We start from the raw sequence: 575,725 nt of genomic DNA, 5'->3' as shown, positions 1-575,725 counted from the left end.
GAGCAGGCCAAATTTGGCTGTTAAGTAGAGAACTCATTTAATGGGATTATTCTCTAATAGGTTTTGTATAACCTTATTTTGTATAACCTTATAACTTATTCTCTAAATAGATTTGTATAACCTGTCTCAATCCTGTTGTAGTTTACATTAAGTCATATTAATTATTTTAACTAAAGGGTAATGCCAATTGGATCCCACTCTTTCAAGCCAATTTGTAAGCACCAACGGCTCAATTTTAATTCATTACTCATTGGGTTATAATGTGCATGCCCACGATGGTGTATTTTATATATATATATATATATATATATATATATATATATATATATTTATTTATTTATTTATTTTTAAGATTTTATTTATTTATTTGACAGGCAGAAATCACAAGTAGGCAGAGAGGCAGGCAGAGAGAGAGGAGGAAGCAGGCTCCTGGCTAAGCAGAGAGCCAGATGCGGGGCTCGATCCCAGGACCCTGGGATCATGACCTGAGCCTAAGGCAGAGGCTTTAACCCTCTGAGCCACCCAGGCGCCCCACAATGGTGTATTTTAATGCAATGGGTGCTATGACCATGGTATTTTATGCAAGGCAATAAATGATTAAGGTGAGAAATAAGTGTCCTCTATTTTATGTTCAGTAACTCAGCTCTAAGTTTATAGAGGAAACTTTTTTTAAATTTAGTGTGATCCCCAGGTATAACTCTAATTCGAGCCCCAGTATTGAGTAAGTCCATGAAGACTGGTCAAATCATTCATTTCAACAGATGCTAAAGTTAGTTCAGCACTTAGGTAGAAGAGCAAAAGCCAGTTTTCACCTTTTGTCTTTCCAAAATATAAGCTGTTTTAGTAAAGTCTGTATTTCCAATTGGTTCAGATTCTAAACGTCTGTTTCAGTTTTTTTGTTTCCTCTCTTGTATCCAAGTTTGTCTTCCTTCCTCCCTCCCTTCCTCTTTCCTTCTATCTGTGCTTCCTTCCTTCCTTCCTTCTTTCTTTCCTTTATTATTATTATTTTTTACTGAGTGGGTTGGAATAGTGGACATATTCACTCATGTTCAGGGAAGCCCTCTCTAGCCTGCTCATATTTATAAGTTTCTTCTTGAGTACCTCAAATCAATATCATCAGGGTTCAGGACCTGCCCCAGAGTAATTGTTGAATTGACCCCTTGACTGTGCCACAGAGTTAAGATGGGTGTTTTTCACTATAACCCTGAAGATCAAAATACATTTGGCAACAGAGGCATAGGCAGCACCAGAGACATTTTGTAGGGTTCTTGTGAGCATTTTTTTTTATGAGTGTGATCTCAGCATGCCACATAATAATTGTTCTTGTCTGCATGAGTGACCACCCACTGTGTAGGGTATCAGTTTTCCCTCGGAGCACTCTACAGAATGGAAATAAATGCCTGGTTGAAGTTAAAATGGCAAAGATTAACAAGGCAGGAAACAATAAATGTTGGAGAGGATATGGAAAAAGGGGAACCCTCTTTACACTGTTGGTGGGAATGCAAGTTGATGTGGCCACTTTGGAAAATAATGTGGAGATTCCTCAAGAAATTAGAAATAGGGCTACCCTATGACCTGGCATTTGCACTACAGGGTCTTTACCCCACAGATACAGATGTAGTGAAAAGAAGGGCCACAAGTACCCCAATGTTCATAGCAGCAATGTCCACAATCGCCAAACTGTGGAAAGAGCTGAGATGCCCTTCAACAGACAAATGGATAAAGAAAATGTGGTCCATATATACAATGGAATATTACACAGCCATTAGAAAGGATGAAACCCAACTTTTGCATCAACATTGGTGGGACTGGAGGAGATTATGCTGAGTGAAATAATTCAAGCAGAGAAAGTCAATTATCACATAGTTCCACTTACTTGTGGAGCATAAGGAATAACATGGAGGATGTTAGGAGAAAGAAAGGAAAAGTGAAGGTGGGGAATCAGAGGGAGAGAAGAACCATGAAATACTGTGGACTCTGGGAAACAAACTGAGGGTTTTAGAGGGGAGGGGGTAGAGGGATGGGTGACCCTGGTGCTGGGTATTAAGGAGGGCATGTATTACCTGGAGCACTGGCTGTTGTACATAAATAATGAACCGTGGAACACTGCATCAAAAGCTAATGATATATTTTATGGTAACTCACATAACAATAAAATTTTTTTAAATGCCTGGTTGAGACAAAGAATAATCACAGGCTGAGAGTCATTTCCCCAAGGCCATTTATCCACATTTATCCTTTGTGTGTCTCTAAGTCCCCCAAGGCCAGTATCAGTCACAACTTATGCTAGAATGCAGACACGTGATTCACAGAGGCACACAGATAGGTCTGTCTGAGACACACTACCCAGGGTCACTTTGAAGATGCCCTGAATCCCATACTCTTATTCCTAAATACCAGTAATCCAAACTTCAAACTTAGGTCAGTTATATCTATAAGACAGGTTTGGTATAACTTAGCAAACGTAGTGCAAAGCAGCATAGATCAAGTAGCATATGAGCCAGCAGCAGCAGTCCAAAGTATGTGCTTGCCAGCAGGCAGCAACACCAGATAGGAAGCCAAAGCAACAGAAGGAAGACCTTTGATGATGGTGGTCATTAGCTAGGAAATTTGATCATCCTGAAGAGATGATATGGACACCCACATAATATTTATTTTGGATATAGAGACTGATGACAATAGACACCCAATGACAGGGTTTAAAAAAGCCATTTGCGACAACATGGATGGAACTAGAGCGTATCATGCTTAGCGAAATAAGTCAAGCAGAGAAAGACAACTATCATATGATCTCCCTGATATGAGGAAGTGGTGATGCAACATGGGGGCTTAAGTGGGTAGGAGAAGAATAAATGAAACAAGATGGGATTGGGAGGGAGACAAACCATAAGTGACTCTTAATCTCACAAAACAAACTGAGGGTTGCTGGGGGGAGGGGGTTTGGGAGAAGGGGGTGGGATTATGGACACTGGGGAGGGTATGTGCTTTGGTGAGTGCTGTGAAGTGTGTAAACCTGGTGATTCACAGACCTGTACCCCTGGGGATAGAGTATTATGCCTCCATCAGAAAGGATGAATACCCAACTTTTGTAGCAACATGGACGGGACTGGAAGAGATTATGCTGAGTGAAATAAGTCAAGCAGAGAGAGTCAATTATCATATGGTTTCACTTATTTGTGGAGCATAACAAATAGCATGGAGGACATGGGGACTTAGAGTGGAGAAGGGAGTTGGGGGAAATTGGAAGGGGAGGTGAACCATGAGAGACTATGGACTCTGAAAAACAATCTGAGGGTTTTGAAGGGACGGGGGGTGGGAGGTTGGGGTACCAGGTGGTGGGTATTATAGAGGGCACGGATTGCATGGAGCATGGGGTGTGGTGCAAAAATAATGAATACTGTTATGCTGGAAAAAAAAAAAAAAAGCTTGTTAATCACATAATGAGGCTTACTATTGGATCTCAAGCAAGTGCTAAAATGCTTGTGGGCAGCAAGGAAAGGAGACTGGCTTGGAGTTTTCATGGCTGGAGGTGAGGTTGAGCTAGGGATCCTGGGCATAGTTTGTACTTCTCACTGGTGTCAAAGGAAGAAGCATCCAGGCTTTCTTGTCAGCAGGCCTAAATGCTGGGCAATAGGGGAAGATGGATTGGTGAAACCTAAAAGCTGTCCTCAGATAGACACACATATATACTGATGAAATAGAACTTAGAGTCTGGAAATATATCCTTGTATTTATAGCTAATTTATTTTCAACAAAGTTGCCAGCACAGTTCATTGGGGGAAAGGTAGTCTTTTCAACAAATGGTGCTGGGACAACTGTTTATCTACAAGCAGAAAGATGGATTTAGACCCATATCTCACACATACACAAAACAAAACATACATTAACTAAAAAAGGATCACAGACTAAAATGAAAAACCTAAAATTTTTATTCTTTTAGAAGAAAATATAAGATATTATCATCAAGATCTTGAGTTAGGCAGTATTTCTTAGATGCTATACCAAAAGCACAGTCCCAGATGAAAAATTGGGCTTCAACAAAATTAGAAACTCTCATGTGTCCAAAGACCCCACCCAACAATGAAAAGCAACTGACAGGAAGAAAATATTTTCAAAACGCATATCTGATAAAGGACTATATCCAGAATTTATTAAAAATTCTTTCAACTCAGTGAGAAACCAACATCTCATGTTTATGTAAAATGTAAAAAATGGGCAATGGATATGAACAGACATTTTCCCAAAGAATATGTACCAATGGGTCTTAAATACATGAGGAGATACTCAACATCATTAGTCATTATGAAAATGCAAATTAAAACCATTTTATACCCACTAAATGGATATAAAAAATGAGAGAAAATAATAAATGTTGGCAAGGATATGGATAAATGGGAACCCTCATATACGGAAAAGTAAAATCATGAAGCCCCCTTGAAAAACAGTTAAACATAAATAATTAAACATAAAATTACCATGTAATCCATTAATTCCATTCCCAAGAAAATGAAAACATGACCAAAGTCTTATACATACATGTTGCCTGGAGATAGGGGTGGAATGGGCACTAACTGTAAGTAGGCATGAAGGATTTTGTTAGGGTCATGAAAATGTTCTAAAATTGACTTATGGTAACGGTTACATTATTTGTAAAGTAAAAAGCATTGAATTGTATACTTAAATAAGATGAATTTTATGATATATGATATACACACAAAATCTCTTTGTGTGTCTCTAAGTCCCCATACGTGTGTGTTTCTCTGTTCCATTGTCCTTCTCTTTGTCCCCTCATTGCTCTCACCCATTCCTCGGTCCTTCACTCTGTTTCCTCTCTCAGTGGCCCCTATGACTGCTTCTTTACTTTTTCCATTTTCTTCCCTCTGTCCCACCCTCCCTGATCCACATCTCTATCTTCCTCTCTCTGTGTTTCCCCCATTTATACCTCTGTCTACTCTACTTCTCTCTGGATTCCTGTTTCTCTTTTTCCCTTTGTGAATCGCCTGGTCATTCTCTGTCCCTTGTTCATCCTCTATCCTTTTCTCTAGGTGTTCTTTGTGTCTTTCATTACATGTCAGTCATTCATACAGTCTCTTGTCTTGCCTTCCTTATATCTCAGTTTCCCCTCCCTGCTGTGCTGCCTCATTCCCCAGTATTACCTGAGACCTGTTAAGTCCTCCAGATGTCATCTAAAACTTATTTTAATATAATCTCTTCAATTCTGCCTAAAAAATGTTTCAGTCCTAATTTATACAAATGAAGGCCTTACATTTGATTTAGAGGAGCTATTCTCTCTCAAAACATTATATGCTTAATATTGCCTTACTATATACCGAGCTCTATGGTGGCTGAAGTTGCACTGATTAACAAATATCTATCCAAAGCACTCTACAAACATGACTTCCTGATACTTATTTATATTGTATATTTTACCTTATCTAAATCAAGGAAAATAAAATCTTATGCAGTAATCCAATGTGGTTATACATGATGAATGAAGTCTGTAGTAAAATCAAGACACAAAAAGTCTTAGAGAGCTCACTTGGAATGCTATACTATTTTTAAAATTTTATTTATTCATTAGAGAGAGGAAAAGAGAGCACAAGCAGGGGGAGAGGAATAGGGAGAGGGAGAAGCAGACTCCCTGCTAAGCTGGGAGACTCTTAACCATCTGAGCCACCCATGTGCCCCTCTGAGCCACCCAGGTGCCCCAGGATACTATACTATTTTTGTCTACTTAGCTACCTATCCCAGTAAGGTTGGAAAGTCAAGGAGAAGTAGGTGGGAAAATTTCACCCACTAACTGCAACAAAAGCATGCAATGGATAAAGGATAATATTTTAAAGACTTTGCTAGAAAAACTGGATAGTCCAAAGAGAAAAAAATAGTCAACCCTTATATCACATCTTTCACAAAAATTAACTTGAGATATCTAACATAGCTAGGTGAAAATATAGGAGAATATATTTATGACTTGGAGTTAGGCAAAGACAGAAAAAGCCATAACAATAAAAGAAAAATGTGATATATTAGATTTAATTAGATTAAAAACTTCCAATGATGTTATTAATGAAATGATTAGGCAAACCACAAGATGGGAGAAAGTATTCAAAATACACATTTTTACCAAGGACCTGTAACCAGAATATATAATAAATTCCTATAACTAAAGAATCATATAACCCTAATAAAAATGTACAAAGATGTGGTGCATGTGTGTGTATGCAATTAAATATTGCTTAGAAATCAAAAAATGAAATCTTATCATTTTCAATGATGTGGATATAACTAGAGGGTTTTATGCTGCTAAACAACATAAGTCAATCAGAGAAAGACAATTACCATATGGTTTCATGTGGAATTTAAGAAACAAAACAAAGGAGCATAGGGGTGGGAGGGACAAATAAAACAAGATGAAATCAGAGAGGGAGACAAACCATAAGAGACTCCTATTCATAGGAAACAAACTGAGAGTTGTGGGGAGAAGAGGGTGGGAGAATGGGTAACTGGGTGATAGGCATTAAGGAGCACACATGATATAATGAGCCCTGGGTGTTACATACAACTGATAAATCACTGAACTCTATCTCTGAAACTAATAATATGCTATATGTTAATTAACTGAATTTAAATTAAATATAATTTTAAAAAATAAAATTTTTTTTAAAAGACCCATCTATATATTGCCTCCAAAAAACTCGCTTCAGACTGAAAGTCACATGAAGATTGAAAGTGAGGAAATGGAGAAACATTTATTATGCAAACGGATTTCAAAAGAAAGCTGGGGTAGCATTACCTGTATTGGACAAAATAGACTTTAAAACTAAGACTGTAACAAGAAACAAAGAAGGACACCATACAATAATAAGGGGGACAATGAGATATAACAACTGTAAATGTTTATGCACCCAACATGGGAGCACCCAAATACATAGAACAATTAATAACAAACATGAGGGAAGTAATTGATAGTAATATAATAATGGTAGGGAACCTGCAGCGCTTGGGGGGCTCAGTCATTTAGCGTCTGCCTTCAGCTCAGATCATGATCCCAGGGTCCTGGGATCAATCCCCACACCAACTCCTGCTTCGGGCTCCCTACTCAGCAGGAAGATTACTTCTCCCTCTTCCACTCCCCTTGCTTGAGTTCCCTCTCTCACTGTGTCTCTCTCTCTCTGTCAAATATATAAATAAAATCTAAAAAGAAAGAAATGATACAGAAACAAACAAAAAAAAGAACAGATCAGATCAATGAACCAGGAGCTGGTTATTCGAGAAGATCAACAAAACTGGTAAACCTGTAGCCAGACTCAAATAAACAAAATCATGAATGAAAGAAGAGACATAACCAATACCACAGAAATATAAGAATTTGTAAGAAAATGTTATGAAAAACGATATGGCAACATGTTGGACAACTAGAAGAAACAAATAACCTACCAAAACTGAAGCAGGAAGAAATTAAAATTTTGAATAAACCAATTACCAGTAAAGAAATTGACTCAGTGGAACGCCTGGGTGGCTCAGTGGGGTAAGCCTCTGCATTCAGCTCACGTCATGATCTCAGGGTCCTGGGATCGAGCCCCGCATCAGGCTCTCTGCTCGGCAGGGAGCCTGCTTCTCCCCCTCTCTCTCTGCCTGCCTCTCTGCTAATTGTGATCTCTGTCAAATAAATAAAATCTTTAAAAAAAAAAAAAGAAATCGACTCAGTAATAAAAAATCTCCCAACAAACAAAAGTCCAGGATCAGACGGCTTCACAGGAGAATTCTACAAAACATTTAAAGAAGTTTTACTGTCTATTCTCAAAATATTCAAAATGAAAGAAGAGAAAGGAAAGCTCCCAAATACATTCTATGAGGCCAGCACTAATTACCCTGATACCAAAACCAGATAAAGACACCACAAAAAAAGAGAACTATAGGTCTATATCTCTGATGAACATAGATGCAAAAACCTTCAACAAAATATTAGCAGATCAAATTTAACAATACATTAAAAACTTCACTCAGCACAATTCAGTAGAATTTGTTCCCAGGATGCAGGGTGGTTCAATATTTGCAAATCAATCAATGTGATACAGCACATCAACAAGAGAAAGGGTAAAAACCTTATGATCATTTCAATAGATGCGGAAAAATAATTTGACAAAGTACAACATCCATTCATGATAACAACCCTCAGCAAAGTAGGTTTAGAGGGAACATACCTCGACATAATAAAGACCTTATAGGAAACACCCATATCATCCTCAATGGGGGAAAACTGAGAGTTTTTCCATTAGGGTGAGGAACAAGACAAGGATATTCACTCATATTTTTTAAAAAAATATTTATTTAAATTCCCGTTAGTTAACATACAGTGGAATCTTATTTTCAGGTATACCATATAATGATTCAACACTTACATACAATACCCAGTGCCCATCACAACAAATGCACTCTTTAAACCCTCTTGCCACTTTTACCCAACATAATACTGGAAGTCCTAGTTACAGCAAGGAGACAAGAAAGAAATAAAAGGCATCCAAATTGGTAAGGAGGAAGCAAAACTTTCACTATTTGTAGATGACATGGTACTATATGTAGAAAACTCTAAAGACTCCACCAGAAAACTACTAGAACTGATAAATGAATTCAGTAATGTCACAAGATACAAAATCAATGTACAGAAATCTGTTATGTTTCTATAAGTGAAGCAAAAGAAAGAGAAATTAAGAGAACAATCCCATGTACAGTTGCACCAAAAGTAATAGAATACCTAGCAACAAACTTAACCAAAGAAGTGAAGACCTGCATTCTGAGAACAATAAAACATCAATGAAAAAATTGAAGATGAGGGGCACCTGGGTGGCTCAGTCGGTTAAGCGACGGCCTTTGGCTCAGGTCATGATCATGAAGTCCTGGGACTGAGCCCCAAATCAGGCTCCTTGCTCAGTGGAGAGCCTGTGTCTCCCTCCACCCCCACCCTCCATTCATGTGCTCTCTTACTGTCTCTCTCTCAAATAAATAAGTAAAATCTTCTAAAAATTGAAGAGGACACAAAGAAATGGAAAGACATTCTATGCTCATGGATTGAAAGAACTGAAAGAATTAATACTGTTAAAATGTCTATACTATCCAAAGCAATATACAGATTTAATGAAATCCCTATCAAAATACTAACAGCATTTTTCATAGAACTTGAAAGAACAATCCTAAAATTTGTCCAAAATCAGAAAAAAACCCTGAACAGTAAAAGGAATCTTGAAAAAAAAAAAACCCCAAAACTATCACAAATTCCAGACTTCAAGTTACAATACAAAGCTACAGCAACAAAAGCAGTATGGTACTGGCACACACACACACACACACACACACACACACACACAAAAAATACATAAATCAATAAATCGGAATAGAAAACCCAGAAATAAACCCACAAGCTGTCAAGTAATTACTGACCAGTAATATTCAACAAAGCAGGCAAGAATACATAATCAGAAAAAGACAGTCTCTTCAATAAATGGTGCTGGGAAACCTGGACAGCCACATGCAAAAGAATGAAATTGGACCACCTTCTTTCTCCATAAAAAAAAATAAACTAAAAACGGATTAAAGACCTAAATGTGAGACCCGAAACACATAAAAATCCTTGAAGAGAGCATAGGCAGTAATCTCTCTGACATTAACCATAGCAACTTTTTTCTAGATATGTCTCCTGAGGCAAGGGGAATAAGTGATTTGCTAGATAGAAATGATTTGCTAGATAAGATGGTGACTCTATGTTTCATTTTATAGGAACTGCCAAATTATTTTCCATAGTAACTACACCATTTTACATTGCTACGAGCAATGTATGAAGATTCCCAACTTTCAACATCCTTGCCAACACTTCTTACTTTCCTTGTTTATTTATTTTAGGTATCCTAATGGGTGTGAAGTTGTATCTTATTGTGATTTTGATTTGCATTTCCTTAATAATTAATGATGTCTACTCAAGAACTTTGCATTTATTTATTTATTTGGTGATAGGAACAAAGTTTATTTGACACTTCATGGACAGTCTCAGGAAACTACAAATGAAGTGGAAGACAGAAAAGTTTTATAGGATAATGAATAAAGAACAGGGAAGAGACAAATAGAAAATATCTGATTGGCTGGGGCCACATAGTCAACCTTCTTGGGAATGGGAAGGCCCAGAGCTGGCTTGCCATTTGGGGATTAGCTGGCTGGATTGCATTTCTGGTCAGAGTATTCACAAGGACACAGAAATTATCCAAGTTTCGGTTTGCTGACATGGCACCCAGGCAGACACAGCTCCGTCTTGGCTTAGATTACTGCCTTATTATAAAAGGCTGTAACTCAGGTACAGTAAGAAGGAAGGGATGCATAGAGTAGGGTACAAGGAAAGGGCCTGGAACTTCCATGCTCTCTCTGAGCACCAGTCTTTCCAAATCTCCATGGATTCACCCAACCAGAAGCTCTCTGAACCCCATCTGTTTCAGTTTTTATGGAGACTTCATTAATAGGCCCAATTGATGAAATCATTGACCCTTGTTGACTGATTCAACCTCAACTTTTGCCCACTTTTTTTTTTCTGTTTTTGGTTTTGCTTTTTTAGTAGTCTCTATGCCCAACATCAGGCTTGAACTCATGTCCCAGAGATTAAAAGTCACATGTTCTTACTTACTGAGCCAGCCAGACACCCCTGCCCACTTTTAAATTGTATCCTTATTTTATTCTAAGTTGTAATAGTTCTTTATATATTCAGGATACTAAACCCTTATCAGATATATGATTTTCCAGTATTTTGTACCACTCTGTAGATTGTCATTTCACTTTCTTGATAATATCCTTTGGTGTATTTTAAGTTTTAAATTTTATGAAGTTCAATGTATCTGAATTTTTTATTGCTTATACTTTTGGTGTCAAAATCTAAGAATCTATTGACAAATAGGAGGTCATGAAGATACTCCTGTTTTTTTGCTAATAATATTAGTTTCTGGAGTAGAATTTAGTGATTCATCACTTCCTATAATATCCAGGGCTCATCACAAGTGCCCTAAGGTCCTCATAAACTTTGTAGTCTTAAAGGTTTTGTTTAATATTTTCTAGTTTTCAGTGTGCAAGTCTTTTACCTCCTTCATTAAATTTATTCTTAGGTATTTTATTCTCTTTGATATTAATGAAATGGTTTCCCCACTCTCCTTTTCAGATGGTTCATTGCTGGTGTATGAAAATACAAGTGATTTTTGTTTGTTGATCTTGTATTCTGTAACTTTGCTCTATTTGCTTATTAGTAGTTTCTTTGTGGCTTCACTTCAATTTTCTACATATAGAATAATGTCTGCAATTAGAGATGGTTTAACTTAGTCCTTTACATTATAGATATCTTTTATTTCTCTCTCTCTCTCTCTCTCTCTTTTTATTTTTTAGAGATAGAGAGACAGCAAGAGAGGGAATACAAGCAGGGGGAGTGGGAGAGGGAGAAGCAGGCTTCCCGCCAAGCTGGGAGCCCAATATGGGGCTCGATCCCAGAATGCTGGGATCACAACCTGAGCTGAAGGCAGAGGCTTAACCCACTGAGCCACCCAGGTGCCCCTATTTCTCTTTCTTACCTACTTGTTCTGACTGTGGCTCCCAGTACATGAATAGGACACTCTACTCACAAAACAAGAATATCAAGATGAGGGTCCCTGGGTGCTCAGATGGTTGAGCATCTGCCTTTGGCTCAGGTCATGATCCTGGGGTCCTGGGATGGAGTCCCACATCAGGCTTCCTGCTCAGTGGGGAGCCTGCTTCTCCCCCTTTCATTAATAAATAAACTCATAAAAAGATATCAAGATGAAAATGAAAAGGTGAGTAAAGCAAATACTACCAACCATGCCTGGGTGGCTCAGTCAGTTAATCATCTGCCTTTGGCTCAGGTCATGATCCCAGGGTCCTGGGATCAAGTCCCACACAGGGTTCCCTGCTCAGCAGGCAGTCTGTTTCTCCTTCTCCTTCTGCCCCTCCCCACCACTCATGTGCTCTCTCTCTCTCACATAAATAAATAAAATCTTTAAAAAAATATGATATTAAAAAAAAAAGCAAATACTACCAAAAAAGGTAAATGCAAACAGTACTGAGAACAGACTAATTAGAAACACTGAATGGGACTTGAGGTTGCTCCATTTTTTTTTTTAAAGATTTTATTTATTTGTTTGACAGAGACAGATCACAAGTAGACAGAGAGGTAGGCAGAGAGAGAGGAGGAAGCAGGCTCCCTGCTGAGCAGAGAGCCCGATGCAGGACTCGATCCCAGGACCATGAGATCACAACCCGAGCTGAAGGCAGAGGCTTAACCCACTGAGCCACCCAGGCGCCCACTCCATGGTTTTAAAAGAGAAAACCCATCAAGACATGTTAATTTCTATAGCTCTAAATAAAATAGCTCTGAAATGTATTAAGCAAAATTTAGTGGGAATACCTAGAGAAAAGTTTCTTAACATGATCATAAATTTATTTATTATAATCACTTATAGAAATGGAAGTTCTAAGTTTTTAAAAATAATTAAAGCTAATTTCTGTTGGGGTGAATACAATGGTGTTTGTTCTATTAATATTACTTATATCTACATTTACATACAAATCTAATTTTACATGTGTTAAGCATATGATATAAATTAATAAATAAAAGACATGATCAGTACAAAACAACAGATGATCAGTAACTATATAGAGAAACATTAAAGTTTGCAACTTTTTGTGTTAACTTTGGTATAATATTGTTAAAATATACATACACACATTAAATATTTGCTTTTTAAGTAACATGAAAATTCACATAACTTGATTATATTCAAAACTAAACCTTATGAATTAAGATGGAAGAAATCACAAAATATATTGACTATAATGATAGAAAATTTTTTAAAAAATGAAACACTAGGAGATTGTAAAAATGAATGCATCCATCAAGCCATTTGTACAAATAGTAATTTTTGGCTAAAGGAGAAAAATAAAAATAAAAATTATAACCTTGACTTTCAGAAGAAAAAAGGAAAAGGGTAGAAAAGTTTTAAGTATGACTAAATAAGCTTCAAAAAGCAATAAATAAAAGTTAGCTTCAAGAGGTTAGTAATTATTAAAGATTTTTATTTATTTATTTATTTGACAGAGAGAAATCACAAGTAGACGGAGAGGCAGGCAGAGAGAGAGGAGGAAGCAGGCTCCCTCCTGAGCAGAGAGCCCGATGCGGGACTCGATCCCAGGACACTGAGATCATGACCTGAGCCGAAGGCAGCGGCTTAACCCACTGAGCCACCCAGGTTCCCCAAGAGGTTAGTAATTATTAAACGCATTGAAAATGTGACTAAAAGAATAGAGCCTTTTTTAATAAAAAAAATAGAAAAATGATAGACAAGAATATTCAGAAAGAGACATAGCTACAGGCATGGAAGAGATTAAGTAATCATACAATTTAGTTTTTGCATAAAGATTACCCAAGATGTCTCTGTTCTGTTTAGGCTGCATACTTCAGATTGTAGGTGTTAACAAGCAATTTCTTCTGTGCCTAGTTTAAATTTAAGTTTGTTTGTTTGTTTGTTTTTCATAATCTCTTACAAACTCACAACCCTGAGATCAAGAGTCACATGCTCCACCAACTAAGCCAGCCAGGCACCCCATGCCTAGTTTAAATTATATAAGGCATAGATGTTAATAGTATGTTAGGTATTATAATGTGTAACTTTTTTCTGGTGTTAATGTGAAGTATTGTTTGATGTGAGATATAGACCATAAACATCTAAATATTTTTTATTTTTATTTTTTGTAAATAGGCTCTATATCCAATATAGGGCTGAAACTCATGACCCAGAGATCAAGAGTTGCTCTATGGACTGAGCCAGCCTGGCGACCTTTTTTTTTTTAAAGATTTTTATTTCTTTTAAAATAATTTATTTATGTATCTATTTGTTTATTTATTTAAGGTTGAGAACAGGGTCGGAGGGCAAGACAGAATCCCAAGCATGCGCCACACCCAGCACGGAGCCAGACAAGGGGCTTGATCTCACAAACCTAAGATCTTGACCTGAGCCTAAATCAAGAGTTGGACACAACCTACTGAGCCACCCAGGTGTCGCAATGTGTTCTTGCTTTTCATCTGTGAGATAAAGAAAGAAAATCTGGCCTTACACATCCAGATTTTTTAAATGAAGAAGTATTCTAACGGCCTTTTCAGGTATTTGTCAATATTATTGACACTCCACCAAAAATCAACAAGTGGTAATTTCTTAAATGTTATTGTAATGTGGAATCTGACCTTTATCTCTCTCTCTAAGATTGGTATTAATTTTAATTTTTTTGCAGGTTTTTTTAAAGTAAACTCTATCCCCAAGGTGGGGCTCAAACTCACGACTCTGAGATCAAGAGCTGCATGCTCCACCAACTGAGCCAGGTACCCCAAGCCTCCATCTCTTAAGTTAAAATCCTTTTGTCTATCTTATACTTTAATATCACCGCAGATGATTTTGTGGCATCACACAGTAATCATTCAGAAAATACTGGTCCAAGGAGTTAGGCGGGCCTTCCAAAGGTTGACATAGTATATTATATGGTATTACAAAATCACATTAATATCATCAGTAATCTCATCACAAAAGACTAAATATCAGAAAGCTGTCAAGTTCATGGTCATCACAGATACATTTTAATATGCTTTTTTGTCTGAAAGTCAAATTAACAAAAATTACTACCAGTTTTCTTTATTGTCAGGTTTTATAAATCACTTCATTTTTGAAGGTCTTCATCCATTTATTCAAAATTCATCAATTGTTTTTTCAAATAAAATGGGTGTCCATAAAAAGGTGGTTAGTTTGGCTCACAACTCAATCATAAGAGTGCATTTCCTGGAAACAACTTTGTATTTCAGAATGAAGGAAAACTTTATGTGTCTTTCCCTCATTACATAAAATATTTAGAAGATCAATTTTAATATCCTGGCTGTAACATTATAGTTTTGCAAGACATTACCATCAGGGTAAACTGGGCAAAGAGCTCAAGGGATTTCTCTGCGTAATTTCTTACAAATGGATGTGGATCTAAAATTATCTCAAAATAAAAAGTATTAAAAAATTTTGAGGTGCCTGGGGTAGCTCAGAGGGTTAAGCCTCTGCCTTCAGCTCAGGTCATGGTCTCAGGGTCCTGGGATGGAGCCCCGCATTGTGCTCTCTGCTCAGCAGGAAGCCTGCTTCCTCCCCTCTCTCTGCCTACCTCTATGCCTGCTTGTGATCTCTCTGTCAAAAAAATAAAAAAAATCTTTAAAATCTTTAAAATAAAAATAGAAATAAAAATTTTGTACTCAGCATCAAGTTCAACAAAACTAATTTTAACTGTTTTATCAATAACATTCTTAAGTGGAAGTAGCATGTTTTTACCACAAGTGTGTGTTGGTAAAGAACACAACAACTAGTAGTACAGTTTGGTGACACAATCCTGATTCAAGCTAAAGGACCAACAGTTTTACCCACCATTGCTTTTCCACAATCAGTGCAAATTTCAGCACAAAAGGAAAAATCAGGTCTTAGTGTTATAATGAAATTTGTTTTGACCATGGAGATCACCTGAAAGGGTCCCCAAACATCTTCTGACGACACTTTGAGAACCACCAATTCATAATAAGTTAAAATAGAAGAGTTATATTAAAACTTACTGCTACCCCTTTTCTTTTACTTTTTGTTTCCTTAAGTCATCTCTACATCCAATGTGGGGCTCAAACTCATGATCCCGAGATTAAGAGTCCCTGACTGAGCCTGCCAGGCACCCCTGCCTGACTGAGCCACCCAGGCACCCCTGCCACCCACTTCTGAAACAGATTTCAGTGACCATAACAGGCTTATGGATTTGAAGTGGTATTATTTCATACTGTTCATCATCTTTTTTTTCAAAATTTTCTTCATGCGGTATAGTCTATTACTTAACCATAGGAGTGGTAGGATGGGCAGTTGGGCTTGGGCACTTTTTCTATTGGTTTTAAGCATCTAGAGCTATTATTGTAGAATATGAAATATGGGGCACCGGTGGACAGCTCGTCCAGACAGCTTGGAAAAAAAATAATAAAACCACAAGATTTTGAAGATTCACATATATGAACACCATCTGCTTGCCTCCTGATTGGCTTCCCAACTTGCACACAGGTTTTAATGCTAGGCCCAAGTGGAGAACTCAGGTTACCTGTTCCAATTCTGTCTCTTCTGAGAAGTTCTAAGCAGAGGATCTAACGCAGGTTTAAGACTCAGTATATGTGGGGACTGGGTAGGGCCAAAGTATAGGGCCTCCTTCCACCATTTCCAGTGTCTGTTTGGTTGCTGTTCTATATACATGTCTCCCAAGGTTGGAGTCTCTTTGAATCTGTTTGAATCTTCATATATCAGCAGTGCTCTATTTCGTGATGAGAATTTTAAATAATTTAAGGCAAAATCTTTTGGATTTATGGACTGATTATATTGAAAACTGAAATATTTCTTCTTAAAGTTAAAAAATATAAAAGATACATGTTTACTGTGGGAATCCTTATTTTTGTGACATCATTTTATGAAAAAAAATAATTCAACTCTAGGATACAGAGAGATTAAAACTCTAAAAGTATTTTTCTATTGAGAAGAAGAAATGACAGCAGGCCAGGATTTATCCCAGGGAAGGAAAGAGGAGGGCAAGCTACACCAGCAGCTCCATCTAGGATAATGTTTCCTAATTCTTCACCAGGTTCTGATCACTCCACTTAAACTTAGATTTTGAACAAAAATTAAGACTCCTACAACTTGAGGTGCCTGGCTGGCTCAGTCAGTAGAGCATGTTGACTCTTAATCTCAGGGTGGTGAGTTCAAGCCCCATGTTGGGCATGGAGCCTACTTAAAAGAAAAAATTAAATTAAATTAAAAAGACCTCTGCACCTCATATTATCTGAGCTAGTGATTTCTTTCCTAACTCTAACTTTGGATATTGAGACTTTGAGACCTGTTTATCTTTTCCCTCGGTTGAGAGCCAATGACTCAAATACTGAATCTTGTACTTGCTATTTTCATAATAACTTGAAATCCTGCTTCCTCACTTTCTAAATACTCATATAAAAGTGAGTTTGTTTTTCTATTTTTTATGAAGTTCTATTCTAGATATCTGTCCACAGATGAAAAAGACATGTTACTATACAGTTCTTATATTATCCTGCCATTCCTCAAAATTTTGTTTTCCAAATAAAACTCAGAATCATTTAGTCAAGTTCCATGAAAAAAAAATTAGGCCCTGGCTCAGAATTATAAGTGAATCTATGCGACACCGCCCTTCTCAAAAAGAGAGTATTCCCAACCAGAAAAGTCGTGTATTTTACAATGGCTGGAAAGATTTAAACCAAAGAATTACCTGTGGGATGTAGTATGGTAATTCAAAGAAGAATGGAAAGTAATTTCATTTTCTATTTCTGTATATGTGAGTGTGTTTTCTTCATGAAAGCACAGAACACATTTCTAGTCTAAATACGCCTAATAAAACTATTTTTAGTATGAATTCAACCTGGAAACCAGAGAGGGCCTCAGGAAATAAGCAAAAATGGATACTTCTTCCTAAAATCTACAGCTAGGATAGTCACAATTTTTCTCACCAGTTAGCTTGTTGCATAATAAAACCTTCTACCCATGTACCATCTCTGTTCCCATGAATTCACCATTTCCCAAACTCTCCCTGAAGCGGACTCTGCTGGCTCATTTTCTGGGAAACCAAGATTAAATCAGCCATGATTTCTGTCAAGTCTCTTGTTCTCAGAAGGTTAAGACAGACATTAAGAAATGAGCTCTAGTGTTGCTGTTTCTCCAACATCAAGATTACTGTATAAAGAGTGTTCAAGTATTCTTGGGAAACGACATTAGAAAAGCCTCCATTCCCTAATTTCAACCTAATTGGAAGTACCCCCTCTATCACATTACCTGACAGATCTTCCATAACCCACCAACCCTACTAGAGAATGTCAGAGCTCTGAACATGTGCTGGCAGCTCTCCTTCACGGGTTAAGATGTTGACTCTTAACCATTAGGCTCATGAACATTCCCATCACACATAAGATGTCTCCACTTTGGTGTCTGGCAATGCCTGACTTATTACTAAAGCCACACTAATGCCCTCGGTGTGACTTCTGGTATCTCAAGAAGTATGAGTCTTGGCTAAAGATTTCACTACACTCCTACATACAAGGTTTCTATCCTGAATGTGTCCTCTGATGTCTGATGAGGTTTGATTTCCGACTAAAGCATCGCCCACACTTCCTACAAATATAAGGCTTCTCTCCCGAATGTATCCTCTGATGTCTTACAAGGTGTGACTGCCGGCTAAAGCCTTGCCCACACTCCCTGCACACATGAGACTTCCCCCCTGCATGTGCCTTCTGGTGGGTGATGAGAGTCAACTTATCACAAAAGCCTTGCCCACATTCCCCGCACACCAAAGGTATGCTACCTGAGTGTGCCCTCCTGTGCCTAAAGAGATTTGGCTTCTGGCTAAATCTTTTACCACACTCCCTGCATATGAAAGGCTTTTCCCCTGAATGTGTTCTCTGGTGTGAGAGGAGGGTTGACTTATCATTAAAGCCTCGCCCACACTCCTTGCATACAAATGGCTTTTCCCCTGAGTGTGTCCTCTGGTGTGTGATAAGGGTTGATTTCCGGGTAAAGCCTCGCCCACATTCCCTGCACACAAATGGCTTCTCCCCCGTGTGTGACGTCTGGTGTTTGCTGAGGTTTGACTTCAGGCTAAAGCACTGCCCACACTCGAGGCACATATAAGGTTTAATGCCTGAGTGTGTCCTCTGGTGGGTCTTGAGGTTTGATTTCCAGCTAAAATGGCGCCCACATTCTGTGCATATGTAAGGCTTCTCTCCTGTGTGTATCCGTAAGTGTCTAATGAGGTGTGACTTCTGACGAAAACCACGCTCACACTCCCTGCACACATAAGGCTTTTCTCCCGAATGTGTCCTCTTATGCCTGCTGAGATGTGAATGCTGGCGAAAGCCATGCCCACACTCCCTGCACACATAAGGCTTCTCCCCAGAGTGTGCCCTCTGGTGCGTGATAAGGTTTGACTTCAGACTAAAGCTCTGCCCACATTCCTTGCACATGTACGGCTTGACCCCTGAATGTGTCCTCTGGTGTGTGAAGAGGTTTGACTTCCAAGTAAAGCCTCGTCCACACTCTTTGCACACGTAAGGTTTCTCCCCTGAGTGTGTCCTCTGGTGTGTGATGAGGTTTGACTTCCAGGTAAAGCCTCGTCCACACTCCTTGCACACATGAGGCTTGTCCCTAGAGGGCGTCCTCTGGTTTTTGATGAGGACTGACATATTGCCAAAGCCCCGGCCCCACTCGGTGAACATGTATGGTGTCTCCCCTGTGTGTATCTTCTGGAGGCTGAGCAGGTTTGACTCCTTCATGAAGCCTAGCCCTAACTCCCCGTATTTGACTGCTCCCAATCCTGAGACTTTTATACCGTGCAACACTTTGTCTGTTTGCCCAAGGTCTGTCCTCTGGTCTCGGCTGGGCCCTGTGGCCGTCACTGCCCTGTCTTGCTCCACCCTTACTGGCTGTCGTTGCAGTGGGCAGGTCAACACCTTTGAAGTGCCACCCTTGCTCTGGGACAAGGGCTTGAAGTCTTCTGTCTCTTGAATTTCTGCTTTGTCACTCCAGCAGGTTTCACCAAAGAGTCGCTTCTGCTGCTGTTTTTGATCTTCTGGATAGTGTTTCCCCGGAGGGAGATGATTCCCTGCACGTAAACTTGAGAAGAGCTGAGGAAAGTGACTGAACCACACGTGCTGGCTGAGGCCTTGCTGACTAGCAAATGCCAGCGGGCAGTAGGGGCAAGGTGGAATGTTTAGCTTTGATTCTGCTGAAGAAAGAATAGTTTTAGTCAGAGTAGCCATGGGTAGGGTTGCCAGGGCCATTTTGCTTTGCCCGTTGGTCATTTGTAATATGTTTATATCACAACCTGTGTCCCCCTCAGACACCCTCGCATCATAACAAGAGCTATTTTTCATTTTACTTTATACACTATATTTTTAAAAAAAAGATTTATTTATTTGAGAGCAAAAGAGAGAGAGTGAGTGAGAGAAAGAGAACATAAGCAGGATGAGGGGCAGAGGGAGAGGGAAAAGCAGACTCCCCACTTAGCAAGGAGCCTGATGTGGGGCTCGATCCCAGGACGCTGGGATCATGACCTGAGCTGAAGGCAGAGGCTTAATCAACTGAGTCACCCAGGTGTCCCTATAAATTACATTTTTAATTATATGAGTTAGCAAACTTGTCAGGTAGGCCAAATTCAGCCTGCAACCTGTTTTTGTAAGACCCACCAGACAAAAATGGATTTTACCTTTCTAAGGATTTCTTTCTAAGGAAGAGAAATAAATAAATAAATAAATAAGCAAACAAACAAACCAGCCCACCGGGCAACAGACGGCATGTGACCTGGAAAGCTTAAAATCTTTCCTGGGTGGCCCCTTGTCCTACTGCAATGTAGAAAACTCATACCAAAAACTTATTTTCACAATATCTGACAGAGAAAAAAGTTTGCTTTCAGAAATCAAACACATACAATACAGGGAGAAGTATTTATTCATGAAAAACACTGAGCCCCGGATAAGAAAAGCAGGAATCCGGAGCATTATTGCCTAGACCAGCTCTCACCCTTCTGATCCCCGGCTTGGTTGGTATGGTAGTTAAATTAGGACAGGTCCTAAAATGATCAGTTCTGCTCCTGTTACAGGAGCAGTCACCTGATTTGGGGGGAAGGTGAGAAACCAGTGCTAGGTGGACCTGTCAATAAATGTGGCTTAGGGAAGGCCACCAGTGACTGCTATCTGAGGTAGCAGACTTGGCAGGGACCCCCCCACCCCAAACCCAAACAAAAAACAAAAGCCAAAAAAAACACGAAACCAAAGAAAAACAAAAACATAGACTGGTAGACGATCCAGAAAAGTAGCAGGGGAAAACCTGAAAGTGAGAGACCCAGGGAGGGGCTTGATAAACTCCACGCAACCCCAGGCTGTTTGCAAAAGCAGGGGAAATGGGTAGGGGCCCGAGCTACGCACATAACCCTGCCTGATACAGAGGCTATAATCAGGTACAGAGGGAACATTAGAGGGATCAGTGCAAAGTAAAAAGCCAGACAAGACCTGGAAACTATCTGAAATGTGAAGGAGCTCCCCAACCCACTCATTTCTCCACTGGCAGAGGTAGGAAGCCTTACTGGCTCAGTCTTTGAACACAACCTATTGCTAATTGTTGCAGATCATGAAGCTCTGCAGATACAAGGCTGAAATCAGGAAGCCAGGATTAAAATTAAACAGAATACAATAACAAATCAAGCAAGCGGAAACATCACCTTCACAGAGAAAACACATTCCATATATTTAGTCTAGAAAAGTTACTAAAAGTCACAACAACAACGTCTAGGCAGGAAACATCACCAGCTATCAGAGGGGCTACAACATCTAAAATATCCAGTTTCCAAGGAAGAGGAAAGAGGGACCCAGAGCAAGGAAAATATGCAGACAATAGAAACTGTTGCTGGGTGGCCCACATGTTGATTTATAGGGGGAAAGAGAGTTCAAAGCTGTTACTATAAATGCATTTAAAGAACTAAAGGAAACAATGTGTAAAAACTTAAAGGAAAGCATGGTAACTTAAGAAATAGAAAAAATCTCAATAAAGGATAAAAACTATTAAAAATATAAAAGGAAACTCTGGAATTAAAAAATAAAATAAATTACAAAATTACTAGGAAGGCACAACAGCATATTTGGGTTTGCAATAGAACAAATGAAGTTGAAGATAAATCAATAGAAATTACCTAAACTGAAAATCAGGTGAAAGAAAACTGAAGAAAAGTAAAGAGCCCAGAAACCTGTGGGACACAATCAGATAAGTCAGTCTATCTGTAATGGGAATGCACAAAGGAGAGAACAGAGAGAGAAAAGAGCAGAAAAAAATGTCTCAAGAAATAATAACTAAAAAGTCTGAAATTTGTTGAAAAACATTAGTCTATAAGTCTAAGAAGCTCAACAAACTGCAAGAAAAACATCAAGAGGGTCTGTGTGGCTCAATGGGTTAAGCCTCTGCCTTCAGCTCAGGTCATGATCCCAGGGTCCTGGGATCAACCCCTGCATTGGACTCCCTGCGAGCGGGGGAGCCTGCTTCCCCCTCTCTCTCTGCCTGCCTCTCTGCCTGCCTCTCTGCCTACTTGTGATCTCTCTCTCTCTCTCTCTCTCTCTCTCTGTCAAATAAATAAATAAATAAATAAATAATTTTTTTTAAAAGAAAAACATCAAGAGGGTGCCTGGGAGGCTAAGTCAGTTAAGCATCTGCCTCTGGCTCAAGTCATGATCCCAGGGTCTTGGGATCAAGTCCTCCATTGGGTTTCCTTCTCACTGGGGAGTGTGTGTCACCCTCTCCCTCTGACTCTCCCCAGACTTAAGCTTCTGCTCTCTCTCTCTGTCTCTCTCTCAAATAAATAAATAAATAAATAAAATCTTAAAATTTTTCTTTTTGCCATCCTACTGTTAGACAGTAGGATGACAATAAACACATATCTTCCAATAGTAACCTTCAACATGAACGGCCTACGTGCTCCCATGAAATAGCACAGGGTTGCACACTGGACACAAAGACAGGTCCCATCCATATGCTGTCTATAAGAGACTTATTTTGAACCTAAAGACACCTCCAGAACGAAAGTGAGGGGATGGAGAACCATTTTTCAAGCCAACACACCTCAAAAGAAAGATGGAGTAGCAATTCTTATACCAGACAAACTAGAATTTAAACCAAAGACTGTAATAACAGATCCAGAGGGACACTATATCATTCTTGAAGGGTCTATCCAACAAGAAAATCTAACAATTGTAAATATCTATGCCCCCAACATGGGAAGAGCCAACTACATAAGCCAGATATTAATCAAAATAAAGAATCAGATCAACACTAATATATTAATAGTAGGATATTTTAACACCCCACTCTCAGCACTGGATAGATCATCTAAATAGAAGATCAACAGAGAAACAAGAGCTTTGAACAACACATTGGACCAGATGGACTTCATAGATATATACAGAACATTCCACTCTAAAACAACAGAATACTCATTCTTCTCGAATGCACACAGAACTTTCTCCAAAATAGACCACACACTGGGTCACAAATCAGGTCTCGGCCAATACCAAAAGACTGAGATTATCCTTGCATGGTATCAGACCACAATGCCTTGAAGCTGGAACTCAATCATGAGAAAAAACTGGAAAGAATTCAAACACTTGGAAGTTAAAGAGCATCCTCCTAAAGAATGAATGGGTCAACCAGGAAATTAAAGAAGAACTTAAACAATTCATGGAAACCAGTGAGAATGAAAACACATCAGTCCAAAACCAATGGGATACTGCAAAGGCAGTTCCAAGCCTTTCTCAAAAAAGTAGAAAAATCCCAAATGCACAAGCTAACCCTACACCTAAAGAAGTTGGAGAAAGACCAGCAAATAAAACCTAAATCAAGCACGAGAAGAGAAATAATAAAGATTAATGCAGAGACCAATGAACTAGAAACCAGGAAAACAGTAGAATAGATCAATGAAACTAGAAGCTGGTTCTTTGAAAGAATTAGTAAGATTGATAAACCACTGGTCAAACTTACCCAAAAGAAAAAAGAAAGGTCTCCAATTAATAAAATCATGAATGAAAGGGGAGAGATTATGACTAACACCAAGGAAATAGAAACAATTATTAGAAATTACTAGCAACTGTATGCTAATAAATTAAACCACCTGAAAGAAATGGATGCCTTCCTAGAAACTTAAAATTGACCAAGACTGAAAGAGGAAGAAACAGAAATCTGAATAGACCATAACCAGTAACAAAATTGAAGCAGTGATCAAAAACTGCCCCAAAAACTGAAGTCAAGGGCCAAATGGCTTCCCAGGGGAATTCCACCAAACATTTTTAAAAAATAATTAATTAATTTTGTATTAACATATAATGTATTACTTTTTTTGGGGTACAGGTCTGTGAATCGTCAGTCTTACATAATTCACAGCGCTCACCATAGCAATACCCTCCCCAGTGTCCATCACCTAGTCACCCCATCCCTCCTACCCCTATCCCCTCCAGCAACCCTTAGTTTGTTTCCTGAGATTAAGACTCTCTTATGGTTTGTCTCCCTCCCCAGTCCCATCTTGTTTCATTTTCCCTCCCTTCCCCCCACCCCCGCCCTGCCTCTCAAATTCCTCATGTCAGAGAGATCAAAAATATGGAATGCTTCTCAAATTTGCATGTCATCATTGCACATGGGCCATGCTGATCTTCTCTGTATTGTTCCAATTTTAGTATATGTGCTGCTGAAGCGAGCACTCTACCAAACATTTAAAGAAGAAATAATACCTATTCTACTGAAGCTTTTCCAAAAAATAGAAACAGAAGGAAAACTTCCAAACTCCTTCTATGGGGCCAGCATTGCCCTGATCCCCAAACCAGGCAAAGACCCCATCAAAAGGGAGAATTACAGACCAATATCCCTGATGAACATAGATGCCAAAATATTCAACGAGATCCTAGCTAATAGGATCCAACAGTACACTAAAAGGATTATTCACCATGACCAAGTGGGTTTTATGCCTGGGATGCAAGGGTGGTTCAACATTCACAAATCAAACAACGTGATAGAGTACATCAATAAAAGAAAAGACAAGAACCATATGACCCTCTCAACCAATGCAGAAAAAGCACTGGACAAAATACAACATCTGTTCCTGATAAAAACTCTTCAGAGTACAGGGATAGAGTGAACATTCCTCAATATCTTAAAAACCATTTATGAAAAGCCCAGAGCAAAAGAGTACTAAAAGTTCTAGCCCCAGAAATGAGACAACAAAAAGAAATAAAAGGCATCCAAACTGGCAAAGAAGTCAAACTCTCCCTCTTCACAGATGATGTGGTACTTCATGTGGAAAACCCAAAAGACTCTACCTCTAAAAACTGGAACTCATACAGCAATTCAGCAATGTGGCAGGATACAAAACCAATGCACAGAAATCAGTAGCTTTTCTATATATTAACAATTTAACTGTAGAAAGAGAAATTAAGGAATCAATTCCATTCACAATAGCAACAAAAACCATAAGATACTTAGGAATAAAGAGGTAAAGGATTTATACTCTAGAAACTACAGAACACTTATGAAAGAAATTAAGGAATACACAAAAAGATGGAAAAATATTCCGTGCTCATGGATTGGAAGAATAAACATTGTTAAAATGTCTATCCTCCCCAGAGCTATTTACTCTTTCAATGCCATCCCTATTAAAATACCACTGGCATTTTTCAAAGATCTGGAACCAAAAAAATCTTAAAATTTGTATGGAATCAGAAAAGACCCAAATCACCAAGAGAAGGATGAAAAAGAAAAACAAAGCGGGCATCATGCAGCCTGACTTTAAGCTCTATTACAAAGCTGTGATCACCAAGACAGCATGGTATTGGCACAAAAACAGACACATAGACCACTGGAACAGAACAGAGACTCCAGAAATGGACCCTCAACTCTAATTTCTGACAAATCAGGGAAAATATCCAATGAAAAAAAGACAGTCTCTTCAATAAGTGTGCTGGGAAAATTGGACAGCTACATATAGAAGAATGAAACTAGACCACTCCTTTACACCACACACAAAGATAAACTCAAAATGAATGAAAGACCTCACTGTGAGACAGGAATCCATCAAAATCCTAGAGGAGAACATAGGCAGTAACCTCTTTGACATCAGCCACAGTAACTTCTTTTAAGGCACGTCTCCAAAGGCAAGTGAAACAAAAGCAAAAATGAACTTTCGGGACTTCATCAAGATCAAAAGCTTCGCAAGGCAAATGCAACAGTCAACAAAACTAAGAGGCAGCCCCCAGAATGGGAGAAGATATTTGCAAATGACTTACAGATAAAGGGCTGATATCCAAGATCTACAAAGAACTTCTCAAACTCAATACTCAAAAAACAAATAACCCAGTCAAAAAATGGGCAGAAGACATGAACAGTCACTTCTCTAAAAAACCCATACAAATGGCTAACAGACACATGAAAAAATGTTCAATATCACTAGCCATCAAGGAAATTCAAATCAAAACCACAATGAGATGCCACCTTATACCAGTTAGAATGGCAAAAATGAACAAAACAGGAAACAAAAAATGTTGGCGAGAATGTGGAGAAAGGGGAACCCTCTTACACTCTTGGTGGGAATGTAAGTTGCTACAGCCACTCTGGAGAACAGTATGGAGGTTCCTCAAGATTTTAAGAATAGAGCTACCCTAGGATACCTGCATGGCTCAGTTGTTTGTGTGTCTATCTTTGGCTCAGGTCATGATTCCAGGGTCCTGGGATTGAGCCCCCGCATCAGCCTCCCTGATCCGCAGGAAGCCTGCTTCTCCTTCTCCCACTCCCTCTGCTTGTACTCCCTTTCTCGCTGTCTGTCAAATAAATAAAAATCTAAAAAAAAAAAAAAAAAAGAATAGAGCTACCCTATAACCCAGCACTTACACTACTAAGTATTTACCCCAAAGATACAGATGTAATGAAAAGAAGGAGCACATGCACCCCAATTTCATAGCAGTAATGTCCACAATAGCCAAATTGTGGATGGAGCCAAGATGCCCTTCAACAGATGAATGGATAAAGAAGATGTAGTACAGATACACAATGGAATATTATTGAGCCATCAGAAATGATGAATACCCAACATTTGCATTGACATGGATGGAACTGAAGGGGATTATGTTAAGCGAAGTAAGTCAAACAGAGACAATTATCATATGGTTTCACTCATATGTGGAACATGAGGAATAGCATAGGGGACCATCGGGGAAGGAAGGGAAAACCAAAAGGGGAGAAATCAGAGAGAGAAATGAACCATGAGAAACTATGGACCCTGAGAAACAATCTGGGGGTTTCAAAGGGGAGGAAGTTGGGGGGAGGAGTTACAGCATGATGGGTATTGAGGAGGACACGTGCTGTGATGAGCATTGGGTGTTATACTTAACTAATGAATCACTGAACACTGAAAAAAAAAGTTATTTATACTAAAAAAAAAAAGACTCTTAACAAAAGAGAACAAATAGGGTTGAGGGAGGGAGGGGGGTGGAAGATGGTCTGGATGGGAGATGAGTATTAAGAAGGGCACTTGTTATGATAAGCACTGGATGTTGTATGTAAGTGATGAACCACTGAATTCTACTCCTGAAACCAATACAGCACTGTATGCTAATCAACTAGAACTTAAAAAATTAAAAAAAAAATTTTTTTTTAAATCTTAAAAAAAAATACTTCAGGGGTGCCTGGGTGGCTAAGTTAGTTGAGCATCTGCCTTCAGCTCAGATAATGATCCCGGCATCCTGGGATGGAGCCCCACATCGGGTTCCCTGCTCAGCAGGGAGTCTGCTTCTCCCTCTCCTTCTGCCCCTCCCCCCTGCTGTGCATGCTCTCTCTCTCTCTCTCTCTCAAATAAGTAAATAAAATCTTTTTAAAAAAAGAAAAGAAAGACATAAAGAGAGCCCCAGAGAGACATATCATAGACAAATTGTTGACTATCAGAAAAAAAGACGAAAGAGAAAATCTTGAGCGCAGCCAAAGGAAAATGATTCAACATGCACAGCAGAAAACAATATGATTAGAGCTAACTTCTCCTCAGAGACAATGGAGTATGGAATGATTTATTCAAGGTGCGGAAATAAAGGTGAAAAAGCTACTAAGGAAGAATTCTATTCTCCCAGAACTATCCCTCAATAATGAAATTGATACACATGTTCACAGATTAACAAGTACTCAGAGAGTATCTGTTGCTAGCAAACATGCCTTATAAGACATACTAAATAAGACTGTCAGGCTGAAAAGAAATGACACCAGACACCAACTCAAATCCACAGAAACAAATGAGGACCACCAAAACTGGTAAGTACGTGGGTAAATATAAAAGACTACATATGTCTATTTTTCTCCTTTCTTCTCTTAATTTCTCTGAAATGCATAAAATTATTATAAAAGGTAATAACTATAACACCATATTATGGGTTTTATAATATGTATATTTTACTGGAACAAAGTTAGTATTAATTAATTGTGCTAAATTAGATGCATTTTTAATTCCTAGAGCTGAATTAAGAAAATAGCTACAAAATTATATATATAACATATATAATAAATAATGATAAATATATATACATATGCCAAAAAGGTAGGGGAATAAAAAAAATGAGGCATATAAAAAGCAAGTAGCAAAATGCCAGACTTAAACCATATTAAATACGAACAAACCAAACATTCTAAACAAAAGACAAAAAGTTCTTAGTTACACCACCAAAATCACAATCCATCTAAAATTTTGTTAAATTGGACATCACCAAAGTTTAAAACTTTTTTTTTTTTTAAGATTTTATTTATTTATTTGTTAGGGAAAGAGAGAGAGCACAAGCAGGGGGAGTGGCAGGCAGAGCAGGCAGAGGGAGAAGCAGGCTCCCTGCTGAGCAAGGAGCCCGATGCAGGACTCCATCCCAGGACCCCAGGATCATGACCTGGCCTGAAAGTAGACGCTTAACAGATTGAGCCACCCAGATGTCCTGAAGTTTAAAACTTTTTTTTTTTTTTAAAGATTTTTTAATTTATTTATTTGACAGAGAGAAATCACAAGTAGATGGAGAGGCAGGCAGAGAGAGAGAGAGGGAAGCAGGCTCCCTGCCGAGCAGAGAGCCCGATGCGGGACCCGATCCCAGGACCCTGAGATCATGACCTGAGCCGAAGGCAGCGGCTTAAACCACTGAGCCACCCAGGCGCCCCAAGTTTAAAACTTTTATGCTTGAAAAGACACCATGAAGAGAATGAAGAGCTAAGACACAGATTTGTCTTTTTTTCTGAAACTTGATTTTAAAGTTGAAAGTATGTGAAAACCATCTATCTAATATAGGACTGTGTCCAGAATATATGAAAGACTCTTACAACTCAAAAAAGAAGATAAAACAATGCAATTTAAAAATGGGCAGAAGAACTAAGTAGCTATTTTGTTAAATGCAAAGGGGGCGGGGCACCTGGGTTGCTCAGTGGGTTAAGCCTCTGCCTTGAGCACAGGTCATGATCCCAAGGTCCTGGGATTGAGCCCAGAATCAGGCTCTCTGCTCAGCGGAAAGCCTGCTTCCTCTTCTCTCTGTGCCTGCCTCTCTGCCTACTTGTGATCTCTATCAAATGAATAAATAAATAATCTTTAAAAAAAAAGATATGCAAAGGGGGCGCCTGGGGGCTCAGTCGATTAAGTGTCTGGCTTCAGCTCAGGTCCTGATCTCAGGGTCCTAGGATAGAGCCCCGCATCAGGCTCCCTGCTCAGCAGGGAGTCTGCTTCTCCCTCCCGACTCCTCCTCCAGCTCGTGCTCTCTCTCTCTCAAATAAATTTTAAAAAAAACTTTAAAAAAAATGATGAACATCATCAGTCACTAGGGAAATGCAAATTAAAACCACAATGAAATATCACTACATACCCACTAGAATGTCTGTTATGAAAATTAGAGACAATTCCAAGTGCTGACAAGGATGTAGAGAAACATACTGCTAATAGAAAATGTAAAAATAGAAATCAGAAATGTAAAATAGAAATACTAACAGAAATGTACAGTTACTTTGGAAAATAATTTTCCAGATTCTTAAAAGGTTAAGTATAAATATACCTTACAGCCCAGAAATTTTACACCTCCTTATCTACCCCAAAATGAAAACATAGGCCTACACTGAGACTAGTACATGACTGTTCTTAGCCATGCTATTCACAATAGCCAAAAAGCAGACACAACCTATACATCTGTCAACCTGTGAACAGGCAAACAAAATGTGCTATGTCCTTACAATGGAATATTATATGGCAATAAAAAGGAACTAGGCCACCTGGGTGGCTCAGTGGATTAAGCCTCCCATTCTTGATTTCAGCTCAGGTCATGATCTCAGGGTCGTGGGATTGGCCCCTGCTCTGTGCTGACCATGGAGTCTGCTTGGGATTCTCTTTCTTCCTCTTCCTTTCCCCTCCCCCCCAACACAGGCACACTCTCTCTCTCAAAAAAAAAAGAAAGAAAGAAAGAAAGAAAAAAAGAAATGGATTACTGAACCTCAAAAATATTATGCCAAATACAAAAGACTATACATTTTATGATACCATTTATAGAATATGTCCGGAAATAGAAAATCTATGGAGACAGCATATCAGTGGTTCCCCAGAGCTTGGATGGGAGGAGAGATAGACGCAAATGGGCATAAGGGAGCTTTTTGGGATGACAGCGTACTCTAAAGTTACATGGAAGTAATGACCATACAACAGTAAACATTTACAAAAAATAATGCAACTGTACACTTAAAATAACAAGATTTTATGGTACACAAATTATATCTTAATGAAGTTGTTAAAAAAACTGTAAGACTTTATATTTCTAAAATGTCAGTGTCAAAAAAGACAAAGCAAGTTTACTGAAATGATCTATATTAAGGGAGATTAAATAGGCATGACATGTAAATGCACTACTGAAACCAGGACTGGATCATTTTCTGGAGAGTTAAAAAGATATTACTGCATCTACTAACAAAATTATAATATCAGAAATAGGTATTAGATAAAATTATTGTATCAAAGTTAAATTTACTGAGGTTGGTAACTACTATGGTTATGTGAATACAGCTCTTCTTAGAAAAAAATTTTTTTAATTATGTTGTTAGCCACTGTATAGTACCTTTTTAAAAAAGATTTTATTTATTTATTTGGTAGAGAGAGATCACAAGTAGACAGAGAGAGAAGGAAGCAGGCTCCCGGCTGAGCAGAGAGCCCGATATGGGGCTTGATCCCAGGACCCTGGCATCATGACCTGAGGTGAAGGCAGAGGCTTTAAGCCACTGAGCCACCCAGGCGCCCCTGTATAGTACCTTTTAACAAACATACACATGTGAACACACCCACCCATGCACCCACACACATACACCCATATATATACACATAAGTATATACACGTATATATTGAGAGAGGGAAGGAGAAGGGAGAACATGCATATAAGATAACACACAACCAAATATAAAATATTAATAGGTGATTTTATGATGCCATTTAACTTTTTTAAAAAGACTTTTCTTCTCTTTTAAAGATTTTATTTATTTATTTGACAGAGAGAGGGCACAAGTAGGCAGAGCAGCAGGCAGAGGCAGAGGGAGAAGCAGGCTCCCTACTGAGCAAAGATCCCAGTGTGGGACCCGATCCCAGGATACTGGGATCACAATCTGCGCTGAAGGCAGACACTTAATGAATGAGCCTCCAGGTGCCCCTAAAGATTAATCACTACATCCAACATTAACCACTATACCCAACATGGGGCTCGAACTCACATCCCCATCAAGAGTTTCATGCTTTACCAACTGAGCCGATCAGGTGCCCTAATGCCATTTTATAATAACATATATGCCATATATATTTCCATATATGTGTGTATGTAGAGGATAAAAGTGTTCTTTGTACTGTTTTTATTTTTGCAAATGTTCTGTAATTTTGAAGTAATTTCCAAATGTCAAGTCAAAATCATATCAGATGAAGACTACTTCTGAAAATGGCAGCAGACTGAATCAGTCACAAGAATCCCCTGCAGAAAACAATGATGAAACTGGATAAAATACAACAAATAATTACTTCAAGTCACTGGAAAACACCCAAAAGTGACCAGCAACTGGTTGGAGTAAAGAGTTTACATTTAAAAAGCTGCAGTAAAAAGGGAGGGACTGGAATTTTCTTGCTACTAAGCACTCCCAACACACACAACCATAGCAGAAATAGTGGTGCTTAAGGGCTTAAGGTGCCACAGGTGTTTATGGGCTTAAGGTGCCACAGGTCAGGATTCAGAGGTGGAACAGAAGCTGAAAATATGTGTTAAGAATAGAAAGAAATGGGGGTGCCTGGGTGGCTCAGTGGGTTAAAGCCTCTGCTTTCGGCTCAGGTTATGATCTCGGGGTCCTGGGATCGAGCCCCACATCGGGCTCTCTGCTCAGCGGGGAGCCTGCTTCCTCCTCTCTCTCTCTGCCTGCCTCTCTGACTACTTGTGATCTCTTCTGCCAAGTAAATAAATAAAATCTTTAAAAAAAAAAAAAGAATAGAAAGAAATGGGGGGCGCCTGGGTGGCTCGGCAGGTTAAAGCCTCTGCCTTTGGCTCAGGTCATGATCCCAGAGTCCTGGGACTGAGCCCCGCATTGGGCTCTCTGCTCAGCGGGGAGCCTGCTTCCTCCTCTCTCTCTGCCTGCCTCTCTGCCTGCTTGTGATCTCTGTCAAATAAAAAAATTTAATTAATTAATTAAAAAGAAAAGAATAGAAGGAAATGCCTGGCTCAGTTGGTGAAGCACATGATTCTTAGTTTTTGGGTTGTATGTTCGAGCCCCATGTTGGGTATGGAGATTACTTAAAAATAAAATCTTAAAAAAAATAAAAAGAATAGAAGGAAATGCACAGTCTCAAATCCTTGTATTAGGAAAGAAGGAAGCCTGAAAAGTAATCATGGTAAGCATCTATCTCAAAAACTTGGAAAAGAATAGCAAAATAAGTCCAAAGTAAGAATAGAAAGGAAATATTAAATACAAGTTCAGAAATAATACATACAATAGATGGGATCAAGAAAGCAAAAATAAAAGGCAAAATAAGCAGATGAAACCACTGTCTCTATATGAAACTCCAAAGAACATACACAGGACAAATTATGAGATTAATTAAATGTCTCAGCAAGGCTGCTGGGTGTATGATCAGTATGACGAAATGAATTTTAGTTCTACATTTTAACCAGAAATTATAAAAATTTAGTTTTTAAAAACATAACTCTCAAAACAAAAAAAAATAAGTCTATGTATAAATTTAAAGAAAAATGTACATTTACATTAAAAATTGTAAAACCCAGGGTGCCTGGGTGGGTCTACCTTTGGCTCAGTCATGATCTCAGGGTCATAGGATTGAGCCCCGCATCAGGCTCTCTGCTCAGCAGGGAGACTGCTTCCCCCTCTCCCTCTGCCTGCCTCTCTGCCTATTTGTGATTTCTCTCTCTGTGTGTCAATAAATAAGTAAAAATCTTTTTTTTTAACATTTTATTTATTTATTTGTCAGAAAGAGAGAGAGAGAAAGCACGCAAGCAGGCAGAGAGGCAGGCAGAAGTGGAGAGAGAGGCAGGCTCCCTGCTGAGCAAGGAGCCCCATGCGGGACTCGATCCCAGGATCCTGGGATCATGACCTGAGCCGAAGGCAGCGGTTTAACCCACTGAGCCACCCAGGCGTCCCAATAAGTAAAAATCTTAAAAAAAAAATTGTAAGACCTAGCAAAGGTAGTAATAAAGATATATTAATAAATAAGTAAAAGAAGACACCACACTAAGAGATTGTAAAAGATGCCAACTGTGAAAGATGTCAATTCTCTCTAAATTAATGAATATATTAATACATGTATTTTACTGAATATATATATTCTATGCAACTACAACAAAATCCTGACAGGAGACTTTCTGAAATCTGACAAGCTGATTGTAAAAGCCCAATGGGCTAAAGCTACAAACACAAGAATAAGACGGGAGGACTTGCCCTACCAGACACAAAGACTTACTATAAAGCTACAGGAAATTAAAACAGTGTGATATTTGTGCAGGCATAAACAGATACTGCATTGGAATAAAACAGAGTTCAGACACTGATCCAGGCATATACTGAAATTCAAAATACGAGAGGTGGCAAGGTAAATTGGGGAAAATGATGAATTATTCATGAAATGGGGTCAAGTCTGATGGTGATGCCTTTAGAAATCTATAAAAACAGATCCATATCTCTCAACACTCACAAAATCAATTCCAGACAGAACAAAGACCTAAGTTGTAGAAAGCAAAAATTTTTTTAATTTAAAGAAGAAAATCTAAATAATGTCTTTATGATCTTGACAGAGGGAAGGACTTCTTAAATCAGACAGACACATACACAGATAACATCAAAAAAGTTTGACAAATTCAAACACATTAAAAATTTATGAAATTATTATGAAAGGCCATTAAAACACTGGGTGAGTCTCATAACACTTTTGAAATGAAAGTAATGGGAAACAGATCAGAGATTGCCAGAGGTTAAGGGTGGAGGGAGAGTAACACAAAGGGGTTTCTTTGGAGTGGTGGAATATCCTGTATCCTTACTGCGGATGTATCCTACATCATTCTATGTAGGTGACAAAGTTTCACAGTACTATACAACAACCACAAAAGAGTACATGTAAGAATGATAAAATCTGAGTCTGATGAAAGTCTGTAGCTGATCTAATAGTATTGTTACCAATGTCAATTTCCTGGTTTTGAAATTGGAGAAAGCTGGGTAAAGAATAGATGGGGATTTGGGGCACCTGGGTGGCTCAGTGGCTGAAAGCCTCTGCCTCCAGCTCAGGTCATGATCTCAGGGTCCTGGGATTAAGCCCCACATCAGGCTCTCTGCTCATCAAGGAGCCTGCTTCCCCCCACCCCCCGCCTCTGCCTGCCTCTCTGCCTACTTGTGAATTCTGTCTGTAAATAAATAAATAAAATCTTAAAAAAAAAAAGAATAGATGGGAACTTGCTGTATTATCTTTACAAACTGAGACTTAAATTATTTCGAAATTAAACAACTTTTTATTTTTATAAGATTTTATTTATTTATTTACTTGAGAGATGGTGACAGATAGCGCGAGAGCAAGAGCAGGGAGGAGAGGGAGAAGCAGGCAGGAGCCCAACATGGGGCTCAATCCCAGAACCCTGGGATCATGACCTGAGCCAAAGCAGACACTTAACCAACTGAGCCAACCAGGAGCCCCTAAACAGCTTTTTATAAAGCAGATAGGCAGTCCACAGATTGGAGGAAGATGGACATAATCCATTCAGCAGACAAAACAGTCATTTCCAGGATTTAAATTCTTCTACAAATGAACAAGAAAAAGAAAAGCAGGCAAAAGATTTGAACAGAGAATTCACAGGAGAGGAAACACCAATGCTAATCAACCTAAGAACATATGAAAAGATGCTCAAACTCAATGCTAATCAAATTAAAACTAGTGTGAGAGGCCATTTCATACCCAAAGGAGAGTCAGAAACGTAAGTCTCTGTTATGGCAGCTTTGCAAACTAATGAAGCAACTGTTGAGAGCAATTTGGCATTACCTAGGCAGGAGGAATGAGTGCACAGTCTTTGACTCAGCTACTCTACTCCTAGGCATCTATCTTAGAGAAATGCGCTTATATGCCCAAGGACACATGTATTAGAACGTATATAGTTGCAATTTTTTTAAAGATTTTATTTGAGAGAAAGAATGTGCATAAGCAGGGGGAGGGGGAGAAGCAGACTCGAGGCTGAGCAGGGAACCCGAGGTAGGGTTCCATCCCAGGACCCTGGGATCATGACCTGAGTCGAAGGCAGACACTTAACCAACCAAGCCAACCAGGTACCCTGATAGCTGCATTCTTTAATAGCCAATATTGGTAAAAACATAGATGTCCAACAAAATAAAATGGATAAATGAATTGTGTTATAATTATGCATGTAATACAATAAATACTATATAGTAGTGAAAATGAATGAACCAGAACAACATATATCAATATGGGTTCATCTCACAAACTCAGAGTCAGCAGAGGGAGCAAACTATAGGAGGATATACATAATATGATGACATTAATGAAAGGTTTAAAAATATGTCAAACAGGGGCGCCTGGGTGGCTCAGTGGGCTAAGCCTCTGCCTTCAGCTCAGGTCATGATCTCAGGGTCCTGGGATCGAGCCCCACATCGGGCTTTCTGCTCCGCGGGGAGCCTGCTTCCCCTCTCTCTCTCTGCTCTGCCTCTCTGCCTACTTGTGATCTCTATGTCAAATAAATAAATAAAATCTTTAAATAAAAATAAAAATAAAAATATGTCAAACAACACTGTAGATGGTTGAGGGATTCACACATATGAAAGAAAGCAAAAGACCATGCATGAGATTTATAACTCCTAATTTTGAAAAAACAGCTCCCTTTGGGCAGGGGTATGGGGAGGTACGGAAGTAGAACTTCAACTATTTAGGTAATGCTTTATTTCTTAAGCTGGGATGTCGGCTCATGAGCACACTTTCTTAATTATTATTCATAGCTTACTGTAACCTTAACTACTAACACTTTTTTTAAATTATGGGAATTGGAAAGGTAGAAATAATCAATTACATTTCACCTATAGGAAACTAGAAAGTATCTGAAGGGTGGCAGACTTAATGTCCACAGGACAGATGTAGTTTTTAAGATCAAGAGAAAAGGGGCGCCTGAGTGGCTCAGTGGGTTTAAGCCTCTGCCTTCAGCTCGGGTCATTGCCTCAGGGTCCTGGGATGAAGCCCCACATCAGGCTCTCTGCTCAGCAGGGGCCTGCTTCCCGCCCCCCTACCTGCCTCTTGACGTACTTGTGATCTCTTTTGTCTGTCAAAAAAATAAATAAAATTTTTTAAAAAATCAAGAGAAGAGAAAGAAGCCCATGAATGAGGAAAGAACAAACATGATGAAGAAGGCAAGCCAGGTAAAGAAGGGAGGCTTCCTGGTGGAGGAAAGAGACAAGGAAACCAAGAAAGCCCCTTGCTCAACTGAAAAAGATATTCTAGAAAGTCATGCCAGGCAGACTTACCAATGATCTAGGAGGCCTGAGAAGAGCTTCTTCCCTGTACCATGTACCCTTCTTTCCTATCTTCCAAGCTGCGGACGGTCCCATCTACCCTGCATCACACTCACCTGGACAGAGGCCCAGTGGATGTTGTCTCTCCTCTATACAAGGCTCTTCCCCTTGCTCCAGCTGAGAAATGAGTTTTGGTTTGGAAAATGGAACATCTGCTCGTGGGAGAAAAAACAAAAACAAAACAAACAAACAAAAACCAAGGAGATTCTTGGTCATGGGCTCAAGGGGCCATTTCGTACGTCAGAGCCAAAATGTGTAGGGAAACCCAAAGGGTGGTACAAAGGGCCTGTAACTGTAATTGTGAACTCTCCTCAGAAGAGCTGAGTAAGTAAACATGCCTCTGGTCAGGAAAACAGCATATTAACACATATTAACACGTGGTGAAGGAAAATCACCTAGGTTTCAAACAAGAAAAGCAAAAAGAGAGCCCCAGCCTTGAGAAAGAGGCACGGAAATGCAGTGTTAGGGGCAACATGAGTAAATCTCCCTGTTTTCAATTCCACTAAATCCAGATTTCCCCTGAGGGAGGGGGATTACTGTTCCTAAGCCCAACACTAGGACAAAGCTGCTTCATGGGTAGCCTTTCCTTGTGAGTGCAGAAAATACTCTTTGGGACAGATTTTAAGTGGTGAGGGAAGCCATCCTTACCTAGTGAGACCAGGTGGCTGTAGGTCTCCAGCATTACTTCCCTGTGCAGGGTCCTCTGAGCTGGGCTCAGCAACCTCCACTCCTCCTGGGTGAAGTCCACAGCCACATCCCCGAATGCCACAAATGCCTTTAACACAAAACACACCACTGTTCATCCAGGAGTTCACCTTGTTCAGGATGAAGAATCAAAAGGCTTCCCTGTGGGAGGTAGGGATTTCTAAGACCTACTTTGGGTTATGAATGAAAGGTACCAGAATATGCCATTCCAAATTATGACATTTTGGCTTATGCCAAAATCAACATCATCATCATCATCATCGTCATCCATTTTGGATTATTTTGGGCTGAAGGCATTGAGAAGAAGCAGACACAAGAAAAGCTCTCTGCCCTCCCCCTACCCGACTAAAAGCAGAATATACATTTGTGAAAGTATCTTCCCGCTCTACCGGGAAGAGTAGAAGTTAATCTCTGGAAAAAACTCTACACCCTTATAAGCCAGGAGATGGCACTGAAGGAATCCAAACAACAAACCTTACTAACTACCCCTTATCTTCGACCACTATTTGCCATCCTCACTCAAAATCCTTTTCCTTTGTCTTCTCAACTCTCTAAAAAGTCCTTGTTCTTCTGTTAAGATGTTATATGAGCCCAAGTTCTTTTTTTTTTCAAGATCTTATTTATTTAGTTATTAATTTGTCAGAGAGAGAGCACAAGCAGGCAGTGGCAGGCAGAGGCAGAGAGAGAAGCAGCCTCCCAGAAGCATGCGGAGAGAGAAGCAAGGAGCCCATTGTGGGACTCAATCCCAGGACCCTGGGATCATGACCTGAGCTGAAGGCAGCGGCTTAACCAACTGAGCCACCCAGGCATCCCATGAGCCCAAGTTCTAACCACCACTTTGAGTTACTCATCACTGAGTGCTCCCATGTGTATCTATGATGTATGTTAATAACCTTCTGTTTGTTTTTCTCTTGTTGATCTGTCTTTTGTTGATCTAATTTATAGGGTGCCAGCCAATGAACCCAAAATAGGTCGAGGAAAACTTATTTTCTTTTCCTTCCCCTACATGACCTTAGGGCCAAGGGTTCAAACACCATTATTCTCCTTTCTCTATCCAGCCAGCATCATTTATGCACCTACTACTGTCAACATTCTAGGCTAGCTGCTACTGGGGATGAAAGCAAAACATAAGTCCCTTCACATTAGGAGCTTTAAATCTAGGCAGGGAGAAGAGGAAGACATCACACACAGTTAAACAGTAAAAAATAATTATCTTAACTGAGCTTGAAGAATATCAGAGACTATTTGGTCTAAGCATTTATGCTCTACTTACCTGAGGCAGCTGAGTCTCTTGGGGGTGAGGACCTACCAATATGTGTATTTCGTAGCAGGACCCATTCCTCCCCCTTGCTCATACTCCCACTGCCTTGATCCCACCTGAAGAGTGCAAGTGTATGGGTGGGAAGACTATGGACTCAAATCACACTGTCCCCAAGTAGAGTGCCCATCAGCAAATTTAGTCAACCTTTCAGCACTTCCCAAGAAAAAAACGTGCTTATGTCATAGAACTGTGCTGAGGATCAGAGAAGTTGATAAATGTAAGGACTCAAAACAAAGGACTGTTGCACACAGTTAAGCACTCAGGGAGGATTTCCCTAGCTGTTCCATGAAAATTTTTTCTTCAGGTTCTTATTCCCCTCTACTGCTTTAATGTACCCCCTTAACTCTAGATAACGTGTTACTCATTTTTATTTTCTGACTGCTTATCAGACTCTAAGTTCCATAGGCATTGTTCACTGTTATTGTCCTGGTGCCCAAAGCAGAGCCTGCAAACACCAAGCAGTCAAATATTTTTAGATGACTGAATGTGCATTTATTATTATTATTCCCCTAACGAAGTTTCAAATGCTCTTCTGCTACCTAGAAGACTTTACTTTGGAGTGTGGGAATATATAATGGCCCCTGGCATGAAGGTTTTGGTGAGGTGTCTTGGCATGGAGGTGTACAGAACCCAAGCCCCAAGGAGTCTAGGGATCTAGTTCTGGGATTTTTTCCTAGCTCATTGTGGGACAGTTTTTTTGTCTTTCAAAAGAGAGCATAATCTGGGGCTCCTGGGTGGCTCAATCAGTTGTGTCCATATCTTGGCTCTGGCTTAGGTCATGATCTCAGGGTTGTGAGATCAAGCCCCACATCAGGCTCCATGCTTGGTGGGGAGTCTACTTGGGATTCTCTCTCTCCCTGTGCCCCTCTCCCTGCTTGCATACACCCTCTCTCCCTCTCTCTAAAATAAATAAATATTTTTTAAAAAAAAAAGATTTTAAAAGAGGACACAATCTTCAGTCCAGATAGGGTTACTTTGAGCCATATAAAGCATTTTCCTTATATCACTTATATGTTGGATGATTTCCTATGAAATCATCAACTCATGAGCTCTGTTGAAAAAAGTCCATAGGGGTGGCTCAGTGGGTTAGGCCTCTGCCTTCAGCTCAGGTCATGATCTCAGGGTCTTGGGATCGAGCCCCGCATTGGGCTCTCTGCTCAGCAGTGAGCCTGCTTCCCCCTCTCTCTGCCCACCTCTCTGCCTACTTGTGATCTATCTCTCTCTCTGTCAAATAAATAAATAAAATCTTAAAAAAAAAAAAGTCCATAAATCTGACTACTCACTCTGGTCTTTGCGTTGCTGCAGGGCCACAGATGGCCGAAGGTGACTCACACTAGGCGTCCATTAGCCCACCCATGTTATTCGCAGATTGCTGCAACTCCAACCTTACCCGTTTCATTTAGCTACCTGCCTGGTCCCTTTGGTGATTTAATTTTTTAAAAAAAGATTTTATTTATTTATTTGACAGAGAGAGAGATATCACAAGGAGGCAGAGAGGCAGGCAGAGAGAGAGGAGGAAGCAGGCTCCTGGCTAAGCAGAGAGCCCGATGCAGGGCTCGATCCCAGGACCCTGGGATCATGACCTGACCCGAAGGCAGAGGCTTTAACCCACTGATTTAATTTTGCATCCCTCTCAGAACACTATCCCTCCTTGAGGGATGACACTGTCTCCCAAACACAAGTGTTCTGCCCTGGCTGTGGAATGGTCTTAAAACAGGACCCCACCTTGCGTCCTCCCCCTGCCTATAGTAAGAGCAATCCCAGAAGCCAGCCCTCCATCAAAGCAATTAATTATAAATAAAGACCAGTCAGGATGAGTGAGTGCTATGGTTCTCACCCCTCATGTCTAGCTGTACTTTAGAACTAACTGTGGTGTTTTAAACTATGGACTCCTGGGTCTCTCCACAAATGGATAAAATCAGACTCTCTGGGGATAGAGCTTTTATACTTTTAAAGGCTCCTAAGTAGAGTCATGGTTTAAAATCACCAGGCCACAGGAATCTCAAGAGGGAAAGGTCAATGGAGGATAGAGAGATCACAGCAGGTTTTATAAAAAGGTATGATCTTAGTTGTAAAGGGCAGGCAGGATTTTGAAGGATCAAGAAGAAAGAACAGGGATGGGCCCTCCAGACAAGACATATGGGATGGGAGGAAATAAGGAATGAAAAGTGGCTAGCTAGAAAAGAGAGCAGGCAGGTAATGGCAGACTACAGAGGATCTGAACGGCCAAAGGAATATAAAATTCTATCCTCTACTGTGCACTGAAGGTAATATTTGAGTGATATACTTGATGAGTACACACAAGTGTACGTGATGAGTAGATGAGTGTACAAGTGGATAGAACGTGTAGCAAAATATTAATTGTTGAATCTAGGTGATGGGTATGTGAGTCAATGTTAAAGTCTTTATATTTTTTCTGTAGGTTTGAAACTTTTCATAATTAAATATTGAAGAGAAAAGACCATTCATTCAGATATCTGCCTAGTCCCGGTGGTTATTTGATTTTACAGCCCTCTTGGAATGAACACACACATGTGTGTGCACGCAAAAGTAACTAGAAAATTTCTAACAAAGAAGCAGTACTGCAGACCAACTTACATTCTTTCAAGAAGTTTAATGCAACCGGTATTTGCACAGCCCTGGAAAAATTCATGGTTTCTTTGGCAGAGAACCACACATGCAGTGGGTATGGAAACACTAAATGGATGACTCTCCAGGACCTATTCCAAACCTCTTTCACTGAGGAGGAACTCAACTAGCAGCTGGGGGCACTACAGCCAACCCAAGGGGAGGCCCGACTGGCATAAACATGACCTATCCCTTTGTCAGCTGAAGAATGGATTGGTGGCCAACTGGAACCAATAAGACACAGTAAACCGCTGCTGGATCCTAGCAGAAGACGTCTACATTTTTAAGATGGGGTAATGCAGAGCCAGTACTTTTCCTAATGCTCATAAACGTGGGCACAAATGACCCAACAGAGGCAGCCAAGTTCAGTGCATTGGCCTTGAGTGCAGTCCCTAAACCTACAGCACCAGCATCTCTTAGGAACTTGTTAGAAATACAAATTCTCAGGCCCCATCTCAGAAACACTGAATCAGAATTCTAGCATGTGGGGCCCAGAAACCTGTTTTAACAAGGCTTCTCGGTGATTCTGATCCGAGAAAAGTCTGATCTTAGAAAAGTCTAAGAAATACTATGGCTAAAAGCACACTCTGGAGACAGACTGTGTTCAAATGACAGCCCTCCTTCTCCCACAACTTGGAACCAATAACTTGACATTTCTGTCTCAATTTTCTAAAAATGGGTATTAAAATATGACTTTCCTTTTAGGATTGTTATGCAACTTAAAGTTGCCAATAATAAACATCTTACAACTGTGAGGGGAATTAGTGTGATGAGGCTGACACCATGAACAGCGTAGAGTGGAGGAATGAAAGAATCCCAGTCCTTGATAAGCTTATGCAGGATGAGGACCAACCCCAAAGTGTGTCCTGGCTCAGGACTTTCTCTCAGGTGGGCTCAGTTATTGTTTAGAACAGCCCAAGTGGGGTTTCCTGTTGTTTGCAGCCAAAAGGTATAACATCCTATCTTGTAGCAATGGCCACCTTCACCCCCCCCACATCCCCCCCCACCGCCCAGTGAATCATGCCTCTCTTGTTCTACCCTTTAGGCATTCTCCTCCTATACTAACACTAGGCTTGGCCATGGGACATGCTTTAGCCAACTGGACATTGGCCACCATGATGCAAGCAGAGGTTTGGAAGGCATTTGGGTTTGGGGTTGGCCTTGTTTCTTTCTGTGCAGTCAACTTTGAGGCCAACATGTAAGTAAATGGAACTTGTCTGCTGATGAGGCCACAGAAAACCAAGGCCTGACGTACCTCAGCAGAAGACCAGCCTGTCAACCACGAGCTGTATAAGGCCATCCTGCTCCAGCTGAGCAGCCCACTGACAACAGTAAGAAGTAAGCCCAGGTAAACCGAAGGAAGAACCACTCTGCTGTGCCGAGCCTAACTGCTGACCCACAGAATTACCCACAGAAGAAAGAAATGAAATGTCAACACAATTACAAAAAACATGTGACATTAGTTATGGGAACAGGAACAGCATAGGTTATGTGCACAATTGGGAAAAGTAGTAAACAAATTGTTAGTGGAGGCTGGAAAAGTGGTTAAGGAAACCACTAGGGCAGCCTGAGAAAGGCCATGCCTTTTAGGTACTAGCAACACTGTTACCTGTGCTCACTTGGAAAATACCTAATGATTTCCAGATCTGGCTAATGAGATCTCCAGGAACCCCCTTAAAGGCTTCAGCTGGATGCCTCTAGCTACATATGAGAACTTATAGAAAGAGCAGAGTTGAAGAAGCAACTGAGTAGTTTGTAAGCATAATTCAGGGGGAATACAGACATGGAAAAAAACAAGAACCAAAGTACCTTAAGCAACTAGCTTGTTACTGTCACGTACAGACAGCCATCCCGCCCCAGCCAAACCGCCAGTGGACTGCAGCGACACGAGCAAGCCCCAGTGAAGCCTGCCAAACACCCTTCTGTGCCCAGCTCAAAACACTGACCATCAAATTGTGTGCTAATGAATTATTTTAAGTCAGTAAGGCTTGGGGTAGTTTGTTATGCAGCAAGGGCTAACTGATACACTGGTAAAGAAATGTCATGGTAGATGAAAAATACTTTATAACCAATATCATCCTTGACTTGCTGTGATGCTCGTGCTGTCAGATACTTCTTAGATTTAGGGGTGTCTGGGTGGCTCAGTTGGTTAAGCCTCTGCCTTCAGCTCAGGTCATGATCCCAGGGTCCTGGGACTGAGTCCCAAATCGAGACCTCTACTCAGTGGGGAGCCTCCTTCTTCCTCTGTCTGCTCTGCTTTCTGTTCCCCCTGCTTGGGCTCACACGCTCTCTCTCTCTCTCTCTCTGACAAATAAATAAAAATCTTAAAAAAAAAAAAAGAAACTCCTTAGATTTGGCAAGTATTAGATTCAGTCCTTCCATCTTTCTCTTACTCCTGGGCCTGAAATCATTACATGAAAAAGAGGATAGATTCCTCTGAACAACTCAGTTATTTGTCTTCCTTTCTCCAGCCAAGCTCCTAAAAAATGACTTAATCTAAGTTAAAGGTGTAATAAGCACATTTTCGAATTAATAACCAGAACATGATGTCAGAAACAGCACAACACATTTGAAATGAGGAGTGTCCTAGGGTGCCTGGGTGGCACAGTTGGTTAACCATCCAACTCTTGATTTCAGCTCAGGCCATGATCTCAGGGTCATGAGACTGAGCCCTTAGTACAGTTCCACACTCAGTGGGGAGTCTGCTTAAAGATTCTCTCCCTCTGCCCCTCCCCCTGCTCTCTTTCTCTCTCTCAAATAAATAAATGTGATATGAGGCGTGTTCTGAGTACCTAAGACACTGTTGTGAGCCACTGAAGAAGGGCTTCTGAACAGAAAAGTAATGTCCCTGTAATGTTTGGGGTAAAAGAGAAAGACAGAAACATGCAGTGGGAGCAAAGGACCATATCAACACGTAGAAACCAACCAGGACACTCTTGTAAACATTCACGTGAGAAAAGAAAAAGATCTGTGCTGGCAGGTCTACCCTGAGGATGCACAACTGCACAGCATAGCAATAAAAATGAAACGAAAACCCTGTAAAACATAAAGCAGACATCATGATGGGAAAAGGGGGCCTCAAAAACAGAAGAAATAATCAAAAGGATCAAATGTTTTAGAACAGGCAGAGTTCCAAAGCTCCAACTGGGTGAGTCCCAATTGCTTTGAAACTCACCTTATCATATTTTTGCTGTGAGAATAAATACAAATCTATAAAAGAATTTCACAAGCAAAATCGATCATAGAAGCAAAATTTACATTAATTAAAACATTGGGAATAAGTTAAATAAATAAATAAATTGGAAGGGACCCTCTTGTACCACTGGTGGGAATGCAAGCTGGTACAACCACCGTGGAAGATAGTATGAAGGTTCCTTGAAAAGTTAAAAATAAGGGCACCTGGGCGGCTCAGTCAGCTAAGAGTCTGCTTTCAACTCAGGTCATGATCCCAGAGTCCTGGGATCAAGCCCCACACTGGTCTCCCCACTCAGTGGGGAGTCTGCTTCTCCCACTGCCTCTCCCCCTACTCGTGTTCCCTCTCTATCATATTAAAAAAAAAAAGTTAAAAAAATAGAATTACCCTATGATCCAGTAATCACACTACTGGGTATTTAGCTGAAAATACAAAAAAAAAAAAAAAATTCAAAGGGATACATACACCCCTATGTTTATAGTAGCATTATTTACAATAGCCAAATTATGGAAGCAGCCCAAGTGTCCATCAATAGATGAATGGATAAAGAAGATGTGATATATATATATATATATATTAATATATATATAATATAAAATATCACTGAGCCATAAAAAAGAATGAAAAGTTGCCATATGCAACATGGATGGAGCTAGAGGGTATAATGCTAAGCAAAATAGTCAGAGAGAAACAAATACCATTTGATTTCACTCATATGTGGAATTTAAGAAACAAAATAAACAAGCAGAGGAAAAAAGAGAGAGAGAAACCAAGAAATAGAATCTTAATCATTGAGAACAAACTGATGGATACTAGAGGGGAGATAGAGGGGAGGCAGTGGGAGGAGTGAAATAGGTGATGGAAATTAAGGAGGGCATTTGTGATGAGCACTGGGTGATGTATGGAAGTGCTGAATCTCTATATTATACACCTGAGATTAATGTAACACTGTAGGTTAACTATAAGGCAATTAAAAAATAATGATAAAAACGATCCCCCAAACTGGAAAATAATGGATGGGTTCATCCACTTGATGCACTACATTATAAAAAATCACTTCCAGTGGTTTAAGTATTGGCTGTTCCTCCACCGATAAAATATGGGTCTGGGTAGAGAGCTGACACCAGCTTTATTTTTTTTTATTTTAAAAAATATTTAATTTATGTATTTATTTGAGAGAGACAGAGATAGCAACAGAGATTGTGAGAGAGAACATGTGCAGAGGGGAGAGGGAGAAGCAGGCTCCCCAGCTGAGGAGGGAGCCTGACTTGGGACCCGATCCCAGGACCCCAGGATCATGACCTGAGCTGAAAGCAGACATTTAACGGACTGAGCCACCCAGGTGCCGCTGGCACTAGCTTTAATATACTGATTTTATCATTAAGGTCTGTCAAAATGTGTTTGTGTGTGTGTGTGTGTGTGTGTGTGTGTAAAATGAAACCAAACCCCAATGGTAACAGAATCCCAAAATAAAATGGAAGGCCCACAAGTGTACAGGCTGTACCTTTACACATTACTGACTGTCGTCCATCAAGTATTCTGCACACAGTAGACAGCAAATTTGTTCAATGGAATCAGTGAAAAAATGCTAAGGATTAGTAACATCATGTGCCTGCCAGCCCATCTCATTTGTTGCAAACTCCAATTTATTCTCTCAGGCAAAGGTCCTTGCCAGTGACCTAATACCCTACTGTGTATCTGTCTAAATTGCTTTGTATAACTCAGATGTCATCCATATCAGAGTACCTAGACAGTCTACTCAAATCCTCTGAAATATGTAGTTAATTAATATGCCCTAAATAACATATCAATACAAACAACAGAAACTTCTTTGCTACTTAAGTCCTTCAAATTTATTTAAGGCTGTGGTTCCTCTATGCACTCAACATTTTGTATGTGTCAGGTACTCCTCTAGGCACAAGAAGTTTCATCTTAAACAACTTATCCATTCAAATGCTTGTACCCTTGATCAATTCTCCCAATTTTATTTTTTTTAAGTATTAGGGGCAGGAAAAAAATCAACTCACACAAATGCCTGACTTTTCCCAGGAAATCAGAATGCTTTCCCATTAACATTATGAGTAGTGAAGAAAATACACACAAAATATTCAATGTTACCTTAGGAAATTCCCTGAATTAGATTTATTATTAATTCTTGGCACTAACACTTTCAAATGAATGAAATACAAATGAGAAACACAGAACTCTCCAAGTTGTTTTGATAACATCCAGGCGATTGTAAATCTTTACCACAAAGGACCAGGATTAAGAATAAATCAAGATCACAGAGAAAAAAAAAAAAGAATAAATTGAGGTCTCATTTTCTGTTTAAACTTTTTTTTTTTCATAAGGATAGTCAAGGAAGATCTGAAATAACCAAGTTAATGCATATCAAAACTGAGAGTAAGCCACCTGGCAACTTTGCTGGTGCTCAATAAATGTTAATCACATTCAGTTAAGTCCAGGTCATCATAGCCACCATTCACAGGGGTTAGAAAGTTTCCCCTTAAGTTCCTATATATCCATGTCATTGATTTCCTTATGACAAATTCTTTCCCCAAATCCTTCAAAACCTAGCTTATTCAAAGACAAAATCTATATTCCTCAGTCTGGTACTCAACCTAGCCACCGAGACTAAGAGGTGGAAAATGAAAATCCTTCAGGGGCGAGGTAGGTAATATAAATGAGGGAGGCAGGCCAAATGTTAGCTGGTCAGTGGTTTCAATCTCAGTTTGGAAGATATTGTGGAAAGTGCACAAGTAAACTCTGCAGGACCTGTCCAAATGAAGACACTGTTCAGTGTGAATTCCCTGACACCACAGTGCAATTTGTTTTCAGAGAGGCAGGCAATCCAGAATTTTTGGTGAAATCTCCCATTGCCAGATGTGGAAAACGCTCTCAATAAAACATTCAGCTCAGACCATCAAGCTCTCCTCTGTTCCACGTGTCTGTATCTTCACCAGCACATAGTTAAAAATCAACCTTAAATAACCCCATTAGTTACTACAATCTTCCCACACTGTAGCAAGGGCAGTGTGGCCAGCCTCAGGCTAACCATACTTCCTTCTCTCCTTTCTGCTCTGCCAACTCTCCAACTTAACAAACCCTCAGGGGCCGTTCAGACAGCCCTACTTCTTGCAGAAGCCCTCCCTAACCACTTCAGGTCATAAGCATCTCTGCTGGCCCTGTCTTGCACCCCTACCACTGGACAGTCAAGCTTGGATGTTCCTGTATTTTTATTTAAACTGTTCCGTGTGTTGTTTACAACTGACCACATCGCCGATGACTGAGATATGGATGGAGCGGAAAGGAACGCTGATGGGAGGACTCCCATGTAAGATGAGCCACCCCTCCTCCAGGAACAGGCGGGAACTTTGCCCAATATCAACAAGACAGCCTGCAGTGCAAGAAAAAGTAACAGATGCATCCTGTTGGCAGCCAACATGGAATTTGATGAAAATTCTCACCTCTTTTTTTGCTTTCAGGAGCCCCGTGGCCATTTTCCTGGTCTCCTGAATGCTCTCCCTGGAGAAGGGCAAAGTCTCAGAAGATAGATCTGGGGATATGAAGAGAAACGAGAGCGTTCCTAGATGGAAAAGCCCCTCCCCTGGAGTGAAGGCGGGTATGTGCCGGAGTTCCACACCTAGGGGTTCAGTGTCACAGAAATCACCAGCACAATGCAATTCCCATCCAGAGCCCTGGGAAAGGGGTTCAGAGTGACAGAGCACCCTCAAGTACAGCCCAAGCTCTGGCCAGGGAATGAAGCCCATGTCCCCCAGCAGAGGAATAAGGGTCTGTCTCTAACTCTATGGGCTGGAATGAAAAGATACTGGTCTGGAGGTGCCTACGGAAGAGCGCCCGAGTTCAGGGGCAACCTGTGTCCTCACGAGTAAAACAGGGACAAGCAGAAGGACGTGCTGACTGACAAGGCAATGACTATAGGGCACTCACAGAACGCGAGGCGCACGTTGCCGATCTTGAGGCTGACGCTCGGTAACTAAGTAAGCGCAGAACTGGGAGAACTACCCGAAGACAGAGGCTTCCCAAGCCGCCAACTAAAGAGTGGGCGGGACCCACCAACCGGAAGCGCTCCTGCCACGTCAACGCCACAGCTAGGAGAGCGCGTCGGACAGCGGAAGTGGCCGCGCGGGCCCCTGGAAAGTGTAGTCTTTGGGATGGAGAGGTTGTGGTGGCAGGGTGACTCTGACATCTGCACGTCTCATACAACGAAGTTTAGGAGCTCACTGTTAAGATGCCCAAACCGCAAGGTGTGCATGTTTTTCCTCCGAGGGCCAGTGAGATCTCGCGGACCACGAGAGTCGCAGAAATCCCCGAGGATTCTAGAAAATGTGGTCCTGGCGCCCCACCGGTGTTACGGAGGCGGATGGGACAGACTGCGCGCTGACCTTCAGCAGCGTGGCTGAGCTAGGGGGTAACCCATGTCAAGGCTCCGCCCTGTGTGCCCTTCCAGGAGCAGAAACCAGGGTCCAGATTGGAGCGGGTGGGCGCGGCTCAGGGCAAAGCTTTGGGGGGACGAAGCCGTGGAGTGATGCTCTGCTGGGACTCCGGGATAGGAGCGACACCGGCCTTGGTGCGGCAATCCGCACAGGGAACGCCAAGGCTATTTTCTAGGAGAGCGGGATTGGCTTGGGCTAACTCCTTGCATAGCGGTGGATGGCTCTGGTCCTGTATCTCAGAGATATTTGTGGGTGGGGAAGGAGGACTGAGGCCAAGAGCAAACGGCCCCCTAGTGATAGAAGTAGTAGTGTGATGAGAAACTGTGACTTGATCCAGAAATCCCTGGGTGGTGGTGGTGGTGGTTGTTGTTGTTTTTATTAGAAGCCACGTGACAGGTGCCACTTAGAGGAAACTTACCAGGGTTGTGGTTGGGAGGTGGGGGCATCGGTATGAAGAGGAAACAGAACACGACAGTTTCGTTCACCATGAATTTTTTTTTTGCATTAATTTTTATTTTCAAAGACACTACCTCAAAATGCTTATCTTGATTACTGAGTTTTTCTGGTGCCCCCTCATATTTTGCCCTCAAAGTCCCAGCTGTAGGGAAATGCATGAATAGATCTGACATTATATGAACCTCATTGACACTTATTGGCCTGTAGTCTTGATAGGAAGTGAGGGCCTGGCTTCTGGCATTAAGTAGCCAGAAACAGGGCTTTGGGAGCTTATCCAGAATTGTTGCATTGTGAGTTATCCTTTCTTTCCTGACTTCCTTAATATCCACAATTCCCTGATATCTGAACCTCCCAAACCACACCCACAAAGCACCTCCCAGACCTATCATGATGTTGCAAATATTCAAAGACTACTCTTGAATCTTCACATCCCACTCCAGAATCTCTTCCAATATCCCTTTACTTGGAAAAGTTAAAAAAAAAAAAGTTTGCGTGTTAGTATCTGCCTACCCCAATAGGATGATGTTCAGGAAGGATCAGCCTTGTGCCCTATTCCAATCCTGGTGGCACAGCTCCCAGAGGGTTTTATATCCATGAATATGGAATGCTTGTTGACAGAACTCAATAAGAACCAAAATCAGGCACGGGGCTGTGAAGAGGAAACATGAAATGGAAGAACTGAGAGTGTTAGAGAAGGGATTGAGGTGCAGGGAGTGGGAGGTGGTGGGAGGTGGGATCCTGAGATAATCCAGATCCCTGCATGTAGACATGTGTGTACACAGTGAAGAGAGAGCCAGGCTGATAGGTTACCTTAAAAAGGCAAACATAATACAACAGCAGGTCAGGTGATGATGTGACTCTACGAACTTACTCCCCTTTCTTTCCTTCGGAGAAGGAAAGGGGACTGGAAGTTCAATCAGTCACTAGTGGCCAATGACTTAATCATGCCTGTGTAATGAAGCGTCCATAAAAACCCCAAACAATGGGAGTTTGGAGAGCTTCCAGGTTGATGGAGATTTGGGGAAGGGGTGCACTCAGTATGAAAGTTCTGTGACCCTTCCCTGTACCTTGCCCTATGCATCTTTCCCATGTGGTTGTTCTTATATTATCTCTCTATAATAAACTGTAATCTAGTAAGTAAAATATTTCTCTGAATTCTGTGAGAATTTAGCCTGAAAGTGATCTATGACCTAGAAATTAAGGCCGAAAACAAAGGAGTAGTAATCACCTTTCAGGTCAGAAAACTAACATTAAAGTAGGATATGAAAGAGGGAAGAAATAATCAGATGAGTGTGGAGGTGGAGCATTTATGGGGATGCAGGAGGCAGGGAGGAGGGCAGTTTGTGCACAGAATCATTACAGAGAGACGGTCTTTTGGGAGGTGTGCACACAAGGATCATGGCTAGATTGGAATATGACAGATACCCCTGAAAGGTATATTCAGGGGTTGGCATTGAATAAAAAGTGGAGTCAAGTGGAGAGCCTTTCCCATCCTGCACACAGATGGGGGGAGAGCATGGATATAATCAGCAGGTGATGGGCAAATGGGGAGCAGACAAATGGGGAGTGACAGCAAATAGTCCCTCAAGAGGGAGATGGGGGAATTAAGCACAATCCTGTCACACACACACACACACACACACACACACACACACGTGCACACAGAAAGAGAGAGAGAGAAGGAGGGAGGGAGAGAGAGAGAGGAAGGGGGCGATGCCTAGGTGGCTCAGTCATTAAGTGTCTGCCTTCAGCTCGGGTCATGATCCCAAGATTCTGGGGCTCTCTGCTCAGCTGGAAGCTTGCTTCTCCCTCTCCCACTCCCCCTACTTGTGCTCCCTCTCTCACTGTCTCTCTGTCAAATAAATAAATCTTTAAAAAATAAGCGAAGGTAATACAGAAAGAAAGGAGGGAGGAAGGGAGGAAGGGGAAAAAAAAAAAGAAAAAGAAAGACACGTAACCCTTAAATCTACTAAAGTGGAAACTCAGGTTCAAGGGTAAGAAATGGGGGCACACACCTCTGCTATGTCACCTGCAGCCACAGGGTGGCAGGCAACACCTTCTGTTCCTAAAGAGTTAGCCCGAGAAGGCAGTCCCGCTGCAGAGGTCAGGAAAAGCAAGGGCCTCCCAAAGGGACCTACTGGTCCCACAGTGAAACTCCAGCAGGCAGGAGGTTCCATAGTGAGAGAAAAAAACACAAAGTAAACATAATACTTATATACCTTTATAATAAACTATTTATATACATTCAAGTAGAGATGGATACAGTGACAGAAAATAAGGTAGAGAAATCATGGGAACAGCAAGTAATCACAGAGACAGAAAATAAAGTAGAGGAATCACGGAGAGTCGTAGTAATGGATAAGTAAATGATAATGTAAGGGGAGTGGACCCACACATGTAGACTGTATCGTGACTGCCAGATGTCGCTCTCGACCCGCAAGAACGACCCGCAGACGAGGTTGAGTGGCAAACTTCTTTATTGTCAGTCTTCTACATATCTTGATTCGGGAACCCCGCTCCTCAAATTAAGCCCCTTATTATAGTATCAGTAGTTACAAATGCCCAATCACCATATCACGCGATTCACCTAAACACCAATCAGGAGGACTACTAGTCACCTTATCCATGAGCATGTGAGATGCTCGTGAGCACCTACGTGACTCCATAGGTTTCTATTGTTCTACAGATCTTGTGCCCTTCCCAAAACTACAGGTTAATCATATACCCTCCTTGTGACTCCAGGCATTGAACGTGCGTCGTCCACGAGCGCACCCATTTTCCTTGGGTTAAACATTCACAGTCCCATTATCCTGGGCCTAGTCACCTACGTGACTGCCATCCACAAGTGCATGGCTCCCCACACCTCCCCCTTTTCTTTTATATATGGTAGGGATCGTGCCTGTCTTAGGTTGCCAATCCTCAACACACATGCTTACCCGTCATCGGGTACTCCCCCCGGATCGAGGAGCCCCTGTCTTAGGTTGCTATGGTGAGGGATCAGTCTTACCCGTCTTTGGCTACCGATCCAGCCTCGAGCCATATATTGGGGAGACACCGGCCACAAGGCCATGCCGTAGTGAGGTGTTCATATATACATATATCCAGTAAAGAAAAGACCAGAGTCACTCAGGATGCAGGGTGCTTAACATTACTAATGTCATGGGCGACAAGACTTATGCAAATTTAGGTAATGGACTTAATTTGTTTTTTCTTTTTACTTTTAGCTTGGAGTACATCTAACTGGGCACAAGTTTTCTTTTTAAACTGCGACCACATCACCAACGCTCCTCCTCCAAGGAGCATAAGGCAAAAAATAATTCCTAGAATACCTAGCAATATCCAAAATGTGTAATGTAAAATATTTCCCGGATTGAATCCTTGTAATGAATCTTTTAAGATGGCTAAGAAGCGACCTGCCATTTTTGCTGGATTTGAAATATCCAATCGTGCATGTCCAATAGTAGTAATTTCTCGCTGTAACTGTAAAAGATCCAGGCTAACATTAGTATCATGCCAAATTCCACGTAAATGGTTATACACACGATCCCATGAAACATTAGTGGCTGATAAAGGGGTTACACAAATATGTTGGTAGGCACCATGACACATAAAAGACATTTGTGCTTTTAGAGCAGAAAGTTGAGTACCTAAGTACTCCACCGCTTCCTCTAAACCATCAAGGCGTGCAAGCAGTTTTTGATTTACATCTTGTTGAATATGCAAAGCTAATGAAACATTTTGTGATAGGGCATTAACATGATCAGCAGCATGAATTGTCTGTGCCAAAGCAAAAGACGATACAGTAGCACTAGCTATTAAAGTAATTAAAGCACCTATTCCTGCAATTAACATTCCAATAAATCTACGTTTTCTAGACAGAGCATTTTCTAATTCTAAAGCAAACTGATATCCATAATTTGCATACCATGGTCCTTCCACTTCTACAGGCAACAGAAAAAACGTAGGCTGCATAACCAGAAATACATGGACAGGCATATGGGGAGTATATGAATCAACAGGTACACAATTAGAAAGTTTACAATTATTACAACTAAGCCGATATAAATTGTTTTCCTTAATCACTTGCCCTCTCCCTATCACTAATAAAAATGGTTTAGGCACACAAGCACGAAAAGTAAGAGTTCCTGGATCAGAAATAGTTTTATCGTTACTAATAGGTCCCATAGCGGCAACCAACTTCCATAAGTCCGGGTGAAACATCTCTTGTTGTGTAGTTAAAATGCTTCCTGGGATATATTGATAGTGATAAGATTTCTGTGTGTTATTTTTTGACCAGTCCGTAATAGGAAAATCGATACCCGTTGGAGCAATGACCAAAGGCTTTGGCAAATAACATTCAGTCCATAATGGGTTATCTGGATTCCGGACGATGATCTCCGAACAGGGCACCCGTCCTGGCGGTCGCATGCCGATAGCAGAATTATTAATTGATGACGCTGGTGAGGGGAAAACTTCCAACAGCTGCCAAGGAAGAGCATTAGTTGCTGGGGGCCGATATCCATCAGTGCCCGCATATGTTACAAGATAACGATAAAACCAACGAGTATAAACACAACCATATTGAGGAAAATCATAAGTAAAGAATTGAAAACAAACAGGAGGCATGGAAGATGTAGCTTCCCATGTAAATTCTCGAGAGAAAGTAGCCCCTATCCCTTTATCTGCTAATCCCCCTAATAAATCAACTAAATTAGTAAACACTCTAGGCGAAGGATCATTCCAGGTAACTGGCTGAACTACTGGGGGATCAGGCAGATAGGCCCAATAGGGAACCGCTTCCCCGGGGGTTAACATCAAAGACACAAATGAGAAAAGGCAAAACATTTTAAACGGAAGGTGATGAATCTCCAGCCTCCAAGATATCCGATCTTGGTCTAGCTGCAGCAGACTCTTCCCCCTCCTCCGCTGGGGGGACCTCAGCACGGTCAGCAGCATCTTCATCATCAATAGCAGCATCCTCCACAGGTTCCACCGCAACCAGCCTGGTAAGGCGCTCTGGCACCCAGATTGGGGCAGGGGCATCCTGCGGGAAAACACAAAGAGAACCTCGGTGCCACCTAAGCACCGGGTCAGGGCCTTTCCACAACCCTGTAAGAATGTCTTTCCATTTCACCATCATCTGCTGTCTCCTATGCGGGCCCCAATGGCGCTCCGCAGCCGAGACACCATGTTTATCAACCGTGAGAAAATTTAAAATAAAAGTAACTAAATTAGTAAGATCATTAGGGGTATGGTATCCTTCCCCAATTCCCCCTTTTTGTATTTTTTGCAATGTAATCTTGAAGGTCAAGTGTGCACGTTCCACAACACCTTGTCCTTGAGGATTATACGGGATGCCCGTCACATGATGGATATTATAACAGGCTAAAAAATTAGCAAAACTGGCAGATGTATACGCAGGAGCGTTGTCAGTTTTAAGTTGTTTAGGGACTCCCCAGCATGCAAAGCTCCGTAAGCAATGTGAAATAACATTTTTTGTGCTCTCTCCTCTTAAGGGGGTAGCGCTAATAATGCCAGAGCAGGTATCTACGCTAAGGTGGAGATATTTCTGCTGACCAAAAGAAGGGATATGTGTGACATCCATTTGCCACAAATGGTTAGGTAAAAGGCCTTTAGGATTCACACCATGTGACACAGAAGGCAAGAAGGTGACACAGTTATTACAGGATTTAACTATGTCACGAGCATCAGCTCGAGAAATATGAAAACGCATCCTAAGCGTTTGTGCATTAACATGCCATTTTTTATGATACTCCTTAGCATCTTCTAGAGCTGAATAAACATGGAAACGTGCTGCAGTATCAGCCAGATAATTTCCCAATGTTAGTGGTCCAGGAAGATCAGAATGGGCACGTATATGTCCAATATAAAAGGGAGCTCCGCGAGACAATATTATCTCTTGTAAGTCTAGGAGTAATGAGGAGATATCTGATTGACTAGTAGATATAATGGCAGTTTCAACAGTCCTAGTAGCTGCGACAGCATAAATGCTATCAGAAATAATATTGATAGGCTGATCTAAAAAGCGTTGCAACACGCACATAATAATTAAAAGTTCGGTACGCTGTGCAGACGTTGAAGGCACTACAACTGGCACTACATGATCATCTACCACATAGGCGCCAGTTCCTGTTTTACTGCCATCTGTAAAGATAAGTTTAGCATCAGGCAAAGGTTCTAGACGGCAAAATTTGGGCCAAATAAAGGCTGTTGTTTTAAAAAACCCAATTAAAGGATGAGAAGGATAATGATTATCAAAGGGTATGGGATAAGCAGTCAATACAACGACCCATAGGTCGTTTTCATTAGTCAACAATTGAATTTGATTTTTATCATAAGGAACTATACAAGTGTCTGGTGTTCTACCAAGAATCTGTATTCCAGCCTTAAGAACTTTAGCAGCTACCATAGCTACAGCTACAGGATAAGGAGTGATTACTCGCGGCAAATTATGTGGTAAATATGCCCAAAATAAAGGACCCCCCTGCCATAATACTCCAGTGGGAGACCCAGGAGATGGAATGACTATAGCTTGAACAGGCTTTTGCGGATCACACCGATCTGCTACAGTCAAAGTCAATCTCTTTTCAACCAATTGCAAAGCCTTAAGAGCAGTAGGAGTAAGACTCTGTGGTGAATTTAAATCCGTATCTCCTGGTAAAATATCAAATAAAGGTTTTAATTCAGCAGTTGTCACTTTAATGTAAGGACGAATCCAGTTGATATCTCCTAAAAGTTTCTGAAAATCATTTAAAGTATGCAAGCAATCTCGCCGAATCTGCGCTAACTGAGGTTTCACAGTAGTTTTAGAAAGCTGCATCCCTAAATAATTTTGTAAATCACCGGCCTGAATCTTTTCAGGGGACACACACAATCCCCAAGTTGCCAATTGTGCTTGTAAGGCTGATAAAGCCAATGGGAGAGCATCTTTATTTGGACCACATATTAAGATATCATCCATATAGTGGTAACAGAGAAGATCTGGAAATTTTTCTCGAAATGGTTCTAAGGCTTTGCTAACATACAATTGACATAAAGTGGGGCTATTTGCCATCCCTTGGGGCAATACTTTCCATTCAAATCTTTGATCAGGCTCACTATGATTTATAGCTGGCAGGGTAAATGCAAATCGTTTTGTATCTGCAGGATGTAATGGAATTGAGAAAAAACAATCTTGAATATCAATAACAATAGAAGACCAATGTTTGGGCAGAGCAGTAATTATTGGCAAACCAAGTTGGATAGGGCCCATTATCTGCATTTGCTCATTTATTTGACGTAGATCATGTAGCAAACGCCACTTTCCAGATTTCTTTTTAATGACAAAAATAGGAGTATTCCATGGTGACGTAGATTCTTGAATATGCCCTGCTTTTAATTGTTCCATAACTAATTCTTTTGCCGCTTGCAATTTTTCTTTTGTCAGCGGCCACTGAGGTACCCAACGCGGCTCTTGTTGTTTCCATGGTATACGAATTGCCTCAGTGGCCGCTAGAAAAAACCCTGGCCCCCCATGGAGGGTGGTTCAGGGCTTCCCTGCTCTTTGGCCCCTAAGCCTTGTCCCGGTTTGTAACTCATTTTCTTCATAATAGCCTGAGAAGTCTCACTGTATAATTTGGCAGTAGTTAGATGCATATTCATTTGTTCTAATACATCACGCCCCCACAGAGAGACTGGAATTGCACAAACATAAGGTTGAAAAACACCCCTATGTCCTTCTTCATCTTCCCAATCTAGTGATGCAGCACTTATATCCGGACTAGTAGCTATGCCTAGTCCTTGAAGCGTCTGATTAGCTTTTACAAGGGGCCAAGTTTTAGGCCAATCAAAAAGGTTAAGGATACTTTTATCTGCCCCCGTATCTAAAAGCCCCCCAAAATTTTTTCCTCTAATCTTTAATTTAAGCATGGGTCTCTCTTTCATGTCCATTGTTAGACAAGCCAAGGAAGAATCTGTGGAGCCAAAACCTCCTTTCCTCTCTCGATCTGAAGAGGCATACTGTTCATGACAGCTAGGGAGAATCAAAAGCTGGGCAATCCGATCTCCAGGATTTATAATGTTAATACCCTTAGGGGAAGATACTAGAATTTTTATTTCACCTTGAAAATCAGGATCAATTACACCAGGGTGTATCTGCAGCCCTCGTAAAGTAGAGGAACTCCTTCCTAACAGGAGCCCAACAGTCCCTTTTGGGGGCCCCCCACTCAAATCAGAGGGTACAGCCTGCACCCCCATTTCAGGAGTTAAGACCAATCGGGTGGTGGCACGGATGTCAAGTCCCGCGGCCCCTGCCGTGGCTCGTCTGGGTTCTGTGGGCTCTGACTCCCATGATCGGATGGTGGATAAGCCCATCGCGGCTTGACTGGAATCGACATTGCCACCCCGTACATTTGATTCGGGCCCCGGGAGGCTGAGCCCTGTTTCCCGTTTTTTGAGGCGCCCCACTTGTTGGATGTTAAAGGCTTACCATCAATATCAGTTACAGAACGGCATTCATGTGCCCAATGATTTCCTTTTTTGCAGCGTGGACAGAGGGAAGGTTTACCACCTTTCCCAAGCTGTGGGCAATCCCTTTTTATGTGACCATCTTGACCACAATGAAAACATTTTGTGCCTTGTTTCCCTCGATTTTTTCCCCGCATAGCTTGCGCAAAAGCTGCAGCCATAACCTGCCCTTGTATCACGGGGCCTGTAACACCCCTGCAAACTTTAATATAGGAAGAAAGCGGTTTGGACTGCCAAGGCCTAATGGCTTCGCGGCACCACTTATTAGCATTTTCATAAGCTAATTGCTTGACCAGGGGCATGGCTGACTCCACATCTCCAAACATCCTTCCTGCAACTTGCAAAAGTCTATCAACAAAATCAGCATAAGGTTCGTTCGGTCCTTGAACAACCTTAGAAAGCTGACCCTGTAGATCACCCACACCTCTCAATGTCTTCCATGCCCTTATGGCTGCAGTAGCGATCTGCTGTAACACAGCGAGAGGATAGTTAGCCTGTACCTGTGCTCCTAAATATGGTCCTGTACCTGTCAACATATCTATATCCCATTGAGGGTTTCCAGCGGCAGCATTTCTACGAGCAGTATCCTGGCAATTATCTTGATTCTGAACTTTCCATTCTAAATATTGCCCTCCGCTCAAAACCGCCTTAGCTAAATTAGCCCAATCTTCAGGAACCAAAAACAAGGCACCCAGCGCCTCCACAATAGCCACCGTAAAGGCGGCTTGAGGTCCATAGGCACTAACTGCCTCTTTCAGCTGCTTCACAAGCTTGAAATCTAAAGGCTGATGGTATCGCTGCCCTTGCTGATCCTCCAAAACCGGAAAAACTCCTTTATCAGGTCCCATAACTTCTCTCCAATTAGCGGCCACACAATCTGAACAATGGCACACCTTCGCACAATGAGGCTGATAAGGTGGCGGCCATTCACATGGCGGAGCTGTGGGGCACTTAGCTGCCCCTGGCACGGAAGCATCCTCAGACCGTTTCGCGCCAGGAGGCCGCGAAACCCTTTTCTTTCTTGACTTTTTAACTGATTTTACTGAAGTAGATGAACTATCAGAAGAATCCGTAGAACTGCTAGAGCTGGTTTCTGGCCCCGAAGCTTTTGTAGAACTAGCTTTCGAAGAGCCCTTCAAGGATTCCTCTTTTAATTTTTCTAGAATTTGTTCCCCTTGCTGCACCACTTGCTTCAGCCGCTCCCGAGACGATTGCAGGCAGACCTTAACAAGGGACCACACCGCCAGCGTCTCTGGAGTAACTGTTGTACTTCGCCGCAAATCCTCCCCCAGATGTTCCCATTGCGGCACATTCAAAAGCCCTTCCTCTATGAACCAAGGGGCAATTTCGCCGGCCTCTTTCAAGAAGGCACGAGCAGTCTTAGCCTTTAGTGGGGTGCCATGAGCCTTTAGCAGATCCTTTAACGGACCCTCCATTTTATAGTGGGCAAGTTCGTTTCCCATCTTTGGAAACCCTTACACCTCTGAGGAACCTTAAAAAATTGCCCACTAACAATAGTCCCCAGAGACTTCACTCCCGTCTAAAGACAGGAAATAGGCGCGCACTTTAACTCGCCACCCTAGGGCCCTTTAGGGTGAACTTCTTGCACTTACCCCAATCCTCAGCCCACGTCCAGAGTCGGGTTCCCGGGCTTCGGCACCAGATGTCGCTCTCGACCCGCAAGAACGACCCGCAGACGAGGTTGAGTGGCAAACTTCTTTATTGTCAGTCTTCTACATATCTTGATTCGGGAACCCCGCTCCTCAAATTAAGCCCCTTATTATAGTATCAGTAGTTACAAATGCCCAATCACCATATCACGCGATTCACCTAAACACCAATCAGGAGGACTACTAGTCACCTTATCCATGAGCATGTGAGATGCTCGTGAGCACCTACGTGACTCCATAGGTTTCTATTGTTCTACAGATCTTGTGCCCTTCCCAAAACTACAGGTTAATCATATACCCTCCTTGTGACTCCAGGCATTGAACGTGCGTCGTCCACGAGCGCACCCATTTTCCTTGGGTTAAACATTCACAGTCCCATTATCCTGGGCCTAGTCACCTACGTGACTGCCATCCACAAGTGCATGGCTCCCCACACTGTATATGTTCATGCAAATACTTGTATTTGTGCGCCACTCAGTAGAGATGTTTACACAAGCTGCAGTCAGGTTGTGAAGTCAACAGGAGATGAAGGAAAGACAAAGCAGTTAGAGAGTATTTAGTCAGACATAAACACAGCTCCTCACCCCCTTCTGAACACGTTACTACCCCCGCAGCAGTAGATGCCTACTCCGGCCTGGGCCACTTCTCCCACAGCCTCACAGACACGGATGTACATACCCCAGAACTCACGAGAAGCAAAAACCAGGAAGTGCAGAGGCTGTGGAAGACAGACTTCAAGGAGGAGGGATTAGAAACTCTAGGGGAGGGATTCCCAGGGGATCCAGATGGTGGCTCAAAGGCCAGGCAGTGAGCAGACATGGGCATCTGTGACTGAGTCAGCATGAACTCAAACATTGCCTGATACAAGGCTTCTCGAAAGCTGCTGCAAAAGACGCATGTGGGGGGCTTAGTAAACACAGACTGCTGGGCCTCCCCCCAAGTTTCTAATTCAGTGTCTGTATGGTACCTGAGAATCTGCATTGCTAACAAGTTTCCAGGCAACACTGATGCTGCAGGTCCAAGCCACACACTGGGCTCTACTCTAACACCAGGTCAGGGGGAGGAACGAAAGAGCAAATTGGCCGCAGAAGGGACTTGAACCTTGGGTGTAGGGGGTTTTCTGGAAACTTCTCAAACATAAAAACCTCCAAGATGCTGAAAGAACATTGACAGCATCATATCTACAAATAAAATGTACCACTGAGGCAGGTAGTGACACGCCCAACCACCAGACCCACATAGACCTTCCAAAAAACCCAGAACCCTGGCACTCTGAGAACCCCTACTTTCTACCATCCCTGGTAACTGACACCCTGTTTCCTGATAACATTCCATTATAGCACAGAAAGGAACATCACTAATATGCCCATTTTTATGGACTTTCCTAGGTAAAAATATCCACTCGAGTAGAAATTTTTCAAAATAAATGTTTATTTTTCATTTAAAAAAACACAATATTTTATATCAGTTTAATGGAAACCCTAAAACACATAGAAAAGATATTAAAAGATGTAAAAGATATAAAAATAATTATTAAAAATAGTCAACAAGCAAAGCAATAGTTAAAAGATCTTATATTCTAAAATATATATATAGTACATATGCTATTTTAAAAATCAAGGCAGAAACATAAGCATAAGGGGGCTACACACCTCTAAATTCAAGCATTCCAGTTTTCCAGTTTAACTCTAAAATTAATCTGGAGATCTGTCAAGAAAGATCTGTGAAAAAAACGGGGCAAGTGTTTAATGTAACCGATGGGACAAAGAAAATGATTATTAGTAAGTAATGCAAATAAATGCCCAACCAAGACAAAAAAGCATGGCACGTCTTATGGGGAAAGGCTAAGATGGGGGATAAAAGAAAAAAAAAAAAAACCTGTGATTCTCAAAGGAAAGTAAGACAGAAGAAATCAGGGCAGAATATTAAGACTGGAAATGAGTCTCTGTATCAGAAAAGGAATGCAACAAATGGCAAGAAAGGAAACAGAGGCAGGAGTCACAGGCTCCAGGGATGTGGAGGTCCATGAGAATAAAGGAAGCAAGAAGAGAGGTGGAGTGAGTTCATAAAATCATTCCCGAGAGCTGTGCTGTCCAATGATGCATCACATGTGGCTATTAAGCACTAGAAACACAGTCTGTCTGAATCGAGAAATGGTGTAGGGATAAAATACACTCCAGGGGCACCTGGAGAGCTCAGCCAGTTAAGTGTCTGCCTTCAGCTCAGGTCATCAGCAGGGAGCTTCTCCCTCTCCCTCTGCCTTCTGCTCCCCATGCTTGTGCTCTCTCGCTTGCTCCCTATCTGCTAAATAAATAAAATCTTAAAAAAAAAAAAATAAAAAACTATCTCCCAAGCACATACCCGCAAACTAAAGAATTTTAAAGTGTTAAGGGTCACTGTCTCAATTATCACCATGACATGAGATCAAAACCAAACCAGCAGGTGCCATATAGACCAGATGTGTCAACTGAAAATAAAGATATGCTGCGCACTGAGAAGCACTGAACTTACCCAGTGGGGCAGCGGGGCCAGGAGGTGCCACGCCTGTATCTGCGTGTGCATTTGAATGGACCAATCACACCCTCATCCCCACAGCTGTCCTTCACTGGCACTGCAGGGGTGGAGCTGGGAGGGGAATCCACATCCTGGTGATAACCACGGGGAAAGAGACACTTTGGGATTTTGCCCTGATCTCTGAGTGGTATTTTCTCTTCTCCCTCTGGGTTATATTTTCTTGGTGAAAATTGTCTACCATTTTGCCAGCCCAAACTGCAGCCCTCTCCTGTGCCTTTCTCAATGTGAATGTTGAAGACTTAGTCTTACCTCTTCAATCTCTACAAGATTTCCCCACAATTCAGACCTAAAAGAATAAAAACAAGATTTGCCTGAGGAGGTCCAGCCCCGCCCCCCTCCTTAGGGCAACTCTTAAAGAAACATCAGCCCAGTGTCTCCCCATCTCTGCTCAACAATTCTTTGTGATCCTTCCTTCAGCAACAGAAGGCAAATTCTTACCTAGGCCCACCTGCCTCCATGAACTGTAATACAGCACAGACACCCATAGGATATCAATATAATTTAACATAATACAAAGTCAGAAAGGGATGTCCATTATGAAATGTTTAAGCAATAAAGCTGCAGAGATGGGAAGGGAGGGGGAAGAGGACAGGAGTCTAGGATGGGCTGGGAAGGAGTCCAGAGAAACTCCACATCCTGGATTAGGGGGTGGGGGCAATCAGCTGAAGAGACAGGTAAGCCAAAATTCTATCTATGCAAACACACACAATTAAGATCATACCAGATCGAGTCAGGTGGGTTAGGAATGACAGACACCGGAGGAAGCAACTGCAAATGTGAAGGGGTTTCTCCATAAACCCTTAGGAGGGTAAAAGCCAGACACATCTCCAAGATGTGTTTATAGCAGTATTTCTTCAATTAACAAGACAAAGGCTGGAGTAGCAAGGAGGGATGGAGGCCAGGCCCTTCCCCTGGATCATCAATGTGAAGCTGGCAGAAAGTCACTTTGGAGGCTACCATTTTCCCCATGAGGAATCAAAGCCACAGAGAAGCTCATGGGTGGGTTCAAGGTCAGACAGGTAATAAAGATTAGATCTGAGATCTGAATGTTGGCCTCCCAGGCTTGTGCCTGATGCACAATGACTAAAAATCAATCTCAATGGTAAGTAAAAAGTATCTCTCCAAATCCCTCAGGTTATTCTTTTCTGTCAGTATTTGTTCTAAGCTGGACACCGCAGAAGAAAAGGGAGAAAAGGAAAACTCAGGAAACTAAACACACTTCTAAACCGATGCATGTCAAAGAAGAAAATGCAACATACCCAAGGATAAAATTTCATTTGGCATGGGTACCTAAGCCTGTATGAGGTCTCTCATCCAAAGCTATGAAATAAATCCTACAAAAATTAAAGATCCACTGAGTAATATTTTAAAGGATTTGGGAAGGTGGTGCTATTACCTATTACTAAAAGAATCAAACCAGGGTTATAGTTTTTAAACAAACCAAAAATCCCATAACCTCCTTAACTGGCTGTTCTTTCTACAAAAACTATGTACATCTGCCCCAAAAAGTAAGATGTTAAAGAAACTGGGGAATTATTACTAATACTGAGGTATCAAAGTCAGGAACTTAAAAGAATTCCAAAGTAACTTGTTGTGCCTTTCACAGCAATTTCTCAAAATAAATTTTATGAAGACTAAGCCAATCAAAACTAAATGGTTTCATTAATAGCATAAAATCCCCAAAGCCACTGTAACTGGCTGTCCTTATCACAGATGTTCCACTAAATAACACAGCTAATAAGAATTGGATTTTTTTTTTTTTTTGAAGGTTGGGGCGCTATGGTATCAATGCACTCTTTTTTTTTTTTTTTTTTAAGATTTTATTTATCTATTTGACAGAGATCGCAAGCAGGCAGAAAGGCAGGTGGGGGGTGGTGTGGAGCAGGCTCCCCGCTGAGCAGAGAGCCCCATGCGGGGCTCCATCGGAGGACCCTGAGATCATGACCTGAGCTGAAGGTAGAGGGTTAACCCACTGAGCCACCCAGGCGCCCCTCAATGCACTCTTAACCAGGAATTTATTCATTTGATAAACTTGAATCCATCTGCCAAGGCTTCACAAAGGGCGTCCTGCAAAAAATACACGCCAAGGGGTGCCTGGGAGGCTCAGTCGGTTAAGCATCCGCCTTCTGCTGAAGTCCTGATCTCAGGGTCCTGGGATCCAGCCCTGCCTGCAACGTGTTCCCTGCTCAGTGGGGAGTCTGCTTCTCCCTCTCTCTCTGTCCCTCTCTCTGCTTGTGCTCTCTGTCAAATAAATAAATAAAATATTAAACAGACAAACAAACAAACAAACAAAAAACCACCTGCCAGAAAATAAACGGGCATTTTACCTGGGTGGGCTGGAAAATGCCCTCTTTTCCTTTTAATATCAAGACCCTGCTAGTCGGAGGTGGGAAACCCTGCAGATCAGTCTCTGTGCAGGTTCCCACCAAGTCCAGTTGGAAAGCAGAAAGAGCTGTAGGTTTACTGCTTGAGTATAGAGCCCGAGTTGGGACCCTCGCCACCGCGACTGCCGAATTCCCAGGCACGCAGGACTGACCCAGAGGACTTCACGCCGCGCTGGCCCCCAGCATCCCACGTCCGGCGATCTCTTGCCAGCACAACGTAAAGCTCTGGAACCACGTTCAACGCCACCTGCCTGTCCAGCTTCTTCCGGCCTCGTGTTTGCCTGTGCCTTCATTTGGAGGCAGGCCTCCAGAAACAGTGGTCAATGGGAGACACAGTTAAATACACTGGACTCGGTTTGAAAGCAACACAGGGAAAGAAAGAAGAATGCAGGTATCTCAAATATAGACAGAGCTCTTAGCCAATGGATGTGCAAAGGAGGCGGGCTCACCTCTCATTGACCAATAAAAAGCGTTTGCAGCCAACACGCCTACAAAGAATAACGGGTTTCTTGAGGGATTCCTGGCAGGAACGCTTGCTCTGAGCGCCTCACCCGGACTTTCAATCTTCATCTTCTTCATCTTCATCTTCTTCTTCATCTTTTTCTTCTTCTTCTTCTGTTTTTTTTTCTTTTTCTTTTTTTTTAGAAAGAGATAGAGAGAGAGAGAGACTGGGAATTAGCAGGAGAGGGGCAGAGGTAGAGGGAGAAGCAGACTCCCCAGCTGAGCAGGGAGTTTGACGTAGGGCTCTATCCCAGGAACCCCAGGATCACAACCCGAGCCAATGCACCCAACAGACTGAGCCACTCAGGTTCGCCAGGCTGTGATGAGATGTGTCTTTTCCTCAAGGTTTTAAATTGAGAAACTTGCGGAGATGGCAGAATTGGAGCATGGTAGAAGCTTGGGGCAGGGTGGCAGGTGGAAAGGGTGGGAGATGCATCAACTAAGGCAGTATCTTTATTTTTACACCATACATTTGCCTAATCAGGTTTCCCTCTCTGTACCAGGAGCAGCTCCCTAGGGGGGTTTTGAGGAGACATTAGTTCCCAGTCTCTGCTCCCTTGGCCTGAATTGGAATTGGTTGCAGAGCTTTCAATTTCAACGTACACATTTTGGCTGGAAGGGATGGCATCATTGGACTTTTTTTTTTCTTTTTTTAAAGATTTTATTTATTTATGTGAGAGAGAGCATGAGAGGGGAGAAGGTCAGAGGAAGAAGCAGACTCCCTATGGAGCTTGGAGCCCGATGTGGGACTTGATCCTGGGACTCCAGGTTCATGACCTGAGCCAAAAGCAGTGGTCCACCAACTGAGCCACCCAGGCACCCCATCGTTGGACTTTTAAAATATTCAATTTTCACTAAATTACATTTATCGCTCTCTTTATGGATACTGAATTTTGTTTCTTACATGCAAAAGTATACTTATCCTTCAAATTTAAAAATATGCACTTCTTTATTTTCTTCTAATTCTGTAATAGTTTCTGATTTTTACATTTCCTTTGCAGTTGATTTTTGGGGTATGGTGTAAGGTACAGATGAATTTCCATGTCATCCTTATGCAATGGCCATGCTAACCTTCTCTATATCATCCCAATTTTAGTATATGTGCTGCAGAAGGGAGCATGGTGTGAGGTAGAGATGTAACCATTCCCCCCACCATGGATAAACAGCTGTCCACACACCATTTTTTTTTTTAACAGAACAACCATTCTTTCCATCTCTCTTTTATGTTTGTGTTACTGTCCCAAAACCATGCTGAAGCTTTATGGGATCTGATAAGTCAAATCCTTCCATTATATAATTATCTTCCAATTTTTTTCTGGCTCTTCAGGACCCTTTTGTCTTCCAACTGAGAATTAGAATGAGCTAGTCAATTATTTTTTTTATTTTTTATTTATTTTTTTTTTAGATTTTATTTATTTATTTGACAGAGATCACAGGTAGGCAGAGAGGCAGGCAGAGAGAGAGGAGGAAGCAGGCTCCCTGAGGAGCAGAGAGCCCGATATGGGGCTCAATCCCAGGACCCTGGGATCAGGACCTGAGCCGAAGGCAGAAGCTTTAACCCACTGAGCCACCCAGGTGCCCCGAGCTAGTCAATTCTATTATTAAAAACTGATGCTAGTATTCTGATTGAGATTGCCTAGAATTTATAGATTATCTTAGAAAGAAGTGACTTTTGGGGGCAACTGGCTGGCTCAGTGGGAAGAACGTGGGACACTTGATTCCAGGATTGTGTTATTTTTATTTGTATTGTTATGAGTTGTTTCTAGAAAAGGCCTGAAGATTCACCTCTGATTTACCTTCAGGCTCTGTCCAACCAGGAAATGAAAGTTAAGGCATAGTTGCAAAATGCTTAAGCACTGAAAGTGTGCCAAAACACACACACACACACACACACACACACACACACACACACACCATCTTCAAAAACTAGGGGATTGTTTTTGGTTACAGGTAAAGAAAATTTCTATTGATCACTAGTCCCCACAAACCAATAGAACAGAGACTTCCATGATAAAAGATTTAGACTTTGCATGTCCATAAACGGACATCAACAACTATAACAAGCAGCCAAAGTAAACCCAGGGTAAGGGGGCAAATATGATCTCCAGAGTTGCCACATTATAATGTCAGGAGTTCTGGTTTTCAACAAAAAATTATCAGAAGAGAGTCCTTCAGACAGAAATTAAAATGTCACTAGACAATAACTCAATCCCATGAAGAAATAAAGAACACCAGTTAAGATAATTATATAAATAAATATAAAAATCAGTGTTCAGGTGCCTGGGTATCTCAGTTGGTTAAGCAACTGTCTTCAGCTCAGGTCATGATTCTGGAGTCCCAGGATTGAGTCCCGAATCAAGCTCCCTGTTCATCAGGGAGTCTGCTTCTCCCTCTGACCCTCTCCCTTCTAATGCTTTCTCTCTATCAAATAAATACATAAAATATTTAAGAAAAAGTCAGTGTTCATATATTTTTGTTATATAATTGTATTAATTCTTATATGAATTAAAAGACAATTGTATGAAGCAATAATTATAAGTCTATGTTGATGGCACCCAGGTATAAAAACATAATTTGTGACAATAATAAGAGAGGGGCAGAGCTATAAAGGAAGAGAGTTTTTGTATGCTACTGAGGCAAAGTTAGTATTAATTCAAGCTAGACTATTATAAGTTTAAGATGTTAACTGTAACAGAAAATCAACAAGGAAACAATGGCTTTGAATGACACACTGAACCAGATGGATTTAACAGATATATTCAGAACACTTCATCCTAAAACAGCAGATGGTTTTCAAGAGCATACGAAACATCCTCAAGAATAGATCACATCTTAGGCCACAAAACAAGCCTCAACAAATTCAAGAAGCTCAAAGTCATACCATGCATCTTTTCTGACCATAGCACTATAAACTAGAAGTCAACCCCAAGAAAAAAATCTGGAAAGATTTTTTTTTAAAGATTTTATTTATTTATTTGACAGAGAGAGACACAGCGAGAGAAGGAACACAAGCAGGGGAAGTGGGAGAGGGAGAAGCAGGGAGCCTAAGCAGGGAGCCCAATGCATGACTTGATCCCAGGACCCTGGGATTATGACCCAAGCCAAAGGCAGAGGCTTAACGACTGAGCCACCCAGGCACTCCTAAAAAATAATTTCTAATACCAGAAAGTGCTTCATGGAAGAGAAAAACATGAACACCCACAAAGGATTCTTTAACTATTTCAGAAGACTGTTTTCCCATTATTTAATTAAAACAGGAAAAAGAGGGGCACCTGGGTGGCTCAGTGGGTTAAAGCCTCTGTTTTTGACTCGGGTCATGGTCCAGGGGTCCTGGGATTGAGCCCCGCATCAGGCTTTCTGCTCTTCAGGGAGCCTGCTTCCCCCTCTCTCTCTGCCAGCCTCTCTGCCTGCTTGTGATGATCTCTGTCTATAAAATAAATAAATAAATAAAATCTTAAAAAACAAAACAAAACAGGAAAAAGAAACCACATAGACTGCTTCTTCCACTAGCAGGTCTGATTCACTTCAGTGATTGAAAAAGAGCAGGAAATAAAAGAGCAGATGTTCTGACAACCCATCATTCCCACCATCTAACTTTTGAAACATCACCCACACACAAAGAACAAAAGACAAACCAGCATCTCAGCCTGGCAACAAGGAGAGGTCTGAACCGGAGTGACAGGGACAGACGATGAGGTTGTGCATGTTGGGTGAGGCTGGTGGCTCAGAAGAAGGTGCTCTGCCAGCTCTCCACCTGGGCCTCACCTGTCCTCAGCCAGGAACCTTCTCACCACCCTGACCTGTCACAACTGTCACCTGGAGGAAACACAGCCACCCCTGGAGTCAGCCCTGCCCACAGCCTCCTGAAGAATGCACTCTGCTCTCCTCCGGGACCCCTGGCAGCTCTCTCCAGACCTGGAACTCTCCTGTATGCCACAAAACTCCAGGATCTGCCCTTTCCAAAATTACACTGGCCCAAGGCTTTCATGAGAGGCAGAAGGCTCCCTCCTGAATGGTGAACGCCTCCTTTCCTCTTATGTCCTATTTCTCTGCATTCACCTTCCCCTCTGGGCAAACTGAGAGCCAGCGGTGCATCAATGGAGCGTGAACGTGCTCTGAGATCTGAACCTTTCACAGCAGCTCTCCGAAGACTCCTTGTGCCATCAGAAACTAGCGCAGCCCATCCCGGGGTGTTTGAAAACTATCATCTACAGAACAGGAGAATGGAAAACGCTCCATTTCTACCTAGCTCTTCATGAAGCACAACATGGTTTTTTTCCTTCATTGACTTCAATTCCAGTTCATTTCCACACAGTGTTCATTCCTTTGCTTCAGGGGGAGGATTTCGTGATTCCTCACCTGCAGACAACAGCCGGGGCTCATCGCAAGCGCCCTTCCTGCAGCCGCCACCCAGTTACCACTTCCCCTCGTGCCCCTGCCCTCCAGCAACCCCCCGTTTGTGCTCTAAAGTTGAGTCTGCCTCCTCATGTGCCTGTCCTCCCACTATGGTCATCTGTGTTCTTTCTGAAACTCCAGCGGAGGGAAGTCAGTGGGTTTTTGTCTTTCCTTACAGATTTTGCTTAGTTTAACCCACTCTCGGTCCACCTGCATCCTTGCGGACAGAGGTTTTGTTCTTTGGGAATCTGGGTCCTGTTCCATTGTGTATCTGTCTCCCACATCTTCTTTCTCCATTCACCAGTGAACAGACACTGGGACTCCCTCCATAGTTTCACTATTGTTGTTCATGCTGCTACAAACACCACGGTGCTTGGACCCCACTGAATGTGCATTTTTGTGTCCTTTGGGTAAATACCTAGAAGTGCGATTGCTGGATCCTAGGGTTGTTCGATTCTTAGCTTTTGGAGGAACCACCACACTCAGTTCCAGAGTGGCTGCAGCGGCCTGCACGCCCACCAACAGTGCAGGAGGGTTCTGCTTTATGCACAACATTTCCTGCCAGCAATTCCCTAAAGAGGGACTGAAAAACCTGTGGGATAACCTGACTCATGCAGGGACAGGCAAGCAGTTCCAGAAATCCACCCAGGGTTCCCAAGGCCAAGCCTCTTGAAGCCACCGGCATGTTTCTATCCAGGAAAATTCCCAAACACTCTCCTTCTGACTTCACCACCCCTGAAACTACAGAGAAAATACGGCATGTCCAGATATCTAGATGATCCACTGAGTGAAACTAGAAAGTCAAGATTAACTTTTAAATCATAGAAGGCCCCTTGAAATCATTTTGAATTCTTCCTCTGCCCTCATTGTAACTCTCTGGATGAAAAGACTAATCAGTTAGGAAACACTTGTCTCTGACAAATGACAAGACACCATCCAAGTCTCTATCTGACTGTAAACAGCCACCTAACTATAGATGCTGGCCACACCACCACAACCTAGGCCCGATGGAATAAACACTATTAGATGAAAGAACACATTATATATTTAAAACACACAAAGAGTAAATCTTGTCTTCCCTTTCTAATCAAAGTGATTGCCTAGGAAAGAGATGTTCCAAGTACCTTTGTAATCCAGAAATGAAGCAGAGAAAATAGGATCCTCTGCCATGTGCTCCCTGCAGGGAAACTAAGGAACTCGGGCACCCACTCTAGACTGATGACAGCTGCTTCATCTGACTTTGTGGCTCCACTAGAGACAAGAGAAATGCTCAGGAGGTTTGAGGATAAAGAGAAGTTTTACCTCCCGTCTTAACATGGATGTGACATTGCACCGAACATACCTGTTGATTTCTCTGAAGGCTGACGTCCTGGGACAAGCTGCATGACTGACTCAGAGGCTGATTTCAAAACCTTGGGTCTTGTGGAGCCAGAATGGGGAAGTGTTGTCAGGCAGGGATAAGAAGGCACCTTTGACCTAAGGCCTGCACATCTGCTCCAGTTCCTGGGAGAAGGGGAGACACATGCTGGTTTCTTAAGTAGTAATTAGTTTCATTCTAAAGTCGACTGATGCATTGTCCTTTTTGGGGAAGTGAAGTTACTCTTCCAAAAACAAAACAAAACCCCACTCAACTCATTGGTTCCAAATGCAATGTGAGTCAGGTCTGGTTTCCTCCAGGCTCCAGACCCCCACTGGGAGGTCCCTCCTGCACCGTTCTAACAGCCCATTACCACCAAACCTGGGGACACGAGGCACAATGCTGAGTTGGGGGACAACTCTAGGGATTGTTACCACCACTCTTGAGCCTGGGTAAACAGACTATACAGCTCACCACTGCGTCCTGTAGAAACAAGCTGCAGTGCGTCGCCTCTCAGGATCTTTCACCCAGCACCTCACCACGGCCCTCAGTGCTGACAGGCTGCACTGACTCATCTTCCAGCGTCTTTTGCACTGCAACTTGTCACTGCCTCCAGTGGTGGCAAGCAGCATTGCCATGCCTTCCAGTGACTCTTGCTCTGCAGCTCACCACTCAGCTCACCACTTCCAGTCTCGCAATGCAGCTCACAACTACCTCCAGTGGTCTCAAGCCACACTAGCAAGTCTTCCACCATCACTCAGACTGCAACTCAGCACTACCTCCAATGGAGGAAATCCACACTGCCTCTCCTTCCCACGCCTTGCACTGTATCTGTCCACTGCATCCATTGTCCAGACATGCCAGCAGCCCGTCTTCCAGTGTCCAGTGCACTGCAGCGCAGCACTGCCTCCCTTGGTGGCAAGCTGAACTGCCCCCTTTCAGCATCTTTTGCACTGGAGCTCAACACTGCCTCCAGTGGTGGAAAGCTGAATTATGAGACCTGCTTGATGGCATGGCAGCGCAGAATTGTGTCACTGGAAGCAGTGATAAGCTGCATTGTGAGACCCTGGGAGAAATGGAAATGTAGGCTCCCGCCACTGGAGGCAGTGGTCAGCTGCAGTGCGAAACGCTGGAAGGAGGTTTGAGATTTCAGTCCAAATCTTGTGAGAACTCAGGCAGTTCTCATAAGATTTTTACCCAAATACTGTGAAAACTCATTCCAAATATCCTAAGAATTTATTCCAAATCTCGAGAGCTCTCAGTCTAAATCTCCTAAGAACTCGGGCAATTCTCAGGAGATTTCTACACAAATCTTATGACAACTCATTTCAAATATTGTGAGAACTCAGGGAAATCACGCAATCTCAGTCCAAATCTTGTGAGAACTTATTTCAAATCTCAAGAGATCTCAGTGCAAATCTCCTGAGAATTCCAGCAATTCTCAAGAGATTTGGGTTGAAATCTCATGAGAACTCATTTCAGATATTCTAAGAACTCAAGGAAGTCAGGTGATCTCAGTCCAAATCTCCTGAGATCTTAGTCCATATCCTGTGAGACCTGATTCCAAATCTCCAGAGATCTCAGTCCAAATCTCCTGAGAAAAAAGCCTCAAAAGAGCTTTTTTTTCTTTTTTAAGATTTTATTTGTTTATTTGACAGAGACACAGGGAGAGAGGGAACACAAGCAGGGATGGTGGGTGGGAGAGGGAAAAGTAGGCTTCTTCAGAGCAGGGATCCTGATGCGAGATTCAATCCCAAGACCCTTATATCATGACCTGTGCTGAAGGCAGACAATTACCAACTAAGCCACCCAGGTGCCCCTGGAAAGTGTATAAGTGTGTGAGTGAGTTGTGTGTTTGTGTGTGTGTAGAAAGAGATATTAAATAACCTGCTACTATACAACAAATGAGTCAACCAGAAAATCAGAGAAGAAATTTAAAAGCACATGGAAACAAATGAAAATGAAACTACAACAGTCCAAAACCTTTGGGATATAGTAAAAGCAGTTCTAAAAGAAAAGTTTATACCAATACAGGTCTATCTCAAGAAGCAAGAAAAATCTCCAATAAAAAACCTAACCTTACGCCTGAAGAAGTTATAAAGAGAAAAACAAACAAAACCTAAACCAGCAGAAGGAAGGAAATAATAAAGATTAGAGCAGAAATAAATGATACAGAATTAAAAGGGTAGAACATATTAATGAAAAGAGGAGCTGATTTATTGAAAAAATCAGTAAAATTGATAAACCTCTATCCAGACTTATCAAGAAAAAAAAAAAGACAATGGATTAAAATAAAATCACAAATGGCAGAGGAGAAATAACCAACACCACAGAAATACACACAAGCATAAGAGAATATTATGAAAAATTATGTGTCAACAAATTGGACGACCTAGAGGAAATGGATAAATTCCTAGAAACATAAATTACCAAAACTGAAGCAGGGAGAAATAAAAAATTTGAACTGACCAAAAGCCAGTAAAAAAATTGAATCAGTAATCAAAAAAATCCCAACAAACAAAAGTCCAAGGCCAAATGGCTTTGCAGGTGAATTCTAACAAAGATTTAAAGAAGAGTTAATACCTATACTTCTCAAACTATTCCAAACAATAGATAAGGAAGGAAAACTTTCAAATAAATCTTATGAAGGGAGCATTACTCTGATATTAAAAACAGATAAGGACACCACACACACACATAGAATTACAGGCCAATATCTCTGATAAACATAGATGCAAAAATCTTCAACAAAATACTAGCAAACCAAATCAACAAAATACATTAAAAAATTATTTACCACAATCAAGTGGGATTTGTTCCTGGGAGAGTGTTTCAATATTCACAAATCAATCAACATGATACATCATATTAAAAAAAAGAAAGAGTGAGGGGGAGGAGTCAAGATGGCGGAGAAGTAGCAGGCTGAGACTGCTTTAGCTAGCCGGAGATCAGCTAGATAGCTTATCTAAAGATTGCAAACACCTGAAAATCCATCGGCAGATCGAAGAGAAGAAGAACAGCAATTCTGGAAACAGAAAAACAACCACTTTCTGAAAGGTAGGACCGGCGGAGAAGTGAATCCAAAGCGACGGGAAGATAGACCCCGGGGGGAGGGGCCGGCTCCCGGCAAGCGGCGGAGCAACCGCGCACAAAATCAGGACTTTTAAAAGTCTGTTCCGCTGAGGGACATCGCTCCAGAGGCTAAACCGGGTCGAAGCCCACGCGGGTTCAGCGTGGCCTCAGGTCCCGCAGGGTCACAGAAGGAGCAGGGGTGTCTGAGTGTCGCAGACCTTGCGGGTATTGGAACGGGAAAGCCGGCTACAGAGACAGAGCCGACAGTAAGCTCACAGCTCGGTGTTACCTTGAACTGGTCGCAGGCTCGGAGAGCTCGGAGCGCGGCCGGAGGTCAGGCAGACGGGAGTAACTGGGCGCTGTTCTCTGAGGGCGCACTGAGGAGTGCGGCCCTGGGCTCTCGGCTCCTCCGGGCCGGAGACCAGGAGGCCGCCATTTGTATTCCCGTCCTCTGGAACTCTACGGAAAGCGCTCAGGGAACAAAAGCTCCTGAAAGCAAACCCGAGCGGATTACTCACTCCGGCCCCGGGTAAGGGCGGTGTAATTCCGCCTGGGGCAAAGACACTTGAGAATCACTACAACAGGCCCCTCCCCCAGAAGATCAACAAGAAATCCAGCCGAGACCAAGTTCACCTACCAAGGAGTGCGGTTTCAATACCAAGGAGAGCAGCAGAATTCCAGAGGAGGAGAAAGCCAAGCACGGAACTCATGGCTTTTTCCCTGTGATTTTTTTTTAGTCTTGCAGTTAATTTAATTTTTTTCTTTTTCTTTTTTTTTTTTTTTTTTTCTCGCCTTCGGGTAAAATTTTTTTTTTTAACTGTTACCTTTTTCTTTTTTAACGATTTTTTACTAGTTTATCTAATATATATATTTTTTCTTTTTTACATTTTTCTTAGGTGTTTTCCTTTTTTTTTTTTTAATTCTTTTCTTTTCTTTTTTTTTTTTTTCTTTTTTCTTTTTTTTTCTTTCTTCCTTTTTGAACCTCTTTTTATCCCCTTTCTCCCCCCTCACGATTTTGGATCTCTTCTAATTTGGTTAAAGCATTTTTTCCTGGGGTTGTTGCCACCCTTTTAGTATTTTACTTGCCCCTTCATATACTCTTATCTGGACAAAATGACAAGACGGAAAAATTCAACACAAAAAAAAGAACAAGAGGCAGTACCGAAGGCTAGGGACCTAATCAATACAGACATTGGTAATATGTCAGATCTAGAGTTCAAAATGACAATTCTCAAGGTTCTAGCCGGGCTCGAAAAAGGCATGGAAGATATTAGAGAAACCCTCTTGAGAGATATAAAAGCCCTTTCTGGAGAAATAAAAGAACTAAAATCTAACCAAGTTGAAATAAAAAAAGCTATTAATGAAGTGCAATCAAAAATGGAGGCTCTCACTGCTAGGATAAATGAGGCAGAAGAAAGAATTAGTGATATAGAAGACCAAATGACAGAGAATAAAGAAGCTGAGCAAAAGAGGGACAAACAGCTACTGGACCACGAGGGGAGAATTCGAGAGATAAGTGACACCATAAGACGAAACAACATTAGAATAATTGGGATTCCAGAAGAAGAAGAAAGAGAGAGGGGAGCAGAAGGTATACTGGAGAGAATTATTGGGGAGAATTTCCCCAATATGGCAAAGGGAACGAGCATCAAAATTCAGGAGGTTCAGAGAACGCCCCTCAAAATCAATAGGAATAGGCCCACACCCCGTCACCTAATAGTAAAATTTACAAGTCTCAGTGACAAAGAGAAAATCCTGAAAGCAGCCCGGGAAAAGAAGTCTGTAACATACAATGGTAAAAATATTAGATTGGCAGCTGACTTATCCACAGAGACCTGGCAGGCCAGAAAGAGCTGGCATGATATTTTCAGAGCACTAAACAAGAAAAACATGCAGCCAAGAATACTATATCCAGCTAGGCTATCATTGAAAATAGAAGGAGAGATTAAAAGCTTCCAGGACAAACAAAAACTGAAAGAATTTGCAAATACCAAACCAGCTCTACAGAAATATTGAAAGGGGTCCTCTAAGCAAAGAGAGAGCCTACAAGTGGTAGATCAGAAAGGAACAGAGACCATATACAGTAACAGTCAACTTACAGGCAATACAATGGCACTAATTTCATATCTCTCAATAGTTACCCTGAATGTTAATGGGCTAAATGCCCCTGTCAAAAGACACAGGGTATCAGAATGGATAAAAAAACAAAACCCATCTATATGTTGCCTCCAAGAAACTCATTTTAAGCCCGAAGACACCTCCAGATTTAAAGTGAGGGGGTGGAAAAGAATTTACCATGCTAATGGACATCAGAAGAAAGCAGGAGTGGCAATCCTTATATCAGATCAATTAGATTTTAAGCCAAAGACTATAATAAGAGATGAGGAAGGACACTATATCATACTCAAAGGGTCTGTCCAACAAGAAGATTTAACAATTTTAAATATCTATGCCCCCAATGTGGGAGCAGCCAACTATATAAACCAATTAATAACAAAATCAAAGAAACACATCAACAATAATACAATAATAGTAGGGGACTTTAACACTCCCCTCACTGAAATGGACAGATCATCCAAGCAAAAGATCAGCAAGGAAATAAAGGCCTTAAACGACACACTGGACCAGATGGACATCACAGATATATTCAGAATATTTTATCCCAAAGCAACAGAATACACATTCTTCTCTAGTGCACATGGAACATTCTCCAGAATAGATCACATCCTCGGTCCTAAATCAGGACTCAACCGGTATCAAAAGATTGGGATCATTCCCTGCATATTTTCAGACCACAATGCTCTAAAGCTAGAACTCAATCACAAAAGGAAGTTTGGAAAGAACCCAAATACATGGAGACTAAACAGCATCCTTCTAAAGAATGAATGGGTCAACCGGGAAATTAAAGAAGAATTGAAAAAAATCATGGAAACAAATGATAATGAAAATACAACGGTTCAAAATCTGTGGGACACAACAAAGGCAGTCCTGAGAGGAAAATATATAGCAGTACAAGCCTTTCTCAAGAAACAAGAAAGGTCTCAGATACACAACCTAACCCTACACCTAAAGGAGCTGGAGAAAGAACAAGAAAGAAACCCTAAGCCCAGCAGGAGAAGAGAAATCATAAAGATCAGAGCAGAAATCAATGAAATAGAAACCAAAAAAACAATAGAACAAATCAACAAAACTAGGAGCTGGTTCTTTGAAAGAATTAATAAAATTGATAAACCCCTGGCCCGACTTATCAAAAAGAAAAGAGAAAGGACCCAAATAAATAAAATCATGAATGAAAGAGGAGAGATCACAACTAACACCAAAGAAATACAAACTATTATAAGAACATACTATGAGCAACTCTACGCCAATAAATTTGACAATCTGGAAGAAATGGATGCATTCCTAGAAACATATAAACTACCACAACTGAACCAGGAAGAAATAGAAAGCCTGAACAGACCCATAACCAGTAAGGAGATTGAAACAGTCATTAAAAATCTCCAAACAAACAAAAGCCCAGGGCCAGACGGCTTCCCGGGGGAATTCTACCAAACATTTAAAGAAGAACTAATTCCTATTCTCCTGAAACTGTTCCAAAAAATAGAAATGGAAGGAAAACTTCCAAACTCATTTTATGAGGCCAGCATCACCTTGATCCTAAAACCAGACAAGGATCCCACCAAAAAAGAGAGCTATAGACCGATATCCTTGATGAACACAGATGCGAAAATACTCAACAAAATACCAGCCAATAGGATTCAACAGTACATTAAAAAGATTATTCACCACGACCAAGTGGGATTTATTCCAGGGCTGCAAGGTTGGTTCAACATCCGCAAATCAGTCAATGTGATACAACACATCAATAAAAGAAAGAACAAGAACCATATGATACTCTCAATAGATGCTGAAAAAGCATTTGACAAAGTACAGCATCCCTTCCTGATCAAAACTCTTCAAAGTGTAGGGATAGAGGGCACATACCTCAATATCATCAAAGCCATCTATGAAAAACCCACCGCAAATATCATTCTCAATGGAGAAAAACTGAAAGCTTTTCCGCTAAGGTCAGGAACACGGCAGGGATGTCCATTATCACCACTGCTATTCAACATAGTACTAGAGGTCCTAGCCTCAGCAATCAGACAACAAAAGGAAATTAAAGGCATCCAAATCGGCAAAGAAGAAGTCAAACTATCACTCTTCGCAGATGATATGATACTATATGTGGAAAACCCAAAAGACTCCACTCCAAAACTGCTAGAACTTATACAGGAATTCAGTAAAGTGTCAGGATATAAAATCAATGCACAGAAATCAGTTGCATTTCTCTACACCAACAGCAAGACAGAAGAAAGAGAAATTAAGGAGTCAATCCCATTTACAATTGCACCCAAAACCATAAGATACCTAGGAATAAACCTAACCAAAGAGACACAGAATCTATACTCAGAAAACTATAAAGTACTCATGAAAGAAATTGAGGAAGACACAAAGAAATGGAAAAATGTTCCATGCTCCTGGATTGGAAGAATAAATATTGTGAAAATGTCTATGCTACCTAAAGCAATCTACACATTTAATGCAATTCCTATCAAAGTACCATCCATCTTTTTCAAAGAAATGGAACAAATAATGCTAAAATTTATATGGAACCAGAAAAGACCTCGAATAGCCAAAGGGATATTGAAAAAGAAAGCCAACGTTGGTGGCATCACAATTCCGGACTTCAAGCTCTATTACAAAGCTGTCGTCATCAAGACAGCATGGTACTGGCACAAAAACAGACACATAGATCAATGGAACAGAATAGAGAGCCCAGAAATAGACCCTCAACTCTATGGTCAACTAATCTTCGACAAAGCAGGAAAGAATGTCCAATGGCAAAAAGACAGCCTCTTCAATAAATGGTGCTGGGAAAATTGGACAGCCACATGCAGAAAAATGAAATTGGACCATTTCCTTACACCACACACAAAAATAGACTCAAAATGGATGAAGGACCTCAATGTGCGAAAGGAATCCATCAAAATCCTTGAGGAGAACACAGGCAGCAACCTCTTTGACCTCAACCGCAGCAACATCTTCCTAGGAACAACGCAAAAGGCAAGGGAAGCAAGGGAAAAAATGAACTATTGGGATTTCATCAAGATCAAAAGCTTTTGCACAGCAAAGGAAACAGTTAACAAAATCAAAAGACAACTGACAGAATGGGAGAAGATATTTGCAAATGACATATCAGATAAAGGACTAGTGTCCAGAATCTATAAAGAACTTAGCAAACTCAACACCCAAAGAACAAATAATCCAATCAAGAAATGGGCAGAGGACATGAAAAGACATTTCTGCAAAGAAGACATCCAGATGGCCAACAGACACATGAAAAAGTGCTCCATATCACTCGGCATCAGGGAAATACAAATCAAAACCACAATGAGATATCACCTCACACCAGTCAGAATGGCTAAAATAAACAAGTCAGGAAATGACAGATGCTGGCGAGGATGCGGAGAAAGGGGAACCCTCCTACACTGTTGGTGGGAATGCAAGCTGGTGCAGCCACTCTGGAAAACAGCATGGAGGTTCCTCAAAATGTTGAAAATAGAACTGCCCTATGACCCAGCAATTGCACTATTGGGTATTTACCCTAAGGATACAAACGTAGTGATCCAAAGGGGCACATGCACCCGAATGTTTATAGCAGCAATGTCCACAATAGCCAAACTATGGAAAGAACCTAGATGTCCATCAACAGATGAATGGATCAAGAAGATGTGGTATATATACACAATGGAATACTATGCAGCCATCAAAAGAAATGAAATCTTGCCATTTGCGACAACATGGATGGAACTAGAGCGTATCATGCTTAGCGAAATAAGTCAAGCAGAGAAAGACAACTATCATATGATCTCCTTGATATGAGGAAGTGGTGATGCAACATGGGGGCTTAAGTGGGTAGGAGAAGAATCAATGAAACAAGATAGGATTGGGAGGGAGACAAACCATAAGTGACTTTTAATCTCACAAAACAAACTGAGGGTTGCTGGGGGGAGGGGGTTTGGGAGAAGGGGGTGGGATTATGGACATTGGGGAGGGTATGTGCTTTGGTGAGTGCTGTGAAGTGTGTAAACCTGGTGATTCACAGACCTGTACCCCTGGGGATAGAGTATTATGCCTCCATCAGAAAGGATGAATACCCAACTTTTGTAGCAACATGGACGGGACTGGAAGAGATTATGCTGAGTGAAATAAGTCAAGCAGAGAGAGTCAATTATCATATGGTTTCACTTATTTGTGGAGCATAACAAATAGCATGGAGGACATGGGGACTTAGAGTGGAGAAGGGAGTTGGGGGAAATTGGAAGGGGAGGTGAACCATGTCTGAAAAACAATCTGAGGGTTTTGAAGGGACGGGGGGTGGGAGGTTGGGGTACCAGGTGGTGGGTATTATAGAGGGCACGGATTGCATGGAGCATGGGGTGTGGTGCAAAAATAATGAATACTGTTATGCTGGAAATAAAAAAAAAGAAAGAAAGAAAGAGTAAGAACAATATAATCATTTCAATAGATGCAGAAAAAAGCATTTGACAAAGTACAACATCCATTCATGATAAAAATTCTGAACAAGGTAAGTTTAGAGGGGAACATATTACAATTATATGGCCAATTAATCTTTAATAAAGCAGGAAAGACTATCAACTGGGAAAAAGACAGTCTCTTCAACAAATGGTGCTGGGAAAACTGTACAGCAACATGCACAAGAATGACACTGGACCACTTTCTTATACCATATACAGAAGTAAATCTGAAGTGGGTTAAAGACCTAAATGTGACATCTGAAACCATTAAAATCCTAGAAGAAAGCACAAGCATTAATTTCTCTGACATTGGCTATAGCAACTTTTTCTAGATAGGTCCTCTGAGGGAAGAGAAACAAAAAGCAAAAATAAACTACTGAGACACCACCAAAATAAAAAGCTTCTGTGTAGTGAAGAACACAATCAACAAAAGTAAAAGGGAACCTATGGAATGGGAGAAGATATTTGCAAATGATATATCCAATAAAAGGTTAATATCCAAAATATATGAAGAACTTCTACAACTCAACAGCCAAAACACGAATAACCAATTAAAAAATGGGCTGAAGGACAGTTATTTCTCCAAAGAAGACATACAATTCACCAAAAGACATGGGAAAAGATGTTCATCATCACTCATCATCAGGGAAATGCAATCAAAATTACAATGGGAGATCACCTCACACCTGTTGGAATGGCTAAAATCAACAACACAAGAAACAGCAAGAATGGAGAACTGTTGGTTGGAATGCAAACTATTACAGCCACTATGGAAAACAATATGGAGGTTCCTCAAAAAATTAAAAATGGAACTACCCTAGCACCTGGGTGGCTCAGTTGGTTGGTTAAGCAGCTGCCTTTGGCTCAGGTCATGATCCCAGGGTCCTGGGATTGAGCCCCTCATCAGGTCTCCCTGCTTGGAAGGAGTCTGCTTCTTCCTCTGCCCCTCCCCCCTACTCATGCTTTCTCTCTCTCAAATGAATAAATAAAATCCTAAAAAAAAAATATAGAACTACCCTATGACCCAGCAACCACACTATTGGGTATTTTCCCAAAGAATATAAAAACACTAATTCAAAGGGACACATGTATCCCTTTGTTTATAGCAGCATTATTTACAAGAGAAGCAGCCCAAGTGTCCATTGATTGATGAATGGATAAAGAAGTTGGGGTGCATATATACAATAGTTTATTATTCAGTCACGAAAGAGAATGAAATCCTGCCATATGCAACAACATGGATGGAGCTATGGAGTATAATGCTAAGTGAAATAAGTCAGTCAAAGAAAAACAAATACCATATGATTTCACTCATATGTGGAATTTAAGACTCAAATGAGCATAAGGACAAGAGAGAGGGAGGGAAAAAGAGAGAGAGAGAGAAATCAAGAAACAGACTCTTAATTATAGAGAACAAACTGTAGGTTCCCAGAGGGGAGAGGGGTAGGGGTAAGGGTCAAATAGGTGATGGGTATTAAGGAGTACAATTGTTGTGATGAGCACTAGGTAATGAATGGAAGTGTTGGATCACTACATATATATCTGAAACTAACATAACACTGTATGTTAACTAACTGTAATTAAAATAAAAACTTAAAAAAAAGATGTCAGCTGTAATCCTCCTTATAACCAATAAGAAAATAAGTTAAAAGTACATAGAGAAAGAAATAAAGAAGGAATCAGAATGGTACACTCAAAAAAAAAATCAAAGTAAAAGGCAGTAATAAACTTGAGAACAAAATATGTATAACATAAAAAACAAATAGCAAAATGGCAGAAATCCTTTATCAGTACTTATTTATTTTATTTATTTATTTTTAAAGATTTATTTGAGAGAGAGAGCGCACAAGCTGGAGGGGCAGAGGGAGAAGGAGAGAAAATCTCAAGTAGACTCCATGCTGAGCACAGACCCTGAACCAGGGCTTGACCCCATGACTCTGAGAGCATGACCTGAGCCAACACCAAGAGTCAGATGCTTAACACACTGCACCCAGGTGCCCCAGCAATTAATTAATTTTTGAAATATTTTTAATTTATTTGAGAGACAGAGAGCATGAGAGAGCAAGCATGAGCATGGGGGGAAGGCAGAAGGAGAAGCAGGCTCCCCGCTGAGCAGGAAGTCCAATGTTTGGCTCCATCACAGGACCCTGGGATCATGACCTGAGCTGAAGGTAAAAGCTTAACTGACTGAGTCACCCAGGTGCCCTTATTTATTTCTTAAGTAGGCTTCATGCCCAGTGCAGAGCCCAAAGCGGGGCTGAACTCAGGACTGAAATTTTGAACTGAGCCAAGATCAACAGTTGGTCACTCAACTGACTGAGCCACCCAGGCATTCCAGTATTTAATTGTAAGTGGATTAAACTTTCCAACGAAAAGGCAGATATTGGCAGGATGGATTTTTTAAATGATCTAACTATATGCTATCTAAAAGAGACTCACTTTATTTATTTATTTTTAAAGATTTTATTTATTTATTTGACAGACAGAGATCACAAGTAGGCAGAGCAGCAGGCAGAGTGAGAGGAGGGGAAGCAGGCTCCCTGCTGAGCAGAGAGCCTGATGCAGGGCTCGATCCCAGGACTGTAAGACCATGATCTGGGCTAAAGGCAGAGGCTTTAGTCTACTAAGCCATCCAGGCATCCCTATTAATTTATTTTTAAAAATGTTATTGGGGCGCCTGGGTGGCTCAGTGGGTTAAGCCGCTGCCTTCGGCTCAGGTCATGATCTCAGAGTCCTGGGATCGAGTCCCGCATCGGGCTCTCTGCTCAACGGAGAGCCTGCTTTCCTCTCTCTCTCTCTGCCTGCCTCTCCATCTACTTGTGATTTCTCTCTGTCAAATAAATAAATAAAATCTTTAAAAAAAATGTTATTTATTCACTTGAGAGAGAGAAAGAGCAAGCAAGGGCGAGTTGGGGGAAAGGCAGACGGAGAGGGAGAAGCAGACTCCCTGCTGAGCACGGAGCCTGATACGGGGCTCAACTATAGGACTCAGAGATCATGACCTAAGCCAAAGGCAGATGCTTAACCATCTGAGCCACCCAGGCACCCACACCAAGAGACTCACTTTAGACCCAAAGACACATATAGTTTCAAAGTGAAACAGTAGAAAATTACATTTAGGCAGTTGATAACTCAAAGAGATCTGAGATGGCTATAATAGCATAGAAAAGTAGACTTTAAATGAGAAAAGGTTAAAGAGACAATGAATTATATATTAATTAAAGTGTCAGTCTTCAGAAGACACAACAATCAAAAACATATATGCAGCTAACAATAGAGCCATATAATATACAAAGCAAAAACCAATAGGATTGAATGAAGAAACAGACAATTCAACAATAATAGTTGAAGACCTCAAGCCCCATATTTATTAAAAGACACACAACTAGACAGATCAACAAGGACACATAGGACTTGAACAAGACTGTAAACCAACTAGAACTAACAGACATATGTAAAACACTTCACCTAACATCAGAATAAACATTATTCTCAAGTGTCATGGAACATTCTTTAGGACAGACCACACGCTAAGACAGACAGACAGACAGACACACACACACACACACACACACACACACACACTCCTCAGTAAATTTATAAGCACTGAAACCATATAACGTATCTTCCCTGACCAGATGGAATGAAATTAGAGATCAGTAGAGAAGGAAATCTGACTACTCACAACTACATGAAAATTAAACACAGTTTGAAACAACCAGTGGATCAATGAAAAAAAATCACAACAGAATTCAGACAATACTTTGAGATGAATGAAAACATAAACACATCAAAACTTCAAGGCTTCTGCTAATTCAGTACTCAGAGGGAAATTCACAGCTATAAATGGCTACATTAAAGACAAGAAAGATCTCAAATCAATAACTTGACTTTCTACCTTAAGAAACTAGAAAAAGAAGAGCAAATAAACACAAAGTAAGCAGAAGGAAAGAAATGATAAATATTAGAAAGGATATACATAAAACAAGAAATAGAAAAACAAGAGAGAATCAATAAAATAAAAAATTGGTTCCTTGAAAAGATTGACAAAACTGATAAACCATTAGATAGACTAAGAAAAATAGGTGATTCAAGTTACTAGTATCTGGAATGAAAGTTGGGACATTACTATTAAACTTTCAGAAATGAAAAAATTATAAGAGAAGATTATGAACAATTTTATAAACAAATCAGATGACTCAGATGAAGCTGACAAGTTCCTAGAAACACACAAACTACCATAACCTATTCAAAAGGAGTATGTAACAGTCTTTTCATGGCAAATAAGGAAATTGAATCAGAAAGCCAGTACATTCTGCTATGGAATGAATGTTTTTGTCTCTCTCAAAATTCATATGTTCAAGTCCTAATCCCCCACATGAAGGAATTTCAAGGTGGAGCCTTTGAGAGATAACGAGGCTTAGATGAAGTCATGAGGGCAGAGTTCCAACAACAGGACTAGTACCCTTGATGGAAGAAACCAGAGAGTGTGCTCTCTATGTGCCTCTCCCTCTGCCATATGAAGATACAGCAAGGAGGCAGCTGTCTGCAAATCAGAAAGAAGGCCCTCAACAGATGCTGAATCTGGTGGCACTTTGACCTTGGACTCCCCAGCTTCAGAACTATGAAAAATAAATGTTTGTTGTTTAGGCCACATCTATGGTTATTTTACTATAGCACCCCAAATTGACTAAGAAAACTTCTAACAAATAAAAGAATCATATGGCTTCACTGGTGAATTCTACCAAAACATTTAAAGAATTATCACCAATACTTCTGAAACTCTTCCAAAAAAATTAAAAAGAAGGGAACACTTCCAAATTAATTCTATAAGGCCAGTATTACGACAATATCAAAACCAGATAAATACATCACAGAAAACTATAGACCAACATTCTTTATGAATAGAAATGCCAAGAATCCTCAATAAAATGCTAGCAAATTGAATTAAGCTGCATGCAAAAAACTTATGCACCATGACCAAGTGGGATGTATCCCAGGAACATAAGGCTGGTTCAACATGGGAAAATCCATGAATGAAATATATTAATAGAACAAAGAGAAAAGGGCATCTGTGAAAATTAATAGCAAAAGCTTTTTCCTCTAAGACAAGGAACAAGACAAGGATGTCTCCTCTTGCCACTTCTCTTAAACATTATACTGGAAGTTCTAGCCAAGGCAAGTGGGCAAGAAAAAGAAGTAAAAGTCATCCAAATTGGAAAGAAAAAAAGCAAAACTACCTCTATTCACAGATAATATGATCTTGTATATAGTAAACTCTAAACAATCCACGAAAAATTATTAGAAATTATAAACGAGCTCAGTAAAGTTCCAGGATACAAAATCAACGTTCAAAAGTCAGTTGTATTTCTACATATTAGTAATGAACAATCCCAAAATGAAATTTAAAACAAGAATAAGATTCTTGGGGCACCTGGGTGGCTCAGTGGGTTAAACCTTCTGCCTTCGGTTCAGGTCATGGTCCCAGGGTCCTGGGATCAAGCCCCACATTGGGCCTCTGCTCGGCAGGGAGCCTGCTTCCCCCTCTCTCTCTCTGCCTGCCTCTCTGCCTACTTGTGATCTCTGTCAAATAAATAAATAAAATATTTTTTAATAAGAATAATATTCTTGTATACTGAAAAATATAAAACACTGTTGAAAGAAATTAAAGAAGACTTAGATGAATTGAAAGACACCCTGTGTTCATGAATTCTAAGCCTTAATGTTGTTAAGATGGCAATATTTCCCAAAGCCACTGCAGATCCAATGCAATCCCTATCAAAATCCCAATGGCTTTTTTTTTTTCCAGAAACAGACAAGCTGATCCTAAAATTTATATGGTATTACAAATGACTCACAATGGCCAAAATTATCTTGAAAAAGAAGAAAATTGCAGGGACGCCTGGGTGGCTCGGTTGGTTAAGCAGCTGCCTTCGGCTCGGGTCATGATCCTGGCATTCTGGGATTGAGCTCCACATCGGGCTCCTTGCTCGGCAGGGAGCCTGCTTCTCCCTCTGCCTCTGCCTGCCATTCTGTCTGCCTGTGCTTGCTCTTTCTCCCTCTCTCTGACAAATAAATAAAATCTTAAAAAAAAAAAAGAAGAAGAAAATTGCAAGACTCACATTTCTTGTTCAAAACTTACTACAATACTGCAGAATCAAACCAGTATGGTACTGACAAAGGCTAAACACGTATCAGTGAAACTGAACTGGGAAGCTAGAGATAAACCCATACATCTAAGGTCAATCGATTTTCAAAAAGTATGCAAGACTTCAGTGGGAAAAGAATAACATTTTCAACAAATGGTACTGAGACAACTGGGTATCAACTTGTGAAGGGATGAATTTGGAACCCCACCTTACACCATATACAGAACTAATTAAAAATGGACCAAGGACTTAAATGTAAGAGCTAAAACTATGAAACTCTTAAAAGTAAATATAAGTATAAAATGTTGTGACTTTCTATTACGTAACCATTTCTTTTTTTTTAAGATTTTATTTATTTATTGACAGACAGAAATCACAAGTAGGCAGAGAGGAAGGCAGAGAGAGAGAGAGAGGAGAAAGCAGACTCCCTGCTGAGCAGAGAGCCCGATGCGGGGCTTGATCCCAGGACCCTGGGATCATGACCTGAGCTGAACGCAGAGGCTTTAACCCACTGAGCCACCCAGGTGCCCCTATTATGTAACCATTTCTTAAATAGAACATCAAAAGCACAAATATCAAGAAAAAAGCAAATAAATTAGACTTCATCAAAATTAAAAACTTGTAAATAAAATAAAATTTTAAAAAATTAAAAACTTGTGCATCAAAGGACATCACCAAGAGAGTGAAAATAAAACACACAGAATGGGAGACCATATTTGCAAATGACAGCAACATATAAATAATTTTTACAATTCAACAACAAAAAGATAATCCAGTTTTAACATGGACAAAGAGGGGCACCTGGGTGGCTCAGTGGGTTAAAGCCTCTGCCCTTGGCTCAGGTCATGATCCCAGGGTCCTGGGATCGAGCCCCACATCAGGTTCTCTGCTCAGCGGGGAGCCTGCTTCCCCCATCGCCCTCCCCCACCTGCCTCTCTGACTACTTGTGATCTGTCAAATAAATAAATAAAATCTTTAAAAAAAATAAAAATAAAATGGACAAAGGACTTGAAGAGACATTTCTCTAAAGAAAATATACAAATGGCCAATAAACACAGGAGAAGAAACTCAACATCATTAGTAGTTACAGAAACGTAAATCAAAGCCACAAGATACCACTTCACAGCTACCAATGGGACTAGGATTTTTTTTTTAAGGCAGGGGGAGGACAGGGAATGACAACTGCTGTTGAAAATGTGGAAAAACTGGAACCCCCATACATTGCTAGTGGCAAAGTAAGATGGTATAACCACTATGGGAAACAATTTGGCAGCTCCTCGAAAAGTGAAAGATGGAATGACTATATGATCCACCAATTCCACTCCTCCATATATATCCAAGAGAATTAAAAGCATATACTCAATGAAAACCTTGTACATGAATGTTCATGGTAACATTTTTCATAATAGCCCTGAACTGGAAACAACTCAAATGTCCATTAACTGAAGAATGGATAAAATCCGTGCTATATCCATACAATACAATATTGTTCAGCTGTAAGAAGCAATGTAGCAGTGACACCTGGTATAACATGGATAAACCGCGGAAATATTATGGGAAGTGAAAGAAGCCATAAAAGGCCATATGCTGCATGATTCCATTTATGTCAAATGTCCAGAAAAGTTCACAGGGACAGAAAGCAAGTTAGTGGTTGCCAGAGGTAGGCAAGAGGGAAGAATGGGGAGTGACTGCCTAATAGGAAGGGGCTTTCTTTTTGGCCTGGTGAAAAGGCCCTGGAAGGAGATAATGGTGGTGGTTAGACAACCTTGTAAATTTACTCAAAACTACTCAGCTGTGCTCTTGGAAAGGTTAAAATAGTAAAGTTTATGTTACCTGAACTTTACCTCAATTACAAAAAAAAAAGTTTAGGGGCACCTGGATGGTTCAGTGGGTGAAAGCCTCTTGCCTTCAGCTCAGGTCATGATCTCAGGGTTCTCAGGTCGAGCCCCACGTCGGGCTCTCTGCTCAGGGGGGAGCCTGCTTCCCCCTTTCTCTTTGCCTGCCTCTCTGCCTACTTGTGATCTCTGTCTGCCAAATAAATAAATAAATCTTAAAAAGAAAGTTTAAAGCAAAGGGTGATTCCTTGAAAAAAAGTTTTAAATGAATATTTATTTTTTGAAGATATATACTAGAGTATTTAGCGATGAAACAATATCATAGTCTAGGATTTGCTTTAAAATACTCCAGGATTGGGTGCCTGGGTGGCTCAGTTGGTTGGACGACTGCCTTCGGCTCAGGTCATGATCCTGGAGTCCCGGGATCGAGTCCCACATTGGGCTCCCAGCTCCATGGGGAGTCTGCTTCTCCCTCTGACCTTCTCCTCGCTCATGTTCTCTCTCACTGTCTCTCTCTCAAATAAATAAATAAAATCTTAAAAAATAATAAGTAAAATAAAATACTCCAGGATTGTGAATGTAAGGGAGGAGGGTAGAATAAAGGAGACAATTCATCATGAGTAGCTAGATGATGGGACAGGAATTTGCTTACACTGTTCTATTTCTATATTTGTTTGAAAATTTCCAGGTACATGTAAAAATCCAACGTATAATATTGTTAAATTGCATAATTATTTTCTGTATATTGACATATAGTAAAATTTCATCATGTGTTTTAGGACTTTAATAAACTCAGTTTTTAAAAAAGTCTTAGAATACCCATCAATTCTCCTCCTAGGTTTATGCCCAAAAGGAATTAAAGTATGTCGACACAAAATATGTGTGTACCCAGATGTTCACAGCAACAGCTGAAACCTGGAAACAATCCAAATGTAAATGTCCCTCAGCAAGCAAACGGACAAAAGGCAGTTGTGTTGAGTTGTGTTGTATGGAATGCTAAATGAGTGATCTCTGGTGTACATACAAGGACATGGGTGATTCCTGCAAACACTGAGTGAATGAGGTCCTGCATAAAAGACAACATGTGTACATGCTTACATGTAACATGTAACATGCAACATGCTTACATCCACTTACATGATATTCTAGAACTTACAAAACTAATATATTGTTTTGGAAATCAGGAGAGTGATTTCCTTTGTAGAGTGGCAAGCCGAAGGGAGCACGCAGACATTCTCCAAGAAAAGCTGGAAATGTTCTGTTTCTCTAGCCAGGAGCTCCAACATGGGTGTGTTCGCTTCATGAAAATCTACTTAGCTGCACACTTATGATGTCTTTCCCACACAAACAGAAATAAGTGCCCTATACTGTTAAGCCTGACCCAGGCCCTGCATCTCAGCAGACACAGCCTGATACTCCCCCCCAGCTCTGGAAGGCACCTGCTTGGCCCACGTCTAGTCCCGAAAGCTTCTCCCTACAGGGTACCTTCTGGTGCGTCTCAGGTGGACTCTCTGACTGAACACTTTCCCACACACGGCACAGGGATAGGGCCTCTCCCCTGTGTGCACCCCCTGGTGTCTCTTGAGGGATAAGCGGTGCCTGAAGCCCCTCCCACAAGCCCCACACCTATAGAGCCGCTCTCCGGTGTGGACCCTCTGGTGGATGCCCAGGTCCTTGCTCTGGCCAAACTGCTTCCCACAGGCCTCACACCGGAATGGTCTCTCCCCAGTATGGATGCGCTGGGTTGATCTGGCTGAAACCTTGGGCACATGTGTCACACACGTAGGCTTTGTCTCCTGCATGGTCCTGCCAGTGTCACGCCAGTGCAGAGCGTGAAGTCAAGCCCCAGTCACATACCTCGCAAGCATGGGGCTTCCTTCCTGTGCGGACGTTCTGGTGGATCTGTGGGGCTGCCCCGCAGATGGAGTCCTTGCCGCAGTCATGGCACCTGAAGGGCTTCTCGCCCATGTGGACACGCTGGTGGCTCGAGAGGTTGGAGCTACAGCTTAAGTCCTTCCTGCACACTTGACACATACCGGGCTTCTCACCCATGTGGACTCGTGGGTGGATGGACAGGTTAGAGTTGCAGCTGAAGTCCTTCCCACATTCCTCACATATGTGAGGTTTCTTTCCCACGTGGTCCTTCCTGTGCCTTCTCAGAGTGGATCATGAGTTGAAGACTCTGGAATGCTCCATGCACTGATAGGGCTTTTCTCTGGATAGGAACCTGGGAAGGTTAAGGTCGACTGTCCTTACACTGAAGGCTATTCCACACCCATTGTATGGCAAGGGCTTCTCTCCTGTATGGGTTTGCTGGTGAAGTAGGTGGTTTCTGAGCTGTCTGAAGTCTTGGCCACACTGAGAAACCCCCACACGGTAGGGTTTTTCTCTTGGAGATACTTGCCAAGGGGAGAATCCCATCATTCTCATCCTTGACACCTGGGACCAAAAAATGAGATGACAAAAGTGAGCAGGGGTTTTGTTGAAGGCTGCACGGTGCACCTGGACACACTCTCGGGCAGTGCTGGGAAGGCCAAAAAGCTCTGCAAAGTAGAGAAATGTTGGGCTGTTGGTTTTTGTCCTCTTGACCTTGGGTTTTTCATTTTTGTTTCAGTGGTAAAGGGAACATATGGAAGGCCCTCTCCTTAGTGAGGAAATTAAGTGTTAGTAAAACACTGGATTAAACTCCATGAACTACAAATGTGTTAGTGCTGTTAAAGCATAATTATCAAAAAGTTAAAAATATAACTTTTACAAGTATGAAATGAACAGGGGCACCTAGTTAGCTGAGTTGGGAGAATACACGACTCTTGATCTCAGGGTCATGAATTCAAGCCATGTGTTGGGTATAGAGCTTAACACACACACACACACACACACACACACACACACACACACACATCAAATATGGAGTGAACACCTGTCAAAAATTTTAATGAAGAACAAATAAGATGGTAAGGCTGATTCATAAGCATGTAGCATCTAATGCTCTTATAAAAAAGGTATTTGTCTCGGAGCACCTGGGTGGCTCAGAGGGTTAAGCCTCTGCCTTCAGCTCAGGTCATGATCTTAGGGTCCTGGGATCAAGCCCCGCATCTGGCTTTCTGCTCAGCAGGGAGGCTGCTTCCCCTCCTCTCTCTGCCTGCCTCTCTGCCTACTTGTTATCTCCATCTGTTGAATAAATAAAAAATAATCTTTTAAAAAAAGGTATTTGTCTCCAATCAAAAAATATTTACATATTTTCAATTGAAAGCATAAAAAGTCAAATAATATGTATTTTTAAAAAGATTTTATTTATTTATTAGACAGAGATCGCAAGTAGGCAGAGAGGCAGGCATAGAGAGAGAAGGGGAAGCAGGCTCTCTGCTGAGCAGAGAGCCCAATGCAGGGCTCAATCCCAGGATTCTGGATTCATGACCTGAGCCGAAGGCAGAGGCTTTAACCAACTGAGCCACACAGGCATCCCAAATAATATGTATTTTTAAAACTGCTACCCATCTCTTCATGGATTTGTGGGCTACTGATGGCATTTACTCCTGGCTGGCTTGTTCTCACCTGAATAGGAGCTTCTTGGCATTTCTTCCTCCACCCATACTTCATCTTCTTGTTCAAAATGGAAAATCATCTCTGGTTTGTACTGTATATGCCCTGCTTGAGGGTAAAGACTTGTGGATTAGGGCGTGCAGTGTGACTGATTGCCCTAACACAAGTCAGATCTAGGCCTTGGTATCTGTGAAGATCCTCTGACTGAGAAAGGTGAGTAAATCTATTGTACACCAATATCACATTTTGTATTTACTTATACACTCATAAAAAATGTGTATTTATTTCTCAAACAAGAGAAGTTCCAGGAATTTTTGGGAACTTCAGTAAAGAGACCCATTTGTGGGGTACCTGGGTGGCTCAGTGGGTTAGGAGCCTCTGCCTTCGGCTCAGGTCATGATCTCAGGGTCCTGGGGTCGAGCCTTGCATTGGGCTCTCTGCTCAGTGGGAGGCCTGCTTCCTCCTCTCTCTCTGCCTCCCTCTCTGCCTACTTGTAATCTCTCTCTCTGTCAAATGAATAAATAAAATCTTTTTTAAAAATTAAATAAAAAAGAGAGACCCATTTGCAATATAGAACAGTAATAATGCTCAGTGTGGTGAACAGGCAGTGATGAGGTCAGGAAGTGGAGCCCCAAGTATGGTTTGAAGAAACTTGTCAAAAATGCAGACCCCATCCCAGATCCATGCAATGTTGGTGATAGAACCCAGGGTTGTAGGTTTTTTGGATAACCTCGTATTTTATAGAAACGTAGCAAAAGTAACACCAAGAACGCCCATAGAACCTTGACTCATATTCACCAGTTGTTAATATTCGGCCCATTTACTTTATTATTCTCTCTCCCTCCACACACACAATTCTTTTCCAAACCATGTGAGGGAAAGTTACAGACCCCATGGCTAGCTATGACCCAATTCTTCAGTAGGTATTTCCTAAGAACGAGGACATTCTCTCCCGTAAAAACAGCAAGGTCATCAAAATCAGACTTAACATTCACACAATATTATTACTTAATCTAGCTAATTTGCAAACAATGCCAATCGTCTCAATTATGTCCCTTTGGACACTCTATTCCTGGACATTGTTTAGCATTGCATTTAGTTGTCTTTATTCTAGACAGGAACTCGCATTTCTAACAATCAGGTATTTTTCTGAACTCTCAAATCTGATACCCTCTGCCATAAGGGATCTGGAATATGACCCTAAATGCTAGTCCCCTCAGGATTTAATCCCTTGCATTGAACTGCTGAGAGAGCAGAAGGATTTGGGAAGATGCTGTTCTCACCCAAGGAGATGAGATTCCCGTAGTTTTCCAACATCACTTCTCTGTACAGGTGTCTCTGGAAAGGGTCCAGATGCTCCCACTACTCTTGGGTAAAGTCCACAGCCACATCCTTGAATGTCACCTGCTAAAACGACAGACATAGTCACCCACAGAGATACTCATTCCTACGGAGGAATGCAGCTGACACGTACGCATGAATCCTGACAACTATGAGAAGTCCTGGCAGTTTCTAGGGTCGTGATTTGGGCAAACATCCATGTACCTGCTTGCATTATATTATGTAGAAGATGGAAAAAATATATGAGATACATTTAAAGCTCTCCAGCCCTTAAAATTTCTTTGATGGGAAGACTCAAATTTAGTCAGAGTACATGCAAAGCTACACAATTCCAAAGGTGCTGTCCACACCACATTGTAAGAATTGGGAGAATAAGCTTGAGATTCACTCAGACTCCCGCTGAGCAGGGAGCCTGATACAGGGCTCAATCCCAGGACCCTGGGATCATGACCTGAGCCGAAGGCAGATGCTTAATGACTGAACCACCCAGGTGCCCCTATTTTTTTTTTTTTGAGAGGGGAGTTGTTCTTTTATTGTTTCTGTTTACAATTTTTTTTATGGTTTAGGTACAAATTTATACAAAATGAATTATGTGAATCTTCAGCATACCAGTTGATGACTCTTGACAAAAGAATAGCCCTGGGTAATTGAACCATGATATAAACCATTTCTATCACTCTAGAAAGCTCCCTTATGCTGCTCCCAGTTCATTCCTGCCCCTGCTTCTTGCTCTCACAACCAGTGGTCTGCTGTCTCTATAGATTTTTAACCTTTCTAGAAGTTCAGGTAAATGGTATCACATACCATGTACCCTTTTGTGTTTGGCTTATCCTTCTCAGCATAATGTCTTTGAGATTCATTCATGTCGTTATATGCATTCATAGTCTGTCCTTTTTTATTACTAAGTAGGTCTTAATTATATGGATTAACATATTTTGTTTATTCATTTAGCAGCTGATGGACATTTGGGTTTAGTTTGGCGCTATTATGAATAAAGCTTCTGTGAACAGTCACACTAGGGCACCAGGGTGGCTCAGTCAGTTAAGTGTCTGCCTTCAGATCATGTCATAATCCCAGTGTCCTGGAATCAAGCCCTGCATCTAGCTCCCTGCTCAGTGGACAGCCTGCTTCTCCCTTTCCCTCTGCCTGCCGTTCTGCCTACTTGTGCCCTCTATCTCGCTCTCAAATAAATGAATAAATAAATAAATAAATCTTTTGCCAAAAAACACTCACGTACAGATTTTTGTGTGGACCTCATTTCTTTTGGATAAAACAAACCTACAGTAGAATGTATGGTTCAATGGTAATTGTATGTTTAATTTTATAAGAAACTCTGAAACTGCTTTCCAAAGTATAATATACCATTTTACACCCTACAAGTGATGCTCAGACAATTATTCAAGAATGAAACAGAAAGTAGAGTGATACATGTCTGGCTGAGGGCCAGCACACTATATGTGTTATATTGCCCTCCTTTCCCGAGCCTAAAAATGAGGTGTGTGGGTGATATTTCACCAGGGAGAGAAGGCAGACTCCAACTCACCCTGTAATTTGGGCATTTCCTCCTCTTCTGGAGGAAAGGCAGAGCCCTCAGAAGGCAGTACTGGAGAAGAAGAAAGGAGTGTGAAATGGACCTGGCTGCCCGAAGCAGACCAGCATCTTAGTTATCAAGATGGTGGAAGGGAGCACATTACATTCAGCTGGTGACACTTGTCCTTGTTTATCTTTACCTGACATGCCCTCCCTTGGCATGTCTTTTCCTCTTTTTCTATTTTTACAGATGCCCCCCCCAATCAGATTCTTTCTTCTTCCAAAAATGCACCATATACCTACTATGTGTGCCTGATGTGTGCTTTATCTCTCACCTTTCTCCTCAGATTTGAGATCACTCCAGCATCTACCTGTTCCTACATCTTGCCTTCTCTGTTATGAGGGAAATCCCTTCAGCCCCAGTGTCTCTATTGGGGGATCTCTCTTCAGCCTCTCCAAAGTCCACCTGGAATATCTGGAAGAAGTTTCCAGAAGTGTCATCATCACCACCCAAGATGGAATTCCTGGGGTGGGGTGGGGGAGCTCATTTGTTCCTATAGGCAGGAGAGATGTCCCAGCAGCCAAGACTTCATGCTTGAACACTCTATCTAAGCAAGAGCACAGTTATCTAAAGCACATTTAAAGTGGTAAACATTTATTAAGCACCTACTGTGTACAAGGCATGGCCCCATTTACCAGGGGTACCAGTTCTAACCTCTCCAAGACTATAGCTTCACAGGCTGATCAAGTCACAGGGCAGCAAATACGGCCTCCTCTGTGAAGGTGTCCTGAACCTCTCACCTTGGGATTATAAATTGGCAATTCTCCAAAGGTAAATCTGGGAATTCTTGAATTTCTCTTTAAATGTTCTAAAATCCAAAAATTGTATCACTAGGGCCTATGAGAAAATGATCTCATATGCTGTTGGAACATACACAGGTACAGTCTTCTTGGGGGGAACAATTTCATTTTATCCATCAAATTGAGCAGCTCTACGTTCACGGCAAAATTGTGGAGGGACAGAAATTTTCCATACACCAACCTGAGGGTCAGAAAGTAGGGATTTCAAAAGTGAATGAGGAAACTTCTGGGGTGATAGAAACCTTATCTTGATTGAGATGATATTTTTCACAAGTGTATAAAAACACCACAAAATATATCAAATTAACACTTTAAATATGTGCAGCTTATCATGTGTGAACTAATCCTCAATACAAAAAGTTCCATTTACTACAAAAAAGTTTTAAATGTACAAGACACCTTCGGCCCCACAATTCCAACTCTATGTGTAAGACCTGCACAAAAGCATGAAGATATGAGTGCAGAGATAATTACTGTAGCAGACATTTGTAACAGTGAAGACTTTTCTTTTTTTTTTTTAAGATTTTATTTATTGGGGCACCTGGGTGGGTCAGTGGGTTAAAGCCTCTGTCTTGGGGCGCCTGGGTGGCTCAGTGGGTTAAGCCGCTGCCTTCGGCTCAGGTCGTGATCTCAGGGTCCTGGGATCGAGTCCCGCATCGGGCTCTCTGCTCTGCAGGGAGCCTGCTTCCTCCTCTCTCTCTCTGCCTGCCTCTCTGCCTACTTGTGATCTCTCTCTGCCAAATAAATAAATAAAATCTTTAAAAAAAAAAAAAAATAAAGCCTCTGTCTTCAGCTCAGGTCATGATCCCAACGTCATGGGATCAAACCCCACATCAGGCTCTCTGCTCAGCGGGGAGCCTGCTTCCCCTTCCCTCTCTGTCTGAGTCTCTGCTTCCTTGTGATCTCTGTCTGTCTAATGAATAAATAAAAAATCTTTTAAAAAATTATTTATTTATTTGACAGAGAGAGAGATCACAAGTAGGCAGAGAGAGAGGAGGGAGCAGACTCCCCACTGAGCAGAGAGCCTGACTCGGGGCTCCATCCCAGGACTCTGAGATCATGCGAGCCAAAGGCAGAGGCCCAACCCAATGAGCCACCCAGGTGCCATGAAGAGCTTTCAACCATCGGAAAGTACATTCACACCTGACCATACAATACTGTGCATCTGCTAAAGAATGAGGCACCTCTGTATATACTGACAAAGGTAAATTTAATAGAACTTCACAAAGAAAGTAGCCAGTCTGTAGAGATGCATTTTTGTTAAGTTTTTTTTTTTAAGTATGACTTTTATACATAGGGACGCCTGGGTGGCTCAGTTGGTTAAAATATGACTTTTATACATAGAAGTAAATGATCATCAGTTCATTGGATGGGAAACTAGACATTGGCTAATTAATTTCATGTTTAACTTTCTACTCAGTTGTATGTTTACAACTGTTTATCAAATGTTTAACTTTTCTACTCAGCAATATCTATTACTTTTAACAGGCACTATGTTTAATAAGCAAAATATTTTTAAACAAATACAGACTACACACTAAGAAATGAAATAACTGAATGTTAACATTCAGTTGGACAAGTCTCACGGATGTTATGCTAAGTGAAGAAATGAGTACAAACTTCTAGAACAGGCAAAGCTAATCAGAGATAGTGGTTCCCTATGGAAAAACTGACTGGGGCGGGGCACAAAGGGAACTTTGTAAGGTGACAGAAATATTCTATATTTATTTGGGTGGTGGTTTCTTCAATGTGCAATTATATAAAAATTCCACACTTTACCTTATGATTTGTATAATTTGTTGTATGCAATGCACATTCACTTAAAATCTTTGTACAAATTTATAAAATTACAGTGATTCTAAAAAACTCTAGTTAGCAAAGTTACACAATAACAGAGAGTCTTAAAAATTCTTTAAAGAGAAGATAATGTTATAGATTACATTAGAAAGAGGTTCATGTTACAATGTTCGGAGAAAAAAATGCAGACTGCAGATTAAAAAAAAACAACAACAGATACATACATACATGTGGGTTACAAGTAAATGCAAAAGGTCTGGAAAGAGATATCAAGTTGTTTATAATGGTTACCGTTGGGGAGAAATGGGAGGTCTTTCAGTTTCTATATCCTATTCTTTTATTAAAAATTTTTGGAATTAGGAGTTCTTTATTTTTTAAGATTTTATTTATTTGACACACAGAGAGGAAGCCAGAGAGCACAAGCAGGGGGAATAGCAGAGGGAGAGACTCCCCGCTGAGCAGGAAGTCTGATGTAGGGCTGGATCCCAGGACCCTCAGGTGGTGACTTGAGCCGAAGACAGACATTCAATGGACTGAGCTATCCAGGCACCCCAACTTCTTTATTTCTGTCTTTTGTAGTTTTCCAAAATTTCCTTAATTACCTTACCCTCATTAACATTTATAATAAAGGTTATAAAGCCTTTTAAAAAGTAAATGCTCTTAAAGGGCCAAAGATCCCTGACAGCCTACCATTTCTTGATTTACATACTAGATTGTATTACTATTACTATCTCAAAGGCTATCATAATTTTTCTACTGTTCCTTTGTACTTCTGGCCCACTAAAAAAAAAGAAATCCAGATCTAAAATCCAAAACACACAAAGAGTGATGAATCCAAGAGTTTATTAAATGTTTACATATATTATAGATGAGATATTCTTGACACTAATTAAAGTTTGTATGTGTGTGTGTGTTTTATATATACATTTTCCAGTGACTTCTGGAACATTTATTTTTCCATAATATTCTTTTTTAAAAAAACTTATCATTGTTCTAAATACAGCTGTAACTTTAAATCACCTCTTAAAATCTAAAAAACAAATGGGTAATTTTCTTGTCCTTCAGGGAGTTTATTGCATTCTTCTTAAAGATCTTGCATGTTTTTTCCCCCTTAGGTTCAAGGAAATGAGTTTGATATTTTTGCTGCTTTTGTGAATAGAATCTTTTCTCCTTCATTTATTAATTTCCTAATCAGTTATGGTTATTATAAAGATTTCACTATTGTAAATTTGCTGCCTGAAGTACCACTTTCCTAAACTCCTTTTTGTTCAAGTAGCTTTTCCTTTCCAAGAATTTTTCTTTTTCTTTTCTTTTCTTTTTTTTTTTTAAAGATTTTGCTTATTTATTTGACAGAGAGAAAGAGCACAAGCAGGGGAATGGCAGGCAGAGGAAAAAGCAGACTCCTCGCCAAGCAGGAAGTCCAATGTGGGACTCGATCCCAGGACTCTGAGATCATGATTTGAGCTGAAGGCATCCGCTTAACCAACTGAGCCACCCAGGCACCCCTAGTTCTTTCTATGCACATAAAAGCAGCCTTGCAAGAGAGTCAGCCAACCAGCTCTCTCAGTAGAAGCTGGAATTTAAATTAAAGAACTAGACTCCTCAGCATGAGGAAAAATTTACCACAACTCTATTTTATTTTCAAAAGATTTTATTTATTTATTTGACGGAGAGATAGAGAGCACAAGTAGGCAGAGCAGCAGGCAGAGGGAGAGGGAGAAGTAGGCTCTCTGCTGAGCAGGGAGCCCGATGTGGGACTCGATCCCATGACCCTGGGATCATGACCTGAGCTGAAGGCAGCCACTTAACTGACTGAGCCACCCAGATGCCCCTACCAGAACTCTTAATATGTCATTTTGTAAGTTAGAAAGTAGTTTTTTGTTGAGAAACAAAGTAAATCTATGACCTCATAGGTCTGAGCATGTTGCAGATGAGCAAGCAAATAATGAGGCTTAGCTGGGCTGAGGGACAACACCAGTACCCAGAGTTGCTACAATATATTATCTAGAATGTCCAGTTTCACCACAAACGATGAGGCATGCAGGTTCACAGGAAAGTATGACCCACACCCTGCAAAAGCAGGAAATAGAAACTGCCTGTGACAATGACCAGGTGTCAGTTCCATCAGAAAAAGACTTCAAAAGGGCCAATACAGCCATCCTCGCAGACTTAAGGGAAACCGTGATTAAAGAAGTGAAGGACTGAGTGGGGAGTGGGGGAGAATGGGGAGTTACTGTTCAATGGGTACAGAGTTTCAGTGTTGAAAGATTAAAAAGTTCTAGAGATTAGCTACACAACAATGTTCATATAGTTAACCCTACCATACTGTTCATTTAAAGATGGGTAAGATGGTAAATGTGATGTTATGTAGGTTTTTTAAGACTTTATTTTAAGCAGTTCAAGGTTCACAGCAAAATTGAGGGGAAACTACAAAGATTTTCCATACAAGCCCCGCCTCCACACATGCATGGCCTCTTTCATTCTCAACGTCCCCTGTAGGTACATGCAGTATAACTGAGGAACCTCCATGGGCACATCATAATCAGCCAAAGTCCACAATTTATATCATGTTCACTCCTGATTTTGTATATTCTCTGGGTCTGGACAAATGTATAATGATATGTACCCACTATTATGGTATCATGCAGAGTATTTTCACTGCCCTAAAAATCCTCTGCACTCTTCCTACCCACCACTTCCCGTCAACCCTGGTAGCCCTGGTAATCTTTTCACTGTCCTCATAGGCTTCCATATACCTTCCACATGACAGTGACAGCTGGCTTAAGAGGTCTGTCTCTTCTGTTCCTAACCCCAAATATTCCACAGTGGAGAAACCTGGCAGGCCCTACATTGATTTTTTTTAAGATTTTATTTTATTTTATTTTGAGAGAAAGAGAGTGCAAGTGGAAAGAGGGGCAGAGAGAGAGGGAGAGAAAGAGATTCCCAAGGAGAATCTGCACGGAACATGGAGCCCGATGCAGGCTCAATCCCAGGACACTGAGACCATGACCTGAGCCAAAATCAAAAGTCAAACACTTAACTGACTGCTGCCAACCCTACATTAATTTAGTTAAGTCATCAAAGTTAGTATCACTTCTGGGGCGCCTGGGTGGCTCAGTGGTTAAGCCGCTGCCTTCGGCTCAGGTCATGATCTCGGGGTCCTGGGATCGAGTCCCACATCGGGCTCTCTGCTCAGCAGGGAGCCTGCTTCCTCCTCTCTCTCTCTGCCTGCCTCTCTGCCTACTTGTGATTTCTCTGTCAAATAAATAAATAAAATCTTTAAAAAAAAAAAAAGTTAGTATCACTTGTAATGAAACAAATCAATATTATATGTTATCTGATAATGACACACTGAGGACACATCACTTCTGCATCATTCCTGCAAAAAGTGTAAAACCTAAATCTGATCAAGAAGAACGATCAGATAAATCTTAATTGAGGAACATTCTACAGAATAGCTGAGCCCGCACCCATCATAAACCAAGATCAAGAACAGCAGTAATGGCCACAGTCGCCAAACTGTGGAAAGAGCCAAGATGCCCTTTAACGGACGAATGGATAAAGAAGATGTGGTCCATATATACAATGGAATATTATGCCTCCCACCAAAAAGGATGAATACCCAACTTTTGTATCAACATGGGCGAGACTAGAGATTATGCTGCATGAAATAAGTCAAGCAGAGAAAGTCAGTTATCATATGGTTTCACTTTCTTGCGAAGCATAAGGAGTAACACAGAGGACATTAGGAGAAGGAAAGGAAGAGTGAATGGGGGAAATAGGAAGGGGAGATGAACCATGGGAGACTGTGGACTCTGAGAAACAAACAGGATTTTGGAAGGGAGGGAGATGGGGGGATGGGTGAGCCTGATCGTGGGTATTGAGGGCATGTATTGCGTGGAACACTGGGTGTGGTGCATAAAAAATTAATGTTGGGACACTGAAAAAATAAAATGAAATTAAAGAGTCAAAAAAAAAAAAAAGGCAGAGAAACATTAAAGAAAGTGTTCCAGATTAAAGAAGACTAAAGAGGGTGCCTGGGTGGCTCAGTGGGTGAAGCCACTGCCTTCGGCTCAGGTCATGGTCTCAGGGTCCTGGGATCAAACCCTGCATCAGGCTCTCTGCTCAGAGCCCCGCATCAGGCTCTCTGCTCAGAGCCCCGCATCAGGCTCTCTGCTCAGTGGGGAGCCTGCTTCCCTCTCTCTCTCTGCCTGTCTCTCTGCCTACTTGTGATCTCTGTCTGTCAAATTTAAAAAAAAAAAATCTTTAAAAAAAAAAAATAAATAAAAAATAAAGAAGACTAAAGGAAGGTAACTGGGGAAAAAAGCCGTAAAGAAAGTAATTAAGAGAACTGGCAAATTTTAATTATGGGTTGGAGATCAGACAATAGTACTGAATCAGTGTTAAATTTTCTAAATTATACTATGGTCATTTAAGGGGCTGTTCTTGCATATAGAAGATGTGTGCCAAAGTAATTAGAGGTGAAAGACATGATGTCTACAACTTACCCTCAAATGATTCAGAAAATGATAAATACATAGAGATGCAATGATAAAGTAACTGTGGCCAAAAAAACCCTGGCAATTGATGAATATGAGTAAAGGCAATACTGGTGTTCTTTGTACTATTATTGCAGTTCTTCTGTAAATTTGGTGCCATTTAAATTTTAAAATCCAGTGCAGTAAAAACCCAAAACCTTAACAAGGCCTACAAAGCCCTCAAGGAAGGACAGCACTTCTCAGTGTCCAAAGTAGACAATGGGGCTTGAAAAGATACTGGACCATTTGTGACCTAAATTGTGACCTAAATTAATGGAAGGTTAAGGTGTGCCACAGTTCTGATGTGGTCATGGGGTAGGGTGAGTGCACGGAGGAGGGAGAGTGGGCTTTCCTCTGGAGTATCTTAAAGTTGTGCTGTGTTTCATGTTTGTCTTAGAGTCCTGATGGGCTCTGCAAGGCAGTGAACAAACACACGTCACCTGACTAGGGACGGGGATTACTGCACGAAAGAGGTTACATCCCACTCGCTGGGTGTCTTGCTGCCAGGAACTTGAGGGCCATTTTCTCCTCTTTTTACAGATCACTTTGGGCCAGCAGAGTCCAAAGAAGGCAGAATAGGGAGCTGGGAGAAATGGGAATTGAGTCACATGCCATAAATCCTCATAGCCAGCCTGTGCAGATCCAACCTCACCTAAAAGGAAAATAAAAGCATCAATAGAAAATCCAGAAATAAACCCACAATTATATGGTCAATTAATCTTTGATGAAGCAGGAAAGACTATCCAATGGGAAAAGGATGATCTCTTCAACAAATGGTGTTGGGAAAACTGACAGCAACATGCAAAAGAATGACACTGGACCACTTTTTTACACTGTACACAAAAATAAATTCAAAATGTATTAAAGACCTAAATGGAGACCTGAAACCATAAAAATCCTAGAAAAGAGCACAGGAAGTAACTTCTTTGTCATTGGCCATAGCAATTTCTTTCTCCTCAGGCAAGGGAAACAAAGTAAAATTAAACGGTTGGGACTATATCAAAATGAGAAGCTTCTGCACAGCACAGGAAACAAAGAAAACTAAAAGGCACCTACAGAATGGGAGAAGACATTTGTAAATAACAAATCCAATAAAGGGCTAGTATCCGAGAAATCTATAAAGAACTAAATAAAACTCAACACCCCAAACACAAATAATCCAATTAACAAATGGGCAGAAGACATAAACAGCTATTTCTCTAAAGAAAACATACAGATGGTCAACAGACACATGAAAAGATGCTCAATATCACTCATCATCAGGGAAATACAAATGAACAGTACAATGAGAGAACACCTCACACCTGTCAGAATGGCTAAAACAACACAACAACAGGTGTGGTGAGAATATGGAGAAAAAAGAATCCTCTTGCTCTGTTGGTAGGAATGCAACCTGATGTCGCCACTATGGAAAACAGCAGGGAGGTTTCTCAAAAAGATAAAAATAGAACTACCTTATGATCCAGCATTCGCATTACTGGGTATTTATGCAAAGAACACAAGAATACTAATTCAAACAGATACATGCTCTCTGATGTTTATAGCAGCACTATTTACAATAGGCTAGATATGAACAGCCCAAGTGTCCATCATTTGAGGAATGGATAAAGAAGAGGCAGTATCACACACACACAATGGAATATTATTCAGCCATTAAAAAGAATGAAATCTTGCCACTAGCAATGACATGGATAGAACTACTGAGTATAATGCTAAGTAAAATAAAATAAAATCAGTCAGAGAAAAAGAAATACCATATGCTTTCACTCATATGTAGACATAAGAAACAAAACAAACAAGCAAAGGGAAAACAAAAAGAGAGCGAGAAATCAAGAAACCAACTCAATTATAGAGTAGAAACTGATGGTTACCAGAGGGAAGAAGGTTAGGGGGATGGTTTAAATCGATGATGCCCATTAATGACTGCATTTGTCCTAAAGAGTGCAGGATGATGTATGGAGATGTTGGGTCACTATATTGTACACGTGAAATTAATATAACACAGTATGTTATGTGGAATTAAAATAAAAACTTAAAAAAAAAAAGCGTCAAGAACCAACATCACCTGCAAGACCATGAAGAACATAGAACACAGGTATCCTGCAATCTCTGCACCCAGAGGGGCTTTGGGGAGATACAGACAGGCTGTGACTCAGGGGTCACCTGGGATACCAAATTCACAACTGGGGCACTCCGCCTTTAACATCTGGGCCTATAGCTTCCACTGAGACAACGAAGTGAAAACAACACCTCTATAGCCCTTCTGGCCAAGAGCATGGATAATTCTCTTTTGCAGATATCTATGCAGGTGATTACCAGATGGGACACTCCTGACTTTGCCATCCCCAGAGCCAAGGCTCCAGGGGAAGGTCATTTAACTCCATGGCACCTGGGAGTTCTAAGAAGCTACTGACCTCTTTGAGCTCTAGGACTTCTTAGATGCAAAGTGGGGGCAGTTCTCTGGCAATCCATGGAGGGTCTGGCTTAGCCTGGTGTCCAGAACAACCTGCCCATCCTTCTAATAACCCATCTCTTGACTCACTTTTGGAAAAGCCCTCTGAGTCAGAGGTGAAGGTGGTCTCATAGGAACATCTACAACAAAAGCGGGGAAACAAGACTCTGCCGCCTTTCCTCAATGTCCAAGCTGCATTTCCAAATCCAGGGATGCCAGAACACAGCCTCACTCAGAAGACTCAAGTTCCCCACCACATACCACATCCAGGAGCAACCACTTACTACTAATTCCTCCCTCATCTCTCAAACCCCAGAAGGCACAGATCTAGCCACTCCCACAAACACCCTAGAACAGGTAGACCTAGACAGTCTCCACCCCCGACCCTCCCCACGCCGCCGTACCCTACCTCACTGTCCTCTCCCCCACCAGCCTGGGGTTGCCATGTCCCAGCTTCCCCCAAAACCAAAATGCCTGGAGAGATTTATCCAAGGGCTCCCGGTTTCTGCCGCCCCCCCCCCCCCCACCGAACCCAAGGATGCATTACAGCTCACCAACTTGGGAACACACAGTCATCCGCCGCATCTCAGTGGAACCCAGAAGCCCCCTATGTCTCCCTCCAGACACCGCGAGCCCCGAACGTTCGGTTTTCCCTGGTTCCCCTTCACACGACCCGGGGACTCACCGCTATTCCCGCCGCCCTCAACCCGTAAAACGGGGGGACTCACCTCTCTGGGCGTCCGTCTGGAGGTCTTGGGCACCGAGGCCGCCACGAGACCTACATGTGCTGCGTTCCGGAACCAACCCAGCCTACCCGCGCTGCAGACCCAGAAGGCCCGCGCGCGGCTGGTGCCCCCGCGCTAAAGGACGCGGGGCCTACCGGCTGGACCACAACTCCCAGAAGCCCCCGCGGAGGCCGGGGGGCGCGCTCGCAGTCCCTCCCGGAGGCTGGAGACCCGGGCTGGTGAACCCGGGGTCTCAGCAGGTGACGTGCGGGTGGTGCAGGCTGGAGCCAAACGCACAAAACCAGATACGTGTCTCCGCCGTCTGCAATCAGGTGTAAAAAATGCCTGGAATCACTCTATTCAGACGTAGCTGTATTTAAGCTTATATCCTTTATGTGAATATTTTTCGTCATCTTAACCTGCTTTTTCAATCAAATATATATTGAACACGAAGTGTACTTCAGCAGTATTTTGTAAATTCTACAGGCCACTTATGTAATTGTCTTGTTATCCTTAGGTTGTTTCAAATTACTGGTATTACAGCCACCATCACTTGCGTTTCGCAGAGCTCAAAGGCAGGCAGGGGAGCAGGGGAGCAGGAAAACTTTAGAGAGAAAAAAGGAAGGCTTCAGAAATACACTGGAAATATCTTCTCCCAGTCTGTCAGTTGTCTTTTGATTTTGTTAACTGTTTCCTTTGCTGTGCAAAAGCTTTTGATCTTGATGAAATCCCAATAGTTCATTTTTGCCCTTGCTTCCCTTGCCTTTGGCGTTGTTCCTAGGAAGATATTGCTGCGGCTGAGGTCGAAGAGGTTGCTGCCTGTGTTCTCCTCAAGGATTTTGATGGATTCCTTTCGCACAGCCACTCTGGAGAACAGCATGGAGGTTCCTCAAAATGTTGAAAATAGAACTGCCCTATGACCCAGCAATTGCACTATTGGGTATTTACCCTAAGGATACAAACGTAGTGATCCAAAGGGGCACGTGCACCCGAATGTTTATAGCAGCAATGTCCACAATAGCCAAACTATGGAAAGAACCTAGATGTCCATCAACAGATGAATGGATCAAGAAGATGTGGTATATATACACAATGGAATACTATGCAGCCATCAAAAGAAATGAAATCTTGCCATTTGCGACAACATGGATGGAACTAGAGCGTATCATGCTTAGCGAAATAAGTCAAGCAGAGAAAGACAACTATCATATGATCTCCCTGATATGAGGAAGTGGTGATGCAACATGGGGGCTTAAGTGGGTAGGAGAAGAATAAATGAAACAAGATGGGATTGGGAGGGAGACAAACCATAAGTGACTCTTAATCTCACAAAACAAACTGAGGGTTGCTGGGGGGAGGGGGTTTGGGAGAAGGGGGTGGGATTATGGACATTGGGGAGGGTATGTGCTTTGGTGAGTGCCGTGAAGTGTGTAAACCTGGTGATTCACAGACCTGTACCCCTGGGGATAAAAATATATGTTTATAAAAAATAAAAAATTAATTAAAAAAAAAAGAAAGAAATACACTGGAGGTTATTGGCATAAAGAAGCATTGCATATTATATGGCTGGTTTGGGGATCGAATTTGGCTTTTCTCTGGTTGGTCCTGAACACAGAACAGAGGCGAGGGGTGGGGGCGTGGAGGAGCTAGCAGTCATTGTCCAAAGCCTAAATGTTGTAGGGTGATCACTGCCAAGGTTGTAGTTTGGTTTCCTGATTGGAAACTAGTTGGTTGCTACAAAGTTTGTAGATCAGAATTCTGTTGTTATATATGATCTATCATTGTCTGTTTGAATATCCAGTCTGTCCAGTTTAATGGTTTCAAACGACAGCAATAATTTATTATCTTTCATGATTACCCTGGGTCAGGAATCCTGGAACAATCTGGCTGGACAGTTTGGGCTCAAATTTTTCATGATAGCTGAACCTGAAAAATTGTGCAGAGTTCCAAAAGCCACTGGGATCTGGTGGGACATCTCTCTTATTTAATGTAATCCTTGGGTTCTCCATGTGTCTTTCTGTGTGGGCTAATTTGGACTTCTTAAGAGCGTGGTAGCCTTAGACATCTTACACTGCAGCTCAAGGTTCTAGGAAAAAGTCCCAAGAAAGATCCAGTTGGAAGCTATATCACTTTTCACACCTAGCCTCAGAAACACATAGCATCATTTCCACTGTACTCGCAATTTATAAGGCCCACCCAGCTTCAGTGGAAAGGGGAAACTGTCTCCACTTCCTGATGGGAAAAGTGGCAAGTGTCTGGAAGACCAAGTGGGACCAAAAATATAGTTGCACTCATTTTTGGAAAAAGCAATTTACCATAAACTGCAAACAGATTGAAGCAGAAGAAGGAGTCTTAATTTTCACTCAGCCATAAAGACTGGAAATTTTTATTACTGAGTTGAAACCATTTGTAGTAGGTAGAAGTGATCAAAAAAAAAAAAAAATCATGATCTTTAAATAAATTTTACTGCGGGATCAGGGAAGATCTAGCTCCACTGAGCATATTTAAAGTGACAATGAGAGACAAAAATGAAGCTATTTTCTGTTTACTCTCCTTGTCCAAGTAGATGTCACACAGGTAACGCCCACCCAGCCCAGTCAGAGCACTGCGCATGCGCACGGGTTGTCCCTGCGTCCACCGCGAAATCGTGGGGCCTGCAAGAACACCCTGACAAGGCCATCCAGAGGGGAGGCTGTGCACATGGCAACAGTCTTGACAGTCTTCAGCTCCCCGGTGATGGCTGTGCCTGGGAGCAGGAGCCCCAGCCCCCACACCCAAGACGCCTTTGTGGGGATGGAAAGGCTGAGGCCAGAGCGGCTCTGCAAGTCTGAAAATTGGGAGAAAAAGGTATTTGTACAAGAAAATGAAACATAGAACAAAAATAAGACTCTTAGGTTGGTCTGGGATTGGTATTGACTCTTATATCTTTACTTATATTTTTTAATTTTTAAATTATGATTAAGTTTTAATCTCTTATGATTATAAACTCACAGGAAGTTGCAAAAGTAGTACGTTCAGTCTTGAACCTTTCTCCCTGCTTCCCCCCAGTGACATATACTGTGATACAATATCAAAACTAGGAAACTGATTCTGTATAATACTGTTAACTAGGCTACACACCATACTCCATTTTCATCAGCTTGTACATATGCTCACATGTGTCTGTGTGTGCTGTGTGGGGCATGCTGACCTCACGTACAGATTCCTGGAACCACCACCACAGTCAGTTCCATAACCTCAGATGAGCCCCATCTGCTACCCCTTAATAGCCACACCTATTCAACCCATCCATGTCCCTGTCCCCTGGCAGCTACTCACCTGCTCCCTGTCACTATAGTTTGGTCATTTTGAAGATGTCGAGTAGAACCACACAAGGTGTGACTTTTGATATTGGCTTTTTTTTCATCAAGCACAATGCCCTTAAGTTCCAGCCAAGATGTTGCACCTATCGATAGCTAACTCCTTTTTATTGATGAGTATGATTCTATTGTATATATGAGTTCTGTGTTTTCTTAGATTCTGTCTGTGTCTCTTTGGCATCTATTTACCACAAGCCCAGTTGCATTAAGTATGTTTTCTTATTTTCTGTATTCCTGATGTTTGGGCATTTGGGAGCCTTACAGTCCTGGAGAGAGATTCCCTCCCAGGCCGATCAATTCTTAGAGCTAGCAAAGGGCTTACTTAGCAAGAAGCATGTCTCTTACATATAAACCAACCAAACCAGGATCTATATATCCCAACCATCTCCTTATCTGCCTTATCTGTGCTAAATCATCCCAGGGTGAGATACCAGGCATCTAGAGACCTCTGCTATATTAAAATTCAACTGGGCAAAACTTAAAGATCTCCCTGGCTTTATTCCACATTCCTTAATTGGGTAGCACTCAATCTAGTAGGTAAAAAGTAGTTCCAAAGAGCCATACAAAGCAAGAGATTTTATAGTCAGAAGAGAGCAGGAACAAGAAAACTGTACTAGGCAAAAAAAAAAAAAAAAAATCAGATTTGTTATTGCAAGGTTACTTTACTTCAGGGGCAGGATGGCTAAAATATTGTGACAACAGCAGAGGGGGGTGAGGATGTGGAGAACTAGATCACCTATGTATTGCAGTATATATAATATAATAATACAACACATCTACTCTTGAAAATAGTTCAGCAGTTTCTTACAAATCTCAAAATGCACTTACCATATGACTCAGCAATGGAACTATTTTGCATTTATCCCAGAGAACTGAAAACTGTGTTTACATAAAGTCTGTACACGAATGTTCATATTAGCTTTATTCGTTATAGCCAAAACTTGGAAATAATTCATATATCCTTGAATGGAGAAATAGTTTTTAAAATTGTGGCACATTAAAAAAAACACAAATAAGGGCGCCTGGGTGGCTCAGTGGGTTAAGCCGCTGCCTTCGGCTCAGGTTATGATCTCAGGGTCCTGGGATAGAGTCCCGCATCAGGCTTTCTGCTCGGCAGGGAGCCTGCTTCCCTCCCTCTCTCTCTCTCTGCCTGCCTCTCCGTCTACTTGTAATCTCTGTCAAATAAATAAATAAAATCTTAAAAAAAAAACACAAATAAAAAACAAAAAAAAAATTGTGGCATAGTCACATCATGGAATACTACTCAACCATTGGTATATGCAACAACTCAGATGGATTTCAAGGCAATTATGCTGAGGGAAAAAAAAAAAAAAAAGCCAGTCACAAGAGTCTATATATTGTATGACTCCATTTATATGGCATTCTTGAAATTTAAAAAATTATCGAAATGGTGAACAGATTAATAGTCACCAGGGCTTAAGGATGTGGGAAGTTGTGGGCAAGGTTATAAAGTGGTAGCATCAGGGTGCCTGGGTGGCTCAGTGGGTTAAAGCCTCCGCCTTTGGCTCAGGTCATGATCCCAGAGATCTGGGATCAAGCCCTGCATCAGGCTTTATGCTCAGCACGGAGCCTGCTTCTCTCTCTCTCTGACTTCCTCTCTGCCTACTTGTGATCTCTGTCAAATAAATAAATAAAATCTTTAAAAAAAATAAAGTGATAGCATCAAGGTAGCCTTGTGGTGATTAAACAGTTTTGTATATTGTGGTGGCTATAAGAAACTTATATACATGATAAAATTATATAAGCACTGGGGCGCCTGGGTGGCTCAGTAAGTTAAAGCCTCTCCCTTCAGCTCAGGTCTTGATCCCAGGGTCCTGGGATAGAGCCCCGCATCGGGCTCTCTGCTCAGGAGGGAGCCTGCTTCCTCTCTATCTGCCTACCTGTGATCTCTATCATATAAATAAATAAAATCTTTAAAAAATTAAAAAAAAAGATTTTACACCTCTGCCTTAGTCAATTTTTTAAAAGATAGATATATAGATTTATTGATTTGACAGACAGAGATCACAATTGGGCAGAGAGGCAGGGGTGGGGTGCGGTGGGGAAGCAGGCTCCCTGCTGAGCAGAGAGCCCCATGTGGGGCTCGATTCCAGGACCCTGAGATCATGACCTGAACCAAGGCAGAGGCACCCTGCTCTAGTCAATTCTGATGTCAGTTCAATTTCTTTATAAAAATCCCCATACTTTGTCCAGATTTTCACATATGGTATAAAAATATCTATAGTATTTTACCTTGAGATAAAATTCATATACTATTATATTCACCCTTTTAAAGTATACTGTTCAGTAGTTTTTGGTATCTTCACAAAGTTGTACAACCATACACCACAAATCTCAGAACATTGTCATAACCCAGAAAGATAAAGTCCTTTTAAATACGTAGTCATTTCAATTGCACAGTATTGCTCAACTATCATCCTTATTTCCCCACACAAGTGACTAAAATGTCTACTTTTTTGTCAAATAATCAAATTTTCTATTTCAGTTTGTCCACTTTTTTCATTTATTTCTGCATAACTAAGAATGCCTTTCTCTACTCAAATTTTAGACTTGTTTTTGCTTATTTAAGCTCCTTGAGTTCTATGTTTAGTAATGACCCCTCTAGCATTTGAATATATACATGCATAATGGTTTATAAAACTTCCAATACAACATGTCATTCACAGGTTTTTCAATTGTGTGCATTTTCACATTAAATAATATGTACATTAAGGACTTAGTTCCCTAACTCATGTTAATCAACAGGGAGCACTAAGTTAAAATTCAGATATTTGACGGCTATCCTGTTGTTATGGTTTCTTCCATTCTGGTCAAATATTGTGGCCTGTATGTTTTCTGTTTTGGGAGGAACTAATTATTAGGAATCATATTCTTATCTCTTCCTGTTTTTTGACAGCTATGCTTTCAACTATTTGTCATACTCACAGGGCTTCAGACTGGCATTAATCTTGTGCAGGCATAGAAGATGGAGTCTGAAGGAAGACTATCCACAAATTCTTTTTTTCTTTTAAAATTTCATGCTGAATAATGAGTAATGAGAAAACCTTTCCTATATCTCATTACATTCATCTCTTTTTTCCATTAGGAATTCTCTTAGACAAAGGTAAACAACATGGTTAAAGTCCTTTACACAAATAGGATTTGAGTAAAGGATTTTATATTCTAGTATTCCAATATTGTACACCTGGCTGGCTCAGTTGGAAGAGTGTGTGACTCTCAATCTCAGGGTCATGAATTCAAGTACCACATAGTGTATCGAGATTATTTAAATAAACTTTATTATTTTTTTAAGTTTTATTTATTTATTTGACAGAGAGAGATCACAAGTAGGCAGAGAGGCAGGCAGACAGAGAGAGAGGGGGAAGCAGGCTCCCTGCCAAGCAGAGAGCCCGACGAGGGGCTTGATCCCAGGACCCTGAGCCAAAGGCAGAGGCTTAACCCACTGAGCCACCTAGGCGCCCCTTAAATAAACTTTTAAAAAAGTAATCTCTACAAATAATAAAGATAACTTGAAAATGAGTGTATCAAGGAACACAGTGGACAACTTTACTAAGCATTTACTATGCAATAGGAATAGTTCTAAGCACTTTACATTTATTAATTCATTGAATCCTCACAACAAACCCACACATACAGCATGATTATCTTTAATAATACATAAGAAATAAAATGCCACTAACATATAAAAGTGAAAAGTAAAAACAAAAACTAGACGTAAACACATTGATAACTGGTTAATTACCTTTCTAGCATGAGATTGGGGTGGATAAAAAGGAACAAAATAGTTTACAGGGAGAAAATGTGCATAATTTCAGCGATTGAAATAGGTGTTTTAAAAGAAAGAAAGAAAGATTCAAAGGTCAAAAATCAGGGCATACTTCATAACTGCAAACATTTAGATGCAAATAGAACACGAGTAATAAAGTCACTTTGAAAAGTAATTAAGTATATATAACTCATTTAAAAAATCTGTATTTACTAAAATGGCAACCATATTTTTTGGCATGATATAAAAACAGGTGAAGGGATAACACGCATGCATACCATGATTTTAAAAACAGAATCTGGGAGGTTTGCTCTATCATCTTTACAGAGTAGCCATTGATAGTTGCTATGATTACTGTTAATCTTGGTTTTTAGTTGCTGGTTTTCTGATTTTCCGTTTTATGTAAGAAAATACAAATTTGTGAAATGAAAGATTCAGAATCTTTCATTTTTGAAATGAAATGAAAGATTAATACTGACTTCAAAAACAAGGTTGTAATTCTACGATTAAAAAATACAAGGTCACACAATTTTAAACAGCATGATATTGGTGTAAGCACAAACACATAGATCAGAGAAGAAAAAAAATTCAAGCAAATATAAACAAGAATGTCTCACCAAGAAGGTAAAATAAAATAAGGGGCAAGAAAATAATTACTGAACAACTGTCCTTAGTACAAGATTGGGGGACATGGGATGGGCAAATGTCAATTTAGAATCTTAATTCATAACTTAGACTGAAATACATTTGAATTAAAAAGAAATACGAAATAAAATTTAAAAACAAAAAATAGTGAAAGTGTAACTACCAAACATGATTTTTTTTTGTTTAAAATATCAGTTAGGTAACAAGAGCTTTAACTTTTATTATTCATCAGTATGAGTTCCCTGATGACGAATGAGATCTGAGCCACTACTAAATGCCTTTCCACATTCCTTACAGTTATAGGGCTTTTCACCAGTGTGAATTCTCAGATGTCGCGTAAGATTTGAGCATTTATTAAAGGCCTTTCCACATTCACTACATTCATATGGTTTTTCATCTGTATGAATTCTCTGATGTTGAAAAAGTTGTGAGTTCTGAGTAAAGGCCTTCCCACATTCAAGACATTCAAAGGGTTTCTCACCAGCGTGAATTCTCTGATGTTGACGAAGTTGTGAGCTCTGGGTAAAAGCTTTCCCACATTCCTTACAATCATAGGGTTTCTCCCCAGTGTGAATTCTCTGATGATTAGTAAGCGCCGAGCCACTACTAAAGGCCTTGCCACATTCTTTGCACTCATAGGGTTTTTCACCAGTATGAATTCTCTGATGCTGAACAAGCTTTGAGCTCTGAGTGAAAGCTTTGCCACATTCTTTACATTCATAGGGCTTCTCACCTGTATGAATTCTCACATGTTGAAAAAGTTGTGAGCTCTTAGTAAAGGCTTTCCCACATACTTTACATTCATAGGGTTTTTCACCAGTGTGAATTCTCTGATGGTCAATAAGATTTGAGCAATAGCTAAAGGCTTTCCCACATTCCTTACATTCATAGGGCTTCTTACCAGTATGAATTCTCTGATGTTGAGAAAGGTATGAGCTACAACTGAAAGCCTTGCCACATTCCTTACATTCAAAGGGTTTTTCACCAGTATGAATTTTCAGATGTCGAGTAACATGGGAGCCACAACTAAAGAATTTCCCACACTCCTTGCATTCATAAGATTTTTCACCAATATGAATTCTTTGATGTTGAATAAATTGTGAATTCTGACTAAAGACCTTTCCACATTTCTTACATTCATAGGGTTTCTCTTCATTATTAATTATCTGATGTAAAGTAAAGAATGTCTGTTGAATAAATGTGGGCATGTATTCATGAGTGAGTATTTCTTGGCTGAAATGCCCACTTTGATATCCCAGTTGTTTTTCGAAGTGGTTTCTATATTCCAAAATGTCTCTAAAACTGGAGTACTCAAAGCCATGCTTTGTAAGTCCCATTATCTCCCTCTGGCATGACTCTATTTCATAAACTTCCTTCTTCAGAGACAGTAACTTGGTTTCACACATTGATTCCAGATCTGAAAGAAAATGAAATGGTAAATATTCTTACCGCCCTACTCCCACCATCCATTTGGGAAAAGTTAAACTTTTATAATAGAAATAGGAAAATTAAAGTGAAAACAGTATTTCACAGTAAATGACATACAGTTCTCAAGTACATCTGTTTAATCTGAAAAGAGACCCCCAAAATGCACTGAAATTAATGAGATCTAATGCAGATTGTGAGGGAGGAGACTACAGAAAAAGGAACCCACAATGATTCTCAAATATTGATGTGCATCAGAATCAGAAGGGAAGGATAGTAAACATACAATACTTGGGCATATGAAAAGATTACAAGTCATACATACATGTATATAAGCATGCATGTATGTACACGTAAGAAACCATCATACTATATGTACCACAAAAAGTGGATAATTTCCTGACCTCTATTAAAGGCTTCCTGGGAGGAACAAATGCACATTGGGGAAGATTTCTGGGCTCTGCATTATGATAAAGAATAAATTTGGTCTTTGTCCCTGGATTCTAACACAGAGCTTCAAAAACCTTTGGAATTTCCTGAGTGATAGGACTGGGTTTTGCTATGCTAATGAGGTGACTCATGGCAATACCTAGATAGTTGTAGGACTGGTCACCAGAAAGATTCAGCATGTTATTAGGGGGTTGGGACTTACAGCTACTGGACTTCTGCGGAGGAGAGAAGAGCCAGAGATTGAGTGGCCAATGACACACTCAGTCATGCCAGTGTGATTAAATCCCAATAAAAACTCTGTACACCAAAGCTCAGACTTTCTGGTTGGTGAACACACTTGATGCGCCAGGAAGGTGATATAACTTGACTCCACAGGGAGAGGGCATGGAACCTCTGTAAAACTATCCTCTTCTGTGTCTACTGCCAATGGCCTCTCTTCCAAACCAGAATCATCTCTTACTCACACCACTGAAGTAGCCTCCCAACCCATCTCCCCACCAAGTTCTCACACTCTTTAATCCATTTGGCAACCCAAATTAACGTGGCCTGGTGTTCCACTGCTTGAAACCAAACTCCTCAAACTCACTGGTAAAGACCAACTGATCTCCAATCCTGACTCACACTCCACTCTTGCTTGCTCATTGGCCCAGTAACCCCACTTTCTTTCAGTTCTGCAAACACATCAAGCTTTCCCCTCCTAGAAGGGCCTTTACAGGGGGATCTTCCCTCCATCTGGAGTTTTCTTTTCTTTTCAAAGATTTTATTTATTAGAGAGAGAGAGAGCGTGAGTGGTGGGGCAGGGAGTGGGGGGCAAATGGAGAGGGAGAAACAGATGCCCCACTTAGCAGGGAGCCTGATGTGGGCCTCGATCCCAGAACCCTGGATTCATGACCTGAGCTGAAGGTAGACAAAACCAACTGAGCCACGCAGACACCCTGGAGTTTTCTTAATACATTAAATTGTAAGACCTAGCACTGAGCCTACTACTACAGTAATTCTGAAATACTGACAGCATGAATTATTTTTCAATATGTCTACATTAACAGTAAGATGATATGAAAATGTCTGTGATTTCCATTCATGTCAAAGTCACAGGAACTACTAATACTGCTATGGTTTGTTCCAAACACCACAGCAGGAAGATATGCAATTTTCAGTTTGAGTTTACTAAATATAAAGATGTATTTTTTCTTCTTATCCAAGTTCACAGATGCCCTAAATTCTATTCAAAAGAATCCAAAATTAGAAACCTCCTTAAAAACGTGATGTCACTCCTCTGCTCAAATCATCTCATTCAGAATAGAATTCAAAGCCCATAGCCAAGGCCCACAGGACCCCAAATCATCAGCAGGTACACCCCACCTCTCACATGCACCTAGCACACAAACACACAAACACACGTACATCCTGCTACTTTGCTGATCTCCTTTCCCACAAGTCCCTCTGCTTATTCCTTTCCAGTCACAATGGTAAGAGCTAAAAACCTCCTCATTCGGGGACTTTGTTCTTCCTTTTCCTTCTGCCTGAATCTCTTCTACCAGATACTTACAACATTTGTTCACTCGCTTCCTGCAGGTCTTGGTTAAATTATCACCTCATCAAAGAGGCCTTCTCTAACCTCCCTTCATACCACTTCCCACTATCTGACATTAAAAACATATCTGTTTTTTCTCCCTCACCCTCTAGAACACAGGCTCCACCAGAGCAAAACTCTGAATGTTTTATCCCAGCACCGGGACCAATACTTACTATATAGTAATGCTCTTCTGGAGCATTTAAGATAAGGTAACACTTTATCCTAAATCTCGCCTTCTCTGCCACCTCTTCATTTCCATTATAGGCCTTTTCATTTTCCCCAACATCGTCATCACAGGAGGTGACCGCAATCACTTGCAAGCCTCCCAACTATTCATTCAGTACAGATTTTCCACTTCTGCATATTGAGCCTCTGACTTCCCTCTGAGCTCCCTGATTCTCTTTACTAGACTCTACTTGGTGGAAATTATTCATTATATATATATATATTTTTTTTTTTTAAGATTTTATTTATTTGACAGAGAGAGAGAGCGAGAGAGAGAGAGAGCGAGCAAGTGAGCACAGGTAGGCAGAGGGAGAGAGAGAGAGAAGCAGGCTCTCCACTGAGCAGGGAGTCCGATGTGAGGTTTGATCCCAGGACCCTGGGATCATGACCTGACCCAAAGGCAGTCGCTTAACTGACTGAGCCACCCAGGTGCCCCCTATTCATGGATATATTTTAGCACTACTTTTCGACTCCCAAGTTCTTAATAGGTGACATGATTAGCAAACGACAGCACCTGGCAGGCTCCGTTGCACAAATCAGTAAATGAAAAACACTGGGTAAAGGAAAAATGCGCAACCAACTGATAAAACAAGTCATTGGCAAGTAATATTCACGAAGACCAGCACTTGGAGGCAGGGCAGTGCATACATGCATGTGCAGGCATGCATACACACAAACCATTCAGGTGAGAGGAAGGAAAGCAGCAAGGAACTGAATCTAAAATATGGGTGAAAGTGTTTGTTTTTGTTTTTAAGATTTTATTTATTTATTTGACAGACAGAGATTACAAGTAGGCAGAGAGGCAGGCAGAGAGAGAGAGGAGGAAGCAGGCTCCCTGCTGAGCGGAGAGCCCGATGCGGGGCTGGATCCCAGGATCCCGGGATCATGACCTGAGCGGAAGGCAGAGGCTTTGACCCACTGAGCCACCCAGGTGCCCTGGGTAAAAGCGTTTTATTGGAGGGGAAGTGAAGAGCCCCTCCTATTTGAAATTATGGCAGTTGTTGGAGAAGAGTAGTAGAAAGAGTAGTAAGTGAGAGAAGGAATGAAATGGGTCATTTGTAAACTCATTCTAAGAGGACTTGGTTTTTTCCCACAAGCCTAGACAACACCTCAAAAGTGCTGGGTTTACCTGTGGTGCCTTGCTCCTACCCAATCGCTTCTCACTCACCTGAACACAGGCCTCTTGTCAGCTCTCTGCCAACCATCCAGGGCTCTTTTCCTTGTTCCAATAAGGAGATAACTTGAGGCTTAGGAATGTAAAGTCCTGCTCACAAGAAAAGATATGGGACATGGTTACGCTGTGGGTAAACCAGATCCAGAAATCAGATCCAGTCCCTTGATGACCAAAGAGGAGATGCCACTACAGGAACAGCCAAAGAAAGAGGTCGAAGCTTCTGCCACAGTCACTGGAGTTGCCCATTTCCAACTCTTCCTTTGCATTGCAGCTCAAACCACTTATTTGGGAATAGGGAGCAGAAATTCAGCCGGTAACTTGAAAAGCAGCTGGGAAATTCACTGTGGAAGAAACATGCCAGAGGAGAACTCTAAATTACTGGTATAGAAGCCCTTACCCATTGACAGCAGATTGCTATAGTTCTCCAACATCACATCTCTGTACAAGTCCCTCTGACCAGGGTCCAGGCACTCCCACTCCTCCTGTGAGAAGTCTACAGACACATCACTGAACATCACTGATCCCTGAAACAATAAACATATGTATTACTTGTGTAATAAAAGAAATAATCAGAGACTACTGCACTTGTACTGTGGGGTAAAGCAAATGAATGACTGTATTGTATCACTCTTAATCAGTATCTTTGGATCTTAAAAATAGATGCAGGAGTAATTAATTTTATAATAACATTTCTAGAGGGTACCTGGCTGGCTCGGTTGGTAGAGCATGTGACTCCTGATCTTGGGGTTTTAAGTCTGAGCCCCATGTTGGCTGTAGAGAATACATCCAAAAATAAAATCTTAAAGAAAATCTATGAATAAATTTAACCAAAGTTGCAAAAGACCTATGCTCTGGAAACTATAAAACACTGATGAAAGAAATTGCAGATGACAAATAAATGGAGATATTCCATTCTCATGGACTGGGAGAACAAATACCATTAAAATGTCTGTAGGATCCAAAGCAATCTACAGATTTAATGCAATCCGTATCAAAATACCAACAGCATTTTTCACAGAACTAAAGCAAACACTCCTTAAGTTTGTATGGAACCACAAAAGACTGGAATAGCCAAAGCAATCTTGAAAAAATAACAAAACTGGAGTTATCACAATTTCAGGCTTCAAGTTAAATTATAAAGTTGTAATAATCAAAACAGTATGGAACAGGCACAAAAATAGACACATAGACAAATGGAACAGAACAGAAAGCCCAGAAACAAAACCACAATTGTGTGGCCAATTAATCTTTGACAAGAGAGGAAAGAATATACAATGGGGAAAAGACAGTCTCTTCAACAAACGGTGTTGGGAAAACTCAATAGCGACATGCAAAAGAATGAAACTGGACCACTTTCTTACACCATATACAAAAACAAACTGAATTAAAGACCTAAACATGAGACCTAAAATCATAAAAATCCTAGGAGAGACCACAGGCGGTAACTTCTCTGGTATCAGCTGTAACATCTTTCTAGATATGTCTCCTGAAACAAGGGAAATAAAAGAAAAAGTAAACTATTGGGACTACGTGAAAATAAGAAGTTTCTGCATAGCAAAGGAAACAATCAACAAAGTTTGCAAAGGCAACCTATAGAATGAGAGAAGATATTTGCAAGTGACATATCCAACAAAGGGTTAATATCCAAAATATATAAAAAACTGATACAAATCAACATCCTAAAAACAAATAATCCAATTTAAAAAAATGGGCAAAAGACATGAACAGACATTCCTCCAAGGAAGACATACAGATGGCCAACAGATACATGAGAAGATGCTCAACATCACTGTTCATCAGGAAATGTAAATCAAAACCACAATGAGATATCACCTCACACCTGTCAGAATGGCTAAAATCAACAACACAAGAAACAACAGGTGTTGGTGAGGACATGGAGAACATGAACCCTCTTGCGCTAGGGTGGGAATTCAAACTGGTATGGCCACTGTGGAAGACAGTATGGAAGTTCCTCAAAAAACTAAAAATATAACTACTCTATGATCCAGTAATTGCATTACTGAATACAAAATATTAACTCAAAGGGATACATGCACCCCTATGTTTATATGGCAGCATTACTTACAATACCCAAATTATAGAAGCAACCTCAATGTCCATTGATAGGTGAAGGGACAAGGTATGGTATTTATATAGACAATGGAATATTACTCAGCCATAAAAAGAATGAAATCTTGCCATTGCAACAACATGGATGGATCTAAGGAAAATAAGCAAGTCAGAGAAAAAGACAAATACCATATAATTTCATTCATATGTCAAATTTTAAAAATGAAACAAACCAACAAAGGAAAAAAAGAGAGAGACCAAAAAAAGAAGAAGAAGAAGAAGAAGAAGAAGAAGAAGAAGAAGAGAAAAGAAAAAAAAAAGACTCTAAACCATAGAGAAAAAACAAATGGTTACTAGAGCGGAGGTTGTTGGGGGATGGGTGGAATAAATGAAGGGGATTAAGAGTACACTTATCTTGATGAGCACTGAGTAATATATGGAATTGCTGAATCACTATATTGTACACCTGAAACAAATATAACATTATATGTTAACTGAACAAAAAGGGTAATCAGTTTATTTTATATTGAAAACAAACAAGTTCCTGACTCTATTTATTGAAAAGGCCTAGAAATAATAATTTATCCAGTACAAATAAACACCCCAGTGTCTACATTGTAGTCCTTAAGTATCATATTCAAATGAAAAGAACCAAGGTCCTTTGGGGAAAGAGATGATTTCAGGATTGAGTAAGAAATGCACAGGATGAGTCTGAACTATTCTATTGTATCAGAAAGCAAGAGAGCTATCAAAAACTATTAGAATCATGTTACAAGGACTCAGGCACCAACTTGAAGAGCCTCTCTATGGTCAAAAATGGTATAATATGAGGATCTAATATAATGGACCTATAGATTAAAAAATATTTAAATTATGAGCTAGTAACAACAATGAATTAAAAAATCTTCTGGTCACCTTTTTAGGATTCTAAGAAACTAACTCATTATTCAAATATTCTTTCCTAGACAGACTATCCTTTAGGGTAACCAGACAGTTGATGGGAAGTTTTAATTTATAAAGAGAATTTCACCTAATCTATGAAGGAGGAATGACAGAATTAAAATATCATTCTGCAACCTCTAGTCTAGACAGTAACCATCAATGGTGGGTAACATTACAAAAAGGAACAGAACTAGATATAATGTGCCTCCTGATAGACTCACATATCACCACCTATGACATACTCATGACAAAAAAAAAAAAAAATCCCAACTGAATCTGATCAAGCATCTAGACTTAACTACCAATTTTCAGGAAACAGTTAAATGATGCCACAGAGATGCAATCAGCAAAATCTGAAGAGTGGACAAACAAACCATTTTTTTTTCCTTTTCTAACAAAAACATACACAGAAAGAAAATAGATGGAAGGGGTACCTACAAAATAAGAGATTCAAAAGACCTCAGTGAACTGCAGTGCACAGTCCTTATTTGGATTCTTTTTTTTTTTTTAATATTTTTTTTAAAAGATTTTTTATTTATTTATTTGACAGAGAGAAATCACAAGTAGATGGAGAGGCAGGCAGAGAGAGAGAGAGAGAAGCAGGCTCCCTGCTGAGCAGAGAGCCCGATGCGGGACTCGATCCCAGGACCCTGAGATCATGACCTGAGCCGAAGGCAGCGCCTTAACCCACTGAGCCACCCAGGCGCTCCCTTATTTGGATTCTAATTCAAATAAGCAATTAAAGAATTCAACGATTATAAAAATTTGAACACTGGCTAGATACTGATGATACTAACAAATTACTTCTAACTTCTCTAGAGGCAATAATGGCATAATGGTTGTTCTTAAAAATAATCCTTATCTTTTTGAAATACAATTTGTATTTTCTTCAAAATAATCCTGCATATAGGAGTGAGGGCAGGGTAATGTGTAAGGAAGAAACAGGTATCAGTATAAATGAAACAAGATTGACTGGGAGGTGAAGCTGAATGGTAAGTATATGGTTGTTCTTAACTCCTCCACTTTCCTATGTCTGAAATTCATTATTATGAAAATTTTTAAAGGGGGTTGGTAGAGAATAGAATATCTGCAAGGCTCTAAGCACACAAATAGCATTGCTTTAAACAAAATTGTGATATAACTGTTGTGGGATAAGGAAGTAGAGTGTGATATAGCAAATCTAAATGCACACATACCTTGCAAAAAAATAACTACAAAATGTCGAAAAATTTGATTAATCAAGATAGCAATATAGGAATATTCATTAAAATATGGATGTATTCTATTGTAAATAGCTAAAAGAGATGCAAGTATCTCCATTTAGGGAGTATCTTTATTTCTGAGATTAAAAACAACAACAAACAAACTGGTGAGTCATATGGAAATTCCTCATGACCCACATTTCCTGTTCAACTTCAAATTGAAATTCGTTCATGGATGCCCTAAAAGTCACAGAGACCTATAGGCTACCGAGACCACAATCTTCCAAGCTCATAAACCAGGAGGTGTCGCATTTGGAACATTTGGAACTATCAACATCATTTCCTATTCTATCTGACTGGTAAATACCGATCCGTAGAACAAACCTGTGCTTGCTCCCACCTAAGCAACTTGTACTTCTCCATCTCTTCAAGTCACTGGAAAAACTAAGTTCATTCTACAAAACTACTCTCATTTCTTTTTATAAGAATTCATTTCCTGGGGCGCCTGGGTGGCTCAGCAGGTTAAAGCCTCTGCCTTCGGTCCAGGTCATGATCCCAGGGTCCTGGGATCGAGCCCCGCATCGGGCTCTCTGCTCAGTGCAGAGCCTGCTTCTCTCTCTCTCTCTCTGCCTGCCTCTCTGCCTACTTGTGTTCTCTGTCAAATAAATAAATAAAATCTTAAAAAAAAAAAAAGAATTCATTTCTTTTCCATCATAGCTCCTGGGAGAGGGCTGAGAAAAGAGATGCCAGAGGAAAATATTAATGCTGGGTCAAAAGAAGAGGGCACTTAAGAATGGTGATGTATTATCTGGTTAGAGTGAGGGGGAAAGGAGACCAAGGATCCTGAAGGGGAAAAGGGAACCTGATAGTCAAAAATGTTAGGAGTAGGAAAACAAATAGTCACATGACCATTATAAAATTTTTTTCCTTTTCTTTTCTTTCTTTCTTTTTGAAACTAAATGTCAGGAAGGTAAGAAAAAAAGCATCAACTCACCTGGGCCATGGCTTTCAGTATTCAGGAGAGGATGAATCCTTCTTGGGGCTGTTTTCCTGAGAAAGGATAGTATTCTGAGAAAGCAGACTGGGGAAGCAAAGAAATGTTCTAGAAAACCACACTGGCTTTCAGCTGATCACTCCAGGTCTTATAACGTAACTGTGGTCAGTGGGAGTATGGGATAAATCCTACTTCTTCAACCCCAGAAGTCCAAGGCTTTAGCTCTAGAGAAATGGATCTTAACTAGTGGATTCCAAGGAATACAGACTCCTATTCCCTCTCCTTCATCTGATTAAGCCAGGTTCTTGCGTCAGCCAAGTGATTCAGGCCAGACCTTGTCCCACTTCAGTGAACCCAAGACATAGCTGCTTTGACCGGCCTGAGGAGATCCCTCCTCTGTGGTCCTCACTCAGGTCCTCAAGCAAATTCACCCAAATGGTACCCTTTGTCCAGGAACCCAGTATGCTCTGATCAGAAGGACTAAGACTTCCCTAATGAAGTCTCTCTTCTCAAGCCCAAGACAGTCTGTCAACTCCCATCCCCCCAGAACTCCTCACCTCAGCTATACACAGAGGCACTCCTCATTCTTACCCTACAGTTCAGTTTTTCTAAAATAATAATTATAATAATAACAACAACAACAACAACAACAACTTTGCCTATATGTTTTTGCCACATAAAACAAGGTGTAACTTTTATAACTTTTTTTAAAAACTAAAGTTTATGGCATAAATTAGTACAGTGAAACAGATATTCTAATTACTAAAATTAGACCAATTTTGTGACTGAAAGGAACCAGAGGAATGTTTATTTTTCAACTGTGAGTGAAAGACTTATCCAGAGGCAGGAAATTAACTGGCCCAGAGAAGCTTAATAGAAGTTATGGGGAAAAAATAAAGCAGTTGTTTCCTATGGAGTACTGGTTTTCTAATGGATTTAGTGGGGGAAAAAAAAGATTAAATAATACTTTTGATTGTGCCTTCTCCCTGATTTTACTGTGCATGCTTCTAGTATTAGATATTAGCTTCATTGGGCATTAGGTTAGTTCTATTTTTCTTTAACCCTTTAATAACAGAAATCTGCAAACACACTCAAAAGTAGAGATTAAACAGTATGAAAATCCTCCATGTACTAGCTTCAATAATTATCAGGTCATGGCCAACGTGGTTTTATCTAGATTCTCCTCCACTAATTTTAGGTTAGCTTTGATTTTTGTTTAAATAGCTTTACTGAGGGCGCCTGGGTGGCTCAGTGGGTTAAGCCGCTGCCTTCGGCTCAGGTCATGATCTCAGGGTCCTGGGATCGAGTCCCGCATCGGGCTCTCTGCTCGGCAGGGAGCCTGCTTCCCTCTCTCTCTCTCTGCCTGCCTCTCCATCTACTTGTGATTTCTCTCTGTCAAATAAATAAATAAAATCTTTAAAAAAAAAAAAAATAAAAATAAATAAATAAATAGCTTTACTGAGATATACTTTGCATATTATCTAAGTCAATCACTTAAAATACATAAATTCTATTTTTTTTTTACTATATCCATATGATCTAATTTTAGAACATTTTCACTTCTACAAAAGAAACCCCATTAACAGGCAATCTCCTTTTTCCCCTCCTCCCTCGGCCCTAAGCAGACACAAATCTATTTTCTGCCTCTATTGACTTGTATAGCATTTCATATAAATGGAATCATATGATATGTGGCCTTTTGTGACTAGATTTTTTTCATTTATTATGTTTTCAAGGTATATCCATATTGTGGTATGTTACCAGAACTTCATTCCCTTTTATTGCTGAATAATATTCCATCGTATGGATAGGACACATCAGGGTGCTGGGATCCAGCCCTGCATCAGGTTCTCTGCTCAGTGAGGAGCCTACTTCCCCCCCCTCCCCTACTCTGACTGCCTCTCTGCCTACTTGTGGTCTCTGTCAAATAAATAAAATCTTTTAAAAAAATGTTTAGAGCAACTCTTTTAAGTGAACCCAAAACAAGAAAAAACAAATGTCCAAATATGTAACTGGGGTTTATAACAATAAGTCTAAGAAATGCAATATTGTGGTAAAAAAACAAGACTCAAAACAATATTACCCAGAACAATTTAATTTCTATAAAAGACAAAACTATATTACTTAGGGATGTGTAAATATATGATAAATTGTTTGATTTTTTTTTTGAAACACAACAAGAAAATACATTATTCACCAAAGTCAGAATAAGGGTTACCTAAAGAGGTGAAGAGAATAAGTTTATTCTGGGGACAGGAAGAACAGAGGCTTCTGGAGGGCTGACACAAGTTTTTATTATATAGTGTTTTCCTTTATAATTCTTAAACTGTATGTCTATATTTTAAACACTTTTGTGGAAATATGTAATATTCAGGAATTTTTAACCAAGGAAAAATTAATTATATAATAGCTATAAATTTTAGTGAAAACATAAAATATGAAATGATAAATGCTTTGAGATTCTGATCTTGAAAATAATGTATACTGTACACATGAAATGTGTTAGAAGGAAATCGATCAATATATTGGCAATGGTTGTATTTGGGTGGCAGGAGTTTATTTTGCTCTCTGTAACTTCCCATTTTCCAAATTCTTTAAAATAATCATATGTACATATGTATGTGTGTATGTGCATGTTTAAAAAGAAGCACAAGCTTAATACAGTGGAGAAATTGAGCTATTTTCTAAATTAGCAAGTGAACACTATGTAGAAAAAAATGAAGGGAACTGTTGGGATCTGTGTGTCCACCCCTTGAGGTTCCTATCATTTTCTTTAATGGAAATTTGTCCAGGTCACATAGTTGAGTCCACATTAAACAATGCCATCCAGAAGAAAAGCTTAAAAAGGAAACCCCCTAGCACCTTTTATTTGGCTTCCTCAACATTCATTCCTCCTTCTTCCTCTGGGGACCTAACTGAGAAGAGCAGAGCTGAGGAACGAGAAAGGAATCATGAGATGCCAGGCCTTTCTTGTGGCCCAGACTGACCAGAGCAGTAGTAGCTCTGGATTCACACCTACTCCCTCCACCACAGCCCCCCCTCCCATGGAGAGGAGGGTTGAAGAGAGGTCAGAGTCTAGGCTGTTCAGAGCATTCCTGTCTGAGCATGTCAGAAGGAAAGAAATTTCTGCTGTCCAGAACCAAAATCTTCTCTGGACCTCACACAACTACTGGGACAACACACACTGCCACCCTGGGAACAATAACAGGCACCCTCCAACTGTACACACGGTGTCACAAAAAGTTACATGTTCATACTCACACGTCCTCATAAAGTCAGACATCCAGTAGGCTCAGCGTGCTAACATTCATACAAATAAAACCACACACACACACACACTCTCAGATAACACTCATGACCGCATAATCACAGACTCTTTACACTCCCCATCTCGTACACACAATGTCACACAAAACGAACATACACTCACAGACGACCGGTGGGGACAGCCACACCTTACACACACGGAGCCTCACAGAACCACACACCTACAACAGGGATATCCAGCCACACCTGCAAACAGAGGTTCGCGCATGGTCAGTCGCAATGACACACCCACTACAGACACAATCACACCCCTACACAGAGCGCCGCACGGTCACATAAGGTCACGGTCGCACACATGGAATCCTGTTCCTCCCTTCCCCCAGTCTGACGAACTCTTACGCGCCGGAGACTTCAGACCCGCCCAGACCGGCCCTTCAGGGTGCTCCTCCCCAACCCACGGATGCACCTGCGCAGCCTGGTCGAGCCCCCAACGCTTAGGCCGCTCACCTTGTAATTCCCCTTGCCGGGAGGCCGAGGATCGGGCAAGCGAGCGAAGGAGCGGCCTTATTCCTCCGGAGGCCTCTGGGAAATGTAGTCCGGAAGCAGGTCGGCTCAGACAAGATGGCGCCTGGCGCTTGGATTTCCTGCGGGCGCAGAAGCCTGAGCCAAGCCGATACCCCCGCTCCCCTCTCCAGATCGCTGCAAGGGGTCTTCTAGATCCACGCGCAGTCTCCGAGCCAGGTTCCCAGGGGAGACAGCCCACACATCCTGGAGATAAGCTCCCTCTATGGGCCCTGCTAGTGCCTAGGAGCCACATGTTTCTAAAGAAATAGAAAAATGTTGCTGCGTTCCCACGGAAATTGATCAGAGCCGCAAGAACTTCTGGGAAATGTAGTCTAGAGGTGAAAAGGGTGAGGCTACTTCCATCGAGCTTGTCTTAGGTGACTGCACTAAGCTTGTCCACAGTGAAGAGTGGAGCCCCACCCAAGACTCTTCTGGAACTTGTATCTGTTAACCTTAAAAATAAAAGTAAGTTATTTTACCAGCAAAATGGGTTTGTTGGGAATAACAGAATTGCAATTCAGGAGGAGAACCCTCGGCTAAAATGGTAGACAAGTCCAGCTAACAAAGAAGAGAAACAACTCTTTCATGGAAAAGGAGGAAGTTGGAAAATTATTTTGAGGGAAAATCCATTGGAGAAAACCAGGGTGATGATGGTTTATCATTGGCGAAACTGCAGGGGTAGTCAGTTTGTTCTAGGTGAGGCAATTTAGGAACATTAGTTAATTTAGGAACATTTTTATCACCCCAAAAAGAAACCCTATACCTACCAACAATCACTCCCAATTTGTCCTAACCCTGACAACCCTAAAGAACTCTAATTTACCCTCTGTGTCTACATATCTGCCTATTCTGAACATTTCTTATAAATACAGTGTGGTCTTCTGTGACTGGCTTCTTCTCTCAGAATAATGTTTTCAAGGACCATCTGTGTTGTGGCATGTATTTTTTATTAATAAATTCTGTTGTATGGGTATACCACATTTTCTTTGTCCATTAATCTATTTAGAGGCATTTGGATTATTTCTACTTTTGGCTATTGTGTATAATGCTGCAATGACCAATTGTGTACAAATTTTTACATGAATATACATTTCTAGTGTTCTTGGGTGTATGTATAAGAGTGGAATTACTGGGTCTATGTTTAATATTGGCCTCAAAGAATGAGTTGGTAAGTGTTTAATGTAATAGCTTTTGAGGACTTATTTTGTGTAAGCTTTACATGTGTTTTCCTTGATCTTCCTGACATGGACGACCCTCCTATGGCACTCCTGAAAAAAATACTGTTATCAACATTTTTGATGATGTAGAATATGTTGTGGATAGAGCACAAGATCACAGATGGTGATTTTCAGGACTGGAATTTGAATCTTAGGCTTGTCATAATCTGAAGCATACGATCTTCATAACCAATCATTTTATTTCACATTTTACTCTCTTCCTCATAGTCCTTTTCTACTCTCATCTCTGTAATAGCTGCATCCATATTCTTCTTTCTTGTCCTAAATAATTCTCATGAAACTCTTCTTCCATCAAGCCCTATTTATTCTACTTTATTTCCTTCATCCTCTTCTACTCATACCAGGTTCAGCCAACACTTAAGTATCCTTTGGGGGTTTGATGGGTTGATGGAGGGAGGGGAGTAGGGGATAGACAAGATGGGGGAAGGGTATTAAAGAGAGCACTTGTGATGGGCACTGGGTGCTATAGGTAAGTGATGAATCATTGAATATTAATCCAGAAACCAATATTACACTGTATGTTAACTAGCAAAATATAAGTTTAAAAAAGTTTTAGCTCCTGAAGTTAGCAGTTCGACCCATTTTGAGTTAATTTTTGTAAATGATGAGAGACAAGGGCCCAACTTCATTCTTTGCAGGTGGCTGTGCTGTTGTTGCAGCACTTTTATTTAAAAGCCTGCTCAGTATTTCTCAACTGAATCGTCAATATTGATTGATTTATAGATGTATGGGTTTATTTCTGAATTCTTAATTATATTCCATTGATCTGCGTCCCCATCCTTGTACCAATATAATAGTGTGTGATTGTCCTTATAGTAACTTTAAAATAGAAAAGTAGGAGTCCTCCTACTTTGTTTTCCTTTTTCAAGATTGGTTTGGTTCTTCTAGGTTTCTTGCAATTGCATATGAATTTCAGAATCAGCTTGTCAGTTTTTACAAATAAGTCATGTGTGATTCTGGTGGAATTGTTTTGAATCTATAGATCAAGTTGGGGAGTACTACCATCCTAACAATATTAAGTCTTCCTATCTGTAAACTCGAGATGTTTTTCCATTTGCTTAAGACTTTTAAAATTTGGGGCACCTGGGTGGCACAGTAGGTTAAGTCTCTGCCTTCGGCTTGGGTCATGATCTCAGGGTCCTGGGATCGGGCCCCGCGTTGGGCTCTCTGCTTGGCGGGGAGCCTGCTTCCCCCTCTCTCTCTGCCCGCCTCTCCACATACTTGTGATCTCTGTCTGTCAAATAAATAAAAAAATTTTTAAAAGACTTTTATAATTTATTTAACCAAATGATTTGTGGTTTTCTAAGTGTTACATTTTTGTTAAGTTTATTCCTAAGTATATTACTTTGATGCTACTGTAAATGAAATTGTGTTTTCATTTCATTTTCAGGTTGTACATTACAAGTGTATATAAATACAACTGATTTGTTTCAACAACAGAACTCAATATTTGTATATATTGTAAAATAATCACAAGTCTCATTAGCATCTATCGCTACGCATAGTTACAAATTTTTTCTTGTGATAAGAATTTTTAAGATCTACCCTCTCAGCAACTTTCAAATACACAAAATATAATAGTTCTAACTATAGTTACCATATTGTATATCACATCTTTAGGACTTATTTATAACTGGACTTTTGACCACCTTTCCCCATTTTACCCATTCTACATCCCTCACCTCTGGCAACCACCAATCTGTTCTCTGTACCTATGAATTTGGGTTTTGTTTTGTTTTAGATTCTGTATATAAGTGAGATCATACAGTATTTGTCTTTCTCTGCCTGACTAATTTCACTTAGCATAGTGCCCTTAAGATCCAGCACTGCTGTCCCAAATGGCAAGATTTCCTTCTCTGTGGCTGAATAATATTCCACTTTCCAAATATACCACATTTTCTTTTTCCATTCATTCACTGATGAACACTTAGATTGCTTCCATGTCTTGGCTATTGTAAATAGTGCAGCAATGAACATGGGGTGCATAAATCTTTTTGAGTTAGTGTTTTCATTTCCTCCAGATAAATACCCAGAGGTAGAATTGCATCTGGTAGTTCTACTTTTAATTATTTAAGAAAACTCCATACTGTTTTCCATAGTGGTTAAACCAATTCACATTTCCATCAATGGTGCATAAAATTTCCCTTTTTTCCACTTCCTTGCCAATGCTTATTTCTTGTTTTTTTGATAATAGTCATTGTATCAGGTATGAGGGCATATCTCATTATGGGTTTTTTTTTTAAGATTTTTATTTTTTTGACAGATCACAAGTAGGCAGAGAGGCAGGCAGAGAGAGAGAGAGAGGAGGAGGCAGGCTTCCTGCCGAGCAGAGAGCCCGATGTGAGGCTCGATCCCAGGACCCTGGGATCATGACCTGAGCCGAAGGTAGAGGCTTTAACCACTGAGCAACCCAGGCACCCCCTTTTTTCTCTTTTTTTTTAAATTATGGTTTTGATTTACATTTCCTTGATATGGGCGAGCATATTTTCATATACTTATTGATCATATGTATGTCTTCATTGGGAAAATGTCTATTCTGTTCCTCTGCTCGTTTTTTAATTGAAATTTTTTTGTATTACTATTGAGTTATATGGCTTCTTTATATATTGGATATTAATCCCTTATCAGATGTGAAGTTTGCGAATATTCTCTTTCATTCAGTAGGTTGCCTTTTCATTTTGTTGATGGTTTCCTTTGCTGTATGGAAGCTTTTTCATTTGAGGTAGTCTATTTATTGTTTTTGCTTTCGGTGTCAAGTCCAAAAAATCATCACCAAGACCAATGTCAAGAGCTAACAGCTCTGTTTATTTCTAGGAGTTTTATAGTTTCAGGTTTTATATTCAAGCCTTTAATCCATTTTGAGTTAATTTTTAGGTATGGTGTAAAAGAGTGGTCAAGTACTGAACTGTACACTTACAGAAAGTTAGGATGGCAAATATTATGTATATTTCATAACACATTTAAAAACTCTGTGCATGCATAAAGCAGTTTTATTCATAATAACCAAAATTTGGAAATAATCCAGATATCCTCCAATGATAAATGGTTAAAATGTGGTATAGCCATACCGTGGAATACTACTCAGCAATAAAAAGAAATTATCTATTGATTCACACAACAGTCTGTATAAATATATAATTATATTGAGTGAAAAAAAGCATAAAAGATTACCTACTATGTGATTCCATTTTATGTATAAAGATCTTCAAATGACAAAATGTAGAAATGGAGAAGAGCAGTGGGTATCAGGGATTAAAGAGGGGGTGAAGTTGGGAGGGGAAAACGTATGACTAGGAAAACATGAAGGATCCTTAGGGGAATGGGCATGTTTTGTATCTTGACTATATCAAGGTCATATACTTAGACCTTGTGATATTATACAATAATTTTGTAAGATAGCACTATTGAGAGAAACTGCATTAAGTATATACAAAGTATCTGGGTTTTTTGTTTTTTTGTTTTTTGTTTTTTGTTTTTTTATAAGAGAGAGCACAAGTTGGGAGGGGAGGGTTGCCAATGGTGAAGAAGAGACTCTCAAGCAGACTCTGCACTGAGCGCGGAACCCTAGGAGGGAATATAGTCTTATCTGGTCAGTCTGTGGAGTTTTCCCTTCAGCACCAATGAGGTAATCTGCCACATAAACCAAAGGAAGATGAGGTAATCCTTTCTTTATCTTTCCCCCTTTCATCCTATAAATGTCTTCCATTTTGCCACAGTTCCTTTGAGTTCCTATTTACTTGTTGGGGGGGGATGCTGCCCAATTCATGAATGGTTTTGTGAAAATTAGCAATGGGAAACCTAACTAAAATGTATTCAGGAGGTTTAGGCAGGGACACTGCTGCCCTAGCATTAGTAGTCAGTTGCAGACCAAGGGTCAGAGACTGTCTTGACCTTGCACGTAGAAACAGCTATTCCAGGCAAGGAACAGACGTTCCTTATCCCCAGGGCAACAGCTCAGCCATTGAGAAGCCATCATACTTTTAATTCCCAGTTTCTCCAACGGACTTTTATAACAGCCTTCCCAACTCACTCTTTTCTCCTTAAAAAAAGCTCACCACCTCTCCTTTGTTCCTGGACTTGCATAACGGTTTCGCTTTGGTTTGTGATTGTCTTTCATTCCTAAATAAACTTATCTTTTGCTGATAAAATATTCAATAAAGCCAATCAAATTTTCAAATTGACTCAGTTGAATTTTGTGTTGCCATTTTTTAAAAACAGGGTCCGAAATGCCGAGTGTTTATCACCCACCTGGCTAAGCACACATCTCAGCCAACATAAAAATGCCTACCCAGGAAATCAACCTCTGAGTACCTCTAGTAAGGCCAAGTCCCATCCCCACACTCGGTGGACTACAAAGTCCCTTTCATCAGATTCCTGGTGTTCTCATCTCCAGACCACAGTTTTCAGATAGCTCTGCAACTTCCCATATCAAGTTCTTTCAGGGACTTGGGAGTTCTTTCCTGCTTCTTGATGCTGAAGCTCGCATACTCAGGCGAGTGGGCCACGCCTGGGAGCCTCGCTCGGATTCTAGACCGAGATTCCTGAAGCGTGGGGACAGGAATTCAAATCCCTCCCAGGTGGCGCCATTTTTTCCGCGTACTTTGGCTGCAGACTACATTTCCCAGAGGTCCTGCGGCCCTACACAACTTTCCGCGTCAGCTCTGAGTCTGTTCCCACGGGGGCGGAACCTTAACCTCCCTGCCGAGAGTCCTGGGAGACTGCAGTAGGCGTCGCTCAGCTGGGCTAGTTTGGAACTAACCCCGGGGTGGCTTGAGGTGAGGCAACTTGACCCCGCGTGGAAATAGAGCGGGTGCACAGCTTCAGGCCGCTAGCAGGCTGAGGGTTAGAGGTTGTGGATATGGGTGGGTGGGTGTGATGGTGCGCGGCTCCTGTGACGTTGCATTTGACAATCACCATGTCCCCGTGGTGGGTGTATGATTGTGACGTTGTGCGACTGCGTGTATGTGTGTGTAGGTGCGGGGAGCCCATGACTCTGCTGGTATGACTGTGTGCATCCCCGGTATGGTTTATCTCCGAGAAACCGTGTCTGCGAGTGTGCGGTGCCTATGACGGTACAGGTATCGTGTGTGTATGCGAGGTGAGTGTGCGATTGTTACCTTGACCGTGGCATTGCGTGTATGGTTATGGAGTGCCTCCGACTGCCACTGTGACTCCAGTACTCTGTCCCAAGAGATCCCTGTAACAGGACAGATTCTGGTCAGTTCTGATATCCCTCCTCTCCTGATGGGAGGAGTGGGACTGAGACAACGCTTGGGCATGGTTTTTAGCAGGAAATTTTTATCAGGCATTCTTAGCGGCAGCCAGTTCTGGCTTGAGGTTGAGCAGCCTAGTCTGTGTTGTCTTGGGCCACATCTACTTGATTCTTGCTTTAGATGGGGGGAAGTGAACATATGCAGTAGGTGTTAGGGTCCGTGAGATCAAAGGAGCGAGACTGACACAAAGCGAAAATCAAAGCTTTATTTCGCGCCAAGCATCAAAAATCAAACTGACTGGTAGGGACCATCTCTTACGAAGAGACGAAGAGACGATGACAAGGTCACTCCCAAGAAGGCCACTCCGGATGAGGCAGCTCTGGACGAGGCCACTCCCCGGTTGGAGCCGCACCCAAGAAGAGGCCACTCTGGACAAGGCCGCTCCCAGGACGAGGCCGCTGCTGACGAGGTCGCTCCCCGGACAGACCGCTCCCCAGAATGATGCCGCTCCGGCGAGGCCGCTTGCAGCGGCGCCTCGGCCTGGGGTGGCGAGGCTGCTCACGGCTGGGTTGGGGGGGTGGGGAGCCGCGAGGCCGCTCCTGGCCGGCGGGGGCTTGGTGGTGGCGAGGCCGCTCCTGTGGCGAGGCTGCTGGCCTAGAGGCTGCTGGTGGCGAGGCCATTCACCTGGTGCCGCAGCCTATCACTACGATGACCGGGAGGACCACGATCCTCTGACTCTCCCAAAGACTACCCTAACGGCTCTTCCAACAGCTATTCTAACGGCTATCCTAACAGCTATTCTGACTCCTCCTACTACTCCCCGCCCCCCCAGCCTCGCAGACTAACCTTTATAGAGGTGGTTGATCCCGGCCCACACACAGGTGGCCAATGGGATTTCAACTCACCTCAGTAAATATATGTCCGCCCCACTGATTGGATGTCTCCATCCGGCCTGGCCCGCCCCTATATCCGGGGTTTACAAGTAAGTTCCTCTGGGAAGGGCAGGCCCTTACAGTAGGTTGTGATGGTTCTTCCAAGTAAGATGATGATCAGTGTATTCATGTGATTGAGAGAATTAATTATTAAACTTAAGAGTAGTTTCCAGGGGATGAAAATCCCCTTCAAACTGTAAACTACAAATTTTTCAGCAACTTGATTTTGTGCATCACTATCCCACCCCAATACTTTCCTGAGAATCACAGAGTGGGGGGATGACGCTCATGCCAAAGTAATAAGAATAAAATCATTTTTTTAAAAGTAAAAGACCAGGCCTAAAATCAAAGTCTTGGAACGACCTTTAAGATGATAATATCCAAAAAAAACAACAGTGGGGATATGGTTAGATATGTAATAGAATTTTGTTTTACAACTAATACGTATTGTTTTCAGTGTTTGTGTAATTTTTTTTTAATGTTCTAAAACATGGTGGTGGTGTTTGCTTCAGTCACACTTATTTTCTTAATGGCCCATATTCCTGTCACAGGCATGTGTTTACAGCCTAGTCATAATTTTCTTACCCTGTAGGGTGCTCTTATGCTATCTCTGGTTAATTTTTTTTTCACAAAATAAAAATGACTTTATAGTCTGCTTTTGTTTAAAGATTTTATTTATTTATTTGACAGATACAAGCAGGCAGAGAGGCAAGCAGAGAGAGGGGGAAGCAGGCTCCCTGCTGAGCAGAGAGCCCGATGTGGGGCTCAATCCCAGGACCCTGAGATCATGACCTGAGCCAAAGGCAGAGGCTTAACCCACTGCCACCGAGGCACCCCTATAGTCTGTTTTTCTGATGACAGTGTTACAAACTTAATGAAAAGCAGTCAGAAACTTGAGATTATAAAGAATCAGATTCAAATTATCTATAAGTTCATCATCCAGAATTACTCATTATTTTCAAGAATGCATTTCCAAAGTTTTACTTGCATGGTTCCATAGTATAAAAGGTGAGATTACAATATATATACCTTCTGTTACTTGCCTGACCCTCTCAATAATGCAAAAAAAAAAAAAAAGACATTTTCCTCTTTGTGGATAAGCCCTATCATAATTAATAATTGTGTTGAATTGTGATCTTAATGTATTCTATATATTTTGGATACTAACTTTTTAAAAAATTGTATTTATTTATTTGACAGAGAGAGACACAGTGAGAGAGGGAACACAAGCAGAGGGAGTGGGAGAGGGAGAAGAAGGCTCCCCTGGGCAGGGAGCCTGATGCAGGGCTCAATCCCAGGACCCTGGGATCATGACCTGAGTGGAAGGCAGACGCTTAATGACTGATCCGCCCAGGCACCCCTGGATACTACGAGATACGTAATTTACAAAGATCTGCTCCTATTCCATAGGTTGCCTTTTAGTTTTGTTGATTGCTTCCTTCACTCAGCTTAACCCACTCAGCCACCCAGGCACCCCTCTTTTCTTTCCTCTTTCTTTGTTTCTTTCTTTTTATTTTGATGTAGTCCCAATTGTTTATTTTTGCTTTTATTTCCCTTGCCTCAGGAGAGCTATCCGGAAAGATGCTGTTGCAGCTGGTGTCAGAGTAATTACTGCCTGTGGTCTCCCTGAGAATTTTTATGGTTTTAGGTTTCATGTTTAGGTCTTTAATTCATTTTGAGTTTGTTTTGATTTAGTAAGAAAGTGGTCCAGTGTCATTCTTTTGCATGTAGTGTGGAGGTTTCCCAACACCATTTGTTGAAGAGAATATCTTTTCTCCATTGTATATTCTTTCCTCTTTTGTCAAAGATTAATTTGGCCACATAATTAGGGGTTCCTTTTTGGGCTTTCTTTTCTGTTCCACTGATCTAGGTGTATGTCTTTTTTTTTTTTTGCCAGGACCATACTGTTTTGATTACCATAGCTTAGAACTCTGGAGTCTGCAGCGCCTGGGAGGCTCAGTAGATTAAACATCCTACTCCTGACTACTCCTGATTTTGGCTCAGGTCATGATCTGAGCCAAAATCATGAACCCTTTTGATGTCAGTCTCCACGCTGGGCGTGGAACCTTAATAAGATTCTCTTCTTCTCCCTTTGCATCCCTTCCCTCCCTCTTTCTCTCTCATGAAAGAAAGAAAGAGAAAGAGAAAGAAAGAGGAAAGAAAAGAGGGGTGCCTGGGTGGCTCAGAGGGTTAAGCCTCTGCCTTCGGCTCAGGTCATGATCAGGCTCTATGCCTGAAATTGTGATACCTCCAGTTTTGTTATTTCCCAAGATTTCTTTGGCTATTCCAGTCTTTTATGGTTCCATACAAATTTTAGGAGTGTTTGTTCTAGTTCTGTGAAAAATACAGTTGGTATTTTGATAGGGATTGCATTAAGTCTATAGATTGCTTTGGGTAGTATAGACATTTTAACAATATTTGTTCTTCCAACCCATGATATACAGTTGTTCTTGAATGTCATAGACTTTGAGGTCTCCTCCCAAGAAGGGGAAAAAATGAAACACGTAGAGAGAGTAAAGGGATGCTGGTCTTTTAAATCTCTTGGAAGTCTCTTGAGCTAGAGAGGGAGGGGCTTGCAACAAAGAAGGAATTGTAGAAATAACCTGCTTCTTTGTCTGCATCTCTCCAATCAGAAGCAACAATCAGCAATCAGAGGAAAGATCCCCAATATTTGGAGGACAGGGTCCTTTTCTCTCATCCTGGTTCCTGGAAGCTATGTGCAAGCAGCTCCAGGAACATATGCACAGGTGCCTGCCACTTGGCTGGGGATGGTCATTGGATATCTACTACTTCGCTAAGAGCTGAAATTGACCAAAAGTGACTAGAATTTATTATGCAACCCTTTCCCTGCAAGCCTTCAATAGACTCCAGAGTTCATTTTTTTTTCTTTCTTTTTTTTTTTAAATTTTTTTATTTCTTTCCTTAACAGAGAGAGAGATCACAAGCATGCAGAGAGGCAGGCAGAGAGAGAAGGGAAGCAGGCTCTATGCTGAGCAGAGAGTCTGATGTGGGGCTCAATCCCAGGACCCTAAGATCATGACCTGAGCCGAAGGCAGAGGCTTAACCCTCTGAGCCACCCTGGCACCCCTCTTTTCTTTCCTCTTTCTTTCTCTTTTTCTTTCTTTCTTTCATGAGAGAGAAAGAGGGAGGGAAGGGATGCAAAGGGAGAAGAAGAGAATCTTATTAAGGTTCCACGCCCAGCGTGGAGACTGACATCAAAAGGGTTCATGATTTTGGCTCAGATCATGACCTGAGCCAAAATCAGGAGTAGTCAGGAGTAGGATGTTTAATCTACTGAGCCTCCCAGGCGCTGCAGACTCCAGAGTTCTAAAAGTTACATCAGATTCTCCCAACACAATTGTTGTCTAGATGGGGAGACCAATTACTGGTTCTTCCTAATCTGCCATTTCCCAGAATCTGAGATCTTCTACATTTCTTCATTTCAAGAGTATTCATCAGCAGAGTTATAAAAGCTTCTTTACAGTCACTGATAATTTCAACCATCTGTGTCATTTTGGCATTTGCATCTGTTGGTTGTCTTTGTCCTTATAAGTCAAAGTTTTTCTAGTTCTTTGTATGATTTTTTTTTTTTGCTATGTGTTTGGAAGGCCATTCATTCAAGAAGTATAACGCTGGTCCTTAGTGTAGGAGACAGCCATTATGTTCTACATTCCCTCATATGTCCCTTGTGTTTATGTGTATTGAGTAGATGGCATGAGCAAGGAAAGTAGGAATAAGAAAGAGACTGAAAGTGATAGTTCTTTTATTTTTTTTTAATTTTTATTGCAAAATGTAAAGATGCAAAAAACTGTACAATATAAACATATAGCTAAATGAATTATTGTAAGATAGATGCTCTTGTAGTGATGGGAGTCATATCTAACCTGATGATCCAAAGAGCTCTTAGTAAGTCTTACTTCTCATTGCCTTTTCTTTTCCTTCCTTAGTTTCGTCTTCTCTGAACTCAGCCTGTCTCTAAGGGAGGAGGGAATAAAGCTGAAGAGAGAAGAAAGAAAAGAGTAGAACGGAACAGTGCGTGTAATCCTGAGTCATGACTGAGGTTACTGGTGTTTTCTTCTTCCCAGCATTACAGTAATTTCTTTCCAAGAGCCTGGTTCTAAGCTTCTCCGTCCCAACAGTGGTGGGACTCACAGTCCAGAGCCTCACTCCAGACCGTTCTCTTCTTTTTAAGTCTTTATATACTCATTCAGTGAATTGATCAGCAAACCTTGTGCTCAGTCTTTTAATAGGAGCACTTCCCTCAAGGAACCAGGAAGTCATCCCTCATCAGATTTGGGGTTTAGTGAAGTAGAGATATATGATAAATTTCATAAGTAACACATAGCCTTGTTTTTTCAGCAAGCAGTGATGTTCAGGGATGTGGCTGTAGACTTCTCACAGAGGAGTGCAAATTTCTGGACTTGAAGCAGAGGAACTTGTACAGAGATGTGATGTTGGAGAACTACAGCCACTTTGTCTCATTGGCTAAGGAAGCTCTCCCCCACACCAGTAATTGAGATTCCTCTTTATATATATATATAGACTTGTGTATAGACAACTTTTGTATATGCATATAGGATAGTTTTTTTGAATTTACCCAATAGTACATAAAAATAGTTGGTACTGGGAAAAAAACCTACCTAGAATGCCTCCATCCTCTGCTGTAAATTTTCTGGATGCCATTATGACTTTCTGCTTCTGTACCGAGCAATTTGAACTTTATAGAATTGGAAATGGCAGCCTTTCATACTGTGGCTAAACTTCATCTTCCCCACCCTTTAGACAATCTTGACATATTTCTCTGAGTTTTTCCCTTCTTTACCAAAGAATTGGGTCTGAAGTTTGGATATCCGTGGTGTAACTAAGTCCTATTTCCTTTTTTGTTGTTGTCAACAGGACTCTCTCTTCCTAAACCAACTTCGGTTTCCTTTCTGGAACAAGATAATGATCTTTGGCTTGTTGAGAAGGAGTCATCAAAAGACCTATACTCAGGTAGGTGAGGGAAATTTAGAGAGGGGGAAGCTGCTGCAGGAATGGACTACCTGCTCAGTGAGATGATAGTCCTTAGGCAAGACTGTCCAGAATGTTCTTCAAAGAGGGAGGTGTCCTCTTTTTTTCTCCAGTGACAAGTGTTCTGGCTATAATTAAGATCCAGTTATTTCCCTGTTCTCCTTCAGTCTTGTATAATTTCTCCATCTCCTGATGTATGTATTCTTTTCTTTAAATACTACTCATATTATTTTAGCTACTTTCCAGTAATCTGCTCCCATTTCTTTACTAGTTTTCCCTTCTCTTTTTTAAAGATTTTATTTATTTGAGAGAGAGACAGAAAGAGCATGAGCAGGGAGAGGAACACAGAGAGAGAGATGGAGAGGGATAAGCAGACTCTCTACTGAACCAGGAGCCCAATGTGTGGGGTTCAATCCCAGGATTGAGATCATGACCTGAGCTGAAGTCAGATGCTTAACCAACTAAGCTACCTAGGTGCCCCTACTAGTTTCTCTTTGATTCAATGTTTTATTTATTCATTTTTAATTTCTCAGATTATAGAATACATTAATTTTTCTATTGTGGTAGAAAAAACAACATATATCACAATTTGCCATATTAACCATTTTTAAGCATTCAGTATACCACATAAAAAAGTGGAATTAGGTTGCTTCTACCTCTTGGCTGTTGTGAATAATGTTGCAGTGAACACGGGTGTGCAAATATCTCTTCAAGATCCTGTTTTCAATTCTTTTGGATGTATACCCAGAAGTGGAATTGTTGGATCATATGGTAACTCTTTTTTAATATTTTGAGGAACCTCTATATTGTTTTCCGTAGTGGCTGCACCATTTAACATTCCTACCCACATTGCATGAGGGTTTCAATTTCTCCACATCCTTTCAACACTCATTATTTTCTGTTCTTTTTTTGATAGTGGCCATCCTAATGCGTATGAGGTAATATCTTGTTATGGTTTTGTTTTGCATTTCCCTGATGATTAGTGATACCTTTTCATGCGCTTGTTAGCCATTTGTATTTCTTTTTTTGGAGAAGTGTCTATTCAAGTCCTTTACCCACTTTTAAATCAGGTTTTTTTTTTTTTTTTAACTGTTGTTGAGTTGTAGGGATTTTTTGTATATTCTGGATATTAACTCCTTACCAGGTATGTGGTTAGGAAATATTTTTCCCATTCTGTAGATTGTCTTTCACTCTGGACTGTTTCCTTTGTTGTGCAGATATTTTAAAGTTTGATGTAGTCCAGTTTTTGAGTTTTTGCTTTTGATGTCAAATCAGGAAATCACGACCAAATGCAGTGTCATGAAAGTTTTCCCCTGTGCTTTCTTCTAGGAGTTTTAAGTTTCAGGTTATATGTTTAGGACTTTAGTCCATTCTTTTTTTTTTTTTTCAAAGATTTTATTTATTTATTTGACAGACAGAGATTACAAGTAGGCAGAGAGGAGGAAGCAGGCTCCCTGCTGAGCAGAGAGCCCGATGCAGGGCTCGATCCCAGGACACTGGAATCATGACCTGAGCCGAAGGCAGAGGCTTTAACCCACTGAGCCACCCAGGTGCCCCAGACTTTAGTCCATTCTTAGTTCATTTTTGTAAATGGTATAGGGTAAGGATCCAACTTCATTCTTTTGCATATGTATATCCAGTTTTCCCAGAACTATTTAAATATTTGTTGAAGAGACTATCCTTTCCCTGTTGGGTAGTCTTGACATCCTTGTTCAAAATCATTTGATGATATATGTAACTCATTTATTTTTGCTAACCTACTTATTTTTTTAAGTTTTTATTTAAATTCCAGTTAGTTGGAAGGGAGGCAAGATGGTGGTCCCTCATTTCATCTGGTCCATTGAATTTAGCTAGATAACTATCAAAGCATTCTGAACACTCATGAATTCAGACTGAGATGTAAATTCCAGTTAGTTAACATACAGTGTAGTATTAGTTTGAGATATATAATTTAATGATTCAACACTTCCATACAATGCCCAGTGCTCACACAAGTGCACCCTTTAGTCCCCATCACCTGTTTAACCCACCCCCCTCCCTCCTCCCCTCTGGAAACCATCAGTTTGTTCTCTATAATTAGGAATCAGAATGGCTAAAATTAACAACACAAGAAACAAGAGGTATAGGTAAGTGTGTGGAGAAAGGGGAACACTTTTGCACTGTTAATGGGAATGCAAACTTGTACAACCACTCTGGAAAACAGTATGAAAGTTCCTTAAAAATTTCAAAATAGGGGACGCCTGGGTGGCTCAGTGGGTTAAAGCCTCTGCCTTCCAGAGGGGGAGACAAGATGGCGGGGAAGTGGGAGGAGGCGCCTGTTCAACCTGCACCCTAAAGTGAGCTGATTACCTTCCAAAGATCTCCAATCACCCACGAAATCAGCCTGAGATCAGAATTATACACGTCTGGATCTCTACTGGAGCAGAAGACGCCAGTGGGCAGGTAAAGCAGAGTGGGAAAGTCGGACTGATATGGGAAGATAAACAAAAGGGGGAGGGAGCAACCAGAGGCGACCCGTTGGAAAGTAATATCCCAATACGAGAGTGCCCTGTGCCTGGGGACCAGCATTAACTCGGGAGTCTGGTAGAAAGCACTCAAAAAGAGCAAAGGATCACGGGGGTGGGGGGTGGGGTGGGGGGGAGAAGGGGGGGAATTGCGGGAATCGGGGTGTTAGGGTTGGGGCTTAAGTCCTCATCCCTGGCGCAGAGCCAGAGAGAGTGTGGCAGAGAAACCAGGTCTCTGTCCCTGAACCACCAGCTCGCCTGAGAGTGCGTGGTGCCCTGCTCCCGTGAGGGGCTGGGAGCCTCGCCAGCCAACAGAAGCACAGCATTTTTGCAGTCCCCACGCAAGTGCCCTGCTGTGCCATCAGAGTCTGAGTCGTGCCCCGCGCCCTCCCCTGAGAGAGGTGCACAAAAACGCCAGCCGGGTGCTCTCAGACTGGAAAGGCCAGGCACTCCCAGCCCAGGCCAGCGGGAAAATCACAGTGTGTGATCGCTGCTTGGAACTTCTCTGGCAGTCTGGAGCTGCCCAGACAGCCTCTGCTGCCGTGGTTTTGGGTACAAGCAAAAAATCCTGAGTCCCCAGGGACTGCGACTGGGAAACTGCTCTGCCAGCGGCCAAGGGGGGATTTATATGGGCTCTGCAGCCAGACTGAGGCTTCTTTCTGAGAGGGAGGTCAGGTGCAGTTTGCTTTCCTCTAAACCTACAAAAACCATCAAAAGCGGTCAAGGCGAGAGAGAAAAACAAAAGTGAACAAATATAAAAACCTCCAGAGAACAAAAGCCTGAAAAAACCAGTTTCCTCAGAGCCCACCCCCTTGAGGAGGGCGGGAGCACTTAGCTGAGAGAACTTCAGGGACTGAAAACTCACGTGGCAGGCCCCTCCCCCAGAAAACCAACCGGGAAAGGAAAAAAAAAAAAGAAAAGATGACAAGAACAACCACCACTACTTCATAGGACAATTTTTATTATTAATTCGATCCCACTATTCTGGCTCATTTTTTTATATAGTTAATTTTTTATTATTATATAGATAATTTTTTAACCTATTTACCATCACAGTGAGATGTCCAGTACATCAAATTCCATAATAACCTTCTAACCTGAACTTTTGATACATACACCTGTGTTTTCCTTTTGCATTTCTATTTTTTTAATTTCTTTTTTTAAATTTTAGTTTAGTTTAGTTTATTCCTTTTTTTAATTTTTATTTTCTAATATTCACATAGAGTTAAACTTCAAGGTAATCCCCTTTCCCCAATCAGTGCCACCCCTTTTGGTAAACCAATTCCTAATCCCCCCTTATCTTAGGAAAGTTGAGTCCTTTAACAAAGATATCAAGATACATCCAGGAAGAATCAAAACAACCTTCCTCACCCACACTGAGAATTTACAACTACTCTCCCACCTTTTTCTTCCACCAGTATTTCTGTGTTTTTGTGTTTGTCCTGATAGTATATAAATCTTACACTCAGGGTTCTTTTTGACGAGGTTCTTCCTTTATTTGCATATACATATATGCAAATATATATATATTATTTTTTTTTCTCTTGTCATATACTTTTATCAATCTTTTTGTTTGTCTGTGTCTGTTTGTATACTTATAAATCTTACCTTGGGGCCCAACCTTCTAAACCTTCTCTTTTATCTCACCTTTCTTTCCTGTCTCTCCCCCTCTCTCTTTTCTTTTCTTTTCTTTTTCTTTTTCCTCTCATTTGGGTGGGGAACACTGATTGCTCAGAAGCATTCCAGGGTGCACCTTGACTGCACCACAGTCGACACACCCAGCTACACCCGTTCAGCCATCTCTCACCAAAATGACTAGGAGGAGGAATGCCCAACAGAATAAAAATACAGAGGATGGACCTTCTGCAACAGAGCTAATGGCTGTCAACATAGACAATATGTCGGAAAGAGAATTCAGGCTAACAATTATCCAAGCAATAGCTAGGTTGCAGAAAGCCATGGGTGACCAAACAGAATTGATTAAGGCTGATCTGAAAACGAGCAGAGATCATGTTTTCAGTATTAAGGAAGAGCTAAAAGCTACCAGGGATGAGCTTCACAATGCTCTCAATGAGTTCCAATCTAATCTAAATTCTCTCAACAGCTAGAGTAACTGAGACATAAGATAGAATTAGTGATCTGGAGGACAAACAGATAGAGAGAAAGGATCAGGAGGAAGCCTGGAACAAACAGCTTAGAAGCCACGAAAACAGAATCAGGGAAATAAATGATGCCATGAAACGTCCCAACGTCAGAATTATTGGAATCCCTGAAGGGGAGGAGAAAGAAAGAAGTCTAGAAGATATAGTGGAACAAGTTCTTCATGAAAATTTTTCCAAATCTTATGAATGGAACCAGCGTTCATGTACTAGAGGCCAAAAGTTTCCCCCCCAAGATTACAGATTCTCAAAAGTCCTCGAGACACCTAATAGTAAGAATGAAGAATTATAATTGTAGGCAGAACCTCTTGAAAACAGCTAGGACAGAGAAGATCCTTACATACAGAGGAAAGCCCATCAGAATAATGTCAGACCTGTCCACAGAGACCTGGCAAGCTAGAAAGGGCTGGCAAGATATATTCAGGGCACTGAGTGAGAAGAACATGCAGCCAAGAATACTTTATCCAGCAAGACTGACATTCAAAATGGATGGAGAGATAAAGAGTTTCCAGGACCGGCAAGGCTTAAAAGACTATGCAACCACCAAGCCGATACTGCAGGAAATATTAAGGGGGATTCTTTAAAGGAGGAAAAAGCCCAAGAATAGCATTGAACAGAAATATAGAGACAATCTACAGAAAGAAAGACTTCAAAGGTAACACGATGTCAATAAAAACGTAACTATCAATAATTACCCTCAATGTGAATGGCCTAAATGCACCCATAAAATGGCACAGGGTTGCAGACTGGATAAAACGACAGGACCCATCCATATGTTGTCTACAAGAGACCCATTTTGAACCTAAAGATACACCCAGACTGAAAGTGAAGGGATGGAGAAGCATCTTTCATGCCAATGGGCCTCAAAAAAAAAATGCTGGGGTAGCGATTCTCATATCAGACAAATTAGATTTTAAATTAGATTTTAAACTAAAGACTGTAGTCAGAGATCCAGAAGGACACTACATCATTCTTAAAGGGACTATCCACCAAGATGATCTAACAATTGTAAATATCTATGCCCCCAATATGGGAGCAGCCAATTACATAAGAAAACTGTTAATCAAGATAAAGAATCATATTGATATGAATACACTAATCGTTGGAGATCTTAACACGCCTCTCTCAGAATTAGATCATCGAAGCAGAAAATCAATAAAGAAATAAGAGCATTGAATGACACCTTGGACCAGATGGACCTCATAGATATATACAGAACATTCCACCCTAAAACAACAGAATACTCATTCTTCTCAAGTGCACATGAAACTTTCTCCAGAATAGACCACATACTGGGTCACAAATCAGGACTCAGTTGATACCAAAAGACTGAGATAATATGTTCCCTGCACATTCTCAGATCACAATGCTTTGAAACTGGAGCTCAATCACAAGGAAAAGTTCCGAAGGAACACAAACACCTGGAAGCTAAAGACCACCTTGCTTAAGAATGCTTGGATCAACCAGGAGATCAAGGAAGAACTGAAACAATTCGTGGAAACCAATGACAATGAAGACACTTCAATCCAAAACCTATGGGATACAGCAAAGGCAGTCCTAAAGGGAAATACATAGCCATCCAAGCCTCCCTCAAAAAAATTGAGAAATCCAGTACATAGCAGTTGTCTCTACACCTTAAAGAACTGGAGAATCAGCAACAAATCAAACCAACTCCACACATAAGAAGGGAAATAATCAAGATTAGAGCTGAGATCAATGAGGTAGAAACCAGAGATACAGTAGAACGTATCAATGAAACTAGAAGCTGGTTTTTTGAAAGAATCAATCAGATCGATAAACCATTGGTGACACTAATCCAAAAGAAAAGAGAGAAAGCTCAAATACATAAAATTATGAATGAAAAGGGAGAGATCACAATGAACACCAAGGAAGTAGAAACAATCATCAGAAGTTATTATCAACAGTTATATGCCAATAAGCTAAGCAACCTAGATGAAATGGATGCATTCCTGGAAAACTATAAACTCCCAAAATTGAATCAGGAAGAATTCAACAACCGGAATAGACCAGATGTCTAGTAACGAGATTGAAGCAGTGATCAAAAACCTCCCAAAAAACAAGAGCCCAGGACCTGATGGATTCCCCGGAGAATTCTACCAAACTTTCAAAGAAGAAATAACACCTATTCTCCTGAAGCTGTTTCAAAAAATTGAAGCAAAGGAAAACTTTCTGACTCTATGAAGCCAGCATTACCCTCATCCCCAAACCAGGCAAAGACCCTACCAAAAAGGAGAATTTCAGACCAATATCACTGATGAATATGGATGCTAAGATTCCCAACAAGATCCTAGCAAACAGGATCCAACAGCACATTAAAAAGATTAACCACCATGACCAGGTGGGATTCATCCCTGGGCTACAAGGATGGTTCAACATTCACAAATCAATCAATGTGATAGAACAAATTAATAAGAGAGAAGAACCACATAGTCCTCTCAATTGATGCAGAAAAAGCATTTGACAAAATCCAGCATCCATTCCTGATTAAAACGCTTCAAAGTATAGGGATAGAGGGAACATTCCTGAACTTCATCAAATCTATCTATGAAAGACCCACAGCAAGTATCATCCTCAATGGGAAAAAGCTTGCATACTTCCTGTTGAGATCAGGAACACGACAAGGATGCCCACTCTCACCACTCTTGTTCAACATCGTATTAGAAGTCCTAGCAACAGCAATCAGACAACAAAGGGAAATAAAAGGTATCCAAATTGGTAATGAAGAAGTCAAACTCTCTCTCTTTGCAGATGACATGATTCTTTATATGGAAAACCCAAAAGACTCCACTCCCAAAGTACTAGAACTCATACAACAATTCAGCAACGTGGCAGGATACAAAGTCAATGTACATAAATCAGTGGCTTTCTTATACACTAACAAAGAAAACACAGAAAGGGAAATTAGAGAATCGATTCCATTTACTATAGCACCAAGAACCATAAGATACCTGGGAATAAACCTAACCAAAGAGGTAAAGGATCTGTACTCGAGGAACTACAGAACACTCATGAAAGAAATTGAAGAAGACACAAAAAGATGGAAGACCATTCCATGCTCTTGGATCGGAAGAATAAACATTGTTAAAATGTCTATACTGCCTAGAGCAATCTATACTTTTAATGCTATTCCAATCAAAATTCCACCAGTATTCTTCAAAGAGCTGGAGCAAATAATCCTAAAATTTGTATGGAATCAGAAGAGACCCCGAATCACTAAGGAAATGTTGAAAAACAAAAATAAAGCTGGGGGCATCATGTTACCTGATTTCAAGCTTTACTACAAAGCTGTGATCACCAAGACAGCATGGTACTGGCATAAAAACAGACACATAGACCAGTGGAACAGAGTAGAGAGCCCAGATATGGACCTTCAACTCTATGGTCAATTAACCTTCAACAAAACAGGAAAAAATATACAGTGGAAAAAAGACAGTCTCTTCAATAAATGGTGCTGGGAAAACTGGACAGCTATATGTAGAAGAATGAAACTCGACCGTTCTCTTACACCGTACACAAAGATAAACTCAAAATGAATAAAAGACCTCAATGTGAGACAGGAATCCATCAGAATCCTAGAGAAGAACATAGGCAGTAATCTCTTCGATATCAGCCACAGCAACTTCTTTCAAGATATGTCTCCAAAGGCAAAGGAAACAAAAACGAAGATGAACTTTTGGGACTTCATCAAAATCAAAAGCTTCTGTACAGCAAAGGAAACAGTCAAAAAAATAAAGAGGCAACCCACAGAATGGGAGAAGATATTTGCAAATGACAGTACAGACAAAAGGTTGATATCCAGGATCTATAATGAACTCCTCAAACTCAACACACACAAAACAGACAATCATATCAAAAAATGGGCAGAAGATATGGACAGACACTTCTCCAATAAAGACATACAAGTGGCTATCAGACACATGAAAAAATGTTCACCATCACTAGCCATCAGGGAGATTCAAATTAAAACTACATTGAGATATCACTTTACACCAGTTAGAATGGCCCAAATTAGCAAGACAGGAAACAAAGTGTGGTGGAGAGGATGTGGAGAAAGGGGAACCCTCTTACACTGTTGGTGGGAATGCAAGTTGGCGCAGCCTCTTTGGAGAACAGTGTGGAGATTCCTCAAGAAATTAAAAATAGAGCTTCCCTATGACCCTGCAATTGCACTCCTGGGTATTTACCCCAAAGATACAGATGTAGTGAAAAGAAGGGCCATCTGTACCCCAATGTTTATAGCAGCAATGGCCACAGTCGCCAAACTGTGGAAAGAACCAAGATGCCCTTCAACGGATGAATGGATAAGGAAGATGTGGTCCATATACACTATGGAGTATTATGCCTCCATCAGAAAGGACGAATACCCAACTTTTGTAGCAACATGGACGGGACTGGAAGAGATTATGCTGAGTGAAGTAAGTCAAGCAGAGAGAGTCAATTATCATATGGTTTCACTTATTTGTGGAGCATAACAAAAAGCATGGAGGACATGAGGAGTTAGAGAGAAGGGAGTTGGGGTAAATTAGAAGGGGAGGTGAATCATGAGAGACTATAGACTCTGAAAAACAATCTGAGAGGTTTGAAGTGGCGGGGGGATGGGAGGTCGGGATACCAGGTGGTGGGTATTATAGAGGGCACGGATTGCATGGGAGCACTGGGTGTGGTGAAAAAAATAATGATACTGTTATGCTGAAAATAAATAAATGAAAAAAAAATGGTAAAAAAAAAAAAAAAGCCTCTGCCTTCCACTCAGGTCATGATCCCAGAGTCCTGGGATCGAGCCCCGCATCGGGCTCTCTGCTCAGCGGGGAACCTGCTTCCCCCTCTCTCTCTGCCTGCCTCTCTGCCTACTTGTGATCTCTGTCTGTCAAATAAATAAATAAATCTTTTAAAAAAATTTCTTTTTTCAAAATAGAACTACCACATGATCCAGCAATTGCATTACTGGATATTTACAAAAATACTAATTCTGAGGGATACATGTACCCTGATATTTATAGCAGCATCTTCCACAACAGCCAAATTATGGAAAGAGCCCAAATGTCCATTGACTGATGAATGGTTAAAGATGTGGTGTGTGTATATATATGTGCATATATACAATGTAATATCACTCAGCTATAAAATAGGATGAAGGGGTGCCTGGGTGGCTCAGTGCGTTAAACCTCTGCCTTCGGCTCAGGTCATGATCTCAGGGTCCTGAGATTGAGCCCCGCATAGGGCTCTCTGCTCATCAGGGAGCCTGCTTCCCTCTCTCTCTCTGCCTGCCTCTCTGCCTACTTGTGGTCTCTCTCACTCTGTCAAATATATAAATTAAAATCTTTTAAAAATAAAAATAAAATAGGATGAAATCTATCCTAATTATTTTTGAAGTTAAAGTGCCAAAAACTTGTCAAATTCAGAGAAAGCAATCCAAAGAATTAGATTAAGAAGTTGGAGGGTGTCTCTCTCATTTACACCTTAAGCACATCCCCTGCCCATGCCTCCCCTTCGTTAGTATTTGCTGGTTTGCTAATTTGTAGGTAATACTTTACTGGATAATATTTAGAAGTTGCTAAGTAATTTACTATATAATAGCGGAATCACAAATTACTTCCAAAATGTACAGACAGAGAAATCAAAAGAAAGTGAGGCTTAAAGATGGAGCCATGGGATTTATCAAAGTGGAGCCAGTAGGTGGCGTGTGGGAGTGAGGAGACCATCAGAGATAGCAAGTAAAGCCTCAAGGTCTGTTCTGAGGAAGGAGGTCAAGTATGACTTACATATGCAGGCTGAGGATTAGAAGAGTGCGGGGCCAGAAAACCAAGTCCTAATTATCAAAACGGTCAGCAGTAGCACATATCTATGAGAAACAGAAGGGGATAAAGAGCCACCAAAGATTGTGGCATTTGACATGTCATCTTCAAGGACCTTAAATGTTTATAGGTCAGAAGTGAGATTACAAAGCAAAGTCACCAAATACTTATTCTTCATTTGAAATGTGAGAGATATAGAAGAAATTACTTTTCTCTATTAAAAAATACATTTCTGAGATCTTAAGGGCATGTTTCAAATATTTTAATCATGAAGTTAAATGAGGCATATATTTGTTTAAATTTGAAATTGAAGGGCACCTAGGTGGCTCAGTTAGTTAAGTGTCTACCTTCGGTTCAGGACATGATCCCAGGGTCCTGGGGTTGAGTCCCGCATTGGGCTCCCCACTCAGCAGGGAATCTGCTTCTCCCTGCTTGTGATCTCTCTCTTTCAAATAAATAAATAAAACAGCAGGGAATCTACTTCTCCCCGCTTGTGATCTCTCTCTCTCAAATAAATAAATAAAACTTGTTTTAAAAAGTGAAAAAAATAGGGACTCCTGGGTGGCTCAGTTGGTTAATCATCTGCCTTTGGCTCAGGTCAGGATCCTGGGGTCCTGGGATCAAGTTCTGCATCAGGATCCTTGCTCAGCAAGGAATCTGCTTCTCCCTCTGCCTGCCACTTCTCCTGCTTGTACTCTCTCTCTGGCTCTCTTACTCCCTCCCCTGAAATAAATAAATAAAATCTTTAAAAAATAATAAAATAAAATAAAAATATTATATTGAGCAGCCATTTTATAACCTTTATGCATGTAGCAAAAGGGAATAGAAGTGACATTTTTCTTGCTTAAAGATAATTTGCAGGGGCACCTGGGTGGCTCAGTGGGTTAAGCTGCTGCCTTCGGCTCAGGTCATGATCTCAGGGTCCTGGGATCGAGTCCTGCAGGGACTCTGCTTCCCTCTGCTCAGCAGGGAGCCTGCTTCCCTCTCTCTCTCTCTGCCTGCCTGCCTCTCTGTCTACTGTGATCTCTCTCTGTCAAATAAATAAATAAAATCTTAAAAAAAAAAGATAATTTGCAGTTTGGTAGAAATAAATCCTCGTTGTTTTTGGAAATACTATATAGCATTATTCTTTCTTACTTTAAAAGTTTATATATATCGAGTTGTCTGGGTGGCTCAGTCAGTTGAGCGTTGGACTCCTTATTTTGGTTCAGGTCATGATCTCAGGGTTATGGGATCAAGCCCCACATTGGGCTCTCCGCTTAGCACAGGGTCTGCTTGAGATTCTCTCTTTCCCTGCCCCCCCCCAAATAAAAAAATAAATAAATAAATAAATAAATAAATCTTTTTTAAAAGTTACAAAACATAAGAAAATGCAAACTTGTAATTGTATCAAATAGAGAAAACCACAGGATGGTACTGTGCAAACTTCACTGTATCATGGATAACTTCCCTTATTTACTAACATGAATCTGGATCACAATTTTTAGTTTCTTAGCATTCTATCATATGGATTTTTTCATGTACTTAATCAAAATCCCAATGATAAATATGGCAATTACCTAAGAAAATTTACTATTAAAAATACAACTTTACCACTCACAGCTACTAAGATGGCTATAATAAAAAAGATAATAGCAAGTTTTAGAAAGGATGTGGAGAAATGAGAAGCCTCATACACTGCTGGTAGGAATGTAAGGTGGGGCAGCTATTTTAGTAAACTGACAGTTAAAACGGTTAAACTTAGAGTTACCATTTTACTCAGAAATTATACTCTAGGCATTTACACAAGGAAATCAACTGTCCACAGAAAAACGTGTACATGATTGTTCATTGCAGCATTATTCACAACAGCCAAAAAGCAGAAACAACTCGAATGTCCATTAGCTGATAAATAAAAAATATATAGCATATCCCTATTATTAAATATATAGATAAATATCTAGCATATCCATATTATGGATATTATTAATATCCATAATATTATTTGTCACTAGGAAGGAGTATAGTACTAATATATACCACAATATGTATGACCCTTGAAAACATATGTTAAGCGAAAGAAGCTAGACACAGAAGACTATATATTGTATTACTCCATTTATTTAAAATGTCCATAACAGGAAAATCTTTAGAGATAGAAAGAAGATTAGCTGTTGTTGGGGAAACTGGGGACAATGGGAAGTTACTGCTGAAGGATACAGCTTTCTTTTGGAGATGATGAAATGTTCTAAACTTGACCATGGTGGTGGTTATACAACTGGGTAAATATGCTAAAAATCACTGAGTTGTGTTCTCTATTTTTTTAATTTTATTTTTTCAGTGTTCCAAGATTCATTGTTTATGCACCATACCCAGTACTCCATGCAATATATGTCCTCCTTAATACCCACCACCAGGTTCACCCATCCCCCTACTCCCCTCCCTTCCAAAACCCTGTTTGTTTCTGAGAGTCCATAGCCTCTCATGCTTCATCCCCCCCTCCGATTTACCCCAATTCACTTTTCCTTTCCTTTCCTAATATCCTCCATGTTATTCCTTATGCTCCACAAGTAAATGAAACCATGTGATAATTGACTTTCTCTGCTTGACTTATTTCACTCAGCACAATCTCCTCAGTCCTGTCCATGTTGATACAAAAGTTGGGTATTCATCCTTTCTGAGGGAGGCATTATATGCCATTGTATATATGGACCGTATCTTCATTATCCATTCATCTGTTGAAGGGCATCTTGGCTCTTTCCACAGTTTGGCAATTGTGTCCATTGCTGCTATGAACACTGGGGTACATATGGCCCTTCTTTTCACTACATCTCTATCTTTGGGTTAAATACCAGTAGTGCAATTGCAGGATCATAGGGTAGCTCTATTTTTAATTTTTTAAAAGATTTTATTTATTTATTTGACAGCAGAGATCACAAGTAGGCAGAAAGGCAGACAGAGAGAGAGGAAGGGAAGCAGGTTCTCTGCTGAGCAGAGAGCCCGATGCGGGGCTCGATCCCAAAACCCTGGGATCATGACCTCAGGTGAAGGCAGAGACTTTAACGCACTGAGCCACCCAGGCGCCCCTATTTTTAATTTTTTGAGGAATCTCCACGCTATTTTCTAAAGTGGCTGCATTAACTTGCATTCCCACCAATAGTGTAAGAGGGTTCCCCTTTCTCCAGCACTTGTTGTTTACTGTCTTGTTAATTTTGGCCATTCTAACTGGTGTAAGGTGATATCTCAATGAGGTTTTGATTTGGATTTCCCTGATGGCTAATGATGATAAACATTTTTTCATGTGTCTGTTAGCCATTTGTATGTCTTCTTTGGAGAAGTGTCTGTTCATGTCTTCTGCCCATTTTTTGTCGTGATTATCTGGTTTTGGGTTGTTGGGTTTAAGGAGTTCTTTATAGATCTTGGAAATCAACCCTTTGTTGTAGTGTCATCTGCAAATATCTTCTCCCATTCCGTGGGTTGCCTCTTTGTTTTGTTGACTGTTTCCTTTGCTGTGCGGAAGCTTTTGATCTTGAGGAAGTCCCAAAAGTTCATTTTTGCTTTTGTTTCCTTTGCCTTTGGAGACACGTCTTGAAAGAAGTTGCTGTGTCCACTGTCAAAGAGGTTACTGCCTATGTTCTCCTCTAGGATTTTGATGGATTCCTGCCTCACCTTGATGTCTTTCATCCATTTCAAGTTTATCTTTGTGAACGATGTAAGAGAATGGTCGAGTTGAATTATGTTCTCTAAATGAGTGTATGCAGAGTGATTTGTATCTCAAAAAGCTGTTAGAAAAGGACATGATCTCCATTACTTTCTTCTTGGATAATTATTTCACCCTTCTCTGATTTTTTAAAAATTATTTTTAATTACAAAAGGAATACATACATATATTCCTCTTTGTAAAAAGAGGCATTACATTGATTAATTGGCCATCTGTATATCTTCTTTGGAAAATGTCTATTTAGGTCCTCTGCCCAGTTTTTAACTGATTTGTTTGTGGGGTTTCTTTGTGTGTGTGTTGAATTGTATGTTCTTTAAAGTTTTTTTTTTAATTATTTGAGGGAGTGAGAGCAGAATGAGCAAGAGAGAACACAAGTTGGAGGGTGAAGGGTGGAGGGAGAAGGAGCAGCAGCCTTCCTGCTGAACAGGGAGCCTGATGCAGGACTCGATCCCATGACCCTGGGATCATGACCTGAGCCAAAGGTGGATGCCTAAGTGACTGAGCCACCCAGATGCCCCATCCACCAATCTACTTTCTATTCCTATGAGTTCAGCCTTTTAGATTTCACATATAAATGAGATCATTTTCTCTGTATGACTTATTTCACTATGCATAATGCCCTCAAGGTTCATCCATGTCATCACAAATGACAGGATTTCCTTTTTCTTTATGGCTGAATTACATCCCATTTATAAACACCATCTTTTCTTTTTTTTAATTTATTTTTTATTTTTTATAAACATATATTTTTATCCCCAGGGGTACAGGTCTGTGAATCGCCAGGTTTACACACTTCGCAGCACTCACCATAGCACATACCCTCCCCAATGTCCATAACCCCACCCCCCTTCTCCCAACCCCCCTCCCCCCAGCAACCCTCAGTTTGTTTTGTGAGATTAAGAGTCACTTATGGGTCCGGGAGTCAAGATGGCGGAGAAGTAGCAGGCTGAGACTACTTCAGCTAGCAGGAGATCAGCTAGATAGCTTATCTAAAGACTTCAAAGACCTACAAATCCATCGGCAGATTGAAGAGAAGAAGAACAGCAATTCTAGAAACAGAAAAACAACCACTTTCTGAAAGGTAGGACTGGGGAAGATAGACCCCGGGGTGAGGGGCCAGCTCCCGGCAAGTGGCGGAGCAACGGAACACAAAATCAGGACTTTTAAAAGTCTGTTCCGCTGAGGGACATCGCTCCAGAGGCTAAACGGGGGTGAAGCCCATGCGGGGGCAGCGTGGCCTCAGGTCCCACAGGGTCACAGAAGGATCGGGGGTGTCTGAGTGTCGCAGAACTTGCGAAATTAGAACGGGAAAGCTGGCTACAGAGACAGAGCCGACAGTAAGATCACAGCTCGGGGTTACCTTGAACCGGTCGCAGGCTTGGTGAGCTCGGAGCGCGGCCAGAGGTCACGCAGATGGGAGTACCTGGGCCCTGTTCTTTGAGGGCGCACTGAGGAGTGGGACCCTGGGCTCCCGGCTCCTCTGGGCTGGAGACCAGGAGGCCGCCATTTGTATTCCCGTCCTCCGGAACTCTACGGAAAGCGCTCAGGAACAAAAGCTCCTGAAAGCAAACCCGAGTGGATTACTCAGCCCGGCCCCTGGTAAGGGCAGTGCAATTCCGCCTGGGGCAAAGACACTTGAGAATCACCATACCAGGCCCCTCCCCCAGAAGATCAACAAGAAATCCAGCCACGACCAAGTTCACCTACCAAGGAGTGCGGTTTCAATACCAAGGAGAGCAGCAGAATTCCAGAGGAGGAGAAAGAAAAGCGTGGAACTCATGGCTTTCTCCCTGTGATTTTTTAGTCTTGCAGTTAATTTAATTTTTTTTCTTCTTCATTTTTTTCTCTTCTGCTAAAATTTTTTTTAACTTTTACTCTTTTCTTTTTTAATGTTTTCTAACTAGTTTATCTAATATATATATTTTTTCTTTTTTATACTTTTCTTTATTCGTTTTCTTTTTTAAATTCTTTTCTTTTTTTTTCTTCTTTCTTTCTTTTTGAACCTCTTTTTATCTCCTTTCTCCCCCCTCACGATTTGGGATCCTTCTGATTTGGTAAAAGCATATTTTCCTGGGGTTGTTGCCACCCTTTTAGTATTTTACTTGCTCCTTCATATACTCTTAGCTGGACAAAATGACAAGGCGGAAAAATTCACCACAAAAAAAAAGAACAAGAGGCAGTACCGAAGGCTAGGGACCTAATCAATACAGACATTGGTAATATGTCAGATCTAGAGTTCAGAATGACAATTCTCAAGGTTCTAGCCGGGCTCGAAAAAGGCATGGAAGATATTAGAGAAACCCTCTCGGGAGATATAAAAGCCCTTTCTGGAGAAATAAAAGAACTAAAATCTAAGCAAGTTGAAATCAAAAAAGCTATTAATGAAGTGCAATCAAAAATGGAGGCTCTCACTGCTAGGATAAATGAGGCAGAAGAAAGAATTAGCGATATAGAAGAACAAATGACAGAGAATAAAGAAGCTGAGCAAAAGAGGGACAAACAGCTACTGGACCACGGGGGGAGAATTCGAGAGATAAGTGACACCATAAGAAGAAACAACATTAGAATAATTGGGATTCCAGAAGAAGAAGAAAGAGAGAGGGGAGCAGAAGGTATACTGGAGAGAATTATTGGGGAGAATTTCCCCAATATGGCAAAGGGAACAAGTATCAAAATTCAGGAGGTTCAGTGAACACCCCTCAAAATCAATAAGAATAGGCCCACACCCCGTCACCTAATAGTAAAATTTACAAGTCTTAGTGACAAAGAGAAAATCCTGAAAGCAGCCCGGGAAAAGAAGTCTGTAACATACAATGGTAAAAATATTAGATTGGCAGCTGACTTATCCACAGAGACCTGGCAGGCCAGAAAGAGCTGGCATGATATTTTCAGAGCACTAAATGAGAAAAACATGCAGCCAAGAATACTATATCGAGCTAGGCTATCATTGAAAATAGAGGGAGAGATTAAAAACTTCCAGGACAAACAAAAACTGAAAGAATTTGCAAACACCAAGCCAGCTCTACAGGAAATTTGAAAGGGGTCCTCTAAGCAAAGAGAGAGCCTGAAAGTAGTAGATCAGAAAGGAACAGAGACAATATACAGTAACAGTCACCTTACAAGCAATATAATGGCACTAAATTCATAACTCTCAATAGTTACCCTGAATGTTAATGGGCTAAATGCCCCAATCAAAAGACACAGGGTATCAGAATGGATGAAGAAACAAAACCCATCTATATGTTGCCTCCAAGAAACTCATTTTAAGCCCGAAGACACCTCCAGATTTAAAGTGAGGGGGTGGAAAAGAATTTACCATGCTAATGGACATCAGAAGGAAGCAGGAGTGGCAATCCTTATATCAGATCAATTAGATTTTAAGCCAAAGACTATAATAAGAGATGAGGAAGGACACTATATCATACTAAAAGGGTCTGTCCACAGAAGATCTAACAATTTTAAATATCTATGCCCCCAATGTGGGAGCAGACAACTATACAAACCAATTAATAAGAAAATCAAAGAAACACATCAACAATAATACAATAATAGTAGGGGACTTTAACACTCCCCTCACAGAAATGGACAGATCATCCAAGCAAAAGATCAACAAGGAAATAAAGGCCTTAAACAACACACTGGACCAGATGGAAATCACAGATATATTCAGAACATTTCATTCCAAAGCAACAGAATACACATTCTTTTCTAGTGCACATGGAACATTCTACAGAATAGATCCCATCCTTGGTCCTAAATCAGGACTCAGCCGGTATCAAAAGATTGGGATCATTCCCTGCATATTTTCAGACCACAAAGCTCTGAAGCTAGAACTCAACCACAAGAGGAAGTTTGGAAAGAACCCAAATACATGGAGACTAAACAGCATCCTTCTAAAGAATGAATGGGTCAACCGGGAAATTAAAGAAGAATTGAAAAAAATCATGGAAACAAATGATAATGAAAATACAACGGTTCAAAATCTGTGGGACACAACAAAGGCAGTCCTGAGAGGAAAATATATAGTGGTACAAGCCTTTCTCAAGAAACAAGAAAGGTCTCAGGTACACAACCTAACCCTACACCTAAAGGAGCTGGAGAAAGAACAAGAAAGAAACCCTAAGCCCAGCAGGAGAAGAGAAATCATAAAGATCAGAGCAGAAATCAATGAAATAGAAACCAAAAAAACAATAGAGCAAATCAACGAAACTAGGAGCTGGTTCTTTGAAAGAATTAATAAAATTGATCCTTGCCAGACTTATCAAAAAGAAAAGAAAAAGGACCCAAATAAATAAAATCATGAATGAAAGAGGAGAGATCACAACTAACACCAAAGAAATACAAACTATTATAAGAACATACTATGAGCAACTCTACGCCAATAAATTTGACAATCTGGAAGAAATGGATGCATTCCTAGAAACATATAAACTACCACAACTGAACCAGGAAGAAATAGAAAGCCTGAACAGACCCATAACCAGTAAGGAGATTGAAACAGTCATTAAAAATCTCCAAACAAACAAAAGCCCAGGGCCAGACGGCTTCCCGGGGGAATTCTACCAAACATTTAAAGAAGAACTAATTCCTATTCTCCTGAAACTGTTCCAAAAAATAGAAATGGAAGGAAAACTTCCAAACTCATTTTATGAGGCCAGCATCACCTTGATCCCAAAACCAGACAAGGATCCCACCAAAAAAGAGAGCTATAGACCAATATCCTTGATGAATACAGATGCGAAAATACTCAACAAAATACTAGCCAATAGGATTCAACAGTACATTAAAAAGATTATTCACCACGACCAAGTGGGATTTATTCCAGGGCTGCAAGGTTGGTTCAACATCCGCAAATCAGTCAATGTGATACAACACATCAATAAAAGAAAGAACAAGAACCATATGATACTCTCAATAGATGCTGAAAAAGCATTTGACAAAGTACAGCATCCCTTCCTGATCAAAACTCTTCAAAGTGTAGGGATAGAGGGCACATACCTCAATATCATCAAAGCCATCTATGAAAAACCCACCGCAAATATCATTCTCAATGGAGAAAAACTGAAAGCTTTTCCGCTAAGGTCAGGACCACGGCAGGGATGTCCATTATCACCACTGCTATTCAACATAGTACTAGAGGTCCTAGCCTCAGCAATCAGACAACAAAAGGAAATTAAAGGCATCCAAATCGGCAAAGAAGAAGTCAAATTATCACTCTTCGCAGATGATATGATACTATATGTGGAAAACCCAAAAGACTCCACTCCAAAACTGCTAGAACTTATACAGGAATTCAGTAAAGTGTCAGGATATAAAATCAATGCACAGAAATCAGTTGCATTTCTCTACACCAACAGCAAGACAGAAGAAAGAGAAATTAAGGAGTCAATCCCATTTACAATTGCACCCAAAACCATAAGATACCTAGGAATAAACCTAACCAAAGAGACACAGAATCTATACTCAGAAAACTATAAAGTACTCATGAAAGAAATCGAGGAAGACACAAAGAAATGGAAAAATGTTCCATGCTCCTGGATTGGAAGAATAAATATTGTGAAAATGTCTATGCTACCTAAAGCAATCTACACATTTAATGCAATTCCTATCAAAGTACCATCCATCTTTTTCAAAGAAATGGAACAAATAACCCTAAAATTTATATGGAACCAGAAAAGACCTCGAATAGCCAAAGGGATATTGAAAAAGAGAGCCAACGTTGGTGGCATCACAATTCCGGACTTCAAGCTCTATTACAAAGCTGTCATCATCAAGACAGCATGGTACTGGCACAAAAACAGACACATAGATCAATGGAACAGAATAGAGAGCCCAGAAATAGACCCTCAACTCTACAGTCAACTAATCTTCGACAAAGCAGGAAAGAATGTCCAATGGAAAAAAGACAGCCTCTTCAATAAATGGTGCTTGGAAAATTGGACAGCCACATGCAGAAAAATGAAATTGGACCATTTCCTTACACCACACACAAAAATAGACTCAAAATGGATGAAGGACCTCAATGTGCGAAAGGAATCCATCAAAATCCTTGAGGAGAACAGAGGCAGCAACCTCTTCGACCTCTGCCGCAGCAACATCTTCCTAGAAACAACGCCAAAGGCAAGGGAAGCAAGGGAAAAAATGAACTATTGGGATTTCATCAAGATCAAAAGCTTTTGCACAGCAAAGGAAACAGTTACCAAAATCAAAAGACAACTGACAGAATGGGAGAAGATATTTGCAAACGACATATCAGATAAAGGACTAGTGTCCAGAATCTATAAAGAACTTAGCAAACTCAACACCCAAAGAACAAATAATCCAATCAAGAAATGGGCAGAGGACATGAACAGACATTTCTGCAAAGAAGACATCCAGATGGCCAACAGACACATGAAAAAGTGCTCCATATCACTCAGCATCAGGGAAATACAAATCAAAACCACAATGAGATATCACCTCACACCAGTCAGAATGGCTAAAATAAACAAGTCAGGAAATGACAGATGCTGGCGAGGATGCAGAGAAAGGGGAACCCTCCTACACTGTTGGTGGGAATGCAAGCTGGTGCAGCCACTCTGGAAACAGCATGGAGGTTCCTCAAAATGTTGAAAATAGAACTGCCCTATGACCCAGCAATTGCACTATTGGGTATTTACCCTAAAGATACAAACGTAGTGATCCAAAGGGGCACATGCACCCGAATGTTTATAGCAGCAATGTCCACAATAGCCAAACTATGGAAAGAACCTAGATGTCCATCAACAGATGAATGGATCAAGAAGATGTGGTATATATACACAATGGAATACTATGCAGCCATCAAAAGAAATGAAATCTTGCCATTTGCGACAACATGGATGGAACTAGAGCGTATCATGCTTAGCGAAATAAGTCAAGCAGAGAAAGACAACTATCATATGATCTCCCCTGATATGAGGAAGTGGTGATGCAACATGGGGGCTTAAGTGGGTAGGAGAAGAATAAATGAAACAAGATGGGATTGGGAGGGAGACAAACCATAAGTGACTCTTAATCTCACAAAACAAACTGAGGGTTGCTGGGGGGAGGGGGTTTGGGAGAAGGGGGTGGGATTATGGACATTGGGGAGGGTATGTGCTTTGGTGAGTGCTGTGAAGTGTGTAAACCTGGTGATTCACAGACCTGTACCCCTGGGGATAAAAATATATGTTTATAAAAAATAAAAAAATAAAAAAATAAAAAGATAGGAAAAAAAAAAAAAAGAACCTAGATGTCCATCAACAGATGAATGGATAAAGAAGATGTGGTATATATACACAATGGCATAGTATGCAGCCATCAAAAGAAATGAAATCTTGCCATTTGCGACAACATGGATGGAACTAGAAGGTATCATGCTTAGCGAAATAAGTCAAGCGGAGAAAGACAACTATCATATGATCTCCCTGATATGAGGAAGTGGTGATGCAACATGGGGGCTTAAGTGGGTAGGAGAAGAATAAATGAAACAAGATGGGATTGGGAGGGAGACAAACCATAAGTGACTCTTTTTTTATTATTATTTTTTTTTATAAACATATATTTTTAGCCCCAGGGGTACAGGTCCATGAATCGCCAGGTCCACACACCCCACAGCACTCACCAAAGCACACCCCTCCCCCTAATGACCATAACCCCACCCCCCTTGTCCTAAGCGCCCCCCGCCAACAACCCTCAGTTTGTTTTGTGAGATTAAGAGTCACTTATGGTTTGTCACCCTCCCAATCCCATCTTGTTTCATCAGATTCATTCCATTGAATTAGAAATTGCGAGTACCACATAGCCATTTTGGTATTCCTCAAATCACTGAATAATGTGATATAAAGAGGGCTTTTTATTTAATGATAAATTCTGATTTGCACAAGGAAATAAGGTTCCTGCTACTCACAAGGCAGGTAACAGATTTTCCAGGTGAAGTTTATTTTTATTTTTTAGAAGATTTCACTAATTTATTTGAGGGGGTGGGCAGAGGCAGAGGGAGAGGGAGAAAAAAATCTCAATTAGACTCTCAGCTGAATGAGGAGCCCAAGCTGAGGGCTCGATCCCAGGACCCTGAGAACACAACCTGAGCTGAAACCAAGAATCAGTTGCCCAACAGACTGAGTCACCCAGGTGCCCCAGGGGGAGTTTTTAAAAGGCTGTTCGCTACCTATATTTTCTTTCTTACTTTGTCTTATTTATTCATCATCTATTAGAACATTTTTTTCCCTGTCACCCATCCCTCTGTTATTTTCTAAGGGGCATACTGTTCATAGATACCTCTACCAATTATTCCACAAGATACGGGACATCAAGATGGGATTGTGACAGAACCAGAAAATGAATGAACATCACCTAGAAATTCTAAATGTGAAGTTAGATGCATTCACTAATGTTATCTTGGATTCACTCTTATGGAGACTGCATATTTTGACCTGTACAGGTTACAGTTGCATTATATGAGGAAGCATTTTTGTTTATTTGCTTGTTTGTTTTATGTTGGGAAGGACAGAGAGTACATGCTGATGCTGGGCAACAAGAGATGGACTGTTGTGGGTATTTCCCATGCTTTCTGGCTTCCTGGTGTATTCTGCCCACCCTATATCCAGGGGTTTGCTATATTATGGAGCCCAAGGTTCCTAACTAGAAACTCCCCTCAAAGTAAGATACCCTTGACTCAGAGAAGAGTGATGTGGAGAATAAGACATACATGGAATTGATTCTGATGAGTGTCAAAGAGATGCACTAGAGGCCATGGTCCTGATTGCTACGTACCATAACTCTGTTAGGAGTACAAGCTGTGGTACCTGTGCACAGTGGAGGTAGAGGCCGCTGTAGGCAAAGTGGGCTATTGCAGAATCTTCCCAAATGATCTTCTTGCTTTTTCCTTTGCCTTCCTCCCACCAGTTCTCAAAAAGCAGCAAAAGGGGTCCTGTTAAAAAATAAATCAGGTGATGTCACTCCTCTTCTCAAAACCCTTCCATGACTCTTACTCACGGTAAAAGCTGATGTCTTTAGAATGGTCTCCAAGATCCTCAACCTGGCCCCCTGATCACCTCTTTGACCTCATCTCCTTATCACTTTTATCTTGGCTCACTCTACTCCCACTACACTGGATTCTCTGGTATCCCTAGAAGTCTTTGCATCTGCGGTTCCTTCTTTCTGGACCCTCTCTCCCTAAACATTCATGTTATTCATATAATATTCATATTTTAAAATATTCATGTTATTATCTCCATGAGTTTCCTCTTCTATGAAATGCCTCTTTGTATCTCTTGTCATATATGTGTTGGGTTTGTTATGCTTTACCTAATGATTTAGAGTTGTTCCTGCTACCAGTCTCCTGTAGGCTCATGTTTTGTTTATCTGTTCCAGTTTATAACTTATCTTTTCATTTTTTTACTGTCATTTGATGAACAAAAGTGCTAATTTTAATACAGTCAAACTTATCACTCTTTTATATTTTTTTTGTTCTGTTTAAGAAATCTTTTACCATGAAGTCTAAAGAATATTTGCTGATATATTTTTTACTAACAGTTTTATTTAAGTTATGTTTTGACATATGAATCATTAATCTTTCTAGGTTTGGTTTCTGCATGTGGTGCCAATTCCATTTCCTTTGTGGTTTTTGGCCTATCCAGCTGTCCTTCGTGTGGCAATTTCTTCCTTTAGGTCTTCTTAGAAAGGCTTTCAAACACATTATTAATTTCATTAAGGCTTTCAAACACATTACTCAAAATAACCATAGAAATCTCTTGAGTTTCAAATTTCATTTTGTCCCATTTTCTTTCTAATGCTGTTTATGTGTATCTTCTCTATTTTTTTCTATCTTCTTAAAAAGTGGCTACACTTTTGGGGCACCTGGGTAGCTCAGTTGTTAAGTGTCTGCCTTCAGCTCAGGTCATAATCCCGGAGTGCTGGAATCAAACCCTGCTTGGTGGGTAGCCTGCTTTTCCCTCTCTCACTCCCCCTGCTTATGTTCCCTCTCTCACTGTATCTCTCTCTGTCCCCTATTTGACAGAGAGAGATACAGTGAGAGAGGGAACACAAGCAGTGGGAAGAGGGAACACAAGCAGGGGGAGTGGGAGAAGGATTATTTACTTGACAGAGATACAGTGAGAGAGGGAACACAAGCAGGGAGAGTGGAAGAGGGAGAAGTAGGCCTCCTGCCTAGCAGGAGGTCCTGGGCTCAATCCCAGGACCTTGAGTTCATGACCTGAGTCGAAGGCAGATGCTTAATGACTGAGCCACCCAGGCGCCCCAAAAATAAAGTCTTAAAAAAAATGACTGCTGGGACGCCTGGGTGGCTCAGTTGGTTAAGCAGCTGCCTTTGGCTCAGGTCATGATCCCGGCGTCCTGGGATCGAGTCCCACATCGGGCTTCTTGCTCAGCAGGGAGCCTGCTTCTCCCTCTGCCTCTGCCTGCCATTCTGTCTGGCTGTGCTCACTCCCCCCCCCCCAACCGATAAATAAATAAAATCTTTAAAAAAAAAAATGACTGCACTCTTTTACAGAGAAACAGCTCATGGATTTATTAATTATCTCTACTAGGATTTTGTTCCTACTTAATTAACATTTGTTTATATCAATTCCTCTTTTCCAGTTTTATTGGGAGTATTTAATAGGACTTTGGTAGAATGTGATTAAATTAAAGCTTAATTAATTTGTTTTCACTCTTCCTAATATCTTAATTTTAGGTGAGATTTTCTTCTGGGTATCACACTGTGGCCCATCTCTTGGAGTTTTCATATGAAAGTACTATCTATCATTTTACTCTGCATTTAAATAGTTTGCAATAGCCAGTGTTATGTTGTCTTTAACCCCAGGATTATTCAGATGTGTGTAGTTTATTTTTTATTTTCATTGAAAAATTTTAAAACATTTTATTCATTTATTCATTCATTTGACACAGAGAGAGAGATCACAAGTAGGCAGAGAGGCAGGTGGGGTGGGGGGGTGCAGGCTCCCCGCTGAGCAGAGAGCCTGATGTGGGGCTTGATTCCAGAACCCTGAGATCATGACTTGGGCTAAAGGCAGAGGCTTAACCCACTGAGCCACCCAGGCACCACAGATGTGTGTATTTTAGTATACATGCATTTGGAACATTTTATATATTTTATTGTCTGTTGTTAGTTCCTATTTTCATTTTTTTTCTTTTTTTAAGAATTTATTTATTTGACAGAGAGTGATAGAAGGAGAGAGAGAGAGCACAAGCAGGGGGAGCAGCATTTGGAGGGGGGAGGAGCAGAGGATGAGGGGGAAGCAGGCTCCCTGCTCAGCAGAGAGCCCGATGTAGGACTCAATCCCAAGACCCTGAGATCATGACCTGAGCCAAAGGCAGAGGCGTAACCTAATGAGCCACCCAGGTGCCCCCCTATTTTCATTTTTATATTGTCTGAGAGTATGGCATATGTGATATCAGTTTGAGGGCTTTATAATGTCTTTTATGTCCTACTTTTTGGAGAATTTTTATGACTGTTCTATGTATATTTGAAAAAAAATGTTCTTTTTCTGGTTAAAAATAAAATGTAGACATATATCAAGCAAATTACTTATGTTATTCCAATATATACTTATACCTACCTTTCTTCTATTTGACCTGTTTCTGAAAGATACATTAATTTATTACTATGATTGTTAGTTCCTCCAAATTTCCCTATTTTACCACTTTTTGCTTTATATATTTCAGAGCTATGGTTAGATAAATGTTACTAGTGTTGTGTGCTGTTGGTAGTGCCATCTTATTAAAATATGGAACATCTCTGTTAATATTGTTTGCTTTGAAATCTGCAAAATCTAATACTATCAACACACCTGCTTTCTTCTTGATAATATCCCCTTGTAAATTATTTTTACATTCCTTTTATGTTAAATTTTTACTGTGAAATTTTCACACAAATACTGAAGAAAACATCATAATGAACATAATGTATCTATCACCTGCTTTCAACATTTACCAACGTTCTGTAATTTTTGTTTTATCCATCTACCCATCCTCAGTGATGTTAAGCTATCGTTTTGCTCGTTAGTATTTCTATATAAATCTCTAAAAGGTAATTCTTCTAACATAATCACATTACCAACAATATTAACAGTAATTTTTAGACCTCTGGTAATAATATGTGTTCACTAATAGACTTCCACAGATTCTATTCCTTCAACCAGGCTTTGGGAGAAGAAGGAAAACCTGGTGTAAGCATAGTCCAACCCTCTAACTGGCCCTATTTTTAAGCTAAATCCCAGAGAGGGACATAACTGGCCTGAAGGTACCCAGCGGGCCCACACCAGGGCCTAGGTCTAGTTCCCTCAAAACACTTTCCCGACTTCTGGGATGACATAGACTTTCAGAAGGTCATAGAACCTCCTACCACTGTCAGGCAGAACTTTCTGGCAGAGGCAATATTTGATGGGGTTTTGAAGAATGTTTAGGAGTTCATCAGATGAAAGGAATTGTGTCTTCACAGCACAACCCCCCTTTCCCCCCCAGCACCCTGCCCCTTGGACTTTAGGCTTCATTTATATCCCAAGGACATTATTATTACCTAGATTTTAATTTACAAATTGAATTTGTAAATTGAAACAAAAATAGCATTTTTTCTTAGGTGCTTTTTGCCACACGTTGACCATATTAAAAACCATTATTATTTTTATAATTGTTGTCTACTAACGGAGATTGATGGGAATTCAAGGCTCCATTTCCCTCCACCAGCCCTTCAGAAAGTGCCTTCTTGCCCTGGTGGCATCCCTCAGGAGAGGTCTAGACCACTTCAACTTGTACCCTACTTAGCCAGGTGGTTCCTCCCAAAAAAGCTAAACTACCCTTTCTGCAGCCGACTGCCCATTCTGACATCTGTCTTGCCGGGTGGTTTCGTCCAGGGTGGGGCTCCCATTCTGACGTCTCCACATTCTCCCTGAGCGGTTTCTCCAAAGAGTAGACTGTACTGTCTTGACTTCTCCCCTCATCCGCCGATGACTCCTCCCAGGATTCAACAGTAACATATAAGACGTCTGTCCTTCTCCCTTAGTGATTTTTCCTTCCTGGCTCCCCTCATCCCTGGTGGTTTATCCCAGTAGATAATGGCTCTCAGCAGAGCTCCATATCCTTAGAGGGAAATTAGCTTTTCTAAATATAACAGAGAGTACCAGACCCCGTCGCCAATACCTTCCCCCTTCCAGAAGCCTACCTCGGCCAGGGCCTCCCCCCTGCATTCTCTGTGGCAATCCTAGCCTCGCTCTATGAAAACCGGCGGGAGGCCTATTCCTCCGCTGTACGGAATGGACACGCCTCAAAGATGGCGGCTCGCGCACAGAAGCACCATCGGGCGAGACCATGTTCGTGGTCCGACAGCGTCTCTTACGGGACCTGCGCCATGTTAACTGTTGGCATGTGAGGCTTCCAAGGTAACTCAGAGCATGAGCACTAGCAACAGTTCCTGAGAGAGGATGCTAAATGCTAGGCCGGAAGCGGAAGTGGTCCTCGAAAGCTTTTTGGACGCTGGTGTCAGGAGTTTCTCCACATTTTAATTCCGAGAGGTCTCTGAGGTGATTTTCCTTGTCGTGATTAGGGATTTTGTGGGGTCGATGATGGGGGTGTTCTTCGTAGAGTGAGTGATGGTGGTTTCTGGGCTCAGTGGTGAAGAGTTTGTGGCGTCCGCTGCCGTTGAGAGCAGTGTTGGGAGTCTCGGGTCAGTGATGGGGGTTTTTGAGATGAATGTGGGATTCGTGGGCTCAGTGATGGGAGTCAGTGGTCAGTGAGCGGTGGAGTCAGTTATGGGGGTTGGTGGGGTCTATGATGAGCTTGCTTTCTAAACATTCGTTAAGTTACGATGTGTAGCATTTTATTGTTCAAATCTAAGTACTGGCTTTTAAAATTTTAGTTATTTGTTTTTCTTTCATCCATGAGTTATTTAGAAGTGCGGTGTCTATTTCATATAATGCCTCTGCGTAATGCTCGAGTTTAAAAATTGCTTTACTGTCTAGTTCTCGGTCGGTTTTCATAAATGTCACATCTATTACATCGAAACAATGTGTGTTCTCTATTGTATTGTTTCATATATATTCTGTTTATTTTGTCTGCTTAATTAGAGAGAAAGGTGAACTCACTACAGTGGTGATTTGTCCACTTGTCCTTCCTTCTGTCAGTATCTGCTTTGTGTATTTGAAACTATTAGAAAGAGTTGCTTATTTTTAATAATAGGTATGATTAAGTAATTCAAAAGATACCGTAACATTCAAGCTCCCACCAATAATTTATAAAATGGGTAATTTCCCCAAATGCTTTCCAGCATTGGATTTTTTAAAATAAGTTTTTACTGGGCACGTTGGGGGCTCATTCAGTTGGTTGACCAACCCTTGATTTTGGCTCAGATCTTGATCTTGGGGTGGTGAGCTGAAACCCCCCCCACCCCTGTTGGGCTCGACGCTAGACGTGGAGCCTACTTAAAAAATAAAATAAAAAAGTTTTTACTATTCTTAGGAAAAATTAATATCTAATTGCTCTAATGCACTTTCCTGTTATTAAAATTGGCATCTTTTTGGTTAATTACCATTTAAATTTAATTTCCTGTGAATTTTCATATCCTGTGTTCAGATTTTTTTTTTCTGGGATTTTTTTTTCCATATTGATTGCTAGATTTTTTTTTTTAATTTAGAAATAACTTATTGTTACATATTGAAATTTTGTGTATATATTTATTCATCTTTGCTTTTAAAGTGTATTCTAATATGTAACTGAGAAATGTCATCTAACCAGGAATATCTGTTTTTTTCTTTTATAACATCTGGGTTTTCTCATATATGTAATAAGGCTCTCTGCCACCCCACCACAATGTTCATACAAACAAATACTATTAAAATTTTTAAAGTATCTTTTCGGGTTTATAAAGTACATATACTTAAATGTTTAGTCCTGCTGGAATTCAACCTAATGTATAATGTATGATGGGGATATAGTTTGTTTTTTTCCAGGTGGATGGTCAGTTATGTCAGTGCTGCTTACACAATAAATGTCCTGTGCACACTCAGTTGAATGCCATTTTTGTTACATATATAAATCAGTATTGTCTGAGCTGTTGTTTTCTCTGTTTGATTACATCATTTTTATATTGTTTTAATATCTAATAGAGAATGGTAATTGCTGAGATTTATCAGGTGCTGCTTGTGTGCCAGGGAGATGTGAAATAGGTACTTTTGAAACTAAAATGGAAGGAACTTCATATTCTCAGAGCTGAAAGATAGCTGAATTACAGTTCAAATTTTAAGTATATTACTCCATTTCTCATGACTAATACACGTCACAGATTTCATTCAACTTTATATTCCCACAGCACTGGTTCTCAAAGTGTGGTCCCTGCACCAGCACCTGGGTACTACTTAGAAATACAGGTTCTTGGGCTCTGCTATGGTCTGAATATTTGTGTTCTCCCAGAATTTTTAGGTTGAAATCCTAATCTCCAGAAATATTATATTAGTTGGTGAGGCCTTTGGGAACTGATTAGGTTATAGAGGTGGGCACTTATAAATGATTAGTGCTGTTATAAAAGCATCCCACGTAGCTCCTGAACCCCTTTTACCTTGTGAAGACACAGTGAGAAGGTATTGGCTATGAACCAGGAGGAGACCTGACTAAAATCGGAGCCCATACCATCTCCTTGATCTTGAGCTTTCCAGCCTTCAGAACTGTGAGCAATAAATTTCTGTTGTTTATAAGCTACCCAGTCTGTGGTATTTTATTACAGCAGCCTGACTAGACTAAAACATTTGCTACCCTCGGCCTATTAAATCAGAAACTGAGAGTGAGGTTGAGGATTTTTAACTGTATTCTAAGAAGTCCTCCAAGTGTTTTGAAAGCACACTCCAGTTTAAGAGCCTCTGCTCTGTGTGTCTAGCTCAGGGAACTTCACCTGGTATTCACAGGAAAAGTTTGTGAGATGAATATCTAGTATCTGACCATGTGGACATTGTCGTTCTAGGTTTTTTTGTGTCTCTAGGGAGCCCCTGGGTTAGATCTTTCTCCAGATTCCAGCCTGCCTCTCTCCAGCAGCTCTGCTTGAGTTTACAGATGTCTACAAAGCTTTAGACTCCCGAGAGAATAAAGTTTGAGACCTACCATGACCATGTCAGCTAATTGGACCTCTCCCCAGAAATCACTGGTCCTGATTCCAGAGGAACGTGATAATTCATATGAGGTGAGAAGGAAGAATCCCAGGGGGTAGGGATTCAGAGATACCTCTGATATGTCACCAGAGCCTCTGGGCAGGGGCAGAGGGTCACAGGAAGCAACCAGACTCTTACTTCCCTGAAGCAAATCTTGATCTTTCTGTCAAGAATGAGCAACACATGGTTGTCTCCACATCTAGAGGCCAACTGTGTGACAGTGGAGAGGTGGAATGTCAAAAACTGCTTTTATTTTGTCCTTATGCTATGTTGATCTTTGGCTGAGGATGAGATTCCTGATTAGAAATCATTTTTGTGTGCAATTCTGAAAGTATTTCTCTATTTCTTCTTAAACTGTTTCTCCTCACATAAATATTTCTCTGTTCTTTTTTAAAATTTGCTTTTTAGATGTTGGTTCTCCACTGATCTCTTTTATTAACTACTCCCAAAAACATTAATCCAAGCAGACTTTGCTATAATGTTGATTTTACTCTCTAACCAAGAGCATTAAATTAGAAATATGAAGTAAAAGACTTTTGCACAGCTTTGGGAAAAGATTTAATATCTGAACTATATGTTTTAAAATGGTAAAATTTATGTGTACTTTACCACAACTTTTAAAAAAGGTTTAAAAAAAGTAAAAGACTAACAAAAGAGACCCTCATATCTGAAAACTTTGAATTTTTTTCTACATATTCTTTTTTTTTTTAACTTTTTTTTTTTTTTTTTAATTTTATTTGTCAGAGAGAGAGAGAGGGAGAGAGAGTGAGCACAGGCAGACAGAATGGCAGGCAGAGGCAGAGGGAGAAGCAGGCTACCTGCCGAGCAAGGAGCCCGATGTGGGACTTGAGCCGAAGGCAGCTGCTTAACCAACTGAGCCACCCAGGCGTCCCTCTACATAAATATTCTTTAAAGAGAAAACCATAAAGGATCTTAGAAAATTCCTTGTGTTTAATTTCAGTTAAATAAAGAACATTTTACCCCTGAAACAAATAATACATTATATGTTAATATAAAAAAATTTTTTTAAAAGAACTAGTTTTTAAAGTTTTGTGTGGCAAGGCTAAACTATAGATAGAGGAGAAAAAATAGAGATTTAAATACCTTTTTAAGGAATCCTGAAAGGTTTTTTGGGAGGTGGAGGGGTGGGGAGACCTAAGGAATGATTAACAGTTATAACTGAAGAAGTTAGAAAAAGAATTTAATGAATATAAAATAAAAATAAGGGCTAGAAAATAACAAATAAGATAAGGGAAGAAATTAGTCAAGTAGAGAACAAGCATAATTGATGAACATATCTGACAGAAGCATAAGTGGCTTCTGAATGTGGTGATCAAGAACAGGGAGTAAAGATACACTCAAAGTATGTAACAAAACAGGAGAGATAGTTACTGCATTATCAAAGATTAAAACAATCTCAAATGAATATTACACAAAATCATACAAAACTATGAAAACCTAAACAGAAGGGATACAGTTTTACAAAAAATAAATGTCAAAATTGATAAATACAGATGTTTCAGAAGCCCCTGAAGAAATTAAAATGTTTATCAGATGTTTCCTACACACTCAAAAATGGTGGAAAACATCATGTGGATTAATAGTTGATCTTTGTGCGAAAGTTTTGGGTAAAGATGATACCTAAAATTATTCCCAACCTTGGTTGTGGTGTTTGTTTTACTGTGTTTACTATGTTAATCTTGATGACTAAGCCAGTCAAGAACAGTAAAAGGACTGGAAATTATGAACATAGATTCAGTAGTCATAAATGTATTAACTAACTCAATTCACGAGTACATGAAAACAGTAGTCCAGTAGGGTTTATCATAGGGACACATATGAAACAGACATTATTTTCTCACTTAGCAGTCCACTCCAAAGTTAAAATAATAAAATATCTCAAAAATAATAAAAATGCTATATATCAAAAGATAAGATATACAGTAAAACAATGTTCAGAAATAATTTAGGAAAATAATTTCTCTTATGCAAATAAGTACAAAAATCTAGATGGAGTGGATGAATTTCTAGAAACTTACTAAATTTCTCACCAAATTTTTAATTACTATTTAATTTTCTTTTTTTTTTAATTTTTTTAAAGATTTTATTTATTTATTTGACAGACAGAGACCACAGGTGGGCAGAGAGGCAGGCAGAGAGAGAGGAAGGGAAGTAGTCTCCCTGCTGAGCAGGGAACCAGGTGCAGGGCTTGACCCCAGGACCCCTTGACCCCTTGGGATCATGACCTGAGCTGAAGGCAGAGGCCTTAACTACTTGAGCCACCCAGGCACACCACTTTTTACATTTTCACTTTTAGGTATTAAGATTTTTATTTAAGCTCATTCTGCCTTTAGTAAAATTAGGATTGCAGTTTTGGAGAGATTTATTTATGCTGATTTTATTCTACCTCTTGGAATGTTAAATTTTGTGTAAAGTGTGTTTGCACGCAAATTTTGTTTAATATTTCTGAATATTCTATAGGCACAAGAATATTTCAGGATATAGAATTTGCTGTCTTATCAGTAATCTATCTTATATAGTTATGAGGTTTTTACAGTGTGTTTGTGTTATTTTGTTTTTACTTTATCTTTTGGAGCTGAGAGATACTAAGTATCCCACCACAAATATATTTCTGTCTATATTTGTCTGTAGTTTCTGTTCATAAACTTCAATGTTATGAAGTTTGGTGTAGTGATAATAATGGCATCTGAAATTGATTTTGGATTGTGTCCTCATTATGTTTAATATTTTTTTCCCTAGAATTCAGCCCTATCTGATATTAAGATGGAGGTTCTTGTTTCTTTTCTGTTGACTTTTCCAGATATGTCTTTTGTTTATCATTTTACTGTCATCCTTTAGAGTCCTTGTGCACTTTTTCTGTATAGTAGTTTGGAAAGATGTTATTTTACATACATTTCTTTCTTTTTTTTTTTTAAGATTTTATTTGTTTATTTGACAGAGATCACAAGTAGGCAGAGAGGCAAGCAGAGAGAGAGAGAGAGGAGGAAGCAGGCTCCCCGCTGAGCGGAGAGCCCAATGCGGGTCTCGATCCTAGGACCCTGGGATCATGACCTGAGCTGAAGGCAAAGGCCCCAACCCACTGAGCCACCCAGGCCCCTTATTTTATGTACATTTCTGATAAAGATACTTCTTTTTTATATCTTTCACCTTAAACTCTGTATTCTTGCTTTGGTTCTCTGTCCATTCTGGTAATTTGGAAGGCTTGGATTCTTTTCTGTATAGTTGATTCTTTTAATTTGATCTTTTGTCACATTTTAACATCTTGAACCCAATCTTTTTTTTTTTTTTCAAGTTTTTATTTAAATTCTAGTTAGTTAACATATAGTGTAATACTAGTTTCAGGAGCAGAATTTAGTGATCCATCACTTACATATAACACCCAGTGCTCGTCACAAGTGCCTCCTTAATTCCCATCACCCATCTAGCCCATCCCCTGCCCACCTCCCCTCCAGCAACCCTGTTTGTTTTCTTCAGTTAAGAGTCTCTTATTTTGCCTCCCTCTTTTTTTTTTTTTTTTGGAACTGAATCTTTTAATCTCTTGTTTTAGACAATATCTATCAAATTTATGCTGTGACTAATGGTAAAAGTTCTATGCTTCCACTTCAAGGATTCTTTTGTTAGTTAGATGTTTTTTATTGAACTCTATTTTTTTTTTCTGTTTTCCTTTAAAAGTTCTTATTTCCATTTCATGTTGTTCACTTTTCTTAATCTGCTCCTTGCTGCTTTTTGTGTTTTCACTTGGTGTTTTAGTGCTTTTAGAGAGACCTCCCATTGCTGTGTTGCTTTTTCATTTTCACTTCTTTACAGAGTTTTGCCAGTTTATTTATTTATTTTAAAATTATATTTGTTTTATTTGACAGATAGAGATCACAAGTAGGCAGAGAGGCAGGCAGAGAGAGAGAGAGAAGGAAGCAGGCTCTCTGCCGAGCCGAGAGCCTGATGCGAGACTCGATCCCAGAATCCTGGGATCATGACCTGAGCTGAAGGCAGAGGCTTTAATCCACTGAGCCACCAAGGTACCCCTCTGCCAGTTTATTTTTTAAAAATTTATATAACCATTTCTTAAGCCTGTTTGTCCATTATTTCTTCCTTGAACTCTTAGATTCCTGTATATTTCAGGCAGTTAACTATTTTAGTGAATTCCTTGAAATCGTAGTGAATGTGTTTTCTTCTATATTGTGGCATTTTATTTCTAGCATTTTCCTTTTAATTTCTGCTTTTTTTTTTTCTCTCATTCCTTTTGCTGTAGTATCTTTGTACATTAGGAGATATTTATTGTTATCTTTGAATGAGGAGATTTTTTCATGGACAGACTGTTTATAAGAAGCTCATTTGGTTAGGAATCAAAGCTAATATGACATCATCTTTATTCCCCATTAAATTCTGTTGACACTGGGTCTGGGGGCTGAGGTTTCGGTGTATGTAGGGTATCAGTATGGAAATGTGTGAAAAAGAAAAACTGGAACACATGTATTCTTTGCAAATATATAGGGAACATTTTTATGTAAGATTTTATTTATTTGACAGAGAGAGATCACAAGTAGGCAGAGAGGCAAGCAGGGGGGTGGGGGAGCAAAGCAGGCTCCCCGCTAAGTAGAGAGCCCTATGTGGAGCTTGATCCAAGGACCCTGAGATCATGACCTGAGCCGAAGGCAGAGGCTCAACCCACTGAGCCATTCAGGCACCCCTATAGGGAACATTTTTAAAGAAATGACAATGTTTTAAGCCCCATGAATAGAATCAACACATCACAAAGAAGCAAACTTATAGTCTCTGACCACAATTAAATGAAGAAATAAAAAAATCATAATTTAGACATAAAAAATCACAAATTTCTAAGATATATATTCCACAGATACAGATGAACTTTCTTCTGTCCTTGTCCTTCCTGTATGCTCTTTCCCTCCCCTGAATTCAGTGGCATCCTCTGAATATACAACTCCTGAATCTTTATCTCCATACTAGTTCTCTATTCAACTACTTAGCGTACATACTTGTACGTGTCTTATCACCTAAATTTCAATATGTATAAGTCAGCAGTTGTACTGAATGAATAACAGATAATTATTTGAGTCCCTTTTTCTTACCTTCACAACTGATATTAATTTCATCTCCTCAATATCAATCCCTTCTGTAGCTTTACTACTCCAGCCTTAACTTTAGGTAAGTAAGAAATTCATATTGTTTTACATGAATTGTGCGGGGGTCTCAAAACTGATTTTCCAGTTTTTCCTATTCCAAAATGTTCTGTTTTGAGAATACACCTTCTTCAATGTATTTTTATTTATCTTGAAACAGTTCTAGATCCTCATAGGGCATTGCAAAATATAATACAGTGGTGGTTCACAACTCCTTTCGTTCATTACTGATTGTTAATGTTTTTTGAGGATGTCTGCACATAAGTTCATGAGATATACTGTCCTGTAGTATTTATTTCATGCTGTCTTTGTCTAATTTGGTATCAGGGTAATGCTGGCCTCACAAAAATCGCTAACTCTTCTTTAAAGATTTTTATTAATTCATTTGACAGAGATCACAAGTAGGCAGAGAGGCAGGCAGAGAGAGAAGAGGGAGACTAACTCTTCTTTAAATATTTAGTAGTATTCTCTAGGAAAACTCTCTAGGACCGGAGATTTCTTTTTTCAGGAACTTTTAAATTAAGAATTTAATTTAATGGTTATAGGATCATCATCTATTCTGTTCCATAGTAGTTGACTTCTGGGAGCTTGCAGTTTTGAAGAAGTGGTACATTTCTTCTAAGTTTTGCATCTATTACCATAGAGTTTTTATAGTCTCTTATTTTCCTTTAAATGGCTGCTGGATCTGTATTTTTTTTTTTTTTTTAAGATTTTATTTATTTGAAAGAGAGAGCATGAGTTGGGAGAAGAGCAGAGAGGGAAAGAGGGACAAGCAGACTCACACAGGGCTCGATCCCAGGACCCTGAGATCATGATCTGAGCTGAAGCCAAGAGTCAGATGCTTAACCGACTGAGCTACCCAGGCAACCCTGGATCTGTACTCATATTTCTTAGCTTTCATTATAGACATTGGTGATTTGTATCTTTTTATTTTTGTCAGTCTGTTGACTACTAGATCAGTCAACAAAGCTTATCAATTTTACTGAATTTTTTCAAATAACTGGATTGTGTTTTATTGATTTTTCTTGTTTGGCTTTTTTATTTGTTTTGTTTCAGATTTTATTTATTTGGCAGAGAGAGAACAGAGGGAACAAATAGGCAGAGTGGCAGGGAGAGGGAAAAGCAGACACCCTGCTGATCAGGGAGCCTGACGCAGGGCTTGATCCCAGGACCCTGGGATCATGACTTGAGCCGAAGGCAGACTCTTAACTGACTGACCCAACCACGTACACTTTGTGTGTTTTTTAAAATTTTGTTTTCAATTTCAATGATACCTGTTCTTTATTATATTCTTTTTTCTACTTGCTTTGAATCTATTTTGCTCTTTTTCTAGTTTCTTGAGGTAGGAATTTAGATTAGTGATTTATCAATTTTCCCTTTCCTTTTTTTTTTGATTTATGCTTGACATATAAGATTGTATCGGTTTCAGGTATATATAACATAATATGTTATTATGTAAATATGGTATTTGTATATGTTGTGAAATGATCATCACATTAAGTCTAATTAATATTCATCACCATATATAGTTGTAATTTTTTGTGTGATGAAAACTTTTTAAGATTTACTCTTGGCAGCTTTAGACATTACGGTACTACTAACTAGAGTCACCATGCTGTAACATTGGAGCCCCATGGCATATTTATTTTTACAACTGCAAGTTTACCTTTTGACTGCCTTCACCCATTTTGCCAACTACCCATCCCCCACCTCTGGTAACCATTAATCTGTTCTCTGTGACTTTTGTTTATTTTCTTCTGTTTCATTTTGAGATTCATATATAAATGAGATCATATGGTAATTGTACTTCTCTGTCTGACTTACTTCTCTTAGCATAATATCATCAAGGTCCATCCATACTGTCACAAATGGCAAGAGTACTTTCCTTTTTATGGCTGAATAATACTCCCATTTGTGTGTGTGTGTGTGTATGTGTGTGTGTGTATCACATTTTCTTTATCTGTTCTTCCATCGATGGACACAGATTGTTTTCATGTCTTGGCTACTATAAATAGTGCTGCAGTAAAAATGGGGGGTGCATATATCTTTTTTTAAAAGATTTTTTTAATTTGAGGGATGTTTGGGTGGCTCAGTTGATTAAGTGTCTGCCTTTGGCTCAGGTCATGATCCTAAAGTCTTGGGATTGAGTCCCACAGACTCTCAGAAAGTCCCACTCCCTCAGCAAGGAAACTGCTGCTCCCTCTGCCTGCTGCTCCCCCTGCTTATGTTCTTTCTCTGTCAAATAAATTAAATCTTAAAAAAAAAAAAAAAAAGACTTATTTATTTGAGAGACGTGTGTGTGTGTGTGCCTGCATGAGTGGAGGGAGGGAGAGAGGGAGAGAGAGTATTCCAAGCAGATTCCATGCTGAGCGCAGAGCCTAATACAGGGCTTGATCTCATACCCCATGAGGTCATGACCTGAGCCAAAACCAAGAGTCAGATGCTTAACTGACTGACTACCATCCAGGCATCCCTGCATGTATCTTTTTGAGTTTGTTTTCATTTCCTTTGGGTAAATACCCAGACATGGAATTGCTGGATCATTATGGTAGTTCTAGTTTTAGTTTTTTGAGAAGCCTCTATACGGTTTTCTATAGCTGTTGTACCAATTTACTTTTTTTTTTTTTTTTTTTTAAGTAGGCTCCACGCCTAGCATGGAGCCCAACATGGGGCTTGAACTCATGACCATGCAATGAAGACCTGAGCTGAGGTCTAGAGTTGGCTGCTTAACCAACTCAGTCACCCAGGCACCGCCCCCACCCCCACCATTTATGCTTTTACCTATAGTGCACAAGGCTTCCCTTTTCTCTACATCTTCATCAGTAATTTTGTTTTGTTTTGTAATAGTCATTCTGGCAAGTGTAAGGTATCTCATTATGGTTTTGATATGCATTTCCCTAATGACTAGTGATATTGAGCACCTTTTCATGTACCTGTTGGTCTTCTGTATGTTTTTGCAAAAATGTCTGTTCAGATCTTCTGCCCATTTTTTAATTGGATTGTTTCCCCTTTTCTAATGTAAGCATTTAGTATTATAATTTCTCTTTCAGTATTGCTTTATCTGCATCCAACAGATTTTGACACATTGTATTTGCACTTTCTTCCAGTTCTGTGTATTTTTAAAATTTCTTTGAAAATTCCTCTTTGACATACAGGTTATTTAGAAATGTGTTGTTTAATTTTTACATATTTTGTGGCTTTCCAGATAGTTTTTGTTATTATTTTGTAATATAATTCCTTTGCACTTTTTTGTTGTCTTTGTTACTGATTTTTAGTTTGATTTCATTATGGTCAGAAATGCTATGTATTATTTCAGTTCTTTTCAATTTGTTGCAATTTGTTTCACAGCCTATATTATCATCTCTCTTAGTCATTGTTCTCTGGGTGCTTGAAAAGAATGTGTACTTCACATTTGTTAGTTGGAGTACTCTATAAATATCTAATAGATCCTATTGTTTGTTCTTCTAATTTCCTATCTATTGTTTCTATAAATTGCTGAGTGTGGGTATTCAAGTCCCTATAATCCCCTTTTTTAAAAGATTTATTTATTTTAGAGCAAGAGAGAGACTGTGGGTGAGTGGGGGGAGGTGCAGAGAGAGAGAACCCCCAAGCAGACTCCCCACTGAGCATGGACCCAACATGGGGCTCCATCTCATGACCCGTAAGATCATGATGTGAGCTGAAACCAAGAGTCTGACAGCGCACCCAGGTGTCCCTCCTATAATCCTTTAAAAAAAAAAAAAAAGTTTATGCCAGGTACCCATTCCTTCAATTATGCATTTACAGATTAAAAAAATGTTTAGTAGGAGAATCAGGTTTTTAAAAAATATTTTATTAAAAAAATAGTAAATGTATACGGAAGTAGAGAGAGTAGTTTAAGGAGCCCTTGTATCTGTTGTGCTTACCACCTAGCTTTAGTAGTCGTTAATATTCTGGCATTCTAACTCCCAACTAAAACTACCCTGCTGCCCCCTTAGCTGCTGGATTATTATTTTGTTTTATAAATTAATTTATTTATTTTCAGAAAAACAGTATTCATTACTTTTTCACCACACCCAGTGCTCCATGCAATCTGTGCCCTCTATAATACCCACCACCTGGTACCCCAACCTCCCACCCCCCCCCCCCGCCACTTTAACCCCTCAGATTGTTTTTCAGAGTCCATAGTCTCTCATGATTCACCTCCCCTTCCAATACCCCAACTCCCTTCTCCTCTCTAACACCCTTGTCCTCCATGATATTTGTTATGCTCCACAAATAAGTGAAACCATATGATAATTGACTCTCTCTGCTTGACTTATTTCACTCAGCATAATCTCTTCCAGTCCCGTCCATGTTGCTACAAAAGTTGGGTATTCATCCTTTCTGATGGAGGCATAATACTCCATAGTGTATATTGGAGAAGTGTCTGTTCATATCTTCTGCCCATTTTTTGATATGTTTGCCTGTTTCGTGTGTGTTGAGTTTGAGGAGTTCATTATAGATCCTGGATATCAACCTTTTGTCTGTACTGTCATTTGCAAATATCTTCTCCCATTCCGTGGGCTGCCTCTTTGTTTTTTTGACTGTTTCCTTTGCTGTGCAGAAGCTTTTGATTTTGATGAAGTCCCAAAAGTTTATTTTCGCTTTTGTTTCCTTTGCCTTTGGAGACATATCTTGAAAGATGTTGCTGTGGCTGATATCAAAGAGATTACTACCTATGTTCTCCTCTAGGATTCTGATGGATTCCTGTCTCACGTTGAGGTCTTTCATCCATTTTGAGTTTATCTTTGTGTACGGAAGAATAAACATTGTTAAAATGTCTATACTGCTTAGAGCAGTATATACTTTTAATGCCATTCTGATCAAAATTCCACCGTATTCTTCAAAGAGCTGGAGCAAATAATCCAAAAATTTGTATGGAATCAGAAGAGACCCCGAATCGCTAAGGAAATGTTGAAAAACAAAAATAAAGCTGGGGGCATCACGTTACCTGATTTCAAGCTTTACTACAAAGCTGTGATCACCAAGACAGCATGTACTGGCATAAAAACAGACACATAAACCAGTGGAACAGAGTAGAGAGCCCAGATATGGACCCTCAACTCTATGGTCAAATAATCTTCGACAAAACAGGAAAAAATATACAGTGGAAAAAAGACAGTCTCTTCAATAAATGGTGCTGGGAAAACTGGATAGCTGCTGGATTATTATTTTTTTTTAAGATTATTTATTTATTTATTTGACAGACAGAGATCACAAGTAGGCAGAGAGGCAGGCAGAGAGAGAGGAGGAAGCAGGCTCCCTGCTGAGCAGAGAGCCCGATGTGGGACTCGATCCCAGGACCCCAAGATCATGACCTGAGCCGAAGGCAGCGGCTTAACCCACTGAGCCACCCAGGAGCCCCGCTGCTGGATTATTTTAAAGCAAATCCCAAACACCTGTCTTATCTGTAAATACTTTGACATGTATCTCTAAGAGATGAGAATTCTTTTTTCTCTCTTTTTGCTTAACATAACCGGTAAGTTCTTATCACACCGAAAATAACATTAATTCCTAGGTATCATCTATTACCTGGTTATTGTTTGAGTTTTTTTAAACATGTGATAAATGTCTTTTTAATGTTGGTTTGTTTTAGTGAAGGGCCAAAGTCTACAAGGTTGCACTTGGTTAGTATGACTCTTAAGTCGCTCTCTTTTTTTAAAGATATTATTTTAAAGTAATCTCCATACCCAGCATCACCTGCTTTACCAGCTGAGCTAGCCAGGCACCCCCTTAAGTCTCTTTTAATAAAGAAAAGATTCCCTTCTACTTTTTTTTCCATTGTGATTTATTTTTTGAAGAAATGTGCCATTTGCTGCCTTCTGGATTTAGCCAGTCTTAATATTGTTCAATATGTTCCTCTTTCTTTCATTTTTATCTATGAATGATTTTTTAGATCTGGAGGCTTTAAAAGATTCAGGTTGGATTGATAAGAATACTTAATGGATAGTATAATGAAACTATATCATGTCAGGAGGACATAATTTTTGGTTATCTCTCTTTTCGTAATGTTAAAATTGATCATTGGATGTAGATGTTACTAGCTGGTCCATCTTTTGTAAACTTCAGCCTTTCACCTGAAACAGTTAAGCATCCATTAATGATTACTGAATAAATTCATTATTTCACAGGAATTAAAAATTATGATATTCTAACTTCCTCATTTATTAGCTAGACTCATTCTATAAGAAACTTTTCCTCATATTTATTTCGTTATCCTGCAATAGGGATTTTATATGAAAAGAATTAATAAAAATCTAATTAATTACCTTTACTAAAAGTAAAAAATCTTTACTTGTTCTCTCATCAAGCTCTCATCACACCCTAGTGCCTTCCTGACATAGCATGCAGACTTCTCTCCATTATATAGAGGTATTTAGTGTTCCTCAGACTCATCATGTATTTTCCTACCTCCTCACCTTTACTGGCCTTCTCTGGGAAATGACCTTCCCTACCCTCCATTTTGTATTACCTTATCATCTTTCTTTTTTCTTTACTTTTTTTTTTTTAAAGATTTTATTTATTTCTTTGACAGAGAGAGATCACAAGTAGACAGAGAGCCAGGCAGAGAGAGAGAGAGGGAAGCAGACTCCCTGCTGAGCAGAGAGCCCGATGCGGGCTTCGATCCCAGGACCCTGAGATCATGACCTGAGCCGAAGGCAGCGGCTTAACTCACTGAGCCACCCAGGCGCCCTTTTCTTTACTTTTTAAAAAGATTTTATTTATTTATTTATTTTTGCGAGAGAGTGAGAGAGTGCACACAAGTTGGGGGGTGGGGTGCAGAGGGAGAAGCAGACTCCCTGCTAAGCAGGGAGCACAGTATAGTACTTGCTTACAGGTCCCCAGGATCATGACCCAAACCAAAGCCAGACACTTAACCAACTGAGCCACCCAGGCCCCCATACTCATCTTTCAACTTAAATTTAACTAATAAAAACTTACTGTCCTCTGTCAAATATACCTTTAACTTTTTTGAGTCTTCAGTGTGTTCTACGTAACAGATTTACTTTTTGACACTTCAGTGAACACGTGTCTTCTTTTTTCCTTCTTTTGAATCTTAGATATTTTAAGTTGCTAAGAGATTAGAAACAAATAATTGGTTTCTTTCTTCCTAGGACTAGCATAATGTCTGGTCCTAAATTACTCAGAAGCTGTATCACAGGTCATTCATCTACTTGCTAGAAGACTAAAAGAGAGTCTATTTCATTCTTCAGCTTTGAAATATAATTAACTGACTGTAGTATAGAACAAATGGCAGAAATTCTTAATTGGATTTCTTTCTTCCACAAAATATTGTGAAAAACTAGATATTGAATAGGTACCCTATATGAAAAATCATTTTTTAAAGTTCCTGTGTTACACAGGTGTAATGTATACATTTATCAAAACTTCAGATGGACATCGTGAATTTGTACATTTCATTGTGAGTATATTTTACCTTAAGAAAGGTAGACAAATATTATACTCTGGTTGATGATTTGCATTTTCAAGTATTTAGCACAAAGTGTACTGGCATTTATAGTTAACTCTGAACTGCATAGAAGATGGATTGATGGCTGGATAAAAGGACAGATAGATGTGTGATAAAATAAAAAGACTAAAATGCTAATGATAGATCCCGAGTGGTGGGTATACAAGTTTTCACTGCGTAGATTCTTTTAAATTTTCTGTATGTTCAAAGTTTTCCATAATAAAATGGAAAATAAAATTTTCCATAATAAAAGGGAAATGGGAGGTGAGTTTTTACAAAGAGGAACCTGCTTGGATGGTGCAGTCATTTGGGCATCGGATGCTTGGTGTTGGCTCAGGTCATGAATGAGGTGTTGAGATTGAGCCCCACGTTGGGCTCTGCACTCAGTGTGGAGTCTGCTTGAGATTCTCTCTCTCTTTCCCTTTGCCCCTCCCACTCTGGGTCTCTAAAATAAAATCTTTTAAAATTAGGGGGAAAAAAGGAGGAAGTAAATTAACAACAAAACCAACATTCCATATTCCTAAATATAGTCTCTCCATCCCCCAAAGCTAACTATTCACATTGAACAGGAATGTGCCCTTACAGGGATCGGTGTCCTTCAGGGATGTGGCTGTAGATTTCAGCAGAGAGGAATGGCAGCATCTAGACCTTGCTCAGAGAAACCTATACCGGGATGTGATGCTGGAGACCTACAGTCACCTGCTTTCTGTGGGTAAGCATAGTCACTTCCACACAGTGTTTCCATTCTCAGTTGCTGAATGCTGTGAGACATCTGAAGTGTGATGGTTCTGTCCTTGATTTATCCAGGATTCTTTATCCCTTTGGGCATTCTGAATATTACTCTGTTCCTAGAAATATATGGTTCCATTCCTGAAGAAAAAAACTTCATTGAACAAGACTTTATTAATTGTGCTTTGAAACACAATTAGCTGGATCCAGTCCTTTATCATTTCTTACGAACAGGATATGAAGTTCCCCAACCAGAAGTTTTCATGTTGGAGCAAGGACAGGAGCCATGGCAATTGCAGTGTGATCCACATCAGAGCTGTCCAGGTGAGCGAGTGTGACTCAGACAGATGGGAGAAAGGGGAGCAAATCTCAGCTGTCTTGAGAAAGACTGGCATCTTTGAAATGCTATTAAGATGACTCTTTTGGGAGGCTTTAACTTTTTGTTGCCTTGCCTGAAGACCCTTGACATTGGCCTCTCAGATGACTAAATGCCTTCATCATGTCTAATCATCATTTTCTTTGGCTTTTTGGAATCTGGATTACATGCCAATCTGCCTCATTCAGGGTTTTTTTTTTCTTGGCTATGCTCCTTTTCTCAAACATTCTTTTTCTTTCTGCCTTCCCCATTGTCCAAGATTCTTTATGCATTCAGGCATTCATGGATCTGCTTTCTTTCAAAGTAGATTACACACTTCCACTCCTGGTAGTCCTCTGTCATTTTTCTTTCCACTATTGGATGCTTCAGAACATTAACTCCAACCAGTCTTTTTTCTCCATAGGCACTGACGTAAGATTTCTTATTTCCTTATTCCCCATGCCTTTCACCCAACTGATGACTTTGTCACTTAACCTTTAGGAGTACTTTTCTATTATTTCCTTCCAATGTTGGTTGACTTCACACTGACTGAAGTCTCTCTGGCTCGTTGGCTGATTTTTGTAATTGTTTTATTTCTGTATTTTACAAGATTGAGTTTAATCATGGTCCTCATTCAGGGCACACTGTCATCATCAGTCTGGGTAAAGATTCTCTATTGTAGTAGTTGGCCCTTATCCGCAATTTCACTTTGTGCAGTTTCAGTCACCCATAGTCTAAAAATACTAAATGGAAAACTCCAAAAATAAACAGTCCATAAGTTTTAAAGTGTGTGCCTTTCTGAGTAGCATGATGAAGTCTGTTGCCATCACACTCCATCCAGGCTAGGAGTTGAATCATCCCTTTGTCCAGCATATCCGTGCTATAAATGTTACCTGACCATTAGTCAGTTAGTAGCCATCTTGGTTATCAGATTGACTCTCATGATATTGTAGTGCTTCTGTTAAAGTAACCCTTATTTTACTTAACAGTGGCCCTAGAGCACAAGAGTAATGAAGGTGGCAATTCCAGTATGCCAAAGAGAAGCCATAAAGTGCTTCCTTTAAGTGAAAAGTTGAAAGTCCTTGACTGAATAAGGAAAAAAAAAATCAGGTTCAGTATAGTCCGAGGATTCAGCAGGTATCCATGAGGGTCTTATAACATGTCCCCTTCAGATAAGGGTAGGAACTCTTGTATTTTGTTTTTTGATTTATTACCATATCTTTTTCCCCACACCCATCTCACTTCTCACCATAGGCAGTTATTTTATGTGATAGAAACCTATTTTTTAATGCATGCCTATTTTAAAATTTAAAGTGACTTGGGGTGTTATTAATTTATGTAAATGCTGATGTGCTATATATCTTGTTCTTTGCCTTACTTTTTCCACTTTTGTCCTTGGTGGGTTATGTTCATAATGTTTATTTACTCTGACCAGTGAATTATATCCTAGAATATTTCCTTTCATCACTGTCACTAGCCTCTTCAACAAATGAGTCACCCTTTTCTCTGTGTTCAACATGGATGAGCCATTTGACCCTTCCCCTCTAGCCTCTGCTAACTGGTCTTTGAGCTAAAATATCATTCTCCTTTGAGAAGAGTTTAGGTTTCAAATGTTACAGCAGAGAATTTTTGAAAAAGCTGCTTTCTACATTGAGAAGGAAGGTGATGCTACAAGTGAAATTTTGTTATATTTCATTCTAGAAGAATTATGGCAGATTGGTGACCAGATAGAGAGCTATCAGCAAAGAGAAAACAAATCTTTAAGAGATGTTGCTTTCATCAAGAAAATTTTGACTACAAAGAAGGATTACATAGAAGAATATAAGGACATTAGAAAAATAATTCATGTGAGCCAAAACATTCTTTCACCAAAAAGACCCCACCAGTGTGACTCATTTGGAAATGCTTTGAAGTATAATTTAGATTTACACAGTCATTACAGAAACAATGCATCAAAGAACATAAATAAGATTACTGAACATATTAAAATTTCTTCCTATACTGACCCTGAGTGTTCTCCAACAGGAGAGAAGTTATGGGACCATAATCAATGTGGGAAAATCCTCAGCTATAAACAAGCACCCTCTCAACATCAAAAAATTCATACTGGGGAAAAATCTTATGAATGTGCTGAATTTGGGAAGATCTTCACCCAGAAGTCACAGCTCAGGGTACATCTGAAAGTTCATACAGGAGAAAAACTCTATGTGTGCATTGACTGTGGCAAGGCTTTTGTAAAGAAGCCAGAATTCATTACACATCAGAGAACCCATACTAGAGAGAAGCCCTATAAGTGCAGTGAATGTGGAAAAGCTTTTTTCCAAGTATCTTCTCTCTTAAGGCACCAGAGAATTCACACTGGAGAAAAACTTTATGAATGCAGTGAGTGTGGAAAAGGGTTCTCTTATAACTCCGATCTCAGTATACATCAAAAAATTCATACTGGAGAGAGACACCACGAATGCACGGATTGTGGCAAAGCATTTACGCAAAAGTCCACGCTCAAGATGCATCAGAAGATTCATACAGGTGAGCGATCCTATATATGTATTGAATGTGGACAGGCCTTCATCCAGAAGACACACTTGATTGCACACCGAAGAATTCATACTGGAGAAAAACCATATGAATGCAGTAACTGTGGGAAGTCCTTCATTTCTAAGTCACAACTCCAGGTACATCAACGAATTCACACAAAAATGAAACCCTTTCTTTATACTGAATATGGAAAGATGTTCAACAATAGTTCCAACCTCGTCACACACAAGAAAGTTCAAATTAGAGAGAAGTCTTCCATATGTACTGATTGTGGTAAGGCCTTTACATACAGGTCAGAACTGATTATACACCAGAGAATTCACACTGGGGAAAAACCTTATGAATGCAGTGAATGTGGAAAAGCCTTTACTCAGAAGTCAGCACTTACGGTGCATCAGAGAATCCATACAGGAGAAAAATCTTATGTGTGCATGAAATGTGGACTAGCCTTCATCCAGAAGGCTCACTTGATTGCACATCAAATAATTCACACGGGAGAGAAACCTTATAAATGTGGCCACTGTGGGAAATCCTTTACTTCCAAGTCACAACTGCATGTACATAAACGAATTCACACAGGAGAGAAACCTTATACATGCACTAAATGTGGGAAGGCATTCACCAACAGATCAAATCTTATTACACATCAGAAAACTCATACAGGAGAGAAATCCTATATATGTCCTAAATGTGGAAAGGCCTTCACACAAAGATCAGACTTGATTACACATCAGAGAATTCATACTGGAGAGAAACCTTATGAATGTGGTACCTGTGGAAAAGCCTTTACTCAAAAGTCACACCTCAACATACACCAGAAAATTCATACTGGAGAAAGACAGTATGAATGCCATGAATGTGGGAAAGCCTTCAACCAGAAGTCAATACTCATTGTGCATCAGAAAATTCATACAGGAGAGAAACCTTATGTATGCAGTGAGTGTGGAAGAGCTTTCATCCGGAAATCAAACTTCATTACTCATCAGAGAATTCATACTGGAGAGAAACCTTATGAATGCAATGATTGTGGGAAATCCTTCACCTCCAAGTCTCAGCTCCTGGTGCATCAACCAATTCACACAGGAGAAAAACCATATGTGTGTGCTGTGTGTGGGAAAGCCTTTAGTGGCAGGTCAAATCTCAGTAAACACCAGAAAACTCATACTGGAGAAAAGCCCTACATCTGTTCTGAATGTGGGAAGACCTTTAGACAGAAGTCAGAATTGATTATACATCACAGAATTCACACTGGAGAGAAACCTTATGAATGCAATGACTGTGGCAAATCTTTCACTAAGAAATCACAACTCCAAGTGCATCAACGAATTCACACAGGGGAAAAGCCTTATGTGTGTGCTGAGTGTGGAAAGGCTTTCACAGATAGGTCAAATCTGAATAAACACCAGACAACGCACACTGGAGACAAACCCTATAAGTGTGTAGTCTGTGGAAAAGGCTTCGTCCAGAAATCTGTGCTCAGTGTCCATCAGAGTATTCACACTTGAGAGGAACAGTATGAGAAAAACCTCAGTGAGATCAGGTCTGATTGTACATCGTTGAATTTGTTCAGAAAAATACGCATATTATCATAAGTAGAAATACCCCATCAAAATGTCACACATTACTATATCAAAGAGGGCCCTGAATGAAGGGGGTCCTTCAACACATTGTCACCATCTTCATTAAGCCTTGAGGCATTCATATAGGAAGAAAAGTAATTTTGTCAATTTGGCAGATTAGAAGAAGGCTTCTCCTGAAAAATGTGATGGAACGGGGCACCTGGGTGGTTCAGTTGTTTGAGCATCGGGTTCTTGCTCTCAGCTCAGGTCTTGATCTCATGGTTGTGAGTTTGAGCCCTGCATTGGGCTCTGCACTGGGCATGGAGCCTACTTAAATATATATATGATGGAACACTGTTACCAAATTCTGCAGAGGAAAGTTTATGTTATGTTGTCTTAATGATAACCCTGTTTACTGTGGAATAGGTAAAGTGCCAACAAGTTGAATGGTAGAACAACATAATATATACAATAGTGACAAACCCTAAGTTCTGTGAGATGTTTGCTGCAGAACACACTAACAGTTTCAGATGTGTTTTCATTCTTCTGTTGAATCTAACATGGTTGTGTGTATCCAACCCCCATTGAGTATTTCCATCAAGAAAGATAATTCAGTTAAAAAGTTCTTTATGTATAAGGACACAAACCTCAAGAGTATATGTTGACTCATTATCCTCTAGCATCATGACTTGTAACACCGTTAAGCATCTACCAGTGAAGTGTCTTTGACCCTTATGAATCCTTAGCACATTCATCTGCTGACACCCATAAGTGCAATAGCGCTAAACAGTCTGTCTGCTGACTGCCATGATCTCATTTAGCTCCCAGGATAGTGTTTTGTGAACTTCCACTACCCTCAGAAAGCTTCTGAGGTAGAGTTTTTGGGTCATTTTGGTCAACTTTTCATCCAGTCTTCCTCATAGTTCCTCATAGTTCTTCCAGCTAATTTGCCTTCCTTAGAGCTGACATTTATAATAAGTCAGTAACTCATATTTTAAAAACCTCATTGTTCATGTCTTCTCTGTGTCCATCTTCATGCCATGGGCTCCACAAGCACCTTCTCCCCATGTGCCTCAAACACATCAGTTCGGGTGCTGCCTCAGGGCCTTTGCACTCTCTGAAGAACAAGGTTCATCATATCCATTTGGTTAGCTCCTTCATACCTTCCAATGGTACCTTTTCACAGAGGCTGACTGGTTTAAAATTTGGGCCCCTTCCCCTCTATCCTCCTTACTTCTCCATAGCACTTATTGTCATGATACCCTGTATATTTTGTCTGTGGCTCCCAAACTAGAATGTTTTTCCCTGTTTGTTCTCCACCATGAGCCTTGACCTGTGCCTGATGACAACAAGCATTACATAAATAAACGCACATTGTGGAGTTATGACCCTATTCATCACAGCTTCCCTTTGATCTTTTCTATATTGCAGCGTAGGGATACTCCACTGGGGAGAACCAACATGTCTAAAATACCAGGCTTTTTCATCTCTAGCTTTTACCTGGGCTGTGCCTCCTTCCTGGCCCTAAAGCTGAAACATCACCTTAAACCTTTTGGCCTGATGACAGCCACTTTAAAGAAGGGAAAACCTATACGGTGGAATTTCCACATAGATGCTTGGGTGTTCCGAGATTTCTTACCGTGTTTCAGAAAGCTCACAGTGAGCTCCAAAATCATTGCAGAAGAGCCTCACTTTGCCCTAGAATGCACAACCTTACCGCACCCCAGACCCTTACTGCATACCTACTCGTGCTCTGACAGGCCCAAAGCTAATAGTATGAAGGGGCTGAAAGCCAAAGGGCAGACCGTCCTTGGAAGTTAGGTGTCCAACCCAAGACTGGCAGCAGTGGCCTCTCAAATGCAGGCAGAGGGTCTGATTGAACACTTAGCTTCTGGGCAGCCAAACTGAACCAGCAGAATGGTTCCTCCAGGTCGGTGCACTGGTAACAACTGGTAGTGGGAAGTAGTGGGGTTGTGTAGAGATGCTCTTGCCTTTGTGAACAGCATAGTGACTGAGGATCGGGACAGAACCTGGTCAAGCGGGAAAGCCCTTTAACCTCCTTACCTAGATTTCATAGTGCTTAGTGACACATCACGTTACTTCACCTTAGATCAGTGTCTGATTCATCTTTAGCTTCCCTTCACCTTACCCTTTCACAATATCTGATGATCCACGATATGCCTTTCTCTGTCTTTGAACAATGTATGGTGGACAACCCACAGTTAACTCACTTTAACTCATCCCATACTGTTATCTGGGGCTTCTCTAAGTCTTGCAACCTACAGTTCTGCCTCAACGTAGGACAGTGTTTACTGAGCCCTCAAGATAGTATCTGGAGACCCTCTTATCCTACCCAAGCACAGCATCTGGACATCCATTATCCCTCTTTTCCTCCACTACTGTGTTTATCAGCCCTCTTTAATTCCAGGAAATAGCATCTGGGGATTTTCTTTTTACCTCCTCCAAAATTACCTCCAGCATAATGTCTGTTACTTCATATGTGACAAAGTCTAGTAACCTCTATACTCCCCATTTATTCCTACTTTCATGTAAGTGGTTACGGATGGCCACTTACTCTACAGGTCCTCAGAATAGGGACCTGTGATATACCACCCTGACCATCCAACCATTAACAGTATCTTCTGATACTTTCTCTGTACTTCTAGTAGGATGGTTTGTGATCTCCCTCCATTACTTGTCCATCACAACAAAGGTGACTATTTCCCTCTTCCCCACCTACCAGTGTCTGTAATGATTGCCACAAGTAAGGGCAGTGACTGATAAATCACCACAAACCACATTTTCATCTGCATTTTGGAGCCTCCGCTATCCCCCCTCTCTGTAGAACCTCCACTGAAAACCAGCAAAAAATCTACTGATGTCCATTACCCAGAAACACGGTATCTATGACCTCTCCATTAAATCCTGGTAGTATTTGCTTTTCCCCTGTTGGTCCCCACTGACATAATGCTGATTCCCCATTGCTTCATGAGGGCCCTGAGTGGCTACTGCTAGTTCTCCAGCATTACTTCTCCATATCCCCACTGTTTGCATGGACAGGAGAAGGGTTGAGGATGAGATCCTAGCTTCATATATCCCTCTGGGGAATTAATGGCCCAGAGTGGGATCTAAGGGTGTCAGGAGACCACAAGCTGATCTTCCCGTGATGCAACCAGAATAGACAGAGCTATGGATGTGGATCGAAATCCTGCTGCCAACACTTACCCGCTGAGGGATTCTGGGCCAACCCAGCAAACTTTCCCCCTGGGCCTCAATCGCCTCACCTATAAAATATAATTATGGAGAATGAAGTAACTTAATGTAAGGGCTTATTAAGGAGCAGGGCTAGTGGAGACCAATGAGGGTATCCTTTTATTTTTAATAACATTACTAGTTATATATTGACACAAGCATTGGATCAACATCTGCTTGGCTGTGCCCAAACCTCACAGAGGGAAACGTTATTTTATTGTAAGTTACTTTCAGTTATTTCTCTTTTATATGTATTATGATACTGTAGTACTGAGGTATTTTTAAAGTCAAATTTACTGAGGTATTTATATAAGATAATATTCACCCTTTTTAGTGTACAATTCTTAATTTTGACAAATGCATGCATTTATGTAATCATCATAATCAAGATAGAGAACATTTCCTTCACTCCCCCAAATTCCTTCCTATCCCTTTTTGGGCAGTTTCTCTATTTCCAGCCTCTTGCAGTCACTAATTTGATCTGTTTCTTGTCTCTATAGTTTTTCTTTTTTCTACCATGGCATAAAAATATATGTGTATCCATATATAGATATATACATACGTTTGTATCTCCTTTTGAGTCTCACATCTCATTTTATGATTATTTGAGATTTATCCACATGGTTGTATGAGATACAGATGTAAAATAAGGTATGAGAAGATGCTCAACATCATTAGGAAGATGCAAATTAAGACCATGATGAGATACCACAACACACTAGAATGGCTTGAAAAAATTTTTTAAATAGTACCAAAAGTTGTCAAGGATGCAAAGCAATAGAAACTTTCATGCATTGCTGCTGGAAAGGGAAAGTAGTTTATCTACTCTGAACCAAAATTTGGTAAGTTCTTATAAAATTAACCATATACTGGCGCCTGGGTGGCTCAGTGGGTTAAGCTGCTGCCTTCGGCTCGGGTCATGATCTCAGAGTCCTGGGATCGAGCCCCACATCGGGCTCTCTGCTCAGCAGGGAGCCTGCTTCCTCCTCTCTCTCTCTGCCTGCCTCTCTGCCTACTTGTGATCTCTCTCTCTGTCAAATAAATAAATAAATAAATCTTAAAAAAAAAAATTAACCATATACTAACCTTATGACCCAGAAAACTCACTCCTCAGTATTTAACATATAGAAATAAAAAATTACATGTGGACTGAAATGTTCACAGAAACTATATTCAGGGGCACCTGGGTGGCTCAGTTAAGCGGCCGCCTTAAGTCATGATTCCAGGGTCCTGGGATCGAGCCCCATATTGGGCTCCCTGCTCAGTGAAGAGCCTGCTTCTCCTCCCTCTGCCTGCTGCTCTGCCTACTTGTGCTCTATCTCTGTCAAGTAAATAAAATCTTTTTAAAAAAAAAAAACAACCCAACTGTATTCAATTGCCAAAAGATTGGGAACAACCCAAATATCATCAGTGGGTGAATAATTCAACAAATTGTAGGACATCTATACAGTGGGATACTACTTACCCATAAAAGGGAAAGATTTATTGACACAAGCTACAATGTGGATGAATCTCAAAAGTATTATGTTTCACCATGTGATAATTTAAATTATATTTGATAAAAGATTATTAGATATTAGATTATAAATATAAATAGGTTTGTATAATTTTTTATGTGCATATCATTACATACTATAGTAATGTATATTTACAATATATATCAATAATATTTATTGTATATTCCTTATAATAAAATTTATTTTATGATATATAATATGTATTGTATGATTGAATTATGTAATTTTTATAATCTACCAAACTTTCACATAATACTTAAGTTATTTGCATTTTTACATGTTTACATTTAATGTTTATAGCACAGAATTGTAACTGTAATAAAAGGGAGCATATTATGGTCTGAAGAGCCTGCAGTTGTAGCTGGTCTGTATTTTTATTATTTGTCAACAGCTCAGCACTGGCTTTTCTTAACATCAAGGAAGCTTGCTCCACTTTGCCCAGCTGTGTTCTCTGAGAGTACTCTGCTTCCCCAGTGAGAACCCCCTGACACCATCCCTCAACGATTTTATGTGAAGTAATACTTCTTGTGATCACTTTGTGTTTTGTACTATACTTGTGTTGCAAGTACCACCATCTGACCTGATACCAAATGGGTTTTTCGTTCACCCCTCCCCACTGGACTTTCAACCTCATGATGCCCAGACTTTGTCATGTTCCTACTGTGTCCAAGGCACCCAGTACAGCATTGGATGAAGTAGATATTCTGTATAAGGTTTTTTTTAAAGATCTGTTCATTCATTTGAGAGGGACAGAGCTTGCTTCAGTTGGGGGAGGAACAAAGAGAAACTCTCCAAGCAGACTCCCTGCTGAGCATGGAGCCTGAGGTGTGGCTCAATTCCATGATCCACCACATCATGAGCTGAAACCAAGAGTCAGATGCTCAACCAACTGAGCCACCCAGGTATCCCTCTGTTTAAGTTTGCTAAATAGAAGAATGAATGATAGTATTAGCACCAAGGTTGACGAAGTGCCCCACACCAAATGAGCTAAAATCATGGCTGGTGGGGGCGGAGGCAGTGAGGGAGGAAGGGTAGGTTGATTACCTGTCCTCTAATTCAAGATTTAATGCACCTTCCCACACCTCAGCACATCTAAGCCCTAACCCTTCCTCACCCAACCTCAACTACCCCATTCTTACTCTCCCCAGTATATCCGACCTATATCCTTCCCCCAGCGTCCTCAAGGTCAAGGCTCAGCCTCCCGGTGGCAATGGGCAAGCTATGTGGAATGGGGAAGGACAACAGCAGGGACTGACAGGCAGGGGCCATGCTGTCAGCATTCACGGCAGCATTTATGTATCCCATCATGCCATATGGTCTGCCCTGCCTCCACCAGAAGAACCACCAGCGGATATGAAACCCTGGGGACAAGAGGAAGGTGGCAGGGCTGAGGCTTCCCAGCTCCAAGTACCTCGCTGGACAATAAATATAACACAGTGTGGCAGCTGTTGACCCTATGGCAAAGTCCAGTTAAAACCGGATTGCCATGGGCACTTGCCATAATAGCAGAATAGGCTAAGCCCTCCACCCTCAGCCATCAGTTGGGGGTACTGGCGCTGGTGTGACTATTATCTGTATTATACCCTACCACACCCCACCCCACTTCCCATGCCATATATCATACCATACCATACACAATACCATACCAGTTATTAACCATTTTACTTAATTCCATAAATATACTGATTCTATTATTGAAGTATAATTATATAAAAATGTCTATCATTTATTTATATTTAAATATACATTTACATTATTATAATATGCCTAATTATTATATATATAATGAATTATATATAGTGAATAATACAAACTGATGCTTAAAAAGCCTGTATCCCTTCTTTCAGACACCTTCAGGTCAGTGGTGTTTGTACTATATTAACACAATGATAGTGCCACCTCTAGAGGTGTAGATTTTTCCCCCTTTGTGAAATGAGCCAATTAGATTACTCCTATAGTGATCACTGTACTATTTTAATATTTATTATAATAGGCACTGCTATTAAAACAATAACTGGTGGTCTGCTTCCATCTGTGAAACAGGACAATGAAGGCAGTACTTTAATACAATCATTTGAATTACATTAAGGTTATGACTATGATCAGGGGGCCTGGCTGGCTCAGTTAGTAGAGCATGCAACACCTGATCTCAGGATCATGAGTTCCAGGTCCATGTTGGGAGGAGAATTACTTAAGAAGATCTGACTATAATTAATATCAATTCTGAGAACCCATGCTATGTTCCATTACATCCTGGAAAATGGCATGTTTATAATGCATTGCTGACTGTTTTTTCTATGTAACAAGCTACCCAAAACATCATCTTAAAAAACAAACAAACAACAACAAAAAACAACAGGACAGTCAGCTTTAAATTAGAGCAGCTAGTTGAGGCCTGGGAAGCTTACCTCCTCTTCCTGAAAGTCCACATGTCAGGCCTTCAACAGAATGACTACAATCCATAGTGACTGTCTCCTAGCACTGCTGATTACCAACATCATCAGCTAATCTTAATGATCAAAGACTCCTCCTCTACCTGCACTACACACAGCTAAGAGTCATTTTAACTTATTTTACCTCATGTAGATGGTTCTTGGATAATAAATTCTATTAGCACCTTTCTGTCACTGTAACAAATCAAAACATGTTCCCACACACTTCCAAATCCTCCCTAGAAGGAACATAATCTATGAGGAATCACTTAGTCAGTGATAAACTGGAGCTTATCTAATCAGAAGAATGTTTTTTATTGAGGTATAATTACCACACATTATATTAGTTTCAGGTATACAACATATTGATTCGACAATTCTATACATCACTCTGTGCTTACCACAAGTGCAGTCACCATCTGTCACCACACATTGTTACAATATTACTGACTATTCCCTAAGCTGCACTTCTTATCTGTGTGCCTTATTCATTTTACATTCTATTTCACCCCCCCCCCCCGCCCTTCTGGCAGCCACCAGTCTGTTCTCTGTGTTTAAAAATCTGGTTGGTTGGTTGGTTGTTTTTTTTAGATTCTACATGTAAGTGAAATCACATGGTATCTGTCTTTCTCTGACTTATTTCCCTTAATATTATACCCTCTAGATCCATTCATGTTGTTGCAAATGACAAGATCTCTTTCTTTTGTATGGCTGAGTAATATTCCATTGTATACATATCCATACCACCTCTTCTTCAGCCATTCATCCATCAGTGAATACTTGGGTTGCTTCCATATCTTGGCTACTGTAAAGCATGCTGCAATAAACATAGGGGTACATACATCTTTTTGAATTAGTGTTTTCATATTCTTTGCATAAATACCCAGTAATGGAATTACTGGGTAACGTGGTATTGGTATTTTTAATTTTTTTAGGAAATTCTGTATTGTTTTCCACAGTGGTTGCACCAATTTACATTCCCACCAATAAGGGTTCCCTTTTCTTGACATCCTCCCCAACACTTGTTATTTCTTGTCTTCTTGATACAAGACATTCTGACTAGTATGAGGTGACACCTCATTGTAGTTTTCAGTCACACTCCCCTGATGATTACTGCTGTTGAACATCTTTTCATGTGTCTATTAGCCATCTATTTGTCTTCTTTGGAAAAAAATGTCTATTCAGGTCCTCTGCCTATTCTTTAATCAGATTGTTTTTTGGTGAACTATATAACTTCATTATATATTCTAGATATTAACCCTTTATCAGATATATCACTTGCAAATATCTTCTCCCAATCACTGGGTTGCCTTTTTGTTTTGTTGATGGTTCCTTTGCTATGCAAAGCTTTTTATTTTGGTGTAGTCTTAATAGTAGTTTATTTTGCTTTCATTTCCCTTGCCTGAGGACATATCCCTAAACATGTTGCTAACGTTGATGTCTAAGAGATTACCACCTATGTTTTATTTTGGGAGTTTTATGGTTTCAGGTCTCATAATCAGAAGAATTTCTAGAGATGTGCTGTTAGAGAAATATAGCAACTGGTCTCTCTGTGTAAGGTTATCTTCCTGCAAGTAATTTAGAATTTGCCCTCTGAAATCATTGCCTCCTTTCATATACAGTTCTAGTTATTTAATTTCTACTCCTTGTTGATAGGAGAGCAGTTAGATTTTGTCTTTTCCGTCCTTCAAACCATCACATTGTTTGCCCTTCCAATCAGGGCTTCCCTGCTGAGGAACTGGACTGGACTTTAGAATCCCTATACCATATACTATACAATCTCTTCAGAGCTAAGGAATGAGCCATGAGAAACTATGAGGGACCGGGAGAAACAAAAGGATATCTCTCAGTGGATGAAATCACAATCACAGGAGTAAGAACTATTGTAGATAATACCCCAGTACATCAGTGAGGAGTCAACACCTTTCAAACATCTGAAATCCCCCCCTCAAAGTCCTAAGGCCTATGCTGGAAAGATCTGAGATATAGGGGAAAATGTGGTATCTTTTCAGGTTGGATCCTAACTTATAACCACCTACGCTTTGTGTGCTTTTCTTTGCTTATATTTTCTCACATTCGCAAAAAGGGGGAATACACTTTTCCCCCAATGATTACCCTTTCACCTGTATTTGTCCTTAGTTTTCAGTAGTTTGACTATGATAAACCTAGGCATTTTTTTTTCCACTTGGGTTTCTTGGGGATTCTTGAATCTATAAAATTTGTGTTCTCACCTCTTAATAATTTTCATACAGATCTCTAAAAATTCACCTATTATTACTTCAAAAAATTTTTACATTATCCTGCAGGTAACTGAGGAAGTATTCTCTTTTTAAAAAAATCTTCTCTGTTCTTCAGTTTAGACAATTTATATTGATCCATAAGTTCACTGACTTTCTTTTGTCTTTTCCTGGCAAAGCCTATCTGCTGGCAAGCCCATTCAATGATATATTTTCAAATATGCTATTTTTTGCTCTAGAGATTTATTAGGTTCTTTTTAATACATTCTCTTTCTACCATATCTGTTCATTCATTATAAGCATATTTTACATCCTTGAGCATAAATACAATGGGTGTTTTAAAAAGCCTTTAAACACTCTGTAATTTAGCATGAATCTGCTAATTCTACCAACTGGGCCTTTTGGGGTTGGTCTCCAACAATTTCCTTTTCCTTTAAGTATGGGCAACATCTTATTTTATGATATTGTCCAGACTTAAATTTTATGTCACAATTTTGCATTATATCCTTGACATTGTAAATGACGTTTTAAAGACTCTGGATTTTGCTATAATCATCTGAAGGATGCTGAATTCTTTTATTTGCTTGTACAACTTTGTGGGACTTGAACTCAAACTCTCTCCTTAGCGTAAGAATCTGAATTCTCTTTTAGTATTAGCTGAGCTATAAAAAGTCAGCCCCACACATACATAGTTCAGGAGTCATTCAGAGATTTGGACAGTTTCTACAAAGAATTTGGCCCTGCTCTTTCTCCTTTGAAGAGTTCTTTCCCTTTCCCTCCCCCCTATTTTCCTGCTATTGCAGTCCTGCTAAAGGACAGCCCATAGTTCTTGAAACTGGTTATAACTCCTGATTTTTAGCTGACTTATATGGCACTGCCTAGGACCTGCCCTCAGGTGAAAAGTTGATTATTTAATTGTAGAAGGCTATCAGTCAGTCTTGTCTGATAATTATTATTTCATGCATTCCCAACAGTGTGACAATACTCCTAACGGGGCAAAAATTGGTTCTTGGAGGATTAAAAAAAAATCTTAAGATGGCTTCTCGTTTGTGGCCCTTCAAAGCAGCATAGTACATACAAAGATACGTATCTGTTATATTTCCTAGGGATAGGGCTAATGATCAGGGGCAAAAAAAATAAAAAAATATCTTAAAAGGCTTCTGGGGGAAATAATGAAAAAAGATGGAGGAAAAAAGAATTGATAAGTTATATATTCTTTAGGATTTTCTATGAACACAATCGTATCTGTAAATAATGACACTTTCTTCTTTCAAATCACCGCACCTTTTTTTCTTGCCCTACTGAATTAGTAAGAATCTCAATTAAAGTAACAAATTTTGATAATAAGTATTTTTGTCTCGGACTCCTGGGTGGCTCAATGGGTTAAAGCCTCTGCCTTCAGCTCAGGTCATGATCTCAGGGTCCTGGGATGGAGGCCCACATCAGGCTCTCCGCTCATCGGGTAGCCTGCTTCCCCCTCCTCTCTCTCTGCCTGCTTCTCTGCCTACTTGTGACCTCTGTGTGTCAAATTTTTTTAAAAAAAGATTCTATTAAGAAAAATATCTTTGTCTCATTCTTAGATACCAATGGAAAGGTTTCACCATTAAGAAGGCTGTTTTCTCTAGGAACATTATACATACCTTTATGTGACTGAGGGAAGTTCCCATTTTTTGTCTTTGCTGAAAGATAAATTCTATGAAATGTCTTTTCTTCATCTATTCATGTGAGAATATATGATGATTCTACTTCATTATAGTAATGTAAATTACACTGATTTTCAAATGTTAAACCTACTTGCATTCTGACAATATTTCAAATTGTCATGATATATTATCCTTTTCATATACTGTAAGATTTAATTTATTATATTGTTTTGTATATTTGTTCTCATCAGAGAGAGACCTATGAATTTCCTTTCTCCTGCATGTCCTTATAAAGTTTCAGTATCCATATTTGCTTCACTTCATAAAATAAATTGGAGTGTGTTCCAACATTTATCAATTCTCTTGAGACTGTATGAGTGGGATTTTCTCCTTAAATCATTGGTAGAATGAAGTCACATGAGATTGAACTATCGTAAAGGCTTATAGTAATGGATTCAATTTCATTACTAGGTGTATGACGCTTCACATTGCCTGTTCTCCCCCAGCAAAGCTGATTTACTGTGTATTACTAGGAATTTGTCTGTTTCATATAAGTTTTCAAATGTATTGGTATAAACTCTGTATGAAATCATTTCATTATCTTTTTAATGTCTTCAGGATTCAGAGCGACCCAATTTTCATTCCTAACTTGTGTTCTCTCTCACTCTCTCTCTGTTCATCTGACGGAAATGCAAAAGTAAGTGTGGCATATTTATACAAGGAAAAATAAATGTAGCATTTTCACACAAAAATGAGTAATAAATGACGTGGGAAGCAAAGGCAAAAGAAAAAGTTAAATTTCTTACTGCCTACAGTCCATTGACAAGACCTTGAAACAGGTTGAGTGATCTTCCTCTAAGAGCTCAGCTGCCTCAATGTTGCTAAGGGCAAAAGGCAATCTTAGTCCAACGCCCCAGAATCCTGTAAGTCTTATTTAACATATAAAAATTCCCTTGGTAACTTCTTTTACCTCTTACCCGCCGCCCCCAAAGATATATGCTGGAAATCATCATCATAGCATATGGCCCACTGATATACATCTTAAGAGTCTTATGACTAAGATTTTATTAGTTAATAATAAATGACTTTTTCCTAACAATAGCCAGCCTCCTCAAGATTCTGGAAACCTTGGGGCACCTGGGTGGCTCAGTGGGTTAAGCCTCTGCCTTCGGCTCAGGTCATGATCTCAGGGTCCTGGGATCAAGCCCTACATCGGGCTCTCTGCTTCCCTCTCTCTCTGTCTGCCTCTCTGCCTAGTTGTGATCTGTGTGTCATATAAATAAAATCTTCAAAAAAAATTCTGGAAACCTTGCTTCCAAAATTCCTTAGAGACTTATGCTATCCCTAACTCCCTCCCAACTTAAAGCATATAATCATTCACTCCTCATAACCCCAGTGCAGCTTTTTCTGCCCATGGGTCCCCATGCTTTAATAAAACCATCTTTTTACACCGAAGATATCTCAAGAATTCTTTCTTGGCCATCAGCTCCAAACTCCAACATTTCCTACATCAATAAATAACCCAGAACTACATAAAACAACATGCAATCAGTGAATCACACAAACAGTGTTGGCCAAGAGAATTCAGACGCAAGAGAGAATATACTGTGTAATTCCACTGATATAAAATTTAAAAATTGCCAAACCAATCTTTGTTGTTAAGAGATTTGGACAGTGATCATTCTTGCTGAATGAGAAAGAAAACAGAAGAGAACATGAAGACATACTTTGAGATGCTGGTAATGTCCTGTTCCTTGATTTGGATAGCAGTTAAATAAATGGATGTGTTCAGTTTCTGAAAATCCATCCAGCAGTACTTAGGCTATATGTGCTTTTAGGTATGTATGTTATATATCAAAGAAGTTACTATTAAAAAATCAGGAGGCCTTCTGCTTTTTTGCTCCAAAATGGAAAGAGCTTGTAAGTGATCACTACTGTCCTCACAGCAAGGAAAAGGGTAAGCTAACTGAAAATAATTCTTATTTCCCCCAGAGAATTGAGGTCACAGGGTAAACAAATGGTCTGAGAATGGAGAGATAGGCAAAGAAAATCACAGAGAACCTGAAGGAAAAGCTACTATAGTCAGGGACTGGTAGGAACTGATGAACTGCTAGAAACTGAGTGCGGACCAGCTTGACAGTTAAAAACTCCTATATGGCCCCACTTTCTTGAGTCTGACCTCTAAGTTCAAACTTTCTCAGAATGAAGATCAGAAGAAATTCCCCTCAAGCTTTTAGGGGATTTTATTTATTTATATGACACAGAGGGAAAATAACCGTTCTGAAATATTTTAGTCTGTTATCCACCTGTCCTCAAGGGAAACTAATTTACCAGAGACTAACCAATGTTGAGGAAGGGAAATTCCCATCCCCCTCCAGCCCTCCTGTGTCACCTAACTAGGGTGGTGAGGGAGGGAAGGACCTAAGAAGAACTTGTGCAGGTCACAGCTCAGGGTCGAAGGCAAACAGAGACTAAGACCTAAAATTCTTCACCACTCCTACATCTCCTCTACATCAACAGGATTCTTGTATAAAAACAGGGTTAGAGCTGAAAAAAGAAAAAAATCCACAATCATCTTAATAGATCAGAAAATTATGTAGCAAAATTCAAAACCCTTTCATCATAAAAATAGTAAACAAAATCCTTGTTATTATTTTTTTTAAGATTTTTTAAATTTATTTATTTGACAGAGAGAGATCACAAGTAGGCAGAGAGGCAGGCAGAGAGAGAGAGGGGAGGAAGCAGGCTCCCTGCTGAGCAGAGAGCCCGATGAGGGACTCGATCCCAGGACCCTGAGATCATGACCTGAGCCGAAGGCAGTGGCTTAACCCACTGAGCCACCCAGGCGCCCCTCCTTGTTAGTTATTTTGTGGATATCGACAGACTGATACTAAAGCCTGTATGGGGAGGCAAAAGACAAGAATACCCAACACTACTGAACTACTAAGTCGGGGGTCTGACAAATAATCATCCATGCAAATCTTTATAACACTTCCCTCTTTGGTTATGCTTGCGAACGCTATTCCTAAACCAATATTACGAAACCTATACAGTATTATCACCAGATCACTTTCACATTTAATTATTCAGTCAACGTCGAATATATCCTAGTGTAAAGTATTAAGTTAATATTACTTCACTCCCACTTACCATTACTAAATGTAGCTAACACAGTGTATTGAGAAAACCAGCCCATTCCCGGCAGTACCAAAAGTTACTCTCCCGTATGTTATCACCAGGCTGCAGCTAGCTACCTTAGGAAACACAGCACCAGAAGCCTCGCCATGGCCCTGGGGCCGCACCAGTGACCCTACCTTGCGTCTGGCACCCACAGGCCTGAGGCTTTGGACAGCCGCCAGTTCGGGACGGCCCTTCCCTGCCTTCTAGCCTGATCTGGACCACCAGGACGCGCGCACCGCGCCCTCTTCTGTTTCCCCTCCACCGTTACCACCCCTCGCGTGGCGGACTCCTCAGCGCGACAACTCTCGGGTGTCCGCGGAGGGACGTCCTGGTGGCCAACTAGCGCCCTAGAGAGGCTTCTGGGATTCGGGCTACTTTTCCCACAAGCCACCGCGGCCACGGACCTTCAGGCTCGAACTACATTTCCCAGAGGGCAGCGGTCACGGCGGATCTTTGGCTTCCCTTCCATTTTCGCGCTGTTCTCGCGCTGCGCACGGTGAGTTGAATTCATTTCAGGATGTAAGCGGCGCGGGGTGCCGATAGGTTGGGCTCTGGACAATCAAGTTGATCGGGGGTGGGGGAAGAAGCGTCCAAAGCGTGGAAGCCGGTAGTAGGGGCGACCAGTTGTTACCGTGATCTCGGTCCTGTGGTTCGAGCACCACAGAGGAGGGTGGTGGGTGTCTGTAGAGACTGATGGGGAGGGGGGGAGAAGCGCGCGCGCGCGCCGAGATGTGCCTCCGTTACAGTGGGTGTGGTGCGACTGTGAAATGAGGGTGAGACAAGTGCGCGTGAGACATGTGCCCATGTAATATGCATTTGGTTGCATGTCTTTTACCTGTGCGGCGATTGCTGTGGCTCTGTTGTGTCATTGTCCCTGGCTCTGGATTCCCTGCTGCGTCCTTCGTCTTCTCTCCTTTCAGCTACTTGTGGCTGCCACAGAGGAACGGCTTTTAAAAACGAAGTTGGAGGTTGGGAGCGCCTTGGAAATTCCTTACTTGGGAGCTCTGAGGAGCAGCCACGTTTCTCAGAACCACGGCGTTCCCAGAGATCTGACCGCAGGAACTTGCTGTAAACCTTACACAGATTACACGCTGCCCTACTTCCATCTATCTGTGTGACCAGGGCGGGCGTGGACCTAGAGAATGTTGTACAACGAAGTCATTCTGTGCTCCAAGAAAAACCCGGCGTCCTATAACTCCCTACCTGGTCCTGCCATTCCCCGAAAGAAGGAACCTGATAAGGGAAATTGTTACATCCCCCCAAAATCAGTGTTTGGGCTAGTTTTTCTTTCATAAAATTATTGGTTTTAGGGTATGCTTTCCTTTGAAATATCGTAATCCCGATCTGCTTTCTTCCCAGTGGATGCTGGGTACTATTATGGTAAACCTCGTTAACAATCTCGTGTTCATTGGGTTGCCATTCACATCCTCCTGTGTATTCTTTTTTTTTTTTTTTTTTAAGATTTTATTTATTTATTTGACAGAGAGACATCACAAGTAGGCAGAGAGAAAGAGATAGAGAGGAGGAAACAGGCTCCCTGCCGAGCAGAGAGCCCGATGCTGGGCTCGATCCCAGTATCCTGGGATCATGACCTGAGCTGAAGGCAGAGGCTTAACCCACTGAGCCACCCAGGCGCCCCCTTTTGTGTATTCTGTTAGAACCCAAAAAGATTCAGATTTGGCGGGTCTAGAATCAAGGACATTTTCCTGTTTTTGATGATGTGAAAAATTAATGTTCAGTGTTATGGAAATGTTTAACGATTAACCCATATGATTGAATATTATGCAGCTGATAAGATAATGTTTATACAGGGGCACCTGGGTGGCTCCTTTGGTTAAGTGTCCAACTCTTGGTTTTGGCTCAGGTCATGATCTGGGAATGCTAAGGTAGAGCCCCTAGTACAGCTCCCCACTCAGCAGGGAGTCTGCTTGGGATTCTCTTCCTTTCCCTCTGTCCCTCCCCCATCATGTGCATGATCTCTCTCTAAAATAAATCTTTAAAAAAAAAAAAGTATTATGTTTATACAGAGTTAGACTTCAGGAAAATGTACACTCTGTAATGTTAAGTAATACTCATATCTATCAACAGTAATACCCTGGAAAAAGTTTAATTATATACAGATCTCACTTAAGAAGGTATTACTATGAGAAGTTTTTCAATTATTCAATTTTAAATTTAACTTTATTGAGGAAGAGTAGTGGTGTAGCTACATTTATCAAGCATCTGTTGTGTACCAAATGCTCTTGTACCTTTATTACATTCTGTGATGCAATCTGCAAGTACCACTTACTTGAATTGTGTTCATTTTCAGTAGGATCTTGGTAATGAAAGTGTTGGGTAGCTATAACCAAAGGATATCCAAAGATTGTACGTGTAATTTGTTTCCCTTTAATACTTTCTCACATCATGCATAGAGTTCAGGTTTCATAAATACAAGAATGAACAACCTGTTCTTTATTTTTTCTTTATGCTTTTTTTTTAAGGTTTTATTTATTTATTGAGAGAATGAGAGGGAGAGAGAGAATCTCAAGCAGATTCCACACTGAAGGCAGCGCCCTACCCAGGGGTTGATCTTACGACTTGGGATCAGGACCAGAGCTGAAATCAAGAGTCAGTTGCTCAACTGACTGAGCCAGGCTCTATTTTAACATTTGTCATATGTTGAAATGTCTTTGAAATATTTTGAAATACCTTATATTGTGGTGATGGCATTAATGAAGGTGTGTTGTAAAACATGCAGTACCCTAAGGAACTTCTGATAAATATAAAATACTCTTATTCCTACCATCCAGAGATAAGCTATTAATATTTTTTCCATTTAGCGTATGTGTATTGTTTTGAAGAGTATGATCACATTAATTAAGTCTAAGAGTCAAACTATAAAGAAATAAGAATCTGAGTTTGAAAAAAGAGTCCATGAGTTTTATTATATGTGCATGTGAGTGGAAGAGAGAAGTGACAATTTCTGGTTTGAAAAACTTTTCAGATATTTACATCTTTTAAATAATAGAAATAACCATTAAATTAATTACCAGGGCAGCAAGTATCAAATAGACAGTCTTTCAGAGTTAGATTTTTCTTAAAAAAAAAAAAAAAAAAATTTTTTTTTAACTTTTAAAAAATCTCTACACCCAATATAGGGCTCCAAATAAACCCTGAGATCAAGAGTCTCATACTTGGGGTACCTGGGTGGCTCAGTTAAGCATCAGACTATTGATTTCAGCTCAGGTCACAATCTCAGGGTTGTGGAATCGAGCCCTCCATAGGGCTTCTCGCTGAGTGTGGAATCTGCTTGGGGTTCTCTCCCTCCTCCCCTACCCCATTTTCTGCTCTCTTTTCTCTCTCCTCTCTCTCTTTCTCTTAAAAAAAAAGTAAAAAAGTCCTATGCTCTACCAACTGAGCCAGCCAGGCACCCCCAGAGTTAGAGTTTTAAAAAGAGATTTAAGATTGGTTTTACAAAACTTTCCAATAACAACTGATTTTTTTTAGGTCTTTTCTAAATAACATTTCCAAGTATGGTCTGTAATAAGAGAAAAGAACTAATAATTTTACTTTTTCTTTCGTGGATTAAAAGTATTGAACCTCTCATTAATGTTCTCACTTTATGAGATACCTGATCAGATTAGATTCTTTGAAAAAATGTCTCTTTTTTTGCTGCTGCAGTTGGGAGAAAGGTAAATTTCCTCTTCTTTTTTCCTAGATACTCTTAGTATTTTATTAATAAGAAATATAGTCTTGAGGGGCGCCTGGGTGGCTCAGTGGGTCAAAGCCTCTGCCTTCAGCTGAGGTCATGATCCCAGGGTCCTGGGATCGAGCCCCGCATCGGGCTCTCTGCTCAGCAGGGAGCCTGCTTCCTCCTCTCTCTCTGCCTGCCTGTCTGCCTACTTGTGATCTCTCTGTCAAATAAATAAATAAATTCTTTAAAAAATAAAATAAAATAAAATACATCTTTTTAAAGTATATAATTTAGTAGCTTTTAATGTAGTCACAGGGTTATATAACCAGCACCCCTATCAAAGCACCACCATTAATTATATGTAAGTACTTCATTTGTTTTTTTATATGGTAAAGTATGCATAACAAAATTTGGCATTTTAACCCTTTTTTTTAGAGGGGGGAGGAGGGAGAGAGGATCTTAAGCAGGTTCCTCGCTCACCACGGAGCCTGCTGTGGGGCTTCATCTCACAACCCTGAAATCATGACTTGAGCTGAAATCAACAATCAGAAGCTTAGCCAACTGAGGTACCCAGGTGCCCCAACATTTTAACCATTTTTAAGGGCATAGTTAAGTAGCATTAAGTATATTCACATTGTTCTGCCACCGTCACCACCATTCATCTTCAGAACTTCATCATCTCCAACTGAAACTATACCCATTAAACACTTCCCATTCCCCTCCTCCCCCCTCCCCATCCCTGGCACCCACTTTCTGTCTCTCTGAGTTTGATTATTCTAAGAGTCTCAGATAAGAGGAATCATACACTATTTGTCCTTTTGTGACTAGCTGATTTCCCTTAGCGTAATGTCTTCAAGATTCATCCACGTTATAACTTGAGTCAAAATAACCCTCATTTTTATGGCTGCATAATATTCCCTTGCATGCATATACCACATTTTCTTTATCTGTTTATGGACATTGGGGTTTCTTCCACTCTGGGGCTGTTGTAATACAAACATTTGCGTACACGTTGTTTTGGGGTTTTTTTTGGGGGGGGGTTAATGTGTATTTTCTCTCCTGAAATACATACGTAAGGGTAGAATTACTGGATCACATGGTAACTCCTACATTACCGGTTTTATTCTTATGATGTTGATGTAAGCGAAACTAATAGACTAATTCAGCAGCTTCCTGGAGGATGTGACTATCAGGGTGGGAAATAGCTCTTTGAAGAAAACTTGCAAAAGGATATAGCAGTGAAATCAGCATCAGTATTGTAAGACTATTCTCAGAGAGTTTACCCATCTTTTTAGGCAGTAATCCAGTAATGAGCGTACATAAAAATCAGAGAATGTTGTATTACTGGTAGCTGAAGAAAATAAGAAACGTTTAACAGAACAATTCAAATTTAATGTACTTCTCCAAGGCCAAGTAAATACTGTTTAAAAGAATGAACTGGGGGCACCTGGGTGGCTCCAGAGGGTTAAGCCTTTGCCTTTGGCTCAGGTCATGATCTCAGAGTCCTGGGATTGAGCCCCACATCAGGCTCTCTGCTCAGCACCGAGCCTGCTTCCCCCCTCTCTCTCTGCCTGCCTCTCTGCCTACTTGTGATCTCTTCCTCTGTGTCAAATAAATAAAATCTTTAAAAAAAAATAGTAAAAGAATGAACTGTGCACATTTTGGAAAACAATTTCCACTCAGAACATAACAAATGTTCATAAGCATATACATTTTAATTTACAACATGGTCATTGAATCAATAACTTCATATGCTTAAATTCTTATCAAGATCGAAAGAAAAATATGTGATATATACACAGGGAAATATTCAGCCATTCAAAAGAAGATTTTGCTATTTGCAACAGCATGAGTGTATGTTACCCTAAATGATGTAAGTTAGAGAAAGGCAAGTAGCAATTTATATTCAGAATTTAATCCTCCAACCCCTCAAGAAAAAAAAAAAAAAAAAAGCTGGAGCACCTGGGTGGCTCAGTTGGTTAAGTGGCTGCCTTTGGCTCACTCAGGTCATGATCTCAGGGTCCTAGGATCGAGCCCCCTATCAAGATCACTGCTCAGCAGGGAGTTTGCTTCTCCCTCTCCCTCTGTGCTCATGCTCTCTCTCTCTCTCTGTCACTCTCATTGTCTCTCAAATAAATAAATTTTTTTAAAAAGCCGAACTCAGATACGGAGAAAAGATTGGTAGTTGCCAGAGGTGGTTGGGGTAGGGGATGGGAGAAATGCATTTAGATGGGCAAAAAGTACAAACTTTGAGTTATAAATGAGTCATGGGTATGTAATGTCCAGCATAGTGCTATTATTAGTAATACTGTATCGTATATTTGAAAGTTGCTAAGAAAGTAGATCTTCAAAGTTTTCATCACAAAAAAAATGTAACTATATATGATGATGGATATTAACTAGACTTAACTGTGGTGATCATCTTGCAATATATACAAATACGGAATCATGCTATATAACTGAAACTAATGTTATATGTCAATTATATCTCAAAGAAAGATGTAAGTTTTAGGTCCAAGTCTAAAACAACAGTATATTATCTCTAAAAACTGGTTATTGAGGCATGACCTTCTTGAGGTTGCTTTAGGTATTTTCTGTCAGCTTTTAAATATCTAATTACTTGATCCCTGGTGAAATTTTGAGATTTTATAACTCAGATTGCGTAACAGTATTCTGGGACACACACACACACACACACACACACACACACACACTTTGGCTAAGATTAACTATGTGAGTTTCACCTTTCTTTTTTATTCATCAATACTATGAAATGCCTATGTCAAAGGATATCTTTTCTTCAATGTCTAGGTCATTGAAACAGCAAAATTGTATGTAGGCAATTATTATTACTTTCCAAGAAAAAAAAATCAAGAGAAAAAGACAGGTACTGTTGATGTATGAGTGTATAGCTTTCTGGACTTCTTCTATCCACTGGAGCCTAATGATCTGTCAGCCTTTCAATATTGAAATAGGCATGTATCTTAAAAATAGTATAGTGTAAATGTGGTTTCATAATCTGATTTTTCTGACAGTATTTCTGGAATATTTTCCATGTCTTCATTACATTCCCTTCACATTTTGTATGTAATGTATTTCATAATGTATTTCAGCAGTCAGTTTTTCTGGAATCAGAATGTTGAACCCCGCCTGACCAATTCTATGGATTTTCTAATCTGTATACCCTTTCTTTTCTTTTACTTAATTTTTAAAAAGATTTGTAGCAACATGGATGGGACTGGAAGAGATTATGCTGAGTGAAATAAGTCAAGCAGAGAGAGTCAATTATCATATGGTTTCACTTATTTATGGAGCATAACAAATAGCATGGAGGACAAGGGGATTTAGAGAGGAGAAGGGAGTTGGGGGAAATTGGAAGGGGAGGTGAACCATGAGAGACTATGGACTCTGAAAAACAATCTGAGGGGTTTGAAGCGGCAAGGGGTGGGAGGTTGGGGGAACCAGGTGGTGGGTATTAGGACACGGATTGCATGGAGCACTGGGTGTGGTGCAAAAACAATGAATACTGTTATGCTGGAAATAAATAAATAAATAAATAAATTTTAAAAAAAGATTTGTCTATTTGAGAGAGAGAGAAAGAGTAGGGGGAGGGGCAAAGGGAGAGGGAGACAAGCAGACCACACTGAGCAGGGACCTGGACACAGGGCTCGATCCCCGGACCCCAGAATCATGACCTGAGCTGAAATAAAGACCCGGACACCCACTGACTGAGCCATGCAGGTGCCCCTAATCTGTATGCCCTTTCTAACCTATTCATCCTCACTGACCCCAAAGTCAGGAAGTAAGGTGTGTTTGGATGGTGTAGGTCCTTTCCAATCCTGAAAGCTGTGGATGAAGGGAGGAGGAACAGCCCAGTCTCAGGTGCGAGCAGCTTCCCCGAAAGGAAGGACTGGCCAGAAAATTGTCTGCTGAAGTATCTGCATTTCCTGGGGATTAGGGGAAGAGTTTCAATTTATCTAAAATCCTTCTAATCTTTTGCAATTAGGTGCGTTTGTATGGTCGGAGATATAAAGTAAAATGGAATGTAGAAGCAAAACATTTAATTTCCTTTGTAGTAATACTAAAGTGTGCTTGCTCTCATGGGTCTCTTTTTCTTTCCCAGTTTTGGATACTCTATATTTCTCCAGTAGAGAAACCCCAAGGAGGACTTTTTTCATCAGTTTTTTCATCAGTTCTTGCAGCTGTCAAACTGTGACATAATGTAAGATGGTGTTCCCTTCTTATTGAAATAAATGTTTTCATTACATTTCATTTCATTCCTGTAATATAAATGTTTTCATTAATTATCTGGAAACTTCCTACCAGAAAACATCCCAATCAATTATTGGTTCTCTATACCAGTGAACAATTGTTGCAGATAACCTCATGTTCTCCTTCTGTGACCAATCTTTTCCAACCTTTATTTGATTTATGTATATACTGGCTAGAATATTCATTATCTCTTATGAGCCCAACATATTTTAAAAGCAGGGATGGAAGAATGAAAAAAATAAAGTCCTGTAAAGAAGTGATTTGAGGGGCGCCTGGGTGGCTCAGTGGGTTAAGCCTCTGCCTTGGGCTCAGGTCATGATCCTGGGATCGAGCCCCGCATCCAGCTCTCTGCTCAGCAGGGAGCCTGCTTCCTCCTCTCTCTCTCTCTGCCTGCCTCTCTTCCTACTTGTGATCTCTGTCTGTCAAATAAATTTTAAAAAAAATTTAAAAATAAAAATTTAAAAAATTTTTTTAAAATCTTAAAAAAAAAAAAAAAAGAAATGGTTTGAGCTTCCCTTGTCAGGATTGTAGCTGATGAATTAGAGATGAGGATCCCATTTGGCCAAACGTGGAAAGATTCTGACATTTGCATAGGAGGGAATTTTCTAGGTACAGGTGATAAAACCTGGTAATAAATGGTCTCTTTCTTAGTGTAGGTTGAGATTAATGCTTTGTGAGGCCTTTAAAATTGAATAGACATGTGATTTAGAACTTGCAAATATATGAGATCATGACCTGAGTGGAAATCAAGAATCTGCTTTTTAAAAGACTAAACCACCCAGGTACCCCCAACATAATTTTTTTTTTTAACATGTTGACTACTGTTACATGTTTTCAGTTTTTTGTTATAAAAAATTCTCTGAAAAACATTCTTCTGCATATAACTTGGATACCTCTATTTTTATTTCCTTAGGGTAAATTTTTAATAGTGGGCTTTCATATAAGAAATAAGACATTTTAAGGACATACAGTATTGTCTTCTGACCCTGTGATGTTAGCATTTGGGTTGATTAAATAATCAAATGTATTTATCCCTTCTTTTTCTTTTTTTTTTAAAGATTTTATTTATTTATTTGACAGAGAGACAGAGAACACAAATAGGCAGAGCGGCAGGCAGAGAGGGCAGAGAGAGAGGAGGAAGCAGGCTCCCTGCTGAGCAAAGAGCCCGATACGGGGCTCGATCCCAGGACCCTGGGATCTCGACCCGAGCCGAAGGCAACTGCTTAACTGACTGAGCCACCCAGGTGCTCCCCTCCTCTTTTTTTTTTAAAGAGAGTGAATTTGTGAATACTGAGTGGGGGCGAGAGTGGGGGGACACATAGAAAGAGAGAGAATCTTAAGCAGGCTTCACACTCAGCACAGAGCCTGACAGACAGAGTTCAATCTCCTGACCTGGAGATCATGACCTGACCTGAAATTTAGAGTCAGACACTTAATCTACTAAGCCACCTGGGTGCCCCTTTAGCTGTTACTTTTAAATGCCAATAATCCAGCAGGATATAAACTACAAATAGGAGTTAAGTATAAATCAGTGTATAGTGAAGACCACTAAAGAGAGTCAGGTGACCTACTTTGGGAATTCATAGGAAAGTGGCATTGGTTGGATTCTGGCCATTACTATAGAGTTTGAACAAGTTATACTGAGCCCATGGAATCTCTCTGGAGATAAGTGGGATTTATTGTGTAAGCTTTTGCCTTCTGATTCTTTTTTCTCAACTGATGTTTGGATGCAAAGTGAGACTAATATAGTGAGTTGATTGGGCAGTTGTCTGGAAGACATTGTGGCTAAATGTCAAGGAAAAAAACCTCCCTGGGGTCAAGAAGATTTTAGAGTACTCAGAGCTTTTCTCCAAGCTTAAGAAGAGAGTGTTTTAAAATTAAATGAAGTTTTGAGGCACCTGGGTGGCTCAGTTGGTTAAGCATCTGCGTTTGGCTCAGGTTATGATCCCAGGGTCCTGGGATTGAGTTCTATATTGGGCTCTCTGCTCAGCGGAGAGCCTGCTTGTCCCTCTCCCTCTGTCTACCACTCTACTTGTGCTCTCTCTCTCTGTCTAATAAATAAATAAAATCTTTTTTAAAAATTAGGTGCGCCTGGGTGGCTCAGTGGGTTAAGCCTCTGCCTTCGGCTCAGGTCATGATCTCAGGGTCCTGGGATCGAGACCCGCATCAGGCTCTCTGCTCAGCAGGGAGCCTGCTTCCCAACTCTCTCTCTGCCTGCCTCTCTGCCTACTTGTGATCTCTGTCTGTCAAATAAATAAATAAAATCTTTAAAAAAAATTAAATTAAGTGAAGTCTCTACTTCTTGGATAATAGCTTCTAACACATACATAAGTATATGTATAGCTTTTTAAGTTAATGTATGGCCACTGTTAAAATAATTATGAAGTATATTTAAAACAAAAAGAAAACCAAGATTACACCTATTAAACAAAGTGATAGTAACATAGGCTGAATAATGTAATAAAATGGATAAATTACCAACCCTTTCAATGGAAATCCTATTCCCTGTCCCTTAATATCTCTCTTTTAATGATCTAATCATGTTGTACTCCTGTTTTTTTATCTTATTTTTCTGTCAATAGTGTATCTGTAATATTTTCCATGTCCTTAAATATGTTTTCCTATTTAGCATTTAATGGCTGCTTTGTATTCTATTGCCTGAATATTTAGTATTTATGTAGTCAGCTTGGCTGGACTCAAAACAGAGAATGTAGGCCTAGGCAGTTCCTTCTTTGTGTTCATTTCCCATATATTGACCAACTTCAGTGGACCCTGAGGCCCTAAAAGCACCTCTGGTTTGGATGATGAGGCCTCTATCAGCCTTGGAAGGTGGCAGTGAAGGCAGGTGAATCCACCCATGGAAAGACTGAGCAGCTCAACCTCAGGACTAAATAAGCTTTCCCAACATGGGATCTTGTCCAGTCGGTCTCCTGCTCCTGTATTTGGGTCTGGCATCCAAGCCAGAAATGACTTTACAACCACCTTTGTGTAGTCTGGTGACCTGGGACTTGGGAGAGACCTTAGATCATCTTCTATTTTTCCCTAAATTGTGTGTACAGTAGTGGGGGCTAATTTTAGAAGAATGGGGGAACAAAAACATTTTATTGAATTAAGTCATATTGGGAACACTAAAACTTTTTTTCTTCTCTCAGCTCTGGATTTTCTGGAATTTGAATATTTTTCAATGGAGGAACACCAAGGAGCACTGATCAGGTCTGACATTTCTAAAACCATGACCTGTGTAAGTTGGTTATTTCTGTCTTCTTGCAATATTATGATTTTAGTCTGTGTGGGTTTTTGATTAGTTAAGCCAAAGCTTCCTACTTAAAAGGGTCTCATTCAGTTATCTGCTCTACAGTTTGTCCTAAAATTTAAAAAAAAAAAAAAAAAGATAGCAAATAGCTCAATTTCCTCCCAATGAATGTTTGTTGTCCAGTTTTTGTATTTATTATCCAATTTACTCAGTCCACTTCTATGCTTATTCTTCAATCAAAGGCTATGATGGACCAGTAAAGGAGTGAAGTCCCATGAAGGAAATATTTGAATTTCCTTTATAAGTCTCTGGTTTGATGAATTAGAGGTGTTGATCCCATTTAATTACCACAGGTAGACTTTCAAATTCTCCACAGACCTGAATTTCTTAGGCAGATGAGATATGGATATTGGTATCAGTTGGTCTCAGTCTTGGTATGTGATGGTATCTCATGTTCTTGAGCATTGTAAAATGATTGGAAACATTTGTGTCATGCATCTTGCTAAGGAATTATTGAGAGACAAATATATCTATTTTGTGGTTGAATGTGATCTGTTGAATTTGGGTGACATCTCTTTGATTACGGCTCATCTTCATCAGTATACAGTTAGAAAAATGTTGAGTAACTGATGAAAGATGATTATGAATGAGAATATTATCCTAAGGAGTGCAAATGTGTTGATTTCCAGAATAGATGAAAATCTTTGAAATTTTGTTTAACCGAAGTATATCCATGTCAGGGAATGGATTAAGTCTGAGATTTCTATAATAAAACGGATTGTGACACAGCCAAAATTTATCTGTCAAAAACAAAGAAAAATGCTTATGATAAGTCCTGGCAAAGGATGAACTCAGTGCTTGTAGAACTGTCAGACTTTTTTCAAAAGCTTTTACTTAATACAGAACTTTTTATATTTAATATGGGAGGGAAATCCCATCTTTGTTTAACTCTGAAGGGAAAATAATTTAGAACCTCACAGTTTTTGAAAATCCATACATCATGCAACTGGCTGATTATATGATTGTACATTATACTTTATTGAATGGGGGAAAAAATCTTTAATTTCATCCATTCCCCAGTAGGTTTGAGTTTTTGTGATAGCCCACAACCTATAAAGATTTGTCTGTAGTAATAGGATTCTTCAGGAATATGTGGACAATGGGCTTTGATTTTCTAGCCCACTTGTACTATATCACTCCCTTTCTTTAATTCACTCCTATAATCTCCTGTCTTTACCATCTCAAAAGTGTGTTTTCAATTTCATACTACATGGGTTTGCAGTTTCAGGAATTAGTGACATTCAGGGATGTGGCCATAGACTTCTCTCGGCAGGAGTGGGAGTACCTGGACCCTATTCAGAGGGACTTGTACAGGGATGTGATGTTGGAGAACTATAGAAACTTGGTCTCATTGGGTAAGTTTGTTTGACACGAGAAATTTAGAATGTGTTCTGTGTTATGTTGACTTTCAACACAGGGAATTTCAAAGCTGTCTTTCAAGATGTAAGCTGAATTTCTTTTTCTTGTTCCCAGAGGAAGGTTTGAGGTCTGTCTGTTTGTCAGGACCTCTGCCACCAACCATGGTCATTTCCTCTTTTAGTGATACTTACATCTCCCTCTGGCCCTTCCTTTCTTCCTATGGGGCTGGACAAGAATTCCTTATATTTATTCCATATATAGCTTTTGTCCAGGAAGCCTGGCTTACCATTGTGTTCAGGCTGATTTGCTGTGTCATCCTCTGATCCACTTACAGGGCAATAATTAGGCGTAGACTTGCAATTGACTATAGCTATGAGAAGAGCTCTGTAGCTTCTGTAGTGGTGGACTGGATAAACAGTATTCATTTAAAACTGAAGAGTACACATTTCATTTCCTACAACCAATTTTGTATGATTTACGGCTGAAAGTTACAATTCATGGCATACATCTGTAATTGAATGAATATTTTATAAGTGAATTTTTCTTAAGGAAATAATATTATAATTGGCATTATTTCCCAATTATGACACTCATACTGGGGGTGGGAGAATATGTATACATGCAGACAAATTTAATCATCAAACAACCATGCAATAATAGTAGTATCACACCCATTTTACTTGCCAACACTGGGGAAGAGTGTGTTGAAATGAGTTCCTCAAAGTCACAAGGTTGGTAGATATTAAAGGAGAAAGAATTGGTACATAGGCCCTTAGCTCCAATGAGTATCCTCAAACATTGTTAACCTTTTCAATCACTTTGTTCAATTTTCTCTTAAGAAGAATCTATATGAAAAAAAAAAGAAGAAGAATCTATATGAGTTTAAATTAAAATAAAATTTTATCATACCAACGTGGTTTCTTAAATCATCTCATCCTTCTATTATCTGAAGTCTGTAGCAGTAACAACCTTGATTTCATTATAAATTTAAGTAAAGCTAAAGATTTTGTGAGTTCTGCTTTCATTTCTGTACCATGTGGCTTTTTTTTTTTTTTTTCTTGTAAGCAGGACATTCTGTTTCTAAGCCTGATGTGGTTGACTTATTGGAGCAAGGAAAAGAGCCCTGTATGATTTTGAGGGAAGAAACACAAAGACAGTACACAGGTAAGGAGGGGAAGGAAGGCAAAGGAAAACCATCAGGGCTGGTAGCAGCCTGTGTGGTTAAGAGGGAGGATTACATCCCTGTGGTATTTGTAAAGCCCTCCAAGACTTGTAGACCATGGGCTTGTGACCTGGAGAGGAAATCACGGTCTCAACATGAGCTACCGAGGAAACTTCAACTTCATGCCATTTGCCATTCATCTTACTTCTCTTATATTTTAAACTCATTTTCACTGACAGGGAATCTTATTTTTCATTTGTGCAATATTTTATCTATACATGGGATTCTACTGCTCTCTATCTCCCCTTTTGCACAACATACACATGCACACACACGCGCACACGCACACACGTGTCAATGCAGTGATAGTGAATAAGACTTATAAGGTCCCTGCTCTCGTGGAATTTACATTGTACTAGGGTGAGGATAACAGTAAACAGCTAAATAAGTAAATAATATTGGGAAAAGAATGATGGAAAATAAGCAGGAATTGGACCATTTTATTTTATTTTTAAAAGATTTTATTCATTTATTTGGCAGACAGAGATCACAAGCAGGAAGAGAGGCAGGCAGAGAGAGAGAAAGAGAGAGAAGAGGAAGCAGGCTCCCCGCCGAGCATAGAGCCCCATGCAGGGCTCGATCCCGGGACCCCGGGATCTCGACCTGAGCCGAAGGCAGAGGCTTCAACCCACTGAGCCACCCAGGCACCCCAGAAATTAGGCCATTTTAAATAAGGTGGTTGCAGATGACTTTTCTGAGCGGGTAACATTTGAGAGGAGTACTGAAATAAGGGCATGTGTTTGTTTGGGAAGAATGTTCCATCCTAAATGAATTACTTGGAAGACTCAGAAGATGGCTGGGGAAGAGGAAGAAAGGGATGAAGAGACTAGTGGAAAGAGGGCCAGAGAGAGCTTGGTGGGTTTGGGGAGCAGCATTGTAGACCAGATTAGAAGGCCTAAGGGGAGAGGATTAAGTAAAGAGACCACAGTATTAGGAGAAATCTGCTCCTACAAGGTTTTATTAGATTTGAATTATTAGGAATAATAAATATTAGAATCAATATGTAATCTGTTTTTAAATTTTTAATTTTAAACCATTTTTTTAAATGTTAGTCAAATATGGAGATCCACATTAAACAAATGTCTAACTCAATGAGTTAAATATGGTAAACACCCAAGTCAGAAAGTAAAATTTTTTTCTCTTGACTTATTTTGAAATAATTTCAAGTCACAGAAAGATTGTAATAATAGTACAAAAGATTCTTTTATACCTTTCAGCCAGTCTTTCCAAATGAGGAAAGCTTTTCTAGTCCACACTGAAGCCCTTCACCTGTCCACACCCAGTCACAATCTTCTCCCCCTGCTAAGTGTAACTTACTCTTCTGATTTTAATGGCGATCAGTTCCTTCCCTCTTTTCTCCCTCCATTTTCTCTATGTGCTTTTAAAATCTTTAATCTCTAAGTTTCTTCTCCATATCTTTTGTTCCTAACCATTTACTTGCTGAAGGAACATCTTCCATTCTGTTTTGCTGATGCCATTTTGAAATTTACTTAAACATGTTCTCTGATCTCTCTGTATCCTCTAAATAAGTAGTGGGATCAAGAAGCATAATGAGAGGGGCGCCTGGGTGGCTCAGTCGTAAGCGTTTACCTTTGGCTGAGGTCATGATCCCAGGGTCCTGGGATGGAGCCTGACATCGAGCCCCGCATCCAGACCTGCATCAGGCTCCCTGTTCAGCGGGAAATCTGCTTCTCCATCTCCTGCTCCCACCCGCTGTTTGTGTTCCCCCTCTTGCTGTGTCTCTATCAAATAAACAAATAAAATCTTAAACAAACAAAATCTTAAAAAAAAATGTAATGAGATTTAGATTGTCTATATATAATTATATATATTATAGACTATTTAAATATATAAAAATTTTAAATATATACTTAAAATATATTTAAGGGGCGCCTGGGTGACTCAGTGGGTTAAAGCCTCTGCCTTTGGCTCAGGGTCCTGGGATCAAGCCCCTCGTCGGGCTCTCTGCTTGGCAGGGAGCCTGCTTCCCCCTCTCTCTGCCTGCCTCTTTGCCTACTCGTGATCTCCGTCTGTCAAATAAATAATAAAATCTTTTAAAAAAAAGAGAGAGAGAAAGTATTATTTAAAAATATATATATATTGGGGCACCTGGGTGGCTCAGCGGGTTAAAGCCTCTGCCTTCAGCCCAGGTCATGATCCCAGGTGCCTGGGATGAGCCCCACGTCAGGCTCTCTGCTCAGCAGGGAGCCTGCTTCCCCCTCTCTCTGCCTGCCTCTTTGCCTACTCGTGATCTCCGTCTGTCAAATAAATAAATAAAATCTTTTAAAAAAAAGAGAGAGAGAAAGTATTATTTAAAAATATATATATATTGGGGCACCTGGGTGGCTCAGCGGGTTAAAGCCTCTGCCTTCGGCCCAGGTCATGATCCCAGGGTCCTGGGATCGAGCCCCGCATCGGGCTCTCTGCTCAGTGCAGAGCCTGCTTCTCTCTCTCTCTCTCTGCCTGCCTCTCTGCCTACTTGTGTTCTCTGTCAAATAAATAAAATCTTTAAAAATATATATATATATATTTTTTAAATATATAGAATTTAAATATATGAAATATATTTAAAATATGTATTTTGGCAAGACAACTTCTTCAACAGTCTTCTATACATAATGTGTTGGCAGTATTGATTGCTGGCTTTCAACATACAAACAGAACCGAGCTTATTGCTTACTGTGGTAAAGGACAACACTGCCTCTAAATAGCTTCGGTAGAGGGGCACCTGGGTGGTTCAGTGGGTTAAGCCTCTACCTTTGGCTCAGGTCATGATCTCAGGGTCCTGGAATTGAGCGCCATGTCGGGCTCTCTGCTCAGCGGGCAGCCTGCTTCCCCCTCTCTCTCTGCCTGCCTATCTGCCTACTTGTGATCTCTGTGTCAAATAAATAAATAAAATCTTTTTAAAAAAAATAAATAGGGGTGCCTGGGTGGCTCAGTGGTTAAAGCCTCTGTCTTCGGCTCAGATAATGGTCTCGGGTCCTGGGATGGAGCCCTGCATTGGGTTCTCTGCTTGGCGGGGAGCCTGCCTCTCTGCCTACTTGTGATCTCTGTCAAGTAAGTAAATAAAATCTTTAAAATAAATAAATAAGTAGATAAATAAATAGCTAGCTAGTTAGCTTTGGTAGTGTCTCAAAGGGAGAAATGTCAGGATTGATGTTATTGACAATTGAAAGTTTGGTTTAAGGCCTGTCTTTCAATGTGATTAGGATTGGGTGAAGAGCAAGATACAACAGGGGAAAATTCATGGAAATTAGGTAAGAATTTTGAGGCTTGGGAGACATCTGGGCGGCTCAGTTTGTTAAGCATCTGTCTTTGGTTCAGGGTCCTGGGATCAAGCCCTGTGTCAGGCTCCCTGCTCTCCCTTTCCCTTTGGCACTCCCCGCTGCTTGTGGTTTCAATCTCTCTCTCTCTGTGTCAAATAAATAAATAAAATCTTTAAAAATAGGGACACCGGGGTGGCTGAGTCAGTTAAGCCTCTGTCTTCAGCTCAGGTCATGATCCCAGTGTTCTGTAGTTGAGTCCGCATTAGACTCCTTGCTCAGCGGGGAGTCAGCTTCCCTCTCCCTCTGATGTACGCTCTCTCTCTTTCTGTCAAATAAATAAATAAAATATTTAAAAAAATAAATACTCTTCAATAAAAACTCAACAACTAAATGTATTATTATACTTTTAATTTTTTACAAATGTAATAGGTGAGAAGTGGTATCTCGTTTCAATTTGCATTTTCCTTATGAGTGAGTGAAAAATTTTTTCATATGTTTAACAGCCATTCCTTTCTATTTCATGAGTTTTTGGGGTTGTGTCTCTCCCCCATTTTTCTATTTGGCTTTTTATCACTTGTCCTTCAATTTTTAAGGGTGTTTTTACATATTAGGAGTACTAGCCATTTGTCTGAAGTGTATGTTGCAAATATTTTCTCCCAGTTTCTCAATTGTTCTTTGTTGTTGTTACTTTGATTATGGCAGTTTATTTATTTTTTAATATAATCAAATTCATCATTCTTATTATCTCTGAATTTTGTGTTTTGGTTAGAAGCTATCACAAGGTTAAAGATAAATATACATCTTTTCTTCCAACACGTGAAAGATTTTATTTTTTTCATTTAAATCCCTAATCCATTTGGAGTTTGTTCTTGTATATAAAGGTATGGATCTAATGAAATCTTCTCCCACATGGCTATCCCAGTTGTCCCAACACCATTAATTTAAACATCCATCTTTCCTCCCTTCATTTGAAATGCTATCTTCATCATATAATAAATTTCCGTGTATTCTTGGGTCTATTTCTGGGCTTTCTGTTCTGTTCTGTTTTATTTCTATATCCATCCATAACTAACACATTGCTTTTATTATGGTTACATTGTAGCACATTTTCAATGTATGTTATGGCTAGTCCTGTCCCCACTTTTAGATTTTCAGTATTTTTCTTTTCTAATTTTTCAATGTTTGTTTTTCCATGTGAACTTGATTATTGATTATTAATTTTTCTAACTCCATGGAATGCTTATTGGTATCTTATTTGAATTGCATTACATTTACAAATTAATTTAAGAAGAACTCTTAAGTTCTTAATTTATAGCTGTTAAGTCTCTTAATTTATAACGTTAAGTCTTCCTATCCAAGAAGAGGGGTTGTTTCTCCATGTGTTTGAGGCTACTTGTATGTCTTTCAGGAGTGTTTAAAATTTTTCTGAAATGGGTTTTACATATTTCTTACTAATTTTTTTTCCTAAATATTTAATCTTGGGGCACCTGGGTGGCTCAGTGGGTTAAGCCTCTGCCTTCAGCTCAGGTCATGATCTCAGGGTCCTGGGATTAAGCCCCACATCGTGCTCTCTGCTCATCAGGGAGCCTGCTTCCTCCTCTCTCTCTTCCTGCCTCTCTGTCTACTTGTGATCTCTCTGTGTCAAATAAATAAATAAAATCTTTTAAAAAAATTTAATCTTGTTCTTACTGTCATAAATCACATTTTATCTACTGTTTTGTCCTTTACCTAGTTAAGGTCTTACAATAAGAAGACTCTTAATTTTTTCAACAGGTTTATTGGTATATAACTTATATAACATAAAATCATTCTTTAAAATTGAACAAATCCGGGGCACCTGGGTGGCTTAGTCGGTTGAGCATCTGTCCAACTCTTGATACTGGCTCAAGTTATGATCTCAGCATAATGAAATCAAGCCCTGCATGGGGCTCCACACAGCAGGGAGTCTGCTTGAGATTCTTTCCCTCTGCCCTTCCCCCTGCTCATGGGCACTCTCTCTTTCTTTTTCTCTCCTTCTCATATAAATACATACATACATACATACATACATACATACATCTTTAAAAAAATAAATTGAACAAGTCAGGGTTTTAATATAATCACAATTTTGTGCAGCCATCACCAGTATGTAATTTAATCACCCCAAAAAGAAATCTGATACCCATTAGCAGTCACTCTGTACACCCTACTCTCATAGTCTACCCTAGTCTCATAGTCTGCTTTCTGTCTGTAGATTTGACTATCAGGAGTATTTTATATACATGGAATCATACACATGAAGACTTGTGTGAATGGTTTCTTATGCTTTTGAGATTCATCAATGTAATATCAACTTCATTCTTTTATTGTGGCTGAGTAACATTCTATTCCATTATTATTTTTGCTTTGATTTTGGTATCAAACTTAGGAAATCATTGTATAATCCAAGGTCTCAAAAAGTTACTGCTATGTATTTTTCTAAGAAGTTCCCAGTTTTAGCTCCGACATTTAGGCCTTTGATCCATTTTGAGTTAATTTTCATATGTGCTGTAGGGTGCCAAGTTCCAACTTCATTCTTTTGTACATGAATATCCGCTTATTCCTTCATTGTTGCTAAAAAGACTTCACTGAATTTTGTTGGCTCCCTTTTCAGTAATGAATTGATCATAAATGGAGATTTTATTATCTGAATTCTATTCCATTGATCTATATATCTGTCTTTATGCCAGCACTACACTGTCTTGATTTATTGTAGCATAGTAGTAAGTTTTGAAATCAGGAAGTGTGGGTACTGTTACTTTGTTCTTTTCTTTTTTTTTTTTTTCAAGATCATTTTGGCCTTTTGGAGTCTCCTCTATTTCCATAATGATCAGCTTGTCATTTTCAGCAACAAAAGCAGTTGCCATTTTGATATGGATCGCATTGCATCTGTTAATCAGTCTTTGAAACATTATAATCTTAACAGCATTGCCTTTCATGAACCTGAGAGGTCTCGCCTGTTATTTAGGTATTTAATTTCTTTCCACAATATTTTGTAGTTGTCAGTGTATAGATCTCGGGCTTCTTTTGTTCAGTTTATTCCTACGTATTTTATTCTTTTTAATACAATTGTAGATGGCATTTCTTTCTTAATTTTGGTTTTAGATTGGTACCCTTGATTTTAGTAAGTTGACTTTATATCCTGGTATACTACTATGTCATCTGTGATATAGTGATAATTTTATTTCCTTTTTTCGGGTAATTTTATTTCTTCTTTACCTCCTTCTTACCTTTGATTTATCTTGTCTAATTGAATGGCTGATATCTTTACTACAGTCTTGAATAGTTGCAGGGACAGTCAGGTTCCTTGATTTGTTCTTGATCTCGGCAGAAACGTCTGGAGTGTTTCCCCATGTAATAAACCAGCTTTAGTACTAAGGGTGTGTGTGTGTGTGTGTGTGTGTGTGTGTGTGTGTGTGTGTGTGTTTTGTGTTGTGGAAGTATCCCTGAGCTCCTATTTGCTTGGATTCTTCTCTGCTAATATTTTATATGTTTTCTCTTGACATTTGTAAGTGATTTTGGCCCATATTTTCTTTAAATGTCTCGTATCAGGTTTGATTTTAAATTTTTTTCATAAAAATTACAAGAGAATTAGAAAGTTTTCCTTCGTTTTCAATGACCTAGAACAGCTTATGGAGCATTATTAGCTCTACGGGTAAAAGCAGTTATGACCTTCTGTGACTTGTCTCCCAATATTTCCTCCAAAAAGGACAAAGGAATGAAAATGTAGTGAATCTAGGCAAAATCCACATCCTAGCATATCTTAAAGGCAAGATACCAAAAGTTCCTTATATCTATAAGAAAAAGACTAAAATTAAAAACCCCAGGACACTCGCCCAATAGAGGCAGTTGGTTCTTCTTGCTCTAAAATTAGGGTGTGCCTGGGTGCCTCAATGGGTTAAGCCTCTGCCTTCAGCTCAGGTCATGATCTCAGGGTCCTGGGATCGAGCCCCCGCATCGGGCTCTCTGCTCGGCAGGGCGCCTGCTTCCCCTTTTCTCTCTTCCTGCATCTCTGTCTATTTGTGATCTCTCTCACTGTCAAATAAGTAAATTAAATCTTAAAAAGGGGCACCTGGGTGGCTCAGTGGGTTAAGGCCTCTGCTTTCAGCTCAGGTCATGATCCCAGGGTCCTGGGATCGAGCCCCGCATCGGGCTCTCTGCTGGGCAGGGAGCCTGCTTTCGCCTCTCTCTGCCTGCCTCTCTGCATACTTGTGATCTCTGTCTGTCAAATGAATAAATAAAATCTTTAAAAAAAAAAAAAGTAAAATTAGGAGCACCTGGCTGTCTCTGTTGGTAGAGCACAAAACTCTTGATCTCAGGGTCATGAGTTCAAGCCCATGTTGGACATGGAGCCTACTTTTAAAAAAAAAAAAAGTAAAATTCATTACTATTGAAAGAGCCTCACAATGAAAAGGATATTTACATAGATCAACAACTGATAAGATTTTGCCATATCTATTTTATTTCTCTCTGTACTATGTTTATGGAGGTATTGGAATGCATGTTTTAGGTATCATGACTGTACCCATGAATCATTGAGCATATGTCTCCTAAGAATAAGGATATCTCCGCTCAAATAAGAGTACGTTTTTAAATTTTTTAAAAAGTTTATGTATGTAGTATGTATGTATGTATATAATCTCTACACCCAGTGTGGGGCTCAAACTCATGAACCAGAATTAAGAGTTGCATGATCTGGGGTGCCTGGGTGGCGCAGTGGGTTAAGCCTCTGCCTTCGGCTCAGGTCGTGGTCTCAGGATCCTGGGATCCGGATCCTGGGATCCATCGGGCTCTCTGCTCAGCAGGGAGCCTGCTTCTCCCTCTCTCTCTGCCTGCTTCTCTGTCTACTTGTGATCCCTCTCTCTGTCAAATAAACAAATAAAATCTAAAAAAAAAAAAGAAAGAAAAAAAGAGTTGCATGATCTTTCAAGTAACTAAGCCAGCCGTGTTCCCCAAGGGTGTGTTTTGGGGGCACCTGGGTGGTGCAGCCTGTTGAGTGTCAGACTCTGGATTTCAGCTCATGGTCTTGAGGTCCTGAGATCCAGCCCCCCGTCGGGCTCAGCACTCAGTGCAGAATCTGCCGGTCCCTCTCCCTCCTCCTGCTTGCTCTCGCTGTCTCTCAAATAAAATTTTTTTTTTGAAGTGTGTTTTTTAAAGTCTATATAAATATTTTTCACAGAGAGGCAGTTCTCTTTTACATAACTGCTGAAATTTTTCTCAGGAATTATTCTTTCTGCATTTATTGACATAATCATATGATTTTTTTTCTCCATTGTTCTGTTACTGGGTTGAATTCTGTTTATTGACTGACTGAATTCTGGAGTCTAGTTGCAGTTATGGTGTGTTGATACATTATCCCTTTTCAATATTGTTAGGTTGGAATTTTTAATATTTTACTTGGATTTTGGAGTGCCTCAACTGATTAAGTATCTGCCTTCAGCTCAGGTCAGCTCAGCCCAAGACTCTGGGATCGAGCCCCATGTCCGGCTCCCTGCTCAGTGGGGAGTCTGCTTCTTCCTCTCCCTCTGCCTGCCATTGCCCCTGCTTGTGCTCTCTCTCACTGTCAAATAAATAAATAAAGTCTTTAAAAAAAATCTTTAAAACATTTTTTTCTTCAGGTTTCATTATGAAATTAGCCTGTAATCTTCATTTTTTTATTATCCTTTTTAAGGTTGGATAGAACAATTACATTCACTTTATGAATGTGTTGAGGGGAATGTGTGCTTTCTACCCCCTTTTGGAATATTTGAAGAAATATGCCAGAAAAACCATCTAGGCCTTCAGCTACCATTGTAGTGTTTTTTTTGTTGTTTGTTTGTTTGTTTTTGACAGAGAAGGGTAGGGGCCCTATACAAAGCTCAGTCTCACAACCCTGAGATCATGACCTGAGCCGAAATCAAGAGTCACTTTTTTAAAAAAAGATTTTATTGATTTATTTGAGAGAGAGATAGCACAAGCAGGGGCAAGGGTAGAGGGACAAGCAGACTCCCCATTAAGTGGGGAGCCCAATGTGGGGCTCAATCCCAGGACCCCAAGATCATGAGCTGAGCTGAAGTCAGACGTTTAACCAACTAAGCCACACAGAGGCCCCTGAAGATGATTTTTAAAATTTACTTGGATTGGGGTTCCTCGCTGGCTCAGTGAGTGGAGCATGTGACTCTTGATCTCAGGGTAATGGATTTGAGCCCCACATTAGGGGTAGAGATTACTTTAAAGACGACGGTTTTTGTCAAAAAGTAAAACTTACTCAGATTATGTAATGCTAGAATTATTGAAGTTTTCTGTCTATTGACTTTGTAGAGGCTGTTTCCTCTACAAAGACATTTATGTGTTTCATCCAGGTTATTAACATAAAAAGGTTGTTTCATGATGTCATTTTACTGCATTTGTGAGATGTGGATGGCCCATAAGCGATGTCCCTGTTAGTTGGCATTCCTGCATTGGATATTGTTGCCATCTCCTTTTCCTTTATTAGTTTTGAGAGAATCACATTAGTAACATTGCTTTAAAATAAAATGTGGTATTATGGATCTTCCATGTTATTTGTGGGCACTATTTTGTAAAAGTACTTTTATCTTTCTAATTTATTTTCATTTCGTTCTTTTTCTAACTTCTACAATAAATGTTTAGATCATCAATGTTCAGGTTTTCTTTCTCATATGTATTTAAATCTGTTATATAATTTTTTTCTACTTTAACTACATTATATGTAAATGGATACAGATGTTTTAATTTGGTTCAAAGTAATTTCTATATGAAAATTTAGAAAATACTACCTTAAACTATTTTTTCTCCCAACTTTTTGTTTTTAAAAATTATTAAGCCAAGTGCCAATATTAAAAATATATATGTAGCTAATTACACTTCACATAGATTTAACTTTGGTTATTAACATTTCGCCTTTTTCTCTCTATATATGCACCTTTCTTCTTGGCTTATTTGATGGTAAGTAGCAGTTAATCATTACATTTCACCTCTCAAACAGTTCTGTGCCTCTCCTAAGAATAAAGTCTTTCTTCTATATAGTCACACTGCAACTGTCATAGCAATTCAGCCTTGCCATCTAATATAGAGTCCATATTTAAATTTTTTAGCTTTTTCCCAAAAATACCATTCATAAAATTTATTTCCATAATTCTTTCCAGATTCATACACTATACTGCATTTGGGTGTTAGGCTTTTTATCTTACTGTTATTCTACCTTTTTTTTTTTTCCACTTTAAGTTTGGTTACTTTGTAGTGTCCAGTTTAGTTTTCTTATGGATTGTCTGCGTTCTGTGTTTGAAGTTTTCCTCTTATCATTAGCATTAGATTAAACATTTTGCCCAGAGGTGGTGTGTAATTTTTTTGGTAAACTTTATTTTAGGTCGATTCTAGATTTATGGAAAACTGCTAAGATAGTAGAGAGATTTCCTCTCTATACTTCTCCTGATTTCTGCCATTGTTAACATCTTATATCATTAAGATGCATTCGTCAGAATTAAGAAAATGACATTGGTATTAACCAAATTCTAGGCTCCATTTGTATATCTCACCAGTTTTTCTGTTAATGTCATTTTTCTGTTCCAGGATCCTTCCATTCAAGGTAGCACATTGTATTAATTTGTCACGTCTCCCGGTCTCTCCTGGTTTGTGACAGTTTTTCAAGTTTTCTTTGTCTTTCCAGAATTTGACTGTCTTAACAGACACTGTTAGGTATCTTTCAGAATACTCCGCAGTCTGGGTCTGTTGTTTTTCTCATGATTAGACTGGAGGTACGGGTTTTTTAGAAAGACAGCAACAGAAGTAAAATGTCCTTTTCATCACATCATGAGGGATACATGATATCCGTGTGATGTCACTGGTTATCGCCCTCGACCTGCAAGAACGACAAGAAGCCCCAGTTCAGATGTATCTTCTCTCTCTTTATTTCCGCAAGTCTACACACTTATATACATTTACATGACCAATCAGCGAGCAGGGTACAGGAGGGAGCGAATCAGGCTGTGCACCTAAACGAACAACTTCACTAGCAACCAATGCTGTTTACTTCCTCTTTGGGCATTCCGCTTAGTCTCAGGAGGCAATCCTAACCTGGCAACTAGCCAGGCGCCATCTTTTAATGGCGGAGGCTTCCCTGGCCAGGGGCCTGCCTCCGACAACTGGTGATGTTGACTTTTCTCCACTCCGAAGTTACTCTTTTTCCTTTTCCATACTTTACTCTTTAGAGCAGCCCACTAAGTGTAACTCACCATGTGAAGAGGGGTACAGGATTAAGCATATGTAGGTATATATACTATTATACATACCTATTTATATATACTATATATATTCTACCTTACATAAGCTTATATATATATTTATATACATAAATATATACAAAAATATATCCTACATAAGCTTATATATATTTATATACATAAATATATACATAAATATGTATATATTTATAAACATATTTATATACATAAGTATATATACTTTATATGTGTGTGTGTATATATATGTGTATATATATAATTTATTAGAGAGAGAGATCACAAGTAGGCAGAGAGACAGGCAGAGAAAATGGAGGAAGCAGACTCCCTGCTGAGCAGAGAACCAGATGCAGGGCTCCATCCCAGGACCTTGAGATCATGAACTGAGCCAAAGCAGAGGCTTAACCCACTGAGCCACACAGGCACCCCAAAAATCTATATGTTTTTATCTGGAATGCTATATAAAATATTTGTCTCTTCCCTTTTATTTTACTGTGGACTCATTCATATTTATTTTACACTTGGAGTTAATTATATGTTGCATTCTTTCTTTTGCTTTGGGCACCGATAGCTCTTTTAGTTTGATTCCTGTGTCCATTAATATCCCCATTCTTTTTGTTTTTGAGGATTTCTTTCCTGATATGATTTTCAGATTCATTTTGTTTTTTTGCCTCTTTTCTGGTACTAGAATCAGCCATTTCTCCTAAGAGCCCTGTTTCCTTTTATTGAAAAATAGTATTTAGAAACCAAGATCGGGGGCGCCTGGGTGGCTCAGTGGGTTAAAGCCTCTGCCTTCGGCTTGAGTCATGATCCTGGAGTCCTGGGATCAAGCCCCGCATCAGGCTCTCTGCACAGCGGGGAGCCTGCTTCCCCCTCTCTCTCTGCCTGCCTCTCTGCCTACTTGTGATCTCTGTCAAATAAACAAAATCTTTAAAAATAAAATTTTTAAAAAATTATAAATAAATAAATAAGAAACCAAGATCGGGGTGCTAGGTGTACTTATTGCTATTGGAATGCCACCACCTCTATTCCCTCTACAGGACCTAGCCAGGCTATAAATGTATATGTATACATGTATACTGACATATAGGTATAATTGTTTTATTATCTGTCTATATCTACATTAAGCTAAACATGAACTCATACTGATATCTCCAACTCCCATCCAGTATTTCCGGGTGCATTCTAGCCTTCTTGTCTTTATTTGTAACTTTTTTCTCAGTGAGAAAACTGGCCCCCACCATCCATCATCCATTCCCATGAGAAACAAATTTACTAACTTGATAGTGCTTATGTGCAGTTTCTTTTGTCTTTAATTTTCTGTCAAAAGATTGTTTTTTAAAGTTTGTAATTATTGTTATATCATAGGGCACAGTTTGTCTAGTGTGTTGATCAACTACAAGCACTTTTTTTTAATACAGGCACTTTTTAATTTCCCAATATATGCTGATAATCTAGTTGGTTTTGTAATACTGATTTCTAGCATACTTGTGATCAGGCAACAAAATCTGTATGATTTTGATCCTTTGAAATATGTGTTGAGACTTGCTTTATAGCCCACTTTATGTTCTTTATTTTTTATAAGTTATTTGTCTGTGACTGAAAAGGAACTGAATTCTGCAATATGTGGCTTATGGCCACAAAGTTCTAGATCTTTATTTATTAAATGTTCCACTCAGACTTTGGATTGTGTCAATATTTGGTTTATTTCATGCTGTATTAATAGGTGAACACAAAATTAATAACCCTTATTAAGCAATCGTCCATGTGCATTGCAGAAAATTAGAAAATAGAGACAGGTAGAAAAAATTTTAAATATTAAAATATCTGAGGGGCGCCTGAGTGGCTCAGTGGGTTAAAGCCTCTGCCTTTGGCTCCGGTCAGGATCCCAGGGTCCTGGGATCAATCCCCGCATCATGCTCTCTGCTCAGCAGGGAGCCTGCATCCCCCTCTCTCTGTGCCTGCCTTTCTGCCTACTTGTGATCTCTGTCTGTCAAGTAAATAAACGAAATCTTTAAAATATATATTAAAATATCTGATTCCTACCACTGTAACACATTAGTGGATAAAATGCACACATGCCTATACATGCTTTTCTTTTTACCAAAGGGACACATATTCTTACTGTTTTATAACCTGATTTCTTTATCAGTGATTCTTCTGTTTTATATTTCTATTACATTTGTATTTTACTTCATCTTTAAAACCCAAGTTCTGTTCTTTTTTTTTTAAGATTTTATTTATTTATTTGACAGACAGAGATCACAAGTAGGCAGAGAGGAAGGGAAGCAGGCTCCCTGCTGAGCAGAGATTTTGATGCGGGGCTTGATCCCAGGACCCTGAGACCAGGACCCTGAGACCAGGATCCAAGCCGAAGGCAGAGACTTTAACCCACTGAGCCATGCAAGTGTCCCCCAAGTTCTATTCTTATTACCCCATTTAGCCCAATTTGATTTGTTCAAATCAGTATCCCAACGCAAGACTGTGCATTCCATTTGGTTATTATACACTGAAATCTCTCTTAATTTAATACATTCCCTTTATGATACTAACACTTTTGAAGAGACAAGGCCTCTTAAATTGCAAAATTTGCCATCTTTTGAACTTGTCTCACTACTGTCCATGATACAATTTGTTTATTCTCTACTCTTTGTATTTTTGTAGATTGGAAATTATTTTCTGTTTTATTTTAAATTATTTTCTATTTTTATTTTAAATTATTTTCTATTTTATTTTCTGTCCCAAGGGATTCACATTAAATATTTGTGGGAGAAGTACATCACACAGATGATTATGTGTATTCTTTCAAGAGACACAACATGTATTGAATTTTACAATTAGTTTTGGACTGTTAAAACTCAGTTAAGCTACCAGTTTGATTCCTCCATTATCTATTTTCATTTACTTAATATGTTTAATCAACATAATCATTTTTTTTTCTGCTTTTCTTTTCAGTGTTGGCCAAACACAGCTTCATACTTAGGAACATATTTTTTTTATGAAACCTTAAATCTTTTAAACTTTCCTTACATGTTTGGCCCAACATTTGTGAGAATTATCTTGTATCTTCCCTGTTGCATTCTTGGAATTAAACATTTCTTTAAGGATTCCCTGATCATAATAATAGATATTTAGAGATATTTAGAGAGTAAATGATCAGGGTACTTATTGCTGTTAGCCTTTTTGACAATTTTTTCTATTTCCTGAAAATTAACATGTTTTAGACTTTTGTCCCTTGTAGGATTGTTTTTGATCAATATTTTTCTATTTTTGTCTTTCACTTTTTTATAATACCTTAATTTTTTGTTTGTTCTCCCCTCTTATCTTTTTTTTTTCCTCCCCTCTTTTCTTGATTAGTTTAGAAGTGTACCATCATACACTGATTTTTTCCCCTCCGAGAGATACCTTTTTGTTTGTTTTGTTTTGGGTTTTGTTTTGTTTTCCTACAGAGTGGAGGTGGGGGGGAGCAGGGAGCAGGAGAGAGAATCAGGCTCCAGACCTGGCTCTGAGCCCCATGCAGGGCTTGATCTTCAAGACTGACCTGAGCCGAAATGAAGAGTCGGACACTAACCAACTGAGCCACCCAGGTGTCCCCAAGAGATACCTTTTTGAATTTATGTGTTGATTTTCTTTTTCTAAACTCATTACATTCTGGATTTTTTTTTAAAGATTTTATTTATTTGACAGAGAGAGATCACAAGTAGGCAGAGAGGCAGGCAGAGAGAGAGAGAGGAGGAAGCAGGCTCCCCGCTGAGCAGAGAGCCCGATGCGGGACTCGATCCTAGGACCCTGAGATCATGACCTGAGCCGAAGGCAGAGGCTTCAACCCACTGAGCCACCCAGGCGCCCCTACATTCTGGGTTTTTTATCTTTATACTTTCTGCTTTCCTTTGATGTTTTTTCTAAACATTTTCATATGTTGTTTATTTTATTTGTGTTGAGGTGACAACTTTTCTCTGGGCATTATGGTTGGATATTGTATCTTCTGAAATATACTATTTTCATTTTTTGTCTGGTTATATTTCTCTAGTTTCACTGTTTATTTCCTCAGTATAATAAAGATACTGATTCTGGTTTTGATTTTTTTTTATTTTTTATAAACATATATTTTTATCCCCAGGGGTACAGGTCTGTGAATCGCCAGGTTTACACACTTCACAGCACTCACCATAGCACATACCCTCCCCAATTTCCATAACCCCACTGGTTTTGATTTTTGACTGCTGGCAACTTTCAAGCCCCACCACTCTTCCCCACTTTGGGGCGAGCAGATAAAAAGCCTGAGAGCTCTCTGCTTTGGTGCCTGTGGAAAGTTCAAACCATGCAAACTCCATGCCCTGTATCCTATCACCTGTTACACACATTCCACAACTGAGTCACATACTCTGCCCTTGACTCATGCCCCCTCATTCTGCACTGATACTCCTGAGTCTTTTCCTGAGTCTGGATTGCCATCTTCCCGCTTATATCTAATATTTCCTTTTAACAGTCCCAGGCACTCTGGTATCCCAGGATTTTCCTTCACATTTTAATTTCTTGATTCTCTCCAGCATCTCCAAATAAGGAACGTGTTACTTCATTCAAGTATGTATGTAAATTTTCTGAAAAGGCACCAAAATACTGGGAAGTACAAGAATGGCTGGCCTTGAAAATAAAAAGGAAGAGAGGATGTGAAAAGTTATTTAAAAAACCACAGATTTAACATATTTAGAATGGAGAAGGAATAATAAAACTCAACTGAAGATAAGTAAAAAACAATTATTTAGCACCTGTGATATGTCAGAATCTTGTAATTCAGTGATGAAAGAAAGGAAGGATTGTGTCTGCTCTTGGGAAAGTTTGGGGAAATGTAAATAGAATATCAGATAAGGAAACTAATGTTATCATATTGGAAATAAAGGGGTGGTGGAAGGAATGAAGTGCTAGAACATAAAAAGACAGACATGGATATCTTTAGAGTTAGCAGGTGCCCCCCTTCTAAGGGATGAGAAGGATCAGCTTATAAATGCCCAGGTCCAAGGAGTCTTGTCAGACAAAACAGTGTTTGGAAAGCATCAATTGATAGAGGTTGTACCATATCCTAAGTGCTGGAAAGAGAGAATGTGAAAGGGACCACCTGGGTGGCTCAGATGGTTAAGCGTCTGTCTTCAGCTCAGGTCATGATCTCAGAGTCCTGGGATTTTGAATCCCATATCAGGCTTCCTGCTCAGCGGGGAGCCTTTTTCTCCCTCTCCCTCTCCCTCTGTTGTTCGCCCTGCTTGTGCTGCTGCTCTCTGTCAAATAAATAAATAAAGTCTTAAAAAGGAGAGAGAGAGAGAATGTGAAAGGAGATAGGGGCAAAGGAGTCAGTGTTTGGACATTCCAAGAGTAAAGAGAAACACTAGAGAAACTGAGGATAAATTCTTAACCTTTGATCTGCATTTCAATCAGTGGTAGAAATATTTAAAATAAAAATGCCAAGGTTTTTTTCCCTCTTAATTCTAACTTGGTCTGTGACAGAACCAGGATATAAGATTTATAACAAGCTTGCCGAAGATTCTGGCCCACACCTAAATTTCAGTAACTTCACTATCTTACATAACTTTACATACATCTCTGAACCCTTGGCCTTTCAAAATTTTCATAACTATATTTTACTATTCGGTAAGTCCTTATGAGTGTTGGTTCATATTTCTTTCATAGAAGTTCTATGTTCTCTAGTATAAGAAGTACAATTTTTTTTTTTGTTTTCTTCTTTTGTTTCAGATTTGGATTTACACTGTGAGGTAATCAGCTATGTAGAAATGCCCACTTACGAAAAAGATATATCTTCTACACAATATCAGAGCACATATAACAACAAGAAATTCTACAAATGTAAGAAATGTCAGAAGAAATTTAGTAGTGGCTCTCAATTTATTCTACATCATAGGTTTCATATTGGCAGAAGACCCTATGAATGCAAGGACTGTGGGAGGAACTTTCGTAGTGGCTATCAACTTACCCTACATCAGAGATTTCATACTGGCGAGAAGCCTTATGAATGTACAAAATGCAGGAAGAACTTTAAAAGTGGTTATCAACTTACTGTACATCAGAGATTTCATACTGGCGAGAAAACCTATGAATGCAAGGACTGTGGGAAGGCCTTTATTTATGCCTCACACATTGTTCAGCATGAGAGAATCCACACTGGAGGGAGGCCTTATGAATGTCAGGAATGTGGGAAGGCCTTTAGTCAAGGTGGATACCTTAGAATTCATCAAAGAATTCATACTGGTGAGAAACCCTATAAATGTCAAGAATGTGGGAAGGCTTTTAGTAGGCGCTCAAACCTCATTGAACATGGGCAGATCCATACTGATGGGAAACTTTACGTATGTGAGAAATGTGGGAAGGCCTTTAAAAGAGGTCATCAACTTACCGTACATCAGAGTGTTCATACTGGTAAAAAACCATATGATTGTAAAGAATGTGGAAAGGGCTATACCACTGCCTCATACCTTATTCTACATCAGAGAATTCATAAAGTTGGGAAACCATATGAATGTAAGGAATGTAAGAAAACCTTTACCTTGTATAGAAATCTTACCCGACATCAGCATATTCACACTGGTGAGAAACTTTTTGAATGTAAGCAGTGTGGGAAGGCCTATACTACTGGCTCAAAACTTTTTCAACATCAGAAAACTCACACTGGTGAGAAGCCCTTTGAATGTAAGGAATGTGGAAAGGCCTTTAGCTTATATGGCTACCTTCATCAACATCAGAAGATTCATACTGGTATGAAACATTTTGAATGTAAGCAGTGTAAAAAAACCTTTACTTTGTATAGAAATCTTATTCGACATCAGAGTATTCATAATGGTAAGAAGCTTTTTGAATGTAAGGAATGTGGGAAGGCCTATACTACTGCCTCAAACCTTGTGCAACATCAGAAAACTCATACTGGTGAGAAACCCTATGAATGCAAAGAGTGTGGGAAGACCTTTAGCTTGCATGGATATCTTAATCAACATCAGAAAATCCATACTGGTGTGAAACCCTATGAGTGTATGATATGTAGGAAAACCTTTACTTTCTATAGAAACCTTACCCTACACCAGAGTATTCACACTGACAAGAAACCTTTTAAATGTAAGGAATGTGGTAAGACCTTTAGACGTAGTTCACACCTTACCGCACATCAGAGTGTTCACGCTGATAAGAAACCCTTTGAATGTAAGAAATGTGGGAAGTCCTTTAAAACATATGGATACCTTACACAACATCAGAAAATTCATACTGGTGGGAAACCCCACAGCTGTAAGGAATGTGGGAAGGCCTTTAGTCGTGCTTCAAACCTTGTTCAACATGAGAGAATTCATACTGGTGAAAAGCCCTACGTGTGTAAGAAGTGTGGGAAAGCCTTCAGGTATGGTTCAGCCCTTAAAGCACATCAGGGAATACATACAGATCTGAAGCTCTAAGAACGTAAGGAATGTGATAATGCTAGTAGGCATGGCCCAGACCTTTTAAACAGGCAGTTCACACTGATGAGGAATTACTGAATGTTAGTCTTTATAGTAATGTCTTCACCAGATGAGAGAATCCATTATGTAGTTCTTATCACTTTTTAAAGATTACAGTGTCACTCCCATTTTAATGGAATGTTTGACTAAACAATAGCAAATTAAACCCTGAATAGCCAAACAATCTTGAAAAAGAAGATGAAAACTGGAAGTATCATGATCCCAGATTTCAAGATCTACTACAAAGCTGTAGTAATTAAAACAGTGTTGTACTGGTGTAAAAATAGGCACAAGGATCAGTGGAACAGAATAGAGAGCCCAGAAATACATCCACAACTAGATGGTCAATTAATCTTCAACAGAGGAGGCAAAAATATACAATGGGGAAAAGTCTCTTCAACAAATGATGTTGGGAAAACGGGACCACTCTCTTACACCATACGCTAAAAATAAACTCAAAATGGATTAAAGACCTAGATGTGAGACCCAAAGCCATAAAAATCCTAGAAGAGAATGTAGGCAGTAATTTCTCTGATATCAGCTATAGCAACATTTTTCTAGATAGGTCTAGAGGGAAGGGAAACAAAAGCAAAAGTAAAATACTGGGACAACATCAAAATAAAAAGCTTCTGCATAATGAAGGAAACAATTAGCAAAACTAAAATGCAATCTACAGAATTAGAGAATATATTTGCAAATAACAAATCCAATAAAGGGTTAGTGTCCAAAAATATAAAAAGCTTACACAACTCAACACAAAAAAACAATCCAGTATTAAATTGAGCAGAAGATATGAACAAATATTCTCCAAAGAAGACATAAGATGGCCAACAGACACATAAAAAGTTGCTTAACATCACTCATCATGGGGGAAATGCAAATCAAAACCACAATGGGGTATCACCTCACACCTGTCAGAATGGCTAAAATCAACAATACAAGAAACAGTGTTGGCAAGGATATGGAGATAAAGGAACCCTCTTCCACTGTTGATGTGAATGCAAACTAGTGCACCCACTGAAGAAAACAGTATGGAGATTCCTAAAAAATTTAAAAATAGAATTATCACAGGATCCAGTAATTCCATTACTGGATATTTACCCAAAGAATATAAAAACTAATTTGAAAACATGTGTGCACCCCTATATTTATTGGAGCATTATTTACAATGGCCAAGTTATGGAAACAGCCAAAATGTCCATCAATAAATGAATGGATGAGGCACCTGGGTGGCTGAGTGGGTTAAAACCTCTGCCTTCAGCTCAGGTCATGATCCCAGGGTCCTGGGATCGAGCCCCGCATCGGGCTCTCAGCTCAGCGGGGAACCTGCATCCCCCCGCCTGCCTGCCTCTCTGCCCACTTGTGATCTCTGTCAAACAAATAAACAAAATCTTAAAAAAAAATAAATGAATGGATAAAGAAGAATGAAATCTTGCCATTTGCAAAAACAGAACTAGAGGGTATAATGCTAAGTGAAAAAAATCAGAGAAAGACAAATACCATATGATTTCACTCATGTAGAATTTAAGAAACAAAACAAATGAACAAAGGAAAAAATAGACAAACCAAAACACCACCACCACCAACAACAAACAGACCCTTAACTATAGAGAACAAACTGATGGTTACCCTTCTGAGGGGTTGGGAGGGTGGGCTTAGTGAAATTGGTAAAGGGGATTAAGAGAATACTTTTCATGATGAGTACTGAATCGTGTGTAGAATTGTTGAATCACTATATTGTACATCTGAAGCTAATATAACACTGTATATTGACTATACTGGAATTAATTTTTTAAAATAATGACAAATTAGAAAGAAGATGGAAATCTCAAATTTTTCATGCCTAGGGTGTGCATGGAACTTTCAATTAAATTTGTTAAATTTAGGGTGCCTGGGTGGCTCAGTGGGTTAAGCCGCTGCCTTCGGCTCAGGTCATGATCTCAGGGTCCTGGGATCGAGTCCCACATCGGGCTCTCTGCTCAGCAGGGGGCCTGCTTCCCTTCCTCTCTCTCTGTGATCTCTTCCCTTCCTCTCTCCTACTGTGATCTCTCTCTGTCAAATAAATAAATAAAATCTTTAAAAAAAAAATTTGTTAAATTTAGGGGCCCTTGGGTGGCTCAGTTGGTGAAGCGTCAGCCTTTGGCTCAGGTCATGATCCCAGGGTCCTAGGATAGAATCCTACATCTGGCTCCCTGCTCAGTAGGGAGCCTGCTTCTCCCTCTCCCCCTGCTGCTCACCCTGCTTGTACTCTCTCTCTGTCAAATAAGTAAAATAAAAGTAAATAAGTAAATAAGTAAAATAAAATCTTTTAAACAATTTGTTAATTTAATGACTGGCTAAAAGCCTTCCATAATAATCAATGGCTGTGTCACAGATTTCCCCAAATCTTGATGGCTTATCACAACAGCTCTCACAGATTCTGTGGGTCAGAAATTCAGGAGTAACTTGGCTGAGTACTTCTGGACTGGGTTTTTCATGAAATTTCATGGAATATTGGGTCCAGGTGGCTCGCTCACATTGGTTGCTGCTGGTACAAAGAGAGTGTGTGTCAGAAATCCATCCTCGTCCACAGTGGACCTGATTTACATGAGGAAATCCTGGACTTGAAGTTGATGCTTTAAGTAAGTGAGGCTTCTGGCACTTCTTGAGTATATTTTGCATGTGGTAAGAATGCAAACAGTTTATGCTGAGATGACTAATGGTTGTGTTTTTAAAAATATATATCCATAAGTTCTCTGAAACTGCACCTTCAAAACTGAAGCCTCCCTCTTGCTGCATTCCAAGCTACCTGAAAAATCTGAGTAAGTATGTCTGCTTCTCACAGTTTCTATGGGTCAGGAATTTGGGAGGAGATATGCAAAGGCGTTCTGGCACCATGTATCTCATGGATTGAAGATCTGGAAGGGATTGATGGGGGTTGGATGATCTGCTTTCAAAGATGGCTTAGTTTTGTGGCTGATAAGTTCATCCTGGCAAGTTATTTCCTCTCCAGCAGGACCCTTCCATGTGCTGCTTGAGTGTCCTTGTGACAGGATAATTGGCTTTTCTCAGAACTGATCCTTGCTATAATCTAGCTTTGGCAGTCACTTCTGCCTCATCCTCCATATTAGCTGTAGGTAGGTCAAGTCCAGCCCACATTCACCAGGAGAGAGATCCAGGTTCACCTTTTGAAATGGGAAGTGTAAAACATTTGCAGACATTTTTAAAATGTTTATTTATTTGACAGATATCACAAGTGGACAGTGGCAGGCAGAGAGAGAGCGGGAAGTAGGCTCCCCACTGAGCAGAGAGCCCAATGTGGGGGCTTAATCCCAGGACCCTGGGTTCATGACCTGAGTCGAAGGCAGAAGCTTTAACCCACTGAGCCACCCAGGTGCCCCATTTGGAGACATTTTTAAATCACCACACCTGCCAACACTGCTCAAATATTGTTAAACTCTCAAAAATTGATAATAAACATCTTTGTTTCATGTACGCAGAAATCCTTTAAGCCACAGCACATACCTTACCTGTCATCGTTGCCTTTCTACCAACTTATGGACCGTGTGTTATCGGCCAAGATACTTATTACCTATCATGGCATCATTTGCTGAATGCTAATCAGGAACACATAATAATTTTATTATGGAGATTAATTGAAGTCATACTTGTAAAACCTTGGGAGATTATCTGGCCTATCACCAGTGTTCAATAAATATGAGCTGGTACTCTCATCACTACTTCTATTGATGATAGATTTTATGAGTAAGATTTTAACAGTTTAATTAATTTCAGACAGCTTCTTAAAGCCACTCATTAAATTTTACATAATTTTGGAAATAAGTACATGATTTAGGGTGTGTAGAGATTATGATAATAGCAACAATTCGTACTCTCCATTCACAATTTAGGTTTGGGTAGAAATTAATAATGGGCTAGTAAAAAGTAAAGATTTTTCCTAAATTTGTAATGTAAATATTTCTTTGCTAATCACTATCTAGTCTAGGTTAATACATTGCATTTGGGCTTCTTTTCTAAGGTAGTACTTTTTTACGTCTTTGATTTTTTTTAAGAGGTTTTTCTTTTATTTGACAGCACAAGCAGGGGCAGTGGGAGAGGAGAAGCAGGCCCCCCCATTGAGCAGGATTCTGATGTGGGGCTTGATCCCAGGACCCTGGAATCAAGACCTGAGCTGAAGGCAGACACTTAAGGACTGAGCCACCAAAGCACTGCTACGTCATTGATTTTTTTTGTAACATGTCTAGAATGCACACATTCTTGATTTATTTCCTCCTGATATGATTTGTTGATCTGTCCCTCATTTTTCCTATAAACTGGAAATTATATCCACAGAATTCATTAAGTTTAGGCACCCGGGTGGCTCAGTCAGTTAAGCATCCAGCTCTTGGTTTTCTGCTTAGGTCAGATCTCAGGGTCATGGGATCAAGCCATATGTCAGGGCTCTGTGCTTATTGTGGAGTTCGCTTGAGATTCTCTCTCCCTTTTCCTTTCCCTCTCCCTCCCACTCTGCCCTTCTCCTGCTCACTCTCTCTCAAATAAATCTTTTAAAATATTTTATTTATTTATTTGTCAGAGAGAGAGCACATGCACAAGCGGGGTGGGCAGGGGGCAGAGAGGGGAGCAAGCTCCCCACTGAGCAAGGATCCTGACTTGGGACTGCATCTCAGGACCGTGGGATCATGACCCGAGCCAAAGGCAGAGGCTAAACCCACTGAGCCACCCAGGTGTCCCAACAAATCTTTTTTTTTTTAAAGTAATGTTATCCATTTTTTGTTATGTAGTTTTCAGTGTCTTATTAAAGTTTCCCTATTATTCCTTACTTTTGCCAGTTTAAACTTTTAATGACTGAGTAATATCTGATTTAAAAATGTGATTGTATATCAAAACTGTCCATTGATCCTCATAGATTTACCCATTTTTTATCTATATGTCACTGGGATATAAAATAAGATAAAAATACAATACAAAAAATACAATAAAATAAGCAAAAATTTTAGAAGTTACATCTTAGAGAATTAAATTTTTTATCAACATATAGTGTTTTTTTAGTCTACAGTCATCCTTTCAAATTAATTTTGTCTGCTCCAAAATTATATCTATATATATTTTTTTAAAGATTTTATTTATTTATTTATTTATTTATTTTGCCAGAAGAGAGAGAGAGCACAAGGAGGAGGAGTGGCAGGCAGAGGGAGAAGCAGGCTTCCCTTAAGAAAGGAGCCTAATGCAGAATTCCATCTGAGGAACCCGAGATCCTAGGATCATGACTCAGCCAAAGGCAGATTCCTAACCAACTGAGCCACCCAGTCATCCCATGCTCCCAAATTATATTACTTTCTTTTATAAGTACTTAACTTTATATCCTCTTTTTCATTGCTACCTCTCTCCTTAAGCTTTAGATGTGACCCTTTTAACACCTACAGCCACATTTTTTTTTACTTATTTATTTTTAAGATTATATTTTTTAGTAATTTCCACACCCAAAGTGGGGCTTGAATTCATAACCCCAAGATCAAGAGTGGCATGCTCCACCTACTGAGCCAGCCAGATGTTTTTATTTTTTTAACAGGAGGAAAAAAACAAAACAGTTTTATTTTGTGCACTGGAGGCTCAATAATGAAATTGAGATGTTCTTAATTTTTAAGTTGATGTTTAATGGAATTAATCCATTTAAACTACCAATGATTATTGACAAACATGAATCATTTTTAGTTGCCTAATGTTCTTTCTGTATTTTTCTCTTACTTTCTTATTTTCTTTTACATTTACCTTTTTTTTTTTCTTTTATCACTTTGGAAACTTTACACTCTTGTTTGAGTCTATAAGCTGTTAATATAGAAATATAACAAGCATTTTAACTTAAAGTCCAAATTTAATTGATACTTAAGAGTTTTCCACTGACATTTGTTAGAATTCTTCAATTTCAGAGCCTGGATGGCTCTGGTTGTTAAGCTTGCCTCTTGATTTTGGCTCAGGTCAACTGGGTGTGGAGCCTGCTTAAGATTCTCTCTCCTTGGGGCACCTGGGTGGCTCAGTGGGTTAAAGCCTCTGCCTTTGACTCAGGTCATGATCTCGGGGTCCTGGGATCGAGCCCCACATCGGGCTCTCTGCTCAGCGGGGAGCATGCTTGTCCCTCTCTCTCTCTCTCTGCCTGCCTCTCTGCCTACTTGTGATCTCTATCAAATAAATAAATAAATAAAGATTCTCTCTCCCTTACTCTCTGCGCTACCCCTACCCCTACCCACATGTGCATTCTCTCTCTAAAAAAAGGAGCTTCAGTTTCAACCTGGCATCTCCACCTACTGCCAGGTGGTGGCTGTTGATGGAACATGTACCCCATCAATGATTGTAAGGCCCTTTTGGCTCCCCAGCCAGATGTCACTCCAACCTGGATCTGGGCAAGCCTGTGCAGGTGAGAGGGAAAGACGAGGATGATGGCTTTAGGGAAGCAGAAGATGCTGCCATCAGCTTTGTGTTGGACCAGATCAGTTCATGTCTGGACCACCTGGAAGAAAACCTCTACCTCCACGTCTGTCTCTAGGAGCTGCCTGAGTCCAATCGGCAGACCATGCCTTGAGTTCCAGTCCAGCTCAGGGAGGACCCTAGGCTCCTCTAGCTCCCAACCAGGACCCAATCCTTCCATCCTGGGCTAGGCTTTGGCCATGAGTACTCAGCACCTGACTTAGATACCTTCTCAAGGCCTGGCCTACGGGTCCCCTAGTAGGTCTATCTGCTGGGCCACTCTTCTGGTACTCCCCTTGGGGTGCCTGGGCCCGCCCCCACCATACCTGGGGCCAGGTATGGGCGTGTGACCACCCACCTTGCCTGCCTGTCCAGTTCCTGGCCACTCCCCCACTCTGCCCCGGCCTTGAGTGTCTACATTAAGCAGATCTCAAACACCAATGAATGAATTTTTTTTTATTTATTTTATTTTTTTTTAAATTTATTTATTTGACAGAGAGAGCGATCACAAGTAGGCAGAGAGGCAGTCAGAGAGAGGAGGAAATAGGCTCCCTGCCGAGCAGAGAGCCCAATGTGGGCCTCGATCCCAGGACCCTGGGACCATGACCTGAGCCGAAGGCAGAGGCCTCAACCCACTGAGCCACCCAGGCGCCCCAATGAATGAATTTTTTAAAAATGCTTCCACTTCAACCCTCCCTTAAAAGTTGCTATGATGTAGTTCCTTGATACTTTTTCCTTTAATTTTTAAGGGATTTTTCCCTAAGATTTTCATTCATTAATTTGAGAGAGAGAGATAAAACACGAGCAGAGGCGAGAGGCAGAAGGAGAGAGAGAAACAGACTCCCCACTGAGCAAAGAGCCTGACTTGGGGCTGGATCCCAGGACCCTAAGATCATGACCTGAGCCAAAGGCAGAATCTTAACCATCTGAGCCACCCAGGTGCCCCCCCTTTTATTTTTAATTGAACAAATTAGACATTATAATAGCAGTTCACACAGTAAATGGTAAGATATATACAGGTTATATAGTAGGAATAGTTTGCACGTTTTATCATAAATATTTTATTAGTTTTTATTTTGTTTTCTATTTTCTGTTGAATTATTTTCTGCCTTAATCTTTGTTATTTCCTTCTTTCTGCCTTTTGTTTTGTTTTTAAACTAATCTCTATACCTAACGTGCGGCTCTAACTCACCACCCTCAGATTAAGAGTCACACTCTAACTACCCAGCCAGTTAGGCACCTCTGCTTTCTTTATTTTTAGTTTGCCCTACTTTTATTGAGATCTTTCTTTTCAGAAGCAATTCAATCTGTGTGGCCCGTCCTTAAGAAAGAGTTACACATTCCAGAATTTTTAAGGTCAATTATAACACTTTTATTTATTTTTTTAAAGATTTTATTTGTTTATTTGACAGACAGAGATCACAGTAGACAGAGAGGCAGGCAGAGAGAGAGAAAGAGAGGGAAGCAGGCTCCCCGCTGAGCAGAAAGCCTGATGCGGGACTTGATCCCAAGACCCCGAGATCATGACCCAAGCCGAAGGCAGCGGCTTAACCCACTGAGCCACCCAGGCACCCCAATTATAACACTTTTAAAAACTTCGATTAAAGGGGATGCATTGGGCTCCCTGCTCAACAGGGAGCCTGCTTCGCTCTCACCCTCTCCCTGCTGCTCCTCCTGCTTGTGCATGCTTGCATGTTCACTCGCTCTCTCCATCAAATAAATAAAATAGTTTTAAAAATAAATAACCTTATAAATCTTTAATTTTTCATTTGGATCTAGGCACTCAGAACAGCATGTGTGGGCAAGAACCTTGTCTGTGATGCTTTAGGATCTTCCTCTCTTGCTCCCCATTAAGAACTTCCAGAAAGTCAAATAACCTTAAATGTTCTTAAGGGGAGCATAATATTTGTAGGCGTTCAGCTAGACCTCAATTGTGAAATTTAAGAGTTTTGATTTTTGTTTCTGTCTTTCTTCTGTACCTGACCAAAAGGACAGAAATGCCTCCTGGCCTATTGCCTAGTTGAGGGGAGTTATTGAGGACCAGCAAGAATTTCAGGGAAAACCTAGTAAGTAATTCATGATATTTTTCTGATATATAAGGAAGAGATCAATGATGCTAATGAAAAGAACGTGGTAGCCTATGAAAAAATATATATAAAGAAAATGAGGAGAAAGAGCCTGCTAAGGACAGTTTTAGAAATGGTAGATGTATAGGATTATTCAGGAGATTCATGAGCAATACATGTAAGAACTGATTTAATGAAAGAGAGAAGTGACTGAAGGAAACCAGAATATGTCACCTCTAAATATGCCTCCTTGACATAAAAGTTACTCTGAGCTGAAGGCAATTAAGAAGATATAAACCCAGGGGTGCCTGGGTGGCTCAGTAGGTTAAAGCCTTTGCCTTTCCCTCAGGTCATGGTCTCAGGGTTCTGGGATCGAGCCCTGTGACGGGCTCTCTGCTCAGCAGGGAACCTGCTTCCCCCTCTCTCTCTGCCCACCTCTCTGACTACTTGTGATCTCTACCAAATAAATAAATAAAATCTTAAAAAAAAAAAAGGAGATGCAAACCCAGAAAGAACTCCCCATTTTCTACCTAAAGGCAAAAAAATTATTTTGCAGGAGACAGAGACTCTACTCACCCCGGAGAGGGCATCAGAGGAATCTGCAAACAAACCCTACTCCATTTGTTTCCTCTTGATACTTACCTTCCCACACTTTGCTGCTCTGGGAAACCTAAAACTGCTTTCTTTGTCCTGTCATTTTCTATAAACTTGTTCTTTGTTGACGATGGTATATAATCTGGAATTCTAAGCCACCTATTTGAGCTGTTTTTGTTTTAGATTTCTCCTAGGTGATACCTGCTGCCCATCTCGATAAGCTGTTTTTCTGCTGTTAATCTTGTCTTTTATTACAGGGGTCTCAGCCAGCTGCTCAAAAGTGTAAAAGGAAAATTACTTTTCCACCCCTACATAATCAAGAAGTCTTAGGTTGTGGCTCCACTATGTTTTTTGACTACTTTATTGGTATTTGTGAATGATTAATTTTTTAGTCTCTGCTCCTTTTTCTCTTCAGGGTATTGATCAATATTTTAAGTGACAGACATTAAATTAATACTTGTTTGTCCATTTAATCTGTTATAAATATTTCCCCAAAATTCATGATGTTGTTTTTGGTTTTGCTTTATTTACTTATACTATTCAAATATTTGAGGTATTTATAAATAACCATAAAGATTTACAAATAACGATTATGTGAAAATTCTCTCTCTCTCTGGATTCCTCCCCTTGCTTATGTTTAGAAAACCTGTAGCCTAAACCAAAATAATAAAAATATTTACAAGATATTTCTTCAGCTTTTTTTTTTTTTTTGCCATTTCTAATTAATTCAGTCCATCTTTAATGTTTCTAAGGATGAAGAATGCAATGGAATGAAGAATGTCACGTCATAGATTAGTCATTTCCTTAACACTTCATTGGACACTCTAGACCTTTCCTTGTAGTACAAAAGTTGACATTTACATACATTACTGAACAGGCTGTCTTTATTTTAGGGGACACAACAAACTCAGCATCCCACATTCAGATGCTCACACCCTGGCAAGCACACCATGGTCCTCGGGGCCACATCACTGACCCTCACAACAGGGCGGACCCTCACACACACGTCTGAGGCCTTGGAAGAGAAAAGCTCCACAGTGCCCTTCTCAGAGCTCCCTGGTCGGGTATCAGCCAGGACTCGCCTTCTTCAAGCAAGCACAACCGGGGCACCAACCCTTCGCCTCGGGAGTTGGCGCACGGCCAGGCCGGGCGGCCACTCCCAAAAGTCTCCCGGGCTCTCGCGCGGGGCGTGCCGCTTTACTTTACAAGACTTTTACGACCCTACGCTCCGTGTTCCACGGTGCGCGTCGTGACTGGGACCTCAGGCTCTCTCTGCGGGTCCCTTGTTGGGCGCCGCGCGTGAGTGGCCCCAGTGTGAGGAAGACGTCCTTGTGGGCCGCCGCGGAAAAGGCTGTGCGGACGCAGCGTGGAGTCCGCGTGGACGGCGAGTGGCGGTCCCCTCAGGCCTGTGGGTGCTCGAGCCGCAGAGGAGGGTGCTTGTGCCCCAGTGAGAAGGACGGAAAGGGTGCGTATTTGTGGGAGGCGGAGCTAGGGTGCAGTGGTAAGACTAGGATAGGTGCGTGGTTGCTCTCCTGTGACGGAGGCGTAAGGTGCGTGTCGTTCATCTGAGCTTGGGTTGTGGTAGCTCTATGGTGAGTGGCCCTGGGACCGGTGGCTCTGGGTTCGCTGCCGCTTCCTCCACCTTCCTGTCAGCCACGTGTGACTACTACAGAGAAGTGACTGCTGGCGGGAAAACATACTGAGACCAGCTATTAGGACGGGAATTTTAGATCATGAATTATCCCGACACTGGCTTCTAGGAACGTGTGGATAGAGAGACTCCAAGAATAGTATTCCTTCCTGGGACTGTCCTTCTTGGGAGTTTTCTGGGGTCCATTTACATACCTGAGAATATCAGCATTCTTTGAGCCCTTAAGGAAGAAACCACGTGTGAACAGTCTTGCTTCATTCTGGTTAACACGTCTGAGGTCACAGCAGTTGTAGCCATAGAACATAAATGCTCAGTACCGTAGTGACTCTGATTATTCCCGTTCAGGTTTCTGTAGTTACGCAATGAAAACGTGAGTTTGTGGCATGTGTTTACAAGTTAAGGGACTGAGCCAGAATTCATGTGACCAAGACCAGGATTTCTTAACAGGGGTCCTTTGTATTTATAGGTGTAGAGGGAACCACAGCTCCCTGAAATCGTGTAGATAATTGCTGCGTATATTTGGAAACTTTAATTTTCCCAGGGTGTACATAATCCAAAAGATTTACACCTGGTTTTATCTAGGAACAAAAATTGCTACACATTGAAACGATTTTGCACAAAATTAGTGATTAGGATGATGGGGATGGTTGAGAAAGCCCATGACATCAATGAGAGAATATTATGCAGGTGATATAATTTCTGTTTACACAAATTAGTTATTATAAGGAAAGAGACTGTTATCTAATGAAACCATCTTTATATTTATTGGATATAGTAGTCAAGAAAATTTTAGGGGTGCCTGGGTGGCTCAGTTGGTTAAGTGTCTGCCTTCAGTTCAGGTCATGATCTCAAAAAGAAGAGAAAGACAATTATCCTGTTTTTACTCATATGTGGAACATAAGCAGTAGCACAGAAGACCATAGGGAAGGGAGGAAAATCTGAAGAGGGAGAAATCAGAGATGAAGATGAACCATGAGAACCTATGGACCCCAGGAAACAAACTGAGGGTTTCAGAGGGGAGGGGTGTCAGAGAAGGGAGTAACAGGGTGGTGAGTATTAAGGAGAGCACATGTTGTGATGAGCACTGGGTGTTATGTATAATGGTGGATCTTTGAACACTACATCAAAAATTAATGATGTACTATAAGGTGGTCAATAAACTTAATAAAAAAAGAAAAAAAGGACTTTTTTAATATAAAAAAATCGAATGTTAAATCTTCACAAAAGAATGTTTGTTCAACTACCTTGGATTGCAAATTCAATGCACTCTGCCTTTTTTTTTAATTTTCTTTCCATAAAATTCCAAAATTTTCTTTTTCATACTTTTGAACTGACTCAACATTATTGTTAATTGTATTGTTGGAAACATGTAAATATAAGAACAGTGAAGTATTATCTAGAGTAAAAATTGTATTGCTGAGTATTTTGAGCTGAATTGTGCTCCCTCTCTGTCAATGAAATTTTAAAAATCACAATGCCCTAACCCCCACTACCTTAGAATATGACTGTATTTGGAGATAAGGCCTTTGAAGAGGTGATTAAAGGGTACCCGGTGGCTCAGCTGGTTAAGTGTCTGCCTTTGGCTCAGGTCATGATCCCAGGGTACTGAGATTGAGCCCCAAATCAGGCTTCCTGCTCATTAGGGAGCCTGCTTCTCCCTCTCCCTCTGCCTCTCTCTCTCTCTCATTGTCTCTCAAATAAATAAATTCTTTTAAAAAAATAATAAAGAAGTGATTAAGTTAAAATAAGGACCTTTAGGGTGAGCTCTAACCCAATCTCTCTGATGTTTTATAACAAGATACTTGGACACACAAAGACATGATCATGTGAAGACACAGCAAGAAGGAAGTAATTTGCAAGCCAGAGAGAGTATGTCATCAGAGGAAATCAACTCTAGCACCTTGATCTTGGACTTCTAGTTTTCAGAACGTGAGAAAATTAATTTCTGTTGTTTAAGCCATTAATTTCTGTTGTTTAAGTCAGTGATATTTTGTTACGGTGGTGCTAGCAAACTAATATACTGGGTATACCAAAACCACAGATCTCTAACTACATTTTATCAGGACATTCTCAGGGTTGTGCTTGAAGCAAGCAAATTTGAGGCATAAGAAAATATCTCACTCTAGGCAAAGAGATTTGCTCATAGGCTATTAGAAAGTAGCATGCTCTTCAGGTTCAGTGTTCCTCACCTGTAACATAACCCACCACCTTGTGGGTAGGCATCTGTCTAGGCCCACCTGCTTCATGCCTCTGGGACTTTGGGGACATGGAGAACTGATACAAGAAGCTCAAGTTTCTTGGTGTGCCATGAGTAAAGTCCTGTTTTCGACCAGAAATCTCGTGTCTTCTGCCAGCTTTCATGAAACCATAATAGGCCAGCTCAATAGCCATCACATAGGGTAAAATCTCAGTCTCTTCAGAAAACTTGGCAGTGCATACTGTGGAAAATATATACATTTCTTAGCTTCATGAGAGAATAATCTTGACTTCTATCTCCCAAACTGACTTATTTTAAAAAAGTGTATCTATAGTCCAAATATGTTAAGCAAGTCTGGATCACAGCCACTACTTCCTTCAACACCAGGGATTCCAGTCTCTGAAGTAGAGACAGAAGTTAGCCATGTTCTCTCCTTCATACATATGCCATACTCATTCTCCCTTGAAGTTTTAACAGAGGAGACCTACAGTTTCCCTTACAAGGAAAGATTCTGGGGATCCACATCAGGACCAGGAATTTCTTGAGTACAGCTTAGTCCATCTGAGCAAGAAACTGAATTTACTTACTTGGTATTCCAAGTATAATTTTTTTAAAAGATTTTATTTATTTATTTGACAGAGAGAGAGATCACAAGTAGGCAGAGAGTGAGACAGAGAGAGGAAGGGAAGCAGGCTCCCTGCCTAGCAGAGAGCCCGATGTGGGGCTCGATCTCAGGACCCTGGGATCATGACCTGAGCCGAAGGCAGAGGCTTTAAACCACTGAGCCACCCAGGTGCTCCTCCAAGTATAATTTTTGCTCTTACCTCTTCTGCATATAATGTTAGTGGCACTCCCTCTTGGGTGTCAGGGGGCCAAAATCCGCACATTATCTACAGCTTTGTTATCAATTAATTTCCCAGTACTTCCAAGTCATTCTTACTCCTTTCAGGATACAGAACTACTGCTTGGAGAGTATACAGTAACTACTGTTAAGATGATAATCGAAATATATAGTTTAAAAAAAAAACACAGGGAAAGCAAATACTATTAAAAACACTAGACGAGGGGCGCCTGGGTGGCTCAGTGGGTTAAAGCCTCTGCCTTCCGCTCAGGTCATGATCTCAGGGTCCTGGGATCAAGCCCCACATTGGGCTCTCTGCTCAGCGGGGAGCGTGCTTCCTCCTCTCTCTCTGCCTGTCTTTCTGTCTACCTGTGATCTCTGTCAAATAAATAAAATCTTAAAAAAAACAAAAACACTAGATGGTGGGTCACCTGGGTGGCTCAGTCAGTTGAGTGTCTGACTTCAGCTCAGGTCATGATCTCAGGATTCCTGGGATTGAATCCCCGCATTGGGCTTCCTGATCAGCAGGGAGTCTGCTTCTCCCTTTCCCTCTGTCCCTCCCCCTGCTTGTGCACTCTCTCTCAGATAAATAAATAAAATAAAATCTTTGAAAAAAAAAACCCACACACACTAGACAGGTTTGAAAAACGACAGACCTTAAAGCAGTTAACTGATTTGATATACCTGGGTGGGGTGGGGGGTGGTGAGTAATTTAACAATTAGAGGAAATTAAAGAGAAGATAATTCAGATGTATAGAGATAGAAACTAGGATAGGCCAAGAGGCAGTACCATTGAATGAGAAATGCCAAGCTATTTGTAATCAGAGTTCCAGAGAATCAATAGAGTCAACGAGGGAGAGGAGATAAGAAGAATGTTAACATTTGAGAATTTCCTACTACTGAAGAAACATATGAATCCTCAGATTATGCAATAATAAAAAAATTATTTCCAAACATTTAAAGACTTAACACCTTCTCAAACTCTTCCAAAACATAGGAGGGAATACTTCCAAGCTTATTTTACAAGGCCAGTGTTACCCGATACCAAAACCAGACAAGGATACTACAAGAAAAGAAAATTATACGCAAATATCCCTAATGAACATGGATGCAAAAATCCTCAACACAATACTAGCAAATCAAATTCAACAATACATTGAAGGGATCATACCCAGTGATCAAGTGGGATTTATTCCAGATTGGAAGGATGTTTCACCATCTACAAATCAATGAAATACACCACACTAACAAAATGAAGAATAAAAAACCATATGATCATCTCAGTAGATTCAGAAAAAGCATTTGACAAAGGTCAATATTCATTCATGATAAAAATCCTGAACAAAGTAGGTATATAGGGAATATACCTCAACTTAATGAAAGTCATATACGGCAAACCCACAGTTAACATTGTGCCAAATAGCGAAAGCTAAAAGTTTTTTTTTCTAAGATCAGAAATAAGACAAAGGTGCCCACACTCACCACTTTTCAACATAGGATTGGAAGTCCTAGCTAGAATCATTAAGCAAGAAAAAGAAAAGTCATCAAATTGGGAAGGAGAAAGTAAAACTGTCTCTACTTGAAATGACATGTATAGTAAACCCCAAAGACTCCACAAAAAATATGTTAGAACTAATAAATGAAATTAGTAAAGTTGGAGGATATAAAGTCATCAGAAAATCAGTTGTGTTTGTATACATGAATAACGAGCTGAAAGAAATTAAGAAAACAATTCCATTTGCAATTGCATGGAAAAGAAAATACCTAAGAATAAATTTAACCAAGGAGCTGAAAGACCTGTATATTGTAAAGTATAAAACAGTGATGAAAGAATTGAAGACACAAATGAAAGATATTCTGTGCTCATTTGTTGGAAGAATTAATATTGTTTAAATGTCCGTACTACCTAAGGTAATCTATAGATTCAGTGCAATCCTTTTAAAAATTTTAATAGCATTTCTCAAAGAAATAGAACAAAGAATCCTAAAATGTGTATTGAATCACAAGAGACTGAGTAGCCAAAGCAATCTTGAGAAAGAAGAACAAAGTTGGAGGCATCACACTTCTGATTTCATTGTATTACAAAGATACAGCCATCAAAACAGTATGGTATTGGTATTAAAATAGACACATAGATGAATGGAATGGAGCCCAGAAATAATCTCGTGCTATATCTTCAATTAATTTATGACATAGGATCCAAGAATGTACAATGGGGAAAAGATGGTTTCTTTAATAAATGATGCTGGGGAAGCTGCACAGCCAAATGCTAAAGAATGAAACTGATCGGGGTGCCTGGCTGGCTCAGTGGGTTAAAGCCTCTGCCTTCAGCTCGGTTCATGATCTCAGGGTCCTGTGATCGAGTCCCGCATCGGGCTCTCTGCTCGGCAGGGAGCCTGCTTCCTCCTCTCTCTGCCTTCCTCTCTGCCTACTTTGACTCCTTGTCAAAGAAATAAATAAAAAATTACAAAAAAAAGAATGAAACTGATCTTACACTCTACACAAGAATCAACTCAAAATGGCTTAAAGATTTGACATAAGACTTGAAACCATAAAACTCCTAGAAGATAACAGGAGATATGCTTCCTGACATTAGTCTTTGTGATTTTTTGGATTTGACACATAAGCAAAAACAACAAAAGCAGAACTAAACAAGTGGGATTATCAAATGAAAAAATCTGCACAGCAACGGAGACCAACAAAATGAAAAGGCCACCTACAGAATGGGAGAAAACGTTTTCAAATTATGTATCTGTAAGGGTTTAATATCCAAGTTATGCAAAGAACTCACAACTCAATAGGAAAAATTCAATTTAAAAAATGGACAGAGGAACTGAATAGACATTTTTCTAGGGAAGATATATAATTGGCCAATAAGTGCATGGAAAGGTGCTCAATGTCATGAATCTTCAGGGTAATGCAATTCAAAACTATAATGAGATTTCACACCTGTTAGTATGGCTATTATGAAGACAAGAAATAACATATGTTGGGTAAATAACTATGAGTGTGGATTGTTTGTACACTGTTGCTGGAAATGTAAATTGGTGAAGCCCCTGTGGAAAACAGTAAAGAGGTTCCTCAAAAGATTAAAAACTACATATGATCCAGCAGTTCCATTTTGGGTATTTAACCAAAGAAAACAAAGTTGCTATCTTGAAAAGATAACTGCACTACCATAGTCACTGCAGTATTATTGTAATAGTAGTAGTAGAAATGGAAACAACCTAGATGTCCATCCACAGATGAATGGATAAAGAAAATGTTACACACACACAAACACACACAGAGGAATATTATTCAGTCACAAAGAAGGAAATACTGCCATGTGCAACAGCATGGATAGATTTTGAGGGCACTATGCTAAATAAGTCGGAGAAAGACAAATACTGTGTGTTTTTACTTATATGTGGAATAAAAAAAAACTTATAGATACAGAGAATAAATTGGTGGATGTCAAAGACAACAAGTCAGGAGTGAATGAAATGGATGAAGGTAGTCAAAAGGCACAAACTTCCAGTTATAAGTAATTTGTGGGGAAATAATGTGCAGCATGATAGCTATAGTTGACAGTATTGTGTTGTATATTTGAAAGTTGCTAAGAGAATAAATCTTTAAAGTTCTCATCACTGGAAGAAATTTTGTAATTATGTGTGGTGATGGATATTAGTTACACTGATTTGGTAATGATTTCACAATATTATATAGATAAATCATTGTGTGTGTACCTAAAACCAATACAATGGTATATGTCAGTTACACCTCACATTTTATTTAAGAGCACATGCACAGATGGGGGGAGGGGAGAGGGAGATAATCTTCAAGTAGGTTCCCTGCTGAACATGGGTCCCAGTGTGGGGCTTGATCTCAGGACATATGAGATCACAACCTGAGCTGAAACCAGGAGCTGGAAGCCCAACCATCTTAATCACCCAGGGTCCCCTACATCTCAGTTTTTAAAAAGCCCACAATGATGGGGGTGAGTCAAAAGGATGTACAACCCAACTGAAAAAGCTCCCAGTCTCTAGCCCTGAACAATTGAAGCAACAAAATACATAATATCATGTTGGATTATAACCCAATTTATAAATATCCAGAAATACATGATGCAAATAAATGATTTAGTAAATAAATAAGTGGGGGTGAATAAGCAAATATCCCATCCAGTAGAATTCGAAATAATGTATATAGATACTCCACCACCAAGGAGGTGCATTATAACTCTCCAATCCTTGCATGTGGGCTGTGCATAATGACTTCATTCCAAAGAACACAGTCTGGAAAGGGAAAAAAGAGTAAATTTTATAATGGAGAAATCTGATATACACTACCCTAGGTAGGTGATCAAGTTAACTTCATCAGTGAAAATTTATCCTGGTAGTATTATACTTGACATAATTTCATGAAAATGGTGCTTTGCTTGTTTTCCCCCCAAAACCCCATTAACCCATAATTCTGAGAAAAAGGTCAGTCTCATTTGAGGGACATTCTGCAAAATACCTAACTAGTATTCCTTAAAAACTTCCAATGTCATCAGAAGCAAGGAAAGGTTGATAAACTGTCACAGCTGGAGTAACCTAGGGGAATATGACAACTAAATGTCACATGGTGTCCTAGATGGGATCCTGGAACAGAAAAAAGGATATTAGATAAAAACTAATTAAATCTGAATAAGGTTATCAGATTAATACTTTATAGTGTATTAGCATTGGTTCATTAATTGTGACCAGTGTACCATAATGTAAGATAACAATAGGGGAAAACTGTTGTGGGATTTATGGGAACAATCTGTGCTATTTTCACAACTTTTCTGTTAAAGTTTACCAACAAAAATTCAACATGCTCATAATAGTTATCAGCACACTAAAAATAGAAAGGAATTTCCTCAGCTTGATAAAAAAAAATGTAGGAAAAACATATAGCTAACATCATATTCAATGGTGAACTTTGGAACAGGTCTCCCTAAGGTTGGGAATAAGGTAAGGATACCTGTTCTCACTGCTTGTATTCAGCATTGTATTGAAAGTCCTAGTCAGTGTGACACTAGTGGAATAAATATGAGAAAAGATGAAGTAAAATGTTTTTAAAGCAATTACAAATTGAAGAATTTGAGTCTTAAAAAGCTGAGTACCTAAGTAAACAACAACAGAAAACCAGTATGGTGAGGGTATAAGACAAATATCCAAATTGGTCTCTGCCCTGACTGACAGCAGGTGCCTCTGCTTATGTATATAAAACTTTTATTTGCAAATAACATGTTTGCATTTGAAGAGAACTCTATGGATTTTTTAAAAAGATTTTATTTATTTATTTATTTGACAGACAGAGATCACAAGTAGGCAGAGAGATGCAGGCAGAGAAAGAGGGGGGAGGCAGGCTCCTTGCTGAGCTGAGAGCCCGATGCGGGGCTCAATCCTAGGACCCTGGGATCATGATCCAAGCCAAAGGCAGAGGCTTTAACCCACTGAGCCACCCAGGCGCCCCTGTTTCCCTTATTTCTATTAGTCTTGGTTACACTTAGCAGAATTTTATACTTTTAGAAATACCTTAACCTCTACTGAAGATTAAATATAAACCAATTGTGAACTGTTACAACAGAATTCTTTAGATGGCAAATTTATCAATCAGTTAAACACAAAACATGTTTACCAACAGATTTAAATATTCTTAGTTTCTTTGCAGTAAGAAGTCAAAGTACAAACCTAGTTCCAGTAATCAATGCTTTAGCATTTTATCCCATTTGGTTAAGACCTAGATGTCCATAATTTAATTCCATTTGTCATCCAAGCAAAGCTTTAAACTTTCAGGTTACCAAAGACTTTGAAAGCTATCTCAGAAATTATCCATTAAAACTTTGAGACAGACAATTAATCATCAGTTTAGTCATCTCTTTGCTAACAGATTTTAACAAACAACATGAGTTTATTTGACCTTCAGTAAACTTTGAAGTTTCCTGTTTACTGCTGATAACTTAAAAGACATGTATATCTTAATTAAGCCAACAAACTTAACTTAGTTCAAATACTGATTTACGTTCCATCTGGGCCCAGTCCACTTTGAATGTTTCCCTGAGACACGGGTGGGAGGATCTGGAGTTGGGGGTGTTAGGTCCAGAGGCTGCTCTTCTTGCTCCTTGACAGTGAAGAGAGAAGGAGACGTGGTGCATGATCTAGAGGCCAGTCATGCAGGCTGCATGCACGTTGGTGCAGAAACACAATAAGGGGCAGACAGAAGAAACAAAGTGCTGCCAGAAGGCAGAGAGCTTTAGAGGCAGAGGTTTTAGAGCTTATTAACTCTAACAGAGGAGCCGATGCTATGCTTTCCCACCAGCAAGGGGGAGGGGCTAGGCAGTCCACGTCGGGCCAGAGAGGGCAAGGAACTTCCCCAAAACAAAGGGAGTTTCAGCAGCTGCTTGGAAATATTACTTAAAGTCTCTGTCTTGAGTTAGACCAACCCCAGTTGGCTCCAGTTATAGCCAGCCATTAACATGGGAAATGAGTGAGAGAGGAGCCCCCACATCTATTAGGAGGAACATAGAGAGATAAAGTCAGAGTCCCCTTTGCTAGGGATGGCCCAGCAACCTGGGCTTACTAGAAGGCTTATTCTGCAAAAGGCCCTTAGATTGTGGTCCTGGTGTAGAGCAGTGAAGGCCTAGGTATGAGCAATGAAGGTATAGCTTTAAGTAGTTAGTAGAAGACACAAGAAACAGTAAAGACTGAAATCCATCATGGTCTATGCGACATTCCAATGCATGTGGTCCTTATAGCCAGCTTCCCTAGGAAACGGTCCCCAGTTGCATTTTAATTCAATCAGGTACTGGTTTCGGCTGGTTTCTAATGGAGGTCCTGTGGCCAGAAGCGGCTAGACCAGGGATGTGGAGGGGATCACATTAGATCAATCAGGAGGAAACCTCACAAGGGAGTCTTAAGATTGGCAGCCGTCCTGGTGATTTAGGTGGCTGTCCCATGCCCAAGAGAGACAGCTTTATATAAGAACAGGAACAGAGAGAGGATATCAAGTTTCTGGGTCTTATTACCATTCTTGGCCCCCTAGAGACACTCATCAGTGGGAATTTTCTCGGTTCCCTAGGGACAAGCAACAAAACAGGCACCAAAAAAACAAGGACAACCAATGACAATTAACAAGAACACACGCACACAGCCTCAGTCCACACTAAGACAAAGCCCCATACACTTAACAAACAGCGCAAGAGACAAAATTCCTATGCATTTAACAAACAGCACAACTGACAATAAAAACAAGACGCCTGACCGCCTAGGGGACTCGAACCCCCTGGCTGCCTTGGGGGACCACAAACCCCCTGGTGACCGCTTAGGGGGACTCCAACTCCCTGAAACAGCGGGGGACTCTAACCCAAGCCAACAAACACACAAATTCGAGCGGAGTTTTCTAACACCCACCGGCTGGTCAGCCACACTACATCCACAGGCACAGTCCCACTCACACAACACTCAGGATCCTCACCTAGCCATCAAAACGGCATCCACTGTGGACGTCGTTCTGGCACCCTTTCGTTGGGGACGTCTCCGGCGACTTCCAGTTTCCTGGGGATGTCTCCCGCGACTTCCAGTAATGGAGCCTCCAGGGTCGCAACCCTTTCACCCACCCAGATGAGAATTCTTTACCAGATCCAGATAGGGACCTTCAGTCCCTCCAGGTGAGAAATTTTTCTCCAGACTGAGGTGGCCAATCCTCCTTCCGCGGTTCCTTTAGTTAAACCTCGGTATCGGGGATTTGTCTGTGTCTCTGAGGAGGCTCTTAAATCTCGGTGGGACCTCCAAATGTTAGGGTACGGAGCCAACCACCCCTCAAATGGACAGAGGACACTCATGATAATGCAAGTCACACATCGAGGTTTATTTCCAGCTAGCTGGAGTCCGAGTATCTGCCCGACGCAGCAAGCTTCTATAAGGACCCCGAGCACTCAAAGCCAAGGGTTTATATAGCATTTAAAAAAAAACATCCAACTCACAGTAATTTTCCATCACTTCAGAGACCATACATACTTTTGGTTTGCGCCCCCCCCCCCCGGTGGTTTAGTAAAATAAGCTCTTTTCAACATCTGGTCCCTATGGCTTAACCGCCTAGCCGCCCTGGTGGTTTAAGCTGATTAGCTGCTGCCTGGGTGTTGCAGAGTCGGGTACTTTCTTGGAACTAAAGCAGGGTGGGGGTCCCTGGTAGTAAAGTAGGGGAAAGTTCAGCCCTTGGGCCTGAGATGGTTGCCCAAGCTAAGATGGCTGTACTTATGCTAACCCACTCTTACACCCTTTGGTTCTCAGACCTCTCCCCTGAGATCTGTCTCCTGCTCCATGGTTCCTTCTCAATACTCCCAAGCTTCTGATCTCCTGGACTACCAAACCTTTTCCCTCAGAATTTGTCACCTCCCTCAGGAGTCTTGATTTCTGATGCCCAAGATCTTCTCTTGGGCTTCCAAACACCCCCTTCAAGCTCTAGCTCCTCTCTTGCTCTTGCAGAATCCTTGAGCTCTGTTCCCTCTCCCAAGGTACCCTCAAACTCCCTTGAGGTCCCAGGTACCTCCTCTAGCCTTCAGTTCCTTTCCTGTGTTCCCAGTACACTAAAATAGGCATACCCAAAATCTCCTCTGGGCCTCTCAATGAGCCTCATTTGCACAGGATAAAGTTGAGGATTAGAGTAAACAATTGAAAATTTAACAAAACAAAACAATACCTGAGGCTTAGAGAAGTGAAATCACTGGCTCAAGATTACATGTCAAATTGAAAGGCAGGGATTCAAATCCTATTGGATTCTTAGAACTCTTATTTTCATCTACACACTTTAGATAGCTACATCTCCCTTTAAAATAGCTATCCATTAGAAACAACTATATTCCAGAAATTGTGTTAAGTGTTTCGTTGAGATAGGCATCATTATTACCGTTTTACTTTGAGGAAACCAAAAGCTAAGATTAAGGAACTAATAACTGGCAGAAAAAAGAACTGGAATGAGAGTTCTTCCAAATTCAAAGTTGGCATTCTTTTTCTTTTTAAATAGCTTTAAGGGGTGCCTGGGTGGCTCAGTGTGTTAAGGCCTCTGCCTTCGGCTCAGGTCATGGTCCCAGGGTCCAGGGATCAAGCCTCGCATTGGGCTCTCTGCTCTGCAGGGAGCCTGCTTCCCCCTCTCTCTGCCTGCTCTCTGCCTACTTGTGATCTCTGTCTGTCAAATAAATAAATAAAATCTTTTTTAAAAGTTTTCTAAAAATAGCTTTAAATTTACCGCACTGTTTTGTGAACATTTATAGTTTACCAGCCCTTTTACCTGAAAGGCAAAACTGGCTGAGATTATTATTATTCCCACTTTATAAATGAGGGAAAATGTTCCAAGAGGTTAAGTGATAAGTCCAAGATTAAATCATCCATGTTCAAGTCAAGATGCAGTCTTTTTCTTGTGAATACATAGCTGAGACGCTTTTCTCCACTAGCTCACACTCTCTCCTCTCTTTCCATGTTTATGTGAATTCAGGTTTTGACCCTCTCACTGTGGAGCTCCTCATGTCCTCAAAGTTGGCATTCTTAATCCTTATTTCACTCTATTTCCACATTATGTAGATGAGAACACTGAGGTTTAGAGACGTCCAGGAACTTCAGATCAAAGGTTGTGAAGGGGCAAAATTACAGGTCTTCTCTGCTTCCTCTCAGATTAATGCTAAATAAAAAAAGCCCAACTGCACCACTCTCCCCCTAGGAACCTTTGAGCAAGGAACTATTTAAAAAAAGAGCTCAAGGACAGACTTTTCTACCAAAATTTGATCAAATGCTGGCCTCTACCGTCCAAAGGATGTACCCCACTGACGGAAAAAACAATTGGGGGAAGCCTGGGTGGCTCAGTTAAGGGGCTGCCTTTTTTTTTTTTAATTTTTTCAATTTATTTATTTTCAGAAAAACAGTATTCATTATTTTTTCACCACACCCAGTGCTCCATGCAATCCGTGCCCTCTATAATACCCACCACCTGGTACCCCAACCTCCCACCCCCCCGCCACTTCAAACCCCTCAGATTGTTTTTCAGAGTCCATAGTCTCTCATGATTCACCTCCCCTTCCAATTTACCCCAACTCCCTTCTCCTCTCTAACACCCCTTGTCCTCCATGATATTTGTTATGCTCCACAAATAAGTGAAACCATATGATAATTGTCTCTCTCTGCTTGACTTATTTCACTCAGCATAATCTCTTCCAGTCCCATCCATGTTGCTACAAAAGTTGGGTATTCATCCTTTCTGATGGAGGCATAATACTCCATAGTGTATGTGGACCACATCTTCCTTATCCATTCGTCCATTGAAGGGCATCTTGGTTCTTTCCACAGTTTGGCGACTGTGGCCATTGCTGCTATAAACATTGGGGTACAGGTGGCCCTTCTTTTCACGACATCTGTATCTTTGGGGTAAATACCCAGGAGTGCAATTGCAGGGTCATAGGGAAGTTCTATTTTTAATTTCTTGAGGAATCTCCACACTGTTCTCCAAAGAGGCTGCACCAACTTGCATTCCCACCAACAGTGTAAGAGGGTTCCCCTTTCTCCACATCCTCTCCAACACATGTTGTTTCCTGTTTTGTTAATTTTGGCCATTCTAACTGGTGTAAGGTGATATCTCAATGTGGTTTTAATTTGAATCTCCCTGAGGACTAATGATGATGAACATTTTTTCATGTGTCTGATAGCCATTTGTCTGTCTTGATGGGAGAAGTGTCTGTTCATATCTTCTGCCCACTTTTTGATATGTTTGCCTGTTTCGTGTGTGTTGAGTTTGAGGAGTTCATTATAGATCCTGGATATCAACCTTTTGTCTGTACTGTTATTTGCAAATATCTTCTCCCATTCCGTAGGTTGCCTCTTTGTTTTTTTGACTGTTTCCTTTGCTGTGCAGAAGCTTTTGATTTTGATGAAGTCCCAAAAGTTTATTTTCGCTTTTGTTTCCTTTGCCTTTGGAGACACATCTTGAAAGAAGTTGCTGTGGCTGATATTGAAGAGTTTACTGCCCATGTTCTCCTCTAGGACTCTGATGGATTCCTGTCTCACGTTGAGGTCTTTTATCCATTTTGAGTTTATCTTTGTGTACAGTGTAAGAGAATGGTCGAGTTTCATTCTTCTACATATAGCTGTCCAGTTTTCCCAGCACCATTTATTGAAGAGACTGTCTTTTTTCCACTGTATATTTTTTCCTGTTTTGTTGAAGGTTAATTGACCATAGAGTTGAAGGTCCATATCTGGGCTCTCTACTCTGTTCCACTGGTCTATGTGTCTGTTTTTATGCCAGTACCATGCTGTCTTGGTGATCACAGCTTTGTAATAAAGCTTGAAATCAGGTAACATGATGCCCCCAGCTTTATTTTTGTTTTTCAACATTTCCTTAGCAATTCGGGGTTTCTTCTGATTCCATACAAATTTTAGGATTATTTGCTCCAGCTCTTTGAAGAATACTGGTGGAATTTTGATCGGAATGGCATTAAAAGTATATATTGCTCTAGGCAGTATAGGCATTTTAACAATGTTTATTCTTCCAATCCAAGAGCATGGAATGGTCTTCCATCTTTTTGTGTCTTCTTCAATTTCTTTCATGAGTGTTCTGTAGTTCCTCAAGTACAGATCCTTTACCTCTTTGGTTAGGTTTATTCCCAGGTATCTTATGGTTCTTGGTGCTATAGTAAATGGAATCAATTCTCTAATTTCCCTTTCTGTATTTTCCTGAACCTCATCAAATCTATCTATGAAAGACCCACAGAAAATATCATCCACAATGGGAAAAAGCTTGCAGCCTTCCCGTTGAGATCAGGAACAAGACAAGGATGCCCACTTTCACCACTCTCGTTCAACATAGTATTAGAAGTCCTAGCAACAGCAATCAGACAACAAAGAGAAATAAAAGGTATCCAAATTGGTAATGAAGAAGTCAAACTCTCTCTCTTCGCAGATGACATGATTCTTTATATGGAAAACCCAAAAGACTCCACCCCCAAACTACTAGAATTCATACAGCAATTCAGCAACGTGGCAGGATACAAAGTCAATGTGCAGAAATCAGTGGCTTTCTTATACACTAAGCGGCTGCCTTTGACTCAGGTCATGATCCCAGGGCCCAGGAATCGAGCCCCGCATCGGGCTCCTTGCTCAGCAGGAAGCCTGCTTCTCCCTCTGTCAGCTCTGTCTGCTCTGCCTGCCACTTCCCCTGCTTGTGTGCTCTCTCACAAATAAATAAAATCTGACAAATAAATAAAATATTTTTTTAAAAAAAGGAAATACAATTGGCCCTGTTAGGACAGAGGTTATCTGTTTTCTGTATCTACTTTCAATGGGGATTCTAGGGTTGGAGAGGAAGAGATTTAAGCCAAAATGTTTGTTACCAATGAGAAATGTCATTTTATTCAGTACAAGGTAGCAGGTTTCTGGAACTGAATGAGTACAAGTCCTTGTCTAGCCTCACCTTGAAGTGGGGAAAACGGAAGGAGACTTAAAATCCATGATCAGGCTTATTTCCCACCAAGACCACAAAGTCCTCGTGTTAGGCCAAATCATAGAGTAGGAGTAGGAATGTTGGGCCGCCCCTCAACAAGGTAAGAATTGGCTTGTGGTAGGTTTTTCCAGGCAAGTTCTAGGAATCCATACTGAGCGATGCCCACAGGTTGGATAGTGTGCACCCTGCTCTTCCCAGGCAGAGGTACAACATTATGGAACTTGAGAGGACCTGCAGGGGCATGGGAATGACCACAAAACAGGCCACAGAATAACCGTTCACCAAGTACTAGCTCCTGAGTTTTCAGGGGCTTTTTGAACATGGTCTCTTGGGGTTGGAATTCCTTTCTCTGCAGCAACTCTAGTAGAAGCCTCTGGATTTGGGGGGACTTAAATTGGTACAGATCCATGAGTTGGTAAAACTGTTCCATCCAAGCAGCACTGTCTTTTGCATAGTGTTGCTGCAACATCCGCAAAACATGATACACTGCCACAAATGTCTCCCATTGGGGCACCTCTTCCTTTTTTTTAGAGATGGACTGTGCCTTCTTCAACTTGGGCATTGTGAGGGCCCTGTCTTTTCTCCTAAAAGCTTTGAGGTCCTTCTGGAACATCAGTGCTAGGGTTTGTTTATCCACAGAAGCATGGGCACCTGTGAAAATCTCTCTCGCAGCAGGGTAAAAATGCTTCATGTCCATCTCTTCCAGAGCATTGGATAGCTGCCGTACCCGTGCACTCCTGTAAGGTTCGCCTAAAAGATGCCACTTTATAGCCTTTGGGACTCCAGTTCTCTTGGTGGTTGATGCTGACACTGGTGAAGGTATGGGCAGTGCCTTGAGGGACAAAAATTCCCTCTTTGCCTTGTGAAATTTGGGGAGTTCTTCCTTATCGCTCAAGACCTGGAACTCTTTCTGGAGTATCAAGTCCAGGGATTTTTTATTGACAGAGGAATAGACAGTTGTGGGAACATCCTTTCTGATTGGATGAAGGTGCGGTATCTCCTTAACAGCACAGGATAATTGTTGTGCCTGCTTCTTCCTATAGGACTCTGCTAAGAGATGCCAATTGAGAGCTGCTGGGGTTTGAGACCTCCTGGTAGTTGATGGGAACACTGGTTCAATGATAGGGAATGACTCTAGCTGGCTGTGTTTTTCTTTTCTTTTAATTGGAGGGATCACTTTTAAGTTCACTGGACTCAAAACATCCTTATGTTGTGGTGTGTCTGTGTGACTTACCACGAGGTTCTGCCTGAGGTGTTTAGCAATGACTTTAAGATTGCACAGAGGCATCCGTTTCGAGTATCCCTTTGCAGTGAAGCCTCTGAGGAGCTGGTACAGTCTATGGAAACTGTCCCTGGAAAGCTTCTCTCCTGCTTTCAGTCTTATTAAAGCATTGTTAATCCAGTCCTCACCTGAGAAGCTCGCTTCTGAGTAGCATGGCCTTTCAGCTGGTATAGAAGTAAGGGATGGGGCTGGGGGTGGCCCTGGGGCCTGGCCTTCAGTTTTCCTCATTAGGGTATCCTGGTACTTAAAGAACCACTTCCACCTAGCACCTTTGGGCCGACGCTCTGGTTTCTGTGATTTCATGATAATATCAGGTAAGTGGGACTCTGGCCTGTGGAGGACTTCCGGGATCTGGATCTCTAAGCCTATTCCCATACCCCTGGCTTTCTCCAAGAGCACATCCTCTTGTCTTCCCCAAGAACTTGTCATAGGGTGTGCTCCAAGACGTTTACTTTCCTGTCCTTCCAAATCCAAATGAACCCCCAGCACTTTCAGGGGCATTCTCTTTTTTTCCAAGGCTACTGGGAGGGGTATTTCTGTTGGCCACATGGCCTTATCCATAAGTGTGGGCTCTCTCTTTCCATCAAGCAATCTTTCTTTCTTAAAAGGCATTTCCCTTCTCATTGTACCCTCCCTTTTCTCAGCAAGAGCCTTATCGTCTGATAAGCTCACGTCTTTCTTGGGGAGCTCCATTTTCAATACTCTCTCTTCTGAGCATATCACCTCCATATGTCTGCTCTCCACATCCTTCTGCCTTTCCTCCTTTTCCTCCTCCTCCTCCTCCTCTTCCTCCTCTCTTTTCTCTATCTTTTCCATTTCCTCCCCTTCTCCTTCCTCCTCCTTCAGGCTCTCCTCCTTTTCCTCACTCAGCCTCTCTTCCTCCTCCCCCTCACTCAGGCTCTCCTCCTCCTCCTCACTTAGACTTTCCTCCTCCTCACTCAGCTTCCTCCTCTCTCCTCTTAGACTTTCCTTCTCTCTCCTCACTCAGGCTCTCCTCCTCCCCCTCACTCAGGCTCTCCTCCTCCTTCTCACTTAGACTTTCCTCCTCCCCCTCACTCAGGCTCTCCTCCTCCTCCTCACTTAGACTTTCCTCCTCCCCCTCACTCAGGCTCTCCTCCTCCCCTCACTCAGGCTCTCCTCCTCCTTCTCACTTAGACTTTCCTCCTCCCCTCACTCAGGCTCTCCTCCTCCTCCTCACTTAGACTTTCCTCCTCCCCTCACTCAGGCTCTCCTCCTCCTCCTCACTTAGACTTTCCTCCTCCCCTCACTCAGGCTCTCCTCCTCCTCCTCTTAGACTTTCTTCCTCCCCTCATCAGCTCTCCCTCACTCAGTCTCTTCTCCTCAATCAGGTGCTCCTCCTCCTGTGGGCTCTCCTTTTTCTTCTTACTCAGCCTCTCTTTCTCTTGAGTCAACCTCTTTTCCTTTTTCCTTCTTTGGGTTGAACTCTCTTTCTTATGCTTCTTAGCCAAGTTCTCCTCCAATTCTTCTTCACTCAGGCTTCCCTTCTTTTTCTTCCTAATCAAATATTTCCCTTTCTCTCTCCTGGGCAAAATTTCTTCCTCTTCTCCTTCCTCAGCAATGCTCTCCTCCTCTTTCCCCTTCTTCATTGGACCGTCCTTTATTTCCTCAATCAAACTCTCAGATAAGCCTTCAAACAGAGTCTCTCTGATACTCTCTAATAAGTACTTTAGCTGAGTTTTTTCTGGTTTATTCTTCTTAATTCTCCTTAAAAGTTTCTTTAGCTGCTTTTTTCCTAACAGATTTTGTTCCTGGACTTCCTTTAATATACTCTCTATCTGGGCTTTATCTAACAGTATCTTTTCCTGGACTTTCTCTAAAAACCTTTGGTTCTCCTCCAAGCTCTCTCCATCAGTCAGTGTTTTCTCTTTGGTGGCCAGTCTGTCATCATCTACTTTTCTCTCTTCCTGATCCAGCTCCTTCTCTTGTTTCATTATTTCACTCTGTTCCTTAAAGAATTCCCACTTCTGGCCATCCATTCCACTCTTCCCCATCATAGAAGATCTCTCTTCCTCTGATATTTCAGTTTCTTCCGGGGGTTCTATACTGCTTTCTCTAACTATTTTAGATAGGATCCTCAACAGGTAACTCTCTCTCCTCCTTATATCTTTTAACATGGAACTAGCCTCTTTTTTTTCAGAATGAATCCCTTTCTCCATATCCAATTTCCTCATTGCCTGTATTCTCTCCTTTTTGGTTTGTTCCCTTTTTTTCTTTGCAACACCCATCTCCTTGATCCTAATGTCATAGGTCGGTATCCTCTCTTCCTGGGACAGTTCCTCCTCTTTCATAATTTCTCTCTCTTCCTCAGTTTTTTTCTTTCTCTTAGTTATGCCCATTCCCTTCCTGGCTACTGCCTTTTCTTTATCAACATGCCTCTCTTCTTTGGCTGGTTTACTGTCTTTCTGGGTCAGTCTTTTCTTCAGTGCCTTTTTCCCTTTTTCCTGGGATGTTTTCTGCATTTCACTAGTGTGTTCCTCCTCTTCTACAGACAGCTTCTCTTTTTCCCAGGCCGATTGTTTTCTTTGATCGCTATCTTTCTCCTCTTTCTGACCCCATATTCTCTCCTCCTGGGCCTGTTTCTGTTCTTCTAGGGCTAGTTGCTCTTTTTCGTGGGTCTTTCCTTTATCATCAATGGATTTCTTATCTTTCCTAACCCATTCCTCCTCTTTCTTAACTTGTTTCTCTTTGGCAGGGAACGCTGTCTCAATTTCCTCTATCTTTTTTTCCTCTTCTGGGATCAGTTTCATTTTTGCTCTGGCCTGTTGTTTTTTTCCCTCAGTCTGTTTCTTCACTTTTCGAGCCAATCTCTCCTCTTTCTCCTCCTGTTTCTTGTCTTTCCAGGCCTGTTTCTTTTCTTCTGGGGACCACTTCTGCATTTCTCCAGCTTTTTCCTCCTCTCCTAATTCTGCTCTCTTCTTTCCCCAGGCCCATTGCCTCTTTTTCTTGGTTGTTTCCTCCTCTTTCTGGGCCCTTCTCTCCTTTTCCACAAGATTTTCTTCTTCTTCTAGGCCCAGTTTCTTTCTTTTCTGGGCTAACCGTCTGTCCTTGGCTTCTTCCTCTTCTTTCTTAGTATGGTCTTCTTTCTCCTGTTTCCCAACTTGTTTTTTCCTTTCTTGGATTTCTTTCTTTTTAGAGGCCACTTTTTTCTCCTTTTCTGACCATTCCTTCTTTTCTGGAGCCATTTTAATTTCTTGCTCTCCCAAGCTGCCCCTTCCTGATGCCCATTTTCCTTCTTCCACAGACAGTCCCTCCTCTTCACTAGACAAATGTTCTTCTTTCTGGGCCAATTTATGCCTTTCCTCAACATGTTTCTCCATACTGTGTATGTATTTCTTCTCTTTGGGGGACTTTTTCTTCCTGTCTTTAACTTGTTTCTTTAAGTGCAGTATTGGCTCCTCTGCATCCCAGGCCAGTTCCTCCTCTTCCATATCTTGTTCCCTCTCTTCTTCACCTGGCTGCTCCTCTTCCTCTGCCAGCTGTTCCTGTTTCTCACCTAGCTCTTTCTCTTCTTCACCCAGCTCTTCTTTCTCACCCAGCTCCTCCTCTTCCTCACAAGGTTCCTCCTCTTTCTCACCCAGCTCCTCCTCTTCCTCACAAGGCTCCTCCTCTTCCTCTCCTAGCTCCTCCTCTTCCTCACCCAACTCCTCCTCTTCCTCATCCAGCTCTTCCTCTTCCTGGGACAATTTCCACTCTCCCCAGATAGGCAGTCCCTCTTCCTGGGACCAAATGCCTTGTTCGTGGGCCATCATAATCTTCTCCAAATCCCACTTACCCCTTTTCCAAGTCCCACTTACCCCTGCCTCCCTTGCCTCCCAGGTCACTCTTTTTCTCTCCCTTAGTTTTACCCCTTTTCCAATCCCTTTCTTTTCTCCTAAGAGTAACTTCTGCTCTTCCTGGGTTAATTGGTTTTGTGGGGAAGCTACTGTTTTTTCCTCCCAAGCTATTTTTTCTTCCTGATGGGTCAGTTTCTCCTTTCCCTTCATTAATTTCTTCTCTGGCATACTCAGTTTCCTTTTTTCCTTGGCTGTTTTCCCTTCTTGCCTGGTTAGTTTCCTTGCTTCTTTTTTAAATTTCCTTTTCTCTAAGACTAGTTTATCTAAGAAAGCAACTTTTTTTTTCTTCTTTGCCTTGTACTTTGTTAATCCTTTTTTGCCCCTTTGTCCTCTCAATTCTGTCCCTTCTTCCTCAACATCTATATCTGCCTTTTCAGTTATAATGAATGGTTCTTCTACTACTTGTTCATCCAATTCTGATGAGTCTTTTAGAAGGGGGCAGATCTCTTGGAAGAGTTCCCAGCTGGGCTTTCGGGGAGCAAGCATCATCTGAGCCAAGCTGACCAATTCTTGTCCCAGATCCCTTAACATTCCTGGATGGGAACTTGCTATCCTTGAGGTGACAAGAGAGCAAATATCATCCCTCCAAGATTTGGTATCTGATCTACCCGTGCGTCCAGGTGTACCAGCCAAACCTCGGCCACTCTTTCCACGTTTCTTCCTTGTATCTTTTTCTTGTTCAGTAACCTGCATGACTTTTTCCTTGGGCTCTTCTGCAGTTGTCTTTGAAATGACCTTCAAGTCTTTCTCCTGTTTCAACTTCGCAGCTACTTTCTCACGACTTTTTTCCAGTGCCCTTTTCCAAAGCCTACTCACGCGTTTGTGTCTTTCCACCTTAGGGAACACCTCTCCATAATCTTTCATACCACGTTGATCTATGGCCTCCATAACCTCTGTGACCTCCATGTGACCTCCTCCTTCTCCTTCATGTCTTTCCACCTCAGGGAACACCTCTCTATAATCTTTCATGCCATGTTGACCTATGGCCTTCATAACTTCTGTCACCTCCATGTGGCCTCTTCCTTCTGTGGTTTCCATCACAACCTCCTCTGATTCAGGATCCTTTTGAGATTTGGCTGGGCTGAAAGTACTTAATGGCAGTTCAGGCTCTAAGGCAACATCCTGGATGTCAACCTGCTCTGATTTCCTGGCCTCTCTTTGTTCACCTTCATCCTTTGAAGGCACCAACATAGAGCTAAATTGTAGAGACTCTGTCTGTCTTGGCTTTCTGGAAACTCTCAGGTCCTTTTTAACTGCAGAGACATTGGGAGAAAAATAGGTAAGAAAAAACAGAGGTTCTGAGTGATATCCTTTTTATTATCTAGTCCAATGAACACCCATAAGAGGTATAAAGGCAAAGGGGACTGAGGCTTTATGGTACAGAAATTCTTGCCATTTCATCCCAGCTTCCATATCCTAAGGAAGTAAGACCTTGGTATTTGTTGTGATATATGTGTTTCTTTCCCAGAAAGGTTGTTTTCGGGAACAGTATCTCTATGTAATTATGTTCCCACTAGTGTCATTTTAGATACCTTGCCCTATTGACCCTGTCTTTTTGTGCCCTGAGGTGCGACCCAAATATACCCCATATATTACCCCATACATACTAAGTTCTTTTCTCTTTGCTTGAACATATGTCTTTCTTTTCTTTTCTTTGGTGATCTCTTCAGGTATGACTATTTGTTTGACAAGGGCCTCAGGTTTACCATCCATTGCTATGTCTAAATAAAAAGTAGGCTGTTGGTCTCTATATGACAAGGTCAGGTTTTCATTTAGCTGCTGCTCCACCTGAGTAAGCAGGCACTGGATATCTTTAGCTTTGATCCCCAGCAGCTGGTCCAGAGAGGTATCTCCAATAAATTCCCGCCTATAAAAGTCAAGAAGAAAGAAGGATGACACCAAGTCAGTGACAAAACAAGACTTGAAGGAGGAGGAAGATGAGGAGTGAAGAAGGGAGAGAGACAGGGAGGAGGAGGAGGAGAAATTCCAGTTGAAGAGACAGGGATAAAGTAGCCATTTAGGGCAGAATAGTCTGAAGTAAAGGATGGTTAAAGAAGAAAGAATCAAATATATCAAGGAATAGAGCTGCCAGATACAAGATGATTTTTTGAAGATTTTATTTGTTTATTTGACAGAAATCACAAGTAGGCAGAGAGGCGGGTGGTGGGTGGGGGTAAGCAAGCTCCCTGCCAAGCAGAGAGCCTGATGTGGGGCTTGATCCCAGGACCCTGGGATCATGACCTGAGCCGAAGGCAGAGGTTTTAGCCCACTGGGCCACCCAGGCGCCCCCAAGATGCTTTTTTGGTTGGTAGATTTGTGGACTTGAGTCTTGATGAATCTTAAGGAAGTGAAGAAGTGACAGGCAGGCTAATCAATGGTTAGAAGAAGAGGGGTAAGCACCGGGGAGGGGGTGGGGAGCAAACAGAAACAAAGAACATAGTGGGAGGAAAAGAATAAAAAGAGAATTGTGAAGAAAGAGGATAATTTGTATAAAAAGAAAGTAAGAAAAAAAGGTTAGGAACTAGAAGAAACAAAAGGGTGAAAGCCACTATCAACTTACTGCATTTCTTCTAAAGTATCTTGTTTCTTCAGCAGGCTTACCAGCATAGTCTTAGTTTGGATGCCTGTGACTCTTATTAGAAGATATAAGGCCTTAGCCCGCACCCTTTCATCACTGTCCACCAATCCCATAGCCAGTGGAATAGCAAAGAGATGGCTTAGGACACCTAGCCTCTCCAACCCCTCCCAGGCTAGCTCACGGATGCATGGATTGGGATGAACTGTATCTTCCATCAGGCGACAGGAAGCCTCAGAGCAATATCTTGGAGATACTTGATATGTGGCAAAAATTTGTGCCAGGACACTAATGTATGTCTTATATTGGTCTACAGAACAGTAAATTGTGAGGCTGAGGATGGTCTCAATTAAGTTATTTATAATTCCTTCATCAAATTTTCTTTCTGTCCAATTTTGGTTTTTCAGGCTTTCTAGAACATCACAGAAATTTCTTTTCTGTTTCTTGGATTTATCCCTCTCTCTTCTCATTGAGATGTTCTCTTCTGGTAGAGGCATAGGTGACAGTGTCTGGTGTCTGACAAGTTTGGTCATGTCCCAGTCTGTATCTCGGTACAGATCATAGCGTAAAAAGATTGGGGTACCTTCAGGCCAAAGGCGGGCCCGGATAACTGAGTTGGGGATGTAGCCATCAGGAGCAAAGGGCCATTGCTGCCCTTTACCAAAGAAGCGACATAATATATGGTAGGGGTTCAATCCATCCCAGCCAGCAAGCTGTAACTGAGCAGGAACGATGTGTCGGGGATGATTTTGTTTGGGGTCAAAAGTAACATCCTTGTCCTCCAAAAAGTGTGATTTGGGTCCCATTTGAATCACAGCGGACATATGTCTCTCTTCCTCTACAACATGAGGCACAGTATTGTCAAAGGCAATGACCCGTTTATTAACAAGTACCTCTAGCCCCTGTAATTTCTTCAGCCCTTGTCCAAGGTAGACAAATCTAGGTACAAATATGTTTTCAAAAGAAAAGAAGAAGCTAGGCAGGAAGGGTTTAGGGACTTCTTGTATATCATCTACATTGCTTAGGATAGCTAGGTGTATCAACTGAGCAGGAGGAAGCAATTTTAAGCAGGATACCAGATAAAGACTCTGGTTGAAGGTCAAAAGCAGGTCACCCCAATTATTGGCAAAGCAGAGTGGGCCAAAATGCAATGCTGAATCCAACTCAGTTAGGAGTCTACCGTGGAAATCCCAGATCCGGACTGAGCCATCAATGCCCCCTGTGACAAAAAGTTTCAGGGAAGAGCAGACATCAAATGAAGTGATGTCACACTGGTGCAGGCATTTTGTCCCTTTGTCTCCCACAGTCCCTTGTTTTGCTTCTGAAGATTTGGGAAAATCTTGATAGTACCAGAGACGCCAGCAGCAGTTCTCAGTGATGGCACCCACAGAACCTGGCAAGAGGATCACGTGTGTTAGGGGGCAAGCACAGAGAATTTTGTTTATGGGCTGCAGAATTACCTTGTTCTTCTGAAGCACAGCTTCTGTCAGGTATATAGTATCATCCATGCCATAGGAACAGAGTAAGGAGATTTCCTGGCGACCTTCCAAGGTAGACAGTGCCAAAACTGCCCCAGAGTGAACAGTCTTTTCTGTTCGGGCACAGCTATAGTGGGAGAGGATTCTCACAATGCCACTGTCATGCCCACAGAACATCAGTCCTGCTAGGCCCATACCCAAATGGGACTGTCCATAGGCCAGGCACCTTACTCTATCCCCATAGTTTACCGAAGTGCATACCAGATACTTGGCTGTGCAAGGAGAGCGAGTTGCATCAAACACCAGCACCTCTGAACCACCTGTTGCCACAAAGAGCTCTTCTTTGTCTGTGTCATAGGCCCAAGCCACAGCCCTGTCCATGACAAGGAGAGGCCAGGTGATAACCAGGAGATCTCCTGTTACTGGAGACAAGAAGCGCAACAAACCATCCTTAGTGGCACAAAGGATCCGAGTCCAGTTATGGCCACAGCAGACCCGCTGCACCTGCTTAGGAGCGGAGCCACAGACATTGAAGAGGCTATAAAAATAGGGCAGGTGGTGCAATGAGAAAGTATGGGTAGTCTGGCAGAAAAAGGTGGTGTCATCAATGAACTGCAGTTGCTGCAAATCCTTATCAATATTCAGCTGCCGCAGCAAGTTCCCAAAGGCAAGATTCCATTCCTTTACGACGCCTTCTCGGCCTGCTGTGAGTAAGGTGTAGGTCTCTGGCCGGCTGTAAACACATATCACTGATGAGGAGTGGGCTTGGAAGCTGTGGAGGAAATTACCCTGGTCTAGGCTCCAGGCATGGATCTCTCCATCCTTGTTTCCAGCATAGAAATAGCCCTGAGAGACACAAGTGAAGGAGCAGGTGATGAAAGAGCCATTGGCTGTGGGAGTGAACTTTTTCCTCTCTTTCAGCTGGCCCTGACCCTGGTGAGTGAAGACCCTCACCTTATCCTCACAAAGAGCCAGGAGGGAGCCCTGGGGACCATTCAGGGAAAAGCCCTGTACAAACTCATGGTCAGACAGCAGCACTGTTTGTGCCATCTGGAGGCTCCTGCTGTTTGGTAAGATGAGCCAGGTAACCACGGCCCCCAAGGTACCAGAGAGCAGTATCTCAGCTTCTGAGTCATAGCAGAGGCAGCTGACGGAGAAACGACAGGGCACTGTGCCCAGAAATATAAATGCTTGCTGGTGATCTTCGAAGAGCCACAGGCGCGTGTCACCACAGTAAGCAATTAGCATGTGGTGGGAACCTGTGTGGACCATTGCTTCAATGGGTGGCACTTGATCCATCACAGGAAACTTCATCTTCTCTATCATGCCTCCCATTTCCATATCTTTCTTCTGTACCCAAAGTACTACCTAGAAGAGGATCAGAGATGAAAACTTGACAAGGAGGCAGATTATCCCAAGAGTGAGGGGTTGGAAGGGTTGGATGTTTAGATGCCCGTTCCCTCCTGTAAGACTAAGGAAAGACTGGGAGCTCCTGGGTGGCTCAGTCAGTTAAACGTCTGCCTTTGGCTTGGGTCCTGATCCCAGGGTTCTGGGATCAAGCTCCACATCAGGTTCCCTGCTCTGCAGGGGAGTTAGCTTTTCCCTCTCCCTCTGCCTCTACACCTGCTTGTGTGCTCTCTTTCTTGCTCACTTTCTCTTCCAAATAAATATACTTTTTTAGAGACTAAGGAAAGACTGAAAAGCTTGATTTGCGGAGCTTCCTGGTACTGGGTTTTCGGATATGTGGTAGAAACAGGATGCTTAAGGCTTAAGGCTCTTTCCTTGACCTTCAGTCTGCTTTCTGGGGAATATGAATTCTCTGGACCTGATGACTAGAGGGGTAAAAGGATTGTTGCATCCGGGTCAGATTGGGATATGGAGATGGGTATTAAAATGAGCTAACTCAGAATCAATTTCATCATTCTGATATGAGGGCAATAGAGGTATGATGCTTGTGAAGTAAATTAAGAAGGAAGAAAAAAAATGAGGGAGCTTTACCTGTATTTGTTTTGAATGTGGTTCCACCCAGTTTAAGGACACAAAATAGTTGACATCAATGGCATAGAAGCAGATGAAAGGCTTGCTCTGGGGTTGGTGAGGCTCCTGGTATAGAGTCTCAGGCCAGTCACGCAATACAATCACATCATTCTTTCGTTTTTCATCAGCCTGAGAGAGAAGAGTGGGCTGAGCTAAAAGGCTTGAATAACCACTCATTCATTTGATATTTATTGAGGATTAGTGGACATCTGTTGTTTTTTAGCTAACCAACATTTATTCATCCTACTCCTATAAAGTACTATCTGGGAGAGTCATTCCTCCCTCACCCTCACCCACATCTTAATTTAAAGTACCTCCCAGGGGCACCTGGGTGGCTCAGTGGGTTAAGCCTCTGCCCTCGGCCCAGGTCATGGTCTCAGGATCCTGGGATCGAGCGCCGCATGGGGCTCTCTGCTCAGTGGGGAGCCTGCTTCCCCCTCCCGCTCTGCCTTTCTCTCTGCCTACTTGTGATCTCTCTCTCCCTGTCAAATAAATAAAATATTTTTTAAAAAATAAAATAAAGTACCTCCCAATCTTTCTCCCAACCAAGTTTCCATAAGAAGGAAGCCCTCATGTCCATTTCACCTAAGGCATTAATTTCTCCCTCATGCATCTAGAATGCTACTAGTTATATACCATCCTTGAGAGAACTAAGAAAATGGCCCCTCAAATCATTTTTTTTTCCATGGTTTAGATAAGGAACATTTGAGAAAGGCTGGTATATTCTATAGGGACATGGGGATATGACACTGAGCAAGAGAGACATGGCCTTAGGTTTCAGATGATAAGAGTCCAGTGGGGGAAACAGGCAAGTAACACATGTCTGTACAAAAGAAGTAAGTACTTTAAAAAAAAAAAAAGGAATACAATCCTTTATGAGTTTATCTCCACCTGTCACAGTTGGAACAACCCTTCAGAGTTCCTGCCTATACCCAAAGAACCACCCCTATAACTATCACACTTCATGATACACTACCTTTAGGAAATCCATACTTCACAGACATAGAATGCCCACCCTGTGGGCCTAAGAGCTAGACAATTTGGCACGCACCTTTCACTATTCTTAGTGTTAGGTGTGTTATTCACAAAATGGAGTTAACTGTGTTTCAGCTATAACATTCTGTGTTGTGTGTGTGTGTGTGTGTGTGTGTGTGTGTGTGTGGTGTATTAAGGGAGATATATGACTTTTAACATGATACACAGTAGAACATGTAAAACACACACTATCTTATAGTGACATAGTATATATCTAGGACGTAAATACATGAACTTCCTCATGCTAATCAGCCAAAACTGAGGCTTATAAAATCTATTTTTGAGATCCCATCCCTCTTCACTGAATCTAAAAACTCATTTACATATCCCTTATTCCATTAATCACCATTCATCTTCTCCTTTCCAGACTTTGTGCACAAACTATTTGCTCACTCGCTCAACAGTATCAATGCTTTTCTCAGTACGACTCTAAAAGACTAAGACTCTTAAAACCAAGCAATGTATCTGTGCCTGGAAGAACTATTGCCTACTCTATCAATCACCCTCCTTCCATTTCAATAAAACTCAGATCTTGTTTAGGGTAATCATGGGCCCAGAAATTCTGGCAGTATAGAGTGGCACTATGGTACTCCAAGGCTGGCACAGCTCTGTACTTTTTGGCCTTTTCATCTCTTCTACCTATTTGCAAGTTACAGCTGATACACGGAAGTGCAGAAACTATCTTATAACCTTAAGATGATAAGCTAAAATATTAAGGATGGTGTGTAAAGAAAGAAAAAGAACATGGGTCCTTGACAACATGTAAGACAAAGCTACCTCCTGCTTGTTTAATCCATGTGAGTCCCTTTTCTGTTTTGGGTTTGGGTTTTTGTTTGTTTGTTTTTTGTTTTTTGGCAGCAGAATATCTTTTTTTTTTTTTTAAATATATTTTTTTTTCCAGCATAACAGTATTCATTATTTTTGCACCACACCCCGTGCTCCATGCAATCCGTGCCCTCTATAATACCCACCACCTGGTACCCCAACCTCCCACCCCCCGTCCCTTCAAAACCCTCAGATTGTTTTTCAGAGTCCATAGTCTCTCATGGTTCACCTCCCCTTCCAATTTCCCCCAACTCCCTTCTCCACTCTAAGTCCCCATGTCCTCCATGCTATTTGTTATGCTTCACAAATAAGTGAAACCATATGATAATTGACTCTCTCTGCTTGACTTATTTCATTCAGCATACTCTCTTCCAGTCCCGTCCATGTTGCTACAAAAGTTGGGTATTCATCCTTTCTGATGGAGGCATAATACTCTATCCCCAGGGGTACAGGTCTGCGAATCACCAGGTTTACACACTTCACAGCACTCACCAAAGCACATACCCTCCCCAATGTCCATAATCCCACCCCCTTCTCCCAAACCCCCTCCCCCCAGCAACCCTTTTAATTATAAGTATTATCATCCAAATCTAGAAGGAGGAGTTGTTTAGGAGTATGGGAAACCTCTTCCAAAGTTGCTTACATGTTGCCTGTGCCACAGGCTGCCACAGCAGGGATATTTAGTACCAGCCCACTATGTGCATATCTCTCATACACATCACCTTTATATCCTTCAGGATATTATTTATGAGAAGTTTCAAGTCCTTCCACTGAGGAATAAGTCTGGGGGAAGGTGACATCTTTGTAATGTTCCAGTTCTTTATAGGCATCATGGATTATAGAACCTGTGGAAGGTAAAAATGACTTAATCACAACATCTGATGTTAGACAGGAAATCAAGGGAACTGAGTGAGAGAGGGAAGAGCAATAGGGAAAGAGAAAGTATTAGAAACACAAGAAACTCTCTTATTTCAGAAAGATCAGAGTGACAATGAACTACTGACAAGGACAACAACATGGTTGAATCTCAAAAACATTATGGTGAGAAGCCAGATACAAAAGAGCACATACTACATGATTCCAACTTTATGAAATTCTAGAAAACAGTCACCTAACCCATAGGGACAGAGCAAATCAGTTATTACCTGGGGCTGAGAGATTGAGAGATTCCTGAGGAGGGGTAAAAGGGAACTTCTTTTTTTTTTTTAAGATTTTTTTATTTATTGGAGGGAGGGGAAAGAGAGAGAGCAGAGAATGAGCACAAGAGGGGAAGAGGGGCAAAGGGAGAGGGATAAGCAGACTCCCTGCTGAGCAGGGAGCCCAATGCCGGGCTTGACCCCAGGACCCCACAATCATGACCTGAGCTGAAGGCAGATGCTTAACCAACTGAGCCACCCAGACATCTCAAAAGGGACTTTCTTATAGTAGTGATGGGAATGTTCAGTATCTTGGCGATGGTAGTGGCTATGGTAGTGGTTATGTGGGTACATAAATTTGTCACAACTCATCAAAACACACATTTTAAATGGGCACACTTCATTACATATAAATTATACCTAAGTAAATTTGATTATTGGGCGTTTTAGTAAGTCTAGAAACAGGAAAAAATGTGACAAAAGAAAGCTATGAGGTGAGCTTAGGTGAGTCAGTTGCAGTTAGCCAAGCAAATACAGAAGCCTGGCTTTGCAGCCCTTCCTTAACTCTCTTCATTGGGATGCATGTTTTTGCAAACATAATTTTTGGACTTGATTATATCTATTCCCCTTTCCTATTGAAGCCTTCATGTATGTGAGTCACTCACATGCTCAACAAATATTTACTCAATATTCATTATATGCCAGGCCTCTGTGCTGAGAGCTGGAGATAAAGCAGTGAACAAGAATGATTACCTGCCTGCCTGGAGTTTACTATCTAGCATGGAAGGCAGATACTGAACAAGTTAAAATAGATGTCTAGGGGAACCTGGGTGGCTTAGTGGGTTAAGGCCTCTGCCTTCAGCTCAGGTCATGGTCTCAGGGTCCTGGGATTGAGTCGCGCATCGGGCTCTCTGCTCAGCGGGGAGGCTGCTTCCCTTCCTCTCTCTCTGCCTGCTTCTCTGCCTACTTGTAATCTCTGTCTGTCAAATGAATAAATAAAATCTTTTTTAAAAATAGATGTTTAGTTCTGGTAAGATGCCAGACTAAAATAACCTGAAATTCTCCCACTTACAAACTCCTAGAAATTCTGGATAAGATAATAAGAGGCTGAATTCCAGGTGGGGTGGGAGGACACACAACAATAAATACAAAACTGCCTCTGTGGCAGTTCTGAGGAGGTGTAGTTATCAGAACCCCCAAGTGATGGTAATGACTGGGAATTAGAGTAGTTTGCCCTGACAAAAAGAGGTGATAAGACTTGGGCTCATAGGAGCTAGGGCTCATAGGAGTTGAGCATACCAACAATTCTCTCTAAAGAAATTATATAAATAATGGGTAATGAGCTAAGGGTAATGAGCTAAGGGTCACAAAAATCTCCTTCACATTCTTAGCATGCTTTGCATAGTTATTCTTTTTTTTTAAGATTTTATTTATTTACTTGACAGAGAGAGAGATCACAAGTAGGCAGAGAGGCAGGCAGAGAGGCAGGCAGAGAGAGAGTGGAAATCAGGGCTCCCGCCGAGCAGAGAGCCCAACTCGGGGCTTAATCCCAGGACCCTGAGATCACAACCTGAGCCAAAGGCAGAGACTCAACCCACTGAACCACGCAGGTGCCCCTGCATAGTTATTCTGACATTTGTTGTTTTCTTATGAAATTCCCAGCACACTGAAAGTCACGTTTAATATCGTGTTATATCTATATATTTAAAATTCTAGGAATTGGGTCACTTGAATGGCTTAGTCAGTTAAGTGCCTGACTTTGCAGTAAGTTAAGGGCCTGACTTCATTTTGGCTCAGGTCATGATCTCAGGGACATGAGATCGAGCCCCACCTTAGGCTCCGCATTGGGTGTGGAGGTTGTTTGGGATTCTCTCCCTCTCCCTTTGCCCCTCCCACTTGCTTGTGTGCATACACACACTCCCTCTCTCTTTAAAAAAAAGAAAATGCTAGGGGCACTTGGGTGGCTCATCCAGTTAAGTGTTGGACTCTTGATTTTTGGCTCAGGTCAGGATCTCTGGGTTGTGAGATTAAGCCCCGTGTTGGACTTTGGGCTCTGCACTGAGCATGGAAGCTTCTTCTTGAGATTCTTTCTCTCCTTCTCCCTCTGTCCCTTCTTGCTTGCACTCTCCCCCTCTTTCTATCTCTCAAAAAAAGGCTACAGGGCGCCTGGGTGGCTCAGTGGGTTAAGCCGCTGCCTTTGGCTCAGGTCATGATCTCAGGGTCCTGGGATCGAGTCCCGCATCGGGCTCTCTGCTCAGCGGGGAGCCTGCTTCCTCCTCTCTCTCTCTGCCTACTTGTAATCTCTCTCTGTCAAATAAATAAATAAAATCTTAAAAAAAAAAAAGGCTACAGGCCTTTTTTTAAGGGCACCTGGCTGGCTCAGTCATTAGAGCATGATGCTCTTGATCTCAAGGTTGAGACTTCAAGCCCCAAATTGGTGGTAGAGCTTAGTTAGAAAAAAAAATGCTAAGGAAGAAAGCGTTCCTCTACTTGCTAGAAGAGTGAGGCTTGATACATGAATTGCTTAATAAAACCAACTAGATTTTAAAATTGAAAATAATACTAAGGAAACTACCAAAAAGAAACAAATAGAATGTATGATTTAACCAGTTGAAGGAAAGGATAAGAATAAAGGAAATACACATTGATCCAATGAAAGAAATATAAGGGGCGCCTGGGTGGCTTAGTGGGTTAAGCCTCTGCCTTCAGCTCAGGTCATGATCTCAGGGTCCTGGGATCAAGCCCCACATCGTGCTCTCTGCTCATCAGGGAGCCTGCTTCCTCCCTCTCTCTGCCTGCCTCTCTGCATACTTGTGATCTCTGTCAAATAAATAAATAAAATCTTTAAAAAATAATAAAAAATAAACCTTTAAACCACAAACAACCAAAAGGAAAAATAAATTCGACTTCATCAAAAAATTTGTACATCAAAGGACATCATCAAAAAAGTAAAAAGACAGCTGCTTCCTGGAGACCACAGGTGTAGAAAGGTGTGCCACACCTCAAGTCAGATGGCTTTCTGAAGCCAGCAGGCTATGTTTATCTTCTCACCATCAGGGAAAGCATCACCCTTTGAGACCCCTGACCAAGGAAAGGCTCAGCTACTGACATGCTGGGAACAGATGGACTACAGCCTCCAATTTACCTCTTTCCACAGATTCCTCAGTATCTCTCCTATGCCCTAGCCAGCTTCTATACCAAGTGTGATGTTGCTCATTTCCTCACCAATACAGCCTCAATGTTCAGTGTACTGCTGCCTCATTTGCCCCAATTCCATAGGGTTCATCTGTTTGGAATATTGAGAGATGGGCCTAGAGATGACAGTGGACCAAAGGGCTGTAACATCCCTTCCTTCTCCATACTGTCTTTTGTATCTTGAAAGCCTGAGAACTGTACACCTTTCCCAAATTCCCAGGAAGAGAGCAGTTTGGAAAATTGGACTTTGTAGGCCCAGCCCTGCTAAAAGCAGGTTTCTTTGAATCAGGAATCATGGGAAAGATAAGGGACAAATCTCTCCTCCACAGCAGGAAGCCATGTTTAGGCAGCTTGTTTGGTGATTAAGTTTTCCAGATCTTCCACCCCGCCACTTGCTTCCAGCTGTTTTGCTATATATTTTCCTTAGAATAAAAAAAGTTAAAAGACAACCTAAAAATGGGAGAAAATAATTGCAAGTCAGCTAGTTGATCTAGAGTATGTCAAGAACAGTTACAACTAAACAATAAAAAGACAAATAACCCCAATAAAAAATCAGCTAACAGTGGGGCGCCTTGGTGGCTCAGTTGGTTAAAGCCTCTGCCTTCCACTCAGGTCATGATCCTGGGGTCCTGGGATCGAGCCCCACATCAGGCTCTCTGCAAAGCAGGGAGCCTGCTTCCCTTCCTCTCTCCCTGCCTGCCTCTCTGCCTACTTATGTCACTGTCTGTCAAATAAATAAATAAAATCTTTTTTAAAAAATTGGCTAACAATTTGAAAAAAATATTTCTCCAGAGAAGACATACAAATGCACAATACCTACATGAGAAGATGCTCAACATCATTAGTCATTAGGGTAATGAAATCAAAACCATAATGAGATTTTATTTATTTGACAGAGAGAGACAGCACAAACAGGGTGTAGTGACAGGCAGAGGGAGAGGGAGAAGCAGGCTCCCCACTGAGCAGGGAGCCGGAAGTGGGGCTTGATGTGGAATCATGACCTGAGCTGAAGGCAGACGCCCAACTGACTGAGCCACCCATGAGCCTGGGGAAGATTTTTTCTTAACTCCAGATTTTTCATTAAGTTCAGCAGACATAAGATATTCTGACAAATTAATATAAAAGTTCTTAAATTTTTATTCTCAGTTTCTGCCCTTATCCACTTGAGGACGGACAAACAGCTTCTATGCTGGCCCCAGAGTGCTCATAGTACTGCCTTAGGGATCCCTATCCCTAGCTGAACAATTCCAAGGATTTTTCTTGATCTAGCGACAGATACTAGCTCACTTCAATTTCCACCAGAGGTGAAGTTTAAACCCTTCGGAATCTTGCGTACAATTCTCAAGGACATGCATGGAAAGACCAAAAGACTGGTCTTTGGAGAAAAGATTTTTTTAATGAGATAGTTAAACATGTTTAAATGTCGAGGAAGAAACCATTAAGAAGAGGAAACACAGAAGAGAGAGAAAAGGCTGCTGCACCATGCTAATGTGGAGAAATGAGAGTTAGATCTCTCTGTAAAATTTCCTCTGGTAATTTAAAAGTAGTAGCTCTGGATGGGAAAATGGAAAATACCTGATACTTGTGTCTAAATCATGGGCTAACACTCCATCCCACCAGGTCTGCAGTGAGAGGCATTTCATTTTAACCAGTCTTGGCCTCAGAAAGGAGTGCTCTTCTTTTTCCGTGCGAAAGCCTTTACAAAATTAAACAAAATAATGAAATTCAAAGGCGTTACAATGAAAAGTGCACCATAAATACCGGGTGCCATTATTGTGTGAGAAGTGAAGGGAACAGACGACAGGTGAAAAGAGAAGCTTCAGAATCAAATAGACCTACATTTACAATCCTAGATTTTGCCACTTCAGTGTTGCTTTTTACCCTTTAGTCTTCTCAGACTGAACAAAGTCTTACTCACATACAGCCCCAGTGGGGCCATTCTCCAAGTGGGGAAAACTTCTTACTAACCTCATACATCATAGACTTCCTGATACCCTCTCTGTTTCCTCCTAGCTCACACACCTTTATCTTCCACAGAAGATAACATGCCCCTACTCCAGAAGGGACAGACTAGTCACAGTTTTCCATAGAGAGAGTATCACTGGCTCCAACATCATAATGGTTCAGAGTCCCCCAATACCCCCCTCCCACACACACACACTTATGTCCAGTGATACAGCACCAACATTACCAAGAACCTGGAAATACCCACATGAATGTGCCAAGCGCTGGGAGGCAGGGAGAGCCTGACTCTGTTATTCTGGAGCCGAGTCACTACAGTGCACTGTGGTGGCGAGGACTTAAATGACTGACCTTGTATGACAGAGTGGCTTTCTGGGTCCTAGCCATTTCACCTATTACATCAGATGACTAGACACACTACTGTTCTGGGGGTGGGAGAAGGTGCAGTGGGAGGAGTTTGGCTTTTTTATATAAACACACATTGTTTCATATTTACACCTTCCAGGAACAGCTCTAAGAACTGTTGCTGCATTGTCTCCCATAGAGCCTTAAACCGGGGCTGCCAAATAAAAGAGTTAAATTTGAACTTGATTCCCAGTTAAATTTGAATTTCGGGTAAACAATATTAGGGCCATACTTACGCATTAAAAAAAAGTTTTTTAAAAAATGAAATTCAAACTTAATTGGATGTCCTGTATTTTTGTTCGCTGAATGTAGCAGCCCTCCTCAACAGAGCTCTTAGAGCTTTCTCCAGCCCACAGCTAGAACGTGGTAAGGCCCGACAGTCACACTCCAGGCATGTACTTAGCTATTTGGCTTGTCATCGGACAGACGAGTATGTGTGCGTGAGGCTTTATGACAGAGGCCCTGCATCAGCAGCCCACGTGCGCAGCTGGCTTTGTGTGCTTATAAAGGGTCTCCCTGTGCCCTACGTAAGAGGGCAGTGCCCGAGCCCCACCAAGCGTGGAGAACGTATTATAAAACGTATTATAAAAACAACAGTGGGCGAAACAGAGCAGTCAGTAGGCAAATATTTCTCCAGCCTCTTTCTGCACCACTCCTCAGAGAGGCAAATAGGTGGGCCGGGCGGCGATGAAAAGGCAAAACTGAAAGAGTTCGCCTGGGCTGCACTGCCGCCCTCCCTCCCCTCTGCTTTCGGTGTAGATGCCTGAGGAAACCAATGTCTGAGCGGCCTGGTGGGGAGCAAGCACACCCCTCTAGCGGAAGCAATCGCTCCCTTTCGCGTCCGCCCAGCCCTCTGCAAAGGCTCGCCTCCGCCTTACTGTGGCTGGGAAAAGCCATTACCAAATTTTGGCGGGAAAGTACGCAAGACTCATTCACCACTCGCGCGTCCAGGCACGTGGGTGGAGCTAGGTCGCGCTGTGAGCGGAGGCTAGGCATTCATATGCGCGTGCGCGCGCGGGCGAGCGGGGATGCTGTCCTGAAGGCCCCGCCCCGCACAGGACCCCACCTTCCACCGCGGGAGCCTGCGCGGCTCACACCGCCTCCTTCGTGGAGTGCCACAGGCTGTCTTCCTTGGTTGCGCATGCGCTTGCTGCAGCTTCTGCAACAGAATTCGCTACTCATTTCCGGTTCTGAGACGGAAGGGAAGGGCTGCGAGAGCTTCGTGAAGGGGTGGCCCGGCGGCGGGGTAGTGCGGCATCTCCCTTGAGGTGGGAGACTTTGTCCCTCCGGGAAGGGGGCCCCTGGAACAAAACTCAGGACGGCAAGTGGCCTCCCAGTTTGAGCCACGGAGCGAGACTGTATTTCCCAGCGTCCATGGTGCGGCGCTCCCTATGCGTTATACCTTTCTGCAGCTCTGCAGGGCACAGGAGGGCTGCCCACTGGATTTTCCAGTAGGTAACCATATCCTACAAACTGCAGTTTCCGGCACGATCCCTCCCAAGTTCCGTGAGTTTTCGCTTTTGCCTTCAACTGCTGCCCCGTTTCTAGAAAAACTTCTGGAATTTATTATCGATATATCTTGCTTCCAGTTTCTTTTCCCTGGTTCCCTCTTGAACCCACTCTAATTAGACTTTTTTCACCCGTCACTCAACTAAAACTGCTCTTGTCAAAGTTATGTGATCTTCATTTTCCTAAATCTAATGGTTGACTTTTCTTACTCTACTTGACCTATTAGCAGCACTTGATCGATTGCTACAGCCTTGATACACTTTTCGTTTCTATGACATCCTAGTTTCTTGTTTTTTTTCCTCCTACCAGGTAGTCAGCCGTTGCTTCTCAGTTTCCTGACCTGACCTTTCCGTGACCTCTTAATGTTAGCACTCCTCAGGCTACAGTTCTTCTTCCTCTAACTTACCCACAGGCACTTCCTTGCTCATCTTATCCAGCCTTGTGGCTTTATGTATCATCTATATATCAGTGATGGCCAGATTTATGATTCTAGTCTGAACCTCCCCGCTGAGCTACAGACTCATATCCATTGCTTACTAGACATCTTAACTTCAGTGCCTAATAGGAATCTCCGTCTCATTTTATCCAAAACTGACCTCATTAATTTCTAATCTTCCTCTTGGAATCAGTTCCCGTCAATATCCCTCAACTAACTTGATGGTGTCTCCAGCTTTCTACCTGATGAAGCCAAAAGCCTTGGACTCATCCTTGACTCCTTTCTCTCACATTTATATCTAATCTATCAGCAAATCCTGTTGGCTATATCTCCAAATCCAGATCTGCTCAATTCTTCTCACTTCTGCTTCTCCTGTCTGCTTCTCCCCATTTCAGACCCACTATCCTCTACTCTCTGAATTGATTATAATTATTATTAACAATAAGTTCTTTGCTTATCTCCCTGTTTCTCTTCCTGCCCCAATCTCTGACTCCCATTACCACAGTAGATTCTCCATACAGCCATAAGAGTGTTCTTGGGTGTTGTTGTTGTTGTTTTTTAATGTAAGTTAGATTGTATAATTCCTCTGCTCAGAACCCACCTCTGGTTTCCATCTCATGCAGGGTAAAAGCCAAAAGCCTAAAAATGGCCCAAAAACCATTATAAGATATAAGGAAAATCTATATGGTACCCTAGAACAAAGAGAAAGTACCTAAACAAGGATTAACTTGGAATGATGGTCTCTTCCCAAGGCTGGGGTTCAGACCTTACTGAAGAAGGTGTAGTTCAGCTCACTGGGTAGCAAAAAAATTTGCTAGTTTTCCCAGGATGGAGCTGGTCTTCAATCTCTGGGCAAACAGGGACCAACCCTTTGGAATGAATATAGTCCACAGATTATCAGCAGCCAGTAGCATGGGTGTGCAGAGGAAGCAGAGGCTTGCTAGGAACCCTTCAAGCTGTAGGCCAGTAGCACAGAACGAGAGCCACAGGTTGGGGCACTGGTTTTCCCATTAGTGCAGGAAGGTAGTTGGAAGACCAAGCTAAGGCTACAAGGAAGGACACCAAGAGACTGCATGTTCTGGGTGGCTGACTGTGGCAGAGCTCTTTTGGATGTCCTCACTTCTGTACTGCTTACCCATTATGTAGTAGCTGGTAACAGCGAGAGACCACTTCCTCTGGTGTCCTTCCAGAGCCTTCCACTGAGAAAGCTTAATGTTATGCTCACTGCAAAGGAGAGATGCTTAAAGGAATTCTGTACATATGACAGAGTATATATTGAAGGGTAAATTTGAAGTTGAGAGGTAATCAACTGACAGCATTTTCTCTTTAACAAGACAAATACTTTGGCATGCTCTCATGTCCCTTTGGCCTTCTATCCTTGCCCCCTCAGTCCATGTTGGTATTGTCCAATGGAAGTTCTCTTTATTTTATTTGGTCTGGCCTTTTAATGCAACAATAGTAAGAAACAATAAGCAATTACCGAAATATTTGGTGACCTTTTTTGTCCTGTTTCTCTTACAGCATATCCGGGATTTTTCTTTTCTTATTTTTTTAAAAGATTCTATTTATTTATTTGACAGAGCAAGAGAGCACAATCACAAGTACAAGCTGGGGGAGTGGCAGGGAAAGGGCGAAGCAGGCTCCCTCAGCAGGGAGCCTGACTCCAGCCTTGAACCCCGTACTCAAGGATGGTGACCTGAGCTGAAGGCAGATGCTTAACCAACTGAGCCACCCAGGCACCCCTCTTTTCTTATTTTTAATCATTCTTCCAAAACTTTTCAAAGTGAGACCTTCTGTGACAAACCTTGTGAAGCCTTGTACACCTGAAGTTTTTTTAAAATGAGGTCTTCATTGATTGCCAATTTGACTATTAATTTGGAAATAAATTTATTTCCCATCAATATTTTACTCTACCGTCTTCTTCCATCCAAGGGTTACTATAAAGACATCTGATGTCAATCTGAACCTTAATTAATGCAGGTAGATGTTATTAGTATACCCATTTTACAGATACAGAAACTTGCCTTCACTGGCAAAGCTAAGATTTAAATCTAAGCAATCTAATCCTAGATCCCATACTGCTTTTTATTTATATTTTTTAAAGATTTATTTTTTCTAGAGAGAGAGAGAGAGACATCGTGAGAAAGCGAGTGAGTGGGGAGGGGGGAGAGAGAGGGGCAGAGGGAGAGAAGCCTCGAGCAGATCCCCTGCTGAGCTTGGAGCTGGATCCCACAACCCTGAGATCACACAACCTGAGCTGAAACCAAGAATCAGATGCCTAACCGACTAAGCTCTCTAGGTGCCTGCCTCCCCACTCCCCAATACTGCTTTTTAAAGTACTTCTAGGCTAAAGTCTGTTTCTTCCCAACGGCATTTTACTGAAGACTGTACAGGTTAGGGGCACCTGGGTGGCTCAGTCGTTAGGCATCTGCCTTTGACTCAGATCACGATCCTAGCATCCTGGGATCAAGCCCCGTATTGGACTCCCTGCTCAGCAGGGAGCCTTCTTCTCCCTCTCTAGTTCCCTGCGCTTGTGCTCCCTCTCTCGCTGCATCTCTCTCTGTCATAAAGATATAGAATCTAAAATATAAAAGAGACTGTACAAGTTATCAGACACATACTGATATCTTTACATTTTTAGCCTCCAAATCCCCTAATAACTGACTTAAACAGTGAGCATTTGGTCCGATCCCAAGAGATCACAGGGGATTATGACTATCTGGTTTCTTTGTGTATTTGGTTTTTTTATGAGATGGTCAGTGAGGTGCAGGCATCAGAGGAGACAGAGGAGAGACTCAGGAAACCCGTTTACGGTACTCAAAGGTCCTAGAGATGGGACACAGGGCAGACCACACGGGGCTGCTCGAGAAACACACCAGGGGAATTAGGAGGCAGAAGACAGGAATGTGAGGAAGGCTTAGGCCACAGTCTTGGTTGGGGTTTCTGACAGAAAGGCAGGGCAGGGCAGGATGAACAGTAAGATCGGCCACTTTGAATAATCTTAGCAGGTTTTGGACCTCAGGGGTGGTCCCTCGTTGCCTGGCACCTGGCCCTGGGATGATGACGCCAGAAGGATATTGCCTCCTATTCTTTTGTTTGCTCTCCATTATTACCACGTGCCTATTTCTCAGCTGCATCAAGGTCTCCAATTATTGACCTTTCTCCCTATTTATCAGCCTCCCGCTGACTTCACTTCCTTCTCTCTCCAGCCTAGATACCAGGAGCATTTGATTTATCCCCTTCTTTGCTAGTCTACGTAATCCTCATTGCTTCTGCTTCTTCCCACTCAGTGAAACCTTTCTCTGTAGATCAGTCCAGGATGCACACACTGACACGGTGTTCACAGCTGCCCATTCTTTAACCCTCAGCCTTGGCTTGATCAAACTGTACTAAGTCTTCTCTTCTCCCTGACAGCCCTTGAAATTTAACTTGACCTCTTCGGAGCAAGCACTAAAATGCATAACATTCTCCCTTAACATCTCTCTCTTCCTGAAACTCAACTATCAGCTGAACGCAGAAGTATTTCCTGTCAGATGAACCTGACAGTGCTATCTGCCCACCTCCTTACTTGCCAGTTTCCCCATGAAAGTCCCTGTCTGGGGGCGCCTGGGTGGCTCAGTGGGTTAAAGCCTCTGCCTTCAGCTCAGGTCATGATCTCAGGGTCCTGGGATGGAGTCCCTCATCGGGCTCTCTGCTCGGCAGGGAGCCTGCTTCCTCCTCTCTCTGCCTTCCTCTCTGCCTACTTCTGATCTGTCTCTGTCAAAGGAATAAATAAAATTTAAAAAATAAATTAATTAATTAAGTCCCTGTCTGTAAGCTTTTGATCTTGATGAAGTCCCCAAAATTCATTTTCACTTTTGTTTCCTTTGCCTTTGGAGACATATCTTGAAATAAGTTGCTGTGGCTGCTATCGAAGAGGTTACTGCCTATGTTCTCCTCTAGGATTCTGATGGATTCCTGTCTCACGTTGAGGTCTTTTATCCATTTCGAGTTTATATTTGTGTATGGTGTAAGAGAATGGTCGAGTTTCATTCTTCCACACATAGCTGTCCAATTTTCCCAGCACCATTTATCGAAGAGACTCTCTTTTTTCCACTGTATATTTTTTCCTGTTTTGTCGAAGATAATCTGACCATAGAGTTGAGGGCCCATATCTGGGCTCTCTACTCTGTTCCACTGGTCAGTGTGTCTGGTTTTGTGCCATACAATGCTGCCTTGGTGATCACAGTTTTGTAGTAAAGCTTGAAATCAGGCAGCGTGATGCCGCCAGTTTTGTTTTTCTTTTTCAACATTTCCTTAGCAATTCAGGGTCTCTTCTGATTCCATACAGATTTTAGGATTGTTTGCTCCAGCTCTTTGAAAAATACCTGTGGAATTTTTTTGACATTTTTTAAAATTTCTTTTCAGCATAACAGTATTCATTGTTTTTGCACCACACCCAGTGCTCCATGCAATACATGCCCTCCTTAATACAAACCACCTGGCTCCCCCATCCTCCCACCCCCCACCCCTTCAAAACCCTCAGATTGTTTTTCTGAGTCCATAGTCTCTCATGGTTCACCTCCCCTTCCAATTTCCCTCAACTCCCTTCTCTCCATCTCCCCATGTCCTCCATGTTATTTGTTATGCTCCACAAATAAGTGAATCCATATGATAGTTGACTCTCTCTGCTTGGTTTATTTCACTCAGCATAATCTCTTCCAGTCCCATCCATGTTGCTACAAAAGTTGGGTATTCATCCTTTCTGATGGAGGCATAATACTCCATAGTGTATGTGGACCACATCTTCCTTATCCATTCGTCCGTTGAAGGGCATCTTGGTTCTTTCCACAGTTTGGCGACCATGGCCATTGCTGCTATAAACATTGGGGCACAGATGGCCCTTCTTTTCACGACATCTGTATCTTTGGGGTAAATACCCAGTAGTGCAATTGTAGGGTCATAGAGAAGCTCTATTTTTAATTTCTTGAGGAATCTCCACACTGTTCTCCAAAGTGGCTGCACCAACTTGCGTTCCCACCAACAGTGGAAGAGGGTTCCCCTTTCTCCACATCCTCTCCACCACACTTTGTTTCCTGTCTTGTTAATTTTGGCCATTCTAACTGGTGTAAGGTGGTATCTCAATGTGGTTTTAATTTGAATCTCCCTAATGGCTAGTGATGATGAACATTTTTTCATGTGTCTGATAGCCATTTGTATGTCTTCATTGGAGAAGTGTCTGTTCATATCTTCTGCCCATTTTTTGATAGATACTTCTACCTGTGGAATTTTTATCAAAATGGCATTAAAAGTATAGATTTCTCTAGGCAGTATAGACATTTTAACAATGTTTATTCTTCCGATCCATGAGCATGGAATGCTCTTCCATCTTTTTGTGTCTTCTTCAATTTCTTTCTTGAGTGTTCTGTAGTTCCTCGAGTATAGATCCTTTACCTCTTTGGTTCGATTTGTTCCCAGGTATCTTATGGTTCTTGGTGCTATAGTAAATGGGATCAATTCTCTAATTTACCTTTCTGTGTTTTCATTGTTAGTGTATAAGAAAGCAACTGATTTCTGTACATTGACTTTGTATCCTGCCACATTATTGAATTGCTGTATGAGTTCTAGTAGTTTGGAGGTGGAGTCTTTTGGGTTTTCCATATAAAGTATCATGTCATCTGTGAAGAGAGAGAGTTTGACTTCTTCATTGTCAATTTGGATACCTTTTATTTCTCTTTGTTGTCTGATTGCTGTTGCTAGGACTTCTAATACTATGTTGAACAAGAGTGGTGAGAGTGGGCACCCTTGTTGTGTTCCTGATATCGACGGGAAGGCTGCAAGCTTTTTCCCATTAAGGATGATATTTGCTGTGGGTTTTTCATAGATAAATTTTATGAAGATCAAATGCTTCTGCACAGCAAAGGAAACAGTCAACAAAACAAAGGCAACCCATGGAATGGAGAGGAAGATATTTGCAAATGACAGTACAGACAAAAGGCTTATATCCAGGATCTATAAAGAACTTCTTAAACTCAACACACACAAAACAGATAATCATGTCAAAAAAATGGGCACGGAGGATATGGGGAGATGGAGAGGAGAAGGGAGTTGAGGGAAATTGGAGGGGGGAGACTATGAGAGACTATGGACTCTGAAAACCATCTGAGGGTTCTGAAGGGGCAGGGGTTGGGAGGTTGGTTGAGCTTGGTAGTGGGTATTATGGAGGTCATGTATTGCATGGAGCACTGGGTATGGTGTATAAACAATGAATTCTGGTACACTGAAAAGAAATTTAAAGAATTAAACATTTTTTTTTAAAAAGTCCCTGTCCACCCTCCATATAAAAGAAAAGCCTTTGTTCGGTTTGACCACATTCACTGCCCTTGCACCCATACTGAGTGCCACAGGAGAACATTGTGCTTCCCTGGAGATGGGTGCCTTACAAACTCTTCTCTCATTCCCTGCATGCTTCCAACAAGTAACTTTTTACTTCACTCAAGAAAAATGGATGTATTAGATGGGAGCTCTGACAGATTCTTTGCTTGACCAAACTTGGTCAGACTCCTGAACCTTCTCCTTGGCCAAACTGTGCATTTAAAAATCCAGTTTTAGGGGCGCCTGGGTGGCTCAGTGGGTTGAAGCCTCTGCCTTCAGCTCAGGTCATGATCTCAAGGTCCTGGGATTGAGCCCCGCATCAGGCTCTCTGCTTAAGCAGGGAGCCTGCTTCCTCCTCCTCTCCCTCTGCCTGCTTCTCTGCCTGCTTATGATCTCTCTGTATGTCTCAAATAAATAAATAAATAAAATCTTAAATTTTTTTTAAAAAATCCAGTTTTATCAAGAACCCTGCTAAGTCAGTTTAGCAAAACCATGCCCCACCCTTGAGATCTGATCACCCATCATCTCTAATGAGGTTCCTGCCAGGTGATGTCTGGTTGCCCTGGCCTGCCTTTGGTAAGAATTTCATTAGGTCAGTTTGGCCAGATTCCCCTCTTAGTAATTTCCTGATGTTTCCTCTTAGTAATTTCCCTTCCACTGATCCCCTACCCTGCTCCTTGGCTATAAATTTGCACTTGGTCCTGTTGTATTCAGAGCTGACCCCAATCTCTCCCTCCTGATGCAAAATTCCATCACAGTGGTTCCTGTATCTATCTAGATAGTCTTCCCCTGCTTGAATAAAATCTTCCTTATTGTGCCTTAACAAGTGTTAGAGAATTTTTTTTCTTAATTTTTGTCACATCTACAGTCTTACCTATCTTTTCTTATTCCTCTTACCATGTTGGAAAGATACACCCCCTGCCCTTGTTTGAAATTAACTCCAGCTGGGCTTTGGATCCCATTGTTTTCTCAAAGACTTCACATACACCAATATCCCCAGTATTCTGCTTTTTCTCCTATACCTTTAAGACTACCATCTCCACTGTGTTGGGCCTATCAGCATATCAAATGTGTGGGTTTCTCCCATATTAGAGTCTCCCCACCCTACCTTCTGAGGAGTTGCTGCTTTATTCCCTCCCCCTATTGAGTTTACATTGTGTTTTGTTCTCAGTGTTCATTCACTTCTCAACCCACTGCTGTCTGGCTTCAGGCCCAATCACTACACTGAATCTCGTTTGGTCAGGGTCATCACAACCTTCTTGTTGCTAAATGCAATGAATCCCCTTCAGTCCTTTTCACACATGTCCGAAGTAACAGACCTTACTGACCACTGTCTCCTTCAGATATTTGTCTTCCCATGGCTTCTCTGGTCCTACACTTTCTTTCCTTCTTTTTTTTAAGATTTTATTTATTTATGTGACACACACAGAGAGAGAGAGAGAGCACAAGTAGGCAGAGAGAGGGAAAAGTAGGATCCCTGCCGAGTAGAGAGCCCGATGCATTGCTCAATCCCAGGACCCTGAGATCATGACCCAAGCCGAAAGCAGAGGCTTAATACACTGCACCACAGAGGCACCCCTGGTCCTACACTTTCTTGATTGTTCTTCTGCCTCTCTCTGGTTTTCCCATCAAAGTCTCTGTCAGGGAAATAACACTCTTTGAAAATTGTCACTTTTCTGCACGTTTTGGTTTCTTAAGCAAAGGAGAATGACATGCTCGGGGAATGTCTCCTTTTCTCCAGACCCATTTACTTCTCATGTTCCAGTGATGTTAGACCGAGGGGCATCTGCTTCTGTTCAAAGGGTAATAAAAATTATCTCTCAGAGCTAAATGCTTGCATTATAAGGTAGAGACTCTACTCTTCCCCCCCCCAACCCCCTGAGAGAAGTTAATTATGTTGGGAGGGATTTGCTTACTTTAGGAAGATTGAATTTCTTTCCCTCTCTTAGGAGGGAATGGTGGCAGAGGGCAGCATGTAGTCTGTATAAACTCAGATTCATAATTTTCACATTTCTCTCTTGTGATTAAAAAAAAAAAAAACTTTTACATGAGTAGGATCGGTCTGGTTCCCATCATGTCACCTGTAGGGTACTGGCCATGGGAAACTAATGCAGTTATTGTTATAAGTAACAATAAAAAGTCTGGTCTCTGATCCAGAAACCTCGTGTTTCCTTTCAGAATAATATAATCAAATGTAGACATTAGAATTTTTTCTGTCTCCTCTAGTTCTACCCATTCATTAAATGGTGCTCTATAGAGTTACAGCCTACACTCTTTTCTCTTTCTGGTTTATGCTGCATGGATAATCTCAACAGTTCCAAGAGTTCAGTGACTATCTTTATATTGATGACTTCCCAACTTCCATCTCCAGCCCAGGATTTTCTTCCGAGTTTCAGACATTAATTTCCCAACATTCACTAGACATTTCCATTTTCTTGCTCCATAGATCCCTCAAACTCAGCATCTCTCATACTGAGCACCTTTTCTCTGCCTTTCTTTCATTTTCACATAAAAACTCCTCCCTTTTTTCAGGAAAAACCAGCACATGTTCAAGTTACATGAGATGAAAATCTTGTCACATCTTTCTTTCTTTCTTTCGAGAGAGAGAGAACAAGCACACATGAGCAGGGGTGAGGGTGGGGATAAGAGCAGAGGGAGAGAGAGAGAATCTTAATCATGGTCCATGTGGAGCCCGATACAGGGCTTGAACTCATAACCTGAGCCAAAATCAAGAGTCAGATGCTCAACCAACTGAGTCACCCAGGTGCCCTGGAATGTGTTTTCATGTATTTATATCTTCTTTAATTTCCTTCAGCGATGTCTTGTAGTTTTCACCATATAAGTTTTTCACCTCCTTGGTTCAGGTTACTTTCTTAAGTATCTCACTCTTTTTAGTGCTATCGTAAATTCAGTTATTTTCTAATTTACTTTACAGATTGTTCATTGTTACGTATAGAAATGCAACTGGTTTTTGTGTGTTAACTTTGTATCCTGGTGCTTTGCTGAATTCATTTACTAGATCTAACAGCTTATTTTGTTTATAGTGTCTTTAGGATTTTCTACATATAAGATTATAATATCTGCAAACAAAATTTTACTTCTTCCTTTTTAATTTGGTTGCGTAATTGATCTAGCTAGAATTTCTAGTACTGTTGAATAAAAGTGGTGAAAGCAGTCATTCTTGCCTTGTTCCTAATCTTAGAGGGGAAGTGTCAGCTTTCACCAGTGAATATGTTGTTTGCTGTAAGTTTTTTACATATGACTTTTATTATGTTGAGGTAGTTTCCTTCTATTTCTAGTTTTACGAATGTTCTTATTATGGAAGAATGTTGAATTTTGCCAAATGCTTTTTCTGTATCAACTGAGATGATCATGTGGGGTTTTTTCCCTCATTCTGTTAATGTGGTATATTACATTGATTGAATTTTGAATATTGAACTATCCTATCCTTGCATCCCAGGAATATATCCCATTTGGTCACAGTGTCTAATCCTTTTAATATGCTGCTGAATTCAACTTACTGGTAGTTTGTTGAGGATATTTGCACCAACATTCATAAGGGGTGGCTGTCTGTAGTTTTCTTTCTTGTAGTGTCTTTATCTGGCTTGGATATAGGGTAATGCTGGCCTCATAAATGGGTTAGGAAGTGTTCCCCTTCAGTTTTTTGGGAAAAGTTTGAAATGGATTAGTATTGTTCTTCTTTAAATGTTTGGTAGAGGGGCACCTGCGTGGCTCAGTCAGTTGTATGTCTGCCTTCAGCTCAGCTCATGATCCCAGAGTCCTGGGATCAAGCCCTGTGTTGGGCTCCCTGCTCAGCGGGGTGCCTGCTTCTCCCTCTGCTGCTTCCCTTGCTTGTGCTCTCTTGCTCTCTGTCAAATAAATAAATAAAATCCTTAAGGAGTAAAAAAAAAAAATGTTGGTACAATTCAGCAGTGAAGCCACCACATCCAGGACTATTCTTTGTCAGGATGTTTTTGATTACTGATTTGATCTCCTTACTAGTTAGAGATCTATTCAGATTTTCTCCTTTTTTATGATTTAGTCTTGGTAGATTTTGTGTGTCTAGGAATACATCAATTTCATCTAGGTTATCCAATTTTTTGGTGTGTAATTGTTCATACTATCTTCTATAATCCATTTTATTTCTGTGGTATCTTTTTTTTTTAAAAGATTTTATTTATTTATTTGACAGAGATCACACATAGGCAGAGAGGCAGGCAGAGAGAGAGAGGAGGAAGCAGGCTCCCTGCTGAGCAGAGAGCCCAATGCGGGACTCGATTCTAGGGCCCTGAGATCATGACCTGAGCTAAAGGCAGCGGCTTAACCCACTGAGCCACCCAGGCACCCCTATTTCTGTGGTATCATTATCTGGCTTTGATATTAGAGTAATTCTGACCTCATAGATGAGTTAGGAAGTTTTTGGCATGTAATTTTTTTGGTGTGTAATCATTCATACTATCTTCTTATAATCCTTTTTATTTTTGTAATGTCTTTATTTGGCTTTGATATTAGGGTAGTACTGGCTTCATTAATGAGTTAGTAAGTGTTCCCTTTCAATTTTTTTTTTTTGAAAAGTTTGAGACAGATTAATATTAGTTCTTCTTTAAATGTTTGGTAAAACAGGGACACCTGGGTGGCTCAGTCGGTTAAGCTGTTGCCTTCGGCTCAGGTCACGATCCCAGGGTCCTGGGATCAAGTCCCACATTGGGCTCCTTGCTCGGCAGGGAGCTTGTTTCTCTCTCTGCCTCTGCCTGCCACTCTGCCTGCTTGTGCATGCACGCTCTCTCTCTCTCTCTCTGATAAATAAATAAATAAAATCTTAAATGTTTGGTAGAACATTTAGTAATGTCCCCACTTTCATTTCTGATTTTAGTAATTTGAGTCTTCTCTCTTCTTGGGGTTTGGTTGCTTGAACTCACAACTCTGAGATCATAATTGGATGCTTAACTGACTGAGCCACCAAGGTGTCGCTCCTCTCTTTTAGTCCAAAAAACTAAAGGTTTGTCAGTTTTGCTGATTTTTGAAGAACAAACTTTTGGTTTCATTAATTTTTTTCTGTTGTTTTTTCTATTTTTTCTATTACAGTTATGTCTTGATCTAATATTGTTTTCTTCCTTCTGCTATCTTCAAGTCTAATTTGTTCTTTTTCTAATTCCTTAAATTGTAAAGTTAGGTTGTTGGCTTGATATCTTTATTTTTAAATGTAAGAATTTACAACTATAAATCTCCCTCTTAGTACCACTTTCACTTCATCTCATAAGTTTTTGTTTTCATTCAACTTCATTTCATTCAACTAATTCATTTTGCCCTGTCATTTCTTCTTTGATCCATTGATTCTTTATTTTTTTTAAAGATTTTATTTATTTATTTGACAGAGAGAGATTACAAGTAGGCAGAGAGGCAGGCAGAGAGAGAGAGGAGGAAGCAGGCTCCCTGCTGAGCAGAGAGCCCGATGCGGGACTCGATCCCAGGACCCTGAGATCATGACCTGAGCCGAAGGCAGTGGCTTAACCCACTGAGCCACCCAGGCGCCCCTCCATTGATTCTTTAAAAGTGTGTTTTTATTTCCCAGTTTGGTGAATTTTCAGTTTTCTTTCTGTCACTGACTCCTAACTTCATTCTGTTGTGGCTGGAGAAGTTACTCTATATGACATCTATCTTCTAAAATCTATCAAGACTTAATTTGTGGCCTAATATATGGTCTATCTGGGAAAATGTTCCATTTTTCACTGGAGAAGAATGTGTGTGCTGTTGTTGGAGAGAGTGTTATGTATATATCTGTTAGATTAGTTAGTCTGTTGGGTTGTCTTCTGTTTCCTTACTTACCTTCTGTCTCATGGTTTATCCATTATTGTGAGTGGGCTATTGAACTCTCCACCTATTGTAGAACTCTCTGTCTCTCCCTTCAGCTCTGTCACTTTGCTTTATATATTTTAATGGGATGTCATTAGGTATATAAATTTTTTTTCGTTCTTTTTTTAAAATTTTTTATTTCTTTTCAGCGTAACAGTATTCATTGTTTTTGCACCACCCCCAGTGCTCCATGCAATCCATGCCCTCTCCAATACCCACCACCTGGTTCCCCCAACCTCCCATCCTCGCCTCTTCATATAAATGTTTATAATTGCTGTATCTTTGTAGTAGATTAAAGCTTTTATTAATACATACAATGTCTTTTATCTCTTGTAAGCATTTTTTATTTAAAGTATATTTTGTCTGATATTATTATAGCCACTCTTGCTCTTCTGATTACTATTTGCATAAAATAGAGTTATCTTTCCCATCCTTTCTGCTTCAGTCTATTTATGTATTTGGATCTGAATCGAGCTTCTTGTAGACAGCATACAGTTGGATCATTTTTTTAAAAAATCTGTTCTGCCAATATCTGCGTTTTGATTGGAGAGTTTAATCTGTTTGCTATATTTAATTACTGATAAGGGAGGACTTAAGTGCTATTTTTTTCTCTATGCCTTATTGGTTTTTTTGTCCCTCATTTCCTGCATCACTGTCTTATTTTATGCTTAGTTACTCTTTTGTATTGAAATGTTAAAATTCCTTTCTCATTTCATTTTGTATATATTATATAGCTATTTTCTTTGTGGTTTCCATGGGAATTGCATTTTACACCCTAAAGTTACACACTCTACTTTGAATTTATACTGTCTTAACTTCTACAACATACAAAAACTCTGCTTCCTTACAATTCTGTCCCTACCCCTTCCAGTTGTTGATGTCACAGAATTAATTACATCTTTATACATTGTATGCCCTGAGACAAACTAATAATTCTTTAAATATTTTAGTTTCTTAAATTGTGTAGAAAATAAGATTTTGGAGTCATAAACCAAAGTTACAATAATACTAATTTTTTTTAAGATTTTATTTATTTATTTGACAGAGAGAAATCACAAGTAGATGGAGAGGTAGGCAGAGAGAGAGAGAGAGAGAGGGAAGCAGGCTCCCTGCTGAGCAGAGAGCCCGATGCAGGACTCGATCCCAGGACCCTGAGATCATGACCTGAGCCGAAGGCAGCGGCTTAACCCACTGAGCCACCCAGGTGCCCCAATACTAACTTTTAAGAGTAATAATTGTTTCTACTTATTTATTTATAAAGATCTATTTATTTATTTTAGAGAGAGCAGGAGAAAGCATGAGTGGGGGAGAAGCAGAGAGAGAGAGGGAGAGAATATCAAGCAGATTCCCCACTGAGCACGGAGCCAGACACGTAGGACCCTAAGATCACGACCTGAGCCAAAAACAGGAAACAGACACTTAATCAACTGAACCACCACAGAGACCCTGTTTTACTTTTAATATTTTTAAATGTATTAGTCTCTTAAATCATGCAGAAAACAAAAGGTGCAGTTACGAACTATTTTTACAGTATTGCTAGCTTTTTTAAAAGATTTTATTCATTTATTTGACACAGAGAGAGAGAGATCACAAGCAGGCAGAGAGGTGGGCAGAGTGAGAGGGGGAAGGAGGATCCTCGCTGAGCAGAGAGCCCAACATGGGACTCGATCCCAGGACCCAGATCATGACCTGAGCCAAAGGCAGAGGCTCAACTCACTGAGCCACCCAGGTGCCCCAGTACTGCTAGCTTATATAACTGCCTGTGTATATACCATGTATATAGATCTTTATTTCTTCATATGGCTTTGGGTTACTGTCTAATGTCCTTTTATTTTATCTTGCAGGACTCTCTTGAGCATTTCTTGTAGGGAAGAAATAGTAACAATGAACTCTACTCCTTCAGCTTTTGTTTATGGTGAATGTCTTAATTTCTCACTCATTCACTTCTTTTTCTCTTTTTTTTTCTAAAGTAAGCTCCACGCCCAGCATGGAGCCCCACACAGGGCTTGAACTCACAACCCTGAGATCAAGACCTGAGCTGAGATCAATAGTTTGATGCTTCACTGACTGAGCTACCTAGGCACTGCTCCCTCACTTTTAAGGACAGTTTTGCTGGATATATGATTCTTAGTTGACAATTTTTTTCTTTTTTTTTTTTTTCTCCCCCTGCTCATGGTCTCTCCCATTCTCTCTAAAATAAATAAATAGATCTTTATAAATAAATAAATAGAAACAATTATTACTCTAAAAGTTAGTATTATTGTAACTTTGGTGTGCCTTGCTGTCTCCACAAAGTTTCTGATGAGAAATCTGCTGAATTGCTGCTTTTAAGATTCTCTGTCTTTGTCTTTTAAAAATTTGATTACAGTGTGTCTTGCTGTGAGTCTCTTTGAATACATTTGACTTGGAGTTCGTTGAACTTCTTAGACATTTATAATAATGTTTTTCATCAAATTTGGGAAGTTTTCAGCCATTATTTCTTCAGATGCTTTCTTTTTTGAGAATTCATTTCTCTTTCTCTTCTCCAGCAATGGATTCTGTTTGTCCGCTTCATGCTGTCCCATAGGACCCAGGAGTTCTGTTCACTTTTCTTCAATTTTTTTCTATTTCTCTTCCTCAGACTCAATAGTTTCCTTTGTCCTATCTTCAAGTTTGCTGATTCAAGTTTCTTTTCTTCTGCCTGCTCAAATCAACCATTCAATCCCTCTAGTGAGTTTTTTTTAACTTCAGTTATTATATTTTGCATCATTTCTTTTTATATTTTCTCTTTGTTCATATTTCCATTTGCTCATATGTCATTTTTTTACTTTCTCCACATCATTATTTAGTTCTGTGAGCTCCTTTTTTTTCTTTTAAGATTCCATGTATTTATTTGAGAGAGAGCGATCAGAGAGAGCACAAGCAAGGAGAATGGCAGAAGGAGAGGGAGAAGCAGACTCCCCGCTGAGCAGGGAGGCTGATTCAGGGCTGGATTTCAGGACCACAGGATTGTGACCTGAGCCAAAGGCAGATGCTCAACCCACTGAGCCGCCCAGGTGCTCCTGTGAGTATCTTTAAAACAGTTACATTATGGGGCACCTGGGTGGCTCAGTGGGTTAAGCCTCTGCCTTCAGCTCAGGTCATGATCTCAGGGTCTTGGGATCGAGCCCTACATCAGGCTCTCTGCTGAGTGGGGAGCCTGCTCCCCACTCTCTCTCTCTACCTGCCTCTCTGCCTACTTGTGATCTCTCTCTGTGTCAAATAAATAAATAAAATCTTTAAAAAAAAACAGTTACATTAAAGTTTTTGTTTAATACATATACAGTCAGGTCTTTTGTGGGGACAGGTTCTGTTGATTGGGTTTTTACCCTTTGAATGGGCCATACCTTTATGTTCTTTATATGCCTTGTATTTTTTTGCTGGACACTGGACATTTGAATTTAATAATATGAGGATTGTAAATTAAATTCTTCCCTTCCCCCAGGTTTTCTGGATTTTGTTATTTATTATTGTCCCAGGCTATCTCTGTGATGAGGCTGACCCTAAACCTCAGGTCTTCAAGGGGTTTTTTTTTTTTGAGCCCTTCCCTGGCATGTGAGGTCACTTTTTTTTTTTTTTTTTAAGATTTTGTCAGAGAGAGAGAGATCACAAGTAGGCAGAGAGGCAGGCAGAGAGAGACGGGGGGAAGCAGTCTCCCCACTGAACAAAGATCCTGATGTGGGGCTCGATCTCAGGACTCTGAGATCATGACCTGAGCTGCAGGCAGAGGCCTAACCCACTGAGCCACCCAGGTGCCCTGTGTGGTCACTTTCTGATTCCCTCTGTATATGCAATTGTTTTTGAGTATCCTACCATTTAATGCCTGTCTCCCAAAGGCGGGGGGGCGGAATAGAAAAAATGAAGAGGGGAAATAAACAGCTCTGCCCCTTTAAATCCCCTGGAAGTCCCTTCAGTCAGATGGGAAAGGCTTCCAACAACAGAGGAGGTACATTGTTGAAATGGTTGCCCACCTCTTTGTCTGCACCTCTGTGATCAGAAAGAGCACTCAGAGGTGAGAGCACAGATCCCTTTATTTGAAGAGAGGGGTCTTTTTGCCTATCCTGGCTCTTGGAATTTGTGTGCAAGCTGCTCCAAGAACACATGCACAGCTGACTGCCACTGGGCTGGGGCTACTGTGCTAAAATCTGAAATTGACACAAGTTAACTGCATTTTACCAACTAAGTATTCCTCTGGAAGTTGCAAGCCTCAGTGGACTCCAGAGTTCCAACATAGTTCTATTAGACAGATTCAGCCAGTGCGATTGTTTTCTACAAGGGGAAGCAAGGAGTATGTTTGGCAAAATGGGGTAGATGGCATATGGGAGAGAATGACACTTCTCTGAGTATGCTTTTTGTGTACTGTTGACTTTTGAAAGCATGTTAATATACTCAAGCAAAAATAAATTAGTGAGAATTAGAAGGTATGGGATCCTATAGCTGACAGCAAACAGAAATGAAACTAATTCTATTTCAAATAAATAACATAACCCTGAAGGAAACAAGGAAGGAAGGAATGGAAAGATGAACTAGGCCAGTATCTTATGTGCATAGCATTTGACAAATACTCTCAGTCTTGGGCAGGGTAAGGTATGTATGGGAAAAGAATTGCAAACAAATTCTGGATTTTTTTAAGAGTTTATTTATTTGACAGAAAGAGACCACACGTAGGCAGAGAGGCAGGCAGAGAGAGAGGAGGAGAAGCAGGCTCCCCCCTGAGCAGAGAGCCCTATGCGGGGCTCAATCCCAGGACCCTGAGATCATGACCCGAGCTGAAGGCAGAGGCTTTAACACACTGAGCCACCCAGGCACAACCTTGAATTCTTTTTAATAGGTTTTTTTTACTGTGTAGTGGTATAGACAAGCAATTCTGAAACTTTTTAAAAAAATTTTTAAAGATTTTGGGGCGCCTGGGTGGCTCAGTGGGTTAAGCCGCTGCCTTCGGCTCAGGTCATGATCTCAGGGTCCTGGGATCGAGTCCCGCATCGGGCTCGCTGCTCAGCAGGGAGCCTGCTTCCTCCTCTCTCTCTGCCTGCCTCTCTGCCTACTTGTGATCTCTCTCTGTCAAATAAATAAATAAAATCTTTAAAAAAAATTTTTTTTAAAGATTTTTATTTGAGTGAGAAAGCCAGCAAGAGAGAGCACAAGTTGGGGGAAGGACAGAGGGTGAAGCAGACTCCCCGCTGAGCAGGGAGCCGGACGGGGGCTCCATCTCAGGACCCTGGAAGCATGACCTGAGCCAAAGGCAGCAGCTTAGCCAACTGAGCCATCCAGGCACCCCAAAACTATTTTTTAAAGATTTATTTTAAAGATTTTATTTTATTATTTTTTTTTTATTATTTATTTGACAGAGAGAAATCACAAGTAGATGGAGAGGCAGGCAGAGAGAGAGAGGGAAGCAGGCTCCCTGCGGAGCAGAGAGCCCGATGCGGGACTCGATCCCAGGACCCTGAGATCATGACCTGAGCCGAAGGCAGCGGCTTAACCCACTGAGCCACCCAGGCGCCCTAAAGATTTATTTTAGAGAGCATGAGTGAGAGGGACAGAGGGAGATGGAGAACCTCAAGCAGACTCCATACTTAATAGGGAGCCTGATGTGGGGCTTGATCTCATGACCCTGAGATCACAACCTGAGCCAAAACCAAGAGTTGGACACTTAATTGTGCCACCCAGGCACCCCTGAAACCATTTTAAGTACACCGTAGACTTGAGTAAAAATCAGTGTGTTTATGGTGTTAGGAGTCAGGGTACTGACTGTAGAAGAAGAGACATACTAATACGAAATAAGGACAGACAGCAATGACCTCTCTGGAATGGATTGAACTTGCAGGTACTAGTGTGAACTCATGATGTCTAAAATACATTTATGTAGATAAGCATGTTTATGTGCGCATGCATACATATATATGTGTATGTATATATGTGTATTTATACATACACATATTTCCTAGCTGTGTCTGCTGAAGGAGCCATAAAGCAAAGTCACCCCAGTAGTAATGAGTATACTTAGTGCCCAGATCTTGTTTCCTAGGGTTGCCATAATAAATTACCACAAACCAGGTGGCTTAAAACAACAGAAATTAATACTCTCACAGTTCAGGATGCCAGATGTCCAAAATCAAAGGGTCAGCAGGGTTGGGTCCTTCTGGAGGCTCTGAGGGAGAATCTGTTTATTGGGGAAAATCATGAAAAAGATGGGACCGCTGATGACCCATGAAGTGGACCCAGTCACTTGGAGGCTCCTAACCCCCTCCTTTACCCTTGGGATGGAGGTTCTGCTTGCCTTTTTCAGAGGCTCCCCAGAGGCTGCTTCAAGGACAGAGATAAGGGTGTGGTCCTGAAAACACTTCACAGTATACACGACTGAACTTAGGGCCTCTTTATAAACTTTTAAGATTTGGTGGGTGGGATCCATTCATCTTGCTACTGCCAAGATAAACCTTGTATGTAAGTTCATTTTGCCTATTAAAACTGCTACCTACCAACCTGGAGTCCCTTCTCTCTTTCTTCTCTCTCTCCCTGCTCTCCATGTATGGGGACCGGTTTCAGATTATACCTAGAAAGCTCCCAAGAGGGTTGGGAATCAACACTATTCTGTGCTTCTCTCATCTTCTTGTGGTTGCTGACAGTCCTTGGAGTTCCTTGGCTTACAGTTGTGCCACTCCACCCTCTATCTCTGTCATCACGTGGGCTTCTTCCATGTGTGCCTGTGTGTCGCCAAATCTCCCCCTCCTTATAAGAACAACAGTCATTGGACTTATGGTCTACTCTGATCCAGTAGGACCTCATCTTGATTACGCCTGCAAAGACTCTTGCCAAAGAATATCACACTCCTAAGTTCTGCAGGTTAGGACCGTAATATACCCTTCTGGCAGGACATAATTCAACTCACAATAGTTTCTAGTACCATTCCCCATTAAGAGGAGCCAGGTCTCCCCAGAGCAATAGCTAATTCTAGAGCTGGAGAAGGGTGGATATAAGATGAACCTGGAATATCTTGTTATACCAGAAAGTAATGAAGTGCTAAAAAATAAATAAATAAATGAAGAGAGCATGTCACAAAGAACATAAGAGGCTGAGGGCTGGCTAGAAAATATGGTGGGCATGCTGGAGTCAGAAAATCATTTTGCAGCCATTGTGCTTTTGATTGGATCAACTAAGAATCATGAATGGAGGTTCAACCTGAGGAGAAATTTTGGTGAGCCAAATATTTGTCTTAGAGTGCCTTCTCATATACAACTTATTAGTGTAAAGGAGAATTAACAGTAAAATATAATGGAGAAATTGGGTAACCATTTACCAAGTGATCAAAGTTAACATGACCAATCTGGGGTAAATGGACACTGGATACCCTATATATTATGCCCTAGGAGGACACATCATCGTCTATACAATATTCTCAAGAATGCATAACTTGGGACGCCTGGGTGGCTCAGTGGGTTAAGCCACTGCCTTCGGCTCAGGTCATGATCCCAGCGTCCTGGGATCGAGTCCCACATCGGGCTCCTTGCTTGGCAGGGAGCCTGCTTCTCCCTCTGCCTCTGTCTGCCATTCTGTCCGCCTGTGCTCGCTCTCTCTCCCTCTCTCTCTGACAAATAAATAAATAAAATATTTAAAAAAAAAAAAAAAAAGAATGCATAACTTGTGGGGGGGTGCCTGAGGTGGGTCAGTTGGTTAAGCATCCAACTGTTGATTTCAGCTCAGCTCATGATCTCGGGTTGTGAGATTGAGCCCTTCATTGGGCTATGCTCAGAGCCTGCTTAAGATTCTCTCTCCCCCTCTCTCTGCACTTCCCCCTGCCTCTCTCACTCTTCCCCTCTTCCTTTCTTAAAAAAAAAAATTGCATAACTTTGATCTTTTCATGAAGAAACACCAGACAAACCCCAAACAAGAAATGTTCAGCTAGGGACGTCTGAGTGGCTCAATCAGTTAAGCAGCTAATTATTGATTTCAGCTGAGGTTATAATCTCAAGGTGGTGGAATGGAGTCCCAAGTCAGGCTCTGTGCTGAGTACAGAGCCTACTTAGGATTCTTGGGGTGCCTGGATGGCTCAGAGGGTTAAGACTCTGCCTTCGGCTCAGGTCATGATCCCAGGGTCCTGGGATCGAGCTCTTGGGCTCTCTGCTCAGCAGGGAGCCTGCTCCCCACTCTCTCTCTGCCTGCCTCTCTGCCTACTTGTGATCTCTCTCTCTCTGTCAAATAAATAAAATTTTTTAAAAAAAGGATTCTCTCTCAAATCTTTTTTTTTAATTTTTTAAATTTTCATTTATTTGACAGAGATCGCAAGCAGGCAGAGAGGCAGGCAGAGAAAGAGAGAGAGGAAGGGAAGCAGGCTCCCCGCCGAGCAGAAAGCCCGATGCTGGGCTCGATCCCAGGACCCCGGGATCATGACCCGAGCCAAAGGCAGAGGCCTTAACCCACCAAGCCACCCAGGTGCCCCTCAAATAAATAACCTTTAAGAAAAACGTGTGGTTGATGGGGGGATGATATTTTTCAATAATGGCAATGTTATAGTCAAAATCCTAACTACAGAAAATAGAATTGTTGCCAGGGACTGAGGGGAGGGGAAAATGGTAGTTAGTGTTTAATGTGTACAGAGTTTCAGTTGGGGAAGATGAGAAAGTTCTGGAGAAGGAGGGTGGTGATGGTTGCCCAAGAATGAGAATGTACTTAATGCCACAGAACTGTACATTTAAAAGTGGTTAAAATTAGGGGCACATGGGTGGCTCAGTGGGTTAAAGCCTCTGCCTTCAGCTCAGGTCATGATCCCGGGGTCCTGAGATAGAGTCCCGCATCCGGCTCTCTGCTGGGCAGGGAGCATGCTTCCTCCTCTCTCTCTTCCTGCCTCTCTGCCTACTTGTGATCTCTGTCTGTCAAATAAATAAATAAATTTTTTAAAGTGGTTAAAGTGATAAACTTTATGTGTATTTAGCCACAGTAAAAGTGTGTCAGTGTAGGGGCACCTGGGTGGCTCAGTTGGTTAAACCACTGCCTTTGGCTCAGGTCATGATCCTGGAGTCCTGGGATCAAGCCCCACATCAGGCTTCCCTTGCTCTGCAGGGAGCCTTCTTCTCCCCTTCCTCTGCCTCTCCCCCTGCTTGTGTGTGCTCGCTCTCTCTCTCTGTCTCTCTCTGTGTCAAATAAATAAATAAAATCTTGGTGCACCTGGATGGCTCAGTGGGCTAAAGCCTCTGCCTTCGGCTCAGGTCGTGATCCTGGGGTCCTAGGATTGAGCCCCGCATCCGGCTCTCTGCTCAGCGGGGATCCTGCTTCCTCCTCCCTGCCTCTGCCTACTTGTGGTCTCTGTCTGTCAAATAAATAAATCGTTTAAAAATATATTAATTAATTAATTAATTAAATCTTTTTTTAAAAAGTGTGTCAGTGTTATGAAAGGCAAATAAAGGCTGTTAAATTGTTCTAGATTAAAGGACATTAAAGAGACATGACAAGGAAATGTAATATGTTAACTATAGACGGTTTCCTAGAACAGAAGCAAAATAATTTACAAAGGACCGTAGGTGAGGGGACAACACTGAAATAGAAAAATATCTAGAGTGTCACAGCCAGTACCAAGGTTTTGAGACTCCCTGAAGAGTCATCCGTAGAGTTCCTGATTCTAGGACAACAAAAACTAGACTGCTTTTTTGTTTTGTTTTTGGTCACAGTGTCTTTTTTTGACCAGGGGACCCACTGATATCTTGCAAAATGAGTTAAATAGGTATTGCTATGGGGGCCTGGGCAGCTCAGTGGGTTGAGCCTCTGCCTTCAGCTCGGGTCATGAACTTGGGGTCCTGGAATCAAGCCCCGTGTTAGGCTTTCTGCTTGGCGGGGAGCCTGCTTCCACCTCTCTGCCTGCCTCTCTGCCTACTTGTGATCTCTTTCTCTCTGCCAAATAAATAAATAAAATCTTTTTTAAAAAAAATAGGTATTGCTATTTCCTTTCTGGGAGTTTCAAGGAATTTGTCCATTTCATCTATGTTGTCAAAATTATGGGTGTAGAGTTATCCATAGTATATAATCCCTATCCTTTTGATGCCTGTAGGGTTTGTAGTGTTGTTCATGCCTCTTTCATGCCTGATACTTGTAATTTGTACACTGTCCTTTTTGACATAGACAAAGAGAGGCCAGAAAGAAATTATTTAAATCAGAGCTGAGAGAGCCAGCTGGGCCATCCTTATTTTTGCTGCCTTACCTGGCTGTTGGGTCAGTCTTCCTTTTTGAGGCTTCCTGTCCCTGGCCCATAGCTTTTGTACCCTCCATGTGGGTCTGTACTGCTTGGCCTCTGAGGTGACTCCAACTTCTCATAATGTTCTCTTGCCCTCTATCCCTGGCTTCTCCCACAAAACCAAACTCAGGTAGAGGGAATAGAATAACAAAGGAGACATCATGATGAAGTGTGGCAAATGGTAAGAAGGGCTCCCTGATAGAAGCTGATGAAAGGCTCAGCTTACCTGGAGAAAGGCAACTCTGAAGTTTCCATGGTGGGGAGTGGAGATCACAGAAAGAACACAGTTACTGGCAAGGACAACTTCCTTCACTTTACTACCCCTTTCCTTCAACTCTTGTCTTCTTTGTTGCTAGAGGGAAGGGACTCATGAGATACTCCCAGGGTCCCCTCAGCACTCACCACACCTGCTGTTTGGGACTCCAGTCATCAGCATGCAGAGCTACAAACAGGGAAACAGAGTCTGTTTCCACTGTGAAACTCCAAGAACTATGCCAGGTCTTCTGATTCTAAAGTCCATTTTCTTTCTACTATGTCAGTGCCTCTTACACTAATGCCAAATATTCATTCATTTTTGTGCCAGGTGCTTTCCTTCTTGTAGTCTTTAGGGGAGGATGGGGGTGGGGCAAGTAAGGAAGGTCTGAAGGTCTCCAGTGGGTGAGCACCCACTAGCTTTTGGGATTTTTTCCCACTTTCAGGAGTATATATCTGGTCTCTCTGGCTACCTTTCTGGGGAAGCAATGTTTGAGGTAGAGGGACACATTACAGCAATGCTACAAACCTCTTTATTCCATATATGGAAGCTGGTTTCTGGAGCTAGTTAGGGAAAGGGTTTTGGCCTGGCCCTACCTCTGTGTGGGCCCTAGGGATAAGGGTCTAGATTAGGGCGACAAGGCCTTCCCCCAGGTGGGAATGAAAAGTCCTAACCTCATATCAGTCCCAAATTACGGGGTGGGAGCAATGATGTGGGGCATTTCCTTGGTGAGATGAATATCTGCTTGGGGCAGGCTCTTCCAGGCGAGTTCCAAGATCCCATACTGAGCAATGCCAATATGATTGATGGTACGGACGTTATTCTGACCTGGGAGGGGAACCACCTCCTGGAACTCCAGAGGACCTTTAGGGTTTTGAGAGCCACCACAAAACAGGTGGTAGAACAAGCGCTCCCCAGGAACCAGATCCATGGCCTTTCGGGCCTCCTCGTAGGTGATCTCTTGGGATTGGGGTTCATCTCTCAGTAACAGCTCCTGCAGCAGCTTCTGGATTCGGGGGGACTTAAGTTGGTATAGGTCCACTAGCTGATGGAACTGTTCCATCCAAGCAGCGCTGTCTTTTGCATATCGTCGCTGCAACATCTGCAAGACATGGTACAGTGCCACAAATGTCTCCCAGAGAGGAACCTCTTCCTTCTTCTTAGCGACGGCCCGGGCCTTCTTCTCCAGCTTGGGCAATCTGGGAAACCTGCCTTTGTCCTTAAAAGCCCAGAAGTCTTTTTGAAACATCAGGGCAAGGGTTTGTTTTTCCACAGAGGCCTGGGCACCTGTGACAGTGTCTCCCGTAGCAGGAGGAAAGTGTGGCACCTCCATTTCCTCGAGAGCAGTGGATATCTGCCCTGCCCAGGCACTCCTGTAAGGCTCTTCTAAAAGATGCCAGTTTACACCCTTTGGGGTGGGGATCCCTTTGGTACCTAATGGGGACTTTGGTGTGGGGCCACCGAAAGGTTTTAACCAGCTTTCCTTTCCTTTTATAGGCGGGATCACTTTCGGGTACTTTGGACCCAGGGACTCCTTACTGGGTTTTGAGATACGTGTGCTTCGTGATTCCAGGATCTGCTTGTGACGGTACACAATGGCTTTAAGTTGAGCCAGATGAAGCCAATCTAGGTTTCCCTTTGTGGTGAGGTTTTTGAGAAGCTGGCACAATCTGTGGAAACTCTCCCTAGAAAGCTGCTCTCCTGCCTCCATCCGTTCTAGAACATGGTGGATCCAGTCTATATCTGAGAGTCCTACCTGAGCACCTACTTCCTTGGCCCAGATTTGGGGCAAAGGTACCCCAGTCTTTCTCATCAGGACTGGATGATGCTGCAAAATCCACTGCAACTTGGGGTCTAGTGGTTTGCCTTGGAGTTTGTGAGCTTCCATGGTCTGCCTCAATATGTCAGGTAAATATGGAGTCTTTAAGTCTCGTTCTGGGGACTCCAAAACTGTATCCAAAACTTGTAAAGGCTTGGGCATATATTTCTTCAACAGTTCTCCTTGTCTGCCCATAAACCTTGACTCTGGAAGCATCCTGGATGCCTCAAGTGCTCTGGCCTTTTCTTCCGGGGATACTTGTTTTGTAGACACTGGCACTGGTATCTTCTCTTGCGTGTCCAGAGCTATTATTTTCTTGGAAGGGACTTTCAGAACTTTTAGTTGTTTAGCAGTGTCTCTGATATCAGGGATTCTTTTTTCAATAGAAGGGATTATTTCTCTTTCCCTTCGGTCCTTTTGTCTTTCTGTTTGTGACTTAAATAATTTTCCTGTTTTTAAGATCTCTTTTTTCTTGTCTTTTTTCAAAGAGCTTTCCCCCTTTTCTTTCTCACTCAGACTTTCTGACTCTTCCTCACTCAGACTTTCGGACTCTTCTTCACTCATGCTTTCTTCCTCCTCCTCCTCCTCCCCTTCCTCCTCTTCACCTTCCTCCTCCTCCTCTTCCTCTTCCCCTTCTTTCTCCTCCTCCTTTTCTTCCCCCTCCTGTGCCTTCTTCTCCTTTTTCTTCTTCTTCTCCTTCTTTTCCTTCTCTTTCTCCTTCTTTCTCTCTTCCACCTCTACCTCCTTCTCCTCCACCATCTTCCTTTCCTCCTCTTCCTCTTCCTCCTCTTCCTCCTCCTCTTTTTCCTCCTCCTCCTCCTCTTCTTTCTCCTCTTCCTCAGACAAACTCTCTCGCTCTACTTCATCCAGTAAGTTTTCTATTTCTCTGGATAGGCTCGTTCTACTCTCTTCTTGACTGGGAAGCTTTTCCTTTGGTGTATCAAGTGTCTTTAGCTCTTTTCTCTTTTTCAACCTTTGTTCAAGCAGTGGTATTACCTCTTCATCCTTTGTTAGTTCTTCCTTCTCTTCTTCCTGTATGACTTCTCTCTGTTGTCTGGCCAATCTGCTTTCTTCCTCAGTAATTTTTTTCTCTTTCTTTATCATTCTTTTCATTTCCTTGGCCAGTTTTCTCTGCTTCTTAGCCAGTTTCTTCTCATCTTTGGTTACTTCTGGTTGTTCCACAGAAAAATCCCACTGTTTGGCATCAAGCTTATTTTGTTCCTTGCTCAATCTCCTTTCCTTAACCAAGAAGTTCCTCTTCATCTTTGTCATCTCTATTTCTTCCTGGACCACTTTCATTTCTTCTTTGGTAAGATCTCGAAGTGCCTTTAAGACTTTGCTGCTCACTTTTGATTGTGCCTTGGAAATGCCTTCCTTTTCTTTACTCAACTTCCTTACTGCTTTGGCCAGCTTCCTCTCTTCCTGGGCATACACTCTTCCTCCTCTGGTAAATTCCAGTTTTCCTTTGGCAATGTCTCTTTGCTTTGTGGCCAATACCCTATCTTCATACCTCAGTATCTTCTCCTCTAGTGACAATTTCCTCTTGATTTGTTCTAGTTCATTCTTGGTCACTCTGAACTGTTTTAAGGTTTCTTTAGTCTCTCCTATGGAGAGAATTTGGCTTTCCTTAGCCAGCCTGGCCTTCTCCTGGGCCAGTTTCTTCATTTCTTTGCTCAGTGCCTTTTTTTCCTTAGCACTATCCCAGTCTCCTCTGAGCATTTTCAGTTCCTGGAAGACCCCTCTCTTTTCCATAGCTAATTCCATCTTGTCCTGGGCTAGATTGTGCTGCTTCTGAGCCAGGCTTTCTTCTAATTGGGTCAGCTTTTTCTCAGCCTCATCCACCTTCTCCTTCCTCTGGGCAAGTGTTTCCTTTTCTTCCATAAGCTTTTCCTCTTCCTGAGCAAGTTTCTTCTTGTACACGTCCAGTTTCTCCTTTTCTTGGACTAATTTATTTTTGTTCTGGGCAAGGTTTTCTGTGATCTGGAGGAGATTCTCTTTCCTCTGAGCCAATCTCACTTTCTCCTGGAACAGATTCTCCCTCTCCTGAGCCAGAGACTTCCCCCTCCAGTATAGTATATTCCTGCTGTTTGTGAGTTTTGCCTTGTCCTGGGCCAATTTTTCTTTTTCCTGGGCCAGTTTTAACTTGTTCTCCATCAGTTTCTTCCTTTTCTCAGCAAGCCTTTCCTCTTCCTCAGGCAGTTTCTCCTTGTCCTGGGCCAGTTTCTTCTCCTCCTGAATCAGCAGTTCTTCTTCCAGGACCAGCGCTTTCTCTTCCTTACTCAGTTTCTGCTCTTGCCAGGCCAGGGTCCTGTCTTCCTGAGACAGTTCCTCCTCTTCCTCAGCTAGATCGCTCAAGTCCTGATTCATTTCCTCTTCTTTCCGAGCCAGTTCCTCCTCTTCCCATATCAGCTCCTTCAATTCCTGGGATAGTTCTTTTTCTTGCAATGCCAGATCTTTTTCCTTCTGGGTCAGTTTTTCCATTTTCTGAGCCAGCATCTTTTTTACCTCAGCCAGCTTCCCTCCTTTCTTCGCTATTTTCTCTTCTTCTCCAGCCAGTTCCTCAAATTGCTTGGCCAGTTTCTTCCTCTTCTGGGCCAGTTTCTCTGCTTCTTGGCTTAACTTCTCCTCTCTTTGGGCCAATTTTTCCTCATTGTGGACAACCTTTCTCTCTGCCTGGACCATTGTCCTGTCTCGCTGAGCCAGTTTCCCATATTCCCTGGCCAGTTTTCTCTCTTCCTGGGCCAGTTTTCTCTCTTTCTGTGCCAGCTTCTCTTCTTTTTGGGCCAGCTTCCTTTCTTCTTGGGCTCGATTCCTTTCAGCCTGGGCTCGTTTCCTCTCAATCCAGGCCTGATCATATTCCTTTCGGATCTGTCTCTGCTCTTTTGACATCAGCTCTTCTTTCTCTTCTCCTTCTTCTTCCCATTCCTGAGACACTTCTCCTCCCCCTTCCTGAGACACTTCTCTCTTCAGGGTCAATTCCTTCTCAGGTTTGTGTTCCTCTCTGGACCTGTCCACTCTTTTTTCCCAGACCTCTAACCACTCATCCCATCTCAGCTTCTTCTTGTCCACATCCAGCTTTTCCTCCCCTGGGAGTGGCTTCCTTTCATCTGTTTGTTGTTTCTCCTCTTCCTCCAGATGCCTCTTGTCCCAAGCTTTCTTCCATTCATCCCAGGGTATCTTCTCATCCTGGGCCTGTTTCCACTCATCCCAGGACTTCTTCCACTCCTGCCAAGACAGCTTCCTCTCAGCCATAACTGGGCTTTCTTCTTGCTTAACTACTTCCTCTTCCGGTATGGCCACTTCCTCTACTGCTGGGCTCACATCCCTCTCTCTTTTGCTCACTGTCTCTTTTTCATCCACTTCTCTTTCCTGCTGAACTTCTTTCCTCTCTTGCTTAAAGGGCTTCTTTAAGGATTTCTTCTCTTGTTTCTTCGATATTCGTTTTCCCTTGGTTAGACCACCTGGTCCTAAAAAGAGAACTTTCTTTTTCTTGACTTTTTTGGGAATCACCTGGGTTTCCTGCACAGCTGGCATGTCCTCTGCTTCCTTTTGCTCTTGCACCTCTGGTATCTCATCCTCCCTTCTGCGTATTATGTCGTCTCTAATTGCCCCTTCATGAATAAAAATTGGTTTCTCCTCTGGCCAGGCTACATCCCAGTTGAGGTCCTCAAGCAGAACCTCACTTTTTTCCTCCAACAAGGGGCAGATCTCCTGGAAAAGCTCCCAGCTGGGCTGTCGATCTGCCAGCACCTCCTGAGCCATGGCCACCAGCTCCATGTTTAGAGCTTCTGACATGTGTGTTTGGGAACCAGATATTCTAAGGGTCATAAGACGACATAGATCATCCCGCCATGATGAGCTCTCTTCAGGGATGGTCTTGCGGCCAGGTGCCCCAGCGGCACCCCGCCCTTGGCCTTTCAGCTGCTTCACAGCTGGTTCTTCCTTTACAGCAGCTGGAGTTTCCTCAATTGTAACTTTGGCTTCTTTTGTCTTCTTCTTGCGCCTCCTTTTGGGTTTCCGCACTGTTCTTTTCTTGCCTTTTCTCTCATGGATTTTCCTCAGCGTCTTCAGGGTCAATGCAAAATGGTCCTTTGAGGTGTCTTTCTCTGGAGGTTGTGGCTCACCATCTTTTGAACTCTTCAACACACTGATGGTCGAAGAGATTCTAGGATGGGCGGCTGTCTCCTCCACCGAAACTGGTGCAGCTTCCCTCTCATCAATTTCACCCTCTAAGAGACCTCGCTCTCTGCCAGCCTCTTTCATCTTCTTGAGGGCCCGCCACAATTTTCGGGCTGTAGGGAAGATCAGGAGATGGAGATAAGAAAGGCATGGGAGCCTTAAGTCACTTCTTTCCCACTAATGGTATGAGTAAGAAGAATTGCCATAAAAGAAGTAGCAACAGAGGGAGCTGAGGCCTTAAAAAAAAAAAAGAAAAAAAAAAAGCTCTCCTTACTTTATTCTGGTGTTCCCCCCTTCTAAATCCTGTAGAGATAAGCATTGGAGTCTCCCTGAGTTTGGGTAGATTCTTCCTAGGAAGTTTGTGTGAAAAGATGCGTCTACTTGTCTCTGGTCTAACTGATTGATAACTCTTGACCCATGTTAGCCCTAACTGTTTTGCCCCTTGGGAACCATGAGGCATGAATCAGATCACCCCACACGTACCATGCTTTTTGCCGCCCTTTTTGCCTTTGCCGGACTTGATGGGAACTTTAGATTCTTCAGGAATTACGTCAGGTTGCTTGGAAAGGGATAGACGTTCAGAGACCCTTGAGACCTCTAAAGAAAAAGCAGGCTTTTCCTGTCCCTCTGACAAAGTCAGGTTTTCATTCAATCGCTGCTCCACTTGAGTGTGAAGGATTTGGAGATCTGTGGCCCTTATCCCCAACAGATGGTCTAGGGATTCATCCCCAATCATTTCCTGCCTGTAAAAGTCAAAGGAGGGGAAAGACCAGGATGAATCAGGGAAAGGACAACAGGGAGAATGAGAAGGAAGGAACTGCAAACTGCTGTGGAACAGGCAGGGGGCTTGGCACAGTGGCCAACAGAGACAGTGTACGTTGAGATAGAGGATGGCCAAGAAAAAAGAAGAAGTCTAGAAAGTCAGGTGGCAATGAATGGAGTGGTTTTTATGGGGAATGAAGAGGTAGGAGAAAAGAATGAGCAGGGGAACTCAGGAGTTAGGTGACAGACAGGAACAGGAGAAAAGGTGGAGACAGGAGTGAGCAGTCAGGATTGTCAGGACAGTCTAAGAATGGAAAAAGACAATGAAAGAGAAAAAGGACAGTAAGAGTTAATGGAGAGGTATGAAGAGAGAGTGAAGGAAGGGAAAGGGTGAAGAAAACTAGAGGCTAGTCAAGAATTGCAGAAGGCACAAAGAACTTACTGCATCTCCCGGAAGGTCTCTCGGTGCTGGATCAGGCTTAAGAGGGAGGACTTACAGTGGATTCCAGTGTCAGGTATGAGGGTCAGGGCCTTATTCCTCACTCTTTGGTCCTTGTCCATCAATCCTTGGGCCAGAGGCATGGCAAAAAGATGAGTAATCATTCCTAGACGCTTTAGCCCTTCCCAGGCTAGCTCTCGGATCAGTGGGTTGGAATTGGCGGTATCATCCAGTAGGCGACGGGCTGTTTCAGAGCGCAGGGATGAAGACACCTCGTAAGAGGCAAAGATTTGTCCCAGTGCACCAATGCAGCATTGGTACTTTAGTGGGGAAGCATGGATCATAATGTTGAGGATTGTCTCCACCAGGCTATTAATAGCTATTTCACTCATCTTTTTCCCTAGCCAACTACGGTTTGCTGAGTCTGTAAGGACACTGTAGGTTACATCCTTGGTCAGTCTCATTTCTATGAAGTTGTCATCTTCCTTTTCATATGAATATTCTCCTGCATCATCACTTAGAGACTTTTCCCTACTATGCCAGAAGAAGAATTGCTGGGACTTGTCCCATTCCATTTCCCACACAGGTGAATGTAGGTTGCACTGTAGGTATATTGGGCTGCCCTCTGGCCAAAGACGGGCACGAATCACTGAGTTGGGGATGTAGCAGTCAGGAGCCAAGAGCCATTCCCGCCCATGACCAAAGTAGCATCTCAGTATTTGGTAAGGGTTGAGTCCATCCCAGGTAGACAACTGTAGTTGGGGAGGAACCACATAATGGGAAGGCTTGCTTACCTCCATCCCAACAGTCTCCTCTTTATATGAGAAACGGCGTCTGAAGGAAGACAGTATCACAGGGCTCCCTTGCTCGTCTTCTTCTATGACATGTGGCACCGTATGATCAAAGGCAATGGCCCGCTTATTGACAAGTTTCTCTAGACCTGCTAATTCCTGTTTCCCTCTTCCAAGGTAGATGTACTTGGGCACAAACATGGTCTCAAAGGAGAAGAAGAAGCTTGGGGCGAAAGGCTTAGGGGCCTCTAGCACTTCATCTGTCATGCTCATAAAGGAAAGGCGAGCCAGCAGGTTTGGGTGAAGCAGTTTGAGACAGGACACCAGATAAAGACTCTGGTTAAAAGTCACAAGCAAGTCACCCCGGTCGTTTGCAAAGCAGAGTGGGCCAAAGTGCAGCGATGAATCCAGCATGGCTACAAGTCTGCCATGGAAGTTCCAGACCCGGACAGACCCATCAATACCCCCTGTGACAAAAAGACTCAAGGACAGGCAGACATCGAAGGATGTGATGGTACACTGATGCAGAGGCAGTGTCTCTATATACATTGAGCCTTCCTGTGACTCAGAGGACAGAAAATCATGGAACTTCCAGAGACGCAGACAGTTAGTCTCCGTGATAGCACCCACAGAGGTGGGCAAGAGTATGAGGTGTTTTAGGTGACAGCTGCTGAGAATGCTGGCGAGCGTCTTCAAATGCACTCGCTTCCCTTCGAGCACAGTTTCTGATAGGTGTATGTAGTCATCCATTCCATAGGAACAGAGCAAAGAGTTTTCTCGGCTACCAAAATGCCCTCCAGGTAGTGTAGAGAGTGCCAGGATAGCTCCAAAGTGCATGTACTTCTCTATTCGGGCACAGTAGTTCTGGGAAAGCACTCTGATCACCCCACTCTGGTGTCCAGAGAACATGAGTCCTTGTAGACCCCGCCCCAGGTGGAAATGCCCATAAGCCAGACATTGTACCCAGTCCCGAGAGTCTGGGGAGGTGCACAAGAGATACTTGGCTGGGCAAGGGCAGCGGGTTGTGTCAAACACCAGCACCTCTGTGGTGCCTGTTGCTACAAAGAGCTCCTCTTTTTCTGGGTCATAGGCCCAATCCACAGCCCGGTCCAGGATCGAGAAGGGCCAGGTGAGGACAAGCAGATCCCCTGTGAGTGGAGACATAAAGCGCAATAAGCCATCCTCAGTAGTGCACAGAATCCGGAACCAGTTCTCACCGCAGCGGACCCGACGCAGCTGCTGGGGAGCAGAGCCACAGACGTTGAAGAGGTTGTAGAAGCAAGGCAGACAGCGCAGGGAGAAGGTGTGGGTGGTTTGGCAGAAGAAAGTAGTGTTGTCAATAAACTTGAGTTCATACAGCTCCTCGCCAAGTTCTAGCCGCCGCAGCAGGTTGCCCAGAGTCAGGTTCCACTCCTTGATCAGGCCTTCCTTGCCGGCTGTGAGCAGAGTGTGGGCCTCTGGCCGGCTGCGGATACAGATCACCGCCGAGACATGGGCCTTGAACCTGTGGAGAGAGTTTCCCCGGGTGATGCTCCATACTTGGATTTCCCCACTCTTATTTCCAGCATAGAGAAAACCCTGGTCTGAGCAGGTGAAGCAGCAAGTGATAGGGGAGCCACTGGTGGTGGACATGAACCTCTGAACTTCTCCTAGCTGGCCTTGGCCCTGGCGCTCAAGGACCCTCACCACCGTCTCACACAGCGCAAGGACGGAGCCATTGGGACCGTTCAGACTGATGTCCTGGACAAGCTCATCCCCAGGGATGGGGACCATGTGGGCTACTTGAAGGCCCCTGCCGCTCCGCTCAATGATCCAGGTGACCACTGCTCCCAGGATGCCTGACAGAAGCATCTTCATTTCTGGGTCATAGCAGAGGCAGTTGATGTTAAAGCGGCAGGGCACTATACCCAGGGGTTTGAACGACCGGAAGTGGTCCCCAAAGAGACGCAAGATCAGATCGCCACAGTAGGCCACGAGGATGTGAAAGGAACCTGTGTGGACCATGCACTGGATGGGCGGCAGTCGTTCAGTCATGGAGAATATTCTCTTCTCAACCATGTCATCAGTTTTGCTCTTCATCCATACAACAGCCTACAAGAGAATAAGATGGACCCTGACTAGGAAAGAAAGTAGGAGAGGAAAGGGCTGAATATGCGGCTCCTTTGCCCTGTGCCTGTGCTGAGGAGGACTCAGAAGACTCTCAAGTGTTTTTACCCCCTCCCCCTGGTTATGGGAACTGGAAATACTGTAGAAGCAGGAAGTCTGGGACCCTTTCCTTGGGCTACTTGAGGGAAATCAGAAAATCTCTTCAAGGAGAGACTATTGCGGGGGAGGGATCCCTAGATCTCTGTCATTTTCTTTTTTTTTTTTTTTAGGTTCTATTTATTTATTTGACAGAGAGAGACACAGTGAGAGAGGGAACACAAGCAGGAGGAGTGGGAGAGGGAGAAGCAGGCTTCCCGCTGAGCAGAGAGCCTGATGCGGGGCTTGATTGGGATCAAGACCTGAACCAAAGGCAGACGCTTAATGGCTGAGCCACCCAGGTGCCCCATCGGTCATTTTCATTCAAGAAGTAGATCTCCCTTTGTCAGTTTGGGACGAGAGCTTATAAGTGGTCATGGCCCCTGTCGAGTGAGCTAAGAAGGAGAGGGAAGGTGAGCTAGTTTTACCTGTATTTCTTTGGTGCTTGTCACCCAAGAGAGGGAGGCGAAGAAGTTGGCATCACTGAAGTAATAGCATATGAGCGGCATATTTTGAGGATGGCGAGACTCTTTGAACAGTATCTGGGACTGGTCACTCAGCACAACCACTTCATTCTTTAGGTCTTCTGACGTTTGCTGGGGAGAGGCCTGGCATGAAGCAACAGACCAGGACACACATGCACTAAATATACTCTCACACAAGTCGCAACAGAAGCCTTTCCCATGGTCATGCCTCATGCCTGTTACATCCACACATGCACAACTTGTCACTCGTAGTACACCTGCGTTCGCGAGCAGGTAACACAACACGAGACATAAGAAAGAACCAAACCCCTAACAGGGCCTGAATGGACAAATTTCTTGGTGTGGGCGCAGGGGAAAACAGATGTTCTTCCCAGCATACCCGTTTGCTAACACTCCTTTTGTCTACAAGGTATAGATGTCATAAAAGACGTATTTAACACATTACCCAGGCAAGTACTCCACTGCGGACCTACACAAAATGTAACCAGTGTGTGACAAAAGTCAGTGCAACTTTAAGTTCTTAAGGCTTAAAAGTGCAGAAAGACTTTAACACCCTACCTTTAAGCTTGACAGAGGAAGATTATATGCAATATGTATTATCCCACAGCGATAAGAGCGTGCACTGTGACACATTCACCTGGTAGTTCACACAGAGCCAACCAGAGCAAAACTGAGCTTGGCAAGTGTTCTGCCTGCTGCCTAATCCCTTCTGTTTTAGAAAAATCTCTCTCCCCAGAGGTTTGGTTCCTCTGACAATGCTCCAGAGTGTTGCCCTTCCACTACCAAAATGTACTTGCAAGAGATCCCTAGGCTCATTTGGAAATGAACGGTCCACTTCCTACTAAGGGGACAATTGTCTTATGGTCTACTGTGCCTGCTTTCTGCTTCCCCAGAAAATCTATGCTCTTCTGAAGTGCTCATAACAATTAAGGTATATAGAGGCCAATAACACATTTATGTCCTGCATATGTATTACCTTGCTTTTATGTATGATGTCATTTAGGAGGTATTTAAAATCCTTCCATAGGGGAATGAGTCTGGTAGAGGACATCACCTTGATTATTCCTTGGTCCTCCTCAGGACCGTTGCTTAAAATACCTGTGGGAATCCAAAGGATGCCAGCTTAGATGTTACTACTTTTTGAGGAACTAGGGCTTAGAAGTCACGATCCATGAACTCATGTGTATTGAATATTTCTTGAACATCAGGAGCCATCCATAAGACACATCTTCTCATTTAACCTTCACTGAGGCCCAGTAAGGTATGTATAACACCATTTTATAGATGAGGAAATTGAGGCTTGGGGAGGGTGAATCAAAGAGTTGAGGACTGAATCTTAACATTGGCTGTCATGACCCCGTAGGATATTATGGGCAAAGGAAGCAGGGAGGAGGTGCTAGAAGGGAATACTGTCCCAGACAAATAACATTTCCTTGTTGCTGGTGATGTGTCAAGAGAGCATTTTGCCAGGACTTGGCAGTTCCTGGAGTGCAGTCCTTGGATCTCCTGCTCTGGAACTCCTAGGGAAAGAGTGTGTCTTAAAATATAGATCCCCAGGTTCCATCGTAGACCAACAGATGAAGAACCATGGCAGTGCTTCACGTCTAACAAATTCCCTAGGTGATTCTATGGACATTCAAGTCTGACTATTAGAAGAGGAAATTGGAATGAGGGGGTCCCCCAGGACTAAGAGCCAACCCCACTTGCACCACTGGAGAAAGGATCCAGCCCTCTGGCTTTGCCGGCCTTCCCAGGTTTGTGGAATCAAGAAGCTGTCACACATGAGGCCTCTGCCATGCGTCTTCCCCATGCCCTTCTCCTTGGCCTTCATGAGGACAAACCTCTACTTTTCCTCCTTGGATTGGGAAACAAGTCCTCTCTGTCAAGGAGTCTGCCATTACTGGTCTGATGATCGGCTTGTTTTCTTTACTTGTAAAAGAAAAATGCCAGCTTTGCCTACTTCACAGGGTTGTTGCAAAGATCAAATAAGATAATTCCTGTGAATTCCTCTTTAAGGGTACTCTGAAGCAACAAACAATTAACAATTGCTGTTTGTAGACTGGTCTGGTTCTCACACCTAAGCCGTTCTCTTCATGACAGCTAAATTTATAGTCTGGCCAGCAGAGGGCGATGGAGGCCATCCTTGCACCTGCCAGGAGGAGGAAAACTGATGCACTTTCAGTTTGGAGAAGTAGCTCCTTCCAGAATGAGATCCTGAGGCCAGCAGCATCTGCACCACCTGGAAACTTGCTGGGAATGCAAGCTACTGGGCCCCACACCAGACCTACTGAACGGGTAACTGACGGTAGGGCCCCCAAAGCTGATGTTTACAATCTCTCTGGCTGATCTTAGGCACACTAAACTCTGAGAAGCACTTACCTGGAGTGCTTGGGAGTTCCAGATCAGTTTGGCCGGGGCCTCCTGAGGCGAGGTCAACAGAATCCACACTCTGGCATGGCTCGGCCTAGGCCCTGTGTTGCCAGAGAGACTTGGTGGCTGGATTTGGGGGAAGCAGTAAGCAAAACGTATCATCCTCTCATGTGTAGAATGGGTTAGGGCCCCCCACCCAAAGTCTTCACATTAATCACTTCATTCCTTTTCAAAAGAATCCTGAGAGGCAAATAGTATTATCTCCATTATACATTATGGGGATCATGAATTCAGAGGGGGAAAGGGATGTGTTCAAGGCTACATGGGACAGATTCAAGACTAAGAGCTGATCCACAGGTCAGGCTGCTTCTACCATATCAGAGGAGTCAGAGGCTGCCAGCTGATGCCAAGGAAGCTCTCCGACCCACGGGCTAACTAATGAGAATTGGTAACTGGCTGTCAGAGACACTAATGTCCCCTCCGTCTCTGTACTCTGCCCAAGGCTGCATGCTGCCCTCCTGCCATTACATTTTCACATTTTCTTCCCCTACAAGCCTACACTTTCTGCTCCTTTGGACCACTTTTCAGGAGCCAGCGTGAACTGCTTCAGATCCTGCCGATCAGTGGATGGCCCAGTGGGCCAGGCCCCACAGCTTATATTTACCCCAATTGCTCCTCCTTGAGACCCCAGAGCTACTGAGAGAGTAGTGATTTGTAACAAATTTGCAGTCACGCCATCACTTTCCATTGTTTCTAACATCTCCTCTGGGTCCAACTTCTCTTGGCTAGCCTGCAAAAAGCAAGTGGTTAGGACCCTTTGTGGGCACATTCCTTGGGGGTTAGTGGGAAAGAAGGCCTTCGAAACCCAAGCCTCTGTGTGTTTTTTTGGACACACTCTTCGACCCCATTTACCACCTCTCTCCTAAAATTCCCCCACCCATTATCTGCCCTTAAAAGCAAATATGGAGTGAGCTCCAGATGCCTTTGTCCCAACAGTCTTGACTTTTTAGTATCGTGATAATCCATGGGTTATCTCTCAAATGGGAGAATTCAGGCCCTGAATTCAATTTAGGGGAGTTAATATTTGAAGCCAAGATTTTGTATGTCCTACTGACTATGAAGGCAAACCAGGTCTGTGACTGGGCACCGCACTACATCCTTTTCTTAGCCACAGTCCACTCCAAGGTGGTGGGATAGAAGGCCAGACTCCAAGTCCTGTCTTTGTAATAAAGAGAATTGCCTCTAGGGGGCACTGCACTCCATGACAGTATTGGGCCCCTGGTCTCCTTTTGGGTCACTCAGTGGCTGGGTATGCTATTGTAGGAAGATGAGGGCTTACAGTTCTTGCCCCATAGAGCTTACAGTTCAGCAGGGAAGGTGATCATCAAAGGGTTGTCATAAAATTTGACGACAATGAGAAATTCTGAGTGTTGGGTTCTATTATTCTTTGAACTTTTCTGCAATTTTTAATCTTCCCAAGCTTAAAGCAAATTAAATTGTGCTATTGATTCACTTTTAAGAAGGAAAGGAAAAAAGTGCTGAGTATATATAGCAAGGAGACTTGGCCACCCAAATGGAGGGCGATGTGTGCTCCACTGTCGAGATAATGCCCTGCATGAATCCCATGGCCTCATAGGTGGCTCTCACAGTAGGGGACAGGGATGCAGAAACCCAGTATCAAAGGGCCTAGTTAATTAGCCAGAGGGGCTATAATGCCACAGGCAATCTTGGAAAAGGAGTCGGCATTTTAAATACATTGTTTCATTGAATTCTTATGATGATTCTATGACTTAGCTAACATCCGCCATTTAAACTTTTTAAAATGGGCATGGTATGGGGCGCCTGGGTGGGTTGGTGGGTTAAGCCTCTGCCTTCAGCTCATGTCATGATATCGGGGTCCTGGGATTGAGCCCCACATCGGGCTCTCTGTTCAGCAGGGAGCCTGCTTCCTCCTTTCTCTCTGCCTGCCTCTCTGCCTACTTGTGATTTCTCTGTCAAATAAATAAAATAAAAATCTTTTTTAAAAAATGGACTTGGTAAAAAAAAATATTCAAAATATACTATGGAGCATAGATTGAAAAAGTCACCTTTTCACACATGATAGCCTATCTTTGTTTCCCCTTCACAAAGGTAACGGTGGTTGTATCTTTCCACAGCTGTTCTGTACATACCCAAGTGTGTATGTGAAAGATAACCCTTACAAATAGTGGTGCACTACACACTGTTCTGCACCTCTTTCTCACCTAATATATCTTACAGATGAACTCATATTAATACATATAGCTCGGTCTCATTTTTCAGCATTTGCCAGCGGCATGGTATTGATCATTTATTTATCCAACCTTCTATTAATGGACATTGGGCAGTTTCCAACCTTTTGCTACAACAACCCATGCCACAAATGAGTATCTTTGTTTATGCCTCAGAGTTTTAATTTTATTTTAGTTAAATGAAATTTTAAAATTGGAGCCATGTAAATGTTTTCTCATTTAAGCATAACTTATTCTGGATATAGTGGGTTAAATAAAATATAAAATTAATTTCAACCATTCCTTTAATTTTTTAATGTAATAATTAAAATGGCATATGTGGTTGCATTATAATTGTGTCAGATAGTCTTGCTTTAGATTGTCTCTCTCTGGTGATGGTCTGATACCCCCACTGGACTTAGCTCCCTCAGGTAGGAACCCTGTCTTAACTTCCCACTGTCCCACAATCACCCAGCCTGGCATGAAGTAGAGGCTAAATACAGTTCTGTTGAATGAATGTGCAAATGAATGACCCTCTGCCCTCTCCCAGGAAGAATATACGCTTCCAGTTTCGAGTCTTACTGAGCATCTTCTTGGAGGAAGCAATGTTATTGACTGGGTTTTCTTGCTCGAGGACCTTGCGCTTCAGCAATCCCCTGGGTAACCCCTATGGAGTTGAAGTAACATCCATTTTTTTTTTTTAAGGGTCGGATTCTTGATTATTTCTGCAGGTGAACTAAATTTGAACAAAATTCCCAGTCAGTAGGTACTCAACATTAACACCAGACACCCTCAGAATGTGTGATCAACGACTGAAAGGTGGCTCACAGGGCCTCCAGGGCAGCCCTCTGGATGGTGGTCCCGAGGTTCCCATGGAGGAAAGAGCTCTGGAGATGCCTCGGCCGGCGAGAGGCCACCACACCCGAGTCCCTACAAGCTCGGGCGTCCCGGCCCTTGGCGTGCGTGGGAAGGAGGGCGTGACCGCGTGTTCAAGGCTGGAGCCATCCTTGCCTATTACCTGCGACGACAGGACTCCCGACAAGGGACGGGTACAGCGTGTGTGGAGATACCCGGGAGCTCCTGTGTGAAGGAGCAGACCTACAAGGAGCGCCTGGATAGCGACCTTGGGGATGCCGCGGGAAGACTCCGCGAACCGAGCGGTTACCCTCCAACACCGCGCCCAGTAGACAGACCCAGGCGAAGGGAGTGAGCGCGCGTGCGCACTCGCGCGCGCCCGGTAGGAAGAAGCTCAGCGCGCGCTTCCGCGCGCGCGCGCGTTCGAAAGGGAAAAAAAAGTCTCCCCCGCGGGGGCCCGCGGCATTTAGGCCGGTGTTGGCCGGCGAGCGCGCGTGCGCGAGCGCGCAAAGACGCCCTCCACTGCCGCTCCCCTCCACTGGGGGTCTAGCGCACAGCTCCGCTGTCCCCGCCTCTCCCGAGGCTCGCGCCCTCGGGGTAAGTACCTCGCGCCTAGCGGAGAGAGGGGGTGAGTCCGCCAGAGAAAGGGTGGAGGCAGACAGGGCTGGGAGAAAGGGAAAAGCCGCTCTTGCAGAGCGCAGAGCTCTGCCACGGGGCTGGAGTCTGCAGAAGACACGCCTCCATCCCTCACGCCCCTCGGGGCTGCGGAAGTGCTCTGGAGACTGGAGCGGCACGGAGGCGACAGGTGGACTACCATTCCCAGAAGGCGGCGCGGGGCTGCGCCTACTGGTCCCGGCAATACCTGCGCGCTAGGCTTTTTTTTTTTTTTTTTTTTTCCCCCTTCTCTCCCGTTTGCTGCTGCCTGGGGCGAAACTACAGTTCCCAGAAGGCTTCGCGCGAAGAAGGCTTGGAAGTGGGCAGCCTGGAAGTCACTCGGGCCACCCGAGCTGGCGGTGTCTCCAGCGAACGGCGCGGAGCCGGACGCTGCGGTCGTGGGGCCCGCGGGGCGGGCAGCCGGGACGCCCAGGTATGTGGGTTCGGGTGCCGGGGCGGCCTCACGCAAGGGTGGCGGGGAATCGGTGTCCACTCGGACCCCGAGGGTCAGCGCGGGCTGGAGACCCGGCGGACGGCCGGGTGTGGGCACCGGTTGTGGGGGGCGGCGGCGCCGGGACTCGCGCCCTCCGGACCTGGCCAGACCTGTGCCTGCATGGCTCAACTTTCGAGACGTGCTACCAGCAATGTATGGAAGAGCATGGAGTGGGAGTCGGGTAGCGGTGGGTTCGTGTCCTGCCTCTGCCACTCGGGAGCTGCGATCTAGGGAAACCGCACCGAACCTCAGTTTCCCCTTCGGTAAAACGGGAATAAGAGTGTCTTTTGCTGGGGATTCTGTTGAGATGTTGAGATATGGCGAATAAGGCGTTTGGCACATGGAAGGCACTTACTACGTGTTTGCGCTATTGTTGGCTCCAATGAAATTGGGTGAAGGTGTTAACATCTACAGCATTGGGTTAGTTGAGGGTATGCATGTAAAGGGCCGAGTCCGTAGTTAGTACTCAGTGGAGAGTAGCTCCTGTTAATCGAAATTATTTCAGGGGCTTTGGTTTGAGAGGCAGAGACCCAGATTCAAATTTAAGCTGTGCCATTTATCAGCCATGTGACCTTGGGCAACTGGCTTCACCTCTCTGCGGCTCGGTTTCCCTATCTGTAAAATGGGGATTTCAATATTAGCCACCTCATGGAGTTTTGAGGATGAAGCGAGAATATTGTGTGTAAAGTGCTTAGAGCAGCAGTTGGCACATAGTGAGCATTCAATAAATGGTACCATTTATTCAGCGTTTTTCCTGCGACCCTGAGACCCTCTGAGGGTGGGGCTCTGGCTCTAGTCTAGGTCTGACCCACGGGGGCGGGGGCTGGGGGACCTCTGATCTAGTTGATTTCCTCTTCCGCAGCCTCAGGTTCCTTGTTTGTAAAATGGGATGACAACATCAGTCTCAGCGGGTTGTAAGGATTTGCTGAGATGGTATTCCTAGTCCAGAGCCATCTCCTACTAAGTAGCAGCTCTTATGTATTATAATTGTTCTTCTTCAATGTTCTCCATCTGGCCCAGAGACTGTCTAACTGTGGGCTGTGACATGACAGCCCCGAGCTCCCCCACACATTCACTCCCAGCCTCAGTGTCCCATCTGTGAAATGGTAGTCACAGGATTTCGTGCCAGGGCTGTTTTGATGATTCCAGGATATAATTCATGTGTAGCGTTTAGCACAGGGCAGGGTGCGTAGTAAGCACTTAATAAACATAGCTTGTTTCTCTTAATAGGCTTTTGCTGCTTCTGTTTATATGCAGAACAGAGCAGGGATGAAGTTAGTGCCTCACCCCAATTTTTATTCACCAAAGATTAAATTTTGAAACAGGTGCTGTGTAAGAGCCTGAGAAAAGATGGTACTGGCCTGCGGTCAGCAGCCCTCTGCTTACCTCTCCCACACTCCTCCCCCCAAGCCAGCACATTCACCCCAGTGCTTTATGTACTACCCCAGGGATGCAAGCACTTGACCCTGTCTCAAATCCGTATTAACCTCCTGAGCTCCAGCTCCAGATGTAGAGCCTCTGCTTTCTTGATGTCCCCTGGTGACTCTCCCTTGGGCACCATGAACTCAACATGTTCAACCTAAACTTCTCCCAGACCCAGGAGTCACCATCTGGGCAAATGGGTTAACTGTGACCCAGTTGCCTGAGCCAGACGCTTGGGACTTGCACTTCTCCCCCAGCCTTCCGAGGTCCAGCTGACTAGCAAGAGGGATGGAGCTGCCATTTCAGAGAAACACCATTTCATTGGCCCATCATGGTCTCCCATCTCGTGGGCACCAAAAGTCCACCTTGGCCACTGGAGATGGCCTTTTCTGACAAGGTTGAGTTGTTTCTTTTAGATCACCAGAGATTAATGCCTGTAAAACATTATTAAGGGTCGGAGAAGACAATATCGACTTGGCCTGACTGCAGTGGCCACATGTGTGGCGTAAAGTCCTGGTTTCTGAGGGGGCCCATTTTTACCAGTGTGGGTGAGTTGTTCATTTCTTTCTCAAAAGTTATAGTGTGTCAGTGAGTTAGAATATCCTGTATGGGAAGGCAGCCATCCTGGACATTTGGGAGGCAGCGCACATGCCGGGGAAGAGGCTGGGAAGGGAATTTATTATATCCCTGTGTAGGTTTAAGTCTGTTGGCAGAAACCTGTCATTGTGATTTCATTTGATGATGGGAACCCGTGATCCCAGTCACATTTGTGATGGCTACCAAATTTACCTAAGTGTTTTTTTTGATCTGAGGAAATGAAGCAGTGACTTTTAAAAAAATCTTGGTCTTAATTGTTAGTGACAACAGCACATGGTTTTTTAGCAGTCTGTGTGGAATGGTCTAAGAGTTAAATGTGAGCCTGTTTTTCAGACATTGCAGTTGTCAGGTGGTAAATCAAAAATGGAATTTAGAATGTGCAGTAATTGGCACCTTTTTTTTTTCTGTACAACATATTTCACTGGTAGATTTCAAATTTGGGTTTGAAAAATGACACAGGTTATGGTAACAGCTTAACCTTGTCATATGTTTAACTAGAAGGATCTAAGTTAAATGTATTTATGTTTTTAGAAGACAGTGTTTTTAGCTTTTAGAACGAGAGGCTACTGGACCAGTTCGTGCATCCCCGCTTTCTTTGAGACTGATGCAGCTGTTACTTAGGACTGCTGTGGTCAGAGACTTGATTTGCGCCTGTGTGAGAATGGGTTGAATTTGGTTTTAAAAAGGTTATGCAAAGATACACGCACTTGTTGTAACATGTCAAACAACGCAGAGATGAATAAACAAAGTAGTAGGTGCCACCCTCCATTCTTAAAATCCCCTCCCCCGAAGGTAACCATTTACTCAGGCGTGGAGTATTTATTAAGTATCTGCAGTCAGGATTGGAGAAAATGGTAGTGACCAGAATGGATGCGCTTTCTGCCCTTGGCAAGTTTGGTAGATGCTCTCCCTTGCCTTTTTCTGTGCTTGTAAGGATGTATATGGGCATCTATTGATTGTTTTCTTCCCTCTTCTTCACTGCTCCCCTGTAAAGGAGGAGTAAGAATCAAACCACACATATGTATAACTTGATTTTTTTCAATTAATAATAGGGCATATCCCTTCAAGTGATTGCATACAGATCTGACTTCTTTTTTTTTTTTTTTTTTTTTCCAAAGACTTTATTTTTAAGTAATCTCTATACCCATCATGGGGCTCAAACTTACAACTCTGAGATCAAGGGTTGCATACTCCACTGACTGAGCCAGTGAGGCACCCCTGGCTCATTCTTTTTAACAGCTAGACACACGTTCTTCAGTATGAGGAGACCGTGCTTTATACTACCATTCCCCTGTCGCTGGGCATTTAGGTTGTTCCTAGGATTTCTTTCACCTTTGCAAAGATACGTCCAGTAAGCATTCTGGTACATACGCAGTAGAGCATAGTGACTGAAAGCATTTGGACAATGAACAAGACAGAGAAGATCCTCACTGTCCTAGGGTTTACATTCTAGCTGAGGAGGTGTGCAATAAACAAGGTAATTTTCGATGCTCAAAGTATCATAGAGGAGTTAACAGGGTGAGGGGCTAGAGAGTGGTTGATAGGGCAGGCTGGTGGGGTGGGGAAGGGGTGGTTACTTTAACTGGGATGGTATGGGCAGGCCTGCATGAGCAAGAGGCACCGGCTGTGCCAAGAGCTGGGGGAAGAACATTCTAGGCCCCAGGAACAGCAAATACAAAGGCCCAGAGGTGGGAGTGAGTTGGCTACAAAAACAGGATCATTGTGGTTGGAGAAAGGCGAAATCCCATTTTTCAAGTTCATGCTACTTGAATTTTTATAAAATAATGCTAATTATGGTAATAGCACGTAACATTTCTTAATGCTTTCTCTCTACTAGTTGTTCTTCTAAGCATTTCACACTTATCCTCACAAGACTTCCATGAAGTAGCTAAGAGTATGGGACTCACTTTACAGATGAGGAGCCGATTTCAGACTCCAGACTCTGCCCACACACCAAACTGCTGCTCTTCCCAGGCCCTCCTTGCAGGGCTGAGGCAAGTTTATGGAGTGGATGCAGCATTTCCTTTCTAAGTTGTCTGACATGCAGAGCGCAGTGGACTATATTTAGTACATCATTCATGTGGCGGCTTGAATGGTCTGGGGAGGTGGTGGCATCTTTTCCACTGACAGACATGATGAGGTCCGTTTCTGTTGGGATGTTTGGTTGTTTCAGAATTGAAGGCCCTTTCGCAGAGCCTGTCCTCAAATAAAACAAGAGTGAGCGTTCTTGAGGCGTGAAGGTGAGCGTCCCGTTTGGGTGAGCTTGGAAAGGGGACTTGGGCTGGTAGGGGAAAGCATGTTTCTGAGCACCAGGCCAGCATTTTGGGCTGTCATAGTATCAAAATACATTCCAACAACTACAGAGGCACCTACCACAGCACCCTGCTCCCGCCACTGTGGCTGTGTCCATTTTGATTTGATATGGCTTGGGCCTTATGGGTTGTTTGAATGAAGGGCAGGCCTGACTAGACGTGGGGACAGTGGTGGGTGCTCTTAACACCAGAAGTGTGGAGAGCATCTTTCATTCCGCCATCTAGGAAACATTTTATTCCTCCCTAGCTTGTGTGCCAGGCACCATGCCAGACGCTGACAATCTGAAGTCGAATAAGACACTGGCTCTCAGGGGTCTGCAGTAATATTGTCCGTTAGAAGTACTACGTGAGGGGCACTGGGGTGGCTCAGTGAGTTAAAGCCTTTGCCTTCAGCTCCAGTCATGATCCCAGGGTCCTGGGATCAAACCCCACATCGGGCTCTCTGCTCAGCAGGGAGCCTGCTTCCTCCTCTCTCTCTCTGCCTGCCTCTCAGCCTACTTGTAATCTCTATCTGTCAAATAAATAAATCTAAAAAAAAAAAAAAAAGAAGTACTACGTGAACCACCAATGTGGGCCATATACAGAACTTAACATTTTATAATGGCCACATTTACAAGAGTAAAATGAAATGAAAGAAATGAATTTTAATAATGTCTTTTATTTCATCTAAAATATTACCATTTCGCATGTAATCAGCATAAGAGTTATTGAGATATTTTACTTTTTTTTTTTTTCATGTGAGGTCTTCAAAATACAGTGTGTGTTTTACACTGTCAGCCCATCTCCGTTTGTGCCAGCCGCATTTCAAGGGCTCAGTAACAACATGTTTTGGACAGTGTGGACATAGGGCCCAAGACTCAGACGGAAATCGGGGGGGTAGTTCATGGTGATCAGAGATGCCGTTCCTGTTGTAGCTTGGTGAATAAAGATGGGTGAGGGCTGAAAAGCATATTCACTGTAGGCGGGTAGCCGGGAAGACCCGGCTGTCTTCTGTCCTAGGTGCCTTATGGGTCTGGCACTGTGCTTCATGCGTGCCGTGCGTGCCGTGCGTGCCAGCAGGGACCACGATTATCCCTGTTGTGCACCTGAGGAAGCAGCGGTCTGGCAACAAGAGGCCACTTGCTCAGGGTTTGTAAGTTATGGAGGCAGAATTTGAACTCCGGTCCAGAGACCGTTCTCTTAAATCTATGTCGTCTCTGCTGTCTTAGTGTTTAAGGGGGATGGGCTCTGAGTTTTGAGCAATAAAAACCACTGGAAGGAAACCTCACACAAAATGAATTCCCAGAGTTTGTCAGGATCGATCCTCGGCGCCACATCAGTGCTGGGGTGCTGGTGGAGAGATGAGTGACTGACACTTGGATTCCTAACTTTGGGCTCTAGGTTTGGTGGAGACAGGTCTTAATCTCCTAGGAAAGAGAGGGGACTTTGGGGACTAAAGAGGAGGATGGGCAGGGACAGTGACGGAGGCAAGGAAAGGGCCCAGCCTATTGAAAGCTCATTCTAAACTCCTTCTTTGGGCATGAAGCCTCTTTTCTCTTTCCATTACTGACTGTCCTTGAGGCTGTGGCCCTCTGTGAGAGCTTTGTGGCCCCTTCCAGTGAGCCCAGCAACAGCGGCACTTACCCAGCACGTGAATCTCCCCTTTGCTCTGATCCAAAGAGGTATTGCTGGGGCACGTGGATGGCTCAGTCGTTGAGCGTCTGCCTGCAGCTCAGGTCATAGTCCCAGGGTTCTGGGATTGAGCCCCACATCGGGCTCCCTGCTCAGCGGAAAGTCTGCTTCTCCCTCTCCCACTCCCCCTGCTTGTATTCCCTCTCGCTGTGTGTGTGTGTGTCTCTCTGTCAAATAAATAATAAAAACATTTTTAAAAAAGCAAAGAGATATTGCTGGATGAGGGGATGGGGTGAGGGGACACCACACAGGCTGCTTCTTTCATCTGTGAGAGTCATTGTTCTAGACTTCTGACTCTCCTGGTTCCGGGTGCCCCCACTCAGGAGCAGGATGAATCTGGGTCTCCTACCCAAACAAGGCAGGTACTGGAGATTGCTCAGTTTGCTCATGTCCCCAGGTGGTGGCCTGGTGCCCATCCCTGTCCCAGGTGGTGACTCATGAGGGTTTTAACCTCTTCGCCACTCCCCTCTCCTACTGCTAGACAGTGCCTTGTATGCCACAGATGCTCAATAAAGTGTCTGTTGGCTGAAGTAATGATACTAGCCAGCATTCACCGGGCGCTCATTGTGTGAAACACACTGCTGTTCGTGCCTTTCATGTAATTTCTCATTTAATCCTCATCACTCTCCATGGGGTAGGTACTGTTATTATTCCCCTTGCCTATACAGGGAAACAGGTCCTGAGGAGTGCAGGTCCTAAAGCTGCGAGTGTCCCAGCTAGGACTCAAACCCAAGCCACTGGCTCCCCAGTCCAGGTTCTTAAACACTCACTCTGTGGGCTCTTGTGGCAAGACAGGTGGATGGATGGGGTGGGCAAGCTGGACCATACTGACTATTCCAGCTTCTCCTCTCCACTTGTGGTCTCTGTCCTCCCGTTCTGGGATAGCCTTGTGTCAGGTCTCAGCACCTTTGGGCCTGGAGGCTTGAATACCACTCTGGGCGTGAAGTTTCTCTGTGATTCTGGAACCTGCACTTCCCCCTTTCTTTCAATTAACCAGAACTAACTGGGTATTTGGTATTATGAAAGAATACTGATTTTTTTTTTTAGGTACAATAATGCTGCTGTAGTTCTGCTTAAGAAAAAAGCCCTTATTTTTAAGACCCACATTCTGAAATACATGTGAACTGGTAAGGTTCAAAATAATATGTATTTGCTTCAAAATAATATGTATTTGCTTCAAAATATAATGGACAGGCTGGAAGTCAAAGGGACAGTGTGTCTGGGAGAATGAAGAGATGAAGTAACTGTTGAAACCGCCCGTGGGGTTATTATACGCTTCATTCACCTTTCTGTGTTTGAGATATCTCTTCATGAAAAGTTAGAATCAAGGACAACAAATTTCACTCGGAATTTGTGTATTTCAAGCTCAGGTGTAGGTACGGGAGAGTTTCTTGCCTCTGCCCAGTCCACTTGTATAATAAAAACAGGGTTTGGGGGCTTTCTTGTTGCTGTTTCCAGTATGGGAGTCAATACTTGGCCCAAGGCCTTTGAAAAACCCTTTGGTAAAGTAGTGTCCAGGAGCAGTGAGGACACCAGTGAAGGTCCCAGTGGCCACATGTGTCCTCGGCTGCTCTGAGTAATGGCCGCTCGGGGCCCTCCGAGGCAGTTTACAGAGCTCCCAGTTCCTGAGATCTGTTTCCTTCCAGCACCTGACTGCGGGGGCCCCTCCCACATTTTTTCCAAAGACTTGTTTCAACAGGAGGCCTCAGATCCTCCCCCAATCCTTCCCTCAGGGCAGACATGCACAGAGCCTTCCTTTGATGGGTCTTTGTTAAGGCCCCACAGAGAACCAGAAGCCGGCATTTGGTTTGCCTCTAGCGTGGCAGCAGGATGCAGGGAAGGTGCCCCCTTTCAGTTCTGACTTTTGACAGCAGAAGGAGCAAGATGCAGCTCTGACAGAAAGTGCCTCAGACCTGATGGTACTCCTCAGCCAGCCAGCAGTTAGAACTCCTTTACCATATATGCACCCTCCCCCACATATGCAGAGGCTCCTGTTGCATTTGTTTTTGTGGGGACTCGCGCTTAATCCACATGTGGCAGAAATCCTTATGTGGAAATGGCAGGAAAAGAGGACGCCCTCGTTTGGTGGGAGTGGGATCTCTGCTTATTGTTTGCCTGCCAGGTCCGTAGACATGGGTGACGGGGACAGGAGCTCTGGTCTGATCTGCCAGAGGCTGGCATTTGTTCCATCTCCTGATTCGTTCTTTTCCCCAGTGCCCGGTTTCTGTACACCACACTCTCGGTGTGTGGGCAGGAAGGCAGAACTCCTTCCGCAGCCCTCCGGCTTCCTCAGCCTTCTGCCCCCAGCATCCTCTTCAATTCTGTCCTGTCTTCTCCTTTCATAGGCTTTGAGGCGAGTCCCGTGTGGAGAAGACGTGAGGAGGCACTGTCACTAGCTTAGCTTAATGTTCCCTGTTGCCAGTGTAGACTTGCACATGTGGGCTCCGAGAGTGGCGAACCCCAAATAGTCTGATTTTTCAACATAGGCATTTGGTGGGTATTCACGGAGCTGAACAATTTTCTAGGAATGAGGGAGACAGCAGTGAGCATGACAGAAAAGTTTCTCCCCTCCTGGGGCTCTCATTCAAGGTTATGGGGGCGGGATTCAGAGAGTAAATGAGAACTCAGGAAGGCGCATGCTGTGTCAGGTGGTCATAAGCACTAAACTGAAGAAATTAAACAGGGAAAGGGGATAGGAAGTATTAGGGGGAAAGGTGTTGAAGTTTTAGACAGGGTGGCCAGAGGTGGCCTCCTTGGGAGGTGACACGAATACAGGCCTGTAGGAGGTGAGGCAGTGAGCAGTGGGGGTGTCTAGGCAGAGGGAGCAGCTGGTGCAAAGGCCCTGAGATATGGGCCCGGTGAGATTGAGGAGCTTCTAAGGAGGCCCATGTGGCCAGAGCAGGGAATGAGGGCAGAGAAGTGACAGGCTTGATGATCTCTTAGAATCCAGTACAAGTTTGTCTTTTCTTTGAGATGGGAAGGTATTACAGGGCTGATTGATTTGTTCATTCAATTTCAAAAAGTGCCCACATATGCCTGGAACTAAAAGAACAAAAATAAGGTACTTACCTCCCTTGTGCTGAGGCCACCACCATCCTAGTTTCTTGCTGGCAGCCAACTTCTTGACCCTGCATTGAGTGAGTTTCCTGGCTTGGATTAGGTTGAACCTTATGAAATCACCTTTTTGCAGGGCCCAGAGTGTTTGAATATTGGCAGTTTTATGAGGTTCAGCTTAATAGCTTCCTTTCCAGAGCCTGAGAAATCGACCGGTGCTTTCTTGGCGTAGGGGTTAGTAGTCAGAGGTCAGGACCTCCTTCCCTTTTCTGCATCCCACGCTGCTCTGTCAGTGACGGGCCCAACTGTGTCAGTGACGACAGCAGTGAGTACAGAAGTCCAGAGCCCCATACCCAGTCTTGCTGTTAAGCCTGACAAGAGGCTGTCTCTTCCTGCCGGGACCTTACCTGGGGGTGGCATTAGTCATTCTTTGGCTTTCTGCATCTTGGTGCCACCAGTTTTGAAATCACAGAGTGTTCCCAGAGGGAAGGGCACCCCTGGACTGTTGCCAGATGTTTGGCATGACTCACATGGTGGGGGAGCCCTCTGGGGCCGGGCAGAACTTCTGGGCATTCTGGATTAGTAAATGGGCACAGTAGCTGGCAGAGCGCCCAGCCTGGGGTGTCCGTGGGGTATCTGCCAGACTGCAGAAGCTCAGGCTATGGGAGGAGGTCCGAGGAGTGATGGAGAAAGGCCTGTACCCCCTCCTGTGTGCTACACCCCTGCACTGACCAGACAGTCTCACATTTCTAGAAGCCCAGGGCACTGGGCTGTGTTCTGGGTTCGGGGTGTAAAATAAAGGTAAAGGAGTTTTGGGTCCAGCCTTGGAGGTACTCAGTCAGGAAGTTGTGTTGGTTGGTCTGTCTGTGGTTGCAAACAATGGTAGTAGCAACAGCCACAGCAGCAGCAAATAGGTAATTTTTGTAACATCGACTCTCCACCAGGCACTGTGGTAGGCACTTCCCATGAAGTGACTCATCCCAAGCCTCCCAACAAGCCTATAAGATAAGTACTCTTATTAGTCCCCTTTTTGCAGATGGGACAATTAAGTTTAAATAACTTGCCCAATGTCACACAGCTAGAAAATGGTAGTGACAAGATTTGGACCCAGGGTGTATGACTCCAGAGGCTTCACTCTGAACTCACTGTGTGTTTCTGCAGTGGTTTGCCACCCTCAGACCTGAGCAGACATCAGAATCCCTGGGAGTGCTTGTTGAAATACACATTGCCAGACCCCCACCCAGAGTTTCTGATTCAGTAGGTCTGGCTTGAGAATCTGCATTTTTTTTTTTAAGATTTTATTTATTTATTTGAGAGAGAGGGAGAACATGAGAGGCGAGAAGGTCAGAGGGAGAAGCCGACTCCCAGAGGAGCAGGGAGCTGGATGCGGGACTCGATGCCACGACTCCAGGATCATGACCTGAGCCAAAGGCAGTTGCTTAACCAACTGAGCCACCCAGGCACCCTGAGAATCTGCTTAAATATATATATATATATATATATATATATATATATATATATATATATATAATTATTTGAGAGAAAGAGAGAGAGAGCAAGCACGTGAGAGGGGAGGGACAAGGGAGAGGGACAAGCAGACTCCCTGCTGAGCAAGGAGTCTGACATGGGGCTGGATCCCAGGACCATGAGATCACAACCTAAGCCAAAGGCAGACCCTTAACTGCCTGTTACTCAAGCACCCAAGAATCTGGATTTTTGTCAAGTACCCAGGTGCTACTAGTGCTCCTGGGCCTGAGAGCACATTTTGGGAACCATTGATCTACTGGAATAGGAAACCCAGATGATAGTGGCCTGGTCAGATTTATGATCACACATAACAAGCCCATAGATCGGCAGCACCAGAATTGACTAATTAAGCACTTCCACAATACCTGTAAGCAAGTCCTCTATGTTGTGCCACTCTGCCATCCTTGGTTTGTCTCCCATGTTCTCAGACTCATCCTCATGGGGACTGCCTCAGGGTGACTGCCACAGCTCCTATAGTCACACCTGACAAGACCATATCTAGCAACAGAAAGAGGGCATCTGTTACTGACCATTTAGCTCTAACAAGTGAGGAGACCTTTCCTAGACACCCCGCCTCTCAGATTCCCCTCATATCTCATTGGCCAGCATTGTGACACGTGACCAGGCCTGGGCAAATCACAGGCAAGAGCCCATCAGGATTTATTCTCAGGGCTGGAGGCTGGAACCATCTTTCCGTGAAGCACGTGACTAGGGAGGAGAGTGCCGATAGGAATAAAATTGGAGTAATATTTAGGAAAGAACTTGGAGAGGGGTTTGGAATTGGTAGGCAAATGACTGGATCTGCTGCAGAAGTTAGTAAAACAAAGTGGAAGCATCATACTCATACATTTTCATGTCACTGTACTTACACACTTTCTTTTATAGTTACCTGAACCAGGACATCGCTTTTGTTCTCTACTCATGTCCACCTTCGAGAAGGTGTACCTAGTCTCAGTACCATAGGAGATGCTGGTCTTGTTGAGAAATCCAGTATATAGTTTTTAAAGATTTTTTTCATCCACTTTTGCAAGAGAGAGACCATGCGCGTGTATGGAGTGCGGCAGAGGGGGAAGCGGGCTCCCCACTGAGCAGGGGGCCTGACTTGGGACTCCATGCTAGTACCCTGGATCATGACCTGAGCCCAAGGCAGATGCTTAACTGACTGAGCCCCCCAAACCTGAGGAATCCAGTATTTTATCTGAAAATCCAGGCAAATGCAAGCTGAAGAGTGAGGCAGCAGTCTGGGGCAGTGTGCCGGTGTTTGAGAGCATTTGCTCTGCTCAGAAACACTTGGCTCTCCCTTCTCCTTGACTAGTTGCTGTTTGAGGGGCTCCTCATAGAGGCTCAGTTTCCCCTTCTGAGAACTGGTTCATAAGGTAGCTGGATGGAAGGAGAAGAGAAGAGAAGAAGAGACTGGTCAAGTGCTTACCCTAGTCGCTGGCACATGATAAGTGCTCACGAGTATGACCTCTGCTATTAACAAATGGGCCTTTTTTTTTTTTAAAGATTTTATTTCTTTGAGAGAGGGAGCATGAGCAGGGGGAGGAGGGGCAGAGGGACACCCAGACTCCCACTGAGCCAGGGCTTGGGGATAATTCCTGGGACTCCAGGATCACAATCTGAGCTGAAGGCAGATCCTTAACTGACTGAGCCTCCCAGATGCCCCAACAAATGGAACTTTTTTTTTTTTTTAAAGATTTTATTTATTTATTTGACAGAGAGAGAGAGATCACAAATAGGCAGAGAGAGGGGGGAAGCAGGCTCCCTGCTGAGCAGAGAGCCCGATGCGATGCGGGGCTCAATCCCAGGACCCTGAGTTCATGACCCTAGCTGGAGGCAGAGGCTTAACCCACTGAGCCACCCAGGTGCCCCCAAATGGGACTTATTAATTGAATAATTAAGTTACCATTTAATAAGCATGCCCTCTCCTTCCAGCAGTCTGTGAAAGTGACCATTTTGCAGACTGTTTCCTGTGGATGCCTGTTGCTCGTGCTTTTGATCACAGTGTAGATACGCGTGGGCTGTGGCGCTAACCTGAAGCTGGTAGTGATTCTGGCTTCTCTAGGTTGTCGGGTGGATTCAGTGCATGAAAGTATGTACAGCGCTTAGAACCACAGAGAGCACTTAATACACACTGGACAGTAGACCCTTGAATGACTCAGGAGTTAGGAGAACCAGCCCCCTCATGGCCAAAAATCTGTATATAACTTTTGACACCCCCCAAACTTAACTCCTAATAGCCTGTTATTGACCTGAAGCCTTACTGATCACATTCACATATTTTGTATGTTGTATTATATGCTGTTATTTTTGGAATAAAGCTGGAGAAAAGAAAATTCTATTGAGAAAATCAAAAAGAAGAGAAAGTACGTTTACACCGCTGTACTGTAAGAGCTATGCAAGTGGACCTGCCCTGTTCAAACCCATGTTCAGGGTCATCAGTATTTTTTGTGTGTGTGAATGAGAAGGGCAGTAAGAATCTTTATTCTTTTTTCCCCACTCAGCTGCCCAGGATTTAAACACCATGACCACAATCACCCCGTTTTCAAGGTTGAGGCTGAATCTGATTGAGGGCAGCATGTCATAACTACAGCTGATAACTGTTGAGCATTTTTTGTGGGTTAGGCTAAGTGCTCATTCTACTGACCTAACTCCCCCATTCACCCCATTTTACAGATGCAGCAGCCAGGGCCCAGTGGGGGACCTCTCTCATCTTGCAAGGAGATCTGGTGCAGTGGTTAAAACTGGAAACCCAGAGCCTCGATCTTCTGGGTTACCTCCCCTCCAGACCACTTCCTTGTATTGTGACCTCCAGCCTATGACTTCTGTTCCTGAATTTTCTCATTTGTGAAATAGGAATGATAATAGTACACACTAAGAGGGTAGCTGTGAGGGCTGGGGAAGAGAACTCCCGCCACGTGCTTACAGGGGTGCCTGGTGCAGGGTGAGCCCTCCCGTTTTCTGGCCGTTGTTATTATTAGGCAAAGCCATGAGGCTGTGCTTGCAAAGCTGGCCGGAGGGGCCCAGCGGCGGTGCTTAATCATTAAGCTGCGTTGCCTCTGTGAGCGAGGGAGCCAGCGGGCGGGGAGAGAACGGGGGAGTCCGCCCAGGGAAAGGAGCCCACCTTCGGATGGTGAGTTTGTGAATGGAGCCGGCGAGCGCCAGCTGGGGGCCAGGGGAGGCGGTGGGCACGGATCCAGCCCTGGCTCGCCCCGGGGAACAGGTGGCCCGCTCCTGGGTCGGCGCTCGCAGGCGAGCCGTCTTTGTTACCTTTGAGCTTTCTCTGCAACCCATTCAGGCTCCTCAGACCACGTGTCTGGTGAGTAAAGAGTCCTCCTCCCGCCCCCCCCCATCTCTCCCCGCTCCCTCCGCCCAGGGACTGTGGGCGAAGCGGTGGGCGAAGAGGCCCTCCTTGGGAGCGCGCCGGTTCGCTTCGCCGCGAGCGGGCGGGCGCGGGGAAGTCCGCGGCCGCGGTGTGCTTGCGGCCGCTGGGAGAGTCGCTGATGGGAGCCGGCGCGGCAGGTTCCCGTTTCCGCATTCCAGACACCCGCGGCCTGCGGGGGGGGGGGGGGCGGGGAGCGGGCGGGGGACGGGGGGAGCCGGCGGCGGCGCGCGGGCAGGTGGCCTTGCCCGGAGCAGACCCGGCGCCCGCGAGCTCCCCTCGGTCACCTGCCTGGTCACCTGCCGGCTCTGGGATCGGGGTGCGCTCGGGCCGGCTCTGGGGTGAGTGACGTTTGCTAAGTTTGCTGGTAACTTGTAGAGCAGAGAAAGGTAACGATGTGTTTCTCGGTTTCAGGAATGAGACTGGTGCTTTTTTTGTTTTCTTTCCCCCACCCCCCCCTCTGGCGTGAAATGTTTACCTGTCTGCTCCTAACTGTGAAGAAAGGTGGGTGGAGTGTTGAGGGAGTGAGAAGAAAATGGAAGCTATTTCTCCCCCAAGGAAGGAATCATTCCATGAATGCTGAGCACCTGTGGGATGCAGACTTACCTGTCAGGGGCTGTGGGGCATCCCTGGTACAGAGGAGCTGTGTGGCCTCAGGTGGGTTCCTTTCCCTCTCTGGGCCTCCATATACTCATCTGATGAAGCACGAAATAGGAGCAGTATCCACAGGCCTTTCCAGTGACTCTTATTATGTAAAATGCTCACAGCCTGGGCACCCAGTGGTACTCAGTGTCCGCTGTCCCTGTGCCCCCCACCCCCCTCAAATTCTCTGGCCTTATCTCTGACTTCTCAACTGCTGCTGGCTGTACTCCAGCAGCTCGGGCCTCCTCCTGTTCCTCCTTCTGTTCCTCCCTCAGGGCCTTTGCCCTGGCTGTTCCCTCTGCCTAGAACACTTCCCTTAGTATCCCCTTCAGGTCTCTGCTCAAATGTCACCCTCTCCGTGAGGCCTCTGTCCTTACTAAATAGCACTTTCTCCACGACTCTTAGCCCTTTAAATGTGCTTTATTTTTCTTCATAGCATTTATTAGCCCTTGATATAATTGCTTATCATTTGCCCCCCCCCCCCGCTAGGCTCCATAAAATTGTGGTGGGTGTGGGATAAATTATTTTATGAATGAATGTATGATATAAGGTGCAATAAGTCAGAGGACGGATGGCTGTCCACTCTTGGGGTTTGAGTTAGAATGTCACCGACCTGCAGCTGTGGGGAGGTGGCATACCCACACTCTCCCTTTGATCCTCATGGGGCCTGCCCGAGGCGTCCAGGCCTCTGGCTTCCTGCCCCTCAGCCGCTTCAGTCTGTTCAGTCCTAGCCCTGCCGGTGGCTCATCCAGGCAGCCCGGATTCACGTGGCAGGGGATGGATGGCCTTTGCCCTGTGAGTGTGGACGATGTGTGTGGGTTCATTCAGGTGGGGAGGCTTTGTGGGAGACACCACCCAGACATACACATGTCCCCCTCTATATGGGAAGCCTGCCTTATTGCTACATCCTGCGTGGTGTTCCTGCAGAAGGTCGGGGAATGCCTTGGAAATAAGAATTAACCGGCCAGGCACTGTTTATTGGTCTTCTGTGCTTTACCCGGCCATCATTCTCATCCTGGGGCTGAACAGATTTTAATTAAATGGTGAACTCAGTGAGTCTCTGTCGTAGCTGACACCCCATCAGTCCTCTGGCTCCTGGTGTCAGCAGCTGGTTTTGTAAAAATACCGTGGGCAGGGCTTCCCCAGGCTCCGTGGATCCAGGTTAGTGGCCCTCTTGGATTTCTCCCAACAGCATGAGACACTGAGGGACTGAGGTGCTGACGGACTTGCCGCTGCATCATACACCATCACACCTCTGGGCCTGCCGCTATATTAAGGATGTGCGAAGTGTCAGCGGAGCGGCTCCTGCAGCATCGAACCATGCCCTTCGAGCTCCAAGTGCAGTGGTTTTGGAGCTGGGTTGAGGCCCCTCCTAAGAGGCCACTGCACATAAGGCTCAGGTCCCAGCACTGCCCACGCTCTGGGCAGTGTTTACCTTTTCTGGGCCTCTCTTTCCTTATATGGAAAATGGGAATAATTGATAATTCCTGCCTTCAATGAGAAGTTCAAGTGAGATCAGGTGATCCAGTTAGCACCATGTCTAATACATAGAGAATAATTGCTAAATGGGAGTGAGAATTAGGAGTCCAAGCCCCTTTTAAATTTTTTTCTGTCCCTGTTTTGTGGACTCCTCTCTGCCCCACGTCCATGTCCGCATCCTCCCACAGTCCTGCGCTCAGAGTAACAACCAAGTACTGTATAGGTCTTTCCACATTTGCCCCCATTGTTACATAATCCTGTAGAGAGAAATGTTATCCCATAAGGGATAATATTACCCTCATTTTCCTGCATTTGGCTTTTCTGACGCCGCAATACCATGTAGAAATGCCTTCAAGTTCATAGGTAGCACTCACATTTGCGTTTTTTTTTGTTTTTTTTTTGTTTTTAAGATTTTATTTATTTATTTATTTGACAGACAGAGATCACAAGTAGGCAGAGAGGCGGGCAGAGAAAGAGGGGGAAGCAGGCTCCCTGCCGAGCAGAGAGCCTGATGTGGGGCTTGATCCCAGGACTCTGGGATCATGACGTGAGCCTAAGGCAGAAGCTTTAACCCACTGAGCCACCCAGGCGCCTCCACATTTGCTCTTTTAATGGCTGCGTAACACATGGTGGTGTGGGTGTACCATAATTTATTTGGCCAGGCCATCCCTCATGCTCATTCCCTTTGTTTCTGTGGCTTTTTTTTTTTTCAGATTATTATTTTTATCGATAGACTTCTTTAATTAGATTGCAGGCATCCAACCTGCTTTGCCACCTTGTTAACTTAAGCTCTCAGCCTTTGAGAATGAATATGAAGTAGCATTAACATAATGATAGCTCTGGCCCAGATCGGAGATGTATTTTCTGGACGGTTCTCACCAGGTCCAGCACAGCTTTGAACTGTCTACTTTAAATGCTTTTTAATTATAAAAGTGATTAATAGATTTCATCACCCTTAATACAGATCAGTCGTGCCTAATGAGTACTTGTTAACAAAATAAGAGAGAGGAGGTTCGTGCGTTTTCATTTTAAGGGTCTTTGTTATCTGTATGTGACCGATTTGGTGGGGATCTTGGATAGATGGGCATGTTTGATTTTTAGGTGGTCCTTTAATATTGGGCTTTGTGAAGCTTACACAGCGGTGTACAAGGTAGAGGTTTCTTCCAGTTCTCTATTACTACGGAACAAGAACCCACAAAACATAAGGCCTTAAAATGACGAACTCCGATTTACTGAGTCTCATGTGGATGGCTCTCCTGCCGGTTTTGACGGGGGTTTCTTGGGTGGCTACAGACAAAGGGTGGATGGAGCTGGGACCCTCAAGCTGTTTTACTCGTGTGACACCTTGGAGATGGCTGGGCCACCCTCACTGTGGTCTCCGTTCTTCTTCCGTGTGGCCTCTCCAGCTGGTAGACTGGCTGTGGACTTACAACATGGCAGCCCAGGGCTTCCTAAGCCCTCTGATGGCCTCGTCCAGAACTGGCCCAGCTCACTTCAGCCTCATTCCGTTGGCTCAAGTGAGTCACAGGGTCAGCCCCAATGTAGCGTGGGAGGGCTGACGTAGGACTTGAGTTCCAAGGGGTGGGGCCCAGTGGGGGCCATCTTTAGAGACTACCACAGCCTTCATTTTCTCATGTAAGGAGAAGTGCCAAGGTGAGCAGGAGAAGGTGGTGGCACAACTTACCATCACTCCTGTGTCCTGGGCTCCTCTCTCTCTGCGTCGCTGCTCTCCTTTGCCTCACGGTGATAGGAAGGCTCTTCGGCCTCCAGCCCCACGTCCTTGTCACAGGCAGGAAGAAGCAAAACTCTTAAGGGAAGGGAGTCAGTGCCTCTATCAGGAAACCACAACCTTCCTTGAAATCTTCAGCTGACTTCTACTTGTGTCGCTTTGGCGAGAGAACCCCACGGCTTGACCACCCCTAGCTGCAGGGAAGTCTTGGAAATGAAGTTTTTAAAGCTGGGCTTTTCACTGGGCCACCTGGGTGGCTAAGTCAGTTTAGTGTCTGTCTTCAGCTCAGGTCATGATCCCAGGGTTCTGGGATCAAGCCCCACATTGGGCTCCCTGCTTGGCGGAAACTCCTTCCCTCTGCCTGCTGCTCCCCTACTTGTGCTTTCTCTTAAAATCTTAAAATCTTTAAAAAAAAAAAGAAAAAAATCTGGGCTTATCACCACCCTAAATGAAGGGTCAGTACTGAAGAAAAAGAGAGAATGGACATGCCAGTAGCGGCATCTAGAAGTGTCTGTCCGGACAGTCTAGGAGGCAGTGAGGCAGCACGCGTTCATTTACCGTCTGTTAAGGAAGTGCTTGGGGTAGGCCGGGCACCAGGCCCCTTAGAGAGGCTGCAGGTATCTGGGAAGGGAGCACATCTGGGGGTTAAACTAATCCTTTGCAGCCCCTAACTAGACAATTGCTCAGCTCACGCCTCCCAGCTAGATGTTTGAAGTTAAACTAATGATAATAATAATAACCAGTCTCATTAAGGCCTTACCTTGTGTAGAGGAACTACGAACCAACCCACTCCGTCTTTGCCACGGCCCCACAAAGTAGGCACTGTTAACAGCCTCCCTTTTCAGATACAGAAACAGACCCGCCAAGTTAAGTGACTTGCCATAGGCCCTTCTTGCTTCCCTCCCTCCCGCCTGCTTCTGGGGAGCAGTGCAGTCGACACGTGACACGCGGTCTCTGGCTGTCTGGCTCTGGAGTTGCTGAACCAGTGCGCCATACTTTTTGAGTTTATTTCCAGAACCGTTTCTTGTGGAAATGAATATGTAAGTGATGGCGGGACAAACCATGAAGCAGAAGCCACCTACTACTTCGTCCCCTCCACTCCTGCTTCCTCCCTCACTGATCCCATCTGTCAGTCACTTGGTGAACATGCTTCCTCACCGCTTTCTCAGTGTATTCCATTTTTTAAAGATGGTCTCTGGGCACACAACAGCAGATTAATCAGAATCCTTGGTGCACGGTACACTGGCATTTTGGGGTTCACCTAAAATGTCTGTTATAAAATATCCGCCTGCTCAGGAATGAGAACAGGAGCAGTAACACATGAACCTGTGTTGTGGTACTTCTCATCCCACCCCCTGCCTGCCCTCCTCGAGGTGACCAGCACCTCGAACTTGTTGTTTGTCATTCTTTATCTTAAAAACAATCGTGGGGGTGCCTGGGTGGCTCAGTGGGTTAAAGCCTCTGACTTCGGCTCAGGTCATGATCTCAGGGTCCTGGGATCGAGCCCTGCATCGGGCTCTCTGCTCGGCAGCAAGCCTGCTTCCCTTCCTCTCTCTCTGCCTGTCTCTCTGCCTACTTGTGATCTCTGTCTCTCAAATGAATAAACAAAATCTTTATGTTTGAACTTTATACAAATGATATTGTCTACAAATGATGGATAGTCTTGTGGGACTTACATTTTTCACATAATATTGTGATTCTAAGATTGAGCCAGACTGTTTTCGGATAGCTGTAGTTCATTCTGTTTTTTACTGCTGTGTGATATTTCACTGGCTGAATATACCACATTTTTTTGTGTTTGTTATTTGCATGCCAATGAGCGTTTCACTAGTTTCTAGATTTTTTGCTGTTCATGGGCTACTGTGAATGTCGTTCACATATTTCCTAGTGGGCATCGATGAGAATTTCTTTGGGAGGTGTACTGGGCACCAGATTGATGGGTTGTAGGATGTGATCATCTTTGACTTTGCCAAATATTGTCAGACTGTTCTCTAAACCTTGTTGCCAAGGGCTCGGTTTGGTAAAGCTTTTTTATTTTTTGCCAGATACAAAATGAAATTCCATGGTTTCAGTTGTGCTTCTGTGAAGACTAATAAGACAGAATATCTTTTACTCTTCTTCCGGATATAGCTTGGTCATCACTTTGGCTGCTTTTTGGTACTGATCTGTAGGTGTTTTTTATGTACGCTTGATCCTGGAACTAGGTGGGGGTTAGGGGTGCATACCTACCATGTAGTTGAAAATCCATGTATAACCTTTTACTCCCCAGAAACTTAACTACTAATTGTGTACTATTGATTAGAAGCCTTACTGGCAGCATAGTTTATTAACACGTATTTTATATGTGATATGTATTATGTACTATATTCTTAAAGTAAGCCAGAGAAAAGAAAATGTTATTGAGAAAATCACGAGGAAGAGAAAATGCATTTATAGTACTGTATGGACTACGTGGACTTGCACAGTTCCAATCTGCGTTGTTTCCAGGTCAGCTGTATTCTGGTTACGGACCCTGGGGCAGCAGCCTGTTTAACCTAACTGTACATTTTGGGATTCTCATGTCATCCTTTCCTTGGTTGTTCCTTCTCCCTTGTTTGCCCTCTCCCCAGCTCCGTGATAGCTTTTTGTGTATCTGCAGCTCACAGTGATTCTCTCTTCTTTGGAATGGTCCTCAATTTGTGGGCATTGTTATACATTGATGTAGATGTAGGACCCGTTCCACTCACTCTGCAGAGCTTTTTGATCCCAGTAGGTTCAACATCCTACTTCAACTGCATAAAATAGAAAACTGCATATAAAACAAAAGGACAGTGGCCTAAGCAAGATGAAAGTTTAGTTCTCTGTCACAAAGAGGAGCCCAGTGCTGCATTCTTATCGCAGACCCGGGCTGCTTCTACCACTTTGATCTGTCATCCTTGTCCTCCTGCCTCATGATTCAAGATGGCTACTCAGGCTCCAGCCATGGCATCCCAGCAAGCTGGGAAGAAGGGATAAACCTGGGCACCCCTGTCTCTAAAGAGTCTAAAAGACTTAATGGAAGGAGCACACACATTTTCTACATTCAGATTCTTGCTCAGTACTTAGTCCCAGTACCATTTATAGTTGCAAGGGGTCTGGGAAGTATAGTGTTTATTTCGTAGGACCTTGTTCTAGGCTAAGAAAACCTGCTAAGTTAAAAGGAGAGATTCACTATTGGATTAGGCAGCCAGCAGCTTTACTAGTTCGTGTTCCCTAAAGTGTTCCCTAAAAAAGTGTTCCCTAAAAAGAAGTGTTCCCTAAAAATGGCTCTTAGAGGAGCTGCCAGACAACCAGGATGATACCTCAAGATGATGCTCCTTTTGATTCTTTGATTTATTACACAAATACTTCTTGAGCACCTGTTTTGTTCTGGCACTGTTCTGGGAGTTGGGAAGACAGTAACGGACAAAACAAATGAAGGTCCTCATGGGGCTTACATTGTGAAAGGGAAGATAGTAAAGAAACAAAGAGTATATAGTAAGTCCAAAAGAGAGAATGAGTGTGAAAAACAGTAAAGGAGGGTACACATGATAAGTAGCATGGGGTGGTCTCTAATTTTTGAAGACATGTGATGCTGTTGTAGAGAGTGGGGGGTCAGAGCAGACCGCTTTCAGGAGATGACATTAGAACAGAGGTGAGGAAGGGGAGTGTGGGAGTTGTGTGGGTCTCTGAGGGAAGAGCATTTGGGGCCAAATAAGTACAGGAAGCAGGGGAGGGGAGAAAGGTTGGGGGGGGTGAGAGGGGCCAGTCGATTGTGTGTGGTTGTGGGGGCCACAGTGAGGACTCTAGCTTTACCCACACTGACATGAAGCCCCAAGAGAAAGATGCCATCTGATCATCAGCTGTTGAGAGTGACAGTACTCACAAGCCACTTCTCTGAGTCAGGCTTTCTCTTTAATTGCTTCTAGACACCTTGTGCAGAAAGTAAATAGTTTCAGCTTACCTAAGACCACTCTGGTTTTATTTTTAAGGGCCACCATCCGCCCCCATGGGATGATTTTAAAGTTAAATAGTTTGGTTTTTATCTATGAAAGATAAGGATTTTTTTTTTAAGGGCACAATAACAATATTATGGTCCTGATTAAAATAACTAGCAATAGGGATGCCCAGGTGGCTCAGTGGTTAAGCCTCTGCCTTTGGCTCAGGTCATGATCCCAGGGTCCTGGGATCAAGCCCTGCTTTGGGCTCTCTGCTCGGTGGGGAGCCTGCTTCTCCCTCTCTCTGCCTGCCTGCCAAACCTTTCTGCCTACTTGTGATCTCTGTCAAATAAATAAATAAAATCTCTGTCTGTCAAATAAATAAATAAAATCTTTAAAAAAATAACAATAACAATAATTGCTTGATGTCATCTGGAATCCAGTTAGCATTAACATTTCAGATCATCTCATAAATGTCTTTTTAGAATTGATTTGTTCTGATCAAGGTCCACTGTGGGATTTGGTTCACATGCCTAATAGTGTCATTTAATCTATGGGTCCCCCACCATTCCCCTGCCCCATTTTTTTGTATAGTTTATTTGTTGAGAAAAGCCCTGTAATTTGTTGTGTGAATCTCCCAGAGTCTGTGTCTGGGATAGTATTTCCACGTTAGTAGTGAACTTGTTCTTTTGTCCCTCTGTTTTCTGCAAATAGGTGGTTGTGTTTGGAGCCTGGATCGGATTCAGGTTTGGGATGTACACACACACACACACGCACGCACACACACACATATTTGTGTGCGTGAGAGGCGGGGATGGCAGTGAATTCTCCAGGCTGCTGTTGCGTGTTCTGTCAGCAGGTGGGCAAAGCCCATGGTCTCTCTCTGTCATGTTCTGTAGAGTTACTGGCTGGAAATAACCATTTCCTAGACCCATGATATCACTTGGGGTTTGCAAAAATTGTGACATTTGTAGTTCTGTTCTCCTCTTCATTTATTAGCTGGAATATATCTCCAGAGAGAAACCTCCCTCATCTATTATTCAGGTATCCTGAGGGTATCGACTCTTTTGAACTTTTGTTTACATTAGAAATGAGTATCGAACAACTGGGCTGGTGGCTTCTGATCTGCAGTTTTTCCCTTCGGTGATTCAAGTTGTCTTTGTTTTCGTGTTCATTCATTCGATGTGTACTGGTCTCCGCTGTTGGCAAGCCTCCTCTTGGTTCGGGAATAAACAGACGAACTGTCACAGATACCTCATTGTTTAGGCACAGGTGCTGCGGGCCTTACCTTTGGCCAGGTGGAGCCTGTGTGTGTCACCCTATGTCACCAGGGAGAGATGACTCCAGGCTGCTGTTGACATTTCCATTTTTGTTCTCTTTCACTGGCCACATATTATCAGACCTACAGCCTCTAGAGAGTTCTTGCTTCGCGCCAGGGGATTAAACCCTTAGGCTTGGGTTTTTGAGCATCTGAATTTCTTGTGATCAGAAACTTCATTTCTAGACAAAAGAACAAAAAAGGGCTCTGCTCAGTTGGAGGGGCTCTCCTTCTAGTAGCCTCACCAGGGGCGAGCCGTGACCCCAGGCAGTGTTGTCTGGGTCATAAATTCTTTGGAGCACGAGCACGCATGAAATCACTCGGATGCCTTGGGATCAGTTAGGCATTCTGTTGCGCACTACCTAAGGGCTTTCTTTTCTTCTGGAGATTACAACACATTTACTCCCTCCGAGGGGGGAAAGAGTTGATCCAGAATGATGTCAAATTCATTAATTCATCCAGTCCCTGACTTGTTCCTTTGGCAGATATTTACTGAGCATTGCAGGCCTCCTGAAGGCTGGGGTCAGAGCCTGGGAAGGCCTGTCCTCCTGGAGTGTAGGTTCACGTTGAAGGTCACAGAAGAGAGAGTAGTAAACAGATGAATTCAGGTGGGGATGAGCAGTGCTATGAAGTGATTAAAGCAGAACGATGAGAGGCACCCTGGAAGATAGTGGGGGCTGTGGGAAGCTGGATAGCGGGGGAGCTCGGGGGTGAGCTTTGCCTGGGCAGGACAGAGGTGCCAGCCTTGCAAGAAATCTGGGGCGAGAGGCGTGCTGGTGTGAAGAACAGCCAGTGCGGAGGTGCTGAGGCAGGAGTGAGTTAGGTGTGTGGAGGAATGGGCGAGTAGCCCATGTGGCTGGTGCGTCGTGGAAGGGGATGGAAGGGCGGGCAGGAGCGGGAGCCTGGTAGAGGGTTCTGCTTATATTCTGAGTGTTCTCGCCGGCATTGCCTCTTGTTGCCTTAGAAGCTTGATGGAGGGGTGACCGTGGGAGGAGGAGGGAAGCAAGTGTTATCAGAGGGAGGGGAGGCGTGTGGTACCCGACCCCAGTGCTGACATCCGTGCGCGAGACAAGTGCATGGCCTGACAGCTTGCTACGGGATCAGTCAGTGGGTGGTGAGTGGGGTGAGAGATTGGCGGCTTCGGTCTGCAGGTTTGGGAGGATGGTAGTAATGACCGTCCCTGGCCCCCTTTAACATGGGCTGAGGTGTCCTACTCACACACGTCTCTTTTGACTCTCTTTATGGTGCACTCTTATTCCCCATTTTACAGATGAGGAAACTGAGGCCCAAGGAGACTAAAACCTTGGTCTTTGTCACTGGGCAAGTCAGGGCTGGGTTGGAACCTGGATAGCCCAACCGGCGATCTGACCTTGCTCCCCTTTCTCTCAGTCCAGACACAGCTGTTAATTCATGATGCTGACACAGCCCGTCCCCAGGAGGAGCTGATGTCAGTGTCCTACAATGATGAAGTCAGGAAGGGCTCAAGTCCACAGAGGTGGCCCTTCCATAGTCCCCACTAACCTAGATCCTGATGTGCCTTTTATTACAGGGCAGAAAACGGACTTTCTGGGTGCTGACACATGGGTAACTTTAGGTGTGGGCCAGATAAGGTGTGTGTAGGCCCTCGGACTTTGAGCCCTGAGCCTGCTTAACTGATAGGGCAGAAAGTCTCCTTGCCCATCAAATCCTTCTTATCTCCTCCTCCAGGGATCCACGTGTAAAAGGAGCTCACTCCCTGTGTGGGTGTGACCCATGGGATACCTGAGCCAGCCACATGGCTTTACATGGTGTCCTCTGGGAGAGAAGGGTGTCCCCCCACCTCTGTCTCCATGTAGGGTGGGTGAAAGATGGTGCACTTTGGCTCTGCTTGCTGCTCAGCATCACTGAGAGCTGCTGGTCCTTTCCTGCTCTTTCTTGCATTTAGGTCACGTGGCAGAAATTTAATATTGATCGTTTTTTTATTGATTTAAAACTTACAGAAGCCACATGCTGATTGTAAACGTTTCAAGCAGCAAAGCAGTATGTAAAGCAAAGCATGGCAGTTCCTTTTTCCCCTGGTGACCCTGGCACCTGCCTGGAGTGACACTAAGTGTGCCCTTCTTGCTGTGTGTGTAGTACATGGTGTTTAAGAGCCTGGGCTCTGGGGCCACAGTGCATGGGTTAAAACCCCAGTTTTGTTATGAACTGAGTTGGGCCTTAATCATCCTGTGCCTCATTTTCCCCATCTGTGAAATGGTGGTGGCCTTAACCTCTTGGCCTGTAAGGATTCATCATGTTAATATATGTAAAAGTTAAGAGGTGCCTGGCATGTGATAAGGACTCTCATGTTAGCTATTTCTGGTACACGCATATGTAATTGTTCTAGAAACATACTCTCTAGGTAAGTTGTTCTGCAGACTACATTGTCCTTTAAGGATCTGCCTTGGAGAGCCTACCGTAGCTTTGGGTCAAGGTCAAGGTCTACCACATTCTTTCTTCTTCTTCTTCTTTTTTTTTTTTTTTTTAAGATTTTGTTCATTTGAAAAAAAGGACATGAGAAGGAGGAGAGGCAGAGAGAGAAGCAGGTTGAGCAGGGAGCCAAGTGCGGGGCTCAAACCCAGGACCTCAAGATCATGACCTGGGCCGAAGGTAGTTTTGTAAGCCACTGAGCCACCAGGTGCCCTGGCCACATTGTTTTTAATGACTTCTTGGTGTTCCATCCTGGCAGTGCCCTGGACATTCTGTTCATTTCCACCTTTCCTTGTTATGACTCTGAGCACATAAAATCTTTGTTTGCTTCTTAGATTTTTGTTAGGACGAAGTCCTGGGGTTGCAATTACTGAAACAAAGTGTAAAAGTATGTTTAAGGACTTGCGCTATTATTCCTTGCAGACTTGCCTGTTTCTGAGCCATCTGCATTTCCTTGTAAGTTTTCTGGGTTTCTAGGGGGTAGTTTTTAATTTCTTACTGATTTGTAGGGGATCTTTATATTACTAAAGGTAGAAATCATGTGTTATAGGATGCAGGTTTACATCCCTAGTGAGTTGTTTACCTTTGAATTTTGTTGTTACTATTTGTTTTTTTTTTTGGTTGATGTTGTTTGCTTTTGTGCTTTTTGGCCTTTAAGATGAGATAAACACTATGTTTTGTTCCTAGTTACTTTATCTTTAAAGTAAACAAAGTAAATATGGGGCGCCTGGGTGGCTCAGTGGGTTAAAGCCTCTGCCTTCGGCTCGGGTCATGATCCCAGGGTCCTGGGATCGAGCCCCACATTGGGCTCCTGCTCAGCAGGGAGCCTGCTTCCTCCTCTCTCTCTCTGCCTGCCTCTCTGCCTACTTGTGATCTCTGTCTGCCAAATAAATAAATAAAATCTTAAAAAAAAAGTAAATAAAGTAAATTAAAAAAATAAAAAAAGATTTTATTTTTAAGTTATTTCTGCACCTATTGTGGTGCTCGAACTCCCAGCCCTGAGGTCAAGAGTCGCATAGCACATAGAGCTTCATTATTTATATCCAACACCTGTTTCCGCCCCCCCATCCCCCCCACCCTACCCCCGGTGTTAGGTGTGGGATATGGATCTTAAACGTGCCCCCTGCCAATAGTTAACCAGTTGTCTCTGGTAGTATTGATTGAACAATCCATCCTCTCCCACCAGCCTGAAAAGCTCAGTATCAGCCCGGCCCCTGTCTGCATGTTGGAGTGTTTACCTCTCAGTCCCCCGCAATAACTAGTTGAGGGAGTTTGGTGACATCCCCATCCATAGTGAGGAGCCTGGAGAACAGACCTCGCCTAACGCCTCACCACTTGGATGAGGCAGAATCTGTTTGGGGAAAGGGTAGACTGAGTCAGTGACCCCTGTCCTTACTGCTAATATGTTTTCAGCAGCTTTTCCTGTAGCTCCTCAGCAGACCTTCCTTTTGTCTGGCGATAGTCCCTGTGTTTGCCCCTGGGGTGTCGTGGTTTGGGTTAGGTCTGCCCACCCCACTGGCCCGGCCAGGACTTCTGTGATGGGGTTAAATGCCAGTGGAGGTCACAAGTAGGTGTGGGTGCCCTCAGACAATTTAGCCTGCAGGGACCCCTTGATGGGGGCCCGGTTTTTATGGGTACTCTTCAGAAGTCCACGGTGGCCACTGTGTGACGTCAGTGAAAGACTCCTGTCGCCATGGCTGGGTTAAACCAAGGGAAAAGCTGGCATCAGGTGACAAAACTTGAGGAAGGGCAGCAGGGGGGAACATTCTGGGGCCTTGGTTGTGGGGAGCTCAGCAGGAAGCTAGCATAGGACAGAAGGAGGACAGCCTCAGAGCTGCTGGATCCACGGAACTGCTTGCCCACCTCTGTGGCATGAGACCTGACATGCAGCTGCCAACTTTGCCGCTCAGCTTTGCCTCTTGGCTGGGTGTCCTTGGGCAAGTAACTGAACCCCTCTCTGTGCCTCAGCTTCTGTATAATGGAGTAATAGTAGCTCCTGCCCTTGGTTTTCCTGAGGATCAAATGATCCATGCAAAGTGCTTAGAACTGTGGCTGCCACATAGTAAACACCCAGATAAATATGAGTCATTGTTTCTCTCTCTGTCCCCCCCTTTCCGTGTTTCGGAGGGTGGGGATAAAGGGCCCAGGAGCTGTTCTGAAGTGTGTGGGGCAGATATCATCACTTAGGTATTTCCTGAACACCTACGACACGGCACCCAAGTGCCTGGGCCACAGCAGGGCCCAGGACAGGCACAGTCCCCATACTTTTGGCGCTGACATTCTGGAGGGGAACTGGAGCCTAAACAAACAAATAATGTCATGTTAAGTAGTGAGATGTGCTGTGAAGAAAACAGACCAGGGGAAAGACTGGAGAGTGGCAGAGGTGATCAGGGCTGACCTCCGGAGAGGTGACTCTGATCCAGACCTGAATCTAAGGAGCCAGCTGTGAAAACATTGGGGAAAGAGCATTCCAGACAGCATAGGAAATGCAAAGGCCCTGAGGCAGGAGCTTGCAGAGCATGTTCCAAGAAATACAAGGAGGCCATGGTGGCCAGAGGGCTATGAGGGAAGGGAAGGGAAGAATGATAGAAGATGAGGGCAGAGAGGGATCCAGGTAGGAAGTTCTTAGCCTAGGTTCTCTGGGTTGAAAATGACAGAAGCCTGTGTCCATACCTAAGTGAATTCTGAGATGCCTCCTGGAGCTTGGGACAGGCATTGTCTGCTGGCCTCATGATCCACAGGCTCAGGGCTCCGAGACAGGGGTCAGATTGGCCCAGCTTTGGTCACTTGGCTACCTCTCATCCATTTAGCTCTGGCAAGGCAGTAGGCATGACACACACATATCTCATAAAATAAGGACTTTCTTTGACCTCCTGGCCTAGGGCATCATTCCTCTTCTTCCGTATACGGCATCAACATGTGGTGGTTAAGAACAGGGGTCCGGTGGCTGGATTCAAAGCTCAGCTGCTTGCTAGCTGTGTGACCCTGGATTTATCACTTCACCTCTCAGTTTTGTCACCTGTAAAATGTGGATGATGGAGGTTTCTACCTGAAGGGGCCATTCAGAGCATTAAATAAGTGTACGTAAAGAATTTAGTTTGAGCCTGATGCATATTAGGCACTCAGGAAGTACTGTTTAACATCATCCGCATCTTTCCTCTTGGATAGTGCTCTGTAGTTCAAGCTAGGGCTTGGGAATAGAGTCTGGAATTGATCCCAGCTCCACCACCAGCTAGCTCTGTGATCTTGACCGAGTTCGTAACTTCTTTCTGCAGAATAGAAAGAAGAGCCGGGGGAGTCTGGGTGGCTCAATGGGTTAAGCCTCTGCCTTCAGCTCAGGTCATGATCCCAGGGTCCTGGGATCGCTGGGCTCTCTGCTCAGCAGGGAGCCTGTTTCCCCCTTTCTCTCTGCCTGCCTCTCTGCCTACTTGTGATCTCTCTCTGTCAAGTAAATAAATTAAAAAAAAAAAAGAAGAAGAAGAAGAAGAACCAGCCAACAGGATTCACTCATTGAATGTATGTGTGTTGTCTACAGTTTGGGGTTATTGTGGAAATTCAAGTGATCCTGATGTAGGAAATGTTAGGGTTTAAAGCCAGTGGCCAAGAAAGAATTCTTGAGATGTCTTTGGTGCAGAAAGGTAGTTTTATTAAAGCACAGGGACAGGGTCCGTGGGCAGAAAGAGCTACACTGGGGTCGTGAGGAGTGGCCCATTATATACTTTCAAGTTGCGAGGGGGTCAGGGAGAGCATAAACCTCCCAAGTATTTTGGAAACAAGGTTTCCAGGATCCTGAGGGGGCCAGCTATTGTTAGGAAAGGTCGTTTATTACTGTTGAGTAAAAACCCAGTCATGAAACCCTTCAGATGTGTATCGATGGGCCATATACTCGGGGGATAATTACTAACATGTATCTTGGGGGGTAGAGATAAAGGAAGTTTCCAAAGGAATTTTTATATGTTAAAGTAGACTCACAGGCTCGTTGGGGTCGGGCTAAGATTAAGATTGCCTTTTGTCCTTAGCCAAGTGTCAGCATTGAGGCACCTGGGTCCCTAGAGGAAGGTCCCTCTTCTGGTTTCAAGGACTTGTCAGTGGGCTGTAGGGAATAAGGAAATTTAATAATTTCTCTTCTGCCTTTGTTTCCCACATCACTCCCAGGTGTCTGGGTGCAGTGCAGCTCTGGTTCCTGATCTCAGCCCCTGAGTGTGACCTGATGGCGAGGGTCATGCTGGGACCTGCCTCGCCTCCTTCTCGGTGGCTGGTCGGCCGCTGGTGCAGGGCCCTCTTCCCCATGCCGGGCAGCCCACTGCTCCCTGTAGGCACATCTGCTGCCTCCTAGGCTGTGAGCAGTTTGAGGCCTGACTGCCCCCACCACCACCCGCAGTGCCGCGTGGGAGTGCAAGAACATTCACCTTCCTCAAGTTTCTCCTCTTGTGAAAGATCTGAAAAACAGCTTTCTCGTCGGATCACACCCATTCCCTGGACAGTGAGTCTCTGAACCTGGGCTGGGCATTGGCACCGCTTTCAGAGTCTTGGGAACAGCTGGGATTCTCTGGCTTTGCTCCTGGAGCGTCTGTTTGGGCAGGTGTAGTGGATATCGGCTGCTGGTTTGGCCCAGCAACCACTCATGGTTCTTTTGTGTTTTCCTTTTGAGAATTGCTCCTTGGTCATCCAGTTCATTCATTCACTGAGTCCAGCTTTGTGTGCGACACTCCTTATTCTAGGCCTTGGGGGGCGGCAGGGGGTAGCAGTGAATCAGACACAAGCCCTGCCCTGGAGAATAGAGGGAGGTAACTATCTTATAAGTTGAAAATTATAAGTTATACAATAGATAACTGTACGTTAGCTGGCAGGATTATCACACTGGCACTTTCTGATTTCAATAATTACACAGTAATTGAGAGAATATCATTGTTCTTCGCAGACACCCACAGCCTTCTGTAGGGATTCAAAGCAAGAAGAAATTCAGGGAAAAGGGAGGCAAACCAATATTGGCTGAACAGTCACAAAAATGTCTAAAATATTTGTCTTTTTTCAGTTTGGGGGTATTATTGAAGACTCAGCCTTAATGAAATGCTCCATCATACAGAATAGGTTTCTACTCAACAAATCAGTGCTTATATGCACAATTTTGAGTTTACAGATTCTAAAAACTTCAGTAGGTCGGGTATTTGTAGATTATCTTCATTTTTCTCTTTATATGTGTATTTTGCACATTTTCGGAAAAGAACTTTTACAAACTGGAGTAAAACAGTTTTTTTTTTTAAAAGCCCCCACCCACCCACCCACCTTGGGAAATATTCTGGTCCAAGAGGTTTGGATGTGGAATAGGCACAGTCGTGGGGCTCTCCGATTGTTCCGCTCCTCTCTGCCCCAGTGACTGGCTCGGGAAAGGGCTCATGAGCCCTGTCAGTCTGTTCAGAATTCCTGGCTAGAGTTGCCAGGAAAGAGGTGCTTTCTTTTTACCAGGGTGCTAAGTTGTGGGGCATGAACCTAATGCTACAGGGGCCACATTTGCCCAAAGGGTGCAATAGAAACAACATTGGAAGTGATTGGTTCTTGATAAATTCTTTGGGCAGCTGGAAATCAGAACAACCCCTGAGCTTTTCAGTAACATGAGCCAAAAAATTGCTTTTTCTTTTTTCTCCAGCCAGTCTGTGCTGGGTCTCTGCCACTTGCCGCCAAGAGTCCTATAAGTGATACAGGAATTCTTGTGGGCTCTAGAATCTGTATTTTAAAATTCTCCATAAAAGAGCACTTGGGTGGCTCAGTTGGTTTAGCGTCTGCCTTGGCTCAGGTCATGATCTCAGCATCCTGGGATCGAATCCCACATCAGGCTCTCTGCTCAGCAGGGAGTCTGCTTCTCCCTCTGTTTACCTCTCCCCCGCTTGTGCTCTCTCTCTGTCTCTGTCAAATAAATAAAATCTTTAAAACAAAATTCTCCATAGTTTGTATGAATCAGGTGTTTGAGAACCACTTTGCTAGGCTTTTCTGAATGGTGGTCCTCAGACTTCAGTGAGCAACAGACTTGATCTGGGCAGCTTGTTAAAAATACAGGGGCTCTGTTCTACACTGCTGACGATTCTGATCTGGGGTCTAGGTATATCTGAGTTTTGAGCAACATCCTGGGTGATTGGACATTCATCAGAGTTTGAGAAGCACTTTGGTAACGGTACAGGGCTCATGCCCAGTGTAGGGGCCTTACCCATGGGGGGGGGGGGCAAGGATCTTTCTCAAATGAGTGAAAGTAGTATGAGTCTAGGTCTTCTCTGGGAAATCATTCCTTTCCTGCCTGTTACCCAGCCTTGCACATCATATCATGTTTTAGGGGACACTTGGTTAAATATGTGAGCATTATTAACATAATAGTTTTACCAGTGTGTAGCCCTTCAGGTACTTTGGAAAGAGCTGGATATAGTGCATGCTGAAATACTGCTTGAGATCGAGAACAATCGTCTCTTGAAGAAGAGTTTTTGGTAATAGTGGAAACTGTTAAAGAAGATAAATATTCACTGACTTAGTCCCAAGTAATTTACGGTGAATACGTCCCTCGCATGCATAAGTGCGTGTGTGTGTGTGTGTGTGTGTGTGTGTGTGTGTGTGTACACAAATGTGTACCCATACTTATGTGGAGGTGAAGGAAGGGCCACAGCTCTTTTACTTGGGCGAAAGGGAATCTTTTGAGTTGACCCATTGGGCCAGAAAATCCCTTTTCAAATACTGTCTTGTAGCAGCTTTGCTTTTGAGGCCCCTGAGAGCTGAGAGGAAGGGGGTGTGGAGCCTGACTGACTGCCTGTTTGGCTCTCACCCCAGGCACGTGTGACTTTGCTGTTGTCTGAAGTCTTTTCTCCCCCAGGATTTGTACCCCATGCTTAGTTCATATAGCTCAGCCACCAGGAATTAGGGCGTGGGCTGGCCAGGATTATTCCTGATCATCTTCAAATATTTTTGTTTTTGTTCCCTTAAAAGAATTTTGATAAACCATACTTCCGTGTGCATTATAAAGCTAATGTCTAAAATAATTTTATGGTAACTTTACAATGTCATTATTTGTGGGAGAAAGAAAATAATAGTACATATTTTGTAAGATGAGGTAAGATGGAGATTGTAGTTGAAATAAATATGTTGCAATATGCCTAGATAAAGTAGGTTTCACCACTTTATTTTTTATATTTATTTTTTAAAGCACACAGAATCTAAAAGAAATCACGTACATTTTACCCCTGGGAATTTTTTTTCTAGGGGATTCAAAATGTTGATGATCCTGTAAACTATTCCATTGAAACAAATCAGGGCCACTAACCTCTACAGCTTTGAATGTTCAGAATTTAGGGGAGCCCAGCATGGGCCAGAATACCCTGTTTTTAAAGTCAAGATTCATATTTAACAGAAAGATGTGTAAGTCCCGGAAGGACAGACAAGTCTGGGGGCTTAAGGAGATTTATTATTCATTAGACAACTTCCTTCAAACTAATATTTTGATGTTTTGTGTTGTTTGGAGTCCTAGAGGCTTACACACCCCCTGGGCAGTGCTCCTTGGGATGAGGCAGGCAGGTGTATAGTAAGGGCTGGACAGCTGAGAAGGAGGGCTGGCTTGCAGTCTGATCTGTTTTGGGAAGGGGAACTTGGGGCCATTGATGAACTGGACGTTGCTTCACTTAGAAACATTCCTGCCTTTGGATCCATTAGAAGTCTCCATAAGGGCACCTGGGTGGTTCAGTTGGTTAAGCATCTCAGTCTTGATTTCAGCTCAGGTCATGATCTCAGAGTTGTAAGATTGAACCCCATGTCAGGCTCCCCATTCAGCGTGGAGTCTGCTTGAGATTCTCTCTCTCCCTCAGCTCCTACCCCTCCCCTACTTGTGCTCACACATGTGCTCTCTCTAAATAAAATAAAATAAAATAAGTCTCCACAAACCCCTGGGGATAAGCACATTTAAGCCTGAACACTGTCAGCTTAAAAAAAACCTGGGTGTTGCTTATCTCAGAGAAGAGGAAGTCCAAAGGTTACAGAGATGGTTGATTGTTTCACCACCACCACGGCAGCCATTACTGACGGAGTTTCTCTCTTTTCCTGGTTCTGGAAAAGTCTTCCTGTATGTAGCCCTGCCTGAGCCCTGGAGCACTCTGGCAGTGTTGGCCATCCTGGCCAGACAAGATGGTGTCTACAGGAGGAGGAAGATGGGCACCCGTCTTCAGAAACCTTGGTAACTCTTTCCTCATATCTTATTGGCCCAACAGACTTAGGCCAGCCTAGCTCCTTAGGCTAGCCTTATCTCTGAGATAAGTAACAAACTAATACCTGAAGATACAAAACACACAAAAAAAGTCACTTCCTGAACACTGAACAATTAACATGGTGACTAAAAAGAGCTTACACATCCTTCATACCACCACTGCCCTCCAGTCGACAGCATCTCAAGCTTGCATCACCTCTGTTGACCTCAGTCAACATTTTCTTTTTTTTTTTTTTTTTTTTTTTTTTTAGATTTTATTTATTTATTTATTTGACAGAGAGAAATCACAAGTAGTCGGAGAGGCAGGCAGAGAGAGAGAGAGGGAAGCAGGCTCCCTGCTGAGCAGAGAGCCCGATGCGGGACTCGATCCCAGGACCCTGAGATCATGACCTGAGCTGAAGGCAGCGGCTTAACCCACTGAGCCACCCAGGTGCCCCATCAGTCAACATTTTCATGTCCACACGTGGTTCCAGCCTTCTACTGATTGTATTTAAAATGTAATCTTGAGATTTCCTCCTTATTGTTTTGTTTAAAAATGTTATTTTTGAGTTTTGAGAGCATACAATTTTCCCATATAAAAATTAGATGGAAACGTATGAAGAATTATACACATTCCGCAAAGTTTGAATTAAAATCCAAAAAGACATTTTACTGGGAAAAAAAATATTATCCTGGAAGACATTGCTTTGCAGTGGCCCCTGATCCATCATAAGCCCTCAATACATGTTGCTGTTGAGTGGAATTAGGTGGTGAGGTAATTGGGAAGAAGTAGAGGGTAGTTATTGAGTTGACAACTTTTAAGAGCCCTGGAACCAGAACTAAATTCTAATCCTGCCTCTGCCACCTTTCAACTTGTGTCCTTGAACAAATCATCAAACCTGTCTGAGCCTCAATTAATCTCCTGGTTAAAAGAGGATTAACTCAAAGGGTACTGAATCAGTAGGGATAGCCTATGTTCTGCTACTGTAACAAATAACCCTAATATCTCAGTGGCTTAAAAGACTTTTCATTAAGTGATTTATTCCACTGTTCTTCATGGTTTGATGGTGGTCTCTGCTCTATATCATCTTCATTCGAGGACCCAGTTTCCACCATCTGGAACAGGTTTGTTCATGCAATAAGGGGGAGATAGGGGCTTATATGTCAGCCCTCAAATGATCCCACATGGAACTGATGCCCATTGCTTTTGCTCTTGTTTCATTGGCTAAAGCAAATCTTATAGCCATAGCCAGCTTCAGGGTTCTGAGGAAGTGCAGTTCTACCCAGTGCCTTAAAAGTGAATCAGAAATAATAGTAAGAATACTATCATCTACCACAATTGCCCTGAAGTTTAAATAAGGTAAATTGTATGAAGCAGTCATCATTAAGTCACAATAAAAGTAGGAAATGGAACTACTAGTTTGTCATGGTTGAGGGCAATGATAGGAGAATATCATCACCACTTTCATCCTGCAAATTGCAGTGGGGACTGGTGGATAGCTTGGTGAGTAAGGAGCTGGCCTGGGTTCCAGTCTCATTTCCCCTACTTGCTAACCCTGTTAATAAGAGTGGTTATAGTAGTGAACTCCTGGGGATGTGGCAGTTTGATGTTCGTGCATGGAAAGGATCAGTTCAGAGCCTGAGCTGGACACAATTAAAAGTGGGTTGTTTTTCAAAAATAAGAAAATACCGGGCATCTGGGTGGCTCAGTGGGTTAAGCCTCTGCCTTTGGCTGGGGTCATGATCCTGGAGTCCCAAGATCGAGTCCCACATCAGGCTCCCTGCTGAGTGGGGAGTCTGCTGCTTCTTCTAGCCTTCCCATGTCTCATGCTTTCTCTCTCTCACATTCTGTCTGTCTTTCTCTCAAATAAATAAAAATCTAAAAAAAAAAACAAAACACCTCAAAATGAATTAAAGACTTAAATGTGAAACTTAAAACCATAAACATTCTAGAAGGGAGCACAAACAGTATTTCTCTGACATTGGCCATAGCAACATTTTCCTAGATAGTTCTCCTAAGACAAGAGAGACAAAAGCAAAAATAAGCTATAGGGACTATATCAGAATAAAAACCTTCAGCACAGCAAAGGAAACAATCAACTAAATGAAAACCTACTGAATGGAAGAAGATATTTTCAAAGGACCTATCCAGTAAAGGGTTAGTATCCAAAATACATAGAGAACTTCCACAATTAACACCCAAAACCCAAATAGTCCAATTGCAGAATGGGTAGAAGACATGAACAAACATTTCTCCAAAGACTACGAATGGCCAACATGCATGAAAAGATTTTCAGCATCACTCTTCAGGGAAATGCAAATCAAAATCACCTCACACCTGTCAGAATGGCTAAAATAAATAACCCACGAAACAACAGGTGTTGGCAAGGATGTAGGAAAAAAGGAACCTTTGTACACTGTTGGTGGAAAGCAAACTGGTGCCACCACTGTGGAAGGCAGCACGAAGGTGCCTCAAAAAATAAAAAGTAAAATTATCAGAGGTTACAGTAATTCCACTACTGGTTATTTACCCAAACAATACCAAAAACACTAATTCAAGGGGCACCTGGGTGGCTTAGTGGGTTAAGCTTCTGCCTTCGGCTCAGGTCATGATCCCAGGATCCTGGGATCAAGCTCCACATCAGGCTCTCTGCTCGGCAGGGAGCCTGCTTCCCCCACCCCTCTCTGCCTGCCTCTCTGCCTACTTGTGATCTCTCTCTCTCTCTGTCAAATAAATAAATAATTTTTTTTAAACCCAATAATTCAAAAAAATATATGCACCCCAATGTTTATTGTGGCATTATTTACAATAGTCAAATTATGGAAGATACACATGCACATACACAGGAATATTACTCAGCCATAAAAAAGAATTAGATCTTACCATTTGCAACAACATGGATGGATCTAGAAATTATACTGCTAAATGAAATAAGTCAGAGAAAGACAAATACCATGTGCTTTCACTCATGTGGAATTTAGAAATAAAAGGGAAGGACAAACAACAAAAGAAGACTTTACCATAGAGAACAAACTGATGGTTGCCAGAGGGGATGTGGAAGGAGGAAGGGTGAAATAGGTAAATGGGATTCGAGCACGCAAGATGAGCACTGAGTAATGCCTCTTGCTGAATCATTGTATCCTACACCCAAAACTAATATAACAATGTTAATTATACTGGAATTTTAAAATTACTAAATAAAAATACCCTTGCCAAGGGGAAAAAAAACGGGGTCGTTACTTTTGTTGTCACCAATATTGCTTCACTAGGTAGCCCTGAAATACCCTACATCAAGTAAATTTAAAATTACTTCTCGCTTCTCTCTTGCTTCTTTCCCTCCATACTCCATTTACTCCCCATACATACCCTGCAGGTTTTGATATGTCATTTTTCAGGAGTCCTTCATTTCTAAACGATGTGCAATTTTTTTTAACTCCTTTTTAGAGGTGGGGGGAGGAGCAGAGGGAGAGAGAGAATCTCAAGCAGGCTCCACACCCAGCACAGAGCCCAATACGGGGCTTGAACCCGCGACCGGGAGATCTTGACCTGAGCCGAATCAAGAGTCGGATGCTTAAGCAGACTGAGCAACCCAGGTGCCCCAACTTTTTCTTTTTTTTTTTTACTGTAAGCTCTACACACAGTATGGGGCCTGAACCCCAAGATCAAGAGTCACGTGTTTTACCAGCCGAACCAGCCAGGTGCCCAAAATGATTTGCAGTTTTTTTTTTTTTTAAAGCTTTTTATTTATTAATTTGACAGAGAGAAATCACAAGTAGAGGGAGAGGCAGCCAGAGAGAGAGAGAGAGAGAGATAGGGAAGCAGGCTCCCTGCTGAGCAGAGAGCCCGATGCGGGACTCGATCCCAGGACCCTGAGATCATGACCTGAGCCAAAGTCAGCGGCTTAACCCACTGAGCCACCCAGGCGCCCCTGATTTGCATTTTATTTTATTTTTTTAAAGATTTTATTTATTTATTTGACAGAGAGAAATCACAAGTAGATGGAGAGGCAGGCAGAGAGAGAGAGAGGGAAGCAGGCTCCCCGCTGAGCAGAGAGCCCGATGCGGGACTCAATCCCAGGACCCTGAGATCATGACCCGAGCCGAAGGCAGCGGCTCAACCCACTGAGCCACCCAGGCGCCCCTGATTTGCAGTTTTTAAACACGTTTCCTGAGGTAGGACTTTTTGCATCTGGCTTCTGTCACTTTGCGTAATGTTTTTGAGATTTTCCATGTTGCAGCATGTATCAGTATTTCATTCCTTTTTATTGCTGAGTAATAAATACCTCCTGTACAGGGATGTCAGACTTTGTTTATCCCTTCACCAGTTGATGGATATCTGGATTGTGGCCAGTGCTGGGCTATTATGAGTAATACGGTTGTGAACATTTAGGTATGAGTCTTTTTGTGGATATATCTTTTCATTTCCATCTAGGAAGAGAGTTGCTGGGTCATTTGATAACTGTGCTGTTTAACTTTTTAAAGGACTATCAAATTGTTTTCCAAGGTGACCACACCATTTGATAGTCCTAATAGCAGTGTACTGAAGATTCCAGTTTTTCCGTATTCTCACCCGCACTTGTGCTTATAGCCATCCTCGTGGACGTACAATGATGTCTTACTGTGGTTTTGATTTCCCTGAGGACTAATGTTGTTGATCATCCTTTTTTGTGCTTATTGGCCATAGGTATGTCTTTGACGAAACGTCTCTCTGAATCTTTTGTTCATTCCTCATTGTGTTCTAAGAGGTCCTTTTAATGTTCTAGATAAGTCATTCATCAAATATGTAATTTGCAGATATTTCTCCTAGTCCGTGACTTTCATTTTCTTTCTTTTTATTTTTTATTTAAGATTTTATTTATTGATTTGACAGACAGAGATCATAAGCAGGCAGAGAGGCAGGCAGAGAGAGAGGAGGAAGCAGGCTCCCTGCTGAGCAGAGAGCCCGATGCGGGGCTCCATCCCAGAACCCTGAGATCATGACCTGAGCCGAAGGCAGAGATTTAACCCACTGAGCCACCCAGCTGCCCCTATTTCTTTTTTATCTGGCTGCTTGTGGTTTATTTCCCACGTGGTACAAGGCACACGTTACAGGTTGTCAGGAAGACTCACATGTGACTGAAGTAGTAAAGAGTGGGGTTCTCTTCCTTTTTGGTGTTTTGCTGCTTCAATATAAAAGAACCCAACTGCTTCTGCTTGCTGCAGCCCATCTAGTCCCCCCGGGTAGGGTGGGGATGGGCTCTGATGAGCTTAAAGCCTCCTGAAGTCGGGTGGGTAGTGGTGGTCAGTGGTGGCCTCTCAGGACTGGAGCCTGGCATTGGCCTTGCCAGGCTGCTTCCTCATGGCCAAGCCAAGTCACGGGATTGTGCCACTTGAGGTCTGGGGAGATTCCGAGAGTTCTGGGGACTCCCAACACTGTGGCCATGAGCTGAAGAGTAGACTTCTGAGAAAAAGGCTTGCCCACCAATGACTTGAGAGGGCCTTGGGGGGACTGGGGCAGTATGGAATTGCTTCCCCTTGAACTTGAAGTTCAGCGGTTTTCCTTGAATAAATGTTTCTCAGGTCCTTATACGCCTTGGATTTCTAGAGCCCTCAGATGATTGTATTTTACAGTTTTATTGTTGCTTTTTAGCGGAAGGAATTTTCTGAGCTCCTTATTTCACCATTCCAGAGGTCTGGTTGGTAGTTTTGGCTTTGATTTCCTTTTTAAGACACACAAAGAAGTATTTACAAATTTCAGATACATAACCCTGGCTACACATGGTGATTCATTGGGAAATTTCTAAATTTTTTTGGTTTTTTACATTTTACTTTTTCTTTTATTTACTTAATTTTTTAAAGATTTTATTTATTTATTTGAGAGAGAGAAAGAGTGAACATGAGTAGGGGGGAGAGGCAAAGGAAGAGAGTGAAGCAGATTCCCCACTGAGCAGGGAGCCGGACCAACATGGGAGTCCATCCCAGGACCCTGGGACCATGACTTAAGTCAAAGGCAGATACTTAACCCACTGAGCCACCCAGGCGCCCCCATTTTACTTTTCCTTAGGAGCAGTTGCAAATATAAGAAATGGAGTGTATGTTACATAGTTGTGACTAGTCTTGTCTCATTTATATTCTGACTTTGCCCTCCCCTGCCCATTATTTTGAAGCACACACTATATACATCATATCATTTTGCCCACCAAGATTTCAGCATGTAGTTCTTTTTTTTTTTTTTAAGATTTTATTTATTTGACAGACTGAGATCACAAGTAGGCAGAGAGAAGGGGAAGCAGGCTCCCTACTGAGCAGAGAGCCCGATGTGGGGGCTCGATCCCAGGACCTTGAGATCATGACCTGAGCTGAAGACAGAGGCTTTTTTATTTTTTTTTAAAGATTTTATTTATTTATTTGACAGAGAGAGATCACAAGTAGGCAGAGAGGCAGGCAGAGAGAGAGAGAGAGGAGGAAGCAGGCTCCCTGCTGAGCAGAGAGCCCGATGCGGGACTCGATCCCAGAACCCTGAGATCATGACCTGAGCCGAAGGCAGCGCCTTAACCCACTGAGCCACCCAGGCGTCCGAAGACAGAGGCTTTAACCCACTGAGCCACCCAGGCGTCCCTCAGCATGTAGTTCTAAAAGGAGAAGTTCTCTTTCTTTCTTTATTTTTTTTTTTTAAGATTATTTATTTATTTATTTGACAGAGAGAAATCACAAGTAGGCAGAAGTAGGCAGAGAGGCAGGCAGACAGAGATGGAGAAGCAGGCTCCCTGCTGGGCAGAGAGCCCGATGTGGGGCTTGGTCCCAGGACCCTGGGATCATGACCTGAGCCGAAGGCAGAGGCTTAACCCACTGAGCCACCCAGGCGCCCCCCCCCTTTTTTTTTAAGATTTTATTTATTTATTTAACAGAGAGATACACAGTGAGAGAAGGAACAGAAGCAGAGGAGTGGGGGTTGGGGGTGGAGGAAGAAGCAGGATTCCCGCTGAGCAGGGAGCCTGATGGTGGGCCTCAGTTCCGAAACCCTGGGATCATGACCTGAGCCGAAGGCAGACACTTAATGATTGAGGCACCCAGGCGGGCTAAGAAGGTCTCTTTTTATTTTTTTTTATTTTTTTTATTTTTTTTATTTTTTATTTATCAGAGAGAGGGGTGGGGAGAGAGCGAGCACAGGCAGACAGAATGACAGGCAGAGGCAGAGGGAGAAGCAGGCTCCCCGCCGAGCAAGGAGCCTGATGTGGGACTCGATCCTAGCACGCTGGGATCATGACCTGAGCCAAAGGCAGCTGCTTAACCAACTGAGCCACCCAGGCGTCCCTAAGAAGGTCTCTTTTTAAAACATAACCACAATACCGTTATTACAGCTGAAACAGTGAATAGTAATTCCTTAGTATCTTGAGTAGACTTGGGGAACTTTGAAAAATAAGCTGCCCAGTCCAGTGAGATCAGACTCGGCAGTGGGGGTAGGGGGGAAGTCCAGGCATCAGAGTAGATTAAACTCTTCAGGGAATTGTGATGTGCAACAAAGGTTGACAACCATTCTGTTAGATTTCTCTCTCCCTTTGCAAAATTGTCCTTCCTTACCAGTTTAAATGCATTAGAGTCAGAGTATTGATAGGAAAAATTCTCTTTTAAGGGGGAAGTTTTTTTTTTCCCTAACATAGAATCAGTTTTGATAAACATTCAATGGATAATTTTATAAAGACTGAATCTCATCTGTATTCTGGTAAAAGAGCTTTATATAAACCTTTAAAACCAAGTTGCTGGTTTGAGTTATTTGAATTTCTCTAGCCTTATTTTTGGCCAACTGTATCCATTACTCTCCTAAAAGAAGTGTGTTCTCACAGTGACTATGATTTTGTCAGTTCTTCTATCTCTGAACATTTTAAACATTTAGATTCCTATTTCCTTCCTAACTTTTTGCCATGTAAAGTGAAGGAAAACAGCAGACTATCTTCTCCCCCCGCCCCCCCACCTTTTGCATTTTCCAATCGTAGTTGCACATGGAATGTTTTCTGATGTTGGTGTCATCCACTGTGTTGGGTGACATTAAATGCCATTTCAGCCCTTCTGTCACAGGCTCCCGTCCCTGCAGGGTTCAAGTTAGGGAGCCAGCCTTCAGCTCTGTCTTCAGGACGTCAGGACATTGCCGACGCCTGCCCCACTCAGAAGCCCCTGCTGCATTTCTGATGCTTGTGTGTGGTAGGCGCTTGGAGGAAATGTGCACATTAGGAGCAGCAAGCTGTGATTTAACACACAATTTTGCGTGGCCCGGGTATGTGCTGGGCTAGTTCCCTACCCACTCTGTTCGTACCATTTGGTCTAGACACAGAATCCCCCCACTCCCCTGCTGTGTGATACATGGCTCACTGTTTTTCCCAGAAGAAGTGCTAATAATTCGTTTCCAGTTCCTCTTGGATTTTGATGCTGCCCACAGCAGCCTTGGTCCGGAAACACTGACCTATTTGCAGACAAGTTCCTCGGGAAGGAGAATCAGCATCACAGGGCTCTGCCCTTCTCAGCTTGTCACGGTGGCCCTGGGCCTCAGCCAGCCTCGTGTACCACCTGCTTGGGCTCAGCGAGGGATGCCTTGCAGTGACTTGCTCCTGATGGCAAGGACAGGTTTGGACAGAGCTCTCTGTCCTCAAGGGAGAGTCACAGGGCCTTGATTTGCAGGGGTCGGTGGGATGTCATGTGAACAGCTTGGAGTGCTGGGCGGTGGACTCCTGAACTGGGATTTGGGAACATTCCTGTGTCTTCCAGATGACTTCTGCCGCAGGCCTCCCTCCCTCTGTGTTGCCTGTCAGGGGCCAGCTCTGTCCTGCAGTCAGCCACAGGAGAGAGAGGCTGGATCGTGTCATACCAGCCATTCGGGGTGGGGAGGTGATTCTGACTTGCCTCCACTCTCCTCTCCAGTGTGTTCTGCTCAGAATACCGTTCTGGATGGTCTGGCTTCTGTGCGGCCTCCAAAGGCCTGCTCCTCTGCAGCCATTCTCTTGTTCTCCTCCCCTGCCAGGCAGAGGGGGAGGGGGCGGGCAGATGTCCGTCATGCAGATGGAAAACAGGGGCACGTGGAGGGCTCAGGACTTTTCTAGAGCCCGGGGTTGAGGGCAGAGCAGTTCCTGCAAGGCCAGACGAACAGCACGGTGGTTGGAAACATGGCTTCCCAAGGTGGGCAGACCCGGTGCTTCCAAGGTCGCTGGAGACCAGGGAATTCAGCGCAGGCTACCATGCCCTCCGGGGCCTCGGTTTCCTCCTCACAGTTTTGTTTGCTAGGCCTGCCATCACCAAGTACTACGACTGGGGGGGTTTAAACAGCAGAAATGTACTGTCCCGTAGCTCCAGAGGCTGGAAGTCCAAGATCGAGGTTAAGACAGGGTTGATTCCTCTTGAGGTCCGTGAGGAAGAATCGGTTCCACACCTCACTGCTAGCTTTGCCGGTAACATTTGGCATTCCGTGGCTTCTGCCGCATCGCTGTAATCTCTGCCTTCATCTTCCCACGGCAGTCTCCCTGGGTGCATGTCCAGATTTCCCCTTCTTAAAAGAACACCAGGCCTGTTGGAGGAGAGGCACCCCCTACCCCATTGTATCTTCACTCCAACTTAACTAACTACGGCTGCCGCCACCCCAGCTCCAAATAAGGTCCGATTCTAAAGTACTGGAGGTTAAGACTTCAACACATACATTTTGTGGGGAGTTAGGTCAGCCTGGAGCAGGGAAAGGCAGCAGTGATACTACTGTCCCTGTACTGGCGTTGTCCCTATGGACCCGCCGCTTCCATCCCTGCCTCTTCCATTACATTCTCCATTCAGATAGAAATGAAGTCCTGTCAGACCCCAAATGTAAACACTTCAGTGACCTCCCGTTTCTAGAAGTCGGTGTCTTGGGGCTGCAGCTAACAGAACACCCAGCCAAAACTGGTTTAAGGACATCAAGAGATTATTGGCTTAACAGAACTGAAGTCCAGGGCTAAATCTTTAGGTGCTGCTTGATCCACAGCTCAAATACTGTTAGTGGCAACACTGAGGTTTTTCTTCGTGATCTCACAGTTGGTCCCTCTGGGCTGTTTTTTGTTTTGTTTTGTTTTGGGGGGTTTTGTTTTTTAGATTTTATTTATTTGTCAGAGAGAGAGAGAGAGAGAGTGAGCACAGGCAGACAGAGTGGCAGGAAGAGGCAGAGGGAAAAGCAGGCTCCCTGCCGAGCAAGGATTCCCAATGTGGGACTCCATCCCAGGACACTGGGATCATGACCTGAGCTGAAGGCATCCGCTTAACCAACTGAGCCACCCAGGCATCCCTGGGCTGTTTTTATTGGCAACACTTACGACACCAAATGTATGGAGCTTTTCCTCATTCTGACTGATTCTCCAACTCCCCGGATGCCAACCGGGTGTGCTACCTACCATTCCCTTCAATTCTGACACAGCCACCCGAGCCCTAAGGGGCTCATTGCCACTGCAGACACCGGTAGCAAATCCCTGATCGCTCCCTGTACCTCTGACCACTGGGCTATAAGTTGGGGGGTCCAGTGACCCTCGTCTCAGATTTGATGATTTGCTGCTGGAATGGCTCACAGAACTTAGCAAGACACATTCATTTACTGCTTCATTGGGAAGGATATGACTCAGGAACAGCCAGATGCAGGAGACGTCTAGGACAAGGTGTGGGGAAAGAGGCTCCGATCTTCCATGACCTTCCCCCCACACAGCACCGCCCTGTTCCGGGACCTGGGTGCTGTCTGCCCCTGTTGTAGATCAAATCACTGACCGGTGCTGATTAGCTTCATCTCCAGCCCTTCTCCCTTCCTGTAGGCTGAGGGGCGGGACTGCCAGTTCCAGCCCTTTTATCATGCCTCGCTAGTTCTGGTGACCAGCCTTCATCCCGAAGCTGTCGGGGCCTCTCAGCCAGGAGTTGCTTTATTAGCATAGACTCAGGTTGCCAGAGGCTTGTTTGTTAAGAATAACACTAGACGTTCCCATCACCCCTGTCATTGATCAAGAAATTCCAAGGTTTTTAGAAGCTCTGTATCAGCACCTGCGACAAAGGGCTGCCATATCAGTCTCAAGTTGGTGGTTCTCTGGGGAAGGCGGGATGCCCTGATGGGCTTTGTTAGGCCTGGGTCAGGGCCAGAGCTCCCTGGCCATCACGTGGCCTGAAGGTGGTGGTGTGGGGGTGGTAGAGCATCCGAGCTTCAAGGGAAAATAGGGTGCTTTGTGGGAAAAAGTCCTTGTCATGGCGAAGGGCACCGTGATGCAGCCCCTGCCAAGTCTCGCTCATGGCTCACCAGCCAGGCTTTCACGTAGCTTCTCTAACAAGCCAAGCTGTTTTCCGACCCCAGAGCCTTTGTACGTGCTCTCCCTTGTCCTTAAAATGTTCTGACTTTTCACCTGGCCTTGTCCTTCTCATCCTGTAGACCACAGCTTAAATGTCAGGTCTTCCAAGAGGCCCTTCCAGACCATCCTGAATCTACACCAGGGCCCCTGTTCTTCTCACCCAGCAAACCGGCAGAGCAGTTATTGTATTTAATTACACGTTATGTTTGCATGTTTCATGTCTGTCTGCTGCACAGGAAGGTCAAGCCCAGGCCTATTTATAGTTCCTCCCCTTGCATCCTTAGTACATACTAGGTGCTCAAAAAAAAAAACCACCAACCTGTTGAGTAAAAGTGGTTGAATTGGAATGGTTCACTCATTTATTTATTTATTTATTTATTTATTTTAAAAGGTTTCATTTATTTATTTGACAGAGAGATAAAGAGCACAAGTAGGCAGAGCAGCAGGCAGAGGCAGAGGGAGAAGCAGGCTCCTTGCCCAGCAGGGAGCCCGATATGGGACTCAATCCCTGGACCCTGGGATCATGACCCGAGCCGAAAGCAGCCGCTTAACCGACTGAGCCACCCAGGTATCCCTGGTTTACTCATTTAAAATTATGGCTAGCCTATCATTGAGCTGGAGCAGAGAATAATGATGAGCCAGAAGTATTAAAAACCGTGGTAGTGGGGCGCCTGGGTGGCTCAGTGGGTTAAAGCCTCTGCCTTCGGCTCAGGTCATGATCTCAGGGTCCTGGGATCGAATCCCGCATCGGACTCTCTGCTCAGCAGGGAGCCTGCTTCCTCCTCTCTCTCTCTGCTTGCTTGTGCTCTCTCTCTCTGAAATAAACGAATAAATAAAATATTTTTTTAAAAAGCCATGGTAGTGAAATTTCAAAGGGCAAGTTTTACTCATGCTGAACTGAAATGCGTGCTTCAGCCGTATGTTTGTAGGCCTTTTGGCATTAATGATGCCCAGACCCTCCTTTTAGAGTCTTGGGGCCAGCTGACATCTCATCTTCCTCTCCTAACACTAAAAGCTTCACCACATTGGCTGGAATATGACAATTAACACATGTTTTTAATTAGCCTATTAGTCATCTTGTATTGGAGAGGGCCAGGGAGTGGAGAGCTAAGGCCAAGTGTTTTAACACATGGCTCTCCAGATACCTCCAAGGAACCAGCTGCTGAGACTTCAGAATCTCGGCAGTCTGACAAGGATGGAAGTGTTGTTCCGGGTCCCTTTCCTCCTGCCTAAAGCCACAGCCAGCCTCCTAGTGCAGAGCGAAGTGGTCACCAAACTGGCAGAATGACGAAGGTGGCTGAATTTTCCTCTCTGGTGGAAGGCAGGTGTGGGGATGCTCAAGGATGTGGGGGATCATCTCGTGGAAAATTAACTTCGGCAGCCATCAGGTCAAGCAGAGAGGCTGTAAAGCGAGATCACTTTAACCTTTCCTTAAGATGTTGAGGATTCGTTAACTCTAGGTTTGGCTGCTGTAACAGACCCAGAATAGTAGTGGTGTAAATGAGAGAGCGGTTGATTTGTCTCTCGTGAAACAGTTTGAGGGTGAGCAGCCCAGGGCTGACGAGGCAGCTCTGCGGTGTTGGGGGCCTGCCAATTTGTTGCTCCCTGTTCCTGGGATGTTGCCCTCATCTGCATGGTCCAGAATGACTCCCTGCCATCATGCACATTCCAACCCGTGAGAAGGGAAGATGTGAGAGAGAACAGAGTGAAATTTCCTGCTGCCTTAAGGCAGGAAATTTTTTTTGACCTAAAATTCACATAAAATTTCCCCTTTTAAGTGTCTAATTCAGTGGTTCTAAGCGTATTCACAAGGTTGTGCCCTACCGTCATAATCTAATTGCAGAACATTTCCGTGACCCTAAAAAGAAACCCAGAACCTTTTCACTCCCTCTTTCCCCCTCCTCCCAACCCCTGGCAACCACTAATCTACTTTCTGTCTCTATGGATTTGCCTGTTCTAGACGTTTCATATAAATTGAATAATGCAATATAGGGCCTTTTGTGTCTGGCTTCTTTCATTCAGCATAATGACCGCCAGTACTTAATTTCTTTCTGTGGCTGGACATTCTTTTGTATGGATGTACCACATTTCGCTTATCCATTCATCAGTTGATGGACCTTTGGATTATTTCCACTTTTTGGCTATTCTGAATGCAGTGTGAACGTTCATTTATGTACAGATTTTTCTGTGAACATATTTTTCAGTTTTCTTGGATATATGCCTAAGAGTGGGATTGATGGGCCATGTTTTAACTATGTTCTAACTTCCTGAAGAACAGGCAGAGTTTCTTAACCTTGGTGTGCCATAGACTTTTGGGCATCGACTTCTCAAAATCTTGTTTTTGAATTCATAAAATGCATGGTATTACAAAGTAAACCAGTAGTGTTGAAATGCGGTTTTGAAGATGTGAAGGTAACAAATCTGTGATCTAGTATGGCAAAATCCAGTGATAGGTCTAATAACTGTGTGATTTCTTTTTTTTTTTTTTAAGATTTTTTTTATTTACTTGAAAGAAAATGAAAGAGAGAGAGAGCATTGACTTGGGGCAGGGGGTGGGAGAAGTTGTCAGAGGGAGAAGCAGGGAACCTGATGTGGGACTCAGTCCCGGCACTCCAGGATTGTGACCTGAGCCGAAGGCAGTCACTTAACCAACTGAGGAACCAGGCGCCCCAATAACTACATAATTTCCAAATACTAAAGGGTGTGAATGTTCTTTTGAGATGTAAGAACTAATGTGATTTTATAAAAAAAATACCTGTGATCTCTACTGATGACAAATTCACAGGTGTGAAAACTGTGGTTTGCCTGTGTTCATAGTTGAAGGAAATGCTAAATTTCAGTCAAAGGCTAGTGAAAATGGGTCTTTTTCCCTCACTCTAAATTACTGGAGCTCCTGAGTACTATTACAGTTCAAATGGGTGACCCAGAAGTCACATACACCTCTTCTGGTCCCATCTTATTGGTCTGAATTTAGTCAGGTGACCACACCTTGCTGCAAGGGATGTTGGGAATTGTAGTCTTGATTCACATCTGCCATGTGCCATGTAGGAGTTCAGTTTTTAAAGGAAGAGGGAGAATGGATATTGGGAGACAAGAAGTCAATATGGCACTATGCTCCATGCAGCCAGTTTCTTCCTTGGGTTCAAAACATGTGTTCTTTCTTCTGAGATGTACCTGCCAAAGGGGTTTGCCCCTTAGAGGCCATGTTGTACGAACAATGTGCTGCAGCTTTTTTTTTTTTTTTTAATAAGATTTTCTTTATTTATTTGAAAAATAGAGAGCATGCAAGAGCAGGGATTGGGGGCAGAAAGAGAGGGAGGAGCAGCCTTCCTGCTGAGCAGGTAGCTCCACGTGGGGCTCAGTCTCAGGATCCTGAGATCATGACCTGAGCCAAAGGCAAATGCCCAACTGACTGAGCCACCCAGGCCGCCCCTACAGTGTGGCTTCTTAAGGCCACTAGATGCTACTTAGAGTGGCGATCCACTCTGGTGATGAACGGAGCCTGCCTGAGGGAAGAGCATATGCTTGACTCTCATCTCACATTCACACCACAGCAGATACTCATGAAGTGGAATAGACGTCTGTGCTCTTTAGATTATTGTCCTTTGGGGGGAAGTGGGAGGATATAAGGGGCCAGGTGCATCATTGAGTAGGTTGAGGTAAACATCTGATGCAACCACTTTGTACTTTTATACTGTGCTAGAAGATGTGCGGTTTGCTTCTCAAATGACTGGATGTTGGTGTTATATTGAAATGCTTGATTCAAGGTGTCCAGGCTCCTCTTGGGTCACCGGAGGCAGATGAGGGACTGATTTATTGGCCCAGAATCCAAGAAGGTCAGCAACAAAGAGAGAAGGCAGCTTAGGTGGCAGGGGTGGGAAATCGCAGGATGTGTATGGCCCATTGGCAATGTGACCTCCCCGTGGTCGTCTTGTGGGGGTTGAAGAGCAGTGGTACTGTTCATAGTAACAGTAACGGCTGGTCTTCAGTGCTTGCTTCCTGTATGCCTGGCCGGGTGCGTGGATGAGCTCATTTTACAGCCTCGTGAGCTCGATCCTGCCGTGTCCCCATTTTCCTGAGGCACAGGGTTAATCGACCCACTCAAGATCGTATGTTTGTTTATTTGTTGTAGAGGTGGGATTTGAACCCCGAGGGACCACTTTTGGTTTGTGCTATTAATGAACCTTAAAGAGGAAGATGAGGGAGGAAGCTACAGGGCAGGAGTTAGAAGGCTTGACTTTCTAGACAGAGAAGTTTGTGTTCACTTTCATGCTTTTGCTTCCCCAGTATGTATTTTTAACAATGACTTTTGAGTTTCCGTAATTGTGCCATCACAGACCCCCTCCCTCCGTTCTTGCCACTGCACAAACCCCCCCTTCCTCCGTGGCACCAAGTAAATGCTCACATTGACTACCGATCTCTTTCTGCCTTGATTCTAGGCCAGCCCTCAGCCTGGTTTCAGGTTTTAAGACCTTGTGTTTAGCTGTCCTAGTTTTAAACATGAATTTTAAAAAAGCAGTTGATTTGTTACGCAGCAAATATTTACAGGGCGCATGCGGTGCCAGATCTGGGCCACCAGACACAGGTACATCATTAAGCACGTCCCTAGCCTTCGTGGAATTGATGATCTGGAGGGGAGGCAGGGATTCAGACACTCAACAAATAACTTCACCAACACTGATAGCTGCTGTGATCAATACCATGAAGGGAAAACACAGGGAACTTGGAGAGCAGATAACTGCATGGAAGAGAGGGCCTAACCCGGGGATCCGGGAAGCTGGTGGGGGGGCTTCCTGAGGGAGCACAGGACTTCACCAAGCCCCCAGGCTGAATGGTACAAGAGGGCAGCATCCGAGTCGAGGGGAAGCAGACCACCTCCAGGGTGAAGTTGAAAGTCCTAGGCATTGGTCAGAACCCCCCACTCCCACTGGACACTGAGGACACCACCTGACATCAAGACTTCCTCGCCTGCTAGCAAGTCCGTTTCCTCCTCTTTAAACTGGGTGCAACACTGGTCCTGGTGCCCACTTCATTGGTGGCCATGAGGGTTAAATGAGTCCTTATACATAAGACCTCTAGAACCCCCTCTGGCATGGAGCAGGGGCATTAGTAAATAACTAAGCCTTTTATGTTGTAGGAAACCAGAATCCAAGTTAGACCAGGACTTGACAGGGACTGCCAGATAGGGGGACTTGGTGCAGGGGTCAAGGGTGCAACCATTGGATGCTACCCCCCAGGAGGCATGCAGAAATATGTTTGGTCTCACTGTGGCCTGGAGGCGAAGAATGCTCAACTTCCTGCAGCGTAGAGGATTGGTGTTAAAACAAAGGATTGGTCCACCCAGAGCACCAGCAGTAGCGCCGCCCACCTTCACCCCCGGGGATGGCGTCTGCAACTGTGTGTCCTTGGTTTTCCCTTGTGCTACTGGTGGCTTTCCTTCCCCAGGTGGAAATATGGCTGCTTTAGCAGGTGCGGGCTGCCCCCAGATGCCCTGACCACCGGCTGCCCTCCTGAAATGTTCCCGAGCCGCCCGTGCCCTTGCAGCGCTTGTGAGCACTGCCGGCTCTTTGGCAGAAGGGGTGAAACCAAGTAAAGAGTCCTGGTTTATCAGTCCGGGTTCTTGGGTTGCAGGCAACAGAAACCTGCTGGACACCTGCCATAATGCTGAGACCTGGGTCCAGCAGCTCTGGGGCATCTTGAGGACCAGTGCTGGGAGCCGCACCTTCAGGGCCATCCTGGCAGAGGAGGAGGCAGTGAGGCGGCAAGAAGACCTCTGACTGTCGCTGGGCTCCTGGGCGTGATTCCCAGCCTCACCACCACTTCACAGGTTTTCCAGCTTTCCTGGGCCTCAGTCTGTCAGCTGTAAGACAGGGATAGACAGGAGGGTTGCTGCCAGGAGCCAGCAAGCTGATACTTGGGACCTTGAAAACAGTGCCTAGTGCAGAGCATGTGGCCAAGTAAATATTAGCCAGGATTTTTATTTTATGCTATTTTCCTTATTTGGTTATTTGTGTCATTATTATATTGTTAGCATTAGTGCTCTTTGTTATCAGCAGCTTGGAATTTGAATTCCTGAGCAAGAGCAGCTGATTGGCCCAGCTTGGATCACGTGGCTGAGTGGGGCCTGTGATGGGCCAGGGCTCCCCCAGCCCCCTTGGCGAGGAGGAACTGGAGAGGACTGGTTGTCCCCAGAAGTAGTGGGCTGCTGTCACCCAAAGTTAGGGCAGAGACACCAGTCAGGCCCCCACTCCACATGTCCTCCAGGCTCAGTCACTTGACCTCATAAATTGCCCTAATAAATATCGTTTATTTGCCTGATTTGCAAGAGGATATTGAGATAGGCAAGGTGTCTTCCTGACAGGTCTCCAAGTTCAGAGGGAGACAGCTGGAGAATGAGGATCCTGGTTGAGACCAGGTGGCTGGAACAAGGCTTGGCCCTTAGGAAGTCAGTGTTTCTTGAATGAATCAACACACAGGGAAATGCGAGAGGTTTATGGGAGCACACGACCAAAGTGGCTACTCTCCTGTTCCCCCAGCGATTGCAGAAGAAGCCTGTGGTTGTACCTGCAGCCTCCAGGGAAGGTGCAGAGGGCTGTATGCCTGTATCTCTTTGCACACATTAGGCATTTAATAGATGACTGCCTTATGATCTCCCGGGTGCACAGTCCGGCGTCCCCCTTGTGTGGCGGTCGGGGGCAGACCCAGAGTTGGGGAGCTGGCTGCCTTCTCTGTGGAACAGGATGTGCAGACGTGGCTTCAGGATGCATCTCTGTGGAATGTGGTTGCTAATACAAATGAGCTTCCTCACGTCACAAGGCGTCTATTATGTGAACAGTTGGATGACTCGCGGTGGGACTGGGCGGGCTCTCAAGGGGAAATTCATAGCCACAGTTATGCTTCAGGCTTCCCTTCGGAGAAGGCCTTTTCTCCACTAAAGACTCTTAATAAGGAAGATAATAATAGCCCGCACTTTCCAGGTGCCTGACACCATGCAAAAGGGTTAAGCCACGGAATCCTCCCAGCATCCCGTGAGGCCCGGATTAACATTAGCCTGTGGTGCTGAGGCTCAGAGAGGAAAAACAACTTGCCTTTCCGGTTCACAGCAAGTGAGGAAGAGCGCTGGGATTCCAGCCGTGGCCTCTCACTCAGAGCTCAGGCCCTTCACCCCAGACACAGTCTCCCCTTTCTCTCTGTAGTACTGACTTTAAAACGGTCTTTTATTCATTTGCACGTGGCACATTATTTAAAAATAAAGTCCGCTTTCTTCCTTCCCCTGAACCCTCCACTGTGTGCCACCTCCTTTCAGAAATTCTCTGTGGATGTACAAGTACGACATGAATGACAGCCATGCTCGTGATCTACACCAAGGGCAGCAGACTACAGCCTATGGGCCCTAATTGGCCCACCTCCTGTTTTATATGACCTGGGCTTTTACCTTTTTACATTTTTAGTGGTTGGGAAATAAAAGAACCTCTCATGACATGAGAAATGGCATGACCTTTGGGTTGCGCGTCCACGAGTCAAGTTTTACAGGAGCACAGCCGTGTTTATCCGGTTAGGCATTGTCTCTGCTGTGTCCATGCTGTCTCTGTGTGTGGCTGAGATGGGCCGGGTCCTGCCTCCGCTCATGCTCACTCAAAGCATTTCTTGGGCACTCGCTGCGTGGCAGGCCCCGGACTGGCAGCCACAGCAGGTCTAGGCCTGCTCTCTGGAACCCACAGGCCGCTGGGGGAGTCAGACGGTTATCAGGCAGTCCCACATAAGGATGTATTTAGGGGCGCCTGGGTGGCTCAGTCCTTAAGCATCTGCCTTCTGTTCAGGCTGTGATCCCTGGGTCCTGGGATCCGGCTTCCTGCTCAGCTGGGAAGCCTGCTTCTCCCTCTCCCACTCCTCCTGCTTGTATTCCCTCTCTTGCTGTGTCTCTGTCAAATAAATTTAAAAAATCTTAAATTTAAAAAAGGAAAAGACATATTTAGGTGCCTTCTCTCACCCTTTGCCCCTTATTCCTGCTTTGTTTTTATTTGTGACCCTTTTTTTAAAAAGCAGGTCATGCGTTGGTATACTTGAAAAGTCCGTGTGTGTGTGTGTGTGTGTGTGTGTGTAGACATACACATTGTCAGGTCTTTCTCTGCTGCTCCCTTTCCTGCCTACCTCATTCCTCCACCCGTTAAGCAACCATTTGTATTAGTTTTTTTTTTTTTTTACATACCCTTCTAAAGTTTTTTTTAGGCAAATTCGTGTATCTATTTTTATCTTCCCTTCCTTATGCAAAATGTAGCACACACCCTATCCTACAATTTGCTTTTTTTTTTTCTTTTTCTTTTTAGAAATCTCTCTTTATGCAGCCCAGCGGTTGAACACTAAAAGGATGGGTAGGAGTTAATTAGGGGAAGGAGAAAGGTGTGTGTTGAGGAAGAGCATTCCAGGCAGAGAAACGAGCCTAAACAGCATGTGTTGAGGTCCTGGGGAGCATGGATTCCTCCAGGCTTCAGGGAAGGGCCTGTGAGGCTAAAGTAAAGGAGGAGGGGCCTGTTCTGGCTGCCTGCGCCTGAAGGCCAAGGGAGGGACCACGGCCTTGATTCTAGGAGCACCTGGGTGTGGAGTTCTGCTCTGTTTCCTTTCATGCCCTGCTTTTCTCTGTGGCCAAGTGCATGTGGCCTTTATCACGTGTGGTGAAGGGAGGCCAAGAATGTCCTTGAGAGCAGGTTATTGACTGTGGTTAATAATGAAAGAAAATTTCTCTTGTGAGCTCTTCCCAGGAGGTGTAATCTAGTGTCCAGGGGTTTACAGGACAGTACCTCCGGCTTCCATGGTCCTTATTGATCATGTGACACCGGGCAAGTCCATCACCACTCTTTTCAGTAGACACAGTCATGGTGCCAGCCACAGGGGTTTTTGGAGGATAACATGCACGCTGTGCTCAGTTCCAAGGTAGACGCGTACTAAGCGCTCGGTATGTGGCAGTGATGGCTTCCGTTTATTTTCACAGGCCTGCCTTGGGCTCAGACTTTGTTCGCGAAGCTCACAATATTGACTTTTGATTAGGGAGCAACATCATCTGGGTCCTGATAACCCCTCTGCCAGTTACTGTCTCCACTGGGCAAGTAAATTATGCCCTGTGTCCTTGACTTTTTCCATCTATAAATGGAAATAATAATACCTGCCTCATGGTCCGGTGCTGAGGAGGAAATGAGTTAACATTTGTGTTGCACTTAAAACAGTGCGTGGCCAGTGGTGACATCAGTGGCTGCCGGCTATTACTGGTACTGTTACTTTACACTCTGCTTTCCCTCAGAAAGGCTCTACATTTCTCTCTGGGCAACTTGATGGCCACAATGGCAGTGCCACCATCATTCAGGACAACAGTGACTTTTGTTACTGGGAACACCTCGCCTCTTCCGAGAAACATTTTCCTACACGCACGTATCTGGAGCAGAGGATTGTCTGTTTAGTCAGGAATGGAAATCCCACTAGTCTCCCATTTTTATGTCCTTGGCCATGTAAAGCCACATGATTGCTCTTAACTGCAAGGAAGGCTGGGAAATCTAGAATTTTCTTAATTGTCTCTCCAATAGAAGAGAATTAAGAAAATTCTAGATTTTCGGGGCGCCTGGGTGGCTCAGCGGGTTAAGCCACTGCCTTCGGCTCAGGTCATGAACTCGGAGTTCTGGGATCGAGCCCGGCATCAGGCTCTCTGCTCAGCAGGGAGCCTGCTTCCTCCTCTCTGCCTGCCTCTCTGCCTGCTTGTGATCTCTCTCAATAAATCTCTCTCAAATAAATAAATAAAATCTTTAAAAAAAAAAAAAAGAAAGAAAATTCTAGATTTTCTTCATTTTATTAATTAATTTTAATTAATTTTCATAATCACAGGGGCGCCGGTGAATATTTGCAAGCACAGGAATCCATTTACCAGTCTATCCATCACTCCATATTACACATGTCCAAGTGACCCCTGGAATGTGGCAAAAGTGCTGGTTTCCAACCCAAGGTCCTGGAAGAAAGCTTGTGAGTGACACAGTTCTAAAGCCTCCTGAGTTGTATCTGTCTAATCAGGGAAACAATTATACGTCCTAGATCAAAGGCGAGAGGCAGGCTCTGGGAATAGCTCCTAAAGCAGCCAGAGAAAGGCTGCGGAACCGGTTTTTTCTAGGCAGGGCTTATTTACCTACTGGTCAGATTGCCTGAAGGACAATCCCATTGGTTCCTTGAGGCCTTCCAGGTCGCCTCCTCCCTTGGGCAGAAAGCTTGTCCCGCTTGGGCCAGGGAGTGCCTACTGTGTGTTGGGGTACTGTCCAGGGTGCTGGAAATAATAATAGGAAATAACCCTGCGTTCACCAGGTGCCAGGCATTGCAGGTGATTGGGTTAACTCATTTAACCCTCTCGGCAGCCCCAAGAGATGGGTCTGCCTGAGGCCCATTACAGATGTTTGAAAAATAAAGTCTTAAAAAAAACCCCTGATTTTTCATAATGTTCAATTTTTCTGAAATATAGATATCTGGTATCTTAGAATAACATGAACCTTTTCACTGATGGCTTATTTCACTAGCCTGATTTTTTTTTAATAGATTTTACTTTTTAGAGCAGTTTCAGATTCGTAGCAAAATGCTACCCATGCACTACCCACCCATGCACAGCTGCCCCCGACATCAACATCGCCCACCAGAGTGGTACATTTATTACAATTTACGAACCTTCACTGACCCATCGCTGCTGTCACCAGAGTTCAGAGTTTACATAGTTTCCACCCTCTTGGTGTACATTCTGTGAGTTTGGACAAATGTGTAATGCCACATATTTACCACTGTAGTATCATAAAGAGTAGTTTCACTGCCCTAAAAATCCCACGAGCTCTGTCAGTTCATTCTTCTCCTCCCTTAATCCCTGGCAGTCATCAGTCTCTTTACTGTTGCTGTAGTTTTTTGCCTTTCCCATGATGTTACAAGATTGGAATTATACAGTATATAGCCTTCTCAGATTGGCTTCTCTCACTTAGTAAATATACTTAAGGTTTCTCCATGTCTTTTTATGGCTTGAATACTATTCCATTGTTTGAATGTACCATACTTTATCCACTCACCTACAGAGGACGTCCTGCTTATTTGCAGGTTTTGGCAATTATGAATAAAGTTGCTATAAACATCAGTGTGCAGGTTTTTGTGTGAAGAGAAATTTTCAGCTCCTTTGGGTAAATACCAAGGAGCATGATGAGTGGATCCGAATGGTAAGATTTGCTTTTGTAAGAAAGCACCAAATTGTCTTGCAAAGTGGCCAGTCCATTTTACATTACCACCCACAATGAATGGGAGTTCCTGTTTTTCCACATCTTCACTAGCATTTGGTGTCAGTGTTCTGGATTTGACCATTCTAATAGGTGTGTGGTGGTTATCTTACTGTTACTGTGTTTTTGTTTGTTTTTAAGTAAGCTATAGGCATATTGTGGGACTTGAACTCGTGGCCCTGAGATCAGGAGTCATGTTCTGTACCACCTGAGCCAGCCAGGCACCCCTCTCATTTTAATTAATTTGCATTTCCTTGATGACATATAATGTAGAACATCTTGTCATCAGCTTATTTGTCATCTGTAGGCTTCTTCAGTGGGGTGTCTATTAAAACATGTTTTAATGACCCATTTTTTTAAACCTTTTGCAAATATTTTCTCAGTCTGTGGCTTTTCATCTCATCCTCTTGATATTGTCTTTAACAGACAAGTTTTAAACTTTAATGAAGTCCAGCTTATCAGTGCTTTTTTTCATGGGTTATATGCCTTTGGTGTTATATCTAAAAAAATGATTACCCAAGGGCACCTAGGTTCTCTCCTGTATTATCTTCTAGGAGTTTCATAATCTTTTGTTTTACCTTTAGGTCTGTGATCCATTTTGAGTTAACTTTTGGGAAAGGTGTAAAGTCTGTGTCTGGATTCATTTCTTTACACGTGGACCTCCGGCTCCAGGGGCATTTGTTGGAAAGATTATCTTTGCTCCATTGTATTGTCTCTGCTCCTTTGTCAACGATTAGTTGACTGTGCTTATGTGGGTCTATTTCTGGGCTGTCTCTTCAGTTCCATTAATCTATTTGTCTGTTCCTTCACCAGCACCGCCCTTTCTTAACTACTGTAGCTTTGTAGTAAGTCTTGAAGTTGGGTAGTATCAGTCCTCTTTGTTCCTCTTCTCCAGTATTGTGCTGGCTATTCTGGGTCTCTGGCTCTCCCTATAAACCTTATTTTATTTACAGCTTTTTAAAATTTATTTAGAGAGGGCTGGGTGGGACAGGGGGTGGCAGGGGGAGAGACTTTCAAGCGTATTCCCCACTGAGTGCAGAGCCTGACAGATTGATCTCATGACCTTGAGACCATGACCTGAGCCAAAATCAAGAGGGGAACTTGAACTGAGCCCCCCAGGCATCCCCTCTCCATATAAATTTCAGAATCATTTTGTCAGTATTCAAAATTGTTGGGATTACATTGAATCTACAAATTAAGCTGGAAAGAACTGGGTTTTGTTTTGTTTTTTGAGATGGGATTTCACTGGGGTACCCAGGCTGAAGTGCACTGGCTATTCATAGTCACAGTCCCACTTCTGATCAGCACAGAAGTTTTGACCTGCTCCATTTCTGCCTGGGCCAGTTCACCCCTCCTTAGGCAACCTGGTTGTCCCGCCGCTCCTGGAAGTTTACCATATTGATGCTGAACTTAGTGCTGACATCTGATGGGTATCCTCCTGCCTCAGCCTCCCATGGGCACATGTCACTGTGCCCGGCTAGAAAGAATAGGTATCTTGACAACATTGAATTTTACCATTCATGAACATAGAATATCTCTGCATTATGTAGTTCTTTGATGTCTTTAATCAGAATTTTCCTCATATAGTTCTTGTACATATTTTGTTAGATTTATCCCTAAATATTTCATTTTTGGGGATGCTAATGTACATGATACTGAGTTTTTAATTTCAAATTCCACTTTTTCACTGCATTATAGGACAATGGTTGATTTTTTATATTAATCTTGTATCCTACAACCTTGCTATAATCACTCACTTACTCATTCCAAAAGCTTTGTGTTTTCTTTGTTTTTATTTGGTTTTCAGGATTTTCTACACATATGGTCATGTCATATGTGAACAAAGATATTTTATTTCTTCCTTTCCAATCTATCTTTTACTTCCTTTTCTTGTCTTATTGCATTAGCTAGGGCTTCCAGCATGATGTTGAAAAGTAGTGGCGAGAAGGGACATCCTTGTCTTGTTCCTGATCTTACTGGGAAAGCTTTGAGCCTCTCAGATTAAAATTGAAATTTTAATGAAATTGTCTTTTCAATCATTAGTTCACCTAAGCCAAATGTTTGGAAGGTGGGAACCTTGTGTCCACTTCCCTTAGCCCAACCCTGACTGTGCAGTAGATTTTAAAAACATGTCTGAATGAATGAGTGAATGAATGACTCTGGTGGTACAGTGAACAGCTAAATAGAACTGATGTGCAATATCTTCTGGGCAGATGTCAGCTTAGGGCTAGAGAAGCAGTGGAGGGACAGTGAATGAAAGCAGACCCGAGCCAGGGGCTGAGGTTCAAATCTGGTTCTGCTGCTTACCTGCTGGGTAATCTTAGGCAAGGGACTACCCTCTTCTTGGGACCTTACTGTTTTCCTCCGTGAAATGGGGGTATTAATCAGACCTGCCCCCAGAGGTGGTTGTGAGGGTTAAATGAGTTGGAATTGGAAGGTGTCTGGCACACAAACACATGCATAACAGTTATCTGGTGCTGTCAGGTCTTACGTGATAGTTTTGAACATGAAGAGCAGTTGAGTCTTGGCTTCAAGTATGTCGAGTCCTAAACTCAATTGTAGTGGAAGTGAACCCCAGTTTGACCAGTAACTTTGGCTAAAAACAGCTGCCCAGCAATTATTTTATATTTTACATATAAAACGTAAAATTTGGGGACACCTGGGTGGCTCATAGGTAAAGCATCTGCCTTTGGCTCAGGCCATGATCGAAAGGTCCTGGGATAAGCCTCACATCAGGCTCCCTGCTCAGTGGAGAGTCTGCTTCTCCCTCTCCCTCTCTTCCTCCTCCCCTGCTCATACACTCTCTCTTTCAAATAAATAAATAAAATCTTTTAAAAAAAAAAAAAACATGAAATTTTATATCCAACTTTGGTCAGTAAGCTTGCTTAGTACAGATATGATTATAGAGTTGGAATTTTGGGACTTGTGAGCAACTGTGTGTTCTTTGTGGGAGAAGAACACGGCCAGGCTGAATCTCCTGAGAATAACAAGTCACTTTCCCAGACGGCCTGTCATTCCAGTCTCGGGGAACAGCCCTGGGCAGGGTGGGGGCTGGGCAGTGGTTAAGGGCCCCATGCTGTACTTAATCCTTACTAAATTGTGAACTTGGGCAAGTGACACAGCTTTTTCAAGTCTTGGTGTCTTTCTCTATAAAATGAAGAACCAAGTTCACCACAGGCTTGTTAATGAACTCTAAACTAGTAAAACACCTCGTACAGTTTCTGGCACATAGTAAGTGTGTGTTAAATGTTAGTTGTGTTAATATTATTGTAATCATTTTGTTGTTTTTATTGTCTTTTAGTTTCTCTGGAATATGACTGGTCTGGTATTCCACAAGTGGAGTTTACAACTCTAGAAGATTATCGATCATTTCATTAACCTGACTAGAAATAAAGATCAGTATATTCATTCAGCAAATATTTACAGGGCCTCTACTCTGTGTCAGGCACCTAACTAAAACAGGATACTGTGTGATATGAGCAGTTGGTGAGAGGGATACCTTAGTGGGGTCAGGAAGGGCCTATCTGAGGAAGTGACATCTGAGCTGAGATTTGAAGGATGAAAAGGGGCCAGCCATGCAAAGAGTTGAGAAAAGAAGGTTCCTGGGGGAGAGGGCTGTGGGTGCAAAGGCCCTGAGGTAGGAACAGGTTTGGCAAGTTGGAGGAACAGAGAGGAGGCTGGCATGGCTTGAGTTGGATGAACAAGGTTCAGAATGTGTTGGGAGGGATTTGCTCCCTGAAGCCTCTACTTTGTTCCATCCCTGGGAGCGTTTGGAGGAAAGGGCTATTGGGAAGCTGACTTTGGCATGTAGGAAGAGATATGAGGGGACCAGAGGTCTGGCACTTGCCTTGCTTGAACCTTCTGGAGGCCTTTCCTCAGGAGCTCCAGTTCAGGAGGAAGAGACCCTTCACCCCACAGCTAAGTTCTCTGATTTCTCAGACGAGAATGTGGTTCACATTTTGTCCCATCGGTGGCCTAGCTGTGCTCTGATGCTCTGTTCCTGAAGCCTACTTTCTCCTTCTTCAAAGTAGGACAGCGGAAATCTAGCTGCCCTGGAGAAGTGTCAGAAAAGAGTCCAGCCAAATGGAGTCTGTTTCTTGGCGGTGTGGGGGATTAATGAGCTCTTATCTTTGTGCCAAAGGTAAGGAAGCTATTAAAACCCCAGGGCTTGGTGCAATAGAGTAGCAGTAGGAACCTAGACTTGGGTGTCAGCTCTGACTTCACCACTTCCCCACCCATGTGACCTTGGGGGAATAAGTTACTTGTTCATTGTCTTTGCTTTCTCATCTGTAGAATGGGGACTGTAGGGGCACCTGGGTGGCCCAGTGGGTTAAAGCCTCTACTTTCGGCTCAGGTCATGTTCCCAGGGTCCTGGGATCGAGCCCCACATCAGGCTCTCTGCTCAGTGGGGAGCCTGCTTCCCTTCCTGTCTCTGCCTGCCTCTCTGCCTACTTGTGATCTATCTGTCAAATAAATAAATAAAATCTTTAAAAAAAAAAAAAAAAGAATGGGGACTGTAGTTCCCATGCTCAGAGTAGTGCCCACTGGAAATGCGGGCTACCATTACCATCACCTTCTGATTTTAAGTCAGTGTCACCGTGAGATGAAGTCCTCTTTCCTCGTTTTTTCTCAGCAATTAAGATGCCTGGATTTGACTCCTATTTCTCCACACTTGAGCCGGATTCTTGCCCAGGAGCTTGGTGTCTGGCAGACAGCCAGGCCTCTGGTGCCAGCAGCAGCTCTGCTCCTGGGGGCGGGGACAGGTTATTTGATGCCAAGAAGCTGAGACTTGACAGGATATTTGTCGCCAGCCATCAGGATCCCTGTGACACCCCCACAGTGGTGACTGCTCCTGCCAAAGGGACTAAGACCCAGGAATGGAGCTTATTTTCCCAGGGCTCCCTAATTTCCATTCACTGTATGTACCTGAGAATCACCTAGGAATCTTGTGAAAATGCAGATTCTGATTCATCAGGTCTGGGGAAGGGCTGAGGGTCTGTGTTTCCATGGAGCTCCTGGGGGATATGGATGCTTCTGGATACCACTGCCCCCCAGACCAGTTCCCACCTAGACTGCTTCTCAGACCACAGAGGGCCACCCTCACTGAATCCAGTCTGCATTTTCACCAAATGCCTTGATAATTCACTGTTTTTTGTAGTTTGAGAGCCTAGACCCAGGGTTTCTCAACTCAATGCCTTGACCTTATAGGCAGGATCGTTCTTTGTTGTGCGGGCTGTCCTGTGCCCCACCCCCAGTCCTGACCAGAACTGTCTACCAGTGTTCTCTGGAGTGGGGGTGGCAAACCACCCCCCAGTGAGAACCAGCAGCCTACAGCCCTCAAGCTCGGCTGTGCCCACAGATGCGCAGACCCCGCGGCAGAGGTCACGGCTGCTTACTTTCTGGGCAGGGTCAGGATCACCAGGCCTTCCTAGTCAGGATGCATTCAACTCATGACATCATTGCTTGTTGGCACAGCACATGCAGACTGGGCCTTGAGTTTCCACCCACCGAGTGGGGGTGCGAGGACCTTAGTGAGCCAGCCTTCCAGAGGAAAGATTATGGGGTTCACCACTGAGTTTGTTGGCATTGCTTAGAAAGACAACCACGTGGACCACCCACCTGGCCTTTTTTGCTGGGCCCAGTGTTGTCTGTTTGCCTAAGCGGAGCTCCTGTGTTTGCTTAGGGCTCTGTGGGGCAGGGTCAGAGAGGCATATCCTCTGGTGTCTGCTCCGCAGACTTCTGGAGTGCTGTGGGCTTTTGTTTCTACCCCTCCCTTCGCCCCCCACCCCCTTCTCCTGGCTGCCAAACCACCCTGGAGTGTCTCTGAGTCATTTTATACCACGTCTTGATCTCTGTGACTAGAAGGACTGATGCCTGGCGGCAGGGATAGAGGCATCTTTTTTTGGCCTCTTAGGCCTGGCAGGTGGCAGGTGCTCTTGTTAAATGGGTCCAAGAACCTCATTTAGTCACTGGGTATTTCTTTGGGGGCCTCTTGTGTGGCGGGCACTGTGTTGGACATAGCACATAAGGGGAAAGCAGCAAATTGAGACCATTGGGGAGTTGGAGGGTTTCCCTTCACAGAAGACCCTGGCCCTGGAGGGAACATTTATTGAATTCCGTCTCCTGCCAAGTTCTGTGGGGTCTGGAACACTACTGGCCTTGCCTTCATGGCACTTTCTGTTCTTACTGGGGGCGGGGATGAAGAATAAACATACAAGCAGCCAAACAAGCCAAATAATTGCACATGGGCTAGAATTACTGCTGTCTCACCGCTGGTCCAGCAGGAACCAAGAACCCTGCGCCAAATGTAAACTCAGGTGCCCTTTGCCACTGGCAAGCCAGTGGGTCCTTTGGAAGACTCTGCTTTTCCTTGATGTGTAGCTGGTGGGTGATCGCAGGGTCTTAGAGGCTCAGTGGACGTCTCTGCCCCGCAAAAAGGTGGACGTGTGTTTTATTGGGTCACTCAGACGAACAGTAACAAACATTCATGTAGCTCTGAGTGCCTCCATTCTAAGTGTTTTAAATTCCCCCAGCAACCTTAAGATGTTGGTACTATCTCTATCCTCCTTTTTCAGATGAGGCGCAGAGAAGGGAGATAACTTACCTGAAATCCCAAAGCGGGTAAATGGCAAAGCTGGGATTTGAACCTAAGCTGTCTGTCTTTAGAGCCCTTGTTCTTAATGCACTCTGGGAACATATCAGGCATTTGGACATGACCGATACTGCTCACCGGTTGATCCAGACCAGAGGAAGGCCCTGCTAGGGCAGGAAGGCGAAGAGTCACAGTGGCAGACCTTCAGGGAAGAAACCCGTCCTCACACCCCCAGAACCAAGGCCATAGAGAAAAACCTAACAGCCAGGCTAAGGAGAGAGCAGTGGCTCCAGGCAGTTACCGTCTCCCTGGAAGGAACTGGCCTGGCTTCAGAAGCCCCCCTCCCCACATGAGCTCAGTGGGTTCATTGCTGAGACGGCCCCTGAGACTGTGCCGAGTAGCAGTTACCAGGAGAGCGGCTACTGAGCTCTGTCCTGCGCACTGTTAGCCTGTTAGGGGCATGACGGGCCACCTTGGTTCCTTGGAGCTAGAGAGTGATTTCTCTTAGGGACTTGCTGCCAACAGGGAGATTGGGGACCGAGTTTGGATATGAAACTTTGGAGTCACACTGTAGCTAACCACATCCTGGCTGCACCCCGTGCTGTAGCTGCGTGACCTTGAGCAGGTGACTTCACCTCTCTGAGCTTCAGGCGCTTTATTTTTTAAATACCTACCTCACTGAGGTCTACGTGTATGGGAGTGATGGCGTTAACTCACTGAGGTCATCTTATGTGAAGTGTTTAGTCCAGAACTTGGCCCTGCCGTTGAGCGCTCAATACAAGGAGAGATTATGTTGTGGGAGGCAGCGTCACCAAGTGGGTCAGGCAGGGCCTCTGGAACCACCACCACTCCCGGCCCATTGGCCTGGGACCACTGGCTTTAGCCTCTCTGCGGCCGCATTTCCTTATCCTAAAACAAGGATACTGTTAGTCCTAAAGAGGGTGAGCCTTCAGTGAGTCGGTGCTTGTGAAACATGGAGCACACGTTAGTGCGCGACATGACACTCATGGTCAGCCCCGTAAGCATTGGCTGTCACGATGACGGTCAATTGAGAATGTGGGCCTGGGACCCAGCAACCAGGTGAGGAGAAACCTTCCACAGAAAGCTACTGTTGGGTCAGCCACCTCCCCTGTGGGCGCGAGGGATGGTGATGGGAGGCTCTGGTTGTATCAGGGACTCTTCCTCTTTTCAGAGGAGAGTTGGCCTCTCCGAGTTGAGTAATACAAACTCAAAGGGGACAGTGAGGAAAGCCAGGGAGTAGAGGTGTGCACCATGACCTCCAGGAGTAAAGGAGTAAAGGTTCTGTTCAGGTTGAGCTGTATGCTGGCTCTGTGGTCAGTTGTGCAGGGCGAGAGCAGGCATGAGAGTTGGCAAACCTGGGTTGCAGGTGTTCCCAGCTACTTGACTTGAGGTGATTTCCTTAGACTTGCTCATGGCAGTGTCCTGTCAGCATAGAACTTGGTCAGTGCTGGCTGTTGTGGGGACAGCAGAGTAGCGAGGTGGTCAGGGGGGCAGGCCCCAGATCAGTCCCCTGGATCCAGCCCTCTCTGTGTCATATCCGAACAGTGGGACCTTGAGCAAGGCACTGAATCCCTTCTGAGCCTCAGTTTCCTCATCTGTGAAGTGGGGGTGTTAGCACCTGTTTCACCTGGTGCCAGTTGATATCATGTTAATCTCTATAAAGTCCTTAAAGTGGCACCTGGCACAGAGAAAGTCCTCGAGCCGAGCACATTGGCCTTGTTGCTGTTACTGGTAACCCATCCCAGAAGACAGTGTAGGAAGCAAGTATAAACCGTGGATATGTTCCAGGGGAACAGCACCCTGATGAGGGAGCTTGGGAGAGATCTCCCTCTGGTAGGGTTACTTAGAGCTGACATTCGAGCTTCCGTGTTGCTAGAATGTAAGTGAAGAGAGAACGTGCAAAGGCAGGGGGGAGGAAGAGCACGCTGACTAGGAATGATGTCTTACTGCCACAGGGACAGCTTTCCCAAGGTCAGATCATTCCACGAGATAATTTGAGGTGGTGTATGAATAAACACTTTAAACATTTTAATAGTTGTACTTTTATTTTAATGCGTAACAGGAAAAGAATTTCAATAGCACATCAAACCCAGTGTTCCATGGCTATTTCTGCTTTGGGTGAGGCTAACGTTGGCATGTAAGCCAAAATAAACGTGAATGCAGTTAAAGAAAACTGCAGAGTAAGTGATAGCACAGGTGGTCCGGGAATGGACGCGGCAAAAAGGGAGCTGGTGCGGGAAGATCCTAGCGGCTGGGGCGCGTGACGGTAGGAGGAACCTATCTGAGCGGGGCTTTACTCTTGGCATTCAGATGTAGAAAGGCTGAGCTCCCTCAGGGGGTTGCCCAGCCGTCGCCCCCCCCCCCGTTTGCCCCCTTCTCCTCTGCTCTTTGCACACGTGATGGCACTGAACCCTTACTCTACGAGGCGATCTGCTGGTTGGGACACAGGTGCCAAGATGCCGGTGATGCTTGGCTAAGTGATGGAGATGATGAATTCTCTCTGCAGAGTGTGACAGAGATAAGCTCTGTGGCCAGTGTAGAGGCTCAGCGACACTTTGGAAAACTGGGTGCTTTCTCTCTATTCCGCAGCCCTCATCCGACATCCATATCATCCCGACATTGGCCGTTGTGTGGTCACAGGATAGCTGCCCCAGCCTGAGGGTCACATCCTTACACACAGTATCCCAAGCAGGGGAGAGCGGCAGGGGAAAAGGCTTTCTCTCCCTGTGTCTTTCCTTTCCAAGGGGAACATGTCCTCATAAACGTTCCTGACCCCGGCAGACCTCTGTTTCTCATTGGCCATGAAGGGACCAGTGATTGTCCCTGGTTATAGGGGAGGCTGGGGAAGCAGATATCTCTGTAGTGAGAGGCACCGAGAGACAAGGGTCGGGAGTGACCGTAAGCCACACAGCCAGTACTGTTACTACCCACCTCCACAGATGAACAAAATCCAGGAGCAGAGAGAGGAGAAGATGGCTTGCCTCAGTCTCTGTATAGTTTGTATGTCAGAGCAGGGATCTGCACTCACATCTTTCCTCCTGTGGAACCCACGGTCTTCACCCTTGCCTGGTACTGCCTTCCTGGCAGGGGACACCCAGACAGTCGTAATGCAGGGTGATGAGAGGCATGCACCAAGTTCAGGGACGTGGAGGACAGAGATCCTGCTCAGGCATGGGCAAAGGGAGTGAGCTGGAGAGGAGAGGAAGGAGTGTGTAGAGAATCAGGCTCAGCAATGGTACTGGCCTTGGAAAGGACTTCCGCCAGGTACAAGGGACGTGGTGTGAGGAAGGTGGCCATGAATGAAAGTGGGCAGGGAACAGTGCATGCCGGGTAGATTAACCAAGCCTCCTTGGGATGTAAGATCAGTTGGTCTTACGTCACTGGGAAGCTTGGAGGAGAGAAGCTTCAGAGCCAGCAGGTAGGGGGCTCAAACATGTCACTGAGGCTCTGTTTCTCTCCCTTGCTCCACTTGGCTTCCCTGTCCACACACGCAGGGTTAAGGTGCAGATCCTCCTGATTTATAAACCTGGGGGAAAGAGGATTTCTTGTCTTCAACATCTTTACACAAGGCTTAGGGAAGACTCAAGTTGGGGATCTCAGTCCATTCTATGTGCTATAACGAAAATACCATAGATCGGGTAGCTTATAACCCTAGAAATTTTCTCACTGTCCTGGAACCTGGGGAGTCCAGGATCAGGGTGTTGGCAGATCTGTTGTCTGCTCAGGGCCAGCTTCCTGGTTCATAGATGACCATCTTTCAGGGCAAGGGAGCTTTCTGGAACCTTCTTTATAAGAGCATGAATGAGATTGACCGAATCACTTCCTGAAGGTCCCATTTCTTCGTACCATCACACTGGAGATGAGGTTTCAATATACAAATGGGGGTTGGGGGGAGACATGCATTCGATCTGTAGCAGCAGGTCCTGTGCCCATCCCCAAAGGTGGGATGAAGGATGAACCTAGGGCCACAGCCTTGCCAGAATGGTGGAGCAGGGTGACAGCAAGGTGGAGAGGGAGCCTCCTGAATGAAAAGGTAGAGAAGCTAGGCTCACAACGTATGTCCACTGGCACATTTGCGATCTTGTGTTGGGTGCCTACAACTTCTGTACTTGAGTTTCCTAATTTGCAAAAAGGGGACTCCTGTGACCATCCTTACATCATATGTGGAGTCTAGGGCAGATTGCACCTAATCAGCATTCACGAGGATGGGTAGGGAGCGCTCTGTGGATCCTAGAGCAGTGGCCTCCCCAGTGAAAGGCCCAAGATGCCACTTTGCGGGGACCCGCTGTTACCCGTGAAACCTAGATGGCTGGAGTTCGGATAGCAGCTCTGGCCCATCAGAGTGGTGTAAGCCCGGGCACGCAGCTTGACTTCTCTGTGCCTCCATTTCCACATGTGAACCAGGGAGCCAAGTGCTCGGCACACTGCCAGGTACGTGGTAGACATCAGCAGATATTTTCTCGATGAGCGCACGAGTGGAAAAGCTGAGTCAGAAGGCACACACAGGTTGTTAAGCCTTTTGGGGTTTGTATGGCCAAGTGGCCCTCCAGAAAGCCATTACTTCATCAGTAGAAGATGAGATGACCCATTTCCGTGTTCCTTCGTCAACACTTCCCTTTGAGAGTCTTATTTCCTGGAAAAAAATTCCTTGTTCTCTTGATCCGTAACGAAACCAGCCTGATGTTATGGACACATAAGAAAACGTCCATATTTTTCAGAGCTGCAAACTGTAACATGTAAAACAACCTGATGTCTGGGACTTTCCTTCAGCAAGAAGGAGGGGAGGGGAGCAACAGATAGATAAAGAATCGGTGACGCTTGTGGGCGGGATCTTGGTAATTATTGAATCTGGGTTAGAGGACACGGGAGTTCACTCTACCTTTCCCTCTACCTTTTTTAAGAATGTTAACAAAACAAACCCTGCCCACTCAGTCCCCAGCACCCGCGCGCGCGCGCACACACACACACACACACACACACACACACAGCCTAAACAACTACTTAACTCCTGCTGTCCATGGGCAGTTGGAGGACCCAGTGGATCCATGACAGTCTTGTAGGTCTTTCTCTCCCTGGAACCCCTTCGTGGGGAGATCCTTTGGGCTCAGCTTCTGGAAGGGTAGTGGCTTTCAGGCCCAAAGCAGCAGTTTCTCATCTGACCAGGGCATTCAGCGCTCTTGTTCTGAAATGAAGGCCTTCTCTTCCCTCTGTGGGGAAGTGGGATGACAGACTCCCTAGTGATTAACTCCTGGGAAACCCCCCTTTTGGAGGTGTGGTTGTGCCAGGGGGTGGAGGGAGTCACGAGAGCTGCTCATGTCCAAGGACCTGTGTGCTGGTGGCAAAAACAGAACCAGCCAAGCCTCCTTTTGCAGTGACTGGATCTTGATCCCAGACCCCCTAGTCCTCTGAACCCACAAGATCAGGCCTTGGCCAACCCTGCCAGACAGGCTTTGTCCCCAGCCCCTTTTCCAGACTGACTTGTAAGTAGGTGGCGGGCTGTTGAGTTTTCCAGCCGGGTTTGTTCTGCAGGGAAGTTAGGGAGGGGCTTTCCCATCCCATCTGGTGCTGGGTGGGGTCTTAGTTGGCAGAGGGTGAAGGGCCCGGAGCTGACCCTAGACCCTCGAGAAAGGTCATCATTTAAGAATGTTTCTTAGGCAGCCCCACAGGAGACCCACATGTGGATGTGGTCAACTGTAGTTTCCGGCTGTCTCACTTCTGCTGAATTTCGGCAATTTCTCATTTCCTTTAGGAAACAAAATTCGTCTGGAGAGAAGTATGAATAATCATGATGACACACTTAGCAATAGGGACATTGGAAACCTTGCCCTGAAGCTCACAGTTGATGTCATTGTTGCCAAGGTCTTGAGCAGTGTAGACCAGGGAAGGGGGACAACTGAGTCACATGGCCTGGGTTCAAATCCCAACACCACCACTTAACAGCCAAGTGACCTTGGGAAAGTCACTTAACCTTTTTTACAAATTTTATCTATTTAAGAGAAAGAGAGAGCAAAGGCGGTGGGGAGAGGCAGAGGGAGAGGGAGAAGCAGGCTCCTGGCTGAGCAGGGCATCCAACATGGAACATGGTCAATCCCAGGACCCCAGCATCACGACTGAGCTTAAGGCAGATGCTTAACCGACTGAGCCACCCGGGTCCCCCAGTCACTTAACCTTCTTTGTCTCAGTTTCCTCATCTATGAAATGATGATGATACCTGCCTCGTAGGATTGTAAGGTTTAAATTAGAGAACATGTGTCAGATGTTGTAAATGGCCTCTTCTGTAGTAGTTGCTCATTCAGTCCTGACAGTGGCAATTGCTGTTATGAACGGGCACAGTTGAGATTGAGAACTGCTAGTCTGTAGTTGGGTTCAGGTGCAACCAGAAATTGGAGGAGAGGAACAACAAAGCGTCCTTCCTCCCCAAGTCTGTAGTTTGGGTAAAGAGGCTTAATTTTGGCATTTAAAAATATTACTTTTCACTTGATGTTTAAAATCTCACCAAAAAGCACAGGTGGGAGACTCTAAAGGGGAAAAAAAAAATCTTTCTCCACTTCTCTATACACACCTTGCTAATAGTAGGAAAAAAGACTTGAAATAAACCAACATCTTTACAGTGGTTATCCTTTGGTGGAGAGATTATGGATAACTTTTTATTCTTCTTTGCACGTTTCTTTATTTTCCAGGGTTTTCTTTAAAGATTTTACTCGTTTTTTTGAAAGAGACAGAGAAAGAACAAGAGGAGAAGGAAGAGGCACAGGGAGAGGGAGAAGCAGACCTCCCACTGAGCAGGGAGCCCAATGTGGGGCTCCATCCCAGGACCCAGGGATCATGACCTGAGCTGAAGGCAGCTGCTTAACCATCTAGGCACAACCCCCCAAGTTTTTTATATGCATATATGTTCATATATATATATATATATATATATATATATATATATGCATGCATTCTCCCTTTCCTTCTGCCCCTCCCCACCTCCTGTGCTCTCTCTCTCTCTACTTTCTCTCTCAAATAAACAGATAAAATCTTTAAAAAAAAAAAAAGTTAAATGATCTTCTCAATGCCTATACCGCTTTCACAAACAGAAAAAATATGTTCAAAAGTACGGAATCACAGGGCACCTGGTAACTCAGTCAGTTAGTGGCCAGCTCTTGGTTTTGGCTCAGGTCATGATCTCAGCTCAGGGTCCTGGGATCAAGCCCCAAGTTGGGCTGTGTGCTGAACAGGGAGTCAGCTTGAGATTCTCTCCCCCGCCCCAAATAAAAATAAATCTTTAAAAAAAGTAAATGAGTGATGCCTGGATGGCTCAGTCCATTAAGTGTCTGCCTTCAGCTCAGGTCATGATCCTGGAGTCCTGGGATTGAGTCCCACGTTGGGCTCCCTGCTCAACAGGGAGCGTGCTTCTCAGTCAACCTACCCCTCCCCCTGCTTGTGTGCTCATTCTCTCTCTCTCTCTGACAAATAAATAAAGTCTTTTTTAAAATAAATATTTAAAAATTTTAAAAGTAAGGCATCGTGTGAGCTGTGGTTTCTGGGGAGATTGGGTAGAATTCTCCCAACATACAGCCATCTGTTTAATGTTTGTGTCCCAAGAATCTGTGTTCCAAACTTCCTTTGTGAGGTGTACTTCAGCTCTATAAAATGCCTACTCAAAAAGTTGTTAATATCAAGGCCAGGTACTAATCAGCCACCCCTCCACCTGCCCATGCCTGCTGTATGTGCTCACTTCGTCTCCCGTCCTTTTCTTGAGATGAAAGAACTCCAGTGCTTTTGTGACTCTGACCTCAAGAAGGAGCCTCATTTTTAAAATGAGTGTAACAGTAATAAGTACATCCTAAGCTGTCACGCATCTCAGTTCACTGCCATGTACATCTGGGGGCTTACTTGTCAGCTGACGTTATGAATAGCAACAAAACGGAGAACAAAACAGGGGATTGATGTATTCAGCAAACATGGATTGAAAAGCTGTTCTAGGCCAGGTACCAGTGAGCAAGGTCGACACGGTCCTCCTCTCTGCAGAGAGAGGGGAGAAGACATAAGAAACACACAGAGCCACACATGTGGCTGTGATGTGTCCTGTGTCCTAAACGCTCAGACGGATAGGATTTTTTTTTGGAGCCGTAGAACAGGGGCTTCCCAGAGGCTCCCCCAAGGAAATGAGGTTGAAGTAACATGTTCTGGGTGCAAATGGAAAAAGTGAATTTGGTGGACATCTCTAGATAAGCCTCGCCTCTGAATGTTTCCAGCTGCGGGCAGGGAGCGCCAGATGGGTGTTGCTATGGAAGCATCTTCCAGTTCTGACTTCCTGACCGAGTTTATTTCCGAGTTTCCCGTGCCCGTGCCAGTTCCCAGCTGTAAATACAGACGTGGTGGGGTCCCTTCTTCCTGCGGCCTCATAGCTGTGCAGAGAGCGGATGTGGCTGGAAGCCAGCCCGGGAGCCTCCTCCCAACAGAGAGTTCATTGCGGAACCTGCCGCGTTGTGGCTTCTCTTCCATCCAGGCTCTTATTCTCTTTTTTTTTTGTCCTCTTGTGGGACTGTGCCAACATGCCCCAGCCTGTGTTTTGAAACTTTAGACCCCAGCTTGTATTTGATGGAGAAATGAGCTCATGAGGGCTTCCTCCACCACCCAGCTACCCGGAGAAGTTGAGTCAAATCTCTTTCATCCCGATCTCCCACTGAGGCTAGATTTGCCACCCTCCTGACAGAAACTGGGCTGGTTGTTCTTTGGGACTGTTTGCGAAGAAAGGCCTTGGCAGACCTGAACAAAGAAATAGCAAACAAGATGGGGGAGGGGTGTAGCTAATTGCTGAGGGAGATGGAGACCTTTCAGTTACCCTCCAGTGCTTTAGAATAGTAATTGCTGATGTGTTGAGAATGTACAATGCGCGAGGTATTCTTTAAATCGTTTTAATCCTCTTACAACCCAATGAAGTGTTTATCATTATTATCCCCACTTAACAGCTGGGAAAACTGTGGCCGGGGCAAGTTAAGTCCTTGGCCGAATTGCTGGACTTGCTTTTAGAGCACCTGGGGGCTTCAGGTGAAAAAGGAGGATTTAACCAGAGGGTGCTGGATGATTCAGAAAACCAGAAGCAGGGGCACTTGGGTGGCTCAGTGGGTTAAGCCTCTGCCTTCAGCTCAGGTCATGATCCCAGGGTCCTGGGATCCAGGCCCACGTCGGGCTCCCTGCTCGGCGGGGAGCCTGCTTCCCCCCATCTCTCTGCCTGCCTCTCTGCCTACTTGTGATCTCTCTCTCTCGGTGTCAAATAAATAAATAAAACCTAAAAAAAAAAAAAAAAGAAAGAAAGAAAAGAAAACCAGAAGCAAAGCGGGAAGGATTGTGTACTCAGCAGTTACCTGGTTGCAAGTAACAGAAACACCACAAGCCCTAGGGGAAAGGATGGCCTCCCGCAACTGGAAGGCCCAGAGGGGTGGGGTCAACTTCTGGGCTGGTTAGGCCAGGAGCTCAGGGCCATCACCAGTGACCCACTTTTTTCCGACCATCCATTCTTCCCTCTCATAATCGGGTCCTCCTCAAACCGGGCTGCCCTGGAGGATGCAGACTAGCTCTCAGCACTGGTTCAGGTTCCAGACTCCCTTCCTTGAGGGAGAGGGGAGGTATCCAGGCCTCAACGGCAGTGGAAGGTATCAGAGCTGCTCTCTGATTGGACTAACTCCAGTCATATGACCTTCCCTGAACCAGTCCCTGGCCAGGGTGGGTTCGCTGTGGGGCTGGTTGCTCGCGCCCAGACCATAACAGGAGGGGCAGGATGGGTGCTGGGAAGGGCCAGAGGATGGGAACCAGAGCACCAATGCCACTATCAGGATTCTTTCCTTACAGCTCCCCTATCCCCCACCCCTCCACCCATATCTGCTTTATTCATTCTCTTATATTCTCTCTCTCTCTGCCTTCCCTTCCACTGGGTGGGAAAGCTGGCCATCGGCAGACCCCGAATTGTACACCTTGCAGGACATGTCCCCACAGAGAATAGCTCTGTGTTCTTTCAGACCAAGCCTACCACAACCCAAGGAAGACGAGGTATCTCCCTTTGGCTCATTAATCAGGACCAGGAAGGAGTTCTCAGGACAGGCCCAGCTGAGACCAGGTGCACTCTCCTTGGGTTGATCAGCTATAGGCAGGGATGGGGTCCTTGTTCACTCTGTCCTCTGACCTCTCCTGGGTGCCTATTGTGTCCTCTTCCCAGGACCTCTGAGGTGGGAGTCCTCTAAGCAAGACCCTGAGGACAGGGATTGGGCCATACTTTTTTACCGTAGGGACACTAAAACTTCATTCACTCCTGGGCCACTAGAGGATGAGGGTTGTCCCACGCAGTGTCCACGTTTCCAAAGCAGCACCCTGTGGAAAGGCGGGCATGCTGTGGCCCCAGCCTGCCGCCTGTCCCTAGCCTCATCCTGCAGGTCCCTCTGTTTCTGCCTCCCAGCCACCTGGCCTGCTTCTGGTTCCTTCGATGCAGGGCATTTGTGCCCTGCCCCTGGCATGCTTCCTCTTCTCCCTGTCTTCCCCTTACTCCTCCCCGCCCAGTTGTGGCCGGCTCAAGCTGACTCTTCTTTCAGATCTCTCTTTAAACATCACTGAAAGGGGCCTGGTACTGCTGCACACCACCCTTCTTCCCTGAACTCCTCAGCTGGGGTATTTGAGGCCAGTCATACTCTTGATGGTATCAGCTTCCTAAAGGCAGGGGCTACATCAACTTTGTTAAAGGTGCAACCCCTTCACCAAATACACACTTTGATACACCAAATACACACTCTGTTTCATTCATTTCCTCAGCTTGCTGAGGAAATGAATGAAATTGTAATAGTAATGTAATAAAAACAATAGCTACTTCATAATGGGAATACTACTAAGCAAAATTTTTAAACAATGACTCCCATTTATCAAATATAATAACAATACTAATTTATTAAGCAGTGAGTGCCAGCCATTATTCAAAATCCTTTACCTGTGCCATCTCATTGAATCTTTCTTTCTTTTTTTTCTTTTTAAGATTTTATTTATTTATTTGACAGAGATCACAAGTAGGTAGAAGCAGGCAGACAGAGAAGAGAGGGAAGTGCTCCCTGCTGAGCAGAGAGCCAGATGCAGGGCTCGATCCCAGGACCCTGGAATCATGACTTGAGACAAAGAGCAGAGGCTTTAACCCACTGAGCCACCCAGGTGCCCCTGAATCTTTCTTTTTTCAAGATTTTTTTTTAAATTTATCTGAGAGAGATGCATGAGGTGGGGGAGAAGCAGACTCCCCGCTGAGGAGGGAGCCTGATGCAGGGCTCGATCCCAGGACCCTGAGATCAGGACTTGAGCCAAAGACAGATACTTAGCCAATGGAGCCACCCAGGTGCCCCAAGGAACACCTGTTAGTAGTAGTTCTCATACTGGAATCTGAGGGAAGAGTGTAGGTTTTATGAAGATGCCAATCCCAGTCAATACTCTTAACTATAAAACTAGATCATTTTAGGTTTCCACAGTAGACGTTGTGTTCTTGGCGGTGTGTGTGTATGTATTTTATATACAGACAGACATATCCAAAATTATGTATCTGTATGCATGCACATAGCATCTCATTACTTTATTCAGGTCTCTGCTTGAATGGCTGAGACACTGCCTCATGCAGGCCTTCCTGAGCACCCTGCCATCCCCTTCTGTCCTCTGCTGTGTTTCTCTTCATAGCACTTATCATCTGACCTCATATGTTTGTGTGCCTTGTGCCCCGTTCTCCTTGGCACGTGAGCTCTGAGGCAGGCGTCATTGTTCATTCCTTATGCTCATCTCAGCGTCCAGAACTGCATCTGGCTCCAAGTAGCCCGGTGAGTGTGTGCTGAGTGACCGTGAACCACGGATGTGGACCTGCGGCCCCCAGAGGCCTGGCCCTCCTTGCCTAGAACAAACTAGGGCCCACTGCTGTTCTCACTGGAGAAGAGGCGAGAAACTGCCCTAGACCACCATTTGTGCTGTCAGTCATGCTTCTCTGTTGACTCCCATTTCCCTGAGAGAGACAGATACAGGCCAGAGTCTCTTCTGCTGAGGCTTCTGCTCGCGGGGCACTGACACAGAGAGGCGGGCGTCGATAGCTTAGATGCTGCTTGTTCTGGGCAGTTTTCCTTGGAGAATAGACATTAGGAGACAGAAACTTCCATTCTGAAGGCCTCCCTCCTCAGGAGGACCCTGCACTTCAGCCCTGTGCATAATGTTGTCCGAGTCCAGTTTGTCTGGGGGACACCCTCAGATGTCTTTTCGGATCTCATTCGCCATGACAGCTTTGCTAACATCTTTTGGGCCACCCTCTCTGCTGGCCACTTTGCCAGTCACTTGATACCTGTTAGCTCATTTAATCCTCCCAGCAGTCCCATTGAGGATAGAAATTACTCCCCCTCTCCGCTCCCCAGTGTACTGTAAGGAAGCCTGGGACTCAGAAAGGTCTGGTGAGGAGTCCTGGGGTACATGGTGCTAAGATGCAGAGCTGGGACTTGATTCTGGCTCTTGCTGGTTCTGGAGATGGCCTTCTCCCAGCCATGTGGCCTTACCGCTCCTCCGTCTGCCTTTGGGATTCTCCCTGTGACTGGAGGAGGACGGTCTGGTTTCCTATAAAGTGATGTGGCTTGTTTATCATGTCGCAAAGCCCTGCCAGCCCCCACGAGGCCTTGATGGGTTGGAGGAAGTAGGTGGAGGGCTTTTTGCTTGTTTATTTCTCACAGACATTCACCACACAAATGACCAAACTTCTCTTTCTCATTGGGACTGGTTTCCATCTTGGGCAGCGGAAGGAGTTGGAAAGCTGCCAGAGGAACTCTGTTATCTGTCCATCCACGGCTGAGAACCCTCCCACATGGCTCCATCTTACCCAGAGTAAAAGCCATGGTCCTCACCATGGCCAACCAGGCCCCACGTGATCTATCCCCATTATCTGTGGCTTCATCTCCTCCTTCTGTTCTCTCACTTGCCCCGGTCCAGGTCCTGAGCCTGTCTCAGGACCCTTGCATGGGCTCTCCCTGCTACCAAGAAAGCTGTCCTCGCCTACCCACAAACTCCCTAATGTCCTAAAAGCTTTTGTCTATATATCGCCTCCTCTTCTCTGTTTTTCTCTGTACCACTTTTCTAACCCATCTTTTACTTACCTTATTGTTCATCTTCTCCACTAGAATCATTAGCTCCAGGGTCTGTTCACCTGGATCCCCAGTGGCCAGAACAGTGCCTGACACTGAATCAGCTGGCACTCAATACACATTTCTTTTTTTTTTTTTTTTAAGATTTTATTTATTTATTTGACAGAGAGAAATCACAAGCAGACAGAGAGGCAGGCAGAGAGAGAGAGAAGGAAGCAGGCTCCCGGCTGAGCAGAGAGCCCGATGCGGGGCTCAATCCCAGGACCCTGGGATCATGACCTGGGCCGAAGGCAGTGGCTTAACCCACTGAGCCACCCAGGCGCCCCTCAATACACATTTCTTGAAAGAGTGAATGGGCTCCCAAGTACGGAATGGTCCAATCTTGCGCTGTTGTGCTGGGGGAGGAAATGGCGTGTGGGGGTCATGTTTTTGCTCCTCAAGCCTCAGTGAGCAACTCCCCTGCCAAGCCACAGCTCTGGGCTCAAATGCCAAGGTAGATAAGCCCTGGTTCTCCAGGCTGATTTAAGCCATCGAGGGAGGATGCATCTGCTGAGTAGAACACAGATCCTGCACCCGTGGCCTAGCTGCAGGGGAGGCTGTGAGAGCCAGTCCCTGGACTTGGTCATATTTGGTCAGGGAAGGTAGGGCCAGCCTTCTGCTAAGGCTCCTGGGTGGGATTCCCAAATCAGAAGAAGGATAATGATTTGCAAAGATTATGCAGCCAAAATGTCTTAATTCTTTAAACATTTTATTAAACTATATCTATATGTATATAGATAAAGATGTAGATATAGACATATATATAAAGATATAGATACAGATAAATAATAAATAAAAGCAAGGGCACTTGCTGAAAATATGTATCTAGATGAACTTTCACAAACAACACAGTGATGTGACCAGCTCTAAAAACAATATTTCTATCCTTTCCTGTTCTCTCCCAGTCAGTCCTCCCTTCCAAGCAAAACCACTTTTTTTTTTCTCAAGATTATTTATTTATTTGACAGAGAGAGAGATCACAAGTAGGCAGAAAAGCAGGCAGGGGGGGTGGAGCAGCTCCCTGCTGAGCAGAGAGCCCAATGCGGGGCTGGATCCCAGGACCCTGAGATCATGACCTGAGCCGAAGGCGGGAGCTTAACCCACTGAGCCACCCAGGCTCCCCTAAAACCACTCTTTTGACATCTGTCTCAAACCTGGCTTTGAACTTTATGTAAATGCTTATTTGTGTCTGTCTGGCCTTTCTAGTCAGCATTAGGTCCATGAGATATCCTTGTCATTGCATGTATTAGATTTCATGCCCGCCCACTCCTGTACACAGTCACAGGGAAATCTGACTGGCAGGAAGAAGCCAGCCTTGAGAATAGATAGAGCAAAATGTGCAAAGGCCCTGGGTTAGGGATAAGTTGGGAAGGGAAAGAAGGCCAGTGTGCTGGGAGCATTTGAGCAATGGGTAAAAGGAAGGGGATGAGGTTTGAAGGATGTTTAAGCAGGAAAGCTATCTGATATGATCTCTGTTCAATTTGATTGCTCTGTCTGTGTGTGATGAAAACCTAGGAAGGCAAGAGTGGACTCTGGGACACTAGCAGTGGATCTGATGGAGTTGTCCAGGTGAAAAGGGAGAGTGGTAGCTTGGCCTAGAAAAGAGGAGAAAAGAAACGGATTCAGGATGTATTTTGGAGACAGTAGCAACAGAACCTACCAGTGAACTTGCCATGAAGGACGAGGGAGTGAGAGACCTAAGATTCCATTGTGTGTCTGCATCTCACTTTATCTGCTCATCCCTGCTGGTGGCCACTCAGGTTGTCTCCCATTTTCCTCACTCAGTGAGGCCACTCTAGCCAACACCCACAGGCACACGTTCTTGCTGAGCTGGGTCTCAAAGGATCAAGGACAAGGGCTTCCCAGGCAGAGGGAATCGCTCAAGCAAAGGCTGGGCCCTCCCTTGCACCGCGCCCAGCTCAGACCCGAGGGTAGGCTGTGGCACGGGAGCACAGGACCTGAATTCACCACTTGCATGGGTGGATCCGCTGCCTATTTTGAGATGTTTTTTCATGTTCTCCCATCCCCCATCTTCCCCAGAGCTGCTTTCGCCTCCAGTCCCGACCCCTCTGCAGGTTAGTCCCGGGTGCCCACCAGCAATGGAGCAACAGGTGTTCCTGTCCGAGCTACTGCCCAGTGCATGAACCTTGCTGTGCATGGGGTCAGCTTTGGGGTCAGCTTTGGTGTCCTGTCTCACGACCCACGGCGGGGCTTAAAAGCATTGGCTGGTGAGGCCGTTGGTTGAGAACCAAGCCATCGAGGCTGCCTGGCCTATAGGAAGTAGATGAATGAGAAGCCCTCTCACTTGTATGAGCTGGATTTGCTTGTGTTCTTTGTCCCCTGTTCCCTCCTGTTTCTTGTCTCTGGCCTTGTTCTTGAGAGGGTGGGTCCCTCCGGCAGCCGCAGCTGCTGCTGGCCTCCTCCTTGGCCCTCTCTGAGAGACCTTAGGCATTTGGGGCAGCTCAGTCAGCGTGAGTTTAAAACAGTGTGGCCTGCAAGCATTCGAAGAGAGAGAGCCGTGGGTGCCCTCCGGCCCCCGAGGATCTGGCTCCCACCCTGGCTCGGGCTCCTCTCTGACACTATTGGAGGGGCTGGCCACACTGCCTTGTCAAGATGAGCACCTCAGGAAGTCTGCTTTCTGCCCGCCCAAGGGCTGTGGAATAGGAGGAATTGTGGATCACGGGAAGGTAAAATCTGACACGTTTCAGCCCCGGCTAGGTAAAAAAAAAGGGGGGGAGGTCAGAAGGGGACAACCTTGAAGGAGAAAAATGTAGGGCATTAATGAGCTCAGCTGAGTACTCTCCCAGCTGCCAGAGGACGTGTGAATCATCGCAACCTCTTTAGAAGACAGCCTGAAAAAGAATTTTTATTTATTTTTGAATGAGCAGTATATGCACGTGATAAAACGTTCAAATGGCACCCAAAAGGAGGGACGGTGAAAAGTAGGTGGCTCTCTCCCCACCCCTGTCCCGTCATCCATTATAACCTAGTTCCCCTCCCGTGAGGACACCCATTTTTCAGGTGTGTTCTTCCAGAGTTACTGAATCCAAAGATAAGCACGTCCTACACACACAGTTCTACACCTTGATCTTGGAACCGTTCCATAAGAGAACTATCTAATATTCCATAAATAGCCTTCAGCGCAGCACCTCCACTCCTGAGAATCTACCCTACAGGAAAGAAATGGCCCCAGTACCAAAAGATGTTCATTACAGAATGGTTTGCAGTGGCAAACGAATAAAACCCTGGAAATAAAATTCCCATTTTTCAGGGAATGATAGAGTAGAACCGGGCACATCTGTACTGTGGAATATCCACTGCTAAAAAGAGTGGGTGAAAGCCTGCTTGTTGATTTGGAGGCTTTTTCGTGATATGTTTAAGGGAAAGCAAGATTCAGAGAAGTCAAGCGATATGATCCCACTTATGGAAAGTCCAGTGACAAAAGCTTATGCATTTTATGTGTTTGAGTGGTGGCATCGTACCCTCATTCTCGGTCCACCTTAGGGACCTGTTGGGAGGGTGCCCCGGCTGGCAGGTGGAACGTCCATGGCATTGCTGTTGGAGAACACACATCCGGACCTTGGTCAGACTAGGAGAGGCGAGCGTGGGTACCGCGTGAGGAGTCCCTTCTAACCGACCATGACAAGCACTTTGTCCTCCTTCCAGTCTTTGTAGAATGAAACATGCAGAGTTCAGCTGTTTGAAGCGTTCAGCACGACCAGATCTGCCGCCAGTAAGAATAACACGGGGGAGTTCTAGAAAGTCGAGGTATCGGGGGCCCTGGCTGCGTTCCAGATGCAGCTTCATGGGACAGGCAGCACAGACGAGCCTGCCTTACGTCCACAACCAAGCCCACCGCACACGAGCCACCCGTAAAATGTTTCTCACGGGGCGCCTGGGTGGCTCAGTGGGTTAAGCCGCTGCCTTCGGCTCAGGTCATGATCTCAGGGTCCTGGGATGGAGTCCCGCATCGGGCTCTCTGCTCAGCGGGGAGCCTGCTTCCCTCTCTCTCTCTCTGCCTGCCTCTCCGACTACTTGTGATTTCTCTCTGTCAAATAAATAAATAAAATCTTTAAAAAATAAAAAATTAAAAAAAAAAAATGTTTCTCACATCCTCTTCTTAAACCAGATGAGCCCTGTTGGTGGGGAGCGTGGAACCAGAAGGAAGGCTCTGGGTGGGCACACCCCGGCAAGACCACTGCGTGGCACTAGACCGGGGGCACTGTGTGCGCCGTGGCCTGTGACAGCAACAGCCGTGGCTCTGTGAGATGCCACGTGCCTTCCCCTTTCCAATTTGTGGTTCCAGAATAAGGATGCATTCTTCTGGGGTTCTGGTGTTGCCCTCAGAATGGGTGTGGCTGCAGTGCATTGGGGCTAATGACCCATTCGGGTTATAACTTGTCTTCTGCTGGGCTGCACTTGCAGTGGCAGGGAAAGCTCGAAGGGGCAAATAGAGGCTCGCTGACTAGACCATGTTTATTCACGGTGCTTGCTCCCCCTCTTGACCGTGTCCCTCACCCCTGCCCACTCCCTCTAACAAGACAGGGGACACCTCCTGTCTCTCGAGCAGCAGCTCTTCCTCTCTCCCCTCCTACAGTTTCACCAGAAGTAAGAGCTGCCTTCTTCCTGGCTTATCCGCTCCTCTGCCCGCCTCAGAGGTAGAGGGGTCTGCTTGTCACCAACTTAGCAACTCTGTCCCGCACAGGGTGTCTATATGTATAAAAGGACAACCTCAGGTTTCTGGTTTGAGCGGATGGGTAGTCGATGCTGTCTAGTGGCCACTCTCTGCCAGTGGATGGGAGAGACACAGGAATGGGTAAGGTAAGGTGAGGACACATAGATATTTCTATATGTATATATACATGGGGAGAGAGAGAATTTAACATCTTTATTGAAAATACAAAAATGTGTCCCCAGCCCGAAAAAGCCAGGCAGCGATTTTGCTCATTTATTCAATTCATTTAACAGACATTTGGTGACCTGCTCTTGTTCTGTGCAGTCTGAATCTGGCAGAAAACCACTCTGGAAAAACTCACGAGACCTGCGCTGTCTTCCTTTTTGGTCTAACCCTCCCGGCCACCCCATCAGCAAGGCCTGCGTGTCCTCGATTTGAAATTCATGTCTTTACCAGCCTCCTCCTTCCCATCCCTCCGCCCCCAGCCTGGTCCCAGCCACCACCGCCTCTCCTTGCACCACGCAGCGGCCCCCTCGTTGTTCTCCCTGCTTCTTCTGAACCCCGACAGTCTCTCTGCAAGAACCAGAGGGATCTTTCACAAATGTAAATCAGGACATGTCACGTTCCTGCTCCCCATCAGACTTAGAATAATAAGCATGTGTCTGAGCTGGGCCACAACGATCTAGCCACGCAGGCCTCCTGTGGGTTCCCTTGAACAGACTCTCACATTCTCCTCCATCTCCTGGGATACTCTTTTTTTCTTTCTTTTCTTTCTTTTTTTTTTTTTTTTTACTTTCATGAGAAACTATATTATCGACACAGCAATTGAATCAGTGTAGCCCCTCGAGTGTCTTTTAATTGAGGTATAATTCACAGGCCATAAAATCCACCCTTATTAAAGTAGACAATTCAGTGGGTTTTGGTGTATTCACGAGGTTGTGCAGTCATCGCCAGTATCCAATTCCAGAACGTTCTCATTGCCCCTTCTCCCCAAAAAACCTGTACTCATCAGCAGTCACTACCCCCCACCCTCCCTCCTCCCACCCCCTGGCAACCACTAATCTACTTTCTGTGTCTATGGATTTGCCTCTTTGGGACATTTTATGTAAATGGAATCCTGCAGTCCATAGTCTTTTATGACTGGCTTCTTTCAGCATGATGTTTTCAGTGTTCATCTACATCATGCATGAACCAGTACTTCATTCTTTTTCTGGTTGAATAATATTCCATTGTGTGGATGTGTCACGTTTTGTTTATCCATTCTTCAGTTGATGGACATCCTGGGGTGTTCTTACTTCCACTTTTCAAATGGCTTCCTTCTCCTTTCTCTTTAGCTCTGGGCTAAAATCCACATACATACATACATAAAATCCACCTGCATTTCCTGAATGGTACTTCTTACCATTTCCACTCAAAAAAGTATTTGTTCTCCTATTTATTTTCTGTCCCCCGTTCTAGATGGTAAGGCTCATAAGGACAGGAATGGTGCCTGCTTTGTCTACTGTATCGAGCGCCCTACCACGCACAGTGTCCAGCGTACAGTAGTGTTTAATAATTGCTGAACGAATGACCCAGTAGATCTCCCCTAGCTCTTATTTTACCTCCTCATAAGGCAAAATGGTGGTAACCCCATTCTGTGGGAAATTCTGCGTCTAGCTTTCTGCCCAGTGCTGAGGAGAGATCAAGGGTCCTCTAAAGCCTGTGAGCACTCTACATGGTGGCTGGTTTCTAGAGGGATTTCTCTTGCGTAGAAGGCTCTCCCACTGACCATCTGCTGCGTAAGGCCACAGTATCGTCTGAAAGTACACTTGGCTGCCGGTAGCGGAGTCGAAATAACACCAGTACAAATTCCATAGAAGATCGTTGCTCCTGTGAGCAAAGTGTCCAGAGGTTGGCAGCCCGGGGTTGGTGTGGCAGCTCCACAGGATCCTTCTGTCTTTCTGCCTCACCGTCCCCAGCAAAAGGCCTTCATCCTTAAAGTGGCATCGTGGTCCAGTATGGCCTCTGGAGTCAAGCCAGTGAGTCGAAGCCAGGTGGGAATTGGGGTTGGGGGGATGGGCACAAAAGCATAGTCCGGCTCCAGGGCTCTGGTGAGGAATTTTCCTTGAAGTCCCACCTCTTGTTGGTCACCCCTAGCTGCGGGGCAGGTTAGGAGATGTGGTGTTAACCGAGCACCTGGAGAAGAAAGGGGAGAACTGCTGGGCGGGCAGCCAGCAGCCAGTAGGTCCATTTTCTGCCCACAGGACCCTGAGCCCTGGAGCCAGCTTCTCCTCCCTGGCCTGAACCTTCAGGCTCCCTTCCTTCCCTACGTGGCCAGAATCAGAACAATGCCTTTCTCTGCAGAGAAGGGGGTTTTGAAGCTTTTCATGGGCCTTCAATGTAAGAAATTTACCATGTCACCAGCAAGAAGAATAAACAATAGCTCACCTGTATTGAACGCTTACTACATGATAGGTTCTGCTCTAAAAATTTTTCATGGAGTAATTTCCGTAGTGCTCACAACACCCCTATTATTATCCCCATTTTATAGGTGAGCAAACTGAGGCACCCATAGGTTGAGTAACAACCCTGGTCTTGCTGCTAATAATGTTTTTTTCATTCTTTCCTTTCAATATATGGTGAATAAGAGGATTAACAAATAAAGCCTGACCTATTTTGGTAGAGTGACCACTGTTCTACCTTCCATCTGATTAGCTGAGATCTGGGGACCGCTTTGTGGAAAAGCACCCAACAGTCAGCCACGCTGACGGGCTGTTTTTATGGAGTGCAGGAAGGGGTTTAACTGTTGGCACATCCAGCAAACGGCTGGTGACAGGAGGAAAAAGGATTCACAAGCTATGCAGGATTTCCCCAGTCTGTGAGCCTGGGGCCAGCAGAGCACAGTGTGGTGCCAGCGGGCCGGACTTGGCCCCTAGAATCGCAGTCTCCTTGACCACTCTGAGACGCCCAGGAAGGCTGTTCCAAATTCAGGTCCTCGGGGAGTTAATTCAGGCACCCAAGTCCTCTCTAGATGCCTGTGATCACTCATGCTTAGTGGAAATCTGATTCCCAAAGTTCATCCCTGAGCCGAGTCCTTTGGAGATACCTTCATATTGTGTTAGTGGCTGTGAAAACCTTCTGGGGGGGTGACACGGCACCGGCACAGGGCCACCAGAGGCCAGCTATGATAGGGTGAAATATTAGTTAGGCGTGCCTGTGGCTGCAAGTATGGGTCTGAAGTGGCGTTGTCATTTTGGTACAAAAGATGTGTCCAATGACGTGGTTCTGTGGCGTGGCAGAGGGCAAAGTGAACACCAGCCCTGCTCTGGCTCTCTTGCCCCCTCCTGGCCACAGATGGCTGCTGCACCCACCTTCCCTGGGGGGCCAGGGCACCTGAAGAGTTCAGTCCTTCTCTGTTGGCCGACTGGTGTTCTGGGGACAAGAGGGACCCTCTCAAATCCAAGTGTTACCTCCACATTCCAAGCTAGAACAAGACAGATGGGGAAAGGGACGAAGGACTATGGGAATGAGGCCGACCACTTTTTTTTTTTTTTTTAAGATTTTATTTTTAGGGGCACCTGGGTGGCTCAGTGGGTTAAAGCCTCTGCCTTCGGCTCAGGTCATGACCTCAGGGTCCTGGGATCGAGCCCCGCATCGGGCTCTCTGCTCAGCAGGGAGCCTGCTTCCCCTCTGTCTCTGGCTGCTGCTCTGCCTACTTGTGATCTCTCTCTCTCTGTCAAATAAATAAATAAAATCTTAAAAAAAAAAAAAAAGATTTTATTTTTATTTGACAGAGATCACAACTAGGCAGAGAGGCAGGCAGAGAGAGAGAGGGAGAAGCAGGCTCCCTGCCGATCAGAGAGCCCGATGGTGGAACTCGATCCCGGGACCCTGAGATCATGACCTGAGCCGAAGGCAGAGGCTCAACCCACTGAGCCACGCAGGCGCCCGAGGCTGACCCTTTTTATGAGGAGAACACGCTCCTCAAATCCCTGAAGGAGAAGCCTTCACCTACACTAACATGAAGATATGAGCCAGACCCACTGGGTTCAAATCCCGTGTGCCATCACCTTGCTCTAGGATCTTGGGCAAGTTACCTCTCTGTGGCCTCTGTTTGCTGGTTGGTTAAAAATGGAGATGCTACCAGATCCTTTTCACAGGGCTGTTCTAAGGGTTAAACGGGTTGATAGTTAACTGAACACAGCGCCTGGCATGTAGTCAAATCAAAGCAAAAACCTCGTGCTTCAGGCCAGAGTGAGAATTTGCAAGGCCACATGGGTCTGGGAACTCAGCAGGGAATCCCAGACCCCAGCCAGTGGGGAAGTGAAGTGTGTCACTGAGGTTACGGTCTCTTCCTCTTTACAAGAAATTGCCAACCGCTCTCTCAAAATGTCTCTTCCTATGTGTGCTCCCACCCGCGGTGACAGAGAGTTCCCCTCAGTCTACGGCTTTAGTACATTGGGTGTGTCCAAGTCCGACCTTCTGGCCAGGCTGCTGTGTGGGAAATGGTCACACAATGCCGCTTTGCCTCAGTAGTTCTCCGCAGACGTCTGTCTTGTGTCACAATTCAACGGAGTCGCTTGGGTGAGGCTGGAGGCGGAACGGCCGTGGGACACCCCCGGCACAGAGAAGTCCTGTACTGTGATCCTTCTTTTCGGTGCGGGGGAGGACAGGAAACAAGCACATAAGACCCTCCAAGTCAGTGCACCAGCCTCAATCATTATCTGTGGACTGAATCAATCAATGAAAAAACTAGCACTAAGTCGTTAGTGTGTTATTAATAGAATATAGGTCATCAGAGAAAGCATGATTAATTGCAAGATGATCTCAGCGGCTGCCGTACAGTATAGCAGCCGAGGACCTAGATTTTCCCAAGGCAGAGTCTTTGCACACAGCAGCTTTGCTTTGTTGGCAGGGGCGTAGAGGCCCACCTCTATGAACAGGTATCTTCCTGTCACTCTTGCAAATCCCTCTTTCAAAGATGAGGTGAGGATGGGTATAATGGGAATCTTCTCTAAATGAAGGATGATGGAACCACTTTATTATAGGCCCCTGATGCCCCAAGGTGAAGCCCTGGTGAAGTCTGGAAAGGAGAAAGCAGCTTCTAGCAAAATGCCCCAGCGAGCCGGGTTCCTCCATCCGCCGCTTACATGATGAGTGCGTGGAGGACGAAGGTCTGGCTACCCGCCTCAGCGTTTGGTCAGGAGAGGCGGGTACGTGTGGCCGGGCCCTCTTAGGGGTTCGCTGAACACTGCCCAGAGTGTGTGTCCTGCTCCAAGACAGAAAGCACAAGAGAAAGCTGCCATCTCTGGGCGCAGCGAGAGAAAAGAGCACGTAGGCGTGGCGCTAGGCTTTGGGGCTCACAAGCCTGCCCGCTGGGAGAGCAGGTGCCGGCAGTCAGACTCTCTGACCCATAGGATTAGCAACTGCATCTTCACTTGGTCTTCCGGGAGGACCAGGCAGAGGGGAGTGGAGAGGTGTAAGTGGCTGAAATGCCTGCTTCACAAGATTACAGTGAGCATCAAAACCAAGGGCAGTAGCATGTAAATACTTTGAAACGTGGTATGAGACTGGTTGTCCCTGTTACTGTGGAGCAGCGGATCTTCTGTCAGATACTCCCCTGAAAGCCCAGTTTTTAAAGCGGAGGGAGCAGCCGTCGGTAAATAGGGGCCTGGGGGCCTGCAGCCTCACCTGCTGCCTCCCCTTCCCTCTGTAGTGTCCCCCCTGAGGACCGCACCTCCTTGGGTTCTGGAGGGGCCTGGCTCTGCCTCCAGCTAGGCCTGGGCCCCACACAAGTCACATGAGCGTTCTGAGCCTCAGTTTCCTCATCCATCAAGTGGGCAGTTCAGTCTAGGTCGGGTTGTTCTTCACCCATTTCCTACAGACGGGGTCTTTAGAGAGGCCTTTGTCATCGATGAAACAGTGTTTTTGTTTTGTTTTCTGGAGAGACATGATCCTTTTGGCTTAGAAAGGATCCCAGTCACCCAAACATGAAGGAATGCGCTGTTGATTGCTGAGGTTCCCCTCCGGTTGCATCAGTCAGTTATTTCTGTCTTGTAAGAGACAGGATCTTCCCAGCGCAAACTGACTGGAGCTGCAAAGGGAAGCTAATGGCTCTAGGACCTGAAAGTCCCCGGGCTGGCCTGACCAGAGTCAACACTCAGGTGTCGTCAGGAACACACCCTTCTCCACTTCCGGGCTCTGTCTCTCTCAGCTTTGACTTCATTCTGCGATGCCCCCCACCTCTCAGGTGGCAGAGAGCCCTCAGCAGCCCCCGCCTTCTATCCCAGGCCCTCCCCCCAGTACTTCCCACACACTTTCCAGGACCTACACTGATTGGCCCTGCTTGGACCCTGTGTCTCTCCCAGAGCCAATCACTGTGGCCAAGGGGAGGAACCAGTCAGGTTGGGAGTCAGGCCAAGATACCCTCTCACCCCCAGGTGCTGTCCTCTGGGATTCTGTTTCTTGGGGCAAACCCTGGGAAGCGAGATGCGTGGCCCTATGAGTGTGGCCTGTGTGACAGACAAGTGGGCCAGCTGGGCTGTGGCTGTGGTGGGTGTGCTGGGACCACTGAGCAATTCCAAGGCCATCCTCCTTTCCCAGGTGGTGTGAAGAGGGACTTCACTGGGAGCTCTGGGATCCTGGCTGAATTGCTGGCCCCATAGCCCACCTTTGCTGCCGTTGGCCCCAACCCCTCAGTGTCCTCCCCATGGGACCCCATACTGAGGGACAGGACAGCTCCCCCCGCCACACATCACTGCTGATGTGCTTATTAAGAGCCATAGACCTCACTTTAGAGAAGGGAAGGGGGAGAATGTGAGTGGCAGAAAAGCAATTTCCACTGTCATTTAAAAAGGCAGCTATTAAAATTTTACAGGAGCTTTATTGCAGGGGCCTCCCGATCATCCCAAGACTTTTTTTCTTAATGGAAAGTCTGGCGATAAAGGGAAATGTTCTGGGTGCCTCTGATTCCCTTCTGCCCTGCAGAGCATCTTAAAACCCATGATTGTCAGGGCTTCATAGACCAGCGCAGGCAAAGCAACTACCCAAGAGACTGTTTCTGAGCTTTTAAAGACTATGTGTTTTTCTGTTTGGTGTTTCTATGTACAGTAACTGTATCTAATTTTATTTTGTGCTTTCCTAAATGGCTTGGTAGTGAGCTATGGGAATTGTCAAGAACTGCACTCAACTCTGCCCTTCAGTGTTAATCGAGTCGTTTGGTTTTGTGAACAAATGGAAATTCAAGTCAGCCTGCTTAGGTATCAAAGGAAGTGTTTCAGCTCAAGGCCTGGGACAGTCTACTGAACGGCTTCAGGTGTGGCTAGATCCAGAGCCTCCCAGGTGGTCAGGGCCCTGTTTCCTTCTTCCTGGCTCTGTATGCCCCTGTGTTGGTTTTGTTGTCAGAAAAGCTCTGAGGCAGCTCCATGTATTTATCCAACCAGCTAAGCAGCGCTCCAGGAGAAACGAACCATCACTTTCCTATAGTCCCAGGACATGGCCTGAGGCCACTGTTTATTGAAGCCAATCACCTTGGCTTCAATGCCAGGGCCACCCTAAACTCTCTCTGAGGCCAGGAGCAGGGACAAGGAGGTTCAAGTGGCTTTACTGGCCTGGTCTGGATCATATGACCACCCTTTCAGTTCCCTTCCAGCTGTTGGTGGAGGTGGGGGGCATTCCCATAGGAGTCCCAGGTGCTGACAGGGAAAGGTCAGGTTCAGGGGACTGACTCAGAGAGGGAGACGAATGCAGGGTGGACCCAAACTGTAGGTGCTCACAAAGATCTGAGTCTGTCCCCATGCTCACTGGTTATTACCTTCCCGGGGGACCTGCTGTCCCATCGTCACTCTAGCTGGCGTCTGGCTTCAGGATTCCTCATCCCAGGTCCTTGGACCCTTCCATCCAAGGACGGAATTCAGAGGACCATGAAGTTGGCTGGGGGAAGAAGTTAGTCTTTATTTCCTCTACCGTCTGAAATTAAGCATTTCCTTTCCTTCCCAATGAGGGGCACAGGCCACATTGTACCGGCAGTAACTGTGACTTTGTTGCCACAAGAAAGTAAAAATATTTCAGTATCACATTACAGTTGTTGCAGATATTGTAAAATACCATTTACGCCCATCTGTTTCTAAATTACTCTAGTTATTAGACCCACCACTAGGATCTCGTAATTTAAAGCATTCATAAAGAAGCACGAATATTACTGTATCTCAGATTAGGGGTTTTTTTCTGCAGATACTTTGATATCTGAGTATAATTGGTTTCCTTTATAACCTTGTGTGTTGTATTTTGTGCACTTAAAAAGATGATTCTAAGGAGGAGTCTACACTCTTCTTTAGCAGGTTGCCAATGGGGGTCTGTGGCACAGGAAAGGCTGAGAAGCCCTTTTGGCTTCTCCAGGAACCTCTAGGGGCAAGATTATTGAAGATAACCTGATTCCTGGATTCTGGAAAGTTGGCTAGCTGCTTGCTAGTTTTCCTTCTGGGAGCTTCCTTGAGCTGGCTAGAATTTGAGCTTGGCCTTAGTGTTGGGTAGCATTCAGACATTGCGGTGCTGGAGAGGTGGGGCAGGGAGGCATTGTTAGCCTGTAGTTAGCTCTCTTTGTGGACCACTGTGACCATTGGCCCAGCCGAGTAGTCAGGAGCGGGCCCTGGAGCCAGGCTGCGTGGGTTCATCCAGCTGTAATAAACTTCTGACTGGCTGGGTAGCCTTAGCCAATGGACTCTTTACCCGCTCTGTGCCTCAGTTACCTTCTCCATAGCACAGACAAAATCATAATGTCTATTTCTTAGAGTTATTGAGAGAGTGAAATGAGTCAGCATGTGTCTGCTAGGACAGAGCCTGGCACCTGCGGAGTGAGAGTCATTAATTTAATGGACATTCCCTGTAGGAAGGTTCTAGATTATCCCCTCAGATCTCACCTCCCTGCCTTAGTGAGTACCTAGCCTACCTCACAACTGAAATGTGAGGGTGAACAATACAGACAGTGGCTGCTCAGCCTGGAGACATTCATTCATCTATAAAATATCCATTTAAATATGAACAACCCTACTAAATATTCAAAAACATAAATTAATAATATAAAGTTTTCATTGAAATATCCATTCATATATGAACAACCATACTGAATATTTTAAAACATAAATTAATAATACGAAGTTAAGGCTGGACAAATGCCACTCCTCTGCTCATAGTTGTCTGGAGGAAATATCCTCATAGTGGCCTTCCATCTTCCCCTGTCACCTTCCTGCCCTCATCCCCTCACTCACCCTGCGCCGGGTACACAGGCCTCCTGCCGCTCCTACAATGCTCCACACGCATACTTTGCCTCAGGTCCTTTGCACTGGCCATCCCTGTGGTCTGGAAGTCTCTTGCCCAGACAGTCACGGTTTCCTGCATTAACATGTCTGTCCTCTTCTCAGCTTCCTCTGACTAGTCTGTGAAGCAACGGGCCCATCACTCGGCTCACCCTGTTTGGTTTCCCTCAAGACACTCACTGCTCCCTATTATTTGTTTGTTGTCTTCCTCCTCTCCTGGAATTATCTACTCTCTGAGGACAGTGGCTTTGACTTTGGCTTGGTCACTGGCGTTCCCTTGGTCCCTAGCCCAGAGCACATATTCAATAAATATTCGTTGAGGGAATGGGTTTGTGACTGATAGAAACTGGAGCAGGAAGGCTCAGGTTGGCCAAAGACGTGACCTCGCGTTGTTCTTCTCCGCAGATGTGCAGCCTCTGACCAGCCTCAGCTCTCCTGGGACCCTCAGGGATCACTAGTGTCTGGAACACACGGAGGGTGAGTACAGTGTGACTCTTTTGTTTCCTTAAATGTTGCGGCTGGGACACGTAGGCCTCTTGTTATTTTTAAAAATTACTTTAAAAAAGGATCAAGGGGAACATGTAAGTCTCCTTCACTGTCCTACGTGTCACCTGCAAGCCTGCCGTCCTCCCTGGGAGTTGGTTACATCAGCAGTCGGGGGCGGGGGGGCATCCTGTCAGACCTCCTCCCGCACATGAACGGCCCCCCTCCCGCAGAGGCACACTCCCTGCTTCTCATTCTGTGGAGGGAAGAGGCCACGCTCCACGTGGGCACGTTTCCCACCATGCCCAGCAACGGCGGAGCTTTGAGATCTTTGGTCATCGCATCTATCGGTATAGCACACATTTTTTAAAATTCAGTTTTAATTTCAATTTTAACTCCATTGAATTTTTAAAATTTACCCAGAATAAAAGTCCCTCTTTGATGTCCAGTTCTTTGGGTGTAAGGAAATGCACTCGGCTGTCACCCCCATCAATGTACAGAGTGGCCCCCTCACCGCCACCCTCACCTGTCCACCCCATGCAGATGTGCCATTTCCTTTTGGGCTAAAGATACAGTACAGGTACTTACACAGAATTAAAATATGTATGTATAGTAAATAGATTTTGTGGTAGAAAAGATTTTGAATATATTATAATTGGGTTCCTGGGGTCTTTGCTAGTGAACATCCTCTCTTGTTTCTTTGGCGTAGACTGAGCCGTGGCATTCCAGTTGCTAGTGGGGCATCTGTAAATGGGGATACTGATCTATGTTGGCAGGTTGCAGGCAAGGTGCTTGGAGGCAGCAGGAGTGGGGGTATTGTCTGATCCTCAAAGCACCAAATGACCCTAACAGTATGGAAAGTGGAGGCCAGTTTCTGGCATCCAGACTCTGTACGCAGGCAGTGCTGCTGGCCGAGCTGCAGGAACCAGGGAGTAAAACTTGGGGACCTGAGTGAATCTGGACAGCCACTTCTCCCTTGGCTATTTGTTGGGTCTTTTCACATCCCTTCATCCTGGCCTAAGGCTCTGCCCACTTACCCGGAGTGTGTCTGTGGAACAGTGTCAGGGGGCCACATTTCCGTCAAATAATGCTGCTTTCTTTTTTTTTTAAGATTTTATTTATTTATTTGACAGACAGAGATCACAAGTAGGCAGAGAGGCAGGCAGAGAGAGAGGGGAAGGGAAGCAGGCTCCCTGCTGAGCAGAGAGCCCGATGTGGGGCTCGATCCCAGGACCCCGAGATCATGACCTGAGCTGAAGGCAGAGACTTAACCCACTGAGCCACCCAGGCACCCTCAAATAATGCTTCTTAGCACAATTCTTTATGAACTTTTTTATTTTGGGGGTGGCCAGGTAGCTCAGCTTATTTGAGAGAGAGTTCTCTCTCTCAAATAAGTAAACAAAATCTTAAGAAAAAAACAAACCTTTTTTATTTTGAAGGGATTTTAGGTTTCAAAAAAGTTACCAAAATCATATGGGAAGCCCACATATCGACCCTTCACCCAGCGTCCCCTCACGCTGCCATCTTACGCACCGTGGCGTGATTACCAGAACCAGGAGATGAGCGCTGGTCCGGTACGATGAACTTAATCGCAACAGGGTTTGGTCACGTTTTTCCTCTTTTCCACCAGTGACCCTCCTCTATCCCAGGAGCCTACTCAGAATGACGCACTGTGTGTGGTTGTCCTGTCTCCTTCATCTCCTCCAGGCTGTAATGCCTCCTCAGTCTTCCCTTGTGCTTCCTGACCATAACAGTAATTACGCATTTAAGCCCCTACTGTGATGTCCTTTCTAGGCACTGGGGCTTCAGGAAGGAAGAAAACAGAATCCTTTCCCTGTGGGAACCAACATTCTCCTGGAGAGCAAAGCAATAGACAGACAAACAAGTGAACATAAGAGAAATCGGGTGGGGAGAAGAACTACAGCGACGGGTAAAGCAGGAAGGGGGCTGCCTGGGGGGAACACGGGCGATTTTAGGCAAGGTAATCCAGGAAGGCCTCTCTGAGGCGGCCCCGAATAGAAGCAGTACGGCAGATGCCCAACCTAATTCTTCCACCGGCCAGTGGGAAAGCTAAATCAATTATCTCACTTCGGAAGGGGGTTTCCGGAATCCTGGCAAACAGGACAATGCGTTCCCTCTCCGAGGGACAGCCCCTCCTTAGCTCTCGCCCTCTGTTGCCCTGTGAAAATGCCGAGCATTGCCCGATCTTGTGATTTTTTTTTTCCTCTATAGAAAGCAAAAATGAAGAATTCTCGCTGGTCCAGTGAACCCAAATTATGCTATATCAGATAATTTTCAGTGATTTGTGGATGAACATGTTTTGTTTGTTTACATTGTATTTGTTATTATTAGTTATTAAGTTACTTTTGCAGCAAAAGATGCCAGCTTTTCATTTTGGTGGTACTGTAGTCTTCTTTTTAAATTGTGTGTGTGTGTGTGTGTGTGTGTGTTTAAAGATTTTATTTATTTATTTGACAGAGATCACAAGGAGGCAAAGAGGCATGTGGCAGGGTGGGGAAGCAGGCTCCCTGATGAGCAGAGAGCCTGATGCAGGACCCTGAGATCATGACCTGAGCAGAAGGCAGAGGCTTAACCCACAGAGCCACCCAGGCGCCCCTATATATTTAAGTTTAAAATGAATTGGTTTACTGGGGCGCCTGGGCTAGCTGGTCGGTGGAGTTGCATGTTTCTTGGTCTTGGGGTGGTGAGATAGAGCCCCATGCTGGGTGCAGAGATTACTTTAAAAAAAAGAAAAAATTTTAAATGAAAATGAAGTATTTTAAAGAAAATATTAAGTGAATAATTGCACAGATGGGACTAGATGCAGCTGAAAAGGAAGAGCAGAATATGGTGACTGAGGCTTTGCAAACACTGTTCAGCCCCCGTCTCCCCCTCTTTCTCCTCTAAGTCAGGGTTCTCATTCAGGGACCTAAATGGAGATTGGCAAACTATTCGTGTGGACTTATGCCCTGAGCCATTTGTGTTACGGTGGGTGCATCAGGCAGGAGTGCTTTTATTTACTTTTTTTTTTCTTAAGATTTCATTTGACAGGGAGAGACACAGCAAGGGAAGGAACACAAGCAGGGAGAGAGGGAGAAGGAGGCTTCCCGCCGAGCAGGGAGCCTGATGTGGGGCTTGAACCCAGGACCCTGGGATCATGACCTGAGCTGAAGGCAGACACTTAATGACTGAGCCACCCAGGCGCCCCCAGGAGTGCTTTTAGCTGCAACAACAGAAAGCCCAGCACCCAGCTGTTGAAACAGATGAGGATTGATTTCTCTAACACAACAAACCTGGAGGCACTTAGCTGGGAGGCTCATTCAGGGACTGATAGTGGTGTCCTGCCTGGAGCTTCTTGGATTTGCTCAGCCTTCCCCTCCGGGTCGCAAGGTTGCTCCTGTGGCTCCAGCTGTGACAAGGAGTGGGAACGTCAACCCCAGCAGCACATGCTTTCCAGTCATGGACTGCTTAAGCATTCCCCCCTCCCAGAATCCCCCCAGAAGATTCCACTTACATATCACAGGCCAGAAAAGTGTCACGTGGCCTCCCCCAGCTCCAGGAAGGTGGGAAATTTCAGTTAGCTTTCCAGCCTCTCCTGGGGCAGAAGCCAGGGAAGAAGGGACTTGAGCATGTCACTTGGGTTGGCCGGCCAGCAGTGTCTGGGTCCACAGGGGAAGAAAAACAATAATCATTAACACTAATGGGTCCCAATTCTGTGCCCAGCCCTTCCCTGAGCACTTGCCGTGCATGATCTCATACCCGCCCTCCCGCCCCGCACTCACCCTATGACGTTGCTGCTCTGATCCCCCACACAGTAATGACTTACTGAGGCACAGAGTGGTAAAGCCACTTACCGAGTAGAGGAGCCGGGGTGGGGACCTTGGCAGTCTGTCTCCAGAGCCTTGGCTGTTGGCACTGTGCTTTGTTACCTCCCAAGAGGTCCCAGGGTCCCAGACTGCTGGCTCTGTGACCTCGGTTGAAATCCTTCCAGGCAGGGGAGGAACGGGGCTGCATCTTTTGCTTTGGGGAAGTTTCGGTCATTTCAGAGCTTTCTCGTGAACCACATCTGTGCTGCGAGAACCCCCTCTCCCTGGTTCTGGTCTAGTCCTGGTGAGCAGCACCAACCCTACCCCTCCTTCCTGGCTTGCTGATCGATGGCTGAGAGGACTTCTCCTGGCCTCCCCCTTTCCAAGTTGTAGCTGTGCTTTTAATTCCTCTTCCTAGAGTGAGGCTCTGGCCTTGTTCCCTGTCCTGGGGTTCTGCTGGCTGATTCATTTACCACACACCTCGTCTGTGCCCAGCCCTATACTGTGCTGTGTGGAGAGGCCGCTTATGGCGGGGTGGACCCTGCACCCAGGGGCTCCTCATCCAGTGAGTGGCAGGGCTGTGTGGGGGAAGCCTGAGGGTGGTGGGCTGCCATCGGAGCTGCCTAGCCAGTCTGTAGGTCCAATGGGCCTCCCAGAAGCAGCTTTGGGCCTTCAAGGAGGAAGAGACTGATCGAAGAGCACCTTCTCCTTATCCATGTCCCCTGTCTTCAGTGAAACTGCCCCTTAACAGCTCTTCTTTCTGAATCCCCACCCCTTCCTCTATAAAATGAGGGGTTGGGATGTGGGTCGCCATCCATCCATTTTACAGGGTTGGGGCATTTCCCATTTCCCGGTCTGGGGCTGGACCCTGGGCTTACAGGGATGTCCTCCGGGAGAGACTATCCGGTGAGACCTCTGTCGGAAAACAGCTGGAGTGAGGAGAGCTATAATACGGGAAGCCCCAGGGCTGCAGAAACTCAGAGGGGACACCAGAGCCTGCCTTGGAGTTTCAGGGCAAGCTTCTTAAAATCCAAATGGCAAAATCAAAAATGGTTTGACATAGTGGCCAAGAGCACAGGCTTCAGACTCCAGCTGAGCCCGGGGTAGGGAGCTTAACCCGGGAGCCTCCTAACCGTATGGAATTGAAAAGCAGTTGCGGAGCTCAGATAGAGTAGTGCGGTGAGTGGCATGGAGCAGTTACGTAGTAGACAAGGCAGTGGGCAGTCATGGCTTACATGCAGTAGCCCTCACTGTGTGTCAGGGCTCAGGCAGCTTAGTCTCCAGCCTATAAGATAGTAAGCACTTGCTTATTCCCAAATATGACTGTTTACCTTGTGTCTAGCCCCAAGCTGGATATAGCAGTGCCGTGCTCTGGGAACAGGGCTTGCACAGCTGAGGCCCGGGTTGGAAATCTCACGGGAGCAAAGCAGAGCAGCTCTGGTGTATGTCCGAAACTCACGACTGCTGGCTTCCCCTTCCTTTTCCAACTCAGTAGTCCCGGGGCCTTTCAGCACTGGCCGCTAGCGTGTGGGCTGCCCTTGACCTCTGTGGCCAGAACGCATGGATGCTCTGCTCAGCCCATCAGGCGAATCCCAAATTAGACCTGACAGTGTGATTTATTCTCTGGGATGGAACCAGGAGGGCAGAGCCCCAGTGGGTGATTCCGCGGGAAGGTTGTCAGCCCGAATTAGCCCAGGCCCTTTCCTGCAGCCTTGCTGCTTCAGCTTCCTCTAGCTAATCGGGTTTTCCAGGCTGTTGCTGGCTTGTGAGCGACCTCCTCCAGTCCCCAGGGGCTGAGACTTGGCTGTGATCCCTAAGGAGCCGTGTTTGATGAGGGTCCCCAGGCGGGCTCTGTCTGGAGGGAGAGAGGGGCTCTGGGTCCTTTCATACCTCACGTCAGGAATTAAAAGTGGCGATTCCCCAGGGACAAGTTGTTCCATCCCCTTCTCTCTTCCCTTCCCCGAGGTTCCTTTCTGGCAGCCAGAGGCCACACCGCCTTGCTCCTCACCTCCCATCTGTGGTCACAATTGCCTCTGCATCGAGCTGCCTGCCTCCATTCACAGGAATGCTAGTGATAGGCAAAGTTCTGCTGCAGCAACGGGTTGACCCCGAAGTCCTAGAAATTGGACCCAACAGATGTCCTTCCCTTACTCGTGACACCAGGCAGGTCAGGTCGGGGGGGCGGGGGGGTGCTTTATACTGTTCCTCAGAGACACAGATCAATGGGGGCTCCTATCTCGAAGCCTACGACTAGATGACGTAACTCCCAGGGTCACCACGGCAGGACGGGGAATGAGAGAGTCACACAGCACTTAGATGCCAAGGCCCAGAGTGACACAGCTCATTTCCACCCACACCCAGAGCTTGTTGCAGGGGCCTGCCTCTCAGCATGGGGACTGGAAAGGTATTCAGTGAGCACTAAGTGTCCTAGCCACGATAGTCAGGTGTGGTCTTTATTAAGCATCTTCTGTGTGCCAGGCCCTCTAGGAAATACAAAGGGGTCCCCGCCTTTCTCAAGCTCAATTCAGGGGAGGAAACCAGAATCTGAGTAAGTAATTACAGAAACAGCTGTGTCATTGCACCTGTGCTAAATGCCCGGATGGAGGGACCATGAGGGCAAATCCAAGAGAGGCCCGATGTGTTTAGAGGGGTCAAGAGATGCCTGTGGTAAGGACTGACACTTGAAGGGAGGCCGAAGGTCATGGGAAGACCTTAATGGAATGGGAGAGAGCGTTCCCGGTAGAGGGAACAGCATCCTCGGAGTTCTGCACTGGGAAGAGCTCGGCTCTTCGGAGGAGCTGGAAGGCTGGTGGAAGTGCAGGGTGACAAGGGAGGGGACATGGGGAGGAGTTGGGTATTTGGAAACCTACCTTGTGGCCCTGCTGCAAGCACTGAGTGCAGGCATTGTTTCTGCAAATACCAAGTCCCTGCTGTTTGGCAGGCAGCATTTCAGGTACTGGGGACAGAGCGGTGAACAGGACAGCAAATGTCCCTGCTGTTTTAGAGCCAGCGAGTAAAAGAAATAAGGTGATTTTCCCCGGTGAAATGATAAGACCAATAGATAGGGTACTAACACAGAGAGCACACACGCTTTTGGCTACAAATAACCGAAAACCGCATTGGTGCTAGCGGAAGCTGTCAGGGAACAGGTGGGCTCCCCAACTCCCAAGTCCAGGGGTTCTTTGGGCGGCCTTTTGGGCCCATGACTTGGCAGTTCTGCAGAAGCATGGAGGACCCAGGTTTGTTCTGCCACAGCCCTGCTGTCCCTGGTGCTGCCCTCCCTTGAAGGCAGACCCCGTCCACAAGCCTGGTGTGGCACCGAGGGACACTGTGGGCAGCCTCAGTTGGAAGCAGAAGCTTTTCAAACTCTGTGTGCCCCAAGGACCTCCACTAGCTCACTTCTGTGGCTAATGAATTGTAGGGATGGTGGCTGCTGCCATCATCCCAACAGGAGACCATGGAGAACAGGACCAAGGTGGGGCAAGGAGAGAGAGAACGAGGGGCAGTTGGGAGGTGGAGCGGACAGGGCTTGCTAGTAGCACGGCTGCTCGAGAGAAGGAATGCTGAGCAGACAGACAGACACAGACTCACACAGGCATCCACCATGCACTGTGGCTTCTTCCCGCACAAGTCATGGTCCTCATTGGCATTTACAGGTTCAGAAATCTATTTTTTGAAGATTTTATTTATTCATCTGTCAGAGAGAGCACAAGCAGGGGGAACAGTAGAGGGAGAGGGAGACACAGGCTCCCCGCTGAGCAGGAAGCCTGAGGCAGGGCTCGATCCCAGGACCCTGAGACCATGACCTGAGCTTAAGGCAAATGCTTAACCATCTGAGCCACCCAGGCGCTCCAAGGATCCTGCTTCTTTGACTATGGGACCTTTTTGTTTTCTAAAAGACACTTAGTAACACATTCTACCAAAAAAAAGATTGGAAATACTTTGCTTCCATGTTTCTCCTCCTCACTGGCATATTAGAGTCATGTGGGGAGTTTTAAGACACCGGCCCCACCCCGGACCAGTTCATTAGAATCACCGAGGGTGGGACCAGGCGTGGGATGTTTTTCTATTAAAGCTCCCCAGATGTTTCCAGGGTGCGGCCAAGGGTGAGGACTACCACTTTATCATGTCCTTGGGTGAGCTTCACATGTATAAAGCTGTATTGTTTGCATCTCTGATTATCAAATGCTTGTGTGTTGTTTAAAAAAAAAGGAGAAGAAGAAAAAAATCAAAGGACCCAGAATCCTCCAAGATGATCATGTTTGCAAACTAATATGTTCCTTCCCCGTTTTTTTGAATACTTGTACTAGAAAACCCATACGTGTCCTAAAACTGGGTGTTCCCTGTCTTTTCAAAGAGATTTTTAAGAACGTTCTGGGGACTACTTGAGCTGTGTAGGGATTGTAGAGGACATAATCAGCTGTCTGCTTCTCTTTGTAAGCTTATTAATTTTGTGACACATTTAGAATCATTATGATATAAAAAATGGTGAACTGTAAATGTTGCTTACGTCTTCTCACATATCAGAAAACCGCATTCTACTCTTCACAGGCAGCCTTCGTGCAAGAGTTATTTTGGGGGCCATTTTATGTGTTTCCAACATCCGTCGTTTCCATGTCCATCTAAAAAGTGTGATACAGCTCTTTTTTTTTTAAGATTTTATTTATTTATTTAACAGAGAGAGATCACAGGTAGGCAGAGAAGCAGACAGAGAGAGAGAAGAGGAAGCAGGCTCCCTGCTGAGCAGAGAGCCTGATACAGGGCTTGATCCCAGAATCCTGGGATCAGGACCTGAGCCGAAGGCAGAAGCTTTAACCCACTGAGCCACCCAGGTGCCCCTGTGATACGGCACTTCTTGAACTTATGTATGATGTTTTGTTTTTTTCAACTGGAAACCATATCTCAAGCCTCAGGAACCCAGTCATATATCAGACAGCTGGGTTTTTTAAATTCCCCCTTTTAGTTGTGTATTGGTGATCTCTAGAGCATAGCCACTGACTGACTTTGTTACATTCAAAAAATTAAAACAACAAACAAACAAAAGTCCTAGGGGTGGCTGACTGGCTGAGTCGATAGAGAGAGTGACTCTTGATCTCGGGTTGTGGGTTTAAGTCCCATGGTGGATGTAGAGATTACTTAAAAAAAAAAAAAAATCTTTAGGGGAAAAAAAAAACAACTAATTTTCTTAAGGACAGTTGCTGAAAATGGATTAATGAATGAATGTGAAATTATACATAAAAGTGGTTACACAAGCACTTGTTTTTAAGTCAGTCAGACTAATCATTCCAATATGAATAAAAAATTGAGGAAAATGGAATTTCATCCCACCCAGTGGCACTCTGCTTCAAGACAGGTGTCAGTATTATCTTACACACATTTCTTTCAGTTTCCCAAATTCTAGTTTAATGCCTCGTAGGACTTTTACATCAAGTAGTTTGTTTAAAATAAGTGAATGTTGCTTATAGTTACTTGTCCCTGTCCCTTATAACAGAATCTTTAAAAAGCCTGTTTATGTGACTTATAGCACATGGAGTGACCAGGTCACGCCCTTGGGAATACTTTTAAGTCTGTTACAACACATGGCTCCTATTTATCGTTACGGAAACTAGCGTCATTTAAGCCTTTAGGTGCTAATATGTTTCTGCCACATAGTGCTCCTTTTGAAATAAGGTAACACGAAAACTCTAGAAGACAGCTCTTGTTTCTGAGGATCATTGTGTGTGTGTTGCGGGGGATCGTCTTTGTATCTGGGCAGATCTTGGAGTCAAAGTACATTGATTAGGTTAAACACAGAATTAGCTCAGTGCTTTTGACTTTCCTGCCATGAGCAGTCATTGGCCAGAGAGCCCAGGTTCTCTGGCTTTCCCAGGGATTTTTTGTTTTATTTTTAGATTTTATTTATTTATTTGTTAGAGAGAGATTACAAGTAGGCAGAGAGGCAGGCAGAGAGAAAGGAGAAAGCAGGCTCCCTGCTGAGCAGAGCGCCCAGCTCAGGGCTCCATCCCAGGACCCTGGGATCATGACCTGACCTGAGCCGAAGGCAGAGGCTTTAACCCACTGAGCCACCCAGGCGCGCCATGGCTTTCCCATTTTTTAATCCCATTCATTCATTTCTTCATTCACTCCTTCAAGTATTGATTCATCTCCTGTCAGCTACCCCAAGAACTGTGGTGGAAGACTATAGGGAAAATGGCCTGTGTTGGGACTCTACTCTTCCAGTTCCACCTGTGTGACTGTGGCCAGAGCACTAAACTGCCTGTGCCTCGACTTCCCGGTCTATAAACTAGAGGTGGTACTACTACCTGCCTCCTCAAATGGTTGTGGAGAGTCAGGGATTTCACACAGACCCACCATCCTGGGTGGAACATGATCCGAAATGACAGATTATTTGCTGCAGAAACATCCACGTGATGGAGGCTTCCCCAGGCCTTGCCGGGTTGCAAGCTCTTTTGCCTGTCTAAAATCCAGATTACCCAGAATTCCAAAATACGTCTGGCCCAAGAGGTTTGGAAGGGATCCCGCAGCATAAAAGCACTTAGCACGGTGCCTGGCACATAATTAATCCCGAGTTAATGGTACTGGTTTATTATTATTATTATTATTATTTACACGCATACCTCACCTTCCTTAATCATCATCATGGAAATGCAAATGATAACCACAGGGAGACACCATTACACGCCCACCTCAGTGGTTAAAATAAAAGACAACATGGGAGGAGATGAGGTCAGAGAATTCCATGGGAAGCCTTGTAGGGACTGAGGCTTTCTCCTAAATGTATAGTGGGAAGGTTCTGAGCACAGGACGGACGTGATCTGAGTCATGTTAACCGAGCCCCTCTGGCTGTGTGTGGGAGCAGGGGTGGGAGCCAGGAAACTAGGGCAGAAGCTCCTGCCAAGTCCATGGTCCAGGCAAGAGACACTGTGCAGGGGAGTAAGCAGATCCTAATATTTTCAAGGTGGGTCCCACAGTAAGTCTGAATGGACTGGGTTGGTGGGATCGGGGGCAGGGGAGCTGCCTGGGAAGGATGGCACTAAGGTTTTGGCCCCAGTACCAGGTGAAGAGTGAAGACATTGAGTCAAGGACCACCTGAGTAGAGGTTTGCAACGAGAAGGCGAAGGTGGTATGAAGAATCGAGAATACGCTTTTGGGTCTGTTAAATGTCAGATGCCTTTTCAGCAGCAGGGCAAGCCAGCTAGGAGGCACCTGGATGTTCAAGTCTGGAGTTGAGGGGAGAGGTCCGGGCTGCAGAAGGAAATGTAGGAGTCCTCAGCGAAGAGACAGCATTTAAAGCCAGGAGACTAGACGAGATCACCAAGGGATGGGTATTGCTGGAGAAGTAAAAAGCTGTCCAGAGTCAACGGTGAAGAATCTGCGGAGCAGACTGGGAAGCGGTGCTGGGGGAGGGCGAGACCCAGGGAGCACGGAGCCCTGAGGCCAGGTGTGGGCAGGCAACGTGGGGGACAAGTGGGAGACGTGAGGGTGGGCTCAAGATGGCTTTGGAGGGAGGTGGGTGTGCTTTTTGTTTCTGAAGAGCAGTTTCAGGTTCATAGAAACTTGATCCCGGAGAGTCGTCCCCAAGACTCGATAGCCCCTGGTCGTTATGTCTCCCCTTTGTGTAGTGCATTTGTCATAGCTGATGAACTGATGTCCATTCTCCTTAGCTAAAGTCCCTCATTTGCATTAGGGTTCACTCTCCACATTCTCCGTTCTGTGGGTTTTCACAGATGTGCGACGTGGATCCACCAGAGCAGGACAGAATAGTTTCAAGCCCCACCTCTTTGTTCCTCCTGCTCACCTGTCCCCACGGCGGCCACTGACTGATCTGCTCCGAGACCCGGACTTCCGTCCGCCTCCCCAGCAGACTCGAGCTGAGTGAACGTGGGGCCCCGTGTGTCCTGTTTGTCGCTCTGTCTCTAGTGCTCAGGCCACATCTGACACACTGTAGTTGCACAGTAAAAATGTTTGAAATTAATGTCTTCTCTGATTTGGACAGGGACCCGAACTTGAAGGGGACCTTGGAATCAGAGGCTGTCACTCCAGAGTGTGACAAAAATATGTCTTATGGACCTAAGCTTCTGTCCCCAGTGAGCCTCTTCCCTCCTCCTCTCCATGTGACTGTTAGGGGATAGGAATGATCGGAAATGTCACCCAGACATCAGGTGCCCCCAAACTAACCGTTGTCCCCTGGCAGGACTGACATGGCTTCCCCATCTTTGAAATGGGATAATACCAGTATTGACCCCACAGAGCTGTCCTATGAAGTCAGGGAGATAATGTGGTGAAACACCAGAGGTGTTAATCAGTGTGAGCTGTTGTTGAGAGTAATAATATCATTACTGTTATTCTGACTTCACGGCCCTCACCAGCTGGTGGGGGAGATAGATATCAAATCATCCCTCAAATAACCACATAATTTAACTGGCAGTTAAACTCTTATGGAAAAGCCAAGTTGCCTTGAGAGAGTAGCAGGGCGGGAGATGAGAGTCTTATTTGAAGCAGGGGAGTGGTTCTGGGAGAGTCTGAGGAGACTTTTCCTGAAGAAGTGCCTCTCCAGCCTAGACTTGAAGGATGAAGAGGAACTCCCCCAGGGGTGAGGTGTCTGGGGCGGAGAGAATAGCTTGTGCAGAGGCCCTGAGATGGTGCGTGGCTGAAACATGTTGGAGGGACCTGGTGTGTACCCTGAGTTGGGGCAGGGGGATAGGGGAGCGGCGCTGAGTCCGCAGGCCTGGTGGTAAGAGATTTAGACTTTAATCCCACAGCCCCTGGGAGCCACGGAAGGGTTTTAAGGAGAGCAGTGATACTGTTCGGTTCGGTTTGGTTTTTAACTCCTGCTTGCACTTTCAAGGCTCAGTGTCCTGACTCTTTTCCCTAGGACAGTATGTACTGCCACTGCAAGCTGAGGGGACGGGGGTGGGTTGGGGGAACAGCGTGTACCGCCTCTGTAAGCTGGGGGTGGTGGGGGACAGCTGCTGCAAGGTGGGTTGAAAGAAGCCTTCAATCAGGAGAAGGTGCCCTGGTTCCAGGCTCACATCTCCCTGGGAAGGCAGTGGCTCGCCAGCCCAGGCCAGGCCACAGGGAGGCCCACAGCACAGGTCCCAGCAGCCCCGCCTCTGCCTCAGAAAGTCTCTGGGCCTTGCTGACCCCGGGAGCTCTTCCTCTTCGAGAAGGGACCCAGTGCGCTCCCCACGAAGATTGCCTTGTTTCCCCCCAGACCCGGAGCTGCCAAGAGTACCCTCCCTCCCTGGTTCCCTGTTTCTTTTATAAGATGCCAACCACAATGTTCTCTCAGTTCCCTCTTCTGGGCCAGGCCCCGGAGAGGAGCAGGACAGGATGGAGAGGGGAGTTTCCTAATTACCTTTGTCTCCTCAGCCTGGCCCAGGAAATAGCTGCTTTTGTAGGCCAGTTGTCTGGGGGGGCCTCCTGCCAGCGCCCCCTCCAGTCTAGGTATGGTGTCAGACTCCTGGGGTGCAGAGATATCCGGGTACCCTGAGCGCCCACTCTGCTGGAGGGGCCTCTGTCGGTGGCTCGGTGAGTGGGGGCCCTCACTGCCCCTTGCTCTGCAGTGCCCGCGGCTGCCTGCTCCCAGAGCAAGGAGGGTTCTGATCCCAGGGAGGGTGGCCTCCCTCCAGTTGGGTGCCTCGCGTCTTAGGAAATCCACAAAGCTTGCAACTGGGGCTCCTTAGCTGTGCTAGCCACGCAGCCAAGAGACTCTTAAAGAGCCTCTTAAACAGATGGGCTCCCCACCCAGGCCCCGTGCTTGCTTTAAGTGTGTTCTGGCTATTGTTGACTCATTTAGTCCTCCCAACAGCCCCCAGGAGGGAGATAGGATCAGTTTTATAGATGAGGACACCGAGGCACAGATAAGCAGCTCACTCATCTGAGCCACACAGCTAGAAAGTGGCAGAACAGGATTCAAACCCAGGCCATCTGGCTTCCTAATCACTGTGCCGTGACCGCCCCCCAACCACCACCACCTGCACACACACTCCTTATAGCGCTGCTGTGGATTTTCTCCTCTGTGCTTATCATGATCAGTTTGTTGTCTGCTGTGTTGCCTGCCTACACTCTTCAGCATGTACGATCTTCTGGTGATAGGGGTTACGTGCTACAGATTATGCGTCTTGTACGTTACTGTAAACCCAGAATAGTATCTAGGGTAGTACCTGGAACACAGGAGCTGCTCGGTCAGTCTGGGTTGAATGAGTGAACCTAAGTTGCTGATGAAAAGGATGTCAAGTGACTGGCGCTCTAGTACTCTGCTGGTGGGGATATCAAATGGTAAGCCTCTTGCCAACACAGGTTAGCAGTTTCTTTTTTTTTTTTTTTTAAGATTTTATTTATTTGGGAGGGAGAATGAGAGAGAGAGAGAGAGTGCATAAGCAGGGGGAGGAGCAGAGGGGGAAGGAGAAGCAGACTCCCCACTGAGCAGGAAGCCCCACACAGACACAGGGCAATTTCTTTAAAGTTAAATATGCAACTGTCCTGTGACCCAGCCATTACACTGTTGGGCATTTATCTGTCCCAGAGAAATAAGACTCACATTCACACAAAAACCTGCATACCGTTGTTCTCCCGGCAGCTGGAAACTGGAACCAGCCTAGGTGTCCTTCAGCTGATGAACAGTTAAACCAGCTCTGGTACCTCCGTACCATGGTAGCCTGCTCAGGAGCCAAAGGGAGCAGACTATGGATAACATGCATCAGTGCAGATGAACCATTACACAGATGCCATCGAGAACTTTTGTAGCTAGAGGGGAGAAGTCAATGCCTGGCTTTCAAGCTTCCAAGGACAGGCTGACTCTCCCAGTAGGGGGAATGCAGCTGGTGACTTCGGTGGAAGCCTTTGCTCCCGGACTGTTCGTTCTGAAGATCCCAAGGCCTGGACGAGTTATGCCCCATCTTACTCTGCCTGCGCTCTGTACCTGGAACAGCCAAGCCCGGATGACCGCACATGTGTTTACAGCATGGTCTGCAGAATGGTTTAAACCCACTGCTGAGACCTGCTGCTCAGAAACAAAAAAGATTCAAAATATGACCGCTCATGGACAAGGCACCTGGTCACCCAAGAGCTCTGATGGAGGTGGATAGTGAGATCAGGTTTTCCTGCCTGCTGACAGACACAACACCCATTCTGCAGCCCACGGATCATGGAGTCATTGTGACTTTCAAGTCTTACTATTTAAGAAACATGTCTTATTGGGGCGCCTGGGTGGCTTAGTCGGTTTGAGTGTCCGACTCTTGGTTTTTGAGGGGTTCTGCACTTCAGTGGAGGAAGCCGCTGCAGATGTGGGGGAAACAGCAAGAGAACTTGACCTGGAAGTGGAGCCTGAAGATGGGACTGAACTGCAGCGATCTCATGATCGAACTTTGATGGACGGGAGCTCCTTCTCGTGGGTGAGGAAGGGAGGTGATTTCTCGAGATGGAATCTCCTCCAGGTGACAATGCTGCGAAGACTGTTGACCTGAGGATTTAGACCATGACATAGACCTAGTGGATAGAACACCAGCAGGCTCTGAGAGGACTGACTTTTCTTTTCAAGCAGGTCTCCTCGGGGGTAAAATGCTTTGAAACAGCATCAGATGCGAACAGTAATCATTTGTGAAAGGAGGAGTTGATCAATGTGGCAAACTTCTCTGTTGTCTTTTTAAAAAATTACCACACCCCCCAGCCTTCAGCTACCACCTCCTCGATCAGTCTGCAGCCACCAACAGCGAGCCAAGACCCTCCACCAGCGGAAAGATTACGACTCTCTGAAAGCGCAGAGACGGTGGTCCACATTTTTTAGCAATAAAATATTTTTAAATTGAGACAGCTACGTTGGGGGTTTTTTAGACATAATGCTATTGCAAACTTTAAAAAGACATTATAGTCTAAATATAACTTTTGGGGCACCTGGGTGGCTCAGTGGGTTAAAGCCTCTGCCTTCGGCTTAGGTCATGATCCCGGGGTCCGGGGATCAAGCCCCGCATTTGGCTCTCTGCTCAGCAGGGAGCCTGCTTCCCTTCCTCTCTCTCTGCCTGCCTCTCTGCCTACTTGTAATCTCTGTTTCTCAAATAAATAATAAAGTCTTTTTTTAAAAAAACATAACTTTTATATGCACGAGAAACAAAATTCGTTTGAGTCACTTTATTGAAATAATCACCATATTACTGGCCTAGAGCGGACCCCTTGGTCTCTGCGGGGTGTGCCGGTATGTGGCACCTTATGGTGTCATACACGTACACGTGAGTCTGCAGTTTCCTCGATAACAATTTCTGTTTCAAACAAGTTGCCAGTGAGACCGAAGCAGAGAGTCAGGGGGAGTGGAGGGTGGCTCTGGTCAGAGAGGAGTGTCCGTGGTTTGGAGAGGTTATCCATTCATCCCGAGGTCAGCCTCGAAGGGGTGGGGTTCGGGCAGGGGAGGGACCTGGCCACATCAGCATTTCTGAATGAGCCTGGCTGCTGCAGGAGAGACCTGGGTGTAAGAATCTGGTAGGAGAGAGCTACCGCAAGGGAACCTGAGCGTGGAGACAAATGAACCTGCTGGTGAGCCTTTTAGGGGTGCGGCAGCCCAGCACCCTGGGGAGAGGAGTGGAGGCAACTTCCAGATCCTAATTTGCAGATTTGGCCGCATGAGTCTGGGAAGGGGCTTTGTGTGCAAGGAAGGTGTCCTGGCTGCAGCCTTGTCATTCAGATGGGGAAAATGGCTTGATGATCACCCACACGCCACCACGAGTCCCTAAGAACACATTTTACTCCGTTAATAAGTGTTATCAGCCAGCCCCTATGTCTTGTTCAGTGTGTGGATCACACAGGTGTAGACATAGGTCAAAATTCATTAACCTGTGCACTCAGAACAGGTGCATGTATGTGATCAGACCTCAGTAATTAAATATCATCCAGCAAATCATAATGATAATAAAACAGTTCATATTTATTGAGCCCTTGCTCTGTGCCAGGCTTCACGCTAAGCACCTGACGCGGGTCCATCCATTGTGTCAGCACGACAGTCCTGTGAGAGGGGTACTTCCGTTGGTGTTCTACAGCCGAGACCACGCTGGTGAACTCTCTGGCCCATGGTCACGGAGCTGCCAGCACAGGCTTACCACAGGGCTTGGGTCCCTCTGAGTTCTTAGTTGTTTCGGCTGGGCCTTTGCCTTGATCCCAATGGAATGAGGACTTCGGGCCACGTGCTAGTTCAGAGAGCCCCGCGGTAGTCAGATCTTCTGGGAGCCTGGGTCCAGAAGTACGACCTTTGATTCAGGAACAGAGCCGCCACAGGAGGGCACGGGCTGGGCTTTCTTGTCCGCTGTCCTCTATCTGCAGCCAGCTGGGGATTAACCCCCTGCCTGTATCCGGAGAAATAGAACATAGGATGCTTACTGCAGCTCGGCTCTTGTGATGAATGAGGGCAACAAAGTCACCCGCTGTGGGAGGTTCCTGAGTCCTTGCGCACAAAGGACCGCGCAACCGGCTGCATCTGCGACATCGCGTGTGGGGCCGTCTGCGCGGGCAGGGGACGTGCAACCTGAGACCTGTAAATAATCTCCTTATGTTGGGATCAGGGTGTCTCCGAAGCCCCCCTTTCCCTCTTGAAGAGATGTTTCCTTGGTAATAGAAAATGGCTGCCTCGTTTGTCGGTTCCAGTTAGGATGCTCTTAGTCACCAGTAGAAAAACCCTGACATCATTTGGCCAAATAGCAAAGAAATTTAACGTGTCTCAGGGGCCATTGGCCGGTGGCAGTCAGGTGGGGTAGGATCAGCAGCTCAGATGTCTATCATAAAGGACTCAGGTTCTCAGCATTAGCTTCAACCTAGTATGGAGAGCTACAGATACAGGAATAGCTGTAGATGTAGATAGACATATGCCTCTTTGTCCCAGAATGGCTGCCAGTGACCATCAGGACCACTTGCTTTCTTGTCCACAGACATTAGAGAAGAAAAGCCCAACCCTCATGAGTTATAAATACTTCCTTTAGTCTGTGATCAGTCCCGCTTGGGTCATGTCCCCCCTTTCACCAGGCCAGTCAGATCACCTGAAGAATGCCATATCTTGATCACCTTTGACCGGTTGGGTCCGTTATCCAGGAGGAGACGGAATGGGTAGAGAGCAGAAAACCAGATGCCTGCCACAGCTGGGAAGAGCCTCCAAACTCGGTCCCTGACCCAGGCTCATTAAATTAAAGAACTCTCAGGCCCAACAGCTGGTCAGATTTGAGAACATGGAAATATGGTTTTCTTTTGGAGACATAGTGATTTGTGTCGTTTCTGCCTTCCGCCTGTTCATCTACCCAGACAGGTAGAGTTGGTCTCCCACAGACTACGTGTCTGTTGGCAGAAACGGTGTGTGTGCTGCCTTCTTTATCAGTGGTTAGGTTTTTCTTCCTTCTTCCTTCATTTTCTGTCCTTCCTTTCCTTCTCCCACTCTGAGGTGTGTGTGGTGTGTCTAGAGCTATGTACATATCCTTGCAAAATATACATTGAGGTTTGAATAAGAGCTTCCAGAAGTGGTTCGGGGCTTTGTATCTCAGTCTGTTTCTTCTGGTTTTTCCCCCAACAGCGGGTTTTGAGATGAGCCAGGTCACTCTGTGACCTCCAGTGTGTTGTGTCTGTCCACTGGGCAGTGGTACCTGAGGTGTATCTTGTCACTCCTCGTGTTTCCAGTCCCCAGTGTGGCACCCAGGTCACTCCCAGCTCCCCACCGCCATAGATGGTACTCCGTGAGCACCCCCATACCTGTGTCCCTCTAAGTCTGTGGGGTTTGGATCCAGGGGTCATGTTAGGGCAGGAGACAGGCATTGCTTTCCCCCCAGGAATGGCCAGGGTGTTGTCCGTGAGGCAGCTGTGGCCCATGCGCCTCCTCCCCCCCCCCCCCCAGAGTGCAGCAGAGTCCTGCGTTCCCCATTCACTTGTCACTGTTTGCTTTTCTTCAACTTCCTTGTTTGTGCCACACCAGTGGAGCTGGGGTCTCAGATTGCAAGTCTGGCTGAAGGCTCCTTCCTGCCTTCTCCTGCACCTGTTACCAGACTCAGGCCTCCCTCGGCATGAGTGGCCCATCCAGAGATGAAACGAGGCAGGAAGGACACTGTCATCAGGGCCACGCTCTGGATCCGGCTGGCTGAGGTTCATGTCCTGATCCTGCCATCTAACCTGGCAGGTGCTCAACCTCCCTGAACCTTAGTTTCTTGAAGTAGGAAATGGAAATGACAGGGGCGCCTCGGTGGCTCAGTGGGTTAAGGCCTCTGCCTTCAGCTCAGGTCATGATCCCGGGGTCCTGGGATCGAGCCCCGCATCGGACTCTCTGCTCAGCAGGGAGCCTGCTTCCCTTCCTCTCTCTCTGCCTGCCTCTCTGCCTACTTGTGATCTCTGTCAAATAAATAAATAAATAATCTTAAAAAAATAATAAGAAAATGGAAATGACAGTAGTATCTGTATCCTAAGATAGTTTGAAGATATAAAGAGATAATACATTTAAAGCCTTGGGGGGGTGCCTGGGTGGCTCAGTGACCCAGCCAATTTCACAGGTAAGGGGGGCACCTGGGTGGCTCAGTGGGTTGAGCCTCTGCCTTTGGCTCAGGTCATGATCCCAGGGTCCGGGGATCGAGCCGCGCATCTGACTCTCTGCTCAGCGGGGAGCCTGCTTCCCCCCTCCTTCCGCGTGCTTCTCTGTCTACTTGTGATCTTTCTCTCTTTCTGTCAAATAAATAAATAAAATCTTTAAAAATAAAATTAAAAAGAAAAAAGGCTTGGGGACAGTAGCTAGCATCTGTGTGATGTGAAAATACCAGCACTTATTATCCCCGTCGTCACGGCTGAGGGTTGTAAAATTTCTGAACATTCGGATCTTTTACCCTTTCTTTTCTTTTAATTCACCACAGTTTATCTGCCTGTGGAGGCATTTCTGGCTTCTCTCTGCCGGCTTTTTAGGAAGCTTGAGAGAGATTATAGTGAAACTTGTAAAAAGACAAATCGGGCCTGGATATACTCCTCTCTCCCACATTTGGGTGGGTGGTATACACTCATTTGCACGTATGTGGTTTTATTTTTAATTTTTTAAAATGCGATATGTGAATGTTTAAAAATGTCATTATAGAAGTATAGAAGGTAAACATTGAGAATCTTGCTCCTCCTTTCCCCGCATCCCCCTCCAGTCTCATTTCCCGGAGAGAACAGAACCACTGTGAACAGTTTGCAATGTTGCCACCGTCCTGTTAAGGGTGACAAGGGGCCAAGTGACCTGGGCCTGCATCTTGATTCTGCTGCACTGCTGCTCCTGCGGGTGTGGCGGTGTGGCGTGTGGCGTATTCGCACCGGCTCTCTGTGTCCTAATCTCTCCTTACAAGGACACCGGTCAGATTGGATTAGGACACACCCTGATGGTCTCCTTTTAATTTACCTTGCTGAAGGCCTTAATCTCCAAACTCAGTCACGTTCCAGGGCACTGGGGTTGGGACCTCAACCTCTCACTTTGACATCCAGAGCCTCAGGTTTCCTCCTCTGTAAGACGGAGATAGTAACTGTATCTAAAGAGCTCAGGGGCTTTATTTTGTTTGTTTGTTTGTTTTTTAAGATTTTATTTATTTGACAGACATCACAAGTAGACAGGAGTGGGGAAGCAGGCTCCCCGCTGAGCAGAGAGCCCCATGCGGGACTCAGTCCCAGGACCCTGGGATCATGACCTGAGCTGAAGGCAGAGGCTTTAACCCACTGAGCCACCCAGGTGCCCCTAGCTCAGGAGCTTTAATGAACATATGATGTATAACGTGTGTATGAAGTGCCGGCCCGTGGTCAGTGTTATTTACTATTCGTGTCTGCACTTCTCTTGATGTTGGAGTCGCTGGGTCCACAGCTGTGCTTGGTGTTAGTAACTGACAAATGGCCTTCAAAAAAGCTTCTTCCAGTTAGTACCCCCACCCACAGAATAGGGACCAGTTTTTTCTTGCCTCTTGGTTTTTGTTTTAATAATGGAAAATTTCACATATTTCCAGAGGTAGAAAGAAGAGCATACAGAACCTACAGGTACAGGCTTGTCACCTAAGCCTGTCGTTCCTGGCACATGGCCAAGCACGCTTCATCCATCCCCCTACCCCTGCCTTCGGATTTTGGATTAGTTTGAAGCAATTCTCCAACATGGGATTGTTTTGTTTGGGAGGGGTTTAAACGCCAGTCTCACCGTGTGCCTGTGCCTTGTGGAAGAGAGGAGGCTGTTTCCATAAAATAATCATTGATTTATGTGGTGCTTTCCACCTTCCAGGTGCATCTCCTCCTTCACTCTCAGATGCCCCTAAAATGCAAGCGAGACAGGTGTATCTCAGGAAAATGGCATCTAGGTATTTCTAGGTATTACTCCAGGTATTCTAGGTGGAGGGAATTGGACTCCCAAGAATCGGGTTAAAAGAGTGATGGAGGGACAGGGAGGCAGTCCTGAGACCAGACCCAGAGCTAGAGGGGTACAACAGGGAAGTGGTATTACTGAGCCAAGGACAGTAGGGGTGGAGGGTGAGAGGGAGAAGCACCCACATTGGCTCAACTTAACCAGGAATCCTGGGAAATGTAGTCCCCTGTGATACAGATCAGGGCCAGAGGTGGACAGGCAATGGACCAGTCAGGGAAATTGATACCCATTGTATAGATGAGAAAACCAGAACATCTAAATAGCCTGGGCAGGGGTGCGTTGCTTGGTGATAGGCTACATCTGGGACACTGGAGTCCCTTGGTCTCCCGAGAAACCTGAGGCAGCTCTTTGGGCCTTGTCTGCCAGCTGCTAGCCACTGCTGCCTGGGACGGGCCTCCCTTGGGAGGCTCAAGGCCATTTGCCCATGGTTACAGTTTTTTCCTTTGTTGGAGGGATCTTCTCCAAGCTCCCCCCACCCTAGATTTGGACAACACACTCCCTTTGTTCTTGTCAGAGGACTGGGTAGTGCCGTGACCTAAGGAACGCCTTCCCCAGGACTCTGCCTACAGGCAGAGCCGCACATTCCTGGAGCTCCCAGCTTTGTGGGGTTGGGGGAGCCTCCAGGACCACAGGTGGTGCCAGATATGCAGACAAGGGAGTTCAGCAACATGCGGGAGTTAAATAGAAGGGTTGGCAGTCCGTCCTCAAGAGAGCCCCCAGTTAGAGATGATGAGGATTGCTAACAGTACCTGGGCACTTCTCATGACCCCAGCGTCCTGGGATCAAGCCCCGCATCGGGCTCCTTGCTTGGCGGGAAGCCTGCTTCTCCCTCTCCCACTGCTCCTGCTTGTGTTCCCTTTCTCCATGTCTCTTTCTCTGTCAAATAAATAGATACAATTAAAAAACAAGAAACTGGGTGCTTCTCATAAAGCAGGCCTGTTCCAAGTACTTCACACGTCACATGGATTAACTTCTTTAGTTCTCACAGTAATCCTGTGAGGTCGGTATGACTAGTACTCTTAGAGAAGAGAAAGAGTTAGGTGGTTTGCCCAAGTCACATCAGCTAGCATTCCTGGTGATCACCTGTGGAGCCAGGCTCTGCTCCACAGCTTTATGTATTAGCTCATTTCTTAAAAAGATTCTTCTCATTTACTTTTAGAGATACAGAGACCACAAGCTGGGAGAGGGAGAGAGAGAATCTCAAGTAGCGTCCACAGCTGAGCATGGAGCCTGACACAGGGCTCGATCTCACAACCCTGAAATTGCAACCTGAGCCAAAATCAAGGATGGGACACTCAACTGACTGAGCCTCCCAGGCGCCCCTACATATTAACTCACTCAGTGTTCATGTCAGCCCTGTGAGGGAGGTACTTCTGTTATTTCCATTTTACAGGTGAGGTAACTGAGGCACAGGGAGGTTGAGTGGCTGGCCGAAGTCATATGGCCGAGCTGGGATTCGAGCTCAGGCAACCCGCTCTCTGACTCCACGCTCTTAGCTGGCACACCGCGCTGAGTCAAAGATAAGAATTGCCATTTGCTTGCAGGGTGCTTTCTCCTATACTTTTTCAGATTTTATCTCCTTAAAGGAGAGACAGATCATGGTAGCCATCTGAGAAGCAAGGAGACCAACAGGATGAAAGAAGTGGAGGGCAATAGCAGCGAGCACACATTCCCAGCATCACATCAGGTCCTGTCTAAGAGCTCCACACACAGGGCTTATCAAAGTTCCCTCCCAGGGGTGCCTGGGCGGCTCAGTGGGTTGAGCCTCTGCCTTTGGCTCAGGTCATGATCCCAGGGTGCTGGGATCGAGCCCCACATCAGGCTCTCTGCTCAGTGGGGAGCCTGCTTCCCCTTCTCTCTCTGCCTGCCTCTCTGCCTACTTGTGATCTCTGTCAAATAAATAAATAAAATCTTAAAAAAAAAAAAAAGTTTCCTCCCAAACCCTGTGAGGTAAATACAGATGAGGGATCTGAAGCTAGCAGGGGAAGAAGCCGCCTTTTTCAGAGCTGGGAGGTACGATGTGGTACTCTGGTCTGGTGCAGCAGGCTCTGGTACCTGCGCTGTCAGCGACCCCCTGCAGATCTCCAGGGAAGTTGGTCAGGATAATTCACCAGACGCTGACTGTGTGCCGAGCACTGTGCTGGTGCTGAGAGACAACAGTGAACAGAACTGGCATGGGATACTCATCCTCAAGGCGTTTGCATTCAAGTATTTGGATTCAGGCAGGACTGGTGTTTGGCAGTGCTCACCAGCTGCCATCCGTTTTAATTGCCTATTGCCTGTGCCATACTGGTTTCTAAATACTTTGTATCTCAGCCTGGAATATAAGTAATAGATACTCCGCAGTTCTGGGATGCTCCACATGTCAGAAGCCCAGTTGTGTGCTTCTGAAACCTTTTTTTTTTTTTTTAGCCTTTCCTCATGGTTGCAAAATGGTTGCTGTGGCTCCAGCTATCACATCCTGTCATAGCCACAAGGCAGGATGCAGGGAGCCAGTCAGGACCATGTTTCTGCTCTTTTATCAGGAAGCTCTCCCCACCCTCCCCATCTAGCAGATTTCCAGCAGATTTCTCAGCAAGAAAAGTGAATGTCTGGTTTTTTCAGCATCAATATTGGCAGGTAAGCAAAGGAGAATAGGGTTGGAATGTTATGGGGACGCCAGTGAGAATGTTTGCTCTGGCTTAGGGAGTGACCTCCGCCTTCCCCTTAGGCCTGACCCCGGGGTTTTTTCTTCCTGCCATGGACATGGGTGCATTTGCTCATGCAACAAGGCATCAGAGCCCAGAGGTTAGAAGCATGGACTCTGGAGTCAGTCAGCAGGATTGGAACCCAGCTTTGCCATTTACCAGCAGTGTGACCTTGCACTTCAGTTTCCTGGTGTATAGAACAGAGATGGAAATAGTACCTCTCAAAGGATTGTTGTGCTGAGTGAAAGGGTGAATCTGCATAAAGCTCATAGAACAATGCCTGGTGCATTCGAGACCCAGATAAATGTCAGGCTGCGTGATCTTCATTCTCCTGTTCACCGGATGTCCACGAGCATCTCTTCTAGGGGCCCGAAGCCCCAGGGAGATGGGAGAGGAGGGGTGGTGCCTGCTCCCAGCAGCTGGGCTTGTGCGGGCAGCACCCAGCAGGAGTGCCAGGTAGATGGCCTCTGCAGACACTGCCTCTGGAAGAGGCTAGGCCAGACTGGGGCCCTCAGGGCTTCCCAGGAGAGGGGGTAGCGGGTGGGGTCAGGGAAGGCATCACTCAAGAGGCAGCTTGGGAAGTGGGCCTAAGGAAGAGGAAGGGTCGATGTGCAAAGTGTAGGGCGGTTACTGCTGGCAGAGCCCAAGGCCGAGGAGGGAGGCAGGGGCACTACTCCAGGTCCGCAGGTTGGGACTTAGCTGGGAGTCCTGGGGGTGTATGGCCTTTGAGTTACAGATATTTGGCAGAGGGAAATCATCTTTGGATCCAAGTTTAAAAAAAAAGAAAATCATCTAGAGGTGGCAAAACCGTTGTTTGATCATGAAGAAAGGTCTCTGGAAGAGGAGGTCTACAGCCTCCATTTTGGTAATATGGAATCTCTTATTGGGCACTTAATCGGACCCTGTGTCATGTGGTTTATAGTTATTCCTCAGTGAGCCCTCCCAGCCCCCTGGGAAGTTAAGGGGAGGCATTCCTGTTCTCCAGAAGAGTCACTCGCCCTTCCCGGGGTGTTCGGTCATTGCCCCTTGAGCGTGTGTGTTCAGTGCCTGCCACCTGCCAGCGCTGTTCTGTGTGGTGGGGAGGGAGCAGTAGAGAGTCCGCGTTTTGTGGGGCTCATGCTTCTGGTGTGGGGGATCCACAAGGCGGCAACGAAATGGAGAAGTGAATCGAAGTCAAGCTTTCCCCAAAGCCAGTACTCCTGACTGAGATTCAAGATGCTGCTACAAAGTGGTTAGGGATACAGGCTCCCATCCAGCCTCATCTCTTCCTAGCTCTGCGTGACCTTGGGCTAGTGACCTCCCCTCATAGAGCTTCAGTTTCCTTATATGTAAAATGAGGATCTGGGTGGGACGTCAAGACTGGAGTCTGCTACCAGTAACAGGAAGCCAGCAAGCTTAACTAAGGCGACAGTTCTGTGGCACGTAGGAAGGGAAGGGGGGTATGGGGAGCCTGGGGCAGGGCTCCCGGCTGGGAGAGTGGGCTCCTCTGACTCCTTGCCCTGCTGTCCTCAGCATGTGGCTCATGATCACAAGATGGCTGCCTCACCTCCAGGTACGGTATCCACATTCCAGGGAGGAGAAGGGTGGAAGGGGAAGAGCTTACTCCTTTCTCCTGGAAAGCAGGAGCTTTACTAGAAGACCCTATCCCCACCCCGAGCAGACTTCCACTTAACCTCTCACTGCCGAGAATGGGACACAGAGTTGGCCCGAGCTGCAAGGGAACCTGGGAGAGTGGGCTTTTTGGATGGGCATCCTGCTGCTGCAGACAGATGCAGACTTCTCTCAAGAAAGGAGGGGGCGTTTGGATTTGCTCAGCACTGGAGGTCATGCACCTGCAAGTGTGAGGCCGCCCAGAGCAGCCCCCCAATAGCACGTAACACAGTCTCCTACTGAGGGCTTGAGTTCTTGTTGAAAATGGACGCTGCCCGGTGCTTATTCTCCTCCTCTGCCCATTGGGAGTGAGGTTCCTGGCCTCCGGGCATCCTGAGCAGCGCCCGTGAGCCCATGAAGACCTGCATGGGAAGGAGTTTGAGGTATATCCCACCCCATAGGAAGGCTGGGGCTGGCTTCTGTTTGGAAGGTTGTCTGTTTTTTCTTAAAGCTGAGCCCAGCCCTGGCAGCTGATGTTGGCCCAAACATACTGACCTGAAATGGCTTGTGTGTTTGTATCTCCATAGTGCTCTGGTCTGAGGAGTGTGGGAGCAAGAGGAGGAGTGACAGCCCACATTTCGGTGACATGATCTGGCACAGCGCCCTGTACCCACCTGGTATTCAGCTGTGGACTGAGGGCCAGGAGCTCTTCTTCTTGTGAGGAAATGGCCAGATCCTCTGTGGTCTGCTCCTTCTCTGTGCCAGTGCTGTCCCTCTTCTGGGCCATGCCACTCCTTCCCCTCCCCCTCCAGGGTTGGCCGACCAGCCTCCTCCCGGGACTCTGCTGCTCATCGGGTTCGTTACCTACATGGCTCCAGTCATGCTGGGGCCTTTGCACCTGCTGTCTCTGTCCCCTCGCCTACCACCACCCCTTCCATGCAGCCTTCCTTGACCACCCCCTGTGCAGCGCCGTGTTTTACCCTTTATCCTGTCCCCAGCTCACTTTGTGCTGACACGTGTACTTGGTAAAGACACTCAGGTCATGTGTGTGAAAAGGGTCTACGCCCTTCACTGCTTTCTTACATAGTTGGTTCCCAGGAAATAGCATCTGATGAATGGAAATCAGTTACGTGAATGGATACTTCCTGCTTTGTTTCCCTGATTTTGAAAACACATTCATTAAAGGCAATTTGGGAGACTCCAGGAAGGTAGAATGAGCACATTTTCAGAAATCACTGGGAGTCCCAGCATCAAGACCTACCCCAGTTAACATTTTGAGCAGTTTTTTTTGTCAGGCTTTTTTCTGTGACTGCATCTGTACATGTATATAAATGTTTGACATCCTAAGGTTGTGCAGTGAGACGTGCGGTAATTTATTTACCCATTCTCCTGTTGTTGGACATTGGGGTCGGTTCTCTTTTTTTGCTTTCTAACCAATGCCATAAATTTTTTTCTTCATTTCATTGTTTCTTTGGGATCAGTTCCCAGAAGTAGCATTACAGGCTCAGAGGGTAAGAACATTTTTAAAAGCTGTTGCCAGATTGCCTCTAGAAAGGTTCCATCAACTGTGAACATTTAAAAAAAAGAAGAAGAAAGCTGTCCTAGGAATGAGTAGCTGATTTCCTGGTGTCCTGGGCTCCTGGAGAGCCATTGTTTTAGGCTCCTGAGGGCCTACTACCCGCTTCCAGTCCTCCTGCCTTGGTCTTAGTCCCCTGGGGCAGGATGTTTGATTATTGTGTTGTCCAAACAGAGCTGCAGCCTTTCGCCATCTGCCAGCTGGTCCTCGGGCCCACAAGAGGCTCTGACCCTAGTCAAGGGTCAGGACTAGAGTCTTTCTAGAGCTCACTGTGGGATCCCTGCAGGGGCTAGCGTGGCCCCACAGCCCCTCTGCCCTGTAAGCCCTCTTCCAGGTGGATGTGGGTCCTTGCCTCTCTGTCCCCCAGTGTCATGTGGTGAGCTGTCCCAGAACCGCTGCTGTGCGTGTAGCCTCTGCTCTCACAGCCTCCCCCGGGCCCAGGAGGAAGTGCATGGTCCCCCAGCACACCCAGGATGTTTGTGCTCCGCTGGCCTGGTGAAGTGGCTCTGCCAGTTCTGGGAAGTGGAAACTCTTCTCATGGGAGAGAAAGTGAATTTTGAGCCAGGGAAGCGAGAGTGACTGGGGTGGCTCTGGGTGTGTGTACAAACACACACAGGTCTTCAAAGAGGGTCTCATTTTTTTTTTTTTTTTTAAGATTTCTATTTATTTGTTTATTTGAAAGAGAGCTGGCAGGGGTGGGGGGGATGGAGAGGGAGAGGGAGAGAATCTCAAACAGACTCTGCACTCAACACAGAGCCCAGTGCAGAGCTCCATCCCAGGACCCCAAGATCATGACATAAGCTGAAACCAAGAGTCGGGCCCTTAACCTGCTGAGCCACCCAGGTGACCCTCAAAGAGGGTCTTATCTGTTTTTTTTAAATCGCATGTGTCATACAAGAGTACAAGCTCATTGTTTAAAATGAACTGATACAGTGCAAAAGACTTTAAAACTTTGGTATTAAGAAACCTAACACTTGCACCAAGAAGAATATAAAAGGTAAATACACAGTTTAGTGAACAGTGATGAAGCAAGCACACATATAACCCCCACATCAAGAAAGAGAATCTTGCCAATACCCCAGAACCATCTCTGTGACCCCACCATCCGAACCCTCTCCCTCCCCTGGAAGCCTCTACTCTTCCAGACTTCTGTGGTAACCATTTCTTGCTTTTTGAAGGTTTGTTCATCGAGGAGAGTAACTCTAAGTAACATTGCATCCTGCCTGTTCTTGAACTTCATATAAATGAAATCATGCCTCTTTTGCTCAGAATCCTGTCTGAAAGCTGCGTTCTGGTTTTGACGTCAGCACATTTCTGGGACCAAAGCTCATTTCCACGGACACACAGACAAGCTTTACAAATGTTCGTATTCATGCATTTTGTTTGAGGAGCCTTAGAAAAAAAATATAATGACTCCAATACTGGTGCGATTATTAAGGTTTTAGTAAGTGAGCTGGTTGAAAGGATTATCTTAAGCAAATATTAGTACAGGTGGTCCACGATGGTGGCCAAGTGGAGACGCGTGACTTTGAGAAGGTTGGGAGCCAGGAGGTTGAGGATAAGACGATCACAGGCGCACACACACTGTCCCTCCCCTCCCTGGGGTGACCACTTACAGTCAAGACCGCGTCTCCAGATCTTTGTTCTGCATCATCCTAGGTGGTTATATGGATATAAAATACATAGCATGGAGTTTTTTTTAATACATATTTTTTTTCTAATTGTAAGAGAGAGTATGCTGTTCTTCTGAACCACTTCCGAGTATGTTCTTCGTGAAGTTTGAGTTTATTCTCTGATTAAAGCAGCCAACCAGCCAACTTCCTTGTAGGATTCCAGGTCAGGGTGGGGGTAAGACTGGACAAGACCTGCGTAAATCCTTCCTGGAATATGAGAAATTGGGAGCACAAACAGTGCCACACGTGCCAGTGGTGATTTTACTCAGCAGACGGTTTGGGATCTGCCTCCTGCTTTTTTTTTTTTTTTTTTTTTAAATAATCTTGGCCAATTCCTTACCCTCTTTCCCTTCCTGCCGATTCTGGGAACTGGGAATGTGGGAGAGAGTTAGAAGAGACCAGGCAGAGGCTGCCTGGCCTGGGACACAACCTCAGTGGTGAGTTAACATGGGATTGTGACTCAGGAGCCAGAAAGAAGCAGAGCTTTGGCCGTCTGTGTGTGCACATGTGTGAGAGAGACACACCCAGAAGGACACAGACAGGTGTGAACAGGGACGTAGAAACAGGGGATGGCGATGCAGAGAGATGGAGCCGAGATGGAAGTAGACAGGGACAGGGACACAGAAACAGGATATCAGTTGGCTAGTTAACCAGCTGGTTGGCCGGCTGGCTATTCACTGGATAATTGGTTGATTATTGGTTATCTGGTTGGCTGACTAGTTGTTTATCTGGCCAGGTCGCTGACTGGTTTGTCTGGTTTTTTCTTTTCTTTCCCTTTCCCTTTTCTCTTCCCCTTGCTTTCCCTTCCCTACCCTACCCTTCCCTTCCCATCCCATCCCATCCCATCCCATTCCATTCCTTTTCCTTCCCTTTCCTTTTCCTCCCTTTTCCCTTTGCTTTCCCTTTCTCTTCCCTTCCCTTTCCCCTTCCTCTCCTCTTCCCCTTCCCCTTCCTCTTTCCCTTTTTATTGAACTCAGCAGAGACCTATGGAGGACTCCCCTGATCTCAGCACTGCTTTGAACCTGGGCGAAGAGTGGTGAGCAGCGGCTGTGGGCATTCAGGTGTCTGACCACTGCTCCCCGCCCCTCCCCCATGAGGGTGCTGTGAGTGCAGCTGCTGAGTGGTTCTCATTGAGGATTTTCAAATCCTGAGTAGGGATATATATGTGTGCTGCTTCTGTGCCCTTACCGTGGGGAGTGGGATCGCAGGGCGATCATCTCAGGCTCCTCCAGCCCTGCTCTGGTCTGTGTTGGGGCCAGGATTTAACCACCAGGATCCCAGCGTGAGCCTGATTTCCGTCTTAAATCACCGAGAGATGGAGAGCAGGTCTTTATAGAGGCCCATCATGTTCACAGCTCTATCCCGACTTTTTATTTTTTTAATTTATTTTTGAATATTTATTTATTTGAGAGAGAGCAAGCAAGTAAGAGAGAGCACAATCAGGGTGAAGGACGGAGGGAGAAGCAGACCCCCTGTGGAGCAGGGAGCCCAAAGTGGGGCTTGATCCTGGGACCCTGGGATCATGACCTGAGCCAAAGGCAGATGCTTAACAACTGAGCCACCCAGGCACTCTTTCCCTGCTTTTTAGAAATGACAGTGGTTCTGGTGGCCATAGATTCACCTACCTGGTTCCAGTCCTCCCTCTGCCTTTTAACTCACAGGTAGCTAGCTTGTCTCTCTGAATCTCAGTGTTCCCTTCTGTAAAATGGGGAGAGGAGTAGGGCCCTCACCTCAGGATGCTGCATGGTCTGAGTAGGGCCAAGCATGAGGCCAGGGCTTCTCAGTGCGGCCGCCATTATTTCATGTAGTTTCAGGAACTGGACCACTGGAACTGGCCTCCAGTCTGGGCTCCTGGGGGCCTGAGTGCCAGTTTTTGTTCTTACTTTGGACAACCTGTCTCTCAAGTTGGTCACGGGGCAGACCCTGGAATCAACCAGAGCCAGGTCAAGCCCCCGCTCCTCCTCCCATTCTCTCTGTGACCTTGAAGAAGCAGTGTCCCCTCTCAGAAGGTCAGTTTCTCCATTCTGAAATAGCGGTGACGAGACCCCGGCCTCAGTGGACCATTAGAAGACGGGTTCTGTGGCAGCGCTCCACCCTGGCCAGGGACTGGCCTTCAGCAGCCCCAGGGGTCAGGGGCAGGTATGGTGATTACTGCTGGCAGATGGTGCTCCCCAGGATAACAAGCTTCACTCCCCTCCCCTCCCACCGCAGGGCCCCCCGACCCCCATCCCTCCACAGAGCTCTTCAGGTGAGGAGAAGCAGAGCCAGAGATGCCCCCGGCCAGCCCCCAAGAACAGGACGGAAAGAACAGGGCTTTAACAGATGTTCCTTGACAAGGATTCCCTGGCTGTATTTAATCAAGATTGTCAAATATTGATTTAATCTCCGAGCCCAACAGATGTGATCTTAGCAGGTTTCGGTGGCAATTAGCTGGGATTAGTGTGCAAGTCAGGCTCCATGCTGACAAGACACCATCTTCTGAAGGAGGCTTGGCCTGGTCACAGGAATGAGCCCATCGGGGGACATACTAAACATCCAGCCACCGCTCCGGCCTGGGCAGCAGCAGCCGTGGGAGCAGACCCTGAAGTGTTGCCCCCTGCAGTCATAGTGGGGACTCTCGGGGCTCCAGGGAGCAGCTGTTCATCAAAAAGTTTCAGCATCAGAATAAATGTCATGGCTATGCCAGCGCATGTGACGTCTCCCCAGAAGTGGCTTCCCCAGCCACAGAGCCCTTATCGGGCCTCCAGCCAGCACAGCCCGGTACCGTCACCAGAGTGCACACGCTCTGCTGCAGCTCCTGGGTGGGCCTGGCACGCGTGCCCCTGCTCCAGGAGGCATCCTTTTGTAATTCTGCATTTCAAAGTCTCATTTGAAGTGAGTAGGACTGTGCCCAGAATTGGAACAAGATGCTTCCTCCACATGCGCTTTGGGGGCCAGAGCAACATGCTCTGGTCTCACCCACCGACCCCCCCATGGACTCAGAAGGGGCACCTCCCTGTGGCCCTGGCTCCAGGCCGCTGGGAAGGAGGGGCTGGCCCAGCTTCTGGTTCAAAGCCGACCACCCTGGATGACCTGGCTCCCGAGCCCTGAGCCACCAGGGTTCATGCCAAGGCTACATTTGGTTCTATTTGTTTGCTTGAGGTTTCGTTTTTTATTATGTAAGTAAAACGTTAATAGCTAATACTCACGCAGAAACACTCAAAGTCTTTGCAGTCGTTACCTCACAACATCCCTAGGAGTGAAGTGCTATTATTACCTCATTTTACAGATGAGAAAACCAAGATGTAGTGAGGCTAAGTGACCTGCCCAAGGTCTAGGTAATTAAGTGGCAGAGCTGGGAATTGAACCTGAGTCGTCTTGGCTTCTAACCCCCGTGCAACAGCTGCCACAACCGGAAATCTCCAAGATCTGATAATAAGTAAGAAAAGCAACTATTGAGGCTGTTTATTATTTTTAAATTCATCTCTCTATATGAGCATGTAATTACACAAGTATTTAACCCACATAACTCCGAACCTACTGGCTCGCAGGCTGAAACAAAGGCCAGATTGCTGCTGAAGCATCTGTTCTTTTTTTTTTTTCTTTTTAAGATTTTACTTATTTATTTGACAGAGAGAGAGGGAACACAAGCAGAGGGAGTGGGAGAAGGAGAAGCAGGCCTCCCGCGACGCCCGCCTCCATCCCAGGACCCTGGGATCATGACCAGAGCTGAAGGCAGAAGCTTAACAACTGAGCCACCCAGGCGCCCCTGAAGCATCTGTTCTAACTGCATTCTGTCCTCCCAGGGCTTTCCAGGGGGAGGCTTTCCCTCCACCCATGTTTCTCATCACGTGCTCACTTTCACAGCTGTAGACCTGAAGCCCGAGACGCCCCTGCCCTGGGCAGTTGTGAGCATTTCCTTGTAGACACAGAGAAAGGTCTGGAAGAAAGCATACAGACCTATTCACGGGGCTCCTCTCCAGGATGTGGATTCAGGGCAGGCCTCATAGGGGGCCTTGAGAGGGCCTTGAACTTACATGTTTATAAGAATTAAAGAACAAACACATAGAATTAAAAAAAAAAAAAATTGTCCTTTTATCTTCAACCTGGGTTTTACTCCTTAGAAGTAACCACTGTTGAGCGCCTGGCTGACTCAGTGGGTTAAAGCCTATGCCTTCGGCTCAGGTCATGGTCTCAGGGTCATGACGGAGTCCCGCGTTGGGTTCTCTGCTCGGCAAAGAGCCTGCTTCCTCCTCTCTCTCTCTCTCTCTCTCTCTCTCTCTCTCTCCCTCTCTCTGCCTGCCTCTCTGCCTACTTGTGATCTCTGTCTGTCAAATAAACAAATAAAATCTTAAAAAAAAAAAAAGTATCCACTGTTAAACAGTAGGGTGGGTATCCTCCTAGGCCCTTTATGGACATTTATGTTCTCTCGCTCTCACTTTCTCTCTCTAATGAAATCCACCCCCTTTTGTTGAACCCAAATCATTTTATTTTTTGTTTCATTCTGCAGTTTACCCCTTTCCCTTCACAAGTGGAAGAACTCTGGAGCAGGGTTGCCTGGGTTCCAACCGCAGAGCCACTGCCCTGTAGCTGAGTGACCTTGATCAAGTTACTCAGCCTCTCTGGACTCCGTCGGGTGGGCTTTAAAAGGAGGCCAGTGGGGCGCCTGGATGGCTCAGTGGGTTAATCCTCTGCCTTTGGCTTGGGTCATGATCTCCTGGTCCTGGGATCGAGCCCCACATCGGGCTTTCTGCTCAGCGGGCAGCCTGCTTCCCCATCTATCTCTGCCTGCTACTTGGCCTACTTGTGACCTCTTTCTTTGTGTCAAATAAATAAACAAAATCTTTTTAAAAAAATAAAAAAAAAGGAGGCCTGTGATAGCCTCTCCCTCACAGGGTTTCATCAAGATGAAATGAGTTAATGTGTGTAAAGCACTTAGTCCAGTACATAGTGAGCACTCCTGAGTGTGAGCTCTACCTGTTCATTTCTAGCCACGTGGGCCTCCAGTGCTCACGGCAGGGGGCTCTGCCTCTCTGTTCATCTCTATTTATCTCTGTTCATCACTGCTGCATTGTGTCTCTGGAGTAGAGGCAGCCGGACCCATTAAGCCCGTTCTCTGCCTAAGAACTATTAAGTCTTCCTATGGCTTCCATGTTAACACATTGTGGCGGCATGAGTGCCCCCCAGCAGAACCGCCATGCACCTGTGTTTCCACGTGCACTGGCGTGACTATCTGAGTGACAGATTCCTAGAAATGGAATTGCTGGGTTAAAATAAAATAGTTGCACACCTGATGTTTGAGCACATAATTACCGTTCTTTCTCCCCACTCCCCCAAGGAAGGGAAAGAAGCTGTACTTGATTTATACACTTGGAAGAGAACAAGCCTCTCGGGAACTCAGACTCCCAGGTCCCTCACTGGTGTGAGTGAAGGGGCTGTTAAGATTTCAGTTAGAAGATCCATTCTCTGGGTTCTTTGACCTTAAATACAAAAGTGCAAATAAAACGTATATATATTTGGTCTCTATCCCCAGTTCCTGGCCCAGGAGCTTCTAAAACCCTTGGAATTTTCTGAGTGATATGGGTGATAGGAGCCTCTTTTGTTCTGTAGAATAAGCCCCCTTTCAACCGTACCTGAGTTTATGCTAATGAAGTGATTCTTGGTGGACTCCTGGATAGCTTCGGGATTGGGGCTGGTTGCCAGGGAAACCAGTCCTGTGATTAGAGGGTTTGAACTTTCAGCCCCACCCCCCCAACCTCTGGAGAGGAGGGGTTCGCAGGAGTCGCCAATGGCCAGTGATTTAATCAATCATGCCTACATAATGCAGCCTCCCTAAAACCCCAAAGGATGGAGTTCAGAGAGCTTCTAGGTTGGTGAGTGTATCCACATGCTGGGAGGGTGGTGCACCCCCAAATTCCATACGACTCAAGACCCTTCTGGACTTCATCTTGAGTATCTCTTCATCTGACTGTTGATTTGTGCCTTTTATAAGAAACCAGTAATAGTAGGTGAAATATCTCTCACTTCTGTGAGCTGTTACAGCCCATTACCGAGCCTGAGGAGGGGGTTGTGGGACCCCCAGTTTGTAGCCAAGTCAGATGTGTAGGTAACCTGGGGACTCCTGATTAGCATCAGAAGTGGGGGGCAGTCTGGTGGAACTGAGCCCTTAGCCTGCACGGACTCCAGGTAGTAAGTGTGGGGATTAAATTGTGGGACACCCCGGCAGTGTCTGCGAGAACTGGAGAATTGCCTGGTGTGGAAAATCCACACATGTGGTGTCGGAAGCATTGCGAGTGTAGTACTCAGCCGGTTGGCCCTGCTCAGGGCCCTGCTGCAGGTGTTGTGGCTGCTGGAGCGATCTCTGCTTGGGGGCTTCCTTAGGGGACTTCTGGAAGTTCCAGCCATTTTGTTTACTAGGAGCTCTAAGGGGTCCTATGGACGCTTGAATTTCCAGTAAAGTGGAGGAAGACGTACAGGGGAGAAAACAGATTCCTTTTTTCTTTTTTTCTTTTTTTTTTAAATAAGATTTTATTTATTTGGGGGGAGGGGTGCACGAGCTGGGGGGTGTTCAGAGGGAGAGGGAGAAGCAGGCTCCCAGGACCCCGGATCATGACCCAAGCTGAAAGCAGATGCCTAACCCGAAGAGCCACCCAGGTGTCCTGAGAAAACAGATCCTTAACCTGAAGTCAGCCGAGCTGTTGCTGATATCCTCGAGTTTTGTCCTTACGAATTGATTTTTGAAGATAACTTGCATCATTTGTGTATTCACACAACACGCTCATTTGGGCTTCCACCTCTTATTTAGAGTGAAGTGGCAAAGGTGTGGGAGGCAAACCAAGGAGATTGGGGATCCTAGCTGCTCCACCTACCTACCTACCCGCCAGGTGACGTGGCCATGAGACCTTTGCCTCATCTGTAAAATGGGCATGCCGGAAGTCCTTGCTCTATAAGGTCATTACAGCACACGTCCATACATGCCAAGTGTGTGCATTCCCATCAGCATTGTGTTATCACCCCCTCCCCTGCCTGCCTGTGCGGCAGGAACACACGTGGTAGACCCTTGTCCCCTGCAGGCTTAGAGCTGCTCGAAGTCCAAGGGGGACCAGACCTACTCAGAGGCTTAAAAATCCAGTGAGCTAATCCCATAGCCGAGGGTGTGTGCAGACCCCTGGGAGCTCAGCGAAGGAAGGCTGAGAACCATTGTGTTTGTGGTATGGGAGGAAGTTAGGAAGGAGAAGACGGGGTAGGTCGGTTGCCCTGGGTGGGGCCCAAGGGTGTGGACAAGACATCCCAGAGCAGCAGTTCCCTGAAAAACTTCCTGCCGTGGTCCCCATGCCCTTCAGACCCAAGAATTTTCATTGTATGTGACCCTCTCAGCAGCCTCCAGCCCTCACCTGCCCCTTCCCAGACGGCAGCCAGGGCTGGGGCCACGGGGACACCGGCTCTCCTTCCCTCTGCGCAGGCCTGCTCTGGCTCACAAGTCTGCCTCCTCTTGCATTTGCAGCAAAGCAGGACGTGGTGTCAGACCCTTCTTTCTTTGCCCTCCATCCTCTGTCCTCAGCCCTGGCTACATAATAGAATGAGCTGCAAAGCTTTTAAAAGGCTCTCAGGCCTGGTCTCCACCCCAGACCAGCTGATTCAGACTCTCTGGGGGAGGAGGGTGAACACCTGTATTTTTACAAAGCTCCCCTGGTGCCTCTAATGGACAGTGGGGGAGGGAACAGCTGCCTCATACACGGGCCACTCCCAGCTTTCCTGCCCGGGCATGTCAGCCTCGCTCATCAGCATACCCAGTGCATGGCAGGTGCCCTCTCTCGGGGATCAGATGGCACCCCCACAACCAATCCTTCCAACTGTCCCCTATTGAAAGCAGCCCCCCCCCCCAAGCCCTGCCCTGTCACAATGGTTTAGTCCTTTCAACTGCTTATTGCCCTTTGAAGCTAATTTGTTTTCTGTCTTGATTGACTTATTTCTGTGGCTTCCCTCTCCTGGAAGTAAGTTCTTGGCTGGGCAGGGGGTAGAGGGGGTCTCTGTCCCGCTCAGGGCTGTATCTTCAGCACCTACGATGGCACGTAGTAGGTGCTTAAAAAATATTAAGTGAGCAGATTTTCAGTGCTTGGTGTTTGTGAAATGAATGAGTTTTACATGCCTGGTCAATGTTCAGTAAAAGAGTAAGGTTTTTGTGCTCTTTTGACTGAATGAATTGTTTGGACTGAATGACTTGTAAGAATGTGATAGGTGTTATGTGAATGAATAAGCTGGAAGGACTAGTTCTTACTGGACAAACAAATGACTTGTATGTGCCCAGAAACTGCTGGATTGCCAGGTGCATGCAGTGGGTCATCTCCCCCTGGGCCTGAGAGTAGCTCTCAGACTTGATGCCACAACCCTGAACTGACCAGAGTTCTTAGGTCCCACTGAGCCCCACTGATAGTGACTGGATCACATTTCCATGAAGGGGTAACTCTTGGAGCAGATGGGGGCAGCCTTGGATGCAGAAGACTATCTAGGAAGGAAGCTTTGGGTACCTACCTGCTTCTCCAACACATGTGGTGACCCAGTGTGTCTGCCCATGTGAAGGGGCAGCTTGTGCGCACACGCTCACACACACACACACACACACACACTCCATGCATTACTTTCAGCTTCCCAAACATGCCTCTTCCCAGGGACAGACACACTGGGTCACCCAGCAGGCACCACCTACCCTCAGGTCAGAGGCTCTGACTGAGCCTGTGCTCTTCCTGGTCTATAAGGTTGTCATCCCTCCACTCATGGATTTAGCAACACTCATGTATTAGCGGCCTACTGTGTGTCAGGCCTGTGCTGGAGATGCAGGCAGAAATAAAGAGACTCCAGTGCCTCACAAACCTTATGGTAAACGGCTCATTATGTGGTAAATTATATACATACATTGATGCAGGTAATCCCAAAGAGAAATGCTCAGAGCGTGCTCTGGGAACTCAGGTTAGGGATGGGACAAGGTTCATGAAAAGGGAAAGTCATGTAGAGAAAGAACTATCTAGGTAAGGGCAAGGGCAGTGGGAGTGGCCTGTGCAAAGGCCCTGAGGCAACAGGGAGAATAAGCAGTGGGACTGAAAGAAGGACTTTGTGGCTTGGGCTCCCGGAGCAAGAGGAGAAGAGGAAAGGAGTCTTGAGGGCTGAGGTGAGGATTTTGAATTTTATCCTAAGATTTGAATCTTTATACTAAGATTCCAATGTGAATATGAATCCTACTGTGTGGAAGAGGGTAGCTAGGGAAGCAGATGCAGAGGGAACAAGGAGGCTGTTAGGTACTTTAGCCATGTGCCTTACCTGTGAAATTGGCTGGGTCTCATGAAAGGCCGGCTCTATCCACTAGGAGTAAAGCAGGCATGCGAAGGCCCTTGGCCCACCCGCGTTCGACATGCAGAATGACCAAGAAACAAGCCTTTGTTGTGTAAGCCCCTCGTACTTGGGGTCCTCTGTTCCTGTGGCATACCTAAGCCCACCTTGATGATTTCTGAGGAGGAACAAGTTTTGTGGGTGGGGAAAGATGAGGAGTTCAGGGTGGGAATGGTTAGTGTTGCAGTATAGGCTGACATACATTCATGGTGGTGTCAGGTAAGCAGGTGGCTACTAGAGCCTGGAACTCAGAGGACCAGTTGGATCTGGAGATATTTTATGGTGTGTCACCAGTGAGGAAAGGGAGAATGAGAGGTCCAGGGCTTTGCCCACTGGGCAACAGGGAAGGCTGGTGCTTGAACTGAGGACTGCCTGATTTCAGGAATGAAGCTTCTGGGTCATTCCCAGCTCTGCCATCTCATGGCCATCTGGCCTCAGGCACATTACTTCACCTGCCCACTTCAGCTTCCTTATGTTAAAATGGAGATAATTCTACTTCACAAAGTTGCTGTGGAATTAAGAGAGATAATACATGTGAAGTGTTTGGAGAAGGACCTGGACTATAGAAAGATCACATTTGTGGTAGCTGCCATTATGGATACTGTTTTGTTATATAACTAAAACATCCAGTGGTGGGAAGTAGAATAGTGGTGGCTCCAGGTCCACCTTGACTCAGACTAAAGTGATGACTGAAGCCCCCAGATCTCCCCTTTTTCAGCCCCTTTCACAAATGGTTCTTCCCTCATGGTTACAAGATGGCTGCAGTGATTCCATCCCTCACATCCTCTCAGACTCCGGGTAAGAGAGAAAAGCATAGCCTTCAGCCTTAGGACTCTTGGCAATGATGTCACTGGGTCTCACTGGTTCTGATTGCGTTACGTGGTTAGTTCCTGAGCTCAAGAAGGAGCTCCTCCTCTAGCCCACTGGGTGGGAATCAGAGAAGGCAGGTTCCCAAAGGGAAATCTGGGCTGTTTTTGGACAAAAGAGTCCTAGAGGCCAGGGAAGCAAACCACAAGTGTCTGGAAGACTTTTGTTTTTCTCTTCTACTCTGCCCTTAGCCATGTCACTTACCTGTGAAATTTTTTTTTTAAGATTTTATTTATTTAATTGACAGAGAGATCACAAGTAGGAAGAGAGGTAGGCCAAGAGAGAGGAGGAAGCAGGCTCCCTGCTGAGCAGAGAACCCGATGCGGGGCTCAATCCCAGGACCATGGGATCATGACCTGAGCCGAAGGCAGAGGCTTCAACCCACTGAGCCACCCAGGTGCCCCCCTTACCTGTGAAATTGGCTGGGTCACTTGCTCTGAGGAGCAAGGCCCCTCAGAGCCAGAACACTGCGGCTGTGGCATCTGCCTGCATGTCTGCTCTTCCAGCCTCCAGGCTTGGGGGGCCTGATAAGGGAGCACGCTCTCAGTTCAGACTTCCCCAGTGTCTTTACAAATGACAGTCTGGGAGCATTTACACATATACGCTGGTGGGTGCCTGGTCCTCTAACAGACCCTGACATTTTTAGGGAGCCAATGTGGCCAGCCCCAGAGGTAAGTCCTCCCTGGTCTAAGGGCAGTCAGGGCACTCAAATCCCAGATTTGAGGGTTTCCCAGCTTTCCTTGAGCCTGGAATGGCCATATGTGACCACATAATGGCCGATTAGGTCAGAGAAAGAAAGAAAAAAACAGAGAAAGTCTGTTGAGGTGTAGGAGGAATGTTCTGGCAAACATTCTCTTTCCTGACTAGGGTCAGATGGGTAAGAAGTAAAACAGTCTTACCTTATCTGTTTCTTTCCCCACTGCCCATGGTTCAGTGAGAAGCATGGGTGTGGCCACCAGAGGCTACTCAGAGGCCTCAAGCCCAAGATGCAGGCCAGTAGCACACAGAGGGAAGCAGGGGAGCGTGGGGACATGGGGGGAGAAAGTGTCTGACATCATCCCAGTGTACCAAGAGTGGAGTCACCGTATCTGGCCTTCTTCCGGCACAGGATAATGAGATGGGATTCCATCTCATTCCCAGCGGCCTCTCCCACTGCCACTCGCTTCTCACTGTGCTACCATCCCCCGTGTTTCCCCGTCCACCATCCCCAGCTGCCTCCCTTGCACGCCACACTGTGCTTAAGTCAGGGTCCTCCAGTGCCAGCTGCAGAAGCCACACTGGACAGTCTTGGGCAGAAGCAGAATTTATCAGGGGCAGACAGAGCACCAGGAGGCCAGAGGAGCAGGTGTGGAGAACAAGCAGGAGCCAGGGAACACTGGAGAGAAGACACTGTGTGCTGACCTCCATTCGGAGAACATGCAGCCGCCAAGTCCACCCCTGGTTGTGCTTCTGTAATTGAGGGGGGAGAGAGAAGATCCATGAAGGAAGGAACCGTGGGGATAGGAATGGCCAGGAGATAGGCAGTACTTCTCCCCATTTTCCAGATTGAAACAGAGCCACAGTTTTAGTATCCAGCCCGTGGCATACTAGGATCTGAACCCAGGCAGTCTGGCCCTCAGAAGGGGGGCTTCCCCATCTGGAGGATGGGGTGCTCTTGGAAGGGGGACAGCATTGGACAGCAGGCCGCTGGAAAGGGACCAGTTTGCAGCAGTCCCCAAATCCCACGGAGGCTGTGGGTATCTATCACTAAGCCTCTGAGCGTCACAGGGAGACTTGGCTACACCTGGTCGGGGAAGGGATCTGTGGAAAGACACCAGGGCCTCAGGAACATCTGTGTGTTCTCACAGAAGAGAGCAAAACAGATGGGGGGTTTCTGACTGAGCTGGAAACAAAATGCCATCAGCAAAGCCCATCTGTCAGGAGGTGCTTGCATAAGTAATTCAGGGTCGCATCTGGGCCACTGGTTTTCCCAGCCAGCCCCAGTGTGGCCTCAAAGGGCTAATCCTGGGGTGCCCCTGGCCCAGCTGCACACCCCAGTTTGGCCTGGGATCCAGGGCCCAGCAGAGTATAGGACAAGCCTCAGGCCCTCCTCTCTGGCAAAGCTGCTGAGCTTACTGGTCACCTGAGATCACAGACCAGCATCCTCTGCCCAGATCTGGCACAGGTACTTATTTTATTGACCCTTACTTGGTTTTTGTTGGTAATGTTTTTAAGTATTTATTTATCAGCTAGAAGTGTGTGCAGCAGGAGAGGGGGCTGGGCTGGGGGTGGGGCGGTAGCTAGTTTCCTTTCCCAGAGGCATCGACTGTTAGCAGTTTCTTGAAAATCCTTGTAGATGTCTTCTCTGCCTGGTAGTTGGTTTGTCGTCGCTGCAGTTATTTTTTTATTTCAAACTGGGAGAAGTTGCATACAGTTCAAGATTTCTGATTTCTACTTAAAAATCCGGTGATCTGGCATCCACATTCCCGCAAAGGGTGGTCACCAGAGCTGAGGCCTACTTGTGTCTGTAGAAATGCAGACGGGGTTGGGGGGGGGAGCTCAGTCATTAAGCATCTGCTCCCTGCTCAGTGGGGAGCGGCTTCTCCCTCTGTTCCTCCCCCCCTGCTTGTGCGCTCTCTCTCAATAAATAAATAAAATCTTACAAGAAAAAAAGAAATGCCTCTGCTGTCCCACTCACCCAGCCTCACTTGGGTGCTTTTGTCTTCCTTAACTAACCCAGCCCTTGGGGCTTCCCTGCTCCTCCTCTTCTGTCTCCTCCCCTCTCTTGTCCCCTGTGTGCCTCCCTGCAATATCTTCAGGGATGCTCCTTTGGGAGCTGGGAGGAGGAGTGCACTCTTGCTCCCCACTCCTCTCCTCCCCTGCCTTCTGAGTCTGACTTTTTCAGTTGTTACAGACTGGCCTCGCTGATTTGCTCCATGAATCTGCTTCATGCTGCCCCCCTGGTTCTCTCCCAGCTTGTTCTGTACCTATGGGCATGAGTTAGGAAACACACACACACACACACACACACACACAAACACACAGCCTTCCCCTTACTCAGAAAACACCGGCAGTCAGCAGTCGTTGGTGGGCTTCTCTTCATTGAAGAGTTGACATCATTCAAGGGAGCCAACCTGGTGAAGAACAGAAGGAAGCATATCCAGATATCCTGGGTGGGGGTTGGTATGTCAGCAGAACAGAAAAGAGGGCCAGTGGGATGGGATCTTAGGGGTGGGGAGAGGCCTCAGGGAGACTGGCAGGGGCCAGAGCCTGTGGGGCTTGTGGACCAGCAGAAGACTTTGGATTTTATTCTAACGCAGTAAGGAGCCACTGGGGAGATCTCAGCCAAGAAGTGACAAGAGCTGATTTACTGGCTTACGGTATCTATTAATCACCTAGGGTTATCCCCTCCCCCAGTCTACCAGTATTCATGGTGACTCATCTGTCATTTTTTACTTCCTTTATTGGGGGGGGGTGGCTGGTCAGGCAGACTGCAGGACAGATTGACAGCAGTCCAGCCTTTACCTACAGGATTCACAGGGGGCAGAGGAATGTGTTTAATGACACCACAAGGGAAAAGGCAGCCAGCTCCTGAAAATGGGAAACTCCACGGGCCAAGTGATGTAATTCCTTACACAAGTGAATAGCCTCACAATAATGGTGATGGGCATGGGGGAGACTTTATAGAAGAGACTTAAGAAACATACTCACCGAGGGGCTCCTGGGTGGCTCAGTGGGTTGGGCCTCTGCCTTCAGCTCAGGTCATGATCTCGGGGTCCTGGGATCGAGCCCTGCATTGGGCTCTCTGCTCAGCGGGGAGCCTGCTTCCCCCCCCCCCGCCTGCCTCTCTGCCTACTTGTGAACTCTGTCAAATGAATGAATAAAATCTTTTAAAAAAGAAAGAAAGAAATATACTCACTGAGGTAGAATAGGGATCTTGCTCTAAAAAACACCTTTGAGACAATGGGAGAAACGTAATGCAGATATGGGGTATTACATGATATTAAAGAATTCTTGTTAATCTAGATGGGTGTGATAAAGGTACCGTGGTTAATAAGGAAAAGCCTAACTGCTAGATGTATAAACTTAAGTTTTTTCAGGTGAAATGAGCTGATGGCTGGGATATATCCTAAACTATTCTGTTAAATAGAAGTGTAGGAGTGAGTGGGTAGATGAAACAGGAATGGGGAATCATTAATGGTTGTTGAAGCTGGTGGTGCTCTTCTCTGCTTTGAGTATTTTTGAAAATTTGCATAATAAATGGGTTTTTTAAATGAGTATAAAGATGTCATACACACACACACATACACACACACACACACACACACAGTCTTTCCTCTGGGAATAGTAATGTCACAGCTCACCTTTGCTTTCTCTCCTTTTGCAGCATGGCAGGGAGGACAGCCCTGCAGCCTGCCTGCCCTCACCCACATCTCCTGCCTGCTCCGTCCCACTGAGCTGCTCAGACTGGAGGCCCCAGGACAGCACCTGCCTCCTGAGGTTGTCCTTGCTCAAGTTGTCCACCGCGATGGTGGAGAACTGGACTCCACAGGCTCACAACCTTCCTGTCAGGCTTCAGGGGCCAGCATCCTTCATCCTGGGCCTGGCGGCCCTGAACAATGGCTGAGGGCCAGGGGACCCCATAAAGTCACTCCACAGCTCACAGGGGGCCAGCAGCACTCCAGCGCCTGTGGACTATGACCACTTATCGGCCCATTCCCAATGATGGTGTGGATCTGGCAGCCAGTTGTGGGGCCAGGGGGGCCGACGTCCTCCCTGGGCCTCACACCGGGGACTATGCTCCCATGGGATTCTGGGTCCAGAACGGCGGCATGCCCCAGCCCATTGGTGAGAGCCCAGTCAGCGCCACCACCCGCCCCAGTCCCACCACTCCTGCAGTGCCCAAGATGGGCGTGCGCGCCAGAGTGGCCGACTGGCCACCCAAGCGGGAGGCCCTGAGAGAACAAAACAACCCAAGCCCCTCACAGGACTCAGATGGCACGAAGGCCACAAAGGTGGCCCATTCCATGAGGGGCATGCAGAACGGACAGCCCCCCGTCAGCACCCCGGCTTCCTCAGGACCCAAAGCCTTCCACCGACTCTCCAGGAGAAGGTCCAAAGATGTGGAATTCCAGGACGGATGGCCCCGGTCCCCTGGCCGGGCCTTCCTGCCCCTGCGCCACCGCAGCAGCAGCGAGATCACTCTCAGCGAGTGTGACGTGGAGGACACTGGGGAGCCCCGGGGACCCCGGCACACGGGGGCCCTGCCCCTCTTCCGGGAGTACGGAAGCACGTCCTCCATCGACGTGCAGGGCGTGCCGGAGCAGAGCTTCTTTGACATCCTCAACGAGTTCCGCAGCGAACAGCCTGACGCCGCGGGGCCCCAGAGCCTCCGAGAGCTGCTCCAGGCCGACGCCGGCCCCCATGGCCCCGGGGGCAGCGGCGGAGCGAAGGGGGACCCCCGCAACGGCCAGCCCGCCAAGGACAGCCTCCTGGGGCTCCAGCCCACCAAGGAGAAGGAGAAGGCCCGGAAGAAGGCGGTGCGCGGCCTGGGCGGCGGGGACGCCACAGACTCGTCCATCTTCCGGAAGCTGCGCAGCGGCAAGGCGGACGGCGAGGCGGTCCGGGCGCCAGGGGAGGCGGAGGAGGGCCGCAGCGTGCCGGACACAGGCCGCCCTTGGGTCTGCCAGAAAAGCTTCGCGCACTTTGACGTGCAGAGCATGCTGTTCGACCTCAACGAGGCGGCTGCCAACAGGGTGGCCACCGCGCAGCGGCGCAACACCACCACGGGCGCGTCGGCAGCCTCCGCCACGGCGGCCCTCCCGGCGTCGCGGGCGCACGGCCTGGGCGGCCTGGACGCCGCCTTCCCCAGCACGGAGGACCTCAACTGCAAGGAGAACCTGGAGCAGGACCTGGGCGACGACAACAGCAACGACCTGCTGCTCAGCTGTCCTCACTTCCGCAACGAGATCGGCGGCGAGTGCGAGCGCAACGTGAGCTTCTCACGCGCAGCCGTGGGCTCCCCGGGCGGCGGCGGCGGTGGCGGTGAGGGTCGCCCAGCCGAGCCCACGCTCAGCGCCCACCGTACCAACGCCAGCATCTCGGTGCTGGAGGTGCCCAAGGAGCAGCAAAGGACGCAGAGCCGCCCGCGCCAGTACAGCATCGAGCACGTGGATCTGGGCGCCCGCTACTACCAGGACCACTTCGTGGGCCGAGGTGACGGGGCATGCGGGCTGGCGGGCTGCAGCTTGTCCCCGGGGACCCCCCGAGGCTCCAGCAGTGGGAGCGGGTTCGCTACCTGGGACAGAGGGCAGTGAGGAGGCAATGAGCAGAGCACCCAGGGCTAAAGTCGCCAGAGCCTCAAGCATCAGGAGACAATAGATGCCCGTTTATTTAGCGACTGTGCCAGGTTCAGCTGTGTGCCAGGCACTTTTTTGAAGAAGATTGAAACTAGGATTGTGTCTTCCTAGTGCTTAAGTGGGGGGAAGTTAAGAAAAACTTGATTACTGCGTAAAATACATAAGGTGTCCTCGTGTGGCTCACACTATGGGGAAAAGTAAAGCAGGGGAGAGGGGAATAGTGTCCAGGTCAGAGGCTTCATTTTCAATAGGGAATGGCTTGGGAGGGTCTCCTGGGCAGGTGCCATTTGAGTACCAGGCTGAAGGAGGGAGCTATGTGGAGAACGGGGACAGTGTTCTGGTGCAGAAAGGGCAAATACAATAGTTCTGAAACACTGAAGGAGGAGGAAAGAGGGGGAAAGAAGGAATGGGGGCTGACTTGACAGATCTTTTTACCCTTACCCTTTCCTTTTTCTCTGCCTATATTGGGACAGAGCGACTGAGAGAGGGTGGAAGGAGCCAAAGTAGAGAGGTGACAGGGGCAGATCGTTTGGGACCTTGTGGGCCATGGTGAGAACTCTCGCCTGCACCCTGAATGAGGTGGAGTCACAAGAGGGTTCTCCTCAGTCGAGGGCCCTGAGCTGACTCTGGTGTTCAAAGCCTCCCTCTGGGGCACAGACGTGGGGAGATTGGGAAGCAGGGAAACTTGGGGCCGGGGAAGTGGCAGGGGACTGTCTCACTAGTTCAGGCAGGAGATGATGATGGACAAGTCTAGGTTGGGAGCCCATGCGTTGGGGAAAAAGCCAGCAGGTTCTGGATCCCCTTTGAAGGTGGAGCTGTTGATGTGGCCAAGGTGTTACCACCAGAGAGAGACTGGCAGCCCGCATGACTATGTACATCAGTGCCGGTGAGGCAGTTGCAGGAGGCAGCAGCGCATAGTGCAGAGACCACAAACCCGGGCATCTACATCCGGGGCCAGGCGGGGACTGAGCAAAGGGCAACTCCAGCTTGGCTCCTCTTCACTGTAGGCATGTAGGAAACACAGGCAAACCCAGTGTTGTCAGCCTTTCCAATTTTTCCAGATTATCCTAAAATGAAGTTGTTTCTTATTTTTAATGTGAATTCTCCTAATTTTTAAATGCTGGCCACTACATTGATTTGGAATTGCTTATAACTGCCAGTGACAGGCTTTAAGGACATAGAAGTTTATTTCTCTGATACAAAGAAGTTTGGAGGTCAGCAGCCCAGGGGGCTGGTATGGTTTCCCCTCACCATTAGTGGAATGCCAGCCTTAGAGCATGGCCTTTAGCCCCAGGAGGAGTCTCATGGCCCGAGATGGCTGCTGCAGCTACAGCTGTCACATCCATGTTTCTAGGCAGAGAAAAAGGGAAGGGTAAGGGCAAAAAGATCTGTCAAGTCAGCCCCCTTTTAAAAAGCTTTCTCATAAGCCCTATCCAACCACAGCTGCTTATTGACCACTTCTGTCTACAAGGCAGGCTGGGAAATGTAGGTTTTTAGCTAGACATATCTCCTCTCTTTTCTTCCCCCAAGAGGAGAGGGTTTTTCTTGAAAAGGAGGAAGGGGAAAATAGAGTGGGTAGGCACCTACTACTCCACAGCAACAAGTCAAAACATTTTTTTTTTTTAAGATTTTATTTATTTATTTGATGGAGACAAATCACAAGTAGGCAGAGAGGCAGGCAGAGAGGAGGAAGCAGGCTCCCCGCCGAGCAGAGAGCCCGATGTGGGACTCGATCCCAGGACCCTGAGATCATGACCCGAGCCAAAGGCAGTGGCTTAACCCACTGAGCCACCCAGGTGCCCTCAAAACATTTTTTTAAACCAGTGTCCTAGTCACACCTAACAAAATGTCAGCTAAGTCATTTCGTGGGATTCAGTGTGTGCAGTTGCTGGAGCTCCAGTGTTTCGAGCCAGACAGCCCTGGGTTTGGGGTGTCTGTGTCATAGCTTACAGCCATGTGACATGTTTCACTCGTTGGACTCTGTATCCTCATGTGAGGAATGGGGGTGATTGTAGCAGCGTCACATGCCCCAAAACAGAAAGACACAGAAATTAAAAATGAAACGATTGAGGGGGGAAAAGTTCCAGGTAGTTGCTCACCCAGAGAAGAGAGACTCGAATAGTTGTAAACCTTTGTGCACCTGGCAACCTGGGTTGGGGGATAAATAAATTAAAAACCGACAGGCTGCAGGGAGAAGTGAACAAATCGACCATCAGTGGCAGATGCTGACAGGGTCTCTCCAAAATTGACAGATCTCGTAGTCAAAAAAATAAGGCTGAAGAGGATTTGAATAACCCAATCAAATAACCCAATCAAAACCTGATTCTATATTTATACGTATCATATATATAAGTTATTATCATATATATAAATGTAGGATCATCTTTTGATTGAGTTATTAATGATACATACTATGTCATGTATATAATTACTAATTTTGTACCTAACCAACAGAGAGCATGTTCTTTTCAACTCACATATTCTGTTCAGCTCCCATGTGGAAATACCTTCACGGAGGACTGTGGTGAGAATTATATAAGATTGTACATTAAGACAGTTCTTCATCAGGCGGATAGTAAGTACTCATTACAGAGCTTCCAAAAAAGAAAAAAGCCATTTTCTTTCAAAAATGGACTTCTCTGGAGTCCTGGAAGCTTATAAATAAATGACTCATCCGTCACTGTTATTGAGTGCCTACGGTATGCCAGGGCTGCAAGGTGCTGGGTATGCATTGGTGGAAAATAAAACCACCTGCCCAGCTGTTTCCGGAATGAGCCCTTCTCTGTGGAGCAGGTAATTCTGTTCTCCAACCAGCTGCAGAGATGGCTTAACCAGGTGCAGGTGTTGGTCTGACCGGTGCCTTTAATCACCACACATTATTTGGGCCTTAGATAAGTGTTTGATTCACTAAGAGTACCTTGTGAGAACAGAACCATCCGTTAAATATTTAGAGCCCTAGGGTAGAAGGAATTCCTGGCAGCGGTTAGACGTTGACTGCGTGGACTTGAGTTAAGGCTGCGGGTGGGCTGTCTACTGCAAGCACGGAGTACTTGGATTATACATTGGGAGAAACTGTTTGCCTGGAAGGATTTTAAAACAGCAGCATGTTTAGAGAAACAGGGGAGACAGCTGTTATTTAGGGAAGAGAAGAGGAGACTTGCTTTGTGGTTCAGAGGTGTTATCCCCGTAAGGAAAGAGTAGTTTAAGTGTCCGAGGTGTCATGGAAATGCTGCTGGATAAAGGTGGTGCTTAGGGGCTTGATTCTGGTCCCTTTTCTCTGACCAACACCATGTCCTATGATAACAGCATTTCTGTCGTGCTGTGTCCCCGGCCCTGTGCCGAGTGCTTCGTGCTTATTAACCTATTTAATTCTGATGACCCTGCCGGGATGCGGGCCCACCCTTTCCAATCCTGTTCTCAGGAGAATGCCGTGGAGCACCTTGGCCTGGGCCATCCATCCAACCTAGGGGCAGAACCCAGATTTGAGCCCAGTGAGCGGCTTTCTGGATAGAATCTAAACCAGTTCACGGGGCTAATCGGCCGCTAAGCTAACGATGAACATTTGCAAATCTGGGATAATCATAGTGAGGCTGGGTTTTTACATGCCAGACACTGTGCTAAGCATTTAATAATTGTAGCTTCATTTCACCCTCACATCCACTCAGTGAGTTATGGGTGGCCTCAGGGCCCCCCATTTCTCAGATGAAGGAGCGGAGGCTCAGAAAACTGAGGCTCTGTGAACTTGGCACAGGGGGCCCAGTCCAGTCTCATGGTCGCTCTGTTAAGTGTGGTCGTGACAAGGCAAGTTTGTGTGAATGGGATCCCATAGGTCACACAAGAACCTTCCCCCGGGCCTGGGACATCACCCCTCCTTCCTAGAGAGTTTACTCTGAACCCCCACCCCCGCTCTTTCCTCTCAGAACATGCCAATTACTTTGGCGTGGACGAGAAGCTGGGACCAGTGGCTGTGAGCATCAAGCGAGAGAAGTTGGAGGACCACAAGGATCACGGACCTCAGTACCAGTACAGGATCATCTTCCGGACCCGAGAGGTAGGTCCCATCACCATTGTTGGCTTCCATAAATTGTAGCTGCTCACCTCTGTGAGCCCTTAGTCTGTACCAAGTGCTTCCCCAGCTACATCTCACGTCAGCCTCCCAGTAACCTCCTGACTGCAGTGCTAGTAGTCCCTCCCTTTTAGAGAAGGGAAAACTAGGGCTCAGAGAAATTCAGTGACTTGTATGGGATCAGTAAGTAAGGGGCCAGACCAGGATTAGAATCTTGGAGAGCCCAAGATTGCTACCCACCGCAAGAGATTCACTCTGGTTAGCATAAGAAATAGAGAGCTGTAAGGGAGTCTTTCAGGATCATGAGATGTCCTGCAGAATGGAAAGAATTAAGGCAGCAGGCCTCGGGCAGGGCAGGAACTGGGGACTCTCAGCCAGAGCAGGCACTGCTGTCCACACCGTTCAGCTCAAAACAATCCCAGTGCTTTCACATGTGAGTAGAGAAACCCGTTGTCCTGGTTTGGTTATAGGCCTTCGCCTAGATTAAATATCAGCTGTGGCTAGGGAACAAGGCCTGCTGGGGGCACCCTGCTCAATCAGGACTCTGAATTGTAATGGACAGAAATCTAGTTCTAACTGGTCTAAGCCAGAAATAGAATTCATTGGTTCATATAACTGCAAATCCAGGGTATGTCTTGCTTCAGGCATAGCTGGATCCAGGCACTCAAATGATGTCACCAGAATTCGGCCTGCTGACCACTCTGCTCCTCTAAGCCCTGCTGCTTTTCTGCACTGGGAATGTCATTCTCTTCTCTTCTGCCACCAGCAAGCCATCTCCATGTCATGGGAAAATGAGACTGGCAGCTCAGCTCTCCTGCATCTATATATGTTCTCCTCCACAGGGAAGGGACACTTGCTGCCAAATCTGTGAGGAGGACTCTCGTTGGCTCTGCTTGGATCACATGTGCTTCACTGGGTCTGGGGGCAGGGCAGGACACTGAGCTTGACAGTTCCATTAGAGCCACCTGGAGGAGGCAGACGGGGAGTTCTCCTGCCAAAAGAGGGGAGCTAGGCTAGCAAAAACAATAGAGACTTCCAAAAGACCCAAGTAAGGATGACCTTTCCAGAAAGGGGATGGTAGTCAGCTGGGCAGGCCCCCCCAAAATGGGTCTCCCTTGGCCCTCCCTTGCCCCATCCCCCTTGTTCCTGGCCTTTGCCCAGACATGGGAACCCCACAGGCTGCCGCTGCCAGGGGCTTTGAGTGTGAAGCCAGCTGAGCCTGGACGTCATCCAGACCAACAGATGCTGCACTGAGGGCCCTGGCCTCATGACGACCCTCTTACTGAGGAGGAATGAGATGACACAGAGGCTTTGTGGCAGTTGAGGGGGGCAGACCTCAAACCCTGTGCCCTTGACCACAGGTGGTCACCAGCCCCTCCTGCCTCCCAGTCCCCTCCCCCATCTCCTCACCTTTATGGCCACATGAGCACGAGCGCAGAATGTGAGGTGACAGCTCACACTGCCTTAGTTGTGTCATGACATCCAGGGAACTGCTGGATGGGATGACCACAGTCAAAGGCTAATAAGTAACGTTTATCACGATAGCTGTTATATTGCAGATCTCTGTAACACGGTGTCACATAGTAGCTTTACCCTTTATGTGTATTCACGGGCTTGAATGTTACACAGTCCCATGATGAAGACACTGTTAGTCTCATTTCCGGATGATGGAACGGGCTCTGGAGAGGTTAGGGGACTTGCTTGAAGCACCCTCAGGAGTCCACCTGTTCTCCAGCCCCGACACAGCTGCCTCTGGGACGCTGCGGACTTCGGCTCCGACTGCCCTGCAGACCCATCGCTGATTTGGGAACTCACCTTTGTTCAGCACTTTGGTGCTGGTAGTTTTAATTCATAAAAGTGGAACACGGAGAATGAATTTTTTTTAAAAGTCAGCCTGTGTCACGCGTACCGAGGGTCCTGAGACTTGGGTGAGGGCATACTGGATTGGGGTATAGTATTTTTGCTGTGGGTCCTATTCAGTAAGTGTGAAACCAGCTTAGTGCTGTGCCTGTCTTGTGCCTGTTTCTGTCTACTTCCGAGCCCCAACACCCACAAAACTCGCCTCCAGTCCTCTGCAGAGTGGGCAGGGGGCCTTGAGTCTTGGGGCCATAGGTCTGGGATATATCCCCTCGGCACCACTGTCTGCCAGCTGTGCACGGGGTCTCTGCGGGCGCAGTAGTGAGTGAGGCAGCAGAGATGTTTGTGGGACCGCACTCCTGTGGGTGAGGCAGGCAACATACACATTAGAAAATCATACAGTGTGGTAAGTGAGGACAAAGTAGAAAGTCAAGCAAGGAAGAGATAGGAAGTATGAGGGGTGGTTCAATTTTTAGGCAGAATGGTCAAGGGAGGTCTCACTGGGAAGGTAACAGTTGAGTAATGACCCGAGTATGAGATGAGAGAAGGAGCCATGTGGAAATCTGAAACAAGAGCATTCCAGGCAGAGGGAACAGCCAGTGCAAAGGTCCTGAGGCAGGACCGTGTTTGGCACACTGGAAACCTGGTATGGATTCCTAATTTGGCCACTCACCAGCTGTGAATGTGGGCACCTGGCTTCACCTCTCAGAGTCTCAGTTTCCCCCTTGGGTGGTCCAGTCTCACAGTGGTGTGGGCCCTGTGAAGTTACACATACAGGCAGCGCCAGGCCTGGCGCTCAAGAAGAGCCCAGTGACGTTAGTTGGCAGGGGGTCTCCATCTCCTGTCCCCTTGTCACATTCCTGGCAGCCCTGTGAATTTCAGCCCACCGTGAGGTTCATAGCCACAAGCCTTTTTTCTGCCCCCGTATCTATGCAGGCCATGCACAGATTCAGCCTTGAGCCTGACTCCTTGCGCAGCTACCCTACTGGGCACTGGGACCTGAGGACCTCCTCATCTGAAGTTGAAGGGAAGGCAGCAGCCAGTGAGGTTTTTCTTGCCTCTTCCTCGAGCCCTCCCTGTGGCAGAGGCAGGGTGGACAGTCACGCAGTCAGCAGTAATAGCAAACGCTCTCAGCACGTCTTCTTGCCGTCCACTGTCCTGAGTGTTGTGTATGCGTGGAGCCTTCAGATCCTCTCAAAAGTCTCATGATGTGGTGGGTCCCATTGTTCCCATTTTGCAGATGAGGATGGGAGGTTGAGACCCAGGGAGGTAATCATTTGTTAGGGTCACCAGTGGCAGAGCCTGGATGTGGACTCAGGCTGCCCCCGGGCCTGACCCATGCTCTTTACCACTCAGCATTCTGCCTGTTGGGTCGAGTTTGAATTCTGTGCTCTGGGAACAGACAGCCCTGGATTCGGTCCAGCTCTGCCACTCACTGACCATGTGACCTTGGACAGATGGCTTTGCCTCTGGGCTTCGCCATTTCTTCGTCTGTAAATAGGCTTTATGCTGTTGGCTCCCCGTCTCTCGGAGCAGTGGAAGGTTCTCTCCCACCAGCACACGTGGCTGCAGGACAATGAGTGCCCTGGTTGTCGCCTTCCCCAGGAGGTCCAAGGGCCATGCTGGGGAGTAAGGGTTGAGCTCACAGGCAGAGTTCTGTCCTTGTGTCCACATGCACAGATCTCAGGCTCCTATAAACCAAGGTGTGGGGTCTAGAGTGAAGGGCTCAGGCTCTTTTCTAAGCCAGCAGGCCGGCCCACCCCAGATGGCCACCCCCGGCCGCCAAGCAGACAGTCTAAGTGGGCCCGCATCTCCCGGCAGATGGGATGTGAGCATTGGCAGCCCTGAGCATCCCGCCAGGGAGGAACAGACTGGGAGCTGGGCTTTGGCGCCACACACCTGAACATCAGGCCCCCTCCCAACCCAGAGGACAAGCCCCGGACCAAGGCTGCCCTTTCCTAAGCCCCTTGCTGGCCTCTCTCTCCCAGGACAGAGGGAACCCCGGTCAGCCAGGGACGGTCTAGCCTTCTGACTCAGGTTCTCCCTTAACCCAGCAAACATGAGTTTTTGACAGGCTTCAGTTTTGTTAGGATTAGAGATTTGGATTTGTCTTTTCTTTCTGATTTAAAAAGTAACAGTGACTTGTTACTGTAAGTGTGAAATGTAGAAAAAAGGGAGTAGAAAAAGTAGAAAAGGGAGAGTTTCTTCTATTAAGTGAAAAAAGCAAGGAGCAACAGTGACCTCATTTGTGTTCAGTATGTAGCTCTGATTGTGTGTGTATATAGAAATAATCTTCGAAGCATATTGTTAAGTGGGGAGAAAAGCCAACTGTATCTTCCTGTTAAAGGTTAAATTTAAATTCTTAATTCTGCATATGGCTTTGTACAAACACATTTGACATGTGTGTATACATAATAATGGCTAACACGTATTGAGCACTCACTGTATGCCAGACACAATGCTGGCACTGCGCATGGACTGTCCTCCCGAATCTTTATAACCCTTGGAGGTAGGTGCTGTTATGCCCATTTTATAGATGAGGAAAAAGGCACAGAGAAGTTAAGCAACTGGCCCAGGGTCACAGCCGGGGAAAGGGTAGAGTCAGAGTTTGAACCCGGTCAGACAGACTCCTCAGTGACCTCCCAGGAAACATTCCTGATGCGTGGGTATATCCACTGCCCAGCAGAGAAGGGGCTGTGTCTAAGTCAGGAGTCAACATTGAACAACCTGTGCAAACCTCCCGGCTTACATGATCTCAAGACCTTACAGCTCTCTTGACCAGTGATCCTCCGTGAGATGATGACAGGTGTCATTGAGAGTGAGATCACGCAGGGCCTTGCAGGCTGGGCAGGGTGTATAGATTTTATTTGGAGAGAGATGAGAAGCCACTAGCCCGTTCTGTGCAGAGAAGGAGTGTGGTCTCACTCAAGCTGCTGCAGAAGAATGGGCGGTGGAGTGTGAGGGCCCAGGAGGGAGACCAGGAGGAGGGCTATTATCATAGGCCAGGTAGGTGATGATGGTGGACCGGACCAGGTTGAGGTTAGAGATGTCTGGCCACTCGTTGCATCCTGCCGGTGCCCTACTTATTATCGCCAGCAGAGAAGGAAAGGGGGGGAGTTTTTTTCAAGTCTTGGCTTATGGTCAAGTCTTCAGAGCCAGAATGTGACCGGAAGCCACCTGTGTCTAGTGTGGGAGAAAGAATGAGGTGCAGGACCAGGCTTCCCCTTGGGCCCAGCAGAGGGCGCTGCGGGCCAGCGTCAGCCGGATACAAAAAACCCTGATCCTGTTAGTGCATTCATTGAAACCCAAATCTCAGGGCCGCCCAGACCAGTAGTGCTTTGCCCTCATTGTCATCATTGCTTTTCATGATCCTAGTTTAAGATCATGATAAGAAAGCCTTGTTTATTAATTACTGGGGCCAGACTGGGAACTCCCAAACACGAGATCATTCCATTCCTTCCATGTATGCCTGTTGCCCAGCTCCTGTTTGGAAAGGGTAGGCTGTATGCTTAGAGGTGACGTCATGACACATTGTTTTTGCTGCCTGCTGTGTCCACATGTTGACTCAGGGCCAACATGTTTTTCCAGTCACCACTGATCCTCCTTAGTCTTTAAACCATAGCCTCAAGTGTGTTCTAAGTGCTTGTAGCAGTTGCCTCAGGGAGGCTGTTTTTCCTGGTAGAACCCTCGTTGTGCTGTCTTAGGGGGGCTGGAGCTGCAGGACCTGGCCCTGCCCTTGGCGTCACCTGATGGCCAGCTCACGTTGTGGACAGAAGCCAGAGCTGGTGCAATGGGGACACGAAGCAGCCAGGGCTCTCAGGGCCAGCAGGCCGTAAATTGGTACAACCACTTGGAAAACTTCGGAAAATTAAAGATTAACATGCCCAGTGACTCAGCAGTTCCTCTCCTAGGTATGAACCCCCCAAAAAATGTATTCTTAAGCAATACATGGTGCTTCTATGTGTGCTTCTCACAGCACGTTCACAGTTGTCCAACACTGGAAGCAGTTTCTGGGCTCAGCAGTAGAATGGATCCGTCGTGACAGAACGTCTGCTTCTCACGGCAGCATGGTCGAATCTCATATCCGTAGTGTTGTGAGAAGTAAGCCAGATAGAAAAGAGTACAAACTGCACGAAGCTCAAAAACAGCAGAAATAAATTGTGGAGTTAGAAGTCAGGGTAGGGTTGCCTTTGGGGAGGAGGGGAAGGGGCTTGGGGGACCTGGAAATATTTATTTTTTTGATTTGTGGTGATTACGTAAGTGTTCACTCGGTGTTAATTCCTTTAGCTATGCTTACATATGTTGTGTACTTCTCTGTATGTGAGTTATACTTTACAGTAAAAAAAAAAATTAAAAATCTTCAAAAAAAAAAAAGTCAGGAGTTTTGGAAAATTCAGGGGTCCATTGGAATCCTGATTCCAGCTGAAGCTCTGGGGCATGTGGGTGGCTCAGTCGGTTTGGCTGAGCATCTGACTCTTGATTTCAGCTTGGGTCATGATCTCTTGGTTGTGGGTTCGAGTCCTTTGTTGGGCTCTGTGCTCAGCAGGGAGTCTGCTGGAGATTCTCTCCTTCTGCCCCACCCCTTCAGTTTTCTTATATATAAAATGGAGATGACAAAACTTCCCCTGAACAGACCTATACACTTAATAAGATAATTACTCTTGTACCTGGAATATACCAAAGTCAACTGTACCTTCACAAATGTGACTTTGTTATAAAGTCTGTCAGAAACTGCTTTGTCTGTAAACCTGAAAACCTAACTAACCGTAGCTAAAACAAATAGAGGGATGCTTTAATTTTCTAATGAGAACTCTGGAGGTAGGCATCTGGAGAGATTGACTTCTCTGTGGTTTTCTTGTCTCTTTCCTCATGATCACAGCATACCTGCCACAGCTCCAAACATCTTATCCTCACACCAACGTCCTTAACAAAAAGAAATGGGCAGGTGGAAAGGCTTTCCTTTAACTAAGGGAGGCAAATGTGTCCAGAAGTCCTTCGCAAGCTGAACTCCCCCGCACATTTCATTACCTGGGGCTAGTCATGTGGCCAGCTGTAGGAAAATGTAGAAAGCATCATCTGGGAAAGGGGAATGAGATGGCCATGATTGGCTTGACTCAAGGTTTTTGATCCTGGCTACACATCAGAATCACCTGAGTGACAGTGAAAAGATTATGTGTATGTGTGGTCGTAAATATATACCTATGTAAATCTGAGAACATACATGCACACATACACATATCCTGGAGCCCCAACAAAGAGCAGCCGTGTTATGACAGTGATACGTTTACACATATTATAAGGAAGGCGGAGTGTTCATTGAGTGCTCACCTTATGGAGCCTTTTTATTCATTATACACTTAAATGACATCTCCCCACTTAAATGCAAGTTGGGTGTGGGGAAAGGTGTCAATGTTTCGTTCACTGCATCCCAAACAGGGCTGTACTTCAAGGGCACTCAGTTGGTACTTGTTGAACAGACAAAGATGTGCTCCATCCATTGTCTCAAAAATCTCATCAGCTTAGTCCTCCTGGCACCCTTCAGGACTGGGATGCCGTCACTGTATTAATTTCGTCACTCACAAAAAGAGAAGCTGAGGCCCAGAGATTTGAAGGCACCTGTTCCAGATCTCATAGGGAGGAGGCAGCAAGTTCAAGTCCTGAGCCAGGGCTGGCCCTGGGGCCCAAGCTTCGGACCATCACACACGTTGCTCTGAGAACAGCACTCTCTTCCCTTCTTGGGTCCGGAGAGCCTCCTAACCTTCCCTTCTCTCCCTCAAACAGCTCATCACCCTGCGAGGCTCTATCCTGGAGGACGCCACCCCCACCGCCATGAAGCACGGGACAGGGCGGGGCCTCCCCCTAAAGGATGCCCTGGAGTATGTCATCCCTGAGCTCAACATCCACTGCCTACGACTGGCTCTCAACACTCCGAAGGTGACTGAGCAGCTGCTGAAGCTCGACGAGCAAGGGGTGAGCTGGGGACCAGTGAGGGGGACCACTGCAACCCTATCCTGGTACCTCTTTCTGTCCTTGTCTTTGTTTTTTTTCTTTTTCAGAATAGCAACCCACCTAAGCTAGTTTAAGGAAAAGGGGGGATCTATTATCAAATTCCAAGGGTGCCAAGAGCAGGGATGTGATGGAGGAGAAAAATGGTCTGGGGATGAGACAGCCATTTGGGGGTGTGCGCGTGTGTGTGTGTGTGTGTGTGTGTGTGTGTGTGTGTTCCCTACCCCCCCCTTCCCCCCGTCTGCACACAGGCTCCCTCTGCTTCTCTGTCCTCCCACAGCTCCCAGAGTGTCTGTGAGAATGACAGCTATCTGCAGACCCCAGCTAGGTCACTCTCAGTCCCAGGAGAGCATCTGACTTGCCCACACTTAGGTCAGGCGTCTATCCAGATTCTAGTCACCAGTGACCAGGGGAATGAGCGAGACACAGAACAAAAGTGGTGATTGGAGGCCCACCTCCTAAAAGCAGCATTGACTGTACTGAGCCCAGAACTCTCAAGAATTTCCTTCTGTAGACATCTTAGCCAGTTTCAGGCCACCTTCTATAGGGGCAGCTAGCCAAGGCCACTGTCCCTTACTCTTGAAAGAATGGCATGGCACTGTGTCGAGAGAACAGGAGCCAGCCACACGGGCACCCTGTCGTGCCTCTGGAATAGGAAGGAGAGAGAGGGACAGTGGGGATGTGCCCCCCACACACACATGCTTTCTCCTTCCTCTCTGGCTGCGCCGCTGCTCCACGGCTGTGGAACTCCAGCAGCCCCCTGGGCACTGTGCCTGAGGAAGCCCCTCTGCTCCGTCCCCCTGATGTCCCTCCCGGGCCTGCCTCACAGAGCTGCTGCTCTCGCCTCTACAGCTGTGCCGGAAGCACAAAGTGGGCATCCTCTACTGCAAGGCTGGCCAGAGCTCGGAGGAGGAGATGTACAACAACGAGGATGCCGGCCCCGCCTTCGAGGAGTTCCTTTCCCTGATTGGGGAGAAGGTCTGCCTGAAGGGCTTCACCAAGTACGCCGCCCAGCTCGATGTCAAGAGTAAGTGGCGCAGTGGCCTCGCGTGGCGGGAGGGGAGCGGCAGTTAAATCATAGGGGGCCACCAGCGCACCCCGACCCCAGGGGCAAAAGTCACAGGGCCTGGTGGTCCCTGGATAGGGATGCAGGACAGTGGGAGCTCTCAGCCTCCACTGATGGGGACGCGGATGGTGCAACCCCTTGGGAGAACAGGAGGGTGTCGTCTAGTGAAGTTGGCAGACGCACCTGCTCTGGGAGTTAGCAGTCACACTCTGGAAGCATCCTGTGCAAACTCACGCACACGGGCGCTGGGAGCTGTCCCGAGGCTTCGTGACTGCCAGTGCCCGACAGTGCCCAGCACGCATGCGCAGCATCGTGGCGTTGCATGCACAGTGCTGTGTGACAGTGACAGCGATGACAAGAGCCTCAGGCAGCCAGTCCTCTCCCCAAGGAGCCGTGATATGAGTTCAGTTTGCTCTTCCACCCCCCCCAAACTGCCACAGAACACGTACATCCTATTCACCGCAGGTACACATATTACATGCGTGTATGCACACATATGTACGGAAACGCTAGAATGAATATGCCGGATCTCACACCTGCTTTAAGCAGACGGCCACCGATGCTCCGTGAGCCTTCTGGTTTTCCGGTTATATCTACCCTCTCCGTGGAGGCAATCGCTACCCTGAATATGGCCTTGTCCGTCACTGCCTTGCTTTTCTTTAGAGTTTTACTGTGTGAGAACAACCCCCTCAGACAGTACACTGTCGAGTGTGCTTTAAAAATACCGGTTGTGTAGAAGCCATCGCTCAGTGCCCACTCCTGTGAGGCCACTGTCCATGCTTACTGTTAAGCAAGCAGCCCTTGAGCACTGAGACTGTGGGCCTCTTGCTCGTTCCTTCAGGAGACTTGTTATCCCCGCTCTCAGACAGATGCCTGCTCCTGAGGCTCAGCGTCCTGCCCAGAATGGCAGGCATCATGTTGCTATCAGGATCGGGGGCCAGCTGCTGCCACATGGTTTCTTTGGGAAGGGGATTTTCTCCGAGGACCCCAGGGAGCACAGTGCTCCTACCCAGTGGCCCCAGCTTACTGGATAGGGATGCCCCCAGCTTGCAGTCACCCTAAGGTTACTTGTCTCCAGGCCAGGCTCTGGCACCATCCAGCGGTGGCTTCAGTGCCCTCACCTGTCCCAGCTTCTCCCCAGAATGTAAGGCCACATGATCAGGGACTCTGCAGGCTGTTCTGCCACTGTCTCTGCAGCCTCTTCAGTTGAATAAAGCTTGGTGGCCTTGAATGCCCGGAAGTGCCAATGAGTGGGCTTCCTTAGGTGAACGGGACATCCTGGAGTTCCCTGCAATGTGGTTCGTGGGTTTGCTCCTGCGTTTGACAGAAACCTCCCAGCCTTCCTCACTGGATAGGAAGGAGCCATTCAAGATGAGAGGAGTATGCACGGGGAACCTTATCTTGGGTCCAGGTGAGGAAGGCCCAGAGAACATGGCCTGCGGCCTGAGAGGGGTGAGGCGGAATAAAAGAGGCAGAGAGGGAGCAAGAAAAGCATTCCAGGAGAAAGGAGCACACATGCAGAAGCTCTGAGGCTTAAAGGCAGTTGTCCAGCGAATTAATGTGGAGGATGGAGTGAGGAAAGCAGGCGGAACTCACCCTGTAGGACCTTTAGGGCTCAAGTTTAGGGATTTGGGTCTGTTTCCTGTGAGGAATGTGAAACCCTCAAGAGCAGCGCCGAGTACTACTAAGAAAAGACCATAGTGTCAGTGTGAGTTCCAGTCGACTCCACTGCACCTTGCAAGTCCCTCCCTCCCTGCACCTCAGTTTGCCCCTCAGAAACATGGAGCCAGTAATCAGCTGTGCTCCCTAGTCACAGTCCCCTCTCATTGGGGGCAATTGGTTTACTGACTCTCAAGATTATCATTCATGGTCTTGCTACCTATATATGTGTCTCTAGCTATAATTTGTTTGGCATGGTTTTGAACATAATGTGAACAGAATCCTTTAGGATGTGCTGCTTTTGTGTCTGGCATCTTTGATTTGACACTACATATGTGAGATTCACCCCTGTGGTGACGACGGCTACCTTCAAGGCTCTGTGTTTCCCCACTGCGTCAGTATGCCAGTCTGTTCATTCGTCTTTTTTTCTTTAAGATTTTATTTATTTAACAGAGAGATCGCAAGTGGTCAGAGAGGCAGGCAGAGAGAGAGGGGGAGGCCAGCTCCCCCTGAGCAGAGAGCCCGATGTGGGGCTCAATCCCAGGACCCTGAGACCATGACCCGAGCCAAAGGCAGAGGCTTAACCCACTGAGCCACCCAGGCGCCCCTATTCATCTTTTTGACCAACGTTTGAAGGTGCTTATTACCCATATCCCAGGGCACGTGTATGCGATTTCTCTCGGTTATGAACCCAACAAAGTGCTGGGTCATCAATTAAGCTGATCTTCAGGCTTAATTACTGGATATTACTAAGAAGATTTCCAAAGTGGTTGTACCATTTTGCATGCCTGACCAGCCACAGAGAGTGATTCAGTGGCTCTCCGTCTCCACCAGCCCTTACTACAGTCAGTCTTTGAAATTTTTACCAGTGTGCCGGGTGTGTAACAGAAGGTTTCCTTTTTACCTAAATTTATTGAATTTTAAAGAGTGGAGTTAAGTGCAAACATCAAGCTGAAAACTAACGCAGATGGCCTGTGGGACGTGGCACAAACCCAGAGGTTTGGGAAACGTGGTGCTAACTGGTGTTTCTGTTGCAGCCGACTCCACGGGCACCCACTCCCTCTACACGACATACCAGGACTACGAGATCATGTTCCACGTCTCCACCCTGCTCCCTTACACCCCCAACAACAGGCAGCAGGTCAGTGGGGCCCAGGGAAAGAACCCCCATATGGTTTCCAGTGGATACACAGCTGAACCCCAAGTCACTCTCCCTCTCTGGGGCTGGAAGCTGGCTGCCTGGCGGGCTTTGGCTCTCCTGCCCCTCTGGGGGTCCATGGCCTTGGAGACCCTCTACACCATGGTCATGTCACCTGGGGGTTGGAGGCTAGGCCAGGTATCATTTGATACCAGTGTTTTTCTAGCTGTTCCTAGGCCACCTTGCTTGCATCTAGAAACCCAACTCAGCAGTCTCTTACATCATCAGGGGTGCTGTGAAAAACAAGATTGTATCAGTCAACATTATTTTGACCAGAAGTAACAGAAATGCAAACCAAACAGCTGTAAGCAAAAAATGAGTCTAACTGGGTGGCGTAACTCCCAAGTGCCAGGATAGGGTTGGCTTTAGGTATGGCTGGATCCAGGGGCTCAGACAATAGGAATCCTTTTCATTTCTCACCCCTGCTTTTCTTCATTGTAGCCTTATTCACAGGTCTTCCCAAGTCACGGCGAAGATGCCCCCTAAAAGCCCTCTGCTCGCATCCCACCAGCAGACCCACTCTGGTGGGGAGAGGGCTGTGCCTCCCTGGTGTCCCAGAGACGTTTCAGGCCTGACTCTTGTTGACCATTCACTTGCCAGTCCCTGGGCCTGGGGCAGGGATGGAACAGGCTGACTGGCCAAGCCTGAAGCACGTGCCCACCCCTTGGGAGGGTGAATGGGGTCAGCTCAATGTGAAATGTTGATAGGGATCAGGGAGGGGCTTTCCCAAAGGACATGGACATGGCTTCTAGAAGAAGAAGATACTAGGTGGGCAAGAGCAGCAAACACCTGCTTCATGTGGCTCCTTTCCTGGACATGCCATGCAGACTGTGTCCTGAGACGACAACAACTAGTTTCTAAAAAACAGAAGCCCCACAGACTTGTGATTTAGGAAATGCCTGTTTTTTCCATTGGTATAGATGACACTGTAGATTTTACAGAGCAAAGATGGTCAGAGCAAAGTGATTCCATAAGGTTAACCTGTAGCATTCTTTCAGAGCATTGGTCTCAGAGTTAGCCCTGAGTTTGAATTCTTTCTTCCCCTCTTCTTAGCTGTGTGATCCTCTCTCTCTGACCTCGGGCTCCTTCCCTATAAAATGGGCAGAATAACGGCACCCATGTCTTGGGAAAGGTCCCTGCACGAGGCAGGGCCCGACACCCAGGAGGGGCACAGGAAGCAGTCCCTCATGCTGGGTATTTGGTAGGTGGGGAAAGCTTGGGTTGCAGAGTCAAACAGAAGTGGATTCAAATCTAGACTCTTTGTCCCTATGACTGTGTGACCGAGGGCAAGTCATTTAACCACTGGGAGCCTCAGTGTTCCCATCAGTAAAGGGAGTTCATGCCTCACGGGGTTGTTGGGATAAGAGGAGCTGGCCACTTGAAGACGCCTCGCCTGGGGCTGGCTGCAGCAGACAGATACTTGACCTAGCAATGTCACCGGTTGAAAGCACACATAAAGAAACGTTTGGTAGTGTGAGTCACGCTGCTCAGTGTAAATGTCTGGATTCCACATTCTGGGCCACTTTGTGTCGAGCTACACAGGATGCCCATCTGTGGACCTCACGTTCCCAGTGTGGATCCCTGACCATGAGAGTCATACAGAGGCTTAACTAGTGTAAATAGGAACGTTGTGATGTCAGCAAATAAGTAAAACACCGTGACCACATCATCGCCTGCAAAGGCTAACAGTTTGTTGGTCAGAGACAATGAGAAACAGAGGCAAGAGGATTGGGTTCCCATGGGTCAGTCCGAAGCCACCGCTGCCCCAACCATCCCAACCCAAGTGTCCGGAGCAGGGGCAGCAGCAGCCTGGGATCAGGCCGGCAGGCGGTATTCTGATCTGCCGCCGGGAGCCATGAACCAGGCTGTGAGCAAGTGAGCATCTGCCAGGCGATGCTTCCAACCACCAGGAGATATTTCTTGAGCACCAGGTGTGCCAGCACAACTCTGAGCACTAAGCACACAGTAGCGGACAGACCACTGTTAGTGGGAGAGAGTAGATGAGAAGCGAAAGGAAGAGGGAAAAGCCACCGTGTGCTCAGTGTCAGGAACTGTTGAGTGGGGCAGCAGGAGAGCAGAGATGGGGGTTGTCGTGGGGATCCCGCAGCCAAGGGAATGCCTCCGTGGGAGGGAGGTGTTTCAGCAAAGACCTGAAAGAGGGAGCCCCTGGGGTCTCTACAGGAGGAATGTTCCAGGCAGAGGGAACAGCCAAGGCAGAGGCCTTGAGGAAGAAGAGTTTCTGGCACATTTGAGGAGCTGCAGGAGGCCAGCGTGGTGGAAACAGTGAACGAGGGGAAACGTGGGAGGAGAGTTCAAAGAGGCGGGGGGGCAGGTGGCGTGGGGCCCCCTGGGCCATGTAGGGACTCTTACATTGAGTGAGGCCGAGCCACCTGAGGGCTATGAGCAGGAGAAACATGATCCAACCTGGGTCCATGGTTCCCACTGGCTGCCTATGGGGACCAGACCAGGGAGGAGTGAGAGCAGGAGGTGCCAGGGAGGCCCACAAGCCAACCTGTGCCACCCTCCTCTCCCCCATTTCCATTTACCAGCTACTGAGGAAGAGGCACATAGGAAACGACATCGTGACGATCATCTTCCAGGAGCCCGGGGCGCTGCCCTTCACCCCCAAGAACATCCGCTCACACTTCCAGCACGTCTTCATCATCGTCCGAGTCCACAACCCCTGCACTGATAACGTCTGTTACAGGTACGCACCCCTGCAAAGGCTCCCCCCAACCTTACACGCACAGGAAGTTGCAGCAACTGATCTCCAGCCTGTAGGCAGTCCCCTGGCGGGTGCTAGTGCCACTATGTGTGCCTCAAGGGAACTCTGTCCTCATGTCCCTGCACTTCTAGAGAGCCATCCTCAGGCAGAAAGGAGCATGGCATCCCAGTTCTCATCAGTGATTCATATTTGCCTGGCATCTTTTGGTTGCAAGTGACAAGAACCCCTCCTCAAGCTGGTTTAAGACAGAAAGACCTTTGTCTGTGTCAGCTCTCCCAAATGACAGGTTTGAGCATAGCTCAATCTGTTCTACTTTCCTGTATGTTGCTTCATTTGCTTGCACCTCTAAGCTTAACCTCCTTCCAGCTGCAAATCCAGCAAAAGGAGGGCTTTGCTTTCCTGGGAGGAGAAGCTCCAGAACTGAGGCTTGCTGACCTGGGTGGGGGGTGAGGAGAGCCCATCATGGAGCGAGCAGTGGCGGAGCACAGGAGTGATAGCTAGAAGGAGGCTCAGAAGATGGAAGGGTGGGGCGGGGCAGACACACGCATGGACACACACACACGCACACGCACCACTCTGGACACAGAGCTGAGGTTTCAGTTCACAGAGCAACAGGCAGCACGGACGGGCCTCAGACCCATTCAGCATCCTCCCCAAGGGCCTAGTCTCACCCAGGGGAGTGGCCCGCAGCCAGAGGCCAAGTGGAAAGTTCTCTGGGTGTGGGGTGAGGATAGAGCTATAGTCCTTGGAAACCAGCTGACCGATGACCTAGGCCCAGGCCAAGGGCAGCCCGTGTCCCTGGAGCAGCACCACAGACTCTGGGGGAGTGGGCTAGGGAACACTCTTCTCCATTTTTTTGGAAATGGTTTGAAATGCAGAAGATACAAAAAGTAAAATAAAAAAGTTTAAAAAAAACCAAAAAAAGTCACAGTCTCCTCCCACCCTGTCCCGCTCCCACCACCCAGTCACCCTGTTAACAGTTCCTTGTGCAACTGGATGTCTCGTATGTATGCGGACAACTACTAAGTATTGCTTTTCCCTGTGTTAATATACACGGAGCGTGTCACACACGCTCACCGACCCTCGAGATCTTTGCAGACCAGTCCCTAAAGTGCTTTTTTACTCCTCGTGACCATGTAACCTGCTCTTGTGTGGGTGCACAAGACTCTTCCCCCAGCTCTGGACATTGGGCTTGTTTCCCATCACCCACGGTTCCACTCCATCCTGCATTGATAATCTTACATATGCTGTCATTGCACATGTGTCCAAGTACACAGCTGGGAAAATTCGTAAAAATGGGGTTCGTTGCTGGGTCCAAGGGTATGTGCACAGGTGCCCTGGTGGTACTGGCAGAATCGCTAGAATCTGCCTTTTTCCTCTGTCAGTGAGGTGAAGGAGAGGAGGGAGGGGGTTCCGCCATGGGGCGACATGTGCGGCTGCTTGTTCATGGGACAGGGAGCAGCAGCCACCAGTGCCCCCGCCTCCGGGCTGGGTGAGCCCGGACTCACCCGTTTGCCCTCCCATGTGCCTCAGGAGCTGGAAGGTAGTCCTGATGAGGGAAGGTGGACTCGTTGACGGGCACACACACCCAGAGGAGAAGGCCGCCTTCTCCCCGGATTAGGGGCTGAGGCTGGGCTTGAACTGCGGGAGTGGGGATGGTTCCCCCTCTTCCCAGCTCCGGCCTGGGCTGTCACAGCAACCCACGGCCGATCCCCCACCTCTCCAGGCCAGCCTTTCCATGGCCTCCAGGACGCTGGCTTTTTTCTGATCCACAGACCCTGGTTTTTTTGTTTTTTTTAAGACTAATTTATTTGAGAGAGACCATGACCAAGCAAACGCCCACGCGAGCGGGGGGAAGGGCAGAGGAAGAGTGAAACAGGCTCCCTGCTAAGTGCAGAGTCCATTGCCTGGCTTGATCTCATGACCCTGAGATCGTGACCTGAGCCGAAATCAAGACTGCACCACCCAGGCGCCCCTAAACGCTTCCTGTTTTTTACAGTTTAAAGTATTTATATTATGCAATATTTTAAAACGCTCTGAAAAGCACAGAAAATAATATAACAGACACCCTTGTGCCCACCACCAGATTTAACAGATGTTAACATTTTGCCATATTTGCTTCAGTTCTCTTTATTTTTAAAGAAAGAAAATGTTAAAGACACAACCAAAGCTGCCCCCACTTCTTCTTCCCTCCTTCTCCGCGGGCAGCTGGACCCCAGACAGACCACACCCTTGTCCCCTCCCCCCTGAAACCCACTGTGTCCCCAAACACATTTCCATCCCAGCACCCATCATGCTGTAAAAACGACTCCTTGGGGGCACCTGGGTGGCTCAGTGGGTTAAACCTCTGCCTTTAGCTCAGGTCGTGCGTGATCTCAGGGTCCTGGGTTGGAGTCCTGCATCGGGCTATCTGCTCAGCAGGGAGCCTGCTTACCCCACTGTCTCTCTGCCTGCCTCTCTGCCTACTTGTGATCTTTGTCAAATAAATAAATAAAATCTTTAAAAACAAACAAACAAAACACGACTCCTTGGCATGGCCCTGGCCTCTATTAAAGGTAACCCCTGTCACGTCCCCCTCCGTGTATCCGTCATGGCATGGGGCTTGCCATCTAGTGGGCCCTAAAGAGATTTTTGCTGGCCAGACAGATTCCTGGCCCAGCGGTCATTGACAGACCCTGAGGAAATGATTGTTGAAGGAATAACTGTGAGTATTCTGGAACTACTTCCTGGGCTCCAGTGACCTGGTTGTGTAGTGAGGTGCCATCCTTTCCAACTCCCAAATGTGCCATTTCTGAGGGGCACGCTGGTGTCCTGCAGCCTGGGAACTGTGAAAACCCAGTCCCACCTGCTGGGATGTAAGGGACCAATTGTTCTGCTTGTCCAGAAACCTTCAGCAGCTTGTAATTTCACGATTCTTCAAATAGTGAATCAGGGGGTGCCTGGGTGGCTCAGTGGGTTAGGCTGCTGCCTTCGGTTCAGGTCATGATCTCCAGGTCCTGGGATCGAGTCCCATATCGGGCTCTCTGCTCAGCGGGGAGCCTGCTTCCCTTCCTCTCTCTCTGCCTGCCTCTCTGCCTACTTGTGATTTCTCTCTGTCGAATAAATAAATAAAATCTTAAAAAAAAAAAAATAGTGAATCAGGACTGTGGGAAGCACCAGAGTCTGTCTGGCCAAGCAGCCAGGTGCTGACTGGAGAAGTTGCAAAGCTGTTCATATTTGTAAAGTACAATGTGGACGCACCTTGAATTAGAAAGATTTGCTGAGGCATCCTATCCCTCCCCCAGGCTGTAGGCGAGGCCTCACCCACACAGTTTTGCACAGAAGAAAACGCACCTGGTTTGTGTGGCCTTCGAAGAACCTTACTCCTGGGAAATGGCTTTTTCTATCAGACCTACAGAAAATCTCCTGTGCATTGGTAGAAATCTGTTCCTCCTTGGCCTGTTCAAGTTTAAGTTGCTGGGTTTGGAGTTTTTCATTAAGATTTTATTTATTTGAGAAAGCGCAAAAGCAGGGGGAGCCGTAGAGGGAGAAAGAGAAGCAGGTTTCCTGCTGAGCAGAGAACCAGATGGGGGGCTCAGTCCCACGACCCTGAGATCATGACCTGAGCCAAAGGCAGATGCTTAACTGACTGAGCCACCCAGGCGCCCCTAAGTTGTTTTTTTTGTTTGTTTTTTTTTTTAAAGATTTTATTTATTTATTTGACAGAGAGAGAGATCACAAATAGGCAGAGAGACAGACAGAGAGAGAGATGAGGAGAAGCAGGCTCCCTGCTGAGCAGAGAGCCCTATGCGGGACTCGATCCCAGGCCCCTGGGATCATGACCTGAGCCGAAGGTAGAGGCTTAACCCACTGAGCCACCCAGGCGCCCCTAAGTTGTTTTAATCAGTAGTGAACCCCTGTGCTGGTGCTGGGCCTTAGCTAAGGTCCAGGTGGCACCTGCTGACGTGGCACTCCTGAACTGGGGGAGGGTCGCTATACCGTGAACAGTGGAGGTGGTGATCAAGGGATCTGGCCTAACCAGCCTGGGATGTGCAGGAGCTCGCTCAACGGTCTCCTGCCCGTGCTCTGGTCCCTTCCAGTCCTTTCTTCATGGGACAGCCACAGTGATCTTCCCAGATCGTCAGTCTGGTCGGCACTCGTTGCGAGCACTTGTGCCTGTCATGGACCCTGAAGGGACAGATGCCTCGCTTGTGTTTTAACTGAGGATGAACAAACAGGCTGCTCGAAGGGGGGCCTAGGTCAAGGGAACCAGTATAGGAGCGTGAGGCATCCCAGGGCCAGCAGCAGCAGGGACACATTACCCACCCCTTTGGCAAGATGAGGGCACAGAGTGGGAGAAGTGTGGCTCCATGAAGAGGGGCCCCTAGATAGGAGCTGTGGCTGTGAGTTGAAGGATCAAGGACGGCAGCCACTGCCAGCAGCCCAACAAAAAGGCCCCAAAGAAAAAGCTGTCTGCCAGCTTTTCTCTCCTGTCACCTCCTGTCATTTCTGCTGCTTCTTGTTGGCAGAATTCACTGGAAGCCGCAGGGCATGGGAAGCCAGGTGAAGGTGACAACCTGCAGAAACCCACCTTCCAGGGCACTGAGAATGGGAGAGACCAGATCTGGGGGTGCAGGGAGTGAATAGCGAGTCCAGATGGTCAAAGCATGGTGAGCTCTCACGATCAAGATGAAAAGCAACTGGGGCGCCTGGATGGCTCAGTTGTTAAGCACCTGCCTTCGTCTCAGGTCATGATCCCAGGGTCCTGGGGTCAAGCCCCACATCGGGCTCCCTGCTTGATGGGAAGCCTGCTTCGCCTCTCTCACTTCCCCTGCTTATGTTCCCTCTTTCACCATGTCGTTCTGTGTCAAATAAAATCTTTAAAATATACATAGATATTTTAAAGGTGTAATAATATATATAGTATATTATACAATACATATTCACTCAAAATTAATATATATTATATTTCATAATATATGTTACGGAAAAAAAAAGATGAAAAGTGCTAACATTCCATCAAGGCCCTGTGAGGCCTGGCTGCCATCCCGCTCCTCACTTTTTGGGCTCAGACCACCCCAGTCTCGTCTTTCCCAGTCAGGCCTTGCACCTGCTGCGACCCCTGCTTGCAGGACCCTCTCCTCAGCCCTTCCTCTGGCTCCTGCTCAGCCTCAGATCCCAGCATACATAATTATCACTTCCTCAGAGAGGCCCTCCTGGATTCCCCATCTACACTGGGTCCTTTTGTTTTGTCTATACCCTATTCACTTTCTTTGTTTTTGTAAGTGTGTGTGTTTGGTACACATCTGCTCCCAGATTAAAAGTTCTGGGGGTCAGGGACTACTCTACCCCCAGTGCTGAAGAGAGGGCATCCCAGAAATGCTTGTCTCATAGAGGCAGGAATGTTACACCGGCCCCCATGTCACGTGGGGGGCGGGTGAGGGGCTGGGAGTTGGAACCTGAACAAGCCTTAAACCGTGTTCCGGTTTCATGGCATATGTTTCAGTCAGGAATCTCATTATTTAAAAATTATTTTACAGTTGGGGGAGAAGCATTAGGAAATCTCTCCTAACACCATGCTCACAAGGTGACATCTTTGTGGAGGAGACTACAAAGCTCTTTAAGAAAGTCCTAGCAAGCTGACTGCTCACGCATTTACAGGGACTCCTACTGGTTTTAATCATCACGGAAACAGCATAGCTCCAGGAGTCTCCGCTGCCCCTTTACACCTCTCTCTGGAGAGTCATGTTCCCCTGCCCCCGGGTGGTGACTGAGAGGGGCTGTGGTCTCTCTGGCTACCTTAAGAAATCCACTGCCCCACAGGCCACTGAGTCTCCACTTAATCAGGCCCTTGGAAGGACATGTCGGAGATAGTCATCCAATCTCTAGATTTGACTTCTCAGCCAATCTTCTCCCACCTCCCAGCTCAGGGCCACTTCCCAGGGGAGGCCTCAGTGGTTGGGGTGCCTGCTTACCTCTCCTCTGTTCCTCCACGTTACACTGTCCCCTGCTGCCAACTGCTGATTTCTGACCTGTCCAGGACTGGAGCGCTGGCAGGGAAATGTCGCCGTACTGTGAAAACAGCTGACCGCAAGTTCCCTGGGCTGTGCAGGGGCTCCTGGCCCACCCTCCCGGGCAGGGAGCCAATGACCCCAGGCTCCTCCCAACTGTCAGTCACCTCGAGAGGCGCCTGCTGCTGGCGAGGGTGGATGCAGGCATCATGGGGCTCACTGCCAGCTTTCTCCAGAGATGTTCCTCTCCATGGGCTTTCTCTCTGTGGTTTGCGTGGGGAGTGAGGGGGCTCACTGGTTTGGCAGAACACATTTTAGATCGTTTCCTTTTTACTTTCTCACTTAGTGGCTATTCGTTTCTGTCACAGTAGCACCTCAGCCAAAACTGAAGTAAGAAGGGTCTCTTCAAACTTCTCATTGCAGTGAATTTTCAAGACAAGCTGTGTAGAGATGATTTACATGTTAAGTAATGTTACACAGGTGTGTGAAAGAAGCGAATCATACGGCCCCCGGGTGGCTCAATTGGTTAAGCATCTGCCTTCGGCCCAGGTCAAGACTCCAGGGTCCTGGGATCGAGCCCCACATTGGGTTCCCTGCTCAGCAGGGAGTCTGCTTCTCTATCTGCCCCTTCCCCTGCTTGTGCTCTCTCTCTCTTTCTCTCAAATCTTAAAAAAAAAAAAAAAAAATCACATAAATGTCCCACATTAGTCAGGCGTTCCCACAGTAATGCTTAACAAACCACCCCAAAATTCAGTGGCTCACAGACACTAGCACTTTCTCTCTGGCCAACACATCCACAGGTTGGCTGAGGTCTAGCTGGCCTTGGCTCCAGGTCTGCTGCAGGTATCCTTCATCCTTCTAGGCCCCTGGGGGCGTGTCTCACAGAGATGGCAGGAGCACAGGAGACAAGCCCACCTTCCTCTCCACCCACTGCAATTCATGCTTTGCTTGGAAGCCATTGGCCAAATCAAGCTACGTGAGACCAGCCCCAAGATCAGTGGGGTGGGCATGTACTCTCCATCAAAGATGGAGAGGGAGGGGTGAATTTTTGCCAAACTATAATCTATCACATAGTTTATATGTAATATGAGAGTAACTGAAGTGGAACAATGCTAGGAGAATTATTCTTGGTACATTAATGGACGTTCTGACATCTGTCCGAAGTAAACGTGCACGTATGTGTCCTAAGGCTGTCTTGTTTCCAGTCTAATTGGCCAGCAACTTACTAGATAGATGTCAATTTCCATTCTTAAAAAGCAAATTCCTATTTCTGATTGCATGTTTTCTTCCTACTAAAGAGAACCTCAAGTGCTTTTTTTTCTACCACGTATTTCTCCCTCCTCAGTATGGCTGTGACCCGATCCAAAGATGCTCCTCCTTTTGGTCCCCCGATCCCCAGTGGAACCACATTCCGCAAGTCTGACGTCTTCAGAGACTTCTTGCTGGCCAAGGTGATTAATGCTGAGAATGCTGCACACAAATCGGACAAATTCCACACCATGGCCACCAGGACCCGCCAGGAGTACCTCAAGGACCTGGCAGAAAACTGTGTCTCTAACACACCCATTGACTCCACTGGCAAGTTCAACCTCATCTCGCTGACCTCCAAGAAGAAGGAGAAGACAAAGGCGCGGGCAGGCGCTGAGCAGCACAGTGCAGGGGCCATCGCCTGGAGGGTGGCAGCTCAGGACTATGCCCAGGGCATAGAAATCGACTGTATCTTGGGGATTTCTAACGAGTTTGTGGTGCTCTTGGACCTGCGCACCAAGGAGGTAGTGTTCAACTGCTATTGTGGGGATGTCATTGGCTGGACCCCAGACTCCTCGACACTCAAAATCTTCTATGGGCGAGGCGACCACATCTTCCTGCAGGCCACAGACGGCTCTGTGGAAGACATAAGGGAAATCGTCCAGAGACTGAAGGTAAGGGGAGAGTTCCACAATGGTGCAGCTCTTCCATGGTTTGGCCTTGGGGAAGCCCTGGTGCCCCCAGCCCCGTGATTCAGGCCAGGATGCTAATTGGCCCCAAGGACGTCAGAATTGCCACTTACACACTGGGGGGTCTCTTGGGCCCTGCAGCCTGGGTTCTTTCTGGGGGCAATTCAGGCCAGGGATCCAGGGCTCTTTATGCCTTTGCCTTAGGAAGACAAAAGATAGGTTTATTCACTGTGGATCTTGATAGAAAATACAAGTGAACGATTATGTTCAAAATGTAAGGGTACTTCTAGAAGAAGTCAAACAATGAAAAGCTTCCAGGCCATTAAAGGTTTGGGGCATAAACGGGGTATGGGGGGTATAAAAAAGCATGGTAAAAGAAACAGTTACATAGCAGGAGTAATTCCACATCCGTAACCACAATAAATGTGAATGGCTTAACTTCCTCTATTAAAAGACAAAGATTCACCATCTGGGTAAAGTCTTACCCTGAGCTCCTAATAGACAGCTCAGGCACAGATTATTGGCCAAACCAAGAGTGGCAGATTGGTTTCAGGTGACAGCTTCATAGGTGGTGGCCTGAAGCATTGCTGAGAAGCACTGGGGCCACATGTGAGCCGTGTGGGAAAGAATGCTATCATTGACAATGGGCTCCCAGTGGATTTCACAGAAGGACACATCATGCATGTGAAATAGAGAAGGGAGCCTAACGTAGACACAGGTTCTGGCATCACAAGTCCTGGCTTCAGGTCCTGGCACTGCCACTGGCCAGCTGTTATGACCTTGAGCCAAGTTCTTAACTAACATACTGACATTTTTCAGATGTCCCTGTCTGAAAAATGAGAACAAAAATTACCCTATATCATGTGAAAATTTCAAGGATTGGATGAGTTATGTTACCCAGAGAAGCTTGCCTGACTCAGTGGGCTGTGACCTCCACATGCCAGTGCAGTCACCCTTTGGGGCTTTTGCATTTTCTCATTAAGTTCAAGTTGGACTGATGGAGCCCTGCTGTAAGCTTCCCTGACCCCAAAGTTCACGCTCAGTGTTAGACAGCAACCTCAGTTGTGAGATCCAAGAACCAGGGCCTCCATCTGTTTTGTTCGCTTGCTTGTGCTCTCTGCATAAATCAGGGTTGGCACATAGTAGGTGTTCAATAAATACTGATCAGTTGGTCAGTTGAAGGAGTTTAATTGAACCCTGACTGTGTGCCGATAAGCAGCATGCTTGTGCGAGCTGAGTCATCCGCCCCACAGAACGTAGGTACTGTTCTTGACCCCACTTGACAGGATGAGATTGAGGCTCTGACAGGTATAGACTCTCGCAGAAGGTCATGCAGCCAGCAGGTGGCAGACTGGGGTCTGAATCCAGGTTTTCCTGACTCTGAAACACATTTGTACCGGAACTCAAGACTGGTAGCTAACTGCTTGCTTGGTATCCCCACCCGGGTGTCTCCGAGCCCCTGAAACAACATGTCAGAGAGCAGGTTCCTGCTTTTCTTCCACTGCCCCCAGAGTTTTCCTGTCTCCAGAAAGGGCAAGTCCATCACTTCATTTGTCAAGGTTAGAAGCCTTGGCATCTGCCCCACTGTTCTCCTCTCACTCCCACATCCCGTCTGATAGTACCACCTCCGGTTGGCAGACTCCAGCTCCTCTTCCCCTTCCACAGCCTCCCCTAGCCTCTCCTGGCCTCCTCAGTCACCTCCTCGCTGGTCTCCCTTGCCTCCAACCTTGCTTTCCCATGGTCTGTCCTCAGTAAGGCAGTCAAGGGATCCGATCCTATCACTCCTCTGCCCAAACCCTCTGCCCCCTCTAGATGGAACCCAGAGTGCTTTTGGTGGCCTCTGAGACCCTGTGTGACCTGGCTGCCTGTCGGTCTCTCTGCTCTGGGACCATAGACCTTTGCTGCTTCCTGCATGTACCAGGCAGGCATCCAGCCTCAGGGCCTTTGCACTGCCCATGCCCTCTCGCTGGAGCACTTTTCCTGATCCCCCCTGCGGCTCACTTCCTCCTCTCCTTTAGTTGCATGTCACCTTGTCAAGGAGGCCTCATTATATAAAATTGCAACCCCCCAGCTTGGCATATTCCACCCACTTACCCTGCTTTAATCTTCTCCATAGCACTTACACCATATGAAGCGTATTTATGTATTTGTTGTTTGCCGCTGTGTCCTCAGCACTGAGGTTGGAATACAGCATGCACCCAGGGAACTTGTACTGAACGCTGGCTGCATGCTGCCCCATAGTAACAGCAGAAGCGAACGTCCACGGAGGGCTGTCACACCCTGTGCAGCGCCTTGCACAGCTCTGCACTTTTTCCTCCCCAAAGCCTGGTGAAGGAGATCCCCTTCTCATCCCTGCTGAAGAGTATTCTTCCTCCCAAAATCCTGACAGCAGCTCGAGTTTCTTGAGCAGTGACCATGCCGGGCACCATGCCAGGTGACATGTTTTACCCACATCCTCTCTCTGCTGCTCCATCCCACGCCCACCCCCGGCCCTTTTGGCAGCGCAGCGGCTTACAGCCCGTTGTCCCAGCCCCCCTCACAGTCTCCGTGCCCCAGAGCCCACTGAGCATCCAGGTGGCCAGGAAGCGATGATGTAAGCCATCTTCTGTGAAGGGACAAGCCCATCATACACGAGTCATGACAGCAAGTCTGCTTTGCCAAGTCCTCCAGGGGAAGGAGTCCACACCCTCCCCAGCAGAGCTAGGATTCAGACATCCTTCATTCATTGAGTCAGCAAGTATTATGTGCATCTCTCTGAGCCAGGCGGTGCTGGGACAGCAGGGACTGTGCTAGGCCCTAGCTGCCCTCCTGGGGCTCCCCTCTGAGGCAGAAATTGAACAAGGAATTACAAGTGCCAAGAGGTTAAAGAGGGAGTATTGAGCATGCCAAGGGAACCCGTCTTGGGGAGAGGTGTCAAATCACAGGTCAGATGCAGCCCTGAGACCTATTCGGTTAATTACCAAAGCTTGACCTTGAGAAGATTTCACGTGTGGGTAGCTCTCCAGAGCCTCTGGCTACACTGGGTGCATGTTGGCACAGGGCAGTAGGCAGCTGAAGCAGGCCCATGGGTGCTCCCTTGCAGCGGGGGCACATGTATACTATTTGACCACAGGCCCATCAGGGAGATGGGCTTCATCAGTGAGAATTGCTTCTCACTTATCCTACCCACCAAGTTCCCCAGCTTGTGAGCCTCAGGGAGGTCCCTGAGGAAACAACTTTTAAACTGAGACAAAAGTAAGAAGTTGGAATCATCCTGGTGCAGAGTGAGGGGGAAAGGAGCAAAGGGGGCAGCGGGGAATGCAGCATGGAGGCTAATAGCAAAAGTTAAAAAAGTCAAGTCTGCACAGGTTTTACATCTGTAAGATAAGCAAATCAGTTGTACCTGCCTCACCAGTGAGAGATTGGAGAAATTAGGCCTATGAAGGGCTTAGTCAGAGCCTGGCACACAGAGATCAGTCCCCAGGAAAATTAACTTTAAAGGGGAACTGGGGAGTGTGGCCGCATGGCATGGCACAGGGTCCTATGAACCTATACGTGTTTGGTCTCCTGTGTTTGGCTCCCTGTGCCAGGGGGCCTTTCTGGAATCTTGGAAACATCAGGAGTGCTTCTGTTCCTCAGTTGGGGGTTCCTTAGGTTCATTAGAAAAGCAAAAGGGATGGAAGTTGCAGGACCACAGAGACTCCTGACCAGCTCTCCCTTCCCTATCCAGAATGGTCCAGAGCAGCTATAGTTGGGGGTTACAGACTGGGCTGCTGAGAGAAAGACTGAGAGATCCGGGAGCTGAGACAAGGTGGAGTTTATTTCTTTCAATTAATGCTCAGGCTGGTCACGGTGGCAGGGACAGCTCCATCCCCTTCGTCTTGTGGCACCTCCTTTCCCTTCCGTATTGCTTGGTACCACTCTATAGGGACGTCCCTGTGGGCAGGAAGGAGGAAGGCGTGAGTGGAGGGCAGGCAGTTTTATTTGGAAGAAAACGAAGTAGAAGCGCCTTCACATCTGTCCTCTTGGCCCCAACCAAGTCACGTATCCAAAGCCAGCTGTGACAGAAATGCAGGCCTCCTCTGGGTGGCCAAGTGCCCATCCAAGTCTGTTGTGCTGTGGGAGGTCTTGTCACCAAAAGCAGGAAGGGAAGAAGGGAGGCTGGATGGCAGCTGTCAGGCCCGCAGCGGCCTCCAGGGAGGTTGGGCCCTCCCCATCCCCGCCCCAGGGATGGTGTGGCCTCATTGGTCACCGGCGCAGACACACGGGACATTTCTCTGTCACCCGCAGCCAGATTCTTTGGCCACAAGGGTTACCACTTCATGGGGGAGAATGGGGACTTCCAAAGCAGAGTGGGCTAGGACAGAGCCAGTCAGAAGTTTCCCATTCAGTGCACTAAACACTAGACTTTCCTTTCCAACCAGTTTAAACTTTCTAGTTCTGGACAACGTCAAACAGCCATAAAGGAGGACTCAACCTAGCAAACCCCCAGGCCGTCACCAGTCCCCTCGGCTGTCAGCCAGCCCATGGCCACTCTCGTTTCTTCCTTCCCTGTTTTCCTTTCCCCTGATGATTTTGAAACAAATCTAGGACATCCTATCGTTTCATCTGTACATATGTCAGTATTTCTCTCAAACATACAGACTATTCAGAAAACAACTGTTTTGTCATTACCATCCATCGAACAGTCACAGTAACTCTTCAGTGTCCCATGAACAAGTTGGGCTGGGAAATCAGTTGCTGGATCTCGATCCAGAATTGTGGAGAACAGGCTAGGAAAGGATACAGTCTCCCAGCCCGTCCCAGGGAGGAAGGGTAAGTACTCTTCTGGGGTGCAGTGCTGGGTCCCTCACGTGTGCCCCACACTGTGCAGACTGTCGCCTTCTAAATCAGACGAGGTTACAGCCACAGGTGAGTGCTTCCCCATCCACATTCTCATTTCCGGCCGTCCAGTCTGAGCAGTGTGGCTGGATTTGGGTTGCAGGGAATACGTGTGCGTAAATGGAGGCGTGAGTGTGTAGAGTGATTTGGGACCTAAAATGTCCTCTCGGGGCATAGTGGTCAGAGAAGGGTGAAAGCCCCCGCTGCAATGGGTCCGTCGTCAACAGCATTTCTAACCACAGAATGGCTTCCCATCTGTAACTGGAACTGTTATACGTTCTCTTTCCTTAATGCATTTTCCAGGGAGTGTATACCGATCTTGATGTGACTTGTTCAGGAGCCATAGCTGTGGCTTGTTAAGTTAATCTTTTTCTCCCAAGAAGAGAAGGGGATTCCTAAGGACATGCTGAGGGACCAGGGTTCTCCTTGACGGGTCCTCTTACCTATAGTTATACGTGGTCGTGGCGACAGTCACACACAGAGGAAGCAGGGAGTGAATCAGAGGCAAGGCCTTGTATGGTCTGGTCAGCTCCAGCTTGGAGGACGGTCTGAGGAGGAGCTTGGGGAAGGGGTTTTTCTTTTAAGAATGGCACCGTGAAGTAAAGAGTGAGGCGCGAGCCCCCAACCAGAGAAGATCCCAGGATCTCTGGTCGCCTACTTTGGTCAGAGTCACTGGGTCAGGATGAAATACTAGCGGCTTAAAACAACAAAGATTTGACTGTTGCTCACACTCCCTGTCCAGCTTAAGTTTGGTGGGGGTCTCTGCTCCACATTGTTCTCATTCTGGGACCCCAACTGAGCACAGACAGCCACTCTCTGGAACAATCTCAATAATCATGGCAGAGGGGAAAGGCCCATCAGAGGGTCTCGGGCCGACAGTGAAATGCCCCAGCCTGGATGACATGGCGGTTCCACTCACAACTCATTGACCAAAACAAGTCCCAGAGCCCACGCCCCACAAGGGGGCCAAGAAGTATAATCCCACTGTAGCTAGCCCACCAAAGGCTAGGGGCATTTGGAGAACAGGGCTCATGACTGCCATGGTCTCCGCCAGCTAAGAAGCCACGTGGTTGCCTATCCACGTGTCTTCGGAAGTCAAGAGCCCAGGCTGGGGCTGAGTGGGTGTTTGTGCTCCTATATCCTGGCATCACCTGGGAGGTCAGGGTCTTTGGCCCTCAAGGGGGAACCTCTCTGTGCAGGGGTCGTCCAGAGCTGGCCCCCAACAGCTTCGGAGGCTAGATCCTGCCTGTTGCCTACAGGTCATGACCAACGGCTGGGAGACGGTGGACATGACCCTGCGGCGGAACGGGCTCGGGCAGCTGGGCTTCCATGTGAAGTACGACGGGACGGTGGCCGAGGTGGAGGACTATGGGTTTGCCTGGCAGGCCGGCCTCCGGCAAGGCAGTCGACTGGTGGAGATCTGCAAGGTGGCCGTGGTCACACTGACCCATGATCAGATGATCGACCTCCTGCGTACCTCTGTCACTGTCAAAGTGGTCATCATCCCCCCTTTCGACGACGGCACGCCCCGGAGGTAAGGACATCTGCCTTGCAAGGTGAGAGCCAGGTGGTGGGATGGCAGCTTCCGGAGTGCTGGCCCCCGAGGCCCTTTCTCAGCAGGAAAACTGGTGATGGGGAGAATCAGCATCTGGCAAACACCTGCCGGATGCCACTTACAGTTGAAGCTCTTCAAACGCCACTGTCCCCATTCCATGTCCACAACAGCCCCATGAGGTGGACACCCTCATCAGTCCCATTTTCTAGGTGATGCGCACAGCATTCAAAGTAGCTTGCCCCGAGGACACACTGCGCTTGGTCCACTGCTTCAGCACAAGGTGCGAGTGCCCTTCAAAGTGCTGGGGAGACCACAGGGACCAAAGGGAGCAAGCATCTGCTCCCTTGGAGTTTGTGTTCTAGAGGCAGAGACAGGCGGTAATTACATAGATACAATGCAGGACCAAGCAGTAATGAGGTTTAAGATTAAAGCAGGCTGTATAAAGGGCCTGCAGCGTGTTGGGAGAGCTGCTCACGGATCAGGCAAGGCTCCCGGACAAAGACAGCCACGTGGTCTTGTTGGGCTAGGGGCTCCCCAGCAAAGTCTGCATAGAGTCTCGGATGTGTGTGTGTGTGTGGCTCATCCGTCCGTGCAGCACGGAGACCAGGGTGGCTGGGAACAGGTGAGAGGTGGGGCAGCCTTCCAGGGGCGCTTACAGGCATGGGGACAAATTGGGTTTTATTCCACACGTAGTGGGAAGACAACGAAGAGTTTGTCTTGTTTTTTTAATGGAACACTTCAAACATACCAAAGTGTACTGAGCCCTGTTTCAACACTTACCAACACTGGGCCTGTTGTTTTGTTATTTTTCAAGTTCTGTACCTCCCCTCCCCTTGGATTATTTGAAGCAGTCCCAGTGATTAGATTGTATCTCTGCCCAATAAGAACCTCTAAAAAATTAGGACTATACTTAAAATTTTTACCAGTAACTCAGGATCACGTATCCATCAGTATTTACCTTTCTGTTGTATCTTTTATAGAATCTTTTATAGAAAGAATTGTTTTGTTAATCAGGCTACTCCTGTTGTATTTGGTTGATGGGTCTCTTCAGGCTCTTTTAATCTACAAGCTTCCCTTTCCTGCTTTTTTTCCCCCCTTGGAATTTATTTTGGGAAGAAACCCCGGCTACCTGTTCTCTGGAGTTTCTCACTTCCTGCATTTAGCTGCTTGCATCCCCCTGGTGTCCCTTACCCTGTTTGTCTAGCACATGGATTTCCTGTGGACTGGAGTTTGATGTAGAAACTTGATCCAAATCTGGTGAGATTTCTTTTGGTAACAACACTTCTCAGGTGTGTGTCTGTTGCAAGGCACCACGTGTCTGGTTGTCCTCCGTGAGTGGCCCTACGGGCAGAGGGTTCCGATGGTGGCGCCTGACCTGTCATCATACACTGTCCCCCTCAACAGCCATGTGTCATTATTGCCTCGATCAGCTATTTCATTGTGGGTCACAGAGTAACAAGTACTGGTCTCAATTCCGTCATTCCTTCTTCATTTATTGGCTGAAATCTTTCGGTAACTTTTTGGTTACTCTGGGGTAGAATTTATCAGATAGGGAAGGCAGGGTAAATGCTGCTTTTATATCGGTGAGTCGGTGCCCTAGCGATCTCCAGCTGTGGCCAGAGACAGAGAGAATCACTACATCCCAAGCACTGAGCACACAGCTGCACAGAGGACAGTCAGGCCTTGGCCCTCGGGGAGCTACTAAAGTGGATCAGGGGAAGCAAACAGCAAGCAAGGGAATGAGGTGATTTCATATAGCAAAAGCGAGAGGCAACTGAGTGTCATGGGAACACAGACTCTGCAGTGACATTACCTAGGGTTGACTCTCAGCTCTTCCTCATTGTGAACCGTGGCCCTGGGCCAGTGGCCTCATACCTCGTGTCTCAGTTTCTTCATCTGTAAAATGAGGGAGGTAACAGATCCTTTCCCCAAAGATGGTGGTGAGTTTGGAGAAAAGCTTTGTAAATTAAGCTCATGGACCAGCACTTGGCCTGTAGGGGGCGCTCTAGAGACACCAGCTGGGAGCTACTGGGTGTGAGGAAAGTAAAGAGAGCAACCTGACTTTGGAGGGTGAGGAGGAGCCAGAAGAAGGGCCTTGCAGGGACCTGGTGGCCATCACAAAAGTGAGGACAGAGGCCCTGGGCTTGTTGCCAGGCAGCCAAGAGGTTCTGGAGCAGAGTGAGCCAAGAGGAAGGCTGACATGAGGTGACATGTGACCCCCTCAAGGCTGGTGTGACCCTCACTTTACAGATGAAACACCGAGGCCCTGAGGGGACCCATCAGTTGTGCAGAGTTGTACAGCTCCTAAGCAGCAGACAGACCTCAGTCCAGCTGCCCAGCTGCATCAGAAAGTCGGCGAGAGCTGTGCGCATGCACGGCTGTGCTTGCTCCACCCGCCGCTTCCTGCTTGCTCTGGACTTGGTCGGGGGCAGCTCTGAGCATGCCTCAGCCCTGCCCCAGGGGCTCAGCCTGCCCTCACCCCCCTCCCCAGTCTACCCTTGGGACTCCAGTCAAGCCCCCCGCGTCCCGGTCTCTCAGCCCTCTTATGGCGCCAGGGCCCAGCCACACCCGCTCCAGGCTTTGCAGGGGCAAGTCCAGCCAAAGCAACTCCACAGGCCAGCTCCCCAGCAGATCCCCCCACACTGTACCTTGTGCTGCACACACCCTCACACCCACGCGTGTGCACACGATAAGCCAGCCCACCTGTCCAACGACTCTGCACCGGAGGCCACAAAGACATCCCTGAATCTGCAGGTAGGGACCAACAGAAGCAAAAGTAAAAGTCTGCAGGCTCCCTTCTCTGGCTTTGGGGAGACCAGGCCAGAGAGGGTGTCACTAGACACAGGAGCCCAGTTCCCTTCCCTCATTCGGAAAGAAGCTATCATCCTACCCCCCTTGGCAGGGCAGCCACAGAAACAGGATCTCCTGTTTTCAGGGGCAGATGTGGGTTGGGACTTGCATGGTTTTTGTTGTTCTTGAAATGCAGAGGGGTCTGGCTGACCTCATTTGCAGAGCTGGTCGCCCTAGCTCTGGGGTCTCTCCCAGCCTTTTGCTGCAGCCCTGGCCTCCTGGGTGGAATGTCGAAACAAGCCCTGAGCGGGGACACACGGGGATGGGCAGAGATGCTCTCGCTGCCGCCAGCAGGGCTCTGTATGGTGTACACCTGGACCCCACACTCCTCAGACACCGAATGGTAGAGTGGCTCATCCACACACTCCCAGGCCATCGGACAGGGCTTCTCAAGTGAGTACTGCACCACTGGCCATAGCTGAACTGGGAGAACGTCCCCCAGCCTGATAAGATGGTCATCGTGACGTCGGCCACTTACAACAGGCCAGGAGGAATGCTCTCGTCTCACTTTCTCTGCCGCTTCCTGATGGAGAAGGCCATCTGGGATGTTGCTCCTTCATTTGGACTCTGGAGCTCTGGTCAAGGGGGTTGGAAACTCCTCCCTGAAAAGGGATATTGAAGCCCCACAGGTGAGGGAGCAGGAGGGGTAAGAAAGGAGGCGGTGAGGAGAAGAGGGCTCTGGGCTCAGGGGCATCCTCTCTCAGACATCTCCTGCACGTGGCTGAGGCCGGAGGGTGCTGTCTGCTGTGGCATTGCTGCCAAGACTAGAAGCAATCTAAGTATCCAGCCGCGCTGGGTATTCAGGACCCACTGGCTGAGTAAATCCCAGGTCATCGTGTGATGGGATAGTACTGGATTGTTTAAAGGAAGTAAATTGAATTTGTATCGAGAGGGCCTGGTAAGTAATACTGTTAGTTGGGGGACCCGAGGGGGAAGCAGGATGGCTTTTTGTTTCTGTTTTAAATAATATTTGCATAGAAATACCTGCCTAGGATACTTCTGAAAGAACATATAAGAAACTGGAAGCTGTGGTGGGTTCTGGGAGGTGAAACTGGGAGATGGGGAGGCCCTTTTTGTCCCACTTTCACCAGCTTTGTCTTGTGTCAAAATCATCACTAGCAGCTTGGTAAAAATGCAGATTCCCAGGTCCCCAGGCCAAGAAGGACTCCTATTCCTGTGGTGAGACCCGGTGTCTGCATTCTTCTGCTGTAGTTTGGGTGCTGCTGGTTCTCAGACCAATAGGGAAAGATTTGTTCCGGAGCCCCCAGCAGGGTGTGGTTGGACCTCAGAAGGTGGAAGGGAGACTTGGCCTCTGAGCATGTGGGAACAGCAGGCAGACTGGCCACAGAATCAGCTGGAGAAGGTGGCAGTGCCAAGTCCCCTTTGTTAAGCACCTGGCGGGCACCAGACTTTGTCCTAGTGCCCTAGAACACCTGCAGCCACCACTGTCTTACAGATGAGGAAACAGCTTCCGGAAAGAAATCCTTCACCCAGGGCCATGCAGGCTGGGGTCTGAATTGGCCATCTGGCCCAGAAGCCCTGGCTCCCCACCACCCGATGCTGCCTTCAAAATGCCTGGATAATACTTCCCTCTTGGAGATCATGCGCAAGGGCTCCTGGCCAAAGGCCATGTTGTCAGTAACTGGGAGAGAAGTCCGGCACCCAAGAAATCTCACTGGCTCCCAAACCAGTCTTAAGTGGCCCATGTGGATAGTGATTAAAGTTGTGGCCTTTGGAGTCAACTTACTGTATTTAAGTCCCGTTTCCCCCTCTTACTGGCTGTGTGACCTTGGACAGGTTACTTAGGTTCTCTGTGTCTCGGTTTACTTCTCTCGGAAGTGCTGTTGTCAGCGGTCGGGATTCTGGCTCCCAACAACAGAACCAGCTCAAGCTTGGTGAAGCAAAAGACAGACTTCCCTGGCTTCTGTTCCTGACAGACAAGGAGACAGAGCGAGATTTAGACTGGGCCCGATGCAGGGACCTGGATGCCCTCACTGGGACTCTTCATCACCTGTCTCCTTTTCCTAGCTTGCTCTCATTCTCGTGGGACAAAGGTGACCCACCCTTCTTCCCAGTTTCAGCATAGGACTCCCCAGCACAGCAGCTCCAGTGAACCCCACATCTTCCCCCATTAGTTCCAGGAACAGTTCCAGAGTTGATGCCATCTCCACTTGGCCGCACATGGGGCATGTGACAGTCCTGTGCCGATCCTTGTGCGCAGGGGAGGGGGAGGAGAGGTTTCTGATCAGCCAGGCCTGGGTGACATTCTCACACCTGGAGCCAAGAAGTGGAGTCTGCCCCACAGAACACACAGACCTGTTCCCAGATGTAGGAGCTGAGCCAGCCAGAGTCGCAGGGCTATGATGGTCCCCTCATCCACTTACGTCTGGGTTCTGCTGGACATTTGTACTGTTGTCATTCCTCCTGTGGTACCTGGTGAGGCGTTGGCACCTACCAACCCAGAAAGATTGCCAGAAGGAGCTCTGACCCTAATGGTGCAGAGGAGCACAACATGTTGGGCCCAGGAGCCCCAGCATGGGGCTCGAGTCGCCTTCTGGAGACTCCTCAGCAGCCATGTCCTGAGCCCCCAGCCACCAAATCCACTGCATCTTTTGCCAGTCCTGAAAGTCCCCTGGGCTCCAGAGGACCCAGGAGAGCCACAGAGGCTCAGCTCGCTGAGGGCATGAGTGCTTCCAGGCTGAGGGCCCCCAGCTCTGCTCTGACATCTGCTAGAACATGGATTTTGGGAGCCTGGGGCATGCCCCCGGGGCACGCCCCCTGGGCTCAGAGCCCCCTCCTGTGCTGCACTGCACTGCACAAGGGGTGGAGAATTCGGGGCCGTGGATCGCCCATCCTCAAGCCAGCAACACCACGGCCTGTGTGCCAGCCTGGTCTAGGGGGAGTCACAGGCCCTTCTGCATCTATTTCAAGGTTCCGGATTTCGTGGCTTTTTTTTTTTTTTTTTTTTTTTTTAAACCACCCTGCAAAGTAGGTCACCTGCTCCTCTTCCAGCCGCCTTTGAGCTGCTTTGGAACAAGGCAGATACTATCCTTTGATTCTGAGGGCATCTGCCTTTCTGGCCCCCAGTACCGCCGCAGGGGGGCTGGGTGGAGGGGGAGGCTGAGCCATTCCATGGAGGACACTGGTCCACTTGAGGCCTGGGTCAGGGAGAAGGGAAAGGAAGGAAGACGAAGGGAGAGCAAGGAGCAAAAATGAGGTGAGGGAGAGGGGGCCAAGCGGTCAGAGCCTCTAGGGTGGGCCCTGTCCTGGCTGACTTCCTGAGCTGCGAAGTTTCAGACCAATTTAAAGGGTACCTACTTGGCCTTTAAAATAGGCCCTCATGGTTCAGATTTAGCCAGGAAACCCAGCCCAGAGTGACCAGGCAGCAGTCTCTCCTGGGCAGCAGGCATGTGTGCTGCGGAGCCAGGGCCCTTCTGAGTAACGAAGTTTTTCTTCCCAGGGGGTGGCTGGAGACCTATGACATGAATACCTCGGAGCCCAAGACAGAGCCGGAGAGCTTGCCTCCCGGAGGCCGGCCCCCCTACCGCAGCAATGCTCCTTGGCAGTGGAGCGGGCCGGCCTCCCACAACTCGCTCCCAGCCTCCAAGTGGGCCAGCCCCAGCGCTCCTGGCCACGCCCAGTCCCTGAGCCGGCCCCCGAAGCAGACCCCCATGGTCCCCTTCCGGGAGCCCCAGCCCCTGCACAGCAAGAGGTAAGGACTGATGAGGGGGCCACCCCGTGTCCTCCCGTCTGCATCCCGCTTTTGTCCTATTCTCCCTCCTCCCTCTTTTGTCCAGTCTCTTTCTCCTCCCCTCCTCCTCCTTATGCTTCCCTCCCTCCCTTCTTTCTGTTGTTTCCTTTCTTTTTTTTTTTTTAATTATGTCAGTCGCCATACAGTACATCATTAGTTTTTGATATATTGTTCCGTGATTCATTGTTTGCGAATAACCCCCAGTGCTCCATGCAATCCATGCCCTCCTTAATGCCCATCACTGGGTTCACCTATCCCCTACCTCGCTCCCTTCTAAAACCCTCAGTTTGTTTCCTTGTGAAGTTTTCCTTTTGGGCCTCTTCTGTGAGGGCCCAGTGCTGGGGAGCTCGGTGTCTGAGGCGGGAAAGCCACCATACCACGTGTGATGGAAACTATGTATTGCTTGAAAGCTCAAGGGCCTGATGAGCACCAACTCCAGGGTAGTGATCATTTCCGGGGGAAGGCAGGGAAAGGGGAAAGCCCACAGGCAGGCGTGTAGGGGTGCTGCCATTCTAGTTCGTGGGTTAGGGGGTAGCTTTGGGAGTTTGTTTTATTAGGATGGTGCATACCTTACAGACAAATCATCCTGTAGGTGGTATATATTTTAAAATAAAGAAAAATTGCTAAATGAAGGAATGAAGGAATGAAGGAATCCTAACTTGTAGAGGTGCCTTCTTGCTTCCATGGCCCCTGTCGGGCCTCTGTCAGGGCCCCAGAAGCTGAGGGGCAGGCACAGCCGTAATGGGAGAGGGAGGGCAAGGACTGTCCCCGCTTCTGGGCCCCACCCTTTGCTCGCTGCAGCTCTCCCTGCATCCTGATGGGTGCATGGCCGGTGCATGGCCGATGAAGCAGATGGGATGTGGTTGGGCCCAAGGGAGGGGTCTGTCTTCCATCCTCTGAGGCTACTGGTATCTTTAACTCATCCTTCCCTCTGCCCTCCCTTCTTTTTCTGTTGCAGGCCTGTCAGCTTCCCAGAAACCCCTTACACAGCATCACCAGCAGGGGCCGACAAAGCCCCTCCCTATCGGCAGCCTTCTGGGAGCTTCTCCACCCCCGGCTCGGCCACCTACACGAGATACAAGCCATCCCCAGAAAGGTCAGAGTCTCTTCGCTCTTAACAAATTAAGGAATCTGTGAGAGCTGGGGATCCTTCTTCCCCAGGAAATCCACATACCCTGCAAGTTTATTTGCCATTTGATGGGGTTCTGGATCCCTGAAGGTCATCAGAGGACCTCCAGGAGGATTGGCTATTTTTTTTGTTGAGATTTAGGGCCAAGCTGCCCTGGGCACGACTCACCGCCGGCTTTTCTCTTAGCAGGATTTCTGCTGGCATGCTCTTGACCTGTATCACTTGCTTAAGCAAGACCATTTGCCTTCTGGCATGGCCACTCAGAGATCTCTCCATCTCCTAGTCCATGGCTCCGTGGTGCCGTGTGCCCTCGGTCCTCCAGGATCCTTATCTCTGTCGGGGCAGCCCCACCATCCCCCGTCCTCAGGCGAGGGCCGTGGGCTTCCTCCTGGATGTCTCCCTTCCTCCTCCCCGCTACTGCAAACCATTCATTTGGCCTCCTGAGCAGCTAGCTCTGCCCCCCACCCCCTCCTCTACCCCCCAGTGCCCCACCCTGGCCACCTCCCTGAGTCCCCAGCCTCCGTGCCACCTCCTATGGCCCACTCTCCACTCAGCAGCCAGGAGGATCTTTCTATATGTGGCCATGTCTGTCTCCTGCTTCAGACCCTCCCACGTGTCCCACAGCCCTCAGGACATAGCCTCAGCACCTCCGTGAGGCCTGCCTCTCCAGCCTCACTGGTCGCTTTCACTTCCCCGGGGAGGCTGTCTGAATTTCAGAGCCCGCCTCCGTGTTCTCCCTCTGCCTACAGTTTCTTCACACTCTTCACCCCACACTCCCCCGTCCTGCCAGCTTGAGCACTGATGCTCCTCCTCTGGGAAGCCTTCCCCGAACCTCCCCCGGCATAGATGAAGGGCCGCCACTGTGTCCCTCAGTTCCCTGTGTGTTTGTGGACAGTGGCCTTGAGCACTCTCCATGCCGTCAGCCAGGTCAAGAGTGTGTGTGCTCGTTTGTGTGCACTCGTCTTCAAGCTCTGGGACCTTCCCAGTGCGTCTTTGTGTGACCGTCATGCAGCACAGAGGCTGACCCTGGTAGGTCCTTGGTATCTATTTGACGAAAGGATGGGTGAGTGCAGGAGTTGGGCTAAATGAAACCCCCTGCTGTTAGAGCAGGGATCCGTTCACTGATCTCCAGTGTGCCTCAGGATCACCCCAAAGGGGACCTGGAAACAAGCATTTGCTAGGACCTTCCCCCCACCTCAAGGCTCCAACTTGGTAGGTCTGGAATGTAGAACGTGCAAGGCTGACGCTGCCGGTCCAGGGAACACATGGCAAGAGTCACTGAGCTAAACCATTGTCAGATCTCAGCCTCCACTGTCAAATCGGGGAAAACAGACTTCCTCTTCCAGCTCCTGGCCACCACCATTCAGCCTTCATTCAGCAGGGGGTCTCAGGCACTGTTTGAGGTACTCACTCGCTGGGGGCTCCTGTGGGCAGTGCCACTGGCTGCGGTGAAGGGAGCGCCCCGGAAATCGTGCGCACCCCGACGAGAGCGCTGGTAGACTAAGTCCCTGGAAGAGGGAGCCCAGCCCAGCCCCAGAGGTCTGTCTAGCCTGGCTGCCTGGAGGAGGCAGTGTTTGAACAGGGCTTTGAGAGGTCCCCAGGAGTTTGCCACAGAAAGGAGGGAGAAAGACCTTCTGGACAGAGCAGAGGCCACAGACAGGAGTAAGCGGAATGGTGTGGAATGCAGGAGGAATGGAGAGGAGTTTGGGGTGTGGAGGCCCCTGGGTGGCAGCAGCGGCCGAGACTGGAAATGGCAGCCAGTACCCAGTGATTAGCCAAGAACAGAGGTGATGGGATTGATGTTACTGATAAATCCAGGGGGCATTTATTTTTTTCAAAGTCTTGGTGTCCCTTCCCTTTATTATTAATTTTTAAACTTTCTGAAATAATTGTAGGTTCACAGGAAGTTGCAAAGAAACGTGCCGGGAGCTCCACGAATCCCTCACCCAGCCTCCCCCATGCAAATAGCAAAGCAAGACATTGACATTGGTACAGTCCATAGAGCTTATTCAGAATTCACCAGTTGCACGTGGACACGTGTGTGTGGTGAGTGTGTGTGGCTCTGTGTGGTTTTGTCACATGTGTGCTGTTGTGTACCCACCACCACAATTTGTACACTGTACCCTCCCCGCAGAGCTCCGTCCCGCTACCCCTTTAGAGCCACACCATTCTCATTCTCTCCCCCATACTTAATCTCTGGCAACCCTTAATCTGCTCTGCATCTCTAACTCTTGCTATTTTATAACTGTTATATAAAAGGAATCACACAGTATACATCCTTTGGAGATTCTTTTTCACCCAGCATAATTTCCTCGAGGTTCATTCAAACCCTTGTGTGTATCAGCAGTCAGTTCCTTACTGCTGAACTGGATTCCATGGTCTGGAACTAGCCCAGTACGGATAACCAACCATTCACCCTTCAGAGGATATTTGAGTGGTTTCTGGGCTTGGGCACGTTACAAACATGCACCTTCTGAACATGCATGAAAATAAATTTTGCTTTCCCTGGAACAAATGCCCAAGAATACAATTGCCTGCCAAGATACGGAAACAGCCTAAACTTTCATTGACCGATGAATGGCTAAAGAAGATGTGATATATATACAAGCCATGGAATGTTATCCAGCCATAAAGAAAGGAAGTCCTTCCTGTGGATGAATCTGGAGGTTATTACGCTTAAGTAAAAGATATCAGAGAGAATAGGACAAATACTGGAATGGTGTCCCTTATACGGAGAATCCCAAAAAAAGTTGTTGAACTCCTAGAAAAGACAGAGTAGTGTGGTGGTTGGCTGGGGTGGGGGAAGTAGGGAGATTTGGGCCAGAGGGGACAAAGTTGCGGTTACGAGATGAGTAAGTTCAGAAGATCTAACGTACGTATAGGCATGGTGCCTCAAATTAATAATTCTTCACCAGGCATTTGAAAACTGCCAAGAGTAATCTTCAGCATTGTCCCCCAAGACTAGATGACTCTGTTCCAGGAGAGATGGGCTCATTAACCTGATTGTGGTTATTGCTTTGCACTGTGTATGTCCATGTATCACTGGTTTTCACTAGTTATTCTATTAGCCATGTAAGGAGGTCTCGTCATGTTAATTTGCATTTCTCTAAAGGCTGATGGTGTCCAGCATCTTTCCGTGTGCTTATGTGCCAACTGTGTATCTCCTTTTTTTTTTAAAAGATATTATTTATTTATTTGACAGATAGAGATCACATGCAGGCAGAGAGGCAGGCAGAGAGAGAGAGGGGGGAAGCAGGCTCCCTGCTGAGCAGAGAGCCCGATACGGGCTCGATCCCAGGACCCTAAGATCGTGACCTTAGCCGAAGGCAGAGACTTAACTCACTGAGCCACCCAGATGCCCCACCTGTGTATCTCTTTAGGAAGTGTCCATGCATGTCTTTTGCCCATTTTCTAACTGGATTCAACAGTTTTCAGTTTTGGAGAGTTCTTTGTATATACTAGACACAAGTCCTTTGTCAGCTGTGTGACTTGCAAATATTTTCTCCCCATCTTTAACATGTTCTTTCACCTCCTCAGTAGGGTCTGTAGCAGAACAAAGGGTATCCAATTTGATGAGGTCCAAATTACATTGCTTTCCTCTGAGGGTCCACGTTTTTGATGTGAAGTCTAAGAACCCTTTGCCTAGACTGGGGTCCTGAAGATTTTCCTTTTTTCCCCTAGAAGTTTTATTAATTTTTTTTTTTTAAAGTAGGTTCTACACCCAGCATGGGGCTTGAACTCACAACCCTGAGATAAAAGAGTCAGATGCTCCAGCCAGGTGTCCTTCTATGTTTTATCATTTTGTATTCCGCATTGAAGTCCATGATCCATTTTGAGTTCATTTTTACATAATGTGACAGGTTTAGGTTGATGTTACTTGTTGGCCTACTGACGTCCAGTTTGCTCCAGCACTGTTTCTGGGGAAGGCTCTCTGTCTTCCATCACATCACTCTTGCTGCTTAAAGCAATAGATCACTGAAAGGGGAACTCAGTTGGACATGTTTGTGTGGGTCTGTTTCTGGCTCCCCGGTCTATTCTGCTGAGCTGTATACGTGATCTTGGTGCTCCCAAGCACTCCACAGGTGGGGATTTAATTATCCTACATGACAGAGGGGGGTAGCAGGCTCCATGAATCCCCTTGGTCAGGGTCGCTCTTCCAAGAAGTGGCCAAGTCGGGATGGGAACCCAGGCCCATGCCAATCTGGAGAGCAGACATTGACCTGAGCGAGACTTGTCCTAACAGAGGACTCTGAGCTTATTCTCCAAATCAGGGTGACATACATGGTCCCTCCTGGGGTCCCAGCCCCACGGTGACACTTCATCTCTGTCAACATCAGGGTCCCGAGTTTGGCAAAAGGGTGCTAGCATGGTGCATCCCCTCCAACCTCAGAAGTGTCATTCACAGCCAGTCACCAGCCTGTGGCAGGAGGCCCAGGAGCTGGCCGGGGCTGTGCCAGTGGCCTTTAGTCTTAGGTCCTTTCCCCTTTCCCCTCCGCATGGCCGCCCGATGCCATCCTGGAACCTGTGGGAGCCCAGCCAGACATTCCCACCCAAACCTGGACACCCCCAGCTTGGGACTCCTCTGTCTCCTGCTGTCTCCGGCGGGCCTGCTACTTGCCAAATTCATCAAGCTTGTAGGGTTGTGGGGGCCCGTATGCACAAAATCTGTTCCAGGGCCCATCTTAGATTCTGTGGGAAACAGGGTGGTAAGATGGCCTGCCCTCTGTCAGCCCCATGAGCGTGAGCCAGTGTCTTCATCTCTCTGCACCTCGGGTTTGCTCCCATGTAAAATGTGTGTCCCCAAGCAGCACTGAGAATGTTCACGGAGGAAGACCCTGTAGAGCACTCAGAACTGGGTCTGGCACACCGTAAGTGCCAGGCCCAGTTAACACTGATGACCATTACTGCCCCTCGAGCGCCTGTCCTGGTGGCTGGGGGACAGAGGCTGGCAGATGACATCCCTGTCCTCGGGAGTTGGCCACCCTTGTTGGCAAAGTGAGCAAAGCACCGAACTTTGTATGGAGCATTAGGACAGAATAACACACCCAGCGCAGCAAGCCTGCCTGGCTGGACTGGACCCCAGATGTTTGCTCACGGGACCAGCTGGCTGGCCTTCTTTTTTTTTTTCTTTCCCTTTTTTTCCTGCCAGCTCTATAGAGTTGTACATTGGTGAGGGGGCATTTGACTGCAGGACAGAAAAGCTAACTTGAGAAGGCATGAGGCATCAAGGGAATGGGTCATCACATAGTAGGTCCACAGGTGGAACGGCTGTAGGGCTGGTGTATTCTTTAGGGAAGACCTCAGGGACCTGGTTCCACTAGTGACTCATGTTGGCTCTTGGTGCCCCAGGCAAAATCAGTGCCCTGCAGAAAAGGAGGGAAGAGCTTCTTTTGGTATCTAAGAGGAAGGGAGCTGGGTCTTTTTGCCTCCGCTGAACCATCCCCTTGCAGGTCACATTGGACCTGCACGACTATCTTCAACTGTCAGGATTTACTCAAGTTGCATGATTGAGGGGTGGCCACGACAGGGAACCCTGGGCTTCCTCAGCAGAGACCAGGAAGGTTAATGGTTTTTGGTGTGGCGGCCCATCATGGCTATATCATCCATCCACCCTCTCCCCGGTCATCTGGGAATTCACCCATGCATTGTCCCGTCAGTCCCCATGGGAGCCTGGCAGAGCAGGCTGGACCCCTCCCCTCCAGAGAGGCTCTTGCCCATGTCACATCTGTCTTGGTACTCTGTTCTTTGGCCACAGAGGAAAGTACCATGCTCAAAGCCAGTAACCTGGTAGCCCAAGGAGGCTGAGCCAAAGGCTTCCCTGCCTGCCTGCCCGGGTCAGTAAGCACAGCAGCTTTTCCCAGATAGTGCCAGAAACGTCAATGAGTTTCTCACTGAAACCCAAACCCTTTCTCTCTGATGTGGTGTCATCTTCCAAGAAAAGATAGAAGACATTAACATTTCTCAGATGAACTTGAGGGCAGCTCTGGTCTTTTCCTCTGGAGGTTTTGCCCAGAACCATGCATGCTGAGATAAAGAATGGGTCCAGATTTCCAGTCTCTTGTCCATGCCTTGACTGTGATCGAAATGGCCCCAAATGGGGACATATCTGCACCCCCAAAGAATGGGCAGCATAAGCCAGTCAGTTTCCCTTAGGCTCACAAGGTTTTGTTTGAGAATTATGCAATTGCACAAAATACAGATTGTCTTCATGCAGAACAGTAGCTGAGCGGTAGAGCCTGGTGAAACCCTTCCAGGTACAGGCGGTCTGTCGTTAGGATTAGGTGTAGCTGCCTGCAAGAGGAAACAATGACTCCGACAGGACATGCTGGCAGAGACCTGGGCTCCCTCACCCGAGCTCTGCCATTCTTGGCCTGTTGCTCCCCGTTCTTACAGTGGCTGCTGGAGCTTCAGCCTTGAGGAGGAGATGAGGCAGAGGCACCCACAGCACACTTGCAGGTATTTCCTGAAAGTCACACATGACACTTTCATCTCCACGGCGAGAATTGCAGGAGAGCCTGAAAATGCTGTCTGCTAACCGGTTACATTGCGGCCCCGGATACGGCCGGGGTTCTGTTACGGAGGCAGAAGCGGGGTCTAGACACTGGGGGAGCCTCCACTCAGGCCTTGTGCCGGCTGACCCCAGCGGCCACGGCCATTTTCCTTCGGCACGCAGGTTTTGATCCAGACATCTCGAGAAAATGGAATAAACACATCGACCCTTGAATTCCCTGCCGTGGCAACTGGGGCTGCATTATCTACCAGCAGTTGGGCGACTGATAAGTCAGTATTGTGCGCGGCTATTCATTTTCTTGTTTTGGCCCTGTCTTGTCTTCCTTGCCTGGAGGACTTAGAGGTGAGGGTTTGGGCAGAAACAAGTTTTTCCTCCCCCCATCCCCACCCCCCACGTCCCCAACCCTCACCCCCCTGCAGCCCGGGAGACAAAGCCTAGGGGTTCAGAGTTAGTCTTTGTGGAAACAGCCCCGCCTTGAGGCTGGCAGGACAACCCTGGAGTTGCAAGTATAGACAAAAGGAACCAAATGAGAAATCACAAAGCCAGCTCTATTAATGGGAGACTTGTTAAGTCTTCCGAGGTCCAAGGCCTGTGTCAGTAGGGCACTTCTGACTGGGATCCGGCCGACTCCAATACCGTACGAGCGTATTCTCTCCCAGAAAAGGAGTCTCAGAAGTAGGTCAGGCTCCAGGAAGGGTGGCTCTAGCATTTCGGCCACAGTATCAAGGCCCCTGTCCCTCCCACCTCTTGTCTTCCGCTCTCAGCGGAGGCCACCTCCTCAGGCTGGCGGCAGGAGGGCAGCAGCAGCTCGTGGTGTTCTGTCTGGCCCCAGCGACACCTGGGGGAAGAAGAGCAGCTGTCCTTCCTCATCCTCTCTCTGAGGACCCGGGAAACTTTTCCTGGAAGCCCTCCCAGCACCCAAAAACATCAGTGGCTTAGATCAGCCAAGGTGTGTCTTGCACCCATACTAGAGGCGACTCCACTTCTGGTTGGCAGGGGACCCCTTGGGACCCTGGCTGCCAGGGCAAGCCACTACCTCCAAGTCACTGCCTCACAGCTCCCGACAAGACCAGGCATAGCCCCGACCCAGCCTGTCGCAAGGGGCTGGAAGTGCGGCCCCACTGTGGGCTTGCCAGGGGGAGGGCCAGGTGTATTTTCTGAGAGTCATTGTGGCTCTTCTATGCTCTCACGTCAGATTAGCCAAAATTGAGTCCTTTGCCTGTCTCTGAACCAACCCCAGGCAGGGAGAAGGTTTCCGGTCATGATAGCTCTGATCTGAGGCCGAATGGATGTTGGACGCGCCCTTAGGATTCACTCCAGGGTGTGGAACTGCAGGGAGAGCCTTCTGCCTTCTGCCAGTTTCTACCCTAGATCTCAGCCCTCCCTGCCGGTGAACAGAGCCAGCCTCTGGGAGAATCCATGTTGAGGAGATAACTTCGGTATTTCATCCGTCCTATAATCCTGTGAAGTAGAAGATGTCATTATCCCATTGTTCAGGTGGGGAAACTGCAGCTCAGGCTAACAAGCACTTGCCTAACCAAGGTCACGTAGCTAGCAATGGATGAAGCTGGGGTTTGAGCCCCACTCTGCCTCATTCTGGAGCCCAAGTGTAAGCTGCTCTACCACAGCTCCTTCCTCCAACAGAGGGACAGGCACAGAGTCCCGGCCCACTGGCCAGTTGTCACAGCTGTGTCTGTGTCAGCCTCCGGCTTAGGGTCGGTCTTCTGAGGAAAGGTCTACCGAGTTTCTGCCTCTCGACAGTTGAGGGAGACTGCAGCTCAGGGCTGGGAAGGGACTGTCCCCGGCTGAGAAAGGGGCCAGGCCTCCTGTGCCTACAGATGCTTCAGCCCCAAGACAGGCCTGCGAGGCGGGGCTGCTAACAATAGCTCACCCGACTCACAGCCAAGAAACAAGCCCCCTGAGGAAGGTGTGGGTAGGGCCTCCGCCCTGGTGGCTTCGGCCCCTGCTTCCCCGGTGGACCCTGCATCGCCTGCGCTCCCTGGCACGCTTCCCAGGCGAGACTCATTCCTGACCCTCCGCTAATAGCACGTTTCCAGGATTACTCATCTAGCCTCCCCTCCACGCGGAGCCTCCAGTGTGTTTAAAACCCCCCAGCGAGCAAGTCTCTGGCTCAGGTGGTTTTTGTCACGCCAGCCCTTCACCCTGTGCTTGCCTCTCACTCCCCTGCAGGTATGCGGCCGCCCCACACCCACTGCTGTCTTTTGACCCCCACTTCAGCCACGATGGGATGTCCAGCGGCGACTCCTCCTCGGGCGGCCTGACCAGCCAGGAGAGCACCATGGAGCGTCAGAAGCCAGGTAGGGCCTCCCCAGGCCGGCTGAGCCTGCCCGCCTGGCCCAGCAGGACCGCTTCCCATCCGCCAGGGGACACCCCTCCTCCTGTCGGCAATGGATAGAACACAAGAGGAACCTGCTGGAGCCACACATGAGATTAGGGAGGTCACCTGAGAAAGCAGCAGGGACCCGGGAGCCCGATCCTCCTCCATCCAGACAGGGCATCGGCCTATGGTATTTGCTCAGGAGCCCGCATGCAGATGTGTGGTGCGGGGGTGGCGACCTCCCAGGGAAACAGCTGAAAACGGACTAAAAGCGGAGCTGCCAGGGGAGCAGAACCAACTGTGTTCTGAGGATTTTCCTTACATAAAGCTTCTTGTGCTCGCTTCCCACTGTCGTGGCTGTACGGCCCATACTGAGACCAGAGCCCGGGTCCTCAGTGTGCAACAGGGATAACACATCCCAGAGTGAATGCCCCACACCCCACCCCCCAGGCAAGAGGCCCACCTCGGCCAGCCTCCCAAAGCCCCCCGGGCCCCTCCCAGTCAGCACCCCCAGAGGCTACCCTGCCCGGCTTCTCACAGCCAAACTTAGTTCTGCCTCATTCTGCATTTCACATATATGAAGCCAGCCCCCGCTGGCTAGACGCATCATGTGTGCGTGTCTGGCCTCTGTCGCTCAGGGTCGCGTTCTCGAGCGTCAGCCTCATACTTGTGTGGAACAGTGCGGTTTCCCAGGCGTATCCCATTATATGAACGACCCACAGTTTATTAGTCCGTGCTGGCATTGATGGACATTTGGGTCGTTTCCAGCTGGAGACGGCTTAGAATTGTGCTGTCGGGAATATTCTCGAATCATACTTTGGTGGTGTGTCTGCCTGGGAGCGGAATGGCTGGGTCACATGCTGAATGTTCCAAGAAGCTGCCACACCTTTTCCCAGAGTGACAAACCATGTCACGCTCCCACCAGAGACAGGAGCGCCTGAGTTGCCCCATGTCCTCACCCACGTTTTCACTTCGGCCATTCTAGAAGTGAGCGCCTAGTGGCATCGCCTTGTGGTTTTAATGTGCGCTTTTCTGGTGCTCGATGAGACCGAGCATCTTCTCAGTCTGTTTATGCTGCTCTGTGTGATGATTAATCGTGAGCATATACACTTAGATGAAGATTCGATGTCATTCCACACAACAAACTTGTAGACCCTCCGAAGCCTGAGAACTACTAGATGAGTGGGTGGGTTCAAAAGAAAGGAAATCAGTGAAGCGTCCCAAGAGCATTGACATTAGACCGGGGGGAGGCATGGAGCTGTCCTCTTAGACGTTCACGAATTTCCAGGCAGCCCAGGGGGATGATCACGTCAGCATGTCACCAGCTCCCTCAGGGCAGGGAAGTGTTTGCATGTCCCAGGATTAGTGGCCTGGGAATTCCTTGGAACCCCAACCCCTGTGGTTCCCTTCAACCAGGGAAAATTGTTGAACTTCGGGCAAGCAGGTCACCCTCCCAACCTCGCTCTCCCTTCTGCTTTAGGGCCTGCAGACTTGGCTTGCTTCCCTCGGTACGGCCCTGCCCGCCACTGCCACTACCCGCGATTCTGTGCTCTCTGCTGCAGCACACACGGGTCTGCATCTCTTTCTCCCCACCCCTTCCAGAAAAAGGAGAGCGTTCCATGGTGGTCTCCTGACACCAAAGTGTAAAACGGGGAGGACATTTTTCCAGTGTTCACCCAAATGGGGGGTCACGGAAACTCCCCATTGTCCTTCCCTTCTCTTTCCTTTCCTAGAGCTTGGTTCCCCGTTCACTTCCTTGGGATTGTTACGAGTTAACTTAATAGCAGCCCCCCTCCTCCCCACACAGGAATCAGGGCAGTCTGTGTTTAGAAATCGTCATGAAGCCTAGAAACTGCTCAAGGCGTAGAGACAAGGCAGTTCAGGCTGGGGAGCACCAGCCACCATGACAGACATGGGGAATCACCCAGATCAGAGGACGGTAATCATAGGCACAGCAGTATGATTCTGCATATGTGTTAGATGCCTGGTGCTATACTTAGTACTCCCTGTCTCCTCTTTTTTTTTTTTAAGATTTTTATTTATTTATTTGACAGAGATCACAAGTAGGCAGAGAGAGGCGGGGAAGCAGGCTCCCCACCAAGCAGAGAGCCTGATGCGGGGCTCAATCCCAGGACCCTGAGATCATCACCTGAGCCAAAGGCAGAGGCTTAACTCACTGAGCCACCAAGGTTCCCTTCCCCGTGCCCTCTTAACAAGGGGGAATCATTCTAGCAGGAGAGCCAAGAGGTCACCAGGGGCTGGTCCAGAGACCCAGTGAAGGGTTCAGTTACCAGGGTCTGTGAAGGGCAGAGTGGAGGCCCCTGGAATAGCCCAGAAGGGAAAGAATCTAGCCCTTCATCCCTCTGTTAATTTGACATGTCACTAATCATAAACTCCAGACTGGGCACCAGGGACACACAGTGGGAGCCAGAGAGGCACATTCCCTTCCTTCTTGGAGCCAACAGACTGGTGGAGAGACGGACAACAAACAGGCACACAGTGATAAATGAGCACCAGGAATGCTAACTAGTGGAAACTATAATACAGTGCTGAGAGAGAGATGGTCAGGGTTTGGGGGAATCTCTGAGCAAATCATATTTCAAGTAAGGCTAGAAGAATGCAGAGGAGTCCGCTGGGAGAAGAAGATTCAGGGGAAAGAGAATAGTCAGGGTATACCGAGGTAGCCATGAGTGTAGGAGGAACAGTAACAAGGCCTGTGGCTGGAGAGGTGACAGTGGCTGAAGTCAGGGAAGTGACAGGGCCAGAGCCTGTGGGGAGGTCTCTGTCCTTTGCTCAAAGTGGGATAGGGGCTTGGTCCTTCCAAGCAGCGGAGGGATGGGATCTGACTTGGATGTTCACAGGGGCCTTCTGGCTACAGATGCTTGTAGGGTAGGGGTGGGGGTGAGGGAGATGGGCAGGTTCTAAAGGTAAAGTTGACAGAATTTCCTGATCTTCTACATGCATATGGGAGGCAGGAGTCAGGGGTGATACCGGGGAGCCACGTGGACTGAGCAGGAAAGACAGTGAGCGTTGTAGATTTGAGGGGAGATAAGGAGTTGGCTTTGGCCACGTTCAGCAGGAGGCATTGGGAGGCAGCTGTATAGACAAGTCTGAGGTCAGGAGTAGTTTGGGCCAGTCCTCTCTCAGGAGTAGTCTGGGAGAATGGGAGTCACCAGTGTAACAGGTGGGAGTTGAAGCTGGATGCAGCTACTGCAGGCTCGGCTGTAGAAAACGTGGTCTCTGGCATGATCCGGCCACCTCCCAGGAAACCAGTACCTCCTGAGCCTGTGGGATGCTCCACAGAGGAAAACCGTCTCTGGAGGTGGCAAAGGTGGATGAAATGGGCAGTCTCCCCACCACCACGCGGACAGGACACCCTTAGCTGTGCCAACCATCCTGAGCACCCCACCCCACGTACCCAGAGCAGGAATCTTCTGCTCTGGAGGCAGCAGAATGCGGTCGTGAGCTCAGGCTCCAACAGGCCCTGTGGGAAGTTCAGAGTCAGCAAACGTGACCTCAGTGGTGATCTCATCTGTCCCGGCTTCAGGTCCCTCCTCTACAGTGGACACCCTAACTGTCTCTCCTTCTTGCATAATTTGGGGGCCCAATGAGATCACCCCTGTCCAGCCCTCTAAGCACAGACCCCAGCCCATCATTAAGAGAATGATGATTCCTGTTTTGGAAGCATGTACTCTCCATCATTGCCAGTGTTGTCCTTGTTGGGGAAACACAGAGAGGGGGCAGAGGTGGATAGCACAAGTCTGAGGCCCTTTCTGCATGACCTTGGACTAGGTATATAACCTCTCTGAGTCTTGACATTCTTCATCTTTTAGAAGTGATGTAATATCCACCAAGCAGTATTGCTGGGAGGACTTAGTAAGGGAATGTGTGCAAAGCAGTTGTGGTAATACCTAGCACAGGTCATGTGCATATAGTCATCTTTATTACCGTTATTTTCAATATAGCAGTGATCAAAAGTGTGGGCTGTGGGGTCAGACCATCAAGGCTCCAGTCCTCTGTCCTCTGTCCGTGCATTTGTGTTTGGTAGATACTAACCAGTCCTCCCTGGAGGTGTATACTATTTTTTTTTTTTTTTTTTTTTTTTAAGATCAGTTGCTGAGTTGAGGCATAATGACTACCTGGAAAAATAGACTCATTTATACCCACACCAGCTATCCCGATATTAAACCTATTTTACCTTGGAACCAGCAGCTCCATTTGTGGAGTTCTGTCCCAACACAGTCCCACACTTGCTCAAGGGCCACCCTAACAGTGTTGTAAGGAAGAATTAAAAACCACCTAAATGTCCATCAGTAGGAAACTAGTTTAAAAAGCGGTGTCCAGGGATGCCTGGGTGGTTCATTGGGTTAAAGCCTCTGCCTTTGGCTCAGGTCATGGTCTCAGGCTCCTGGGGTGGAGCTCTGAGTCGGGCTCTCTGCTCAGCAGGGAGCCTGCTCCCTCCTCCCCCGCCTGCCTCTCTGCCTACTTGTGATCTCTGTCTATCAAATAAATAAATAAAATCTTTAAAAAAAAAAAAAAAAAAAGTGGCGTCCAGGAATGCCTGGGTGGCTCAGTCAGTTAAGCCACTGCCTTCGGCTCGAGTGATCCCAGGGTGATGCCCTCATGATCCCAGGGTCCTGGAATTGAGTCTCGCATCAGCTCCATGCTCGTTGGGGAGCTTGCTTCTCTCTCTGCCTCTACGTGCCGCTCTGCCCGCTTGCGCTCTCTCTCTGTCTTTCTCTCTCTGACAAATAAATGAAGTCTTTAAAAAATTTTTTTAAAAAAGTGGCATCCATTCACATGATGGAATGCTGTACAGCCGTTAAAAACAATGTAACTTTGGGGTGCCTGGGTGGCTCAGTGGTTTGGGCCGCTGCCTTCGGCTCGGGTCATGATCTCGGGGTCCTGGGATCGAGTCCCGCATCGGGCTCTCTGCTCAGCAGGGAGCCTGCTTCCCTCTCTCTCTCTCTGCCTGACTCTGCCTACTTGTGATCTCTGTCTGTCAAATAAATAAATAAAATCTTTTTTAAAAAAAAAAATGTAACTTTATGTCCGGTTATGTGAACATAATATTATGAGGCTGTAAGGTGAAAAGCAAGTGTAAGTATAGTGTAAAGGGAGAAGTCACATTGTGGGACCAGGCTTAGTGTAATTCCTTTTTGTTTAATAAAATAAGTTATGCCCATTTAACCAGCAAAGGATTGCCACCTTGTGTACATAAAGAACACCACTTGCCGATAGGATAAAAGAGGTCAATCCCATGGATAAAGAGGAAAGGGAAATGAACAGGTAATTTACAAAGTAGAAAATTCAAATGGCCAGTAAGAATGAAAATGTGCTCAACCTTCTCTGGCAGTGACGATGGAGGATGGTCCTCAGGCTTCAACAAATTAACCCATGTGAAGCTCTAGGGTAGTATCTGGCACATACTAAGTGCTAGTAAGTATTTCATTACTGAGTACTGTTATACCCCAGGACATAAGTTGGTGGGGCCCTGATCCTGTGGGAGCTGAGCAGACAATCTGGCAGAGGGGTGGGACCATGTTTAGGGCCAAATTCCTCAGGTAAACTCAGGCCAGGGCTTGAGTCACCTCTAACCACTGATGTTTCTCTTGTCTTCCTGCAGAGCCTCTGTGGCATGTGCCCGCCCAGGCCCGGCTCTCCGCCATGGCTGGAAGCAGCGGGAGCAAGCAGGCCTCCAGGCAGGACGCAGCAGGCAAAGATTCCCCCAACAGGCATTCCAAAGTGAGTCTGGGCCCCACCTGCCTAATCCCGGGGAGCCAGGGCCTCAGGAGCCGACTGCCTGGTCTCCCTGACTGCCTGGGCTGGGTGGTGTCACGGGGTGTGGGCCTCTGAACACCACATGTGAGCACCTCCTCCATCTTCGCCTCCTCCGCTCCAGCAGAGGTCTGGAACCAGCCAGTGAGCCTCTTTCCACGCAGCGATTCTGGAACCTGGGCTTGCTGTCCTTCAGGGCCTCAGAGCCCTCTGCCAGGACCCTGCCTCTTGCTGGCAGGTTGGGTGGGAAGAAGAGAGGATCAGGTAGCAGTCTCTATAGCCCAGACTTGGAAATGGTATAAATCCTTTCTGCTTCTATTGCATTCGCCATTGCATATGAAAACTCCATCACGTGGCCACGCCACAGTGCAGGGGAGACTGGGAGTCGTGGTCCTGTGTGCCCGGGAAGAGGAGGTGGTTCTGGTGAGCCCTCGGCAGTCTCTCTGCATCCCTTCATTCTGCGGGAGTTTGGTGGGCACTTACCGCGTGCCGGGCCCTGGGACCATGGTGTTGGAGGGCACAAGTGAGCACCTGTGCTCACAAAGCTGATTTCCCAGTGGGAGCAGCGAGCAGGAAGCAGATGAACACATACGTTCTGTGACACCAGGAGCTGGTCTTCTCTGTGAGAGAGAAACAGAGCTCAGTTCAGGGGAAATAGAGCATCAGGCACTGCTACTGTAGGGTGAGGTGGTCACTGAGGGCCTCTGGGGAGGTGAGGAAGCCCTGTGTGAAGTAGGGGGCAATCCACAAACACACCCAAAGGAAGAGCGTTCCCAGGCGGAAGGAGCAGTGGGTGCCAAGGCCTGAGGTGGTGGTAGGCCTGACCCACACAGAGAACAGTCAGGAGGCCTGTTGGGAACAGAGGGATCAGGCAAGAGGGTGCAGATGAGGTTAGAGGCCAGAACGTGGGGTCAGATGGCACAGGGTCTCGGGGAGGACTCTGGCTTTTCCTGTGAGTGAAGTGAAACCACAGGAAGGTTCTAAGCAGGGAAGGGATATGAAACGGGGCAGGTGTTCACAGCCTCCCTCTGGCTGTTATGTAGGGAACAGACTGAGGGCCGGAGGACAGCAGGGAGGCTGTTGCTGTGGTGCAGTGGGAGATGGTGGTGGGTGGGCCTGGGGTGGAGCCAAGGAGGACCAGAGGTGGCAGGTCCTGGGTCCCCTTTGAAGATGCAGGCCACAGGATTTGCTGTGGGGCTGGACATGGGTGTGAGAGCAGAAGCAGGGTCCAGGGTGACTCCAGGGCTCCTGCTTGGGGTAGCTAACAGGATGGAGATGCCTTAATGAAGCAGGGAAGAGATGGATCCAGGAGGGAAGGCCAGGAGCACAGCTGTGTGGGTTGAGCCTGTGTTATGGGTGGCACCTTGCACACGTAATGTTGCGGTGCCTCTGAACAGGCCCACGAGGCAGGTTATCAATGGCCCGATTTTACAGATGTGGAAACTGAGGCATGGGAGAGCTCTGTCACTCACCCAAGGTACCATGGCCAAGAAGTGTGGGAGCCAGAGCTTAGGAGTGGGGAGGACACTGGGAGGGGAGGTCCGTGCCCTGGCTGTGGAGTCTGGGATGACACACTGTCTCGCCTTCCAGGGGGAGCCTCCGTACTCCAGTCACTCCAGCAGCAACACCCTCTCCAGCAACGCATCCAGCAGCCACAGTGATGACCGCTGGTTGGACCCCCTGGACCCCCTGGAGCCAGAGCAAGACCCCCTCTCCAAGGGGGGCTCCAGCGACAGCGGCATTGACACCACCCTCTACACCTCTAGCCCCAGCTGCATGTCCCTGGCCAAGGTTCCTCGGCAGGCCAAGCCACACAAGCCTCCAGGAACCATGGGCCTCTGTGGGGGCGGACGGGAGGCCGCCGGGCGGTCCCACCATGCAGACAGACGGCGGGAGGTCTCACCAGCTCCTGTGGTTGCTGGCCAGACCAAGGGCTACCGCCCGAAGTTATACTCCTCAGGCTCCAGCACCCCAACAGGCCTGGCGGGGGGGAGCCGCGACCCGCCCAGGCAGCCTAGGTAAGGCACTGCTCCCTACCCTGGTCCTTCAGGGAGTCCTGACCACCATCCGCTCTCCCCACAGTCCTGACAGTGGGGTTCCCCCACACACACACAGGGTCGTAGGTGGATTGCTTACACTCTGGTTTGCTTCCAAAGTCGGGAGGCTTGTGGACCACCCACTACAGCCCATCATTCAGCCCTCACGTACCCTGGGTGGAGGGGAAGAAGCTCCTGGCTGTCTGCTTCATCTGTCTCTAGTTCATTCTGACCCTCAGTCTCTGTCTGCTTGAGACTAGTGGTTTTATGCTTTCTGAGGGTAATTGTACATGTTCGGGGGGCCTTTGGTTGGAGGTAACAGGACATCTGACCCACAGTAGCTTAAACAAATTGAGGTTTTACAGGCCCCTGATGGGAAATCCAGAGGGCAGAGCCAGGTTGGTACTGCAGCTCAGGGAGGGCCTCAAGGCCTGGACCCTGGGTCTTCGCATTTCACTATTCTTACCCTGCTAGCTGCAGCGTCCTTGTCTGGGGTTTCCGTGGTGCCCATGGGGTGCATGGAGGATCACTTCTTGTAGCTCTCTTTCTCTGGAGAAAGCGAGAGCTTTCCCACAGGCCTTTGAGCAGGTGGTCATGAGGAAGTCTGAGAGATGACGGTTTAGCCTTCCAGCCCCTGGAGGGCTGTCGAGCACAGACTGCAAGACCCCAGTCGGGAGTTTCTTTCTTTCTTTCTTTCTTTTAAGATTTTATTTATTTATTTGATAGAGACACAACGAGAGAGGGAGCACAAGCAGTGGGAGTGGGAGAGGGAAAAGCAGGCTTCCCGCCAAGCAGGGAACCCAATGCGGGGCTCGATCCCAGGACCCTGGGATCATGACCCGAGCCAAAGCCAGACGCTAAACAACTGAACCACCCAGGCATCTCCAGTCCAGAGTTTCTGATTCAGTAGGTCAGAGTGGGGCCTGAGAATACGAATTTTGTTAAGTCCCGGTAGATGGTGATGCTGCTGGTCCGGGGACTGCACTCTGAGAACTACTGGTGGCGAGGCAGGCAGGGGCGTAAGTGAGAAGGAGCTGGCATTCAGCGGTCAGTCTGGGGCCTAGACTGCATACACCTTGAGCATCGGGTGAAAGCCGCATACCATCTCCCAGGAGAATGCGCAGAGGTGGGAAAACAGTTCTGCCCTCACGGGGCTCGGGGCTTATGTGGTTCTGGCACATGTGTCCCCTCGAGGTCTGCAGCCCCAGGGAATCGCTGCCTGTGCTGCCGTCCCCAGTGCAGACCCCGGAGGCCCCAGCCTTCCTTCCTTTCCCCGCCACACCTAAGCAGGAGCCAGCCCAGGACCCCCATACAGGGGGCGGTGGGTGGGGGGTCCTCTCCTTTGATTCTCTCCTTTGCCGGCCCTCAGACATACGGCCTTTGTCCATGCAGAACTCCTGCATCCAGGCAGTGGCCTTAGGCCTTGACCACAACCTACAGTGGATTTCGTCTGTGTCTCTGCAGAAATAGCTGTGTTTGTGAAAAGGCAAAGCAAATATGCCCCAAACAATGCTTAGCTTTTGTGTGAAGCGCTCTGAGGCAGTCACATCAGTTGAGAATGGGAGTACATCTTGACACCTCCTTAAATGATCTCATGACTTAGTGGTGGTTCTGACAGATTTGGAAACTACCATGTTTGAAGGTGCCCATATTGTGGGTGCCCCCCAACCCTGGTGCCCGACCTCCCTGAGTCAGGAGCCCGGAAGGGTGAAGGCAGAGAGGTCTCGAGTCCCAGTGAGCTTAGCCTTTGGCTCAGTCCACCTCCCCTAACAGGTGGTTCTCAGTCATCTGAACTCTCGGTCTTTTGACCAGCTCTTTCGTCCATTAATTTTTCCATTTGTTTCACTCACAGATCTTTCTTAGGGATCTTTTAGGTCACAGGTGCTGGGGTGGGAGCTGATACTGAGATACTGTATCTCAGACAGATACTGAGCAAAAGCAGATGCGTCCCCCAACCCCTGTCCTCGTCCGTCTCCTTTGAGGGAGACAGACGACAATCAGGCCATCACTGAGGCAAATGTCAGAGTGCACCCATCCAGAAGGCCTCTGTGCCAGGAGAGTTCTGAGTGCCACGGGGGTCCCAGCCCTCAGCTCCCCTAGTCCTGTGCTGGGCCTGGGACCATCTTAGTAAATCTGAGCAACGGGAGGGTTTTGAAATCTGTGCTATGAAGGCAGCAGGCTGGGGAGGAGACTGTGGCTGAAGCCAGGGGGTGGGTGTAAAATTACCCTGTGTCTGCCAGAAGGATTTGCTGAACCCAGAAATGAAGGGAATAAAATGGGAGAGGAGCCCACTACAAAAGAGGGCCCTGCGGTTGGGAGCTTTAATTTGCATACAGACAATTGATGCTAATTGCAAATCATTCTTATCTACTCATTAAGCTGCTTCCCGAAGTTTTCTCCTAGGCAACCAGGCTCTAGAGTGGAACAGCATTTCCCAAAATGGGGTGCTCGAGGTGATTTGGGTGGTACAGGAGGAAAATGTGTTTTTTTAAATGGATATGTGTTTGCTTTAATGAGTATTAGGAAAGTGTTCCCCGCCCATCCCCTGATACCATCTTGGACAAATTTAAGGAAAATTAAATGAGTTGATTTAAGATACATCTGCCAGTAGACGAGAGAACGGACCTCCACCAGGGTTCAAGCCCTCCCTCTGCCTTGCCTTGGCTCTGCGGCCTTGAGCAAATGACTGAACTTCTCTGGGCCTCAGTTTCCTCGTCTGTAAAATGGGGGATAAATCACATAATCTGCCTCCTAGGGATATGGTAAAGATTGAATGAGCTAATGTTTATGGGATCCTCAGGACAGTATGGGGCAGCAGACCTTGAACCTCCTGTCATTGAACTCACAGGGGATTGTTCTAAAATGAATTAAAATCAGAATATTTCTCCAGACTTGTGCTTATTACAGGCAGTGCTGGGGACATCACAGTGACTCGAGGGCTCAAAGTCCAACAGGGGAGACAAACCCATCCCAAGACAGTGACAGCAGGGAGTGGTCAGTGCCCTGGTGGGGGAAGCACCTGGAATGTGGGAGCCCAAAGGAGGGCCAGACCCCATTATGGAAGGGACTCTCCTAGAATAGGGAGGACTAGCGAGGGTAGAGTGTCCCAGACAGAGAAGATGTGCAAGTCCCACTTGGGTTCTGCTATGCTGGCCTGCCCACAACCTCACCATCTCGGCAGGGAGCCAAGTTCCCGGATGGTCACTGGACACCTACACCCTAGAGGCCCACACATGCCTCCGCCTGCCATGGCCGCACTGCCCCTGGTCCCAGGCCACCCACCAGCCTTGTGCTCCTGCCGTCATTAGTCTTCTTCCTTGGGCTAAGCCATGGGGACAGCCTGGTGCACAGCCGCGGCTCCTCAAGGGCAGGGAAGCCAGCTCCACAGCTGCCCCTGGCTCCACTTGACCAGTCCTTCGTAGCGGAGCCCCCCCCCCCCCCCCCCCCCGTGTTTGTTTGCACAGCGAGGGCCCATTGTGTGCCCGGCTGCCTGCTGGGAGCTGCAGGCACGCAGGGCCCCTGCTGTGCTGACACTGACCAGGTACCAGGGAGACAACAGGCAAAGAATGATGGAAGTAATGACTGGATTGTGCTAGAGGAAGGCCTAGGGAGAAAAGACCCACTGGGATCTGAGGGTGGATGTGGGGCAGGGCTGGAGGGAATGTCTGATCTCGTCTGAGGGGCAAAGGTGGTTTCTGTGAGGAGGGATCATTTCTGCCAAAGGTAAAAGCAACAGAGGGAGGAGGGCACAGTTGAGTGGTCTCCGAGGGGCTGGTGATACATTCTTGACCCAGGATCCAGTTACATGGTGTCTGCTTAGTGACTATTCCTTCAGTTGTATGTGTATGTTTTGTACACTTTGCTATATGTGAGCTATTATGCAGTTAAAAAAAAGAGAGAGAGAGAAAGGGGCTCCTAGGTGGCTCAGTTAAGCATTTGACTCTTGATTTCAGCTCGGGTCATGATTTCAGAGTGGTGAGATGGAGCCCTGCATCAGGGTCTGCTCAGAGGGGAGTTTGCTTGAGGTCCTCTCTCTCTCCCTCTCCCCCTCATCCCTCTCTAAAATAAACAAATCTTTTAAAAAGAGAGAAAGAGAAAGTTGAGGTGTGGAGAGGGTGTTTCTATGAAAGGTAGCATGTGCAAAGGCTCTGAGGTGGAAAGGAGGGTGGATACCGTCAGGTCACTGAACCACAGGCTCCTTGGCTCAAGGGTAGAAACTCAGGGGGCAGCTGATGGGTTTTGGGGGAGATCAGCAGAAGCTAGACCATGCAAGGTCCTGTCATCCACATTACAGAGTTTGAATTCCATCATCAGAGCTACGGGCAGCAAGGAAAGTTCTCAGCAGCAAGGGCAGTAGAAGCAGATTTATGATTTGAAAGATGGTGCTAGAGATGGGTCTGGAGACAGCCACAGGGACGGGGCTGATGCTAAGATATGAGGTAAAAGGAAGGGGCCCAGACCAGGGGACAGAGTAGCTATGACCATGTCAACAAGTGGTTTTGCTGGGACATAAGGAGGGAGGAAGACACAGGTCCAGGACGCTGCCAGCGAGCTGAGAGTGGGGAGGCTCTTAAGGAGAGGAGAGTGGGGCAGGTCCCCACCCCTGAGAGAAAGGTTATTCTTACCACTAAAGCACCCACTGTGTGCCAGGGACTCTTCCAAACATGGTGACATGGCAGGGAACAAAGTCAAGGGTTTCTCTTGTGGAGCTGACATTCTCTGGCGAGAGAGCAAGACAGACGGACAGCTGAGGAACCACGTGATCTCCCTGAGCTGGGGGCTGATAAGGTCTGGGGAGAAAAAACCAACAGGATGGAGAGCCGGGAAGGCCTCTCGGAGGAGTTGGTATTTTCCAGGAAGTAAGGGATCGACCCAGGCAGAGGAAGCAGCAAATACCAAGACCCTGAAGGGGAATTCATTTGCGGTGCCTAAGAAATGGTCAGGTGGCTAGAAAGGGAGGAGCAGGAAGTCAGTTTTGCAGAGCAGGCCAGAGCCGGGTTCTGGCAGGCTTACGGACCACGGTCAGCTGCTGGGATTTGGTTGTGAAGGACGTGGGAGCCATGGGAGGCGTGTGAATGCATAATCTGACTTCGGTTTGAAAAAGATTATTCTGGACAGTTTGAAGGGTAGAAGGAATTGAGTTTGCCCACAAACTCCGAGGACTGCCAGGAGAGGGATGGGCCGTGCCATGCCCAAGCAGGGAAACAGCCAGCCCTGCCCTCCCCGAGTTCCAGCCCTGCTTCAGGAGCTGCAGGAGCCTGTAGCAGCTTGTGCCTGCCATGGGTTTCAGGGACTTCGCAGACGCTCTCCCCAGACGTTCGTCACGGGAGCCCGGCTTCCAGGCACACAGCCAGGCGCCAGCGCCTGCCGTGGGCACCGCAGTGGGCCGAGTGATCCCAGGCAGGCAGCCACCTGGCCCCACACCCTCTCCGACGCAGCGCACGCCCCAAGCTTCCTGGGTTTCCAGAGCAATTTGTCAGAGCTGTGAGGGGTACTCAGAGGCTCTCTGCTCCATGAGGAGCTGCCACAGCCAGGCAAGAAGCAAGTGGCTTTGCTTCCCCAGGCTGGGCCAGGAGGGAACCTCGGAGATACCATTCTGGGGACACAACCCTTAAATATAATGCGAGGGCCTCGCATCCACCGGGGTCACATGTGACAGAGACCCACTTGGAGAGTCCAGTCAGCCTGGGCGAGGAGTCCAAGCCCTCTCAAGGAAAGGTGGGAGCAATGCAAAGGCCCTGAGGCCAAAATGTTTCTGGCTGGGAAGAGCTTCCAAGTGGTTGAAGCCTGGTGAGTGGGAGGAGCTGAGGGCAGAGGGGGCAGGCCAGGTGGTGTAGGGCCTTGTGGGCAGAGGAGAGGATTCTGACTCTCTCCTGAGCAAGGCGGAGCCCCATAGGGTCCTGGGCAGAAAAGGGCTGTGATCCGATGCAGGTGTTCACAGGCTCCCTCTGGCCATGTTTGGTGGGGGGTGGGCAGGAGGAGGCTGTTGCAGTGATGGGGGGCGAGGGGCAGAGGTGATGAGCCCTGATTGGATTCTGCATCGGTTTGAGCCCATATCTTACTCTGGAGCATAACTCCAGCCACAGGCAGGGACTGATGCAACACTCCAGGCCTGCCAGATGCCGGGCTGAGAGGCCAAGGGCAGTCTAGCAATTAAGGCCAAGCCATGAGGGGTACGTGGGGGAGCAGTGTTATTTCCCGGGCTCTGGGAAATGTCCAGGTTACAGCTCAACAGCTGACCCAGCTGTATGACCTCCAACAAGGCTACTTAGTTTCTCTGTGGCTCAGTGTTCTCATCTGTAAGATGGGATTAATAATGGGATCTGTGGTCTCTGGCTGCCAGAATGAACCAACATCATGCATTTAAAGTACTTCGCATGGGGCCTGAGACACACTGGGTCCAAAACCATCCCCCCGATGCTAGGTTTCGTTTGCACTTACCACGTGTTTATCATGACTGCCGTTGTCCTTGAAAGTACAGGCTTGTGGTTAAAAGCCTGGGTTCTTGAGCCAGACTGGTTTGTGTCCTGGCACCCTCGCCTACTAACTGCATCATTCAGGACAAGTTATTTCATCTCTACGGGCCTCAGTTTCCCCACTGAAACATGGGTATGGTGGTGACTCCTGCCTCATGGGCCTGCCAGGATGATTAATGGAGGGACACCTGTAAGATGCCTAGAACAGGGTCCCGCCATGCTTACAGGCACAGCCAGCTCTGTCCCTGCCTCCCGAAGGCCTGTCACCCACCCCGGGCCACCCACCAAGACTGAGGGGTTGCATGTGTGAGTGCAGCTCTGGCTTCTCCAGCCAGCATGTGGTTTTGTCAACTTTTTTCCAAAGCCACAAAATCTTTTCCTCCCACCAAATCCAAAACACGCCCCTGAGACATAACACAGATATGCATAGCACCTCCCGGCAGGTGGGGTGGGAACACAGAGCAGGACACCCCCAGCCCAGTCCTGGCCAAACCTGGAGTCCCAGCTTTTTGCCCCTGGGCGCACCACATCCCTTCACAACTTTGCACATGTGACTTCAGGCCATGGTGCTTCTGTCCCTCGTTTCTCAGAGAGGACAGGCTCACTGAGGGGAAGGGACCTGAGCTAAGGTCACAGGGTGGTGTTGGGAGCTGGGGTTGGGACCCAGGTCAGATGAGCGGGGCAGCCCGAGTTCTCGTCTACCTCATGGTGCTCCCTGCTTTTCAAGTCCTGGCTGAGGACTTGTTGGTGCTTCAGAAAGGGATCAGTAGGTGGGATAAGAACTCCCCCCGGGGCTGGACACCTGGACTCATGGTCCACGGATGTGTTGGAAGGGGCACCCACTTCAGGGCTGGGATGAAAAACACAGCATATTCTGGGGGATTGTTTTGTGCTGAGGCCATACTGTGTGCAAAGCCACCATCCACCCCCGAGTCTCAGAGACACTGGAGATGGGGACACAGTCATGGGCATGCCTTTAGCTACAAGTTACAGAAGTCCCCAGCTCAGTCAGACATCTGTCCTTGTTCATAAATAAACCTACCTCATTCTTTGAACTGGCTGCATAATTTTTTTGTTTTTGTTTTACATTTGGGGTTTTTTTTTTTTTTTTAAGATTTTATTTAACAGAAAGAGTGAAGGAGCCAGGGAAGGGGCAGAGGGAGAGGCAGACTCCCCGCTAAGCACTGCACCCAGCTAAGCCTGCCAGAGGGGCACGGGGCTCAATCCCAGGACCCAGGGATCACGACCTGATGCTTAGCGGACCCAGGGATCACGACAGATGCTTAGTGGACCGGGCCACCCAGGCGCCCCGAACTGGCTGCATCATTTTTGATCATCAAGATGTGCTTGAAACTTTTGTTAATCCCCTGTTAAAAGACATCTAGGCCAGGTCTAACTTCCTTTTTTTTTTTTTTTTAAGTTTTAATTTATTGTCTTAAGTAATCTCTACATGCAGCATGGGCCTTGAATCCACGGCCCTGAGATCAAGAGGCCCTAACTTTCTCAATTACACCCAGCACTGTGGTGACCATCCCCAGTGACCATTCCCGATGACCATCCACAAGTACTTGGGCAGACTTTTCTGTGGCACAGATTTCTGGGAGGTACCACGTTAGACTGACACAGCTCACCCTTGAGTTCTCGGCTCAGGTGGCACTGCCTCCCTGGGGGGGCCTCCTGATCACTCTGAGGTCCCTTCCTGATGTCCTACACTCCCTGGCTCCCTGGGCATGGCCCCCCAATAGATGTTGCTAAATCTTAGAAAGCATATCTAGTTAGACCTTGCTTCTTTTAGTCCTGTCTGACAATCTCTGTCGTTCACTTCTGGTGCTGAAACATTCACTTTTAAGGAAATCGTTGATAGCAGTTGGATTTACAGTCCCCGTTTTGCTATTTTCTGTATGGTTACTCTCTTCCCTGCTCAGTTCTTTTATTTATTTATTTTTTAAAGATTTTATTTAGTTGAGGGGTGCCTGGGTGGCTCAGTCAGTTAAGCGTCTATCTTCGGCCCAGATCATGATCCCGGGCACTTGGGATTGAGCCCCGCATTGGGCTCCCTGCTCTGCGGGGAGTCTGCTTCCCCCTCTCCCTCTGCCTGCTGCTCTGCTTGCTTGTGCGCACGCATGTGCTCTCTCTCTCTCTTTCAAATAAATAAATAAATAAAACCTTTAAAAAAGTATTTAGTTGAGAGAGAGTGAGAGCAGGACGAAGGACAGAGGGAAAGAGAATCTCGAGCAGACTCCACGCTGAGCAGGACATTTAGCTCAGTCTCACGACCCAGAAATCATGACCTGAACCACCCAGGGCTCCCGGTGACCTGTTACTGCCATCTTTTGTATTAAGTAAATTTATTTACTTAATAAATACTGTTTGGATTCATACTGTTTGGATTCCACTTTTTTTTTTTTTAAGATTTTATTTTATTTATTTGACAGAGGGAGAAGGAACACAAGTAGGCAGAGAGGCAGGTTGAGGGAGAGGGGGAAGCAGGCTCCCCACCAAGCAGGGAGCCCAATGCGAGACTCGATCTCAGGACCCCAGGATTATGACCTGAGCCAAAGGCAGATGCCCAACCGACTGAGCCACCCAGGCATCCCGGATTCCACTTTATTTTTTGACCATATTTTTTAGCTATTATAATATGCATCTTGACATTGTAGTTTAGATCTAGTAAAATATAGAAACTTTTCTCCACGGGCACCTGGGAGGCTCAGTTGTTTAAGCATCCAGCTCTTGATTTCAGCTCAGGTCATAATCCCAGGGTCATGAGGTCGAGCCCCACACTCCATGCTCAGCAGGGAGCCTATTGGGTTTCTCTCTCTCCCTCTCCCTCTGCCCCTCCCCACCTCTCAAGAAAATATATGTGGTTGTTGTTGTTTTTTTTAATTTTAAAGAAATAAACTTTTCTTCAGTGTAACAACATTCCATTTCCCATCCTTTGTGCTATTTTTGTCATTTTATTACATCCATGTATGTTATAAGCCCAACAAGAAAGTGCTGTTCTTACTGCCTTTTACAGTCTTACGTCTTTAAGGATATTAGAGAAGAAATAAGAACACATGAATCTGCAGTCTTATTCTAACCCACAAATTCACCATCTTGGACCTTTCGTTTCTCTGTATGGATTCAGGTCACCATCTGGAGTCATTTTCTTCTTTCTTTTTCTTCTTTTTTTTTTTTAAGATTTTATTTTTAGGGGCGCCTGGGTGGCTCAGTTGGTTAAATGGCTGCCTTCAGTTCAGGTTATGAACCCATGGTCCTGGCTCCCTGCTCATTGGGGAGTCTGCTTCTCCCTCTCCCACTGAGTCTCTCCTCCCTCTCATGCTCTCTCTTTAGCTTGCTCTCTGTCTCTCCAGTAAATAAGTAAAATATTTTAAAAAAAATTTTTTTTTTATTTTTAAGTAATCTCTACCCCCAGTATGGGGCTTGAACCTGCAACCTGAGATCGAGGGTCTCATTCTCTGTGGACTGAGCCAGCCAAGCACCCCTGGAGTCTTTCAGCCCGAGGACTTCTTTTTTTTTTTTTTTTTTTTTTAAAGATTTTATTTATTTATTTGACAGACAGAGTTCACAAGTAGGCAGAGAGGCAGGCAGAGAGAGAGGAGGAAGCAGGCTCCCCGCTGAGCAGAGAGCCCGATGTGGGGCTCGATCCCAGAACACTGGGATCATGACCTGAGCCGAAGGCAGAGGCTTTAACCCACTGAGCCACACAGGCGCCCCAGCCGAGGACTTCTTTTATTAATTTACCAGGCAAATGAGCTGGCATCGGTTTTCTCTCTATCAGGGAATATTTTTATTTTGCCTTCATATGTGAAGGATAGTTTTGCTGGATAAAGAATTCTTGGCTGGTGGTTTCTTTCTTTCTTCACTTTGAAGATATTCCATACCTTGTTTCAAAGAAGTAGTCAGCAGTTAATTATATTGATGTTTTGCTTTATGTGATGAATCCTTTTTCTCTTGAGATGTTCAAGGTTTTTATCTCACTAACTTGGAGCTTTCTGGCTTGGAATGTCTTTGTATTTACCATGCTTAGGGCTTGTGGGGCTTCTTAGGTGTGTAGGTGAATTTTTTTTCATCAAATGTGGGGAGTTTTCAGTGATTATTTCTTTAAATGATTCTTCTGCCCTTTTCTCCCCTCTTTCCAAAACTCTCGGTGCACAAATGCCCATATGCTTGATTCTCTCCCAAAGATTTCGGTATGGTGGATATCCTTATGCATTGAGCTGGGCAGGAGGATGGCAGGAGCCCCAGCCAAAATGCCCCAGATTCCCTCACTTCTCATCTAATGTGCAACAGCTTTTCAAGCATAGAAGACTCTCAGATTGTCATACGCTGTTGGTCCATTGCCAGAGTGCCAAAATGGTTATTTTGTTGGTCTTGTGCTTTGGGGGAGAGGATTTGCTGGTCTCCTCATTTGACTGGACCCCACCCTTTCATGTTGTTAAATTGACCTTCATAAAGCATTTATTGACTCAAACCCCAGAGGCATTAATTTTCTCAAATGCATCTGACTTGAAGTGGAATTAGAATTTTATCTGAAAGTTTCAAATTTTATTAAATTTTATTTAAAAGTCACTTTGTGGGGCACCTGGGTGGCTCAGTGGGTTAAAGCCTCTGCCTCCGGCTCAGGTCATGATCCCAGGGTCCTGGGATCGAGCCCTGCATCAGGCTCTCTGCTCAGCAGGGAGCCTGCTTCCTCCTCTCTCTCTCTGCCTGCCTCTCCGCCTACTTGTGATCTGTCTGTCAAATAAATAAATAAAATAAAAATCACTTTGTCTCAGGGGAGTAAACAGCTGGGTCCCCAGCAGCTGGGTTCCAGTTAGCAGTGTGCCGTTCACTGTAGCACGAATGCCAGGGGAATCCAGCATTGGGGATCGTGAGCTGTGGTTTTAGACTGGGTCAGTGGGAACGTTGTCTGATGTGTAGTAGGTACTCCAAAAAAATATTTGAATGAAAGAACTCCTTGGCAAGCGGTATTTTAGATTTAAAAAAAAAAAAAGAGTTACAGAACAATATATTAATGTGATCCCAGGTAAACATACAGTTCTCCTTCTCCCCCCAAAAAAGTTCCTACCTCCCTGATCATAGTCACAGGTATATTTGTAATGCATAGGAAAAGGGAGAGAGAGAAAGGGAGAGGGCGTGCATGTGAGCGAGACAGCGAGCAAATTATAAACCATGGATCTCTCTAGAGATGGACAGGTAGGACCCACACCTTCAGCTGTGCAGGCTATGCCCAGGAGACGGAATCTCAGGATGCATCCACCCACAGGTGATTCCCACATGTGCTAGAGGGCATTTCTGGGGTGGGACTGGGGGCCTTGTAGGCGACTTCCCCTTCTTTCTGCTCAGGATTCCATACTGGAATTTTCCACAGCAGCAGTGTATTTGTATCTCTCTTGTGTGAAGGAACTTTTTTGTTTCCCAAGAGTAAATTTAAACCGATTGCTTTGGGGAAATGTGGAATGGATTCTGTTTATTTCTCTTGTTTTTACTCTGCAGTGACATGAGCTCGCGGGCTGGCTACCCCGCTCAGGTTTACAAAACTGCCAGCACAGAGACTCCTCGGCCCTCACAGCTGACCCAGTCCAGCCCCTTCCAGCTCTCCGCCTCCGTCCCCAAGTCCTTCTTCTCCAAGCAGCCCGTACGCAATAAGCACCCCACGGGGTGGAAGAGGACAGACGAGCCCCCACCACGGCCGCTCCCCTTCACTGACCCAAAGAAGTAAGTGCTGGGACACCCAGCGAGGGCTGCAGGGCCCAAGCCAGGCCTCTCTGGGTCAGGGGGGAAGAGGGCAACCCCTGCCTTGCTCCTTCGGCAGGGTGCCATGGGTACAGCTGTGGACAGAAACCCTTAGTTGGACATGGCCTTCAAGGAGCTGCTGAGCAGGAGACGGGATTTGGGGCAGGCAGAGCAGGATGGAGGCCGAGGAAGGAGAGGGGATGGCTTCAGGACAGATACACTTAAAGGGAGCAGCCAGGATTGGTTGGCAGACTGAATGCGGGCGGAGAGGAAGGGCGAGGTTGAAGAACATCCAGGTCCTGTAACTGGAAGGGCAGACTGGCCTTGAACTAAGATGAGGACTGAGTGAGGAGGAGGCTTCGTTGCGAGGAGTCCCCAAGTTCATTCCCAGTTTGGTTGCGTTCACGAGGCACAGAAGCTGTGAAGGAGGCAGTCGGGTCAGGAGTCTGGAGCTGAGGGGAGACGTCAGGCTGGCCAGGGCAGGTGGGGTGTCATCAGCACAGAGGCAGAGGCTGGAGGCACACCCACGGCCAGGAGTGCGGAGAGAGTGGAGGGGGCTATGCAGGTCGGGCAGAGGGAGCCCTCGGGGTCCAGAGTGTAAGGCAGAGCCCGGGCAAGTGTGGCGTCCTGGGAGCCCAAGGTGATGGGCCATGAGCTGACATCGCTCTGAGCCTCATGGAGGTCTGTCAAGGGTACAGGAGAGAAGGGTTGGGCAGAATAGGAGGAAACCGTGTGCTCAGCTCGGTTGAAGCATTTTGCTGTAAGGCAAAAGTGAGAGGAATATGCATTAGGGAAGGATTTCTGTTATAAGTTAGAAGAATGTGGTATCTCACATTTACTGAATATTCACTGTACACCAGTCCCGGTTCTCAGCTCCTGGTAGATGTGAATTAATTCCCCGAGTCCTCACAGCAGCTCTGTGAGGTGGACCTGTTATTCACCCCCATTTTACCCATAAATCACATCAGCTGATAAGGGATAGAGCTGGTTCTGGGGGAGGAGGGATTCTGTCCTCCTCCCTCCGGTTCTCTGTAACGTCTTTTATGACCTGGGTGAGCCGATCAGATGCGTGGGTGACCCAGAGCTCAGAACGAGAAGGTTGGGGGAGATGTGGGTCCCTACAGACGTCAGCAGGCGAGCCCAGAGAACTCACCAAGAATCCAGTTCATAGACGTCACTGCTGGTCCCGGGCTGTGAGCCTCTGCTCTCCTGATCAGAACCTCCTGCGGCTTCCCCCACTCCCAGGAAGGATGACCCAGGCACACGGGTGGCACCAGGCAATAGAATGGCCTGTGCTCTGCCCGGACCCTGCGTGACTGGCCTCCTCTCCCCCTGCCCTCCCATATTCCTGCTCTGCCCCTCGCTGTCTCTACTCCATGCCCCCGGCCTCTGCTGTTCCTCCCACTTGCCAAGGCCAGGCCAAGCTCGGGGCCATTGTCGGGGTTCTCTCATGCCTGGAGTGTTCTTCCTCCGGGTCTTGCAGCCATTTCCGGGGAGGGCTTGTTACGATGCCACCTCCTCGGATGGGCCCTCCCGACTGCATGTATCCCCACCATCACCCTGTCACTTTTCTCTGTTCCCCTGGAAAGCAGGCGCCACAGTCTTGGTCACAAGACGCTTGCAGGCTTCTGGTGCTCTGGGTCCTCCTTCGGTGAACGCATGGGCCACGCATCTCACTTTGATCTCACGGCAACCCCGTGAGATACTGCAAGGCCCCCGGTTTTTAGGGTGACCAGAGGGGTATGCCCTGCGGACCCCGTTAGGCTCTTCCACGTGGTGGCTGTCCTTCCCCCTTGTGCATGCTAGGGCTGCCCTCACAAGTGCCGCAGACCCAGTGCTCAACTCCTATAATGAATGGTGCCGCAGCTCTGGAGGTCAGACGTCCAAGGTCGTGGTGCTGGCGGGGTTGGTTCCTTCTGAGGGCTATGAGGGAGATCTGTCTGCTCGCCCAGCGGTTGCTGATTTTGAGGCCAAGTATGGGATTCCTTGGCCTCTAGATGCATCTCCCCATTCTCTGCCTTCATCTTGACATGGCGTCCTCCCTATGTACGTACCTCTGTGTTGATAACGCCCCTTTTTATTAGGACATCAGTCAGTGGATTAGGGTCCATCCTAACCATTTTGCTCTGGTTACCTCTATAAAGATCCTATTTCCAAATAAGGTCACTCAGATACTTGGGGTTCGAACTTTAGCACCAACACTCGGGTCTTTTTTTTTTTTAAGACTTTTTTATTATGTATATATTTTTTATTAACATGTAATATATGTTTCAGGGATACAGATCTGTGATTCATCAGTCTTACACACTTCACAGTGCTCATCATAGCACATACCCTCCCCCATGTTCATCTCCCAGCCACCCCATCCTGCCCACCCCCCTCCACTCCAGCAGCCCTCAGTTTGTTTCCCAAGATTAAGAGTCTCTTATGGTTTGTCTCCCTCCCAATCACATCCTGTTTCATTTTTTCCTTCCCTATCTCCCAAACCCCCACATTGCCTCTCACATTCCTCATATCAGGGAGATCATATGATAATTGTCTTTCTCTGATTGACTTATTTCGCTCAGCATAATACCTTCTAGTTCCATCCACATCGTTGCAAATGGCAAGATTTCATTTCTTTTGATGGCTGCATAATACTCCATTGTGTATATATACCACATCTTTGTCCATTCATCTGTTGATGGACATCTAGGTTCTTTTCATGGTTTGGCTATTGTGGACATTGCTGCTATAAACATTGGGGTGCACCTGTCCCTTAGGATCACTACATTTTTATCTTTGGGATAAATACCCAGTAGTGCAATTGCCAGGTCATAGGGTAGCTCCATTTTCAACTTTTTGAGGAACCTCCATGCTTCTTTCCAGAGTTGCGTTCCCACCAACGGTGTAGGAGGGTTCCCCTCTTTCTTTATCCTTGCCAAAAATCTGTTATTTCCTGACTTATTAATTTTAGTCATTCTGACTGGTGTGAGGTGGTATCTCATTGTGGTTTTGATTTGTATTTCCCTGAAGCCGAGTGATGTGGAGCACTTTCTTGTTTGTCTGTTGGCCATCTGGATGTCTTCTTTGCAGAAATGTCTGTTCATGTCCTCTGCCCATTTCTTGATTGGATTATTTGTTTCTTAGTGTTGAGTTTGGTAAGTTCTTTATAGATTTTGGATACTAGCCTTTTATCTGATATGTCTTGTGAATATCTTCTTCCATTCTGTCAGTGGTCTTTTGGTTTTGTTGACTGTTTCCTTTGCTGTGCAAAAGCTTTTGATCTTGATGAAGTTCCAGTAGTTCATTTTTGGCCTGGCTTCCCTTGCCTTTGGCTGTTTCTAAGAAGTTGCTGAGGCTGAGGTCGAAGAGGTTGCTGCCTGTGTTCTCCTCAAAGATTTGGTTGGATTCCTGTCTCACATTTAGGTCTTTCATCCATTTTGAGTCTATTTTTGTGTGTGGTGTAAGGAAATGGTCCAGTTTCATTCTTCTGCATGTGGCTGTCCAATTTCTCCAACACCATTTGTTGAAGAGACTGTCTTTTTTTCATTGGACATTCTTTCCTGCTTTGTCAAAGATAAGTTGATCATAGAGTTGAGGGTCCATTTCTGAGTTCTTTATTCTGTTCCACTGATTATGTGTCTGTTTTTGTGCCAGTACCATACTGTCTTGATGATGATAGCTTTGTAATAGAGCTTGAAGTCTGGAATGGTGATACCACCAGCTTTGGTTTTCTTTTTCAACATTCCTTTGGCTATTTGGGTCTTTTCTGGTTCCATGTAAATTTTAGGATTATTTGTTCTATTTCTGTGAAGAAAGTTGATGGTGGGACACCTGGGTGGCTCAGTGGGTTAGGCCTCTGCCTTTGGCTAAGGTCATGATCTCAGAGTCCTGGGATCGAACCCCGGATTGGGCTCTCTGCTCAGCAGGGAGGCTGCTTCCCCCTCTCTCTGCCTGCCTCTCTGCCTACTTGTGATCTCTGTCAAATAAAAAATAAAATCTTTTTTAAAAAAAAGAAAAAAGTTGATGGTATTTTGATAGGGATTGCACTGAATATGTAGATTGCTCTAGGTAGCAGCATAGACATTTTCACAATATTTGTTCTCCCAGTCCATGAGCATGGAAAATTTTATCACTTCTTTGTGTCTTCCTCCATTTCTTTCATGAGTACTTTGTAGTTTTCCAAGTACAGATTCTTTGCCTCTTTGGTTAGGTTTATTCCTAGGTATCTTATGGTTTTGGGTGCAGTTGTAAATGGGATCAACTCCTCAATTTCTCTTTATTCTGTCTTGTTGGTGGTTTATAGAAATGCAGCTGCTTTCTGTGCATTGATTTTACATCCTGGCACTTTACTGAATTCCTGTATGAGTTCTAGCAGTTTTGGAGTGGAGTTTTTTGGGTTCCACATAAAGTATCATATCATCTGCAAAGAGTGAGACTTTGACTTCTTTATCCATTCGGTTGCCTTTTATTTCTTTTTGTTGTCTAATGGCTGAGGCTAGGACTTCTAGTACTATGTTGAATAGCAGTGGTGATAGTGGACAGCCCTGCTGTGTTCCTGACCTTAAGGGAAAAGCTCTGTTTTCCCCATTGAAAATTATATTCGCTATGGGATTTTCATAGATGGCTTTTATGATATTGAGGTATGTACCCTTTATCCCTACACTGTGAAGAGTTTTAATCAAGAAAGGATGTTGTGCTTTGTCAAATGCTTTTTCTGCATCTATTGAGAAGTCTGTTGCATTTCTTCACCCCATCAGTGAAGCCACAGGAAGAGAAATCAAGGAATCCATCCCATTTACAATTGCACCAAAACTCGTAAGATGCCTAGAAATAAACCTGACTAGAGAGGTAAAAGATCTGTACTCTGAAACTGTAAAATAGTGAAGGAAATTGAGGAAGACACAAAGAAATGGAAAAACATTCATAAAATGAGTTTGGAAGTTTTCGTTCCCTTTCTATTTTTTAGAACAGTTTCAGAAGAATAGGTGTTAATTCTTCTTTAAATGTTTGGCAGAATTCCCCTAGGATGCTGTCTAGCCCTGGGCTCTTGTTTGTTGGGAGATTTTTGATGACTGCTTCAATCTCCTTGCTGGTTATGGGTCTGTTCAGGTTTTTTACTTCTTCATTGTTCAGTTTTGGTAGTTTATAGTCTCCAGGAATGCATCCATTTCTTCCAGATTGTCTAATTTGTTGTCGTTTAGTTGCTCATAATATGTCCTTATAATTGTATTTTTCCATGTTGGTTGTGCTCTCTCCTCTTGATTTTATTTATTTGGGTCCTTTCTCTTTTTTTTTTTTTTTTTTTTTTTTTGATAAGTCTGGCCAGGGGATTTTATCTGTTCTACTGTTCTTTTAGTTTTTATTTCCTTGATTTCTGTTCTGATCTTTGTTATTTCTCTTCTGCTGCTAGCTTTAGGCTTTATTTGCTGTTCTTCCTCCAGCTCCTTTAGGTGTAGGTTTAGGTTGTGTACTTGAGACCTTTTTTGTTTCTTGAGAAAGGTTTGTATTGGTATAATACTTTCCTCTTAGGGCGCCTTTGCTGTGTCCCAAAGATTTTGAACAATTATGTTTTCATTTTCATGAATTCTTTCAATTCTTCTTTAATTTACTGGTTGACCCATTCATTCTTTAGTAGGATGCTCTTTAGCCTCCATGTATTTGAGTGCTTTCCAACTTTCCTCTTGTGATTGAGTTTGAGTTTCAAAGCATTATGGTTTGAAAATATGCAGGGAATGATCCCAGTCTTTTGGTACCAGGTGAGACCTGATTTGTGACCCAGGTTGTGATCTGTTCTGGGACTGTTCCATGTGCAATAGAGAAGAATGTGTATTCTGTTGCTTTGGGATGAAGTGTTCTGAATATATCTGTGAAGTCCATCTGGTGTATTGTGTCATTTAAAGTCTTTGTTTCCTTGTTGAGATCTTCTTAGATGATCTGTCCATTTCAGTGAAGGGGGTGTTAAAGTCCCCTACTGTTATTGTATTATTGTCGATGTGTTTCTTTGATTTTGTCATTAATTTTCTTGTATAATTGACTGCTCCCATGTTAGGAGCATAAATATTGTTAGGTAACAATTGTTAGATCTTCTTGTTGGACAGACCCTGTAAGTATGATATAGTGTCCTTCCTCATCTCTTATTACAGTCTTTGGTTTAAAATCCAATTTTTCTGATATAAGGATTACTACCCCAGCTTTCTTTTGATGCCTATTAGCATGGTAAATGGTTTTCTACCATTTTACTTTAAGTCTGGAGGTGTCTTTGGGTCTAAAGTGAGTCTCTTGCAGACAGCATATTGATGGGTCTTGTGTTTTTCTCCAATCTTATACCCTGTGTCTTTTGATTGGGACATTTATCCTTTTACATTCAGGGTAACTATTGAAAGATATGAATTTTTTTAATATTTTATTTATTTATTTGACAGAAATCACAAGTAGGCAGAGAGGCAGAGAGAGGCACAGAGAGAGGTAGAGGCAGGCTCCCTGCCGAGCAGAGAGCCCATAGCAGGGCTCAATCCCATCATGACCTGAGCCAAAGGCAGAGGCTTAACCCACTGAGCCACCCAGGTGCCCCAAAATACATGAATTTATATCTCTTTATAGATGTTTATGTTTGTATGTTTTAAAGATTTTATTTATTTGAGAGAGAGAGATCATGAGCAGGGGGAGAGAATGAGAAGCAAACTCCTTGCTGAGCAGGGAGCCCAGACGTGAGGCTCAGTGCCAGGATCCTGGGATCATGACCTGAGCCAAAGGCAGACATTTAACTGCCTGAGCCATCCAGGCACCCTTAGATGTGTACGTTTGTATGTTTGTAAACTAAATATATAAAATATATCAATATATAAATATATGAAATATTTGGGACAACACATAAAGTATTTGCATGGCTTCTTATAATGATAATTTAGTTATAGGTACATTTTTTTTTAAAGATTGTATTTTTAAGTAATCTCTGCTCCCAATGTGGGGATCGAGCTCACAGCCCCAAGATCAAGAATCACACCTCCGCTGACTGAGCCAGCCAGGCGTTTCATATAGATACATTTTTTAAATCACATGTGGAAGATAATATGTTAATTTAGAACCGCTTTTGTCCACATACTTCCATTTCATAAAGCTGTCTTATTCAGACACTCTCTGAGCATTTTGGAGATAGTGTCTTTTTCATTGTTAAAGATCTGTCTGAGTCACCTAACCTAGTTTTCCAGAAAACATCATCTTCAAGCTAAATTATTTGAGGTTAAACATACTTTTTTTACCCCCGTGTATGAAGCTGTCACTGACATTTTATCCCAAGGCACAGGGACTCGTTTGCATAACTTATTTACCTACGTATGTGAGTACCTACTTTACCAAGTACTGTCATAAGCCCTTCACCTACATTGACTCATTTAATTCTCACTGTAGAACAAAGAGATGCAAGTAGTTTGCTTCCCATTTTCCAGATAAGAACTACTGAAGTCCAGAATGGTTACATCACTTGCCCAGTTAATAATTGCAAATACTATGCTTGTTGGTTTTGTGATTTGTCCCCATAAGGTCACCACATGTTACGAGCTTATCCCCTGCCCCACCAGGAGTAATTCCAAAATCTGTCTACTTCCTTTGCTTCCCTTGCGGTTGATTTCAGTCAGGGACCTCTAACACACCCCGCAGACAAATGCAAATGGCCTCATCCAGCACAGAGGTGCTCCCTTTCCGCCACGCTGCTGAACTGGGGCTGGACAGACCTGGCCCCTTGATCCTCTGGCAACCCCACTAGAGGGATCTTGTTCTTACCCCCATTTCCAGATGAGGAGACCAAGGCACAGTTAGAAGTACATAGCCAGGTCTGCAGCCAGAAGTGGCGGAGCTCGGATTCATAGCCAGTGAGGTAACTAACAGAGCATCTTGTCATATGAAAGACCCAAGGAGGACTCCTACCCAGGGCCGTGACTCTTCTTTCCTCAGGATGATTTCATGCAGGGGACAGTCTTCTCTGTATTTGGGCACATGCTCTAGCTGACCAAACGACAGAATAAGCCAGTGAAGGACAGAGAATCTGTGCTCTGTCTCCCAAATCCGGCCCTTCTCCTGCAGGCCTTGGTCAACACCCGGGGAGGGACAGTCTAGCACCTCTGCCTCAGGGGATGGCCACACGGTCCCATTTTGGCCACTTTGTCCCTGGGCTCAGTAATTCGTTGGCCTGCCTTCTCCGAGCCATTAGAAGGGCAGAACAGCGTGAGGATCAGGATGCTTACCCCCACCTTAGGCGTAGCCCCTCAGCTTCCTGCTCTGTAACCTGGGATGCCAGTCTTCCCTAGCTCCAGGGTTCTGAGGCTTGGTGAGTTCCTCCATTTGAGCCCCCAGCACCATGCTGGAGCTGCACGTGGCTCAGCAGGTGAGGGTGTGACTGGGCCCACAGGTTTCCCTTCTGACGGGAAGGGCCTGGCTGGAGCCTGGCAGGCTGGGAGGTGGAGCCGGCAGCCCTCAGCCCTCCTGGGCACCACCTTCTCAACAGGCCAGTCTGGCCCAGACTGCAGGGCTGGAGAAGCCCCTGTGGTCTGGTGGCCCTTGGGCCACCCTGAGAAGCCTGCTTTATCCAGTGCCACTGCAGGGGTGAAGTGAAATCACATGTGTGAAGGCCGCCCGGGGCCCAGGAGTGACTGAGCACTGGGGACGTGAGCTTTGTCACTGCTGTTACTACACCTGCACAGCAGAGTGGTCCCTGACTTATACCACCTGGGTTCACGTCCCAGCTCTCCCGGCACCGTGTGTCAGAACCTCTCGGCATCGCCAGCCCTCTCCTGTGGGGTGAGATGATGGTAGAACCAGCCTCTCCCAGCCACCATGAGGAAGCAGTGCAGCCGCACACGACACACCAGCCCCACGTCCCCGGAAGCCCCGGCTACCAGGAACCACACGCAGCCAGCCCCTCTTTCATTAGGGATGAATCTTGGGGTGGCTCTGAGCATCTGACACGTGTGGATTCTGAGTTCTCTCTGCTCACCGTGCCTCAGTTTCCCAGCCTCAAGAGGGGAAGACAGGGGCACCTATGTCCCAGAAGTGACGGGAGGATTTCAGTGAGGGAAGTACCAGTCACTGTTGGCGGGACTGACAGGCACAGGCGTCTTATGGTTGGCACCTGGCATTCTGGCTCCTTCCTTCCTCAGATTTAGGTCCAGCTCCATGCAGCCACAGAAGGAATCGGGGAAGGCCTCTCCCCAACATCCCCACCCCATAGCAGGGCAGCATCCTCCCTGCTGTGCATCCTCGCCAGCCACGTTGGCACAGCCCCTGGCCCAGACAGGCCGACAGTGGTGCTAATTAGCTTAATTAACTTGGCCCCGAGGGAGCCGCCCCAGTTGGAGGCCACAGCTCAGAGTCAGCTGGGAACAGGCCCAGCCAAGTCAGAGCTATTGGTCGCCGTCCACCTCTGGCCCTCCTGTCATAGGAAAAAGGAGTCGCTGTTGTCTGGGACCTTAACCGCAGAGAGCCGCCTTTGTAAGTTGTCTGCCTTTGTTTTCTACTGTCAGTGGTATAATTCCACAACATGGCCAAGTCCAAGTTCAGGCAACGCAGGCAAATCAGAGATGGTATCTGGTGCTGTCAGGCAGAACCCAGAGAGAAGGCACATCCTTCCGGGTATTCTCTTCATTTGTATTGTGAAAGGTAAACCGTGCCCAGGATGAAAACCGAGCTAGTACCAGGGGTTCGTGGCACAAGCCCAGCCTCTCTCCCTTCCCTGGGCCCCAGCCAGCCAGCCCCCCTCCCCAGATGCAACCACGGCCTTCATTTCTTCTGCGTCCATCCCAAAGTGTTCCAACCATGACAGGCCGGTGGGACCCCATGTTCTTCCTCCCTCACGCCCCTTCCGTTGGCCAGCATGGCTCCCCGTCTCTACACATCTGCCTTTTCCACTTGCTCTTTCTTCTTTGTATTTCCGGGGCGATTCCATATTAGCACAGAGCAGTCTAGTTTGTCCTCAGGGGTCATCAGGTTTTCACAATCACGGGGACATGAGATCTAGGGGAAAAAGGAAACAGATCAGAATGTACAAGCCCAGTCTGGCTGGTTTTGTTAATCTGGAGTTAATGCTGTTTTAAATGATTACTTAGAATTTGCCATTTGGAAACTACATCGGGAAATTCTTCCAGAAGAAAGAGAGCAAGAGCGGGTTTAAAAAGAGAAAGAAATGGCAATAATAATCAATTTGATGCTCCAAACTGAATTCCAGCAGACTCTTCTCCTGTAGACCAGCCCATGGTGCCCCAAGGGAGGAGTGAGGCCTGCGGTGGCGGAGATGTGTGCGTGCTTGAGGGTTGGGGCAGGATGTCTCCTGGAGAGCCAGCCTTCCTGCCAGAGAATCCTGAATGCCCCGTCAGAGTGCTAGAGGTCCTAGGAGCTGGCAACGTTAGCACATGAAAACAAATTAAACAGAGCAGGGAAGAAATACCTGTGTTCTTTTGGCTTAACTTTTTAAATATTTCTGTACTTTTTTTCTTTTATAAAAGTCATTGAAGCTTCTTGTAAAAGGAAGGGAGAGAGATGCCTGGCTGGCTCAGTCAGAGGAACAGGAGACTCTTGATCTCAGGGTTGTGAGTTTAAGTCCCACATGGGGTATAGAGATTACTTAAACAAGTGTTTTTTGGGGGTTTGTTTGTTTGTTTGTTTGTTTGTTTGTTTTAAAAAAAGGGAGAGAGAAGGGTGCCTGGGTGGCTTAGTGGGTTAAGCCTCTGCCTTTGGCTCTGGTCATGATCTCAGGGTCCTGGGATCGAGCCCCGCATAGGGCTCTCTGCTCAGTGGGGAGCCTGCTTCCCCCTCTCTCTCTGTTTGCCTCTCCGCCTACTTGTGATCTGTCTCTCTCTGTGTCAAATAAATGAATAAAATCTTAAAAAAAAAAAAAAAAAAAAGGAAGTTTGAAAGGAAGGAGGTAGGTAGGTAGGGAAGTGGGTTGGTTGGTTAGCCGGGAGGAAGGAAGGTTGGCTCCCTGTGATTGGCGTTGAGCAGCTATTTCTGAGGGCCTGCAGTATGTAAGGCCCCTCTCCCAACATAGAACAGAAGGCTACAGATGAGGTGGGAGTGGGACCACAAACACACTAGCACCTGGGACAAACAGCCAGGAGTTGAACACAGTGAAGCAGCACACAGGAGTGTGTGATCAAGCACACCCAGGCCGGGAGGGGACACCAGAAGGTTGAGTGGTTAGGAGAGGCCTCGCTGAGGAGGCAACATTTGAGATAAGCTGAATAAATGAGAAGCTGCCATTCATGGGGAATGCTGGGGAGGGCAACTCTCAAGGCAGTTAGAATAGCCAGTGCAAAGGCCCTGGGGCAGGACCATGCCTGGCATGCTAAAGGAACATTGGGAGGCCTTTGTGGGAGGAGAGACGAGGGCTGAGGCAGGGTGGGGCAGATTATCAAGGATTTCATGGGTTGTGATGAGGCACATTTTTAGAAAATGAATCCCCCAAATACCCATCTTTTTTTTTTTTTTTAAAGATTTTTATTTATTTATTTGACAGACAGAGATCACAAGTAGGCAGAGAGGCAGGCAGAGAATGAGAGAGGGAAGCAGGCTCCCTGCTGAGCAGAGAGCCCGATGCGGGACTCGATCCCAGGACCCCGAGATAATGACCTGAGCTGAAGGCAGCAGCTTAACCCACTGAGCCACCCAGGCGCCCCCAAATACCCATCTTTTGGAACCGAGAGTTTGGTAAATTTTAATATATCAAACTAAGCTATGTGTAAGCTTTGTTTGCTAAAAAAGCTTTCACGCTGTACATACCACTTCTTTATTCCTGTGACGGATCTGGGAGAACCTCTGTCTGTGTCACGTGCCTCAGCTCCACTTCTCTTTAATAGCTAGATGCCCTGATTCCATGGGGCCCCACCCTTCCCCTGAGGGCCAGGTCTGTGTTTGCTTGACGGACAGCACCCCATTAAGGGTCCCCGTATACTTGGCATACATAGGTTCACACTGGCCTTTCTGAAGGACACACCCCAGCAGTAGAGCCCCGAGGGCCGAGAGTGTGCACGTTTGAAGCCCCTCCCAGAACGCCATCCTCATAAACAGTGTCCCTTTCTTGCCATAGACAGGCTGAAGTCCCAGCCTGCTCCCTCTCCAGGGGAGGTGGGCACAACACGGGACATGCCCTATACTGAGTCACATGCTCCACCAGATCCCCCCGCAGGGGATTCTGGGAAACTGTGAAATCCCTTTGGAAGGAGGAGGGCTGAGCCCCCTTCCAGCTCCCAGAGGAGGAACCACGTACTCGTTGGGGTGTATGCTCGTTCTCTGCTTCTCTGCGTATTTCTCTCTTTGGGCTCTAAAGCTTTTCATTTCACCCAGAGAACACACTTCAGAGAACACTGAGATGGAACCAGAATTACCCTAGACCTGGAATTCTAATTTAGGGAGGAATACGACCTGATGGGGAGAAAGTTGCCACCCTCTCTTCCTTCTTTTGTTAAAACCCCAAGGTGGCAGCTGAGAAAATGAGAAAAATGCAAACTTCAAAACGCTCAGGAGCCCTAGACATCCTCTTTCTTCCTGGGTCCAAAGACTCTTTCATTCTTGAGTTACAAAATGATAAATTTCAGGGGTCACCTTTTTTTAAAAAAACAGTTTTTAAAATGACTATTGTTCTGGCAAGTGATTATGTGTGTGGTAAAATAAATTGAGACAGTTCAGATGGGTATCACATGAAAAGGGACAGCCCCATTTTTCCACCTCCTAGAAAGACTCCTGGCCTCCCAGGGGTCATGTACCATTGTTCATACTTTCCCCCAGAACTTTTTCTCTGCATTTAAAAGAGTATTACTAAACCAAATGCAGTTATGCTCCCCACATAGTATATGTCTTTTTTTTTTTTAATTTTCTTTATTATTGGGGGGCTGGGGGTAGAGGGAGAGGGAGAGAGAATCCTCAAGCTTGACTCTGCACTGTGAAGTCCAACACAGGGCTCGATCCCACAACCTGGAGGTCGTGATCTGAGCCGAAGTCAGGAGTCAGAAACTTAACCGAATGAGCCACCCAGGCACGCCCATTTTTGTGCCACGTCTGTGATACAGACGGCAGTCAAGTTAAGCGGTGATACCTGTGGGCTCTGTAGCCTGGTAACCTCGGTTGGAATCCCAGCTCCTCCACTCGCACAGGCTGTGTGACCTTGGACGCCTCCTGTACAATTATTTAGTCTCCTTGCACCTCAGTCTCCTGCCTGTAAAGTGGGTGATCGTGATCACGGCTGGTGTGCAGATAGAATTGAACAAGTTCACATACACGGAGCCCTCGAGTCAGTGGACAGGGTCTGGTACACAGTGAGGGCTGTCAGCTCTCATTATTTCTCTCCTGGGACACTTGAGGTCTGGGACCCAGTCTTCACCAGGGAAGTAAGGCCTGAGCCTGAGGGCTGAGCCGGAAAGGAGAAGGAGGCCTCAGGGGAGGTCCCAGGAGAGGGCCAGCTGAGGGGTGTGTGGCCTGGGGCCAGTCTTGGGTCAGCAGCTACAAGAGCAACCCCCTCTCCCAAGTGTTCGCTGTCAGATGCCAGCCGGGCCATTAGCAGCAGTCCCCACAGGGCTGCAAGGTCAGCACGTTCTCCAGAGGGTCCGAGAGATGGGGCCACCTGTCTGCGGTCCCACAGCAGCAACTGTTCACCTCCGTGGCTCCTGCATTTAACCCTAGGCTGTGCCTCAATGACTTTTAGATGGCAGAATATTCTGGAAGGCCTTATGGGGTTGCCTTTGGGTGCTGAAGAAAATAGTGATCCGAGTGCCCCAGGCTCACAGACCAGCTTCTGGAATGGGAGCCCCAGGGGTGGTGACAGTGAGGGAGCTCCAGGGCCCTGGCTGGGGTTCAGGTGCCTCGTCCATGGATCCTCCTGACCACCCCAAGATTCATGAACCCTCTTTCCCCACATAACAGAGGAGGAAACCCAAGTTACGATATCGGACAAGAGACCCTGGAGCACTCGGCCAGAGGTCTGCTGTCCGTGGCCCTGCATTCGCCCGTGGGACCCTGACCCCCAGGAGACTGTCCCTCTGGGCGATCTCCTGAGACCCCATCCCTCTCCTGCGGTTGGAAGGCTTGGTCTGGGCCACCCTCGTCCCACCTGAACAACTGCAAGAACTTTCTCACAGTCTCTCTCCCCACATGCTTGGCCCTGCTTCCATAAGGGTCACTATTCTGTCCGGCCACCAGAGCGATACTTCTACAACACAAGTCAGGACCTCACACTCACCAGCTCAGAATCTCAGAGGCTTCCTTCCCGGAGGCAGTCCCACATCTTCTCATGGCTCACCCCGACTCCCAGACCTTGCCTTGCACCAGTCATCCCCTCCCCGTCCTCACTCACCACCACCAACCCACAGGCCTGTTCCTCCCCTCATTCACCAGGCGTGACCCCCTCCCAGCCCAGCCCCTGCTTCCCTCCAAGTGCAGTGCTCTTCCACCCTGTGGGCTCCCTCCATTCTCACCCCCTCAAAAGAGCCACACTCCATCCCCGCTGATCCCTCCCCATTTACCTGGCTTTATCTTTCTTCAGAACTCCTCTTTCTGCCTCACTTTATGGGATCTGTCTTCCTGTTCATCTGTTCCTCGTGGGTCTCCGTAACTGGAGGTCAGCTCCGTGTTCCCTGCTGTGTGTCCCCCGCCTGGAACAGGCAGGCTCCCAGGAAATCTTGTGGGATGAGTGAGTGGACAGAATAAATGTGAACCCTCTTCTGGCTCACTCCCAGCTGGTGAAGAGGAGAAGGCTGCGGCCCCTTCCCCAGGGAGCGGTCGGCCTTCTTGGGTCAAGACTGCTTTGAGAAGCAGCACGCGCCTCCCTGAAACCCCTCTGACTCCGATCCTCTCGCTCCAGGCAGGTGGACACTAATACGAAAAATGTCTTCGGGCAGCCACGGTTGAGGGCATCCCTCCGAGACCTCCGCTCCCCGCGGAAGAACTACAAATCGACCATTGAGGACGACCTGAAGAAACTCATCATCATGGACAACCTGGCACCCGAGCAGGAGAGAGATGCGGGGGTACGTACGCTCCCCACCGCGTGCATGCTCGCACACAGAATCGGGCGGGGGCAGGTGGTCATGGGAGGGCGAGAGAGGAGGACAGCACTGCCTGTGCTCACTCCAGCCTCCCCCTGCCTGTGGCCCCCACCTGCAGCAGCGGTGGCAGCCCACCCCATTTGGTGTCTGTGGCTTCATAGCCTGGAGTCAGGTCGTCATGGGGGTCAGAGACCAGATCCCAGGGGCCCAAATCCCAGGCACGTGGGGGATTCCTTCCATGCTGGGGTAGCTCACGTGACTGCAAAGCGATGCTCTTACGGCTCTCGTGTCCCTGTCCCGGATCCCAGGGTGGAAGCAACTTCCAGTCACCCAAACTGCGTGGACCAAGAGTGGGGGAGGGGCTCCCAGGGGAAATTCAGTCTCTTGTTCCCCAAAGGCAGGGGAACCATCAGGCTCCCATAGTCCCTCAACACTGTGCTTCTCTTCCTTCTTGTCCCGGCCTGCTCCAGCTTGGCTGCGCTCTTGTGGGACCGAGCTGTCCCCAGTGGCCCCTGCCAGTGACTGGGACTTAGTCCAGCTTAGGTCACCCCGCCTTCCCTAACCCCTGGAGCCGGAGGAGGCATCCCCAGTGGAAACTTGAGGTGCTTTGAGCAGAAAGAGACAGAGAGATGCTGGTTGGGTAAAATGCATGGCTGTCCGGGACATGGTGGCACCTGTGAGGACAGGGACCGGGAGGCAGGCCAGAACCATGCCGTGTGACCGTCCCTATCTCACCAACAGTCACCACAGAAGAGCCTGCAGCGGACCTTGTCCGATGAGAGCCTGTGCAGCGGGCGGCGGGAGCCCAGCTTTGCCAGCCCTGCTGGCCTCGAGCCGGGCCTGCCCAGCGACGTGCTCTTCACCAGCACCTGCGCCTTCCCCTCCAGCACACTGCCTGCCCGCCGCCAGCACCAGCACCCCCACCCGCCTGGCGGCGGCAGCCCTAGCACCGTCCCTGCCACGGGCAACGGCTTCCCGGAGAAGAAATGTGAGCCCAGGCGCACTGGGGCCGGCGGGTGGGGGGCTTCGCCAGCATTGGGAAGTGGGGGATGGTCTGCACTAGAGGTTGTCAGCCGAGGTGGGGAGCTGGGGTGCACGGGAGCTTCGGGGGGTACTGGTGGTGTCACCTACAGAAAAGGGAGTTGTTAGCCGAGCATCGGGGGGTTTCCTGGGGGCCACCTAGCTAGAAGCCTGGACTCCCCAGAGATGAGAGTCATCTGAGGCTGAGAGGGGGTGGTCAGCCCCTGCAGCTATAGACAGGAGGACCCTGAGAGTCGGGCTTCTCCTTCGCTGCTCCCCCAGCTCCCTGTTCCAACACCAAGCAGATGGTTCCATAAATGTTTATTTACTTACCTGATTCCCCCCAAGTCTGCCAGCTCTTGGAGGAAGGAGGTGTAAGGGTGTGACTCATCCGTCCTTTTATTCACCCAGTGACTGTTTACCTAGCATCCCCCACGAAGGGGGCACAGTGCACACGGGCCCCGTCAAAGCCCGTGCACCGACTGGGGGTGGGCCCTGCCTTCGCCCCCCCCCCCCAATCCCTATTCACTACCCCAAAGGCTCCAAAACTGAGAGACGATGCAGAAGTCTGGGCCAGGCTCATCGAGCAGCAAAACCCAACCCAGATGGCCATGGACTGTTTGTCTATTGTCCGTCTCTACCCGACCTGGTGCAAGGGATTGTGACCCCATTGCAGGTCCCTGGCATGAGGGCAGGGTGCTGCCTGGCCTTTCGAGGGGCCAGTGTATAATAGCACCTGCACAGCGTCCTCCAGTGCAGACAGATCTCCACTTCAGAGATGTGTCTGCCTAGGGGTTCTGGCTGAGGCCTGTGTCCGGTATCATGGAGGTGGAGCCGCCCCTGAGCCTGCTCCCACTCCACCCCCATCTCAGCTCAAGGCATACCTACCCTTCACTGTGCTAAACCAAGATGCAGACGCCTTCATACGCAGGAGGCACGTGTGTAGTGCAATCCCTGATATGTGCAGTAAGCCCTAGACAGTGCTGGTTATCTGGTATCTTGTCATATTCTTGCATCTGAAGCAAGCATTTTAACCCTACCGCAAGTCACACCTGCATCTTGGGAATGGCAACAGGGTTAGGACCGAGCATTAACAGGGACTTACTGAACCCCAAAGCCTGGCAGGGCTGGGCTTCAAGCAGCGGCAGCATCAGACTGCACAGTTCAAAGCCAGGTGCCCCTGCCAGCAAGTGTGAACACGAGCCAGGCATCTCACTCTGAGGCTCGGTTCCCCCTCCACAACAGCACCTCCGTCCCAGCTACTTGGAGGTGAGGCTGTGAGATGGTCCCCGTAGCATGCCCAGCATGGTTGGGCCTTCCCCACCTGAGTCACCTCCTAACCTACCTGCGCTCCTGCTGTCCTCTGTCCGCTCCTCTTTGGCAACTGTGAAGCGTCAGCAAGCTGAAGCCTGGGGCCTCTGCCCAACACATGGGACTCGGCCGACGGCTGCAGCAAACGCAGCTGCTGCCACCGTCACTCCCAACACCCAGAGACTTCGGGGGCCTCTTTCTCTGCCCCACCTTCCATACAGAGACCCAGCAGGTCTCCACGCGGTGACCCTACCACCACCAGACACCACACACTGATGACCCGGACTTGTGTCTGTGGGATGGTACTGCCTCCTCCAGAAACAAACTTGGGGCCCACCCTTCACCTCCCCAGCTCAGGGCCGGCTTCAGGATCCTGAAGTCACTGTGCACCCTTCTCTCTGGCCCACGCTCACCTCCCTGCTTCTGGAAGTATGTTGGGTTGCACGTACAGAATCATTCCAGGACCTGCCATTTGTTCCCCCCTCCCCACCCCCCACCCTCACACAGGCCTGTCCTGGGCCGCGCCCCACCGCCTCCCTGCTCTGCACCGGCACCTGGGGAGCTTGTGAGCACCTGCATCTGGTCATGTGTCCATGTGTTTCCCCCTCCACCCCCAACCCCCACGCCACGCCAAGAGCCAGCCTGTGGCTCCATCCCACACAGAGTGAAGGACAAAGTCCTCCTGACCTACGAGGTCCCACACGGTCCAGCCCTGTCACCTCTGACTTCACCTCCCACTGCTGTGTCCCTCTCACCCTGTCCCCACCCACATAAACACCTGACACTCCCACCACCTTACCTGCTGGTATTTGGCAGCTTCTAGTGAGGGTAATATATTTACTCAATCGTGTGCGCTATTATACACTGATACAGCATTATAGAGCTACACAGAAGGTGAAAGAGAATGGGTGAATGTCTCTGTGTCCTTCACATTGTCCTCCCATGTCCCTTCTTCCTACCCAGCCACCATCTCTGCCTCGGAGCTCTCACTGGCCGACGGGCGGGACCGGCCACTGCGGCGCCTCGACCCTGGGATGATGCCCCTGCCTGACACAGCTGCTGGCCTCGAGTGGTCCAGCCTGGTGAATGCAGCCAAGGCCTACGAAGGTAGGCACCTTCCCCCAGGCCTGGCCTGATCCCTCCCCTGCTGCCCTGTCCGAGAAAGATCAGTGGGGGGCCCTGGGGCTTGGAAATGGGGTACATGCAGGATCCAGAGTTAGGGGGAGCAGGTTCACATCCTGCCCTGTCTCTTGCTCACTGAGCAGTCCTGGGCAAGCGTACTTGTCTGTCTGACCTACGGAACATAGGAACGTGTCTGGGGCCACAGTGAGGGTCACGTGAAACACCACCAAGTGTGAAACACGTCAGGCACAGAACAGGCCCTCGACAGGGTACCTGATACCACATCACAGGGCAAACTTGTCATCCTCCAAACTGTATTTAGGTTTGCTTTTGGCTGCAAGTGGCGGAAAACCCAAGATAACAATGATTTAAACCTGTTTGATGCAAGTGAAAATTCCTGGGGTGGGTGGCTGGGGCTGGGGGGCACTTCCATAAATGCTTCCTTATACGTGGGGCAGGCTCCTTGTGCCCTCTGCTCTGCCATTTCCGGGGGCCTTGCCCTCATGGTCCGAGATGGATGCTGGAGCACAGGCCACCGTGTCCAACTCTGAGCAGCAGGAGAGCGTGACCCTCCCCTTACGCTTACTTCCCATGGGCCAGAGCGTCGCAGAAAGCCACGCCTAATAGGCTCCAGAGCAGGCTGAGACATGAGGCCCTATGCTGAGAAACATTGAGATTTGTTCTTATGGAAAAAGGGAGAACAGGTAATGAGGGATCGCTAGTACTCTGCCCCTTCCTTCCCCTGTGACCATGGGCAAGCACTTTTCTCTTTTTTTTTCTTTTTCTTTTTTTTTTTTTTTAAAGATTTTATTTATTTATTTGACACACAGAGAGAGAAATCACAAGCAGTCAGAGAGGCAGGCAGAGAGAGAGGAGGAAGCAGGCTCTCTGATGAGCAGAGAGCCCAATGCGGGGCTTGATCCCAGGACCCCGGGATCATGACCTGAGCCAAAGGCAGAGGCTTTAACCCACTGAGCCACCCAGGCGCCCCAAGCACCTTTATCTTCTTTATAAGCATTAGTTCCTCATCTGTAAAATGGGACCTGTGGTGATTCCTGACCAACATGAACTTAGTCTTCTGGGTCATTTTTTCATCTTTTAGACGATAGTTTTGCTGTCCTTCCTTCAGGAAGCCCTTCCTGGTATCTCCTAATACGGATTTGACACCTGCTCTGGGCTCCCCCAGCCCTGACCCCTCAGGGCCACTGCTGCCTGGTGATGGGTCTGTCTTCTCCACTGAGCTGGGAGGGCAGGACCCAGGGCCATCTTGGTCACTGCTGGGTCCCCAGCATGGGTCTAGCTCAGAGCAGGATCCCTTAAACCAGACCCTTCCTATTTCCATGTTTGGGCCAGTCCACTTCTAGCAGGTGGCCTGGAGGAAGTGTCCTTCTGTGTCTGCTCCTTTGGTTGCTCCCATCCTCTCCTGCAGCCTCCCCTGGTCACAGGGTGAAGGCAGGGTGGGAGAGAGAGCGGTCTGAGAACACCAGGCTAGGCCTCTGCTCTACCCCCACGTTAGGCTCAGAACCCCCAGCTGGGGAGTGGCTGCCAGCAGGGGCCCGATACCGCAGGTGAACTTGACCCTTCAGACCCTTTTGACCCTCCTCCATGGTGGAGGAGAGGGTTGCTCCACAGCACTTGTAGGAGGAGGTGATATGGCCACAGTGACATTACAGAATATCTCCACGGAGCCAGCATTCTGCCGCCTTCCAGAATCACTTTCTAAGCTCTGGTCTCTGGGATATGTGAGGATTCCCTTTCACAGATGAGGAAACCGAGGCTCGGAGTAGAGAGACCCCCGAACTGGCCAAGGGCACACAGGATGAGGAATCGAACCCAGGCCTGAACGGCCCTCCAGAAAGATGGGCAGAGGAAGCAGATCAGTTGCAGAACAAGAAACTCAGATGCCCTTACACTGGGGTACATGTGCTCGCGCTCTCCTCATTGAGATGAACTCAGGTCGTAACTCCCCGAGCTGCAGTTTTTCACCTTAGAGCTACAGAGACAGAATTGGGTGACCCTGTGGGTGAGCAGGGGAAGGGTGCAGGGCCCCGTGCTGCCAGACGGACCGCACACGTGCCCTTTATCCCCACACGTCTGAGGAGTCTTGGTGCAGGGAGGCCTTTCCTCTAAGTGTGACCCAGTCGGCCATCACCCCGTGTGCGTCCAGCCTGGCGAGGGTGTGGGCAGACCTTGCCTCTTACCCACGACCTGAGCAGCCACAGTGGGAAAGCGGGGGTGACTTGGGGGGCAAAAAGGGAGCTCGTTCATTTTACCCATTCGTCTGTTGGTGCCACAGACTTGATGCTGCCGGCCCCAAGTACTTCACGTCCCCTTACAAGTCACAGGCAGTGTCAGGCTGAATGTCACTTAGGTCCAGGACTTGGGGAGGGCGGGGAAGGAGTGGGGCCAGCACGGGATGTGACGAGTAAAAGCATCCTAGTCTCCTGAGAGAGGAAGGGTCAGGTGTGGTTAAAAGGGAAAGCAGAGGGACGCCTGGGTGGCTCAGTTGGTTGAGCAGCTGCCTTCGGCTCGGGTCATGATCCCAGCGTCCTGGGATCGAGTCCCACATCAGGCTCCTTGCTCGGCAGGGAGCCTGCTTCTCCCTCTGCCTCTGCCTCTGCCTGCCATTCTGTCTGCCTGTGCTTGCTTTCTCCCCCTCTCTCTCTGATAAATAAATAAAATCTTTAAAAAAAAAAAAAAGGGAAAGCAGAGCCCTGGCTTCGCCACTGATGAGCCAGGTGACAAGTGATTGGCCTCTGCTGCCTTAGTTTGCTCAAGTCAAGGTGATGCTCCTACCGTAGGGTGGTCATGAGCATTGATGGGTTTGCACAGACTGACCGCACTTATGAACGAACACTTATGCATGTCCCTAAGGACGTTTGGGTTTCCAACCCCAGGTGCCGGATCCAGGAAGAGAATCTGAGGGCCTTTATCAGTTGGACTCTCCGGGTCTCCCCAGGGTCCTCAGGGGGGTTCTTACTCCCTGGGTTCCCTGAGCCGCTGACTCTATCTGATGGAGGTGCATGAGGATTGTGCGGGTGGATCCCAGAAGGGATGCCAGGTGGTGGGGCTACCTCCTCTCTCCCCACGCGTGTCCAGGCCTCCTGGGGCTAAGACCACTGGTCTGTGGAAAGCATCGGGGAGGCTCTGGGCGCTCCCTGAAGACCCAGATGTTGCCAGCCGCTGTCCTATTGTCTGTCCAGACACTGAGCCCCAGCTGTGGGCTTCTAGGAGGGGCTGGGGCAGCCCAAGCCTTCTTCCCCACAGCCACTCCCCCCACCTTGCCTGAGGAGCCAGCACCACCTGGGAGAAAGCTGGGGGAGCCGGTTGGTGCATCAGGGTCCCCCAGGGAGCTTTCTCCCCCTCCTCTGTGAAATTAAATGAACCCCAGCAGTCACACGGAAGGTTAGGTAATGGGTGATGTGGGACGCTGTAGCCAAAAAGCCTGGAAGGAAACACTGATGCCACAGTGGCAGCTACTTCCCCTGCGGAGCAGGAAAGAGGGCTGGCAGGAGGGGGGCCGGCCTCAGAATGGACTCAGGTGGTTTCAGCAACCTGTGAGCTTGGTTGGGGACCATGTGTGCACATTATCCTGTGGGACTCAAACAAATTGGAAAAGACTAAAGGAACTATCCACTTTGGCAGGTCTATCTGTGGCATGGTAGCTGTGGCCTAGGGAAGCTTCTATGGGTGAACTACAGAGATATCTGGGGTTTGCTTCAGAATCTTCCAGGAAAAAAAAAAAAAAAAAGTAAAGGGGATCCCATCTTATGCGGCTAGGAAGTAAGGAAATGCTTTAGCAAGGGTGTGGTGGGGGGGAACACAGGAGCCATTCTGAAGAGCTTCCCAATGGCCAAAGTCAGAGCAGTTGAACCACATAATAAATACGAGCAGTACTGGATTCTGACCCAAAGACTAGAGTAAATGTCCACGAGCCCATACTCACGTAAGCAGGTAACTAAACAGACAGCTATATGACAGCTCGTCCTTGTAAGAGGATCCTAGTTAATTGAGAAGAAATGAGGAAGACAGAAAGGCATCGTTAAAATAGCACACTAATGAGTGATGATTGCTAAAATTAGTGGGGAGACATTTTATGCAGAAGCAGGGTGTTTGTGTAGCCTCAGAGCATCTACCCCAAATATTTATGAATGACTGTGCAGTCCCCAAGTGCTTTCATACTCAGCCCTCCAGGAGGGGAGGCTTTATTCCCCTCGCTGTTGGGAGTGGGCTGGCCTCAGCGTCTTGCTCCTAAGAAAGTGACTGTTGGAAAGGAACAGTTGTAACCTCACAGTGAAGAAAGCTGGTGGACAGCACCCTAGCCAAGGGAGCAAGGTCACCATTGGTGGTAGTAAGACACATCAACATCTGGGCCGCCTGGGTGGCTCAGTGGGTTAAGCATCTGCCTTTGGCTCAGGTCATGGTCCCAGAATCCTCGGATCGAGCCCCGCATCGGGTTCCCTGCTCAGCGGTGAGCCTGCTTCTCTCTCTCCCTCTCCCTCCACTCGTGTTTTCTTGCTCTCTCAGTCTCTCTCAAATAAATTTTAAAATCTTTAAAAAAAATAAAATAAAAACTTTTTTAAAATGTCAGAACTTGAATCGGGGGCCTGCCTTTGCCAGTGTCCAGCTTGTGCCACTGAGCTCCTGGTGGCACCTCTGCCCAAGGGGCATGCAGGGACCCATCCCCTGGTTTTCTGTGCCCACGCACTCCACTGTCCCTGGCTCACTGAGCCAGCGGCTCTCTGGGGAAGGTCTGGCTGCCACCAGTTCCTACCCTCACAGAAAGATCACCTCCCAGTCCCTGTTTAAAAATGCAGGTGCCCAGGCCCTGGCCCCAAGGCAAGTCTACGATGGGACCCCGGAATCAGCTTCAACAACCAGGGGATTTCTTTTCTCTCTTCAGTATGCATGGTATCCCCTGTCTTGCTTCTCTTTTCGCTTTTGAAACTTCACAAACCTCAAAATCACAGTGCAAACACCTCCCCGACGACTCATCGCCCAGCCTCAACTCCGCTTTCTTCATGCCGTTTACTTGTTGGTGGAACCAGGTCGTTCACGCCAAGTTTGGGTGGTTACTCTTACACTGTTGTTTAACTTGTTTCCTATCCCTTGCATTTGGTCTGAACCGGTCATTGGGTCTAAAAGCTTGCTCAGAGGGGTACCTGGGTGGCTCAGTGGGTTAAGCCTCTGCCTTCGCTCAGATCATGATCCCAGAGTCCTGGGATCGAGCCCCACGTCGGGCTCTCTGCTCAGCAGGGAGCCTGCTTCCTCCTCTCTCTGCCTGCCTCTCTGCCTACCTATGATCTCTGTCAAGTAAATAAATAAAATCTTTAAAAAAAATAAATTTAAAAAAATAAAAGCTTGCTCAGAGTCAGGATGGGATTTTTTTTTGGAGTCACTTGATTGGGTTTTGGGGTAGGAGCCCATCCTAAATGCCTCTGTGATCGAACAGAAACGATTGGGAACGTCAGAGTGGTTTGGCTGGGAGGTGTGTTTGATGGGGGAAGGTGGTTAGTCAGTGGGGCGGGGGTACTGGGGGCAGAGGAACAGGGAGCCCTGATGACCTTTTTTCCCTCTCTCTCCTGGGCAGTGCAAAGAGCCGTCTCACTTTTCTCCCTCAATGACCCAGCTCTGAGCCCGGAGGTCCCACCTGCACACAGTCCTGTCCACAGCCACCTGAGCCTGGAGAGGGGGCCCCCCACCCCCAGGACCACCCCTACCATGAGGTGAGGTTTCCCTGGGAACACGTGGAGGCTGGCAACCTGGGTCCCTACAACCCAGATCCCTGCCCAGCATGCGGGTGAGAGGCAGCTGCTGCCCCCCTTTCGCACCTCCTTCTCTGGCATTAGTTGGCGGGGTAGGGGCATCTGCTCTTCTCCCCTGACAGACTGGGGAGTAATCCAAGCACCGGGACGCAGTACTGACCGGGCCCAGGTTAGCCCCAGCCCCATGGATGGAGACTACACTGTAGTCAATACCATCAGTTTGCTTCTAAGTCATGAAAGTCTGAGCAGTGCCCCGCCCTGCACCCCACCCTGGCCCCTTCCTCCCTGGCTTTCTTCTCCCCTCTGTCTGCTCCCAGGTCTTCTCTACACACAAATTCCTGAACTATGCAGATGGGCACCTCTCCCCAGGGCTCTCTGTGGACCCAGCAGGGACTGAAGCCCTAGCCCTGCCCTCCCGAGGCTTCCTGGGGAGGGAGGAAGAGACCGACCGATGTCTCACTGTCTGTCCTCTCACGTTTTGTGCCACATATCTGACTGCACTCACTTGGCTAGAAAAACAATTAAAAAGAGGGAGACTGGGTGGAAAGGGCGTGTTTGCATGCCTGTGGACTTAAGCAGCGCTCTTCACACTCGTGCACCCCTCACCATGCGGGCTTTTGTGCATGTCAGCACAAAATGAAGGGGTTTTCGAGAGAAATTTCAGCTCTTCTGGGTTTTTCTGACTTTTTTTTTTTTAAGCTCTTCTTCACACCCCTCTTTCACTGGCTTTAGAACTCAGCCTGCACCAGAAATGTGGCCCAACTATGATCACAGGGAGGAGGCGGCTGCAGACCGTGCTGCTGCAGGGGGAGGAACGGGCTGGGTGCGGGAGTGGCAGGACCGTGGCCTCTGGGCGAGCACCCACATTCCCTTCACCCCTGAGCTGGTTACCCTTTCCCACCTGCCTCTCACCTCCCCTGCAGCTGCAGGCCCCCAGGATCCAGGACCAGGGAGGGGGCAGAAGTGGCAGGAAGGCAGGCGGGCTGAGTCCACTCCCCTCTCTCTCCTTTCTGGTCTGCTGCAGCCCACCCTTTCTCCGACACCCCCCACCGTGCCTCATGGAGCCCACCAGAGGGATTGAGCTGCCCCCTTTCCTCTTCAGGGGCCCCACAGGCCAGGGCTGGGGAGCTGCATGGAGGAGGAGCCACAGGCTGGGCTTCCCACTCTGTGGTGGGGGTTGGGGGTGACCTCCCAGATCACATTAGGCCAGGAGTTGTGTTACACTGAGACTGTGCCCAGCACAGGGCAAGCTCTCTGGAAGGGCAGCGTTGTCGGTGTTCTTTATTGTTGTCCCCGAGGGCAGGCCCTCCTGTCCTGTTGCCCACTGCGGAGGCAGGGCCCAGGTCCGCTGGTGCTCGGTCTGCCGGGTGGGCCCCTCGTGTTGTGCCATGCGAGGTGCTCACACCGGGAGGAATTTCTCCCGGAAATATACGCGTGGTCTGTGCCTGGGGGCACACACACAGCCTTCCACAGGCAGCCACAGCCCCCATTCACATCCACAGGTGGCCCCTCTCTGGGTCGTGTGGCAGAGAGGAGGGCTGGCTACAAGCTCCCCTCAGAGCTCCTCCTCCAGGCCCCTCTCAGGACCCCAGCAAGGACAGGGCTCCCCAGAACGTCAGGGACCAGAGGGTCCTGGCCTCCGTGTTCCTCCCAGCTGTGGGTCTGGAACCCTCCCCGGGGCCTTGGGGGGCCTTGAGTCTCACCCCATGCCTTGTCCTTCCAGCGAGGAGCCTCCCCTGGACCTGACAGGCAAGGTGTACCAGCTGGAGGTCATGCTGAAGCAGCTGCACACCGACCTCCAGAAGGTAAGGCCGCCAGGCAGCCAGCCCTCAAGCCCGGCGCTGGGCTGTTTGGCTTCCCACACCCTCCGCGGTGGTGGGCAGCAAGGCAGACGCTCCTGTCCACTACCCACCACCTTGCCCACTCTTGGGGAGACCACCCAGCTTTGAATGTAGTCAAGAGCAAAGAGTAGAAAGTGACAATACCAAAGTTTGGTAAACACATGGAGAGAACTCTCCTAAATTCTTGGAGGAAGAACAAATTGGCTCAGCCTTTTCGGAGGGCAGTTGGACAATATTTATTTAAACAAAAAAATGTGATTGTGTATCTTGTCTATTCCGCAATTCTGCTTGAGGTAATGTGTCCAGCAGAATTTCAGGCATGGGAACAGAGATCGGTGAGCAGGGATGCTTGCTGCTGCCCTGTTGGCAATAGAACTTTGGCATCAGTACAGCCGTCCCTCCCCAGGAGTGCAGTTATGTAAAGGACAAGACGCTGTGCCGGGGAATATTCTGCAGCCTATTATCTGGATATTTACTGACATACAAAAGAAGTCTAGTCTCTCAAGCAGAAGCCAGGCAAGGTGCAGGACTCTCGTCTAGAACATCATCATACTTAGAAAAAAATTAAGTTTAAAGTCTGTGGGTCAGAGCGTTACCTAGATGGCAGTGTTCCAGATTGTTCCTTGTCCTTACCTCCAGGCTGCAGAAGGAGGAAAGAAGTAAGGGCAGAGGACTTCTACTTGGTGCTTCATAGACTTTTGGGTAAAAGACAAAAAGGGGGCAAAATATACTGTGCGAGTCTTGAGTGCAGGAATCTGAGGGGCCCAGGTTCCAGTCCCCGCATGTAATACTGCGTGACATGGGACAAGTCAGCTGCCTTGGGGTGTCATGGAGCCTGATAGGGCATCTCCGAAGGGCCAGTGGAGCCCATACAGGCAGCCTGCATCTGTCCACATCCCAGCTCCCCACCTGCTATACAAGGCTGGGTCTCCTTTTCCAGGAACCTGAGGCCGACAGCAGTCCCCAAGTCTGTGGGTGGCCATGAGGATAAACTGAGGTGATCATGATCACAGTGAGGTCTGTGTCCTAAGAGTTGAGGGGGATGGTCCAGAGAGATGAGGTGATTTGCCCAGGGTCGCTTAGCTGCCGAGCCAGGATTTGAACCTGGCGCCCAGCGTTGCCCACCCGCTGACACCAGCTCCGCCCCACAGGAGAAGCAGGACAAGGCAGTGCTGCAGTCGGAGGTGGCCAGCCTGCGACAGAACAACCAGCGCCTGCAGGAGGAGTCACAGGCCGCCAGCGAGCAGCTGCGCAAGTTCGCTGAAATCTTCTGCAGAGAGAAGAAGGAGCTCTGAGGTGGCTCCCAGGCCAGGCCAGCTGCGGGCTCCCACTCTCCCATCTCCCTCAGCTCGCTCCCCAGTTGCGGGCGTGACCGAGATGACCCAGCCAGGGCCCCACTGCCCTCCTCGTGGACACGGAGACCGTGGGCAGCAGTAGGCCTCACTGGGGCTGTGCGCTGCCATCTTCTCGGGGTCCTCTGGCCCCACAAGGTGACCCGGTCTCAGTCCCACTGTCTGAACTGCCCAGCTCTGGTCCCTGGACACTGAACCGTGCCCACCCCGGCTTCCGGGGGCCCATCTAGCCTCTTCCTGGGACCAAGCCATCAGAAGCTGGAGGAAGGGGAGGAAGGGAGAGCTGGCGTGTGTCTCCAAATCCCACAGCTCCAGGAGTCCACAAACCAGGTTTCTCCACTGCATACAACAGAGTTTGGGCTTGTGGGGCCGAGCCCCCTGCATGAGAAATCAGTGTGAGGCTGGCCTGAGCTTCCCTCAGGCCCCAGAGAGGAGGGCCTGTGTGGACAGCGGCCAGGACTCTCAGTCCCGGTGCGCTCGCTCCAGAAAGCACGGACAAGAACCCCTTCCAACCGTATTCTTCCAAAAAGCCGCCAGGAGCACTTTCTTCGAGTTTCATTTCTTTTCTTGGGACCCCAGGATGGAGAGAGGAAGCCCCAGCATCCAGAGTCAGCGTCTCTGAGGGGAAACTATTTGCACACTTGGGACAGTTTCTACAGTCTTTTTTCTATCAGCCCCTCAACCTCCAGAGGCCACAGCGCCTGGGCCTGGGCCCCTCCACCTTCCAGCTCCTGCCCAGGCCCCAGGCCGCAAAGCCCCATCTCTCCTCCCCTTCATGCCCACTCCCACCACACAGCCCCGGGCCTCTTGTGGGCACCAGGAGGGGCTCCACGAAGCCCTGAGATCAGGGCTGGAGAGAAAACAGCCTTCCTCTCCTCTCCGGTTTTGTTTTCCCTTCACAAGCGAGCGAGCGAGCGGCAGACGTCTGGACACCTTCACTGTGCTCCCCGGGGGAGTGCTTTGCTGTGTGAACCCCCACGGGACGCTGGTTCTCTAAAGGCAATAAGGGGCAGCTTGCCAGTCAGCCACGCCAGAGCGGTACTATGCTGTTCACCCAGGAAACAGAGTTTCTTTTTTTTTCCTTTAAAAACAAAAAAGAGATATATATATATATTTATTTTTTCATGTGGAGTTGCGCCAGAACAAGTCTGGATGGCCACAGTCTGTGGATTTCCCCCCAACCTCAAGCTGAGGATCAAGGTGTGTCCCCTACTGGCTGGGACTCAGTGGGAGGACTCCCGAGAGATCCAGGCACAGGCATGGGGAGCAGGCTGGTGGGCTTTCCCCTTTGGGGAGGCCCCGGGCAGGGGGAGTTGGCCCCTCTCCAGGCAGCATTCTCTGGGCTGGAAGCCAGCACCAGGTGGCCCAACCCTGGTCCAGAGACCCCACCACTTTCTCTTTGGGGCCAGAAACCTCAGGGAAGGCGGCTGTGGGGACCGCACAGGACACAGGTGCTCGGAGAGGTGCCAGGGTGGGCCAGCAGGGGCAAGAGGAAAGGGCACTCTTGTCTCCCTGTGATCATCCTCTGACCCCGGCAGCGGCAGCCCCATAGAAGCCCTCAGATCTGCCATCTCCAGCCCCTCACCTGCACAGTGAGAGGAGAGCGCCGCAAGGGGGGACCCCCTTGGTCTTCAGCCCTGGCCAACTACTGTGATATCTCTGCCCCTCTTCCCCACCCCTCTTTTGGGAAGGGTTCTCCAGGACCACTCCACGGCTCTTTCCTCAGACCCTAACCTGGAGGCTGCCCTCCCTTTTTTTAAGTTCTCCTCGTATCTTCAGATCATTCAAATCATTTTGGGGACCTAATCATGTACATTGACAAGTGTAAATTATGATTTTGTTTTTGGTTTTGTTTTCTGTTATTTTTTTAAGGATCTCTGCAAAAGAAATCTATTTAATTTGAGGTTGGCGTTCTCTCTGAAGGCTTGAAGATAGCAGGGGTTTTTTTCATATGTTGATTTGTTTCATTTGGCTTTTTTATTCTTTATTGTCTTTTTTTTTTTTTTTTTTTTTTTTTACCAAACCCGGTCTTGAGATTTTTCTGGCATGTTTCTGGAGGTTTCAAAGGAAATAAATGTTTCATAGAAATGGCTTGTGTGTTCACTAGCTGGGCAGCTGCCTGGAGTCACTGATGGGAGGGTGTGGTCCACGGTCAGCCCCCTCCTCCTGTCCCACTTGTCCCAAACGCATGCTCGCTCTCTTTCTCTCTCTCTCTCTCTCTCTCTCACACACACACACACTTTCTCTCTCTCTCTCTCTCTCTCTCTCTCTCTTCCCTCAGCACCAGCCTTGCAGACTTCCTTTCCTTGAAACCCAATTGACAGGAATCCAGCACTCAGAAGGTAAAAAGTCCTTAAGTTGAAGAAAGGGAGAGTCTGCACCAAGGAAATCATTTCTAGCGGCCAGAAAGCCAGACCAGGCTCGCGGAGTGTGCCGGTTTTAGATTTAGTGGTCAAACTTTTTAAAAAATGTGGTTGTACAGACAGCCGGATTTCCAGCTCGGTAAATCCTTTGCAGTGGGACTCAGAGCCAAGGGGCCCCTGCCTCCTTTGCCTGCGGCCTCCCTAGGCCACACCCTCCCGGCGCTGGCTTATTTGCATATCCACGCCCTCCTCGGTGGGAGGAGGCCTCCCACTGCCCGTCATCTGGTTGGTGATTTTGGGTACAAATCAGCCTCGGCTTCCAGGCCGGGGCGGGGGCGGGGGGTGGACAGAATGAGGCGGGGGTACCCTGTAACTTCGCCCCTGGGCCACACCTCCCTCTAGGGGTTCTCCCGGCCCGGTTCCGCAGCTGCCCTGTTGAAACACTTGCAGTTTGACCTGAGGATCAGGGTCTCACTGATTTTCTGAATCTCATAATTCCGCGTGAAAATCTAAGGTATAGCCTCTGTGGGAAGTCCGGATCCAAGAAGCAGTCCAGCCTCGTGACAGGGCTGGCTGGCCAGGTGGCTAAGTCTTCCTGGCCCACCTCACCCCCTTACCTGTCACTGAGTCTTCATCTCTGAGCTAAAACCTGATGCTTCTCTGACTCAGCCTCTCCCCTCACCCCCCCAAAGAATATCTTTTTCCAAAACGGGTATATATCCTTTTTCCAGAGGAGGTGGACCAGCTATTTCCACATCTCCTAAAAATTCTAGAGTGTTCCAGACACTCTCCCAGTCTCCACCCTCCTTGAGGCCCCATCCTCTCCCCGTGCCGTCCTCCCCACCCCCCCCCCCCAGCATAGGAACGGTGGAACAAGCTGTTCTCACATCCTCTCCTGGCGCCTGTGACACACACCAACGTCCAACGCCCCGCAACTCGCACCCACACTGTGCCCTGCTGGTCCTTTCCCCATCTTGCCCCAGTTTTCAACTTCCCCGGCCACGTCCCCAGCTCTCCAGCCGGTGCCCTCTTGGACCCTCCCCCAGTCTTGCTCTCCCGCCCATCACCCCTGGCTCTGTCCCCAGCCAACCTCTGAAGCCCTTCATACCTTTGGCTCTCTCCACATTTCTCTATTGTCCCTAAATTCTTTTTCCTCTCCCCTGAAGTCTCATCTCAGTGTCATTGTCCTTGGACTCTACCTGTCCCCTGATCCTGTCTCTCTCCCCCCAAATGTGGTTCCCTCTTATTCTTCTGTCTCTCTCCTAATTTATGTGCCGGGGTTCTCTGCCTCCCCTCCTTGAATCTCTCCTGCTTCTCCAGATCACTCTCTACTTCCTCCTTCTGTCTCTCCCTGATGTGTCTGCTATTTCTTCTTACTATTATTTCCTCTCCCACTGAATCTCCATCTTTCTTCTGTTCTCTTCCCCCCCTGTCACTCCTGTGGCTCGCTCATCTACCTCTCTCTCCAAATCTATTTCTTCCCTCTCCTGCTCTTGTTCCGATTGTCTATAAATGTGTGGCTCTCTGTCTCTCTCTTGATCTCTCGGTGTCCTGGTTCTCTCCTCATTGCGCCTCGCCCAAATCTGCCTCCCTCCCAACATCCCTGGGATGGGGGACCCAGGTGAGGTCGGGTAGATTAGGAGGAGGTGCTCCTGGCACCCCCGCCCCCTACCCTAGCCGGGGAGAGCGGCCTCTTCATCTTTCCATCCCTTCCCCCCAGGCCCCAGCTCCTGCCTCCCCCCTCACTGCTGCTTGCTGCAGCTGCAGCAGTCCGTTGCCAGGGCAACCACAGCTGGCTGGGCGGGAGCCCCCTCCACCCCATCCCCCCTCTCCTTTCCGGCGAGGCTGGGAGGAGCTGGGACAAAGCCAGAGAAAGGCGGGGTGCAAGGGGGGGGAGATGGAGGGAGAGGGAGGTCAGACCAGCTCCAGCTGTTAATCTTGGTCAGTTCTCCCTCAACAAGGCCCCCACCTCCCCTTCCTAGCGATGCCCCCCAGTTCAGCCTGGAGAACGAGGCAGTCGTGGGCAGAGGGGTCAGGCCCAGTTTAATACACAGAACAAGTTAATTCACAGCAGAGGCAGGCAATAAAGGAGACTCGTTTACAAGGGGGGGGCATGCCTGGATTGGGGGAGACCCCCAAGCCCACCACCTCCCCCACTTGCAGTCTCAATTTCCCTTTTTTTTAAAACCCGAACAACAAACACACACAACCACAAGAAACAACCACGCCCCCTCGCTACCCCCAAAATGGCCAACGAGGGTGGCAGGGGGGCAGCCCGGCCTGGCCGGTGGGGAACTGGAGCAGGGGAAGGAGGAAAAACTAGTCCGTTGCAGAGTCTGTGCTTCTCATTCCAGCAGGCGCTGGGCAGGGGCCGCCCGGCCCCCCCAGCCAACGCCCACCAGCCATGGCAGGCCCCAGCCACGGCAGGCAGAGGGCAGGGCGGGGCTCTCAGGGAGGGACCAGGAACGGAGTTCAAAATCATGGTTCACGTCATGCAGTATCCACGGTGGGCACCATTGAGGGGGCGAAGGTGGACACCACACCCACCTGCCCTGGGCACAAGGGGGGAATGGTGCCCATTTGGGGTGAGGAGGTGGGACAGCTGCAACTCCAGAAACTGGGGGGTGGGGCTGCTAGGCAGGAAGCTGGCATAGACTGGTGCCCAGTGGATGCGCTCAGCAGTGCCCCCTCCACCGGGCCAGGCCTTATAGGACTCTTTGTATATATTAATTTCTTTTTTTTTTTTTAACTTTTTGACTTTTTCTTTAGAAAAACGCTGTGTCCGTGCCCGGGCTGGCATCTACCACCCCTCATGCCCGCCCAGAGGCGGGGTATGGCTTTGAGGGGAGCAGAAGCCCCTGGTGCCCATTTGCCAAGGGATGGGGAAGGAGGGAGGAAGGGAGAGGGGCCCTACTGGGCCCACCAACCCACAGGGCAAACATTCCACTTGCACAGAGGGAAGGGGATGGCCCAGCCCCCTCTTGGGCTCCCCCCATCCCCCTCCCGCTATGGGGCACTGAGGGCAGGGAGAGCGTGGAGGAGCTCCAAGAGGCAGATCAGGAAGCACCACCCCAGAGGTCCAGGTGAGCCAGAGCCAGGCCTAGGTGAGAGTGATGTAGGCAGAGGCCTTCTCTTTCAGGTGCCGAAGACAGAGGTGACAACTCCAGCTCCCTGTGGTGGGGTGGGGACAGGGAGTTAGGCCCTGGTCCCAGAAGGGCTGTCCTGACTCCCTCCCAGCCGGCAGCCCCGGTCCTGCGTCTTCACAGGCAGGAAGACTACTTTTCAACACCACCCCCCACCCCGCCTGTGGTGCCCACCTCTTCTCTCACCTTCCGGGGGCTCCGCCATGGGGGGACTCAGGCAGTACATGTGGTAACCCCGATCGCAGTCATCACAAAACAGCAGCTGGTCCTGGGGGGTGAGACCCGCCCAGCTGGCACCCTGGGGGCACGGGCACCAGAAACCGGGGTGGGGGGGCTGGGGCAGGGGTAGGTCAGAGGGGCTGGGGAAGCTGGGCCCTCCCACAAGAAGGGGCTCCGAGATCTTTGCAGAACACCCCTGAGGTCGTCCCGTTGGCAGCTCCTAGTCTGGGTCTTATAGATTCTGTGGAACACTTTAACAGGACACCCAGATGGCCTGAGACTGGCTCTCGATGCCATGGATGAGGGTTTGGGTCCCCGCTCTACTGACGTCCTAGCTGGGTGACCTCGGGCCAGTCATTTCCCCTCTCTGAGCTCGGTTTCTTCTCTGTGAAGTGGGGACCAGAGCACCTACCTCTGAGGGTGGTTGGGAGGAGTCAGAGAGCGACTAAGCGCTAAGTGCCGGGCTCAGTTAATGGCCACTAACAATAACAATAATACAGGTTACGTGCGCTCCCCACCGAGGGGCTGCTCCCCAGGGAGGAGCTCCGGGGGAACGGCCTGAGGCCCCGAGGGCAAGGGCTGGCGGGGGGGGGGGGGGGGGGGGGGGGGGGGCGGGGGGGCGTGGCCCGGGGGCGGTGCGCACTCACGTCGTTCTCCGAGGTGCCGCACAAGCTGCACGACTTGCACTCGATGCACTGCCAGCGGTAGGTGCGCACGGCAGCTGTCATGTTCACCGTAAACTGTAAACATGAGGGGTGTCCTGGGGGCCGAGGGGCAGGGATGAGGTTAGGGGTCATCGTGCCGCTGGGGGCCACTGAGCCCAGGGGAGGAGACGGCTCCCCCCCAACTTCCTCCGCCCTGCTCCCGGTGCCCAGCGACCACAGGCTGCCGCTTCCGTGGCCACCAGGCTCCTACCCAGCCACCATGGTAACCACATTCTGCTCCCCGGAATACCATGGCAACCGCATTCCATTACCCACAGTGCTGTGGCAACCACTCTCTACCACCCACAACACCCGGGCAGCCACATTCTGTTAACCACTGTGCTGAGGCAGCCACATTCCATTACCCACAGCAGAATGGCCAACAGGTTCTGTTAACCACAGTAACGTGGCAACCACAGTCTCCTGGCCACAGTGCCATGGCAACTACCTGTCACAGTGGGGTCCCCACACTCTGGGTTCCCTGCAGCCCCAGCCCATTTTGAAGGAGACCCCAGCAACCAACTTCTTCCTGACACTTCCGTACAATGCCGTCCCACTGCCCCGGTGCCAAGACCCTCTCAGCCATTACCCGAGGGCCCCCACAGCTACAGGCCATGGCACCCAGTCACCATGACAACCGTATCCCACGCACTCCCCTTAATACCATGACAACCACAAGCCATTCCCCACTGTGCTGAGGCAACCACAGTCTATTACCTACCAGCCCACCCTGGGAAGCCACATTCTGTGAACCACAAGCCCGTGGCAAGCGCCACTGGTTATCCACAGTACCCAGCTAGTGGCCATCCATTACTCATTATCATAGTCTGCTATCCACAGTGCCTCGGCGGCCAGCTTTCAGTACCCCTCGCCATGAGAAGCGCGGGCCACTGCCAGTAATGCCGTGACCACCACCTCTTATTATTCCCAGAGCCCTTCTGGCCCCCCTCAGTTTCCCGCAGTGGACTCCACTCCACCAGTTCCGGGTCGTCCCCCATCCTGCCCCGCCAGGCTGCACTACTCTGCCTTCCTACCCTCCAGATCTGGACTCCTGGGGTGCCCTCCTCCCTGGCCCCCAGCAACCTCGGGTGGGGTATCACCTGATCGCCCACAGTCAGCACAGGAGATGAGGTCCTCGGGACACCCCGTCTTCTTGGAGCCACCCAGGCAGAAGTCACAGTAGCCGTTGGGGATGACAGTGCCGTCAGGTGCCTTCTTGGCTGAAAGACAGCAGGGAGGGGTTTGACGCGGACAGGCAGGGGCACCTAGTCAAAGGCTGCTATAGAGGTCGGGGCAGAGGGAGGCGTCCCTACCTGTGTGTTTCCTCTGTGCCTCAGGGACCCAGGCCAATTCTTTGTAAAACTCTGGGGTTGGGGGGACAGAGAGAAGGGCTCTCACCATAGGCAAGGCCCCCCCCCTGCCCCCAGCCTCCACCCCAGCGGTGGACCCCTTTTTCCAGGCACGGGGGAGGTAAGGAGAGAGACTGGCTACCCCTGAGCTGTGGCCACAAGCAAACAGAGTCGGGGACCCAGATAATTCTCCTCAGGAACCCCAAACTCTCTGAGGACAACTCACACATCCTCTCTCTTAGGTAAAACTGCAAAGAAGGGCTTTCGGAAGAGCCCCAGCTTCCCCATTCACACACCCTTCTCCCAAACCAGTGCCACCTGAGCCCCAACTAGATGAAAACCGGGGCCACCACTAGCCAAGATCTGGCATGGAGACAGACGGACATTGAGAAGAAAAATCCTGAACACAGAGGTGCCTGGGGGTGGAGCGGGGACGGGATGAAGAGTCTGCCCTCTCCCACTAGGAGGGGGGTGGGAAGACAGTTTCTCCCCTGGCAGAGCCTCCCCCGAGCCCTCCCCCACCCCTCAGCTGTCAGGGCTGGCACGGGGTTGGCACGGGCAGGCGCCGAGGGCTCCCGGGCCACGGACCCTGCCCCTTGGCCCAATCTTCGCGGAGAAGGGAGAAAGGGAGGGAGGGGAGTTATCTCTCACCCCCCTCCCCAAGCTCTAATTGAAACAATAAATCAGACCCAGAAATATTATGCCCGGCCGGGAGCGAGGGAGAGATGGTTGGTTGCCATGGCAACCCCAGAGCCAGCATCCCCATGGTCGGTGGGGGGAGGGGACCGCTGAGCTGGAGATTTTCCAGAAATGTCTAACGTGCCCCCTCCCTCCCGGGCTCCTCAGCCCCCACTCCCAGGGTCCCTCACTGCCCCACAGCCCGCCTGCCTGCTCACGTTTATGGTTGTTTTTCCGGTGGAAGGGCAGGGCGTGGCGCTCGGCGTTCTCCTCCCCCTCCTCCTCAGCCAGGTGGGTGTGGGTGTAGTGGTAGCTGAGCCCTGGCCGGTTCTTATACCGTTTCCCACAGACTGGAGAGCGAGCAGGGAGGGCCCGTCAACCCTCCTGGCCCCTGCGGCCTCCACCCTGGCCTCGGGGATCACGCCTCCCCCCTCTGCCAGAGGCCTGAGCATCCCCTCCCACCGGGCTCTAGAACAGGAGGGAGGGGGCCAGCGGGGGAGAAGTCTCTAGGCCCCACTCTCTCTCTTTCCCCCTCTTCAGAAGGACTCACTATCACAGACATACGGCTTGTCTCGGTCCTCCAGGGAAGCGGTGTCCTGGCGTTTCCGGAGACCCCCGATGCCGTATGCCTGGGGGGAAAGTCAGGGTCAGCAGCCAAGAAAGGGAGGGAACTCAAAGAACTTTCATCATTTGAGCCCAAAAGGTGAACTGTGGCTCTGCCACTTCCTAACTTCCTAACTTCCCCGACCTCTCTGAGGTTCAGTTTCCTCATCTATGGCATGGGCATAAAGACGGTTCTGACCCACTGTACAATCTCAGCTTTGCAAATGACTTAATAATATCCGAGCCTCAGGTTGCTCATCTGTAAAATAGGTATAAAATACACACACACACACACACACACACACATACACACACACCCCTTCAGGCTGCTCTGATGATTCAGTGAGGTCAACCTGAGGCAGGGCCTAACCATTGTGCATGCTCAGTACACGGGATCTGTCCCTGAAGAGAGGGGTGATGAAGAAGAACAGGGGGGTAAATACCTTTCCTTTAGCTCTGTTCTTCCTCCTGGGAATGTCATCCTCCAAGTCTTCCACCTCGAGATCATGTGGAAACTCCAGCAGCTGCTGTTTCTGGGCATCAGGAGAAGGGAGATGGAGGTCAAGAAAATGTGGGACACCATCCTGCTTCGTAGGGGTTTTGGACACAGCTGGAGACTGCGGGGAGCAAGGGAAGTCAAGAGGTCTTCCAAAAAGAGAAGAGGTGTGGAAGGATGGAGACTTAGGATGCCCAAAAGCCCTAGGGAACCGGGGGAGATTGCTGAGCAGGACTAGGATGAGCCAGGGCAGGTGGCCGGGGGTGAGAAGGCAACTGGGGCCCCCGAGGGTGGTCCCACCTGGCAGTCCATAATGGTCTCCTCCTCCTTCAACTCAATCTTCTTCTCCCCAGTCTCAGCACACAGTAGCGCCTCAAGAACTGGCCCTTCCGGGAGGCCGCCCTCCTTCTTCAGGGGTGCCTCACAGTCTGGGGACAAGGCCAGGGTGGGGTCAAATGGGGAAGTTGTCCCTGGAGGAGTCCTCAAACAGCCCAGTTCAGGGAACTAAGCCCTTTGCTTCGAGAAAGAGGCTTTCCCACACTCAACCAGTAACAAGACCCAAAGATACAATCATACATACTGGGAAGGCTGCCGAGACCCTGGGAAAGACCCAGCCAGACCCTCAGATCCACTCAGACACACTCAGAAGGCACTGTCAGACCCTCACTACACGTGGATGCAAATGGAGAGATACAGATACTCAACCATGATGCACATGGGAGATACAGACTGATCATCTTAAGACAGCCAGGCACACAAAGGAAGAGATACACCCAGACACGTGGAGGAAACACATCCAAGCCCTTGGATACACCCAGAGACAATCAGAAAGAGACATTAAACCATCAGTACTCCCTAGATCCACATAAGGAAGACACAGCCGGACCCTACCCTACACCTGGACACACAGGTGGAAGAGACAGACACACCTAGAGAGAATCGCTCGGATGGTTACAGGTGAACATAGGGGAGACGCAGTCCTTCTGAGGCAGATAGACACACCCAGAAAGACATAGCCAGATATACTTCAATACACCTGCACCCACACAGACCCTTGGATACACCCAGACAAGGGACAAGAAAGTGCCAGTGACTCTGATAACCCTTGTCACATCTGAAGTAAGGAAGCCTTGACTCTCTGGCTGGACAGGCACGCGTGGGCAGAAATATACCTAATACACCAGCCACTAGGGGAAGAGATTCTCACAGACATTCCAAATCATCTGGACACTCAAAGAAGAGACGGCCAGACACCCTGATCCACCCAGACACACTCAGGAACCGCTGGATACTGGGCTAGACCAGACACACACAAGACCAAATAAACCCTCGAGTACTCCTGGAAACACCGAAAGACAGAGACTCTTAGATACACTCCACTGAGGATGGAAAGACACTCCGACCCAGATGGACACTTGCAGGCACCCATAGGAAGAAATACAGCCAGACACTGATATATCCTGGCTCACCCGGGGAAGATCCACCCACTCTGCCCCCCATATACCTCAGCCCAAGGAGGAAAAGTCCAAGCCCTTAGCCCAGTCACTCAGAGAAAACTGGGGAAGGTCTGGGCTACACCCAGATACAGACCTGCAGACCCTCGCTATGAGGGAAAGGTAAATGGTCAGATCCCCACTGGCATCACCACACACTTATCAGCGTGGTCTCAGGGCACTGATGAGGCCACCCTGGGCACAGCTTGAAGCTCCACCCACCAATCTTGTACTCGCAGGGCCGGAGTCTGGGGTCCTCCAGGATGTTGAGTCTCCTTTTCTTCCTCCAACAGCGCGCTGGGTATGTGTAGATCTGTCCAGGGGCCAAACCTGGAGTGAGAAGGCCAAAGGGCCAAGGGAAGGGCCATGAGAACACAAGAAGGCGGGCTGCCCCGCCCTGCCCCGCCCCCATCCTCCTGGCAGGTACCAGGACCGCGGTGGGTCTTTTCCATCCAGATGTAGCAGTTGTTCTGGGCCACGCCAGTCTGAGAGTCGAGGAAGGGCAGGCGCAGGCTGCGCTCGGCACACAGGCGCGCGTTGTAGCTGCGGCAGTGCTCGATGGCCTCGCGGTAGAAGTCCTCGCCTAGGCTGCGAGTGGGAGAGTGAGCAGGCGAGTGGCTGTCAGCAAGGGCAGGGGCACCTGGCGCCCAGTACCCCTCTCTCAGTGCACCCCTCAGGAATGGGTGGGGAGACTTCTCCAACCTCACCACTCCCCTCCTGTCACTCCTGGACTCAGGAACCCCCCAACCCAGGGCCCAAGCAGGCCTGGAACCAACCAAGTAAGATACACACAATATAGAAACAGACAAAAATACACCAGGACCTATCCATATATGCATGTATCAAAATACACAACACAACCAAACCACACAGGATTCACACACAAAGAGAGACATATCCCAAAACTCACAAAGGAGAAACAGACAAATCTCACATATGTGCAAAAAGATATCTACTGAAAAAAACCACAAACATCAAAGTCACCTAGTGTAGAAACAGACACATCACACATCTATCCATGCACAAATACACACATCTCCAAAGACACACAACATAAACAAAGCACCCTCACAAAGACACACAACATGCAAACAGATCGCACACACAGCACTACACAAGCGCATCCAAAGACACACAGAGATACACAAATATTATGAGAAGAACGTTAAAACAAACTACCCACACATGCACTTATATACCCAAGGACACAACAACAAACAAACCACACACACACCATATCCAGGCACACTATACAAAGAAATCACAGATTCACACAGGACAGGCACACACACACAATCACAAAGATACACAATATAGAAACCAACATCTAAAATACCACATAGTCACACAAAGATACACACATAGACAACATAGGAATAGAAAAATGCACCCATATTCACACAAAAATGTACACATAAATACACACATGCCTACCAATCCAGACACAGAACACCAATGATGCAGTTTTAAAGGACATGTACACACACTCAAAGGCCCAAATATCCAAAGATACCTAGTGTAGACTAAAATAAACACATATCCACATACACATTAAAACAAACAAACAAACAAGTGACACGCACTCCACATGCCAAGACAAAGGTAGTGTGGGCTTCACCCAAGTTTACCAAGGCTCCCGCACCCCCAGACCATTTCACTCTCTCCCCAACCCGGGGGTCGCGGGCCGGACATGACCCCCTTCCCCCGAAAAGGACCCGAAGAGGACTCCGAGTTTCTCCACACCCTCCGCTCCTCCAGGAGCAGCGCATCGGACACCTTTCTTGCCAGAGACCCACAATCACACACGTTCGCACCCCCGCGCAGCATGGCCCACAGTGACAGCCCCCCAGGCACCCCATCGGCCCCACCCCCGGCCGCCACACACGCACACACACACACACGGGCGCGCGCGCGCGCCCACGGAGACCCGCCCGCGCGCCCTCTCCCGCCTTCCGCCGGCCCGCAGCACCTCAGGGGGCCGGGGATGACCGTGGCCATCTTGCTCCCCGGGTCCTGCCCCCAGCAGGTCCCCGCCGGGTCGGTCCTCCCAGCACTCCGGCGGGCGCTGAGGCCGCCCATCCATTCATTCCCGCGGGGCGGGAGCACCGGGGCCACAGCCAATCACGACGGCAGGGCGGGCCCGCCCGGGCCATGCTGGGAGTGGTAGTCCCGGGCCTGGGGGCCGCCCGGACCCCGCGGAGAAGGGGGCGCAGAGGTGAGGCCCAGGGAGCGCACACGGTCACTCACACCCGCCCGCTCTTACGCGCATCCAGTGTCCCGGGCATCCACTCACACATGCACACCTGGACTCGCACACACCCACGTACGGCAGTTTACACACACATTCACACGTATACTCACAGCCTCCCACGCAGACTCACGCACACTTCCCTCCCACTTTCACAGACTCACATACATTTACACTCACACAAACACTTCGAAGCCATGAGACGTAGAGATACCTTAGAGGTGCCCACACAAACGTCCCCACCGGCAAGTCTGCACTTGGCTCCCTGACACGTCTCCCTCCCTCATCCCCAGCGCGCGCGCGCGCGCGCGCACACACACACACACACACACACACACACGCCCCCAGCTCCGGAGAACCCTATCTGTCCCACACGGGCGGTCCCTCTCACAGCGACCCCGCCCTGCTCCAGCGCGTCCTTCCTCAGGCCTGGTTGCTCCGCGTTTGGAAATAGCCCTACCCACAACTTGCAGGTTCAAATCCTGGCTCTGCAACTTCGATGGCCATGTGGCCTTGGGCAAATGACTTAACCTTTCTGGGCCTAAGTTTCCTCATCTGTAAAATGAGGGTAACACCTCATTGGATTGTTGTAAGGATTAAATGAGTAAATATGCACAAAGTGTTTTTATTTTTTATTTTTTCCCATGCCCGGTGTGGAGTCCACCCCATAGCTCCGGGAAATCCAGACCTGAGTTGAGTTCAAGAACCTGTCGCTTGGGGCACCTGGGTGGCTCAGTGGGTTAAGCCTCTGCCTTCCGCCCAGGTCCTGATCTCAGGGTTCTGGGATCGAGCCCCGCGTTGGGCTCTCTGCTCAGTAGAGACCCCGCTTCCCCCTCTCTCTGCCTAGTTGTGATCTCTCTATCAAATAAATATATAAAATCTTAAAAAAAAATAGAATCCGTCACTTAATGGACTAAGCCACGCAGGAACCCCCATAAACGTAAAAGGCATCCTTTCTTTTAAGTACCTAGCAGGTAGTAGACGTTCAGTAAATTCACTCCAGAGGATCTGATACGCAGTTAGATGTAAAATGGTGATAGCCAACCATTTCTAGAAAGAATAATGCCTGACACAAGTAGATGCTCAGTAAGTTTTTGTCAAATGATTAAATAAATATACTGAGTACCCACCATGTGCCTGACACAGTTCTAAATACTTCAACAGGAGTAACTCCTACAATCCTCATAACGATCCTCTGAGGGGATGCTATTTTTATGCCTATTTTCCAGATAAGCAATGGGAGGCAGAGGGAGAGGAAATTACATGCCCTCAGCCCCCGGCCACGGTTTGAGGGTGGGACTAAGAGAAGGATTCCCTCCCCTGGATATCTGTACCAGAATGAATCCTACCTCCTTCTTTCTCCCACTATCACCCACATAGACTGCACCCTAAGGGATCCCCAGACAGTGAGCTGCCCCACCAGGCCACACCATGGCTCACCTGGAATTCCCCCTGGTCCAAAGTTTAAGCTCCAGTAAGAGCCCCCTTGTATCGCCCCCCCATGGATAAAAACGCCCACAAATGTCCTTGTCCACCAGGGGGCTCTCCAGCTGACAGAGAGGCAGACTAGCCTTCACCTCTTTTGTCACTTGATGCCTCCACTTACTCTCTGGTGAGAGACACCCTCAGTGTCTTCCACACTTATCACTTCTAAACACACACACCCTTAGTCTTAGACCCCTTCCACAAACTCTCCCCCAATCTCCCCCAGGTAAGGCCTTGACCTTCTCCCTCCCCCACTCCCAACAGGACCCAGTGGGTCTCGGCTTCACATCTGGCCTAGAGTAGGTGGCAAGGGGAGTAAGTCAGGGATGCTGGTACCCCCAGGCTCATGCTGGCCTCCAGGCTCCTATACCGGCCACCCCACACCTCACCCGCAGAAAGCCCTCACACGCCCCCCTCCCTGCCCATCAGCTCAGGTCCCAGAATGCCCTTGCCACCTTCCTCTTACACCTCCCACCACCCTCACAGGTCCCCCAACACATTACACTTGCTCCCCACACCTCCAGCCTCAGACACTCCACTCCCTCCTGCCCCACCCCAGAACACTTACATCAGTTTGACCAGTTTGGGGCCTGAGTATAGAATATAGCCCATCCCCTCCCTGGTGGCCCTTGTCTAGCAGCACAACTGACCCGCAGAGCTGACACCAACTGACAACTCCCTCCCTTTTCTTGCCTCTGGTCACCTTCACAGATCCCTCTTCCACACTTGAACTCCCTTGCCGAAGCAGTCCTCCTCGCCCTAGCGCCCACCCTCATCCCTGCAGACCCCTCAAAAGGTGAGAGCAGAGAAGCATGCTACCACTCCCACCTAACCTCATTCTGGCCTCCAGGCCCCTGTAATACCCCACATGGACAGTGGACCACGTGAGAAACCAATATTGATGCTACTACTAATAATTAGTGTATTTAGGCAGAGTCAGGCTCTGTACCAAGTGCTTTACAAAGACCACAACAGCCCCTTGAGGTCATAGGCACTGTTATGATTCCCCAATACACAAATGGTAACACTCAGGCTCTGGAGGAGGGGGAGAAGGGGAGTGAATTAATAGCAAAGGATGAGGTTTGAAACTGGGCAGTCAGAACCTCTGCGCCTGCACGGTCCACTCTCCCACCCTCAAGAGGATTTGGCTCTCACCTTCCTTCAGAAGCCAGTTCCTACCCTCAACCCTCAACCTTGCTTGCAGACCTTTCCCAGGATGAGAGCAGAGAAGGGCAAGTAATGGCTCTGGCACTCCCATTCCAGCGCTTCCTTTGGCCTCCTCCGAAAGGTCTGGGCTCCAGGGTCAGGGTGAGGAGGCCAGAGTGCCTGGAGATCCACCAACCTGTACAGGAACCCTGTCCCAGCCCGCTCGAGGGTGTTCCTCATAGCAGACACATCTGTGTGTGTGTAAGAGAGTGAGAGGGAAGCAGAAGGTTGTCACCATCACACACCTCCTCACACTGACCCCAGTTCCGCACACACACCCTGTATGCTCTCTGGCTCACCGCAAAGCCACGCATGTGGGCGCGTGCCTATTGACACCCTCCTCCCCCTCCTCTCCCAACAGGCCCCTGCCAGAAACCAGAAACCACTGGAGGCCTTGGGTCCGGCCGTGAGACACAGCCCTGGGGAGGGTGGGGGGCGCTCCCGCCCCTTCTCCCTCCCCACCCGCCAGCACGCGTTGCTCAAGGTCAAGGCGGCGAGCGCTACCGGTTAGGGGAAGCGGGGTTGGGGGGCAGGTCGCCCCAGCCCCTTTGTGCGGCGCCGCGGGCGTTCGCCCTCCGACTCCTCCCCCAGGCCCGGGAGGAGGGGGAGGGGAGTGCCGCGCTCGCCAGCCGAGGAGGGAGGGCGGGAACGGCCGCGCGCCTGTCACTCTGAGCCCGCTGTCACCGCCAGAGGAAAGGGGGTGGGGAGCGCTGGGACCCGGGAGTCCGGGATCCCGAAGAGGGAGCGCGAGAGAGAGATAGAAAGAAAAAAGAAGAGAGGTGGCCAGAGCGAGGGATGGCTAGGACAGGGGAGGGATGGGACAGGGCTGGGCTTGAACCCAGGCGTCCAGGTTCCCAGCTGTCGGGCCCAGGAGGAAGCTAACGCTCGGAGGAGGGACGCGGACAGGGAGAAAGGGAGGGAATCCCCCGAGATTGAGGGCGCTGCCAGCATCCTCTCCAGAGGCATCCGGTCCCCAAGAGGATGAGAGATGCTCTTGTTAGGTGTCTATGGGCAGGAAGAAGGAGCGATCCCACGGTCTAAGCTGACCTGGTCGTCAGAGCTTCTAGGTCCTGAAGACCGGGGGAGGAAAAAGGGGAGACAGGACCCCCGACGTCTCAGCTCCCACCCTGCGGTCGCGCGAGCCGAGGCCCCAGAGAAAGAGGGGGGAAAGAGAAAGGTTCTGATGTGAGGAAAGAAGGTGGTTAGGACCCCGGAGACTGAGGTCTGGACTTAAGCGTCCGTACTCCCAGCCCTATGCCGGGGCAGGCCCCGCGCCCCCGGAGGCGCGGAGGAGGAGAGATGGAGGAGGAGGAGAGGGAAGCCCCTACCCCCACTCTGGGTGGGGAAACAGCCTCCGCCACCCCCCAGCCCGCGCCACATTCCTTCACTGACAGCGACAAAGAAGAGACGCCCCCGCGACCCTGAAGGGGCTCCCGCCCCCAACCCCAGGGGACAACAAGGGGCGGCGGGTCCCCCCAGGGGTGGGGGGGCGCTCTGCGGTTCCCCATTAAACTACCTTCCGAGCGCCGCGTCCCCTTCCCCAGCGAGGGCGGGGGAAGGGCCGGGGATGGGGGCAGGATGGAGGGACGTGGACGGCGGGGACACTCACGACTTGAGCGGGTTCTGAATGGCGGTGGCCATGGCCCGCTCGGCTGGGCCGCCTCCGGCCCGGGGCGCTGCTGCCGCCGCGCGCGGGCCCAGCCCGGCCTGCGCCGCCCGCTCTGCCGCCCAGCGCGCTACGATTTCATTCATTCTTGGGGCTGCGGCGCGAGCCGAGCGGGGCGGGCCGGGGGCGGGGCTCGGCCAATCCCCGCACCTCCCGGCGCACGACGGGACGTGGAGTCTAGGGGCGCGCGGCGGCGCCCGAGGGCGCCCCTGGCCGGACTACACGTCCCAGGGGGCGCCGGGAGGACCACACGCCCATTGGCTGCTGAGGATACAGGGCGGGGCTGGACTCGTCCCAGAGCATCCTTTACTCCTCCCTGAGGGTGCTCCATTCCCATCTCGGGCTCTCCATCCTCCAGGACCCGTCGGCGTGGGAGCAGGTGGTCCCTGGCCTCTGGGTCTCCTCTGGGTATGTGGATGACCCGAGGATCTGTCGTGTATCCTTGTCTGTGCTTGCGGGTCTGGTGTCTCTTCTGTGTAAGCCAACGTGTAGACAAGCACAGGGGTTAACCACTGCCTTTGTTCACTTATTCAGTGCCTGCCAGGTGCCAGGCACTCTTCTGGACACGGTGGCATATAGCAGTGACCCAACAAAGTCGCTGCCCTCAAGGAGCTGACCTTTTCATGGAGAAAGACAGATAGGTGATAAAGAAGAAAATAAAGAGACAAAATCATTTTAGAGAATTATGAATGCTATAAAGTTGCTTCTCTGAGGAGATGGCATTCAAGCTGAGACATGAGAAGTTCCAGCCAGGCAACAGGAGGGGAAAGGGAACGAGCTTTGACAAGGGAAAGACCAGTAAGAAAGCTGCTGTGACTGGAGGGGAGTGAGCGAGGGGAGAGACAAGGTTGGGGAGAGAGCAAGGACCCAGATCATGTAGAGCCTTGTAGGACATTACAAAGAAAATGGATTTTGTTCTAAGTGCAATCAATCATTGGCTCTCTTCTCTCTCTCTCTCTCTCTCTCTCTCTCACACACACACACACACACACACACACACACACACACACACCAAGCCCATCAGCAAATCCTGTTATCTCTACATTCACAAAACAGATCCAGGATCCACCTAGTCCTCCCCTTTCCCAGCGTCCACCTGGCACCATCCACCACTGTCTTTGCCTGGACAGCTCCCAGTCTGTCCTCCCTGCCGCAGCCAGTGTGGGCTACCTAAAACATATGGCATCACAATGCTCTCTAGCTCAAAACCTCCAGTGGCTTCTTTCACAATTAGAATAAAATGCAAAGCCCTCCCTCTGCCCTCAAGGCCCTACTTGATCCCCTCCGCAACCCTCCTCCAATTTCTGACCTCATCTCCCTCTCCCCTTCCTTTGGCTGACTTTGCTCCAGCCACACTGACTTCCTCCCTGTTCCTGGAAGGTACCAGTCCTCTGTCAGCCACAGGATCTTTGCACTTGCTCTTCTCTCTGCCTAGAATGTTCCTGTCCCAGATATCCACATGGCCCCATCCCTCGCTTTATTCAGGTTTCTCACTAAATGTCCCCTCCTCAGATGCAGCCTCAGGTAAAATGGCCTCCCCTATCACCCTGTCCTCTCAATTGCTTTTTCCTTCAATACTTATCATAGTTTGTCATCATTTAGTAGACCTGTTTAGTTATTTGACTTACTATCTGTCTCCACCCATTAGAATATCAGCTCTGTGAGGGCAGAGCTTGTTGTCCCATCCGCTGCTGTCTTCCCACTGCCTAGAACAGGGCCTGAAAAGTAGTAAATGCGCAATAATTATTTGTTGAACAAATCAGCGGATCAAACAGACGTTTTGCTCCATGTCTCTCCCCACCTTCTAGCTCTGAGGCACGCAGCCAGCAAAGGCGGGCTCCAGACTGTGCCCTCCTGCACACAGACACGAGGACAGCCTGAACGAATATACTGTATTAAGGAAAGCCCCCAGCAGGGTGTCTGGAGCTAAAGACGAAGAGAAGGGAGAGGTTCACAAGCACCTTCACTCCTTTCTAGACTATTATAGTCCCTAGCTCTGAACAGGAAGGCTGGACACAGAGGTGCCGGCTCTGCCCTGGGCTCTTAAGCTCACAGTCTGGTGGGATAACAGATGCACCCCCACACAGTTACAGCCAAGAGGGGAGGAAGTGCAGGCAGAGGGGTCAAGGCTGGGGTAAGAAAGCACAAGAACTGGGAGCCCAGAGGAGGTTCCTAACCTGGGCTGTGGGTCCGGGAGGGGTTTTTTGGAGGAGATTCCAAGGAAATCCTTTCAAGTCGTGACCCCTTGCCCTCTCTAAGCATGGAATTATTGTCTGTTCTGACATCCTGGAATGCTGGTGCCCAATCTTCCTGTCACCCAAGTGTTGGGGACACTGATCCTGGAAGTCCAAGCCTTTGGTCACTTCTCTTAACCCTGGAGCCTAAGGATCTGGCCACCAGAGGGCACTGTGGCCCCAGTCTTTGTCCACACAGGTTGTTCTGAATCCTCAGACCTAGGACAGATACCCTCCTGGTAGTGGGGCCACAGATCCTGCACACCCTCTGTGTGTGCAGACCCCTGGGGGCTTTGCCTGGGCCTCT

General features: G+C 45.4%; 8 protein-coding genes, 1 long non-coding RNA gene and 2 other non-coding genes across 32 annotated transcripts; 2 read left to right on the top strand and 9 right to left on the bottom strand.

Moving 5' to 3' along the window:
- Positions 1-15,234: 15,234 nt before the first annotated feature.
- ZNF875 (zinc finger protein 875) lies at positions 15,235-48,674 on the bottom strand. 2 transcript variants are annotated; one of them, XM_032325599.1, is made up of 5 exons: positions 48,555-48,674; positions 48,071-48,159; positions 37,405-37,531; positions 36,813-36,908; positions 15,235-19,878 (listed from the first exon to the last, which is right to left on the bottom strand). In XM_032325599.1, exons 2-5 carry the CDS (start codon positions 48,101-48,103, stop codon positions 18,203-18,205), a joined length of 1,932 nt encoding a protein of 643 aa, XP_032181490.1. In that variant the 5' UTR covers positions 48,104-48,159; positions 48,555-48,674; the 3' UTR covers positions 15,235-18,202. The 2 variants fall into 2 exon arrangements, with proteins under 2 accessions (XP_032181490.1, XP_032181491.1); XM_032325600.1 differs by having other exon boundaries at positions 15,235-19,875.
- LOC116580419 lies at positions 24,279-24,385 on the bottom strand. Its single transcript, XR_004281654.1, has one exon. It is a non-coding gene; the product is annotated as a U6 spliceosomal RNA (small nuclear RNA).
- A 17,508-nt stretch (positions 48,675-66,182) lies between the features above and the next one.
- Positions 66,183-66,291, bottom strand: LOC116580352. Its single transcript, XR_004281609.1, has one exon. It is a non-coding gene; the product is annotated as a U6 spliceosomal RNA (small nuclear RNA).
- Positions 66,292-70,908: 4,617 nt separating this feature from the next.
- On the bottom strand, positions 70,909-133,082 carry LOC116579827 (zinc finger protein 383-like). Its single transcript, XM_032325687.1, is given in 8 exon segments — positions 70,909-71,069; positions 90,418-90,776; positions 113,368-114,555; positions 117,983-118,078; positions 118,386-118,512; positions 123,197-123,252; positions 126,971-127,479; positions 133,025-133,082. Coding segments are annotated over 6 exon segments (1,806 nt in total). The 5' UTR covers positions 123,206-123,252; positions 126,971-127,479; positions 133,025-133,082; the 3' UTR covers positions 70,909-71,042.
- On the bottom strand, positions 101,947-105,646 carry LOC116579829. Its single transcript, XR_004281433.1, has 3 exons — positions 105,351-105,646; positions 104,585-104,762; positions 101,947-102,822 (listed from the first exon to the last, which is right to left on the bottom strand). It is a non-coding gene; the product is annotated as an uncharacterized LOC116579829 (long non-coding RNA).
- A 33,934-nt stretch (positions 133,083-167,016) lies between the features above and the next one.
- Positions 167,017-235,071, top strand: LOC116579805 (zinc finger protein 573). 10 transcript variants are annotated; one of them, XM_032325598.1, is made up of 6 exons: positions 167,017-167,140; positions 169,570-169,785; positions 182,990-183,116; positions 183,368-183,457; positions 185,190-187,468; positions 233,155-235,071. In XM_032325598.1, the coding sequence occupies exons 2-6, from the start codon at positions 169,708-169,710 to the stop codon at positions 234,655-234,657; spliced, it is 4,077 nt and encodes a 1,358-aa protein (XP_032181489.1). In that variant the 5' UTR covers positions 167,017-167,140; positions 169,570-169,707; the 3' UTR covers positions 234,658-235,071. The 10 variants fall into 10 exon arrangements, with proteins under 10 accessions (XP_032181489.1, XP_032181482.1, XP_032181479.1 ...); XM_032325591.1 differs by lacking the exons at positions 167,017-167,140; positions 169,570-169,785; positions 182,990-183,116; positions 183,368-183,457; positions 185,190-187,468 and adding exons at positions 202,248-202,342; positions 209,646-209,744; positions 212,947-213,035; positions 214,381-214,462; positions 215,532-215,630 and having other exon boundaries at positions 232,955-235,071; XM_032325588.1 differs by lacking the exons at positions 167,017-167,140; positions 169,570-169,785; positions 182,990-183,116; positions 183,368-183,457; positions 185,190-187,468 and adding exons at positions 202,248-202,342; positions 209,646-209,744; positions 212,947-213,035; positions 214,330-214,462; positions 215,532-215,630 and having other exon boundaries at positions 232,955-235,071.
- Positions 235,072-260,830: 25,759 nt separating this feature from the next.
- Positions 260,831-263,094, bottom strand: LOC116580126 (WD repeat-containing protein 87-like). Its single transcript, XM_032326164.1, has one exon. It carries the CDS (start codon positions 263,011-263,013, stop codon positions 261,061-261,063), a length of 1,953 nt encoding a protein of 650 aa, XP_032182055.1. The 5' UTR covers positions 263,014-263,094; the 3' UTR covers positions 260,831-261,060.
- Positions 263,095-263,887: 793 nt separating this feature from the next.
- LOC116580121 (WD repeat-containing protein 87-like) lies at positions 263,888-281,172 on the bottom strand. Its single transcript, XM_032326159.1, has 10 exons — positions 281,023-281,172; positions 279,995-280,115; positions 274,811-274,933; positions 272,190-272,357; positions 271,146-271,559; positions 268,699-271,037; positions 267,746-268,005; positions 265,921-267,391; positions 263,971-265,059; positions 263,888-263,900 (listed from the first exon to the last, which is right to left on the bottom strand). The coding sequence occupies exons 3-10, from the start codon at positions 274,919-274,921 to the stop codon at positions 263,888-263,890; spliced, it is 5,865 nt and encodes a 1,954-aa protein (XP_032182050.1). The 5' UTR covers positions 274,922-274,933; positions 279,995-280,115; positions 281,023-281,172.
- A 24,792-nt stretch (positions 281,173-305,964) lies between these two features.
- Positions 305,965-321,949, bottom strand: WDR87 (WD repeat domain 87). Of its 2 annotated transcripts, none has more exons than XM_032326307.1 (6): positions 321,785-321,949; positions 317,124-317,245; positions 316,091-316,258; positions 312,634-315,512; positions 311,913-312,172; positions 305,965-311,542 (listed from the first exon to the last, which is right to left on the bottom strand). In XM_032326307.1, the coding sequence occupies exons 2-6, from the start codon at positions 317,196-317,198 to the stop codon at positions 306,123-306,125; spliced, it is 8,802 nt and encodes a 2,933-aa protein (XP_032182198.1). In that variant the 5' UTR covers positions 317,199-317,245; positions 321,785-321,949; the 3' UTR covers positions 305,965-306,122. The 2 variants fall into 2 exon arrangements, with proteins under 2 accessions (XP_032182198.1, XP_032182199.1); XM_032326308.1 differs by lacking the exon at positions 321,785-321,949 and adding an exon at positions 318,527-318,595.
- Positions 321,950-322,532: 583 nt separating this feature from the next.
- On the top strand, positions 322,533-557,518 carry SIPA1L3 (signal induced proliferation associated 1 like 3). 4 transcript variants are annotated; one of them, XM_032326309.1, is made up of 22 exons: positions 322,533-322,708; positions 413,228-413,299; positions 456,611-458,439; positions 462,503-462,633; positions 470,287-470,475; positions 471,364-471,538; positions 474,274-474,377; positions 476,984-477,141; positions 484,495-485,071; positions 491,206-491,480; positions 497,812-498,063; positions 499,061-499,198; positions 507,933-508,060; positions 513,707-513,825; positions 515,449-515,876; positions 527,873-528,094; positions 542,937-543,102; positions 543,862-544,108; positions 546,415-546,558; positions 552,164-552,299; positions 554,062-554,143; positions 555,331-557,518. In XM_032326309.1, the coding sequence occupies exons 3-22, from the start codon at positions 456,921-456,923 to the stop codon at positions 555,472-555,474; spliced, it is 5,334 nt and encodes a 1,777-aa protein (XP_032182200.1). In that variant the 5' UTR covers positions 322,533-322,708; positions 413,228-413,299; positions 456,611-456,920; the 3' UTR covers positions 555,475-557,518. The 4 variants fall into 4 exon arrangements, with proteins under 4 accessions (XP_032182200.1, XP_032182203.1, XP_032182202.1 ...); XM_032326311.1 differs by lacking the exon at positions 322,533-322,708 and adding an exon at positions 335,218-336,484; XM_032326310.1 differs by lacking the exon at positions 322,533-322,708 and adding an exon at positions 336,698-337,074.
- Positions 557,519-559,756: 2,238 nt separating this feature from the next.
- On the bottom strand, positions 559,757-573,301 carry DPF1 (double PHD fingers 1). 8 transcript variants are annotated; one of them, XM_032325935.1, is made up of 12 exons: positions 568,549-568,965; positions 567,007-567,167; positions 566,802-566,909; positions 565,387-565,514; positions 565,034-565,123; positions 564,538-564,616; positions 564,206-564,337; positions 563,274-563,324; positions 563,061-563,180; positions 561,904-562,016; positions 561,224-561,335; positions 559,759-561,065 (listed from the first exon to the last, which is right to left on the bottom strand). In XM_032325935.1, exons 1-12 carry the CDS (start codon positions 568,656-568,658, stop codon positions 560,995-560,997), a joined length of 1,275 nt encoding a protein of 424 aa, XP_032181826.1. In that variant the 5' UTR covers positions 568,659-568,965; the 3' UTR covers positions 559,759-560,994. The 8 variants fall into 8 exon arrangements, with proteins under 8 accessions (XP_032181827.1, XP_032181826.1, XP_032181824.1 ...); XM_032325933.1 differs by lacking the exon at positions 568,549-568,965 and adding an exon at positions 573,128-573,299 and having other exon boundaries at positions 559,760-561,065; XM_032325940.1 differs by lacking the exon at positions 568,549-568,965 and adding an exon at positions 569,042-569,109 and having other exon boundaries at positions 559,762-561,065.
- Positions 573,302-575,725: the final 2,424 nt, after the last annotated feature.

This window comes from Mustela erminea, chromosome 19, assembly GCF_009829155.1.
Source record: "Mustela erminea isolate mMusErm1 chromosome 19, mMusErm1.Pri, whole genome shotgun sequence".
In the NCBI taxonomy this organism is placed as follows: Eukaryota; Metazoa; Chordata; class Mammalia; order Carnivora; family Mustelidae; genus Mustela; species Mustela erminea.
The sequence above is the reverse complement of the archived record's forward strand: the minus strand, read 5'-3'. Positions and strand labels throughout refer to the sequence as shown.

Bases quoted from the DNA above. Each gene is read 5' to 3' on its own strand.
- ZNF875 (XM_032325599.1), bottom strand. From the start codon at position 48,103: ATGGCCACGGGGCTCCTGAAAGCAAAAAAAGAG. The intron at 37,532-48,070 runs GTGAGAATTTTC...TTTGTGTTAAAG, and splicing joins TCCTGAAAGCAAAAAAAGAG to GCATTTGTGGCATTCGGGGA. The intron at 36,909-37,404 runs GTAAGGATGGCT...TCCCACGAGCAG, and splicing joins CAGCCACCTGGTCTCACTAG to ATGTTCCATTTTCCAAACCA.
- LOC116579805 (XM_032325598.1), top strand. From the start codon at position 169,708: ATGACCATGTCAGCTAATTGGACCTCTCCCCAGAAATCACTGGTCCTG. The intron at 183,458-185,189 runs GTGAGCGAGTGT...ATTTCATTCTAG, and splicing joins TCCACATCAGAGCTGTCCAG to AAGAATTATGGCAGATTGGT. The intron at 187,469-233,154 runs GTCTGTGGAAAA...TATGAATGCAAG, and splicing joins ACAAACCCTATAAGTGTGTA to GACTGTGGGAGGAACTTTCG.
- LOC116580126 (XM_032326164.1), bottom strand. From the start codon at position 263,013: ATGGAGGTGATATGCTCAGAAGAGAGAGTATTGAAAATGGAGCTCCCC.
- LOC116580121 (XM_032326159.1), bottom strand. From the start codon at position 274,921: ATGATGCCTATAAAGAACTGGAACATTACAAAGATGTCACCTTCCCCC. The intron at 271,038-271,145 runs GTGAGGGTCTTC...TGTGTCTCTCAG, and splicing joins TGGCTCTTTGTGAGGATAAG to GGCTATTTCTATGCTGGAAA. The intron at 267,392-267,745 runs GTATGTATGGGG...ATGTCTCTGCAG, and splicing joins AGCAAAGAGAAAAGAACTTA to TTAAAAAGGACCTGAGAGTT.
- WDR87 (XM_032326307.1), bottom strand. From the start codon at position 317,198: ATGTCCTCTACCAGACTCATTCCCCTATGGAAGGATTTTAAATACCTC. The intron at 315,513-316,090 runs GTAAAACTAGCT...ATTCTCTTGTAG, and splicing joins CAAGCACCAAAGAAATACAG to GCTGTTGTATGGATGAAGAG. The intron at 312,173-312,633 runs GTAAGTTCTTTG...TGACTTTTACAG, and splicing joins GAGACCTTCCGGGAGATGCA to GCAGGAAATGATTGGGGATG.
- SIPA1L3 (XM_032326309.1), top strand. From the start codon at position 456,921: ATGACCACTTATCGGCCCATTCCCAATGATGGTGTGGATCTGGCAGCC. The intron at 491,481-497,811 runs GTAAGGACATCT...TTTTCTTCCCAG, and splicing joins GACGACGGCACGCCCCGGAG to GGGGTGGCTGGAGACCTATG. The intron at 508,061-513,706 runs GTAGGGCCTCCC...GTCTTCCTGCAG, and splicing joins CATGGAGCGTCAGAAGCCAG to AGCCTCTGTGGCATGTGCCC.
- DPF1 (XM_032325933.1), bottom strand. From the start codon at position 573,270: ATGAATGAAATCGTAGCGCGCTGGGCGGCAGAGCGGGCGGCGCAGGCC. The intron at 565,515-566,801 runs GTGGGTGGAGCT...CCTTGTCCCCAG, and splicing joins GCCCTGCGAGTACAAGATTG to ACTGTGAGGCACCCCTGAAG. The intron at 565,124-565,386 runs GTGGGACCACCC...CCTGATGCCCAG, and splicing joins AGACCATTATGGACTGCCAG to AAACAGCAGCTGCTGGAGTT.